Source organism: Phascolarctos cinereus, unplaced genomic scaffold, assembly GCF_003287225.1.
Source record: "Phascolarctos cinereus isolate Bilbo 61053 unplaced genomic scaffold, phaCin_HiC Scaffold_4;HRSCAF=312, whole genome shotgun sequence".
Classification (NCBI taxonomy): domain Eukaryota; kingdom Metazoa; phylum Chordata; class Mammalia; order Diprotodontia; family Phascolarctidae; genus Phascolarctos; species Phascolarctos cinereus.
This window is the reverse complement of record NW_027555847.1, coordinates 461,148,877-461,673,723: the sequence shown is the minus strand read 5'-3', so window position 1 is coordinate 461,673,723 and position 524,847 is coordinate 461,148,877. Positions and strand designations below refer to the sequence as shown.

The 524,847-nt window shown below is 37.3% G+C and overlaps 2 protein-coding genes, 1 long non-coding RNA gene and 1 other non-coding gene across 4 annotated transcripts; 1 reads left to right on the top strand and 3 right to left on the bottom strand.

Moving 5' to 3' along the window:
- Positions 1 to 39,393: 39,393 nt before the first annotated feature.
- On the bottom strand, positions 39,394 to 52,269 carry PRDM14 (PR/SET domain 14). The gene is made up of 7 exons (XM_021002152.2): positions 51,504 to 52,269; positions 49,402 to 49,455; positions 49,100 to 49,257; positions 47,095 to 47,365; positions 44,935 to 45,137; positions 42,435 to 42,536; positions 39,394 to 39,658 (listed from the first exon to the last, which is right to left on the bottom strand). The coding sequence occupies exons 1-7, from the start codon at positions 52,267 to 52,269 to the stop codon at positions 39,428 to 39,430; spliced, it is 1,785 nt and encodes a 594-aa protein (XP_020857811.1). The 3' UTR covers positions 39,394 to 39,427.
- A 31,566-nt stretch (positions 52,270 to 83,835) lies between these two features.
- NCOA2 (nuclear receptor coactivator 2) lies at positions 83,836 to 386,749 on the bottom strand. Its single transcript, XM_021002193.2, is given in 25 exon segments — positions 83,836 to 87,723; positions 96,259 to 96,348; positions 99,085 to 99,283; positions 100,024 to 100,201; positions 102,516 to 102,607; positions 102,609 to 102,745; positions 103,541 to 103,618; positions 104,382 to 104,660; positions 113,504 to 113,669; positions 124,873 to 125,002; positions 126,116 to 126,331; positions 129,226 to 129,432; positions 131,672 to 131,882; positions 141,687 to 142,956; positions 144,783 to 144,930; positions 149,382 to 149,525; positions 149,610 to 149,711; positions 150,528 to 150,716; positions 153,653 to 153,830; positions 158,824 to 158,927; positions 202,447 to 202,619; positions 204,245 to 204,349; positions 274,223 to 274,279; positions 353,319 to 353,398; positions 386,520 to 386,749. Coding segments are annotated over 22 exon segments (4,389 nt in total). The 5' UTR covers positions 204,331 to 204,349; positions 274,223 to 274,279; positions 353,319 to 353,398; positions 386,520 to 386,749; the 3' UTR covers positions 83,836 to 87,711.
- LOC144457394 (U6 spliceosomal RNA) lies at positions 227,778 to 227,884 on the top strand. The gene has a single exon (XR_013486697.1). It is a non-coding gene; the product is annotated as a U6 spliceosomal RNA (small nuclear RNA).
- Positions 386,750 to 421,488: 34,739 nt separating the features above from the next.
- On the bottom strand, positions 421,489 to 433,846 carry LOC110219068 (uncharacterized). Its single transcript, XR_002327505.2, has 3 exons — positions 433,673 to 433,846; positions 433,222 to 433,372; positions 421,489 to 421,742 (listed from the first exon to the last, which is right to left on the bottom strand). It is a non-coding gene; the product is annotated as an uncharacterized LOC110219068 (long non-coding RNA).
- Between the last annotated feature and the right edge of the window lie 91,001 nt (positions 433,847 to 524,847).

Sequence of the window (524,847 nt, the reverse complement as noted above, 5' to 3'; positions counted from 1 at the left end):
TTTGAGTGTCTGGGGAAGCTAAGTGGTACGGTGATGGGGCACTGGCCCTGGATTCAGGAGGACCTGAGTTCAAATCCAGCCTCAGACACATAACACTTACTAGCTGTGTGACCCTGGGCAAGTCACTTAACCCCATTGCCTAGCCAACAAATAAATAAATAAATAAATAAATAAATAAATAAATAAATAAATAAATAAATGAATGAATGAATGAATGAATGAATAAATAAATAAATAGATAGATAGATAGATAAGTAAATTTGAGTATCTCAATTTTATATGACAAGGCATTAAATCCTATCCCAATGCCTCCTTGGAAGACATAGGAATGGCCCTGGGTTTTCTGGAAGACTGTGCCAAAAGAGCACAAGCTCAGACAGGTCCTACCAAACTGAAAAGGCCCCAGGAAGCAAGGGGCTGGTGTCTGCTGTCCAAGAACCAGTCTCCCTCCTAATTGCAAAGATCCTTCTCAGGCAGCTTGGCAGCAAGGTGATATTGTTATGAGCCAAAAAGAAGAAAGATCCTTAGAGGACTAGAATAATTAAATTATTATGAACTTAACTTTAAACAGCAAAGTTAACTTAAATTTGCAGCTATTAAAACAAATTCTAAGACCTTCCATGTATACACAGATATATATACATACATATATATATATATATATATATAAAAACATAACTTATCAGTTATTCCCTCTCTTCATCCTTTTCCATTGTCTGTACGATTCCCATATTTGTGTGTTTTCCTTTTAGTGCAATTAGAGATGGTATGGATGCCAATTTCCTGGCTCTCTTTCCTTTACTTTACATTATTTCTTACAGTCTTTGCATATTTGTTTTTATTTCCCACATTGTTGTTCAGTTGTGTCCAATTCTTTGTGGCCCCTTGGACAGTACAATCCATGGGGTTTTCTTGGTAAAGATACTGGAGGAGTTTGCCATTTCCCTCTCCAGCAGATAAAGGACTTGTTCAGAGTCATACAGCTAGTAAGGGGTCATATTTGAACTCAGGTCATCTTGATTCCAGGCCTAATGCTCAATCCACTGAGCCATCTAATTGACACTTTAGTCATTCCCATATTCCTTATTCCTAATTGCATTATAATAGGCCACAGTGTGTTTATTTAGTTATTCCCCTTTAGGTTGCTTCCAGGGTTCTGCTTTGTTTTTGTTTTTGTTTTGTAATTACAATACAATAAAATTAAGAACTAATTGTGCTGAGCACAATTAGATGAGGGACTGGAAACAACATTTAGATAAGACTATCAACCCACAAAGAACTTCAATGCTTTGGTCATTACTTCTAAGGCCTATGATTTCCCAGTATAGGAACTCCATCCCTCTTCTGTCTCTTTCTCCCACCCACCCACTATCTATAATTTCTCATTTTAGAGAGCTGTCTGATGTTCGAAGAGTCACTGACTTACCCATGAAGTCAGAAGACAAAATTTCTTTCCAGGCCTTGCTGAAGCTTATCTATCCATTTTACCATATGCTGCCTTGCTAGAGTCTAGTAATGTTGTTAAGAGTTTTTTAATGCATAAATTTCTTTAAAATACATATATGTGTATTTCCTTTTGGCAACTTTCTTAGAGTATATTCCTAATAAAAGAATTATTATATCAAAGGGTTGATAATTTTTAAAGCCGCACAAGTTACTGTGTCTGAATGTGTCCATATCTCTATAACCCCAATAGTGCCAAATTTTGTAATTTCCTTTATTTTTTAAAAATTTGGTGGTCATAATATGTGATGATAGATAGATTTTTGATAGATTTTGATAGATTCATCTCTTCTTAGCACTGCAAGCATCAAAGACAACTCCAAAAGACTCATGATAGAAAATGCTGTCCACATCCAAAAAATAACTATGGAGTCTGAATGCAGATCAAAGTATATTATTTGCTCTCTCTTTTTTTTCTTTTTTTTTGGTTTGTTTCTTGTTTCTCATGGTTTCTCCCATTGGTTCTAATTCTTCTTTACAACATGACTAACGTGAAAATATGTTCAATATGAATGTATATGCAGAGCCTGTATCAAATTGCACGCCATCGTGGGATGGGGGGCGGGGAGAGATGAGGAGAAAATGTGGAACTAAAAATCTTATGGAAATGAATGTTGAAAACAAAAAAATTAATAAATATTTTGTTTAAATTTGGTGGTCATAATAATGGGGCGATGATACCTGGACCCAGTATCTAGCCTGCTGAAATGTGTGGGAAAGTTCAGGGTCTAGGGCCCATCACACCATCAATGGTATAGTGTATATTTATTTTCAAAGCATAAGATTATAGTAAATTGATTGTAAGATCTCTCCAAATACCTTCAATGTTTTATCTTATTCAGTGGTTATCTGCTGCCTAGTTTGGTTTTATAGAGAAATTAACTTTAATATCTAATTCACTGAATTCAGCATACATTCCAACAAATGGATTTGTGTCCAGAAAACAGTAAAATTCCCTCACCTTATGTCCCTTGGGGATTTTGCTCTAACATTCATTCTAGACTAGGACATTAATGGAGGCTTCCTAACCAGTCTGAGTTTTTGAAAGGAATGACAATTCAAGGTCACATTCTCTTTCAAATACGTCGTCCTCAATATAATGTCAAGAAAGAAAAAATGGATATATGCAAACAGCACATAGACATTCTTGATGATGTCAATCATATATGTTGCTACTTTTACCAATCTGAAATTTAATGGGGATGCTTATCATTCTTAGGCATTTAGAGGCATTTAAAAAATCAACAAATCAATTTCTAGTAAGAAGCCTTTTGTATGGGGTAGAGCAGGTGTTTGAATCTCTACTCACTGTTTACAGGTATCAGAGGAAGTGCTAGTCAGAGATTTAGACTAGTTTATTGATGGAAAATTGTCAAGGACATATATTTTCTTAAAATCTGTGCCTCAGGCAAAAAAGTTTGATTTATTCAGTCATCTTTTCTAAAAGGTCTCAAACTGAAATATTCACCTCACTTGTAGAAATGCTACCAAACAAGACATTTTCAATCCAACAAAGCTTTCTGAGGAATTAATGTAGTTGCTTAGCAAAGACCAAGAAAGAATTATTCTAACTTGGAAGTTTTGTTTTGTTTTTAATAAGAGAATGAAGAGGGAGGAAAAACTTACATACTTTTGAAGCTTTGGGGAAAATGTAGAAATACTGTGCTATGTATCAAGTTATAAGTTTTAGGAATCATATATTTCAGGACTTCAGCAAAGATGTATATACCTGGCCTCTTTCCAACCCCCCATGCTGTAGAACAACAGGAGAAACAAATTAGGTCATCAGGTTCTCAGTACCAGAGCTACATTACCAGAAACTAATCAATCCTAAGCTCTTTTAACAATGCAATAAAAACAAATAGCCCTCTAACTGATTTTTCACTGTTTATAGAGGTAGCATTCACACTACCATAATTAAGGGTCCTTCTCAGCATTTCCATCAAAGGTCTATATTTTACAGAGGCTAAAAGACTATAAAAGTGAACATTGCTAAGAGACCTTGACAGACTGATTTTTTACTTCAGTAAACTCAAACCAGTTTATGCACCAATAATGTACAAGCCACTCCAGTATCTTTGCTAAGAAAACCCTAAATGGGGTCACCAAGAGTTGGACATGACTGATAACTACTCAAAAATAACAATAACAACAACACACAAAGAGATTTGAAGAGCTTGTGAACAATGTTATGTAATTTAATTGGAATCACGTAAAATAATTAAGTGTATAGACATATAATAAACCTTGCAATCTTTTCTTTTTTTAAAAAAAATTAATACACAAGAATCAGAGCCAAGATGGCAGAATAAAGAGAAAGACTTGCCTGAGCTCTCCCCCAAACCTCTCAAAATACCTTTAAATAATGACTCTAAAATTCTAGAGCAGCAGAACTCACAAAAAAGATGAAGTAAAACAATTTTTTCAGCCCAAGACAACTTATAAGCTTGGCAGGAAAGGTCTGTTACACCAAGGTAAGAGAGGAGTGAAGGTCAGCACAGCAGGTCGGACCCCAGCAAACCAGAAGGAGACCTTGGGGCAACTGAATCAGGGGTAGCAGTGGTGGCTTCCAGACCTCTCAGACCCCACAGATGCTAACGGCAACTTAGAAGGTTGGCAGGATAGGCCTGTTGCACGAGAGTAGAACACAGTCCAGCATAGGCCACACCAGCACAGCTCTGTCCCCAGCAAACCAGGAGCAGGTTTTGGGAACCACTGAGTCAACAGTAGGAGCATCTACTTCCAGAGCTCTCAGCCTATAGACGATATGGGGGTTGAATAAGTAGTCAGAAAGAGATTCCAGGGGTCTCTTTGCTAGCACTGAGGCAGGACTTTGTTGCTTTGCCCACACTCTGATCCAGGTCACAGTCCTGGGTGGCAGTTCCAGGGCAAGGAGGAAGACTAACACACCAGAACTTGTAGCCACAGTAGAGTGGGGACCTTTCTCACAGTTCTAGAGTAGAGAAGAGTGCTTGTGATTGCTCAGACCAGAGCACAGGCCAGGAGAGTAGTTAACATTTCTCCTTAGATATACCACCTTGGAAGAACTGAAAACTTACAGGTCCCTAAAAGTATCTCTGAAAACAGCTGCACAAAACCCCTAAAGTGGAAGTCCTACTTTAAAAAAGAGTTAAAAGTCAAGGAATAGGCTGGGAATATGAGCCAGCAACAGAAAACAATTCTGACCATAGAAAGTTACTATGGCGACAAGGAAGCTCAAAACACACACTCAGAAGATGGCAAAATCAAAGCTTCTACATCCAAAGCCTCCAAGAAAAATATGAATTGGTCTCAGGCCATGGAAAAGCTCAAAAAGAATTTTGAAAATCAAGTAAGAGAGGTAGAGGAAAAATTGGAAAGAGAAATGAGAGTAATACAAGAAAATCATGAAAAAAGAGTCAACAGCTTAGTAAAGGAGACACAAAAAAAATTGAAGAAAATAACACCTCAGACTAGGCCAAATGGTAAAAGAGATACAAAAAGCCAAATGCCTTAAAAAACAGAATTGGCCAAATGGAAAAGGAGGCACAAAAACTCACTAAAGAAAATAATTCCTTAAATTAGAATGGAGCAAATGGAAGCTAATGGTTTAGGAGAAATCAAGAAATAATAAAACAAAACCAAAAGAATGAAAAAATAGAAGACACTGTGAAATATCTTGTTGGAAAAACAATTGACCTGGAAAATAGGTCCAGGAGAGATAATTTGAAAATCATTGGACTACCTGAAAGCCATAATCAAAAACAGAACCTAGACATCATCTTTCAAGAAATTATCAAGGAAAATTGCCCTGATATTCTACAACCGGGGGTAAAATACCACCAATCACCTCCTGAAAGAGATTCCAAAACAAAAACTCCCAGGAATATTATAACCAAATTCCAGACCTCTCAGATCAAAGAGAAAATACTGCAAGCAGCCAGAAAGAAATAATTTAAGTTTCATGGTGCCAAGTCAGGATAACACAAGATTTAGCAGCTTCTACATTAAAATATTGGAGGGCTTGGAATATGATATTCCGGAGGGCAAAGGAGCTAGGATTACAACCAAAAATCACCTAGCCAATAAAACTGAGTATAATCCTTCAAAATGAATATTTCATGAAATAGAAGACTTTCAAGCATTCTTGATGAAAAGACCAGAGCTGAACAGAAAATCTGATTTTCAAATATAAGATTCTAGAGAAGCATAAAAAAGTTAAATAAGAAAGGGAACTCATAAGGGACTTAATAAGGTAAAACTGTTTACATTCCTGCATGGGAAGATGATATTTATAACTTATAAGAACTTTCTCATTATTGGGGCAGACAGGAGTATGCATAGACAGGGGTCACAGGTGTTAGTTGATTATGAAGGGATGATATTTTGAAGAAGTAAAACTAAGAGGTAAGAAAGGAATGTACTGGAATAAAGGGAAAGGGAGAGATAGAATGGGGTATATTATCTAACATAAAAGAGGCAAGAAAAAACTTTTACCATAAAGGGGAAGAGGGAGGAGGTGAGGAGGAGTAATTGAAACTTTCTCTCATCAAAATTGGCTCAAACTGGGAATAACATACAGACTCAATTGCACATAAATATCATTCTTACTCTACAGGTAAGTAGGAGGGGAAAGGGATAAGAAAAGGGAGGGGAAGAAGAGAGTGATAGAAGGGAGAGCAGATTGGGGGAGGGGGTAGTCAGAAGTACTTTTGAGGAGGGACAGGGTGAAAGGAGAGAGACAATAGAATAAATGGAGGGGACAGGATGGAGGGAAATACAGTTAGCAACAGTAAGTGTGAAAAAAATTTTTGAAGTAAGTTTCACTGATAAAGGCCTCATTTCTCACCTATAAAAAGAACTGAGTCAAGTTTATAAAAGTCATTCCACAATTGATAAATGATCAAAAGATATGAACAGTTTTCAGATGAAGTAACCAAAGCTATCTATAGCCACGTGAAAAAATGCTCTAACTCACTATTGATAGGAGATACAAATTAAAACAATTCTGAGGTACTACTTCATATCCATTAGATTGGTTAATAGGACAGAAAAGGAAAATGACAAATGGTGAAGGGGATGTGGGGAAAATGGGGCATTAATGTATTGCTGGTGGAGTTGTGAACTGATTTGACCATTCTGTAGAGCAATTTGGAACTATGTCCAAAGGGTTACAAAACCATGCATACCCTTTGACTTAGCAATACCACTACTAAATCTGTATCCTAAGATAAAAAAAAACAACGAAAAGGAAAAGGATCTATATGTACAGAAATATTTATAGCAGCTCTTTTCTCATGGCAAAGAATTAGAAATTGAGGGGATACCCATCAATTGGGGAATGGCTGAACAAGTTGTGGTATGTGATTGTGGTAGAATATTATCGTGCTATGGGAAATGATGGACAGGATGCTCTCAGAAAAGCCTGAAGAGACTTGCATGCTGATGCCAGTGAAATGTACTATGTACAAAGTAACAGCAACATTATAAGATGATCAGCTGTGAATAACTTAGCTATTCTCGCAATACAATGATTCAATGCTACTCATCCTCAGAGAAGAAACTAATGGTATCTGAATACAGATTGAAATATACTTATTTTACTTTTTTATTTTTCTTCAAGATTTTTTTGTCTATGTTTTCTTTCACTACATGGCTAGTATGGAAATGTTTTACACGAGTACACTTGTATAACCTATATCGAATTGCTTACCTTCTCAATGGAGAAAATTTGGAAATCAAAGTTTTAAAATGTTTAAAATTGTTTTTAGATGTAACTGGGGAAAAATAAAATACTAAAAAAATCTTAAATTCACAATATGTCCACTTCTTATTTCAAACACTTGTTTTACACAATTTGGCTAAGAGTTCACAAGATTTTGACCCGTTCCTTAATTCTTCATCATGAAACCACATTTTTATCACACTGGATACTAAGTATGCCTTTGATAGATAAATGGTCCATTTTTCCAGTCTAGCATTGATTATAGCCCATAGATTTTCAAAGGAGTTCAAACCATGTGAGTTCCCAAGACACTGAAGTATGTTTATCTCCATCTCTTGGATACATTTCTTCACCTGCTCTGTAGTTATGACATGGTACAGTATAGTGTGGCATTTGTGTTGTGGTATTCTATCTCCATTTGGAAATTTCAGTAATTCCAAAACAATTCTCCTTTTTAGTACACCACTAACTTGTCAGATTTTATCATTCCGTCAAGGAAAGCAAGACTACCAGGTCCACTAGAAGTGAAAAAATCCCCAACATTTTTAAATTGGATGAACTTCTGCTTTTCAGTACTAGCTTCCCTTTACATGTTTGACTCCCCCTTTTGAATGCAAGCTCCTTGAGGGCAGGATCTGTCTTGTTTACTTTTTTTTTTTACCCAGTAACCCTTAGCACAATACTTGGCACATAGTAAAGTTCTTAATAAATTTTTTTTTCATTAATTCATGTTTTATAGTCTGATGAAAATGCCCAGATCTTACAGGCTCATTTTAACTCCCTCTAACAATTGTTTTGTATAGCCTTGAATAAAAAAATGGGTTTCATCAATAAAAAATAACTTCTTCCAGTCTTCAGTACTATAATCTTCGTCCATGCTTTTTTTTCATAGAAACAATTGACAGCTGTTTTTTTTTCATAGTCTTCTTCCTAACTTTAATAACCTACAATGCACTTTAACAATCTCTCCTGCTACTAGATCCCTTTGAAGGTCACTTGCTTATTTTCTGAAGATCAGCTAGGTTGTTTTGCAGCAACAGTTTTCAGGTCTTGACATTTGTTTTTCTTTTCTACCACACTTTACTCTTCAGAGCAAATAATAATTTTGTTATAGGCTTGAATGATTCTTGAAAAACTTGACTTTCCCCACATCAATAGCCACTGCAACATCTCTAAACAGTATTTGAAGTGTATCTTTAAAAGCTACAACTTTTGCATGTTTCCTTCCGTGTGAGGTCAGATTTTCTTCATATACTTCAACCAAAATAATATATTACAGAAGATTAAATGCAGAAGCATGTATGAAAATCCAGCTATCTTCAATTAAGCTATTAAAGACAGTTGTAAACATATGTAAAATAATACCACTCTTCTCACTAGGGTTTTTTTTGTTGTAGAAAATAGTTATTTTTAATAAAAATGTTATTTATGGTAATATGTAATTGGCTCATAATAAATGAATTAATAATTTTCAAATTTATCCATTTTAATTTCTAATATGGTAAATATCAATAGATATAACCCACATAAACAAAGGCTCTTTGGGAAGAGTCCTTGATAGTGTTTTTTTGTTTGTTTGGGTTTTTTTGGAGAGGCATTTGGGGTTAAGTGACTTGCCCAGCATGTCACACAGCTAGTAAGTGTCAAGTGTCTGGTCTGAGATCATATTTGAACTCAGGTCCTCCTGACTCCAGGGCCAGTACTCTATTCACTGTACCACCTAGCTGCCCTTCTCAATAGTTTTTAAGAGTGTAAAGAGTCCTGATACCAAATGTTAGAGAACCACTGATCTAATCTAACCCCCTAATTTTGAAGAGAGGAAAGAAATTTTGGGCTAGGGAGGGTGAGTGAAGTACTTGACCAAGGTCAACACAGGTAGAAATAACAGGATTCATGTCCTCTGACCCCAAATTCGGTCCACTTTTCTATTGTGCCACATTCCTTCCCTTAGAAATCCCTTCTCCTAAGTCTAGGAGTCTATGGTTCTGTCAAGGCCAAATAACCCACTGGGGAAGAATTACTCCCAAACTCCATAGGATCCCTTAAGAAGGTGGCAAAAAAAAAATTTCTTTTCTAATTCCAAAAACATTGCCTATGGCCACTTTTTGCTTCCCCACCTTGTTCCTGTCCAAACATCTGGGCACTCTTAACTGTCAGATCTAATAGATTTTCCTCAGTCCTCATCCTTCTTAAATTCTCTGCAGCATTTGACACAGTTGGTCACCTCCTCCTGGATACTCCTCTTTAGGATTTCTTGACACTGCTCTCTTCTGGTTCTCCTCCCACCTAAGTATCCCTTCTCAGTCTCCTATGATGAGTCTTCATTCCTGCCATGCCCACTACGTAGGGCTTCTCCAAGGCTCTGTCACGGGCTTTCTTCTCTCTAAACTCTAAGTTGGTGATTTCATCAGCTTCTAGGAGGTTCAATTGTCTTCTCTATGTAGATGATTTCCAGATCTCTGTAGCCAGCTCCAGTATCTCTCCTGAACTCTAGCATGGGCTCATCAACTTCCATTCTGGACAGTTCACTGAATGTCCCATAGGCACCTTAGAAATCAACATACTCAAAACTGAAGTTTGAATAGGTTTCCCTCAAATCTATCCCTCTTCCAAACTTCCTAATTCCTGTGCAAACTTCTTATAAAGGGTACCACCAACCTTCCAGATACCCAGCTTTGACCAAGAAACATGGCATCATTACAGTCTCCTCACTCTCACATATTTAAACTTTGAGTGTTTTCTACCCTTACAACATCTCATAGTTCTCCTCACCACTCATCCAGCTACCTAACTCTCCTTCCTGGACTACTGCATTAGCTTTCTAATTAATTTCCCTGCCTCAGTTCTCTTATCACTCCAATCAACTGCTGCCAAAAAATTTTTAAATCCTAGATCTGACAGAGTGAACACCTCCCTGCTCCCTTCATTTAATGAGCACCAGTGGTTCCCTGTTACTTCTAGGATCAAAACATAAAGTCCTTTGTGTAGCATTTAAAGCCCTTCCCAAGGGGTAGCTGAGGGTCCAGCGGATAGAACACCAGCCCTGGAGTCAGAAAGACCTGAGTTCAAATCCAACCTTAGATAGTTAGTAGCTATGCGACCCTGGGCAGGTTACTTACCCCTGATTGTTCCCTCAAACAACATCTCTTCCCAACCTGGCCTCATCATACATTTCCAGTCATCTATTTGACTCCCTTCTACAAACACTAAGATCCAACTTTTTTTTTAGTAAACAGTATTTTATTTTTTCCAATTACATGTAAAGATAGTTTTTAACATTCATTTTTTTATAAGATTTTCAGGTCCAAATTTTTCTTCCTCCCCAAGATGGCAAGCAATCTGACATAGTTTCCACATGTTGTGAAAGAAGAAACAGAACAAAAGGAAAAGGCACACACACACACAAAAGGGAACATCTGCATTCAGCATAGTTCTTCCTCTGGATGTGGATAGCATTTTCTATAATGAGTCTTTGGAATTTTAAGATCCAACTTTTTTGGCATACTTAATGTTACTTAACCAGAACACCATTATCTCCCCTGCACTGGCTGTCCACCACACCTGGAATGTTCTGCCTCCTCACCTCTGCCTCTTAATTTCCTGGTTTCCTTCAAGACTGAGCTCAGATTTCACCTTCTACAGGAAGGCTTTTTATAGCCTCTCCTACTGCCATTGCCTTTCCCCTGTTAAATTACCTTTTATCCACTCTGTATGGATCATATCTGTCGCTGGTTATTTACATGTTTTCTCCCTCTTCGAATGTACACTCTTTGATGACAAGAACTGTTTTCGCCTTTCTTATTCTACCCAGTGCTTATGGCTTCTGCTCCACTTCTAGACATGGAAAAGGCAATTGTTTTAAACCTGAGGTCCACCAGCTTCATACTCTAGCTCCCTGGCCTGCAGACCCACAGAGCACTAAGTTAAGGCTCTCCCTTCCCATCTGTAGTGTGCTATATGTTGTCCCAAGGAGGTGACTTTGACCAGACAAAAGAGACTAGGGAGGGGGGAGGGGTGCACCCTACAATCAGTTACTTCCTTCTGGGCTAAACTCAGAAGGAATTCCATTCTACAAACACTAAACTTCTGCTAGGTGCATTGCAGGTGGCCAAGAGATAGAGAAACCATGGGTCACAGGGCCTTCTCTGAAGGCCATCTATTACCATCTATTAAGGAGGAATATGAAAAGTATACAGATAACTTAATCCAAGCTATAACATGGATGGGTTTCCCCAAAGAACAGCTTGGTATTTTGGTCATGAGCCCAGGTATTTACAAAATAATGGGAGCTGTTCAGATGGAAAGAGAGTAGAGAAGGTCTGGGACCCAGCCTCGAGGGGGAGGGAGAGACAGTTGTTAAACAAGTTTATCTTTAACAGTCGAAGGAGAAGAAGCTGTTTACTCCTGGTTACACAAAGACACCTCATCTTCCTGAAGAGCCCCAGGCTAGAAACCTGGGGTGGAGGAGACCTACAGGGTTGGTATTTCTGCAGACTAAACTATTCACAGCAGGGACTTGGGACTGGGCAGCCAGACCTCTTTTTGGCCTCTTTGTATTTGGAAGGGGGTAGGAGGTGTGGGGTGAGGTGGAGGGGGTAGGGAAGAGGAAGTAGAGAAGACTGCTGGATACTAACTGAGCTCTGGCAGGGATTATCATCCCCTTTGTCAAAGCCATTGTCCTGAACAGATGCCTGCCTCTGTGGCCACAGTCAATCATTCCATCACTAAGCATTTATTAAGTGCCTACTATGTGCCCGATACTGTGCTAAGCTCTGGGGATACAAAAAGAGGTTAAAAAAACACTCTTGGTCCTCAAGGAATTACATGGGGGAAACAACATGCAAGCAAATATATACAAGAAAACTATACACAGAATAAATAGGAAATAATTAACTGAGGGAAGCTACTAGAATTAACAGAGGTTAGGGAAGACTTCCTGCAGAAGGTGGGATTTTAATTGGGACTTAAAGGAAGCCAGGGACCGGCCTCTCTATGTGTAAGGATCCTGAGGGATGAGGCTGATCCTAAAACTCATCTCAGCTACAGGAAGATTAGGGAGTGGTGGAAAGGAGGGATAAAGCAACAGCTTGCATACTGGAGGTGAGGCCTCTTCCACTCTTCTATGTTATTACTAGCCTCCCTGCTCCTGGGCTCTATCTCCTTGCCCCCCATATTGACCAACTCTTGGTTGACAGCTACTGATAAACCCAAGCTGTCAGGCCTTCCACTTCTCCCCATCAGGCTTCCTGACAAGTTATCCATTGCTTGCCCAAGTGTTCTGCATTTGGTGACTGACCATGTGTTTTTAGCAAAGTGAGATTTCCCCCAAGTATTCCCCATGCTTTTTCACTCCCTACTTACCCGTCCCCCAATCTTTAGTGGACTGCTTTACCCTACTACTTTTGGGAGATCAGTATCCCAAAAAACAATAATAACAAAACAATAATTCCACAGTCCAGAAAACCAACTGATGGTGTAAGGGAGAGAAGACAGGGTGTCCAAGGAGAAAGAAGAAAGCTCCTTTGATAACCAAGTGGCCTGCTCTTCCATTGAAGAGGTTGATTCGTCTCAGGGCATCTGATTTCACTCAGTTCATTCGCCAGCAGATACATTTCCTATACTAATCCTGGTGCAGTGAGTTAGCAGCTTCTCTTAAGTTACCCATTACTACCATCTACTTATCCATGAGCTTTTGTACCTCTCACTAGTAGGGAAAGAGACGGCAAATGTGATTTCCTAGTCATAGGGAACCCCCAGGTGAGGACTACAGGTCATCCAACATCTTCTAGTTACCTAGAGCAGAGAAACTAAATGATTTGCCTGGAGTGAGACCACTGTACACCCGGTATGTATCAAAAAGCCAGATTTGGAACCAAGTCCTTCACTGTTGGAAGCCAGCTGTCTATCTATTAGACCTGGTTTTTCTGTATATGCTAAGCCATGCAGGCTCTCAGTACTCTCTCCTACTTACCAATAAAGGGTGCACAATCTAACCCCAGAAGGTCGTTGTGAGAAAACTGCTCATTATACTTTAAAGCCAAAGTGTATAAACATGAATTATAATCATGATTGTCATTATCATCATTCTAGATTGTCTAGAATTAGTGGAGATGGTGGATACAGTTTATGGGAAAGTCCTGTTTCCACCTTTTCATTTTAAACTGGACGGGACTAACCTTTTCCTTCTGATCTATCCCGGGTGAGGGGTGGAGTGGTGGGACAGTGGGGCGGAGTACATCAGAGAGATCATCTGGTGGGACTCCAGAACTTAGACCAGGGACTAGCCCCTAGATTCCCCAGGGAATTGTCTCTATGTGTCAGTGATCCTGAGGGGTGGGGCTTTCAGTCTGAACCTAAAACCCATCTCCGCTACTAGAAGATTAGGGGATGGTGGAAAGAAAGGAAGGACAGACAGATGGACAATTCTCTAAGGGAACACCTGCTCAGGGTTTAGGAGGGGACAAAAGGAAGGATGCTAGGATATTAGCACTGGATGGGATCAGAGAGCACTGTCCAGTGCACCAAGAGGAGGAAGCAATTTTTTTTTCCTTTTCACCTTCTTTCCTTCCTCTAAGGGAGAATGATTTGAACTCAGGAAAAAGAGAATGATTCATACCTCCTTTCTGTCTTTCCCCCTTTAGGGTAAATGGGGGTGTCTCAGCAGATCTTGGCGACTGGGATGGAGCAGCTGAAGGTGTCTGACTTTTAGAAAAGCGTGTTAAATTCGGGATCGATCCGAAATTACAAGGCCAATTAAATGCCCGCGGATTTATAGCTGATTGGGCTTGAATAGCTTTCAACTGGCCGCTTAGCCCTCCTGAATAGTCTCTATCACGCAGTGACCTTTGACTTTCCCCTCCTCCAGAAATCCCCACAATGGTCCCTGAGAGGTGGTAATCGATGGGCGATTATGCCGTGAGGCTGAGCTGTGGGCCGGAGCTGGGCTGCGGGAGGCTGGATGGGGCGAGCTGAGCTGCCGCCTCTTGTGGGCAGGAGACCTCGAGGTTCTCCATCCCTCGGGGAGCGGACAGCACGGATTCAGAGAGAGAAGTCCGGCCAGAGTGCGGCTGTCCTTGCAGCAAGCCAGGGTCCCTGGGTGGAGATCCCTGCGCGGGTCGGCCACATCAGGGTAGGTAACATCAGGCAGCCTCTTCCTCGGGCCTTGGGGACCGCAGACGGTCCAAGAGGGTGCAGTCATCTGCCAGCTGCCCTGTTGCTGGAGCATCTGCTATCTACTTCTCAATGGGACCTTCGAGAGTTTACTCAGTTGTCTCACTGGGGACTACTTTGCTCTGGGACAGTTCAAGAGTATATTTTGCCCCTCCTGAAAGAAGAACTGGGTGGGGATGCTGAGATGAAATCTTAGTCTACTTTAATTTGCTATGGTAGTGATTAAGAATGATAGGTTTTATACTTCGAATAGGAAAGGCTAGGATTCCGGAGATTGAGACATTCTCCTGAATAAATCAAGCATTAAATGCGTGCATAGGAGTATGGACTGAACCTTAAGCATCCCTTCCAGTCTGTAGAAAGAGGTATCCTCTCATTCTACAGATGAGGAAGCTGAGGCCTAGATATCTGGTTACCTGACCAAGGTCACAAAGTTCAGGAAGACATTGTGGGATGGGGGAGGGGAGGGAACAGACGGAAGAAATAATGATTTCATGGCACAAAGAAAGTTCTGATGTAAAAATTCCTTCTATTGGTACAGATCTGCAGTTCATCAGCAACTAAGGGTCTTGGAGATTTGATTACTAAGAGGTTAAGTGATTTGCCCAGCAACACACTGCCAGTATGTGCCAGAGGAAAGACTTGAATGAGCCCAGGTCATCTTTATCCAGTACACCATGCTATCTTTCCCCTTGGTGGTCTTATTCAAAACATTTTGGGTAGGCTAATTCCTATCGAAATGTTTGGCAATGCTGACATTCAGAATCTTTGACCATTCTCTTTTCTGGAAAATGAAGCTAATAATAACACCTATCTCATGAAGACCAAATGAAATATTATAACTCTACAAACTTTGAAAAGTTTTATGTACATCTGAGCTAACTTTTTTTTAAAATGAGCTGGATAAAAGAGATTTCCTTTCCTCTGTATTTTAACAGAGTATTCTCTAACATCTTTAAGCTTGACAGTTCTTATACCTGGGTGCTAGCCTTAATTTTTTTTCCTCTGTATTGTTTCTTAACGATGTCAGCCAGCCTTGAAACATCAAATTATTAAAGCCAGGAAAATTCTACAAATATTGAGCTGTTTGGGGCCCTCAAAATTACTACAGTAAATGACTAGCCCAAAACCCCCAGACTTGAACCTTGTTTGAACTTTATGTGAGAAGTACTACATGACCTAACCTTTTAAAATCCTAAAGGAGCCAAGAGAAACATTTAAATGTAAAAAACCAGCAGGTATTCCTGGAAGTCAGGAAGACCTGAGTTTAAGTCCTGCTTCTGATACATACTGGTTTGGTGACCCTGGGTGAATTAATTAAACTCTGAGTACCTGGAGCTACTAAAACTATAGCTTGTTAAAAAACAAACAAAAAACCATGTTGATGTGCATCAGTAACATGACATGCATCTGTGCATCTAGGAGTTCCCAATACCAATGAAATCATAGATCCTGTACAAAAAAAAAATTTAAATGTTGTTTCACCCATGAATCCTCAAATTCTGATTGCTCATGAAAAGCAATACAAGTGCTTTTACTTGTCTTAGTACTATTACTGAATTATAGAACCTCAGAGTTGGAAGGGACCTGAAACTTCATTTAGTCTGAAGTGTACCTAGAGAAATATCTCCTCTATAACACCCCCAAAGGGTTATCCAGCCTACATCTGAGACTTCTAATGAGAATATCCCACTAAAATTGAAGAATATATGTAAAGTACTTTGCAAATGTTAAAGCACCCCATAGATGCTAGTTATTGTTATTATTACCTCCAGAAATAGTTCATTAAACTATTATATTGGTTAATCCTACAAATCAGGCATTGCAGAAAATTTTACTGATTAGACCTTTTCATAAGTTCACAGTAACATCGGGGTTTTTTCTTTTCTTTTCTTTTCTTTTTTTTTTCATAGGGAACATAGGAAATGCCCTACTAGATCTACAATCCAATGTAATCAGTATTCTATTGCCTAAAAGCCCCAAAATGAGAGAACATGATTTTTTTGGACCTATAGTTTTATGAAATTCCAAATTCATTAATGTGACAAGGCAGAAGGAAGGCTAAAGGAAGTATATGTTGCTGCAATATAAGAAAAGGGAAACTAATGAAAAGGAATTAATATGGATAATTAGAGAACATCTCTTAGAATTAACAGAATATTGCAGCCACCAAACCAGTAAGCAGGGAAATAAAATTTCCTGCTAAATGAAATTATTCTTAAAATAGGAAGTTATTTTATTTTCTCTTGAGATTCAATATATTTTGTATCTGAAATGGGAATTGAGCAAGTTTAGAATACAGGTTCACTTATTCATACAAACTATAGTCTATCCAACAAAGAAAACGCTAATGAACTATTAGTATTTAGTAATTTAGTAATTTAGTAATACTAACTATTACTATTTAGTTAAACTAAATGTTTTACTCAGCAGCAGGGCAGAGGCAGGTGTCAGCCTGGAATAGTGGATAGACAATTGTCTTTGGAGTGCTGACTTTCCATCTGTGACTCTTGGCAAATCATTTAACCCTTCAGTGGCTCTAGGCAACTCTTTAAACTCTAGGTTGCAGAATAATTGCAGATTTCCACTGGTAGAAGGAGTTTTGTCACCAGGAGTTCCCTACACTTAAGAAATCACAGGTCTAGACGCTGACAGGAGCCAAATGCTTGCCAAAACATGCTAAAATAGCTTTTCATGAAATGATGGCATTGCCTCACTGGGCTGCCAGATTTTTTTGCCTTTGTGCCTTCCTATGAAGGTGTTAGAACCACAAGACATCTTACTTTAAGCTACAAACAATATGATCCTCTTTCTTTTCACACTGAGAGAGACTTTAGAATATCTTACAAAGTGTTTTCAGTGTCAGACTATTTTCAGATTAATTTTATTTTGTATCAGCTATACATTATGAGATATTCCATATTTTAATCAGTGAATAGTCATTTACAACTGATTTTTTCCTTTGTGCTTACATTTTTAAAAAATTTCTACTTCTCTTTTACATCAGCCATGTTGACCTTTCAAACATAGTCCTTTTTTAGTTTAGTGAGAGGGGCCTAAAGTCAGGAAGAATATACTTCTGGCTAGTTTGTGCTTTAGGGAGCATGCCTGGGTAGACAAAGTTGGGAAATGTTATCTTACTGGGCCCAAATATAAAATTATGTAAACTATCAAAAACATTATTTCTTGGTTGGTTAGAAGACCTGGGGGAATGGTTTCAGAAACCTCATGTTAAGTACTGTGAGAAACGCTCACCCAGTTTCAGAAGTGCTTTACTGGGGTGTCTGGGAACTTTAAAAAAAAGTTTTATTAAAAAAAATATGTATGCACATATATATATATATACACACACACACACACATATATGTGTATATATATATATATATATATATACACACATATATATATATACACACACACACACATATATGTGTGTATATATATATATATATGTATATATATATATACACACACACACACATATATATGTATATATATATGTATAAAATCAAGTACATGTCTGACCATGCTACTTGAAGCTCAGTAAACTCAAGTGGCTTTCCACTGAAAAAATATATATTTTGATAACTATATTTCAATGTAATTAGTTTCCTTTGTAATCCCATGTACTATATGTTACACATTTAAAAATATGAGGAGTTCATAGGTTTTGCCCAATTGCCAGAGGGGTCCATGATGAAAAAAGGTTAAGAAGTCTTGCCCTGTTTTCTTCATCCTGTAGCTTAATCCTGTGTATACTTTTCTCTTTCAGTTTTCCCATTTCTTTCTCTTTTATTTAGTTAGCTTTATTACAGGCTTTTCTCTGAGTAGTTCTCTCATTTAGAAGATGTTCACTTCTCTGTCACTAGAAAGTTCTCTTAAACCCTCATTTATTTATAGGGGCCCTTTAAGGTTTTTAAGTTTCAGGGGTGGGGAACCTTTGGCCTTGAGCCACATGTGGCCCTCTTAGGTCCTCAAGTGTGTCCTGTTGACTAAATCCAAACTTCACAAAACAAATCCCCTTAACAAAAGAATTTGCATTGTCCAGGATTCTTATTCTTTAGTGGTAAAATGAACGTTAAGTTACTACCTTCTTTGGTTTTGTATTTTGTTTCCTCCTTTTGTAAAGATAAGCATTTTCTCTGTGCTTTTTTCCCATCTCCTCTCTCCCTGTCCTCATTTTCATTTCCTTTAGTTCTTTCAGGTACCCTTGGATACTACTTTCATTTTTTTTTAAAGAGCCTAGCACTGTGTGCTGCACTTAATACTTAGTAGGCACTTAATAAATGTTCACTGATTATTGTTTCAAGTAGAAGCACCCTTAGCACAAAGCATGGTTCATAGTAGGCACTTAATAAATGCTTGTTCATTGTACAATAGGTATTGGTTTGTTAACTCCCATTAAAATATAATTATTTTTCTTTTTATCCCTTTGACTCTGTCCCTCTTCATGTATTTTTCCCATTTCTCTCTCACATTTCCCATTTCACTTTCCATTTATGCTGAATCAAGTGGGCATGTAGTCACATCATTTTTTTTTTACTTTCTCCAAGATTCTGTGACAGCAGATAGCAAACAACCCCTCCAGTTTTTTGGTAAACTGATGCAGGAGATACTGTAGCTGAAATATTCTGTCACCTAGGGGCCAGCCTGCTGGTGATAAATGAACTTTCAACAAATCTAGGTAGACTGGTCCTTGCCTGGACCTGTAACGGAAGCCTTTGTACTTGATAACTAGCCCTTGCCAGAGACTGCTTTCTGGTGCCATGGCTTTTGAGAATCTGATGCTATGAAGAAGCATCAGAACATGCCGTTAGGGGAGAATTATTTTCATGAAGTCAAAGATAGAGAACTGAAGAAACCTCAGAGACCCCTCTATCTAGTCCAGCCTAGTCATTTTACAGATGAGGAAATGACATCCAGGGAAACTAAGGAAACGCCAGCAGTAGCATTTAAACCCAGCTTCTCTGACTCCAGAGTTAGAGAATGCTTTCCTCCAAAGAATTTTCTAGAAAAACCAAACTACCAAAATATAATTTGGAGTGTGTTTGTTTTTTAAATCAAGAATGACAAATGTGAGGTGGTTGGTTTTTTTTAAAAAATAAGAATGAGTGTATAAACCGTATGAGTTGTTGGGCCATGCCTGTGCATACATATAAGCATGTAGAGGGGCATGAGGAATGATTTGGACCCTATGGGCTGCCTCTTACCAATAGGCGACAAGCCCTTCCCTTCTTTCCTCAGCCCTGCAATTCTAAAGAGAAGGATGAGATGAGCCGAAAAAAAGTGGTGATAGGGGACATGATCCTGCCTCCAGGAATTCCTCACACCATCTTATTCTCTACATTATTGTATAAAGCAGTTTCTTTGTTGGATTAAAATCCCAGGTGTAATTAATATTCACTAAAATCCACTTGCAGTAGGGAGTACGTGAAGGAGTCTGGAACAAAAATCTGGCTTTTCTTGTGTCCCTGCTTTGTTAGTGGGCCTGCTGGAAGCAGGATCTAGTCAGGGATTACCAGAAAGCTGCCACCAGAAGGAGAACAGCTGGGTCATGAATGTAATTGATGGCTTGCATGGGCTATAGCCTCCTTGGAGTGTTTTCTCTATGGGCTCCTGCCAGAGGATGGGGGGGAGGGAGGCTTGTGTGATCAATCACTGCCAGGAAAAAATTGTCAGATATCAGGTTTGGACAATCAAGTATTCTGAGAAAGGTTTAACTAATCCAATAGCAAGTACCTGGACAGGAGAAGCCTGTCAAGAGCTAGAGTGGAAGAAGGCCCAAGAATCAAGTGAGTTAGAGCAGCTGTTTTCTAGATACCAGAAGAATTGCTGTTCAGTGCCACAAACAGATCAGAAATACGGAGTAAAGGAACTTTGTTTAGTTGTTTCAGTCCTGTCTAACTCTTTGCGACTCTGAGATACTGGAGTGGTTTGCCATTTCCTTCTCTAGCTCATTTTACAAATGAAGAAACAGGCAAACAGGGTTAAGTGACTTGCCTGTGTCACACAGCTAGTAAGTATCTTGAGGCCAGATTTGAACTCAGGTCTTCCTGACTTCCGGCCCAGTGCTCTATCCACTTCACCACCTAGCTGTCCCAAATGAACTTTATTCGTATTAAATAAGAAACACAAGGAATGCCCATGGGGCTCCGAGGATTTGGCCATCAGAGCCTGGGTTGCAACATAGCACATTCACTGAGGCCACTGAGCTAGCCACAGGAGTGCAGATCTGAAGCTGTAGCTGGGGTAAAGGAGATGAAGGGCTCCCTTTCCCCCTTCCAGCCTCAATAATTACGTTTTAAATGCCTCCAAAGGAGAGGAAGATAGCATGGCATGGGAAGGTACTCAGAGCCAAGTAGAAAGAACACTGGGCATGGGGATCAGAAGATCAGAGGACAATGGAGAGAAGCTTGAAATGATCTTCCCTCAGATCACTTACAGGTTTAGAGCTGAATGGGACTTTACAGGCCATCTAGTCTAACACCTTTATTTTACATTTGAGGAAACTGAGTCCCAGAGAGGCTAAGTGATTTGCCTAGGGTCATATAGGTGGTAAATAATGAAGGCTCTGCTATTCTCCATGAAAGTTTGAGTCTGAACTATTATCTTTTACTAGCCTTCATTTTATTTATTTTTTCAATCATTCATTCATTCATTTATTTTTTTAGCTCTGCCATGAACTAGCTACCTATGGGCAAGGCCAATCCACTCATTTTACAGATGAGGAAACTGAGGCCCACAAAGTGACTTATTTAGGCAGGATTTGAACCTAGGTCCTCTGAATCCAAATTCAGGGCTCACACCCACTGGGTCTTTCCATGTAGATCTGAGTCTAAACTCTGTTATCTTATAGCTGGGCCATGAACTAGCTAGCCTGTAGGACTTTTAGGTGAATCTATCAAATGAGAGTTAACTGAAATCATTCCTAAGGTGAAAATTTGTATGTATAGATTTTTACACTGCAAACGTTTTCCTTACCAGAAAGAAGAAACTGATTAGAAAGAAAGAATATCGGAGAGTTTTTGGAGTTGTCAGAGATGAAAATCCTCAATGCACACATAATAAGTACTTCAGTGGCACAAACTTTTTAAAAATTCCAGTATTCCTCTCTTCCTCTACAGCCAGCTAAGAACCTGCTTCCCTAGCCCACTGGTCTTACTTCCATACTCGTTAATTAAAAAGGTATTAAGTTTAATGGGAAAATTGTTTAGAACAATTAAGTACATTAGTACCTTATCTTAGTTGGGTACTGCATCTCAACCAGCTATTAATGTCCCTTTGGAAATTAACTTTTTTGTACTTGTCTTTAGAAGGTTAATTTTTTTTAAGTCCTCCAAAGACAGATTTCTCTTCCATGTCCATACTCTCAGCAGTATCATCACGGTAGGTATTATGGGGGCTTCCCTGTGACTGTACTTTATTTCGTATCAATATTGGGGGAAGATAAAGCAAGATTACACAGAGGGATTTATAGTAATCATAATAGATATCACCTTGTCATCATAAATATCATCAACAAACATTTATTAATTGCTTATTATCTAGCATGATGCCTGTGAGGATACAAAGGTAAGACATGTTCTTGCCCTCAGTGAGCTTACAGTCTGACTGGGGAGACAAACACCTACATATGATAGAAAACAATATAAGGCAGTATACAGTTTAAGTGTGAAATGAATGGTACAGACTGTAAGTGCTACCAGACTTCAGAGAGGGTGACATCACGGGGGGAACCAGCCAGTAAATGGTGCCTGCCTGCAGGGCGGAATCCTTGGGGACTCAGTGGACTCTTCCTCTGTGTGGAATGATTCTGTCTTCACTGCTGCACTAGGAACAGGCTGTGGACACAGTTTGTGTGCTGGTCAGCCCTATCTTGATGGGCTCTCACCGATTGGGTCAGAGCAGCATCAAGGTGCTCTAACCCAGCCCCTCTCAGTGAGCAAAGAAACCAGCCTAGTGTCTAATGACCTCACAAAGCTAATCTCAGAATCCTGGAACGGATTCCTGAGTCTGTAGCTACTAGTACCTTGGTGCCCTCAATTTCCCACTATAAATGTTGGCTTTCTACACACATACACACACATTTCTAGGAAAGGTTCTGGGTCACTATGGCAGACATCACAGGGATCTCTTTCATCCCTACCTATATGGCCCAGGCCCAAAGCTATGTCAATAGCACCAATATTGTATAGGTTTCCCTGCCCAGGATTGGCATAAAGAGACATGCTCATTTTCAGTTCTCCCTCTCTTTGTACCAGTAATTTCTAGATTTTTTTCTTTTTAAAAGCTTTATTGATGCTTGCTTTTTTTTATATCACCATCAGTTCCTTTTAAAAGTTATTTTATATCAGTAATAATAGCTAACATTTTTTATGATACTCAGTGCACTAGGTTTGAAAGCACTTTACAAGTGTTTTCTCATTTGATCTCACTTCTCATTGACCCCTCCCCCTGCCCATTAGCCCTTTACCCAGGAACAAATAAGTTCAATCAAGCTAAACAAATCCTGACAGAGGTTGTATGGGAAGATGTATGCCTCATTCCACACCGGTAGTTTACTACTTTACTGCAGAGATGTGGAAGGCGTGATCCTTCATTTGTCCTTTCAAATCAGAGCTATCCGCAATTTCTTTCTTGCCTCTGTTATTTTGTTCTTTGTTGCTATCTCCCTCCCACTCTGTGTTGGCCTCTATTTCTAAGGTTTAGTCTAGGATTTCAGGGAATCCAACAATTTGGTTAGGAAAAAAATACATCTTTATAACAGACCTGGTTTCCTTTGCAATCCTCTATGTTTTATTTTATGCATGTAATCTTTTTATGTTATTCTGAAAATGGGTCAATAGGCTTTACTAATTGCCAAAGGGATCTGTTTCTTGATGTCTGTCAAGTTCACAATAAAATTTGTTTAAACATAATGCCACTTTTCTGTGATAAAAGCACTTTATAAACCAAATGGTGCTATATAAATGTGAGCTAGTATAATTACTTTGATTAACATCCTTATAGAATCCTAGAATATTAAAAATGGAAGGGAATTAGGCCAACTCTAATTTTATAGATGAGGAAACTGAAGGGAGCAGGTGGGTGGGAATCATATGCTCAAGATCTCAGAAGGAGTCAAGTAATAAAGTCAAGACCAGACCCCAGGCAGGATGAATGGTGGTGGGAGTTATGAGAAGGAGGAAGGAGAGAAGGAATGTTTGTGTGGTGCATATCGTAATACCTAGCACATAGTAAGCAGATAAATTCTTGTTTGATTAGCAACTCCAAATCAGTCTCTTCTAGGGACCTCAGATCCTAGGAAAATGGGATCATGTGGGAAGACTTCCAAGAGGAGGCACTGGACCACCATAGCCTAGCCAGGCAAAGACTGAAAAAGCTGCCAAAAGTAGGCAGCTTGGGGTTGGTGCTATTAGTAGACAAGGGACAAGCATAGCTCACATTTATATAGAATTGTAAGGTCTCTAAAGTCTCTTGTCAGTTACAGGCCTCAAACCTATTAGGGAGATATCTACCCTGAGCATGTGAAGACTTTCCTTGGCAGAATAGGTGGATAAAAACCAAGCTTAGAGCTTTTTCAGACAATCGAAGATGCCAAAGATATCCACTGCATCCCAGGCCATCTTGACTTTTGTCTTGCCACTGGACTTTGATGATTCTGGAAGAGAAAGTGAGGCTAACACCTCACTTAAATCCAACTAAGGTGCAAGTCAAGATATCACCCCGTGATGTCATTGATCCTCTTCAAAAATGAATGAACCACGACATAAAATCTCTTACATATATCATTATTTGTAATTCCCCTATAAGGTAAGTCCTACAGTTATTAATTTCCCTCATTTTATAGTTGAAGAAACTGAGCTTCAAGAGATGAAAGGAATCGCCTATGACACACACACACAGAGCTAATGGTGGAGATGAGATTTATGCGATTGAGGAAGGTGGTGGTTTGCTGAATGAAGTCCAGGGGCGGGGTCAACAGTCTGGAAGTACAACCACATTTAGATTTGTACCAAACTATGTCTTCACGTGCTTGTTCATCAGCAGCTACTGGAGGAGTTAATATAGTTTGCAAAGCCTGTGGACTTTCATTTTCAGTTTTTAAATCCAGATCTTCCCTGACTCCAGCCTAGAGCACTTTCTTCAATACTAGCCTGATTCCCAGAAGCACATGAGGGCAAACTGCAAGTTCAGGGTATCTGGAACCCTATCCTTCAGGGCACAAAACACCAAGGTCTGAATTCTAATTCTATTACTGAATCCACTGATAACTAATGAAAAAAACAGGTTACCCTCTTTTCTCTGCTGTTATTTCTCTTGGTGAAAATACAAATAGGACACTTATTTCATAACAATGGGTAGCTAAAACCTTGTCACTCTTAGGCTAAAATGAGCCTAGGATGAAGTTCTTTGGGGTGAAAAAATTTAAAATAAAAAAACTACATGGAACTTGTAAAAAGAAAAAAGAAAATTAATTTAAATTCCGTTGTTTGTGGGAACAGCTCCAGGGGTTTGGGTCAGGGATGGGTAAAGAACCTCCCTCTACTGATGCTTATGTGTAGCTCTGTTATATTCTTGGACAGTTGTTCAACAGTTGAGATGTTAAGTGCCTTGCCTATGATCAGGGGAAGCTAAGATGTGTCAGAAGAGGGACTTGACCTCAAATTTTCTTGATTACAAAATTCTTTCCATTCCACCTCATTGTCTGTCTTATACTAATCCTGATACGTTGGTTTTACACCTGAATTTTCCTTCCCACCATACTCAACTCTATATGTCAGTAAAATACAGATCAGAGCAGATTTCAATATGTATGCTTTTCAGCAACTGATCTTACCAATCATTAAATGATTAAACAATCTTCCCAGGAGTTATTCAGTGATGGCAGCATTAGCCATAAACAAATAAGTTAATATGTACAATAATAGCCAAATGAATAGAGCTTTCCTTGCTATTTTATGACCTGAAAGGAATGCAGCTTTTCATTAAAGGAATCATTTGAAAATGTGGAAACTGATACAACACCAGCTCAGTGCTCTTTGCCTATATATAATAGCCTTTGCATTAGGCCATGGGGGTGGGAGACTCTGATGTCCATTTACTTTGGCAAAGATTGTTATTGAATGAAACCTTTAATGGGGCGTTTATGATCCTACTGAGCTAAGAGCTCAGGGTCTGTCTTAGAATAGTCTTTCTTTCCACCTTGACAGCTATTAGAGAATCAATACAGGTAATATGTCAGCCAGTGGTCAGCACTCCTGTAGACAGATAGGTAGGGCTGAAATGGAAACTGACAGGTAGCCACTTAGAGAGAGTCTGTGGGGCAAACACTTTGAAAAGTGAAAATTCTCTGGGGAGAGAAGGGAGTGTTGTCATCGTAGGCCAAGTTATTAAAGAGATCAGATAGAAAGAGATAAAGCTCTGAGACCCAATGCCTAGAAACCCCAACCAGGAGTATTACAGAGCATGTCATCAAACCAGATAGAGGAATGTTTTAAACATAGGCAATTGCTATTGTCTGGTTCACTAGCAGTATCTGTCATTTCCTCTTTCTATAATTCACTAATGTTAAGGGCTCCCAGAATGAGAATGGGAAGAGACCTTAGAGGTCACCAAGTTCAGCCTCCTCATTTGTAAAATGAGGAAACTAAGGACCAAGAGGTGAAATGACTTGCCAGGTAAAAGAAGTGTCAGGATTTGAACCAGAATCCCTTTATTCCCAAACAAGAGCTTTTCCCCCTGCATCATGTTACTGGACTAGATGATAACTGAGATCCTTTGAACTCTGATTCTGCTATTCTTCACTTTAGAGTTAAAACATCAGGTGGCCAGAGAAATAATGGGTGAGTTGTATTTCTTTCTAAACATAACCATCCTCATCCTTATGGTGTTTAATTTGCTGTGATTGATTTCATTTGCAGCAGAAACTTTCCCAAGGCTGAAGGAAATACAACCATGACCACTAACCCACTCTCACTTTACAGCTGAAATCTGTTATTAAGCCTAGCTAGGTAGATTGATTGATGATTGACAGCCAGCTAGATCAGGTTTCTCAGAGATAGTTTTCTATATTCTGCATCTAGGTTATGTCTATGATCAATATGATGGATTTTTTTTTCTTCCTAAACTTTAAATGTCTCTATATTCATCCTATATTCCTGTAACATTAAAAAATATGTATCCCTTTCCTTATTAATTTTTTTCATTGTTTCAAAGAGGAATAATTAGTTCAAATCAGAGCAAGAAGTACCCAAACAGCAGGGTCAGCCTCTCCTAGTAATAGCGGGGAAGGGAAATGATCCCATACACTGGGCACAGAGGCAAATACCAGAAAGCTTGTCCTTACCTCGTTTTGTCTCTTAAAAAAAAGCCCCAAAGAACAAAACAAAAAACAAGCTTGCAAATTTCTAGAGTCTTTCAGGCCTTCAGATTTTTCTATCTGAAGAAAAAAACAAGTAAGTAATTGAAGGTAATCTACCTAGACTAGGGATTTTTAGCCATTTTTTTTTGTTTGTTTCTCAGACCTCTTTGGCAGTCAGGTGAAGTCTATGGATTCCTTATTAGAATGCTTTTAAAAGCATACGATAAAGAGGATTACAGAGGAAATCAGTTATTGAAATACAAATATAACAATATTTTAAAAACAAAATCATGAAAATAAAAAACCAAAAATGTAGACCACAGGTTAAGAATCTAACTTAGAAAAGATTTGCCCTACAACAGAATTCTAAGAAAGGAAAAAATAACTATATGTGTCTTGGAAGAAAGAGCTATTTTCTGTCTAGCTATAAAGAAGAAAACTAAGACCAGCCCTTGGAAGCTATTAGGAGGTAGATTTCAACCCCAAAATGAGGAAGAACTTCTTAATAATAATAGCTCTCTGAAAAGGAAGTGGGCTGCCTGGTTTTGTAGTGAATATTCCAAGCAATCAAAAAAAACACAAATGTATAGGACTTACTATGAGCCACTATGCTGACCATGTAGGACTATGTATGAATCTGCACCCCTGAACATCACCTCTCTCTCAGGAGTTGGGTAGTATTTTTCATCATGAGTCCTCTGGAATCACAGTTGGTCATTGGTTGATCAGAATTCTTAAAATCTTTCAAAGTTGTTTGTCTATACACCGTTGTTATTGAATAAATTCTTTTCCTGGGGAAGGCCGAGTCAAGATGGCAGAGTACAGGCACCAACCCAACTGAACTCTCCCAACATTCTCCTCCAAACAACTCTAAAATAACTCTTCAAGTCAAATTTTGGAGTGGCAGAGCCAACAAAAGGTTAGAGTGAGACATTTTTCCAGCACAAGACAACCCAAGAGGTCAGCAGAAGAGGTCTATGATATTGGAGTGAGGGTAGCCCAGAGTGTACTTGGCAGCAGGCACAAGCCTGGAGGCAGCAGCAACAGCAGTAGCTTCAGGAGCTGTCAGCCCCACAGACTGTAAGGGAGTCAGAAAACTGGTCAGAAAGAGATTATGAGGGATCCTTTGCACTGGGTAAACCTGGCACTGATTGGCAACTCTACTGCCCATAAGCAGTTCTAGGTCACAGTTCCAGAACAGAAAGGAGCACTAGTGCTTATGGGTAGGAGACCCTTCCTATGTAAAGACCAGAGATAGACCAGGACAGCAGTGACCACATCTCTCCCCAGATCATACCACCTTAGAAGCACCAAAAATTTGCAGACCCCCAGAACTAGCTCTGAAAATAGCAGCATAAAAAAGCCTGAAGCTTAAAACAGTACCTCCAGGTGAGTAAAGCACAACTTTAACATAAAATTCAAAGTCAAGAAATAGGCTGGAAAAGGAGCAAAAAAACAAACAAAAAAGAAATTGGCCATAAAAAGATGCTATGGTTTCAGGGAAATTCAAGACAAACTCAAAAGATGATAACAATGTGAAAACAGCTACAACCAAAACCTCAAAAAAAAAAAAAGCAATTGGACTCAAGCCCAACAAGAATTCCTGGAAGAATTAAGGAAAGAGATAAGAGTGGTAGAGAGAAAAGTGGAAAAAGAAATGTGATACAAGAACATTATGAAAAGATAATTAACAGCTTGAAGAAAGAGGCACAAAAAATACTGAAGAAAATAACACTTTAAACAGCATTGGCCTAATGGTAAAAGAGGAACAAAAATTCACTGAAGAAAGGAGCCCGTCAAAAAACAGAATAGGCCAAATAGAAAAGGAGGTGCAAAAACTCACTGAAGAAGATAATTCCTTAAAAATTATAATTGGGTGAAAGGATGCTAATGATGCATGAGAGGTCAAGAAAAATAAAGTCAAAAGATTGAAGAAAATGTGAAATGTCTCATCAGAAAGACAACTGACCTGAAAAATAAGTTGAGGAGAGATAATTTAAGAATTATTGTACTACCTGAAAGCCATGATCAAAGAAAGAGCCTAGATATCATATTTCAAGAAATTATCAAGGAAAACTGCCCAAATAGCTTAGATCCAGAGAGTAAATAGAAATGGAAACAATCCACTGATCACCTCCTGAAAGAGATCCCCAAATGAAACTCTCAGAAACATTATAGGCAGATTCTAGAGCTCCCAAGTCAAGGCGAAAATATTGCAGACAGACACGATTAAACAATTCAAATATTGTAGAGCCATAGTCAGGATCTCACGAGATTTAGCAGCTTCCACATTAAAGAAATGAGGGGCTTGGAATATGATATTCTGGAAGGCAAAGGAGCTAGGATTATTACCCAAGAAAAACTGACCCAGTAAAACAGTATAATCCTTTCAGAGAAAAATAGATATTTAATGAAATAGAAGACTTTCAAGCATTCCTGAATGGATTATTTCAAAGTTGTTTGTCTTTACACTATTGTGTAAAGCTGAATTGAAAATCTGACATTCAAGCATAAAAAGGTAAACATGAAAGAGTAATCATAAGGGTCTCAATATAGTTAAACTGTTTATGTTCTTATATGGGAAGATGATACATTTAACTCCTAAGAACTTAATCATTCTTATGGGCAGTTAGAAGGAATCCACATAGACAAAGGGCATGAATGTGAATCATCTCCTCTTCCTCCCTGCCAAAAAATGAAGGGATGAGAAAGAAGGATGCACTTGGAAAAGAGAGAAGGGAGAGGAAGATGGGGGAAATTATCTCACACGAAAGAGGTATGGGAGGAAGAGCTTTTATAGTGGAGGGGAAGCTCAAGGGGTAGGGGGTGGAAGGTTGGGCAATGCTTGAACCTAATTCTCATTGGAATTGGTTCAAAGAGGGAAGAATATATATACACAAATCAATTGGGTATAGAAATCCATCTTACCCAATAGGGAAACAGGAGGTAAAAGGGATAAGATTTAGAGGAGGCAGGATGAAAAAAAGATTAAAGGAGGCAATGGACAGAAGCAAAACAGACTTGAGGAAGGACAGGATAAAAAGAGAGAGAAGGATAAACAAGAAAATAGGATGGAGGAAAATGCGCAGTAATCATAACTGTGAAAGTGAATGGATGAACTCACTCATAAAATAGAAGTTCAGAAAAGAATGTATTGGAAACCAGAATCCAACAGTATCTTGCATATAAGAGACACATTTGAAACAGAAACATACACACAGAGTTAAAATAAAGGGCTAGAGCAGAATCTAATATGCTTCAGCTGAAGTTAAAAAGGGAGGGGTAGCAATCATGATCGCAGACAAGGCTAAAGCAAAACCAGACCTAATTAAAAGAGATAATTAGGGAAACTACTTTTTGCTAAAAGGTACCATGAACAATAAAGTAATATCAAAAAAATTTACAGTAAGTCTTTCTGATAAATGCCCCATTTCTCAAATATATAGGGAATTGCATCAAATTTATAAAAATTAAGACCATTTCTTAATATACAGATAAATTGTCAAAGGATATGAATAGTTTTCAAAAGAAGAAATCAAAATTATCTATGGTCATAGTCTCTAAATCAGTATTGATTAGAGAAATGCAAATGAAAACAACTTTGAGGTACCACCTCATACCTATCAGAAATGACAAATGCTGGAAGCAATGAGGGAAATTAGGTACACTAATAACCTGGGGCACCTAGGTGGTTCAGTGGATAAGGTGCTGGGCCTAGAGTCAGGGACTTGTCTTAAGTTCAAATCTATTGTTAGACACTTACTAGCTATGTGGTCCTAGGGAAGTCACTTAACCCTTTTTGCCTCAGTTTCCTCATCTGTAAAGTGAACTGGAGAAGGTATCCTTACCAAGAAAACTCCAAATGGAGTCAGGAAGAGTCAGACACAACTGAAAAATGACTGGAAAACAAAAATAAACTTTGGTGGAGTTGTGAATTGGTCCAATCATTCTGGAGAACAAATTGGAACTATAATCGAAGGGCTATAAAACTGCATACTTTTTGACCTAGCAATATCACTGCTAGGTCTATACCCCAAAGAGATCAAAGATAAAGGAAAAGGACCTATATGTATACAAATATAGCAGCTCTTTATGTGGTGGCAAAGAATTGGACATTGAGGGGATGTTCATTAGTTGGGGAATAACTGAACAAGTTGCAGGATATAATTGTGATGGAATACTATTGTGGTGATGAGGGGGGTGATTTCAGGTGAAAAAAATAGGACAAGACTTATGTGAACCGATGTAAAGTAAAATAGTAAGAAATGGGAGATCATTACACACAGTAAGAGGAAGTAGATAAAGTACTAGTCCTGGAGTCAACTGTAAAAGGCTTGGCTACTATGATCAATATGATGATCCAAGACAATTCCAAAGGACTGATCCTGAGAAAATGCTATTCACTTTCAGAGAAAGAACTGATGAACTCTGAGTGCAAATTGAAGTATAATTTTCTCACTTACATCTTTGCTTTGTTTTGATATGGTTAATATAGAAATGTTTTACATGATTTCACAAGTGTAATTGATATCATTTTGCTTGCCTTTTCAGTGGGTGGGAAAGAATTTGGAACTCCATTTAAAAATAAAATTACATTAATAAATAATTGTTTAAAAATAACTATAAATTGTTCTCCTGGTTCTGCTCACTTCACTTTGTATCAATTCATACACAGCTTCCCAAGTTTCTCTGAAACCCTTCCCTTCATCATCACAATACTATTTCATTGGATTTGTATAACCATAATTTGTTCAGCCATGACCTATTGATGGGCACACCTTCAGCTTCCAATTCTTTGCCACCACAAAAAGAGCTGCTATAAATTTCTGTATATATGGGTCCTTTTCCTCATTTTTAAAATCTTTTTGGGAATATAAATCTAATAGCAGAATCACTGGGTCAAAGGGTATGCAAAGTTTAATAGCTTTTGGAGTACAATTCTGAATTCCTTTCCAAAATAACTAGATCTGTTCACAATTCCACCAATAGTACAGTAATGTATCTGTTTTCCTTATAGCCCCACCAACAAACATCTGCCATTTTCCCTTTTTTGCCAACTCCGACAAACTGAGAGGTGTGAGGTGGTATCTCAGATTTGTTTTAATGTGCATTTCTCTATTAGTGATTTAGAGCATTTTTTCATATGGCAATTGATAGCTTGGATTTCTTCCTCTGAAAACTACCTCCTTATTTCCTTTGCCCATTTATCAGTTGACTCTTTTGTGTACATTTGATTCAGTTCCCTACATATCTTAGAAATGCGCCTTTTATCAGAGATTTGTTCCAAAGTTTTTTCCCCAGTTTCCCGTTTTTTCCCCTAATTGTAGTTGCATTCATTTTGTTTCTGCAAAAATCCTTAATTTTATGTAATCAAAATTATCCATTTTACCTCCTGTAAGCCTATCTCTTGTTGGCTCTAAACTCTTCCCCTTTGATGTCAGACTTTTATCTCAAATATTCAGATGAACCTGATCAAGTGAAACCACAGATCTAATAAAATATAAGCCCCAACAAAAATCCAAAGTGACAAATTAGTGAACGAATGAATGAAAAAGCATTTTTAAGTATTTACTATGATAAAACACTGGGCTAAGCAGTGGGGATACAAACTGAAAAGATGGTCTTTGCTCCCAGGGTGCTCCCATTCTAACTGGGGGAGACAACACATGTGGAAGGTTTCATCTGCGAGTCAGATGGAAAGGTCCCATGGTCCTTACGGTTCTGTGGTGAAGCACATGGTAATCTTTTCCTGAATATCGTTTCCACTGACAAAATCCTATCAGTTTTTGATATTAAACTCTTTTATAGCGCCAAGGACTAAATACCGATGGGAGGTATACTTAGTGGAACACCAGTGAATCACACTGCCCCTACTTACACTTGGCTCTTTTCCCCAGTCAGGTTTTTCTGAAGCCAAGTGCTCAGTTTCACTCTTCCTCCCCAGTCTTGGGGATTGGAAGAAAGAGTGGGGGAGGGGAGGTGATGGGGAAAGGCATTCACTCCACAGGTCTGTCCTCCTAGGAAGCAGACCTTAGGCTAACCAGACTCCATGGAAATGCAGATAGGGACTTAGGGCCTCGGGGATCCTCTTCTAGTTGAATGAACAGTAAGAAACCAGGGATTCCCAGCACTTTTGTTTCCTTCGTGTGCTAGCCTCATCCCTCCTTAAAGTCTCCTGCTGGGCAGGACAACAGCTGAAAACAGAGACTAGAGCTCTCAAGGAAAGGGGGAGGACGCCAAGGATGGGGAGTCAGCTCACAGGTAGGTCTTGGAAATGAGGCCCAGGTAGGCTTATTGTAAGCAATTGAATTCTAACCATAACTTTTCCCCAACCTCCCCACCCGAAAATACAACTGGTCTAGAACCCCACAGCTGGGCTAGGAAACAGATGGTCCCAGAAAAGCCTTTTGTTGCAGCCTGTCCATTGTTTCTGTCATTCCAGTCATTCTCTTTGGACTAAAGGGGTTTCCCCCTCCCCTTCCCCCTGAGCTCTTCCTACAGTGCTTTGGTCCAGTCTGGTCACCACCCCCTTTTCCATCCAGTTTTAGCCAGCTCTAACGCCAGAGCCCCAAGGGACAGCTAACCTAGCCTAAAGGCCCTGGGCACTTACTTCCTAAAAGGAGTCAGACACTTATTGTCATTTAAAAGAAGCCTGAGTTCCTAAGAGGTGGAGAATAGACAAGAAGTTTCCAAATGCTTCAACTTTTTATCCTCAGGATCCAGATTGTTTTTTTTTTTTAATCTTGCTTTTACAAAAATCTTGATTTTGCTTGAATGGAACAGCTAGTCTAGCTGTGAAAAAGCTGTGTATGAATTGTAGGGTCTTCCAAAAAGAGGGGAATAAGCTCACATTTGGTTTAACGACCTGGTGTCACTTATTAGGAAGAATTAGTCCTTTTCCAAATAGCACACCACAGGCCACTCAAGGAGAGTTCAGGTGGTTTAAGGGAGTACAAGTGTGTCAGAGTGGAACTTTTGTCTTTATTTTCCCAGTAAGGAACTGTTCATAATAAAAGGTAGTGCTAGAAACCAAACTCAGGAATAATTACTCTTCAATATGTCTGCTGATAGACATTATTTTTGTGAAAAACACCCTTAATGTTAAAGACATTTTAAGTTTTGCCATTTCAAAGTTAATGCCCAATAGTCATATTTCATCAAATAAGAAATAACAAGAATCCCATCTAAATACAGTACTTGAAATGCTTTGTGATAGCTAAAAGAATGTTTGCTTCTTGGATCACTTGCAAAAAATGAATGATCACTATAACTGAATTTACTCATAACACTGCTACTGTATCCTAAGTTCCTTACCTCAAAATAGCATAATTCGTCTTCCATTCCATTTTTCTGAATCATGAAGTTTTGTTTTCTGAAATGTTTTAACATAAGTACCAGAAATGTAGTGCAAATAAAGGAGACTGAGTACTTTAATTAGTTCAAAAATCTTATGAAATGATTGGTTTATTGAAACATACAAACAATACTAGCTAAAAGATGTTCCTATCTTCTGGCATTCTTCTGACCAAAATGTTGGGCCATTGCTTTGATCAGAGTTCCTAAATTTTTTAAAGTTCATTATCTTTGCAATATTGCTATTATTGTACAAATTATTCTTCTGGTTCTGGCTTGCTTCACTTTGCATCAGCTCATACAAGCCTTCCCAGGCTCCCCTGAAACCATCCTCTTCATCATTTCTTATAACACAATACTATTCCATTACATTCATATACCATAATTGTGTTCAGCCATTCCAATTGATGGTCTGCTTCCTCAAGTTCTAACTCTTTCCCAACATGAAAAGAACCACTATACTTTTGTACACATGGGTCATCTTCCTTTCTTTGATCTCTTTGGGGGTATAGAAGAAGTAGCAGTGTTACTAATATCTTTGGAATATCAGTATGCTACTGCAATTGTCAGCTTCCCTAGACTTAGGCTTTATGACTTGCCTGCCTCTTTTGATCTGAGAGGCAAAATGGCTAGAGAGAACTGGCCTCATAACCAGGAAAATATAGATTCAGGTCCCTCCTATCACACATACAGGCTGTGTGGCCCTGACTAAGTCATTTATAAGGTGCAGGGAAGGTGTTGACCAACAATGGTATGTTTTTATTTCCCCAGTGAAGTCACAGGTCCACTCTCTACCTACTTTCTTTGTCTCTTTACATATATCTACATCCACATTGATATAACATTTATAACATCACTTCTTACACTCCAGTAACCTGCTAGAGTAGCCAGTCTGCCATGACCTATGATATATTTTTCCATTTTCTTTCAGATTGTCTGTCTTTTTTTTTCTACCCTAAGGTTCAGGTGTTCCAAAATTCAAAGCCACACTATAACCTACCAGAATACTGACTTTAGGAATGGCCTTTTGCAAAGAAGTTTGAAATCATTGAACAATTCTTGCAGCCCAAATTCATCCTTATACTTGTTCAATTCTGGATCTACCTCATAGACCCTGTCTAACATATCACATACCCATGCTTAAAAAGTAAAGAGCCCTCATCTATTTAAGAGTGAAGATGTCTGCCTTCAAATTCAAAATCTCCTAATGCCTGACTTCATGATCTTTGCCAAACCCATTCATTTAACTTCTCCATTTCCCACTCTGCTTTACTGCAATAATGACTGAAAAAAAATAAACATAAAAGTGCTTTAGAATACTAAGGAAGGTTACATTCTACATTTATAGAATATAGTACCTGAAGTACTGAAATATACTTGTATATATTTTTGGTCCTGACGTATAATTTCATCTGGAATTTGTAGCACCGAAACACCCCATCTACTGGTGCAACTTCAATAATTTATAGGCTTACAGAATTGCCTGGAGCATCAAGAAATACCGAATTGTCTGACTGGCCCAACACTTGAACTTGGATCTTCCAGATTTCAAAGTTGCCTACTATTAGGAACTACTCATATAGATTAGAATAGTCACCAAACATGCTATTTGGAGCACCACATAGAATTCAGCACACGTGTTAGACCAATAGCATTTTGGGGTTTTTTAAGTCCAGAAACTCTGCTGTCTTCTGGGAACCAAGACTATGGTTCTCTGCATAAATTGTTCAGCCAGTGAAGAGAAAGAGGCATCATTGCCTGATGACTCTGACATCTGGCCACTGCTGGATTTAAAAGCAGTTTTTAAAACCAGAAATCCATAATAAAACTGGGGTGCATAGTTTTCAAATATGAATGCAAGCAATGCTGGTGATAAATTAAGTCAAAATATTAAAACACCATAATCAACATGCCTTAATGAATGTAGCTGGGCAGCTGGAAGGTGCAGTAGAGTGCCAGGCCTGGAGTCAGGAAGATTCATCTTCTTGAGTTAAAAACCCAGCCTCAAGACACTTACTAGCTGTGTGACCCTGGGCAAGACATTTAACCCTATTTGCCTCAGTTTCCTCATCTGCAAAATGAGCTGGAGAAGGAAATGGCAAATCATTCCAGTATCTCTGCAAAGAAAACCCCAAACGGGGTCACAAAGAGTAGAACATGACTGAAAAATGACTGAACATCAAAAATGAACATAAACCAAAAAGCAGTCCTAAAACCACAGGGCACACATCCTTATTAGGACAAATTATGGCAGTTGACCCGGAGAGAGGAAATGAATGGAGGAGAGGGAGAAAAAAGCATTATCTAAAGTAAAACCTGTCAATGCATTTCTACCTGCATTATAGATATTTTTTAGAATATTTCATTGCAATACAGGGTTTTTCCTCTGGAATTAGTATCTATACCACATGGCAGGAATTGTCCCCAAGGACTGGGAGACAAATGTCTCAATCCTAAGAGAAAAGTGGAAAGGAATATTATCAGAGGTATCATCAATAGCAAAATTCATGGGAGGAATAACCAGGTTATTATACCTGAGGACAAAGAGAATTCAGAATTAGTTCTCTTTTTCAATTGCTCCTCCTTCTCTCAGCCTCCTTAATTTCCATAGCAAATTTTCTGGTTGGACAAAGGTTCAAGAGTGGAATAAGGGTGGTCATCTGCAGGAGAGCATGGATGAAAATCACACAGAAGGCAACTAATTATCCAGAAGGCAACTAATCACAGAGACAAAGTAGTGACAAAAGAGGACTGGGGAATAACAATCAATACAAAAATAAATGAAGGAAAACACAAGTCTGAAAGTCATAACTTTACATGTAAATGGATTCAACAATCCAATGAAACAAGAGGCAAAATGGATAAAAAAAAAGCAACATCAACAACAATCTGCTGCTGTAATCAAGGAACAAATACATCTCAGAAGTAGACACACACAGAATGAGAAGTGGTAACACAATGTACTATACAGAGAAGCTGCACAAAGAGAAATAATACACATGTGAATGAAATCACAAAATCTGCTTCCCAGAGGTATAGATAGGTTACAGATTTTCTAAAGAGTCCCTTCTAATACAGATTGGACCTTAACTGGTCTTAATGTTTGCACTTGGCAAATAGTGCCCTCCTAACTGCATCAGAAGGACATGAGGTACCAGTTGGAAAATATAGTTGAAGAATATTCCTATATAATGCCAATTGTCAGTAATCTGCTATCCATGCTTCTCTGAGACTTAAGGATATTTTTGGTCATAGAATTTCCAACTCAGAAGGTACCTCAAGGATCATCTTTTCCAATATAAGAATCCTCATTGTCATATCCCTGAAAATAAATGGTCATACACCAACAACAGAGAACTCACTACTTGCTCAAATAGCCCATTCCACTTTTTAGACAGTTCTCATTATTAGAAAGATTTTCTTCTAATTTGAAACCAGATTCAAAATCTCTTTCCTTGCCACTTCCACGTATTGCTTGAGGCTCAAACCAAATAGCTTTTCAATTCATGTATCTGAATGAACCAATCTTGTCAACCCCAAAGTGATTTCTTCTGTAGGTTAAGTATCACCAAGTTTTTTCAACCAATCTTTTTATGGCATGATTTCAAATCACCCCACCATCCCCATAATCCCCTGTTCTTTATCTGAATGTTATCTTTTCTAAAAGCTGGCTTGAGAAACTGTACACAACTCTATAGATGTAATCTAACTAAGCTAGAGAATAATAGGAGAAAAATTTTGTGTTCCTGGCTTCTCCAAAGCTCTGAAAATATTTTGAGTAGAGGGTTGATGATATTTGATGAGTTATCATGCAAGGTCTAGCTTAGCTCATTATGGAAAGGCTCAGAGTCAGAATGCCGGCCTCCAAATAATGAATTCTTTTTGAGTCACAGAAACACTAGAAAACATAGGGTCAGCACCTATGTTGGTGGAGGGAGGAACCATTCCAATCACGGATCCTCCAAAGTGAAATAAGTTGATATTCATTTTGCTCTTATGAAAAGTTTGCAATCCTTAAAGCCCTAGAGAAACATGGATTATTAAATACGTACTTGTGCAATTCAGTCATATTTTATGCCAGTGCATGTCTTTATAGACATAGCCCTATTACATTTCTACTTCTTAAGATTTGGAATCACAAAGCCAAAATAACTACCATCTCTCTCAACTTTGTGTCTGCTACAAATTTGAAAACTATGTCATCTATACCCTTTACCCAAGTTATAGATAAAAATATAGAGGACAAGATTTAAAACACCCATTGGTTTTTTTAAGATACTGCATAATCATCTAGCATGTTTTACTTTCGGGAGAATGCGGACCTGTAATGTTACTGGTGTGGAGAATACCCAGTAAAAAACATCTCTCTACCAAGGCAGATCTGCCCATTTTTCTTCAGTTTAACATGGTATAATGAGAGTTTGCTTTGGGTCCCCCAACGCTAAGTGACTCATCCAGGGTCAGCACTATTCCAAGCTGTCTTTCCATTCTTTTTGTTTCAAAGTGCTTTCTTTCATCTGTAAACTCATTTCCCCCATAATTCTGTACACTATTATGAACCAGAAGCTATGCAGTATAGGAGACACTTATCTGTTCATTAGAAATGAATTAATTTTGAAAGCAGAGCTGAGCAAGAAGACTGAATATAATCTTTTAGCCTGTCTTTGTTCTGTTAACATTTTTCCCTCAAATGGTTGATGGACGGATGCTAGACAAATAACTTTTCTCCCAAAGTCATTTGATTTGGCTCTCTTAATCCAAATAAGTTAGAAATAATCTTCTCAAACTTGTGAAAAACACCCAGGCACAACCACCTATGTGAATTCAAATGAGGATGGGGCCTTAAACTTGCTTTGGAATGACAGACACGGATTACAAAACTAGTTGTACTAGTTGTTAATTCCTTATTTTAGATCTATCCTCAGTGGATTTGCAAATTCTGAGAAGTTTAAACTTCCTTCCAAGAAGAACAGGAAAATATAAAAGCTGGGACAATTTCAGTTCTGGGTTCAAAGACAAATAAAAGGCCTCCTTACTTTGCTAATTACAACATAAACAACATCTTCAAAAGATGCTTCAACACCTATAGTGCCTTTGTTAATTTAAACAATATAAATAGTTCCCCATGCCTCTGCTAAGCAAGTAAGGCAAGTAGGTCCATGCTAAAAATAAGCAGTTCCCTAGTCCAGCCCACCACCCACTGGTACCACCCATACTACTGCATTTCTACAACTGCCTTAGCCTGTACACAACCATGGAAGAAATTGTGGGAATAGATATAGAAGAGAAACTCAGTTCTTGGGCTAGAAGAGATTGATGCCCCTCTCCAGGGGCTAAAGGACACCATGGAACTTCATATGGCAGCGGAATTTCTCTTGCTCCATGAAAGTTTTTCCACAGATTCCACAGGAGCAGCCCTCTCCTTCCTTGTTGTGAGATCGCCGGACGTGGCTGTCGTGGGCAGCATGGGAGGCAAAAGCTTTGCCACAGTATTTGCACTTGAAGGGTTTCTCCCCAGAATGCTGCCGGATATGAGTTCGGAGAATGCTGGAAGCAGTGAAGGCCTAAGTGCCAGGGAGAGAGGAAAATCGGACAAATTAAATTCCTGATGAGAGAGGCAGAGGTCACTCCGTAGTTATGGTCTTGTTTGCCAGGAAGACTTGTACACTTCCTAGCTGTGTGGCCACAAATATAACAGCTCCCTCACAGGGTTGGATGGACCGAGTGAGACAATACACAGAAAACGTCAACACTCTGCAAACCTTAAAGCACAATAAAAAAAAGTGAGGCATTATTATTAATTATTATTATGATTGGATAGCTGAAAAGCATCCTATGAACTTCAGAATCATCCCGTCATCACTATTACCTTGATTTATTCATTTATTTATTTATTTTTGGTGAGACAATTGGGGTTAAGTGACTTGCCCAGAGTCACACAGCCAGCGAGTGTTATGTGTTTTATTACCTCGATTAATAAATATTGGTGCAGTGGTTAGAATTGCTGGATCTGAAATCTCAGGAAGATCTGAGTTTAGATGTCGCCTCAGACAAGTACTTAATTATCTGTATGACCTTGGGTAAGTCATTTTAACTTACTTTTCTGCCTCGGTTCTCTCAACGATAAAACGGGGGTAAAGAACAGCACCTTGTTGTGAAGATAGTCTTAGCACAGTGCCTGGCACATAGTAGGTGCTTAAATGTTTGTTTCTTTCTCCTTCTCTTATGTTAATAATAGCTCACATTTAGATAGCATTTTTAAAGCTTACAAAGTGCTTTATACACATGGTCCCAACAATAGCACTGTGAGGCAGGTGCTATTATTATTTCCCCTCCCCACCCTTTTACAGATGAAGAAAGGGGAGTTGAGAAAAAGTGACTTGCCCGGGGTCACACCACTAGCAAACAAGTAGGGCATGATCTGAACCCAGGTCTTCCTGACCCCGAAGCCTACCACTTGACCCACTATGCCATATTGCCTCCCTCATAATAACAACAGCTAACATTTCTACAGTGCTTCAAGGCTTGCAAAGAACTTTACAATACTGTCATTTTATCCCCAAGAATAAATAAAAGAAAATAAAACCCAAGGCTTAGACTATTGAGACAAAAACAGTTTTTACATGTAACTGGGGAAAAAATAAAATATTAATTTTTTTAAAGACTGCATATCGATATTGAATGCATGCAAAGTGAAGTGAACAGAACCAGGAAGAACATTGTACAGAGTAACAGCAATACTGTAACTATGATCAAATGTGAAATACTTTGCTGCTTTGAACAATACAATGAGATCCAATTCCATTCCAAAGGACTCACGATGAAAAAAGCTATACGCCTCCAGAAAGAACTGATGAACTCAGACAAAAGTACAGGTTGAAACTTTTTTCCACTTTCTTTTTTGGAGGACAACATAGCTGTTTTATGTTTTGCATGATTTCAAATGTATAATGGGTATCATGCTGCTTATCTTTTCAATGGGTTGGGGAAGGGCAAGAGGGAGGGAGAGAACCTGGAATTCAAAATTTTAAAAATCAATGCCTAAAAATTAACACTAACAAATAAGTGAATGAACAAATATTTTTTAAAGCACTATAAGCTGAGAAGGAATTGATCAGCACTGAAATCATAGTCCTAGTTCCATATCCCTATTTGCTATAAAAGCAGTGTGGTATAGTAGAAAAAAACCATTAGCCTTGGCTTCAGAGGACTTGGGTCCATGTCTCAACTCTGACTCAACTTACTGGTTGTGTGACTAAAGACAAGTCACTTCACTGGCCTGGCTTAGCTTTAGCCTCCTTCATTTACAAAGTGGAGTTGATAACACTTTCTTTAACTGGCATTTATAGAGCACTTTTGAGTCTCTCAACTGCCAAATATAATCATCCCCATCTAAAGAGGTTCAATAAGGTAAACTTACTAGCCTGTGGTCCCACAGCTATGGGTACCAAAGGCTAGACCTGAATCCATGTCTTTCTGACTCTAAGTCCAGCACTCACTCCATTAACACACTCTTAAGTCCCCTTAAAGGGTCTCTGTGGCAACATTCTTATTGGCAAATCAGTTCTTAATCCTTAATAAATGCCTTTTCCCATTCCTTTTATTCTCATAAGTCCTGGTGAACTTCATTGCTCTTGTTAAGGCCATATCCTAAATGCCCTAGGTGAACACTTAACTTCTAAAAACTAATTTAAACGTAGCAACTTGCCACGTCAGTGTTTCTGCCAATACAATATCATTTCTGTCATTTTCTAAATATGTGAATGAACAAAATTTTAAATTGGTAGGATGAGGAGAATTAATGACTTTAGTAATGTAACTTTCAAGTTGGTCTTTAGGGAACTCCCTCGGCTCCTTAACCCCTAAACCTTATTTGGATATTTGGATAACGGACATCTCTATGAGCAGGGCAGCTTAGGTGGTGACCAAGAGTCAGGAAGACCTGGGTTTAAATACGGCCTTGGATACTTACTAGCTGTGTGGGCAAGTCACTTAACCCTGTTTGCCTCAGTTTCCTGAGGCAACAACAGAACAACAGCTCTGGGAGAGATAGTGTGGTATAGTGAAGGGGCATTGCACTTAGCCAGGAAGATTTGAGTTCAAATTTCTCTCCCTCCCCTTAAACCCTTACTGTTGTGTGACTCTAGCTAAATCACTTAACCTCTCTCTGCTTCAGTTTACTCATCTGTAAAATGAGGTTTTCAGGAGATGTCCTCTAACGCTTCTTCCAGCTCTAAAGCTACAAACCTATAAACTCAAAGTGCTGCAGGAACAGATTCATCATCAGTCTAATTTTGGCTATAGAGGACTTGTGCTCTCTTGGAGGCTGCTTCCGTTTACCTTGTTACAGTAGACACACTTGTATGGCCTCTCTCCAGAGTGGACCCTCATGTGCTTGTTGAGACTAGAGGACTGGGAGAAACTCTTTCCACACATAGAACACTGGGGACAAAAGGGTCACAATTAGCTAACGATACACACAAGCCATTAATACATTGCCAGTTCCAAAGAAGTACATTTCAAAATAAGGTCCCTGTGTAAGGAAAGCTGCTTATTAAAAAAGAGAAGAAGTAAGGCCTGAGAATTAGGAGCTCCATTTCAGTGCTGTAGGCCAACCCATAGCTACAAACCTTTCACATTCTTAACCTTCTCCAGAGCCTGGGCCCAATGTTAGGATCAATATAAAAGTTGGATTTATGGCCACGGCATAAATTCATTGTAGTTTAAGAACGACCTTCTAATTGAAAGCAGATTAATGAGTTCTGAATTGCACCTGCTGTTACTACTTGTGATTTACAAGGTTTTTCCAAGGGAAAATAATAAGTGCTATATTAAGGCTGACTTATTACTTAGATCTCATTAATGTTGGTACTTCTTCCTATTCATAAGCTTTTGCCTGCTTATCTTGTAGGACCCTTCAATCAATCAATTAGCATGCATTTATTAAGCACCTACTGTGTGACAGGCACAGGCAATACAAAGAAAAAAAATAAACAATCACTGCATTTTAACACAAAACTGGACACTCTAGGTAAACTACCCACTCTCTGAGCTCTTCCTTTTCGTCCTTTCCCTCCCTTCTCCTTTCCTTCCCTTCCTTTCCCTCCCTTCCCTTACCTCTCCTCCCTACCTCTCCCTTCTCCCTCCAGCCCCAGGTCCCAGGTTACATGTGGCAGTCAATATATATTGTACAGAAAAGGGCACTGGAAATCTGAGTTCTAACCTTAGCAATGCTTCTAACCTGCCATGTAACCTTGAGCACTTGTGTTTCAGATATCCTGCTAGAAGCTAGCTAAGGATATCCAGATTTCTGCCCTCGTGGGGCATACAACCTAACGGCGGTGAGTGGATTTCAGGCACGTGAAAAATAGTTGTGATATAAATGGAATATTAAAAATGTAAAAGAGGACCCAAGTGTTAGGAGAAATTGGAGGAGAGCTCATTTTCAGCTTCGGGGAGTAAGAAAGGTTTCATGAAGAAGGTAGTAAGTTAGGTCAAACTCTCTGAATCTCAGTTTCCCTATCTGCAAAATTAAGGGATCCAAATAGATAGAGATCTTCTAAAATCTCCTAAATTCTGGAGTTTTAAAATGACTTGAGATTAAGATCTGATCCTCTCACCTCAGAAGTTTAACCCTTTCTCTAGGTTTGAAGACCTTCAAGGACTAATCTCATAAGCCCTAGTATTGTCTGCCTTTCATTTTCAAAGAGGACCAATGATGTAATGAATGGGTGGTATCTTGACTTGCACATGAATTGGATTTAAGTGAAGCAGTGTTGCACAAAATCATCAACCTTACTCTTTCTTCTAGAGTCTAGTGGCAAGACAAAAGTCAAGAAAACCACTGATGGCCCAGAATGCAGTGGACGACTTTATCATCTTCTATATCCGACCAGGCTCTAAGCACACCACAGTACCTGCTTCAGCTGCCTTCATGGCTTTTGGAAAACATGGTTCTTATCCACCCATTCCACCCAGAGGAGTCTTCACATGCTTTGGGTAGACATCCCCCTTACTCACCAATGAGTTTGAGAGCTGTGGGTTACCCTCCATCTGGTTTAGTCCAGCTGCTAAAGTTGGGTGACAAGTGGACACTAAAGGTGGATAAGCAGCTCTGAAAAGGGCTTGGCAAGACCTCACACCAGACATACCAGTCCTCCTTGAACACCCCAAACACCCTAATGAAGGCTCACTGAAAGACAAAGAGGTCCTAACAGGAGCTGGAGGAGGGCTCTAACCTCCTTGGGGGCAGGGAGACTTCTTGCCTTTCTGTGTATCCCCAGCACTTACAGTGGGGTCTGACACTTCATCAGAAGTTTGCGGATTGACTGATTCCTTTCTCCTTCCAATGTTCTTCCCTCAGCAACCTCAGAAGCTACTCCCCCTGCTCCCTCTGCCCAGAATTACACCCTCCTTCCTGGTGAAGAAGAGCATCAAATTAGGAATGGGGGGGTGAGGTGGGAAAGGCTCCTGATTCCAGTTTAGCCACTAATTTGCCTTTCGAATCCCTGGCCAAGTCATTTACTATTTTTCACATCTGTAAAATGAGGGTCTTTGTCTTTAAAGTTCTTTCCATGATTTCCAATTCCTCCCCTCTTACATGGTTCTCATGCCAGAGCAGTCAGCTGAGTCTGAAAGGAGGACAGAGGAGAGCTAGGGTTTAAGGAGGACAGAATGATAGTAAGGAGTATAAAGAAAAAATGGAATGCCAAAGGAAGAAAAGTGGCTGGGGGAGGAGGTGGCTGGTAGTGGAGAAGAGGGGGGACACAGTTCATTGAACCATCATCATCGGGTTAGAGGTCTAAGCCACCCCCTGCCAAGAATAGGCCACCTCTCTTACCTTGTGAGGTCTGTGCTTCTCATGGACATGCAGGATGTGGATGCGCAGCCTGTCCCGCTTCTCAAAGGATCGACTACACAGGTTACAGGGGAATTTACGGTCCCCTTGGTCCACACATCGAGTGTACTTGAGGTGCTTGTCTCTGTAATATTTGTAGGCAAACACTTTGCCACACCTTTCACATTTGTGGCTTTCTCCTGACTCTGGCCAAAAAAAAAAAAAACAACAAATCCCAAGGAGATCAGAGGCAATATTCCCTGGGCTGTCAACTCAACTACATGGAACGTAATGGGTCAGAACCAGAAGCCTTGTTTTCATAGAGGAGTTATGAGGCCAAGCAATCCAAGGTCTCAGAGCAAGTGGTAGCAGTCAAAAGATCAGGAATGAGGACACCTAAAAGGGCATCATCCTAAAACTGGTGGTCAGTTATACTCTTCTGCCTCCTGAAGGATGTGATTTTAGCCTTTAATAAACCAGTCCCTGAGACCTTCCAGCTAGCTCACAGAAAGTAAGAGTGTTTCATGTACTTGAAAGTAACACGATAACTTTATTATATATTTAAAAAGAATAGCAAGTTGTAAAAAATAGATTTTCAGTTTCACGTGCAATCTTTTTTTTCTATTCTACTATGTTATGGAAATGCTCGTTTTATTTCTTAAGTTCAGAATAAAATAAATAACTAAAGGAAGAAAGTAAGGGAAAGGGGATGGGGAAAGGAGATGCAGCTGGGGGTGGGGAAGAAAAACCCATGAATGAATCTAGGATATTCAGGAATCTCAATTGAAAGCATTCTCCAGGGCTGCAGGGAAGGTCATTATGAATTGACAACAGAGCCCTGGCATATTTAACAGGTGGCTAAGGAAATAAAGAGCTACTTGATAAATGACAAGAGGAGAGAATCACGAAATTTATGCTTAGTTTTTTTTTTCCATCAGAGTAGAGAGTCTGTCACTTTCAATGAGGTGGAACTCTTCCTTGGGTCCCTGCTGGGAGCATTTTGCTCAGAGCTGGAATTTTGCTCAGATGAAGAAAAAGCCTTCCTGCTCCCTGGGGCAATGGGAAGGGCAACCTGGCAGGGAGGGGTCAGCAATGTTTTCAGACCAAACTGCCAAACTACAATAAAATGTAAGGTCAACAAAGAATGGGAAAAAGAACACTTATTGGTGGGAGTGAAAACTGACAAAGAAAAAATACCAGTGATATAACAATTCAGTAATAATACAAATGAAACTTGGAGCTCATTGAAAAATTGCCATACAGGCTAATTTGGAAATACGTTTTGCATGAGTTCACATGTATGATTGATGTCATACTGCTTGCCTTCTCAGTGGGTAAGGGGGAAAACAGTTGGGAGGGAAAGAATTTGGAACTCAAAATTTAAAAAGAATGCTCAAAATAAATAAGAAAAAAGTGCTTTAAAATTTTTTTAAATATCTGGTGTTTTAAAAAATACCATATAAATTCTTGTCACCTCTCTTGGTAGAATGTAAGCTCCCTACCGGTAATCCTGCCCAGGATGACAAAATAAGTAAATGTATTTATAAGCACAATGTCTGACATACAGTATGTGCTTCAAAATGCTGGCTGACTAACTGAAGATTAAAAATTAATGAACACACTACTGAATCTCTTTGCTCATTTCTCTTGAATTTTAGCCTCTTACCCTACCCTGCCAGCTCTTTTCCTTTCCCTCTCTAGGTGCCTCTCCCTCCCAAATGCCCTATTTGCAATGACTCCACTCACTCAACCCAGGCCTATTTCAATTACATTAACTGCACCCACCCTCATTTCCCTAAACAAAACCAGACACCCTGTTCTCGGCCCCCACTATCTTTACTCTCTGCAAGCCTAGCCTGCTAAGGGAGGCTGGAGAGGAAAAGCCTTGGATGGAGGAGGGAAGACATTAACTAGGCAATACACCTTCCTCACCACAGGATGTCTATGCTTATTTAAATGAAGGTTAGAAAAACTCTTCCATACCCCTCACTTTCTGCCATCCAGTGGCACCACACTACCAAAGGGGTTCATGACACAAAAGAAGGTTAAGAACTCAGAGGCTAGACTGAGGTCCATTGTATTTCCACATCTTGTGCTCCCACTGCTTTATAAGGAAAATGCAACCTGCAGGAGGCTGGATGGAGGTGGGGGTAGGGAACTTACCTTCTGGAGGCTCAAGTAGCTGCTTCCCTTTGTCCACAACTTTCAAATTCACAGGGATACCCAGGAACTGTTGGTAGCAGTCTCCATACCACACCAGCAGCTCCTGGTTGGGGAGGATTTCTTTGCAGCTCTCATAAAAAATTTGGCCTTGACACTGGACTGCTGACAGGTTCTGTTCCTCTGGAAAACGGGCACAGTTGACTAAAGACATCCAATTCCCACTGACTCCTTTTCCATCTATGAAGTGACTCAAATGGCCGTCTTCAAAGATCTAAACCAGACAAGGGGGGCAGTGGAGAGCAGAGGAAAAGAAATGAATGAGAACTCTGTCAAGGAAAGGAATATCCTTAATCTGTTTGTATGTATTGTTTCCAAATGAGAGGTTTGGATTAAATGACCTGTAAGATCTTCCAGTTTAGAACTAGGATCCTAAGATTCTTCTCTTTCCCAGCCCCATTAGTACTTGGGCAAGTCACTTAACCTTACAATTACTTAAGACTACAAGATATTGCACAGCAGGTGCTGACCTGCATTGGTAAAGAGAATTTTCTTACTGACAGAAATGCCAATCGACTCTTGAAAGTTTATAAACCTGCCAGGTCTTCCTGACTGAAGCTTTCATTCACTAAGTTGGGCTGTCTCTCTGGATGCAGGTACCTTGTGTTGAAAGGGGTATAAAGTGTTAAAGAGACAGTGCAAGCCTGTAATCATTGCCACTGGGAGAAGCAGAGGCTGGTAAAAGATATCTCCAGCTCCAGGGTTATAAACTGCAAGAAGACTAAAGCCAATAGGGATGTCTGCACTGAGTTCTACACCAGTAGGGTCTCAGGGCCAACAGGATGCCTAAGGAGGGGCAAATGGACCCAGGTGAAAAACAAGAGTTAGTAGGTCAAAGTTTCCATGCTAATCAGCAGTGGAATCAGACCTGTGAATAACCACTGCACTTCCAGTGTGAGCAAGATAGGGAGATACAGGCCTGAAAAAAAAAGGGGGGAGAGGAGGGCATAAAGAGATGGTTCTTAAGATATGTGTCTACTCAGATCCTTAATGCAAAGATAATAATGTATTTATCTAATATATATTATGCTTTTATACATAATATATTCCTTAACCAATTTTCAAGATAGTCCATAAAATAGGGATATATATTAACACAAATTCCCCTATGATAAATCAAATATGATACATAATATGTTATATAATGCAACATAACAACCACACGTGTACATTATATACTTCCAGGTATTGTATTCTTTCTGGGTAGCTGTGGCACTTCCCTACAGAAATCTATCATCTGTTGGTCAACATTTTAGTGATGAGACTGAGCCAATCACTTAAATTCTCAAACCTATCTATCAACAGGAACTACACAGCTAGGTGACACAGTGTTGGACCTTTAGTCAGAAAGATCAGAGTTCACATACTGCCTCAGACACTTACTGGCTGTGTGACCTCAGGGCAAGTCACTTAATCCCTATCTGCCACAGTTTCATCATCTGAAACACGAGTAATAGCAACCTACCTCCAGGTTTGTTAGTGAGGATAAAATTAGATACTATTTGTAAAGTGCTTTATAAACCTTAAAGCATGGTTTAAATACTACTCATTATCATTATTAATTTTTGTACTAGGGCATCTATACATTGACTTTTTCCTAATCTTTGCATACTTTCAAAACTATATAAAGGAATTTCTTTTTTTTTTCATTTTTCATAATTTTCACTATTATTTATTTCATTATTTTTTCATTATGTTTTCCATATGTACTCATAGGAAGGGGTACAGGTCATTCCCAAAACAGAGTTTCATAAAAGAGACAGTCCAGACAGCAGATTATTATGTATGTGCATATGTAAATCTCCCCAGAAGGCTCTCCTACTGGGTCTCTAGAAGATGCCCTCCCAGAATTTTCCCCCTTATTGCCCCCTAGCCCAAGGCCTCCCCTCCCCCAAACACCCTCCCCCTCTTCCCTTCAGTGGCCAGTCAAAGGAGATGATTGATTTACCTCCCACATCAGGGAATTGTCACCATAGGTCTTGATCTCACTTGCGTTGACCACTTTACCTAGAAAGGGTCCGAATCTAACCCCCTTGGGAACAAGCTTGCTGCAGAATACACCAAATTGTGGGACGTCACCACACAGGGTCTTCAGTACACACAGACCTGAAGGAGAAACCCAAGGTGGAGAGGAAAAGTTGATAGGAGGAAAATGCAACTTTGATGGACCGAAATGGGTGAGGAGGAGGAAAGGTCGGAAGTGCCTTTGGTTTCAGGGAAAGTTTGTCATAGCTCCAGAGTTCTACTTACCTTCAGGTAACTTCAGGGAGTCTTTATCCAGAGATGGAATCACTGATTCTGACCCTGCAAAACATGCATGCTTTCATAAAAGATCTGAGGAGAGCTAGGTTAAGAGGAAGGAGACAAGGCTCTGAGGACAACACTTCAGGTCAGGGTTCTATTTTCTTACAGCCCCTGCTGGCAGTCTGGGGAAGACTCTGAATAATGTTTTTAAATGCATAACATACATTGGATTACAAAGTGAGCCAATTATCTTTCACCCAAACATTCCTCCAAGACACAGAAACGCTTATATTTTCCCCTTTGGGTCTTGGAAGGACTAAGCAGGGAAGTTTTCTACATGTGGCTGCTACCAAGTGTCCATTGGGGTACTACTTAAAGTGCTTCAGGAGATACAGGAATCTCAGTCTAGGCACAGTGCAGATTAGCCGAACAGCAGCCCAAGAATTCATTCCCATAGAATAATCTTCTGTATCAATAAAGACTCTCCTCAGTACAACCGCAGCCCGTTCATCCATATACACTCACATATACATCACCAAAACCTTCACAGCCTTCAAAGCCTACACACAGGAGGTCCTAGATGGGCTCAAATCAGCCCCTAAACGAGAACTTCTTATTCTGTGGTCTATGTGCCCACGCCTTCTTTTTACATTTTTAAATTTTAAATTGTTAGTTAATGTAAATAGCAAGAATGAAAAAGCAAAAAAGAATGCTGCATAATTATGATTCAGTTAACCAGCAAGGAAGATTAAGAAAATGCAGTGCTTATTGACTTGAGGCTCTACTATGTGCCAAGCACTGTGCTTTATAAGTAAGCTCTGGGGATAACAAATAAAGGCAAAAGGCTCCCTGCTTTCAAGGAACTCTTAGCCTAATGTCGGAGAAAAGATGCAAACTATGAACACACACTATATGTAGGATAAATTGGAAATCATCATTTTTAAAAAAGGCACTAGAATTAAGGGGCATCGGCTTCCTGTAGAAAGCGGGATTTTGGTTAGGGCTTGAAGAGAGCCAGGGAAGCCAAGAAGCAGAGATCAGGGAGACCATTCTAGGCATGAAAAGTCGGGAAATGAGTGTCTTGAAAGAATAGCAAGGATGCAAGTGTCATAGCATCTCAGAATACAAGGGTGGAAAGTGGGGGTGGGAGGGGGGTTATGAATGGTCTAAGCAGACTGGAAAAGTGTTATGTGGAAAAGACATCAGCTTATGAACATCTCTGACTGCTAGATAAATTTTTATATTTGATCCCGGAGGTAATACGCAGCCATGTTTCGAACTTGGTGCATTCCCAGCCTCTCTACCCAAAGCAAGGAGGTGTATTTTCTCATAAGCACAGACAGGTCTTAGCCATAATACTCACCCCGCCCCGCTCAATAAAACTCGAGGTGCTCTCTATTACCTCCAGGATCAAATTCAAACTCCTCGGTTTGGCATTTAAACAACTTTGCCTTTTCCTATCTTTCCAGGCATCTTACACTTGACTCGCCTCCACATATTCTGTCATTCACCTTCTGACATTGGTCTTCTTTAGCAGTTCTTTGAACAGGGCACTCCCATATCCCAACTACATGCCTTTCCATCGGCTGTCCCCTCATGCCTAAGAATGCTCTCTCCTGCCTTCCCAGTTCAAATTCCACTTTCAGCAGGAAGTTTTTTCCCCCCCGGAGTTTCCACCACCAGTCCACCACCACTACCACCATCACCTACACCACTGCTAGTGCGTTCCCTCAGAGATTACGCTCAATTTAAACAGTTTTTATTTAGTATGGACATAGCAATTAGCAGGTTGTTTCCCCAATTAGAATGAGCGCCTTGAAGGTAGGAACTGAAGTTTTGCCTTTCTCCGTGCACAAAGCAGCTTGCTGAAGAGTAAGCACTTAATAAAAGCTGGTTGAATAACTGACAGATCAACACCTCCAGGCCTAGGTTACCTAGATCGATCATTCCAATAATTACCTCCTCGCCGCCCCCTTCCACTTCCCTCTCCGTCTCTTAAGTTCAAGATATAAAATATCCCTAGATGCCTCCATCCCTCCTGTTTCCACCGATTTTTCCCGGCCAGTTCAGCCCAACCCTCATATTCGTTCAGTCCTTTCCGCCCTTACCTGAGCCGTCCTCCGGTACCCGGAGCCCGGAGATAGCGCAGCGCAATCTAGAGGGCTGCTGCTGCGATCGTATAGCCCCATACAGGACTAGGTGCAACTCCTTCTCGGTAAAGTGGTACTGCCGCGGGGACTCGGGCTCTGCGCTCTGGGAGGTAGGGCCCAGGTCTAGATAGCGTCTCTTTCTGGGGGAGTAGGGAAAGAACCGGTTGGGTGCCGGGCCAGTAAGCCACTGAGGAGAGATCTTGGGTGACGAGAGCTTGGTTGGCCAGGTGACCGAGGTCTCTGCCAGCGGAAGGATGAGGCTGAGGCTGTGGCTACTGTTATGACAATCTTTGTGACTGCTGCTGCCGCCGCCAACGCCACTGCTGTCCACAGGGAGCAGCCCCTCCTTGGGGAAAGGCGGATGGCCTTCCTCTGGGGATACACTGCCAAAGAAGGGCAAGGATCCTGGAGGCAAGTTATAGAAAGGCTCTCTGGGCAGGGCCGCACCGTGGTTCAGGAAAGTGGGCATCCCGTTGAAGCCGAAGTGGGACAGCGCGGTGGAGTTTATCACTGGTCTTCCCAAAGTCTTGAGTTGATGGAAAAACTCCGGGGAACTGCTCAGGGGAGAGCTGCCCGGGGGCGAACTGGCCAGGCTATCCCCATACAGGCTGTGGGGCAGGAGAGGAGTGTAGTAGCCAGCCACGTGGGCAGAGTTGCTCCGGAGGCTCTCCTCCGCGTACAGCTTTTCCTGGGGCCCCAGATCACCAGTCAAAGATACGGCCATGCCCAGGACAAAGGTGCGAGGTTAGGGGGTGGGGAGGGGTGAGTCTTCAGTCCTTGGGGACAGGAGATTCTTAGGAAATCTGCGGGAGAGTAAAGAGACCAAAGCCAGTCAACGGGCGGTGCTGTAGGGAGCATCCCCCTTCCCAATCTAGGGAAGTAAGCCTCTGGAGGGTAGAGTAGGACAAGAGACACACCTAGGTTCTTAATATCTCTTTTCCCACCTGAGCCAGCACGGAGAACTTTGAATCTCGTTTATAGACCTTTTAAAAAAAACCCAAAGCAGCCGAATTCTGGGTCCTTCCTGATTGGGGCTTTCTTTTGGACCTCCCACCCCCAAACACAGACCCCCAGCAGGTCAAAATCAGATTCCCTCCCCCTTCTCCTCGCCTCTCTCCCCCCAAGCACTCCGAAACCCGTACAAAGGTCAGTCCCGGGACAAAACCTGAGAGCTGGGGGAGGGGAGGCTTTGAACTCCTAAGCTTAGGGGATAGGGCTAACGGGACCCGGGGCACCTGAGGCCCTGAGGTTAGCAGCAGACTCTAGCCGGAAGACTCCTGAACAAAGGAAAGGGTCGGGGGCGAAAAGAAATGGAAGGTCTTGAGGCGGATCGGCGACAAGTGAGGGGAAAATATTCAGACTGCAGCCTGTCCCGCTTGATCCTAGCAGGTCTGGGGGTAATTCCTAAGTCTCAGTTCCACTGACACCTGTTAAAATGCCCACAGCGGAATTCCAGGCCCCACTGACTCAGGGGAGGAAACGGGAACTGGTAGAATGGAGGAGAAATAGAATTAACAGAGTTAAAAAAAAAAGAGTCGAAGTTTTCTCTAACCCCATTATTTCCCGTGCAACTCTGGAGACTTTATTCGAAGAGCTCTGACCTTTCCTAGCATCAAATGAGATGACTGTAAAGCGCTTAGCATAATGCCCGGCACATAAACGTTAGTAAAATGCTAATTCCCTCCCCCTCCTTTATCCTCAGGTACAGCTCTATTCGATAACTGCAAGGGAACTCCCTCACATTGGAACAAAGCGAGTGTAGGATCGCAACAGTATCGGGACCCATGCTACGCAAAGGGCGAGGAAAGGAGTGAGGAAGTGGGAGGGGAAGGATGGGACCATTCTGAAAGAGGAGGAACCATCTGGGGCAAAGAGCCGAGGAAGCAGCTATTCCCTTTTCCACCGCACTAATTTACCGACTTTTTCCTTGCCCTCAACGCTACACAATACCCAGTCAACTTGCTCTAAAAGGATGCTTTTTTAATGAACACCAAACAAAGTTAAAAGGAAGACCGAGGCATGAAGACCTTTTCAATGCAGTGGATCTGATCTAATGGGCAGGATCATTGGACCTAATAAAGAAAACCAAGCAGGGTCGTGACTCTGGAGTTAAAGAACATGAGGTCAGGGGAAGAGGTCGGCAGCAATGAGCTCATCTGTTTCCTCCTCCTGATCTGTTTCAACTTCTTCGCCAAAGGCTCAGAGATTAGTCCTTTTCCAGCTACCACTGCACAACCCCTGAACCTAAAATATGCTCCCTCTTATTTAAGGATTACACTTACAGAAAAAAAAAATGTGCCCAGTAAGAGAGGTAAGACAGAAGCATTGAAAACTTTACACAAAACCAGCAAATACTGCAACTGGACATTTACTGCAAGCACCTGACATGTGCAAGACGCTAGCATTTAATAAATTGTGCAGTGTACACACACATAGCACATACAATTGCACAAACCATTCTTTCCCCCCAAATGAAGATCCTTTTTCTCTGCCTCCCACCTCTCCCCCTCTTTGGGAAAGCAAGAAAAACAAAAACGCTGTTAACAAATATGTTTAGTCAAGCAAAACAAATTCCCAAATTGGTCATGTTCTTTCCCACTCCCCCGAAAATTGTTTCAATCACCTCTCTTTTGGGAGGTAGGTAGCCTGTTTCTTCCTTAGTTGCATGGACCACAGTTCCCCAGGCTCAACGTAGCCTTCAAACAGGAGTACACACGTAAGCCACACATCCATAAAATAGCATCTTTAGTACAGATAAATACTGTCTCATCCCTCCTGGGTCCCAGCCCTTCGTTGGGAAGGGCTTACTCTGGTCCAAGGCCTGTCCTGGGCTCAAGCTCTGCCCTGGGCTAAACCTCTTCTGCTACTCACTAAAATAAAACTCGCGGTTTCAGTCTGAAGCATCAATTCTCAATGTTCTCTAGATGTTCTCTTTCGGGCCATGGGGCCTCTTGTGGACGGTTATATCCATCTGGAGAAATGTTTTTCGAAGCTACTTTTGCTATTGCCAGACACCCCTTGTTTGCTTGACTTTGGCAGGTCCGGTTTGGAGGACAAACCAAAGCAGATGGTGTGAAAAAGACGGGCAGAGTTGGGAGTGGGGTGATGAAAAGGGGAGAGGGAAAGAGGCGAAAGGGTGGGGGTGGGGAATTGGACTGCTATCCACGCAAGTCCAGAGACCTATCTCCTCCCCACCCCCAGCAACAGCTATTGGCCAGAGCTCTACTCATCCTCTGAGCCACTAGGGAACTGCTCACTTAACATATTATTGCTATATTGCTATCAACTACCTGCAGACCTAGGGCAGAGAGGATCTGGCCTGAGAGCCTGTTTTACCAGGCTGCACACTGGTGTATGCACTTTCTATTTGTCTCATAAGATATCTCTTGAGTAGACTGCTAATAAAAAGATGAAAGTGGACATTTAGTTACAGCAAGGAAAGACCAGATGCTTACAGAATACACCACAGTCTGAGAATATGTTCAATGGAAATCAGGCTAACCAGAAGATTTTGGAAAAATATAACTCTCTCTCTCTTCTCTCTCTCTGCCCTCTACTTCTTCCTCTCTCCTTTTCTGGACTCATGCTCTCCTCTTAACTAAAAATTTATAGAGGAAATAAATTCACTCCGCCCTCGAGCTCACTAACCCCAAAAGCTCGTGCTCCACGCTGGAAAACCAAATCATGCAGCCCAAGCTGGTCAGGACCAGCGATCCCGGGGATCTCTCAGCAATTGGGAGAAACAGGGACAATTTTTTTTATTTCACTAAAAAGGTGTTATCTTTTAATGAGTAAGGGGCTTTTTTCTATCTCCACTGTCTGCTTCCTCACAATCCAGGTAGTTTTCGTCAAGGACCTGCTAGTCCCTTTTCTTTTCCTCCGGCTGGGACAAACTGGCGGAGAAGCCCGGCTTCGGGTTCGTTTGCCCAAGGAAAAAGTTCAAAAAACAAAACAAAATCCATAAACCCTCAGCATCCAACGAAACTGGACTTCTCCAGCAATCTGTGGTGTCTAATTCACCAGCAGAGTGCCTTTCTGAAACCTAGGATCAGTTCTATGCCCTAAAAAGCAAGTGTGGATTCCAACAGCCGGCTGGGAGCCAGAAGTAGACGTGACCATCCTGAATGGAAAGGCAGGAGGTAGGGGTCGGATTGTCAGAGGCGGGAGGTCCAGTGCAGAAAAACTGATGGGAAGGGGAAAAGGAAGGGGGAGGGTGGAAATGGGGTGGGGGGAGAAGGGAAGGGGAGAAAAGAGGTGAGAAGGAAGGAAGAGAAAGGAGAAGGGAAGGGATGAAAGACTAGAGAAGAGAAAAAGGAGAAAGGAAGGAATTAGAGGAAGTGACAAGGGAAAGGAAGACAAGTAAGGAAAAGAAAGGGAAGTGAGAAAAGAAGGGAGTAAGGAGGGGGAGGGACCGGTTATAAAGCAGCCAAAGTCTGGCTTATTTTCATTTATTTTTATTCTATAACCGATTAGCGGTGATCAACGGGCGATTCACAGTGCTTTAATTCAGAAAAAGCAGCGGGAATTGTAAAGGGGGCCACGGTCACGGAAGAAGATTCCTTAGAAAAGAAGAAACGAATAAGAATAGCTCACATTTATGTAGCAATTAGCCTATTTAAGCCTGCAATCCCTATTTCACTAACTACAAAACTAAGCCTTACTAAGTGACTTACCCAGAGTCGCCCAGCTAGAGTCTGAGGAGGAATTTGAATCCAGGTCTTCTTGAGCAAGACCCACTCTAAGGATAACACCCTTTGCTGCTGTCCAGCTCGGGGCTCCTTGAATCAACCCACTACCCAGTTGCATATTTTATATAGCGTGCCCAGGGCAACCCTTCTGCGGCCTCTCGGGGCACCAGTGATTACCTGGGCCTAGCATAGCTATGGCCAGGAGACTGGACACTCATCGCGGGGGAGGGGGATGCCCTGTCGCCAGTCGGCTACCCATAGGGCTTCATGGCTGTCCAGAACATCCTCAGCCTGAGGTCTATCATATCATGGAATCTAATCTTAAATCATAGTTGGAAGGTACCTTGCAATGCCATCTAGTCCAACCCATACCCAAAGCAGGAAAACCCTCAGGAGCAGAAGTTCTTAACCTTTTTTCAGTGTCATCCACCCCTCGGGCAGTCTGAGGAAGCCTATTGACCCACCTCCCAGTATAAGAGAATTTTATGCAATTTAAGTGCAAAAAAAAAACCCAAAAAAAATAGGATTGCCAAGGAAACCAATTATACCGAAGTACAGTTATCAAAATATCCCAAAGTTAAGAATGCCTGCAAGTCTATACCTTCTCTGACAAATAGGTGGTTGTTCCTAGTGAAGAAGAACTCATTACCTCCTGAGGCTGCTCATTCCATTTTTTTTACAACTTTAATGAAAAGGTTTTTTTCTTTTAATGCATTGGAATCACCTTCCTTGCAGCTCTCAGCCACTGCTCCTCTGGGGACAAACCAAACAAGTTTCACATTTTCATAATGGTCCTTCAAAGGTTTGAAAACAATTGTCTTTCCCCAAAACTGTTTCTTCTCAAGGTTAAAGCTCTCTGGCTCTTTCAACTGCTCCACTTAAGCTATGGTTTCAAATACTGTCCTCATCCTCATCAGTCTTCCTTTTCTGAATTTGCTTTGGCTTATCAATGTCCTTTTGAAAGTGTGACATGCTTTTTGGTTTTTGTTTTTTTCTTTCTGGTGGTTTTTCCCTTTTGTTCTGATTCTTTCACAATATGACTAATGTGGAAATACATTTAGCGTGATTGTACATGTATAGCCTATATTAGTTTGTTTGCTGTCTTTGGGAAGGGAGAGAGAAGGGAATGAGGAAAAAAAATTTGGTACTCAAAATTTTATAAAAACGAATGCTAAAAACTATCTTTACACATAATTAGAGAAAAATAAAACACTGATGCTATTTTAAAAAGAATAAAAATAAAACTACTGGAAGATTAAAGAAAAATGAATGAGTGACATGCGGAACAGAACACAAAACTCCAGATGTCTGACCTGGGCGGAGGTTTTCCTCGGAGACAGAGGATGTGACAATCAAGAGCTGTATTATCATTCAGCACCCACTTAAATACCTCGAAGGGCTCAGGGTTAGGGAATAATTGAACTATGGACTGTCCTGGCTCCTAAGGCTAGGTAAAGGAGGTGGAGAAGAGAGCTCCATCCTGGGGCTCTGAGATCCTATCTCTTTGATTTGATACATATCAAATCCTCAGCAGGATTTTCTGAGACTCTCAGAACTCTGGGTCTCTGAACTAGGTAATGCATGCCCCTGTCTTAGTGTTGGTTTTGTTTTGTTTTGTTTTTTAACCACTTTTAGATGTGTCTGCAAAGCTGAGGAAAGGAAACTGGTCTGACTGTCCTTTATATACATGCATTCTCAAAGGAGAAGGAAGAGGTGCTAGTCTAGTCACAAACCAGCGCTCCTGAGTTTATTGCAGAGAATCAGTATGGATCCCAAAGGGAATTGGGGCAGCTCCCTTTCCAGAAGGGTCTCTTGCTACTCTCCTCTTCTCAGTTCTACTCTCCTGGTCCCAACTTGCTCAATATGATAGGGAAACTAGCAACACACAACAATAACCCTTCATTCAGCTCCAAAAATGGTTTTGTCAACATTGACATTAAACAAAATGATAGATTCCAAGGATCTCTGGAAAGGTCTCTGTTCCAGGTTTCAAAGTTGAATATTCCTAAAATCAGTTAAGGGAAAGCTGGGACCCTTTTCTGCTCATCTCTCATAGCACTTTCCCCAGTTGCCCTTCCCCCATCCTTGCTGCTTCCCAGGAGCCCGACAGAGAGAAGGATGCATAAAGGGAAGGGAAGGGGACTATTAACTTGCCTCTGCTGGGGGTTGGGGAGGGGGGAGAGTGGGAATGGCTCCCAAGCTACCTCAGGGACTGTGCTCTTTTAAATAGCATTTGCAACCCAACTGGGGCTTCTCTTCCTTCTAACTGCAGACTGTTAGGCTAAGCTCAACAGCGTTGTAGAAACAAATAAAATGGAAGGTTAAGAGGAAAAAGTGTTGTCTAGCCACAGAAACAAAAATGCTATGAATAAAGTTGGCAATCATCTCTCCTCCCCCCCAGTCCCTCCTAAAATCCCAAAGGGACCAGATCTGGGTTCTTCTAGGATCTTGCCTATTTCCAGACTTGTTTCTGCAACTATGAGACACTGAATCTTCTTGTAGGTTGATAGGATTAAAAAAAATAGATTTTTGTTGGTTTGCAAAAAATAAGACTTTACTGATATTAATATATAATGGTTCTTTTTAACTCTCTGTGCTTTCAATCACACTTGGTTTGCCTATTTGTAACTATAACTGATCTAAATAAATGAAATTGTAATATAACAGAATTTTCCTTCTAATTTTCATTTCAAAATCCCAGATGACATACAAAGCCCATGGCTAGAAGCCTCTGTTATAGGACAAGAATATTTCCCAAAATGCATTTGTTTCTCATTTAATTGTGTTTACAATATATGCAATTATAGAATTATTATGTACAAGAGAAAGCACCTAAGACCTATTTAAATTATATGAAACAAAATAGTATTTTTCAAGCTGTTTTCAAGTTGAGGAGTCAGGGTCTCCTCTAATCTCCTGTACACTTCTAGGTCAAGGTTTCTTCTCAAAAGGCCTTGAACTAGAGACAATATGGTATGGTGGATAGGGTGTTAGACCAGAGAAGGAAGAAGTGGTGTAAGACACTAGTGTGAATTTGAGAAAGTCACTTGACCTCTCTGTATTCCTATTTCCTTGTTAGTAAATGGGTTGAGAGAGATAAGCCTTAGACTTTTTGGTCTCTAAGCTTTAAATCTGTAGTTTGGCTACTGAAATTATATTTTTCAAAAAAAAATTGTTTTTCTGGAAGAATCTTTTATGTCCCCCAGGTGCCTTCTCAGAATTCCAATAACCTGTTTCTATTGGGGACACTGCGTAGGTATAAAGTAACTTTGATACAGTGATTTCAGATCTGGGCTAACTTCTCACAAGTCTCTCCTGGACATAGGCCAGCCCTGCCCTTTTTTGAATTTAAGGCAGAAGCCTGAGGGCAGGGGCCCTCTGGCCTCTGTTGGGCTTCTGACCTTTCAAGGTCCCTACCTAGTTTTCAGCTGGTAATAACCAGTTTCTTAGTTATCCCCTCCTCTGGCTTGGAGTTTCATCCCAAAGCCCCTTTCCAACTAATGGCACTGAAGCAGCTGCTTGAATAGAATTATCTAGAAGCACTTGGATTTAATTTCCTACGGACAATATCACAAGAGTAGTATGTCTCTTAAAAAAAAATTAAAAAGGGACAACTAAGTGGCGCAGTGGATAGAGCACCAGCCCTGAAGTCAGGAGGATCTGAGTTCATATTCAGCCTCAGACCAAACACTTGACACTTACTAGCTGTGTAACCCTGGGCAAGTCACTTAACCCCAACTGCCTTAGAAAAAATATTTTAAGAGAGAGTATGTCTCTCCTTTTCAGGAAACAGGAATGTGTTTTTGACCAAAAAAAAAGGAGAGAAAAAAGGCACTCCATGATCAATAATATCTCCTTGGTATGTATGTTCCAAGTGGCATCTGAGAATAAATTGTTTCTTTGGAAAAAACATTTAGAAAAGAAAATAAAGGCAGAAGATAGTCTTTTTTGTCTATTCATCCTAATTGGTCTTCTTGTCTCAAGTTGCTCCCCACTCTTATCCATCCCCTACTCAGCCACCAAAGAGATTTTCTGCAAGAGCAGGTGTGACCACACCACTTCCATATCTCCATAAACTCCACTGGCTGCCTATTACCCCTAAGGTCATTTATGCGGCATTTAAAGTTCTTCCTAACTTAGCCTCTCCTTACATTCCAGTTCTTTTACATGAGGTAGTATGGCACACAGATACCGGACATGAATCTAAGACTTGAGTTCAAATCCTGCCTTAGACACTAATTAGCTATGTGACTCTAGGCAAGTCACTTACCTCTCCTAGTCTCAGTTTCCTCAGCTGTAAGATGGCGATGGTAATAGCACTCACTTTACAAGATTATCAAGAGGACCAAATGAGATAGCACAGGTAAAGTGCATTGCAAACCTTGATTAATATTATTATTGTTATTCCCCTCCATAACCTCTGTGATCTAGCCTATTTGCTATTTCTTTAACACAGAATTTCATCTTCCATCTTCTTGACTTTGTACTGACTGTCCCTCCCTGCCTAGAATGCACATCCTCAGTACCTTTGCCTCTTAGAATCCTTCTGTGGCTCAGCTCAAAAGCTACTTTATGCTGCAGGCTCTGTCTCTAAGGTTACCCTCTTTGTATTCTGTAAATATCTTGTATTTACTTGCTTATTTATCTACTGGTTATTTCTGCTTACATTACAAATATAAGCTCCTTGAGGACAAAAACAGTTTATTGTCTTTTCTTGGTAATCCCCAGAGCCTAACAAGGTATCTGCACACGGTAAATTCTTAATAAATGCTTGTTGATTGATTAAATAACAATTGACATTTACTTTAAAATTTGTAATAATGCTATACACACACCTCCCACCAATCCTTTGAGGAAGATAGAAAAGGCGTTAATTATTATACCTATTTTGTACAGATAACCAGTGGCAGAGGTAGGATTGGAACCCAGGGCTCACTGTCTCCAAGGTCAGTTTGCTAATCAAGCCAGAGGTAGAATTAAGAAACCTGAAGGGACCTCTGAGATACACTGTCACCGTCACTTCCTGCTACCAGACAATGGTTTTAAATTTATTCTCCCATGTAAGAGAAGACTTTCATTTTTTATGTGTACGTATCTCCACCTTTCCACCTTTCAAGTTATGTAAACCGAAGTGAATAAATCGGGTTGGTTAGAGATTTGTGGGAGTGATTTGTCATGGAGGGTCCTCCAGGACCTCAGAAGTCCTTTAGGATTGATTGCCTCCAGCCCTAAATATGGCAGCAGAGCTCAGGACTCAACAATAACACAAACAACTTTATCTTATCCCGTTCAAGCTGATCTTCAGAAATAATCTGCAAAGGAGGTAATGGACCACTTTTATGTTCCACATTCTACTGGAGGAAAATTTTGATTCAATGAATATTTATTCATCATAATAGGGGAAACAAGGTGTAAATAACTAGGTGAGCATATAGGGAGCAATTAGAAGGTAATATCAGAGGGTGCATTAGAATCTGGGTAGACCAGGAAAAAGTTTCTTGTAGAAGGCAGGATTTAGCTGAAAGTTGAAGAAAAGCAAGGAAACTGAGGAAGCTATGAAGAGGCCAAGCATCCCAGGCACAAAGGACAGGAAATGAGTAGCTTGTGTGACAAGAAGGAAGTAAGCCACTATCTGTCGCTGCATCATAAGAGAGCATGTACAGGAGTGAAGAAGGCTGGAAAAGTAGGAAGAGCCCAACTTAGGAAGTGCTTTAAACAGCATTTAGTTGACTACATTTGATCCTGAAGGTAATAGGGAGCCATTTGAGTTCCTTGAGCTAGGGAGGGGTTATACGGTCTGATTTTAGAAAACTCACTTTGTATTATTAAATGCTTATTGATTTGTTGATTGATTCTTGGAGGAGGAGGTGGTATTTAGCTGAGCTTTTATAGATTTCCAAGGTGAGGAGAAAAAGGAGGGCATTGCAGGTGAAGTTTCTTTCTGCTGCTGCTGTTTGTCCTTCATTCTCAAAGAGGACCATGAAGTCAGGAAGGTGATGCCATGAAATGCAAGTGAATTGGATTTAAGTGAGAGAGGGCTGTGCAAAGTCACCAGCCTCACTTTCACCTGTGGAGCCATCTGGTCTAGTGGCCAGATCAGGTCGACTGGAGACTGCCCAGGATGTAATGGGGAACCTTGGCCTTTTCAAGCTAAGGTCTTTAAGAGGTCTCAGTTTGACTGAGGCAAAGTCTATTCAATGATTAAGGCTTAGGTATAGAGATAGCCTAGGGCCTAGGCCAGAGGTGGGGAACCTAGGGCCCAGAGGCCACATGTGGCCCTTTAGGTCCTTAAGTTCAGCCCTTTGACTGATTCCAAACTTCACAGAACAAATCTTGTTTGGATTTAGTCAAAGAACGGAACCTGAGGACCTAGAAGGCCACATGTGGCTTCAAGGCCCCAGGTTCCCCACCCTTGGCCCTAGGCCCCAAGCCCTAAGGGATAGATAGGAAAAAGGTATGTGTGTGTGTGTGTGTGTGTGTGTGTGTGTGTGTGTGTTCCTAGGTGGGCTGAGGATGTTTTGGCAAATAGTTTAATTTGCCTAGGACATAGAGTACAAGGAATAGAGTAGTGGTGATAAAGCATGAAAGCAGGTTGGGGGGAGAGAGAATGGGAAGAGGACCTTGAATACCAGGTCTGAACTAAGCAGTGAAATATAGGGAATTATTCAAGGCTTTTGAGCAGAAGAGTGCTGTAATACAAAATAAAAATATAGATTTAAGCAGTTTTCAGAGTTTTCAGAGGACTAGAACTAGCTGGGGGGGGGGGGAAGAAGACATTTACTTCAAACTAGGGCCCTAAATTTAATAATAATAGCCAGCATTTATATAACACTTTAAAGTTTACAAAGCACTTTACAAAGATTATCTCATTCAATCCTCAAAACAACCCTGGCAAATAGATGCTATTATCATCCCCATTTTACAGATGGAGAAACTGAAGCAAACAGAGGTTAAGTGACTTACCCAGGAGTCACACAGACAATAAGTGCCTGAGGCTGGATTTTGAGTTCAGGTCTTCCTAACTCCAGACCCAGCACTCTTATCTACTTATCACCTAGCTACTCTAGGAACTCAAGGAACTTCATGTCTAATAAGAAGATAAGACATTGGCCATGGTAGCTATGATTTATAATTTTTTCCCTTTTAAAAATAATTTAGAATTTTATTCCCTCCCAATGACATGTAAAAACAATTTCTAACATTTGTTTTTAAAATTTTTTGAGTTCCAAATTCTCCTCCCCTACATTGAGAAGGCAAGCAATTTGATACGGATTATACATTTGCAATCATGTAAAATATATTTCCATGTTACTATGAAAGAAGACTATGATATATGATTTTAAATAGATGCATTAGAGAAATTGAGTTTTTGTTGGGTCTTGTATTGGACTAGCACCGTGATTTCAATTAATAAAATCACCTATCAGTGAGATTACAGAATTTGAGTATTAGAGATCCAAATCTGACATCAAAAATCTATAGAGGATGGACTAAGATCTATAAAAGGACAGATATAGTTTTCTAAACAAATTAAATTATAAACAACAATCCACTACTTGTGTGATTTTTCTGAGTCTTAGTTTCTCATCAATTCTATCATACTTTCTTTTTTTTTTAAAGGCAATTGGGGGTAAGTGACTTGCCCAGGGTCACACAGCTAGTGAGTGTCAAGTATTTGGTCTTAGGTCGGATTTAAACTCAAGTCTTCCTGACTTCAGGGCCGGTGCTCTATCCACTGTGCCATCTAGCTGTCCCACTATCATTCTCTTTTGAGGTTCATACTTATCATTCTATCAAGATTCTGGTAGCTATTGCCAATAGACCTCCAGGACTCTTTCAGTCCTTTCTCAGTGAGTTTAATGCCTAGCTCAAACTCTTTCCTTCCAAATTCTTGCCCTCATATTAGGAGATTTCAACAAACATATGATACTCTTTCAAATTTTCCCTCAGTTCTTTCCCAGACCATTGGCCATGCACTGGCTACACTTTCCTCCCTTCCCCATATTTACCCCTTGGTGAACCAGTTCAACTCCAGACTCTTCTCAAAAGTTCTTTGTCTTTTTATTCTAACACCAATTTTGCTCTGCCAAACCCCAGCCTTTAATTACCCCCATACTCCTATTCCTGTGCTGCTGAATGAAACTGGAGAAAATCATAAAACCATGCTGACTAGTCTGCTACAAATTTGTGCTACATAATCTCAAATGGGTCCTCACTCTGGCAAGGCAATAATTTTACACCTAATCTCATTCCTATCCCACTCACCATAATGACTTTCCCAACTATTTCATCCCTCCTCCTATAATTCTCTCTTCCTCTCTCCCAACCCTCTCATACAAGTTTTCCAAGGTTACTCTGAATTCTTCATATCAATTCTTTATGGCTTAATAATAGTCCACGAAGTTCATATACCACAGTTTGTTCAGCCATTCTTTAATTAATGGGCACCTATTTTGTGTCCAGTTTTTTAGCTACCACAAAAAAAAAAAATGAAACTGCTTGAAGTAATTTTTGCATATATATAAACTTTTCCTCTTTTTCTTTTTTTTAAAATCTCCTTGGGGTATGTGCCTAATAGTGGTGTTTCTGCGTCAAAGGACTTGTACAGTTACTGACTCTTTTAGTATAATTAAATACATGATTCTGGTATCTGTTCCCTCTTTGCCTTCTACTCTCTGACTTTATCCTCCCCAGAGTAAAAGTAAATTTTAAGGGTTTATTTATAATGGGAAAATAAAAATTCAGAAATAATACATTGGGGTCAGGCATTACTTTCCCCCTAAACCAACTGAGCCTTTCCTTCATTTATCTGTCTCCACCATTCATGCTGCCTCTCACATGTATAACCTTTGGGCTATTTTTCACTTTTCCCATCCAATGACCAAGTCTTATTAATTCTACCTCTGTAAAATCTAGAGTATCTATCTCCATTTCTCTATTCCCAAAGTCTTAGTTCTTGGAGTGGGACTTTGTGCCTAGGTCAGGGTCCATCCACTCCTTCAATCTTGGACATGGTAACTAGACCAAGGTCCTGTCTTGCTACTTCAGTTCCTGAGTAGGATACTACTGTACCAGGCCCAACAAGATAAGAAGCATCAATTTAGGGGCTCTAGGTAATCAGGTGGTGTGGCCACCTTGGTAACTGGAAGCTGGACACAAGTGAGATCATCCATCCCTGGATGAGGTACAAGAGAAGCTGTTGCCTTTTCCACCAGCAGTGGCAACAGAGACAGTGTAAAAAGCCAAAGAGCAGGTAGGTGGTAGCCTGGAGAAATAGTCCCAACAAGGAGAAAGGAGGCGGAGCCAAGATGGCAGAGTAAAAGCAGTGACTTGTTTGAGCTCTCCCCCAAACCCCTCCAAATACCTGTAAAAAATAGCTCTAAACAAATTCTAAAGCAGCAGAACCCACAAAAAGACAGAATGAAACAAATTTCCCGCCCAAGACAACCTAAGATGGTTGATCAGAAAGGTATATCAGGTGGGGAGAGGAACGCAATTTGGTGTGGGCACACAAGCAAAACAGGCCTCAGCAAACCTGGAGCAGGCCTCAGATGACTGAATCGCAGGCAGCTGTGGTGGTGGTTTCCAGACTTCTCAACCCACAAACACCAAAGACAGCTTAGAAGGTCAGTAGGAAAAGTCTGTGACCGTGGTGAGAGAGAAGTCCAGTGGCAGTCATTAGCATGCTTGTTTTTCCACAGCCCTTCCCATATTTTTGTTTTTAAATTTCGAATTTAAACACCAAAAGCATTTCCATATATGAAGTAGATCAGAAAAATAGAATTCTACATGAAACTTTTAATTGTATACATTCTGTATATCAGTTTCAAAACTGTACTACATATCATGCTTCTGAATTTGTTTTTGTCTTTTTCTGTACTTTTAAAAAATGTTACAGTGGTCCATCTTTTTTGAGAGGAGGGGTGTTGGTATTGCTAAACCCTCTTCCCCCTCTCCCATTAACTGAGAGAAAGAAAGAAGGAAATCAGTTGTAAAAATTAACATAATGAAGCAAAACAAAGCTGCACAGTGGCTGTGTCCAAAAAAATATGTCTCTATATCTTTTGTCCATCTTCTCTCTGTCAGGAGATGTGTAACATGTTTTATCACAGGTCCTCTGAAAACACGGATGGCCATTCCTTTGATCAGAATTCTGAAGTGTATCCAAGTTGTTTTCCTTTACAATGTTGCTGTCTTTTTATAAGTTGTTCTCTTGGTTCCTGTCATTTCATTCTGCATCAGTTCATACTCTCCAGGATTCTCTGGAGATCGTTTCTTATGATACAATAACATTTCATCATGTTCATATACCACAATATGTTCTGTGACTCCCCAAATGTCTAAGAGGCAACCATGGGGTGTTCAGGGATGACTAGCACCTCTTGTATGAGGGCTTGCTGAGCCCTTTTCAGGGCTGCTCATCTACCTTTGGTTTTCACCTCTCACCCAACTCTTACCTGTGGCTCCAAGAAGTTGTAGCAGGCACAGGGGCCACAACTTGGAAAATCATCTTGGCAGATGAGCTAAGCCAGGTTGAGGATAACTTACAGGCCTCAAACCTGTCAGTGAGTTAGGGGGATGTCTACCCAAGCATGTGAAGACTTCCCCCAGTGGAATGGGCAGATGAGAACAATTTGTTCCAGTAGCCACGAAGGGTGCTGAAGCAGGCATCGTGGAGAGTTTAGAGCTTGGTCTGGCATACAAGACACCAAGGTCATCCACTGCATCCCAGGCTATCAACAGTCATCTTGACTTTTGTCCCGCCACTGGATTTCGATGACTCTGGAAAAGAGAGTGAGGCTGATGGCTTTGTGGAGCTCTACCTCGCTTAAATCTAATTCACTTGCAATTCAATGACCCTATGATGTCACTGATCCTTTTTGAAAACAGAGGAAGAATAACAGGAGGCAATCAAAGATCTTCTCTCAGATTCTCAGTCTTTTCTTCTTCCCTTTTAATTACTCCTTCAAGATCAGAAGTTTGTTTTGCTCATGACAATTCCCTCCCCAGGATTATCCTCCCTCTTTATTGCCACTCCCCACCCCTACTTGTTACCCTGTTGAGTTTGATATATATGTAGGTATGTATGTTTGGAGGGAAGAGGTCTTCAATTCCCCTTTGTCTGTTCAGATGAGTGAGAATTATCCCATGTCTGCTCCCCCAATCTTTTCCTTCATATTTACATATTCTTTTACTCACTCCAATTATGTGAAATAATAATTACAAATCCTATATCTTTTCTATATTAGTATATTCCTCCTTTTACCTTCCCTTCTTTTTTTTCCTCTTCAAACCCTCAGAACAAAACAAATCCACCTCTGTAGACCTCTTGTTTTTCTTAACACCCTCAAAACCTTTTGAAGGTTCTGAAAGGACCCTTGTTTCTTTCTTTTCATTAGACTGTTGGCATTGCATCATCACATTGGCCCTTCCAAATGCTCAAATTAATTCACCTTTCTAAGTTTCTCTGGACTCTTTTTTCCCCCTGATCACAACAAATGATTCTCCGGACTCTTTGTCCAGAATGTTTGTATTTTATTACATTGACCAGAGTTCTTAATTTTTTCATAGCTGTTTGTTTTTATAATGTTGTTTATAGTGTTTATAGTTTGTTTTATAGTGTGAATTGATTTCCCTGTTGTGTTCACTTGACTGGCATTGTGTTTGTATTTCAAAGTTCTCACTCATCTGTGGTCTTTTGATCAGAAAAGCTTGAAAGTTCTCTATTCCATTAAAGCTTCATTTTTTTTCCTCCCTAGGATTATAGTCAACACCAAAGAGTGAATTATTTTTGTTTGTAAGCTTATATCTTTTGCCTTTTGGAATATTATACTACAGCATCTCCTCTGGTTTTTAATAGAAGATGCCAGGTCTTTTAAGACCCTGTCTGTGGTTGCTTGGTACTTGAGCTGCCTCTTTCTGGATACCTCAAGGATCCTTTTCTTTGATGTGGTAGCTCTGGATTTTGGCCATGACATTCCTGGGGCTTTGCCTCTTTGGGTTTCTTTCAGGAGGTGATTTTTAAAAATTCAATTGTTTTTTCAGATCTCCAGGAGGTAACTGATGAATTCTTCTTATCTCCTCTTTTCCCTCTGGTTCTAAGAAATTTGGTAGTTTTCATTTATGATTTCCTGAAATTAGTGTCAAGGGTTTTTTTTTATCATGGTTTTGTCCTTTTATTTCATTTTAAATATCTTGCTTTTTTTCTTTTAGACATTTGTACAGTATTGATGGGAAATCCGTCTTTCCTTTGGTCTTTGCAGATTTTATGGAGTTACAGCTGCATTATTTTTTTACACTGGATGGTATTTTCTTTGATTTACTCATCTTTCTAGCTTTACTTTCTCAATTAGGGCTTTGGGCCAGGGCCAGGTTTTGTCACTTGCTGTTTTTAAGGGGGGTAGTTGGTCCTATTTGGTCTCCTCAGCTCAGCCTTAACTTTTACCCCCTGGCTCAGCTCTCCTGGATCTTTGAAATTTAGAGCCCTTGATGTTTAAGGCATTCCTCTGCCGTTGTAGGACAGAGATGCCCTGGGCCTGGGCTGTGTAGATCTGGCACTGTGGCACTGAGTTATTCTTAGTTTGCTGTCATTCTGATGGCTTCCAGGCTCCCACCATGGGTTCTTGCTGACCTGGAACACAGAGCCTTACAGGTTACCTATTTGACTGGCTTTTTCTACTTGAGCTGGGATTCTATCCTGCATTGGTGCTGATTTTCCTGGTGGGTAGGGTTGGGACTGGGGCAGCTTGGCTGACTTTGTACAGTTCTGGGGTAAAAGAAATAATTTATTGTGGAATTTCATCAGATTACTTGATCATTATATGGTCTACTGAGAACATCAGGTTTTTGCTTGCACAGGTAGGAGGGAGCCAGGTGGCCTACCTCCAGTTTAGGCAGCCATCTTGCCAGGTTCCAGGCCTAGATCAGGAAGACCTGAATTCAAACCCAGACTCAGACACTTACTAGCTGTGTGAACCTGAGCAAATCACTTAACCTCTTTTTGCCTTGGTTTCCCCTTCTATAAAATGGAGATAATAATAGCACCTGCCTCCTAGGGTTGCTGCGAGAACCAAATGAGATAAAAGTGCTTAGCACAGTGCCCACACATATTAAGCTCTATATAAATGTCACTGCTATGATGATGACGTTTAAGATGGAAGCCTGATTGTCAAAGTTTCAAGAGTGCAATGGATTAAGAAGTGTATGAAATAAGCAAAAAAAAATCGTATCTTTGAGAACATACATTAACAAAATAGAAAAGGAGTAAATAAATCAAACGAAATAAAATTTTTAAAATTTAGAAAACCAACAAACAAGTGGAATAGAAGCACAAAGAGAAAACTTAAAATCAAGAGAAATAGGCAAATTAGAAAAGATTTATGTTGATTAAAAAAAAAAGCTAGTTCATGGCAAGCATTGCCATAAGAAAGCTAAGAAAATTGATAAATTTTGGCTAACCTGATTAAAAGGAGGAGCTATAAAAATTTAAAAAAAAATGTATGTTACAGGGTAGAAAACATCAACATGCCATTTCTCAATAACAGACTCTGTTCATTGTAAATGTGTTGAATCCCAAAGGCAGAGCAAAACATAGATTCCTCCAATTACTCAATACTTTTTATTCATTGGAGATGGGAAATACACAAATGAGAATAATAACTAATACACAATAAATCCATGTTTATACTGCTCTTTAAGATATAAAAAGCTCCCCCACCACCACCAATAGCAATGCTAATGCAAAATCACATTTTCTTCAGATGTGATTTCATTACTGTTTGTCTCCCCAATATAAATTGTGTGTGTGTGTTTCAGTTGGTGAATTCTCCATGACTCCATTTGGGGTTTCCTTGGCAAAGATACAGGAACAGTTTGCCACTTCCTTTTCCATCTGATTTTACTGCTGAGGAACTGAGGCAAACAGGATTAAGTGACTTGCCCAGGGTCACACAACTAGTAAGTATCTGAGGCCAAATTTGAACTCAGGGACAATGAGACTTTCTGACTCCAGGTCCAGCACTCTATCCACTGCACCATCTAGTTGCACCAACATAAATGATAGGCCTTCCTTGTTTCAAAAGATGGTCTTTCATGAAGTGTTGAACAATCACATCATCTGGCTGCCAGTCTTCTGGTAATAAGCATCTGCAAACTGAGTTAGGCCAGTTGATCCTCAGACAATATATAAGCTCATCTTCCATCATCTCCATTCAGAAAATTTTCATAGAGTTTGAAAAGCTGAGATCACCTGGCTCTGCCTTGGTCACACCAAATCTATGGTGCTGTGTTTTCAGTTCAACGTGCTGCTTTTAGGAAAGAGCACATTCACAGAAGCAAGAGTAAAATGGTAGAGTTGGTGGGAGATTGAAATCTTGCCACAGGAAGAGCTACTTGAAAGAATTCCATTTATTTAATCTGGAAACAAAATTACTTGGGGAGAACATGATTGCTCTTTCCAAATATTTAAAGGGTTATTTGCAAAAAGGGGATTTGATTTGTTCTGTTTTCTCCCTAGAGGACAAATGACTAGAAGTAGGAAAGGGGAAGATCTTTATTCAAAATAAGGAAAATATCCTAACAATTAGAGCTATCCAGAAGTGGAATGGACTGCCTCAGGAAATAGTGAGCTCCTTGTCACAGGATCTGATCATAGGTAGTCCTAGAGCTGAAAGAGACCTCAGACACTATCTTGTTCCATCTCTTCATTTTACAGATGAGAAAATGGAGGAGAGAAGTTGAATGACTTGCTCATGGTCTTACAGGCAGCAAGCATCAAAAGCAAGACCTGAATTTAGGACCTCTAACTCCAGAGCTCTTTCCATAATAACATACTATCTGTTTTCAGGGAAATTATTGAGGGGTTTCTTAACGGGTATAGGTTGGACTGATTGGCCTTTGAGATTCCATTCAAGAAAAGATATTAAATTGCTGTATTAGAAAGTGCTGTATTTGGAGTCAATATCTGGTTTCAAGAACTGGCTTTGCCTTGTACTAGCTGTGTGACCTTGGGCAAGTCACTTTAGCCCCTATGGGTCTCAGTTTCTTCAACTATATAAAGTACTGTCCCTTTTGAATATGTACATTTTATCTGCTGAAAGGGGTAGAAAAAAGAACATTCATGTGAGGAAAAGCAACTTTAGGAGAGTTTTGAGAAGCTGAGAGAAAAAAAATAGTGCCTCAGACAATTGAACTCAGAATATTTGAAAGCAGCTCAGAGGCAAAATCGAAGACTAAAGTAAGTGTGGATGCAGTGCATTGTGGTCCATCAGCTCATTTACATACAACTGCTTCCAGAGTTTTGAGGGCTATAGCTAAGAAATTATAAATCAAAGAACAATTTGTGGACTATGTGGAAATATATGTATTGTCTGTTCTATATCTGAGCCAACTGTGGATTTAGGTTTTTCAACATGACTTAGAGATGGGTCACTACTCATAATGAGATCCTTTTTGAGGTTCTTGATGTCAAAAAATGAGAGCAGAAATCAGAGGAGGCTAGGGACAGGAGACATAAAACATGATAACTGAAACTGTTGATGGAAAATGAGACATCAGAAGCCAGAAGACAGAGAAGAGAAGGAGAGATATAGTTACTGCCCTTAGGACACGCTCCCCATCTGGAAAATGCCTCCTCCTGATCTGCCAGCCCCAGTGTAATTGGGGTGAGTAAGCCAGCCCAGAGAAAAAGAAAGGCCTTTCCAATTCCAAATTTACCTTCCTTTGGTCACCTAGAAATATATAGCCACGAAACGTAGAGAAATCCTCTTGTTGGTTAAGAGATGGAAAGAGAAGTTTCCTCTAGATGTAAAATATATTGTCCCTATAAGGTTCTTTGTATACTGAGCAGTTTGGTGATGAAAAGGACAGAAAAAAGCATTTATGTAAAGGAAAAGATTTATACAATCTGTCAAATAATTTAAGATATATGGAACATTTTGATACCTAATAGAAGTAGAAAAGGAATTTCGTTTAAATAAAAAACTAATGTATATATGTTTTTAGATGGGATTTGAACAGTTTTAGAAAGAAAATAAATTTTGATATGACTATAAAGAGTCAAATGTCCTTGTGGACAATGTAGAATTAATCCACAGAATTAGGGTTAAAGAGAGAGAAACATTTCCATGTACAAAGTAGAACACAAAAAGAGGAATATGTGAAACTGAGAATCTCTATCAGGTGTGGTTAACATAACATAACATAACATAACATAACATAACATAACATAACATAACATAACATAACATAACATGTACATAAAATCCAACATGCTACCTTCAAAGCTTTCCTGATTGCAATAGTTAACCTATTTAAGTCTGGAACTCTCCTCCCCCACCCACTGGTGCTAGTCTCAGTTGCCCAGGACTTCTAGTCTGTTGCAGTCCACAATTTCACCTTAGTCCTTCCACTTCTCACCAACTACTGTCATGCTATCCTGTGGCCAATTCTGGAATTGTAATCAGATTAACTCTGTCTTGCTTCTGGTAAGAGTATGTCAATTTAGTCCTCTGTGGCTTCATTTACAACTTAAAACTTTCCAAACCTAAAGATTCCTCCCTCGCCTGCACTTCCTTAAATGTGTTGTCTTCCCCAACTACATACTACCTAAACTTCTTGAGGGCAAAGAATGTCTTTGATTTTGTATTTGTATCCTCAGTGCTTGAAACAATAATCAGCACATAGTGAGTGCCTAATAAGTATTTTTTTTTTTACTCATTCACTTATTGGTTCACTCATTGATTCATTGGCATTCACTTGCTTAGACAGGGTGGCTAGGCAGGAGCTGTCCTGTTCATGCCACTCCAGCTTAATGGACTAAGGGGGAAGGCTTCGGTATCTCTAGACTGGTTAGATTTAGCATAGGCTACAAAGCCGGCACCTTGTGGCTAGAGACAGTGGGCTAATTATGCCCCCTTCTGGGTTTGCTTGATTTAGCTGCCTAGAAGTGTGAAAAATGAGAAGGGAGGGAGATGGAGGTGGGAATGGAAGCCATTGTTATGGACCGTAATTCAGAGTCTCCCTTGGGGAGTCTAAAGTAGGGGAAAGGAGGGAGAGCCGAAACTGCTTCCCAGCCTAGCATTATAATTGCTCCTGGAGTGCTTAAGATTAGAAACTGATCCCATCATCCTTTGGTCCTGAGAATTTGTCCTTTTCATTCAGTGAAGGGTGACTGAAGGCAAGAAGACGTTATTCAGTCCTAGGAATGTCTCTGGGGAAAAGGCAAGTAAGCATCCAGGAGAGGGAAAAACAAACAGGTTTAAGACACTATAGCTATGGCTAGAGGGCTGGCTTCTCTTTAAGGAGGACCTGGTTCCAGACTTGCCTGGGACACATGCTAGTTGTATGGTCCTATAATCTCTTAGTGCCCCAGGCAAATCTGTGAGACTAATAAGTTACAGACCAGTTGTTGATCTGAGTCTGTGGGAGGAGTTTCTGATCAAACTGATACTGGTCACTAGCTGCAAGCTCTGGACAACTCTGGACAAAATTGAAATAGTCCTTGCCCTCAAAGAACTTATGCTCTGAAGGGGCAGACAACATATTTGAGGAATGAGGTTTTTGGCAGAGAAATCTGCTGTAAGGTTTTTTTTTTAATATTACTTCATTGTCTTTGGACCTTTTAGCAAAATGTAGTTTCCCTGATTATCTCTTTTCATTAGGTCTATTTTTGCTTTTGCTTTGTCTGAGATCATGATTGCTGCCCCTGACTTTTTAACTTGAGCATATTAGATTCTGCTCCAGGCCTTTATTTTAACTCTGTGTTTCTGTTTCAAGTGTGCCTCTTCTACACTGAACATCTCCTTGGATTCTGGCTTCTAGTCCATTCTGCTATCTGTTTCCATTTTACGAATGAGCTCATCCCATTCACATTCCCAGTTAGGATTACTGTGTATTTCCCTCCATCCTATTTTCTTCTGTTTACTGTTTTCTCTCTCTCTTTTTATCTTGTCCCTCTTCAAAAGTCTATTTTCCTTCTGGCCACTGCCTCCTTTAATCAACCCTCCCTTTTATCACTCCCCTCCCCCTTATCTCTTATTCCCTTTCCCTCCAATTACCCTACTGGGTAAGACAGATTTCTATACCCAGCGAAGTATATTCCTTCTTTGAACCAATTCAGTTGAGAGTTAGGTTCCAGCATTCCCCTAAAAATTCTTCCTTGTGTGCCTGTTCTGTGTGAGAAAATTTTCCCCATTCTACCTCTCCCTAAGGGGAAGACAATATATAAACAAATAATGTATATAAAAGGAATAGATAATATTTTAGGGAATGAATTGGGAGGTCAAGGAAGACGTTTGAACTGAGCTTTGAAGGAATCAAGGGATTGTAAGAAGTGGACAGCCTAAAGAGGGAGTGCATTTCAGGCCAGTGCAAGGGTATGAATGGAGAAGAGAGATGTACCGCTGTGTGTGAAAACACTAAGAAGGCCACAATGGCTGGATTGAAGTAATAGATATGACTGGAAAACCAGGTTAAAATCCAGGCTGTTAAGGGCTTAAAATGCCAAGCTGAGGAAGTTGTATTTCGCATTAGAGGAGAAATATCACTTTGGCAGCTTGAGTGGAGGATAGATTGGATTCCACAGGGACTTCACAGACACACACTTAGACCAAAGCACAGCAGGGAAAACTTGTTGTAAGTATCAAAAAGGTGCTGATATATAACTAACAATGTAATTCCTTGCTCCATATGCTGCCAAAATGAAGAAAAGCAACAGTAGCAAAGCTGTAACACCAATTAGACTCTCTTAACTCTAACACCCTTAAAGCCTGGTTGGTGTTTATCAGACTGATATTTATTGGTGCCTCTTGGACTGATTCGATTTCTGTGTCTGGGGAAGAAAATCTGGCACTGGGAAAGATTGCCAACCCAGGAAAATTCCAGTGTGTATTCGTAGTAGGCCTGGGTGCAAATGGACCCTGGTGAGTCTGATCATCTTGGAGAATGACTCTCCCCTGTGTGTCAGGGTCTGGTGACTTAACTCCTACTTCGCCTGGTCTTTGGGGTCCCCTGGTGGAAACAACCACAAGCACTTTCCCTCCAAACCTCATTGAGATCATCCACTGAGCAAACTCTGTCAAATGTTAAGTCAGTGGTGAGGAAATTTTCAAACTCTGCTGATGTAAAAGTAATTTTGAATACCAGAAAAATACCCTGGGAATGGATATCTACTCATCTTTACTTAATTATTTGTTTAATCCATTTCTGGGAGAAGAGAAACTGCTCTTGAACTAGAAGGGAGCCTGAGTAGAAAGCACACTAGATTTGGAGACAGAGGACCAGGGTTTTAATTTCAACTTGTTACACTTTACCTGTGTGACCTTTTAAAATTTATTTTTAATTTATGGAATAAAACAAGCATTTCTATAACATAATACAATGAAAAAGATGATTGCACATGAAACTGCAAATCTACGCATGACTTGTGAATTCTTTCAAATGTATATCAAAATTATTTTTCCCTTTTTTTCTTCCCTTCCCCCACCCTAGAAATGGCTACCATTAGATACAAATAGGTATATTTACATAAAATTATTCCATACATATTGCTATTTATCAGTTCTTTCTCTGGATGCAAATAACTATCTTTCTTCATATGTCCTCTAAAGTTTATTTGGGTACTTAGGTAAGTCCCTTTAACCCCTCTTGGTCTCAATTTCCCCATCTATTAAAATGATGGGGTTGAATTAATGATCCTTAAGGTCTCTAGCTCCAAAACCCATGATCCAGATTCATTCTCATGGTTTGGGGACAGATTTAAAAACAAACAAACAAACAAAAAATGGAGAAGAGCCTAAGAACTCATCAGTAGTTTTGCCTTGGTAAATGGACACAAATCTGTATCTGCCAGGGTGCCTTTAGAAGTCCTAAACCTTTCCTGCCAAGAACAGACTGCAAATGAAATACCTAGATAAGAACAAGAGAATGGTAACTGTAATGCTGCAGTTCACAGAGGGAGGGAGGAGGGAGATGCTGTCATGTTGTACTTACTTAAGCAATTTATGCATGGAAGCTGTTTTACCCATTTCTCACGTCCCCTACACATGAGGACCTGTTATTGGGCATGGAAAGAAAATGTGAAATAGTAGATTTTGACTCTATTGGAAGAAGAAAAAGGACATGGGATTAATTCCATTTATTCTAGTTTGCAGGTCCCCACATTTTTCATTCTTTGTTGAAAAGAAGCCTAGCGTAGTATCTAAGAGCGCTAAGCTAGTTATTACACATATCGAGGATTGTTTTTAATCCCTAACTTGTTGAGGGACCTGAATACATTGCTTGACCTTTCTCAGTGATCCTCAGTTATATCACCTGTGAAATTTGAACTTGACACTTACTAGCTCTGTGACCCTTGGCAAGTCACCTAACCCCAATTGCCTTAAAAAAAAACCCCAACAACAAGAAACTTCAACAAAAATATAATCTTTGCCTGCCTCAGAGACAAAGTATGAGATTACACTAAGCAGTCTAAGAAACATGCAATTAGCTAGGAAATACAGCTTTGCTATCTCCATCAATTAACAAGTCTTTATTAAGTTACCTACTATGTGCTAAGCATTGTACTAGGTTCTGAGAATTAAAAAAACCCCAAACCTAAATAAACCAGTCCCCACTACCACTCATAGAGCTTACATTCTATTAGAGAGATAATCAAACCTTTATTGAAAATGTGATCTATGCTTAGCTCTTCTCAGCAATGCAAGGATCTAAGACATCTCCAAAAGTCTCATAATAGAGAATGCTATCCATATCCAGAGAAAGAACTATGGAGTCCGAATGCAGATCAAAGTATACTATTTGCTCTTTTTTTCCCTTCTGTTTTGTTTCGTTTCTTCTTTCTTGTGGTTCCTCCTATTGGTTCTAACTCTTCTTTACAACATGACTAATGTAAAAATGTTTAATAGGAATGTATATGTAGAGCCTATGTCAGATTGCACACCGTCTTGGGGAGGGAGGCGGGAATGGAGGGGGAGAAAATTTAAAACTCAAAAGCTCATGGAAGTGAATGTTGAAAACTAAAAATAAATAATTAAAATTAAAAAACTAAATGAGCAAAAAAATGTGATCTACGTTATACACTAAATCTAGGCTATAAGAAACAGCTTTTATTTCTTTTATGTTGGTGGATGAAGAGAGAAGTCAATGGTAAATGTACCTTTGACTGAAATAAACATTGAATAAACACATCTGTTTTTTATCAGTGCAGGGATGCCCCAGGTGTGAACATGTGAAATATTATGCTAGTGTGTGAGGGTAGGGGTGACATGACAATTCACTTGTCTGGGGCATAAGTTTGCTTCAGTGTTAGGAGAAAGGGCTTGGGGAGTCAAGCAGGCCTCAGTATTATCGGACAGCTATTGTTCATTTCAGACAAACTCAGTTTCAAAGATTCATTTGCATATGAACATTGAGGAACTTTGAGGCTAATACCTGGAAACCATGAACATCAGAACTATTTTAGAATTATGGGACTAATGCAATTTGTAGCTGATTATGGCTTAGTGAGAGGTGAGGATTTGGTTACTAATCATAAGATAAAGTGAGGACTCTTTCAGAGAGGAAGGACCCAGCCGATTGGGGTAGAGAGGCAAAAGGAGAGATTTCAGAGCTGTGTCAAGGAGGCGCCACTCTCTCACTGCACTGTCATTTGTTACCAGGCAGATTTGTTGGCCAAAGAAAGGCCGAAGTTCTTTCTGCAGTCACCTGCTGCTGAGGAGTGGAGGGGATATACTTTGCTCTGTACTGCCATCTGCCGTTGCTGAGAAGAAAAGACAAAAGATATTTCTAGGCACTGTCACCTGGTGCTAAGAGGTGGAAGAGAAGAATTTTGCAGAAGGAGCAGAGTTGGAAGAGCTTTTGCAATATTATTATACCTTTCACTGCCTTTTCCTAAAAGAGCATGATATTACTTTAGCTGAAGGCATCAACTAGACTGGAAGCTGGGAGTGATGGACGCCACAGTTGCCATCAAAGAGCCAGCTCAGCTAAGCAGAGGAATAGCTGGGGATGAGGGGCTTTCAATTTGCCAAAAATATTACATTTTATTTTCACTAACAGATAACTGAAATTGAGAGTTTCCTTCAATTACAAAAATGTCAGTTCCTGGATTAGAAGTGGCACATCAGAGGAGCAGCCCCAAAGACTGACTCACCCAGCTGAAATGCCATGCCCAGTAAAGGTGCTAGTCCAGCACCTTCACTAATGTGGATCAGCTCAATAAGGGGATCACTTGTCACTTAGTCACATTGAGGAACTTCATTTGGAAGTTTTCTGAGACAGAAAGAGGTCATTAAAGGAGCAAAGGAGATACTACACTATTAAAACTATGTGTTTTTGTTTTTTTATTGTTATTTTATTTTATTTATTTATTTATTTTTTATTTTAATTTATTTATTATTTTGTTTTTTATTCAGCGTGTTTGTTTTGAAAACAAGCAGGCAATATGATGGATGGTCCCTGTGAGGTTATGAATTATTAAACAGGTGCATTTGCCGATAGCCTCAATGAGGCTGTTTTTTATCCTAGTAGACGATAATCTCTTTGAAGAAAGGCACCGTGACTTTTCTTTCACTTTTGTATTCTCAGTGTCTAATAAATAGTGCCTTGGACATGTGTTAACACAGTAAGGATCTGTTGGTTAGCCGGGAGAGGCCAGAGCACAGGCTCTGTTATCCTTAGCACTATGGAGTGCAATCTGGGTTTTAGTGGGCAATGCGACTCTGGACTGGTGGATTAACCCATGAATGCCCTCAGGCAACTCTCTCTAAATTGTAACTGTGACTCTTCACTCTCATCTCACATTCCCAGTAAGTGGCTGAATCTACCTCCATTCCTATCTCCAGAACATTTCTCACAACCGCCTGTTTCTCACTGGTAGGTAAGAGAGCCATCACAACTTTGATCAGGTATTCATGACTTCTCACCTGTCCTACTGCAATCAAGAGAACTTGGCACACAGTAGGTGCTTAATAAATGCTTGTTAATTGTTCTCCCTGCCTCCTCTAATTTCCAATCCATTCTCCAGATAGCTGTTGAAGGGATTTTTCTTAAGTGAAGATCTGACCTTATCACTACCTTACTCAGTGAACTCTTAATGACTTCCTATAGCCCCAAGGACAAAATATTTTAAAGTCCTTCACAAGGACTCATTTCTCCTTCACAACATCTCTGTAGCCTTTAACACTGGTGATCTCCCTCTATTTCTTGATTCTCTCTTCTGAGTTTTTATGACACTTCTCTCTCCTGGTTTTCCTTCTACTTGTCTCATTGCTCCTTTTCAGTCACCTTGGCTGGATCTTCTTGCCAGTGATGTACACTAATCATGGATGTCCCCAAAGGCTTTGTCCTGGGCCATTTTCTCTTCTTCCTTTATGCTATTTTGCTTGGTAATCTCATCAGCTTCCATAGATTCAATTATCAACTCTACGTAAATATTTCTCAGATCTATTTATACAGTCCTAACCTCAATCTTGACCTTCAGTCTTGATTCTCCATTTTGATTCTACCTTTGCAACATCTGTCATAGTCTTTGCAATGCCTTCTTTTCTCTGACACTACCAACCACCCTGATGCGTTCTCTCATGAGCAATTAATTGGTCTCCCCACCTCTGTCTGTTCTTCACTCGGCTATTAAAGTGATCTTCCTTAAGCACAGGGCAGACCATGTCACCCTCCCAACCCCCATTTAGTAAATTCCAATGGCTTCCCCTTACTTCCAGAAGCAAATTAAAATCCTGTTTGGCTTTTAAAGCCCTTCATAACCTGGTTCCTTCCTATCTTTCCAGGCATCTTACACTTCCACATATTCTATAATCCAGTGACATCAGCCTTTCTGCCATTCCTTGAACAAGATGCACCTTCTCATGTCTGGACTATTCTTCCCCTCATCTCTACCTCTTGGCTTCCTACAAGTCTCAACTAAAACTTCCACCTTCTGCAAAAAGGCTGTCCCAGTCTCCCTTAATGCTAGTGCCTTTCCTAGAAATTATCTCTAATTTATCTTAAGTCTCCCAGTATTGTTTTCATTTTTTTATTTTTTAAATTTTCATTAGTGATTAATGTGTGAATTATTCTGCTCATATCACTCTATTGAGTATAATCCTGAATGAAAAAAAAATGGGTATTTAACAAACCAGCTCTCAGGTATTTGTGACAAAAAGACCAGAACTTAATGGAAAAATTGACACGTAAGATCTAGAAGAAATATAAGGAAAACATTAATGACCAGTTATAAGGGACTCAACAGGGTCAAACTATTTACCTTTTATCTGTGAAAATGTTATCAGTAGTCTTGGAACTGTCATCATTACTTGAGTAGTTTGAAAGAAAAGTTGGGACTCAGCTGAGTATAATGGTGATTCTTTCCAAGTTTGTCTGAATTCTTATATGTATCATTTCTTATGGCTAAAAAAGTTGTCATCTTTTGCCCAATATCTCTGAAAACATAGCCAGGCTAGTTCTTGGACAACAGATTCTAGGCCTAAGTCCTCAGACAACTGACAGTGCACTCCTCCTTCTCAAAATTTCCCCCAAGCTCGTAGGACCTCTTAAAACTGGGACTTTGCTGGCACAACCTTTGAGAAACTAAAGGTCATTTCTCATGCCTCAATGATGAGGGACTGGAGGACCCTAGTGGAGGGCCTTACCCAGAGCAGTCATGGAAGAGTTAACTGTTGAATGGAAACAAGTGAAGTCAACCAGCTTTTCAGTGAAAAGTTAGTGGAGGATTTGGTAATTAACCAATGAATGTTGGCTTAAATAAACTGCTTATTCGATCTCACCTTGGTGTGGAGATAAGATAACATAAAATGGAGTCTGCCATGGGTGAAAACCAAGGTCTAATTTGAAAGGCAAGATTCACCCCAAGTCTGCGTGCTTCTCCTCTGCCACTAATAAAGAAGGTAAGGTAGTGTATTGTTTGTAATAACAACTCAGCAGCTCCCAGATCTGCATTCTTGGTAAATTAGCCCTTCCCTGTCCTTTCATAAATGTCCCATTAAATCTGACTGAAATGTTAAACTGACTCACTTTTCTGAACATAAGTATTTCCAGTAAAGACAATAATTTTGCTCAATCTTCTGTAGTTTGGGGAGGTCTGATCTTACGGTTATCATCATAATAAATATCTTCGTATAGGGAAGGAGGCTTAAGGCAGGTGAGTGATGCAGTGGATAGAGCCTGGGCTGGGAACCAGAAGACTTCTCTTCCCGAATTAAAATATGTTATCATGCGGCAGTTAGATGGTGAAATGGATAGAGCACTGGTCCTGGATTCAGGAAGACCCGAGTTCAAATCTGGCCTCAGACACTTGACACTTACTAGCCATGTGACCCTGGAAAAGTCACTTTACCCCACTGCCTCCCCCCCAAAAAAAATACATGTACATAAAATCTGCTATCAGACACTTACTAGCTGTGTGACTTGCCCACACCCTGGGCAAGTCACTTAACCCTATTTGCCTCAGTTTTCTCATCTATAAAATGAAATGAAGAAGACGTAGCAACAAGGGAGCTTAAAAACAATCATCTAAAACAAATAACTAAATTATGCTTAGTCCTTCTTTAGTGTAGTAGAATGGTAAGGGTGGGAAGAGTTGGCATCAGTTGGAAATGGGTTAGACTGCTGTCTCTGACACTAGCTGTGTGACCCTGGGCAAGTCATTTGCCTTTTAAGTCTTAGTTTCTTTACCAATAAGAGATAACAATAGCACCTACCTCACAGGGTGATTGTTAGGATCAAGTGCGAGAATTATATGTAAAGTGCTATAAAAATGTTAGCTATCATTAGTCTTGTAGCAAAACTTTAGGCTTATGCCAAACATAAGTGATCTTACTGCAAAATAAATTTATAAAATTGTGGAGACCATTTTAGAAATCTTACAAGTTTAGAAATGATTTTTCAAACTTAATTTTAACATGAAGCTCAAATGTAGGAGTAGTAAAACTTGTGTGCAACTCTCCTGACTATTAATTAATGCAAGTTCATGAAACATTTCTAGCAAATACTCAGTTAAGTGTGTCTTAAAAATAGTTTTCCCAATTCTTCAATGTTAGGAAGAGTTTATAGTTACTTCCTAAATTTCACAGACTTAGAACAGGTGCTTAGAGAATTTCCCTAAGGCTCTCTTGCTTATTTCATATGTGGGGGAATACAGCTGTCTTTGTTATCCAAAAAGAAAAATCTAAATTGGAATTTAGAAATCTTCTGCTTGTTCCTCTTTGAAAAGGTGGGGAACCACGGGAATGGAACGCTGCATACACTGCCAGACGTAGTTGATGCGTTTAGATGGGCTTTGCTAAAAAGGTGTTTTTCTTTTCTTTTAAAATCTTGATTGCAAGGGATGACTGGATGGGCAGGGGAGTGTGTGTGGGAAAAGGTGTATTTGGAAATAAAAGTAATATAAAAACAGAAGACATAAATTAATATTTAAAAAAAGGTAGTGCCTGGATTTTATTCTTGGTTCATTATTTTAAAAAATATTAACTATCCCACTTAAGTATTTGACCTCAGCTTACTACATAATCCAATCTCAAATTAGAGATGAGATGGCAGTGAAATGACTTGTCACGCACATATCAAGAATTTTTCATGCGTTCTTACTTGGTTCTCGGGACAGTTACGAAGCATCCTCATAATATGGTTAGCAGAGCATAATTAAAAGTTGGTATTATGATAAATTATACGATATGACTGTTTAAGATAGAGGGGAAATTAAGAGACGATCGTCACACAGCTCATTTAGTGGTGAAGTAGATGGGACAGAAACTGGTCAGGACTTTTAACTCCACATTCTTTCATCTAATTATTTCTATATGTATATACATCTAACCTGGACCTTTTTTCTTAAAAGCCAATGGAATGGTTTTTTGGTTGCCATTTAACCAGGATCACTTTCTTTTTTTCCCTTTTTTTATCCTTTCAAATATATATCTTGGGAAAGGAAGTGGATTTTCCTATCAATGTTGACAACTAATTCTTTAATCCATCAATTAAATCAATCACTTAACATGCCACATATGACTACAAATTCTTCCTATTGGTGTTCTTGTAATGCCTAAAGATTCTAAGTAATTCTCTGTGGTGGACAGTAGTGTACTTTAGTAGAAAGGGGAAGAAGTTGGTGAATGTCCTTGGTTCTAGTTCCAGGCTCTGCCATTCTCAGCATTTAATTCTTCTGGGCCTCAATTTTCTGTCAAGTGCCTTACAGACTGATTATGCCATATAGATGAAATAATGGATGTGAAAGTGCTTTGAAAAGTATAAGGCTTTTAGACTAATGGAAGATAACTGTAACTTGCATTGACAGGTTTGCAAAGTGTTTAACATACATCATCTCATTTCATCCTCATAATGTCCCTATGAGATAAATACTATGGCTATCATCATCCCCACTGTACAGAAGGAGAAACTAGAGCTCAGAAAGGTTCAGGGATGTGCCCATATTCACAAAGCCATTAGGTAGAACAGCCAGGACTGGAAACTAGTTTTCTTTTGATCCAATCCATCGCTCTTTCCATTATAACACGCTGAACAGTATTTTTCTTTATCAATTTAACTTCAAGTATATTGAAATAAATTAATATAAACACACTGCAATCTCTAAAGCCATGTAAAACCCGAAGGCATTAAAATTTATTAAATGATGCAATAACAACAGTCTTTATTTACAATAGCATTATTTAACATCAAATAAGCAAATAGCATCAGCAAAGCAATATTAACTTGCATAAATGTATTTAAAATTTCTCTGAATATATCTACCTTTGCATAAACTGCTCACACTAGAAATACAAACATCGATGCAGGTGAACAAGGTGATGTTCAGAGTCAACTCCGTTTTGAAAGTAAATCACAACCCAAACATTGTAAGCTTTCTCCTGAAGAGCCATAGTTAATATATTGCTTAATTTTACCCTTGTATAATCTTTTCATATACACACATTTCAGATGCAACTTCATGAGGAACTGTACAAATAAAACCCACAAATGACAAAGAAAAAAAAAGGGACAGTTAAATGTTTGAAGAAATGTGTCATCATCACTGTTTCACAACATAAAGGTAAGTGATGATGCACTTATTCCAAAATTGTACACAATTCACTATACAAATATAATACATCAGACAGCTATGTAGGAATATACAAGACTTAAAAACAGATCTAAGGCATTATGCTAGATTTTAGCATTTTGAGGTTCTTGCACATAGCTTTTACCTGTAGTATGAAACTTAAAAGGTTTTGTTTTAGTCTATAAAGAAACACCAGGGAGAAAATTCTAATTCAAATCAAAGCCACTACAGTAATTTTCTTCTGTGCACAGAATGCTTTTGCTCTTAGGCAGCACACTACCATACAAATACTAGAAAACTTTAAATTCACACCAACAATTAATTAATGGCTTAAGTTGCATTTCAAAACTGATTGTGTATCTTTGGGTTCTGCAAGTGGAACTAACCGTGCCACCCATTTCATGTGTTAAGCCCAGACGAACTCCATTTAAACACAGATTAAAAATTGCATTATATAAACTGCAAAAACATTGCTTTCATTTAATACAGGCCAAAAAAGATAGCAGAAGAGGGGGTGGGGGGCAATATTTTCAACTTTGAGTGCAAACAAATTAATTCACTGTAATAAAACAGCTCACTTCACTTTTTAAACTCACCACGTTTACATGAACACTTAAATGGGTCAAACAACCAAGTTTATGTATGTATACTTTTCACATTGTGTCCTTCACATTTAGTAATATAGTAGAACACTGATTATTTGTTCTATTAAACAAAAACCAAGTACTCTGTCAAACAAATTTACTGTGTATAGAATGGGAAATACTGATAATGAAGGGAACTGTTTTGGCTTTAATTTTCCTGTTTGAGTATGATCAATATGATCAGATGATTCCTTCACTCACTTTTTTCCTCCTAAATTCCATGGAAAGCAAAGCTCCATTACTTGATCTGAGCCATAAGACTACATACAATCTCGTCACCTTCAAAAGAGCAATGGTTATGAAACAGCCTAATTTACAAGCAAAACAGGCCTGCAGGTTTATCAGGACTGGAACCAATGCAACAATGAGGTTGGCAATCCGTTAATTAGCAAAAAAGAGAGCCTCTCATGGACGGCATCAACTGAAAAAGGAACTGTATGCCCCACCCCCCAAAGAAAAAGATCAAAACCCCATTTCCTCTTGGGTCATGTGAAACAAAAATTCTTCTTGTTCTATAAATAAGGAAATTTTAAACTGATCATACTAATGAAGATGTACTACAAATCTCATTATATCAATGAGGTCATGGAGTTCAGGGCCAACTGCTGCTTACTTTCCTACCACAGCTAGACAATCCAATGGCTTGACTAAGCTCAGCCTTTCAAGTGGGACATATGAAGTGGTGACCTCTCCAAGGTACTGATCCCTAGCCACCTCTCTGTATCATTAATCTCTCTCTCAATCAGAAACAAATGTACTGAAATGCAGAATTCCAGAAAATTTCCTCAGTGTGGACCAACACTTTGGGACTGTCTCTATCATCTCTTTGGGCTTATATCTCGCTATATACTTTCCCTATTTTCACATTATATAGAGAGATATAAATATAATAGGGGTAATTTTCACCTGGCCAGATAAACAATCAAATTGCAAGGAAAAACTCCTTTGTTCCTAAAAGGCCTGGCTAATTGGATATAAAATGCACTGCATCTTAAGACATCAAAAAAAGACATCATTCTGAAGGTGAAATAAGAAAGTATTTCTGTCAGGGACCGGGGAAGAAACAGCTCCCCAAAAGCCTGCAGTTTCTTGGTATTCAGTCCTCAGAAACTGAAGCCAGTTAGTAAAAGGTTACTCATGCACCACAGTGGGCAAGAAAAACCACCATAAAAGTGGTTGGCTTTAGTAACATAGTTTCTCTAAGATTTATTAAGAAAGAATTATAAACATATAAAAATCAAGAATTGGTTCCTACAGTGGCTGCATATCATATAGATTAGATAAATGATTTATGAGCAGAATCACAAGGTTTAGAAAATAAAAAGTCTTAAGCCTACAAATCAGGTCTATTCAAGGCATTGGGATCCTTTACAAAACACCTTTAGGAGACACATTACTATGAAGATCTCTAATTTAATACTGAAGTACCTCATTTTGAATCAATTCCACAACATGTATACCTCACAAAAAAACCATACAATTAAAACGCTTAAGTTCTCAACTTAAATTATTGCTTGTTTACATATAAACTGGATTTCATGTACCTTACAAAACTTCAGCTTAATCAGCGAGGCTAAGAAACAAAATAAAAACACATGATGATGACGGCTAAATTTGTAGTGATCTCTGCCATAAATTCTGAACACACTGTTTTTTACCTTCCCTGTATCCCCCCCACCCCCACCTCCCACCCTACACCTCCCCCAATACTGTAGGCCAGGGGAGTTTGAGAACAGGAATGAACATACTTCACAGAGGGTGCCTGTCCCGGTTTTCTGAAATTCAGGATTCAGCAGTGGGCGGGCACGTGATAGGTTGCTGGCACCTATTCAAACACCTAATGACATGTAAAAGCTGACCTGGTTTCTTCGTTACAGTGGGGTTGGGGCCTTTTGGGGTAAAGATCTCAAAGCCAGGAGTAATGCATATAAATTCAAGTGGATTTAAAAGATCTCTAAACCAAGTCTACAGATAACTTAATTGAGTGGGGGGGGGGGAGAAGAGAAAAACAGACATTTCTTCTGGCTTCATGATTTCTGTGAGATGGCTGGTTTTCTATCATAGAAAAAAAAAAAAGGGAAAGTACTTCTAAATATGATGAGCCTGGCCCTAGGCTCTTTGCTGCCTGTTGGGTGAATGGAAACCCATTCTGGAAGGAGTCTTAGTGCTTTCAAAAAGGTCCAGCTCTCTTCTAAGACCTTCTGTACATTGATCAACTTCACAGGCATCTCTGTGCACACAGTGCCATCCCCAGTGACGGCCCTGCTTCTTTCCCAAACTGCAGACTTTAGCTTAAAACGTGGTTTTCCAAATGAAACCACAATGCTTTGCACCAGACTGATTAGCCAGGGAAAATCAAGTGAGAAACCAGTGTCTAGAACCAAACAGGAACAGAACAAGAGCATGGTTGTTTTCCTTAAATACATACATTTAAATACATTCAATCTGACATGGTTATGAAAATTGCCTGTCAACATTTACTTCGCAGGAGAGATCTAAGTTGCACTAAGGTGAATGCAGTGAACAGACTGAGCAAAGTCTGTACGCGAGCTTCAGACTGTCAAAGAAGAGGCTGCTCCTCCTGCAACAGCCGTTTTGACTCCACTTTGGGAATCAGCTGAGTCCTGTCTGTAGTTCTGATGAAGCTGCGCTGGCTTCAGCAAAACTGGCTTGCAGGTCAGCTGGGTCAAAACAAAGGCAGCCAGCTCTTCAAACTGGTAAGAGCCCAGGTAGCTGAAGAAAGAAAGAGCCACCAGCAGCCTTCAGGGTCAGCAATATTTCTGGAGAAGAGAGAGAGAGAGACTCATGAAATATCACTGACTTTTTGGTAACCAATGGCATCAAGTTCAGCTGAAAGACATTCAAACATTCCCAAACACATATTATCACCCTGGCAGAATATTAGGATGAGCTGTAAAATGGAAGACTAAGTTTTTCCTGGTTTATATGCTCCATAAACACAGAAGCAACATATAAATATGAAACAGTTCAAGGATTATTGCAAAAGATAAAGAACAGAAAAATGGCTGATAGGGTTGTTTAAAATCTACCAACCAAGAGTCCTGTTTCTTAGTGATTGCAAGGAAAAATCCTATCTTGAAACTGTTTTCCCAGTAATTATTTTTAGATTTAGCAGTTTTGAGGCAATGTGATATAGTCAGGAAAGCACTCAGACTTGGATTGAGACAAAATCTGGGTTTGAAATCCATCTAAAAAAATGACATAATTTCTGTAGTAACTATCTTATAAGGTGTTGTGAGGACCAAATGAGGCAACATGTGTAAGGCATTTTATAAACACTGAAGCACTATGTACACATCAGCTGTAATTACCCTGTGCCAGGCAATGTCCTAAGGGCTTTTACAAATACAATCTTATTTGATCCTCACAGAAATCCTGGGAGGTAGGTGCTATTATTTTTCCTATTTTACAGCTGAGGAAACCAAGGTGAATAGAGATGAAGTGACTTGCCCAGGGTCACATGGGTACTAAGTGTTTGAGACCAGATTTAAACGTAGCTCTTCCTGATTTCAGGCCTAGTGCTCTACCTACCACAGCATCTTAGGACTTTAAAAAGAGGGAACTATCATAAGTCAACCAACATGTACTATATGTTATAAATGCATGCTATGTACCAGGCACTGGAGATTAGAAAAAAAGAAAAACTCAGTCCCTGAAATCAGCTTCCATCTTAAAGGGGAATGCACCATGTAAAGAGCTAGGTATATATATAAGATAATGACAGAGCAGATTTGTAATCTCAGACAGGAAGGTGAAAACAGTTGGGGGTGGGGTGAGGGGAGGACTCGTAATGAGTCTTGAAGGGAGTCAGGGAAACTAAGAGGCCTACACTTTGTGGACATGCTGAGTTTGAGATGCCTATAGGGTATCCAGTTTAAGTTACCAAAAAGGCAAGTGGTGATACAGGACTATCGCTCAGGAGAAAAATTAGAGCTGGATACAAACCTGTGAATTAGTATCCATAAAGAGATGATAATAGAACCCATGGGCCCTGATAAGAGAATTAAGTGAGATGGTAGAGAGAGAAGAGAGCCTTGGAGGGCACGCACAGCCAATGGCTGTGAAAAAGGATGGAGACAGAAGAAATGGTCAGACAGGGACAGGGGGAACTAGTAAGGAGCAGTGTTACAAAAACCAAAAGAGAGTGAACAAGAGTGTCAACAGTCACAGAGAAGTCAAGAAGGAGGAGGACTGAGAAAAGATTCGGAAATCATGATATAAGTGATAACTTTGGAGAAGGCAGCTTCAGTTCAATGGTGAGGCTGGAAAGCAGACTGAAGGTTTAGAAGCAAATGAGAGGAAAGAGAGTTGAGGCACTGATTATAGATAGTTTTCTAAAGGCATGTTAGGATAAAATGAGGGTTTTTTTTTAAGGATGTGAGAGTCATGAGTACATTTGCAGGTAGTAGAGAAGCCAGTAGATAAGACTGAAGATAAGAGAGTGAGTGGGGGAATAATATTTCAATTTAATTCAATAAACATTTATTAAATGCCTACTCTGTGCCAGGTATTGTATCCCTGGGGATACAAATAAGAAAAAAAGTTTCTGCCTGCAAGGAGCTTACAATCTAATGGGGGAAGAAAGTGGAGGCAATCTGCTGGAGAAGATAGAAGGGATGAAGGGCTAATATAGAGGGGTTGGACTTGGCAAGGGGAAGGACCACATCTTCATCTGAGGTCAGAGTTACGGAGGAGACAGTGGAGGATGATGTGAGATAATGATGAAAGAAGAAGAGGAACTCTTGATGAATGTCCATAACTTTTGCAGAGAAGCAAAAGTAACTGAGAAGTAGGGGCAGCTAGGCGGCACAGTGGATAATGTTGGGCCAAGAGTCAATAAGACATCTTGAATCAAAGTCTGACCTCAAGACACTGACTAGCTGTGGGACCCTGAGCAAGTCACTTAACTGTGTTTGCCTCAGCTTCCTCATCTGTAAAATGAGCTGGAGAAGAAAATGGCAAATCACTCTAGTATCTTTGCCAGAAAACCCCAAATGGGGTCATGAAGAGTCAGACATGATTGAAAACGATTGAATAACAAGAAGAAATGAGTTCCTCAGCTGGGAGGTTAGGGTCATGGGCTATTTTTCTCTTTGAGAATAGAGGGTTTGAAAAAGCTGCTATAGAGAAATGAGATGGTTAATCAATTAGGGAGGAGTAGAATGACTGTCTTGCAGCAAAGGCCCAGCTGAGAATAGGTAACATTTGTGGACACAGTCATCAATTACAGTGGTCACAAGGGGTTCTAGAGTAATCCCAACTACACTGCAATTCTCTCATAAGCATTCAGAGAGATACCCATCTAAAACCCCTCACCAAATAAAATCACAGATCCATCAAAATATTAAATGGCATTTTACAAACTTACTTTCTGTAATGTAAAGTTGGAAATTTGCTACTTTAATGGTCTAAGAATCTTAGTTTGGGCTAACTATAACATTTAACTTTAATATAACACTTATTGTTATATTACAACAAGTATGTTTCTCTGATTGAAATGTGAAGCAAAAAGCCTCCATTCGTGCATACGCCCATTTATATACTCTTTATATTCATTCAATCACCAGTCAATAAACATTTATTAAGTGCCAACTTAATAAGCAAAAGACAGTCCCTGCCCTCAAGGAGCTCACAACTAAATGGGAAAGACATGAAAACAAATACACATAAAGCAAGCTATATACAGGAAAATAGGAAATAATTAAGAGTGGGAAGTTATTACTAGAATTAAGAAGGGTCGGCAAAGTCTGCTTGTAAAAGCTGAGATTTTAGTTAGCACTTAAAACAAAGCCAGGGAATTCAAGTAGGTGAAGCTGCAGAGGGAGAGCATTCTAGGCATGGGGGACAAGAAGAAAAAAGTGCCAGAACCAAGAGATGGAGTGTCTTGTATATGAAATAGTCAGGAAGCCAGAGTCACTGGAATTGGTGATGGACAATAAGGTGTAACAAGACTGGAAAGGTAGGAGATGGCTAGGTTATAAAGGGTTTTCAATTTCAAACAGAGCATTTTGTATCTGATCCTGGAGGAGAGGAGGAAAACTGGAGTTTCTTGAGCAAGGGAATGACATGGTAGGACCTATGCTTTAGAAAAATCACTTTAATGGCTGAATGGAAGATGGATTGACAGTGGGGAGAGACTAGAGGCAGGCAGACCCATAAGTAGGCTGTTGCAATAGTTCAGGCATGAGATAATGAGGGCTTGCACCAGAGTGGTGGCAGAGTTAGAGGAGAGAGGGGGGTGTAGTGGAAAGATGTTGCAAAACTGAAAATGACAGGCTTTGGTAACAGACTGGAGGTATGGAGGGGTGGGGAGGGGAGCCAGTGGTGAGAGAGGAATTCAGATGATTCCTACTGAGGGACTAGGAGGATGGTGGTGTCCTCTGCAGCTTTCTACATCTTTTTTTTTTAAATAATAATTAAATGTTTATTAGAATGGATAGTTTTTAGCATTTTAAGCTTCATGCTGAAGGAAGCTAAAATAATTGACTTACATAAGGAAAGGCAGGAGGGGGGGAGGATTTAGATGGAAAAATAAGGAGTTCCATTTGGGACATACTGAGTTTAAGATGTCTACTGGACATCCAGTTTGAGATGTCTGAAAGACAGTTGGAGATGTGAGAATGGAGGTCAACAGAAAACGTAGGGCAAGATAGGTGGATTTGAGAATCATCAGCATAGAGAGAATAATTAAATCCATAGGAGCTGCTGAGATCATCAAGTGAAGTAGAGGGAGAAAAAGAGCCAGGATGGAACCCTGAGAGACACATCCAGTCAAAAGCCATAATCTGGAGGAGGATCGAGTAAAGGAGAAAGAGAAGGAAATTCAGACAGGTAGGAGGAAAACCAGGAGATAGTGGTGTCCTGAAAACCTGGGGGCTAGAAGGGAGGGGAGAGGGGGGCACCCTGGGAATGGCTTCTTGGAAGAAAACCAAAGGGCAGAGGAAGGAGAGTACTGCAAGCCTGAAGATGGAGCTTGTGTATGGAAAGAACATCAAGGAGTGCTGATGGATCACAGGAAGTGGAAGGCAGGGAGTAAAATATGGTAAGACTGGAAAGGTAGAAAGGGGTCAGGTTATACAGAGCTTTAAAATGCCAAAATACTTTTGGAAGTGTTAGAGAGCTGCAGGGAGACTAACCAGAAGTCCACTGCAACAGTCTAGGACTGGAGCGAAGAGAAGGGGACACAGTTGTTATGAAGGTAAAAATGACAAGATTGGGCAACAGACTGCATATGTGGAGTAAATCTAAAAAAGAATTTGAAATTATGAGCCTGGGTGACTGGAATGATGGTGGTATCCTCTACAGTAAAAGGAAAGTCTAGAAGAGGAAAAGATTTTTTTGGGAAAAAGATAATAAACTCTGTTTTGGACCTATTCAGTATGAAATGTCTATAGGACATCCAGTTTGAGAAGTCCAAGAGGCAACTGGTGATGAGAGACTAGAACTCAGGAGAGAAAGGCTAGCTATATAGATCTGGCAATCACCTTTACAGAGATGATAACAGAACTCAGGGGAGCTGATAAGATCACAAATCAATACAGTATAGAGTGAGTGAGTGAGTGAGTGAGTGAGTGTGTATATGTATTATGGATCCCACTAACAGTCTACTGAAACTCCTTCCATAACAATGTTTTTGAATGCATAAAATACATGGGATTTTTACAAAGGAAATCAATTATATTGAAATAAGGTTATGGAAAGATTTTTTAAAAAGTTCCCAGACCTCAGATTAAAGAACCTCTGAAATAGGGTAGGCCCAGCTCTTATAGGGAGCTTTCATTTTGGGAATGAAATTCCATTTCATTGTGTTTCTGACTCTCTGACCTTTGCCACCATGGTCAGTTATCTTCTCCTTCCCCAGTCCCTTTGGCATTTCACTTCTTGTTTATGCATTTTCCTCCCTACTTAGAATGTAAAGTTCTTGAAAGTAGGGGCTGCCATTCTTTTTTGCTTATATTTGTACCCCAATGATTAGTACAGTGTCTGGAGAGAAGAGTGTCCAGGAGAAGAGAATGACAAAGTGTCAATGTCTGCAAAGGTCAAGAAGGATGAGGATAAAGAAAAGGCCATTATATCTAACAACTAATGGATCACTGGTAACTTTGGAGAGATCAGTTTTGGTGGAATGATGAGGCTGGAAGCCAGATGGTAGAAGGTTTAGAAGTGAGAGAAGAGGAAGGAGAGGTATCAATTGTAGATATCTTTCTCGAAGAGGTTAGTCAAAAAGAGGAAGAGATACAGGACAACAGCTAACAGGAATGGCGGGATCAAATGAAGATTTTTTCTTTTTTTTTTTTTAAATGACGAGGGAAGACAGATGCATTTGTAGACAACAGGGAAGGAACACAGTAGTTAGGGAGAGATTGGAGACTGGAGAGAGTAGGGATGATAAAGAGATCAATCTGTTGCAGCACAGGAGATGGAATTGGAATAAGGACACATGTAGAAGGGCTTGGTCTTGTTGAGAAGAGCCATCTCTTCACGAGAGGTTACAGCTTCACAGCAACCTGAAGAGAAGGTGCTTGTTATTGTTGTCCTTTTCTAAATAAGCAAACTGAAACTCAGAAAGGTTGTTATTTACCCATGGTCACATAGCTTTTAAGTGTCAGAGGCAAGGTGAGAATAAGAAGAGCCCATGTTTTCCTGACTGCAAATTTGAATTTCTATCCTCTTCATTATGCTGCCTTCCAAAGACTGAAATTATGCACCAGAATGTGTGTGTGTGTGTGTGTGTTTCATCACATGCTTGTGTGACTTTGTTAATATGGGTACTCTCTTCATCAAGAGAGTACTGAAATCCTTTATAATCTAAACTTGTAACTTAAAAAGTTATAAGCAAGAGTTGCTACAGCTGAAAAATTCATGACCGTAAGTCATGTTAATGATCCTCACTAAAGTTAGCTAGAGGGACCCCCTGTTGTAGGGCCTATAAGAGGTTATATTTTGGCATGAAGAACCCAGGGTCACCTCCATGTCATGATAGCCAGACATCAGAACAGGGCAGGGCAAATGTCTATCCATGTGTAACTACATATACACAGTTATGTGGATGCAGATATGTAAACAGTGAAAGGCATAACGGCTGGCCATGCAGTCAGGATGACATAGGTCCATATCTTGCCTCTGACACATGGATGAGGAGATATCTTATAGTATCTCAGTCAACTCTCTAAGACTCTTTTTTTTTTAAGGCAACTGGGGTTAAGTGACTTGCCCAGGGTCACACGGCTAGTAAGTGTCGAGTGTTTGGTCTGAGGTCGGATTTGAACTCAGGTCCTCCTGACTTCAGGGCCGGTGCTCTATCCACTGCGCCACCTAGCTGCCCCTACTCTCTAAGACTCTTAAGTCACAGAGAAATTGCTGATATTCATCAGCAGAGAATGTTCCTAATACTGAAGAAATCACAAGTCAGGACCAAAAGTTATATGGACATGCATAATACACACAACACACAGAGAATATTTGTAAGGTATAAACATAAAACACATTTAGAATATTTTCTAGGAATAGCCGTTTTTCCTCCTTCCTTCTTTTCTGTTGTAAGTAAACAGAAACTTAACTTAGAAAAGTCATGGGACATGCTATTAAAGCTTGGTACAGATCTCTTTATCATTAGGTTTCCAAACATTCTAGAATGCCCCCCTTCCCCTCCCCCCCAAAAGAAAACTGTTTCTGAAGGTAAAAGACAATTCTTATTTTAAAAAACTTTTTGGAAAGGGTAGGTCTCCCTACTTTTATTTATTTTATTTTTAGTTTTAATTTTATTCTATTATCATTTCTGAATTCTCTCCCTCCTACCTGTCCCATCCACTGAAAGGCAAGGAAAACTAAACTTGTCACAAATATGATTTAACCAGACAAAACAAATTCTCACATTAGCCATATACAAAGCAAAAAAGAAAAGAAAAAGATACTTCTATCCACACTCTGAGATCATCAGCTCTCTATCTGGAGGTGGGGGTGGATAGCATGTTTCATTGAGAGTCCTTTGAAATGTGGCTGGTCACTGTGCACTGTGATGGGTCAGAGTTCCTAAGTCTTTAAAAGCTGTCTGTAATATTGTATACATTTTTGTCTTGGTTTTGTTTATTTTACTCTGTATCAGTTCATACAAGTCTTCCCAGCATTCTCTGAAACCATCTCCTTCATCATTTCTTATAGTACAGTAGTATTCTATCACCTTCAGATACCATAACTTGATCAGCCATGCCAAATGATGGGTACCTCCCCATTAACCCCTGCCAACCCAGTTTCCAATTCTTTGCCACCACGAAAAGAACTGCTATGAATATTTTTATAGACATGGGTCCTTTTCCTCTTTTTTGATCTCTCTGGGGTATAGATCTAGTAGTGTTATAGCTGGGTCAAAGGATATGGTATGTATACTTTAATAGCTTTTTGGGCACAGTTCCAAATTGTCTTCCAGAAGTGATATACCAGTTCACAGCTCCACCATCAGTACATTCATGTACCTATTTTCCTATATGCCTTTAAGTACTTGTCACTTTCCTTTTTTTGCCAACTGACAATATGATGTGTGTGAAGTGGTATCTCAGAATTATTTTAATTTTTATTTCTCTACTTATTCCATGGTTTAGAAAATTTTTTCATATGGCTAGTGAAAGTTTGGATTTCTTCTTCTGCATACTGCCTATTCATATCTTTTGACCATTTATCAGTTGCAGAATGGCTCTGATTCTCCTTACTTTTAAAAAGCCACAATTTTTGCTTAGTTGGCTATTGCCAAACAGTCCACAGAAGTTTCCCCTATTTAACAATCTGCTACCTAGAATATGAATTGGTTTGGTTCCAAGTATTAATTATTCCATTGTTTGTGGGGAAAAATTAAAATATATCATAAATATATCATAATATATCATATATCTAATAAAAAGTTAGAATATATCATCATGATAATAAAATCAGAAGTAATATGTCAACCTATTTAGCCTCCTTAAAAACTAACGTTATGATTCAGTAAATGCAGACAAACATATTTTCCTAACATAACTGGCCCTTTGCTATACCAAATAAAATTAAATGAAAACTAATAACACATACCATATATGCCATTCTGAGTTAAAACTAAGTTAAATTCTAAGTCACAATCAGTTATAAAAAAATTAAACTTATATATATTGAAACCATGGTATGTCATGTAAAATCCCAAATTATGACCAAAAAAAAAAGCATGTAGACTTTAGATTGGACGGTGACAATATATCAATTTTCATCTTTCAAATATTTATAGCTACTTTACTAACATATTCACTTGTTTGTTCATTGTTTCTTACCCGTGATGCGTCTCCCTCCTGCTTAATCATATCCATCCCAGGCAGCTGGTTTGGAAAAAGATTGCCTCCCCTCATAGCAGGGTCATTAACCTAATGGGAAAGAAGACAGTAAAGAAGCTGAATTTAGATGGGTGTATGTGTCAGGATTTCATAGAAATTTCTTTTCCAGAATGTGAATATTAAAATGGACACATGCAAAAGTCTTCTAGGACTCCTTCATAACACTAGCATACACACACACACACGCACACATCTAAAATAACTCAACTTCTAAAATTCTAATGATAATATGGTTATCAGACAACAAATTGATGCCTTAGGCATACAGGGTGAAATACAGTTTAAAAAACTGATTTTACAGTCATCTTATTTGATCCTCACAACAGCCCCGTGAGATAGGTGGGGCAGGTATTGTTATTTCCATTTTACAGAGGAGGAAACCAAGATTCAGAGATTAGAAATGACTTGACTATGATAGGACAAAACAGCTAGTAAGTGGAAATGCTGGGGATGAAATCTAGGTAGAAGTGGATCATTTTTATGGTATATTAAGTTCACTTTGCAGCTCACTCTAACTAGACTGGTGACTCATGTCTGAGACCCTCCAGTCGCCTGTTGGGCCTGGTTATCCACAACACTTCTGGAAATTATTCATTAGCAAGTGCAAGTTAAGTGTAAAAAAAAAAACAACCACACAACTAAATTTTTCCTAAGTCTATTCTGACAGAATGATTTGTTCATCAGCACATGTAAAAATCGTCTAAATGCTAATGAATACCCAGAATTTGGTAACTTGTAGGGCATTCACACTAACTTTTGATTGTGTGTGGCATTTAAACTACGGAGGATTCGAAACTGATATGAACCACTGATACTCCTTTAAATTCCTTTTTTCAACTACTTGTATGCTGGTCTATTCAAGGGAGTGTTTCCCCAGAGGCCTGTTTTCTAGAAATTCACATTTTTTCAAGTTACATCAGTTTAAATCACTTATCTAAATAAGTTTTTTATTCAACAAACATTTATTAAGTACATGTACATAGCACTATGTTAGGCAAACATATTCCTTGTTCTCTAGGAGTTTCTAGCAGGGCATGATAGACTGGGGGACACATGCATTGCAACATTGCTCATGACTTCATGACTCAATTTCTCCACGTACAAAAATGAGAATCAGAATCCTTGGGGCAGCTAGGTGGCACAGTGGATAGAGTTCTAGCCTTGAAGTCAAGAGGACCTGAGTTCAAATCCAGACTCAGACACTTGATACTTACTAGCTATGTGACCCTGGGCAAGTCACTTAACCCCAATTGCCTTACCAAAAAAAGAAAACACAATGAGCATCAGAATCCTTATCATGTGAACAGTGTGAAAGTAAGTGACATAATATAAAGCATTTCATGCTTTTTAGGAAAATATTTTCTAGAAGCAGAGCACTAGCTCCCTCTTTGCTTTTTGAATTCCAACCCAAACCTTTAAAACTGTTTTCCTCAAGTAAGTCTTCCCTGCTCCCCCAAGGTCAATAATGACCTCCCCACAGCACAAGTGTGCAACTCTCTAATACACTTACCATGTAAATTATAATATACTCAACAATTAGACAAGTTCCATGAAGGCAGGGATTGCCTCATTTAAATTTTATATCTCTACCAGGGTTTAACAAAGTGCTCTGCACATAGCAGGCACTCAGTAACTGTTGAATGAATGGAGTGCAAGTTTGTTTGGTTTTTTAATTATGATGGTTATAAAATTGTGAGTGGTCTGCAGTAGATTCTAACTGCAACTGTTTTCCTTGCTCTCCACAATGCTTCCAAGCCAATATATCAATAATTTGTGTTCAGGCAAGACAAAATAAACTAAATGTTAAATTAAGGAAAACATAATTATAAGTAGACATTTGCTGAAATGAAAAAACCTATTAGTTACTTCAAAGTCAAATGGAAATGTTTTTGTATTATCTGTACCACTATTTCTATCATTGAACTAATATAGAGTGAAGTGAGCAAAACTAGAAAACAATTTATATAATAACACTAACATTGTAGAGAAAAACAACTTTGAAAGACTTTAGAACTTTAGATTAATGCAGTGATGAACCACAAGTCCAGAAAAGGCTGAAGATTAATCATGTCACCCACCTCCTGTTCAGAGAAAGTAATGGACTTAAAATGAAGAATGAGACACACAGGCAGGGATATGGCCAATATGGGTATTTGTTATGAGAGTTTTGTTTTTCTTTTTTTTAAAAAATGTGTTCAATGGAAGCTGAAGGCAGAGAGAAGGGAACAATGGAGAAAAAGACAATAAATGTTTGCAAAAAATATATGACTAAATTAATTTTAAAAATGTAAAGTAGATCACAAAGATTCACTTTCTTAACTGAAGGCACTCTTTCAGGGGATTTCCTAAAACAATAATAAAAGTAACAAGAAGAAAATGAAGAATGATTTTTCAAAGATTCTTCAGCAGACACTGAAGATTCGTATATATTCATTTAATTTTTTTTTAAGGCAATCGGGATGAAGTGACTTGCCCAGGGTCACACAGCTAGTGTCAAGTGTTTGGTCTGAGGCCGGATTTGAACTCAGGTCCTCCTGACTTCAGGGCCAGTTCTCTATCCACTGCGCCATCTAGCTGCCCCTCATTTAATTATTAACAAGCATTTCTGTTAGCCTCACTGAAGGGTTAAAACACATACTCTTCAAATAAACCTGGGAGTTAACAGCAGACACTGTCTGTCTATAAGATGTGCTTATCAGAGAACCAGACAAAGCTAACAGAGTGAGACTCTGCTGCCACTGATGCTATTTCTCCTTCAGTACTCACCTGCTCAGGACCCATGGAGGACAACCCCGACGTAGGCACAGAGGTCACTGAGGTCATGCTGATCTGTCCTGTCATCTGGTTCATGTTGTTCATACCACTTGTATTGGTCGCCATGGAGACACTGATGTTCATATTGTTATTGTACATGCTGGTGTTTGCTTGTTGTCCAAAGTGTGGTGGTGACTGTTGTGAAAACATGCTGAAAACATGAGAAAGACTGAGATTATATATACACATACATACACACATAAAAATGAAAGCTCTAACAAATTTGGTTACAAGACTTTCTAAATACACTTTTTTAAGGCATTTATCAGTTTTGCAGAAAAAAGTGACTCACTGACTTATTTCAGGGGGGAGGGGAGGGGGTAACAGAGAGTAGAAGTTGGGCAGAGGAACATGTAAGGTGCTATGAGGGCACTTTAGAAGATCGAGTCATAAGTGTTCTTCTTCACAGCCCTTCCCTGGGTCTTAGGGGTGGCCACAGGGTGGCATTTACTCTGAATATATACGTTTTAACTATTTTTGTATCTGCATTAGAGTGCTTTTTTAAAAAACACATAAAATGACTGACAATGTCTAGGTCCTCTTTTTTTACAGGTGCCTCAATTACAAACAGATGGGAAAATAAATGCCATTTTACAGCTTCTGGTATTCTCAAGTTCACTTCATACAAAATAGTGAATAAATTAACAGTGAATAAGGCTGTAATATACTAATCTTATTTTGGCTAAGTTCAGGTCTGTGTAAAGTTCTCTTTGCTCTAGAGAAAGCAGCATGAAATGAAGTGAAGAGAAAGTTACAGCAGGCAAACTGTTACTAAAACATAACTAAAAATAACAATAAACAAAACTAGCTATCTTGTGACCAACTATCTTCTGTACACTGTTTATATTGTATGACGGACACAGAGACAAGACATCAACTACGTCCTTTTACCTGTTTCCACCCATGTTTCCCTGTGCCCACCCATTCATCTCCGAAGAGGATTGATAGGCAGGGTTGGCCTGAGACTGCTGGATCATGGGACTCTGAGTATGTGCCATTCTAGGGGACATCAAGGGACTCTGGGGAGTTGTTGCCCCAGTGAAGCCTGGATCAGGCTGCTGACTTATTCCTAAAATGAAAAGAAAGCAAGTAGATAGTAATCTTATGTTGGGTGGGGAAAAAAAAAGAACATTTCCAATTAAATGCTTATACATAATTATTTTCAGTGTCTGACAATACTGTGGCTAATTATACAACCTTAATAAAAGACTGAAGAATGACACCGAAAAACTAAGAAAAAAACCCAACTCTTTGACATTTCTATTTTGTAGATGTTAAAGCAGCAGTACTAAGTTATTACATTAACTACCAAGGCCAGACTTACACAAAAGAAAACAAAATACTTCCTTGCCATTTTCTATGTCTAACCTTTGTCTTAAGACTTTAGTTAACTTCGGTGGATGCTAGAGCCTAAAATGATATTCTCTTAATATCTATTCAGACACATTCAGGCTGGTTTGTGTTAAATTAATTAATACTCAAATCTTAGGTCCCTACTACCTATTCATTTGCAACTGTGGAGAAAAAAAAATTACTGCTTAAAGTTAGCCCAAGAAACATGTACATACATTAAAGAATGAGCTCTATATGTACATTCTTCTCCATGACCTGAAAAGTTTACTCTTCTTTATTAACTGCAAAGCACCGTGTAAATTTAAGTTACTAACTATTACTACCCGATTATGAGAAGGATTTGTGATTTTATCAGCTTGGGAAACTGCACTTGCAGAATGTTCTTCCACCAATGCAGATCTCAACCTGCTTATGGTTCTTGGGTGGTTCCTAGGGTATACAGGTTAAGTGACTGACTCAGGGTCACACAGTTACCAAATGTCAAAGGCAACATTTGAGGGTAGAAATCTATGGCACTATCTCATACTACCTCTATCTACTACTATTATCACTAAATTTTCGATACATAGCTACAATTGAACTGAGGGGGAAAACATTTTTTTAAAATTTTTAAACTTAGTTATATGCCTAGCAATGGGGTTTTCTAGTCACACAAGTGAAAAGCCACCACTGAATTAAATGAGTTGATTATATATGTAGTTGAAGAGACACACTTATCATTAAACTGTACTAAAAACTTCAGTGTGTGTAGGCATATATATGTATACATACATGCACAGACACACATACACATATACACACATGTATACACAGTGTATATGACTATTTAAAAATAGCTATTCATGACTAACTTCTTTTATCTTTATTATAATGGCTTGTTTTGGAACTTGGGTAAAGCCTGAGGAAAAAAAACACACCTAAATTTTGGAAAATGTGTTCTTCTTTTGAGTCTACTTAAATGAAAGCAGAGCTAAAACTCTGATTAGACTTTACAAAACATCATACAAAGAAGGAAGTTGGGGTTCTCAAAACATTGTGCCAAGGATAGCATATAAAAAGGGAAATAGGAAAAGTCTGAATATTAGGTTAATCAAATTCATGCCCAGCACATTAGTATAACATGCATTTAAAATTAGTAACTAAATCGGTTACAAAATGAGATCAAAATTATGCAATAAAAAGAGGCTTAAAAATGTCTTTTTTTCCCTATAATGAAGCAGGAATCTTAAACTTTGTAAACACAAAGAAAGGTTACAGATAGTTCTGGCAAACTCTAGGAAAAAGAAGATCATTAGAAAAATAAAAGTCAATGCAATAATTCTGTCAATAATTAAAATGTTAATTTAACATTGATATATGCATACAAAGTATTAATATTCATAACATTACATATCTGATAACTAATCTCTTGAGAATGATGTTCAAAAACAAATCAATATTAAGGCTTTCTGTAGTGTTTATATATGGTAGCACCCAATAACTTGTTTACAAAAGAATTAAACATACCCTTCATACCTTATTTATGAGAAGTTAGTTTCTTTCTCTACTGCACATAATTATAGAAATATATTGATTTGTTTGAGTCAGACCCAGAGACTTAAAAAAAATACATAGATATCTGTGTAAAGACACAGCCAGACATATAAATTACAAATATATCACACACATACACACACCCTCTCATAACACACACGCCCCCCACTCACTCTCTCTCTCTCTCTCTCTCTCTCTCTCTCTCTCTCTCTCACACACACACACACACACACACACACTTACTTCGGTCATTCTTAAAGTAAGACCTGCACTCAGAGAAAAGGTGGTACCTGAGCTGGGAAACTGGAAGGTATTGTGCTGCATTTGGGGACTCATGACAGGCCCAAACTGTCCTCCCATGTTTCCCATCATTCCCTGGTTAGCCAGATTCATCTGGGAGCCATGCAAGGAGCTGTGAGAGAGGAGCTGTGACCCAGGACTGGGGGACACTGGGGAGAAAGGACTGGTGAAAGGTGGTGGGGATGTAAGTCCAGTACCGTAGTTTGGAGGAAATGGAAACTGCTGGGCATTTGTCTGGGGAATCCTGGGGTTGCTCATAGTTGCTGGTATGCCACCAGAGGCTACCATATGTCATATTCAACCCTTGTCCTCGCACCATCAGAGTGCGTTGCTGAACTTGCTGCTGCTGATGCATTTGTCTTTGCCGTAGATGTTGGTTCAGGATCTCTCTCTGTCTTTGGGCCAGCATCTGTGCATTAATAGGTCCCTAAAACAAAGGGAGGTGGTAAAGATTGGGGACAGGCACAAAAATGTAAAAATCCATATATACCAAACACGAGATGTGACACTAGATGGGAAGCAGGTCCTCTAAACTGTCTCAAGTCAAATCACAGAAGTGGTGAAGAAAGCCAGCATTCTACACAAATAACGATTACAATGAAGTCTTATATAATATGCCCTGCTATGGAACAGAACAGTTACCAGAAGTACTACGTGAACGTCAAACATAACATGGTCTCGTGGATCATAAAAATTTCTCTGATGAATCCTGATGATAGCAGGTTAGTGCCTCACTATAAATATTATGAAGTCTCAAAAAAGTGAACAATCAGGCCTTTCATACTACTGTGTTCTCCCAGACAGGTCCCTAAAGCAGAGGTGAGACAGAGGGAGGAGGCGGTGAGAAGAGAGATGATAGGAGGGACAAACATAAGGAAAGGAATTAGAATGGAATAGAAAGGGAATAGAACAAATGGTGATAGCCAGAGGAGGGACGAGGCGTAAGGAATAGGTGTAGGCAGCTAAACGGGTCCTAACTATGGTATTAGGGATTTTGTTTATATTGGAGAAGATAAATTCTGTAGCAATTAGGAGAATGGGAGAGCAAGTGATGGGAGGATAACCAGATGATATTATACATCTAGTGTGGTCAATTTTCATATCCCATGACTTAACAGGTTACTCATGCCCAGGATATCAAAGAGGAAGAATTGATCAACATAGTTAGGGACAAAATAGGTAAGTATTAAACAGAAGAATTTTGTAGCTTCCGCTCCCTCACCTGTGTTGGTACTCCAGGCCTCAGGGTCAGGTTCATATTGGAGACATTGCTGATTTGATTCATAAGTGGCTGTCGATTCTAAATGCACACATATACCAAACATAAAAAGTTGGAAAGAATACATTTTATTTCAGCCTTGTTAAAAAATTTACAAGCTGCAGGCAGGGTGCAAGCTTTAAAGATAGGGTCTAGAATTAAAATCGTATTATTGGCAGCTGAATCTCTCTCTTAGGATTCTTAATCCTTGAGTTTTCACACTGCTTACAATTCAGAAGGTATTTTGGAGTATCTGATGATCAGAAATATTCAATAATTCGAAGTATTCAAGTGGGAGGGGAAGAAGATGATTAGAAAATGTGGCCAAGGGTAGAAGATAAGGTCTAACAAATATACTGAAAATGAGACTTGGATTTTCCTCTGCTACAGAAATGCTCAGCGCTACTATTTCGACACTAAGTAGTAAGTGATATATAGTAAAAAGAAACATTCTCCTGCACTAAATATCTTGTCATGTTACATATACATTTGCTTTATCACGTGGTACATCCTGTTACTTATCAGCAAACAATTGCCACATGAATCCTGAAGTGGGACTTTTTTTTTTTAAGAGGAACACCTTCTCCTGAGCCTCAAACTATGCCATGAACTGGGACTAAGCCAGAAAGGAAAAGATGGAAGAGAGAGAAGAGAAAAAAGCAAAGTGGGTAGAAGATGGGGAACTGCTAGGGCCCACTGCAGTAGTTTTCACTTTTTCAGAATAAGTCAACTGATATTGAGGCCCTTCAATACCAGCCAACTCAAGTCCAGATGTATCACATATATGCAAACTAAAATAACATACCTGCTGTGCTTGGAGCCTATGTTGGAGTTGAAGTCTCAGCTGATTGGGCTGGTTTTGTACTATGCCAGTTGGCCTAAGGCCCGGTCTAGGTTGCATACGTAGTGTGGCATAACTTGGCCGCTGTCCAAGTGTATGAAAGTTGGGATCTTGCATGGGTGTATAGCTACCCGGTGCCATTTGAGCCTGAGATGCATATTGCTGAGGAAAAACTGGGGGTTTCTGCTCAATGATGAGGCTGGATTCTTGACTTGAGAATGGCTCTGGATCAACAGCTTGGCTCTATGAAGAAATCCAAATAATAATATTTTTTAAAAAAGCATCTGAAAACAATAGCCAAATAACTTAAGCACATTTCCTTTTGACACTAATGACTCTGAGATATTTACACAATCTTCAAAACCCCATTTGTACATAGAAATGACTTGTGTTCTTGAAGGCAATGCCAAGTAGAAAGCAAGTTCAGGCAGGTCTTACCAACTTGAAAGAATATGAATCGAAGGCCTTGAAAAAAAGGTTGTTCACAAGGCTGGCAATTAATTATTTTAGCCACAGAAATTCATGCAGTTAGGTGGTAAATAGTGGATCCTTGCAGTGCTGAAGCATATTTATACAATATTGGCTCCAGGGTGGTATTTCAAGTTTAATCTCTTAATTTTTGTTTTGCTGAAAAATCTTTCCTTCCCAATTTCATAAATTAAGGATATATTTAGATTAAAATTACTTCTTTTAAGATGAACTTATTCCTTGGGAGAAGTTTAATGGGAGGACTAGAACAAAATTTAGTTTTACAAGGTGAGGAATTCTGGATAGCTAGAGTTGAATAATGGGCTTCTAGAGGGTAGGGGAGTTAAGTTCAAGAGACACATTTGGCATATTTTGCAATTTCTCCCAGGGCTCTAGTCATAGCTGCTGGAAAGCCAATAAAAATTATCTCTGTCTGACTTGACTACCTATCTGTCCTTGCCATACAGAAAGAAGAGAGGTGGTATCTATCCTACTATTACTTTCTATTATGGGAACATAATACGTAACCCCAATGCTCAGAGTCTAGCATTTTTTGAACCAAAAACTAGGACATATGATTTAACAAAGCATAACTCTTTGGCAAAGCTTGTCTTTGTAGGCAGATTGTATACTTTCTTTACTTGATGTGGTTAACTTTATTTGAAATTGACACAAACAGACCTCTACATATCTTCTTTAGCTTCATTCCAGTCAGTATATATGATTTATGCCTCAAGTCAAAATTTCCAGAGGCAGGTAATATTTGTGAACGGAAGCCAGTTTTCTTTTGGGCTGTATGAAATTAATGGCATAGTATTTCTTAACATTTTAATGATAATGACAACTACTGTCACATTAAAAAAATCATCTAATTTATTTTGATAGCTCATATTGTAGCCTTATCATGGCATGGAGATGACTTTTGATTCTTAAAGGTTTTTCTAGAGGAGAAGCATAAACTGTGGCAGATTATACTATTTTAGAAAAGCTTTGGTTTTGAGAGACTGAGTTTGTTGTCTCAGATTAACCTGATTAAGAAAAGAAGGCTTCTCACTAATAAGATGGCCATAAGGTGAAGAATTCTTTGCAATGACAACTCAAGAAACAAAGAAAATACAAAATGAACCTCGACTGTGTGTCTTTCTTCTGCTTCTGCGTAAGGATGGTAGAGGGTATAGAAAAGGATACAGGGAAAGCACAGAATCACAGTTTTTAAATTATCTGTAAACATTAACTTAACTAAAGGTATGGTAATTTTGAGAGTTCTATTCAATCACCAACGAACTGACCAATACCCAAAGAATGAGTAGTAGCAATATTGATGTTCTCATGATAAGTGAAACCAGGAGACAAAAAATTAAGCTTAAAAAAAAAATAAGATGTCTCAAAGGTTTTGATTTAGATTACATCTCATATGTTGGATGCTATGCAGGATGATGAAAAAGTAGTATATGGCCTAGTGAAGAAAGGGCGTTGGAATCAGGAAAACATGATTCCAATTCCTGCCTATGATAGACAAAAACAATTTGCCAATTTGTACCATCTAGTTTTTACATTAGAAATCCCTTACACTGATTATGATCATAGACTCAGGCAAGAACCAAGAAAAGGGGAGGAAAATATCCCTAACTATATCCTCGTGTAATTGAGCAAATTTTCCCTAAGTCATCTGGAGCACATACATTTAATAGTGATATAAGTTTATCATTTATGGTTCTTTTCAGCATAATATTATAGTTTCCCTGTTTACCTCTTTTTGTGTAATGTATTTTTGTTTTTGCTTTGCACGATAGCATGATTGTAATTCCTGCTTGTTTGGGTGCATGGTAAATTTTGTACTAGTCCTTCATTTTATTTTCTCTATGACTTTGCTTTTTAGGTATAGTTCTCATAAACAACCAATTATGAGGTTTTAATTTCTTATTCAATCTGTTGATTTGTTTTATTCTGTTGGATTGTTTAATCTATTGCCATTTAAAGTTATTAGAGTTAAGTTCCCACTTTCCTTCATTTGTCTCTAATATTGTTTTATTTCTTAAAATTAAATTTTCCCCTTCTTCCTCCATAAACACAGTAATATGTCTAGTTATTTTGCTTAATCTACTTTAAGGCAACACTATTCACACAGGCTCTCTTGCCTTCATCCTCATACTACCTCTCCCTGCTCATTTGTCAATACTTTCCCCAGTTTCGAAGGTTTGCTTAACTTATTAATCTTTTTTATTCCTTCTTTTTTTCTAGCTATCTAATTCTTCTCTTTTTTTCTTTTCAATTTAAGTAGTCCAGTAAAATCCCCCATCTTCTGTTAACTCTTAAACTTGTTTTCGTTTGTTAGTTTTTCTGGGATGCAGCTAAAGTAGTCTTCAGGGGTAAATTAAAACCCTGAAAATAGGAATAATAAAAAGTAGAAAAGGAGAACTAGCATTAGAAGGACCTAAATCTAAGCATATCTCAAAAGACTAAACTGTGTCAACTGACAGTTCATTTTTTAAAAATTCCGTAAGGCAAAGAAAGATAGTACGATGAAAATTTTTATTTCTAAGTAACATAATAATACTTTTGTGTCAATTAATCTGAATACTTTTAGTGTTCATAAACTGAACATGTCTTTTAAGAAATCCAAAAGCTAAAAAATAAACTCAATATAAGCACAAGAAGAAATATTAAAGTTAAGGAAGAATTCCAGGCATGAGGGACAGCCAGAGAAAATGCCTGGGGGCTAGAAGGTGGAATGTCTTGTTTGTGGAACAGCAAAGAGGTCCGTGTCACTGGATCACAGAGTGTGTGAAAGGTACTAAGTTGTAAGAAGACTAGAAAAGTAAGAGGGGGCTAGGTCCACTAGAGTTTTCTTGAGTGAGATGATGGGATAACATGATAGGACCTGCACTTTTGGAATAATCATTTTGGCGGCTGAATGCAGGATGGATTGGAGTGGGGAGAGACTTGAGGCAGGCAGATCCATCAGCAGGCTACTGTAATACTCCAAGCATATGGGATGGTAAGGGCCTGTACTAGAGTACTGGCAGGGTCAGAGGAAAGAAGGGTGGGTATTAGAGAAATGTTTCAAATGTGAAATTGACAGGCCCTAGCAATAGACTGGATATGAGGGGTAGGAGATTGTGACGAGTTGGGGATGACACCTAGGTTGTGAGCCTGAGGGTTTAGGAGGATGGTGTCATCCTCTTCAGTAACAGGGAAAGTAGGAGGCAGAGAGGGTTTAAGGAGAAAGATAAGAGTTCAATTTTAGACAATATATTGAGCTTAAGATGTCTACTGGACATCTAGTGTGAGATATGTGAAAGGCAGTTACAGGTCAACAAGGAGTTTAGCTGCAAAGGGCAGAAGAGATACAAGACAGTTAACAGGGATGGAAGGATCAAGTGATGGGTTTTTTAAGTCTGAGAGAAGGCAGCCTTACTGTTTATAGGTAGTAGGGAATGTGCCAGAGAAAAGGAGAAACTGAAAATAATAAGTGAAAGACTGGGGATGACAGAGGAGGCTATCTGTTGGACAGACAGGATGGAATGGGGAGAAAAAACTATTCATATTTGTTTATGACTCAATGGTTTACTTCAAATTTACTTCAAAAAGACAATAACTTCAGCAAAGTTGTAGTCTACCAAAAAAAACTCAAAAATGACCATTTTGGGGGTAGCTAGGTGGCACAGTGGATAGAGTACTGGCCATGGAGTCAGGAGGACCCGAGTTCACATTTGACCTCAGACACGTAACACTCACTAGCTGTGTGACTCTGTACAAGTCACTTAACCCCAGCTGCCTCACCAAAAACAAGAAAGAACAAAATAGTTTTATAAAATAATAGAAAAATCCAAGAGGCTACAAATAGAAACTGAAATCCCATTCCAGATAACTATAAAATGGTCAAGATATTTGGATACTGATCTACCAAAGCAAAAAACTATAATGCCTGTATAGATTCAAAGTGCTCCTCAAAGGCTTAATACTTGAATATTCAGTGCTTATGGCACTGCTTAGGTTTAGACCAACATCTTATATCATATTCAACAATAAATTAGAGATGGATTTGTGACCTTAATATTAATGATCATACCTTTCATATCTATGAGTTGGTGTATTTTTTAACCAAATAACAGATTTAGGCAATTATAAAAGATAATAAGACATGACTACTCAAAAAAAAAACACAACAGGAAAATTTAAATGGATCAAACATTTCTCTGATAATATATAGCTGGAACCAAAATCTAATAGAGTAGTGTGTGAATTACTTGGGACCAGTAATAATTTTAATATTATTTCATTTTGTAACATGCATTTATGCTTCTAATGACATCGGCTGATTCATCATGCCTGTACTTGATGAGATTAGTGAGATTGAACCAGCTTCTCCACTGACAACTGTCATCTGACAGCTGGATTTCATAGCATACATACATGTTTCACTACTCTTTTGTTTTTAGTTCTGAGGATTTTCAGAATAGATATTGCTTAAGGAAATGTGCAAAAAAAGTTGTGGCTGTTAAAAAGTATACTTCAAACAGCAATTTTTGTTCTGTGGAAGTCAATCCTTTCAGGATAATTAAAGCCACAATGAAACAGGATCAGTCATACTAAGTAAAGGGCAAAAGAAAGTGTGATTGAAAACAAAAATGTTAAGAACTGACAAATTATTGCTACAAAACAAACAAACAAAAAAACCAAGACTTAAAACTAATATCTATTAGGAAGGTGACATGTTTCAACCATGGTGGTCACTGTACTGCTCAGAATTCTTGGATCTTTCAAAGTTGTCTTCATGATGTCATTTTATAAATTAATCTCTTATTTCTGCTCACATCACTCTGCACCTGTTCATATCACTCTTCTGAGCCTTCTCTGAAACCATCCCCTTCATCATTTCTTACAATACAAAAGCACTGCATTACATTAATATACCATAATTTGTTTTGCCATTCTTCCAACTAATGGACACTATCTTTATCTAGTTTTTAGTTCTTTCTCACCACAAAAATAAATGCAATAAACATTTTTGTTTATATAGACCTTTTTCCTCTCTCTTGATTTCTTTGGGGCATAGACCTCATAGTGGTATTAACATTCAAATGAGCAATATGAATATTTTTGGCCTAAGGAAGGGGTGGGGAACCTGCAGCCTCAAGGCCACATGTAGCCCTCTAGGTCCTCAAGTGTGGCCCTTTGACTGAATCCAAACTTCACAGAACAAATCCCCTTCATTTGTTTTGTAAAATTTGACTCAGTTAAAAGGCCGCAGGTTCCCCACACCTGGAAGGTATCTCCCCACCTCCAAACAACAGAGAGTTTTAATTTGTTCAGAAACAGCACTTGAGCTTTTGGGCTCAACTGGAATCATGGCCTCATTCTAAGGTGTCACAGCAGGCCTGCACAACATGAGGCTGTTTTGGATGGCTGTTGAAGATATTTTCCTCCACATTTTTTGCAGGCTGCCTGAAATCCTTTGGCATGCCTTGTTGGCTGCAGATTGTTTTCACTTGACCACATATCTCTTACCTTTTGAGGCTCCCATAAGAACACCCCAGAAATGAGGTGACCTTTCTGGCTTTGGAATTACCAGAGGTGATTTGCTACTATAGTTTTTGGTCTCCTAGCCCTGCCTCTACTGCTATACAGACTTCACAAGGGGCTCTAGGTGTTTATGAGACCTGTGGAGATGGTGAACTTTTCTATGATAATGGTCTTTTTGTTTAATTATTGGTCTAACACTATCTAGGAAATCATCTTAGAATATTAACAATAACAGAAAAGAGTAGGCATTTCCATTAAGTAAATTTTATGGTGTATAATTTCTCCCAAAGAAAAAGACAAAGGAAGCCTCATTTTCTAAAATTATTAGTCATGTTTCTGTAATTTAATTCAAAATAACAGTTTTGATATACACTTTATAATGCAAAAGGAATACACTAGGGTTGATGAACTCAAGTGAGAAATAATACAAATAAGTGAGAAAAAGAAAACTAAAATAGCACCTGATGAAGCGCCATTATTTCTGATGAGATACAGCAATATATCATTTAGCAGTACAGAGCATCATATATTCTAAAGTAAAAATAATGACTATCTTTCAAGAAAGCAATTCCATATGGTGAATCATTTAAAATTTTAACTAAAAGCAAAGCAAATATATAAGAAACCTATAGCTTTTATTTTTCCCTCTTGATTTATTTTAGGTTATAACTTTAAATCAATAGTAATTGTTTTCTATCCTGATGTTCTCAATATGAATTGACATATCTTAACTCCTACTTATTTCTGCTGAGCACTGGAAGTTATGATAAAACTATTTTTTATAAAAGTTTCACAAGTCTTGCGTGACTCTGCATCAACTCTCTAACAGACGCCAATGACAGGAAGAAGAAATATGACTTTTTAACTAACTCTGAGAAACGGGTTATACACCAGGAGCTATTTTTTGGTGATAGTTAACATCTCTGAAAATAAAAATGATTCATGCAGATAGGCTGAAGGGGAGAAGGTGATGGTGACAGAAAAGGGTGGTGTGTTTTTTCCCAGCTTTTTCTTTAGTAAACCTAAGATTTTTTAAAATACATCTTATTTACACAATAAACTAAGTAGCACTTTCAAGAGGCAGAGCTAACAATACTTCCTACACTTCCCAATTCACTCCTGGACAGAGTAATAATAATGATGACCGACATTTTCTATAATGCTTGTGAGAGTGTTTTCACTAACACCATCTCATTTAATGGGCTTTATAACAAATCTGTGAAGGAGGTATTACAGAGCTATAGAGCTCTTGTTATCCTGGTTTTACAGGGGTCAGAGAGTTTAAGTGACTTGCCCTAGTTTACACACAAGCAGGATCTAAACTTAGGTTTTTTCCACTCCAAACCCAGCAGTCTATTCCACAATGCCAAACTACTCCACTAAATGCAAAATAATAATAAAAGAGTGTTTTTTGCATTTCTTTCCCTGAGGAGTAGGGAAAAAAAGGCAGTTCCATATCCAATATATATCACTAACTTAAGTGATGGAGGAATTGAAAGCCCTTTAAATCCACATTTGTGGAGACTTAAGCATATGCTAGCTACATGCAGATATTTCCAGAGGAGAAATGGGTTGGAGCATGAGCCAGAGTTTTTGAGACTTGGACTGAACTTCATGGTTATAACTCCCTCAGAAAGGCCCCATGCTCGAAGCCAACAGAGAGATAATCCTTCCCTCACACTCTTTATTGATAATTCTGTTGCAGCTCTGATAAAGAAAAAAATGTTGTACTTAGGTTTACTCAAGAGTCATCCCCTACTCTTTCCCTGCATCCTTACATACCTTCCTTAAGGATTTATAGAGCTCCACAGACTTATGGTACAATTTGGGTAACTCTGAAAGAGAATTTTAAAGAATCCAACTGAACAAACATTAATGTTAGACACTCTTTAGTTTTGTAGCAACTTTACTCCTGAAAGGTCTTGAATTATCTTTGTGCTCTATATCCTCCAAAAGACCTGGCCATTTATTCAGAACCTGCTATGTGAAGAACACTGCACTAGGTAATAATTAAATGTGACCTACTGATTATGAGGACAGTATAGTTTACAGAAAGTTTGCTTTCCTTTAAGTAACATGGTTTTTCTTCCACTAACTCATAAAAATGATATAAGGCCAAAAGAATGGGCAGGATACATAAAAAGTACCATCACTTTCTAGGGTCATTCTTGATCCTCTATGCTTCTCCACCTCCAAAAGGACTGTTCTAGTGTTCCTGCTGACTTGATGGAAATAGTCAATGTTGGAGAGGCTCTGGGAAGACAGGCACTCTAATACACTGTTGGTAGAGCTGTGAACTGGTCTAACATTTAAGAAAAACAATCTGTATCTATGGTAGAAAAAGAGTAAACTGCTCATACCCTCTGATCAAGTACACACACTAAGGAGATCAAAGAAAGAAGGAAAGGTCTATATATATGTGTCACTTACTTCTAGCAAGCAACCTTTTTTTTTAAATAGTGAAAAACTGAGGGAAAAAAGCGAGTGCCTGGAGGTTAACCAAACAAAGTCATGGAATGTTTTTGTGCTATAATAAATGATGAAAATGGAACTTGGGAATATTTATATGAAGCACAAAAAAGTGTAAGAAAGGGAAAGATACGCAAAATTACCACAATTTTGTAAAGGAGACATTAGAACTCAGATTTATGCAATGGGGTTTTTTTTCCCCGAAGACTACAAATAAAACAGCATCCTCCTCTTGGTGGAAAGGTGTTCAACTACAAGTACAGAATGAGGCACATGCTGACAGACTTCAATATGTCAGTCTGTATTGCTTAACAATACTTCTTTGTGACAAAGGGGCAGGTACTGGGGAATGACAGTAATGGAAAAAGAAATACAGCAATGAGATGCTTTTTGAAAAAGAACGAATGGGTAGCTTTTTTTGAAGTTCTTGCCTACAATAAATATCTTCCCTTGTCTTCAATTATGGCAAGGGATGAGCAAACAAGGGTAAATTTCAAGAGACCTTTTCCAATTAAAACTGATATGAAAAGGTGAACTGAAAAGTACTTGAACCAAAATGAAACGAATACTTCTAGATTCTACATCAGGATACCTTCTTAAGCAATTAAAGGCAACGCATGTACCTGGCTAACTAGTTCAGGTATTCCCAAGGCCCGGTCAATTTCTTCAAGGCCATCAAAATTCCGTAACGCCAAATACAACTGATCCAGGAGAGTTCCCTCATCACTTGGTGATTCTGAAGCAGGATGTGGACACAGCAAGTCATCTGGAGAAGTACCAAACGGCTGCCTGCAAAGGGTCAAATATAACCTTAGTTAAGAACAGCCTGAAGCATTGTGGGTAATGACTATCTGAAGCAAAAGTGTCAGTGAACTAAGCCACTTTCAAGGTAGCCAACTGTTCTAAGTAAACTGTTTCACCAGTAGATGTAAACAAGAAAGAGAACTTGTGTTTGTAAGCTTTTTACTTATGTGTTTTAATAACATACTCACTGTTACTGAAATAAAATACAACTTTTCTGAATTGTGACAGAAGAAAATAACTTAAAATGCTTATTTGATCTTTAACTATATGATTCAGACTAGAGCAATGATGACCTAGTATGAAAAATGGAGGGTTATTATTGAACAAAAGAAGTATATTCTAAGTTTATTTGAAAACAAAATGTTTGCTTATAAGAAGTCTTACTCTAGAATTCCTGGGCTAAATGTAAAGGAAAAATAATCCATGAATATACTAATCTTATTTGGTTTTAAGAACTAAAAGGTAAGAAATTCATTGTACTACCAAAGCTAAAACCCTATAGAAAATATTCTCTGGAAAAAGGTTTTAAACCTTTTAAGAAAGCTTCTAACTCGATGCAATTCCAATGACCTGAGTAATGATACTTGAGTTTTCATGAACAATTTGCCACACTGTTGAATCAACAGAATGCTTTATCTATAACAAACCCTAACATTCATAATAGGTTCTAGGTAACAAATAAAAAAAATTAAGGATTGAATGAATGAATTAATCAAGATATGAAGCTAAGAATCTAATTCAGCATTGAAAAACACGTGTATGACAAACATTAAATATCAAAATGTAAACCTAAATACATCAAAGTCTATTTCCATAGAACATAAGGCTCTTAAAAGCAAGGACTCCTTAGTCTTTGCTTTCCTAGAGCCTGACATAGTTCCTCATACTTAATAAATATTTGTTGGAGTGAATTTTACATCACTTGAGTATCAATAGCAAAGCATGGCAATCAGATACGTAAGAAAGTCATACATAATAAATACTTGAATGACCAACAAGAAAACAACCCAAAACAGAGACTGTATTTCTACTTAACCTATCTTTAAGTCTCTCTCTCAAGTTTCAACCTTATATTTCTAGCTGCCTGTTGAACATCTGTTTCCTCATTCTGTTGTCACTTTCCAGATGAAATATATCTGAAATTAATCTAAAACCAATTATTCTCTCTTAAACCCAAACCAGCTTCTACTACAAATTTCATATTTCTCGCAGTTATAAAACCACAGAATCAAAGTTAGTCATCCTTGAGATAATTTGTTGAAGGAATAATTCAACCTTATGTCTCAACAAAACTTATCAATTCACACTTTTTACAGTTCTACCTCTATGCCTTTATCTTTTCTGAAGTCCCTGGCCTCCTACCTATGTGTCCAGTCCCACGCTTTCTTTCAGTGCACTTCATTCATAGACACATCTGCCCTCAGTGGCCACTTCTTTTCCTGAAAACCTACAGCACAAATTACATATGCCATTCATTTGGCACTTACAGTCCCTCAACATGTGGCAGACACTGGGCTTAACCACTGGGTAACCAAAAAAAGGAAAACAATGTCCTTGCCCTCCAAGAGCCCATATTCAAATGGGGGAGAGCCCATTTAACCAGATAGATAAAAATCAGATGGAAGATAATTTCATAGAGAAGGCACTAGAACTGGGTGGATGGAGAGAAACAGAACTAGGGAAAAGCTTTATGTAGGAGGTGGGATTAAGTTTTGAAGTAAGCCAGGGAAGCGGAGAGGTGGAAATGGGGAGGAACAGCATATTCCAGGCATGAGGCCTAGACAGTGAAAGGCATGAAGCTAGGAGTAGGGGTGTCTAGCGTAAAGTGCATCAAGTAAGCCAGTGTAAGCAGGATTATAGAGAGCATGGAGGGAAGTAAATGTAAGACTGGGAAAATAGCAACCAAGTTGTGAAGGGATTTAAATGATGGACAGAAGATTTTATGGTTGATTCCCTCTAGGTAATAAGGCACCACTGGAGGTTACTGAGTGACCTGGTTGAAATTATGCAATTTGGCAGCACAGAGAAGTATGGATTGGCATGTGGAGAGACCTGAAACAAGGAGACTAATTAGAAATCTATTGAAATAGTCCAGGTGAGAGCAGATAAAAGCCTATAGTATGGTTGTGGTTGTATCATTAAAAAACATTTATTAAGTGCCTACTTTGTGGCAGGTACTGTGCTAAGCTCTGAGGATACCCCCCCCCAAAAAAAAGAGGCAAAAGACAGTCTCTGCCTTCAAGGAGCTTATAATCTAAGGAGGAGACAACATGTAAACAAATCCATACAAAGCAAGCTATACATGAAATAAATAGAAAATAATTGAGAGGAAAGGCATTAGAATTAAGAGGGGTTAGGAAAGGATTCCTGTAGAAAGTGAGATTTTAGCTAGCACTTACAGGAGCCAGAGATGAGGAGGGAGAACACTACAGATATGGCGGACAGCCAGAGAAAGCGTCCGGAGGAGAGAGATGGAATGTCTCATTTGCTGCAACAGCCAGAAGGCCAGTGTTACTGGATCAAAGAGTATGTGTCAGGGAATAAGATGTAAGAAGGAAGATGCTATCTGCATCCACAGAAAGAATATGTAGACATACAGAACAGTTTTACATACATACACACACACACACACACATATTTATGTCTAATGGTAGCCATCTCTAGGATGGGGGGGAGAAAAAAGGGAAAAAAAGTTACATGATAATTTTAATATATATTTAAAAGGAATAGAAAGTTGTACATAAAAGATTTGTAATTTCATGTACAATCATCTTTTCTATTCTACTATGTTATAGAAATGTTTATTTCTTAAGTTCAGAATAAAATAAATAAAATTAAAAAATAAAAAGAAGACTAAAAAGGTAGAAGGGGGGCTATAGGTTATAAAGGGCTTTGAATGCCAAACAGAACATTTGTATTGGATCATGGAGGCAACAGAAAGCCAAGGGTTTGTTTTTTGGGTTTTTTTTTTGGGGGGGAGATTTAATTAGACCTGTATTCTAGGAAAATTACTTTAGTGGCTGAATAGAAGTGGATTGGAATGGGAAGAACTTGAGGCAGCTAGCACACCATCAGGCTATTGCAATGATCTAGGTATAAGGTGATAAGGGCTTGTACTAAAGTGGGGGCAGCGTCAGAGGAGAGAAGGGGATGTATTTTTTTTTTAATTTTTTTATTTTTTCCATATGCTTTTGAGTTGAAAATTTTTCTTCCTTTTCCTCCCCGCCTACCTTCCCCAAGACGGCACACAATCTGATATAGGCTTTACATTTACATACCCATTAAACATATTTTCACATCAGTGAAGTTGTAAGCAAAAATTAAAACCAATACGAGGAACCATCAGAAAGATGAAACAAAACTCAACAGAAGGTAAAAATAAGTAATAGCGATTTGACTTCCATAGTTCTTTCTTTGGATGTGGACAACATTATCCATCCCGAGGCCTCTGGAAATGTCTTAGATCCTCATAATGCTGAGAAAGGTTCAGTTTAACAATCTTAGTCATTGCATAACATGGCTGTTATTGTGTACAAAGTCCTCTTGGTTCTGCTCACTTCACTCAGCATCAGACCATATAAGTCTTTCCAGGTTTTTCTGAAGTCAGCCTATTCATCATTTCTTATAGCACAATAGTATTCCATTACATTCATATACCACAACTTGCTCAGCCGTTCCCCAATGATGGGCATCCTCTCAATTTCCAATTCTTTGCCACCACAAAAAGAGCTGCTATGAATATTTTTGTACATGTGGGTCCTTTTCCCATTTGTTTGATCTCTTTGGGATATAGCCCTAGAAGTGCTATTGCTGGATCAAAGGGTATGCACATTTTTGTAGCCCTTTGGGCATAGTTCCAAATTGTTCTCCAAAATGGTTGGATCATTTCACAACTCCACCAACAATGTATGTCTTCCAATTTTCCCACATCCTCTCCAACATTTATGATTTTCCTGTTTTGTCATGTTGGCCAATCTGATAGGTGTGATGTGGTACCTCAAGAGTTGTTTTGATTTGCATTTCTCTAATCAATAATGATTTAGAGCATTTTTTCATATGACTATAGATGGCTTTAATTTCTTCATCTGAGAACTGTCTGTTCATATCCTTTGACCATTTATCAATTGGGGAATGGCTTGTGTTCTTATAAATTTGTCTTAATTCTCTATATATTTTAGAAATGAGGCCTTTATCAGAGAAACTGGTTGTAAAAATTCTTTCCCAATTTTCTACCTTCCTTCTAATCTTAGTTGCATTGGCTTTGTTTGTGCAAAAACTTTCCAATTTAATGTAATAAAAATTATCCATTTTGCTTTTCATAATGTTCTCTATCTCCTGTTTGGTCATGAATTCTTCTGTTCTCCATAGATCTGATAGGCAAACTATTCCTTGTTCTCCCAGTTTACTTATGGTATCAGCCTTTATATCTAAGTCCTGAACCCATTTTGACTTTATTTTGGTATATGGTGTGAGATTTGGGTCTATGCCTAGTTTCTGCCATACTCTTTTCCAGTTTTCCCAGCAGTTTTTTTCAAAGAGTGGGTTCTTATCCCAGAAGCTGGGTCTTTGGGTTTATCAAATAATAGATTACTATAGTCACTGGCTACTGTGTCTTGCATATTTAACCTATTCCACTGATCCACCTCCCTATTTCTTAGCCAGCACCAAGCAGTTTTGATGATTGCTGCTTTACAATACAATTTAAGATCTGGTATTGCTAGGCCACCGAGAAGGGATGTATTGGAGAGATGCTGCAAAGTTGAAATTGATAGACCTTGGCAACTTGGATATGGGAGGGGATAGCTGTGGGGGAAAGGAAGGGGTGGAAGTTGCCTTGTGCTGCCAGAGATAGAAGTCCTTGTTTCGGGGCAGATGGAAGATGCCTAGCCACCTCTTGCCACCTTCTGTCAGGGAGATATGCTGGGTGTAGCAGGAAATGAAAAGCACCAGGCACTTAATCTGAGATTTGGCTCTCCTTCTCCCTTGAGGAGGAGGCTGGGGGTGGCAGTAGCAGTGGTAGATCCTCTGCACTGGGGGAAGGGCCTGGCTCGGCCCTTGCTGGCCTTCCCTCAGGGGCCATCCTGCACCTAGCAGGAGAAGGAGCAAGAAGTGCAGTTTGAAGAGCTCTGGTTCCTGTGTGAGTAGCAGAAAGAAAGGGGGGTACACAGGAGATGCAGACAAAACCAGGGTGAATGTTTGAATGAGGAACTAAGGTAGTGACCTTCATGATAATATGAAAGTCAGAAGGAAGGAAGGTTTGGGAGGAAAGAATGGGAAGTGTGAGAACCCTGGGGGACAATCAGTTCAAGATGATGGTGAGCTGGTGTTGGCTGGATATATAGATTAGGAAATCATCTGCAAAAAGTTAATAATTGAACTCCAGGACAGTTATGAGATCACCAGGTAAGAAAATAAGAAGATGAGGAGGCCCAGGACAGACCCTTGGGGCATCATCCATGGCTGAACCCACTAGGGTGTGGCTTGGCCTGAAGATGCAGCAAAGAAGATCGAGGGATGAGTGGTCAAATATAGAGGAGAAGCAGGAGAGAGCAGGAAAACGGGGGAATACACAGGTAAAGAGGGTATGCAAGAGTCAGAAGCTGCAGACAGCTTAATTAAAGATCAGGACTGAGAAAAGGTGATTATATCCTGCAATTAAGCAATATTCCCTTTAATTTTTTTTTAACAGCTCCATGGACTTACTACTGCTTTGAGAAGAAAATGTTTACATAACCTGACTACTGTGTAGTACCAGAAGTTTGTTTGTTTGTTGTTGGTAATATACATAATATTGATATTTCCAAAGAAAATCTTCATACTTGATTTCATTAATTGAACGGTACAATAAAACATATTAGTCACTATGTATATGGTTGTTTTTCTTTTCCTTTCCTTACAGTCACCTTCACAGCAGGCTTTGAGTCTATCGCACATAACTTCAGGTTTCTGCCTTTAGATGACTCTAATGGCTCTACCCAATCACTATTTTCCCATCTGTCTGAAAATAGGAAAGCTGCCTGTTTCATTCCTAACAGGCAGTCAAGATCACATGACCTAACTGGATCAACCCAATGGCAGTGGATAAACCAATTAGAATCAGAAAAAGAAATATCAAAAAAGGAAAGCAAAAATAACCCTGTAAATAATGACTTAGAACCAGAAGTATTTTAAACAGAAAATTTCAGCTGCACAGTAACAGTTTGGTGTGCATAGGAGCATGTCAGTCACTGCTTGGCCTGGCACCAGCACAGGTAAGAAGAAACATTGCAATTCAGAGATCATAAATAACTATGGAGAGAACAGTTACATTTGAATGATTAGGTCAGAGCCAGATTGCAAAATCTCTGGATTTTTGTAAACATAAGACAAAAATGTTAGAAAGGTGAAATAAGCTGTTGTTTCAAAGTTTGGAAATCATTTTTTGAAATTAAACTTTGAGTAAATATCTGAAGTTATAATTTAAAGAGTAGAGTGGATAAGAATGCTGGGCTTGGAATCAGGAAGAATTAAGTTCAGATCTGGCCTGGGACACTTACTAGCCCTGTGACTCTGGACAAGTCACTTAACCTCTTTGAGTCTCAGTTTCCTTATCTGTAAAAATGAGATAATAATAGCACTTACTTCTATTATTGTTGTGTGGATCAAATGAACCAATGATTTTAAAGTATTATGTAAACCTTAAAGCATCATATAAATGCTGGCTACTGCTACTACATGAACATTAAATAATTTTAACACAAACTCAAGAATGCTGGTCAAAGGCATAATAAATTAAAGAACACAAGTCGTGATAAAAGCAAAATCCTAATTTAACAGAACCTGAACCAACCTGAATGTAAATAGCTATTAAAGTTTTATCTACAAAGTAAAATAAAATTTAGGATATATATACAGAAATGGAAGAGAGGTCAAATTTTAGGCCAATGCTTTAGATATTAAGCTCATATATCTTCACTCTCTTAAACTATTCTGTAGTAAGTACTAACAAAGCATTTGTGACACTGTTAAAGTTTGCAAAGAATTGGTCAATGTGATTAAATCAGAAAGAAAACAATCTTTACGTTTACATAGATTTCAAACAAATCAAATGCAAATAACCCTGATTTCCTAATGTAAAACCTAATGTAAAAAGTTCCTTGATGAGCTGTGGTATATGAATGTAATGGAATACTATTGCTCCATAAGAAATGACAAGCAGGCAGACTTCAGAAAAACCTGCAAAGACTTACATGAACTGCTACTGAGTGAAGTGAGCAGAACCAGGAGAACACTGTACACAGTAACAACAACATTGTGTGATGACTGACTTTGATAACTTAGCTCTTCTCGGCAATGCAAGGATCTAAGACAACTCCAAAAGACTCATGATGGAGAATGCTATCCATATCCAGATAAAGAACTATAGAGTCTGAATGCAGACTGAAACATACTATTTTCTCTTTTTTTTTGTTGTGTTTTTTTTCCTTTCTTGTGGTTTTTCCTTTTTGTTCTGATTCTTCTTTCACAACATGACTAATGTGGAAACATGTTTAATGTATAGCCTACATCAGATTGCATGCCGTCTTGGGGAGGGAAAAATTAAGAATTCAAAATCTAATAAAAGTGAATCTTGAAAATTAAAAATAAATTTTTTTTAAAAAAAAAGGTCCTTAACGAAAAACTAAAACGAATGCTGTTGGCTGATTTATACATTAGGTTTATAAAGCACTTTCAAAGTCCCAAAAAAACCCCAAACCCTCACTGTGAAATGGGGGCTTCAACCCCACATTTCTAACGATGTCTAACGTACTTGCCTTCTGAGGTCCTCTTTAGCACCAGACCTATTGCATCATGCCTTCTATGGATTTCCCATAAAACACACATTTAGGTAAAATGTTAGAAGAAATAAGCATGAGAAGAGCAGTTACTATGCTACATTGTGTGTGTGTGGGGGGGAAGAACTCCTAGATTTTATGTCCTTGAAGGCATTTTGAGTTTAATTTGCCTCAAAAGAATGGAAGGTTAGCTAGCACCATAAACTGAAATTTCAGTTACTAGCTGTGTGAGAGATAAGTAAGTCATGTAACATGTCCAGGTCAGTTCTCCTTATTTGGAAGATATGGGGTTGAAATAGATGATTTTTAAGGTACTCTTTAATTCTGACTGGCTTATTCTGCGATCATTCTGAACCTAAGTTATTGTGCCAAGATGCACTATACAACTTTGAAAAGATACACAGAAGAAAAACTGTTTGAGAAATACAGCAAATTATTTAATGAAGAAATTATTTCCTAGTAGTTTGGCAGCATTCTTTTAAGATGATTACAAGCCTGAAGAAAATTAAAGGCGGGACAGAGAAACATTAGGGCTACACTGATGTCACAGATGGCTGGCATAAATGGGATCTTTATTAGCCATCATCCTTGAACTATGATACAAATGCCATTTGATCTACTTCTATGCCAACAAAGAACAGAGAATTGTGAACTTCTTTTTCCACTGTAGATTCCTATGATACTGTTTCTAATTCCTCAAGAGGAACTCTTTGTAATACATGAAATGATAAGAATGGGAAAAGCTGGAATATAAGTAAAATGTGAAGATAAGCAAGGAGGCTTAAATTTGTTAAGGCCAAAATACAAACCTTAATTTTAAGGGCTCCTTTTTGCTAATGACTAATATTTCCTTTCTTCTTGTAAAAACTACCACATACTTGATTTAAACATCATGTTGCATTTGCATTTTGCATGTTCACATGGAATTGGGTGTGTTTAAAAGAATCAAAGTGAAATTATTTTGCAAATGGGTAATACATTCAATAATACTACTGAATTATAATTTAAGACTGAGAATGATCTCAAATGATCACCTAATCTAACCTTACAAATGTAAAACTCTACTATAGCAGTTAATGAATAGAACAGCATTCTATCCTATCACTTAGTAGCTATTCCAGTGTTAAAACACACATTAGAAGATTTTCTTTACTGATATTCTTGCTGCTATGCAAGCACATATTTACCAGTTTTCTTTTTTCTTTTTCTCTGTAGGAAGACAGGAAGAAAAAAAAAATCCAGTATGCATCCTTCTTGTAACTGTCATATATTGGAAGACAATTAAGTTGTCAAGCATCGAGTATGGTGCACTTAAATGTTGGCTGAATCTAACTGATACCACATCCTCCTACAGACTAAATCCAATTCCTTTAAACTTTTCCCCATGTCATAGCCTTTACAGATTTGTGGTTCTTTTTTTTGAATGATCTGCAATTTCTTCATAGTCCAATCAGGAAGTACAGATCTGAACAACGTATTATATTCAGAACCTGATCAATATGAAGTATAGCAGAAAAAAATTTTCCCCACTAAAGTATCACGATACTCTTTATAATGCTCTTTAAAAAATTTTTACATTTAAACAATAAAATATACAAATTTAAATAATACATATCTAATAAAAAATTATTTAAAAAATTTCCCATGACATGTAAAATAAATTAACATTCGTTTTTAAAACCGAGTTCCCTTCCTCCCTCCCCATCTCCCCCCCACTATTGAGAAGGCAAGCAGTTTGATATAGGTTATACATGTATAGTTACGCAAAACACATCCCTAACAGTCATGCTGTGAGAGAAAGAAGACAAAAAAATTCAAGAAAAATAAAGGGAAAAAGTATGCTTCAATCTGTATTCAGACACCATCAGTTCTTTCCCTGGGGATGGATAGCATTTTTCTTTATAAGTCCTTCAGCATTGTCTTGGATCACTGTATTACTGAGAATAGGTAAGTCATTCACAGCTGATCATCTTACAATACTGCTGTTATTTTGTACACAGTACGTTTCACTTTGTATCAGCGCATACAAGTCTTTCCAGGTTTTTCTGAGAGCATCCTGCTCATCATTTCTCATAGTATAATAATATTCCACCATAATCACATATCATAACTTGCTTATCCATTCCCCAACTGATGGGCATCCCCCTCAGTTTCTCATTCTTTGCCTCTAGAAATGAGCTGCTGTAACTATTTTTGTACACATAGGTCCTTTTCCTTTTTTTAAAAATCTCTTTTGGGATACAGTCCTACCAGATCTAGTAGTGGTATTGTCAAAGGGTATGCATGGTTTTAGAGCCCTTTGAGCATAGTTCGAAACTGCTCTACCAAACGGTCAAATCAGTTCACAACTCCACCAATACATTAATGTCTCATTTTCCCCATATCCCCTCCAACATTTGTCATTTACATTTTCTGTCCTATCTAACAAGTATGTGGTAGTATCTCAGAATTGTTTTAAATTACATTTCTCCAATCAAGAGTGAGGTTAGAGTGTTTTTTTCATATGGCTATGGAGAGCTTTGATTACTTCACCTGAAAACTGACCATATTTTTTGATCATTTGTCAATTGGGAAATGGCTCTTATCCTATTCCCCCCTACCCTGTTTATTCTACCCTATCTCCTCATAATACTCTCTTGATTTTTAAAAATAAGAGGTTATATAATGCTAAGAAATAAAACCTTTTAACTGATGGTACAACATCAAAGACTTTTACTTAACTTAGGCTTCACCATTCTGAGGAACCTTTTTGTTGTACCTGTATCTAAGCAGTACTCATTTCAATTCTTATTGATATTAATCTATAAAATTAATTTTTAGTCCTTAAGAGCATAAACCTGTACTTGTTTCTGACAATATTCATTCAGACAGACCGTCACAATTTATTCCATTTATTTTTTCAATATAAGTTTAAAACACAGAAATTAAGACACTTAAGAACCAGATGGGCTTCTGGTTGAATCCTATTTATACACCCATAGTGCTCTCAAATTCTCCCCCAAATCTTTTCTGGTTACTCCAGATGGAAATGATTTTTCTCTCCTGTGAATGGCTGTAACAATTTGTTTGTATCAATCTTACTGCACTTACTATACTATCATTATGTACTTCATCTTCAACTAGTATGAAAGTTCTCTGCAGGAGATGGTGTCTCATTTAACCTTGTATTCCTGTCCTTGGGTCAAATAATATAGAGAATAAATACTTGTGGAATGAATCAAAGAAAATTGGCTGGTTACATTTACTTATGCAACTTCAGGTCTCTCCTTTTTCCTACAGACAAACTGCCCCCAAAACAAAAAAGAATGTTATAAATACAGTGCACCCATAAAATGAAGGTGTTATTATCTTAGATTTTTTCCACTAAGACTTACCTGTTCTGACTGGCAAAAGATGCCTGCTCTATAGGTAAGATGCTATCAGGCCATGGGGCAGTCTGGTTTGGGGGAGCTTGTTGTTGGCTATACTGTGGTCCTCCCATATTCATCTCTAATTCTGATGGTCCTACATAGAGAAAAGCAAGGGTCATCGTATGCAAGTGAACTTCTTGGACCAAAAAAAAAAAAAGGAAAAGATTGGGGGGGGGTGAGAGGAAAAAGAGAAATTCTTTGGAAGGAAACAAGATAATAAGGCATTTCCTCTGATAAAAAAAATATGTAGGAGATGACTATTCGAATCGTGGACTGTTGAAAATCTCTGGTTTTCTTCCTCCTTCCTCTCTCTGTCCACTTACTAACCATTTTATTTTCCATTAGGACCTATCATTAGGAGATGGAGATAGGCATGGCTAGGCCAAAGACCTGAAGTATTCATTTTATAACTTTCTAGAAGTCCTTGCCTACGGTTTAAAACTACAGAGATGTTGCTGTTGTAATGGAAAGATCAATGGGTATTCTGAGACAGAGAATCTGGGTTCAAATTCTATCTCTGTTTACTACATGTGTAGCAACTTTAGTTCAAATCATTCAAAGTTTCATGGCCTTAACTTCCTAGAACTGAAATAGATAATCCCCAAAGTCCCTCTAGAGCAAACGAAAATGAACTCTGCAGAACTTTGGGTTCTCTTGTCAAATGATTCTCAAAGTCAGTCTCTCTCTCTCTCTCTCTCTGTCACTGTTAGGCTCTTAACAATCTTGAAACATCTAATAATGCAGTATATGAAAAATACACGAACAGAAATGGATTTGTACCATGCTATGGTAGATGAGATACTGAAAAATGTAATATATGAACATACAATTAAAAAAGCTTGAAACTTTTAAGTCTGACTAGCATACATCATCTTATTACTAATTTATTTAACAACTGGCCAAATTCAACTATAGTGCTCATACTTTCTGTTTGGCCCTTAGAGCACCATCATCAAAGAATATTAATTTATTTATATAATCATCATTTGATATATTTATCTAAGGTAAATTATCCTACAAATAATTTAGACTTGGCGAGCACAGTTAAAAGAAAACCTCACACTCATTCTGTTAATTGCTACTCACACTAGCTTATCATGGGGAAGAGTACCTAAATGCAGCTATGGGCAAGCCTTGAACGTACTGAGAGAAATGTCACTCCCTTCAAGAAGTCACAGAAGACTGAGAGTGTCAGAAGCTAGCTTACCCATATTCATGACCTGAGACTGAAGCATCTGTCTTTGGCCAGGCTGGCTGCTAGGTCTCATAGGAATGCTGGCAGTTGGGTTACGAATCATACCTCCTTGGATTGGCCTATTCATGGCACTGGTTGTGGCGGGACAGGTGACCCTCACAGCGGAGCCCGGGGATCCCCATTCTCCTGATGGGATTGCAGGTCTGGAAGCATTTCCACCAATCATTCCTATGGTAAAGCCAAAGAAAGTAGAGAAATATATCTCTTGCTAACATCTTAACTCTTCACAAGGAAACTCTCAGTTTATAGAATTAGACCAATCTTTTCACATAAATGACTTGTATCCTTAGTTGTTTAGTTATGACTTGTGATCATTACAAATTTTGCATGAGATAGAGCTGCTGCTGCTGCTGCTGGTGGCTATAGTTTGGAAAAGCTATGAAAAATTGTTCCTATGTATACCCCACAACAGGTGCTGAGGGCGGTGTGGATAACCCTGACTTCCCTCCTCAGGAAGTGAATCACATTTATTGGCACACATATCAATGCTTCACTTTCCAAAAAGGGTTAGGATAAGACTAAGAACTAGGTGTTAACTAATAATGGATATTTTCTTATAAAGTGAAAACTCAAAGAATACTCTACAAAACCTAGGTTAAACACTGAAATATTAGCTTCTTTTTAAAAGCACTGAATCTATTCAATTCCACACTCTACCCAGGCAGTCTGTACAAGCTACAGGGAAATTACTTACAGGAACTTTCAGATATTTACTATAGTTCATTACAGTTAAAACCAGGGGAAGCCCTGCTATTGTTACAACTCTGAGCTACCTATTTACACCTGATTGAACATCTCTAGATGTAATATGGCATCATACTATATTTAGAGAAATTATCACTTTGGAACTAAGACATTAGAATTATTTTTATTACACATAAAAGAATACAAGATTTGACAAATGGGATCAAGTTCCTGATCAATCTGATCTAGCATTCTGCTTTCTGGCACTGGCCAAGTATTAGATATTTCAAAAGAAGGAGGAAATAACCCAAAATAAATTTGTTTTTGTTGTACACATATATGCAGGCTATGACAATCCACTGGAAAGTGTGATTAATTTTAAGAAGGAAAAAGAACAAACTAAAACCACTTTGGCTGATTTTTTAAAATACATAAAATGGAGATATTAATTTGTATTTACCTATTTCAATGCTATCTTAAGTCATATTTATTAGATTAAAAATGTAAATGGGGTTGTGCACACTTCAGTCAGCATCAGTTCATATAAGTCTTTCCAGGTTTTTCTGAAGTTTACTGGCTCATCATTTCTTACAGCACAGTAATACTCCATTACATTCATATACCACAACTTGTTCAGCTGTTCCTCAACTGATGGGCATCCCCTCAATTTCCAATTCTTTGTCACCACAAAAAGAGCTGCTATAAATATTTTTGTACATGTGGGTCCTTTTCCCATTTGTTTGATCTCTTTGGGATACAGACCTAGAAGTGCTATTGCTGGGTCAAAGGGTACGCACAGTTTATAGCCCTTTGGGCACAGTTCTGAATTGCTTTCCAGAATAGTTGGATCAGTTCACAACTCCTCCAATTTTCCCACATCTTCTGCAGCATTTATCATTTTCCTGTTTTGTCATGTTGGCCAATCTGATAGGTATGATGTGGCACCTCAGAGTCACTTTGATTTGCATTTCTCTAATCAACAGTGATTTAGAGCATTTTTTAATATAATTATAGATAGTTTTAATTTCTTCATCTGAAAACTGCCTGTTCATATCTTTGACCACTTATCAACTGGGGATGACTTACATTCTTATAAATTTGACTCAGTTCTCTATGTATTTTAGAAATGAAGCTTTTATCAGAGACACTGGTTGTAAAAATTCCTTCCCAGTTTTCTGCTTCCCTCCTAATCTTGGTCGCATTGGCTTTGTTCGCGCAAAAACTTTTCAATTTAACATAATCAAAATTATCCGTTTTGCATTTCACAATGTTCACTATCTCTTGTTTGATCGTAATTTCTTCCGCTCTCCATAAATCTGACAGGTAAACTAGTCCTCGCTCTCCCAGTCTGCTTATAGTATCCACTCTTCATTTCTGAAACATTTTTGTTGTTGTTGTTTTTGGCTAGGCAGTGGGGTAAAGTGACTTGCCCAGGGTCACACGCTAGTAAATGTCAAGTGTCTGAGACCAAATTTGAACTCAGGTCCTCTTGACTCTAGGACTAGTGCTTTATCCACTGTGCCACCTAGCTGCCCTGCACCCTTCATTTTTTAAACAATTCTTCATTGCTGATCATTCCTCATCAAAATGAAAAATTTAGGGACAATGGTGCATTGTTACAAATAACACGTCTAAATACCGCAATACGATAGCAAGAGCTAAAAGAACAGTTCTTGCTGTTGTTTTCAGTCCTAGACACATCAAAGAGGTTAGGGTAATGGCACAGACATTTCATGTTCTATTACATGCAAGTCCAAACTGGATGACTGAAATCTTAATATACATTTGATAACAAAGAAAATTAAGTCAGCAATAAAGGTTATATTTTTATACACTTTAAAAATGTTATGGTTGACTCTGATTTAACATTTTCAGTGTCCTGGCTGGGCTGTATGGGTTGTGAAGTTAGTTTAGTTCTTAACTTCTATTTTATAATTCCCTATACATAAGTTACTACTAATTATTAGGAAGGTTTAGGGATGTCACAGCCATTCACTGGGAACAAGCCATTGCCTGTTAGTTTCACATAGGTTCCAAGAACTACTATTTGAAAATAACCTTCTAGAATTTTAACTGTAATGGATAGGAAGCAATTACATTCACGTAATGGGATTAAAAATCATAGTACTGATTAGAGATTCCATTAAAATGTCAAATACAGCAAAATGATCAGTTAATAATAGTTTATTTTTTACCTTTTAACCACCATTCTTAGAATTCTAGAGATTTTCTGGCAGTTCAAGTATGTCTGACTGTTAAAATCTTCATGAAGAATTCATTTAAATTTTAAAAAAACCATGCATTTAATGTAGAATATAATGCCATAACCAGTAAGTTAAGTAATTCAGTGGAAAAAAATTGTGCATTTAAACCCTTACCTGTACTACTGTTCCCTAAATTTCCTTGGTTTCCTATCATCCCTTGATTACCCATCATTCCTGGCTGAGGTATCACTGAATATGGACTATTGTTTCTTATTGGCGGGAATGGTCCAGCACTTGTTGGGCTTTGCAATGTGATGTCAAGTGGTAAATTCTGGTTTGGCAATAACCTTCCCAGCTGTCCTGGTCGTGGGTTATTAAAAGCTAAGGAGAAAACAAATAAAACTGAAGTTAAAATAAGATAATGAAAACTGACAGTTACAGGAATGGATTAGACAAAACCTTCTCTAACAACAGATAAAAGACCAAAAACATACACACAGTGCCAAAAAGTAGAGCTTACCTATGACAATCTTACTTCCCTAATTTCCAGAGTGGCAAAAGTATGTGTATTTGACGACAGAGAAGCTTTACTTACCATTATTTTCTCTAAATGTTAAATCTCTATGATGAAATAATAATGTTTGGCTTCTCACTGTTAGTGTAATGATTATGTAGTAGAGTTCCAAAACTAATCTCTCTGTCTCTGTCTCTGTCTCTCTCTCTCTCATACACACACACACACCTGTAACATAAGTGTAAATCTTAAATGCCCACAGATTTGGCATAGAAGAGTTTTTTTAACGTGGCACCTAAAGAAATGACTTTAAATGAGACGTGGCTATCACTAGGTTGAAAACATATGAAGGATTTAGATTTTAATTGGCTTACTAAAAGAAACACTGAGATGAAATGCCATTTAATTTACTGAATTCAGTCACAATATTAATTAATTTCAAGGCGTAACCTGAGAATATTTGTCTAGTTAACTATCAAGCATTTATTAGGTGTTTATTATGTGGAAAATGCTATATTTGGCATAGCACTGCATTTTCTCACAGAGCTTGCTAGTGATCTGCCAACAGTTTGATTTATTGGCTCAGTATGGACAGCAATGCCTGATAATTCAGGGTGGCATATAAACGTGAGAGTCTGGCTACCAGAATTCACAAAATTAATTGAACTACTTCATAATATGCAGGAATATTATGATAAAGGAGGTATACATTATTAACAACCATTAGTACAAACAGAATTTTTACAATGATCATTGTTGAGAAAATAAATTATTAATATTTAAGCATGGTTTCACTATTTGTGAAATGAGAATGGTTCACTTCTTCCTATTGTTCTTTAGTTAATTACTGCTTTAACATCTCTATAGTACTTCTTATGTGTAGAGAAGAGGCCAGGAGTTCCCAGAATGATGATTCCTTGCAGTCCTTTATTTCCCTTTTCATTAAACATTACAAACTACTTGGAAAAAACTATCCTTAAGTTCACTTTTTGGGCATTTCTCGAGATTTTTCACCCTGAAATTCTTATAACCTGTTAGCCGCTCCCCCCCACCGAAAAGAGAGAGATACCATGGTTCCCCAGCTCTCCAGAAGGTGATAGGAACCATAAATTTTCTTTTCAGAAATAATCAGGTCTCACTTGAGTGATGGTTTACTAAATGAAACTTTCAAATAACCTACCTGGTAGTTGTAATCTGGTATCCTGCTCCCCCACCTACGAAGTATAACTACATGGCTCCTTGTCAATATGTAGTTGTAGGGATAAAGGTACCAAGTTTATACAATACAACAATACAATGATACACTGACGTTATCTATCACCTGTCCATGAATTCCAGCCCTTGTCATTCTTAACATAAGTCATATAAAGCTAAGCTCTTCAGCACCTCAAAGTAACTAAGAAAATTTTACATAGGAACAGAATATTTCAGATTTTAGATTAAACAGATGAGAAAAAAATCATATGGATACTTACTTTACCAAGTAATTTAGATTTATACAAAGGTTATATAATACATAAAACTGATCCAAGAATGGGTTTCTAATTCTAAGCTAATTATTTTAATTTAGGAAAATATTATAAACTAAATGTTTTAGGCAGGAATTTTATTTTTAATGAGAATATTTCACTTGTTCAATTCAACATGACAAACTCCTCCACCTTCAATTCTGATGGTTTTAGTCACTATCAATCAGTGCTAACATAACATAAAATGTTACATAAAAATATGCAACATAAAAACACAAACAAAACATAACATAAAAAAATTAACTTTCAAAGATTCTGTCAATGTAGTATAAAGTGAACTACAGATGTGATAATTATCTCATAAGTGATTTAATTTAGATAGTCTAAATAGAAAATTTAGTAGCTTATTTATATTGGTGAATTTATTTCTTCTTTCCTTCATCCCAGAAGAGATGAAGAGAATACAATTAACTAGAACTAATTTCAAATTGCTGTTTTTAATGATTAAGCACAGTAGATGGTGCTGTCTGATCACAGGAAATCTGAGACAACTAAGTCTTCATAATCCTAAGAGCACTGTTGTTATAACTATTTCTGATGACATTTCTCAGCTTGAACAGAGATGGACCAAACTCACTGCTTTGTGAAATCCGCAATGCTGGTTTCTGGGCTCCAACAGGTGCAACAGGGCTGTTTTCAGCTGTGAGTTGCATGAGGTCATTGATGATGGCTTGCTTGTCAACTGATCCAGCCGGGGCACCTGGCCGTGTGTCTGGGAAAAGCTGTGGTAATTGACTGTTTTGCAAATCATCCAAAATCTCTTCCAAGTTGTCCAGCTCACTGCCAGGCTGTATTAACAATCAGCAGAATTTATCCAATACCACTCCAAAAAAACCCATGATAGTACTATAAAATATACACCCACCCACAAGGAATAGATACACAAAGGATTCAGATTTATACATATAATGTATCGAGAGTACACACCAAAACATTTGTGCCAAAACAAATGCTCCCTTCTGAATACTTTCTCTTTCATAGGTTTTGGCATACTATTCTCTCTTGGTTCTGCTCTTATCTGTCTGTTCATTCCTTCTTAAGACTCCTTTGTTGGATCACCAACCATATCACACCCTCCTAACTGTGGGTGTAACCCAAGAGTCTTTCCCTTCCAGGGCTCAGGACCTCTACGCCACTTCCACATCATTCAATCCCAACTTCCCCTCATTTTTCACTGCCCGTCTATATGCTGTCTTCCCCCTATTAAAAGTTTTAGATCAAAAAAGACCTTGCTTGTATTTCTCTCTCTAATGCTTAGCATAGTGTCTGGAATATACTAAGCACTTACTTAAATGCTCTATTTATCTACTTTTTCTATGCTCTTTCACTAGATGAACATATCAATGCCAAAAGTAAAATTATCATGCTGATAACCTCCCGATCTACATTTGTAGCTCTTAGGTTTTTTCCTAAGCACCAATTTCTCATCATTTACTGCCTGTTAGTCAATCAAACTGGATGTTCACAGAAGTTATCTTAAATTCAACACTTCCAATTTACCCTTAGAACCTTCCCATTTCTGTCATAAGTTCTGGACAAAGCAGCAGGCATCCAGTGTTATAGTCTGGGCCTCAATTCCTCACTGTCACTACACCTGTCCAATCAGCTGCCAAATCTTGCCATTTTTATCTTCACATCTTTCATACCCAAGAATGAGTAAGCTGACCAATTTAAATAATGCGCTGAATTACCTAATTAGACTGTCTTGTCACTCTCATATAACCACCACTTTAATTCAAGCTCTCATACTCTCCCTGGACTATTGTAATAGCCTCCTAACTTACCTGACTTCCTCAAATTTCTCTTTACTCCATCCTACATACCCAACCCAGGTGATTTTCCTCAAGTACAAATCTGACCATGTCCCCTCTCGTCCTCAGGGCTCCTTGTCAACTCCAGGATAAAATATACACTCCTTTGTTTGGCTTTACAACTTGGCCTCCAAATACCTTTCCAGCCTCACTGTTCATTATTATACTTCTCAAACTCTACAATCTACAATACCTGCCTTTTTGCTGGACAAACATGGCCTTCCATCACCCTCCTTCCCAGTTTTTCTACACTGCTGTCTCCCATGCTTAGACTTCACTACATTTAAAACTCAGCTCAAGAATCACCCCCCACATGAAGCCTTTCCTGTTCCCAACTGCCAATAACCCATTCTATATAAAGTTGTACATACTTATTAATCAATAGAATTAAATGAAAATATATCTTGTACATTTTTAAAGAATCTAAATGAAAATCACTTATGTGGAATAAGAGAAAATGCATAATAAACTTGCTTTAACACAAGAAGCCTACAGAACATGTCAAATCTGGAGGAAAATCTGTTTTAAAGTTAGAGGGATTAACATTTAAAAAATCTGTTTTCATTAATTAAATCTTAATCAGTAAGAAAGTAATAATGCTTCGAGTAAAATCTGTAAAGATTCTGTTAATTTTGAATGCTTTTATATTTATTTGGAGTGGGGGGAGACTTTAATATTAGTTATACTTTAGAGAAGTAATTCTATATAATTAGTTTATAGCTGAAGAAGATAGATTTTATTTCTTTAAATTTTTTTCTTCATTGTCTGACTCTATACCCTTGCACAAGATAGCCCCTAGCCTAGAACATTTTCTTCTCTTACTTCTGCCCCTTATAATCCACTGATTTCTTTAAGCTCTAGCTCAAGAGTCAACACAAGGCCCGTTAACAGTGCTCTTCCTCTCCCAAATCACTCTGTAGTCAACTTTTCTATCTACATGTTATGCCTTCCCAATAAAATGTAAGCTCTTTAAGGCAGGGAGGACTGATCATCTTGCCTGGATATAAGAGGAACTCAAGTTCTACTTCCACCCCTCATTAACTCTGACTAACCCTCTGACATGATGAGGGAAATTGCAATCTTTATTGATTTAGTTTATCTACTTTAAAATGTAGTGATTTTAAAACTATTTCCCAAGGTTGATGTTAGAGAAAATACTAATCCAATATTCTTTTAATTAAAAACTTTTTTCTAATATTTTTCACCAAAGAAAATATTTTTCAATTGCAGTTTTTTCAATATTTTATACCAAAAGAAAGACATTATTTTGTTATCTGAGTAATTCCACTGACTTCAAGGTTACTAGCTGAACAGTCTTGTTTTGGTTTTAGGCAATTGGGGTTAAGTGACTTACCGAGGGTCACACAGCTAGTAAGTGTCAAGTGTTTGGTCTGAGGCCATATTTGAAGTCAAATCCTCCTGACTTCAGGGCTGGTGCTCTATCCACTGTACCAGCTGATCCTGAACATTTTTTTTTCCAGTTTGAGTGGCACTTTCTACTTGTGCTTTCAATTTCAAATGACAAAAGAGAGTTAGGGATTCTTGTACAAAGAACAGCAAGGAGGGACGGGGCAGAGACAGATTTGTGGTTCAAGATCACTCGGACAACTGAGTGGAGGATAGACTGGACTACAGAGAGACACTGCCAACAGTCTAGATATGAGGCAATGAGGGCTTGCACCAGGGTGGTGGCAGTGTCTGGGGGTGTGGGTGGGAGTAGGGATGAGAATCTACAAGAGATGTCAAAGTATAAAGGATGGGACTTGACAACAGATTGGATCCCCCGGGGATGAGGAGTGTGAGGAGGATTCAAGGATAACCCCTGAGTTGTGAGACTGGGTGACTGGGAGGATGGTGATAGCCTACAGAGTAATAAGAAGGTTAAGAAGACGGGAGGGTTGGGAGGAAAAGACAGAGTTCAATTTAACATGTCCTAAAGGCAGTTTAAGATGGCAGCATGGAGATAGGAGTAACTTGGATAAAGATCCAGGAAAAGAGACTAAGACGTAAGAGGACAAACAGGAGAGAGCATAGTGTTACAAAACCCTAGAGAGAAGAGAGTACCAAAGAGAAGGGGGTGATCAACAGTGTTAAAAGCTGAAAAGAGGTCAAGAAGGATGAAAGCTGAGAAAAGGTCATTAGATTTGTGATAAAGAGATCACTGATAACTTTAGAGAGACAGGGAGAACGCAGATTAGGTTGAATAATGAAGTCAGAAATCAGACTGCAGGGAATCAGAAGAGAATGAAGAAAAAAAAGGAAGCAGAGGCACCAACCCTAGATAGCTTTCTCAACGAAAAGCCCCAAAAAGGAAGAGAAATATGGGATGACAGCTAGTAGTGATGGATGGATTTAGGGTTTGGTGGTTTTTTGTGTTTTTTTTTTTAAAGCATAGGCATCTTTGTACGTAGTAGGGAAGCAATCAGCAGAGAAGGAGAGACTGAAGATTAGTAAGAAAGCACAGATGATAGAGTGGGTATTTTACTGGAGTAGAAAGGGTTCATTTGTGCCTGTAGAGGGGTTGGCCTTGCCAAAAGAAAAGCCATCTCTTCATGTGAGACAGGGACGATGGAGGTGATTGTGGAAGAAGGCATTTGAGTGATGCAAAATGAGGTGAGAAAAAGGAGCCTTTGGGAAAACATTTTCAGTTTCTTCTGAAACATGAGGCAAGGTTCTTGGTTGGGGGGATGAAATGAGTCATTTAAGGACAGGTAAAAAGATTGCCTTGCTGCATTAAAGACCCAACTGAGATTAAATAACATAAATTTGTAGTGGACCAAGTCAGATACTTTTGTTTTCAACAGCTTTGTTTAGTAGTACATGAAAAGGAGAGAAGGCAGCAGATGCAGCAGGTGGAGGTAGAGTAATCTGAGGTTAAGGTTTGTCAGGGCAAGATTGGTGACAGGATAAGGGATGAAGGAGACATGAGAGAAGAGAGAGAGGGAGAAGTGTAAAAGTGGTTCATCAAAGGGTTAAGGTGGGGAAGGGAGGAGAGCATAGCCAATGCAGGGGTAATGGCCTAGGAAAGATTCAAAAGATAAAGGGATTGGAGGTACCAGTGACAACAAAGAATACAGGTAGGGGTGGTAAGGCAAAGTGAAAGGTACAATTACAGAGATTATCTAACTTCTTGTGGAACTGAATCTATCCATCAGTTAGTGCTTTTTAGACTTATATTGAATACATTCTGGATAAACTCTAAGACCTGTACAAGCTACATTATGTTTAAGGAATACATTTACTTTCATTAACTGGTAATTTAGATTTTCTCAAGGACAGTATAAATTTTTATTGTATCCCTACTGTATGCTTTAAGATTAGTAATAAAGATTATGCAGAAGTTCCTTTATAAGCAATTTTTAGGGATGTACATAGTTCTAACATATTTTTCCAAATTATACACATAATATATTAATAAATGCTCTTGCTCAAGCTTACACTGAGGAGGGAGAGGTAATAATTTGCCCCGAGAAAGTTCTGCACTATCAAGGAGCAGAAACATTCCTAAATGATCACTTTCATGTCAATAACAAAAATAATAATAATGACAATAAAGCATATCATAAGCACTTAATGAACATTTTCTTTTTCCTTCCTTCTTTCCTTTTTTAAAAAACATTTCTTCCTCCATCCTCAAGGACACTTTTAATGTATTAAGTAAATGAATACTGGAGCTACCCTTTCCCACATCATTTCACACAAAAAGGATTAGACCAAAACTACTCTGGCAGATACCTATTCCAACTTCAAAAACTAATGATGGAATTCAACACCATTCCTCTATAATCTATTTCTAAATTTAACAAGCCTAAATGATAGATCAACGGATAAGTATGCATACTTTAACAAATTTAGATGGTTTTAATATGAGTTTCACTGTTTTTTTCTTCCATTGCCTTCTAAATGATTTTAATGAATAAAATTAACCATTTGTTTTGGACAATTATAGAAATGTTTATACTCCTAAAATAGATCAGTTATAATCAAGTAAAATTTTTAAAAAGTTTACTTGGTCATTTGCTATTTTAAGATTGAATCAACTAAGCCAGTTCAACTTTGAGTCAACTCTACATATTTCTAGAAATAATGGAATCATATTTAGTGTTATGAAAGAAAACTCATGTGGCACTCTAGTTGCTACACCTCAAAAAGTACATAAGTATATAAATAGCTTCTTTAGGGATTATAATTTACAGACAGAAATTATGCTCAGCAAGTTCACAACCTGAAAAGTTAAAAATGAGATTTACTATTACAGGTAATATATAGCTGTCGGTTTTTTCTTCCCTCTGGTGATGTTTTGTATAAACATTCTAAATTGGCAGCTAATTCATGTCAAAATAGCTTCATCTATGAAAGTGCAGGTTTTTTTTTCCTGGGTCCTGTTTACTTTCAAACTATTTTAACATTCATTATTTAACATGACTTCCTGGAGAAGATGAAGTTAGCTATATTAAAGATTTGTTAATTCACCACTGTAAGATGGCAGAAATATTTTAAAAATGTTTAAACTGCACCCCAAGATTTTAGTCCTAGTCTTCACCCATTTTTTTGCTAGATCATGATTTCTGTAGGACACCACAGATGGATTATTCTTCCTTAAAAATGCTTTGCAAAGTTGCTTAAAACATTTGCTTAGGCATATATTTGAATGCTCAAATTATCTACATCATTTTGAGAAGTTAGATGATCATGCTATTTCAGGAAGAAAATGAATAAAGACTATTACTTGTAAAATAAAAGTTCTACAAAATTAAAATTGGACTTAATTCTTTTTAATTTTCCTCTTTTTGTGTTTCTGAGGATTTGTCATGTATCAAATCAGCTTATTCTTTGAAGTAAAGTAAATTTACTTTGAAAGTAAAGAGAATTCTCAATTTTAATAGCACACATACCAAAGGGATGAATCGCAAAAACAGCCTTTCAAAGCATTTTGAACAAAGATAATTTTAACACAGTCTTACTCAAGTCAATATTTGTCTAAATGATACACCTAGAACTTCCTATTTTCTTTGTGAAAAATTTAGAATAGTAACATTTTGATACGTAGCCAACTTATGTGAAAAAATTCATTCTTCTTGGGGTTTTTTTTCTGTAATTCTTCCTCTATTAAAATTGCTACCACATGAACTTAATGGAGCTCAGTCATATTTCATTGTGAAAATAGATGAATAAATAGAATGTCAAGTAGGCAAATACACTGGAAATAGTTTCTGCTATTTAACAAATGTTTCCCGTGAGTTTCAAAACCCTGTAAAAGCACATGTTGCTTAAGTACTCTACCTAGTACAAGAATGCTATTTTTAGTACGATGGCATACATCAGAACACTTCCTCTTCAGGAAAAGTTAAGCGTCCGGGTATGTGTGTCTATGTGTGCGCTCAAGCAAGCGCATGTGTATATACACCCACATACTCAAAAACTTAATGGCTCCTCTTTCTCCATTAAAATAACAAGAAATTTTTTATGTACAGTCTCACGAGGAATTTGCTCTACATTAGTTAAAATGGGACACAGAACACAGCATGAGAGAAAAAGACCTATGGTCTTAATCTGAGAGGAGAACTTTTATTATAACTTCCCTTGAACAAGGTCTCCACAACAGTACTGAGGCCATTACCACCCCGTGCTGCCTATACTTTGATCATCATCCTTAACTTCTTCATTCATATTGTCTTCCTCCTTTAGAATGTAAAATCCTTGTGGGCAGGGATCGTTTATATTTATGTATAATATTATTAGAAATATAAAACAATTAGAAACTACATGTACCTTTAAGACATTTAAAATTTTTCCTTTTTTCCCCTCAACTTAGAAAACTAGTTTCTTGCCTGAAACTTAAGAGTAATTATACATTCTACATTTAAACATTTAAACACAATACTATTACTTCCCTTATCCTGGAAACCCTCTGGACCACTGGGCTCAACGTAAAAATAAATTTTATTCATGGAAAGAGGCAGCACATTGCCATAGGCCTTACGAATCATGATAGTCTTGCTCTCCCATACATTCTAGTGAAGCCATTTTTATCCATATGGTTTTGCACTTCAGCTCATCTGCTATTCTGTCTATTAACTTTTCACTGGGAGTGTAACTCTCAGTCATTACTTCCAGTCTAGCTATATTTATGGGGTTCAGAATATTAGCTGTATAGAAAACTATATTACTATCTAAGTTAAAAGATTAATCACTGAAGAAATTAGTATAATTTGGCTCAGTTTCTTTCCTGAAGGATATGAAGGACTGAAAAACTATAGTTACCCCTTAGGAAAGGCAGCAGCTGTCAAGACTTATTGGAGTGAAAGAAATTTTAAAAAACCCTAAGAAAATGCTTTGCTGTGAGTGCTTGAAACTGTGGGATGGCACAAAGCTCTAATAGCATGTTTGGCCTCTGCTTCCATGATTATTGCTTTCAATCTGAGAACTGCCTATGCTGACAAAGCACAGTTATGAAATCCTGGGGCAGTGATTTAAGGTTATAGTCAGACTATGAAGCTTATACTCTCTCCTCTATACCCCATCTAGTATGGAAAAAGACTGAAATACCCTCATGCAAAGTAAATTCTAAAAACAAATTATTGAAAACATTTATGTAGTAGTAAGGTTATACTATAAAACAGCTAAACACCACTATACAATCTCCTAACCAATCAGGACTTAAGGAAGATTTGAAGGGGCAATTTACAGGGATTAATGACCAGCAGGGAGAGCTGATGGTACAGGGTGAAGTCTCGGATCATTAACCCCAGCCAGTCATTAATTCCCCAGGAAATGCCCTGTGCCAAGGTCATTATTGTAGTGCTAGCCTATTTTTTTAAATAAAGAAAAACATTAAATGGTTTACTTTTTCTTGTGGTGTTATTATCCTCTCAGAGCACTGCAGGAAGATGATTTTGAATGGCATCACTTTGGCTACTTTTTCCAGAGATTACAGCTTTCGACACCATAAAATAGCTAATCAAATCCTCTCATTCAGTTTTACATGTAAATGTATTGTACCAATAATTTATAGGTAGCCTTAGTATATAATTCTCTAATTAAACAACTCACTCTGTTTTTAAAAGTTTATCAAGAATGATGTAAGGAATAAGCTTCAGCAATGCAACACTTAACTTGTCCCCAATTGAGTACCTACCTCACTCAACACAACTGCTGTTCCAAATCTTCTCTTTGCTCCTCCCACCTCCAAAAATACATCCTCTTCCCCTAGCCTTTCAGCTGATGTTTGTCTTTGTATTTCACTGAGGACACTAGGGGCATCTGCCCCGAGTTCATCCTTTACCTCCTTCTCATCACACAACCCTACTACTCTCGTCTTCTTTATTCCAGCCTCTAAAGAAGTGTCTTCTAGCTTTCTCGCAAAGGTTGAAGCCTTTAATATGTACCCTCGATCCTGTCCCCTTCTGATTCTCTACTATACTGTCTCCAATATCATTCCTTCTCTGTGGGCTTCAACCTCTCTTCATCAACCAGTTCCTTACCTGCTGCCTATAAACCTTAAAAGAAATTAAATACACCTTTCTTGCCAAATTCCTTGAAAAAACTGTTGACAATCCACGTTCTTTACTTTCACTCTTACTCTCTTTTACACTCCCTGCAGTTTAGCTACCAAGTTTATCACTCAATTGACCTTGCTCTCTCCTAGTCACCAATGATCTTGTAATTGTCAAATCTATAGGACTTTTCTTAATGCTTTGACTCTGTGTCATTTAACACTGCTAACTCTTCCCTCTTCTTTGAGTTTTCATGATACTTCTCTCTCTTGGTTCTCCTGCTGTCTTTATGACCTTAGACTCTTTTGCTGGATCATCATCCACATCGTGCCTCTTAACTACTGGCATCCCTTAAGATTTTTCCCAGGACCCTCTTCTCTTTTTTTAAATATACTTTTATAGTTGGTGATCTCATTAAGTCCTCCACATAAAATTATCATCTCTATAGAAATGATTTTATATATTCAGATGACAGGTCTACAGATCCATTTTTAATCTTTCTCCAGAGCTCCTATCCTACATCACCAAAAATGCCCAATGGGATATTTCCAGTGGGATGTCTCATAGGTATGGCAACTCAATAGGTCCCCAATCCAGTTCACTATCAATCCTCAATCTCCCCCACTCATTCCTCTTCTAAGCTTGCCTCCTACCACTGAAGATAATACTATCCTCCCAGTTGCAATCTCTGTGTTACCCTCATCACCTCATTCTTAGTCAGTGTACACATCCAATCAGTTTGCTAATCTTACTATTTCTATGTCTACAATGTTTTGATTTTACAAAGCTCTCTTTCTCTGTAATCACACAGCTACCATTCTAGTTCATGTTCTGATCAACTATAATCCGTGATATTGTAACAGCCTCCTAACTGATCTCCTTGCCTTTACACATCTGCCAGTGATTTTCCCAAAAGGAAGGTCTGGCCTTGTTGCACTGCACTCCCACTATTCCCAAATCAACTCTAGTGGCACTCTATTATCTCTAAGATTTTTGGTATTTAAAGCTCTTCGTGACCTGGCCTCATCCTATCTTTCCAGTATTCTTACATCATGGTCCTCCCCCAATGGTACCAGATATTCTTGCCATTTTGGCTCTCATTCTTTCTCATACACAACACTTCATGCGTGTCCCATCTCTGTACCTTTGTACTAGCTGTACAAAGGCTAACCTTAATAATTACTCACCCAGATGACATTTGTATCATCACTGTAGAAAGCACATCTTAAAACCAAATCATAACATTTAGGACAAATATCAAAAACTCTTCTTTGAGAAGCCTTACCTGTTCATTAGGCTCAAAAGTCATCTCTTCCTTCTCTGCTTTCATAGCTATCAATTTTGTGCCACTGGCAGGATCTGTTTTACTGTCCAGTCGCTCGAGTTTTGGGGTTATTTCTGGTAAACCAATATCTTTAGTATCATCTTTGTCTAGCAAATATCGAAGTAGTGCATTCTCTTTCTTCTTGGGGCTCACTGGTTCCTGTTTGATAGTCACTTCTGAACCAGGACCTGTGCTGCTGGACTCTTGGTTCAGCTCTTTACCTGTGGCTTCTGCTGTAAGTTTTGCTAAGTCCACAGGAGAACTGCTGTCCTGCAAAAGTCTGTGCAAAATTTTATGCTTCTCCTTGAGTGAGGTTCCATGTGTTGATACAGAACCAGCCAAGCCACCTGTGGAGTCCTTATTAGTTTCTCCTATGGAGCCTGACAGAGGTGAAGGCTCCATTTGATCAGACTTGGTGGTCAAGAGCTGCAAGAGCTTTGTCTGTCCTTTGCTGTCATGGAGTCTGTTAGGTCCATCAGACCTTTCAGCACTGATGACCTGGGGTATGTTGGTATCATTATTTTCTTTCTGTTCTCCAGAATGGCAGCTGCTCTCCGCTTGTCCAGTTGTACCTTCAGATGGCTCCCCATAAAGTCCAAAGCAATCTTTAGAGTCCAGGCTTCCCATTTTACTTAGTGAAGGAGGATTCATATTCACAGGGGAATTTTGCAAATTACCCATTTTTAGGTCAGGTGAAGCCAACGATGACCCTAAAGAAACTCCATGCCCCTCACTGAGGGCTTGTAGTGCATTTAGGGAACTGTTGGTATAACTATGGCTATTTCCTGTGCTGCTGCAAACACCCACAGGTGAATGTAAGCTTCCTGCTGGGGAAAACTGACTGGGTGGAATTCGAGGACTTCCTGCCACTCCAGGGCTCATACGATGCCTTGGCGAAAGCATGGAGTTTGGCTGTCCTGGATTCATGCCAGGGCTGCTTTGTGAGGGACTATTCATTTTGAGTGCATAGTTACTACCCTGAGGAGTCGATGCCTGCATGCTTGACACATGGTTCATTCCCCCTGAACCACCAAACCTGCTCACTGGCATGCCCATTTGTTCCTTTGGGCCATTTATGGCAAAATTTATATTGCTACTGATGGTCATGTCCTGACCTGGATTCCCGCTGCACATGGCCTGATGGGCAGGGCTGCTAGAACTAATTGGGTTCAATGGTTTCCCCATAGCTTGTCCAGTCAGATCCTGATTCATTACACACACGTTCTGTTCTCTGTTTAATGAGCAAAGACACAACATATTAGTTAAAAGGAAAAAACACATCTGGCAGGTTATTATTAATAATGTTTTAAAATGATGTGGGGGTTTTTTTCCTTGAAAAGAACAGGCTAACATTTAAAAGACAAGAGGATGCTTTTGATGAAAGCCACCTACAATTATCAACATGAGTGAACATGCAGAATTTGGGACCAATAGCTACGTTTTTCAGTAGAACTAATTAATATGTCTGTGGTTTAAGACCTTGAAGGGAATACGCAGAGAATGAAACAACCATCTGTTTTACATCACAGACATTATATAAAATAGTCAAAAGTTTAAACACTTACGTTATATATTTCTCCCATTAAACAGGCTGCTATCATCAATAATTTAAAAATGATGCAAGTAAGTATACATTTTACAGTACAACTATACCCAGCTATTCGTTAGAAATTCTAATTCCTCAGAAGAGATAGCCAATAGCTTAGAGATTTCTCTGGTGTTTGAGCATTAGGCTCATAGCAAAAAGCAAATTTCAAAAACAACAACAACAAAAAACCTTGGCCCTGAGCTGGTAGAAAACCAAACCCTTCCAAGTACTAGAGCCAAGAAAGCTACTGAAACACGTTCAGAATGAGACTATCTAGTCAATAACCCTATTCTAAACATTCTTCCCCCTGTACAAGTCAAAGCTTGAGTGCAACAGACAGACAACATAGAAACTGCGCTTCAAAAGAACAGTTCATTTTGCAAGTTTTCCCCACTGCCTTAGACAGCCTTCAATCCCCCCCCAACTTGTTTCACAAGCAGGTTTTCTAAGCTAGATGGTTTCTCAAGCTGCAGAGCTTGTGTTTAAAGCTTTGGCAGCCCTTCTTGAGTAACCAAATGTATTCACCAATCCAAATAAAACACATCTAACAAATTGTCAAACAGCAGCTTTCATTTAGGTGGGTGCAATTTGGCACATCTGTAATCACTTTAAGATGTTTTCAGTTTTACATCGGCTTTATTGTTAACTGGCAAAAAGGATTTCCTGAATAAAATTTTTTCCTAAATAAAAAACAAATAATTGAGAAAAGTGTTAGAGCAGGACCCTTTAATGATACCACATTATGTACCTTCTCTAGCTTCCAGAAAAGCTCTCTAACACACACAAAGAAATCTATGTAAGCTGGAATTTCAGCAACGTTTTTGTTTCTAGAAGAGTCTGTAATATTAAGGTCCATTCTTTTGACTTTCACTTTAGACTATGAAGTGTTTGTAATCCCTTGGGTTAAGAGCCAATGCCATGAAATTCCTTTAGAAGGTCCTTTCTATGAATGTCAATTGGGAATTTATTGGTGCAAGCATATAGAAAGCAGTACCAACACTGTCTGCTTCAATATACTGCTTTGCCTGTTATCCGATTGTGAACTGGAGAAATTTCTTTTTCTAATTTAACGGGTGCTCATGTTATAGCAAAGTCAATTTCTGTGGGTCAAGTTCCTTTAGGGGGATTAAAAGAACACTTCAGGACTTCAAAAGAGCCCCAATTTCATCAGTATGGGTATTCTTTTGCTAAAATGGATGGAAAATACTTAACATCTTAGTAAAAAATAAAATTAAGAAGACAAATGCAAAATTGAAGACTTTAAGGTAAAAAGAAATCCCTGACAGCAAACGTGGAAAGATATTCCTCATATGAATTAAATATCTTAACAAATGAATTTTACTTTGTTACGCTATGTTGCTGATCAGCAGATGTGTCTATTAAACTAGACAAGCACTAAGACGACTTTCTTCTTTGCAACACCTCTCATTAACTTGGGAAGGAAGGGCAATTCTTAGAACAAAGATTACCTGTGAAGCATATGCAAGGATATTACAAGCTGAGGTTCATTAGTAGTCTGGGAACGAATGAGCTTGCTCTTCGTTTGGGCAGCAACGAGAGTGCCATCAGACAAGGAAAAACGGTAGATCTGACTGAATGCCAGTCCTTGTCTCAGCACTGTAAGCGGGCAAGCAAACAAGAAGTAGATTTAGAAAAGGAAAAGAGAACAATACATATGTGACATTAACACACTCATCTTGAGTAGGGAATCTTTCAGTCTTTGTATTTTCTAGACTGCTAGCACCTAGCATAGTGCCTGGTACATAGGTCATTAATAACTACTTAATGATCAATTTAAAACTTGAGCTTGAAATAATGCTATAAAAGTGATATATATATATATATATATATATATTGTATATAAAAAGTGCTATTTAAAATAACATTTTAAAAAGGAAGTTTATCTAGTGTGCTAACAAATGACAGTATCTTACATTTCAAGCACAATAAGAAGAATGAAATAATTTTAGCTGCCCTATATGGTAGAATGAGTCTGTGTTTTATGAAGGAGCTTATAAGCACTTCTTTCCTACAAAATCTTATTTATCATCATCATTATTATTATTACTTAAAATCTAGGTCTCCGTATCTTACTCAGGATAGAAGTTCAGGGGCTATTCACAGGCCCAATCCCTCTACCGATCAGCACAGAAATTTTGACCTATTCCATTTTCTACTTGGGACACTTTGCCCCTCCTCACAAAACTTGTTCTCACCAATCCTACCCCCACTCTCAATCCCCAAAGGGCATCACTATATCAATGCTGAACTTAGCTTGGACACCCAAAAGGCCTAGCCCACAGAAGCTCAGAAACCAAGAGATCCACTAGGCTCAGCTTCTGAAGTACCTGGTAATACAGGTATATGCCCCATGCTTAACTAAAAACTTCCTTAGGCTAAACATAAAAAAAACTTTCCCCACTGATTTTTCCCTTTTGAAAAATGTAAAGTTTCACAACTTTCATCCATGACTGGATCAGAAAGTATTTTCTGGTCCCTCATTTTTGTTGTTTTGGCCTTTGTGTTCCAAAGCAAATAGTAATCTACTAGTCTTTAAAATGACTGGAATTAGGTATGGATGGTACTTCAAGGGCAGAGAGTAAAAACAAAACAAAACAAAACAAAACACTTTTATCTTGATTATTCCCTAGCTTCTAGAATACCTCTTGGCATAGGTTTAGTCATTTTAAGTTGTGTCTGACTCTTTGTGACCCCATTTGGGGTTTTCTTGGTAAGATACTGGAGTGGTTTACCATTTTCTTCTCTAATTCCTGGCATATAGTAGGCACTTATTAAGTGCTTGTTGATTAACTAATTTAATAGCAAGTTCTTTTAATTCATAACAGCCCCTATTTTTGCCCATGCTAAGTATTATTTTTGTAGTTAGAAGATGAGGAAGCAAAAAATTAAATATTTATAAGAACCTCTTCAGAAGAAAAGAATAAATCTAATTAGAAAGCTATTAAAATGGGGGGGAAACTATTATGGTACATAAATATTTATTTTTACCTTCAAACTCTTAATCTAGTGCTTTTACCATCATGATAAATATTTTTTTAAAAAAGCTCTATACTAGTAAGCTCTTTCAAAATAATTTTGGGATAGACTTTTGCAGTTTTTGGTTTTTTAACGATGATAGCTAAAGAAAAAAGTATATTTCAGTCCAGAATACCACCTATCTTTACCACCTGGTCTTTTGTTACTTTTCAGAGACTGGTCTTATTTTTTCACAAATATTTATTATCTAGTTCAGATTACATGGATCAAATGATGAAGAGAGGGAGAAACCCAAGCATATTTACAAAACAACAATACTGTCTTAGGATCATAGAAAGGGATCTGCAACCATCTACTTTCAACTTTCATTTTTACTGATGAGGAAATTGAGGCTCAGAGGCTAAGTGCCTTGCCCTGGGTCACACTAGCTAGTAAATACCTGAGGCAGGATTTAAATTCAAATCTTCTTAATTCCAAGTCACAAGTGACAAAACAGGAAGTTAAAGCTGTAGCATTTGTAAAGTACTTAGGACCCATACATAAAGTTCAAGTACTTTACAAATACAGCTTTGATTGCCCATTTTGTCACTTGCCACTTGCAATCAGCAAGACTTGAGTTTGAATCCTGCCTCAGGCAATACAAAATTCTACTCCAGGCAACTGTCTTAACTAAATTTCTCCAATAGTTTAATTTGAATATGGTATTTAGAGACTACACATCCTTTCCTATATTGTTGTATGAAGTTATTTATGTACTACCCTAAAAGTTGCTCCATATCCTATCAAAGAGATTTTGTTTCAAGAGAGCATAACTGAATTATTTTTTTTATATGAATGTACCCTACTTATAATATAATTTGTGGGGATAGGAATAGACAGTACTGAACTGGTCATTTCAAGTTGCTATATGATAGCTAAATTCTCAAAAAGTTGATGTGAGTATAATTTTTGTGACCAAAATAATATTTTCTCATTAATCTCTGTAATTTCAGATATTCTAATCCTCATTTCTAACTATTTTTTATTAGACAAGACAGTGGTCTCCAATATTTAGTTTCCTCGCTTTCTCTCTTCCAAACATTTCTGCTAAATGGATACTATTTTCAAACATATATTTAAGTATATAATAGGAGTTTCATGTTTAAAAAGGAGGCACTCTATTAAATCATTTTTGAAAAGAAAATCTAATCTTTATTTCTTCATGTGGAGTTTCGTTAAAGAGAAAAACTGTCTGGTTAAATCAGTGATATCTTTGAAATGAAAAGAGCCACCGATCAAATAAAGGAGGAACATGAAGCTGGTGTTACATTAATCCTTGTACATTCACAATGAAAGTAATATGACTGCCCACTGGCTAAGGTGATTTTCTAAACTGTAAAAAGGCTTTTATGAAATGGTGAACACTAGGATTCTCATTTTATTTTAGTTCTCTGACAACTGAAATTCCTTCGAATTTTGCCTAATTGTTCACATGAATGTAAAGGCTCCAAATGTCAACCTTTTCTCTATTTCTTGAAAATATTACACATGTAGAAAGGGAAAAAAAGAAAGGAAGGAGGGGGGGAATCTATATGGCATTTATGTCTTGACAAATGATCTAAAAAAGGCGAGTAGATAAGCATATAGGCACTTATCAAGGCAAGTTAAAATTCCCAAAAGTTACTATAACTACAATTTCAGTAAATTATCAAGGCTGAGGAAAGAGTTTGCAAACTTAAATTGTGAAGCATGATGACAAAGTTATAGAGACTCAGCCAGTGCCAAGATTCTTTGTGACAAATTGTACCTACTCAGCCTACCCATTCACCAAATTTCTAAGAAAGGAAAAACAGAAGGATATAAGACTTTCCCTTAAATTCTAACAAAGAAAAACTGTATATTGTTGTTTCTTTGAAGTTCATTATCCCCTCATGGAAATGTGAGTTACATTTAGCCTAAAACATAAACACACTTGACAAAAAAGATTTTAACCTTACAACCTGCATTTATCTACCGAAAAAATAAAAATATTTTACTCTTATACGTAAGACATCAGTCATTGAGTAAACTTATTTTTAAATGGAAATAAACTAAATTACGGTTTGTAAAACTGTCAGGAGGATAGTCTTATGGATGAGTAGATAACCATCTACCTAAGTATCTTTTAAACTACACCTATTTTGAGGGTACTTATGGTTACTGCTATGTCCAGAAGAATGTTGGTAATAGGGAACTGAGCCTGGAGTCAGGAAGATCTGAGTTCAAATCTAGCCTCAGACATGTCCCAGCTGTGTGACCCTGGGCAAGTCATGTAACTTCTGTTTGCCTCAGTTTCCTTAACTGTAAAATGAGGATAACAGCAGCACTTACCCCATAGTGTCGTTGTGAGGATCAAATAAAACATTATTTGTAAAGAGCTTAGCGCAGTGCCTGGCACATAGTTGATGCTAAAGAAATTTTTATTCCCATCCCCTTGCCCTCTCCTATACTTTGATCTCATAAAGTTAAATATGTAACATGAAACTGATTATGCCGTGGAAATCTCAGAAAGATAAATGGAAGGGACTAGAAGCATTTCTATATTCTTTGTTAGTAAAGAAACTACACTAAAAAAGGTTCAGAGTTTAGGTCTGGGGATCACAGCTACTGACCTCCTTTTGGCAATTTATCAAATATTACAAACATTTCACTTTATATTCCTGGATTTTTTCGTAGTGTACTCTCAGACACAACAGACTTTATTTCTGTAATATGTTTGCTCTGACTCCTTTCGTCTGACCCAACAATGAATTACCATTTTCTCTTCTTCAACTTCCCTGTAGAACACACTTCTAATTTTCTCCCCTGTCTCCCAGACTCTGCTCTACTGGTAATCAACCATAACCTGGTAACTTGTTTCTTGCTTACAGGTTTTATTTTGAGGATCTCGCTCAAATAGAAATTATGGATAACAATTAGAAGTAGCCCTGAATTACACTGTAGGAATCGCTGTTTGTGAAGGAATTCTCTCTCCTTGCTGATCTCACTAAAATAGTACATAAAGAAGCAGAGTCAAGTTCAAGAAGAAAATCATATGATTTAAAGAGGCTTACCTTCATGATGATGCCTTTTGGCATATGATACAGATTCTCCTTCATGCTGGGCATGGAACTTCTGAATACATCTTCTTACCAAATCCTCCCAGCCTGGTTTCATGGCTGCACGCATCGTGCTAGTATCCAGTGAAGTGATCTTGCCTATACACAAACACACTACGTGTCATCAGTGCAAACCCCTAAAGGAAAATAGTTGTTCTAAAACTATGCGTGAAAATTACATACCCTGGAGATCTTGGCGAGTAGTAAAGCTTTCTGATGAAGGAAGAACTGGCCTTTCCTTCATAGGAACTCTTCTAGCCACACAAATCAAGCAGGAGTGCAAATCTTGGATGAAACAAATATATGCTTCTCATTATTGGTATTTTTTTTGGTGAGACAGATAGATACACTAATGAAAACACAACTATCTAAATCAGTGGTGGAAAAAGTGATAAAAAGCTTATCATTTTCATCTACTAATTTTTTTTTCTTTCCAAAAGAAGGAAGTATTAGGACCTGACTGAGGACTGGGAAGCAGTAAACGGGACAGTCCAGGGTGGGAAATGCAATGTGTCATTGCAAACACAGAGAAAATTAAACATTCTTAAGAACCTGTTTCTTTCCTAAGACAGCCACTCATCCAGAGCCATTTGGCCCAACCCACTTTCCCATCAACTGACTGGATAAATGAAGGGGTAGTGGGGTGGTGGTGTCTAAATCACCCAGCAGAAGCTGAAGCAAGCACTACCCACCTGTCACATAGGTCTATCTAGGTCATACTAAATAACAACAAGGAACTGGAGATTTGGTTCCCTTTCCTTAATGCATCCATCCATGTTTTATATACACAGGCTGGGATAAAGGTCAGGGTCACATGGATAATATATCTGTGGTTAAGTTTCACCTATAAAAATATTAGTAACAAACACATTTTTCAACATGTGGAAAAGTGATTTAAAAAATAATCTTATAGGCTTTACGTACTAAAATTCCATTTTAATGCTGTGATATAAGGGAAGCTAGAAGAAAAGGGAAAATGAGAAAATTCTGTTAAGTTTTTCTTAGCATATATATTATCTTTAGATTATTAGGATAGAAAAACAATACAACGTACATAAACACACATACACAATATAGGCTGCCTATAACATTTTGCCCTACCTTCTCCTTCTTCCTTGATGGACTTTGGTTGAGAAACAGCAAAGCACTGCATAGTTTCATATTTCTGATGTGCTTCTTGGCTATCATGACTTTCTTCTTCAGAATCAGTAAGAGGTTTTACTAGCATCCGACAATTAAAGGTATGGCTGTTTCGTCTAGGAGCTTCATTAGACCAAGGTCCCCCATTAACTAACAGGAACAAAAAACAAAGCCAAACAAAACACCAGTGTTTTAAAAGTTGCTAATATCAGATTCACAAATATTCAGTTATTTAATTAGTAAAATAAATGTTAAAATGAATTCATAAAGATAGTCCTTTCAAAGTGTCTACACTAACACCTTCCCTCCTTCCTCCTGTGTGGAAAGCCACACAGTTTTTCTTGGGTTCTTCTCTAATTCTCCATTCCAACTTTCATGTCATTACAGGCTTCCATCACTTCTTGCCTAGAGTCCTATAACAGCTTCCTGACATGTATCTCTGGCTCTTGGTCTTCCCTCACTGCTCCAATCTATCTTTTATAGAGAATGGCCAGACAAATTTTCCTTAACAATATTAATTTTGCCATTCTTCCCCTCAAGAACTTCTACTGCCTGCTAACACCTATTCATGAAATATGGACTTTGTACAACAGGAGCCACTGTTGTTTGTGAAACAGAGGAAAGTGAAGTCCTTATTTCTCAACTGTCTAGTATAAAGGCACCACTAAAAGTCCGGTCTCCCATTATCTCCGCCCACATGCATCTGAATATTTATTCCTTTACTTCTACTTGTTCTCACGTAAAATGTTTTCTTTTGCTCATCACTAGGTCATAATCACCTCTCTATTCTCTGAACTTAAAAACCATACACATAATCTCTACAAAATGACTGAACATTTGCTCTTCTACATTTCTCTAGGTATTCTTGTTCCTACCCTTCAATCAGCCCAGCACAGTCTGGGCATAGAGTAGGTATATAACAATTTATGCGATCAACAGACTGAACAAATATTATAGTTCTCACTATCATAATTTCAAAACCCAACCTGATATGCTAGGATTTGTCCAAAATTATACAGCTAATTAATGGCCGAGCTAAACCTTAGAGCCCAGGTGTCCTTATAGCTAGTCTTATGCATTTCCTACTATTTTTTGTTCTGAGAAATAGAAACATCAGCAAGACAATGAGATTCCATAATCAAACTAGAAAAGAAAATACTTTCGGATCATTTGCTACAAAACACTTAAATAAGCAGCTGTGTGAGGTGACCCAAATGTTAAAACCATTGCTACTGTTTTAAAGAGAAATAATAAAGGAACCAAGGCCCTAGGAAGAGCATGAATAAATACTAAGCTAAGCTAGGGGAAATTATTTTTTAATTTGCATAAGAAACCATTTTTAGTGTTCTCTATGTAGATATTTGTTGAGTTCTTGTTACTGTAAGCACTGAAGAGCTTGTGTATGTATCAGGGTTATAAAGATGGATCAGAGGGGAGAGAAAGAAGAGTTCTGGACAGCCTACTGCATCATTGAAGATTTAAAAAGCTACAGGAAAAAGCAAGATTTATTACTGGGAGGGCTTTTATTTTTTAGAGGGGAGTGGGCAAGTAGTGAAAGTAATACTAAAAATAAGTGCAGTGTTCATACTATTATATTAAATTTAAAAAATAAGCTAAGTCATAGAAATTTACAGTTTTATATACAACCCTCTTCTGTGTTATTTTCATTTTAAAAAAAGAAGCAAGAATAGCTTGAAAGAAACATTACAAGGATGAATTAATATGCTTAAGTCCTGAGATAAATTCAAGAAATAATTGTAGATACCTAAAACTATTACTTATTAGAAACTAGCAAGCTTAATTCCCTATCCAATTATTAAAAGAGAGATAGAACTTCACTGAAATACATGTGTTTATTACAATATTTATTTCAGTCACAATGAGCAAACGGCTATGATACAAATGAAATCCTAACAAATTGAGAAATTGAAAAGGAATTTCTTTGTACATGCTATAGCAACCAAAAAGACCAAATGAAATAAACAGCTTAAAGAAAAACCCCAAATAGCAGCATTTGAAAACTCAGGAGTCTCGACCTTATTCTATCCTAAAATAGGCACTACTTTTGAAGCTGTGAATAAGTTGTTAGCATCACCAGTCTAGATGAAAAGGAAAAAAAAAGTTGGACCAATAATGCTGTCATTTTGCAGCCATGCTATGTAGCACTCACTTTTAAATATAGCCTTTTATAATCCTGTATCTACTGAAAAGCAGCTTAGAAAGAATAGTAAAATGAATCACAAAACGATAGAGAGTAGAATGAGGCAAGCGAAGTAATATTCTGGGTGCTCAAAAAGAACTGAGAGAGCTAAGATCAAACAATTTGTTTAAGATTATAGGGTTCATAGTAAATAATCATGCATTGCCTCTTAAGACCCTATTTTAAAATAAGACAAACATACAGTTATATGCAAGGTTCAAATAAGAGTAGGATTTCAGATTTAACTCTTGAGCCCCAATCTCTTTTTGACGACTTTAAAGTAGACAAAGGGTGGGCAGAAAATGCCCCATTAGCTACTAGCCCCAAAGGATGAGCAATTTGATGATAAACTCACCTCCCCAAAAACCCCCAAACAAAAAAAAACAACCAACCCATTAATTCCCTAACAATACACATGAACATTATTGTGAGTACATCAAAATGTTCTGATGAATTCTCAATGAAGTAGTTGTTGTTCAGTTGTGTGACAAAGTCCATGGGGTTTTCTTGGCAAAGTTATCATTAGGGTGGTTAGCCATTTCCTTCTCCAGTGTGTGTCCATTTTATAGATGATGAACTGAGGCAAATAGGGGTTAAGTGACTTGCACAGCATCACACAGCTAGCGTCTGCATCTGAACTCGGGTCTTTCTGACTCCAGGCCTAGTGCTCTATCCACTGTACTACCTAGCTACCCCAAACAAACACACTACTATTCTTTCTAAATTACAACATATGGAACATGCCTGGAGATTTTTTTTAAGAGCTAAAGCATATACTTTAAGTGCAATCATTTCTATGATTATTCTTTTACAAATTGCCATTGCAAATATTTCTATTAAACCCAGTCAATAAAGAAAACGGGGGGAAAAAAAAGATAGACTTTACCTAAAGACTTTGGTAGCAGGTTTTTTACAAATTCCGCGTGGTCCCCTACATGCAGGATGCTGTATACACTTGTGTTCATCAGCTCTTCTTGGTTATACCTTAGGTATTGTGTAACATTTTCAGAAACAAATACAACATTACCTTCCAGGTTCACTACAAAGAAGAAGCCATCAAGGGCCTACAAGAGAAAGGACTAATCGTTAATTTAAAAAATGCATTGTAAACTCACATGCACTTGTTAAGAAACGTACAACGACTTGCTCTTCAAGTTAAATACTCAATTCATACTTTCATAGAAGAGGTACATTTCCTTTAATTATCCTCCTGGACCCCTAATTTTCATTAAGTCATATGGAACCAATTAACACAGTTTTACTAGTTGAAGCATACAGATTCCACTAAAAAAACCCCACTAAAATAGGAGAGGAATTAACTGAGGCTCTTCTTTTTCTGGGCTATATGATTAACATTAATTTTTCTAATCTTCCACAAAATGGAGAATGTCAGCTTCACAGATGTATGTTTTTTTTATGACTCATGTATTTCCAAGAGCAACAAATAATTCACCCATTTCCAAACATATAAAACGGTTTTTTTTTTTACAGTCTTCATATGCTCCATAGTTTGAAAAATATTCACAATGAATTATAGTAACAAGTGGTTGGAAAATTTATTACCATGTTTGTAGGAGATTTTTTCTTTTTTTGCTGGGTATTGGTACTTTGAGTTACAGCAAACTACTCAACATGGAGAATATTAACACAGTTGTGAGCAACATTGTCTAAACATGCTATGAATCCTAGTGTGCCTAATAATTATGTTCCCCTAGGTTTGGGAACTGAGTAGCTTTGTAATAATTCCTTGTTACTTAGAGTGGATCTATAGGGAAATAGTATATGGAAGATAGGAATGGCAATTCAGCTTGCTACATTTCAGAGTAGCCAAAAGAGAAGCAAGAGACTTAATAAACAGAATGTCTTTATGTGTGATATGGAGGATAAGGAAGGTACAGAGAGGAAAACCAGCTAGTAGTCATATACCAAGTGTCCTTTTCATACTTGTTGCTACTGACATCTATTTTGCACAATTAAAATTCTGTAGTTTACTTTTGAAAGCATGTGTTACTTCTTATAGCTTCTGTACAATGGTTGAGAGAAAGAAACCGTTTTATTTCCTGAAACAGTATGTGTTTTTTAAAAGCTCACTAAGATACTCTCCTAAGAAAAAACAGCTGACATTCAGTTTTGTTGCTTAGCAACAATAATGCTAATGATGCAAGCATGATTGTGCATCTATGCCTGGGAATAGCTCACCAAGAACAAGCCTTTTCTCTGTTCAATTTATGACACAGAAACAGGGGAAAAGATTTAAATTTAAACCATAACTCACTGGAGTCAAGCATTAGCTTTAAACTTACTCTGCATGGAACCCCTGCCATAAGAGGTGCTTGGTGAAATTCTCAGAAGACTGTTGTAAAACAGCAAAAAATAAGTAAATAAAATAAAAAATAAATTTAGAAAAGATAAAATTGGCTTGATTTTATATGATAATAGAAATCACAATCTTGAAATCTGATTTAATTAATGAACCAAACTCTAATAAGACTTGACTTATGGTCAGTCCACCAATTAAGAAAAAACCATTATTAAACACCTACTATGGGTAAGATACTGGTAATAAAGATACCAAAAAATGAAAATGATCACTTCTCCCAAGGGACTTAACATTTTATTGGAAGAGACATGCATACATAAAAACGTATATAAACTAATAAAAAATAAAAGGTAATCTTGTACATGGTAATGAGGGAGGTAGTAGAAATTGGGTGAACAGGAAAGTCTTAATGTAGAAGGTGGTGCTTGACCTTCACCTTGAAGGAAGAGATGAATTCTATGAGGTAGAAGTGAGTAAAGAGCTCTCACTCTACTCATGTGGGATAGGCAGTAAGCAAAGGCACACAAAATGGGTTACTGTTGGTGATGAAAAGAGAAAAGGCCAATTTGGCAGATCACACTCTCAGGAAAGTAGTAATCTGTCACGAGGATGGAAAAACAGGTTGGGAATACATTGTAAGGGGCTTTAAAAGATAAAAGAGACTACTTTATATTTGATTTTAGAGGCAATAGGGAGAATCACTGGAGTGTATTAAGAAAGGGAGTGAAATGGTCAGCTTTATACTTAATACTTTGGAAGCTCTGTGAAGGATGGACTGAGTGGAGAGGGACATGAATGAGGTTGGGAGACCAATTTGGAGGTTGCTGCTACAGCGTAGGTAAGAAGTGATGAGGGCCTGAAATCAGTTGATTGCTACGACAGGAGAGAGGAGAGAAAGGAGCTCAATGCAATGGAAGGTACTGGATGTTTAAATGGCAACACCTGACCAGACTTTAAATGTGGGTGAGGTGAATGAGAACTGAGGAGAACATCAAGTTATGAACCTGGGAAACCAGAAGTTTATATAATGTTTATATAAAGCTAGGAAATTGGTGGTGCTCTCAGAAAAAAAATATAGATTCAGAAGATGGGCGGGTTTGGTGGGAAAGATAATGAATCTATGTTGGACCTAGAAAGTTTAAGAGATCTCCAGAACAACTAGTTTGAAATGTCAACAGGCAGTTGGCAATGTGAGACTGATGCTCAGAGGAAAGGTTTCTCCTTTTCTCAGGACGAAAATGTCTTTAATTTGTTTAAAGAATGTGGTAATATATCAGATTGCTTGCAGTCTTAGGGAGCTGGAGGGGAGGGAGGGAGAAAAATGTGGAACTCAAAATCTCATAAAAAATGAATATTTAAAACTACCTTTGCATATAATTGGAAAAAATAAAATACTATTAAAAAAAGAACGTGGTAAATAGTAAACTATTCTCTCAAAAAAATTAAAGCTGCAGGGAAAGCTCTAAACAATGACAGTCAAGACCTGGCAATTTATTATAATTTTAAAAAACACTTTATACAACATAGAAACATCTCCAAAGCTAGTTAACTCATCTTTGCAGTACTGTTTTATGCCCACCAGCTACATAGTAATTATAAGCTGCTAGGCAGATACAAAAATGGCAATGAAGAGATTAACAAAGAAGGTTAGGATAATTTTGCTCATGCACTGCTTCTGTAGGCAAGGGAAAGGGGGTTCAAGGATTTATTTTTTCCCCCTTCCTATAAATCACTCTAAGATACTGCTTCCGAGAAATATGCTTCACAAGAAAAAAATGAATAGATCTATCATAAAAATTATTTCCTCATGGATTTTAGGCCAAGTTGTGACTGTTTTAACTATGATCTTGAAATTCTTGATCTGTCAAATGAGGGGACTGGATATGATACTCAAATTCTCTGATTTTGTTTCCAAACAATATAATAATCTAATCTATTTAATTGCTAAAAATGAAAATCATTATATAAACAGACTGGAAAAATAAGGGTGCCGTGGAAAATTTTATCTGCATATCAAATAAATTAAACATGTATGTTTTCTTGAACCTTGGCAAAATTTATCTTATCTATCCAAATCTCTATTTCCAAAATGATTCATTCTGGTCTTCTATTTCAGACACTTGTATTTTTTTCATCCCTTCACGGACGGCCTGCATTTCAAGTAGATTTTAATTCTGGAGAAGGTAACCCAACATAACACTTACTAGATGTGTGACTTGGAGCCAAGTCACTTAAAACTTCAATTGCCTCATCTCCCCCCACCCCACCCCCAAAAGAAAAGGTAACCCAAAGCTACTAGAAGGCTAACTAATGTTATACTAGTTAATATGATAGGGAAGATGATGTGTTAGGATTTACAGAAAGGAATTTTAACTAAACAACCCTAATGTTAACAAAGATTAGGCAGTTGAGACCAAATACTGTTTTGATAATTCTTATCTAAGGTTTTCTATGTCTTGGTATTTTATTCTTGATCTTTTTATGATATCTTCAAAAGTTAAAATTTTTGGAGTAGACATGAACATAATGCTTTGCTTTAATACCTTTTTCCCCACTAAGGATATCCACACATGAGTATAATAAAATATATAATATATAGAAAATGCAAGACAATCACAGAAAACTTTAATCAAAATGCTCTCTACCCACCGCAGTTAACATAAAATCATATTGAACGAAGAATTCCAAAACAAATGTTAATTTGGTGCTTCTATGAAAACCAAACAATCTACAGCCTATAATACAGCACAAGTCCAAAAGAATAAACAAAAAAAGAAAACCAAAAAACCTCACCAAACCACACACCATAACTCAGTGCTTCTACTGTTGTGGTGTCTATGTCTGCTGGTTTTAGTTTTTGTTTTTTAGAGGGTGATGGGGTTTGGGGGCAGGGACTTTGGACTAAGAATCCATTAACTATGAGCTCATGAATATGGGGAAGCTCCCAATGTGGAAAATCCCTCCACAAACACAGATTAGCAATCATATCTCATTTGTAACTCACAGTCTTACTAAACATTTAGTTATGTTAGAGACGAGATTTGAACTGGGTCTTTCTAACTTCCAGGACAGCCCTCTATTCACTATATTCAGCTGTTCCTGAAGTATGAACAGGGTACTGAGATTTGGGGGTCCATGCGGTCAGAAATATTTTCATATTACCCCTGAGATATTTTAATTTCTAATATGGTAAATAATGATAACTATAATCCACATTAACATAAGTTCTCTGAGGAGTCCTCAATAATTTGTAGGATGACGAAGGGGTCCTAAAACAAAAAAGTTTGAGAGCTGTGGAACTACTTCATACTGCTCTTCAATTTGCTTTAAACAATTTGCTTTAAAAATGAAGAACTAGGGGTGGCACAGTGGATAGAGCTTCAGCCTAGGAGTCAGGAGGACCTGAGTTCAAGCCTGGCCTCAAACACTTGACACTTACTAGCTGTGTGACCCTGGGCAAGTCACTTAACTCCAACTGCCTCACCAAAAAGCAAAACAAAAAAACAAAAAAACAGAAAGAGCTTCACCTCCCCCTCCAAACTTTTTTTAAAAATAGATTTGTGTACTACTAGAAATAGGCCAGTATATCCAAGGTCTCAAAAGTACAAAGTTTTTACTAAATGACAAAAGAAAGTTAAGTGTATACATTTTACTTCAGTTCTTTTCACGCGGAAATTAAATTTAGCAACATGACCTTCAAGTTATTAAAAAACAGAAACAAAATTTGTAAATTTTACCTCAAGCATCATTGGCCCAAGCGCATCCTTGTCAATAACACTTTGACCTGTAGATGAAACATCTGACTTCTGCACTTCATCTACATTGGCAGCTGCTGCTTTCTCTGCAATAAACATAAGAGTGAATTAAATGACAATACTCTTTCAAGGATAAAATGACACAGGAATATTTTATTTAATGATTTTGCAAATCTCTTGTGGATCTGGACAATTATTTAAAAAAAAAAAAGCACATCATCACCATCATCGAACTGGGACAAGTGTACCAGAAGTGGAGCTAGTGCATTAACTTTTCACCTCTGGACTATGGTACTTAAATCCCATTTTAGGCCACAGATAAAATGAGTTTGGAGGTTTCAACCTAGTTAGTTCCTCCTAGGAATCTTTTTAGATCGCAAAAATACTATCCATTCTGACACAATTAGTCTTTACTCAAGAGGCACCTCAACTGGAGATGCGCTGTTTAGAAGTGAACAGTACTTGCCTGGGTACATAAGGTCACATTTAAACGGCAAGAAAGTTCTACACCTTGGTTTCTATGGTAATTTAGGAATGATAAGTGACCTGTACATAACTCACATACTAGTTATCATTTGAAAATGCTATGTTCCTTTCCTATTTTTAGTCACATTGAGAACAACCCGGAAGGGATGTGATCCCTTATGACATACCCAAGTCCCTAATGATTTCTAGCAGAAGGAAGAGGGGTCTGACTTTTGTCATTTCCAAGCATTTGAAGAATTCTGTGTCACTACTGCTATCTCATGGAAAAGTGCATCTTTCTTAGGTCCCTAAATGGGAGTTAGTATGGAAAAAAAAGGTAATCTTTTCCCTTCTTTATCTGAAAATTTTTTTTATTTAAAAAAACAACATTCATACAGTCATTGTGGTTATTCACCAGGTACATATTAGACAGCAACTATATGTGAGGCCCTGAGCTAGAAACCGGGGGTGAAAAGATAAAGATGAAACAGTCTTAACTCTCAAGAGTCCTTATATTTACATATGTAAACAGAGAAGTAAATACAAAATTGGGGGTGGAGGGGAAAAGAGAGCAATAGCAACAAGGCGAAAGAATCATAAAAGCCCTTGCCTAGAAAGGGTCTCCTGAACCAAGGAAGCTTGGTATTCCAAAAGAGACACAAAGAGGGAAAACAGGTAGGTCATTTTGACAAGAATATAGATTTATATTGTTAAGGGCCTACCTGAGGAATTTATAATTGATCCTTGAGGCAAAGGGAGCCACAGAAAGTTCTTAAGTAATAGGCTGACATAATCAGAACTTTGCTTTAAGAATATCAATGCAGAGGTTGTGTAGAAAATAGATTATATTGTGGACTGGAAGTGATGAGATCCACTGAGAAGTTTCTGTAATAGTTGAGAGGTCATGAAGGTATGAACTAGGGTGGTGACTGTGTAAGTAAAGAAAAGGAGACAGATGTGAGAAAGCTGAAAAGACCCAATGAGGGATTGAATATGGAAGAGGTGGCTGATGGAGGTATGGGGGGAATGGTCTAAAATGATTTTGAGGTTCAGAACCTGGGTAACCAGAAGGGTTGTGGTACCCCTGAAAGAGATAAGGAAGTTATGGGTAAGGGTGTGTTTAGGAGGCAAGTGCCACTTAGATGCCTCTAATAGAAAGGGATGGTCTGAACCAAAGCAGAATGAAGAGAATATAACCAGAAGAACAAATTATACAATAACTTTGAATACAAAGTAGTTCAATACAAGGAAGTTTGAAAGGGAAGGCATTAGTAGTTGAGGGGACTCAGGAAAGGTGCCAAGTCAAGATGCATTTATTAAGAACCTACTCTATACCAGGCACTATGTGCTACAGATAGACAGAAATGAAGCCAGAGTTTAAAATTTTTTTGTCAACTGAGAGAACACTAGAGGAAAAAACTGGAAAAGAAATGAGAGCTATGGAAGAATTGGAAAGAGTCTGGCACAAGAAGTATAGAATCTTGCTCAAACAACAAACTTCTTGAAAAGAGAATGGATAAAAGAGAAGTCAGTGACTCCATGTGATAAGTACCAAAAACAATGTCAAAAGGCTAGGGAAAAAAAAGAAAAGAAAATGTGAGGTGTCTCACAGCAAAAGCAACTAACCAGAAAACATATCAAGGAGAAAACAATTAAGAATTATTTGAATACCTAAACACCATGACCAAAATATGACCCCACATTTCATATTTCAAAAATCTTGGAAGAAAATTTCACAAAGTTCTTGGAAGCAGGGAGCAAAGTAGAAAAAAAAAAGAATCTACTGGTCATCTTCTGAAAGAAATCCCTAAGAGAAAACTTCCAGGAATGTTATAACCAAAATCCAGAGCTTCCAGGTCAAAGAAAAGATACTTGAGCAATCAGAAAGAAAGAATACAAGTACCAAGAGCCACAGCTAGGATTCACATGTTAAGATTTAATGGCCACCACTACATTAAGTCAACAAAAATGAACAATGATAAATGGCTAAATAAGGATAAATTGCTTACAATCTAACATGTGAAGATAATACATTTGTCCACCCTGAACCTTATCATCATCAGGGGAGAGAGGGAGTCTAATTAGACAGAAAATCTGGGTGTGGCTATGTTACACTGTGATGGCCATAAGAGAGAAGAATGGGAAAGTGTAAGAAGAATGAACTAGCAGGGGAAGGGGAAAATTAGCCTATAAAATAAGGGTGGGAAGGGGAGGGCTAATACTTGAATGTCACTTTCATCTGAATTGTTCAAAGAAGGGAAGAGTATGCATATACTCATCTGTGTACAAAAATACATCTCACTCAACAGGAAAATGGGAGAAAGGGGAATTAGTAGGAATGTAGTTTTAAGGGATAAATTATTCTTAAGCAAAACAAACTTTAAAGATGTATAAATATTGATAGTTCTTTTTTTGGGGTGGCAAAGAACAGGAATGTGTGCCTATAAACTGGGTAATGGTCAAAACAAATTATGGTATATAAATGTGATGGAGTATTATTGCATTATAAGGAATTATGAAGAAGATGGTTTCAGATATACCTGGGAGATTTATATGAACTGACAGAGTGAAGTGACCAGAACCAGGAGAACAATATATACAATGACAATATGGGAAAGGCAAACAACTTTCACAATTCCAGAGGACTAATAATGAAACATGCTACCCAGTTCCAGAAAGAGGTGTGAAAGATTCAGAATGTAGAATGAGATACACACAGAAAGCTCATGTTGAAATTTGTTCTGTTTGACTATACATGTTTTGTTTGTATACACACACACACACGTTTGTAACAGTGGTTTTCTTTTCCTTTTGTTCTCAATCGAAAGGGAAGGAGGTTTGGGTGGGGAAGGGAGAAGTCTGGTTCTCTCTCTTTCTGCTGGTTGATTCAGGTGAGTATGTGTTTATACACACACACACACACACACACACTCACTCTGACCAACATTATTTCAGTAAAAACAAATTGTAAACAATTGAAAATGCTGTAAAATAGTAATTTATGTTTGATAAAGCTATATGTATAGTTTTTCCAAGTCTTTAAAATGTTCAAAATATTAAAGTAAACTCACTCCCCAAAATTCACACTCCTAAGAAATGCTTGGTAAATACCCCTTACAAATGTGGTGAAACTAGTATGAAATTTTTATATAAAGCAAGTATTTGTCACTTCCTGTAAAGATGTCTATTCTTTCTACAACAATTATACAAGGCCTATCAGGATTTTAATGAATACTTAAAAGTCTTTTAGAGAATTTAGGAAAGAGTTATAATAATCTGCCCTATGGGATGCCAGACTGAGAAAAGTCAATAATGAATTCCACTCTAATGCTTGCAGTAAGTTTAAATGTTACTGCTGAGAGAAGCAGAATGGTCTAACACGCACAGGTAGTGTGGAATGCCCTGATGTCAGTAATATCAGTGCTTAGTCGTATCTCTCTGCTTCCTGTGTGATCCTGACCAAGTCACTTAACCCAAAGTAATTTTCTAGCAAGTTAGGATTACACAGCCATTGTTGATCTGCACTGGTAGAGATGAAGTTTCCTCCATGAAAGTTTCCTACACCAATGGAGTCATAGGCCTCAATGAAAAAAGTTAACCTTGATGTCAAAGTAGGATGCTATTTATCTTAATCTGACATTATTCTACAATTTATAATCATTCTATCTGCAATATCTTCCTCTAGTATTACATTTCTTTTAGATTTTTTTTAATCTGAATTTTTCTTAGGCACTGGTCAGATTTTTATGACCTCATATCATGCCATTATTAAAACTAATAAGCCTATGAGTTAATATTCTATAAATTCATAATTACAATAATATTAAAAGATCTCCATACATAGACCACTAAATTTTCACAAAAATAATGCTATGAATACAGAGTATTGTCCTACTCACTTGTGTTCATCAGGTTTTACATAACATAACATTTACATAACAAATTCTAGTTGTAAATACAACTTGTTACAAGCAATATCATTAGTATCAACTTTGAGCCCTTTGTTTTCCCTTTCTCCCCAGGGGAGAGATTGGTAGATCATGTGAATTAATGGGGTCCAGTGAAATTTATTCAGTTTATAAGGTCTAAAATGAACAGCCTTTATATACAGCCTGGACTGGAAGGTTAGAGAAATATATGGAAGGAAGTCCAGGGTCCCCAAAAATAGATCAGGATCTATAATACTTCAATTGAACAGGTACTGAGAGAGGCACTATAGGCCTGACTGAAAAGCAACCAGAGCACATAGGCATGCAATACAGAAAATGTTGTTATTCTATGGTTGTTTTTTTAAAAAATCAGAACAATGAAACTTCAAGTATCTAAGGTATTGTTTGTTCTAATCCCTTCATTCTATAGATTAAAAAACTAAGGCCCAAGTGATATGAGTGACTTTCCAAGGGCACAGAAACACACAGCTCTTCCTCTGCAACATTGTGAGGGAAGGGACAACAATCAGCAGCTTTTAGTCACAATGGAAACAAATTTAGTTACTACTCAGAAAATGGGAAATCAACTTCCACGATTAAGATTCCAATATTATTTGTTGATATGTAAATATATTCTTGTTGTGTTACCCAATATTGATATTGACCATTTTTGAACTGTTCTATCACATTCTTTTTTTTCCTATCACATTCTTTTAAAGAATCATATTCTTATATATGAAAAAATGTTGTGTTACCCAATATTGATATTGACCATTTTTGAACTGTTCTATCACATTCTTTTTTTTCTTATCACATTCTTTTAAAGAATCATATTCTTATATATGAAAAAATGTGTACCTTTGTAAACTTCATTTTTTAAATGACATAATCATTTTAACTCTCCCTCATTTCTAATATTCAATTAGCTAACAAATTTTACTGCTTCTACCATTGTTAACATCTTTCACAGTTATCCTTGTTTCTTTTATTCATACTGCCATCATCCAAGGTTCATACCCTCTTTCCTGAAATGCTACAATAATCTTACAACAGATTTCTCATTCCCACCTACAAATCACTGTCAGATTAATCTCCCTAAGGCACAAATCTGATCAAATCATTGCCTGGATCAAAAGTCAGCTACTAATTGACTCATGAATTCTCAACTCTTTGGTTTGGCATTCACAACCTGCCATAACTCTTAGATACCAAAATTTTAGGTTCCAATCTACTCATCTTCAATATTCACATCCAATGCTTGAACCAAACAAGTCTATTTGTGGTCCCCTGAACACATTCTGCATTTTGCTCATGCTTACTGCCAGAGATACTGTCTCCATATTTTCCACTAATTGAAATGCTATCCCATGCTTTAATGCCTACTTCAAAAGCTATCTTTTCTAGGTTCTACCCTCTAATGAATTTTTATCAATCAATTAATAAGCATTTAAGTGTCCACCATATGCCAGGTATTATTTTAGGTGCTTAAATACAAAGACAAAAAATGAAATAATCTCTCCTCTGAAAAAGTTTACATTCAACTTAGAGAAAACATGTATCCTAAGTATGTATAGGTTACATATGAAATAATTTTGTGTGGGAGGTCAGGAGGAGTTTGAAGTAGAGTAGGGAGTAAGAGGAGACTTATGTAGAAAGTGGTACCTGAGTTGCATTTTGAAAGAAAAAAGAAATTCCAGGAAGGAGGTAAGAGGGAATCAATTCCAGTCTTGTGGGACAGTCAGCACAAATGCATAGAGTTGAGAGAAAAGTCCTATATGAGGAACAGCAAGTAATAATAAAACAACAGTGTGTGCGTGTGCATGTGTGATTTATTATGTGCAAGGCACTGCATTAAGCATTTTACAAATGTCTCAGCTAGGCAGTGCAGTGGATAGAACACTGGCCCTGAAGTCAGGAGGACCTGAGTTCAAATTCAGCCTTAGACACATGTAACACTTACTAGTTGTGTGACTTTGGGCAAGTCACTTAACTCCAATTGTCTCACCAAAAAATAAAACACAAAACCAAAACCAAAACAAGAACAACAAAAAAACCCAAAACTTCTCACTTGATCCTTATAACCCTGCTTTTATGACCCCGATTTTGCAGATGAAGAATGTGAGACAAATAGAGGTTAAGCGACTTGTCACACAGCTAGTACCAGAGGCTGGATAAGAACTAATCATCTTCCTGAGTTCAGGCCTGTTGCTCTCACCATTGCACCACCTCACTGTCCCACAGCAGTTGCTTCCTTTACATTGTACTTCTCACACTTTACTTTGTACTTACTTACACACATATTTTATTTACCCTTGACTGAAAATTCCTTGAAGGTAGTGAGCACATTTTCATCATAACCTTTGAATCCATGAATGAACCTTGCAGCATATCTGAGTGTCTTACATACAGCAACTAATCAAAAGATGTTCATATACTCAATCAGAGATGTAGAGCAGCACAATGTGTAGAAAGCTGTTCTGGGAGCCAGAAGATCTGGGTTCAAACCCAGATTTAGATACTTAGATGTCCCAGGCAGGTCCCTTGTCTTTGTTGAGCATCATGAGTTTTCTCAACTTTAAAATGTTAATTCTAATAGCATGTCTCGGTGTTGCTGTAAGAAGCACATGAGACAACGTAAAGTGATTTGTATATTATAGTAGCGCTACAAAAATGTCAACTATTCTTGTCATGAACAGCCCCTTTCAAATACTCCATGCCCCAGTCGAATAAGATAATTCACCATCCAACACACACTTTCCATGATATTAAGTAGTGAACACTAATAGTTAATGATATTCCTTATGCCTGGTATGCCCTTCCTTTCATTTTTTCTGCCTGCTGAATTCCTTTAGAAAGGGATAGAAACCATGCTGTCTAAAAAAAATAAGGATATTTAGGTTAAATATTTAAAAAAAACCCCTTCAAATAGTTATAGTGCATTCATGATCAGGTAAAAGTTCAAGTCTGGATTCTGCAACTATATAATGACTTTGCCCACTCAGATTTCATATGGCATGTGGTATGCATATCTCCTATAATGTTGAACATTATTGTGTATTTTATTTGTACATGTCTATCTCCTATTTAGGCTTGCATTTTCCATTTTACCTAAAATTTCTTTTTCCTTCATTATTAAGTATAGTGTTCTACAAAGAATAAGAGCACCAACCTATCCTGAATGTTTATTGAATTTGGACCACACAACTCAATCCCTTCATTTTCTGGTGAAAAAACTAGAAAGTGACTTTCTTAAGGGGACATAATAGATTTGGTAGAAGAAACCGGATTAACATTAAAAAAAGGTTATAAACAGATAAGGGAAATAAATGAGTATAAATCAATGTCTCTAATAAGCACTAAATCCTAACCAATGGAAAGATGGATGTGATTAAACTGAGTAAAAATCTGGGCCTAAGGACCAAGAATTGAAATGAGATAACACTTTGGAACTTTTAAGACACATGTTATGTTATAGCCATTACAAAAATGATTTACAACAATAAAACAAGATTTGCCTTGCTACAATTTCCTATTAGTAAATACTAAAGAGGAACAGAATAGCTTAAAAAAACTAAACAAACCCAAGACCAATGAAAGACCAGCTTATCTCAATCCAGATAAACAAGCCAACATATTTGCATATTTTTGAAATGAGGAATTTTTAGAATAGTAAATGAAAGTTTGATCAAATCTTCCATCAACAATTATTTACTGAGGCCCTGGCTTACTGTTTACTATGTGTAAGGTCTACTCTGCATATCAGTATGGACTAAGAGCAGGTTTCAAATAAGTGAAATTTGAACTCAATCTTGAAGAATGGGAGAGAACGTCTGGAGTACGTTTCAAAAAAATTCACTAAGCCTTTATTATGTGCAGCCTACGCTAAATATTGGGACACAAATACAAACAAGCCAGACAGCCACCAACCTCAAGGAGCTTATGTTATATAGAGAAAGAAAAAACATAAATAAATGTAAGATAATGGGGGGGCAGGAGCTTGGGAAATAAGGAAAGGATTCATGTAGTTTGAAGGAAAGCAGAAATTAACAGAGGTGAGGAGGGAGTGAGTACCTTCCAGGTGGACAATACAGTGCACAGGTTGGGGATAGAGGGTTGTGTATAGATAACAGCAAGAAAGCCAGGAGAACTAGAATGGAGAACTTTAAATGCCAAATAGGGGAGATTGTACTTGGCACTAGAAGCAATAGGAAGTCACTTGAGTTTACTGAGCAGGGAGGGACTCTTGGGTAAAATCCCTTCCATAGCTGTCTGCATAATGGATCAAAGAGGAAGAGGCTCGAGGCAAGAGAGGCCAATTAGGTGAGAGGAAAGGAGGGCCTGACCTAGAGTGACAGTTGTACAAGTGGAGAGGAGACAGTGAGAGATGTCAGAGGTAAAAACAACATCTGGCAACTGACTGGAAATGTGGAGTGTGGGTGACTGGGGAGTTAAAGACAGCTGAAGTGGTAAACCTGAATGACTGGTGTTTTTGACAGAAATAAAGTGTTTCAAAAGAGGGGAGGGTTTTAAGGGAAAGAAAGATAATAAATTCTGTTTTTTATGTGTTGAGTTTGAGATACCTATGGTACTAGGTGAAGAAATGGCGGGGACTGAGTGAACCAGACTTACTCTCATCTTGTGACTCAATTCTGGATCTAGCTCAGTTCCTTTTCCATTCAATTATGGGTCTAGCCCAATTTCAATCCTGTAAGAAAACTACATTCAATTGTGGGAATTCCAAGAATATCTTATTGTATTGTTTGAACTTAACCCTACCTAGCTGGGGAACTGGACCACCTCTACCTGCTGCTTAGAGACCCTTAATCAAGAACCTAAATTATGCTGACCAGAAACCCAGTCAGACCCAAAGACTGATGCAAGGAGTTTTCTTACAATTGTCTATCTCAAGCAACTCACTTGTCTTATGTGAAAACTGGTCCTGTATTGATCAATTATGTTTCCATGTTCCTTTGATTGTTCACAGACACTCGGGAGGAAGGGGACACCTTTTCTGACTCCAAGGAATTGTACTTGTTCGCTCTCCCCCTCCCAACTTGGGAAGTCCCTAAGCTTTCCTCCAATTAGAAATCATATTACCTAAAGTATCCTGGGTTGTTTGCTTTTAAATTACTGGCCTTATTTGATTTTTTTTTAGGTTTAAAAGTCTGTTCCCCTGTACATGGGGTCCAGGCCTAAGCTGAGGAAATTTGGTCCTGGTTTGTTGAGCAATTGGCATGCACTGCTTAATAAATCAATATGCTCAGAAGATTGAACCTTTGTTTCCTCAGTCATTTCATCTTTTACCTGCCACACAGGCAAAATGATGCAAGACAGACACTCAGGAGAGATTAAAGCTGAACACAGTAATCTAAGAATAATCTGAATACAGATGCTAACTAAACCAACGGGAGCTGAAACGGTCATCCAACACATGGAGAAAGGAAAGCTCTTGGTGGGGGGTCAACTGGGGGATTATAGGATCTGTCTGGACAAAGAGGGAGTTGGAGAGCAGTAGGAAGTAAGATAGGCTAGGTAGGATACTGCCCTTTTTTTTGGCTAGCACATCAAAGCATATTTCTTTTATTAAAAAGAAATTTGAAGTAAGTAATATTTACAGAAAAAAACGGGGGGAAATCACTTGAAAACTTTGTACATAAGAGTATGTGTGAGAAAAGCTGGTAGATGAACTGAACTAAATGATCTGAAAAAAAAATTTCAAGAGATGTCTCAAGGAAGATAACTATTTCCTACATTGCATTTGTTGTACTAGAAATCAAGACTTTTAAAAATGCTAAAATATTAATTAAATGGATAAGCTGGGGAAAAACGTATCCTAGATTCATAGAATTTTGGAGCTATAATGAATAACATGGATAATTTAGCTTAATCTCTCTACATACATGGAAACAGTTCCAGGGTCCCAGAGAGGTAATATGACTTTGAGAGGTCACACAGCTAACTGGTGGCAAAGGTGGGACAAGACCCTAGAAGTACTGATTTTACTGTAGCAAGTATAAATTGACTTGTAATACTGATACAGTAAATAAATGGCAGATATGGAATAGAGCATTCAAGAATTCCAAGCTCTTCATAGCTATTCTCACTCTATAATTTGCTGTGTTATATGTAAGTACACTTCTATGTGATTTGTAATCTATATAATTTTATATTTACTGAGGTTTGTTACTTTAATTGTATCTGTGTTTAATAAAATTAAAAATGACACAGCAAAGAAAAATACTGCCTCACCAATGTAACTTATTTAAATTAAACTGACACTGAATTTGTTATTTGGATATTTTACATAAGGTTGGATATTTTACATAAGGTAATTACCACCTCTTCAATGCTGAGTTTAGCCTTGAAATTTAAAAAGAAAAAAGGATCCGTTTGAGAGTTACTATTATGTTAACTAAATGTGCATTCATACAATTATATCATGCAGCATTTTAATGATGCATGTGCTATATTCATTTATCAGATGTAGTCTTAAATCCTGAGATAAGCTTACTCTTCCCCAAGAACAATAACACTATGACCAAAACAGTACTTAATAATTTTAAAGCAGCATTTATTCCCACAATCATAAATTATATTTACTTTTCTATATTTTACATTCATGAACCTTTTCTTGTTGTGTTTGTAAGAATATCTTTGAGTAAATACAGAGGGAAAACTCATCCACGAGACTCTATGAAACCACATTACTGTATTATAGATGGAAATCTGAACTCAGAGAAATGGAAGATAAAATTGAATTCATAGAGCAAAGAAAAGAATTTCCTTCTCTGGGCCTTCATCTTCCTTCTAATTCTTTCCTACATTTCTAATACCCTATTATTATTCTCTTCAGGTGTTCCCCAAAAGACAAATTTTTTTAAAAAAAACCCGAAACTCAAACTACTGTAGTGATCCCTTTTTTCAAAAGCGAACATTTTCACAGCAACAAGACCAAGACTGGAAGGACTAGTCAAGGGTGCCTCTATTGTCTCCTCCAGCCTGTCCCCTCCTCCCTCCTTAAAGAAACAATCCCTTTTTGACCTCTTCTCTCTGCCTACAATCCAGAAATCTAATACAAATTAATTAGATTTCCAGTTTCAAAGCAAAGAACAAAACCCAATTTCTTCAGGGAATGTGTTAAGATGAGTCACACCCCAAATGGGAAAAAAACATTAATATTATATTCCATGTGTTTATTTTTTCATACAAGTAATTATTATACATTTTCCCCTCTTCCCCCCCTCAGGAGAGGTGAATAAAAAGCATTAGCAATCTAGCTGTACAAATGAATTAAAAATCCAAGAAAAACAGACAATGGCATTGTTAAAGCATCTGGGTTAAATTGCTCTACATCATTGGCATGTCTGCGTATAAATTTGAAAGTAAAATTTCAGTTTCTTTTTTGATGTGAATACCAGATCAGAATCTGGGCCTCTAGCATAAAAAAAAAATTAACTAAAGAAAAGGGATTTTTTAAAAAAACCCGTAAGAAATCATGTTCATAGGGATAGAGAAAAACCCATTCATTTCCTTTTACATATTGTTAGCTAATAGCAATTTTTATAACTGTTATTGAATCATATAACACCTGAAAGCCTTGTTTACTTGTTTATTAAGTAACTATGAAATGAGAACATAAACCCAGGGGCTTTTCTTACAAAAATGTATCAGAATGGAGGCACATCAGTCAAAGCTTAGGGAACATCCTTTTTAATTGTTCTAACTGTAGCAGCAGCAGCAGCATGAACTGGCACTGATTACTTGGAAGATTTAAAAAATTCCATGCAACACACCCCTCTTTGCCTCTTAAATTAAGAGTGAAAGAAACCATTATAGTCCAAGTACGTATTTTTTAACAGTCCTGTGAATCATATGTACCAGCTCTGAAAAACTTATTGAAATGAGGCCACATTTTAAAAAACCAGAGTGCAAGTGTATGTGTTCCAGATTACACATCTACTAAAAAAAAAAAGTGCCAGCGATGTGAATGGAATAGCATGATACTTATATACTTGCCAATTTAAAAATAAGTAAATTAAACTTTTATCCATCATACATATTATATCAGAGACAAGTAAAGCAAGGCTATGACAGCATAATTTATCAGTTACTCTCATGTTTGGTCAAGGATGAGGGTAGCTCTTTTTTCTTCTAGCTATATTATTCAAAGCACTCGAATTTTTGACTAAAATGGAACATGATACTTTTGTGCTAGTTTTATAATTAACTCCTATTGCTTCAAAATTGTCACTCATTTTGAAAACTATAAATTTTTCAGTAGACAAAACACAATTCTAATTAACTCCACAACAAATTTTAACATTCAGATGAGAATACCAACACAATTTTTAAAATCTTTTATGTATTGAGGAAATTAATGAGTGTCTAAGTGTCATGATTATCAAATGCAAATATGTATAGATCCATACAGAGCAAGGAAGTCACTGGAATAATAATAGGCAATTTGTGCACAGGTATTTTGAATCAAATATTACAAGGAACGTTCAATAGCCTCTCAGTGGTTTTAGGAGGTAAAATAGGGAAAAATTATGCATTTACACCCAACTAAAATTAGAAGAGCTGCCATATGGCTCTATGAAGCCCACAGCACATTCTTATTCATTAGGAAGCATTCTACTAACATAAAAACACAAGGCCCATCCTGGACTCTCCAAATGTGTTTATCTTTTCAACATTAATGCACTATATATCATCAAGCTGCTGAAATCTCTTGCCGTGCATATTTAAAAAGCACAGCTGCATTTTTCTTTAGTAGTGGAAGATATGTAAGAGTAAACCCTTGCTTTACTTTCTTCTAGCTATACAGGCTCCTATTAGCAAATCATGGTTTCTCTTCAGCTGTGAAGAAACAGAAAAATGAAACAATCCCATACCTACATTAGCACCAGAATCTCTTAACTCCTTACCCAGCAAAATTCCCACTACTCTCTGCAACAGACTTAGTTTCATTTTAATCACTCACTGGTAATTTATAAATACCAGCACCAAGAACTAAGAAAGAAGTGTGAAACTCACAGGCTTTACTTTTATAATGAATATATACGTTAATATAAGTGGCAAAATTGGATTCGTTATTTTTGCTAATTTCTTTAGCTCAAATTGCAAGAATCATGATCACTTTCAAACACTATTCAATCATAAATTTCACTTATAAATGATGCAAAATATATGAGGTTGGGTAACGAATGTTTTAAAGACCTATTCCAGCATATATCAAATATAACAGACAACTTATTTCCTCAATATAGTCTCTTGAGAATCTAGGAGAAGAGGGTGGTCAACAGTGTCAAATGAGACAGAGTGGTCAAGAACGATGAGGACTGAGAAAAGACTGCCCAGACTGTATAATTAAAACTCAGTGATAACTTAGGAAAGAATACTTTTAGTGGACTGCTAATGACATCAGAAGCCAGGCTGCAAAGGTGTGAGGAGAGAAGAGAAAGTAGGGGCAATGAGTGGAGTAGTAACACACACATTCAATAATCTGATCGTGAGATCCAGGGTAGAAAAGACAGTGAAGTGATGGATGATTAGAAAAAGAACAGTGCCAATGACTAAGATAGTTTTAAGTGCTGAACTGGGTTCCAAAAATATTAAACAAAAAATAACAATAGCTAAAATTTATTCAGCATATTAAGGTTTACAAAGTGTCTTTTCACACTATTTAACTGGATTCTCAGAACAACTTTATGATAGGTGCTGTTAACTCCATTTTACAGATGAGGGATCTGAGTCAAAGATTGCCCAGAGTCATACAGACATTAAAGGCCAAATCAGGATTTGAACTCTGGTAGTCCTCACTTCAAGTCCAACACTATCTCCTACACCTCTAAAGAAGCAGAAAAAGGCCTACTTACATGCACTGATTAGAGACCGATAAGGATTTATGGAGATGAATGGATAAGAGTTACAAATTATGCACCACAGAGTCAATGACTCAAAACTAAAAGGGATGGGGGCAGCTAAGTGGCGCAGTGAATAGAGCACTGGCCCTGAAGTCAGGAGGATCTGAGTTCAAATCCAGTATCAGACCAAACACTTGACACTAGCTGTGTGACCATGGGCAAGTCACTTAACCCCAATTGCCTTAAAAACAACAACAACAACAACAACAACAACTACTACTACTAAAAAGGATGTGATCTAGTCCAATACTCTCATTTTACAGATGATGAAACTGAAGCCTGAAAAAATTAAGGGGTTTGCCCCAAGTCACAAACTGAGTAACCGGTAGATCTAGAATGCGAACACAGGTCTTCCATATCTAGTGCTCTTTCCACTATACCATACGACCTTTGAGGACGTATTTGAGGCATGGATTGGAAAAAGATCAATTTAGAGTTCCCTTCCAACTGCAGCACAATGCTCATCACAGAGAAGGAAATAAACATGTTTGCTGAATAAAACCCTGGGATTCTTTACTCTCAAATCAATCTGCATCCTTATTGATCTCACTGTGATACCTGACAATGTTGCTCCTCCTCTCATTCTACCTGTCTTAACACTTCTCAGTCTCCTTTGTTGCTATACCATCCATGACACCCGCTAAGAAGAGGGAGATTGCAAGGTACTGTCCTGGGCACACTCTTCTTTCTTTCTACAGTCACTCCTGGGGAATTTTTCAACTCCAAGGAGTTTACCATTTTTTTAAATGCAGATTTTTCCTAGTTCTGTGTATCCATACACATCTAACAATAGGTCTATAATGTCTTTACTGAGCTCAGTTCCATACTACCAACTACCTATTACATATCTCAAACAGGAAGTACTGGAAGCATCTCAAACTCAACATGTCCAAACCAGAACTCTTTTCCCCTCCTCAGTTACCGGCCCATCCCTCTTCCAAGCTTCTCTATTATTATCAAGGGCTCCACCATCCTTCCAGTCACCTTGGTGTCATCTCTTACTTTTCACTCTCAACCCTACATGTTCAATCAGTTGCCAAACATTGTCATTTCTATTTCTACAAGATCTCCTTCCCCTTTTCCATCCCCTTTTCTCCACTCACACAGCTACCACCCTAATTTAGGCTCTCATCACCTCTCACCCTGACAACCAAAAGAGCTTTCTTTTCTGTCTCTCTGCCCCAGCCTTCTCCCTACTCTAATCCATCCCACACACAGCTGCCAAATTTTTTGGAAGTACAAGTCTGAACATGTCACCCTCACCTTACTCAATAGTTCAACAGCAGTTCCTTTAAGATATTTCAGTGGTTCTCTCTTGCCCTGAGAATCAACTATAAACTCCACAGTCTGCTATTTAAAGTTCTTCACAATCAGATCCCTTTCCATCTTTCCAGTCTTCTACTTTACTCTTCTCCACGTATTCTGTGTGCCACCCAGGCTGGCCTATTAGTTATCTTGCTCACACACTGCTTCATCATCAGTCTCTGTGATTTTGCATTAGCTGTTCCCCATATCCAGAATTCACTATTTCCTCATCTCTGCCTTTTGGAACCCCTGGTTTCTTTCAAGGCTTAGTATGATAGAGAAACTCACAGAAACCCTGTGAGGTAGATGTGCCACATTCTTCATGAAACATTTCTTGGCTTCCCTACCCAATTACTGAGATATCCTCTCCCCAAACTACTTTGTATTCATTTTGTATGTATTAATACTGCATCTTTTTGTTAGAATAAAACTTTTTTTTTAAAAGGCTGCCATGCCTCACTCTCTGTTTCTGAGTTAAAACTCAATTGAAGGCTAGTGCCGTATGCATGCAATACACCACTTGCTTCCTTTCCAAAGGAACTGATTTGCTTTTCTCCTTTTGTGTTGTATACATGAATCACTGCCCAGATGGCACAAGAGTAACACCAGTCACTGGCTCTTTATAACCAAGGAAACTATCTGGCTGCCTACTACAGTAGTTCTATAGTGCAGGTTGGTACATGACCTCAATCTTTTTCAAGCTTATCATAATGACACTGTACTATGCTGAATCAGCAAAGACATCCATAATCTCCTGTATCTACGGGCATACTTCACAGGGTTGGTATTAGATTTAGAGATAATACAGGTTAAGCATGTTGAGCTTTACAGAGGAAAAAATATTAAGTAATAATGAGATCTTGCATTTATAATAATAAACAAACTAAACTATTAAGAGTCTTAATATCACCAGTTCTAAACAGAAACCAAAAGAAGTAATTTTCTGTAATGATGAAAACTCAGGAATATTTAATATTAAACAAAAATTTAGAATTCTGACTCCCTATCGGAGATTATCAGCACTCTAGAATGCAGAAGACCGTCTAAACAAAAATGAGGTACTCTTTTAATCAAATGAGAAAAAGAAAAAGTGTCGTTCCCTCCCCGCCCCGGTGTCTGGAACTGTAATTTCTTTGGTGTTATTGGGAATTACAAGTGAAGAAAACTCTGCCAATGATCTGCAACTTACAGTTGTATATAATGGCACTGAGATTAAGTGACTAGGACTTGAACACAATTCTTCCTGACTCAAAAGTCCGGCTTTCTAACCATTTGCCCTACTGTCTCTCAGAAAAAAATAAATGAACAAAAGTGTTGTGGGTATGGGAGAAGAATACATTGTATAAAACTATTTTGAGACACTGATACATGATTTAAATTTAGCAACATTTTTATAGTTTTCTATACCAAATAACCAACATTTAAAATCAAGGCCTATATTAACAGTACAATGAGATATTTTTCCTCTCTTGGTTTATCACTCTTGAAATTGGAAATTCAGCAAAGATTGGAATTGGATAAAATAAAATTTTCCTTCCTGGTGAATTATAATTATCATTCCCCACTCTATTACCATAAGAATGATGTAACTGATTTCTGTTAATTGCCAAATTTTCTAGATATTTGTCCACTAGACTATAAATACTGAGGCCATATCTTCATAGACAAACCAAAGCAGAGCAGCACAGGACATTAAAGCCCACTTCAATTTTGTGTTTCTATAATCACTTTTACAGAACAGATCAATTGGGTTTAAATGGCAGCCCTGGGTTCTTTGGCACTGTCATTTATACTACTGAGAGTCACTCGTCCAGAATTTTAAATGTGGGCTTATTTGCCAACTACAACCTAATAGCAGATAGCATTAAGAACCAAAAACAGGGTAGTTCCCCAGATGAATCTGAATAGGGACAAAGAGCCCTACTGACTTAAAACACCCAAAGAAGCAAGACAAAAGGCTACCCCGAATATAGAGTACTAAAATTCCTCCCAAAAGTCCCATAGAGGGACAAGTAGCTTGGTATATCCTGGGGAGAGGAAAGTGGGGTTATCACCCTCATTTCAATAAAAGGAAAAAAAGTAACAGAAGGAAACACGGGGAAAGACTATCTTTTTAAGAAAAATACTGCATTAAGATTCAGTATGATATCTCTTTGAAATGCTGGGAAATGATGCAAGAAAAAAGAATGTAGCTCTGAAATTTAAACGTATAAGTATAAGGAGGTTTTTATTTATTTAAACAGAAGCTTTTGTTTTGAGAATTCAGTGCAGGAAATAGCATTAGACTGGATGTTGAACGATGAAAGACTTTTATTCAAAGAATTTGCTGTCAACAGACAATGAACGTGGCAAGATCTGATTATTTAATTCAAAATAAATTTCAATCAACATACCAGAAACAATGGATATACCTCATGATACTAAAGGGGACTAATTAGTTCTCTGAAATATAACAGCTAAGAATTTTGGAAAATAAAAATGTGAAGTTTAATGATTTTTTAAAAAACATTGTACTCTAAGGATAAATTCAAGTGCAAAGGTAATTAGGCATATATCTCTTAAATTTAAATTGAGAACATAATCTACATGAAAAATAACTGCTAGTATTCCAATTTTTCAAATTTAAGCTGATTCTCGAATAAAACAATGAAGAGAAAATGGAACTAGAGCTACAAACATGCAAGTTGAATGAGGAATTTTAGGATATACACTTTCCAAACAGAAGCATGTAATTTTTATGAAGAGAGATTCCATTCAACATACCGGCCATTAACAATGCAACAATGGGTCTTATCTCACTGCCCAAAAAAGTAATGGGCTATAGAAAAAGGGGAAGAAGGGCTTCAAGCAACATGCGCACTAAAACAACCAGAGATTACAGACTATCATATTAAGGTCCAGATATTCTGAGAGCCCCAAATGTCCCAAGGTGCCACAGAGGGCCCTAAAGATCCATCTCTCTGAACCTCAAAGATGGGAGGAAGTCAGAGCAAGAACCCAGGAGAATAAGCAGGACCTACCACCCCATCTGAAAGTTCAGCAGGAGGTGGAATCTAGCCATGACACAAAGCTCCCAATTGAGGAACTAAAGCTTCAGAGATGAGTAAACCAAAGGAAATACAAACCAGAATAAAAAAAAAATATTGCAAATCTAGATCCATAATAACTTTAAGCAGAGACTCAAAGAGAAAAAAAAGAAAGTTTTTCTACCAGGACTTTCTGAATACCTAGAATAAATGAAGGATGAGATTTTTTAAAAAAATAGAACAAGCTCCATTTGTTGATGTGAAGGTTAGGGTTTTTATACCCTATTCGTGGGAACAGAATCCAGAGTGGAAACAGCCAAGTATCAACAATAATTTTTCTCATGGTAACAGTAACTGGGGGGAGTACCCCCGGGGTCATCTCCTTGTTTCCTGGTTATTTTTCTTTTTTTTTTCTTTTAAGGCAATTGGGGTTAAGTGTCTTGCCCAGGGTCACACAGCTAGTAAGTGTCAAGTGTTTGGTCTGAGGCCCGATTTGAATTCAGGTCCTCCTGACTTCAGAGCTGGTGCTCTATCCACTACGCCACCTAGCTGCTCCCCAGTTATCTTTCAAGGTTTGTTGAAAGTCCTACTGCTCCCAAGGAAAAGGCAGTGCCTGGGAGAGGTCGAGAGCCTATGTTCTGACCTAGGTGGCTCTTGGATAATAGACAGGCAACAAGAAAAACCCGGCCTGGCCTAAATCCTCAAACCCATCAGTGCAAGCCCTCAACAATCTCCCCCCTCTGACTGTTTAACTTGAGAAGATAAAGGGATGTAAAAATCTCACCTAAAGTATAGCGAGGGTATTTTAACAAGCAGGGAAGGAGGAAACACAAAATTAATACAAAACATAGGCAAGGTAAATAATGCAATAGCAAACTTAATACATTCTTAAAAGGATTAAGTTGATCAATCCAATTTCACAATTTGTTTGCAATATCTTGAGGATCAAAACCATCAATACGAGAATCAGCAATTTCATGTTGTATTTTGGATAGCTGGTTAATAAGGAAGAGATTTTTTTAAATGGAATAAAGCTCTGGAGAAAAGAACTAGGAGCATTAAGTACCTTAGAAGAAAAGATAGTAAACTTTAAACAAGAAACAGACCCTCTGAAAACTAGATTAGACCAAAAAGAAATCAACAAATCAAGGCGATAGCAAGAAATGTTAGGAAAGGTGGCGCATGATAGAGCTATGGCCTTGGAACCAGGAGCACCTGAGTTCAAGTCCGGCCTCAGACACTTGACACTTACTAGCTGTGTGACCCTGGGCAAGTCACTTAACCCTGATTGCCTCACCCAAAAGAACAACAAACAAACAAACAAACAACAAAAAAAACCACAACAAAAACAACAACAACAAAAGAAATGTTAGGAAAAAACAAAATGAAACAAAACTCAAAAGATTGCAAAGAACTGACCTGGAAAACAGGTCAAGGAGAGAAAATTTAAGACTCCCTAAGAAACACGATTTTTTTAAAAAAAAAAATCCTGGATACTATTTCAGGAAATCACAAATAAAAACAGCCCAGTTTTATTGGAAACAGAGGGAAAAGTGAACATAGAAAGAACCTACTCATCACTTCCTGAAAGAAACACCAAAAGGAAAAATGCCAAGACAATCACAGCCAAAATCCAGAGCTCTTACATCAAAGAAAATAATACCACAAGTATAAACAAAGATGCACAAGCAAGGAAACACAATCAGGATCAAACAAGACCTAGCAGCTTCTCTGTCATACAAAATTTTGAAATACAATATTCCAAAAAGCAAAAGATACAGAATTACAATCTAGAATAACCCTCAAAAGCTAAGCATAATTCTATCAGGGAGTAAAATGAACATTTAATGGAATGGAGTAATTTAAAACATTTCTATTAAAAAGGCCAGAGATGAGTAGGCACTTTGAAAAACAAACTCAGAACTCCTGAGAAACTTAGAAAAGTACATTTATGCAAGCTTTATGTTGACATGATACTGGTATTTTAATGGGAAGAAAGAAGTGACATATTAGAACCTTAATGTCTTCAAAGGTTACTAAGGGCATAAAATAAGGGGGGAAATGGTTCCTGGGTGTGGATTGGTTCTGTTTTGAGTGTCTGAAGAAGTAAAGAGAAAAGAGGTTATGAGGAGGAATATATTACAGTTATCTCTTCCACATCATGACTTTCCCCATCGTGTTTTTGATACATATCATGGATCAGCATAAGAAATTTAAATGGGAATTTTTTTTGTGGAAGCTGCAGTGACACAGAAAAAGATCAGAAATTCATAAATACATGTATAGCATTATGTAATACCAACATATTTTATCTTCTAATATCATACTAATTCAGAATTCTTCTCTGATATGAAGGGAGGGCCAAAAAATTTTACACAGCTTTTCCAGATCAAGGTGGCACCATGCCCCTAACCCCTGCAATGTGGAAGGGATAGAATGAAGGAAAAAGGTGGTATAACTTCCCTATTTCCTATAATTGGGGTCCATGAGAAAAATAAATAAACATGGAGGAAGGGAAGGGATATTATAATGAGCCCTAGACCCAGGCACACAAAGAATTTCATGTAGTGATACATCAAACTTAAAGGGACACAAATGGGGACAGGTATAGCATTGTTAAGAAGAACAATGCTAGGTGGCACAGTGGATAGAGCACTGGCCCTGAAGTCAGGAGGACCTAAGTTCAAATCTGGCTTCTTCACACTTACTAGCTGTGTGACCCTGGGTAAGTCACTTAACCCCAACTGGAGGAGGAGGAGGAGAAGAAGAAGAAGAAGAAGACAACGACCAGGTAAAGTATAGTTGTAAGCAAAATAATTTCCTCATCCTTAAGGGGAAAACAAAAGGGTAGGGTGGGAGAGAAGTCCTGCGAGAGAAGATTTGGAAGAAAAGAACTAGAATGTTAAGAGAGTTTGTGTGCCATAGATGGCTTTTTAAAGACATTTAAGGAATGGCTGAACAAACTGTAGCATATGAATGCAAAGGAATGTCATTGAGAAATGACAAAAGGGACATTTTAAGACAGAAATCAGTAAACTCATTCAGTAAAGGGCCAAAAAGAAAATATTTAAAGTATTGAAGGCCACAAAGAAAAAATCCAAGGATATCATAGGTACTTAAAATGAGAAAAAACAAATTTCCATGAATTTTTTTGTCAAAATTCAAAGTACAATTTTAAAAATACATGTCTGTTGGTTTAAAAAAAAAAGGTGTGATTTTTTGGGGGGGGGATAAAATTTCACTTAAATGAGGTTCATTTGTAACTGCTTATCTCTTAATGATCATCTTTAATGAGGTTTTATGTATTAGATTTTTGAAAAGGTCTTTTCACACAAATAGGTACAGCCAAAAAGTGGTATCAATCCAAGAGTACAGGATTTTAATTGAGCCTAAAGGGAAATAGTTTTAAACAAGCTTAATTTTCCTGGACACATTTCTTCAATTGCTGCAATCAAACATGATTTAATTAATACACTATTGGTAAATGGCTTTTCTTGCTTAGCTAGCAAATGAGCCACTTCAAAACTTAGTTTGTTGCAGCCTCATTTTCATTTTTTTATACCAAGAAATTCTGCTGTGATGAGATTCTGTTCTGAATTTTCTAATTTTTCTGACCATTTGCTTTTCTGTGAGTTGAAAATACTTTGATGAAAGCTTAGTTTGGTAATATCAGTATATGGTATTTTTTTAGCCACTGCATAATAAATACAATGCTTTGCCACCTAATTTGATTATAAAAAAAATCCACACTTTACTGTGCTTTAAACATGTAATATTCAAACTTCACTTTTCTTGTTTTGACATGATGGGTAACTAAAAATATCGTAATACAGCAATACATGTGGCACTAAAAATGCTGTCAAATTCTGTCTTATTGTGAACTGTAGTATCCTGAGAAGCAGAAGTGTAAATCCATGAGAGTACCACATAAGGTCTCTGGTTACAGTCCCTGTCATAATTAAGTGACTTGGCCATTACAGTATGAAAGCAGCTATAGACAATACACAACTGAATGAGTGTGGCTATGCTCCAAAAACAGATAAACAAATAAAAAACCAAACTACTTTATAGACACTAAAATTTGAATTTCATTTATAACTTTCATATGTCATAAAATATTATTCTTCTTTGGATTTTTTCAACCATTAAAAATGTAAAAACCATTCTTAGTACATGGGCCATACAAAACAGGCAGCAGTCAGATTTGCTTCTCAGGCCAGTTTGCCAATCCCTGGTTTAAGAGAAAACTGGGCAGTAGTAATGCTGAATATAAGAGCAATAATATTACAAAGAAAAACAACTCAGAAAAATTTAAGAACTCTGATCAAGGAAATGAACAATGCAGTCTCCAGAGAACCTATAATGAATTATGCTACCTATTTTCTGAAAAAGAGGTAATGGAAATAAATTACAAAGTCACATTTTTGATATGGTCACCACATAGATTCATTCTGCTTATTTGTTACAAGAGTTTCTCTTCCCCTCACTTTATTTCTATCTAGTAGTTGGGGCTGTCAGAGGGAAGAGAGAGGAGAGAGATGGAAGGAGGGAGGAATGGAGAGAGAAGGGAGTGATGATGACAGGTAAAGAGGAAGAGAGGAGATGATGGGGAGAGGAACAGAGGGGGAGAGAGAATGAATATATGCCTAAAATGCACAGAAGAGAAGGATGCTGAAGATGGAAGAATAGGTAAAGAGGATAGTTTTGAAAGTAATATATAGAAATTATTATATAATATTTTTTTAAAAGTGGTGTGAAATGGAGAATCAGAACTTTGAATCCTAGGTGACAGAGTTCTGGAATAGTGATAGTGTGGAGGCCAGGATCCAACTTAAGCACAGAATAAAGTCAACACCAGAAGAAGGAAGAAAGCAAAGAAATGTGACAGGAAAAGAAATACAAAATGCTGAATGGTGAATTGGCACTTGAATATTAAAAAATGCACTATGGGTATATCTATACCTGAAAGCATCTCTCAACCTTAACCAAAAATAAAGAATCTGAGGATAACACACTCTATTTTACATCATCAAGTCAGCCTAATTAAAATTTTTAATTTTGTTTTAATCAGCCAAAACCCTCTTACCACTTTCCCCAATTGAGAACATGAGAAAAACACAACGCATTACAAAAATTCATAGTCAATCAAAGTAACTTCCACATTGACCATATTCAAAAATTTTTTTCTCCCATTCTGAGCTCATTACTTTATCAGCAGCTAAACAGTGTATTTCATTCTTCATTAGCCTTCTGGAATTATGGTTGGTCATTATATTGATAAGAATTTGGCATAACAGTATTCAATCACATTTATAAACCATAACTTGTTTGTCCATTCCCCAATTTATGAGTAAGCTCTCAGATCCCATTCTTTGCCTCCTCAAAAGAGTTATAAATATTTTTTCTGTCCTTTGTTTTGTTTGGGACCAATCCCTCTCTTAATCTACTCTCTCTAATTCCTCCTCCCTCCCTCTTTCTCTTCTTTTTCCTCCTATTTCCCTGTTGAATAGAATGTATTTCTGTAACCAGCGTGTGTGTGTGTGTGTGTGTGTGTGTGTGCGTGCGTGCATTTTCCTTTTTTTTGACCAGTTCAGATAAGAGTGAAGTTCAAGTGACAAGTGATTTTTTAAGAAGCTTTAAATAAAATTGCTTAGAGTGACAAAGCTAGGATGATCACAAAATTTGCTTTTTCTCTCTTGACTGCCAATTCGAACATGTGATTAAAAAATAAAAAAAGAGTCATACCTGTCTTATTCTATGTTTCATTTTTCTTGTTATCATTAAGTTTAAACTTTCTCTGGAGTTATGGAGAATACTGGTGATTATTTTTAAACAGTCCAAAATCAACAAGCAGAAAATTCAAGCAACTCAACAAAAATCTATTGGTCATCATTACTTGAATAAAGTTTTCTTAAATATTAAGTATCTACACTATGTTAGTCCAGGAATTCAAAGACAAAAAGGAAATAATGGCTGCTTTTAGGGACCTATATTCTATTGGAGATAAATGAAATAATACAGAAACAAGCAAGTAAGCAAACAAAACCACAAGCACATTTATAAGAAGGGTAAAAGAGCAGGCTGCATGTTCCAGGTAATCACAGCTTCACAAAGGCCTGACTTAACAATGTTACTGGGCGTGTCACATGAATGCTCCCTATCCATCGCCATTCTTTAGACTTCTTTTTCCTCCTTTCTCAATTTCTCCATGACTGATGCAGAGAAATGAAATGTTCAGGACTCCACCAAAATGGCATAATTGAAAGTGCTGGTCTAGAAATTAGGAGATTTGGGTAGGCATCCTCGCTCTAAGACTCATTAGCAGTGCAATGCTTACAAATCATTTAGCTTCTTTGAGCCCTGATTTGCTAATTTGTAAAACAGAGTTAATAATACTCACATATCTACCTCACAGAACTGTTGTTTGTATGACTTCAACCATCCACTGCCTTCACTCCTACACTTGTGCTGCTGAATGATGGTGCAGAAAAATCACACAACCATTCTGATTGTGTCCACTACAAATTTATGTCACACAACCTCAACTGGGCCCTCCTCAACGTTGCTAGACCATCCTTCTACATCTCCCTTATCAACCCACTATCCCACTCTCCACAATGGCTCTTGCAAATCTTTTCATCCCTCCCCAAACCTTCTCCTTTGCCCCACCCTTTCAGCTAAGAACCTTGCTCATTTTACAGAAAAACATGAGGATATTCACTGAGCTCCCACTTCTCCCCTCTTCTTCTCCTATTACTCTGATGCCTCGCATCACTATGTCCTCCTTCACTATCTCTCATGAAGAGGTGGCCTTACTCCTTAACAAGACTAATCCTTCTATCTGAACAAGCAATCCATTCTATCCTGTCTCCTTCAATAGACTGTCCTCTCTCTATAAATTATCTTCAGTCTCTTCTGGTCCATTGGCTCCTTTCCCACTGCCTACAAACATACCCACGTCTTACCCACCCTGAAAAAAAGCTTAGCTTAATACTTCAATCCCTGATATCATATTGTCTTTTTTGCCCTTTTCTAAACTCCATAAGGCGGGCCATTTACAACAGGTACCTCCACTTTATCTCCTCTCTCTTCTCAACTTCTCACAATCTGGCTTCTGACCTCATCATTCCACTGAAACTGCTCTCTTCAGAGTTACCAATTATTTCTTAATAGATAAATCCAATGGCCTTTTGACAAGGCTCCTCTTTCTTGACCTCTCTGAAGCATCTAACACTGTTAATTACCCTAATTTGATAATCTCCAACCTATAAGACTGTTCCTTCTCTGTCTTGTCTCCTTGGTGGGATTTTCATCCAGGTCATGACCTCTTACCAGAGATGTCCTACAGAGTTCTGTCCTGGGCCTTCTTCTCTTTTCCTTTTCTACTGTTAACTTGGTCATCTCAACAGCTCCCCAGGATTTTAATTACCATATCTAATGTTTGCTTGTTTGTTACCATATGTAATGTTGATGATTCTCAAATCTACCTCTCCTGTCCTAATCTCTCTGCTGGTTTACAGTCTCACAACTCCAACTGCCTTACAGATATCCCCAACTGGGTCTTAAACTCAACACTCCAAAATGGAATTCATTATCTTTCCTCCTTAGTTCTCATCCCCATCCCTATTATTGCTGACACAACCATGTCCTCCCAGGCCATCAGGCTCACCACCTAGGTATCATCCTTGATTCCTCACTATCTCTCATCCCTTACGTCTAATCTGCAGCCAAGGCCTGGGAGACCTTTGCAACATCTCTCAAATATGCCCCCTTCTCTCCCCTGACACTGCCACCACTCTGGTGGTGCTCTGATTAGTGTAATAACCTGCCTCAAGTCTCTTCACACTTCAATCCATTCTCTATCTAGTACCTGAAGTGATTTTCCTAAAGCACAGATCTAATCATGACACTCTCCTACTCAATAAACTCCAGTGGCTGCCAATTGTCTCCAGGGTCAAAAACAAATCCCTCTTTTTCTTCAAAGTCCCTCATGGCCTATCTCTTCCACCCTCTCCCCCCGCTTTTCCAGTCTTCTGAAGTCTTATTCCCTGCCACTTTTTAGATGCAGTGACACTGGCCTCCTGGCTGTTCCACAGACAAGACCCTCCATCTCTCAGATCCAGGCATTTTCTCTGATTGTCTCTCTCCTGTCTCCTTCCAACTCCTTCATTCCTTCAAGTCCCAACTAAAATCTCATCCTCTACAGGAAGTCTTTCCCAACCTCTCTTAATTCTAATGCCTTTCTTGTAATTATTTCCTCTTTATCTTGTATATAGCTTGCTTGTTGTCTCCGCCATTAGACTGTTAGCTCCTCTGAAAGCAGGGATTGTCTTTTACCTTTTTTTTGTATTCCCAGGGCTTACTACCGTGCTCGGAACATTGAAGGTATTTAAAATTCTCATTTAGTGACCCACAGGAAAATGGTATGTAACCTTAAAGCACTATATAAATATATAAGATCATTATTCTCATCATGGTTAGGTTTAGGTAACACTATGGGTTAAATAAACTTTTCTGAACCTATTAACATCTTATATATCTTATGTTTTCATAAAAAGATTAATGAGTTTTAAACTAACTGAAGAAAATCATATACCTATACAAAGTAAACAGTTGTTAAATTGGGGACTGCTTATATTTCTTAAGAAAGTATGGAAATAAAAAAATTAGAACCAAGTCCAAAAATAAACAATAACTGTCAATCAGGAGAAATTTTTAAAAAAGTTTTTGCCTCTTGACAACTTCAGTGCATCAATGATACTGCACATGAAGACAGTTTTTTTTTTTAATTGATTTCCTAACTTGGGATCAGGATTAAATCTGTACCCACAAAGAATCTTTTCAGATTTAGGGGAGATGAATTCAAACTCTTGAATCTGATGCCAATCGACATATGAAAACAATTAGTGTTTGTGTCTGCCCAAGTTATGTACGCTTTATAACATCAGTAGAATGGAATGGAAGGCAATTAAAACCTAAAAAGTTAAAGCATATAATATCTCCATAGCAGAATGGACATTCCTTGAAGTGTCCAGTAGCTGAAGGTGAGAGTGAAAAATTCAGGCTGTTAGCAATCAATTTCTTTAGTGTATGGGAAGTTTCTTATGCCATTGCAGTACCTATACCCAACACAGATATTCTTTATTTCATTTTTCTTTAACACCATAGCTTGTTTTGCTTTTGACAGAGGAGAAGAAGTCAGTTGGGGGGAAGGGGATTCTTAATTTATCATAGATTGTAAGGTTAAAACAACAGGACTATGATTAAAACACGTCAACACAAACGAAAGCTCCACCCAGTCAAGAATTAAGTTATATTTTCTATTAGACCGAAGCACAACTGGGAATCTCCTTCCATTTAAAATGACAGACTGAAAAAGAAATAATATTTCAAAGAGGAAAAGACAGTTAAATAAATTTACCAAGATGCCTCAAAGATATCTGAAATCCAATATGATTATTTCCCTAGTGGAATCTACCATTTTGCAATTTGCCTTTTCATTCAATCTTCTGGAAAAAAAAATTTAATACAGGAAAGCGAAATGATTATGTGTATAGCTTAAATATTCAATACTCTTACTTCTGTACATTCTTAACCACTGCCCCAAGCATCAACTTTTGTACTTTTAGGGTATCTTTAATCATCTTTTTACAGACAAGAAAAGCTGACCTCTTTGAAAATGAAGAGTGCCAACTGAAACAGGGACTAAATCAGGAAGTTCAAATATGCCATAAATTTTATGCTAGTTCCTTTAACAAGGCAAAGAAACAAGGAGGAAGAGCTTAAGGACATATTAATATTCACCTTACCCTACTAAGATTTTTCATTAATAGTCAAAACACACATGGAATAATAGAAGTTATTATTATCTTAGGTTAAGATTTTACTTGAGATTTTATTCCTTATTTTACTTGATATTCTAGATATTATTACATTTTTAACAAAAATTAAGTTCGGAGCCAACGCTTCAAAATTCTAAGAGAAATCAGTCATTTAATATTTCTCCTTTGTTAAAAAAAAAAATAAACAAACCAAAAAACCAACTAACCCATATATTTATTGACTGATTTATGAAGCAACTAAGTGGCTTAGTGGATAGAGCACTGGGCCTAGAGTCAGAAAGTTCAAATCCAACCTCAGATACTAGCTGTGTGACCTTGGGCAAATGACTTAACCTCTGTTTGCCTTAATCCACTGAAAAAGGAAATGGCAAACCCCTCCTGTATCTTTGCCAAGAAAACCCCATGGACAAGTATGGTCCATGGAGTCACAAAGTATTTGACAGCTTCTAGATATCTTACTACCTTATCAAATGAGATCATGAATGTAGAGCCTTTTACAAACTTTAAGTGTGAATGATCATTATTAAAGTTATTGTTTGCCTTATACAGTTAAAAAGAAATGGTCATGATTTCAAAATTGAGTTCCAAAGAGACAATGTACTCCTAGTCACCCATGTAATGAAATCCAAACTCTTTCTTCTAGAATTCAATTCCAAACTGTCTTTTAGCTTTATTTCTGATAAATGTCCAAACTGAATTATTTATCATTCCCAAGTTTACCACCTCTGTATGTGTGATCATACTATTTCAACATTCCATGTTGGCCTTTCATCTCTGATCAAATAACACCTACACTTCTTTTATGATGCCATCCATGGCTCCACCAAGAGGATGCTATTTCTTCCTATTGTCAATCATTGTGGTATTTGGTAATAACTCTTTTATGACACATCATTTTTTAAATTACGTTTACTTGTGTTAACAACTCACAAGTGTAAAGTACTACTGAGCAAGGACTAACTACTGACACCATAAAGTGCAGTGCTTTGCATAAATTAAGAAGTTGTGTTTTTTTTAACTAAACTGAATTAATAAATATTTTGTATTGATTATGGTGGTGATGGCAGAAAGAGAAAAAAGGCCAATGTTTTTCATTCCAGAGGATATCCAGTTACTTTTCACTGTATTCTACCCCAGATATGAGAAGAACTGTATTCTTTCCATCTTACTGCAAAGAAGCTACATAAATGTTGAGTACATATAATAATGCACCTTTTTTTCTGTAGATTTTTACTACTTAGTACCTTGAGAAGTATTTAAATTCCCTAAACAACCTTCTATCTTCTCTGGTATTATTAGGTAATGAAAAGGTACATTTGAATTTCATTATGCCCTTCGAAAGACGTTTCCCAGCAACCTTTGATACCACAGAAGCCCTGTATTTAATACACAGCTGTCAAGGATACAAAGGATCAGGTCTAGAGAATATAATATTTTGGGGCTAATATTTCGATTATTGATAGGTACTTTGACTACTACTGACTATTTAATAAAGTGGAGACAGTTTGCTATCTGCAACAGGGAAGGAAGCATTCAAACATTAAAACATCATGGAATTGAAGTAAAAAAGAATATTGCCAAGTAGGGGACCTTTCCTCCTTTTCAACATCTATCATCTCCATACCACTCAGAAATTTAATATAAGCACAGGCAAGTAATACTCATTCTCATATCAGTCACTTCTAAAAATGCATTTCTTATTCTGCATATTGTCACGAGGTGGGCAGTATTCATTACCATTCCTGTGAAATGATGGCTGATAATTTAGTTTATCAGAGTTCTTAAGTCTTTCAAAATTGTTCATTTTTATAATACTGATGTCACAGTATAAATTTTTCTTCTTGTTCTGCTCACGTCACTCTGCATCATTTCATCCTTGTCTCTTTGAAACCACCTTTTCCTGTAGTATTCCATTACATTCATTCAACACAATTTTTTCAGCCATCCTAGTTTGAAGTTTTTTGTTAACACAAAAGAGCTGTTATAAATATTTTTGTACATACAGGACCTTTTCTTTTCTTTGACATCTTTGAGCTATAGGGGTAAGCCTAGCAGGGGTATAACTGAGCCAAAGTGCATGTCTGTTTAGTAACTTTTTGTACATAATTCCAAACTACTTTCCAGGATGATTGGATCCATTCACAGCTCCATTAAAAGTGTACCAGTTTTCCTGCAATCCTGCCAACATTTGCTATATCTTTTGTTGGTCATCTTTTCCACTCTGTGGACTAGGAGGTGAAACTTCAGAATTGCTTTAATTATTAGTAATTTGGAACATTTTGTTTTTATCCTATCTATACTTTAAAAGAAATGAATGCTTGGTAATTGAAAAAAAAATAAGCAATTTAATAGAATGTAACCAAGAACAAAATTGTTGAATGCTAGTATGAGAAAGCATATCAGAGATCCAACTAGTCCAAGCTTCTTATTTTTATAGAAGAAAAACTTTGGGTGACAAATTTGGTAACTCACCAAGGTGACACATAGTAGAGTAGGTGTCAATGGTATGATTTTATTCCTGATCTTCTGACTCAATGGCAAGAATTCTCAACCATGTGTCAAGAACCTACCACTGTCTTTGGTAGCTTGGTGAAGCATATGGACCTATTCTCAGAAAAATGATTTTATACAATATAAAATAAAATATGCAGGTATTGGATGACTGAGAGAGTCAGCATTCTCCCCTTCTGATAAAAGACTGCCCATTTTATTTCTCCAATCAAATTAATACAATCACTCAGCCTGGTGTAATGAACATAATGCTAATTTGTCTAAAGTTAGACTTTAGTCCAATTCCTCCCTCTAACACTGGGCAGTATGTCACCTTGGGAGAGCCATCATCTCTTTAGTACCCCTGGCAACTCTCTAAGACTATAAAAGCTGCAGAGAAGGCACTGATCTGCACCAGTTCATCAGGAACTTGTTACACAGAAGAAATCATAATTCCAATTTAAAAAAAACAAAAACAAAAAATCTCTTGTTACTGACTTAGATTAAGTTCTTATAAAGCAAAGAGTACCAGTGGCAGCTGAGATTCCATTCATTCCCCCCCCCCACCATTCAACAAATATGTATCAAGAAACTATAATTTGTAAGGCACTAAACTAGATGTGAGAGATGGCAATACAAAAAACCAAAGCATAGTACAAGGTAATACTTTAGCTAAGTCTTGAAGGAAGTAGAAGATTCTGAAAGATAAAGGTGAGAGAGAAAAGTACCAGACATGGAGGATGGCCAGTGCAAAGCCACTAAGTTGAAAAATGGGAATGTCACATGCAAGGACAAGCAATAAAGTCAGTCTTGCTAGAACAGGGTGCAGGACAAGGTATAATATATAACATGACAAAAAATTGATTGGCGCCAAGATTCTAAGGGTGTTAAAATTGAAAGGAGATTTTATATTTTGATCCTAGGGGCAACAGTAAGCTACTAGAGTGGACTGAATAGGAAAGTGACATAGTTAGACCCACACTTAAGGAAGAAAGACATCTTTGGCAACTGTGTGGAGGGCAGACTGTAGTGGGGACGAAGCAAGGGAGAGATCAATAAGGGCCTGAACTAAGATGGTGGATGTGTGAATGAGAAAGGGTTAGACATGAGAGATGGTGTGGAGTTAGAAATGGCAGGATTTGACAACTGACTAATTATGGGGCCAAGGAGAAGAAGGAGTTAACACCTTGGTTTTGGACCTAGAGACTTAAAGAATGTGATGCTCTTAACAGAAATAGGGAAGTTCTATCGGGGTTTTATAGGAAGGTAGTAAGTTCTGTTTTGAACATGCTAAGCTTGAGAAATCTCTCAATCAACTAATTTTAAATATTTAACTTTACAATGCCTACCTCCACAACATTCCTTGGACTCACAAACCACTACCCTAGTGCAAGGCACCTATCATCTCTAGTATGAATGATTGCAATGGTCTCTTCCCCACCACCAACTCCCACTTTTAATTTATCTGTTCATTCATTCATTTAAAATGTAAGAAACACCAAAAAGAAAGAGAGAGAGAGAAAAGAAAACATTTCCATACAAGAAAACAGAAAAAGACTGCACAGAAAACTGAGAATCACCTATTTATACCTTGTTTTTTTAAGGCATGTAATAAATATATGTATATATTATAAAGTATATGATAAATTCAACATGTCAAAGCTGTTCTGCTTCTCTGTATCTCCCTCTGAACTACCCTGGGTTTTCTTCTGGGCATTTTAACAGTATTCTCTTTTTAAATTTATAGTTATCATTTACTTCTTCCTACCCACATTCCCTCTATCCACTCTCTTCCACTAGAAACAAGAGAGGAAGGAAGACGGGAATAAACATTTATATAGCATCTACTATGTGCCAGACATTATGCTAAGCTCTATGTATAGTTATTATCTCATTTGATCTTCATGAGGATTATATTCTCTCTATTTTACAGATGTTACGTGACTTGCCCAAGGCCACATAGCCAGCTACTAAGTGTCTGAGGCCAAATTTGAACTCAGGTCTCCAGGCCCAGTCCAGTTCTATATCCACTGTGCCGTCTAGCTACCTTAAGGCATCTGAGTGATGTGAGATGATGATAAGAAAACAGGGAGCTCTCACCAAATCATTTCATTTTCTAAAAAGTGAAATATGAGGCACGGTTCTCAGCTGAGAGGGTGGAGAGAGGATGTGTAGGCTTGCAGAAGGATGAAAAGGTTTGGAATAGCATAGATGTTAAGTGGGGAGAGTAAGTCAATCAACCCAATTTCATGATTTTCTCTAGCTCCATTTGGCATCAGGAAAATAGGAGCTGAGGCTGCAGACAGAGGGAGTAATCCAAGGTTGGGGCTTGCAAGGCATAAAACAACAACAGGGTAAGGGGGCAAGGGACTGGAGTATAGAGGTGGAATGACTCAACAAGAAGGGGAGGACACAGGAAAGGGAAGACAAGTAGGGGTGATTCCCTAGGAAAGAACTAAGTGGTGGTAGAAAGAGGAGAGATTATAATGTGTTTGAAGAACACGGTTAAGGGATATAAAGCAAGGGGAAAGATAGGATAAAAGAGAGATCAAGAACAGGGAAGTGAACACTTGTGGGCAATGGCAAGGTTAAGGATATGACCTTCTCTGTGTGTAATTGAGGTGGACTAGAGACGGACACATGAAATTATTAAATTGAAGAGCTGAAACATTATGTTGTTAGGAATGCTCTACGTATGCTGATATCCCCTAGACTGAAGGAAGGTGTGTGTGTGTCGGGGGTAGACAGAAAGACTAGGAGAGAGGCTTTGAACTCATGGTGGACAAAAGGAGTGTTCTGGGGATTGATAGATTAACACCCATTGGAATCTTGGGAGAGTGATCACTTACTGAATGATGGTGATAGATGGGAAGCAAAACATATTCCAACATTCTCACTACAAACTCCACAGAACAAATCCTTTTGTTAAGGATTTGGATTTATTAAGGATAGGACTAAGTTTGGATTCAGTCAAAGGGCTGCACATGAGGATCTAGAGGGCCACATATGGCCTCGAGGCCAAAGGTTCCCCACCCCTGGTTTAGGGAGGTATGAGTGAAAATCCAAGTGGAACTGGAAAGGGCAGCCAGAGATTCAGTGTCATTAGGAGGGAGCCAAGTATGGAAAAGATTGAAGATGTTACCTACTAAGCAGGCATTACAGAGAGCACAGAGAAAGGGTGATTAAAGGGGGATGGGACACTGGAAGGGTAGGTTAGAAGGGAATGGGAGTAAAGGAATGAGGAGTAAGAGATGAAGAAACAGGGATGTATGACAGCCAGAGGAATGTGATGGACTATGAGCATGCAAATCACTGAAGAATGAGTCCAGGCATATTATTAGTGGGTAGAGAGAAGTCCTTTGAGAGAGGGAGCTGATCAGATTGATTAAGGGCATGTGGTGATGTTGTGTCCTGTGAATGTTAGGAAGATTATCTTATAACAGAGGCAGGACCTGGAAGTTTGGAGTAGGCCTGATCCAGGAACGACCTCTGGAAAAAGGGGCCCTGAAGACAAAGACAAAAGCTAGAGGCCTAGACTTGGGGTTGAAATAGAGCATCCTGAAAAGTCCAAGACCACTGGTGGGTGGGCTGACAAAGAAGTCTCAGGAAGGAAGATGGAGTGACAGAAAGGGCAGAACCTAACTTCTTTGTTAACTCCTAGCCCAGAGTTCATTCAACAGGAACCCCACTATCTCTTTCACAGAGCTATGGCACCTTAAAGTGACATACATAAGCTATTACTATTAGCACCTCTATTTTTATGTTTAAAATGTCCCTGTCTCCCTTCTCCCAACCACTAACATCTTCTTCTATCCATCACTTGTTGTTGTTCAGTCGTGTCCATTCAGTCTGTATGACTCTGGGGACCACGCTGCCCATGAGGTTTTCTTGGCAAAGATACCACAGTGGTTTGCCATTTAATTTGCCAGTGGATTACGGCAAACCGCAGTTAAACAACTTGCCGAGGGTCCCACAGCTAATAAAAGTTTGAGGCTGGATTTAAACTCAGGTCTCCTTGATTCCAGTCCCAAAGCTCTATCCACTGAGCCATTCAGCTGCCTCTTCTATCCATCCTATTTCAACACAAACAATACCTCCACAAATCCTTTCCTCATTTCTGACAGCTGAAAATGATCTTTATTTCTTCACATTCCTAATCTGTTTCTTGACTCTAATTCCCAACTTTTTGCCAAACATCTTTACCACTACTTCTCTCCCCGATGCCTTCCTGGCATCTCAAAAGTCTATGTGACTTTTGTCATGTTTAGTGACAAATAAGTATTCTAGTTTCAGGTTTTCAACAGTAAAACAAGCTTTAGCTTCTATTTGCATCATAGACCCATTCGTACCAGACCTTTTCGTTCCAATGTAGATCTGAGATAAAATAAAACTTGAAAGATTCCTGTTGTCAGTCAAATTCATCCAGAGGCAAGATTCTTGTAATTTTTGTATATACCACTGAAGACAAAAAAGGGGCAGAGGGCAGCAGGGGAGGTGGTACTCATGTGAATAGTTCAGGCCCAAATGCTCATTTCTGCCTGTGACTAAAAAGAGAGAACTCTGCTGCTTCGCCCTACACTTTTTTCCCCCAAGCTTGGATGATGCATGCCCCTTTACAAATGAATTAAAAAACTAGAATATTACAACTCCAGGCATGAAACGCTTTAATATGGGACAAGTCTGAAAATATAAATATAAACATTCCTAATGAAATATTAGGAGAAGAAAATTTCATCAGGAGACTGGATGACATTATGAATAGTTGTCAGATATGTCTTTTCTTCCCTTATTTTTCTGCCTTTTAACTTTTGACATTAGCACCTTCAAAAGAAGATAGGCAGAGAAAAGCAGACATGAGATGAAAATAAAATCATGAAGACCATCTAAGGGCACCTAGGGGTGCCAAACCTGGAGTCAAGAAGACACATCTTCCTGAATTCAAACCGGGCCTCAGACATTCCTAGCTGTGTGACCCTGAGCAAATCACTTAACTCTGTTTGCCTCAGTTCCTCATCTATAAAATGAGCTGGAGAAGGAAATGGTGAACCACTCAATATCTCTGCCAAGAAAACCCCAAATAGGGTCACAAAGAGTTGAACACAACTGAAAAACGACACAACAGACCATCTGGGTCTTCCCCAACAATGACTCCACAAAGCTCTAGAAAATGTATCAGACAGAGCTGTGATTAGAAAATCCAAGGTGGAAAAAATCACAATGAGCCATTTTTTCCCATCCAGGTTGGCATAGGTAGACAGAGACTTATGGGGTACAGATCTTAAGGGAGGGAGGAGGACAGGGCAGTCTAGTCAGGAATTGCAGTGCAGAGCATTGCAGTACAGGGACTGCATAAGGGCTGGGCTGTGGCTGTTCCACAAGGCAAAAAGAAGCCGCAGATGAAGCATGGAAGGACCTAACCTTCTGCAGGGGGCAGGAACCCAGGCCAACCAGCAACCTTGTTGTTGACTATCAAATATGATGTGAGAGATTCTGTGAGGGATGAGGAAGGGACCTCTCTGCCTAGAGCTGGCCATCCAAGAGGAAGGAACAGGTGAAGTTCCTATTACCCTAAGTAAGGAGAAAGTACAGAAACAAGCAGCAGTTGTGCAGCTCTAAGTCCAAACTGGATCTAAAAGCTACATTCAAAACTGCAAGGGAAAGCACAGCTTGGGGGCATAAGCTCAAATAAAATACCTGAAAGAGGTGAAGCAAAAGCTTAGCTCTTTAAAAAAGAGCTAAAACCGATTTTATAATTGAAATAACACTAGAAGGAAACAAATGTAAGAGAAGTGCAAGCACTGGGGGGAAATCTGGAAATGAATGTTCTGGAAGAAACAAATGGAAAGTTAATTATCTAAGAGTTAAAAAACTTTACTGAACCAATAGACTGAAAATTAAAATGGAATTTAATGACTCCATAAAATGACAAGAAATGATTTTTAAAAGACTGAAAAAAAAACCAGAAGCAAGTGTAATGTATTTCCTTTCAAAAACAACAGATCTGGAAAAAAGTCAGGGAGAGATAATTGCATAACCATTGGACAACCTGATAGGCAGGGTCAAAGAAAGAGCTACTGCTCCCCACTAATACAAAGAATCAACCATTCAATCTCTTTCATAATTTCTTTTCAAGAAAAAATATCAACAACAAAACAACAGAAAACAAATCCAGCAAATTATAATAGGTTTGGCCCTAAAGAAGAGATAGAAGACATCACTCCCTACTTTTTTTTGCAGAGTTAAGCACTGCGGTATGTATGTTGGCTGGTTGTGCTAACCTAATTTTCCCCCCCTATTTTAAGGGATGGCCAGTGGGGTGAAGGGGGAAAGGAGGAAGGGGTTAAAGCAGAAAATGTTGATCATGAAAACAAGATATCAATAAAATTTAGTTTTAAAAAATAAAACAAAACAAAAGGAAATACATGTTATAGTAAATATCTGGACACTCATCAACTTAAACCCTTAGATATGGGAGCTAGCACTTATTTTCATGGCAAAAAATATAAACTAACATTTCAAAGGTATTCTGGACTTCGACATCATACAGTCATACAGATGAGTAAAACAAAGGACAGGATTATAATAAAGGGAATAAATGGCCAAGACAGATCATAAAGTTCTAAAGGCTCATGGCTTGTATATAGAGAAGGATTACAAAACATGTGAAGGGGTACCCACACCAAGAAAATCACAGAATCTTTAAACGTAGCTTAAGTGCTACCTGCCACAAAAAAGCCTTCCCTGACCTCTGCTGTTAGTGCTCTCGTAACAAATTTTTTCAGAGTCATATGTTTGTGTACATGATGTTTCTCCCCAGTAGAATGTGAGTTCTATAAAGGGAAGGGGAAAAGGTTCATTTTGTCCTTTGTGATCCCAGTATTTATCACGCTGCCTGCCACATGGTAGGTGCTTAATAAATACTTCCTCAATCAATAAGTATGAAGTGCTTACTATGTGCCAGACACTGAACCAGGCACTAGGGATACAAGTACAAAGAATGAAACAATCTTTATTCCCAAGGAGTTTACATTCTCATTGGAGAGACAAGTTCAGAGAAAAATATATAAAGCTTATGTAAAATTAAACAGTAAATACATACAAAGTAGCTTGGAAGGTTAGGTGGGCACTAGCAAATGGGGGGGGCAGGAATAAGGAAATGCATCATGTAAAAGATGGTGTATGACCTCCATCTTAAAGGAAGTGAAGGACTCTTATGAGGCACAGGAAATGCATAGGGCAGGGAGATTGGGGAGGAGATGGAAGGTCAGGAGTAGGTGTTCAGTACAAAGGCACAGAGACAGGGCATGGAGTATATCATGTGAGGAACAGAGAAAAGACCGGTTGGCATGGATCACAGAAGAAGAGTGGCAGTGATGTCCAATGAGGCTGGAAAATGACTGGATCTTGATTATTAAGAACTTTACAAGCTAAACAGAAAAATATATATTTTATCCTAGAGGCAAGAGGAAGCCACCAGAGTTAGCTGAGTAGTAGAGTCACATGGTCAAAGCTACTCTTAAAGAAAATTACTTTGGCAGCAATATTTAGGATGGAGTGGAGTGGTAAGAAACTCAGGCAAGGACACTAATTGGGAAGCTGTTGCAAGAGGTAATTAGGGGCTTTATTAAAGATGGGCCTTTTATGGGCTTCTTGGGGACAATAAATTCTCCACATTGATGCCAAATTGATAATACTAGAGTATAGGTCTGATCATCATATGCTCCGGCTCAAAAACTTCCAATGTCTCTTTCATCGCCTCTATGATAAAATACAAATTACATACTCTGTAGCCCTTTAAAATCTGGCTCCAGGTTACCAGTCCAAGTTTAATATACATTATTGTTTTTTTTCACATACTCTGCAATACAGGAAAAAAAAAAACAGACTCCCTACAGTTCTTCATGTTCCACCTCTGCATTTGAATAGGATGACTGCTACATCTGGAATTCCCTTTGAAGCTAAGACTACTACCATCTGGTATATGGTAGGTACATAATCAATATTTGAATTTATATGATATTGGGCAAGTCATGTAACTTCTTGGAGCATCAGTTTTGTTTTGTTTTTATCAGTAAAATGAGGCCTGGACTAGATGACTTTAATTGTAAATATATAATCTTATGATCCTAAAAATGAAGTACTTATTTTATTAACAATGATTGTTCATTCAATAAGAATGTTTTTTCTAGAGTACTACATTTTCTGAAGTGGTTTATTTAAGACAGTGATACTACTTACAACGACTATTCAACTTTAAATTTTAGGTCCTTCTAAAAGATTTTATTTATAGTGACACCATTAAAACTAGAAAAAAAAATCCTTTTTTTCAGTTTGGTATTTTAGATGTAATATCCTCATAGGAGAGCTGGTGACCTCCATTTTATCATTTACGAATGTTTTTCCACATAACTTAAAAAAACAATTATTCTTTAATAGTAATGGCATAGAAAAATTTTAAACTGCCATTCTAGTTACCTAAATGTTAGCACAAATGTGTAAAAATTGTTTCAAGTACAAAATTATATGTTTAAAAATTAGTTTTTAAAAATTCAACATTAATAATATGTAAGTATTAAGCTTCGAGATATTGGAAACTATTCTCCACTGACAGCCAGCTTCATATTTTGCTACTTCATGGAACAAATCCATTCCACATTCCACGAGAATGCCGAAATAGTAGTGGGGAGCCTGGGCAGAAGAGGGCTGAAACTATTATTGCCTGGAGCAAACCAGACTACAATAGAAGGTTTGCTGTTAAAATGACCTGTTAAAAATTCTTCAATATGATTATATTCCAAAGAGTTTTAAATACTTGAAAAAAAAGAGTGAAGCAAAAAGTTCTGCAAAGCACTTTTGAAAAAAAAATTCATTTAACTCTTCTTGGGTTCTACCCAGTTAGGTTACATTTCCATTCTAGTGATTCCTACCAAATTACCTATTGCTACTTTACATAAACACAAGACAAAGGAAACAATAGCATTTGATTACAGCAAATATAAGGAAAGTTGTCTCCACAAATATAAATTTCCACAAAGGAAATTTTATTTCAGCCTTGTCACTTCATGTTCATAACTTGTGTTACTGATTAAGAATCAATTCTGCAGCTATTCCTATCTTCTACACATACACACACACACACACACTCTCTCTCTCTCTCTCTCTCTCTCTTCTCTCTCTCTCTCTCACAATCAAGCAAATAATAAGTATTTATTACCTGTGCAAGGCACTGGCTATACAGAGATTACAATGGAACTCATATACATGGCCTAAGCATTAGCATAGTCAATTACTTTTTGGGACGTTCACAAATGCTACTTGTCAAACTGATTTTGATTCTTTGGAAAACATATCATAGTAGAAAAAAATAAAAACAAAATAAGTATTTATCTAGTAATGGTTTTGATACAATGTTCTAAAAAGACAAGAGATCCTGCATCATGTGAATCAAACTAGAATTCTGGCATATTACCACAGATCAAAATTTACTAGAACCAATAACATAAAAAGAAAATAATCCACTTACATCATATAAAGAAACCAAAGACTCTACTTTCTCTAGCTTGTTCCAAAAGAGAACATTTCTCTAAAATATGCTTACTAGTAGCTTTATGGCTATTTACGAGGCAAACCACATTTTTCTCTACAGCATTCCAAGTGTTTAACCAATTCTCTCCAAGCTAATGCATACATTTTGCTGTTAAATAAATAATATAAATGTGGTGGTAAATGAAGTAGTAAAAAGCTTTTAATAATTCTTAAAATCAACAAAAGGTATTCCAACTTCTGTGAAACAAAAGTGGCATTACTTAATATAAAGCAGTGACATAGGGGTAGATAGAAATCTATCACTTCCTTTACCTTTTCCTAAAAGAATTTTCATTCCTTCTCATTTCAATTTTATTTTTCGTTAGAAGCTGTCATAAACTTTTCCTTCTGCCCCTCATCATATGGTATTAAAACTTCATGGAGATTCTAGCTAATGACAATTTGCTGAATACAGTCTCTGAACAGATTTCTATTTGAAATCAAATTGCTTTTTTTCTTTATATAGTCGTCCCTTTCACATCATGGGGGTTAGGGGCATCCAGAAAATCCCTTCATGCCAGAGAAGAAGTCTGAATTATTATGGTATGAAAAGATAAAATATGCTGATATTACACAATACTATGTGTATACTTAATGCATTTCTGAGTTTCTAAACTGATTTGCGCGGTCCTTCTTTACCTTTTTTGGCTGTCAGTTTTATGTGGAGTACATTAGAAAAAGGGATGATCTGGGAGTCAGAAGAACTGAGTTTTGAGCTCCAGTTCTTACTGGAAAATTCCTAATACAGTTATTTCTGAGTTTCCTCATAAGTAAAAAATGAAAATAATGACACTACCAACTTCACAGTGCTACTGTATGGGAAATAAGAAAATTTTCAAATGCCATAAACATGTGAATTATTTTCATATAGGGAGATAAAATCAAGTGGGCATTCTTGTTGGATGCTGTTCATTATACAAATGTTGTCACTCCTACTCAGGAATGATGAAAATTTGAACTTCATTTGTTCATGATAATTTCCTTCTTGGAAGATATCAAAATGCTCTTTTCACTTGCCAACTGTTGAGACTCCACTGGCTGATGACCTTCAAGTCTGCTTAATGGGCTACCCTTCTAACTGTTTAAGAAGCATTTTATAAAACACGGGATAAAGGTCTAAAATGGTTTGAAAATGAATTTAATTTGGGCCTTTCAACTTTTTCAGGTTTATTTCTATCTTCAATTTCTACCTTTATTGTATCTTCAAGTTTATTTCTAATTACAATTTACTTTTAAAATTAGTAGGAATATTATTAGAACAATAAGAAATGACATAAGTTATTTATTATTACAGCTTCTTGGGTGGTTGCAGTGTGCAACTTTTTTGCTTAAAAACATAGTGAAGTTATGGCAAAATCCCAGACAACAGATCTTAACACGTCTTTTGTTTTGAAGAGGAATCAACACTGTTCTGCAAAACTTTCTTGTAGGTACAAGGCAGTGGAAAATACTTATGACTGTTTTAAAATGTAAGATTCCCTATTTGGCACATACAGTATGTAGAAAATAATCGCTTTCAGACTTTAAGAAACCTAAGCAAACTTAATGGTTTCTTCACTTGAATGAATCATAGTTATAACCAAAACATAGTCTCCTGGCCCTTTTCATCTTCAAAGCATTATGAACTTCAACCAATAAAATCTCATATTAGCCCTATGAGCTAAGCCCCACTCTCTAAGAATTCCATGCAGAGAAACTGAGGAAGTACAATTAAACTTTTGCAAAGACATTCTGGGAATGTGTGAGTTTAGAGTCTCATACAGACATTTTAAAATCTGGTGTGGGAGGAGAGGGATCCCACAGGAAGAGGCAAAAGAAGCACTTAGTTTAAAACTACTATATACTTTTGATAAGGAAACCAGGAAATGAGAAGCTATTAATTTGAGGGCAGGTTGACATTAGAATCTGCTGTCCTCGGTACTTAAGTGATACATTCACATATTCCCAGTGATAAAGTAAACAGTCAGGATACTTATTTCTAGTTCAAGCTCCGCCCCTATATGGCTTTACTTAATTTTTTGTGGACCCCAGCTTCAGAAAACAAGAAGGCTGGGGACTAGATATCCTCTCAGTTTCATGCTAGCTTTAGATTTCTATTTTCCTACACTTGGTCACTTGCTCTAACCAGAATCTAGAAGAAAAGTACACACCTATAAATGGAAAATTATGTAGTGATGATGATACTGGCAAAGAGATAGAAATTTGGGAGTTGATGGGTCAAGTAAGGGTTTCAAACTAATATAACTAACATGCAAAAAGGAATATTATCTTTCTAAAGGATTTACTCCTGAATATTATATGAAAGGTTTTAGATGAAAGGGTATGGAATCTAAGAAGATGCCTTCAAAAACAGATTACAAGAAGATAATAATCTTTCTAGCCCTGAAGTAAAACAGTACACACATACTTCATGAGCATGTATTAGCCCCAAGCAGTGAGACATTGTTCATGCCTGCCCAATGAAGATTTTTTGGCACTACAAAGTCAAAAGTATTTTTAAAAAATATTACTTCTTTATTTTTTTCCATAGGCAAAAATATCAAAGGAAAACAGACAGAAAACTGGTCTCAGACCAAAAAAAAAAAAAAAGACAGGAAGAAAGCTGTCATGTACTATGTCTAAACTTCACAAAAGAATTCTGGCTAGAGATTAGGGTCTTTCAAATCTGCTGTCATCTAGGATATGAAGTTTTAACCTAAGTAACACCGATAGTTGAGGTTCAAAGACTTAAATCAAATGCGCTGACTAGTTGAAACAGGAGCTATTTCATGTTCTACAATTCTGGTTTCCATCAAACTGGCTTCTCCCCAACAAATTATGGAAGTTACTTGCATCCGAACCTATGATAATGGATGAATTTTGTATAGTGTATCCATAAACTCCTGCAAATGATACTTACATTTTATCCTGTACCATGTCAACATTATTTCATCAATAATTTAAACATAAAAGAAGGATAGAGGGGAGTCTCAAGTGTCCATCAGACTCAGACCAAACAGAAATAAAACTCTCCAAAATAATCAACTAAAACTCTTACCTTGTTCTTTAATCTGACGAATTTGCTTCACAGTTTCTTTTAAGATTGCACATTTGTCAGGTTTAAAGTTAAAATTGTCAATATCATTGAAGTTTGCAAAAATCAGCTCAGCAAGCTCTTCAATATACTTATTTTCCTGCTCACGGTTGCGTTTTTCTGTGCTCCTTTTAGGGCTAAAATGGAAATGAACATTGACTTCAAACATATCACAACTGATACTTTATATACAAAAAAATTTAAAGATACCTTATTACAAATTGCTTGTACACTCACACACACACGCATGTAAATAAACTTAAAATCTGAACTTCTGTAGAAAAATTTATTTGGGAGTGGGAGGAGAGAAGGGAGAAACTGCTAAGCTAATATAATAGAAGGAAATAGAATGGGGAAAAAAAATGTAATTTTTACACACTGCCTTGGAGTGCTAAATAACCAGAAAGACTTTGAGGACAAGCGGATGAAAACTACAGGACAATGAACATAGCTAAAAATAAAAGTGAAACTGAACCTAAATGGTTGTTAATTGTCCGAGCCAAATGACATGCAAAACATAAACAAAGAACATCAATCTTTTAGATGTTTAGGACTTAATATAAATTATAGTTGAAATTTCTCAAGTCTATTGGGCAAGGTGGAAAACTCAAAATTTTCTCTTGGTAACTGCTTTATTAAATAAAACTTCTTTCTAAAGCACAATGGAGTTATCAATCCCTAAGTGGCAAGCAAATCAAAATACATAAAATGCTTATTCTGTTTGAGATTATAATAAAAACATCTTTATGTGTAATATGGACCTTCTAAACCTGATCATCTAAAACAATGAAATAATCAAGTCTATATTAAGTTTATTTTTATGGTTTCATATTTAAGCTGGTAAACATTTGAGAATTGAGACCAAACATCTAATTTTTCAGGTGACAAAAAACTGAAGCTCCCAAAATTAACACACCCAAAGTATGTTTGAGAGAGGCAGGACCAACACTGGAGTTTTTAGACTTCTAGTTTTCTTTCTACTATACTACGCTGCTTCTTTTTCTTGGCCTTCTAGTATTAGGTATGGTTGAACAATTAGGAAATTTTGGACAACTAGGAAGTGAAAAGGCATCAGATTAGAATTGAAGGGTGGGGCTAAAAAGGAATAGATGAATTAATCAAGCCCAACCTAAAGGGAGGGCACATTTTCCATAAAGCAAAGACTTGGGCTAGTAGAAGTTTATCATGTTCTCTATGCCTAACTGGGGACTAATTTTATAATATTAGTAATATTCACTGAAAAAGTTACTTGTTTTTTCTTTTTATTCCACTCCAAGTAGAGGAACTATGTACTTTCTAACTTTTTTCACTCAAAACTGAATTATGTGTGTGTGTATTCCAATCCCAACATTAATGATATAATTCCTTTTGTTATATGATATGAACCTCTTGACATTCTGTTACTATAGAAGAAAAAAAAATGTAAAAACCAAGGACTACCAGTTCAAATAGTTTTAGGAGTTACTAGACAGGAAGATTCAGAAGAAATAAACTCAGCTCTCCTGATTTTACACACACACACACACACACACACACACACACACACACACAAAAACCCTGCAACTTCTTGCATATCCAGGATATGAAATTTATGCATGTTTTGCTTAAAGGATTATTAATAAGCAAATTAAATGGTATATTTATATTTGAAGTGAAGTCTTCACCGGAAGTTCTAGAATCACACAGTGGCAGGGACCTGAAAAATCATCAAGGTTATGTGACTTCCCAATAATATAATTTTTTTCCTTGGAATGAATCAAACCTGGGTCCAAGCTGATCAGGACATTCCTTGCGCTTTCTTGTCTCTGCCCTAGATGGGTCAGAGGTATTTTCTCCCATCCCACTCATCTTGAACACATATCAGCAACTACAATAAAGAAAAACAGCAGGAAATGATAATGTATCAGAACAATAGCATGTTCTTGATTTTGTATCAGAGATCGATTATAAATCACTAAGTTGATTAATAAGCCCATATACCTCCAACTGACATTTAGGGCTCACATCTGAAGAATAAACTAATAGGCAATGAAAAAGTTAAGATACAAAAAAATTTGCTTTTGTTGGTATAAAACCTCTCAAAGCAAGCTGCATTCCAGCAACATATGGAACTACATCCTCCTGATTAACAGAGTCACCACAATTGTCCTAGTTTCAGGAGTAATTTTGACACTAATGTGGAAACTCACAGGGTGTTGTAAACAGGCTCCTCCCAATCTCTGTTCTGGTTCAGCCAATATGAAGGCTGACCTCTGCAGAAGTTCTCCATGACAGATATGGTATATGTAGGGAGAGCTGAACAACTAAGTTCAATTATTCCAAAAGCTTTTAGTCAGACAGATATTAAACCCTTTTCCTTTGTTGCCTCTCCCAGACAAATCTACAAAAGTTTTCTCCTGTCCCAGTAGTTATGATTTTTCTCTGACCTCTCCCACCCTTTATTTTGTACTACCCTCTATGGCAGTGTCACATTTCCTCCATCCCCTGCATTCAAAGACAGTTTCCCACTGCCACATATCGTACCCAACTTTCTGTGGGGACTTTATTCCTTCTCTGAGTTGGCTTTAGGACTTTTCACCAATGCTCAATCAATCTAACAATCCCAAATTCCAGAGATGGACTTCTTTGTTTTTCCTTGGGAAAATAAACTGCTGATTAGAGGTAATTTCAAACCAGAAAAATGAGGAGATACAAGACAACAGGTAGAACCAGTGTGTTGACATTCATTTTAATTATCAGTATCTAAACATCCAGGCTGCTAGGTGGCACAATAGACAGAGTACTGGGCTTGGAGTCAGAAGACTCATCTTCCCGTGTTCACATCTGGCTTCTAACACTTACTAGCTATGTAACCCTAGGGAAGTCACTTAATCCCTTCTGCCTCAGTTTCCTCATCTGCAAAAATGAGCTAGAGAAGGAAATGGCAAACCACTCCAGCATCTCTGCCAAGAACATTCTAAATGGGATCACAAAATGTGGACACAATTGAAAAACAACTGAACAGCAAAAGTTTAAAGATCTATTCAGAACTCACTTTCAAAAAACACAAGAAAAAAAGAGAATACCATTGCAGACTAAGAGAATCTTAAAATTTTTTTAAAAAATTCCATAGTACATAAGAGTAGGAATCATGAGGCTTGGGTATTAATTCTGGCTCTGACACTATCTGAATGATATGAGCTGAGTGCTTTAAATTTCTAAGTCATATTATTCATATCTACAAAATGTAGATAAATTGTCCTGACAACCTCACAGATTGTTGAAACAAATTAGAAAATAAAATGTGAAAGTGCTTTGAAAATTGTAAAACACTATACAAACATTAGCTTATTTTGTCACAATTTTTATCTAAAGACAAATCTAATTACATTTTTATCAAAAGATGAGAATGATAGTACCCATCCTAAATATATATTCTTTATACAAAGAATTCATAACCTATATGGCTCCTCCCTAAAACAACCTCCACACACACAGTTAATTGGCAGGGTACAAAAAAGTCATGCCAAAAAGTCATCAGGGGTATAACACATAATTCACCAATTCAGTAATTATTGAACAAAATACCTAAAAACACTAATATTTACATTATCATTATTGACTACTGAAATACTTTTGAGTAAGTTCTATACTTAGTATTCAGTAAGATACTGCAAATATATAAAATAGACAGAAGCACTGTGAGGACACTAGACAATTTGATGTCCATAACGAAAATTATGATACAATTAAAACCTGGCACAAAACCAATAAGATTAGGAAAAAGTTATGAAAAATTTAGCTTTTTCCAAGGAGACAGCTTGAGCCCACTAAAGCTCTACATAGCACAAAATCCATTATCAATATCACTCCTGAAAAAAATTTTAATATGACTTTCAAGTCAAAGTGGAAGTTAAATGTAACCAAATGTCTTATTAATCACTTGATATACATATACGATCAAGTTATATGGTTCCAAATGAAAAGTACATTAAATAGTTACTTCATCCCTTTGAAAGTTTTTTCAACAGTATCAAAATGTTACTGGAACTGAAAAATTCTCAATGTATACCAAGGAAGAATAGGGACTAAACTTGTTTATTTTGTTTTTATTTTTAGTGAGGCAATTGGGGTTAAGTGACTTGCCCAGAGTCACAACAGCTAGTAAGCGTTATGTGTCTGAGGTCACATTTGAACTCAGGTCCTCCTGACTCCAGAGCTGGTGCTCTATCCATTGAGCCACCTAGCTGCCCCAGGACTAAATGTTTTCAACTTGAATCTGTATATCAAATTCAACCAGTTGGTGAAGGCAGAATTTACAAATCAGAAATACCTTGGTAACATAAAGTTACCAAGGTGAAATCCGAAGGTGAATATTTTAAGATATTCACTGGTTTTCTGAATTCACAACAGGAAAAAAGACATTTTGGTGTAAATGATACCTACACAATTAAGTCTTTTAAACGGAAAATTTTTAAATTGTTCTAAAATTTTATTTTTTCAATGAACATAAATGTGTTTTCTCTCCCTCCCAACCCAACCAAGAGAAAAGAAAAACAAAACTCCTGTAGCAAGATTTTGTTTGCCAAAGGAGAGAAGGAAGATTAATAAGATATTCTTGGAACACAAGATAAACAAATTAAAAATTTACAGAAATATTTTTGGAAGAAACTTTCATTCACAAAGTAACTGTAAAAGCTGACAAGTATGTGCCACTGATTTATCTAATGTACCAAAAAATGGTTTATTTCTTCTGAAAGCCAATTAAATGACTAAGATCCAAGGGTAGAAGGCACTCCATAGGTGACATCCATATGAACTCAACCAATAAAATTACATCTAAGAGGCAATGAACAAACAGTTGAGTCACACATATATGTTAATAGAAGAAACAGGATTTATGAGGATAATTCATGATCAGGTCAGTGACACTATAAATTACTGAATAGTTATCCTTAAGGAGATTGCACTTAAGTGATACAGATTGTATATGAAATAATGGAAACTGCACAACATATTGTAGCCTGCAAAATTTTAGCACCTATAAAATACTTAGAAAGATGGTAGGTGTGAGGCTCAGTAGATGGAGTACAGGCTCAGTAGATGGAGTACAGGGTCAAGAAAACTCAAGTTCAAAACCTGCCTCAGACACTTAGCTGTGTGACCCTGTGACCTCTTTCTTTCTTGGTTTCCTTATCTGTAAAATGTGGATAATAACAGCACCTAACAATATAACTCACAATATCCTCACTGCTGTGAGGATAAAATAAGATATCTGTAAACCACTTTGCAAACCTTAAAGTGCTATATAAAAACTAGTTATTACTAAAGATAAGTAATACATTAAGAAGCTCTTTAATTTTTATAAATTTTGTGTTATGTTTATTTTATATTTTTAAATAAATTAACAGATGACATATCTCCATAATACAAATACAAGCCTCAAAATATCCTTAAGAGTCCATCAGCTGTCATTTGCCTGAATGAGTAAAAAGGCATACTGCTTCATTTGGCATGGTTCTAGATGTACAAATACTGCTGCGTTGCCTCAGCTGTCACTCAAATCCAGATTTTTTAAAAAGGGCCACGTACAAGTAGAATAAACATTATCATTTAAGAAAAGTAGAAACAATTATACATTCAGTTCAAGAGGCCAAATGGAAGGACACAGTCATGATACGGTAGTGATGTGTTGGAAGTATGGGGTAACACTGTCACCAAGTCCAAGTTCTTATCTGACAGCAATAGGTAAAGTTTGTTAGAGAACAGAAATCAACCAAGAAAAGAAGCATTTTTAAAATGCTTATGTCAGATGATATGTAAAAAGCTGAGGATACAAAGAAAAGGCAAAAATAGACATGACCCTCAAGGAACTTACTTTTTACAGGTGCTGTGACATAAACATTAATCTGTATGTTTACAAGAGACAGAGTATAAAAGGGAAGACACTAGTAGTTCAGGGTACCAGGAAAGGTCTCCTGTAGAAGGCATTTGAGCTAAATTTTGAAGACAACCACGGATTTCAGGTGCCAGAGGTGAAGAGAAAGAATATTCCAAACATGGGGGCAAAGGCTGAAGCACTGTGTCAGCAACTGGGTGAGTATGACTACGTTTTAGAAAGCACGACAGGAATAATGTGTAACAAGACTGGAAAGCAAGGAAAGGGCTAAGAGATGGACTTTAAATGCCAAAAACAGGAGTTTTATATTAGATCCTAGAAGCAATAGGAAGCTAGTAGAGGTTACTGGCTGTGAGGAAGATGATATAATCTGACTTGCACTGTAGAAGAATCACTTTAGCAGCTGTGGGAGGATCAATTAGGAAGCTACTACAAGAGTCTGAGAAAGATGTGATGAAGGGCCTAAATTAGGGTGATGGTTGTATGTGCTGAGAAGAAATATATGCTAGAGATACTGCGAAGGTTGAAACACTAAGATTTGGGTAACTGATGAAAGATGGTGTGACTGAGAGCTATGGCAACAAGGCTGGAAATCAGGGTAACTGGGGGGAGGGGGGGAGAGGAGAAGATATCCTTGACAGTAAGTGGGAAGTTTGTGTGCTGGACATGCCAAGTTTAAAATGACTCCAGCATATCTAGTTTAAAAGGTAGCTAATGATGCACAATGAGAAGTAAGGAGAAAGACTATGGGGTAAAGATCTGGATGTCTTCTTCAGGGTGATGATAATTCAACACATGGAAGATGAAGAGATAACCAATATATGAAAACACAAGGACAGCAGAAAACAAATAGACAGACTTGGTTTCCATAGGTTTTTGAAACTGAAGATGCTGAAAATCTAGGAGAGATGACACAAGCGATATAGGCAGAATTGTAAAACTGTTCAAGTTAATGCTAACAGTAATAGCCAGTGCTGCTACAGCTTTTGTGTAAGTGTTATTTGAGGATCGCATTGGATTTGCCAATCTGTTACTATATCATCATGGTCTAGCGCAGAGGTGGGGACCATGCAGCCTTGAGGCCACATGTGACCCTCTAGGTCCTCAGTGTGGCCCTCTGACTGAATCCAAACCTCACATAACAAACCCCAAGTCTAGATTCAGTCAAAGAGCTGCACTTGAGGACCTAGAGGGCCACATGTGGCCTCGAGGCTGCAGGGTCCCCACCTCTAAATGTAACACATGTGGGAGTCAGAAGACCTGGATTCAAATGCTCACTCTGCCTTCTATTATAGGTACAACCTTGAACAAACCCATTAATTTTGCTATAATACCTAGTCTGCCTCCTTCACAGGGATAAATGTTAAAGTGTAAATTTCTTTTTTAATCTAAGAATTGTCAGCTGTTATTTATTAACCAAAATACTGAGTTAAGAAGTGGAAAAGATCATTAATGGTATGATCAGACAATGAAGGGTAGTGGATAACAGGGGCAGTCTTACTGTCCAAAAGAATTAGAAGGGGTGTGTATGCAGTGGTTGTTTCCAGTCTTGCTTCTGGCTTCCTATGAACTCTAGAACCGAATATAAACTTCTCATGGTTAAGAAGTTCCTACAATCTATGAACTCTAGGATTAAACATAAAGTCTTCGGTTCTTAAAAGTCCTTCACAATTTGGTTCTAAGCAAATTTTTCAGACTTACATGTGACTTCCTTTTACCCTCTCTAGGCTCCAGACAAAATTGCTCTCCTGTTGCTCCTCACATATGACACCCCATTTCCCATCTCAGTCCCTTTGTACAGGTTACCCCCCGTGCCTCATTATTGCTGCTTCTTAGATCCCTCCATCCCTCTCCCCCAATCTTAGCTCTAGGACAGGGGTGGGGAACCTTTGGCCTCTAAGCTGAAGGTTCTCTACTCCTGCTCTAGGGCCACCTCCTATACAAAGTCCTTTCTGATCCAATAGTTTTATTGCCTTTCATGCAAGTGCCTTTTATTTTTTGCATCATGTTCTTTATATTATACATTTTATGTATTCTTAAATGCATAATACACTATTTCTTCTCAGTAAAGTGAAATGAAGTCAGAGTTGTTTCATTTCTAATTTTTTGCCCCGATACCTACATGGCTTGGCACATTGGAGGTACTTAGTAGAACCTTAATGACTTACTGATACAATGTCTTGAACATGGCAGAGGGTGAAGGGGGCATTCAAGAAAAAAGAAAAGGCATGACCAAAAAAATCAGACATTTCGGAATAAGCCATTTCTCTAAAGGACGTGTTGTATATTGTGGAGACCAATCTAAGATTTCAGAAAAATGGGAGATTGTTTTACTTACTCAATTCAACAAACTTAAGTCTATTTATGTGGCTAAAGTACTATCCTGATCCAAGCTGTTCAGTTCTACCCTGACTGCTGAAGATCCAGCATGGAGTCGATACCTTTAGAAGATGATATAATCCCCTCTTTCATACTCCAATGGGTCCAAAAAGATAAGGAACCATCCCTACAGAAAATTTCTCAAGTACTATCTTATTAAAATGATGGAGTCAGATGCTTTCTCCATAATCTAAGAAAAGTGACTGGGTTTTTGTCATTGTTACTTTAAAAAAATGTACCATCATGATAATTATATCTTTCTGTATCTGGTATCACTGACATATTTCCTCAAAAGGAATAAATGGGGATAAACGGCATAAGATAGGAAGCAGCATCTTTAGATCTAAGTATAGTGATCTAACTGAACAGATTGTTTGTATTTAATTTGCACCTACTCAAGACTGATAAATGCCAAGCTGTTTTTTTTTCATCTTAATGTAATGGTACCTAAAACACACATTTCCTAGAAATCTACAACTGCAGGTCCACAAGCATATTTTATTGCTATTTTTTTCTTCCTGTTTACCACACACATCCCCACAATCATTCCATGTTGACAGAACTTTTGTAAATACCTTTTTTCTAGTATATTTTAAATAATCAGAGACATAATAAATATGTTTTTAAACAGGGCGGCGTGTAGTTATTTGCAAACTTGATGTTTTTAGTTAGGTGGCATTTAAAGCTATCAGGCAACTGTATAGCTGTGTGTCCCAAACACACCAAGATGCTTCCCAAACAGAGAAGCACTAAGTCTTCAAACATAAGACTAAAGGAGCTAACCTTGTCTCTAGCCCTCAACACTCACCCCTAAGCAGTGGCAGTTACTATATATAGATAACTTCTAGTTAAGCAGGACATTAACAGCCAAGTAGAGATGGGAGATTGGGGGGAGGAGGAGAAAGAGGCTGTTATGTTGATGCTAGAGAAATAAGTACTAGTTCATTCTCATTCTTACTTTCTCCTACCTCCGCCAGGGGAAAGGGGTAAATGTGTATTCAGACGTCTGACTTTTATGCAAAGTTTTCCCTGAACAACTCCACTAAGGCCCTTAAAGGAACTGTAGTACTCTTAGATCAGTGATTTTGAAACTTTTCTGATCAAATAGCTCAACAGCAAAAGAGTGAATCTATCTCAATATTTTAATATATCAATTAGTATTACTAATTCATTTATCATCTAATCAGCTAGTACGAATACACACTGATCATTATAAAACATATCAAAAATAATTTTTAGAAAGACAAGCTGAAAAGAAATAATATTTTAAAAATAACTTTACTTCATTTATTAATGGTATGAAAACTTTTGCTCAATAAATTATCAATAATATTATTTTAGGGAGAATAAAATGCTCCACTGCTTTTTTAAAATCTCAGTTTAACACTTGTAAAAAAAACAAAAGTACAGTTCTGTAGATCTACTTCTAAGACGAATTTGTTTTGATATCTGGTTTTAATGACCATGATAGGTGAAAAGATACCTTACAGAAATAAATGAATAGAAATAGAAGTGAATCACTGGCTGTACTTGATAAAATATGACACTCATTTTTTCAATATTATCCACCAATTATGCACAGGTTTAAGCTGAAATTCAGCCAGTACATTTTAATCTACCCTGAAACCCATCAGCTATTCTTGGTAACCCTAACCCTAATTGCGCTTTTAACTAATTGAAGGCATTTTGAACAAATGGGTTAAGAAAACTAACAAAACTTTAATTCTCTAAGTATGCAGATAAGTTTTTACAAGAGATATCCATTGCTTTTTATCAACGAAGGCTTAGTTTCTTAAAGTTTTGATAATTTTGAGGGCTTCATACTATTATAAGCTATTATTTCAAGGCACAATATATATACTTAAGGCAAGGTTCATCATTAATAAGCGACTATCCATTACAATAATCCATTAGATTGTCAGCTCCTTAAGGACACATTTTTTGCCTTTTTGTATACCCAGTGCTGAGGATATGCATGGCACATAATGGGTGCTTAAATGTTTATTAATTGACTGACTAATTGGGCTCTAAAGCCTTATTTAAAATACTCCTACTAATTTCACTTTTTTAATGTGTATTTCTTGTCATGTTTTTACCTCCTCGAAGGGCTGTTGATGGGTTCCTACTAGAACTATGAAGTGTATGATTTTCTTATTTTTCGCTTGTGCTTGCAAGAAAATATTAGTATTTCTTCAATCGACAGCTTCTTTGCAATATACTTTTTCACCTTCTGAAGGTTAGTTATTTTCATAATATGTAAATCCACTTAACTGGGCACACATCAGAGCATATAGAAATCAGGGCATTGTGGTCAACCCCTATCAGGTGTACAACTCATCCATTCATCAGGATTCACTGTATGTTGTCCATGACACATGACCATCTGACATGGTTTGTAAAGCAAGGGCACCAGTATTGATCTGTTGACTAAATATTTGTAAAACTTAATTTTCTACTTATTTTCTAGGGGAAAAAAGTTCAAATGCTTTCTTCAGTGGAACATATTTTACACTCAACTTTGGAGCCCCTGGAACTAGATCATTCTGGCTTTAGCCATTGCAAATGACTGTTGCATGAATAAATAATTAGCAGAAGCCTTAGGTGGAAGAAAATGTGTTTGGGGAGGAATAATGTTTTTTCTCATTTTCTTTTCAAGTGGGAATAAGTAGGGAGAAATAGACAAGTGAAAATGTAGCTGCTTATGTATTTACATATCACACAATATACATAACAATCAATATCACACATCATACATAAAAATCAGCTTAGGAGGTTCAATTTGGTACAAAATTATTTTACATTTATAATTATAAAAAGAGACATAAGCATATTAGCAATAAGGTATAAACTTAGATTTTACAAGTAAAACACATAAAATGTGCTCTGCTTTGTAACAATCCCATATGAATTTAAAAAAAATTTATAGTCAACATTAACATGGGAATGTCAAAATTCTTTGATATTTTCAAATCTCAGTTCTGTAACTACTCAATATAAACCACAAGAAAGAGAAAATTATACAAGTAAAACGTTGGGCAGTATTTGTTGGTAATTATAATCACTGAGAGCAATCTAGTTTCTACCAGATGTTAGGAAGTTATGAAAGGATAAGGCTGGAAAAGAAGTTTCAGTTGATATGTTCTCATTCATTATCAGCAACAAAGCAATGGTTTCAGCTTTTACATCCTCTAGTCTGCTTTCAAACATTACAAGTTAAAATTGAACAGGAGGTTTAAAATGTGAAAGATGGTATATGTGATAAAAGTCAAACATCTATTTTTCAGGGAGATTCCGACAAGACTGAAAGCCACCAACCTTCTTGAGAAAACAGTTAAATAAAGTTTAAATTTTCAATGTGATTCAAAGATGTTTTGATCATCTACTTTTTAAAAAATTCATCAATGTAGTCCACCACATGAGGTCCATGGTTTGCAATAATAGCTCAGAGCTTACAAATTCAAAAGAAGGAAGTAGGGAAAGATAAAGCTTTAGAAGGTAGCAAAACATAAATAATCAAATATAATGAAAACATTCAGAGTTCATGTAAAAGAAGATGATGATTATGCTAACTTTTATCAGGTCATCTTTCAAACAAATCGTATTAAAATGTCAGATTTATAGTAAGTCTAACAAAATTCAGTTAAAGAATAAGGATATGATAATGACAGACCAAATGTAACACTTAAATGCAACAAGCTGTTAGCGTTTGTATTATAAACATATAAATCTGTACATGGGGGGGTTTCACGTACATAATTTGGGATATTATCATTTTCCAGCTTTCTTAATAAAAAAGATAAACTCTTAAAAAAAAAAAAGAATAAGGATAGCATCTTATGGCTGTACGATTAAAACCTGAGGTAACTAAAGAGCAGATCTATATCCTTCAAGAAATGTAGCCAGTCCATATTATAAAATAATCCTACCAAACAAACTCACACTGAGATTTGAAGTTATAAATATCATTTCATTCAAGTAGTTTCTTAAACAGCTTGCTATCTTATTGTATATATGTAAGAGGTGTTCTTTCACCTCAAAGTTATTTAGTTCTTCCTGAAATGAAAACAGGATAATCTGGTTGGGGGCGGCAGGGGGGGTTGTTGTGGGGGTTTTTTTTGTCAATTCTTTTGTAACTCCTCTCCATAATCTCTTCTTGGTTTTTTACAAACTTTCTTTTGAGGAAAAACATATGCTCTGTGTCACAAACTTAAGCATTGGGTGCCTATGTTTTAAGAGTAAGAAACTGAATGCTTTCATTTAAGTCTGTTCTCCAATAAGAGCAAAGAAAAATATCTAGATTGTTCTTCTGGCTTTCTTAAGAAGTTTAAAGTCTAGCTCCTTGTCATATTATCCAAATACTGTCAGTTCTTGTTTAACATGAGTAGATCCTTCTGCAGATCCGAACCCTCTTGGGCTCTGTGCCACCCCAGATCCCAAACCCTAGAGAATTTGGTCTCATTTGGAAGTACCTTTGGTCAGGGTTGCCAGCCTTCCTGGGAGTTGGATCTATATAATATGAATTTATTCAACATGAGAACTATCTGTATTTATAATGACTTAAAAATTTCAAGCATGAAATGCTTGTTTCAAACATGTCATCTCTATTATGGGTCACATTTTGGTAGTTTCCTTTAAAAGACTAATCTTTGACTCTGGCAATGACCACCTTGAAAATTTTGTATTTCAATATTAGAAGTATATTCTTTCCTACCTAAAATAGGAGCTAGAAGAAAGTCAAGCTTCAGAACGCAGCACAACAGAAGTAATGGAAACAAAATGAAAAAAAGGGAGACACACGTATTGATAACATTAAACTATTAAAAAAAAAAGATGACAGAGATGACTGTCAAACACCTAAGAAGATTTATATGAAATGATGGAGAATTAAGTGAGGAAAACTAGGGGAATAAATTAGTCAGCAAGTTAATAAGCATTTACTAAGTAACTACTATTTGCAAGACTGTGCTAGCACTGGTGTTACAAAGAGAAGCAAAAGACATTCCCTGCCTTCAAGGAGTTCACAATCTAATTTATAATAATAATAATCTTGTAAAGTAAGAAATAACTTTTAAAGACTTAAGAATTCTGATCAAAGCAGTAACTGACCACAAATTCAAAAGGCTCAGCCAGTAAATGAAACACAATGCCCAGCTGGCTGCAAAGTGATAAACTTGAAGAACAGAATGAGCCAAACAATTTAAGTCATGGACAATTTAGGGAGGTATTTGGCTTGCCATTCGTATCTGATAGAAGGGTTTTATTTTTCTTGCAACTGGAAGAAGGGAAGGTAGGGCTTGGATTAACAAAAGTAAAATTTTTAAAGAAATATATAAAAGAGAACAGAACAAAGATAAGTAAGAAACACAGATTCGGTGGGCAATTTATTTATTTTTATTCTAATTCAAAAACCAAAAAGGCATTTCCATGTGTGTAGAAAAACAAAAAAGAGAGGATTGTAAATGGAACTGCAGATTCATCTCCATAAAGCATAGATTGAATATATAATAAATTTGACATTTAATTTTCAAAGCCATCCTGCACGTAATGATTCTTTTTGGGTTTCCATCTGGCAAATTTTAAAAATGCTTGCTCCTTTCTGGCTACCCAATCCCAACCTCTTTCCCCTTCCTACCTACCCCCAAATTAAGGACAGAAGGAAAGGAGAAGGTGTAAGGCAGAAAAATAAAGAAGAAGGAGGAGTCCTTGTACCAAATACACATAATCAAGCAGAACAAATCACCACATCTCCAACAGCCAAAGTCTTATTCTGCATTCTGAATCTACACATCAGCTTTCTGTCAGCAAGAAGGCAGCATGCCTACCTTCAGTTTTCAAGAGTCACACAGCTCGTCATTTCACTGATCAGAATTCTTAAGTCATTCAGAACTGTTTTTCTTTATAGTATTCTTATTGTATAAATTGTCCTACAAGGACAGTTTTGAAAATAACAGGATGAATTTATTAGATATTATAAGAAAAGCAAGCTATTCATAATACAGAGCTAGAGCTTCATGTTCAATATTCTTTTCTATTTTATATTGTATGTGGAAATGCTCATCTTATTTTGTGTGAGGTTCCGAATTTTTTAAAAGATGAGAAAAAGATAATATCACAAAAACACAGACTTAGAACTGGAAAAGAGCAGAGGTTATCTAGTCCAACTCCTTTGTTTTACAAATGAGCAAACCAAGGCCCACAAGTTAATGACTTGCCCTGGCTGGAATGATTAAATAACTTTATGTTGATCACAAAAGTTTTCTTCACCTGATTAGTAAGAAGGCTCAATTTAACGTGTTGATCTTTATTTTAGATTCAAGTAGGCAACTTGGCACAAAAAAGGAAGGAAATGCTGCCTGATCAATCTATATTATTTTAAAAAAAGAAAAGGGAATATAAAAGTTATATTCATATCGACAAATGATTTAACCATTCAGGAATCAAATCATGTAATTCCTTATTGCACAAATCTTGATAGACTGCATAATGTAACAGCAGGTTCTTTTTAAATAGTGACTTCTTTTGGATATTTAAAGACCTTTGTGGATAACACTATATTTTCAAGAATAAATACTTAAGTTTTACCTAACCTTTCTTTCCCCTGTCCTCAAGGTGACTTTTCTTATAAAACAAATATGTTATGGCAATGGATTACATATTTCTGTAGCAGATTAACATTGATATTTAAGAAAATAAGGTTTTACACAATAAAGTGCCACGGGGAAACAAAAAAGGTAACACAACGGACATATGCATGTGAAATAAAGACATGAGAGAAATGTAGCACGTCTAGACATTTTCTGTCTGTTATAAGACAACAGAAAACAAATTTTCCTGCCAAAAAATATATCCAATAGTGCTGTACTGCATTACAGAAATAAATTTACTTTAGGCAATAAAATGTTGTATCAAAAACTTTATTATTTTTGCCAGAATTACAAGGAAACTTTAGCCAGATTCTTGTCCTTATATAACACTGCATTGTCTCTCACTTTTCCCAGAGAAACATTTTAAGTTTCTTTCTTGTTACAAAGGGTGTATGGATATTTAGACTTAAAATTGTCCATGTTAAGCCAGAAATTCAGTCATGTAGTGAAATTTTGAAAAAGGGATTTATTTTACATAAAACCACACAGAGACAGATATATTTCCTAAATCTACACCTGACCTTTCTGATTCGAAAAACACTTTAATACTGGGCAACAAAATTCAACTTAACTCTAAAGCTCTGATCCCATTTATTTGTTTAAAAAACAAGAATAAACTAACTAAAACTTAACCTGCAGATAAAGCAAATGTAAAGTCTAAAGGTGACTACAGGATATAATGCCCTACAACTACAATCATTTTTCTTTTCTGGTCAATTCTTTTAGCTGGTTTCAGTACTTACCTCATGTGCTCAGACTATAAGCAAATGTTTAACCTAAAAGTTTGTTTCCCCTCAATATGCTTTCCCCTTAGATTTGCTTTTGTGTAATGATCTAAAAGTGGAGTATTAGGCAGTAACTAGAAGTCATACTCCATTTTCTGACTGAAAGCCAATAATACTCATGAATTCTTTAGGTGAAAGACACTTCAAGATGCCATTGGGAAGACTGTAATAAACACATTAGGCTGCAAATGGGCAGGCACAGCTCTTTAACACATGCTCCAGCAATCAAATCAATAGCTAAAATCCATGTTCAATGGTTACACAGCTATTTCACTCTACCACATCCATCATCTATCTGTATTTTAAGTGGTAAAAAGCCCCTTTTCAAACATTACTTTGACCAAACCTAAATGCTTAGTACATAAAGAAGCAGGAAATTGTCTTAATTATCATTACAAACCAGGAAAAACCTCTAATCTGACAGCAATGCCATAAGATGGCTGCTACTTTCTGTTATTACCATAGTCTAAGTCACTTAACATAGCCAGTCCCTGAACTGCTTACATAGACTATGTCAGCTTGTTCTAATATGCCCAAGAATAGCAAGACTTCAGATGAGAAAATATCTTGGGAAAAAGGTACATTCCTTGTATAATATAAGTGATTCCCCACCCTCCACCCCCACCCCCTCACCTTCAGTGTATTTGGTGTTTAACATTCTGCAAAGCAGATTTAAATGAAGGCTTAGTATTCCTGAAAAAATGTTACCAAAAATAAGAATTGCTTTATGCTTATGATTCAGCATGAAAATTTCCCAAATAAAAAATTTATTCTTCTTTCTCATTCAAGAAACTAATTAGTATTTCAATTATTTGAATAAAAATTAATTTACAAGGAAAATCTTGTTGAATCCCATGGGGAAACATTTTCTCCTATGAACAAATTATTCTTACACTCACAATCTGTGACAATTATATCTCTCTATAGAGCAGCACCTTCATTTTTTTTCCTAACCACAGTGTAGCGGCATTAAGGTCCATGTACTCATTAGAAAGGGAACAGTTCACATTCTTAATGTGCACATCTTGCCGTATGCCACAGAGATTAGCACATTTTTAATCATTCTAATGATTCACCTAATACTGAATAATCACTAAAATTAAAATTAACTTTTTTAAACTAAGAAATACAATCCTATAGTTATAAGATACTTCTTTAAGCAAAATACATGACTGAATCAGAATCATTTTTCAACTAGAGGGGAGAATGTTTACTGAAAAAAATCTAATACTGTTGAAATCACAAGACCAGCTATTAAATATTTCTAGTATATTTCAGGATAGATGTAGTTTGTTTGGATTGAACGCTATCTGTTAAAAACCTAATTTATATAAAACATAAAAAACACTAATTACAACAGTTCTCCACTTTAAAAAAGAACTCACAGTTGGGTTCCTTTAAAAAAAAAAGCTCCCCATACCCATTTTAATACAATTTAATTAATTTGATTCAATAAAAATACATATTTCGTAAACTTGGGGAGGGGGGTTGTTAGGCAATTAAGTTAAGTGATTTGCCCAGGGTCACACAGCTATTAAGTATTATGTGTCTGAGGCCACATTTGAACTCAGGTCCTCCTGAATCTAGGGCGGGTACTCTATCCACTGCACCACCTAGCTGCCCATTAAAAACACACATTTAGGAACATGATCCTGGTAATCATGAAGCTATAACCAGTACTACCCTACAATGGCAACTCAGTGATGGACAAGAAGATAATGTGGTTCAGAGATTACAAAGGGTAACAGATTTAGAATTTTAAAAATGTGTATAAATACAATACCTCTCACTACCAGTGTAACCCTGAGCAAATCATTTAACCTCCTTTGGTGGTTTTACTGTTCTATAAAATGGGGAAGTTGCACTAGATATCTCTATGGTGCCTTATGATGCGAAAATGTATCCACTTAACCTTTTCTCGGATTGGCATTGGTGACGAAATTAGAAATAAAAATTATCTAAAATAGGAAATATGACTAAATTTGTTCAAAATGCTAGATTACTTGCATGCTGTTAAACTATGCTATTGTATTTTCTGTTGCTCACACTTACATTATGTTTGACCACTTTTTTTCCTAATTAACATTTTAGGAAAGCATGAATAAGTTAATCAGACCTGCTTCACTGAAAACCAGGGTTGGCAAACTACTGACCTATGCTGCATTTAAAAATGTAAATTCCATTCTTAGCTTGTAGGCCTTCTTGGGCCTATCTATGGTTTGCCAATTCCTGAGCTAAAACATTAAAAGATTAGGAAAGTCTTTATTAAATGGCATTTTAAACCACTCTGGGTTCTCTTGCACTCCTCTCCAACTTGCTCATGTTTTTTTCTATCATTCATATACCTCTATAGGTTCAAATGAAAATATGTCACAAAAACTTTCTGATAACACTGGAAATACGAAACATAAAATGTTTTAGAACTGTTTACTTAATAGATAATTTCAGTTTTTAAAGTTTCTTTCAAGATTTGAAGTTTATTTCCAAGATTTGTCTTCACAAGCAGAAGAGTGGACAAATCTTACTACTGCTCACAAAATGACTTTTTAAGGATAAACTGAATTTGGTTTTTACTACCAACATAACAAATTAGTGCCGAGAAGCAACCTCAGAAGGAAAATATTCCCACCTTTTCAAGGTAATTATCTGACACTTTAGAGACTCTCAAGCAGTTGAGTAAATTTTATTCCTTTTGTAAACAAGTCAAAGGGACAAGTTATTCCTTACAAGCTAACTATGAGTCCAGATGTGTCAGAGATGATGCATCCACACTAAACCAGTTTGCAAACCGGCATACTAACACAAGTTCATATACAGAGAGACATATAATTACTTCTATTTTGTGCTTTCTTTTAAGTCAATATTTCAAAACAAAGCGCAGTACTTATTCCTTAGGGCAAAAATACATTTGTGCTTTGAACAATTAAGTTTTACACGATTTAAGTCCTTAATTAACATCAATTTCTTGTTGATATAAAGAAACGACAACCCAAAATAGGTACTTTTAGATTCTGTCTTTAACCACCTACTATCTATTAAGTTCTTACAAGTTTTCTAAGTCCAAACTCTAGCTTGGTACTCAAAGCTGTCCATCATTTAGTCCAACCTAATCTATTCAAGCTTATTCACTTCTCACCTTCTGTTACGATAAGGCTGGTTTCTTTATACCGTATGGCAATCAAGTTCTTGCTGAAAATACCTGTCCATTCTAGAAAATCTCTGTGTTTCCATCTAAGCAAATTCTACATTTTTTAAAACACCGAAAAAATCACTAACCTCATGAAAACTTCTCATGCAAATAATATTCCATATTTTTCCTTATTCTAAATTCCTTTAGTCCCTAACCATACAATCTGTATCAAATAATCTTGTACTTCCCTCAAATACTGTCCCATAGATGGCTCTATAGAGCAGGTGGTAGAGAAATAACCTGTATTCTAAAAATATTTCATGTATATCATGACTATTTGGGTTCTAAATGGTCCGATTTTTTTTTCTGCTCCACAGTTATAGAAAGAAGCAAATAATGAAACAAGTAGAAAAACAGTCTTGAGTAAGATACAGTCAGGAGACACACAGAAACTTTACAAATACATTCATGAGTCATTATAGATTCAATACATTCATTTGCTGCTTTTCCATCTACACTTCAGTACTATGGGGTTAAGAGTTGATCCTGAAAACTAGAAGATCATGACTTAAGTTTTAAATGATTAAATTATGCTTAGGATACTCTACATTTGAATGCAAGAAAACATGCTAATGCATTTTAGAAAGATGTTAAGATAGTAATTGAAGAAAGAAAAAAAAACTAGTAAGCTTTAAGTATGCTGTAAGGAAAGAACACTGGATTTAGAAATTAGAAAACTTGGGCTCGCTCAAATACCAGATCTGCCACTTGCTAGCAATTCCTTAGATAAGTAAGTTTCCCCAGTTCCTCATTTATAAGGTTCTACAAAAAATTCACAGGATCATAATTTTAAACTAGATAGGGCCATATGTCTTTGAGTTCAACCTCCTTATTTTATAGATGAAGAAACTGAGACCCAGTTAACTGGACAATTTAAGTAGTTAGAACACTGAATTTCTCTTAAACATCCCCAGATAATGGGGTCTTAAGGATAAATGTAAATTAACATCTACTATTATTAGAGGTCCATTCCGTTAGTGATGGTATTCAAGTAGACTGAGATGCTATGACTCTGTTGTGAATTCAACACTGTATTAAAGATTATAGAGAACAGAGAAGTCACAGTACCCCATGATGAGAAACTTAGATTCTATCCATAAGTCAGAAAAAAAAGCAGTATGTTAGAAAGGCAAGAACAATAAATCTGGAGTCAAAGGATTCAAACACAGTACAGTCATATTCTACAGTGAAATGGCTAAAGCAATGCTTTAAGAAAACTAATGAATTAATAAATGAACAAAAAAGCACTTAGTCAATTTAAGCCAGCAAGCATTTTAAAGTGCTTACTGTATCAGGAAATGCTATGTGCTGGGGATACAAGGTAAAAACAGTTCTAGCACTCAAGGAGCTCACAATCTAATGGGGGAGACAACATGCAAACAGCCTTTTGTACAAACAAAAGATATACAAGATAAATTGGAGATAATCACAAAGGGAAGCTTCTAGCAATAACATTATTAAGGACTTCCTAAACAGTGGAGATATAAACAGAAAAAAAAAAGTAAGGGAGTTCCTGGTCTTAAAGACTAACATTCTAAGAAGGGACACATTTGGGGTTTCAGATCCATAGCAGATGGAAAGGCCTCATGGCCTTTAGGACATAGCACTGTAATGCTTCTTCTTTAACAAATAAAACCATATCAATTTCTGATGTTGAACCACTGATGGTGCCAAGGACTTCTGCAGCAAGAATTATCTTTTCTCTAATGCCATTAAGAGCAGCTGAGATACTGAGGAGGCCAGGCTACAGGACTCATAGAACAGCTGCAAGGTCGTTATCTCCACAAGGAGCCCAAACCTCTCCACTGACCTTCAGTCTCGCACCTCCAACGTTCTCTTTGACATCTTAAACTCTGGACATCTTAAACTCAACATACCCAAAATTGAATTCACTGTATTTCCCTCCAAATACTCCCTGCCTCCAAACTTCCCTATTCCTCTAAGGACACCATCATCCTCCCAGTTCCCCAGGCTCAAAAACTGAGTGTCGCTCATGACTCCTCATTATCTTTCACCCCCCATACTGCCAAGGTCTGTCGATGTAACCTTTGCAACGTCTCTTAAATGCCCCCTGCTCTCTTCCGATACTACCATCACCCAGGTGCAAGCCCTTATCTCTTCTAACCTGAACGACAGCAATAGCCTGCTGATTGGTCTACTTGCCACTCATCTCTACCCACTCCAACCCATCCTCCTGAGACCTGCCAAAGTCGTTTTTCTGAAAGACAGGTCCTACGATGTCATTCCTCTACTCACTCCCCACTAACACCCGCAGCCTGCTAACTAAACTAAATCACTTCTAGAATCAAATACATAATCCTTTGTTTGGAGTTCAAAGCCCTTCACAACCTACCTCCATACTTTGCTAATATTCTTATACCATATAACCTCTGATGTACTTGGTGATTCAGTGACACTGGCCTCCTGCTGTTCCTCGAACAAGACACTCCATCTTCTAACTCCGGGCGTTTTCAATGGCTGTCACTTGTGCCCGCTATCTTCTCTTTCCTCACCTCTGCCTCCATGGCTTCCTTCAAGTACCAGCTTAAATCCCACTTTTTACAGGAAGCCTTTTCCAAACTCTCTTAATTCTAGAGCTTTCTCTCTTCTAATTATTTCCTCTTTATCCCTGTGTGGAAGTGTACGGGGTATTCAGGGCTTGCTGGTGTGAGGGCTTGCTGAACCCTTTTCAGGGCTGCTCATCCACCTTTGCTGTCTACCTCTCACCCAACACTTAACCTGTGGCTTCAAGAAGCTGTAGCAGGTGCAGCAGCCACACCCCAGTAAAGCTGTCTTGGCAGACAGGCTAAACTAGGTTGAGGGTAACTGAGGGGGGTGTCTGCCCCAAGCATGTAAAGACTTCCCCTGGCAGAATGGGCAGTGAGAACAATTTGTTGCAACAGCAATGAAGGTGGCTAAAGTAGGCACTGTGGAACATGTTAAGAGCTTGGTCAGACGTTGAAGACCACTCTATCTGCTACACCACAGCAATCTCTGAAGGGCTCTCACTTTTTTTTTTAAGGTGGACAAATTAAGGGCTCTATGTTAAAAGACAAAACTAACGATTACAATTCATATGATAAAGAATTGAGGAGTTAGAGGAATCTAAGCCCAAATTGTCACAATGCAAAATAGTACGCAAAAAAGTTAGAAGGATCTCAGGCTGAATTATTGAGATACCAGTATCCATAATAATGGAGTTGACAGTCCCATCATACTCTGCTCTTGACAGACCATACATCCAAGATATTGTACAGCTCTGCAAACCACATTTTATAAAGGACATTTAGAAGCTTCAACATATTCAAGAGGACAAATAGCATAATGATGAGTCTGGAAAATGTTCTCTGAAGATCAGAAGGATGATAGGAAAACAGACTTAGGACTAGAATGAAACTTAACTTCCAAAGAAAGTAGATACATTTAGCCTAGAAAGATGTCTTTGGACCTAATGGGGGAGGAGAGAATGACAACTGTCTTCAAGCATTTTAAAGGTTTTTGATGAAAAAGAATTAAATACGATATACTGCCTTAATCAGTCCAAACACCTAAAGTACAAAAGTAGAATGAGTTTCTTTGGGGCTTAATTTCTTAGTTTCTATTCCATACAGGTGTTCAATCTGACAGTTCACTAAATTGGGGCTGGACTAGAAGATTACGTCTAAATTTCCTTCAATCTCTTCAATTCTACAATTCTACATGACTCATCGTGAATATTACATTCAGTTCAGGCCACAACATTTTTGATGAACAATGGCAAGTTGTAGCCCTTCAAACCACGTCATAGGCTTAGTTTGAAAGACATATCTAGAAGACAATCATTATGCTAAAAGAAATGCTGGGATAAAGGTAGAAGTTGTGTATCCACAGAGAAAAAAAAGACTAACAATGTGTCAAATGGGTTAAGGCCCAATTTTTGCAGCAATCACAAAAGTAACTGGAAAAAGCCACCAAAAGCATAAGCAACTCCTTAACTAATTTGCCACAAACATGAAACTGAACTGGACGTCATCTGGCACTAACTTGCCACAACAAATCTGAACAGCCAGGTAAAATTTTTTATTTACATTAATGAAAATTTAATTCTGGGAAAGATAGAAGAAACATAGAAGGGAACATGGAGTAGACGGAAAGGAATTGTGGACCAGATCTTTACCAAAAAAGAAGTGGTTGCCAAAGCAAAAATGACATAAAATCTGAAAACATGACCACTCCATCATAAAATTTGTAATAAATAAGAAAAGAAAAGCTAGGTAAATGATGGCTAATACCACTGCTGGGTGGGCACAGTGGATGGAGTGCCAGGCCTGGAGTCACTTAACCCTGTTTGCCTCAGTTTCGTCAGCTGTAAAATGAGCTGAAGGAAATGGCAAACCATTCCTGTACCTTTCCCAGGAAAACTCTAAATGGGATCACAAAGAGTTGGACATGACTGAAACAAATGAACAACAAATATCTTGACTCTATGGTAGGTTTGTTATCTGTTTCCCGAACTTATCAATTATTGCCTACTTTTTGATAATTTGTAATGGTCACATTCTGAAGTCTTACTGATTTAAACTCTTTCAACTCTGGGATCATGATAAACCTCAGGTGATATCAAAGTAGTCTAAATCACATTCCAGAAAGGAATGTGCTAAATTAGCTAGGAGTTTAGCTGTGCTAATTACTTATGAATTTGATAAAGTTGTTAATCAGAGGAGGGACAGGAATCACAGAATCTCAGTATTAGGAAAGACTTCAAAGAACATGTTATTCTGGAATAGAAAACCCAACAAGTGTTCATTTAATTTTTGCTTAAAGATCTCTAGTGAAGAAGCCATTGTTTCCTAGAACAGTCTGTCTATTCCACTGTTGGACAACTATTACTAGGAAGTTTTTCTTAGCAATGAGCGAGCCTCAGTATATTTCTTTAGTTTACAACTACTGTTTTCCAGTTCTGCCCCCTGGGACCAATTAGAACAAGCTTAATCTCTCCTGTATGGGACAATGCCCCCCTCTTCCTTCAATATCAGTTAAACATTTATTAAGTGCCTACTATGTGCCAAGGCACTGTATTGAGCCCTGTGAATATGAAAAGAGGCAAGAGATGATCTCTGATTAGAATCTAAGGGTAGAGACAAGTAAACAATCGGGAGGAGAGAGGTCATGAAGGCCTTTGAATTCCAAACTCCTCCATTATTTGTATTTTGTATTTGGTCATGGAGGCAATAGGGGGCCACTGGAGTTTACTGAGTATGGGGCGGGTGATATGGTTGAACATGCATTTTAGGAAAATCACTTTGGTGGCTAAATGGAGGACGGACTGGAGTAAGGAGATATTTGACCCACCAGTGGGCTAGTGCATTGGTCCAGGTGTGAATTGATGAGGGCCTGTACCACAGTGGGGGAAGCGTCAGAGGAGAGAAAAGGGCAACTGAGTATTGGAGACATGTTGCAAAGTCCTTAGCAACAGATTAGATAGAGGTGGTGACAAATAATGGGGGGAGGGGAAAAGATAAGGAGTTCAATTTTGTACTTGTCTATTGGATATCCAATTTAAGATGTCTTAAAGGCAGCTGAACTGGACTGCCTGCTGACTTGAGGTCAGCCCTAGCAGGAGAAGTAAATTTGAGAATTATTAAATCCTTGAGATATGATGACATGACTAAGAGAAGTAGTACATAGAGAGAAGAGGGCATATATTTGATCTAACATCCTACTCTTAACGTCTTTTCTTCTCTAAGCCAAATATCTCTAATTCCCTAGATTAATACTTTAGTGGCATAGGCCCCAATCCCTTCACCATCCAGATGTCCCTGCTCTGGATTCACTCAAGGCTGTCAATCTTTCAAAAAGGAGGTGCTTGGAACTGAACACAATCCATCTCACCTTTCCTCTTCCCTAGGTTGTTGTTCACCTGTTTCAGTTGTGTCTGACTCTTCATGACCCCTTTTGGGGTTTTCTTGGCAAAAAAAAAAAACTCGAATAGTTTGCCATTTCCTTTTTCAGATCATTTTGCAGGTGAGAAATTGAAGAAATTGGGGTTAAGTGATTTGCCTAGGGTCACACTGTTAGTAAGTGTCTACGGTCAAATTTGAACTCAGGTCTTCCTGACTCTAGCCCTGGTACTTTTTGGTTTCTGTATCACAATAGTGAGTCATATTTTTGTAACACGCTAAAATTTCCTGAATTTTTTCCCACATAATACTTTTATATAGCCATACTTATCAACTCAACCAATGCTTTATATATAATTCATTTTTCAAAAGCGACGTTTCAAGGCTTTACATTTCATCCCTATTAAATTTTATGTCTGGAGTTTGGTTCACTTGTTATCATCTGTCAAAAGCCAAATCTATGAACTATCCCTTCCAGAACTGTGTCATCTGTGTCTTCGATAAGCATAGATGTTTTTACTCCTTAAAATGTTGAATATCATGCTCGATTCGGCAGCACATATACTAAAATTGGAACGATACAGAGAAGATTAGCACGGCCCCTGCACAAGGATGACATGCAAATTCGTGAAGCGTTCCATGTTTTAAAAATTATTTTATAGAGTTAGAAAAAATAATAAAAAGATTCATTTGCAAAAACAAAAGGCCCAGAATATCAAGGGAACTAATGAAAAGAAATGCAGGGGAAGGTAGCCTAGCAATTCCTGATCTTAAATTGTATTATAAATCATCAAAACTGCTTGGTACTGGCTAAGAAATAGGGAGGTAGATCAGTGGAATAGGTTAAATATGCAAGACACAGTAGCCAGTGACTATAGTAATCTATTATTTGATAAATCCAAAGACCCCAGCTTCTGGGATAAGAACCCACTCTTTGAAAAAAACTGCTGGGAAAACTGGAAAAGAGTATGGCAGAAACTAGGCATAGACCCAAATCTCATACCATATACCAAAATAAAGTCAAAATGGGTTCAGGACTTAGATATAAAGGCTGATACCATAAGTAAACTGGGAGAACAAAGAATAGTTTACCTATCAGATCTATGGAGAACAGAAGAATTCATGACCAAACAGGAGATAGAGAACATTATGAAAAGCAAAATGGATAATTTTGATTACATTAAATTGAAAAGTTTTTGCACAAACAAAGCCAATGCAACTAAGATTAGAAGGAAGGTAGAAAATTGGGAAAGAATTTTTACAACCAGTCTCTCTGATAAAGGCCTCATTTCTAAAATATATAGAGAATTAAGACAAATTTATAAGAACACAAGCCATTCCCCAATTGATAAATGGTCAAAGGATATGAACAGACAGTTCTCAGATGAAGAAATTAAAGCCATCTATAGTCATATGAAAAAATGCTCTAAATCATTATTGATTAGAGAAATGCAAATCAAAACAACTCTGAGGTACCACATCACACCTATCAGATTGGCCAACATGACAAAACAGGAAAAATGATAAATGTTGGAGAGGATGTGGGAAAATTGGAACGCTAATACATTGTTGGTGGAGTTGTGAAATGATCCAACCATTTTGGAGAACAATTTGGAACTATGCCCAAAGGGCTACAAAAATGTGCATACCCTTTGATCCAGCAATAGCACTTCTAGGGCTATATCCCAAAGAGATCAAACAAATGGGAAAAGGACCCACATGTACAAAAATATCATAGCAGCTCTTTTGTGGTGGCAAAGAATTGGAAATTGAGAGGATGCCCATCAATTGGGGAATGGCTGAGCAAGTTGTGGTATATGAATGTAATGGAATACTATTGTGCTATAAGAAATGATGAATAGGCTGACTTCAGAAAAACCTGGAAAGACTTATATGGTCTGATGCTGAGTGAAGTGAGCAGAACCAAGAGGACTTTGTACACAATAACAGCCATGTTATGCAATGACTAAGATTGTTAAACTGAACCTTCTCAGCATTATGAGGATCTAAGACATTTCCAGAGGCCTCGGGATGGATAATGTTGTCCACATCCAAAGAAAGAACTATGGAAGTCGAATCGCTATCATTTATTTTTACCTTCTGTTGAGTTTTGTTTCATCTTTTGATGGTTCCTCATATTGGTTTTAATTTTTACTTACAACTTCACTGCTGTGAAAATATGTTTAATGGGTATGTAAATGTAAAGCCTATATCAGATTGTGCACCGTCTTGGGGCGGGTGGGGGGGAGGAAAAGGGAGAAAAATTTTCAACTCAAAAGCATATGGAAAAAATAAAAAAATTTAAATTAAAAAAAATAAAATGTTGAATATCACATCTCTGAGAATAATTCACTAAAAACCATCATTTGTTTGGAAAATGAATGGATGGAACATTCATCTCTAATACGGACATTTCATGAATTCTTTTTTGAGTACTCATAATTACTATCGCCATAGGGCTTAATTTAGATTTACATTGTTGGCATAACTGAAAGCTATACCAAAGAAATATAAACAACAACAGCCTTGGGAGTTTTTAATTTAGTTATTTTTTAAAAAATAAAGACATAGGAGCAGAGTCTAAAGTATAAAGTTATGCAAAATATTTTCCTCTCCCATATCACATTAGTACAAAAATACTCTATTACATCCCAATCTAGTTTTTGTTCTCCACTTACCCCTTCCTATTTTTCCTTCCTCTGTCCTTTTTTAAAACTCAAATCTAAAGCTGTACTTTACACGATGAGTTCTATTTCATAAGCTTGAATTTCTTGTCAAAAAAAGAAAAAAGAAAAAAGAAAATTGATTTAGTACTGCTCTAAGAAGTTGTTTTAAATGGAATTGAAATGAATGAAAGTATACTGGAATACACAAACACATTTCCCCATTCCATTGGTAAATAACATACTACGTTCCTAGCATGGATATGTCCTATGGTCTGTAGCTATTTAGTAGCTACTTACTTTTATACTACTTATTTAACTTTAGTAATGCTCATGATTAGACAACAACTCAAACTCCCATCTATATCTGAGGAAGTCCACTATTATAATTTTACCAAAACTTATTTAAAATGAACAAAAATGCAATGGGCACACACATACATACATGAGTGTGCACACACCCAAAACCTCCAAATTAAAGTAAAATTGAAGAGCCTAAAGATTTCTGATTCTTCTATATCAACATGTAAATACTGTATGGAAAAAAATAATGACCCCTAAATACAGAAAAATATAACATTTTTATATGTAACAAAATTGGAAATAGTAATTAACAAACAAAATAGAATGACATGGCTGATGACAATTTTGAATAGGATTATTATCCGATTAAGCTTCTATAGAAGTTATGTGATTGGATTAAAAACTAAAAATTGACAGGATAACAAAATAAAACATGTACTTTAATTGTGAAGTCTCAAAAATATTTTACTTGCTGATCAAGCTGATGGACAATACATGACTGGTGGTGATTTTACACCAAAAGATTGTCTCTGCTCAGCATACTTCAATATCTGAGATGAATGACTGGTTCAGTGTAAAACAGACTTGAAGGAAGAATTAAAAGTTTCTCAGAAAATGAAAAGTACCCCAAATCAGATAATTCAAATAGAAAGTTAATGCATTTTTCTTCATGTTATAGTATTAAAAAGGTTGGGATGATTACACTGTAAGCAATGTTGGAGTGATGAATACACATTCGGCAACTGTCAGAAATTAGCACAGACCCAATACTAACCAAAACCAACAAGTTTAAAGACTGCAGAGCAATTATGATAGATATGGGCAAAGGTTGGTTTTGGTTGTTTGTTTGTTTTTTTAATCTACTGAAACATTTGAGAATAACTAAAAAAAAGCCACTACTAAAAAGAGGGGAGTTGGCCAAATTTTCAATTTGTTACACAGACTTTATAACTTTGAATTCTCCATTTCCTTGGTCTACCCCAAACTAAAGTGGGTTTAGAGCTAAGCCACAGCCAAAAAGTCTAGCAAAACTTTCACATTCCCAATAAAACCCTATATATACATTTTATTGAGTCTTTTTAAATAACTAAAATATTAACCTTGCTTTCAAGCTTTTTTCTTACATCCTGTCTTTCTTAAAAATGAAAAACTGTTTTAGGGGAAAAACCTTAAAACAGCCTGACAAGATCAGACCTGATTATAGTATTCCTGGTTAATTACTGTGGTTGGAATTCTGGAGTGTAGCAAGATCTGCAAGCTAGTCATCTGGTTTGTTTAGACATTATACTGACCATAAAACTTTGCCTTTTAACTGTAATTCTAAAATCTGCATCTTACTCCCAACCCTTAAATACAATAAAAAAAAGTTTCTGTAAAAAGAAAGGGAGACATATATAATTGTAGTTAATTCCTAAGTAATACAATACAGGCATCATTTTACAAAGATATTTTCATTTTTAAGGAATAATATGTTATGGACAAAAAAATTCACTAAACATTGCTGGACTCAATAGCTCAATTCAAATTCTCATTTTGGCCTATATCTATATGAAAGTAAGCAATTCCCCAGAACCTTCTGTGCTTCATTTTTCTCGTCTCCAAAAACTAGAGTGTTGGACTAGATGTTTTCTAAGGTCCCTACTAGCTCCAAATCAAGTCATCTTATTGTTCAGTTAACAGTGGTTTGTTTAAAGTACTTTGGTTGGAATTAAAGGGTAATACACACATTTATAGATGTCCAATGACAATTATGCCTAGATGTACTCAGCTGAGGTAATACATGTAGAAAATCAAGGGAAAATGTTACCTGACATGTAGCCCTCTCTGTTTAGAATTTTTTTCATTCATTATTATTCCCACAAGACTACACATGTAGGACAATTGTATTTATTGAGGCCATGTTCCACATGCTAGTTACAAATATCTTCCTCGTTCAAATACCCTAAGGTCTTCCAAAATTCCTTAGAACGTTTGTAGGTTCCTTTATATAGTAACAAAACTTAAAAATAAAACAAAAAAAATACACAAAGACCAACAAACAAGGAGCCTGAAGGCCTAGAATAAAAAAAAGCAGAAAAAATTAATATCAATGGTTAAAGAAATGATTGTGCAATTATAGCATTTCATATAAAAATAGGATGAATGATACTCACAAGTCATAAAATTTCATATGATCCTTTAGAAATATCTATTTCAAAAATATAATATATAAATGATATTAAAAGGAGGAAGGCAAAAAATTTCTTGAACTTTAATGAAAAATTCTAGGTGCTGGAGCTGCTTTCATCACCTCTTCTTAGAACAACATGAACTAATTTTCTGCAAGCTGCTTGCACATTGTAGCTAAAGTCTAAAAGGTCTCACATCTCATACAATGTCTATTCAAAGGGAAAACATACCCAACTTCAGCAGTTTCCATGAACACTGTATATATGTATACAATTATACATATATATGTACACATACACACACACACACACACACACACACACACACACATATAAAAACCACAATAAACTTTTGAGGAAAGGGGGTTTAAACTAAATGCTCTAGAATTTAAATGAGAAAAATATTATGGGCAGGTTGTCTTGAAAGATAGCTAACCCTTTTCAAATAAGCTTGTAAATCTGAGATTTTTTTTTTTTTCAGTATGGCATCCTCCTCCAAGGTTAAAAGAAAGGTACGTACACACTGCTAACAGAATTAATAGCATTAGCATGAAAAACAGCGGACAAGCACAGTAGATAAAATGAATGTCATTCAAATCTTTTGTATGTAGTACTACAAGGATGTAAAGAAAATTAAAAATCAGAGAAAGTTCTGTGATTACATTGAACACAAAACCCATTCATTTTAGATTTTCATTATTTGAGGCTTTGCTCTCCTGTCAAAAGCTTCTTTATCATTAATCCAAAATTTAAAGAATTTCAAGGCTTCAACACATTATTAATTTAGAATCATGATGCTGAAAGATAAGTACAAAATAAGTACAAAAGAAAAAAAAGCTTACAAGTGCTGGTCTTCCTTCATGATTCCGAGTTATAGAGCATGATTTCTGAATATTAGAAAAATACTTACTACTAAAAGCATATGAGATTTGGGCACCTAAGGCAACTATAAATACATCAGTAATCACTAAATAAAGATAATAAATGATACTGATCTCTGAGGAACTGGTTTGGACCAAATCCCATCTATTTGTTACTTGGGAGTGTTACTATGCCTGAATGTCATGTACAGTCAGTCCTCCTTTCCCTAAGAGAGAGATATAGATACATACATACATATGTATATATGTATCTATACACACACACACGTATGTGCACATACATACAGAATTCTAAGAACAATCTCAAATATTAAGTCAGAACACTTCTAAAACACACACCTTGTAATCTTCCAGTCTTTGTAGTTCAAATCAGATTTCTGCAGATTTTCTTTATCTTCAGACAGTAATGTAAATAAAAATACTTCAAATAATCAAAAATACAAATTAGCAGTAAGTTTACTGCTCTCGGGATAAATACCTTCTATTAAAGCAAACCACCATTACATCTTGATGTAAACCTAAGCACATGCTGAGTACACAGCCGCTTATCTCCTCTATCATCTGTAACTAACCAGAGCTGACAAAACTAGCCACACAAATCCTTTTCTAGCTGCTGATCACACAGATCTCCTTTGACAATCCAGCATGGTGGAGCACTCGAAAATTCCTCCTGCTTCTGTTCTATTGCTTCCTCTAAAAAGCAGTTTCCTTTTCATTGAGATAATAGCCTTTTCTGCAGTCACATGACTCAGAAGCTACATTAGCAGAGCTTTATGATAATAGACTAAGTAAGCCTCCATCCCCTCCTGCTATTAAGGATTTCTACACACACACACACACACACACACACACACACACACACACACACACAATATATCTCTGAAATAATTTACTCATTTTTGGCATTAGCAAAATATATCATCCAACAGTATAGCCTAAAATTGAAAATATAAACAATTCCTGGCGCTGCTGCTAAAAATAACTTCTCAAAACAAACATTCTGATGCACTGTCTTCCTTTTACCAGGGAACAGTACATTGGCTATAAACATTTTCTTATGAAATGTAATATTAAGTGTGATTGTAGTGAACATGTTCATCTTGTTCTCTTGAGATTTTTTTGTCTCTGATCATATAAATTTTCATGTGCCAAACATTTTGAACACCCTGTGGACTCTTACAGATGGTTGATTAACCCGCTCTATTAATGTAATATTCATACACCAGGAATCAGGAAGTAATAATAGTAGCTAGAATTTATATAGTGGCCACTATGTGCCAGGCACTGTGCTAAACACTTTACAAATATTATCTCATTCAATCATCACAACAACCCTGAGAAGTAGGTACTAATATTATCTTCGTTTTGAAACTGATGAAACTGAAGCAAATAGAAGTTAAGGTACTTGCCCAGGATCCTACGACTAGTAAATGTCTGACTCTGGATTTGAACTCAGGTCTTCCTGACTCCAAGCCTAGCATTCTATTCACTGTACCACCGCTGCCTCTACTAAAGTATGGGAAGATTGGTAGAGTATTGTGCATAATCCAAAGAAATTAATAAACAATAGCTTTAATGTCTGTAAAGCATTTTACAAGTCATTTCATGCAATTTTTTAAAAAGTTAAGCTATACTAACTTCCTATTCTCAAAGTTAAGTTCTATTTCATTATGGTATTATATACTTGGGTTAATTTCCTATTTGTTTTGTGTGATGTTGAAATTTGCTTTCATTTCCCAATTCAACACAGAAAGTAGGTACTTTGAGGAGATAAGCGGAGACCTTGATGAATTAAAGTGTATCTAGGGTAGGAACATACAACTTAAAACCACAAAGTCAGTGTATAGGATAGCACTGACAAAAAGGATTAAGTGATCTATTTGTCTGAATTCAACAGAATCAGTTATTTGCTCTTATTTTTGGTAATTTTAATTTTTTTCCCATAAGTTTCTAGAATACCCCCCCAAAAGCACTAATAAATTTGTAAGGTTCCAAGAAATTATTTCAATTTCAACAAAGCAATATAAAAGCTTACCATGACAGAATGTCAATTTATAGAGACGGCATTATTTGATGAATAAAGAAATTTAAAGCCAACTTCATTACTGAAGGGAACCAACAATTAGACCGTGAGTTAGACTCTGAGCTCCTTAAAAGTAATAACTGGGTATTGTGGTACGTTTTGTTCTGTTTTGCCTTTCTATGCCCAATACCTGGCACATAAAAGGTGCTTAATAAATGCTGAGTAACTAACTTTATCATCCACAAGAACCAGAAAAGCCAATAAAAGAATAAATGTAAATGTACAATGTGCTTAGTGAGACTGTTCTAGTATTTCAGAAGTAAATGAAGATGTATTTAAAATCAACGATTGAATTTCTTTGCCTTAATCTAGTTCTACTGATTCACAATATGAGGCAAAGGTTGATAACTGACATAAAGATTTCTGGTTAAAATGGCTTGCTGCATACAATGATTCAAGACAACTCTGAAGGACTTATGATGAAAAATGCTATCCATCCCCAGAGAAAGAACTGATGGTGTCTGAATACAGATTGAAGCATACTTTTTAAGCTTGCTTTATTTTTCTTGAGACTCTTTTTTTTTTGGTCTATGTTTTCTTTCATAACCTGAGTAATATGGAAATGTTTTGCATGACTACACATGTATAACCTATATCGAAGGGCTTGTCTTCTCAATGAGGATGGGGAGTGGGGGGTGGGGGAGAAGGGAGAGAGTTTGGAACCCAAAGCTTCAAAAATCATTGCTAAAAAATTGTTTTTACATGAAAAATAAAATACTAAATAAATTTTAAAAATAAAATGGCTTGGTAAATAGGTGGTATAACATCTAACTATTAAGAAAAACTTCAAAGTAGATACCAAACTGAATCAGTGATCAAGAAAACACAACTATGACAACTGACTTCTTCCACCCCAGAATGGAGGAATGGGAGGAGAAGCTCAGTCAGAAGGAAAAAGCCAATGCCAGGGCAGGATTGCCCCTCAACAAAGATAGAGAGAACCAAGAAATTTAGCTTGCAAAACTGTTTTCAGAGGTAAAGGAGCCAAAAGATACCCCAGAAAAAGCCCCAGGATGGGAACTCTGGAAGCCCTGGAGAACAGCATCAGGTAATGAAATGACTAGCATAGACATCAGAGAGACCACTTAAGATTCAGCGCCATGAACCTCAATGATCCAGAGATACTGGAGGCCAGAAGATGGAGGTTAGGGCAAGAAACAGGGTAAACACACAGAATCTGGCCCTGACAAAAACACACCAATTCGAAATGTTGAGATGAGTAAATCAAAGAAAATAGCAACCAGTATCAAAAATTGTTGTTAACCTGGAAATCACACAAAAGGCACGGGTAACTCAAGGTAAAAAATTTATTTTCCATAAGAACTACAGGAAAGTTGGAATAGAATAAATAGCTTAGAAGAGAAAGTGGTAAACTTTACCTAAGAAATGGATTCCATGAAATCTAGAGTACACCAAACAGAAATCAATGACTCCAGATGGTAACATTAAAACAAACCCAAAAGACTTTAAAAAAGAAAAGAATTTAAGATAGTTGCTATCAAAAAGAACCTACCTGAAAAACAGGTCAAGGAAAGATAATTTCAGAATCATCAGACTACTTGAAAACCATAAATGAAAGGAAGGGAAAGTAAAGATAGACGGAAAACCACAGTTCACGTCCGGATAGGACCTGCAAAAGGAAACATCACAGGGATGTTATAGTAAAAATCCAGAGCTCCCAAGATAAAAAACTAGTACCAGAAGTATCTAGAAAGAAATAGTTCAAGTCCCAGGAAACTATAATTAGGATCACAAAAGACATGGCAGGTTCTAATAAAAAAAAAACAGACGAGATGTTAGAATACAATATTCCAAAAGAAAGAGAGATATAATTTATCCTGAAAAACCTGAGTATAATTCTACAGAGGAAAAAACTAGACCTTTAATGGAAGAGAACTATCGAGCATATCTGATGAGACCAGAGCAGAGTAGGAATTCAGAAATACAAACTCAACAATCCATAAAAACCTAAAAAGATAAACGTATTTTAGAACTGAAAAGAAGCTGATAGCACAGTGCAAATATTCTAATAAAAGGTAATGGAAAAGAGGTCCTACACAACCTCAATAACCTAATTCAGGTTGCTGAAGGAATTAACTTTCTTTAAAAACAAGAACAACAGTAAAACCCTAACCAACAAAAACAAAAGACATGAGGTATTGGGGGTGGATTTAGTTCTGTAATAAAGGGCAGAAAATGAATAAAGAGAAAGAAGAATAAAAAGAATACCTTGACGTAAAAAAGACTTGCAATTTCTTATACAAATATGGAAGGGGTGAGAAGAGTGAGCACTAGATGAAGCTCATTCTTACATGAAATGGACAAAAGAAGATTGAGCATAAAGGCACAAAATGTGGTGTCAAAATACACAGAAACGCATAGCGATATAAGGTGAGAAGGCATGGGTAGTTAACAGTGAGGATAACATAGGGGACAGAATAGTCTCAAGCTAAAAAATAAAAAATTCCTAATTTGAAGGGGGAAGTTAAAGGAGGAGGGTGGAGAGGAAGGAATGACGAAGACTCAGGATAAAGGGGGAGTAAGCTGTCTCTTAGACAATTGGGGAATGGCTAAAGAAATTGTAATATATAAATAAAAGAGAAGGTTAGTAAACTGTAAGAAAAGATGAAAGAGACACTCTTAAGACAATTCTGGGTAATATGAAGTAATACAGAGTGAAGGGAGAAGAACCAGGAAAATGATTTTTACAAGGACAGCAGTATTATTTAAAAACAAACAAAAAAAACCAAACAACTCTGAAAGACAATGTAATAATCACAAGGATCCCCCCTCCCTTTTTTTATTCATTTTTAATAGGGAGGAATGGCTAGGTGAGGTGTAGAGTGGTTAGCAAGTGAGGAACAGAAGGCAGAAAGGTTCAAAGGCGCACAATCAAGACAGCCTTGAAAGTAATTTGTTTCACTAAATACTTTCATTAAAAAATGCAACTGTATGAAATGGATATTCAGTTTCAAATACAATATCCTCTTTTTGTTCTGGGTGTGCTGTTCTACAGTTTAAGTATATAACACTTCTAAAAAAATTTAAACAGTTGGTATCAAATTGGTAGACAATATAAAAATTGAAAAGAACTGCAAAGTGGGTAGAAAACAGTATTAACATTGAACAGATTCTAGATGACCAACACAGCATCGAGGTGATGTATATGACAATGGTAGAGTAAGCTTCCAAAAGGATATAGAGTCACAGACAGACAGACAGACAGACACACACACACACACACACACACACACAAACTCACTCACTCACACAATAATAGCACCTACTTCCCAGTTTGTTTCAAAGATCAAATAAGACAACTGTCAAGTGCTTAGCAAAGTGCCTGGGTAGATAGCAGGCACTGTAGAAATGTTGATTATCATCATCACTATATTATTATTTTACACATATGTGTGCACACACACACACACACACACACACAAACATACACATACACAAAATTCTACTCAGTGACACTGGCCTCCTGCCTGTTCCACAAATAAGACATTCCATCTCTTTGCCTCAGGCATTCTCTCTGGCTGTCACCCAGGCCTGGAACACTCTCCCTCCTCCACTCAGACTACTGACTTCTCTGGCTTCCTTTAAGTCTCCACTAAAATCTCATCTTTTACTTGACGTCTCCCCCCAAACTCTCTTAATCCCAGTGCCTTCCCTCTCTTACTTGTTTATCTTGAACATAGCTTGCTTTGCATGTATTTATTTGCATCCTGTATGTGTTCCATTAGTTTGTAAGATCCTTGACAGCAGGGATGTCTGGCACACAATAGGTGCTTAATACGTTTATTGATGTGTGTGTGTGTGTGGGGGGGTGCATCTCAACACATACACACCATTTTGGAAAACTTAGGATAGTAAAATGAAAGCAAAATGCAAACTACAAATTTAAAGCATTATCATGTGAAAAGCAAAGACTACGAAAACCATAAAAAGCCAATGCAATTATCTTAGCAATAAAATTAATTTAAAAGGCAATAAAAAATGCTTTGTAGGAAAAAAGAAAAACTTTTAAAACACAGTCGATGCAAGGCTTAAAAAGAGATTACAGTTTGTTTTGACAAAGTGGAGCAAATGTCTCTCAAAAACTTTCCCAGTAAACTCTGAAAATGTACCAAAAGGAGCGATGATAAGAGAAAATAAAAACAACAAAAATTAACTATATGCTCCTCCTCCGAGTCCTAACTGGTCAAAAAAAGTGCACCATAATCATGAAGAATCACAGGCTAGAGAAGTCATCTATGGGACCCAGAGGCAGGGACAAAGTGGACAGAGCTCTGGGCCTGGAGCTAGAAAGATCAGAATTCAAACCCAGTTAAGACACTTTCTAGTTGTGACCCTGGGGCCTTCCCAAGTGATTAGATAAAATCCCAAACTTCTAGGCATGAATGGATGGATGAATGAATGAATGAATGATGCAAACAGCTATAAAGAAATAGTTTAAGTACTGAGGAATCATGGTAAGATGACAAAAGATTTGACAACAGTCACAATAAAGAAAAATAAAAGTAAAAAGAGGAATCCAATATTATAAGAGGCAAAATATAAAGGTTTTTAAACAATGTACAATTAATTGGGCAAAACAAAACAGTCCAATCATGCAAAAATGGACCTTTAATGAAAGAGAGATCTGAACCATTTCTGAGGAAAAGATCAGAACTTTTTAGACACTTTAGGCAGTGGATAGAATGCCACACCTGGAATCAGGAAGACCTGAGTTAAAATCTATCTCAAACACTTACTAATTGTGTGACCCTGGGCAAGTCACTTAACCTCCTCTGAAAAATGGGAATAATAGCAGCATCTACCTCCCAGGGTTATTGTGAATATCAAATGAGATGATAACTGTAAAGAGCTTAGCACAGCATCCTCTTCCTTCTCATCATCCCCAACCTCCTAATATGTACCAGGCAACCTCCTTCTTGAGTGCTAGGGATACAAAGGTTGTGGGAGCAATTTGGGCAGGATTAGGCACAACATGTACAACAGCACACACAGTACAAGGGAGCTTGGGAATCAAGGGGTCAGTTACTCAGGCAATGAGCAACGAGCAATTTATTAAGCACTTCCTGTGTGCCAGTCACTATGCTAAGGGCTAAGAATACAAGGAAAAGCAAAAGACAGTCCCTTTTCTAAGAGAACTCATGCTCTAATGTGAAAAGAAACCACACAAACAGTTAAGTGCAAACAAGCTAGATAAACATAAATTGGAAATAATCAACAGAGGAAGGTCCCGGCCTAGCTTGTCTCACAGTCACAAACATCTCTCTTCTCTAGTCTATCCTCCACTTTACCGTAAGTGCGGGGCTGGCCATGTCAGGCCCCTTTCATCCCCATAAACTCCAATGGCTCCTTATCACCTCTAGCATCAAGTATAAACTCTTCTGTTTCATGTTCACAGCCTTTCCTAATGCCAACCCCAATCTTTCCACAGACTCAACAACACAGTGACATCATCTGCTGGGTTGGCCATGTCAATCCCCTCTCACTCCCATAAACTCCAGTGGCTCCTTATCACCTCTAGCATCAAATATAAACTCATGTGTTTCGTGTTCAAAGCCCTTCATAACGCCAACTCCAATCTTTCCAAAGACTCTAAGACAGCGACATCATCTGCTGCTACTCCCACATGCCTGGACTGTTCTCCTTCCTGGCTTTCCTGGCTTCCTTCAAGCCCCTGCTAAAAGCTCACCTTCTACAGAAAGCTTTTTCTGGTTCCTCTTGATTCCAGGGCCTTCCCTCTATTGATTATTTCCAATTTATCCTGGATATAGTGTTTTTGTACATAGTTGCTTGCATGTTGTCTCCATTAGATTATGAGGTCCTTGAGAACACAGTATCTAGCATACAGTATAATATAAGCTACAGAAATATATAATTATTGTCATAGTAATAATATTATATTATTAAAATCATTAGTATAATAAATAAGTATTAATGTAATATAAATTATTAATATAATATATAAATTTTTGCTGACTATTTGGAGGAATTCAGGGAAGTGAAGACACAAGGGGTGAGGGAGAGTTATGTCCAGGCATGGTCAACAGTCAGCACAAATGACCAGACTCCGGAGATGTCACCTTCTGTGACTAAAAAAAAAAGAGACCAGTATGAAATGATCACAGAGGGAATAGGGAAAGGGAAGGAAAAGTAGGAGGGGACAGTCAGGTAATGAGTGAAAGCCAAACAGAGGATTTTATATTTAATCCTGGAAAAAGCAAGGACGCAGTGGGGTGGGGAGGTGCACTAGGAAGACCAATGTTATGGCTTAGTGGGGGAATGGACTGTAATAGGGAAGAGATGTAAGGAAGAAAGGGAATTAGGTGGCTAAAGACAATGAAATCAGTTTTGGACTTGTTAAGTTTAAGATATCTATGGGACATCCAGTTTGATATGTCCAACAAGCATTTTGGAGATGCAAGACTAGAAAAAAGGAGAGGATGGGATTGGATAAATAGGTTTCAGAATCTTCAGCATAGAGATATGATAACTGATACCATGGAAGCTGGTGAGATCAACAACTGAAATAGTCTTGATGGAGAAGAGCAGAAGGCCCAGGACAGAGCCTTATAGGATAACCACAGTTAATGGTCACAGTGGGTAAAGATCCACCAAAGGAGACTGAGGAGTGGTGAGAAAAGCAGCAGGACAATCGGAAGAAAGCCATGTCAGGAAAATCTAGCAAGAAGAGGATAAGTGACAGTGTCAAAGGCTGCAGACTGCTCATGAAAAATGAGGACTGAGAAAAGGGCCACTGGATTGGTGATTAAGAGATCACTGGTAACTTTAGAGAGAGAGCAGCTGGAATATAATACAAACTACTAATTAGAAGCCAAACTTCAGAGAAATAACAAGATTGTGAGGGGGAAAGGAACTGGAGGCATGGATTATACATAACTTTCTCAAGGAGTTTAGGCATGAAAAGGAGAAAAAAATAGGACAATAGCTAGTGAAAGACAGACAGATGAAATAAGGGTTTTATAGAGGGTAGGAGAAGACATGGACATGTTTATAGGCAGTAGGTGAGCAGTCTGGGAGAGACTGAAGATAAGATAGTCTGAATGATAAAGGGAGCAATCAGTTCTAAAAGACAAAGGAATGGCTGACATATCTAATCAATTTAATGGAACACTTCATAGAAAAGTACACCCATATACCAACTTAAAGGGTGTAGGTGAAAATAAGTTGTTTTCATTCAGAGAGAGAAGAAACAAGAATCTTCTAAGAATACTAATGTATTCAAGGATCTGTTCCAATGGTCTTAAGAGAAGAAAATAGATAAGGACTTATAATGGGGAAGAAAGAAAGAAGGGTAGTCAACTAACCATACCAACTAATAAGGGTACATGAGATGAAGTGTGTAAAAGCATGGAGGAAGGAAGGAGTATTTCAAGAAACTCACCTTTATATGTCTAGAGAAAGGAAGGGTGAAAACACTCAGACACACATTCTCATATATACATACTCACACAAAATACACAGTACAGAAATACATTAAATTCAAGAAGAAATATGTGGATATAGGGGAATGGGAGGGATGGTTAAGAAAAAGGGCAGGATAGTGAAGGAATAACAATAATAAAAACAAACTCCAATGTGATGGGTAGGGAGTAAATAGGAAGGATTACAAAAATAATAATAAAACCCTGTGATGGGAGTAGGGCAAGGGGACACAGATTGAATCATTTATAGAATACAAGCATTAGTTAGGCAAACTCCCATTTAAACACCTTCTTCCTTGCAAAGGGGTGGGGGGGTGGGGGATGAATAGAAATAAATGGTGAGAGGAAGGGGGGAATGATTGAGAGGACAAGCTAGAAATAAATGCACAATTAACAATCCCAACAATTAACATAAATGCAAAGAAGCCACTTGAAAAAAGATAAGACTAGCAGAATGGATTAGAAAATACAATGCAACAATATTATTTTTAAAAGCACACTTTTATACATAAAAGATTCACTTAAGAGCTAAAATGAAATGAAGCAAAATTCTTAAAGCTTGAGCTAAATTTTAAAAAATGCTAGAAAAATCATAATTTCAGACAAAGATAAATATAACAAAAATACATAAGCAGGGAAACTACATTCTGCTTAAAAGCAACAAACAGATCATTAAACAATATCAATTGTTTAAATGAAGCAAAAACAGCACAGCATCAAAATAATAAAAGATCGTTAGGTTTCGAGGAGGAGAAACAGTAAAACTTTAATAGAGAAAAGATCTCAAAGCACTCTTTTCAGACTCTGATGAATCTTAAAAAAAAAAAGACTCGATTAAAACTTCAGAAAAATTAAAGATAATAGACCCCTGACAATTACTGAATGGGAAAAGAAAAGAGTTTACATAATTCTTAATCATTCATGGAATCTTTATAAAAATTAACAAATATTATTTTGAGATATAAACTTCAAAAACAAATATAAGGAAGAAAACATTCAATATATCTTTTACTGAACACAATGTAATAAAAAATCTTTGAAGAATTAAAAACTGCTTGGAAAACAAAAACAGTGCTAAAGAATTGGTGTTTCAAAAATCATGCAAAAAATAGAAAATTTCACTCACGTATATCAGAATAATGAGATAATGTACTAAAATTTATAAGATCCTGATAAAGAAGACTTTAGGGACATTTTCATACGTTTAAACTCTTCAGCAATGAAATGGAGAAAGAATAAATCAATGAAATGGACACACAGCTAAAAACAAAACTAAACAATAAGCTTGCAACTGAACAACAAAGTAACAATTCTTAAGATCAAAGACACTAACAAATTGAAAATACTCCAAAACACTGAGTCAGTCTATCTATAAAAACAAGAGACAGAAGAAACACTATTTAAATAATGCAGTATCATAAAAAGAAGTCAAACAAATAACTGAATCCCCAAATAAAACAACTCCAAGATAAAATGGATTTACAAGTATATTCTCTCAAACATTTGAGGAACAATTAACCTGAATATTACATAAACTATTTTCTGAAAATAAGAAAAAGATCACTGAAGTATCTTTCTGTGATACAAATGCAGTCTTGATACCCAAACAACATAGAGACAAACCTCAGGTAAACATTCCTATTTAACACTGAAAAAAAATATTAAATAAAATGTTAGCCAAGAGATTACAGAAAGATAGTAAACTATAATGAACATTTTTTTTCCAAACCCCATTGTATCAAGAAGTACTGAAAAGGCTTTTTGATGAAATCCAACAGCTATTTCTGCTTTCAAAAAAAACCCCACTAAATTAAACAATAGAAAGCATAGGAATAAATAGACTTTTCCTTAACATGGCAATTAAGTGTCTGAAACAAAAAAGCAAAAAATTATATATACCTGAAAAAAGTTGGAAGGCTTCCTAGTGAGATCACAAGTAGTACAAGGATCCCTATTATCACCAATAATAGTTTAGTACTAAAAATGCTAAGCCATAACAACAAGATAAATCAAGAGAATAAATAAATACATAAAGCAAATGAAATAATGGCTTTTTGCAGATGACGTGATGGTATATGGATAGACACTAGAGTCAAGTAAAAAAGTAAATGAAACAATTAAAAACTTCAGCAACACTGCAGAATATAAACTATACACACATAAATAAAATCAGTATTTCTGGAGACTGCAAACATAACACAGCAGGAAGAGAAAGTGAAATTTCATTCAAAATGCAGACTATATAAAATACTTAGGAGTCTATTCATCAAGAGATTCACAGAAACTATGTGAATAAAACTACAAAATAACCTATATAAAAACAAAGACAAATCTAAATAATTAGATATTCATTGTTCATGAGTAGCTTGAACCAACATGGTTAACTGAAGTGACATAATAAAAATATTCCCTAAAGTAATTTACGTATGCAATGCCATAACAATCCAAATATCAAAGGCTTATTTTATAGAGCTAGGGGGAAAAAATGATAAAATTCATCTGGAAGAACAAAAAAGTCATGAAATCCAAGGAAAATAATGACGGGGGGGCTAGAGGGGAAGGAGATATAACAACGGCAGATTTCAATATAAACATACTACAAAGCCATAATCATAGAAAGAATTTTGTATTTGTTAAAAAAGAGAAGGCACTCTGTGGAACACAGTAGGTATACAACCTACAAAAGCAAATGAATATACTATCAAAATATTTGACAAGGTCAATGATCCCACTTTCTGGTGTAAGAGACTCACTATTGAAAAACTGCTAAGAAAACTGGATAGAAGCTTGGCAAAAATTAGGAATTCATCTACACTTCACACCATATAACAGGAGTTCCCAAAGGATAGATGACTTAGTCATGAAGGGTCAGAAAGCAAATTATTGGTGCAAGGAAGAAATTACCTTTCAGATCTACTTATAGAACAATTTATGAATAAACCATGCATAGAGATAATCACAAAAGATAAAATAGGCAATTTTAATTGCATGATGTAAGAGTATTTTGTACAAATAAAACCAATGCAGTTAAAATTACAAGGGAAAACATTTAGTGGGGGGGAAAAGAAAAAATGAGAGTCAATGAAACAATTTTTTAAGTCAGAGAAGAGCAAAAGGACAAAAAGAAGCAGATTAAGGACAGCTCTGAAAAGTTATATGTTGAACTTGTTTAAAAGTATGTTTTATGAATATTTAGAGAAGGAAGCAGTGATTATTAGGAGCCAACATGGGGTCCAAAAGAATGGGGTGCCAAATTATTATAAGCATAATGGCACTACTACCTAAGTCACCTCAGGCAAACCACCTAACCTGACAGGGCATGATGGGGGGGGGGGCGGCGCGGCGGCACGTGTGCGTAAATATTTCAATCTAATTGGTTTCTTCTGTGATCCCATTTCTTTCATGCATCTGAAAACATAATTAGGCTTCGGGTGGAGTTAAGAACTTCTGTTCTACATATGTGATCCTATAATCAGAATTTTAGAAAGGAATTTGCTGTATAAAGCTCACAATACCCTTTTAGATAAAATGTAGATAAGACTGTGACTTGTTGAATGAGTTACATAAAAACAGTATTTTTTTGATTAATGGAATTTAATAAAAACCAACCTAGAGAGAGATCTTAATGGCATGACTCTATGTCCTTAATCACCTTGCATTGTTTTTGAAGATATTAAGGACATACTGGAAAAATCAGTAGGTGAACTTTTGGGGGTTTTTTTCCATGTATATATCATAGCTTTATTTTTTTAATTTTTAAAAATTTTAATAGTATTTTATGGTTTCCCCAATTACATGTTAATAATACCATTTTTAGCATTCATTTTTACAAGATTCTGAGTTCCAAATTTTTCTTTCTCCCTCCCCTCCCCTATTCCTAAAATGGTAAGCAATTTGATATAGGTTATATAGTTCAATCATGTAAAACATATTTCCATTTTAGTCACAGTTGTAAAAGAAAGAGACCAAAAGAAAAGAAAAAACACCCAAAAAAAGTATGCTTCCATCTGCATTTGGAGTGCATCAGTTCTTTATCTGGATGGGGACAGCATTTTCGATCATGTGTCCTTATAATTGTATTGGATCACTGTGCTGCTGAGAAGAACTAAATCATTCATAGTTGATTATATTGATTCATAGTTGAACAATGTTGTTACTGTGTACAATATTTTCCTGGTTCTGCTTATTTCACTTTGCATCAGTTCTTACAAGTCTTTCCAGGTTTTTCTGAAATCTACCTACTCATTATTTCTTACTGCACAAATACGTACTTTTAATTAGGATGAGAATATTGGTTTTTGGAGTAGAAAATACAGGGCTCTGCCACTTACTGTTACTTAGACCAACTCACTTCTTTTTCAGGACTCCAATTCCTTGAGATGTTAATATGAGAAGGGGGAAGGGAAGACTGGCTAGATGACTTACAACTCTGACAGACTATGAGCTCTATGAAGTAGTACATATTGGGTTAAGAAATCCACAGCAGAAACAAAGGGTGTGGAAGAAGCAGCTTAGTAACAATAAATGTCAGATGTATGGCTTACTTCAAAAATGGCTAACAGCATCACCTGGGTGACAAAAAAGCAAAAGTGATCTTAGTTTGTATTAAGAGAAAGAGATACTCCATAAAATTTCCAATTTATTGATTTACTGATCATAGGATGTCTACAAAACTATCTTCAGTTCTGTGTGCCTAGTTACTGGAAAGAGATTAACAATCTCAAGCAAGATCAAGGAAAGATAACCAGGACTGAGAAGAGTGATGAGAAACCACATTTTATGAGAGATATTGAAAAAATGTTGTTTAGCCTGAACACTTACAGAGGAAAGTGACAGAAGTCTCAGTATTTGAAGGATTGTTATACGCAAGACAGGCATTCTAACTGGCCCCAGAAAACAGCAGAGTAATGAACTAGTTACACAAGGATAGAAGGCCAAACATAAAAACTTGAGTTTTAGGAACTTTCTGAAAATAGAATGGGCTGCCTTCTTCCTTCTTACCCATTAACCTTATAGTTACTCAATTAAACTCTACTTTTTTCTCCCCCTTCTGTCAGCAAACACTCCCCATCTTCAAAAAAAATCCTCAGTTGATCAATCCATCCTAGCTATCTTACTTTGTATCTCCTCTTTCATAGCTAAGCTCCTCAACAAAGCTATTTATAATTTGTGCCTCTACTTCCTTTCTTCTCATGCTATTCTTAATTCCCTGAAGTCTGGCCTCCAACCAGTGGTTTATGTGCTATTTGTTATATTCCAACTGTACTCTCCAAAGTTGTCAATGATTTTTAAATTGCCAAATCTAGTAACTTTTTCTCAATTCTCACACTCTTCTCTTTGTTATTCTCTTCTCTCTTGAGTTTCCTGACTTGGCTTTCTTTTGGTACTCCTGATAGCTGTCAGATCATTCCTTCTCAGTCATTTGCCAAAGGTCACAGAACTAAAGGCCAGATCTGAATTCTGGTCTTCCTGACTCCAGGCCCAGAAAACACGTAATCCACTAAGATACCTAGATAGTAATTTATGCTTTCTAATTCCAAGTGTAGAACTGTTTTTAACATGATTCAAAAGTTAAAATTTTAATCTTTAATTACTTCCACTGCGCTCTAAAAGCTGTTTTATGTATGTTCCCTCCATATTTGCAATAATCCAATTCCCTAGTTGTTTACCAGCAAATTCAATAATATGGAAAATAGCCAAGAAACAGAAAATAAATATTTAAAACATTCAAAGATCCAATCTAGTTTATATACATTATTCAACTAATCATATATTTTTTCAGGCCCTCATATATCCCATGAAATCTTAATTTACAAACATTTCCTACAAGCTCCTTTTTTCACAAAGTGAAAAGTGGCAGATTAAAAATGGGCTTAAAATACCAGAAATTATATTCAGACACCATCAAGAAGGGTCAGCTGGTAAATATCAGGTTAAAAAATACATCGTGAGATCAAAAAACAAAGTTGCCTGTCCCTATTTTCTATTGGAACAAAACAGTTCTAGAGAATGTCTTCAAGAAAAGGCTAAATTGGGGACAGCTAGGTAGTGCAGTGGATAGAGCACCGGCCCTAGAGTCAGGAGGACCTGAGTTCAAATCCAGACTCAGACACTTAACACTCACAAGCTGTGCAACTCAGGGCAAGTCACTTAACCCCACTGCCTAGCAAAATACCCCCCCCCAAAAGCAAGCTAAATTACATTTAGCATATCCTACTTGCACAGAAACTAAATACGTATTAAAACACATTTTAGAAACATTTCCAGTAAATGAAATATTTATTCAACAAAAACTGCTTGAAAAATAAGATATACTAGTTGGGTGAAAAACATATTCAGACCAGCAACTTGTACAATATACAATAATAGAATAAGAACACTTAATTTTAAAATGTCAAAGTTATTTGAGACTTCTCAGAACTGACTTATCCACCATGTCATAGGAAGCTCTTTGTTGGGAATACCTGCATCAACTTGTATGATCTCATTGGCCTAGGTATCTCCTCCCCATCACTCCAAACCTCCATTTAAGGAGGGACCTCAGCTAAGATATCTCCACATTTCTCATCTATCTGAACTACCTAGAGACGGCTCTGACAGACTTCTTCACCAAGGTCCTGGAAGGGCATGGAGATAAACTAAGTATCTTATAAGATCTCACAGGCCTTGGGACACTGACACTACCTCATTGATACTCTTAGTCTCTTTGATGACAGGGTGATTCTTGAGCTCCAAACCTCATTTGTGAAAAGAGCTCACATTACAGCAACTCATCACGAGGATAATACATTATGACCAGGCAGGATTTATACCAGGAATGCAGAGCTGGTTCAATATTAGGAAAACTATCAGCATAACTGATCATATCAATAACAAAATTAACGGAATTATCTCAATAGATGTAGAAAAAGCTTTTGACAAAGCACAGCACCCATTCCTATTAAAAACACTAAAGAGCACAGGAAGAAATGGAGTTTTCCTTGAAATGATAAGTAATATCTATCTAAAACATTAGCAAGCATTATATGTAATGGGTATAAGCTAGAAGCATTTCCAGTAAGATCAGGGGTGAAAACAAGGGATATCCTTTATCACCACTGCTATTAAATACTGTATTAGAAATATCAGCTTTAGCAGTAAGGGAAGAAAAAGAAATTGAAGGAATTAGAACAGGCAATGAAGAAACAAAGCTATTACTCTTTAAAGATGACATAATGGTATACTTAGAGAATCCTAGAGAATCAACTAAAAAACTACCTGAAATATCAACTTTAGCAAAGTTGCAGGATATGAAATAAACCCACACAAATCATCAACATTTCTATACATTACTAACAAAGCCCAACAGCAAAAGATAGAAAGAGAAATTCCATTTAAAGTAACTGTAGACAATATAAAATATTTGGGAGTCTGCTTGAGAAGACAAATCCAGGAACTGTATCAACATAATTACAAAATACTTCTCACAAATAAAGTCACATCTAAATAAACTGGAAAAACATCAGTTGCTCATGGGTAAACCGAGCTAATATAATAAAAATGACAATTCTACCTAAATAAATTTACTTATTTATTCAGTTCCATTCCAATCAACTACCAAGAAATTATTTTATAGATCTAGAAAAAAATAACATTCATCTGGAAGATCAAAAGGTCCAGAATATCAAGGAAATTAATGAAAAGAAATGTAAGGGAAGGTGGCCTGGCCGTAACAGATCTAAAATTGTATCATACAGCAGCAATCATCAAAACTACTTGGTACTGGCTAAGAAACAGAGTGGTAGATCAGTGGGATAGGTCAGGTACAGAAGACACAGTAGTCAATGACTACAGTAATCTACTTTTTGGTAAGTCCAAAGATTCCAGCCTCTGGGATAAGAACTCACTACTTGACAAAAATTGCTCAGGAAACTGGAAAAGAGTTTGGCAAAAATTAGGCATAAACCAATATCTTACATCATATACAAAATAAAGTAAAAAATCACTAGCAAGGTGACCACTTGGTGATTAGTTTTTTAGCCACATCAACTGATTAAACTAAAAAAATAACTCAGTTTTTAGATCATGGATAAACTTTAACTTGACAATTCTAAACACGAGATTCTTATCTAATGACAAACAAGTTGCATCGCTCAAGGAGCTGAATCAACTCTTTAAATGAAAGTAGAAGAAGGTTAGTTACAGCTAAATGGTAGAAAGGGTCACAAGTACTACTTGGAAAGCAAAGAAAGGTGTGAAGAACTGTTTTTATCATACTTCAAGAGATAATAAGAAACGTTCTTTCATAGGATACTTGGTCATCTTGTATGACTGACAAATTTTTAAAATTTAATTTAATTTTTCTCAATAACATGGAAAAAAATTTCTAAACATATTTTTAAAAATGTTGAGTTCCAAATTCCAGCCCTCCTTCACTCCCTACCCCCTTGAGAAAGAAAGCAACTGATAAAGATTATTTAAGTGAAGTCATGAAAAACATATTTACATATTAGCCATGTTGCAAAAGAAAACAGACCAAAAATTTTAAAATGTTAAAAAGTGCTTTGATCTGAATTTAGACTCACATCAGTTATTCATCATAAGTCCTTCAGAATTGTCTTGAATCATATTGCTCAGAATAGTAAAGTCATTCACAGTTGATCATTGTAAAATATTGCTGTTATTGTGGGAAATGTTCTCCTAGTTCTGTTATCTTCATTTTGCCTCAGTTTACATAAGTCTTTCCAGGTTTTTCTGAAAGCATTCTGCTCATCATTTCTCACAGCACAATAGTTGTTGTTCAGTTACTTCCCTGTCATGTTTTACTCTTGCAAAGATACTGGAGTGATTTGCCATTTCTTTCCTCAAGCTCATTTTACAGATGAGGAAACTGAGGCAAACAGGGTTAAGTGACTTACCCAGGGTCACTCATCCAGTGTCTGAGGCCAGATCTGAATTCACGAAGATGAGTCTTCCTGACCCCAGGCTTGGCAGTCTATCCACTGCACACCTAGCTGCCTTATAGAACAACAGTATTTCATCACAATCATATACCACAACTTGTTCAGCCATTCCCCAATTGATGGGCATCCCCTCAATTTCCAATTTTTGCCACCACAAAAAGAATGATATATGTGTGCGTGTGTGTGTGTGTGTGTGTGTATGTATATATATGTATATATACATACACACACACACATATAATACATTATATATGTACATATACGTCCTTTTCCTTTTAAAAAAGTTTTTTTGGGGGGGATACAGACCCAGTAGTGGTATTGCTGGGTCAAGTAAAAGGTATGTATGGTTTTATAGCCCTTTGGATATAGTTCAAAATTGCTCTCCAGAATAGCTGGATCAGGTCACCACTCCACAACCATGTATTAGTGTCCCAATTTTACCACATTCCCCCCAACATTTGTCATTTTCCTTTTCTATCATGTTAGCCAACCAGCTAAGTGTGAGGTGGTACCACAGAGTTGTTTTATTTTGCATTTTTCTAATCAATAGTGATGTAGAGCATTTTTTCATATGACTGTAGTTTTCTTCTTGTGAAAATTACCTGTTTATATCCTCTGACCATTTATCAATTGGGGAATGACCCATAATCTTATAATTTGACTCAGTTCTCTATATATTTGATAAATGAAGACTCCATCAGAAAAATCTGCTATAAATCCTCCCCACCCCCATTTCCTGCTTTTCTTCTAATCTTGGCTGCATTGGCTTTGTGCAGAAACTGCTTAACTTAATGCAATCTAATAGGTAATTTTTAAAAAAAATAATTTCACCTAGTAAATAAACATCTATCAATGTTTTTATCCCAGACTGGCACTACAAATGGATACCAAGCTGGGACAAGAGTTGAGCAATGGTCGGATAACATGTTAGAGAACCCCAGGGGTAGCTAGGTGGAGCAGTAGATAGAGCCCTGGCCCTGAAGTCAGGAAGACCCGAGTTCAAATCCGACCTCAGACCAAACACTTGACACTTACTAGCTGTGTGACCCTGGGCAAGTCACTTAACCCCAATTGCCAGAGAGAGAGAGAGAGAGAACCCCAAAGTCCGATGAAAACAAAGGTTCATCTTTGTAATAGAAACATTCTAATTACATTGCTCTCTATTTCAAGAAGAACTAAAGGATATTATAGGGGAGATGTAGACTGGGGAAATAAGAAGACAAGCTGTTTACATGGAGACAGAAGATAGGTGAAGAGTTGGAGAGTGCTATCTCTATCAAACATCCCTATTTCTGTTGAGGGCACTAGTCTTTAACTTTCCCAAGCATCAAGAACACAGAGGAAAAAGAAAACATTTTTTCTTTTTTTTTTTCTTTTGCTTAGGCAATTGGGGTTAAGTGACTTGCCCAGGGTCACACAGCTAGTAAGTGTCAAGTGTTTGGTCTGAGGCCGCATTTGAACTCAGCTCCTCCTGACTTCAGGGCTGATGCTCTATCCACTGCGACACCTAGCTGCCCCCATTTTCAACCTCTTACTCTGCATCTTGAGCTCATCACTTCTTTGTCAAGAAGGGGTACCATCTGTTATCATATTTCATGATATCATCCTGAAGGTATGGTTGGGCACATAATTGATAAGATTTCAAAGTTGTTCATTTTTACCATGTTGTCCTACTATATAAATTTGTTTCCTGGTTTTGCATACTTTACCCTGCATTAGTTCATATAAGTGTCCCTAGTTTTCTCTAAAACCATCTTTTTCATCACAGTGACACAGTCATTACAAAGTTACATTCATGTGGCATGTTTCAAGTTTTTTATCACTAAAAAAGAGCTACTATAAATATTTTTATACGTAGCGGTCCTCTTCCTCTTTCTTTGATCTCTATTGGGTAAAGGTCTTACAGTGGTATCACTGGATTACCATGCAGTTTAGTAACTTGGGACATAGTTACAAATTGCCTTTGAGAACACCTATACCAATTCACAAACCCATATTAACAAGTATTAATGTGCTCATTTTCACAGTCCTTCCAACATCTGTCATTTTCTTTTTCTATTATCTTTGCCTATAAGATGAGTGTTGAGATGGAACCTCAGCTTAAACACAGGTTTTATTTACATGATCACTTCCCTAATCAATTCTATTACCTCTGAAGTAAAATGCAAACCCCTACATTGGGCATTTGAAGCCTTCCACAACTCAGCCTCAATCTACTTTTCCAATTTTGTTAAACATTTCTTCTCTTCCTAGGTGCTAGCTAGACTGGCATAGCTGTTCCTCATACACAGTGCTCTATTTCCTATTTACCACCTCCACACCTTTGCATGGGTCATTTCCCTATATGTATAATTAATTTTCTTCCTCCCTTCTGCTCAAAGAATCCCTCAAGACTCAGGTCAAGCGTTACCTTCTAGATGAAGCCTCTACTGATTCCCACAATCAAATGATACAATTCTCCCTCCTTAAATGATCATATACTTATTTTCTATATACTTGCATATGTACATGCTATCCTTCATGCTCCTAAATGCCAACTCCTGTAGAGCCTAACACAATTTCTGACATATAGAAGCTATTTTAATAAATGCTAACTGAGCAACTGATTGGATCCATTTGAGCTTTTTTAGATTTTCCTTACATAAACTTGAACCTTTTATTTCAAGTACTCTTATTTAGGTAAAGACATGGCTAAAATACACTGCTTCTTTGAGGGATATTCGCAAAATTAAGCCCAATTCAATCAAAACAAAGCATATATGAAGCATAAAAATCTTCTACCCATTCAAAATATCATTAGTAATATCTGACTAATTATTTTGCCTGCACAAACTCCTCACTCGAATTTTCTGTCACTCTATTGCTAATTTATCATGAACTTCTCATTTTTGCCTCTGATAAGAATAATTATGGAAAAAAAGGACTTTTAAAAAGATGAACCACTTATTTAACATAGAAGTCTCTCAAAAGACTAATCTATAAGTCAGGCTCTCCTAATCTCCATCTCCATACACCTGGCACAAGAGTCAGATTACATATCAGCAAATGGAAGGGAGAGAGGTGAAAAGGATACACACAGAAAAAGAAAGAATACTGATTAGATCACAAATAGCAACTAGGAAATTGTTTTTCTTTATTTGATGGAAAGAGAATAGGAATACCACTAAATCAAAAAACAAGAAATTCTGACTGGCTAGTTAAAAATACTTTTGATAATTATAAAATATCATTCCTAAACTGTTACACTGTTACAAAAGTTTATAATATTAAAGGGAAGAAAATTCTTATTCTAAACATAACAATATTATATTATTTTGGTGTATCAAGTAATGATTATACTACAAGAAAAAATTTACAACTGAGAGATGGTACACGTAGCACGTAGTCACTGACACATTGTTAAAATCAAGCCTAAGGTATTACCTTCCTCAGTTTTCTGCTTATTTGCATTAAAAACTTCATAAATTAACTTATGAACCATTCTTAAATAATTTACTCACATTCATACTCGGATGTCAATGAGTATTATTCCTACTCCATTTGTTAAAGTAATGCCATCAATACTTTAATGTAATAAGAATTCTATAATATGACTGTAAGGAGAAGTAAATGAATATTAGCATTTTACCAAAGTCTAAGGAGCCTTTTATTTTCCTAGGTTTATTTTTTTTTAAACTGGTCACAAAATCATGTATAATGGGGGAAAAAACCTACTAAAACTTTTTATACATAGTTAGCCAAAAACAAGTCTGACCAGCACCTCTAAAGTCTTATATACATATGTGTGTATATCAAATCACATTTTGAAAAATGAATTTACCAATGAAGACCTAATACGCCAAATCATAAATGCTTTTGAGAAATGAAAATATACTATACGTTAGATCTTGTCATCTGTATGTTATATGCTTTACATGGCTTTCTGTATGTAATATGGCCAAAAGTTTGCAGTATTTTCCATTATTTGCTACCAATCACTAATCAGGGAGGCCGTGTCATTTCAGAATCATACTTTATTGGCAATATCAAAGTATATTATAATAGCACACGAACATTTGAAAAAATGCATTCTTTCACCATCGGTTGATAGATTTCTTATGAGTTAAGCTAATGTTAGATATTACTTAAATACTCTGACAAATGAGTCAAATTCTAAATTTCTCATCCTCTGAAATCAACCTTCCTAAAGCTACTCTAAGGGTTTCTTTACTATTTGAGGCCTTTTTTGTTTTCCCCAGCTGCTGGTATATCCCCTTTCATCACAAATTACTTTGTATTTCTATTTTATCTATGAATTTATTTTATATAAAATGTGTATGTACACATATATGTATATGTACATATATACACACATGTACACACATATACATATACATACACAAAAAAAACCCCAAGTATACATATTGTTTCTCCTTATAGAATATAAGCTCTTTGACAGCAGGGACTGTTTAATTTTTGTCTTTGTATACATACACCAGACTTATCATTGTGTCTCACACACAGCAGGTATTTAATAAATCTCTGTAGATTTACTGATGTAAATTTTAAAAGGATATTTTATAATAAGAAAAAAATTAGTTCCGGCAATAAGACCCTTCATGTAAAATTATTTTAAATTTTGTTTAGACAAACAACAGATGTTTGCCATATTGTCATCTGAACTCTTAAGTTTTAAAATTGTTACAGCTTCTTGCCAAACTCTGTTCTCAGCTATTCACAGCCAATTCCAAAAGAATAAAATCATTACTACAGTCAGGAAGAATAACACGAAGGCAGAATGTGAGCCTTGGAAATACATTTCTGTACTTCACTACTTTTATTTCAATTTCAAGGGTTACAATTTCTCCTTTCTACCTGAACTGCACCTAACCTCTCCAAGAAAGAAAAAACAAAACCAAAAAACCCAGTTACAAATATTTATAGTCAAACAAATTTCTACATTGACCATGTTAAAAAAATTTTTTTACTCTGTCCTCTGAGTCTATCTCCCCTTTTTATCAGGAGGTAGGCAGCATACCTCATACCTCATCTTGAGTCAGCTGGCATTGTTGCTGGTCACTACGTTGAAAAGAGTTCCTATGTCTTTCAGAGCTGACTTTACAATACTGTTGTTAACAGTATCAATTATTCTCCTGGTTCTGCTCATTCCACTCAACATTAGCTCATATAAGTCTTCCTAGGTTTCTCTGAAATATGTGGTTTAATTATTACCAATAAACTAAAGCAACTACTTTTAAGGTTAGGTATAGAGCAAGGTAATACACAAAAAAGGAAATTAGGAAAACTAGAAGTCCTACTTTAGTCTTTTTATGAAAAGACATCTTTATGAAAAGATAAAAATGTTCCTCATTAATACGTTTATAAAAAAACTTTTACGAGAATGATCTATATTCATATCTAGGATAGCCTCAGTGAAAATGAGAAGGAAACAGACAACCTTTCCCAAATAACCTTCTATTTCAAACCATTATGTATTACATTACTCTATAAAACAAAAGAACAACTTTAAGATGTTATCCCCAATACATGGACTACTATGGAGAGATGGAGAGAGAGATGCAGAGAGAGACAGAGAGAGAGAGAGAAGGTTAGTTAACAAATTCTGATTGTTAGGATTCTCCAGATGCTCCTATTTATGTATGATGTTATGGTAACTTCATCAAGCCCTGGCCCATGATGACAGAGACACCTCAGTAAGATCCATGCTTAATCAAAATATATCAGTCTAACAATCCATACATAAAAAATTTAAATGACAAAAAATACATTGTCCATATTATCATATCTATAGGCACTGAATAGATTTTACTATGGGCCAGGCAGTAAGACACAGAAAAACAAAAGTGAAATGGCCCCTACACTCAAGAAGCTTATAATCTATTAGGGGGACTCATTATCAGGGAAAGAAATCCCTCTTTTCCTATGCTTGAAAGGTTATACATCATCACCAGGCTGGGTTTATACCAGGAATGCAGTGTTGGTTTAATGTAAGGAAGACAACAAACATTATAAGATACATTAATAATATCAATGATAAAAACAATATCATTATTTTAAAAGACATCAAAAATGCTGAAGAAGAACAAAACGGTACTTTGGCCCAGCCAGCCATTCAGGAAAGCAAACTGGAGCTATCCCCTCCAAATGACTAAAGGAAACATATGTTTTTTGGTTTTGTTTTGTTTTTTTTAATTTAAATTTTTTTATTTTTTCCATATGCTTTTGAGTTGAAAATTTTTCTCCCTTTTCCTCCCCCCACCCGCCCCAAGACGGCACACAATCTGATATAGGCTTTACATTTACATACCCATTAAACATATTTTCACAGCAGTGAAGTTGTAAGTAAAAATTAAAACCAATATGAGGAACTATCAGAAAGATGAAACAAAACTCAACAGAAGGTAAAAATAAGTGATAGCGATTCGACTTCCATAGTTCTTTCTTTGGATGTGAACAGCATTATCCATCCCGAGGCCTCTGGAAATGTCTTAGATCCTCATAATGCTGAGAAAGGTTCAGTTTAACAATCTTAGTCATTGCATAACATGGCTGTTATTGTGTACAAAGTCCTCTTGGTTCTGCTCACTTCACTCAGCATCAGACCATATAAGTCTTTCCAGGTTTTTCTGAAGTCAGCCTATTCATCATTTCTTACAGCACAATAGTATTCCATTACATTCATATATACAACTTGCTCAGCCGTTCCCCAATTGATGGGCATCCTCTCAATTTCCAATTCTTTGCCACCACAAAAAGAGCTGCTATGTATATTTTTGTACATGTGGGTCCTTTTCCCATTTGTTTGATCTCTTTGGGATATAGCCCTAGAAGTGCTATTGCTGGATCAAAGGGTAATGCATATTTTTGTAGCCCTTTGGGCATAGTTCCAAATTGGGAAACATATGTTTTGACCCAGTAATATCACACCTGTACCTAGCCCCCAAAAATCAAATGAGAAAGAAAAAGATCTGTTTCAAAATATTTACGGGACATCTTTTCACAGCTGTCAAAAACTGGAAACTAAGAAGTTATGCTCTGATTGGGCAATGTCTAAAGAAATTATGGGATATAATTCAATATTATTATGCTATCAGAAATGGGACAATATTTTTATGTTAGAAACTGGATGTTCAAGAGAAAACTAGACTAATACAGACCAAAGTGAGAAGAACTAGGAGAAAAAGTCATATCATGAAAATAAGATTATAGAGAAAAGATAAATTTGAAAGACTTTGGAACTGTGATTTGACATAATAATTTTATGCATACACAATCTGAGAATTTGTTTTGCTATTGTGTGTGTGTGTGTGTGTGTGTGTGTGTGTGTGTGTGAGAGAGAGAGAGAGAGAGAGAGAGAAGAGAGAAAGAGACAGAGAGACAGAGAGACAGAGAGACAGAGACAGAGTGTGTGTAAGAAAAAAGGAAAATGCTTATCTATCTCCTGGCAGAGAAATCAGGAGTAGCCTATTTAACATGCAGAATGAGACCTACATTTTTGGACATGACCAGTGTGGGAATTTGTTTTGTTTGACTGTGCATATTTTTTACAAGGACTTGATCTCTCTTCCCTCTCCAAACTGTAGCATGGAAGGTGGGTTGGGAGTTCACAGGGAAAGAAATGTTCGCTAATTTTAAAACTTATTTTTTAAAAGAAAGCACTATTTTTTTATGAAAAGAAAATAATTAAAATGTTGATACCCTTTGACCTAGAAGATCTGACTGCTAGGTATCAATGACAAAAGAAAAGTCCCATTTGCACCAAATCATTTATAGCATCATTTTTTTTTTAAATAGCAAAGAAATGGAAACAAAGTGGATGTCCATCCACTTTGCTGTTGTTATTTCAGTCACGTCTCAGGCTCTACATGACCACTTCTAGGGTTTTCTTTGCAAAGATATTGGAGTAGTTTGTTATTTCTGACTTGCCCAGGATCATATCAGATTTGAACTCCAGTCTTCCTGACTCCAGGCCTAGCACTCCTGACTGTACCACCTAGCTGCCCATCCACCGGAGGTAATTAAGTAAGTTGCAGTACAAAATGTAGTACACAGTGATATGAATACTACTGTGCTGAAAGAAACAATGAGTATAATAAATATGTAGACTACTAGAAGTGTCGTGATTGGCACAAAATGATTGTGTACAACCAGGAAAATAAAGACAATGATTGCAACAACATAACAAGAGCAAAACCATCAGAATGGTATGCTACAACCTTATAATACCAAAGTTTGATCCCAAGAGTAGAATTAGAAAAGTCAACTCTACCTCTTCTTTGTGAAAGTAAAGGATTATGGGTGTGGCATACTGAATAAATTGTCAAAAAATTTTCAAAGAATTATTAGTTTGATGAACTCCACCCCCCATAAATATATTTTTATATGTGCGCGCACACACACATATTTTAACAAGGAATTGTTCATAGGAAGATGGCCAAGAGAAGGAGTCACTGGAAAATAAGTAAATTGATGTAAAAATAAAAAACAATAAAACTTATTTTTAAAAAGAATTAAATGGATTAAAGGTAAACAGCTTATTTTAGAAAGGAAACTCATTATGAAAGCACTTAGAATCACTGTGTTTGCTTACATTTGTTTAAAATCATAATGCTAATTAAAATTATTCTAACTTGACATTTAAAACACTAAAATTATTTTATCAAATTAAAAAAAAGATTTTCCTAATGGCATAGAACTATCAGAGATAAAATAATATTCTTAAACCAGAAAAGAAGCAGGATCATATGTTGGAAAGAAAACCACAGACTATGATCTTGTGACTGACTGCCACTATGTGTCACAATAGCTTATCTTGATGAATTAGAAATTGTAACTGAAATAAAATATAATTATATAATTCAATTCATGCATATGCAGTCCATATATATACACACACATATATATATGTACACATATATACATACATACATGTATATATGTATTTATGATCATGTAGCTCACTATTTTAAAAAATTGAACATGGCTATATTAGATGATCTCTCTAGCTGTGACACTGTAAAATCTCTGATTTTTAACTGAAATGACTCATATTTGCACTACGAAGTATATAGATTATATTAATTGAGTATATTATGTTAATTATGGTTTGAAACATTAAATTACTCAAAACAATGCAATTTATATAAATGCTTCCTATATCATACATGCCTTCAAAGAGTCATTTAATATTGTTACTATTATTACTAACCTTTTAGTAAATTAATAATGATGCCATGTTACAATAAAATGAATTTGTACCTTTAAAAACTGACCCAATACAAACTAGGTTCTCTGTACAATGTTGACAGGAGACCTATAAGAACATGTTGAAGGTGGTGAGCTGGTTTGAAGTCAAGCGACTCCTCTCCGAATTGAGCAAACTGGGGACTCACAGCCTGTAACTCTGAGCCCAGATTTCTGCAGCTTCATGATCCAAAGCCACAATCCAGGACAGAAAAATATACTCACACACTGCTACTGCTATACAAATGTGCTCCTCATCCCACTTTCCCCTTATTAATCCCCAAAAGAAGTCATTCCTTTCAAAGAAAAAAAAAAGGAAAAGAAATTGAAGATGAAGAAAACAGAGAGAAAGCTACAGTGACAACTCTGTCTTACTGCCTACTGTCTGAAATACTATCTGTCCTTCTCACAACTCTGACCATGGTTAATGCACACAGTCCTCAGTGGTGATGTGACCACAGATACCTACAATATACTTCAAAGCCCAAAGTACCTTACTGACAAGAGAGTTTTGTAAAAAGCTATTTTAAATCATAACGATGTACAAAATGTGCCTTTGTAAGCAGCCACTGCACTTCTAAAAAATCTATGAAATACCAAAACAGAAATAAAAAGACAGAAGAAACCTAAAATGAATGTTAAGCAGAAAAGAAGCTTAGGAATTAAGCAGATACCTTTTTCAAAAGTTCCTTTAATTACACAAAGTTCATTTTATAAAACCTAATGCAATCAGTTTATCAATGAGTTCCTTGTCTGTGATCATAATAATTTTCCCACCTGCCTAGCGCAGGAGGAACAAAATAGTTTTCCATTGTTAGATCACTTAATTAAAAGCATATGGGCTATAATGTAAAATGAACAGCAACCACGAAATCTTGAAAGTTTTGAAAATAAAAGGTTTAATTGTGGCTCTAAATGAAGTGAAATTGGACATATAATCAAAATATACTTCATATTTTGGGAGAGAAACATAATTTAGAGTTATTTCTCCTTTTAGACACATATAAGAACTACTGTTGTGCTTTATTTATAAACAACCTACTCATATCATTATCATCCTAGGAAATGAAGTATGAGCAGAACCCTGCAAAATTTCATGTAACGTAGCTACTCCTTGCTGTCAGGCAAATGCCCTATGTCATAAAAAAATGTTAATACACTATTTATTTAAATAATATTCTTGTATTGTGGATATTTTTCCTATAAAAAATAGGAAATACGATAATTCCTCCCATTAAAAGTGATGGTCTTAAATTCCAGTGGCACTCAACTCCAAAGACTGGCAAGATTAGCAACTGGGGCAATCTTCTGAAAGAACTGTTCTGTAATCACCAATTAGCAAGACCTCTACTAAAGGAACCACCTATTTACTACAAGCCACTTCAGTTGTTCCAAATGAGGACAAAATTATCTCCCCTCACCAATATTTACTTGGAAAGAAAAAAGTAAACACTTAGAGATAATAGGTGGACAATTAACATAAATACGTTCAAATAAAAGGTCATGGGTATTTTGTATTACTAAAAAGAAAAATGTGCATGATTCTAAAATGCAAAATGCTATCTTATTAATTTAGGGTTTTCTCAATTTTTTTTTTTGCTTTTGTGGTAAGGCAATCGAAGTGACTTGCCCAGGCTCACACAGCTAGTAAGTGTCAAGTATCTAAGGCCAGATTTGAACTCAAGTCCTCCTGGCACCAAGCCCAGAGCTCTACCCACTGCTCCACTTAGCTGTCCCAATAATGGAGATTTAAGTTTTTTTGTTGTGTTGTTTCAGTCATATCTGACTCTTTGTAATCCCATTTGGGGTTTTCTTGGCAAAGATACTGGAGTGGTTTGCCATTTCCTTCTCCAGCTCATTTTGCAGATGAGGAAACTGAGGCAAACAGGGTGAAGTGACTTGCCCAGGGTCACATAAGCTAGTAAGCATCTGAGGCCAAATGTGAACTCAGGTGTTTTGTACTCTAGGTCCAACAGTCTATCCACTGTGTCACCTGTCTTCTCAACATCTTTAAGAAATAGCTAGGACATGATGCTCAAGGAGCAGAATAGGAATGAATAACGGTGAGGAAGTCGGGAGAAGGAATCATTTAGTGTTTCAGAAAGATAATAAGAAACTTAATAAAAAATCTGAAGCAGTAGGAATACTAACCACTACAATAGTTTGGGGATGGAGTTAAGACTGACATGCACCAGTGTTTACAGTTAAAAAAGAACATAGAGGCACTAAAATACAGATTCCACTGGGTTCATAAAATGGTATCTTCTGTTGGATATTAATAACAGACTTGTTACACCGAACCAATTTGTCCAACAGATGTTGAGTTAACCCCAAGGGAATATTGCATTTTCGATTCCATTCTAATAATGTAAAAGCATGAATAATTATTATGTAGGAAACAGTTCTCAAAATACATTAGCCTAAAATTACCTTCTATTCCATTCTCCACCTTATAGTTAGGTAACAAAAACCAATTTCTGAACTATAATAAAACTGCCATCAAAATGAAGGATTAAGTATCTGGTTTAAATAGTTTTTCCATGACCCAGAATTCAACAAAATTGAATTTTCATTTGTTTTCTGTGGCCTCTTGATACAAACCTAAATTCCCTATTCAGTAATACCATAATTGGTGGAGTTTTTTTAGAAAAGTTTTGAACAGTTTTTACAAATATATGAAGGACTAAAAGTCTCAAAAGCCAAGTATAGTGTTCTTTGTTTTCCTATTTAATAGTTCTAGTAAAGTATTTTACATTTTTGGGTTTATCAAACACTGAGAATAAACTCAGTTTTTCCTGATTCTTTATCTCTTTAAGTTTCTCAGGAGCAGTGACTATTTTACTTTGGTCTTTGTATGCCCAGTATCAAGCACAGTACATGATACTATGTGTACTAAAAGAGACCTAATAAATGCTTATTTATTAACCAGTTGGTATGCTTTTCTATTTTTAACTAGTACCAAATGGTTGTGAATGATTGCTGATTTACAGTATTATGTGAAGTTTTAGAACTAAGTGATTCTCCCCAAGTCTCTAACAGCGCTGGTGGCAGAGAAGGGACCAGAATCCAGATGTCCTTGCTTCCAGTACAATATTCTGCCCAAAAGCTGAAGTCCTGCAAAGAACTTAATCTGGCCTATCACATTCCTAATATTCTAATATCTTGCCTTTCTTGAATAAGCAAAGTAAATAGTGACATGATTTTGCAATGTGGACCTTTGCATCAGTTCAATTGCATCATAATTCCCAGTGCTTTATGGCAAACACCCAGAATGACATTTGTTTAACTTTTGCTGGTGAAATTCAAGTAAGTGCCTCCTGACACCAGAAACTTGTGATTTTAAATGACAGTAAGAACTCAAATTAAATACTTCTGCTTTTCTAGAAAGCAGCAACATTTAGCTCTATAGGCTATAACACCACAAAAATAGTCTCTCACAGCTCCAAGTACTTAATGCCCCCATATATTCAACTGCAAGTTGAATATGAACATTCATACCATACATTTAATTCACATTTAGCAATTGTTAAATACTACATACTGCTCACTTTTTCTACAAAAGGAAATAAGAATTCAATAAAAAGCTAACACAAAAATCTCCCTGCCTATTAACCCCTATGATCCATTCATGAAATATAAGCCAATACTTAGACTCTAAATATGAAAAACAAGATAAAACAACAACTAGTTTAACTGGACCCAGGCCATGAAGTTCTCAGTACCTCCCCTGTTTTCCCTGTAGTGACACCGAGTTTGTAGCTAAGAATGGACATCATACTGGAAGAAATTCCTCCCCTGGAACTAAAGAATTAAAGCAATGTTATTGTTCTTGCCTCATCCTGCCGTGCCTGGGTATTTATTACGAAGAGGAAAATGGCTATCACATGCCAATCACTATAAGATGGGCAAGTAGTATTGTCATCAACATGAAATTTCTCACTGTTTCAGTCGAGACTAACAGGATCAAAATTGTGTGTGTGTGTGTGTGTGTGTACATGCACACATACACACATATGCAAACTCAAAGAAAAATGTTTATACTTCCAATATAAACTCCTCTAAACATATTCTAAAGTGAATAGCTAATAGGTGAACAAAATAAGTGATAAGTTAAGCCTATAGAAATGCAGAACATTTGCCAATCATAATATGTAAGTTCATTTTTGTGTGAATTTCTACATATTATAGGAGTTATTAGGTAATATCTGTTAATTATACTCACATGTACAAATAAAGAATCCACATTTGAATAAAATTCAAGTACCAAAACCAGAAAAGAATAAAGGCACAAACTTTTCATGGTATATATGCCACCTTTGCCATCGATACTACATATATATACATCACTAATCATTTCTGGTGAGGAAAGCACATAATGGGCCACAATTAATGGAAAATTATTCAATTCAGTAAGCACATCTAAAGTGTTTAAAATGTCCCTGTTGTAGAAATGCGTACTAGGGGAAAAAAAGGTCAATATGATACAGACCTTGATCCTCCAGATCTGGTTTTCAATCTAGTAGCATGGAAAATATTTGTGCAAAAATGCTTAAGATATCTTTCAGGAGACCTTTTCTGGTCCCACAAGCACCTAGAGCCTTGCCCTCTAAGGTTAATTTCCAACTACTATATATCAAATAAGAAAACACACATGAAGCATTTTGAAAACCTGAAATACAATACAAAAGCTAGCTATTATTACAATGTAATATTTACATACCAATTTATTTGCATTCTATCCCATTATAATGTGAGCTCTCCTAGAAGACAGGGACTGTATCTGCCTTTCTTTCTATCTCTCAGCACTTATAATTGTGTCTGCCACATAGTAAACATTACTATCTGAATAACAGAAGCAAGATGGTAATAAATCCAACAAGGAGGTTCAGAACACTTTAATGGAAAAAAAAATACACACACACACACACACACACACACACACACACACACAAAACTTTTGAGGGCAGGTTAAGAGGAGAAGGTTCATGAAAGAGATGGCATCAAAGTTTAGACTTGAAAAAAGGGAAGAACTTTAACAAAGAAAGACCCAGGGGAAAGAGGCAGTGAGAGATAAAGTCTATTTGCGGCACTGAAGACGCTATGAGCACTATGTATTATTCTAATGCCTCATCGTGGTGATGAGAGTAAGAGGATGCCAGCATAGCACAGACTCTGGCAGGAAAGTTACAAGTCTTCAGAAGCTGGAAAAGTTTTGAGCTTAGTGACGAACTGCATATCAGAGATCCAAGCACCAAGTCTACCTAAGGTTCAAGTTGATAAGTGAATCATTAACAGATTGATAACAACTTCAGAGTACCACCTACTGAGTTACCAAAGGGTTAGAAATCTGCACAGATTGTACAGAAATATCCATTTCTACAAAAATTATAGAACTGTAAAATATTCAAGTATATATAATATCCCACTAATAGAAGGCAAGCTCCTTGAGGGCAGGGGTGTTTTTACTTTTCTCTTCACAGTGCTATTCTTCTGTTGCCTTTCTTTGGAGTTTTGGCTTTGTTGGTCTAGACCTGTGATTTAATTGATGTGCAGAATGTCCAAGGATGAAAAGTTTTTGACCAGTAGAGATCAGCAATTTATACGTAACTTTTTTCTCCCCTGCAATAGGATCATGGAGTGACAGAACAAGAAGGGAAATGTACAGATTACAGCCTTCGTTTAATGATCTACAAGGAAGAGAGAGACCTATTGCTTCCTTAAGTATCCTGCTCCACTTTTGTAATGTTTTTCCTACTGTTTGGGGCAAAGCATGGCAAATCTAATCCCTCTTCTAAGAATATTCAAATTTTACAGATGAGAAAACTAAAACCCAGAGAGGTTACAGAAACAAACTCATTATTCACTTTATTATTCAATATGCCACACCATCTACCTATTTATTAGTTACACCTGGAAGTCAATCTCATTTCAAAAGAACATGACGTCATCATTTTTCCTCACTTTAAAAAGCCCCAATTCCTAAAGGTGAAGAGATGTGTAATAACTTGGAAAAAATATTTCCAAACAGTATTGAACGTGAAGTACTACTACTACCTACCTACCTATCTATCTATCTATCTATCTATCTATCTATCTATCTATCTATCTATCTATCTATCTATCTACTGAAAAACAAAGGAAATGAGAAGATGCACTAGATGACACCCAATAGCCCATCCTCTGGGACCAGGAAAATTCACTTTCCATTACTGAACGACAAAAGTTATAGAACACTAATGACCTGGCTTGGGCACTGTCACAATGAGTTAAATGAAACATACAGCGAGATATACTCTTTCCTTAAGATCCACTCTAGTTTCCCAACTTAAGAGTTTTCCTGGTTAAGGGACTAGCCCCTGCTCAAACAGCTAGTACTTATCAGTCAAGCCATGAATTTCTTGACTCGATGTCAGAATTTTTCTCACCATGTCATGCTTTCTCTATTTGATACATAACAGATATCTAATCAATATTTGTCAATTGTTTTTACGTTATTCAAATGTTTGTTGAATATGAATAAAGGGTGAGGAAAGAACAGAGGATGGAAAAGTAGTCTTGTCTAGCTGGAATGTAGAATAGATGAAGGGAAATAGTGATAGATAAACTGGAAATGTTTGGAGAGAGCAATGTTAAAGGACCAGGAATTCAAGAGTATTCAGTAGAGGATGAGGAGTTCCTGAAGAGTTTTGAGCAGAAAATGCAAAAGGGATTAGGCTTACGGAAGGAAGACTAGACTGGAGATCATTACAAAAATTCAGACCAGAGATAATGAGTATCAAAAGTAGAGTGGACACATTGAGACTGGAAGGGAGGGAACAAATATAAAAGCTATTAAGATAAAATTAACAAGACATGGCAAATAATTGAACACAGGGAATAACTATGTGCTATCAACTGAAATAGAGAAGCTTCAAAATGGAGAACATTTTCAATAGAAGATGACAGGCTCAGTTTTGGATGAGTTAGTATCTTAATATCAGTGTGTCCATAAACATTTTGAGCCAATTCAAAATGGCCCAAACTGAATCTGAGTGTGGTAAGTCAAAAGAAAGTTCCTTTCCTGTCCTGCCTTGAGAAAGTTATGTGAAATAATGAGGAATCAACTTTTAAACTATTTTAAACACAAAGAACAAAACAACCCAAGAATACATTGCTAAATCAAGATTTTAACTCATAGTTGAGCTTTTGACTATCCATCCAAATAATCCATAGTGGTTTGCTTTTAAATGCTTCTCAATTTAAGTCTGGGGGAAAAAAACATTGACACTGCATTGGATTAAAAAGTATAGTAAGATCTGCTAAATAAATCTAGACTACTTATCTAATTAGCAAAGTTATAGGAGTCTACCAAACCCAGTTACATGTCACTACTCAAGCATTCTACTTGACTTATTTATTATTATATTCACTTCTATCATCCAGAGTTCTAGAGTAATCCAGGGCTATGTTTGACTATTTTCTCATAAATTACTGAAAACCGAAATGAAATAAGAAAATGGCTCAGAATCCTCACTTTAGTTTATTAAATATTATTTATTTTAAAAACTAGAGGAACCTCTTTCCCCATAAGCTCCTATCTTTTTCAATATCAAAACCCCTAATCTCCTAGGATTAAATAAAAAGCAAATATACTAGATACACAATTTATCAGCAATAACAAACGACACACAAATATAAATCAACTTTTAAGTCTTACACTTAGAAACCACAGAATTATCATTTTACCCATAACAAAAAAATCATATGTACATATATTCCTTTTTTTAAAATATGGCATAATTTCAGTTAACTCTCCAAATGTTTAAATAAGAACAATAGGGTACAATTCAACAAAGTGGACTTAATTTTTTTTAATAAAATATACCACACAGCTATGGAAAAAAAATAAACAAGAAGAAAATCTACAGTCCAATTTTCTCCAAATCTAGACTGCTTAAATATACTAATACTTCAAATAACAGGAAAAAATTTTTGCCCTAAAGAAATATAAAGTAGATCTTACCCTCAGCAGCAAGGATTATAAATAATTCTATGATGATAAGAGATTTTATACAACTTGTCCTTTGTAAGAAAATAACAACATTCATCAAACCACAGATAACTATTAAGTAAAATTGCTAATATTGAAAAGGAAAAGGAATACTCATTTACAGCAAACTATCTTAAAACTGCAAAACAAAAAAAATTCCCTTTAAATACAATATGAATATAAATAAGTCCAGAAAAGCCCAGATTCTATGACATAAGTTAATTCTGAGGACTTATATTTCTTTCTAGTAACATTAAAATAGTTGTCATATTTCATAGAAAACCTAGTATCATCAATTCAGAAGTGAAATATTCTTCTGAGGCCATTTATTTCAACTCTCCCTTCCCAACTCCTGAATTTACTGAGGCTTGGTAAGCTAAGGCTCAAAGAAATGAAATGGCTTCCTCTAGATCACGGAGATCATTTATCCATGACACAAATTTCTATTAAAAACTTGGAGGTCAGTCAAGCTGTAATCCCAGGTATCAAAAAGCTGATGGAAACCCTGAAATTAGAACTCTAGGCTAGAAATAACAGAGCTAAATACAATCCAGTCCAAGAAAGGAATTATTAAGAATCTGCAACATGCGAGACTGTGCTAAGGATTTGGGGAAGAAAAAAAAAAGCAACCTGAAAAAGTTCTGTCCTCAAAGAGCTTATGATCTATTAAGCAAAGGATTCTTTTTTAAAAAAAATTTATTTATTTTTAGTTTTCAACAATCACTTCCATAAGCTTTTGAGTTCTAAATTTTCTCCCCCTCCCTCCCCTTCTCCTTCCCAAGATAGCATGCAATCTGATATAGGCTCTACATATACATTCCTATTAAACATATTTTCACATTAGTCATGGTGCAAAGAATAATTAGAACCAATAGAAGGAACCACAAGAAAGAAGAAAACAAAACAAAACTGAAGGGAAAAAAAGGTCAAATAGTACACTTCAATCTGTATCCAAACTCCACAGTTCTTTCTTTGGATATGGATAGCATTTTCTATCATGAGACTTTTGGAGATGTCTTAGATCCTCGCATTGCTGATGAGAGCTAAGTCTATCAAAGTTAGTCATCTCACAACATGGTTGTTACTGTGTACAACATTCTCCTGGTTATGCTCACTTAACTCAGCATCAGTCCTTACAAGTCTTTCCAAGTTTTTCTGAAGTCTGCTGCTCATCATTTCTTATACCGCAATAGTATTCCATTATGTTTATATACCACAACTTGTTCAGCCATTGCCCAATTGATGGGCATCCTCTCAATTTCTAATTCTTTGCCATCACAGAAAGAGCTGCTATAAATATTTTTGTACATGTGGGTCCTTTTCCCGTTTTTATGATTTCTTTGGGATACAGCCCTAGAAGTGCTATTACTGGGTCAAAGGGTATGCACATATTTATAGCCCTTTGGCATAGTTCCAAATTGCTCTCCAAAATGGTTGGATCAGTTCACAACTCTGCCAACAATACATTAATGTTCCAATTTTCCCACATCTTCTCCAACATTTATCACTTTCCTGTTTTGTCATCTTGGCCAATCTGATAGGTTTGAGGTGGTACCTCAAGAGTTGTTTTGATTTTCATTTCTCTAACCAATACTGATTTAGGTCATTTTTTCATGACTATAGATAGCTTTAATTTCTTCATCTGAAAACTGCCTGTTCATATCCTTTGCCCTTTTATCAATTGGGGTAAGCAAAGAATTCTTAAGCAAGGAATAGTCACTAAAACCAAGAAAAGTAGACCTAGCCTCTCCTCAGAACATGATTCATAAAGGTACAAGGTAAAAGTGCTCAACTTAACTACTTTTTACTCACAATTCCCTTTGGCAAAAGCCCAATTTATAGTACTTGTTTTGAGGCAACAAAAGTACTTTCCCTCATTATAAAAACTGGTAACAAATCAGGTGGGAAATATTTTGCCTCCAGTGACAGGCAGCAGAAATATCTTCCACTAGGGTTCAAGGAGACACAAAGCAGCCTATTGTTATAAAAATCTACAGTGGAAAAATGTATGATCAGTCTTATTTTTACCACATGTTTTGGTCCAGTCACCAAGAAAAAAGCTGTTATACCTTTCAGGTTTTTTTTCCCAAAAGATAACATGTTCTCTTTGGGACTATTTATAATAAGACATGACATTTATAATGGTTAATTTTCTAATTTCTACTAGTTTTATAGAGATTAAATATACATAATATTTTACATCTTGAACTTGACTTTAATTCTTGGTTAATGTATTATATTAAATATAAATTATGTTTATATATTTTGTAATATATTAAAATATATATTAAAGACATGGTTAGCGAAAAATTGAGAAAAGGTAGAGGGATCATAAAGAGCCAGCAATGACTTCTTCAGGAATGACAGCCCAATCTTATTTCCTCCACTGAAAGGAAGAATGCTATTAAGTTAACGCAGATTTTAGCAAGATTATCTAGTGATAATCTTGTGGAAAAGATGAGAGAAACTTTGACTAGATGGTAGTACAATCAGGTAGATTTGGACCCGGGGATCAATGGTCAGATTCAAGAGTAACCACTAACAACGTATTGACAACTTGGAAGGAAGTGACCACTGAGGGTACCTGGGATCTGTATTTGGCTTTACATCACTTAACATTTTTATTAATGATTTGCATAAAGGCACATTTATAAAATTTTCTAATATAGTAAGCCAGAAAGGCTAACTAACAAACTCAATTTTAAGTCAGTATTGAAAAAAGAATAATGGGCTAGACTATTGGGCTAAACTGAATAAAACGGAATTTAGCAAACATATTATATTCTTACTCTTAGATTAAAATCTTCCTAAAGTACACGATGGAGGATATGGATAGAAAATAGTTCATGTTTTAAAAAAGATCAATATAACAATCAAGAAAAAAAGGTCATGTAATCCTAGGCTACAATAAGAGAGAACAGTTTCTAGGAATAATTAATGACAGTCCTACTGTATTTTACCCACATCTGGAATATTGTGTTCAATCCTAGGTAACATATTTTGAGAAGCATATTAATAAGAAGAAAATCATATTGGTGCTGAGCCAGTTGAAGGAAACTGGGGAGATTCAGCCTAAAAGTGAAATTTGTTATGGCACAGGTTGGACCAGATAGCCTGAGATATACTTCCCAACTCTAAGTGTCTATAATTGTAAAAACAGACGTACAAGCTCCTTTTTAATATATCAGTGTTCCTTCTATTTTAGAAACTCAAAAACTTAACTACTGAATGTGATCCATATGCTCAATTTCTACTATCTAAGCTAATGGGGGAAAAAAAAACAGAAAATAGCAAATAATTCAGATGTCATGAACATTTGGCTTTAAGAATCCACTCCATTATGTTTTTCTCTGGTTGATTTACCTTTTTAATAATATTTTTTTCTTAGGCAGCTATTTAGCTTTATTCCCTAAAAACAAATGGATTGATGATGGTGGTAACAGACAGCTTACAAAGTGTTTACAGTCAAATTGGCTACTAAATACAATAATGCTTAATATACCAGCACTACAAATGTAGTTAGTATGGAATTATTTTCAGAATATACAAGCATGTCAAATTTTTTTTCTTCCATTACAATTTAACTTAAGACTCTCTTCTCCAAATTAAGCAGAACAGAAACCAACAAGTATCAAGAAATTATAAGACATCCTTTCTTACAGCCACTATTTTATTTAAGAATGACCAAAAGAAAGGTATCACTATAAAAATAGTCCCCCTTCTCCCCCAAATCCCTCCAGTTTCTCCAGCAAGATTCCTTCTACTTCTTCTCTGCATAGGCAATCTACTTCTTTCCTGAGAAGACAATCTCTCTCTCCAAAGATTCGGACTATTCATGGCTTTTCCTGTCTTCTCTAGAACACGTGGTTAAAAGTAAACAACTATCTTTACTACAGGTTCCAGGGAATCTTAGGATATAAGCATGATAAAAGCTAAGTAAGTTAAAGATGTAGTTTGTAAAGACAGATTATTAAAGACCTAAATCTTGTTGTTTTTTTCATGTCATTTCTCCCTGCTTAAACTCCTTGATCCAAAGCTAAATTAATTGTTAAAATAACAGAAAGGGACCGTACAACTAGTGAAACCTCCTCATTTTCACAGATAAGAAACCAAAGGTTAAAGAAATTCATTTGCACAAAGTCACAAAGCCTGTTAAGAGCAGAAGTGGAGCTCACAACCAGGCTTCCTCACTATGAATAGTTTTTGTTCCTAAAGGAGTATGCTCCTTTTCTGCCCGGACCTCAAGTCTACTTCCTTGGCTTAATATCAAAACTGTTCTATTAGCCAATAAACCCAGTTTCAGTTTTATGTTCTGAGAGCCTACCCACAGCACCAACAAAAACTATTTGATGTTATTTGGTGTTTATTTCCTTCCTTTTTTTCCTTCCCTCCATCACTTCTTTCCCTTGTAGCTTTAGGATCTTGCTCAGTCTGTTTTTCTTTTTAATTTTTCCCCGCAAAGATTTGCCTTCTCTCCCTCCCACCTTCTCCTATGCCATAAGCCTCCCCAAAGTCCCCTAAAGATTCTTCCAATACACTTATCTCATTGGGTCATAAGTTTTTAGTTGGAAAAAACTCTAAAATGCCATCTGGTTCAACACCATCATTGTATAAAAGAGGAAACAGATACAGAAAGGATAAGACTTATCGAGGATCATAAAGGTAGGAAATAGCAAAGTGTGGAATCAAATACAAGTATTCTGATTCAAAATCTAGTGCAATAAGCTATCTTTTTCCTTCCTTGTTTAGTTACTTAATTTTCTTTTCTTTCTTTTTTTTTTTTACAATTCTCAGTTCAGTGGTTTCTACAAAGGGAAAATGTGACATGCAAATATTTTTTAAAATAAATATTAGTATTAAATCATATAATAGTCAACAGCATACCATAGGCCCAAATATAAGTCCAACATACAATATGTAGTCTGCTCTAAAATTACATTAAATGCTATTTAGTATTTAAATTCACTATTTCAGCTTGCTCTCCACAAGCCTCAAAAATAAACAGTGAAAATTGTGTAGTAATCTTCTACCCTAAAATTAAGCAGTTACAAAAATACAGGAAAGGTAAGATTAACGCTCAACTGTTAAGTATAGCAGTTAGTACTTTCAAGTTTTGTTTTATTCAAAGGTAGCATTTTATGAAAAAAGTGTTAGGTATTTGACTTTATTCAAAATTGAATATTGCAACATATAGAGTATTTCCTTTATCTTACCTGATTCAGTGCACAGTGTGAAAGATACGTAAGTTTGAAGCAAGGTACAAGAGAAAGCTGTAAAACAAAGAAGAAAGTTCCTAAAAATCTTCAAAATCAGGTTAAATTCCTCTATAGACATGACTTTTTACTAAACATATACAAATCACCACACTTAACCCTCTTCTTCATACTGTTTTAATATTAAATTCGAGACTCTGAACCATTTCTATCTACATAAGCATACAAGAAACACAACAAAACTTGATGAATAATATTTCTAAACAAAAATTTTAAATCCAATGTTGATACTTATGGATAGACACTAATCTCACCCAAAATGACCAAATCTAATATGCTCATATATAACAAAATGTTACCTTAAATATAAAAATTATATCAACAGGTTAAAAGCAAAGAGAATGAAAAGATTGTTGAGAAAACATTTTAGCAATTTATGTAAGTATTTTACATTTATGAATGGCAGTCTGATTTTTAAAAAAGTAAAAACACTTTAATTTTGATTTTCCTGGGTACGAAAAAAAAGCCATATACAAAAATAATTATATACTTTTATATCTAAAATATATCAAAAAAGCAAAATATCCTCCTTTTATACCCATAAAGAAAAACAATACCTGATATTTACACAGTACTTTAAGGTTTTTAACGTATGTGATATGCATTATTTCTTCTGCTTTTCATAACAACCTGTGAAAGTAGATAACAGGAGATAGGGTTTTTCTGCGAATCTAACTCATAACTGGCCTTGAAGTGACCTAGTACTTTATTCTTGTAATGTTTACAAACTTAGCCTTAACTTAGCCATAACTTAGCCATAATTCCAAAGATATTCAGGGGTGAAATTTTTTGTCAGTTAAAAGATTTTTTTTTTATCTTTAGGCCACATGCTTTTCCTTATGTAGGAGAATCCAGTCCAACAATGTTGAGGACTCCTAATATTGAATGCTCTTAATATTAGCTATATTCCCCAGATTTATATGGGGTTCCTTTGAAAACTCTATTAATTCTTCCAGAACATCATTATGGTATTGTTTACTTTCTGAATGTCATAAGTAGGATCAAAAAAGTTATTTCACATTTAGTATCTCAGGGACTTATGTCCATCCACTTAGACAATGGAAGAATCTGATTAGTTAAGTAGAAGGGGGAAGAGCAGAAAAAGTTCTATTAATTTTTAAACAAGAACTATTAGTATTGAAATCAAAATATCAAGGTACTACTGAGTTGATTCATGAAAAAAAAACACCAAATTCTACTAGGCAAACACAATACACAGTAACTTTTAAAAAATGAATTCTAATCAATGCCACTGAAGTGTCCAATAATCATCTATGAAATTGGATTCACTTACTTTCACCATCATCAGGGAGCAAATTATGCATTATGACAGCCTAGAAAGCATATATTTGCAAAAGACAATTTTCTTGTTTAAGGACTACAACATGTGTAGCAATCAAACTATAACACTGGAAGCAGAAACAAGAGAATTAGTAGGAATGATAGGAACATGAGACTTCATCTTTTTATATTAAATGGAATTTTATTAAGAAGTATTTATGAATATATGCCAGAAGTCTCTATATACCCATGCTAATACATGGCTTATCCACAACACATAGACAAACTGGAGTGGAAAAAAAAGAAAACAAAATTGTACTGACTTCTATCCACTATAAATATATCCACTGCAACTGTTCTCTGGAGTTAGCAATGATCCCTTAAATGATCACACCTAATGGTTTTTTCTCATTGACCTATCTGCTGGAACTGTTGACAACCCTCTGGCTCTTAGGGACTCTCTCCATTCTGGGCTTTCATGAGACTTCCTAATTCTCCTCCTGACCCTTGTCAGACTACTCCTTCTTGATCTCATTTGTTGGTTCTTGATCCATACCTGTATCATGCTACCTAACTGCGGGTATAATTTTCTTCCACTGGCCTCAGGTAACTGTGGCATAGAAATAGAAGGCTTACGGAAAAAACAGACTTCTACTGAAAAGTGATGACTATCACAGTAGGTAGACAGGCTATACTGGGGTGGTACAGTAAAGTTTTGGGGCATGGAATCAAGGTCTGGACCAGGTCATACCCTCAAATTAGTACTAGAGAGCAAGCCTATATAACTATATTATAGAAGAAAGGATGCTAATGGAGATCAAGGAGTTTAGTGACCTCAAAGGAAGGCATGTAATTATATTAAATAAAAGCCATGCAAGTCAGATTGCAAAATACAGCTTTTTCTTACTGGGGTTACACATTTAGTACACAATAACTGGAACAGAACACTAGCTATCTAAACCGCATCTGAACTTTGACACAGTTATACCACTAATAGGCCTTTACCCCGAGAAGCCCAACGAAAGAGGAAAAATATTAACAGGGCACGACAATATTTCTAGCAATGCTTTTTTTAGTGACAGAGAACTGGAAACTAAAGGAGTATCAACTATATGGAGAAGAGGTAAACAAACTGTGACATATGAATGTAAAGGGGTGCCCAGGAGGTACAGTGAATAGAGTACTGGGTTTGAAGCCAGAAAGATCTGAGTTAAAATCTGGCCTCAGATACGTACTAGCTGTGTGACCTTGTACAACTCACTAGACTGCTATTTGCCTCAGTTCCTCATCTACAAAAAATAGGGGATACACTGGAGAAGGACATGGCAAACCATTCCAGTATCTTTGCCAAGAAAATCCCATGGACAAAAATTCATGAAGTCACATAAAGCTGGATACAAACAAATGACTCAACAACAACCAATGTAATGGAGTATTATTGTGATGTCAAAAAAATGTAAAAAAGGAACATTTTGAGAAACCTAGGAAAACATACACGAACTTATATAGAGTGAAATGAGAAGAATGAAAATAATTTCTAGAATAACCACAATATAAAGAAACACAATTTTGAAAGACTTAAGAACACTGGTCAAAGCAAATACCAACCATATTTCCAAAGTACCAAAAATAAAACATGACAGTTCATTTTTGATAGGTGATGGAATTAAGACGCAGAATGAGATACACATTTTTGGACTTGACTGATGTAAAAACTTGTTTTGCTTCATTAGGTGTATTTGTTATAAGGATCTTACTTTTCTTTTCAATAGTGGGTTAAACGGAAGATGAGAGAATTACAAGGTTCTTCCTCCTCAAAAAAAAAAATTCACACTATTTCATGTACAACCCTCTCCTTCTAGCCTAAAATGTATATGGAAACTAAATTTCCATAGCTAGAAGTCATACCTGAGGAAACCCATCTATTTGTTCTAAGAATGCTGCTAACTTTTGCAATTATAGTCCTTTTTACTATCCAGAAGTAGCTGCCTTTTGTAGTTCTGATTTTGATACAAAACCAGACTGAGACGGTGAACACTGCTAAGTTAACTGTATACTAGGGGTGATCTGCATTATTCAGACAGAACCTACAATTACACCAGACAGCAAAAGTCTGTTTTCTTGGTTTTTTAATAAAGATTTCTGTCTTATACTTTAAACAAGCTAATTAGTGGTTTATTTTAGAAGTAGTACTCCTATTACATTAATAATAACTGTTGAATGAAAATGTTTTCACAAGAATGTTAGACTTCGAAAAGTCTCAAAATACTATCATTGGGTCAATACTTTTTTTCAAATAACCTCTTAAGCTAAATGCACACCTAGGAACTGAAGTAACAATAGCAGGAAATTTGTGCATTATAAAAATTGTTTCTCTCAATCCATATTTTATCATTAAACAAATCAAGCAATCAACAAATAATAAACAATTACCACAACAGGCTTCTTTTGCTTTTTCCTCCATGTGAAGCTAAGGTCTAATATTTCAGACTTTGTCTAGAGTATTATGTTCAATTTGGGGTACATAATTTAAAAAAAATTCTGGTATGCTCAAAAGTCTCCAGAGGAAAGATCATCAGAGCAGAAAAATCCTTTAATCTGTTATATAAGGATTAGTTAAGAGGAACTAGGTATGTTGAGCTTGGATAAAAGAGAACTCAGACGGGATATGATATCTCTCTTTATTACCAGTAAGTGTGAATGGATTAGATTTGTTATATTTGGTCTCAGAGAGATTAATCAGGACCAATGGGTAGAAGTTGCAAAGAGACAAATTTAGTTTTACTATGAGGAAAAATTCACATCTTTACAGCAAGTCCTGGAGAAAAGAAATTAATAAAAGTCCAACTTAAAGGTTAAGGAACCAAAGGATAAATAATTTGCCTCCAAATAACACAGTCAATAAAGGACAGTTTGAACTAGAAGCTATATGTCTAATTGACTTCTGTTTTAGTACTTAGCTATCAGTTTTTTTAAAAGGATAGAACGCAGTAAAAAAAAATTCTGTAATTAGAAGAGAAATAAAAACCAATTTATAAGTTATTTGCTTTTCTATAATAATGTTTCAGTTTTCTTAGCAAAATCTATATATGTACATAGAGAAATATTTTCAGGCAACTCTGAGTATGAAATATCCCAATAGCCTGAAAATGCATCAAAATATTAATGAATAATTTTAAATGGTCATCTCCTAGGCATATAGGTGAAGGATGAGACAGATCACTAATTTATCACATAAATTTTATTTAAACTTTATTTATAGGTGTGAAGATAGGCAAAGAGAAGACACTCATGATAAGGAATCAGCATTTGATATCAAGACAACTAATAGTTTCAGCAAAATTTCAGACTGCAACAAAAAGCCCACAAAATGAACAGTATATTTTAGTATAATGACAAAATCTAAAAGGCAATAAGAGAAATGGAAACAGCACTCAAAATAACTACAAAATGCATAAAATCTGTGGATCAATCTACCAAAGCAAATGAAATACTGGTTAGGTTCAATTACAAAGCGCTCCTTAAAGAAATAAAGCCCTTAAATACCTGAAGGAAGATGGTCATGGCTGTACCATGCCAATCTAAGCAAAATGACAATATTACCAAAGTTAATTTAGAGTTTAATGCTATACCAAACAATCACATAGATAAAATAATAAGAAAATCCATTTTACATATAGAATATCAAGGGAAATAATGAAAAAGGTAGAAATGAAGGAAGAATAGTATTTTATACACAGTAGTTATCAAAACCATAAACTGAATTATTTGTAAAGCCTTGGCACATTGTAGGTGCTTTATAAAAATGCTTATTCCTTTCCCTTCACTGCCCCGCCCCCATTTGGTGTTGGTTAATAAAGAAGAGATCAATGGCAACAGATTTAGTAATCAAGGGACAATTATGATGTAACAGAGTCAATAACTCAACATTCAATAAAAACTGCTAGGAAAATTGGAAAGCATTCTGCAAGGTTTAGGCTCAGAACATATCTTATGCCAAATTCCACAATCAATTAAAAATGGAAACACGACCTGAATATTAAACATCATTTGATATAAAAATAAGAAGAGAAGCAGATCATATCAGACTTTTTAAAAAAATGTATTGATCACTTTTTTTTCTTTTCCTCATCTTTTTTTCCCTTAAAAATAATCTTTGCCATATGAAGATTCACTCTGAAAGGTTCATGGGGAGAGATAAAGGTGCAAATTTAAGTGATATAGAAACAAGATATATAAATAAAATATTTTTTAAAAATACTACCTAATTCATTTGTTAGAAACCGCTAAATAGCCCAATGGATAGACCACTGCACTTGGGAGGTAAGATGACTTGAGTTCCAATCTTTACATATTACTGTGTGACCCTGGGGCAAGCTATTTAACTTGTCTTAGCCTTAGTTTCCTCATCTTTAAAATGGAGGGGATAAAAGATGAGGACACTATGTTAATAGCTCCTATCTCACAGGACTGGGGTAAGAATCAAAAGAGATACAAACCGTAAAATGTAAAACAGATGTGAGCTATTGTTTCTGACTACCTCTTTCCTCCCTTCCTTACCCTGTAATACATCCCTTGATAATAGACACCAAAAAAAAGAAAGTGGGGTGAGGGAATAGTTATACAAAGGTAACTACACATCACCTGACTATAAAAAAATGAATGATATTGTTTTAAAAGGTTTCCCCTATGTATCAAAGCCAAGTACTCCAAAGTGGAACTAATTATCTATGAGGACATGGCAGATGTAGGTGTTTTATGAACAGATGATAAAAAGACACAAATACTTAACAGAGAGGTGATCGCTTTGTAAATTGAGGGAGGTTACTGGAATATATGTAACGAACTGTGTACGGGATGACATGAATTAATACCAACTGTTGCATGGAAGAGAGGGAAAATCTTAGGTAAATCATATAAGAGCTGCACCCCTGTAATTGTGTTAACACGGAAGTAACTATAAAGCACATTCTTGCCTCCCTGATTTTACATGACTCATTGATTTTAAGCAAAAGATGACAGTACTAACACATTTCTAAACCTTTCTGTAGACAGCTAAGAATCTTTTAGTTCAGGTTAAAAAAATACCCTTTTATGTTAGGTCAATGGTAAAATGTCCTTCATGGGAATAGAAAATTAAAACATTAAAGAAACTAAACTATATTTAAAAGTAGTAAAACTTAAACCTGATAAATAGAATAAAATTTGCCAAATTAATATGTTATGTCCATTTTTTTCTCTACCACCTCTCTGAAAGACTGAGTCTCTCTATTTCCCTGGAAGTCTAAGGGCTACTTACTACTATGTGAAAGATAATTGACATCCATGCTATTTCCTGGTCACAGTTTATTTAAGTTTAACTTTAAACATTTTGGTATATTTTAAAGGCAATTCTAAAAACCATCTACAAATGTTTCAAGATAGAAAAAGTCACTTGTTTGTACACAAACACATCTATTAGATTTTAAAAAGGAAAATTCAACAACAAAAATGTTCAAAATTTTATAATAAAATGTTATACTTCATCAGCTTATCTTTTGCTGGATTATTTATTACAAGGTTTGAAATACAGAAAGGAAAGACAATTGTCTCCTAGGATTAGAATTTACTTTGCTTGATCATGCCTATTTTTTTAAATAGGTTCTTTGTTTACCTATAGAAAAAGGGAACAGAAAGGGAAGGAGAGGAGGGGTGGGGCAAAAGGGAAAGTAAAGAGGCAGAGAAGAGTGACCAGGGTATTTTTACTTTCAAAACTGCAGGTAAGAGAACAAAAGAAAATCGGGGGCGGGGGGAACCCACAAATTGGGAAGCCTGGAAAACTACAAGGTATTAAAGCTGTATATAACAGATACACAATAGAAATACACAGTTTCACAGAAAATATTTTTTCCTTTTCTCTCTACTTACTGTAGAGAATCCAATCTCTCACCTATGCTTTTGAACAGGTTGGTTTCTACACTTAGAATTCACCCCTTTATCATCTCCACCTCTTAAAATTGTGAGCTCCTTTCAAGGCTTTGCTCCTGGACAACTAAGTATACTCCCTAGTTTGGCAGTGCTTCTCAAACTATAGTGTGTATAATTATCTCTTTACCTGTTTTAATTCCACATCCTAAGTAGAATTTTTTAAAAAAAAATCCTCCAGGAATTCAATTGACTGAGCAGGGGACTCAATGCTCTCAAATGAACAAGCAGTAACTTCTTTTCCAGTAAGTTATGCAAAGACAATTATCTGGCTGGTTTCAAAAGAATGTAAGCTCTTTGAGGGCAGAGATTATCACCCTAATACTATGCCTTATACTCATTCCTAATGAATTTTTACTGAACTTACTGAATTGAATTTCAGAGCCTGCATCACTATAATCAACATTCTTTTAGCTAATTGAATTCCTAAATGTTTGTTGCTCCCCAAAACTGAATCCAAATGTAGTTATAAATCATAATGGAGGGGATGTATAAGTGCATTTAAAACAGAATCATCTTTAAAAAAAAACAGGTTAATAGTCACTGTTCCACATTTTTAAATTTAAAATTTTAACTTTAGGTACATTTCATCACCTGGATACAGACTAAATTTTACTACAATCTGAATCATTCAAGCTATGATCAAAGCTGATAACCCATGAGTCTGAAATCTGACTGCTTCTTCTTTCAAAAGCAACAGACTGGTGTGAAGTTTAAATGAAGACTCCTGATAAGATGCATTGAGTTATCATATGAGAAATGGCTTATATTTAAGGTGATTCTATCTACATGCAGGGACACGTGCCTGGAATATACTAAAGTAGTAAGCAGTTATTATTCATTCCAAGTAGGAAAACTAAAGACTCCTATAATTTAAAGGTAAAAGAACTAGATAGAGAACTAGACATCATATGTTCTATAATCATAAGTAGTACTATTAATTTAAAGAGCATATACATACACACATATATATTTTATATATATATATATATTTAGCAATATTGTTCAAAGTTGCAGAGTACTTTGGGTGGGGTCAGGATAGACTCAGGTTCAGGTCACACCTTTGACATTTAACTGATCAAAAACTATTTGAAATTGCAAACTCCTCATCTACATAATGAAAGGAAAACTGCTGACACAACCAAACCAATATTGCTGTAAAACTGAAAAAGCAGTAGGTATCAACTACTATTATTATGAGCTATTAAAATATTTGTATGACACCATCAACAAGTTATAGATGACTTACAGATTACACATATGTAATTCTAAATACCTTCAAAGATAGAGAGAAAAAGAAACATCCACTAAATGGTCCTGAAAACTAAGCAAAGACATCTGAACTATCTTCAGCATTTGAAAAAAATGAGATACTTCTAAACTTTAAACTGTGGTTTCCATAAAACTCAGAAGTCTACCTAGCAGCTTCTCCAATATCCAAGCCAACTTACTTCACAAGGTTGTATGTTCTGTCAGACACTGACCTTGATAAAATCAAGAAAATTCACTAAGCATTTATTAAATAGCAACTATGTTACTCTGAACCAGGCACTCTGCTAAATACTGGGGATAAGAAAATAAAGGTAAAAAAGAGTCCTTGCTCTCTTGGTAAAATCACATTCTCTCTCTCCTCTCTGTCTCTGTCTCTGTCTTTCTCTCTCTTCTAGGCAACTGGGGTTAAGTGACTTGCCCAGGGTCACAGAGCTAGTAAGTGCTATGTGTCTGAGGCCGGATTTGAACTCAGGTCCTCCTGACTTCAGTGTCAGTGCTTTATCCACTGTGCCACCTAGTTGCCCCTATAATCACATTCTTATAATATGGCAGGCAACATGCCATCAACTATGTATGAACAAGACATAAGAAAGATTAGTACCAGAGGAAAGACACTAAATTTAAGGAGGGCTGGGAAAAGCTTCCTGGAGAAGGTAAGATTGTATTTAGGACTTGAAGGAAACCAGGAGGCAAAGGTAAGGAGGGAAGCATTCTAAGTATGGGGATAGGAAGTAAAAACACAAAGTAATCAAGAGACATCAAAAAGGAAAAGATCCTTTATGTACAACAGTATTCATAACAGCTCTCTTTGTGGTGGCAAAAAAAACCCCCTGCAAATTAAGAGAAATGTCCATTAATCGAGAAATGCTTGAATGAGTTGTGGTACATGAATGTGGTAAGAGTAGTACCATACAGCAAGAAACATGATTTCAAAACATTTGTAAGACGTGATTCAAAATCAGAAGAAGAATTTATACTCTAGCAAATATTACTAAAAGAGAACAATTTTGAGGACATAAAAGGAAGAATGAAGTGAACAGAATCAGAATAACATATGCAGTAACAACAATACTGCTTTGAAAGCTCTCTGAATAGTTTTACAGTAGATGTATTCTTCACCAAACAAGGGATAGAGGAAACCACAAAAGATAAAACATAACTTTCACTACATGAAACTGAAAAGCTCATACAAAGAATCTACTTAATCCTATAAATACTAAAAGCCATTCCCCAATAGATGAATGGTCAGAGGACTACGAACAATTTTCAAAAGAAGAATCACAAAGTATTAACAATCACATGAAAGAATGTTCCAAATTTCTTTTTTTTTTTTTTTTTTTTTAGGCAATGGGGTTAAGTGACTTGCCCAAGGTCACACAGATAGTAAGTGCTATGTGTCTGAGGCCGGATTTGAACTCAGGTCCTCCTGAATCCAGGGCCGGTGCTCTATCCACTGCGCCACCTAGCTGCCCCCCAAATTTCTAATAGAATTAGAAAACAAAACAATTCGGAAGTTTCACTGTAGACACTGTACATTTTTAAGGATAACCAAAAAAATGCCACAATCAATGCTGTAGAGGTTGTGTAGTCACATTGACAGATTGTTAGGAAAGCTATGAACTGGTGCAAGAATTTTGGAAAGTAATTTGGAACTATGCAGATAAGATGACTAAAATGCCCATATCCTTTGACCCAGAGATTCCATTGCAAGATTTATATCCCAAATAAACCAGTAGTAAGAAAGTACCCATATACACCAAAATATTTATGGCAGCATTTTTGATAGCAAAGAATTGGAAACAAAATACATGTCCATCAACTGGGGAATGGCTTATCAAATTGTAATAGATGAACGTAATGGATTATTGCTGGTCTGTTAAGGACTAAGGCATGGAAAGAGCTAAATGAACTGATGGAAAGTAAAGTGAAAGCCAAGAAACAACATACACAATGATAACAACAGAAAAACACACAAATTAATTGCAAAATTATAAAATCCAAGCATAACTGGAAAAAAGAAATATGAAACGACACTCCCAAATTACCCCTTCATGGGGGTGGGAGGTCCACAGTTGTTCCCCATTTCACATGTTTTCAATGTACTGATCTATGCTGTTTTTCTTTTTCTTCTTTTTTCTTTTGTGTTTTTATAAGAATACAATGACCATTCATTATTCCATAGGACCAATGAAAAAAGGTAAAAAAGATGTAATACAGAAGGATGAGACAGAAGGATGAGACATATTTTTTGTATACAGACATTGAGGAAATTTGTTTTGCATGACTATGCATATTTCTGAGAACACTCCATAAATGTTTGTAATGTAAAACAATAACAAGACTACATCAATAAAACTGAAGGAAAAAAAAATAAAAATGTATAGAGCTGTAAGATATAGTATCTGGTGCAGAAACAGTAGATTGCAGAGTATGTGGAGAGGATTAAGAATAATAATAATAAGACTGGAACAGTAGGAAGGGCACAGATTATGGAGGACTCAAAAAGCCAAACATAAGATTTTCTATTTCCTCTGGAAGATAATAAGAAGCCACTGAACATTACTGAATAGGAGGGGATGACATGGTCAAATTTGTGCTTTTGGAAGAACAATTTGACAAATCAGTGAAGGATGAAGTAGAGTTGGGAGAGACTTGAAACTCAGGGATAAAGCAGAAGGCTATTTCAGAAGTCTAGGTTTGAGGTGATGAAGGCCTTAATGGGGAGGAACGGGGAATACTGAAAGAAGTTGCCACGGTAGAACTGACAGGACTTTGCAACGAAATGGACATGAGAGGTAGGTCACTGAGTCAATAAATATTAAATGCCTACTACACTATGCTAAGTACTGGGGATAGAAAAACAAAAGATGGTCCCTGACTTCACAGGAGACAATAAGGAAACAATATGTACAAACAAGCTGTATATAGGATAAGCAGGAAATAATTAAAAGAGGAAAGGCCAAAGCATTAAGAGAAACTGTAAAAGAATCCCTGTAAAAGGTGGGATTTTAGCTGAGACTTAATTAAAAGAAGCCAAGAAGACAGTAGTTAGAGATGAGGAGGGAGAGCATTCCAGGTATTGGGGCCAGCCTGAGAAATGCCAAGGACTACAAGGTGGAGTGTCTTTTTTGTGGTACAACAAGAAGGCCAATTGTTACTGGATGGAAGAGTATGTGGAGAAGAGTGAGGTGCAATAAGACTGAAAAAGTAAGTGAGTGAGGAATCAAGGATAACATGTGGGTTACAATTCTGGGTGATTGGGAAAACCATTTTCCTCAATAGTTATAGGGAAGTTAAAAAGTGGACTTTCAAGGGAATGATAATGAGTTCGGTTTTGGACAGGTGGAATTAAAGATGTTTATGGGACATTCAGTTTAAGATGTCTAACAGAAAGTTGGAAGCGAGAGACTAGAAGTCAGTTAAGAGGTTGGGGTTGAATAAATATATTTGAGAATCAGCACAGAGATGATAACTGAATTCACAGAGCCAATGAAATGATCAACCACTTCTCACATTTAAAGTACTAAAAAGAATCAATTCCATTTCCCTAAGTGTTTAATATCAGATTAACATATTATATAATACAGTAAGTCTAATTGCGAATGCATATATTATCAGAATTTGACCATCTTCAAAAATTCTTTCAGTAATTAAAACTTTAGATATTATACCAAAAACATAACTTTCTTACTCTAGTATTTGAGGCCTTCCATGGTCTATTTCCAACATAACCATTATTATTTCACATTATTTCCTTTCACATAATTCTGTCTTACGGCTAAAATGAGTAACTAGCTGATTCCTAAACTGAAGCTAAGTATTCACGTAAGTAATCAATGCTATTCCTAGTTTGTAGTATTCTAGAATTCCTTCTTTAACTTCAACTATCCCTATATCCCTAATCCTAATCATTATCCAACATGAAGCTCAGTTACTTCAAACAATTTCCACATCTCGAGTTGACAGTTTTCTCTCCTTCCTCAACTCATATTTGAAAATCTGTGTATTTATCCTGCATACAGTACAATTTAAGCTTCCTAGAGCAGAAATGTGTTTCAGCAGCTTTTTCTTGGCATATCCACAGTGTAGGACAATGCCTAGCATACAATATGTATTTAATAAATTACTAGCAGAATCCATGCTCTTGTCAATAGAAGCTAGAGACCATACTACATCTACCTGACTATACGGGGGAAAAAAATTTGTAGAATAAAAAGATCAATCACAGGCAACATATATAAAAAAATACTACAACTGAGTAAATTGAGCAATGTAAGCAATGAACTCTGAAAGCATGTTTCTGTAAAGTCAAATATACGGGGGGGGGAATCTGGAATTTACAAATAATAAATATTTTTCTTTATCCTGCTCCCACTACCTATTTATTCATTTCCCACAGAGAAGGTTCACTCAGTTCAACTCCAGTATGTCTTAAAATATCTCGACTCCACAAGTATCAAATTAAAGTCCATAGGTTTAAATAATGAAGAACTAAATGGTTCAAGGCAGACATTGACAATTTAAAACAAGACCCCCAAAAGGCCAGAACTTGCTTTATTTAAGAATATTCTCCATGTTAAATTTGTCTCAAGCTATTTGTATACCAAGCAAGCTTAAATATTCATCCAATCATGCAAATAGTACATAGAATCACACAATAATATATTTAGAACTGGAAGGAACTAGAAATCATTTAGTCTAATTCCCTTATTGCACGTATGAAGAAAATAAGGCCCAAGGAAAGGTGAGATGAAGTCACACAAACAGAAATAGAAGAAATGTCTCTTCTTAATTTCATATAATAATAGTTAATAATTATAAAGTGCTTACTATGTGCCAGGCACATTACTCTAAGAGTTTTAAGTTACTATCTCATTTGATCTTCACAACAGTCCTGGGATGCATCTCTTATTATTATCCTCATTTTACAGATGAGGAAACGAAGGCAAACAGAGATTAAATGACTTGCCCAGGCTCAGCTAGCTAGTGTCTGAGGCTACATTTGAACTCAAGCCTTCCTGACTCCAGTGTGCGGAACTATATTTTTAAAGGGAAACACTGCAGATAAAAGGGAAAAGTCCTAATTGAAGGCCATATTGTTGATTTTTCAAACTTCATATGTTATTCAATTATGATGAGCTACTAAATACTATAGACATAAGAAAATAAATTGAATATTCCAACACTAGGCCTATTAGGTCCATTATGTAGTCTAACCAAAAATGGTCATATTACCCTTTGGACATAATTCTCAACTCAACTCAATTCTCAACATGGTGGGAATAAGTATACAAGTAGTATGTAAGAATGCTGCAAGGAGAATACAACTTTGCTATCCACGTATCTGCTGATGTCTTGAAAAGGCAATTTTTACCTCATTTAATATTGTGTTATGGTTTATAGAATAATGGAAACATACTAGACAGTCAGGAGAAACCTAGATTCAAAATTCTATTCATGACAATTAACTAGCTATGTAATAACCATGGGAAACCTTTCTAGGTCTTAAGATTCTTCATCATTTAAATGAAGGTAATATCTGTACTACCTCCTCAAAGGCTTATTTTTGAGTATCAAATGAGATAATACGTGTAAAATACCTCAAAAGCAAAACTTTATTGTGCTACATAAATTCAATTCTTAATAATACCTTAGAAATAACAGCAATGAAAGGAAAACTTTAAATTAGCAATCTCTTTGTAAGATTACATCCAAGTTAGTGTAGCACTGGTGTCAACACTACTAGATAAGCAGAAAAGGGAGGAGAGATCAATACTTCTGATGATCAACCAGTCTTACCTCCTTTTCCCCACTCTTTACTGAAAAGATACCTTTTGTTTCCCCCTTCTTTAAGTCTTGCTTGCCCAATCTCACAGTTACTGATTTCTTACAAGCATACATAACTTGGCTATAATGGGCTAAAATACCTCTTTTAAAGTCTTTACTCTCTTTCACTGCTATGTTTCTTTAAATGGATCGTAATTTTGCCTTCAAGTGCTCATCCACATTTTTAGTAAATTTCAGATAACTGACAAAAGCATACATGTTAAAAGAAGCCCCCAAAACAGAGTGTTACTGATACATAGTTCTTCTCCCACTTAAGCATACATACGAATATATATATATATATATATATATATATATATATATATATATATATATATATATATATATATATATATATATATGCCCTACAAGAATGACTGGGAAACAAATCTATATCTATTAATTTAATTAAAGGGGGGGAAAAAAGAACATTACCTGAGTTTGTCAGATGTTCAATTGCTTTGAATATTCAAACCTGCTAACATATCTAAGTTTAAAGTCCAACAACTTTTCAACTCAATCTATATAAAAATTAACTATTTCATTAACAATAAGAATGCCCAGCAAAGCTGCTTCATTTAAGTCAAGGTAGTTCAGTTAAATGATGTAGAATGTGTTACCAGAAGAGAAAGTATACAATTTGACAATGTAACAAAGCTAGTACTGGGCCAAAACACCTACATTAAAACAAACTAAAAGTTAGACAAATGTAAATAAATTTACCAAGATGATTTCTTATAGTAGTCCCTCAAAGAATATCAGAAAACATTTCAGTGCTAAAAGATCAAATAAACAGAAATTAGTACCATGTTAAGACACATAAAAGGCAGCATTACCTATCAAGTTCTTCCAACAATTCCTGTCCTTCTGTAGTAGCATTTTAATGAACCAACCATATAAGCATCCAGGAGGCTCAACCCACATTTCCTGATTTCTATGACAAAGATTGTCATTAACCTACCAAGATCATCAGGAATGTAGTACTAGTGTGGCCACACTTAAATAAACCTTTCATCTACTTCAAGCAAAACAAAAACACTGTAAAACTGGTATGGCAAGTTACACAACTTAAAGCTATTATCCATTAGTTTCAAATGAGCCTGCCTGACAAACAGCGTACCTTAGACATGAAAAAAAAATCTAATACAGTATATGGAATTTAATTTGAACTTGGAAAAAATATCTTCTCATCAATTCAAGAATTATTCAGAAGCATAGCTTACCATCAGGTTCTACATGCTTCATAATTTTAAAAAATTCTAAATTAATTTCTATAGATTGTATATGACTTGAAATTCAATGCAAAAAATGTGATAATCTTTTGAAAATCATAAAATTATTTAATGTGAAAACTGGTATAAATCAATCTATGAGCTTAAAGTTCCTGGTATCCAAGAATGTTTAGTGTTTGTTTTTTTAAGTTCTCTTCTGTAGATTTCACTTGTGAACTTTATTTCTCAAATATTCGAGACAATTCAAAATAACACCCTTTTATATGAAATGTTTTAACCTCTTAAATTAGATGTTATCAATGAATGACAGTACTTAATTCTAAACCAAACACTAGAATGTTTGCTACACTGAAGAACATTGTTAATGCCTGCGATTAAGGATTAAGCAACCAAGATGAACAAATAAACAGTAAGAGTCAGAAAAATTTCAGTTAAGAGAGGCTGACTGCATACATATAGGTCTTACTACTTACCTATCTATAAACAGAAATATATGATACATATAGCACCTTTTACTTAATGAAGTAATTGCATATACTATTTATTAACATGAGACTTGGATTAAATACAAAGTCAAGAATATAAGAAAAGATTTAATTGAATTGAAAAAAGGCCTTTAAAGCAGTCAAAATAGATAATGCAAAGTCATTAAATTAAATAAAGCTTATTGGCTCTACAATTAGGATAGCCCCTCAGGCCTTTCCACTCAAGGACTATTTACTTTTACTATAAACTCAAGTCTAATAAGTTATAGTAAGAGGCAAGCATCCTTAGTACAAGAAAAAATGACAGTCAGTAGAAGAAACAAGAAATTTACTAAAAAGCATATCAAAAGCATGGGAAGATTAATGTACTACAGGAGTAAAAAGTGGCTTGATGGGATCTTACAGAATAGTACAATAAAGAAATAGAACCAAGTAAGATGTGAAGCTAAATAAATGAGCTTCTAGCATGGCATCAGAAGTTAATACTGGAAGAGTTGTAGAAAGATGGGCACACTAATGTGTTGTTGGTGAAACTGTTAATTACTACTCCCATTTGGAAAAGCAATCTGGAATTATTCAAATGAAGTGCCTAAATGTCCATATCATTCCACTACTTGGCATACATACTCCAAGGTAGTTGTTGATAAAAATGAAGTCCCCACCATACAACAAAAAGTTTAGTGCAGCACTTTTTGTAGTAAGAACTAGAAACAAAGTAGAAAACTATTGATGGAGAATGGCTAAACCAACTGTTATATATGAATACAATGAAATGAATGAGCAGTAAGAAACTACAAATATGATTAATACAATGAAGCATGTAAAGATTTCCATGAACTGATGCCAAGTGAAGCAGACAAAGAAAACAATATACTTCAATGATGTAAATGGAAAGAAATACCACCAAGTAAAATAGAAAATGAATGTCAAAAAATTACAAAGAACAACCTTGGCCCCAAAGAAGAGACTTTTAAGAAGCAACATCTGTCTTTCTATTCTTTTTCAGAGGAGCCCCAATTGCCCTCCCACCTCCACAGGTTCAGAACATTGTATGTATTGCCAGATTTCCTCTCTCCATAATGATTAGTTTTGCTCCTCCCCCTCTCCCAACATACACCTATTACTTCCTCTTTCTTTTTCTTACAAGGAAATTTTTTTTTTGTTGTTAAATGGAATGACTGGGGCAGGGAGGAAAGGGAAGTTTAGGTAATGGAAAACCCAAAAGATATGAATAATGATTTATTTTAATAGATTATATTTCTCATCAATTTACTTTATATTAAACTTATTTTTGTGAATGCTTTTCCCAATCCAGGGGAAGAGATAAGGTCCAAGAAGGGAAGGTGGATTTCTTTTTTCTCTTGGAATTCTCACAGCCCCTTGCAAAGGTTAAAACTAAATAATTATCTGTTGAATTAAAATCAATCATCTCTAAGGTCTTTTCTATCCTTTATCATCTTATACCAAGTGATAATCAATTATCAATAATCTAAATTATGATCTATAGCAGAAGTGTATAATATTTTTTTCCATTTAAAAAATGTACAAACTAAAAATTTTCATCAATATCATCTAAAAGTGCTAAGCTTAAGGTATACTGAAAATTTACTTATGGAGAAATCTCTTTATTTTTCTAACATTAGCTAAATTACCATAATAAAAAATGAACAGGCCCTTTTCTTACATACAGTTTTCTCAAACTGCGGACAATGTGGCAAAGAAGAATGCTACTCAAATTGTGCTGCAACCTGACAGATTAGTTAACTGACAAAAACTTATTAGCTATTATGACCATCAGAAATTTAATTGCCTTAATTTCTTCATTTGTAAAATGAAGATAATAATGTTTACCCAAGCTATCACAGAGGATTGTTCTAACAAAAAATGCTTTGCAAACCTTAAATGCTACATATATGTCAGTTATCATTTAAAAATTCAATTACCTAATTCTCTGGCCAATAAAGTAGTCTTACAACTTAAAATATGAAAGCAACATGGCTTTTAAATGCTAAAAGTAAAAGAACCTTGTTTCCGTTTTGTAACTTAAATAATAAACATGCTATTTTTCAAAATAGTTCACTAAATATTCTTTCCCAGAATAATCCAAAATAAAATCAGTAACCAACTTAAACTTACTCTAATATGCCAATAGAATTTTAAATCAATAGGAAACACCAAAGAGATATAGCTATATATGTATATATATACACACACACACACACAATATAACCTAACTACAAAAAGCTATTTCAAGCTATGAATTTTTATTTATCCAGAACTGCAGTCTGAAAATTATGCAAAGCACAAAATTTTTAAAAATCTACAGGACCTTTCATTTTACAAATAATCCACAACTGTGCTTTAACTCAGCTACCACAATGTCTTATGTTCTATCACATTTTGATTTGCTGTAATCAGCTAAAATATATTTCCTCACTTTATTTCTATGGTTTTGTACTTCATACAGTGTGCATGTTTTCAGAACCCCACATTAAAACAGAACACTTAAGTCAAGATAATTTCAAGCAATGATTACAGTAAGTTTTATAACATCTATTGTAAAATACTGAATCTGAAAAAGCAGCCATCAAGTCTAAGATGAACAAAGCCATTAAGATGTTTAAAACCTGGCAAAGGCAGGAGAGGGTGTGAATTGCAATCTTCCTACAGACTGAATGAAACCACATTTTGAAACAATAGACGTGACTTGAATAGAGGGACAGAAAATTTTAGAACACAGAGTCCCACTAAGGTCAATAGGATTATTCCTACATCTGTACTGAATATATTTTATTAATGAGACAGGTTTTTTTAAAAAAGTATGAAAAATAGCTACTGTTTGAGTGGAAACTATTTTAAAGACAAGCTAATTCAAATATTTAACTGAAAACACAAGTATGTAGTAAACATTTAAATGGAATTATGATAAAGGTTGAGAGAAAAAGCTGACTCAACTGTTTGTCACTAGGACAGTACAAAATAAATACTCCAGATTTTTTTAATCTTGCAGGAATGAAGAAAACTGGCTGCAGTAATTTTTTTTTCCATTTAAGAAACAAAATGTGTTTAGGCAGGACATTAGTGCCAAGTTCAGGACACTGTGAATTAAAATATCTATGAAACTTTCATTTCTATGAAAATTCAAACTATTCTAAATGAAGAAAACATATGGATATACTTATTCTAGAAGATTACAATACCTTTATTTTTCAGTTTTATTTTTATGGTTTCAAGTGTTTCTGCCTCTGAAAAATTTATCCTAGCTCTTTATGTTCCTGAATAGAAAGTTAAAGTAAATATCAGAGTGAATTTTGCTAAAAATTTAAACCCACACATAATTTCTTTAAAATGCCATAAATTTTAGAGACTTCATGTGGCTTATACCATAGCCAAGTAGATTTAATTACTAGTTTCAGTGATACCAAGTACTATTTAACAATCCTTTGACAACTAAAATCTGTATGGTTTCATGTTTTGATTACTCATAACCTGCTTCATTTTTAAGGTTCAAACTTCACAAGTCCACAGTCCACAGAAATGCATACTTTACAAAAGTTGAGATATAACTGTTTGATCATACAGATACAGGACAGAGGAAAAATTCAATTCAATAATCTTCTTTTCCTTATGACTTTCTTACTTAAAAACCTTACATAAAAATCTCACATAACAATATAAAACCAAAAGTTAACATATTTCTAAGAGTGCATTTATTAGTAAAGATAACTTGTGATCGTACATGTTAATGGAGGGGTCACACAACTTAAAATCCAGGGAAACAATTCACATTAGCCCTTAATGGCCTTCTTTCCAACCACCTTGCCTTGTTCCCTCTAATTCTAATTTTCTGATACATAGAGGAGAGAGTAAATTCTTCTGAGAGTTTATTAAGAAGAATGAAAATATCTTCCTGCCCAATCCCTAGCACTAGAAATGAGTTTTATTTATTTATTCAAAATAAAATTTACCAAATGCCTACTATATGCAAATAGCAGACAATAAAAAGATGTATAAGAAATCCACAAACATGAGTCCAGCGGTGTATCTGTACCTGGATACTTTGGACACATTGCTTCCAATCCCATGTTATTGCCCCCCAAAGTCTGTTCACTGGCTTTTATTTGTTGGCTTGTTTTAATTAAGACATTCAGCACCAATAATTATAATTTTAAGTTGTGAAGGAGTTGACAGCAATATCCACCAAAGCCAAAGATTCCACCACTACACTGAGTCGGCAGCAGAGCCTGTCAAACTGATGGCAAATAATAGAAGAAGCACCTGTAGATGGAGAAAAGCAGTCTCCTCCCCTGACCCCCATCCCTCGTAACAGAGAGAAATGCTAACAATCCACATAGAAGACACTAATTCACAGAGTCCCACAGAAATCTACACCTAATGGGAATCTTATGAAAAATAAACAAAGAAACAAAAGGACTTCTGAGACCAGTGGGACCGGAAGTTGGGAGAGTGAACCAAGTATGGGCTATGTGGTTATTGCTTGGATTTTTAGTTAAGCATACAAATTGCTTAAGTACGTATAACGTTCACAAGTTATACTGCAATGAGAAACTTTTTTTAACCTTTTAAATTCCTCTTTTCACTGCTAACCTCTTTCTTTATACCTGCATTGCATCCAATTCCTTTAAAAAAAATCCCCAAAATGTGGCGAATAAATCCAATTTACTGAAATTATCTTGCCTATGAAATCTGTGGAAAATCTTATAGCCCTCAACATCAATTCCTAACAACAATTCATCCTTGACCTCTATGTACAATTGATTTCTCTTTCTACCTCTCCCAATTATCATCATCATTTCTCTTCTTCTTCCTCCTCCTCCTTTCTCTTTTTGCTGGATATTTCTAGTGAAAGTTTCTTAATTCTCAATTATCAAATTAAAAAATTAACTAAGAGGTTGTACCCCACTTCCAGTCCCTCTGACAGCCAACTTTGACTACTAAGAAGCTGTGCTTTACCTGTACTTTTCTAGTGCTTAGCACAGTGCCTGGCAAATAATAGCATTTAATAAATGTTTAATGATTGATTGATTGATTACCGGAAGTGATCTCCCTGTTAAAAACTTTAAAAAGACCAGCTCCCTAGGTCTCATTCACTAGCCACAGAGAGAAATATGAAAATAGATCTTCTTCCAACCAATTCTTATTCTCCCAAGAACAGACATGCAGTGGATCCAAATTAGCAGATGTCACAGAAGGTACATTGACTTGCATGAAACGACAGTTTTCCAAAGCAGCAAACAACAGAATGATTCTCAGTTCTCCCAACCCTACAAATACCTCAGCTAAGGAATAAACTGCATTTAATTAAAAAAATAATCTTCCTCACCAAAGCAAAGGCAAGAGGCCAGGCTAGATTAGCAAGCTTGTCACTCAGCTTTATTGGATCCATCCTGTCACAAAGAAACAAAGTACCATTTGACTAGTCACCTCATTCTGGCTTCAAACTACACCTGCCCCTTTCAGCTTCTTCCCCTCTCCCTACTAAGGGCTCAGAGTCCAGAGAGACTCCCTAAAAGCGACTCTGTCTCGTGCATGAACACTGACCAGCTTTTCTCAAGTTTCTCTGGTCTTTTGTTTGAGAGATGTCTGTGTGTGGGGCAACTTACAGAAGGACATTTTAATAACTGGCCAGGCTGGGCATACTCCATGAGGGAGTGTTCTCCTGAGGAATGATTTCCTCCTGTCAAATACCCTCATAGTATACGTGCAAAGGACTGTAGAACGGCTGTACTCTGTCTTATATCTGCCTCTGTATGGAGCCACCATCCTCTTACTATCAGCTATAAATATTATTTCTGTCAATGAGCTTGTACACTGGCAGATTGTCAGCTCTCTTGTCAACGACTGCCAGAATTTTATGTTCTAAATTTCAAGCTGTACCTCCAAATCTTGTTTGTATGTTTACACCTGACCCCACTAAGACCACAAATTTGAGGCATCTCAAACTGAATTCATCATGTTTCCTAAAGCCTAATTTCCTGACTTCTATCAATGGCATCACCATTCATTCTTTCAAGTCACCAAGACTAGAAATTGAGAAATAATCTAAAACTGTTCTCTTTCATCTAACCTACATATCTTGTAATGTATCAATTTATGTACACATTGTCTCCCCCATTAGAATGTAATAAGCTCAAGGCAAGGACTATTTTTGCTTTTTCTTGTACCTCTAGAACTTGTCACAGGACTCAGACTACACTAACTGTTTAATCAATGTTTCCTTCATATTTTAAATCTAATCTATTTCTAAGTTATTTAATCTACTTAAGAGAAGAATGCCTTAAAAAGCAAAATTGTTAAAATGCAAAAGGAAGTATAAAAGCTCACCGAAGAATATAATTCCTTAAAAATTAAAATTGGGCAAGTAAAAGGTAATCACTCCATGAGACATCAATAAACAAAATCAAAAGAAGGGAAAATGAAATATCTCATTGGAAAACCAACTGACCTAGAAAAGAGAGAAAAGACAATTTAAGAATTACTGGACTATCTTAAAGACATGATTTTAAAAAGATCCTAGGTACTGTATTTCAAGAAATTATCAACAAAAACTACCCCAATATTCTAGAACTATGGATAAAACAAAAATGAAAAGAATCCACCTATCACTTCCTGAAAGTGATCTGAAAATTAAAACTCCCAGGAATATTATAACCAAACTCCAGAGATACCAGGTCAAAACATTGTAAGCACCCAAAAAAAAATTTTTTTTTAATATCATGGCACCATAGTTGGGATAACACAAGAATCGGCAACTTTTATATTAAAGGATCAAACGGCTTGGAACATGATACTTTGGACAGCAAAAGAGCTAGGATTACAACCAAGAACCAAGAAAGTGAGTATGATCCTTCAGGGGGGAAAAATGGACACTTAACAAAAGAATTTTCAAGCATTCCTGATGAAAAGACCAGAGCTGAATAGAAAATTCAATTTTCCAATACAAGACCAAAGAGAAGCATAAAAAGGTAAACATGAAAGAGAAATCATAAAAGATTCAACAGGGCTAAACTGTTCATATTCCTATATGCGAAGATGATACTTGGAACTTCTAAGAATTTTATCATTATTAGAGCAGTTAGATGGAGTATACATAGACAAAGGGCTTGGGTGTAAGTTGACTATGACTGGATATTTAAAAAATAAAATTAAGGGGCAAGAAAGAGAGATGAACTGGGAGCAGGGGGAAGGAACAGATAGGATGGGGTAAATTATCTCATATAAAAGAGGGGCAAAAGAGCTTTCAGAGTGAAAGAGAAGTTAGGGAGGGGTAACACTTAAACCTTATTCTCATCAAAACAGGCTCAAAAAGGAAATAACATACACACTTAGTTATGTATAGAAATCAGTCTTACCCTACAGGGAAGTTGGAGGAGAGGAAGATAAGAGGAAGGTGTGCTGACAGAAAGGAGGGCAGACTGGAGGAGGCAGTGGTCAGAATCAAAACACTGGTGAAGTGGTACAGAGTGAAATGAAGGACAGAGAGAGAGAGAGAAAGGATAAATGGAGAAAATAGGATAGAGGGAAACACACTAATCATAACTGTGAATGTGAATGGGATGAACTCACCCATAAAATTAAAGTAGATAGCAAAATGCATTAAAAACCAGAATCCTATGATTTTTTTCCTATAAAAAACACACTTGAAACAGAGACATACAACACACACAGATTAAAGGTAAGAGACACTACAGTAGAAACTTGTACTTTTCAATGGAAGTTAAAAAAAAAAAGCAGGAGTAATACTCAATCTCACACAAAGCAAAAAGCAGAAATAGACCTAATTAAAAGAGATAAGCAGGGAAACTCCATTTTGTTTAAAAAAAAAGTACCATAGACAATGAATATTAATAGTAAACATATATGCACCAAATGGCATAGCATCCAAACTCTTAAGGAAATTTTTAATGAGTTATAGGAGGAGACAGTAAAACTACACTAGTGGAGGACCTCAACTTTCACATCTCGGAACTAGATAAATATAACCCAAAAATAAACAAAAAAAGTTAAGGAGGTGAAAAGAATTCTAGAAAAGTTACATATGATAGAACTCTGTAAAAAAATTAAATGGAAATAGAAAGGAATATATCTTTTTCTCAGTGGTAAATGGCACCTACACAAAAAGTGACCATGTGTTGGCGCATAAAAATCTTACAACCAAATGCAGAAAACCAGAAATATTAAATGCATCCTTTTCAGATCATCATACAATAAAAATTACATTCACTAAAGAGCTCTGAAGCACAGAATAAAAATTAACTGGAAACTAAATAATCTAATCCTAAAAAAGGAATGGGTCAAAGAACAAATCATGGAAATAATAATTTCATTAAAGAGAATAACAATGAGACAACATAGCAAAATTTATGGGAAGCATCCAAATCAGTACTTTGGGGAAACTTTATTTTTCTAAACTCTTACATAAATAAGACAGAGAAAGAGCAGATTAATGAATTGGGCATGCAACCAAAAAAAGTAGGAAAAAAACATTTAAAAATCTCTAATTAAATACCAGATTTAAAATCCTGAATATCAAAGGGAAAATTAATAACATTAACTAAGAAATAAAACTAGGACCTTGTTTTATGAAAAAATAAAATAAAGTTGATAAAATACTGGTTAATTTGATTATACAAAAGAAAGAAAACCAAGTCGCTAGTATCAAAAATGAAAAAGGTTGAATTCACCACAAATAAAGAGGAAACTAAAGCAATTATTAGGAGCAATTTTGCCCAATTACATGCCAATAAATCTAACAACCTTATGAAAAGTAGATATACAAAATACATAATCGTCCAGATTAACAAAAGAGGAAATAGAATACTTAAACAATACTGTCGTAAAAAAAAGAAATTGGACAAGCCATCAATGAGCATCCTAAGAAAAAAAATCAACAGAATCAGATGGATTCACAAGTGAATTCTGTAAAGCGTTTAAAGAATAGTTAATTCCCCCCTTCCCCCGCAAAAAAAGAATAATTAATTCCAATACTATATAAACTATTTGGAAAAAATGGACAAAGGAATCCTACCAAATTCCTTTTACAACACAAATAAGTGCTGATACCTAAAACCAGGAAAAGCAAAAAACTATAGAACAATTTCCCTAATGAATACTGAAGCAAAAATCTTAAATAAAATACTAGAAAGGACACTACAGCAATATATCAGAAAGATCATACACTATGACTAAGTGGGATTTATACTTGAAATACAGGGCTGGTTCAATATTAGGAAATCTATCAGCATAATTGACTATATCAATAACAAAACCAATAAAAAATCATGATTATCTCAATAAATGTACAAAAGGCTTGACAAAATACCATTCATTCCTATTAAAAACACTAGAAAGCATAGGAATAAACAGACATTTACTTAAAACTATAAGTAGTATCTATCTAAAACCATCAGCAAGTATTATTTGCAATGGAGATAAGTTATACGCCTTCTCAATAAGATGAGCAGTGAAGCAAGGATGCCCATTATTACCACTATTATTTGACATTATACTAGAAATTCCAGCTATAGGAATAAGAGATGAAAAAGAGATTGAAGAAATTAGGATAGGCAATGAAGAAATAAAACTAACACTCTGAAGATGATATGATGGTATACTTAGAGAATTTTAGAGAATCAACTTAAAAACTGGTTGAAATAATTAACAACTTCAGCAAAGTTGCAGATTATGAACTCATGTTAAATCATCAACCTTTCTATATGTTACCAACAAAGTCCAGTAGCAAGAGATAGAAAGAGAAATTCCATTTGAAATAATTGCAGACAAAATAAAATACTTGGAAGTCTACCTCCTATGACAAACCCAGGAACCATATGAATACAATTACAAAGCATTTTTCACACAAATAAAGTCAGATCTAAACAATTAGAAAAATATCAACTGCTCATGCACAGGCTGAACCAATACAATAAAAACGAAAATCCTACCTAAACAAATTTACTTATTCAGTACCATACCAATCAAACCACCAAAAAATTATTTCATAGAGTTAGAAAAAATAGTAACAAAATTCATCTATAAGAACAAAAGGTCAAGAATATCAAGAGAATTAATGAAAAAATGTGAAGAAAGATGGTCTAGCCATCAGATCTCACACTGTATTAAAAAGTGGTAATCATCAAAATAATTTGGTATTGGCTAAGAAATAGAGAGTGGATCAGTGGAAGAGATTAGGTCTACAATACATAGTAGTAAGTGACCATAGCAATCTAGTGTCTGACCAAGCCTAAGATCCAAGATTTTGAGACAAGAACTCACTATTTGTCAAAAATCGCTGGGAAAACTGGAAAGCAGTTTGGCACAAACTAGGTATAAACCAACATCTCACTGTCTACCAAGATAAGGTCCAAATAGGTATATGATTCAGACAAAGGGTGATATACCATAAGCAAATTAGGGGAGCATGGAATAGTTTCCTGTCAGATCTATGGAGAAAGGAAGAATTTATGACCAAACAAGAAACAGCACTACGTGATGTAAAATGGATAATTTTGATTACGTTAAATTTTAAAAGTTTTGAACAATCAAAATCAATGTAGCCACAATTAGAAAGAAAGCAGAAAATTGGAAGAGAACTTTTATAGCAAATTTCTCCAATAAAGTCCTGATTTTCCAAATATATAGAGATTTGAGTCAAATTTATAAAAATATGAATCACTGTCCAATTGATAAATGGTCAATGGATATAAGCAGGCAGTTTCCAGAAGTCAAAGCTATCTATAGTCATATTAAAAGATGTTCTAAATCATTACTGATTAGAGAAAAGCAAATTAAAACAACTCTGATACAATTTGATACAAGTTGCACTTGTGCAGTCATCAAAATATATTTCCAACATTACCCATGTTGTGAAAGAAAATATAGACCTCCCCTCCACCAAAAAAAAAAAAAAACACAAGAAAAATGAAGTTTAAAAAAGTGTTCTTCAATTTGCATTCAGACTTCATGAGTTCTTTTTCTGGAGGTGGATAACATTTTTCATCATGAATCTTTAGAACTGTCTCAGAAGCCTTGTATTGCTGAGAAGAGCTAGGTCGTCACAGCTGATCATACAATATTGCTGGTTACAATGTACAATATTCTCCTGGTTCTGCTCACTTTACTTTGCATCACTCCGTGTTAGTCTTTCCAGGTTTTTCTGAAATCATCCTGCTCGTTATTCCTTATAGCACAATACTATTCCATGACAATCACATATCACAACTTGTTCAGCCATTCCCCAATTGATAGGCATCCCCTCAATTTCCAATTCCTTGCCACCAGAAATAGAACAGCTATAAATACTTTTATACATGTGTGTCCTGTCCTCTTTTTAATGATCTCTTTGGGATACAGACCTAGTAGTGGTATTGCTGGGTCAAAGGGATCATAGTTTGGTTGCCCTCTGGCATAGTTCCAAACTGCTCTCCAGAATGGTCGGATCAGTTCACAACTTTACCAACAAGGCATTAGTGTTCCAATTTTCCCACATCGTCTCCAATATTTCTCATTTTTATAATTTAAAAAAAAATAAAGAAATGATCTCTTGTATCCATTTGTTCTTCATTTACTACTGCCACTATCCAAGTTGAGGTTATCATATAACATCTGGATTCTTAGCTGGTCTCACTGTCTACATTTTTATAGACCTTTTTAATATGACATTAAACATAAATTGCCCTGCCTTTTTTCAAACCCGATTCCATACTCCTAAACAGCTCAATATCCCAAGATGATTCTTTAATCCTCAAAATAAGAAAGCTAGATATTGTGAGTATATAAAATTCTTAAGGAATGCTTTTTACCCTAAATAAATGTAGCTGAATGACCAAGAGGTTAAAAAAAAATTCAGAAACTTTTTCAATGTTTCAAAAACATATCTTAACACATACTAAGGAATATAAATTTAACACTTGCCATTAGGCCTTACATACATTAGTCTTAGATCCATTAGCATTGAAAACCACAGACTCAACAGGCAGAGAGGGAGTTCAAAAAGTACATTTGTAAAAGCTTATTTTAGCCAGTTGTTCTGAAACATGCAAAATGCATCTGAACAAGAGTCATTGGAAATAACCATAAATGTAGGATTTAATATTTTAATATGGAATATTGCTTTAGGAATAGACTGGCTTAACTTTCCAGACTTTAAAAAGATGGCAAAAAGTGATTTCTCTTAATGGTAGAAAATTAACCGTACAGCTACTTTAACTACTATGGAACATGCCAATACTGCACTAGGATACTCATAAATTACTTGCCTTTAAAACGACAATGAATCAAATTGCTAGTGCCTCAACCAGTTTTTTAATGTGTGCATCTCCAAATATACACACAGAACCTCTGATTTAATTACCCACACCTATCAAGTCGATAAAACTGTCATACTTGTTCAGAAGACATATTCTTGGGTTAAATACTTTTTAATTACCGGACAAAATTACCCCAAATTTAGCCAAGTGGACATACCTCACGAAATATAAATTTTTCAGTATTTATATAGAACTTGTTATTTTCAAATTTATATACATCTTGTTATTTACAATTAATGAATTTTCATTCCAAGTGAATCAGGACAATATGATCATTGACACCAAAACAGGTTACATCACTTGTGACAAATACACGTTAAAAAATGGAATAAAAATAATCCTTTAATCCTAATTTCAAATCCTATTATACTTAGGACTGCATGCCATTAAATTGCCACACTGACTCCTCACCCAATTCCAAACAAACGCTAAGGATGACAGTTTTAATGTTCTGTTTAAAAATATTTTAATTCAGAAAGCATTTTTTGTACTATTAGTATTTTAACATGGCTGAGGGATACTTATTTTTATTTATAAAATTATTTTTAAAAAATTGGTAGAAAAATTAAATCATATTTAGAGTAATGTCAAAAATGAAAAGCAGCCAACCATATTGACCTCAACTATTAGTATGCATATCTTGTGCACCTAATGTGGATGGATAATGAACAGGGCCTAGATGGAATAAGAAAAATTGTGGTAAATTTGAAGCCCAAGTACTTGAATTTAAAACCCCAACTCTCCTACTTCTGTCACTTACTGCCTGTGTTGTAACCTAGGGCAAGTCAGTCATGTAACCACACTAGGCCTCAGTTTCTTTATCTCTAAAATGATGACAATGGAGATATAGTAGTATAAAAGGGCTATAGCATATAACTAATAAAGAATTGCACATCAGACACCTTGCAGACATCATCACAAAAAGGCATGACTGGAAAAGAATGTAGGGGGCAGTCACACAGGTAGAAAGACAGATAACTAACTACAGACCATCTCTTCCTTCTGGGATCAGTGTTACATTAGGATATGTAAAGGAAGGCCCTCAGTGTTCTGGGGTAGAACTCCTATGAAGGAGTTTTAAGAAGACAAGAATCCCATATCAGTGAGCTCACAGAACCACCAAAGTAATTAATGGTACTCAGAGGTAAATAATATTTTCCATTGGTACAAATAAACATGAATAGTTATTTATCACATAGTCATTTCTAAATGATGCCTTGTACTTTGACCAAGTTCCTTGTACTTTTTTATATTCAAAACACTTAAGATTTTATGTACAGCATTAATTATTTGTCAAATTTCATAGAATCAAAGAACCTCAGAATTGAAAGGTACTTCTTTAGTTATCCATCTAGTTCAATTTACACCTCCAAGTTTTTGCTTAAAACTTAAGAGGGAGGAAACCTATGACCCTTCCATGGATAGTCGGTTCCAGTTCTGGATAGTTCTAAATCACTGGGAAGTTTCTAACATAAATATCAAGCCTAAATTTACCTCTTTGCAACTTATAGCTAGTTCTGTCATCCTTCCTAGCTTTTCCACCTAAGGCCAAACAGAGTAAGTCTAATTCTTCCTTCTATGAGATGAGTCCTTCAAATACTTCATATCCTAGCAAGCTCTTATGTTCTGCCCTTAAATCTTCTATTCCCTAGACTAAACATTTCTATCTCTTTCAGCCATATCATGTTATTGTTCAATAGAGTTCTATTCATTAAAACTGAGGTCTTTTTTTTTTGATGAACTGCTGTTTAGCCACCTCTCCATCATGTATGTGTGCAGCTTTTTTTTTAATCATGTGTAAGACTTCAATAATTATATCTATTGCATTCTATTAGACCTGACTCAACCAGCATTCTAAGCACATCATGGGTTGGTTGTGTTTTTTTTTTTAAATCTTAAGCCTTGTTGCTAGGCTTAGTTATATCTACTAGCCTTGTATCACAGGCAAAATTTGCAAATTTGATACACATGCCCTCTGTTTTTATCCAAGGCACTGAAAAAAGTCCAACCTTACCCACCCAGACCTTACCCTGACACACTCTACCCAAGACCTCTTTTCAATAATTGGAACTCTTTAAGATGATTAGAGACTGGCCTTCTTACTATCTGACCATATGAATCCATTGAAAGACCAAATTTCCATTGAAAGAAGAAGGAAATATGTACTTATTAAGCACCTACTATGCTGTTAGGCTCCTTTCAAATATTAACTCATTTGATCCTCACAGTAACCCTGGGAGGTAGGTGTAGTATCTTCATTTTACAATTTAGAAAACTAAAGTAGACACAGACTAAGTAATTTGCCTAGGATCAAATTGATAACAAGTTGCTGGGGCCACATTTGAACTCAGGTCATCCTGGCTCTAAGTGCAATGTCCCCACACCCCTAGTTGCCTTTAGACTTCATAAAGAACTAAGGCATTTATCTACCACATGGAATACATTTCAAACACTGCCTTTGTACTTTAAAAAAATTTTAAACAATTTATCTGTGAAGCTTTTTATTGTCACACTTTAAAAATTAATTCCAAATTTTTACTTAGATATTTGTGGGCTGTAAAGTTAAATCAATTCAGAATTACTACATATACATAAATTCTAAAGTGGCAACACCACACACACACACACACACACACACACACCCCCCTTATTTCAATTGTCACAGCAAATGTTATGAAAATATCACCTGCCAATACTTAAGAATTCTACAGAAGTCCATTAAAATTGTCAAGAGGATGTCACTAGTAAGTTAGGGTTTCTTTTACTACAGGGTAACAACTATTCTGCAAGAAAATGTAAATTTTATATATATAATCATGATCACGCAGCACATATTTATTAATAACTTGTAAAGGCTTGAAAGACTATGCTCTGTGGGAGGATCAAAAGTTTCCTTCTTCATGAAGTTTATCAGCTTAAGATTTCTACTTTTATTGCCATTCTTCCTTCTACTTCCAGGAGTTTTGTTAATAGAAAGTGATGTTCTCCTATATTAATTTCCTTTCTAGGTTTTCTCTTGAACTAGTAATAGAAAGCCATTACTCCACTGCTGAAGTTTCAACCAGTTTACAATAACTGATAAGAAATTTTAACCACAGGATTTAGAACACATCCCTTCACTAAGCAACCAAGGGCATCTAAAGGATCACTTTTGCTTTAGGATTAATCTGAGACATAGCAGAGAAAAGAGAAAACCATCTCAAAAAAAAAAAGTTCCAAAACAATACAAAAACTTTCTTTCAAACGCTCAAATTGCTGAATCAGAATTTAAGGCTACATTTAATGTTTTTTTTAAAAGCTCAAAGAGAATGTGTACAAAGCAGCGTTAGTAAACATCCTTTTTTCAATTACTGATGCCAAATCTGAAATCCTGTGGTAATTCCTTTGGGCCATGATGATCTAAGAGCAATTTTATGTGTATGTTTTTGGTCACACCTGGAAACATTTAAGGCTGCCACGACATATATGCTAATACTTACGAAACAGGGCCTGCAGATTAGATACATGTGCAAATTTCAAATTATTGTTTCATGCAATTTAAAAAGAGCACAGCATGGTGTAGGACAGCTACCCCCAAGGGGAAAAATTGCTATTCCATGGCAATGGGTGACATATGGGAATACAAACAGAGCTAACTATGCATACTAAAACCCTGGCAGGACTTGTAAGATGAGCCTGACAAATTACATACAAACTTGCTCTGCTCACAATGGTCTTTGACATTAGAAAAATTTAATTTTTCAACTACATAAAAATTCGTAACAGGAATTTCTATTAAAATTAATATATTTTACATTCATTCCCTCTACTAGACAGGGAAGGAGTTATGTAAATGTTAAGAACAGACCTCATTTCTTCTATACTTCAGACCTAAAATACCCAATATATATATTTCAATTAAACCATATGCCAGAAAAGTTCAATATATTATATATTTTCAATTCTGAAAATTATTAAGTATTCAAAATCTACAATTATTTTTATTATAAAATCCAAAATACAGAGCAAATGTTAAATTCTCACAGCCACCCTAGGAGGTAGACACTTATCCCCATTTTACAAGGGAGGAAATTGAAGCACAGAGATTAACTGCCTTGACCAGGGTCACTCAGTTATTAAGTGCCTGAGGTCAAATCTGAACTCAGGTTAGTTTGTGGAAGGAGTATGTACAACAGCACCAGGGGAATCAGGAAAGGCTTCAGTACAAGATGGCACCTGAGATGAATTTTGAAGGTAACAAGGGATTCAAGGAAGCAGTATGATGTAGTAAAATGAATGCTATACTTGATGTAGAGTTTTTCCCCATGATGAGTTCCACCTAAAAATTAGAATGTGTATTCTTATTTATTTTTCTAAAAAGAATTTTATAAGCTGTATTATAAACAAACTTGAAAAACGTTATCTTTGCATTGTTTGTTCTCTTAACACTGTATCTCATGTTTTAAAATCTGTGTTAAGGGTATGCTACTAGAAAATTTGACTAGGTAGGAAAATCTCTTTTTCTCTGTTCTGTATATACCTAGAAAGATGAAGTTCATCAATTTGAAGGTGCTTATTTAAGAAATGCTTACACAAACTAGTACCTCCAGAGAGAGAACTAATGAATTCTGAGAGCACAATAAAGCATACTTTTTAAACTTTATTTTTCTTGGAATTTTTTTGTTTTCTTTTGCAACATGACTAATATGGAAATAAGTTTTGCATGATTTCACACGTATAATCGACATCATATTGCTTGCCCTTTCAAGGCATGCAGGAAGGGTAAGATAAGGGAGAGAATTTGAAACTCAAAATTTTAAAAACTGAAATGTTAAGACTTTAGCAGAGTTACAGGATATAAAATAAACCCACATAAATCATCAACATTTTTCAATATTACCAACAAAGGCCAACAGCAACGGACAGAAGGAGTAATTCAATTTAATATAACTATAAACAATACAAAATACTTGGGAATCTACCAGCCAAGACAAACCCAGGAACTTTTTACAAAATAATTTTCACACAAATAAACTCAGATCTAAACAACTGGAAAAATATGAATTGTTCAAGGGGAGGGACAAGCCAATATAATACAAATTAGAATTAAGAGCCATATCAGATTACAAAAAAAAAATTATACAGAGTTAGAAAAAATAATGAAATTCATCTTAATAGAACAAAAATTCAATAATATCAAGGGATTTCATTAAAAAAAAACCTGTGAAGGAAGGTGGGCTAGCCACCAGATCTCAAACTGTATTATAAAGCGATGATCATCAAAACTATTTGGTACTGGCTAAGAAATAAGAGTGGTGGATCAGTGGAATAGATTATGGTCACAGTACATTATAGTAAATGACCATAGTGATCTAGTGCTTGATTGGGACAAGAATTTACTATTTGACAAAAGCTGCTAAAAAAAGCTGGAAAATAGTAAGGTAGAAATTAGACATAGACCAACATCTTACATTATATACCAAGATAAGGTCAAAATGGGTACAGGATTTAGACATGAAGGTGATGCCATAAACAAATTAGGACAGCAAGGAATAATTTACCTGTCAGATCCATGGAGAAGCGAAGACTTTGTGACCAAACAAGAGATAGAGAGCCTTACTATTTGTAAAATGGATATTTTGATTTTACTAAGTTAAAACTGTTTTACATAAACAAAACCAATGCAACCAAGATTAGAAGGAAAGCAGAAAGCTGGGAAATAATTTTTACAGCAAGTGTTTATGATAAAATATATAGAGACTGAGTCTGAGTATTATAAGAATACAAGTCATTCCCCAATTGATAAATGGTCAAAGGATATGAACAAGTAGTTTTCAGATTAAGAAATCAAAGCTATGTATAGTTATATGAAAAAATGCTCCAAATCACTATGATTAGAGAAATGCAAATCAAAACATCTCTGACTTACATGAACTGATGCAAAATGAAGTGAACAAAACTAGAACATTATTATATACAGTAAAAATAATATTTATGATGATCAACTGTGAATGACTTAGCTATTCTCAGCAATATAATGATCAAGACAATCCCAAAGAACTCATGATGAAAACTGCTATATCCACATCCAGAGAAGAACTGATGGAGTCTGAATGCAGATTGAAACACACTATTTTTCATTTTATTTTCTTCATTTTGTCTATTTCTTCTTTCACAGCATGACTAATATGGAAATATGTTTTACATGATTCCATGTATATAACCTATATCAAATTGCTTAGGGAGGAGAGAAGTGTGGGGAAGGAGGGAAAAAAATAGGAACTCAAAAATTTTTAAAAACTGAATGTTAAAATTATCTTACATGTAATTGGGATAGATTTAACAAAATAAATTAAAACAAAAGAAAGAAATGCTTACACAGAAACAACAGCTACAGCAAGGCAAAGGGAGAAAACCACCACCAGAGGAAAAAAAGCAAATGTTGAAAAATTACATGGAACATGCATGGCCACTAAGGAAGAAGTACTCTTTTGTAATTTTGCACTCTTTTGTAATGGTGGGAGGTCCACATTGTAACAATGCATGTATTTTCAGATTTTTTAAATTGCATTAATCAGTTTTGTTGATTTCTCTCTCTCTCTTTTTTTAGTTCTTTGTTGTACAGAATCTCTCTCTGGGAGAAGAAAGTAGAATGCTGGGGAAATTTTGTGCAATATGACAACAAAAGACATCAATATAATTTTTTTAAGTACTTACTGTCACTTGCCAAAAGTAATGAAACTAGCTAGAAAGTACTAGAGCCCAGAGGGAGGACCACAGCGCATTGTCTAGGTCCCCTGTGGCTGATCTAGAAGACTGTGTGTAAAAGGAAGAAAGGATAGAAAGTATGGCTCAGGTAGCAACCTTCATCAATGCAGGAAGTACACAATTACCATCTACAGGGGCAGCTAGGTGGCGCAGTGGAAAGAGCACCAGCCCGGCAGTCAGAAGGACCCGAGTTAAAATTAGACCACAGACACTACCTGTGTGCTGGCCAAGTCACTTAGCCCCAAGTGCCTCCCTCAAAATTACTATTTACAGTATTTATAAATCTAGAAAATAAACAATACATCACAGAAGATATAGCTATTCACCGACAGAAAAGATATGTTCCAAAACTCTTTTGAAGTTTGTAGAGATCTCATTTAATTCAAATCAACAGGCAGGCATTTATTAAGGGGCCAATTACTGGTAGAGCAGTGCTAGGCCCCGTGCAAAACACAGAGTTTAAATCAAATGGGGTCCCTGTTCTCATGAAGCTTACAATCTGGCAAAAGAATAAGTAACATATATAAAAACAACCAACGTGAAAAATAACACATAATTGGATAAAAGAATTTTTTTCAAGCAAAATACTATGAAAACAGGAAGGTAAGACTTCCTGGTGGAGAAAGAAGATAAAGATGCCTTCCTCCTCTATGTAAAGTGATGAATAGTAAAGAATAAAAGAAATGGTCAAACACAGCCAGTGTGTTTTAAGTTACTGAGAAGTGGCAACGTTGTTATTGTTATCTTTAAGTTATCATTAAAAATTTTGATTTACTGAAATACATATGATGCCACAATTAAACACTGAATAATATGTGTAGTTATCAAAATACCTACATAACTCTCCTCTTTCATATCTACAAGACACCTGCTTTCCTGGTCTTCATTCATCCTCTTTGGAGCAATGTGAATCAGACATACTAACTGACGCAACGACTTCTTAATGACTATTTACATCTTTGGGGCCTCCCTCTCAAAGTGTCTGAAAAACAGTAATTATTTCTCACAGGACACAAATGGCATTATCCCAATTTACAGAGGAGAAAACCCAAACAAAGACAGAAACTGGTGTTTGCATATAACTTCAATGACAGATAGCTCAGTACTTTCACTTCAATTATGACACTAACATTGTTGTCATGGAAAATCAACTTACACACAGTCCCTTTCTTCATTTAAAACATTTAAAATAAAGGTAAGATACAAAAGAGTAGATGAAATGTAGATGTCAAGGGGAGGGGGGGGAGAAGGAAGGCCTCCTAGAGGAAGTAACCCTCGAATTAAGTCTTAAAGGAAGACAGAGATGCTAAGCAGCAAAGGACAGGAGACAGAACATTCCACGAATTTGAGAAAGGTAGGGCAAAGGCAGGAGAAGAAGATAGGGCATTGTGTGCAGGTAAAAGCAAGTGGGTCAATGTAGCAGGATCCCAGGCTGTCTGGAGACAAATAATGACTAAAGAATTTTAAATACCAAATTGAGGAATTTATAATTGCTCCTTCAGGCAAGCGGAAACCATGAGAGTATGAGGAGCAGAGGTGACATGATCAGACCTATGCTTTAGAAAATTCACTTTGGCAAGTTGTGTGGAAGATGCATACTGTGCGGAGAGGCTTAAGGAGTCCAATGAGAAGGGGCTGTGTGCAACAGTCCAGGCAACTAGCTAATAAGAACCTATACTATGGTGGTAGCTGTTTAAGTGGAAAAAAAGGCACATGTACCTGACAAAACGTGTAAAGGTAGAAAGGATAGTATTTAACAGATTGGAAATATTGGGGTGGGCAAGAAAGAATTAATAATTCAAAGGTTGTAAACCTGGGGGCTAGAGACTGGGGTGGATAGAAGGGGTCCTTGTTTTAAAAAAAAATTTAAGATATGCTTGGTTCTGGGTGGGAAAGGTGATAAATTTTGTATGGGACATGCTGAAATTGAGATGGCTATAGGATATACAGTTCAAAATGCTCAACAGGCAGCTGGTGATACAAGACTTTATAGTTTAGGAGAGCAACTAAGACCAGATTAATCAATCTGGGAATCATCTGCAGAGATGTTATACCTTAAAATTGCTACAACAACACTTTTACTGGTTATATAAGCCCTTATTAGAAAACACAGCTGCTTAAGAATGAAGACAAACATCCAGCAGGAATTAGCTGGTGCTCATATAGCAAAGTGTTAACAATTTTACTGTTTGCTAATTTTCATTCCATGTAGGTACAATGATGAAAACAAATAGGGAGGTTTCCTTAGAAGTGATAATAACCGATTTCAATTTTATTTATGATAGGAAAACAAAATGGATAAAATAGAATCTAAGTTTTTCTCCATTTATCTTAGATTTTTACCAGTGAGAATCAGGCACCAACCTTAATATGTATCAGTTTGGTTTTAAAACCTGTAAGTCTTTGTCTCTTCAAAGACAACAGGATTCTAACAGCTAATACAAAATAAAATGGTAAACATTTTAAGCTTGAAGAGATATTGAGAGACTGAGGCTGCCACACTAAGGTCTTTGAAAAACTTCTCTAATCTGAATTCTGAGTCTGAATCATTTCAGAGTGGTCCCATATCCTCCCAGACTCTAATCAGGGGTTCTCAACCCGGGCTACATTAGTTGATTTATTAAAAATATTTTGATAACTATATGGAAATTGGTTTCCTTTGTAAACCTATATATTTTATTTTATGCATTTAAAAACATTCTGAGAAGGGGTAGGTCCATAAGGCTTTACTAGACTGTCAAAGAGATAGATCAAAAAACCAGTTAAGAACACTTACATTAAATGATATCATTTTTTATTCCAATATTGAATTCCCTTCCTTCTGGTTACTAGACCATTAACAAAGCTGAATTCTGCGTCAGAGGATCTTGGCAAACCTAGCAAGTCATTCAAACTCTGAGCCTCAGTTTCCTTATCAGTAAAATGGAATGAGTGGCCTATATACCTTCCCAAGTCCCCCTAACTTCTAGATTCCATCCACAGAGATCCTTTAAAATTTATCAAAAGGAGATGAACAAGACAGCATCAGCTGAAATCATTAGTAAAAATAAAATTTCAGTTAGATACTAGTGAGTTGATGGTAGACTAGCCAGCTACAGCTGTTAATAATCACTGATAATCTTACACAGGAATCACTGCCAAAGATAAACCCAACAAAAGGACGGGGAGGGGGGCACGGCACTGCTGCAAGAAAAGGGCCTTTTTCAGAGGGTGTAATCTGAACTGAGTCTTGAAAGAAACCAAGGAAGCCAGGAGGCAGAGGTGAGCAATGAAAGCATTTCAGGCATGGAGAAGAGCTAGTACAAAGTCATGGAGTTTAAGATGAGTGTCATGTGAAAAACAATTAGTATGCCAGTGTCGCTAAACAATAGAATACACTGATGACTGGAGTAAATGTAATTAGACTGGAAAGGTCGGAAGGGATCAGTCTGTAAAAGGTTCCAAATGCACAACAAAAGCGTGTATATTGAATTCTGGAAGTAATAGGGAGCTACTGAAGTTTTACTGAGTGGGGGTGAGTTTCTTATTCCTACGAACTCACGAATCCAAACAACAAATTTCTCTAAACTGCTTATACATACATGTTTCTTTCTCCAAATGTGCCTATACAATCATTTGTAATCATCCTATGGTTTACTGTGTTAAGGGAGAATGCAAATGATTCTGAAGACAGAACTAATGGTTTTCCCCAAATATTGTTTCCATAGAGTATTTCTTTCAGTATACCACAAGTCACTTCCCCAACGTGTCTCTAAAAGTGACAAGATTCCCCCTTCACAGGTGACACCACTGGTCTCTTAAAAAACCTTATCTCCTTTGTTTTAGATAATTTAGGTGAGCCCAAGACAACCAAATCAAAACAGATTCTCTCTTTTTTTTAAATTATATTAAAAATTATAAAGCTAAAGAAATCAAATTAATTCCAATAACTTCCATTAATTTAGCACTAACTTTTACTACAAAGTCTACTTCAAAAAATAAAACAAAAAACCCCCAGAATTCTGAACTTGATGATTAAGCCCACATAAATGATATTTAAATTTGGATTAAAAATTAAAGTTGTTTTCTGATGTATCAGAAACAACTGCTTTGCTTTCTATTCAATGAAGTCTAAGATACAGATGGAGACAGTGTGCACAAGTGAATAACTACACAAACAAAAAATCAAAAGTGAATGTTGCAAAAACTAGAAAGATCAAGCATGACTCCTCCCCACCCCACCCCCCAAAAAAAGTGATGAAAGGCCATTCTCAGGCCACCCCTTCGTGGAAGAAGATGGGAAGCTCACAGTTGTGGCACACTGTACAAGTTTTAAGACCATTTTCAATATATTGATTATTTATGCTTATTTTTTCCTTTTTCTTTTCTTTTTGTCCTTAAAAAGGTCTTTGTTATATGAGATGAATCTCTGGAAGATGCAAAATCAAGGATACTGGGGTAAACTACAAGAAAGTAAAAAACAAACGACATTTTACAAGCAGAAAGTAATGTGTGCAATATGTAATGTATGCTTTTCAAGAAAGCTCGGGGTATGAACATGTTTCACATGCCATCATCTTTTTTGTTTTCTGGTGTGAATGCAGAAATGCTCATTTGGGGGAAGTATTTAATTTCAAAATAAAACTAATATTTAAAAGGAACAGAAAAGAAAAAATCTAGATGCTAAGGCACTTTTTGAATTTGGTGGCTTACAGGACCAGTGAGCATGGCTATGGAAGCAAGCAGTAGGTCCAATTTCCTCATATAACATTTGTTAATTGACCATTCATTGAGCCTTCTGAGACTTTCAAGAAGTCCATCATGGTCAAGTCTGTGTTTCATTAGTCTAGATTAGACCAAGCATCCTTGGAAAACTATATTTCTCCTTTTCACATCATTTACTTGGGAAGAAACTCCTCTAGGTAAGCTATAATGTCTTATTTATTTGTCTTCCTCAATGCCTAACAGTGTTTTATGTACAGCAGAACACTTTCTTGTTGAATTTATTAAAATGTTAAATAAGGCCACTCAAACCAATTCCTAGGGTCTGGTTCACTATAAAAAATATTTTTCTATCCAGAAGTGAGCTTATTCTTCATTTCACGTTTTTAAGCCAGTCTTTGATGTTAGCTAACATTTAGTAAGAACTTACTCTGTAGTGATCCTGAGACAGTGAGGTAGTTAAAGGTAACTAAGTCTGTACCCTCACAGTACTTACAGTCTAGTCTGTATTTCACTTCCCAGTGTAGATGAATGCCTAGCTGCCTTCTATGTTGTCATTAACACCCTAATTCTAAATAGTAATGTAACCTGGGCTTTGGGCCAAATAGTAAAGTACAGTTTGAAAATACTTGCCTTATACAGAACCAAAGACAGAAAAAAGGCATTCTGTATTACAGAGGAGAGATCTTGGATATAGACTTTGGTTTCTATGTCACAGCCACTTTCATTATGCAGAAACATTTATGCCCCTTATACTATAATCAGATTAAGAAAAAACCATGAAAATTTACTTTCAATTTTAGGATAGACCCCAGGTAGAAGGCTTACGTAACTCTTTCCCAAATGAACTAGCTCACACATCACATCACCAAAAGAGACTACTGGGCTAATTTAGTAGTTATAACTAATTGAGAAACTATGTTATAATGAAGCCATTCTAAAACTTCTGTAGTACACCAAATACAAGTAGACTGGGGAAAATTATCACACCTCAATACAGATAAAATACACTTCAGGATATTATATGAAAGTACAATGTATTCTCATTAACATCTAATGCTGTTGTCTCCTCCCCTCCCCTTACACCCAGGTCATTATCTACTGAGACATGTGGTTCCACATTCAGTATTGTCTATTTGAAGAAGGACAAACTAATATTCTGCGCTGCATTACGCTGTGAGCTTCTTGAGGACAAGGACTGGCTTTTGCCCCTGTTTGTGCCCCTGGCTCTTGTCATGGCGTCTGGCATTAATTATTGATTTACTATACCAATCAATCTTTTTTCATTATGTTGTAAGTGTAGCTTAAAATACTAAAATATACTCATTGCAGTTACAAAAATGAACTAAAAATTTTAAGCCTATTTAAAAAAAAACAAACAGAAAATATAGTTGAGGAAAATCAATTTTTTCACATACAAAAAACGACTACCTACTAAAAATTTGTTTGCTTTTGTCATTCCTTAAAAATAATTTAAATGGAAACCAGCAAAGATGATGAAGTGAGAGGATGAAGAACAGCCTAACTACAAAGGTTCAAGAAAGACAACAGCCCAAGGAATGATTAGAAAATCCAAGAAGACTACTGGACAAGATGACTGCCTGAATATGGTGACTGCCTAGCTACCCACTCCAGCAAAACCCTAAAACTCATCCCAAATCAAATTAATGATCAAGAAATTCCAATGAGAAAGACAGTGATTTGTTATGTTCCACAACTGCACACAAAGCAAGCCAGAAGGCCAAAAGTAACAGGAAACATGGCCCTCATCCTCCCACCACTATCACCACTACCAGCATGGTACGGGTCCATTGTGGTACCACTGGGTTCAAATAGGGACATCCTACTTAGACCCAAGGGACATACGGGCCTAACACTTGTCTGAGACTCCAGAGCAGGGCCTGAAGATCTAATGCTCTGAACCTCACACCCACAGGGCTTAAGGTAAAGATAAGAACTAGAACCTAGGGGAAACCAGCAAGATCTAAGAGGGCCCACACCCTAGAAGCAAGTGTAGTAGGGTAGGCAGCCTAGTCCTGGCACTAAGCTTCAATTTGGTAACTAACGTTCACAAACTAAAGTTGTAGAGATAAGTAAATCAAAGAATGAATGAATACAGCATTAATTAAGTGCTTACTATGTGCAAATCACAGAGTGCTAAGCAATGGGAATACAAATAGTAAAATGGTCCCTCCTTCAAGAAGCTCACATTTTAAGTGGAAAAGAAACTGAAAGAAAACACTGACAGGTATCAAAAATTATTGCAAATCTTGAGATCCTCAAAAAAAGGATCCAGAAAAACTGCAAGCAGAGACTAAAGGGGAAAAAAATATTTTCTGTAAGGCCTACATGAATACCAGTAAGAAATGAAGAGATTAAAAAAATGAAATAAAAGCTGTGGAGGTGAGAATTATGAGAGCATATAAATAAGAGAAAGTGTTAAATTAACACTTTGCCCAAGAAATAATCTCCCTGAAAACTAGAATAGACAAAGCTATTGGAAAAAAAAATAAGAAAATATAAGTTGTCTGATATTAAAAACCTGGAAACCAGGTCAAAGAGAAATAATTTTAAAATCACTGCACTCCATGAAAACCGTAGGAGACAGGGGCGGGGAGAGCCTGGACAATGTATTTCCAAAAAGTTACAAATGAAAATGACATTGATCTATCTGAAGCAGAAGGCAAAGTAAAGTTAGAAAGAATCCACCATCACTTCCTGAAAGAAAGCCCAAAAGGAAAACTCACAGGAAGGTCACAGCCCAAATCCAGAACCCCAACATCAAAACATTTACTGCAAACGTTGAGAAAGAAGCAGTTCAAGTACTGTAGAACAACAGTCAGGATCACCTGGTAGCTTCTATGAAAAACAAGAGAAAATACTGGGATACAACACTCCAAAAGGCAAAAGAAAAAGGTTTATAAGCAAAATTATTTACCTGCAAAGCTAAGTATAATTCTACAGGGAGGAAAACTGGATGTTTAACAGAATGGAGGAGTCTGGGTTATGAATCCATCATGGACTGGGCAGGAGGTTGAGGCAGATCCAGGACAAGGTCTAAATTTGTGTAATGGGCAAGGAACAGGAATGCTCACAGAAGCGAGCCACAGTTGTGCGGTTCTCAACCTGATCGGTGTTGCAGATTCAAGCCACAGACCCAAGCTGGAGCCTAAAGCTAAGTAACCACAGCAGCTTCCAGCCTGAGCCACCCCTGAAATCATTAAAGACAACAACACTCAATATTCAAAGAAAGCAAGAGTCCAAAGAATACATATCAGGACCCAGAAATGCCCTCAAATTCCATGCAAGATTTTACAGATCATGTACAATATTCAAATTTAGTAAATAAAACCAACCAACTAAAAAAAAAAAACAGCAACAGAACAGAAAAAAAGATACCTACAATAAAGAGCTATTATGGAGCCAAGACACAAATCTAGAAAAGGTGAACTACTATTACAGTATCTACAAGCAAAGTCTTAAATGAAAACACAGTTTAAGTACAGTCAAGTAGAATTCCCTTAAGAAATAAAACAAGATAATCTTAAGCAAAAAAAAAAGTGAAAATGATATTATAAATAGAATGAAAAGGCTAGAGAAGAGATTTAAAGAGAAAGGGGAGTTCTAGAGGAAAGATTTGTAAGGAGAATTAACAATTTTTTACAAGGAATATAAAATCTCATCCAAGTAACAGTCACTAAAAATTGGAAGGTACATAACAAAAGTTAATGACTCCATGTGACAAGAAACATTAAAACAAAGTTTAAAAAACTGAAGAAAAAAAGTAGAAAGTTTAGGATACAAAATTCAGAGAGACAAAAGATAAAGGCAAGAATAAAACTTATTTTCAAGAATAACTTACCCATCAAAACTGAGTAATTTAAAAAAATGATCTTAATGAAGCATCGGATTTTCAAGTATTCCTAATTTTAAAAAAAGCTCAAGCAGAAACTCTGAAATGCAAAAACAGGAATCAAAAGAAATGTAACATGGGAGGATACTATTTGAGCATCTGGAAGGAAAAAGTATTTCTAATAATGGGAGAGAAGCAGCACGCGTCCCCTAAGAATGCTAATGTCACCAAAAGTCATAGAAAAAGTGAGATAAGACAAAGGGCCTGAAAATGTTTTTGTCATGTTCTGATCATCTTAAAAGGAGAAAAGGAATATAGGAAAGAAGACAGGAGGAAAGGAAGGGAAAATTTGCTATCTCACATAATCCAGGCATGCAAGTCTAACACTAAACAAATAAGGATGAAGGTGTTGGGGAGTAGTCATTTGAAAGGAGAATAGAACCCACAAGAGTTGAGCATAGAAATATTCAACTCCACAAGAAAACAGAAAGGAATAGGGAGAAGGGGAAATAAGCAGGAGAGCAGAGTCAAGGAGGAATTAGTCATAAGAAAAATAAACTCTAAGTAAAAGTGGGGCAGAAATTATGAAAAGGCAGGGCAGCCAGGTGGTGCAGTGGATAGAGCTCTGGCCTTGGAGTCAGGAGGATCTCAGTTCAAATCCAGCCTCAGACATTTGATACTTATTAGCAGTGTGACCCTGAGCAAATCACTTAACCCGGATTGCCTCACCACCAGCGCCCCCACCAAAAAATAATCATGAAAAGGAGTTAAAAGGCAAAAAAAAGAAAGAAAAACTAAGAACTGATGAGAAACTTATCTTTCTCCTTAAATCCCCGCCCACCCCTACCTTCCCTATTGCTGTTGAGGGCACCACCATCTGCCCAGTCCCTCATGTTCACAACCTAGGAGTCATCCTGGACTCCTCACTATCTCTCATTCCCCACCTCGCCTTAACTAATCTGTTGCCAAGGCCTGTAGATTTCACCTTGGCAACATCTCTTGAATACTTCTTCTCTTCTGACACTGCCACCACCCTAGTGCAGGCAGGCCCTATCATCTCCCATTTAGACTACTTCAACAGCCTGCTGGTGGGTCTGCCTGTCTAAAGTCTTTCCCCACTCCAATTCATCCTCCAAATTAGCCACCAAAATGATTTTTCCTAAAGCACAGGTCTGACCATATCACACACCTACTCAATAAATTCCAGTGGCTCCCTAGTGCCTCCAGGATCAAATATAAAATGCTCTGGCATTCAAAGCCCTTCATAACTTAGCCCCCTCCTCTCTATTCAGTTTTCTTATACCTTACTCCCTGCCATGTGCTATGGCAAGTTAGGTGCTTCATAGGTGTTTACTGATTGATTGATGTATTAATCAGGAGAGGATAGAGGAGGGAAGAAGTAGATTACATCAAGCACAAATCACTAGTACTTTAAACAGTCCTCACTATTCCCTTCTTTCTAAAATGGGGAGGTGTGAGAAGAAGAACGCAAAATAAGAGAATAGGATGCAAGGAAATACACAATTAACAACCATAACTGTAGATAATTAAATGTACCAACGAACTCAATGGCAGTTAAAATTAGAACAGAAATAGTTAACTGGGGAAAGAAAACCTTTGGAGCAAGTTTCTCTGATAAAAGTGTCATTTCTAAGATATAAAGAATTGATTCAAATTTATAATAGAAATGGTTCCTTACTTTATAAATGTTCAAAGGATATGAACAGGCAATTCTCAAAGGAGGACATCCAAGCTAATAAAAAATAATTTCCCCAATATAAATTTGACTCAAGGGAAATCAGCACATAAAACATTTAAAGTGTTTCTCTGTTTAAATTCTCTTAAATAAGGATACATTGCTCACATCTAAATGTGACCATCTTTTAAATAATCATTACACAGAACTTCAGAGATTCAATAAATTTCTGTCTAACACCTTCATTTTGCAGAAAAGGAAACTGAGAGCCAAAGAGGTCAGCTGATTGCCCCAGGTCTCCAAGTACATCTGTAGCAGTCAGTCCTCCTGACTCTCCAGCCCAGGGCTTCTTCCTCTATATCTCACCATCTTAATGCTACAACATTCACCACAAAGGAGACGAATGTTTCAACAGGGATTTCACTCTTTTAAAACCATCCATTCTACCTTAGCATCCATAGGCCTCAAATTTTTTACAAAAACAAAACAAGAACCCCTGAATGACCACTAACATCCTGCCAGTGGTAGCTGAGGTAAATCGGCATCATTAATCTTTAATTTTAAGAGTCACTAAAAGTTCCTTGTCTTACACAGATTCAGTCAGTCAATAAGCATTTATCAAGCACACTGCGCTGGGATACAAAACAAGGCAAAAGACAGCCCTGGCCTTCAAGAAGCTCACATTCTCCAGAAGTGACTTCTGGTTCTGATTAATCTCACAATCTTGTAGAAACAGCATTAAGGGAAACTGTCAAGGGATTTCACTTTGCCATTATGTTTTGAAGTACTATAATAAACAATTAAAATCAACCAATATATTTTAAAGTTTTCTAGCAAAGTGCCCAGTGCTGGAAGGCATGCAAGTAAGTAGACAGGCCCTATGGTAGACATAGACAAGGGTCTTATGGATGGTGAATATGCTGAATTTGTTTTCACATATGATACAAAAGCATTTAAAATTTTTATAAACAATATGTATTTATTTCCTAAATCAGTTATTAGGAGGCTAAGCTATTAAAGAAAATCAATAATGTTCTTTAAAAAAAAAAAAGAGAGAGACAGTAAAGAAATAATTAGAGCAGTCTAACTTAAAAGAATACCACTCTGGCTAAAGCATGACCTTGATGAAAATATATGAGGGCAGTCACCACAGTAAGAGTTTTATGAGACTAGAATCTCTCAAATGGAATATGGAAATACCTTCTTGGAGGGGAAAAAAATTGGCAAATCTTATTAAAAAGAAATAATTTTAGAGCTGAAGAGGCCCTGAGAGAACACAGACTTAATTCCCTCATGTGACAAGATGAAGATACTACTAGGTCAGAGAGGTAAAGTTAAGTAGCTTATTCCAAAACCACATGGCTACTTAAGTGACAGAGCTAGGCCTCCAGGCCAGTAAGAGTTCTCTGAATCTCCTTATATCAACTTCTCTACACTTAAAAAAATTTAAAAAATAAAAAATAACAGCACTTCCTTCTCTGAAATCCTATAGTACTTTCTGCTCAAAGTGCTCACAACTTAACATTATACCTAATTGTTCGGTTTCCTATTTCTAGGTATTACAAATAGAATGTGCAGTTCAGATCCCACTTCTAACACTTAACTAACTGTAGGATAACAGCGTGTCCCCTTTTGGTCATTTCTCTTCTGGGAGCCAGAGTTTCTTACCTAATCTGTTCATCGCTACCTCACAGCGATAAGAAAAGGCATCTGAAATGTCCTGCACTCCTTAAAACACTAACTACATAAATATGAGTTGTCATGTGTAGTTCATGAAGGAAGAATAATACATTTGAAAAAAGCCTGAACAGGGAAGCGGCAGCCAGATTATAAAGGGGTCTGAAAGCCAAGCTGAGTAATTTGTATTTTATCCTAAAGGCAAAAGGGAGCTATTGTAAATTCTTACTCTGGAGTGCTTTAGGGATATGTAACAGCCCTCCTCTCCACCAAAACCTCCCGAATTCCGGCCCTTACCCCCCATGCCTGGTGAGTTAATTACTGAGATTTAGTGCTCCATTGTGGAGCTGAAAAATCCTGATGAAGCTTCTCTAAAATCAGAATTACCCAAGAGGAAATGCAAAATGGGCTGTCTCCAGAGCTGGCTAGGTAGGTCAACAGGCAGAGCTTTCATTAGAAGCTTAGGATATGCCAGAAAGACAACAGACTGGAGAATGGCAGAAGGAGAAGACCAGGAGGAAGAAACTAGGAGTGGAACAAAGTAAATCAAGTAGGAAGAAACAGAAACCAAGAAAGATTTCTCTCTGTTCCATAGGGATTTACAGACTACAGATGCCTCTCTACCCATCCATTAAAACTTCAGTAGCCATTCAACTTGAAAAATATTACTTTCCTATATGTCATGTGATATAATCTAGCAAACTTTCATTTTAATTAAAGAAACTTTTTCCTCAAAAAAAAAAAGAGAATTGAAAGGCAATTTGAAAACCATCTCGTCTAAATTTTAAAAAATTCAGACAAGTGTTTTATATAGGCTGATATAATGACATTAAAATTTCCAAAATTAAATTCCCACTTCTACATAGCTCTTAAGATCCCCCACTGAGACCCCAGCCATGCTCATTTTACTCCTAGACTCGCCCTCTGAACTGCTCCATCCCCCAAAAGCTTTTCTCCTTGCATCCTTCCACCTTCTCACTCCTATTTATGGTTTGTCTTCCCCTAACAGAATATAAGGTTTCTTGAGGGTAGAGACCATCTTATTTTCTTGTATTTGTGTTTCAAGCACATAGTAACAGCTAGTCAGCACAGCAAACAGAACCTGGGACTTGGGAGTCAGGAAGACCTAAGCTTGAATCCTGGCTCTAATACCCAGTAATAACAGCCTCTATCTTCCAAGGTAACTGTAAGGCTCAAAATAATGTAACATATGTTAAATGCTTTGCAAATCTTAAAACACCATATAAATGCTAGCAATTAGCTATTATTAACTATCTATCCATCTAGCTAGACAGCTATATAAAGAAGGTTAACTCACACGTTTTCCTTAGGAAGGTGAATAAAGAAGTTGGTAGAGTTGGTTTCACTGGGTCTCCAAGGCAAACAAGGGGTATAACGATGGGACATTGGTCATTTGGACACACAATACTCACAATGAAAGTAGGAAAAGAGATCCTTAGAAAGATAAATACAATTTAAATGATATCACAGAACAAAGGAACAGAGAAATTTTATTACAGTTATCCTTGGATGATTGGCACTGGCATCAACTGTAAAAAGTGACAGAAGCCAAGCAGCAAGGACAAGATTCTCAGAGACTCAAGTGGAGCATCATGCCATAACTCCTAGAGGATCACCATTAACCAGGCAGAGGATAGAAAGGACTGTCTGGTCCCAAAAGGGGGTCGATAGAAGGTCTGAGCCCAGGGGCAACTCCTTTCCAAGCAAAAGACTTCAACAGCAGACCTAGCTAGAGAACAGAGGACACCCAGGGAGGCTCAAGACAGTGACAGTCAGTCTAAAGCACCTAGCAGCCACCATCTTATAAGTAGAATTATATGCTGGTGGACGTGTGGATGCTGATAGTCAGGCTCCCCATCTACGAGATCATGGCAGAAGTACCAGGTATGTTAGGCCAGTGACTAAGCATACTTATGCTGCTTTAGCATAAAAAAGGACAAGCAGTTACTGGCACAGTGGAAAGATAAGCATTTCTGGAGTGCATATAATACGTGCTTTGTATTGTAACTGCTATATGTTACTATATGCTTGATATCAATCAATCAACATTTATAAAGCACACAGTGGCTCCTACTAGGGCAGCTATTACTGTGGATGAGCCAAGGAGCATGGTCAGCAACTGGGCTCTTCTCAGCACACATCATTGCTAGAAGAGTGGACCTGCTAGTCTCTTAAATCCACTTTTCCATGGTCAATTGAAGTCTTTCTCAGTCACTGGCTAGAGGAATGGATGGATGGGAGGTATCACTGGTTCTTCAATGGAATTTTACCCAGCTCTTCTTACAATGGCAAGAATCCTTAATTTTTAAATAAATTCTTACTTTTAAATAAATTCCTCTTTCCATAAACTACTTCATGTGACCTTAGGGTGATTAGTTTCAGTTCCTTCATTTTCACCTCTCAGACTCCTTTAAGAATCTTACATAGAGGGGCAGCTAAGGACAAATGTGTGAATGTGGTCTGCTCCAAGTACACATTCAATGTCTCCCTGGCCTCTTTATATGCAATTAAGGACTGTTAAGGAACCAATGGATAGAGCTTTGGACCTGAAGCCAGGAAAACCAAAATTCAAATCCTACCTCAGACATTTACTACATGGTGTGACTCTAGGCAAGTAACAATCTTTTGGGGGGGGCCTCAGTTTTCACATCTATAAAATGGGGACAATAATAGCACCAACCTGCCAGATTAAGAAGTTAAAAATAAAGTAACATTTGTAAAGAAATATGCAAACCTTAAAGTGCTAGTTATTATTATTACTATGAAAAGTATTACCCCCTCCTATCCTTTTGAGAGTGGGGAATGTTTTCCATTGGAACGCTTTCCATTTACTTCTCAATGTCTCTCTGCTTTTAGCTCGTGCAGAAATATAAAAAATAGGGGGCAGTTAGGTGGCGTAGTGGATAGAGTACCAGCCTGGAAGTCAGGAGGACCTGAGTTCAAATCCGGCCTCAGACCAAACACTTGACACTTAACTAGCTGTGTGACCCTGGACAAGTCACTTAACCCCAATTGCCTAAAAGTACCAAATGAATAAATAAATGATTGAATAAATAAATAAATGAAAGAATGAACAAACAAATAATAAATGAATAAAAGAAATCTAAAAAATAAAAGACATTCTAATTCTGAGATAAAGGAAGGGGGACTAGAATCAGGAAATGTTCTGGAATTAAAGTGAGGAGGGGGTACATTTCTAAGTATGGTGGACAGTCACTGCAAAGGGACAGAAACAGGAGATGTACAGAACGGTAAAAAGGCCTATCTGGTTAACCCTGGAGTGCTGGATGAGGAGTAATGTATAAAATACTTAGCTATATAGGCTGGAATCTAGTGGTGTTGGGCTTTACATACCAAACAGAGACTCTGATTCTAGAGCTATAGGTAGTCATTGAAGTTTGTAAGTGAATTCTGTAAGTATTCTAGGTAGAGAATGGATTGGAGAGAAGAGACTTGAGACAGGGAGAATGATCTGGAAGTACTGCAGCAGTTCAGAAGAAAAGTGATAAAGGTCTGAATTAGAGTCATGGATATGAGCAGAGAGAAAGCGACAGAAGAGAGAGATACTATGGAAGCAGATTTGATATGACTTGGCAACTGATCAGATATGGGAGAGAGGCATACAGGACTCTGGAATGAACATATGTGATCTATGCATTTGTTATACAGTGCAGTGGTTCATGGGCTATCTAGCTGACAAAAAACACCTCCTCCTCCCCGTTGCTTCTCGAAAGCCACTGCCCATGTGGGTAGGGTCCTGTTATAGAAACCAACAAAAAAGATGATTAAGCATTTATTAAGGTAGCTGAATGAATGAAGATACTTAACTCTGGTGACAAAAATCTATACGGTTTCCAGAATCAAGTAGTACAGACTAAGTACTTGTCTTCCCAACTACACCTCTATATATTCACTACCTTTTGATCAATATTTACTGACCACATATTTCATCTGTATTATAGAAATGCAACTAAGTCTACAAAGACTATTTATATCTCAATATAACAGATCCAGTCTTCTTTAACTTCGAACCAATCAATCAATAATGATTTATTAAATGCCTTCTAGGAGCCAAGCACTGTGCTAGGAACTGAAGGAACAAACACAAAAAAAACCCTACTTGGTCCCTACTTAGCTTATCCTGAACACCTGAAACACATCTAATTCTATATTTGATAGCCTCTTTTTCTTCCCTGCCAGTGCTTTTTACTTGCAAATCGTAATAGTAACAAATGAGAGACCTGGAAAGACTATGAATTTTTAAAATGTCACCAGTAGTCTGTCAGATAACTAAAAAAATTTAAACACATGAATTTTCATTGTGGATAAACAATCCACCTTGAAATAATTCAGGTCCACTAATCAAGAATCTATATAGATCCAGAAATAATCGAATATATATTTTGTTTTGACCTTTTAGCCATGAAGCATGGTTTTGCAGATGTTTTGATTAAAATTTAATGAAAAGATAAACAATTATATCACCCAAAAAGCTTAAGTCCCCCAAAAAGATGACACATAGCAGAGAGCTGTCCTACTAAACAATGCTACAAAAAAAAGATCCTTAAATCTTAAATCAGGACTGATAACCCTGAATAAGCTTCAGAAAATAGTCAGAAAGCCTATTTATACCCAAAGTGTTATTTATTATGCTGGGTAGAACATTGTGCTAGTACAAAAACAGTCTTCCTCCCCAATCAGGGGTTTTAAATAGCTTTACCATTGCCCACTAAATAAGAAATTTATAAAACTGAAATAAAAATTCTTTTTATATCAAATACTGCTAATGATTTGTAATTCTTATATAAGAGAATGGGGGGGGGGGGGAAGAAGAATAGTGTAGTATAACAGATAGACAGCCAGACTCTATGTCAGGAAAACCTAGGTTGAAGACCCACCTCTTGGCACTTAGTAGCTGGGTGACACCATAGGCAAGGCACTAACATTCTCAGATGCCCCAGAAAACTCTCTAGCCGATCTGCATTGGTAGAATGAGCTTCTACACTGGGAATTCCCCATAGTAATGAAATCATAGGTTTAGACCAAAGCACTTTATCTACATTATCTCATTTGATGGCTTCAAAAACCTTAAGAGATAAGTAGTACAGTGCATCAGTTGACAAGTAATCATTAGTGCCTACTATGTACAGAGCTACAAGGAAAGATGTCTCCCCCCAACACACACACACACACACACACACACACTCTCTCTCTCTCTCTCTCTCAACTCAATCTAATGGGAGAGACAACACGCAAACAGCTATGTACAAGAAAAATTAGAGATAATTAGCAAAAGAAGACAGCAGCAGGTGTGGGGGGGTTCAGGAAAGGCTTCTTGTACATGGAACTTAAACTGAGATTTGAAGGAAAGCAAGGAAGCCAAAAGGCTGAGATAAAGAGGGAGAGAGTTCCAGGCATGTGAGACAACCAGTGAAAATTTCTGGAATAGTAGAGTATCCAGTGGAAACAGGAGGCCAGTGTCACTAAATCAAACAATATAAAGGGAGTGGGGAAAAGGGTCTAAGAGAGTCTGATGAAGGAGACACCCTACAAACAAAACTGTCTAAAGTTTTATTTATAGGATAATTTGCAAGTAATTTCAGAGAGAAGGCACTAAACATTAAAGCTTTTTTGCACAAGACAGGACATTGGATGAGACTTGAGGCAAGTGACGGGAACTAGGATGTACAGATGAGGAGCCAAGAGTTTAAGGCAAGGGGGTCAGCTGTTGAAAAATGGGATAAATCTCAGTTGGGAGATGGGTGTGTCCTGTCTGAGGAACAGAGAGGCTCAAAAATCCAAACAGAGGAATCTGTATTTGACCCAGGAGGGGACTAGGGAACCACTGAAGTTTACTGAATAAGAAGGTGATACGGTCAGACTTGTGTTTTAGGAAGATCAATTTGACAGTTGAGTAGAAGACAGACTCGAATGAGGAGAGACCTGGAGCAGAAAGACCAACTTGCAGGCTGTGGGAATAATCCAGGCTTGAGGTAAAGAAATCTTGCATCAGAGTGGTGGCAGTACTGTGGAGAAAGGTGGAAAAATATAGGAGAAATGTTAAGAAGGTAAAATCAAAAGAATGTGGCAATGGATTGGAAATAGGGGGTGCTAAGAGAGAACAAAGAGTCAAGGATGAAACCTTTGAAAGCCTGAGTGACTGGGAAAAATGAGAATATTCCTCCAAGGTAATAGGAAAGTTAGAGGAGAAGATTTTGAGGAAAAGATGAGTTCAATTTTATATACAGAGTATAGGATATTATAGAACAGTACAAAAGTATTAGACATTACAAAAAAAAAAAAAGAAAAGAAATGCCTATGATAGAGCCTTCAGAAACACCCAAGGTTAAAGAGAATGACCTGGATGAAAACCTAGCAAAGGAGACTAAGAGTGGTCAGAGGGGTTGCAGGAGAACCAGGAGAAAGAAGTATCATGAAAACTTAGAGAGAAGAGAGTATCAAGGAGAAAAGGGTTATCCAATGTCAAAGCTTGCAAAAAGGTCAAAAAAGTTGACCTGAAAAAAAGAGAAAAGCCCATCAGATTTGACAGTTAAAAGACTGCTGGTAACTTTGGAAAGAACTTCACTGTAAGTACTACAATTTGCAAGTTACAGATAATGGAACTGAGGTGTTAAAAAGTTAAGTAACTTGCCCAAAGTCACAGAACTGTTGATTATTAGACACCACATTTAAATAGATCTCAGTTCTCTTAACTGTAAGACCACACTGCATATCCAATAATAACCCTAACCAACGTACTAGGAATTATTTGTCACAAGTTTTTTCCTAATAAAACCACATCTTTAATATAAATATATATATACATAAAATATAAAATATGAATGTATATGTGCTTTTTATATTATCCTGTGTGAACTTGCATGTATTCCAATTTATTAATACAAAAAACCGGGAATGGAGGTAATAGATGACGGAGGTATGGGGAGTAGTATATTTTCCATGAGGAAGAACATTTTAAATTTAAAATACTTAGAACTACAAATTTCCAGTTTTCTAGAAAACTTATTCTTTAGAAAGACCTTGAATGGAATGCAATCTTTTTTTAAAAATGGAATTTTGACATATTGTCATTGAATACTAACAAGTCTAATATTCTATCATTTTCTAATGAAACCATAAATCTTTATTAAACAACTAAATAATCTCTTGAGTTCTCTTCCATTTCTAAATCTACAACCTAATAATGATTCAACTGACTACAAGATCACTGATTTAGATCTGGAAGGCATCTCAGAAGTTATCTAGAACAACATCTTCAACTTACTGAATTTTAAGGCTAAGAGAAACAAAGTGACCTGGCCAACATCATATAGTTAAGTAGCAAGTACAGGATTTGAAACCAGGTAAGTAATTCCAAATCTAGTGCTCTTCCCACAATAACACACAATTCTGATACATAAGCTCACCATTACATAATCAAACACAAAATAAATTTTGGGAAATCTCATTACCAATACAGATAAATTATTTCTGATTTTGACAAGTTATATAGTTATAGCATAAATATTTCCATCTCCAGTAGCTGTTAAAAAACAAACTCTTTTACAGCACTAAGAGAAAACAATTCATTTCCCTTGTAGAGCTGCACTGTTTCAAAGTCCGTTAAGCATCACTGTGACAGGCTGTACTTTTACAGCCTGGAAATGTGTGGTATCATCATTACAAATGGACCTGATCAGAACTGTGTGTGTGTGTGTGTGTGTGTGTGTGTGTGTGTGTGTGTGTGTGTGTGTGTGTGTGTGTGTGTGTGTGTGTGTGTGTGTAACTTAGATTTATATATGTGATGAAAGAAACTAGATCAAAAAGGAAAGCAAACAGAAAAGAGAGTAACCAAACTGACATTTCTACAGAGTTTGGATTCCTCTCTCAAAAAGAATCCAACGTTTTCTATTTCTCAACTTTGTGGGGTGAAAGGTCGGAGAACCTTAAAATTTTTCAATGCTTCTCCCTCCTCAGACAGCTCTCTCCCCTGCCCCATTATACAAAATTGAAAGATAAGGCAAAGTGCACTGGAGCCATGAGAGTAGTAAAGATACTAGTCTAATATTTACTATTTTATCAACAGAGGCCAAGAAAATGTTTGCCATTATCAGGAAGCATATGGAAACAAAACACTGCCTAATCTTGTGAGAAAACTATAGTTTATCCACACCTGAAATACTGTCTGTAGTTCTGGTAGTCTATATGTATGAGCGCGCGCACACACACACACACACACACACACAAGATTTAATAAAACTAGGCCAGAAAAGGGTACTAAAATAACCAAAAGGGTCCTGGGAGAGTTTGGTGAGATAGAGGGTTAGTTACAAAGGAGGCCTGCCATACAAAAACACTTAAAAAAACTGGGACTTCTGTAGCTATAAAGACAAAGGTAATAACAAAAGTTATGACTAATGCCTTCCTTGTACATGTTAACTTTTAAATAAATATTTACAGAAATGAACTGAATCGAAGTTTATAAAATCAAGAAAGATACAGATAGGATGAAGATACTTATATACCCAAATCCCTAAAGCTTCACCTATCTAGTTACAAAATTATTGAATTTGTTACTTTAAGAAATTCTCAAATAGGCTTAAAACATAAATTTATATCAAAAACCATGTTTCAGTAATTTCCTGAAAAACAAATCCATATTACGAGAATGAGTTGGAATATAAGAATTCTATAAGCTATAAACATCAAACCAAAGTGATTTTCATATTTCTGAGCTATCCATTCCAAATATGAGAAGCTCCCAGAGCTTTTCTAATGCTCATATATTTAGCGTCCAGCTATAATTTTAGAATAGTCTTCGGTGAAATAGACAAATTTCTTTCTTACAACTATCTGGTAATCCAACTCACATCTTCCTGAATTATGAAATGTATGTCCTAGTCAATACTTCAGGCTCAACTCCCAGCTGCTACACAAAGCTGTTTTTCCTGTGTCTCAGGAATAATAGGGCTCATTTGGAGACCTTTTCCCTTCCTTCTCCATCTCCCTCAAGGGAATCCTCATTTGTCTGTTCAGCCTATTGAGACAATAAGATAGTCATTATATTATTATCTTCTGAGGCAACTAGCACAGATAGTCAGATAAAACTTGTACAATAGAGCAATGTCTGAGACAATGACCTACTGAGACTTCACACCTGAATCATCCAACATAGGGAACTGTGAGACTAGCTAATATTCCAAGACTCCATTCAAAACTCAATCCAAATGCCAAATCCTACAGGACTACTCTTCTGATCGCCAACTGTTAACACTTCTCTATCCTCCTCTCAAATTACCTTTTAACTGCATTTTGTATTTACTTCTCTATGTATCCTTCAAGGTGTTTTTCTTCCCCTCCTCACCCTACTTTCCCATTAGAGTGTAAAATCTTTGAAGGCAGGGCTTTTTTTTTTTTAATTTTGTTTGTATACTCTCAGAATAAGTATGGGTCATAATAGGAATCTAACAAATGTTGAACTTAACTGTCAAAAAGTCCTATATATGAACCAGTCACAGGATGCTTCCTTTCCCACCAAATTCCATCCTAAACCTCCACCCCAGAGCTAATACCTGACATTTCATCCCCAATCTGCAACCCAACTATATGGCCAACAGTAGCAATTTATAGCCAACATGGAGCTCTGCTCCTTTCTCCCCTCAAAAGGATCAAGCATACGCCACATATTCCCCATCTCTTTTTCATAACTCATCAGTCAGTTAAATCACAAACAATCTCATTTTCACAAATACACCCACATCCTCTTAAAAAACCACCCTCCTTCCCCATTCTCTTCTAGACCTTGCTCACTTACCTCAGGAAATCTCTCTACTTTTCTCTATCTTCTTCCCATTCCATTTATAAGTCAAAGAATGGCTCATATGACAGATATGCAAAAGAACAATGCTAGTGATAGCATTGCAAGGGCAAGTGTCAAACACCAGGATGGCAGAAGCAACGTTAGAGAAAGCTACTAGAAATCTGAGCAAAGGTACTGGAATCGAGTCATTTTCTAGCTAGGACCCACAGTAGAAAACCAGAACTTTACTTCGTCCAATCAAAGGCAAGAGAAAAGTAATGTGCTGAATGGAACCCAGAACACAAAAGCATATTTAAGTAATTCTGCTGCTTTTCAGTTCTATGTGACTCTTTGTGACCCATTTGGGGTTTTCTTGGCAAAGATAGTGGAGTGGTTTGCCATTTTCTTCTCCAGCTTATTTTATAAATGAGGAAACTGAGGCAAATAGAGTTAAGGACTTGCCCAGAGTCACACAGCTGGTAAGTGTCTGAGGCCAGATTTGAATTCAGGAAGACAAGTCTGATTCCAGGACCAGTACTCAATCTACTTTGCCACCAAGATGCCCCATCAGAAATTCTAGCATCCCTTTAATAAGCAATTGAAAAAAAAAAGTCAGCAAATACAAAAGAAGCTGAAACAGCAAACAGCTATCAATCAAAAATCTTCTAGAGAAGTTTAAGAAGTAAAATAATCACAGAAAGGAGAGAAACCGCAAAGAAGCATGCAAACAATTTCTAGTCTATATGCTAGCAACGCAAAAAAAAACCACACTGGACAAAACAAAGCGACAGAAAGCTGGAGCATCATCAATATAACAATATGGTTGCCAAGAAGGTGATAAACACCTGGGTCACTACAAAACTAGAGGAAGAGGGACAGGTAAGATCCATAATTATTGGACTAAATGCTTCATAGTGGTGTTTGAATTACTAGCACTTTAACAGGGTCCTCTCAGATACAATCCTGTCTTTCTTAACAGAAGGCCTCATTTATCTACTACCAAAAACAAAAACAAAACCCAGTGACTCTTCCAAATACAGGTCAGTTACATATTTATTTGCTTTATACAAAGCATTCACATATTTGCAAGAAAACAATATATTAGCTTTGGAGCAAAAATAGTGGGCCAGAAAGTCCCAGATGTATAAAGGATTATTGATTCAGTAATTATTTGAACAAGCCAGATGAAAAGTGACATAACATCTAAACTGCCTTTATTGATTATCATTCTTTGACTAGGTTCCACATTCATGGCTTATTCATGTATTGTGAACATAAACAAACTGAAAAGTATAATGAGAATTCCAATGAATTTGATACCCACATAGAAAACTCTTTTTAAAACATAACACCAACAGAGTAATGTTAAATGCGGGAAGATATTTTGGGAATATTGGGAAGATACTACATTCTAACATTAAATCTAATATTTATATATATATGTGTGTGTGTGTGTATATATATATATATATATATATATACACATACACATATATATAAAAATACTGAAACGTACCTTCCAAATTAAAAACAAATCAAAACATTTTATAAAATTGCTTGATGACATCAAGCTATTAGCTCCACCCAAAAAAAGCTCCTTCATCATATAGACTCTTTCCCTAATAATATTAAAATGTCATTTGTATTCAACAAGTATAGGTACACCTCAGAAACATCGTAGGTTCAGTTCTACACAACCACAATAAAACAAATATCAACAATAAAGTGAATCATGAATTTTTTTAAATTTTCTGATGTATGTAAAAGGTATGTTATGTTGACACTACACTGTAGTCTACTGAGCGTGTAATAGTATTATGTCTAAAAAATTTGTATATCTTAATTAAAAATACTTTATTGCTAAAAAAAAAACAAAATGCTAAATATCATTGAGCCTTCAGTGAGTTGTGATGTGTTTGCTGATGGAGGGTCTTGCCTCAATATTGATGGCTACTGACTGATCAGGGTGGTAGTTGCTCAAGGTTGGGGTAGCTGTAGAAATTTCTTTAAATAAGACAACAATGAAGTTTGCTGCATTAATTAACTCTTCCTTTCACATGAACGTTTAAAAGGCCATTGTAAAGTTCTTAACTGGCTTAATTCCAATATTGTTGGGTCTCAGGGAATAAGGAAAGCCCAAGAAAAGGTAGAGAGATGGGAAACTGCCAGCTGGGGAAGAAGAGAGAAGACACACACACACACACACACACACACACACACACACCTCATCAATTAAGTTCAAAACATCTTATATGGGTACAATTCATGATGCCCCAAAACAATTACAATAGTAACATCAAAGATCATTAATCACAAATCACCATAATAGATATAATAATGAAAAAGTTTTAAATATTGCAAGAAATACCAAAATGTGACACAGAGACACTATGTGAGCGCATATGATTGAAAAAATGTCACCACAAACCTTCAATTTGTAAAAAATGAGGTATCTATGAAGTACTATAAAGTGAAGTGCAATAAATAAGGTATGTCTGTATTAAATTGTGAATACAGATAAGGAAGGAAAGAGCAAAAGTTTTGAGCCTGAATGCAGAATTTCAAATTAAAGCAATGGAAGAGAGTGATACATACTTATAAATACCTTGGCCTCCTCTAAGCAAGACACATTGAGTATAAATCTATCAAGATTTATCAAGGAGAAACCTCTGGCTCAATATTTTAAGAATTTTAATGGCATCCTGAAATCAAAGCTAAATGGAAAGAACACCTTTATGGCAATTAACACAAAAGTAGTAAGAATGTATACTTTCAGAGCTGCAATATGGGCTAAAATAAACTTCAGAAGTATCAACAAAAATCCTTACAATATTACCAAAAAATAGAATGTGTACTCACCAAAAAAGGGAAAAAATATTCTCAGAGTATACAATAAAGTAAGTTAGAAGTCCAAAGAATAAGCAGACATCACTTCACCAAGCAACAGTAAAGGATTATTCATAAAACCCTGTTTTCTCATTTTCAAGTAAGAGAAGAATCTTTGTGGTACAAAAACTAGTTGAATAAGCTGTATTTTTTAATCCTGAAGGCCTATTTTTCTCTTCTGTAAAATAGGGATAACAGCTGTAATGTTAACCTCACATACTGTTGTGAGAAATCAACAATATAATGAGATTTGCAAAATTTAAAGCACTATATAAATGTCAATAGCTATTCACCTTTCACGGGTGAGGAAAGTGAGATTCAGCAAAGTTAAATGCCATGATTTGCCCATAACCACACAGCTAGTAGTGCTGGAGCCAAGATTCAAATCCTAGTCCCTCCTGACTCCAAGTTGAACACTCTTTCCATTACACTAAGCTGCTATTCTTGGAAAGAAAAGTTAATTGTGCTTAGATTAAGCCTCTGTTGGCAGTGAAATTCTTATTTCAAAGTAGCAAAAAAGGTTTGGGGAGGGGAGGAGGGAAGCTAGTGGGAAACTGGACAAAAAAAAATATCTCTCCATTTTCATTCAAAATGGGAGGTGGAAACAAGATAAGATAATGGGAGAGATTAACCTGGCCAACTTGGAAGGCAAGGTGATACTGAAGCCATCAACCAATATTTAAGAACAAGAACAAGTGATGCTTGGAGAAGCACAAAGTAGCATTGCTTTGTCTTAAAAGAAACAAAGATTGACTCCGAACTTCCTCTACAACCTTTGGTTTGATAAGATAAGGAACCTGAAAACATTCTGAAAATTGTTCAAACTCCTACAAGAAAGGAGAGGGCGTATTGTTGCATAGTGAAGTATATACTATCAGGCATGGTCGATATATTCATTTATTTACTGACTTATTTTTGTATAATTGTACTTTGTTATGAGAGAGCTCTTTTTCGAGGTGGCAAGGACTATCTATCATTTGAGAAGAGACACAGCACTGTAAGAAAAAGGGGGCACCAAAACAACATTTAAAAGAAAAATAACTGTGCAAGTGCTATATAAACACAAGATATTATTGGTACATAAACTTTACCACAACTCCTGTCACTACCAATATTCAACTAAGTCTATGAATGAGGTTTTTTTATGTCTTTAGAGAATGGTATTCCAACAGTGATGCAGCAGAATCTGAGGGAATGAGCTAGATTTTTGAGAAATTCTTGAAGTGAAAGAAACTTAAATGAAAGGATACCGAAAAGGGGTGAGAAAAATATTACAGCAGGGAGCAGGGTTCATCAATTTCTGTATTCCGTAAAGTATACAGCACATCATAACGTACAGAACACAAACACAACAAATTCAAAACAACAGCAATAATAGTAATAATTACAATTTCTCACATATAAACTTGGCTTCTACAATGGCCTAGGTTACAACTTGGCACGTGAGAGATGATATCCAAATCAATAAAGTATTAAAGCAAATTTTGGATGTGAAAAAAAATATGGATGGAGGAGTTCTTAATGTTCCATTGCTTTTGGTTTTTCTTGCAGTGATCAATTCAGAATGTATCCCTACGCTTGGGGAGGTACATAATGTATTCATAAAAACCAAAGTCAAGAAAATAAATATCAAATATTTGGCAAGAAAAACTTTTCTCTACTCATTTAAAGCAGCAGTTGGTAAAGCCAAAAGACTTTAAAAATAGTTAAGATTATACAGTACTGAATGGAGACTTTTCTAGAAGTTTGAATTAAGCACAACATGAGGTCCTAAGAGAAATTAGTATACAGTTACAATTTACACAGTTCGGCACAAAATTCTGAGATTCAATACTGAAAAGAGACATAGAGACATAGCTTTTTACCATTGGCTGAACTAAAGACTCAGAGGAATACACAGTAAATCTATACACAAATAACCTTTAATTAATACAATGCAATAGCAATCTACTCCGAGCCCCTTATTAAGAAAACTAAAAAGAAGCCTAATAATGTCTGTTTTTTTCTCTTTAAAAAACAAACTTCATAAAGGAAAAAGATGAACAAGTTAAAAAAAATTTTTTGGATACTCTAAAATAAATGGGAGCTGTTTATATTGTTATCCCAGATTGTCCCTTTAAATAGTGACAGTCTCCATCCAGTAAAAACTCTTAAGACAATTCTCCATTTTTCTTCTAAAATTCTGACCTTATTTCAGCTTTCACATTTTACCAAAGCAGACACGGAACCTTGTTTTGAAATAAAACAAATTCAAAATAATAGCAATTGTGAGATTACCCTGAAAAAGGTTTGTCCCCATTTCTGAGGCTCTGTGGGGATAATGGCATTAAGACTATCAATGGGGTAATAATTACACCAATAACTAAAAACTGCACTGGGGAAAGCACAATATAGATTCTGAAGTTACTGCACAGAAGAACCAATAAACACAGTGCTCCTCCTACATTTGGTAAGGTCAGTTCACAGGTACAAACAGCTGCAAAGTTAAATGTTTGATGATCATCAGTCTCCATGCATTATATAATCTCATTTTAAAAGTTCTAAATAATTCTTTCTGTAAGTTTCTGCTTAACTTCAAGTATCTAAAACCTTCTCATTTAAATACAAAAAAGAAAGCTGAAAGCATCATGTTATCTATAAAGACAGCAAATCTGATATTAAAATAAATTAATAGAAGTATAACAATAAAATCTGCCCAAGTAATGACGGTTTTTAAGAAACCTGTCCACAATCAATGCATGCCTCAGTATCTCTGTCTAATGAAAAAGCTGGACCAGCTCCTTCCAATTCTAAACTATTGACTGAGAGTCTATATGCAAGGCACAATTAGTTTAGAAGTTTATACAAGGCACAGTAACGTGGTCATATTGCAAAAGTACAAGTGTAAGGATCAAAGTTATTGCTCTAAAAAAAGTCATAACAGGAAAATAAGACACATAGAAAATTAGGAAGCAATAAAACAACTCATAAAATCAGCATATGATTAACTGGCAAAGGAGTGCTATAAACAGTAAGTCCTAGGAGTTCATAGATAAACAGCATCAATATGAGCTAATAAGCAACACAGTCAAAATTTGAACATAGCTCCCCAAGAAGTGAATGATTCTCTCATGACAAGTGAGAAATGCTGGCTATCCATATAGAAGACACTATAACGGAGCCCAACGGAATGCTACACCCTAAGGGGAACCTCACGAGCAACATACAAAGGAAAAAAAGGACTTCTGCATCTATTTATACAGCACCTCTATGTGCCAGGTCTTGTGCTAAGCACGATATAAATATTATCTCATTTCATCTCTATAAGAACTGTGATAGATGCTATTATTATCTTCATTTTACAATTGAGGAAACTGAGGTGAACAAAGGTTGAGGCTGGATCTGAACTCAGGTCTTCCTGACTGTAGACCTAGCACTCTATCCAAGGTGCCATAAAGCTACAATCCTGCTTAGGATGGTGGTGACAAGTAAGATGGCCTAGTGAACTAGGGAAGGACAGAGGGAAGCTGAGGAAAGCTAAGACAACGTCCAAGGATTCAAAGTAAAAGGAGTTCTAACAATGACTCAGCGAATTTAAAGAAAGTAAAGCTCTGAACTAAGTAATTCCCATCCAGGCATCCCCATTATCAAATTTACCAAGTAACTACTCAATTTCCCACACATTTTTGCCTATAAAGATACTGTTTACATGCAGCTAAAATTATTTATTTCACTAAAACTTTTCATCACATTAATTTATACTTCAATGACATCACTACCTATACAAAAACCACTGTCATTTAGAAAGTTGACAATTTGTTGACCCACTAAAATGCAGTAAGTCATTTAGTTTGAATCAGTGAAAATGAAAGAAATCACTCTTAGAGATTGCACAGATTTTTTAAGGCCACCCAGTCAGCCATTTAAGGCACTGCTGGAACAAATTTACTTAAAGGTAAGTTGGTGACACTAATGAGGAGTTCAATGCAGTCTAATTCCACCCCCCCAAGGTAAGCAATTTAACTTGCTCCCTCACTGTGGGGAAGATATAGATATCTACATAGATATATATACACACATACATATATATATATATATATATATACATATATATATATATATACACACATACATATATATATATACACATATACACACACACACACACACACACACACACACACACACACACACACACGCTCCGTAAATCTGAAAAAGCTAAATAGTGGTGTACTTTGAGATATATTATCCTACAGCAAGAGAGACTACTGACCCTTTTAAAACAACATTAACTAAAGTTATTCAAAAGGTGGAAAAAGATTTCAAATATGTCTTACTCAACTTTCAGGACAATTCATGCCATTTGCTAATCTGATTACTATTGCTTTATCTGTTAACCACTTTCTACATATTTTAAAGGATTATATATGTACGAAAAACACAGGAAGCTCTGTATTCAAATCCTACCACTGACATTAGGTGTTTTCTTAGCCTCAGTTTCCTTAACTATAAACTGAGGATAATGATACTTGTAACACCTACTTCAGAGCGGCTATAAAGTTCATATAAGATAATATATGTAAAGCACTTTGAAAACTTTAGAGTTAGAAAAAGGTATAGTTATTTTAATAACCCCAAGCTTCTCCTGAAACAAAGGTGCAACTTTTTGAGAAGAATATTATTCTAATGATGCTGTATCACTGTAAGACATGGAATGCTATAGCCTCCAATGAATTGAAGTTGAGGATCATCCAAAGGGCAGTGAAGGGAAGTGCATGGTAAGGATGAGCAAACTAAAACATAGTTTAGATGAGGAATTAAGCAGAGGAAGGGGTGAGAAAGATGTCATTAAAAAAGATATCATGGGGAAAAAAGGCAAGTCATGCAAAAGCAAGGTATTACTGATGGACAGCACTGGTATCTACACACTATTAAAACAATGAGACAAAGGTTCCTTACATCCAGAAATGTCTCTGTGTGTTGGATTTGTAGGAAGGCAGAAACAAATCCCACAAGATGGATAGGCAAGTATGAATTCCTATTTTATCACTAGGGAATGTACCCACATTGATGAGATTACAAATATATTAGTGTACTAATCAATCAGCAAACATTTATTAAGTGCCTACTATATGCCAGGCACTGTTAAATGCAACATCAACAGTAGCAACATTTATACACACATACACACACACACACACACACACACACACACACACACGAAGACAATACACAAGCTGCCTATTTGTATTAGAAGAATATGCATCTCAGAAATCCTTAAACCAACAAAATCATGGGTCTAATAAAAAAAGGACAAATTGCTTGTGATAGAAAAGATGCTAGTATACAGTAAGGTAGTTTCATAGGATCATAGGACAATGGATTTAAAGCCAGAAGGGACTTCAGAGGGCATCAAATACAATTCATCATTTTTGCAGATGAGGAAACTTGCCCTACAAAAAAGGTTGAGTGACTTATGTAGACTTTACAAGACGTAAATGTCTGAAGTAGGATTTGAACTCAGTTAAGTCCAGTGCCCTATTCACCATGCCATGACTGAGCTACTAACCCAAAAAGGATTAATGTAAACTTTGATGGAGATCTCTAAATGAAAGTAACTATGAAAATGGAAAGAACAACAAGAAAACAATTAGAAGTGAATGATGTGAAATAATGACCAAGCTTACTCTCCCACCTAAAAAAAGGTATGAAAAGATACTTTTCCCATCTTCTTCAAATTAGTGGAACAAAATGGTTATGGCATATGTATACACACACACACACACACACACACACACACACACACACACACACACACACATTCTCTCTCTCTCTCTACATATATATATAAAACCTCAGACATTTTTTGATATGCTTGTTAGTTTTGCTGAACTTTTTTTTAACCTCTTTATTAAAGAATGGTTTTGGAGGAGGGGTAGAGTGGGAAATGAAGGTAATATAAAAACAATAAATGATAAAAATAAAAACAAGTCTTAGAATACTTATCAAAATTGTACATGACAATGCCACAAATAATATAGCTATAAAAAGAGAGATAGAGAACTGTAACTTAATATTTGGGGGAAGCTATAATGATGAATTGAAGTTAACAAGATTAAATTTAATAGACACGTAAATACTAAATTCAGATTAAAAAAAGAATCAATTGCACAAGTAAGTGACAAGGGTAATTAAGGCTAGAATGCATCTCATGTGATAAGTCATGGAAGTTGAAAAAAGTTAATACTATCTTATGGTGACATAAAAAAAAAAATACAATGTCCAGACTATGCAGATGACATCCTGCTGCCCTCAATATTACTGACAATGTGATATGGAGTAGCAATTGTGATTCTCAGGTCCAAGGACCTACATTCACACTTCCCCTCTGATGCTAGCTACTTGTAAGAGCTTCAGGGCAAGTCACCAAACCTCACTAAGTCTCAGTTTTCTCATCTAAAATGAGAGGGTTGGATTAGATGGCCTCTAGTTCTAGACCTATGATCCTAGGACTCTATCCTGAATATTATATGTACTGTCATGTTATATAAATTTAGAAAGGATATTGACTAGCTAGAGTAATACCAGAGGAAGATAACCAGAATACCAAGGGAACTCAACAAACAATCCAAAAAAGGATCAGTTTAAAGACTGGGTACATCTGGTCTAGAGAAGACCCTGGACCCAAAACCTATCTCAATCTATCCTTAAGCATTTGAAGCTTGTCCTCATACAAGTTATTCCTTTTGTTATGCTTTACCTTAAAGAGCAGAACAAGGACAGGCTTAGAAGTTACAGGGAAGTCATCATTTCAGTTCAACAAGTAGGACTTCCTGTTACATAGTTTGAGACTCCCCTGGATCTGTGACCTTTTCCAAAAAAGATGCTCTGTCCGGCAGCTAGGTGGTTACAAACCCATCCTCAGATTGACCACATTCTAGCTGCAGGTGTGAACTTTCATCACACACAAAGGCTGTCTGCTGCACTCTCTCTCACTCTGCCCCAACAGCTCACCTCCATTTCAGTCCCCATGTCTCTGACAAGATCCTTTAAACAATCAAACTGTTTAAAACAGAATTGCTCGCCTAAGGATATGGAGCAATGGATGACTTCAAGCAACAGTTATAGATAAGGTTCTCTTCCAAATCAAATATTCTACTATTCCATGGCATGATTACAAATACAAAAAATAATCTTACTTTTTCCATTAAATAACAAAAAAGCAGAAATACCAAACTCTCTATAAAAGTGGCTTGATTTATAAAATTGGCGTTCCAGAAAAGCTTCATTCAAATAAAGTAATTATGCTAAGAAAACTATTAATTTAAAAGAAACTTGCAGCATATACTTTGCAAAATTGAATAACCAATTCCTTTTTACCTATTTTGTGAAGGTTATGCCAATGGAGTTAAACTCTGGCAGGTTCTAGCAGTCAGACCCAGTGTCACAGTATATGCCTACTGTATATCATAGTCCATCCTGCAAGTTTCCCTGCAGAAGCCTGTACTCCAATTTCAGCACAAAACATGGGGTGTGTGTGTGTGTGTGTGTGTGTGTGTGTGTGTGTGTGTGTGTGTGTGTGGGGGGGGGGTGGGTGTGTGATTGAAAGAAAGCCAAAAGGTGGAAAGAGAAGGGAATAAGAATTTTTTTAGCACCTACTACGTGCCAGGCACTGTGAAGTGTTTGACAAATATTGCCTTATTTGATCCTCACAACAACCCTGAGGTAGGTACTATTATTATATTCCTTTTACAGTTGAGGAAACTGAGGCTGAGAGAGATTAATTGACTTGCCCAGAGTCATACAGCTGGGAAATGACTGAGGCCACATTTAAATTCAGGTCTCTCTGACTCCAGACCCAATGCTCTATCCATTGTACCACTTAGTTGCCTCCAACTACAGATTAGGACAAATTAGCATTATCATCTAGAAATCATCACAAAATCACAGAATAAATTAGAACATTCATGATCCAGTTCAACCTACACATAAAAATGTTCATTAGACCCTACCATCACATCAAGCTATCCTACTGCTCTCCTCTCTCTCAGCCAAACTCCACTCACAGACTCCACTTCCTCTGTTCTCACTCGATCATTGCTTTGAAATTTAGACTGCAACCTCATTGTTCAAATGGAGCTATTCTGTCAAAGATCTAATTGCCAAATCTGATGATCTGTTTTCATTCTTTATACTTTCCAACCTATCTGCTGTTTTTGTTTTAACAGTTAACACTAGAAGAACAAGAATTTAAGAATACCTAAAGGACCAAACAAAATTTGTGCATCAACTGAAATACTTGGTGCCTCTCTGTCTCTGTCTCTCTCTCTCTGTCTCTCTGTCTCTCTCTCTCTCTCTCTCTGCCTCCTAGGTAATTTCTCCTTTCTAGGCTTTCCTAACACTCATCCCCACTGATTCCCTTCCTGAATCAGTCTACCAATCCTCCTTGGTCCACTGTGCTGATTCATCATCCATATATCCCTCTCTAATTGAGGATGTTCTAGCAAAGTTTTGTTCTAAGTCCTTATTCTTCTGTAACTATGCTCTAACTTTTAGGGAACACATCAACTCTCATAGATTTAATTATTACCTCTATATGGATGACTTCCAGACAGAAATCTATAAATCTCTTCCCTGAGCAGCCAAGTGGCACAAAGGATAGTGCTGGGCCTACAATCTGTTAGACTAGAGTTCAAATCCAGCTTCAGACACTTATTAGCTGTGTGACCCTGGGCAAATCACTTAACCTCCGTCTGCCTCAGTTTTCTCAACTGTAAAATGGGGGTGAAAACAGCACCTACCTCGTGGAGTTGTTGTGAGGATCCAATGAGATAACACATGTAAAGTCCCTGGCCCATAGCAGGTGCTATGTAAATACTCCTTTCCCCTTGTGTTCCCTTTCCCTTCAATTCAACATGACAAATGACCTCTTGGACGTTTCAAAATGAATGCCCAAAATACACCTCAAACTTAACCTATCCAAAGCAGAACTCATTTTCTCCCTCCCTTGCCCCAAATGAAAACTTCCCTATTTCAGTCTGAGGCATCATCCTCCCCGGTTTACAACATCAACATTATACTCAACTCTCGTTCTCCCTCACCTTATATATCCAATTAGCTGTGAAATCTTTCCATTTCTACCTCTACAACATCTCTCACATCCAACCCCTTCTTTTAGGCTGTCTTTAAATATGTACAGAAGTTGTCCATGGGAAAAAAATCATTAATATTACTCTGACTTTGCCTTACAGAGCAGAACGAGGCAGTTGGAGGGAAGCAGGAGAGGAAGAACAGAATAATGTGTTCTGCCTTCTCTATGTTGAATGTGAGGCTTATCAAAGACATACAGTATGGAATGTCTAATGGGATATAAGGGATAGACTAAAGCTCAGGGAAGACATGCGGGGATGGATACATACATCTGTGAGTCATCTGAAAAAAAGAGAATAATTAAACCCATAGGAGCAGATGAGGATGTTGCCTCAGTTTAGTTCAGACTCTTATCATTTATCTCCTGTTGGTGAATCATTTCAGTTGTCCAACTCTTTGTGATACCATGTGGGGTATTCTTGGCAAAGATACTGAAGTGGTTTGCCATTTCCTTCTCCCGCTCATTTTACAGATGAGAAAACTGAGGCAAACAGGGTCAACAGCTAGCAAGTGTCTGAGTCCACATTTGAACTCATGATCCTGATTCCAAGCCTGATACTCTATCCATTGTGCCACCTAGCTACCCTCCCCTAGATAAATGCTAAAGCCTCCTAATTGTTCTCCCTGCCTCAAGTCTCTCCCCACAACATTCTGCCAAATTGCTGCCAAAGTGATTTTCCCTAAACTCAGATCTGACCATGTCACTCTCCTGCTCAATTAACTCCAGAAACTGCAGACTGCCTCTTGTGACTTTTTTTTTTGGGGGGGAGAAGGGGTTTTGAGGGAAGCAAACGGGTTAAGTGACTTGCCCAGGGTGACACAGTTAGTAAGTGTCAAGTATCTGAATCTGGATTAAAACTCAGGTCCTCCTGACTCCAGGACCAGTGCTATATCTACTTCGCCACCTAGCTGCCCCAGATTGCCTCAAGAATAGAATATATAACTCCTCAGTTTAACTTTTACAGCCCTTTACAACTTGATCCCAAAGCATCATTTCTACCTTGTTGGACATCATTGTCCCTAGCGCACTCCCCTCAGACGTGAAAAGTCACTTCCTTCTCATCACTGCTTCAGAGAAACCCTCTTCCTTCCAAACAGAGTTGAGCCACCACCTTTTAAGCGAAACCCTTCCTAATTCCTCCAATATCTCCTGACTTCCTTTTATCAAACTACTTTGTATTGACCTATTTTGTTTTTGTCTGTATTTATTGTTTATATACTATGGGTACTTAATATCTCCCTCATAGACTGTAAATTCCTTGAGAGGATGGACTGTTTCATCCACTGTGTTTCTATGTTTGGTGCCTAGCTAGTTAAAACAGTGCCAGTTATTTAATACATGCTTGTCGACCTTAGCTCACAAGTGTTCACAAAGCTTCTGTGTGAAGAAGTCTCAGGAGGGAGAGTGAGAAACTATCACCTCTTGAGGTAGGCCATGCCACTTCTGGGTATCTCTAAGTGTTAGGAAGTTTGCCCTCCATCAACCCTAAATTGGCTTCTCTGCCACTTCTAGCCACTGCCCTTAGTTCTGCCTTATGGGGTCAAACATAACAAATCAAATCCCTCTTCTCCATGAAAGCCTTCCAGATACTTGAAGCTATCACATTGTACCAGAGTCTTCTCTTCTCAGGACTACACATGTTCACTTCCTTCAATGATGCTCATATGACATGAACTCAAAGCCCTTCACAATCATTTGCTCCTTTTCCTGGACCCTCTCCAGCTTACCAGAGACCTTCTCAAACAATAGTGCCCAAAACTAAATACAATACTGCAGATGAGACCTAAAGTATTATGACTGTAGTAAGCAGACTTTGAAAAAGCTATGATTTGGAGAAAATATGAAAAGTTAAAAAAACATTTTAGGGCATGAATTCTGAAAAACCTTTATCTACATATTACGAACAGAGAGAATGTGGCCTTCTAAAATATATGTGTGCATACAAAATTTTTGAAGTAACCAATTTTTTAAAAAATTAATCTGTCTCTCCAAATCCCCCAAATTATCAAATTTTTAAAATTAAAATGAGAAAACAAATTCCTGAACATAGAGTTACATAGTCTAACAAAACAAGACCTCATGTTAGGCATGTTCAAAAAGGTATGTCTCTTTCAGCATTTTAAAGTTCGCCACCACCCTGTCAGGAGATGACATGTTTCATCTTCATTCTTCTGGTCTAGTTTATCACTGTATTGATCATAATTCTAAAGTCTTTCAAGGTCATTTTTCTAACTGATGTGGTTAGCATTGTATAGATTCAATTGTTTGCCTGGTTTTGCTCACTTTATTCTGTACTCATTCAGAAAGGTATGCACAGTTTCCTCTAAAATTGCTCATATCATCAATTCTTAGGATTTCAGAAGCCCCCTGCAAGTGTCACCTTCTGTTTGTCCTTGCTTTCTGCTCTCTAACCCTAGAACTCTAAAACTCCAGGGGTCCCTCTATGGGTTCCTGGGTTGGGTGGGGAAATTTAAAGGCAATTCATTCTGTTGAAGAGTGGTACATCTCTAAGCCCATTTGTAGTGTTCACTAGAGATCCGAGATCCTTGGTCCTAGCATGCCACCATGTTCCTATAATCTCCAACAAAAGTGGCCTTTATTTTTGAACAGTAATCAACTATTAAATGGGGGGGGGGGGTGTTATGCATTGGCAAGTTTTATCCTGTCTTCTGTTTTTCCAAATGCTATCATTTAATAAGGTCTCTAGTTTTAAATCAAGGGCTGCTTCATTTGGAGATGGTCTAAGAATGTAAAAAAAATTAATTTTTTTAATTTCTTTTTTTTTTAATTAATTTATTTTTAGTTTTCAACACTCACTTCCATAAGCTTTTGAGTTTTAAATTTTCTCCCTGTCCCTCCCCAAAACTGCAAGCAATCTGATATAGGCTGTACATAAACATTCCTATTAAACATATTTTCACATTAGCCATGTTGTAAAGGAGAATTAGAACCAAAGGGAAGAACCACGAAAAAGAAAAAATAAAACAAAAGAGAAGGGGAAAAAAGAGCAAATAGTATTCTTCAATCTGCATTCAGACACCATAGTTCTTTCTCTGGATGTGGATAGTAGAAAAAGACTATTTAGCTACTCAAGTTCAACATGCCAAAAAATTAAATATTCCAGAAAAGAAATATGTAGACATTTCTAAGTTGAATACATCATCATACAACTAGCTTTTACAACTCTTTACCTCTCCGTACATATCAAACTGTGCAAGACTGCTTGAATGACCATTTATATTCATTCATTCAGTTATAGTCAATAAACGTTTATTAGTACCTACTATATGCTAGGCACAGTGCTAAGCACCGGAGATACAAATAAGAAAAAGATAGTCACTGCTCTCAAGGAGCTTATACTCTATTGGAGGAAGAAAATACACAAAAGGAAGCTGAAAGTAGGTGAGAGGTCAGGTAGGAGTACATTCCAAGCATGAGGACTATCTCTAGAAAGCTACAGAGTCAGGAGATAGACTGTACTGGATGAGTAAGAGTATAAGTAAGCCAGTTTTGGCTGGACACAATAAGCCTGGAAAGGTAGGCTTGAGCCAGACAGTAAAGGGACTTAAATAACAAGATTTTGTATTTAATCCCAGAAGCTATTAGGAGACAGTCAAATCTGTACTTGAGGGATATCCGCTGGGAAGACAGATAGCAGACAGGAGATACTTGAGGTTGAGATGCCAATTCAGAGAAGTGTCTGTTAGTGTAGTAAAGGGGACACGTCTGAGAGTTATTGTAAAGGTAGAATCCAAATGACACATATTTGAATAGCTAGACCACAGAGCTCAACCATTTTGTACATATGTAAACATCATATACATATAAACATAATGACAGAGAGAGAAAGAGACAATAACTGGATGATGAGTTGGACTCAGAATCGAAAAGGAGAGCAAGCTAAATGGCCTTTGGAAAGTTGCAAAGTTCTTTTAATGACCCTAATCTTCTCCTGGGGAAAAAAAAAGGCTGTCCTTTTAAGATTATCATAATGTCATTATCCAGAGCTGGAAGGAGGCTCAGAGGTCATCTACTCCAATTCTCTCATTTGAGAGAGGAGAAAAATGAGGCCACAGAGTTGAAATCACTTGCCCAAAATCATGAAGGCAGCGACACAAGTAAGATTTGAATCCAAATCCTGACTTCAAATCCGGCACTCTTTTTACTATACTGCACTTCTCTCCATTTTGAGAATCATGATACACTAAGCCCCTAAGAATAAAGGTTCAGGGATGGTATGAGCAGCCTACAACACATTACAAAAAAGGAATTATTAAGTAAAAGCAGCATAAAATATGCCATCAAATAAAAAAAGGAAAAATTAATACAGTCTGGTCAAGCAGCAAGAACAAGGAATAACTAATGGTATAAGGCATGCTTCGCTGGAATCTTCATAACGGGAAAACTTGAGGAAGTTTAGCTAAATACTGGGGGGAAACACCATGGATAATATATGGGAGGACAAGGACGAGAGTTGCAGAAGATGAATTAGCACTGATGGGTTACAATCTGTACTGATGATGGAAATATCCACATCACCAAGATTCAACAACAGATATAGGAGGAATACTCCCACCAATGAGATCACAGATTCAGTACAATATGTTGTAGTAAAAATGGACATTTATAGCACCTTTACATACATTCTCTAACTTGATCCTGTTTCTTACACTCTTTAATGAATGGAAGAGACTAAATAAATTGGTTAATGTCAAAAAGCATCTATTAAGTGTTAACGTTGTACCCTCTATTGTGCTAAATAAATAACTGGGGATTCAAGGAAAGGTAAAAACAGTCCCTGCCATCAATGAACCCACATTCTAATAGAGAGAACATCTAAATACCTCAGTACATACAAGTTATATACAGAGCAGATGGGAAGAAATCTCAAAGTGGAAAACCCTAGCAGTAGCAGCTAGGCCTACTGAGCTGACCTTTGAAGAAAATCAGTGAAGCTGGAGAGGACAAGAGGAAGAGCAGTCCAGGCTCGGAGCACAATCAGTACAGACGCACAGAAATGGGAGATGAAGAGTCCATCAGTACTAGTAAAACCCTAGTAGGTCACTGTAACATGAAAGTGATTGCATTTTAAGATGACTAGAAAGGTAGGAAGGGCTGAGGTTATAAAAAGCTTTAAATGCCAAGCAGAGGAGTCTCTATCAGATTGAGTAGTTCATAGGAAGCCACAGGGTTTTACTGTGTGAACTTGCGCGGTAGGAAAATCACTTTGGCAGCTGAGGAGAGGATGGAATGGAGTGGGGGAGGGGTGCCTATTTTAAGCAGAAAGATCAACTAGGCTATTGAATAATTAGGGCAAAATGTGATACTTGGTTGGTAAGGCTGTGTTGAGTGGAGAAAATGAAATGATAAAAGAAAAGAAATGGCAAGTAATCGGGAAAAAGAAGTTACTCTATAGAAGCCAGAAACTTCAGAGAGAAGGAGTAAAATTCTCAGCAAGAATGATAAGAAATCAATGGTCAAACAAAACTACTACAGAAACCTGAAAAAATTCTAGACTAGTAATCTTATCAGATGCTATGAATTCAATTATCATCTCTATACTGATGATTCTCAAACCTACTTATCCAATTTAACCCTCTCTGCTGAACTCCAGACTCACCTCTCCTACTGCCTATTCAACATCTCAAACACGATTCCCCAATCCTAAACTCAATATGTCCAAAATCTTAACTGTTGTCTTCACCCCCAAAGCCTCCCCTGCTCTTAACTTCTTTTGTGCTGTTGTGGGTACCATCATATTCCCAGTCACCCAGTCTCCCAACTACAATGTCATCCTCAACTCCTCACCCTCACCTCCCCACATTCAATCTGTTGTCAAGTCTTGTCCATTTAACTATGTAGCCCCTCTCTTTCCTCTGACACTAACACCACCTCGGTACAGATCCTTACTTCTGCACTATTTCAATAACCTGCCAGCTGGTCTCCTTACCTAAAATGTCTTCCTACTACAATCCATGCTCAACTGCCAAAATGGCACTTCTAAAGCACAGGTCTAAAGCCTTTCATAACTCGGTCCCCTTAATCCAGTTAACAATGGCCTCCTCAAATAAGACACTCCTTTTCCTGACTCAGGGAATATTTCAGAATACTCCTATTCTCTTCTTCCTAATCACCACCACCTGGCTGACCTGCGTTTCTTCAAGTCCCAGCTACAATCCCATCTACAAGAAGCCTTTCCCCATCCCTAGTGCCTTCCCCCTGTTGATTCGCTCCAATTTATTCTATATGTAACTTGTTTTTCCATAGTTTTTTGCAGGTTGTCTCACCCATTAGACTATGAGCTTCTTGACAGAGGGACTGTCTTTTTTTTTTCCTCTTTATATCAAGAGCATTTGCACAGTGCACCTGACACATGTTAAGCACCTAATAAACTGGTTGCTGATTAACATTAGGCTTCTGTATAATCTACAATTCTTTGACCTCTCATTCTTTCTTCTATTGTTGGAATCGTACTTAAAGCCATTTCACCATGACAGAAACCTCCAGAGCTTACGCTCTGCTGGCACAGTGTTCAAGGATCCAAGTTCACCTTTATGACAGAAGGAAAGAAAGTTTGAGGATCTCTGCTCGGATTTCTTTTAAACTTTACTATAACCTTCCATTAAAAAAATAGAAAACTGAAGTTAAACTTTATTTTAATAGAAGAAAGAAGGCAGTATCTGATAGCATTAGTTGAAAGTGGAGGTGACAAATTCAAACAGAGATCCCTGCAGACTACAGACTGACTTATAGATGTGGGATATTAACCATTCTATCTATAATATTAGAAAAACCACAAATCAACATTCTCTATGTTCTGCTGTATTTTTATTCATTTTGTTAAACATTCCCAATTACATTTTGATCTCATTACCCTCCCTTACCCCCAGTTTGACATCTCTTGTCTAAGGGTATCAATGTTATTGCTAGACTTAGTATTTAATTGATAACCATTTACTGTCAAAATGTTATTCAAGTATATCTCTGAACCTCCTAAGACAGCTCACGTCAAGCAGTCATGACAATGAATAATCCTTATTGACAACTCTTGAGCTTAGCTGTCCTGCCTTCTGAACCTTCTAGCACTTCTCTGCTTTGTATAGCACCGAAGGCACCATGTCATCAATCTAAATTATATACAGAGAGACAGAAAGATAAAGAAGATTTTCCATGGATAATGCTTCTTGCAGTAAATATGCTTATACAGTGTGCTTTTGTCAATACCATTGTAAGAAAAGGAATGTGATGAAAGTTCAAAAATATTTTAAACATTCTTCTTCAAAACTCATTAAAATCAGTCTGAAATATCTGGTTATTTAGGGTATAAAAGATGGACTGTCTGTCAATTTAAAGGAGTAATTATTCCACAGATATTGATGCTTTCCTTTGTCCTTGACATTAAGTATAGCCTTTATACTTTCCCAAAGAAGGAATTTTTATCAGGTAGAAAAGCATACTACAGCATTACATAAAAATAACTATTCAGTTGTAATTTATCCAACTGGCATTTATTACTACTTACTATCAAGTCTCTCGTTGCTCCACAGGAAGAATAACCAACAGATATTTGATTGTAGGCTGTGTGCTTAGCTCAAGCTTTTTTTCTAAGGGTTACACATAAGATTTCAAATGTATACCTTTCACACACTTGGCTCTCAGTGATCAACAAAGTGTAAGAGAAACCTGGAAGTCAGAAGGTCTAGGTTCAAATCTCATGAGCCACCCTTTCCTCCCACTCCCAGTCATCATGTATAATAATGGATGGTGTGTATATAAATATTACCACATTTTATCCCAAATGATCTACATTAAAATCATATATGACTTATCATCAAAGCCATTCTCTTGAAAAATTTTAATGTAAAATTATTAGTGTAAAGACAGATTAAAAGACAGATTGCCTTGCATGAAAATAAAAGAACTTTTCAATATGCAAAGTATTGCAAATAATGTTTTTCTTTATATATTTTCAACAGCAATCATATCCTTGAATTAAAAAGCAAACACTTATTATACATCAAAAACAGTGCCTTCTTACGCAAAGTATTTTTTTAAAAAACCCTCATTAGCAGTAGGCTTATAAATCTAAGTTAAATAAATTAGGCAAAAAACAAAAACTGGCCTTTTGTTTTCTAAGCAAATGAAATGCCAGAAAGCCTTTACACCAACTTTTTTTAATTAAGTAAGATAAGCTCGAGGCTAATCTTCATGCACTAATTTTGGACCAATTAGCTATGCCACATTTACAGTTTAGACTGGAACAAATATGGAGTTTAGCCCCAAGTTGAAACTGGGGCACAGATGCCACCCCAGAGACCAGACAAAATGGTGGCTTCAATCTGGTGAGCTATTATTTTAATCACTAAGTTACCATGACCAGATACTCTGCTCACAATTCAATTAATTATCCCACTACTGACTTGTAAAATTTCACTTCAAATTTGCCCAAATCATTATTAGATGCTTTAAAAAGTATGTGGACCTAAATAGGTATTAACAACTTCCATAAATTATCAAAAAGGAAATTTGTAAAAGAAAGGATTAAAACAAAACATTCTTTATCAAAGTGAAGGGGGAAAAAATGTTTAATAGTGAAGGAAGTCAGTCCTAGAGAATAATTTAACAGAAAAGGAGTCTCAACTGTATTAAAAAAAAAATCTAATAACAGGATGATGATATAAGGAAAAATTAACAAGATAAAATGAAGAGAGATAATTAAAATCCTTTATTAAACATATAGTTAAGTACCTATTAAATATTTGTTGAATGGATCTTAGATTCTTTAACATTTTAATTCTTTGATGGTTTAAGGTTTCACTCTGTTCCTTTAAATATTCAGAAACTTAACTAGTGTGATGTTGCCATTTTCAAATACTCAGATAAAATGTCTTCACACAGATAATACTAAATAAATCATACTCAAGGTGGATATTTATAATTTAATACAGAATATATCAGAAATTTTCTAAGTACTATAAAGAGTTCAAAGAAAAAATCATTTATTTCCAACAGTCACATCTATTCCAGTCCACTAAGGACAGGTTTGTCTTTGAGTTGGGATAATAATATCAACACCTGGAGTGATGACCTCAGAGGATGCTTAGGAGCCTCCATTAAGATCGGATCTGTAAAGGGCCCTAAAAAACTTTTAAAAATACTAGAAAAATGTCACTAAGTATTACCCAAGCAGCGTATACTAACTGAACAAATAGGGAATGTTTTTAAAAACCATCAATGTTTTAAAAATGCATGTAATCTATATAAAATATATGAAAAATTTTATATAGCACATGGGGTAAGACAGAAATGTATATAATCTATATAAAACAGAAATGTATACTATATAGTACATAAGGTAAGACAGAATGTACAGCTTCTCAAAATTCTGAGATCTTTCTCAAGTATAGTAAATATAAAGAGCTCTATGTTTTGAAAGTAAATTTCAGAAAGAAATGTTTATAGAATTATATAAACTTAACATGTCTGTTTAATGTTCTAGTCCTTTAATATAACTCTAATTTGCTTGTTAAAATGAACTACTAATATTTTTAATCTCATACAAAATGCAGAAGTCCCTAATCAATTGGCCTACAGAAGAATTATCCTTTCTCATGAATGGACAAGCTTATCACTGTCTGATGGAGCCATAAATCTTCCAACCCTCCACAAACAGTAACTGTTCAAGTCTTCAGAACCATTATAGAACCATTTCAGCAACAACTTAAATTTATAAGTGCCAGTGGATAGTGAAAAAATAACCCACATTACACAAGTTTGCTGTATACAATCTACACTTAACTGAAAATACCTTCAGTATGCTGCTATTAAAGATGTTAATAATCAAACAGTATTTACTCTATGATACTCGAATTTAGTAGCAATACAGAAGAATTTTCTTTACCCACACACATAATTTTAAGCAAGTAATAAACCAGTGACTATAAGAAAATTTCCTTTTGACAAATTATTAGCTTGCAAATCAACTAAAAGGACTTAACATTAAAAATTAAGTGAAAAGTAACTATCTGTTGGCCAGATTAGAATCATTACTATTTTTATTTCCAAGCTTTAAATTATCCACAGAAGGTGGCAGACTTATAAAAGTACAAACTGAATGTAAAGTTATAGATAACTCACCAAAATTCAAATAAGTAGTCAGATCAGTTCTACTGGCTGTTGGTGTGTGATCTTCAGTACTTTGATACATTTCAAGCCTCCTATAAATAAGACAGAAAACAGTGATATAGGTAACTTCGGAATGTAAAAATGAATGAAAAGTATTAATGATGTAGTAGTGTAACAGCTTTTAAAGCCTAAATTGCTGATTAAATGTAGGCACTTAAGAAACCATCTGTTCTTCTCAGTTCACTGTGTAAAACTCAGTCGAGTTACAGGAATCACCTTACATCTAACTCTTACACCTCATAACCTTTTAAATGAAATCCTATGGGGTACTTACAATCCAATAGATGTTTAGGGAAAATGTTAGTAGTATCCCCACCCCACCCCCACACACAGTTTAACTTCTAAAGGATACTGAACAGAAGTAGAAAACCTGGCAGACTATGACAGTAATTCCACCTTTGAGAGCACATCAAAAGGCAGAAGGGGGTTGGGGTTTAAATGCAGCTTATGTTGTCATTCACTTAGTTAAATTTTTAATGAACATTCTTCTGTACTTTTAAAAACATCTGTGCTTAAATGACTTTTTTTTGCCCTTGATGCCTTTTTTTCTTTAAATTTTCAAGTAACAAGTATTTTTAATTGATCTGTACTTCTAACTCTATTCCTATTAAGGAATTTTTAAAAACGTAAGCACCAAATCCCTCAGGAAAGCAAAAGAATGTCCAGTGGAGGTACCGATCATGGAAAGACAGCGATAGGTGGTCAGTGGCAAGTAAAGGCATAAAGGAAGACTGACTTTGAGTGTGCGATCCTGTGTTCTGGCTGGCCAGTTTGATCAAAATTGCAGTGTGGGAAAGAACTGCTATGGGAACATAATATTTGCTCTTAAAGAAGAAAAATGTAGAGTCGGAATGGGGGAGGCAAAAAAATTCAGAGACAAATAAAGTTCACAGGGCAGCTTATTTAGAAAAAAAAATCCCTCAAAATATAATTAACAAAGTCTGGCAAAATAAATTCCAAAATAAGCCATGTCTGAAAATGTATGTTTCTTTCTGCATTTTAAGTTCATCACCTCACAGTCATGAAGTGAGCAGCATTTTTCATGTTCATCTGTTTGGCTCTTGGTTTCTTATTGCACTGATCAGAATCCTAAAATCTTTCAAAATTATTTTCCCGCTATACAGTTGTTATTAATGTACAGATCACTCTAGCTCTGTTCACTTTGCTCTGCAGCAGTTTGAAAAGGCTTTCCAAATTTTCTCTAAAATCTCCCATTTCATCACTTCCCATGGTACAATATTTCATTACATTCACCTTTACTACAATTTGTTTAGCCATTCCTCAATAGGACAGCCCCTAAATTTTGGGTACCATGAAAAAATGACTACAAATATTTTTGAACATATACTTTTTTTTCTTCTTTCTTTAATGTCTTTGGGTTATAGTCCTCACAGCTGTACACATTTGGGTCAAGGTACAGTTCCGTAACTTTCTGGGTACAGTTCTAAACTGCTTTCTAGAACAGTTAGTCCAACTCACAGTTCTACCAACAGTACACTGAGAGTTTTGCAAAGTAGATCATCTGAGGAAAGAGAGAGAATTTTCACCTGGAGGGCAGGCCAGAAAGTTTTTATGGAGACAATGATACCTGAATTGTGTTTTCAATGACTGGAGGAATTTCAATAGTAAAAGATGAGGAAGTGAAGGAGGGGAGAGGAAGCAGGCACATCCCCAGCTTGATGAAAATGGAGAGATGGCAGAGCACAGATTGAGAATAAGGGACATGAGAACAAAGGACATCAAGTAATCTCAGTTTGGCTGGAACTCAGAAGGAAAGTAATATGAGATGGGAAGTCTGAGCCTGACTGCAGAGATTATGTGACTTGCCCAGTGCCAGTAGTTTATATTTTACAGAACCTAGAAACACTCTTAGAAAATGACCATTACCACTATGACCTCCAACACAAGGGAATCAACCCCATGGAAATGTTCTGTGACCTGTGTGTTGACTTGAACTATTTGCAGCAGGTAGACCAAGTCAGAGGTAAAATACCCTAAGACATAAGAGGTGGGAGCCTGGACTTGGGTGGTTACAGAGAGAAGCAACAAATGAGAGAAATATTAGAGAAGAAGAAAAATAGGATCTGAGCACTAATTAATACTTTCCTTTCCTTAATGCACACATGCAACTTCTCCCTTTTAGGAGCCCTGAAAAATATCAGAATTTTGTTTAAAAAAGAGGAGTTAGGATGATGGGGACCACGACAGATATTGGCTTGAAAAGATATGTACATTATTGAGAAGGTAAGTAAAAGGGGATGCAGGGAGAAAGGGGTAGAGAACAGGATTATCCATCATGAAGATCCAATCCAATCAAACAAGCATTGAGAGAAAATCCAGGAACCCAGAGCATGAAACCTAATGAAGGCCATGTGGGTAGAAAACAGACACAGAAACAGAAGCAATATACTACAGACCACTTTGAACAGGAAAAAAAATTGATGGAATTCTGAAAACACACCACAAGCCTAACAGAAATGCATAATATAAAGTAATATGAGGCAGTGTGGTAGAGTGAAAAGGAGGTGTTTGGAGTCAGGGAACCTGAGATCAAATTCAGGGAACCTGAGATCAAATTCTGCCTATGATACCCATTATCCACATGACCATAACCTTTCAGGGTAGCAGTTTTCTCATCTATAAAATGAGGGGGTAGATTGTTTTGATCCATGATTCTATGACCTCTATAACATTTTAAGATGCCTGCTAGCAGCATTAACTAGTAATTTCTTAATTTGTTTTAATAATATCATACTGAAAATAATAAAGGATTCAACATGAGGAACTTCTTTTATAATGCCCACCAAGAAGAAACTAGTCAATAAGGTCAAAATGACCATTACAGAATTTGTGGAGAAAGAGAAGGTCCTATGTTTATCACATTTCTATGCAGATAACTCTCAGATCCATATATACAACCACAGTAGCTCTGCCAAGCACCCAGTTCCACATCAAATACATGCTGGACATCTTCACCTAGATGTTCCATAGTCATCTAAAACTTAACATGTCAAAAATGGAGATTGTCTGGGAGGCAGCATGGTTAGCTGGAAAGAAATTTAGGACCCAGTGCTCAATTTTGTGATCTTACAAAGTCTCCTCACCAAAATCCCACACTTCTTCCAACCTTCCCTATTTCTGTTGAAGGCACCATTATCTTTCTAAGTACCCAGGGTCATCCCCTACTTTCTTCCCTCCCTCACCTTCATATAGTTGATTTGACTTCCACATCTCCTACATACGCCCCCTTCTCTCCACTACTGACATGACCAAACCTGTTTAGGCTTGAATCGCTTCTCATCTAAACAATGACAATAACCTGTAATATGTCTGTCTACTATACCAATACCTTCTTCACACATCAAATTGATATTCCTAACACACAAATGGGAAAATGGCCCCACTGAATAAGTTACAATGGCTACCACTTGCCTCAAAGACTAAAAAAAAAAAACAAAAACAAAAACCCTGTGACTTTTAAAGTCCTTCTTATTCTATCCTGCCTTTCTAAGCTTATTGTAGCTAGGTAGAATACTAGATAAAGCATTAGGCTCTAAGTCAGGAAGAACTGAATTCGAATCTTGTCTTGGACACAAATAATAACACTGGAGCATGTCACTTAGCCTCTCTCACAGCCTGCTTCCTCATCTGTAAAATGAAGATAATAACAGCTCCTCTCTCCTAGGGTCATGGTGAAAATTAATATATGTACAGTGCTTCATAAACCTTAAAGTTCTATATAAATGCTAGCTATTATTATAATCATTACTACTGTTGCTAGTACTCCTACTGCTACTCCTCCTCCTCTTCTTCACATACTTCATGTTCCAACAGAACTAGCTACTTTCTGTCCCTTGTACCTAACACTTCATCTCTTGCTCTGTGAATTTTTAAAATATTTTGTTTTAATCAGTCAAGATCCAGCTTGTCACCTTCCCACCCTATTGTATTCCTCCACCCCCCTTTCCATCCTCTTAAGATCATCAAACCATAACAAAACCACTCCAGGCCGTATCTAATTGGACTCCTATAAACTCTGATGACAGAGTTCCAGAGGGGACACATATATCATCTCATATTCGAATATACTAAGTAGCTATCCTTATTAAGTCCTTTATCATCATCCATTCATACTTAACCTTTTTTTGTTTCTCTTCACTCTTATAATTGAACTTCAAAGTTTTTTTATACAGCTCTGGTCTTTTCATCAGAAATGTTTGGAAGCACTTGATTTCATGAAAGATCCATTTTTTTCCCCTGTAGCGTTACACATTATACTGAGATTTGCTGAGCAAGGTATACTTGGCTCCAAGCCTACATTCTTGGCTTTCTGGAATATTATATTCCAAGTTCTCCACTGCTTTAAGGAAGTGGCTAACAAATCCTATGTAATCTTGGCTGTCGCTCGTGGTACTTGAATTCTTTCTTTCTGGCAGCTTTAAGAATTTTTTTTTTAACTGAAAACTCTGGACTTTGGTTACGACTCCTGGATGTTTTCTTTTCAGAAGTGGACCAGTGAATTCTTTCTCTTTAAAACAAGAGATTTGGGCAGTTTTCTTTCATGATTTCTTGAGCTATGGTGTCTAGGCTCTTTTTTTTTTTTAAAGTCATGGCAATCAGGTAGTCCAATGATTCTTAAATTTTTTTTTTCTCCTCAATCTGTTTTCCAGGACAGCTGTTCTTACTGTGAGATAACTTAGATTTCCATTCTTTTAACTTTGTTTTAAAATTTCTTGAGGCCTTACAGAGTCACTAGTTTCTATTTGGTCCTTTCTAATTTTCTAGGAGTTTGTTGCTTGGGTAAAGTTTGTAACTCTTGTGCCAAGCTGTTAATTCCCTTTCCAATTTTTTCTCCCATAGCTCTCATTTTCCTTTTTCAATTATTTCATCAAACACTCTCATCCTATTTATAAAAACCACTTTTAACTTTTTTTTAACCCTTGTTTCAGCTCTTCTAGGAAGACTAGCTGAGTTTGTGCCCAAGCTGTATTTTCCTCTGAGGCTTTGTAGATGTTTTAGAGTAATTCTCTTTTCTGAACTTCCCTGGGACCATAATAACTCTTTCATGCTGGGGTTCTTTTTGGTTTGTTTGTTCATTCTTATAATCCACTTTCTGACTTAAGGCCTCCTGTTTGGGCTGGGTTCTACCACACTTCTAGAGTGAAAGTCTGGGCTGATCCTGTTGCTGCTTTTTTTGGGGTACTGAGTGTCGTTTTATTCTAGGATCTCAAGGATAGGCTGAAATCCTGCAAACTTGCAGTGCTTCCAAAGTGGTATGATCCAGGGCAAAGTCTGATTACTGCCCTCCCTGATCTGAGTTCTGCTAGTTCCTAACCTGGGTTTCGGTCTACGCAAAAGTAGGCTGCTGCTAGAATCAGTCTTTATCAGCCAGCTGAAAACAACTATTGATTCAGAATGACAGGACTGTAGGTTTGATCCCCTTTGGTTTGGGATTGCTGCTCTGGTTATTCTTCTGCAAGCTGAGCAAGATGCTGGAAATGATATACTGCTCTGCTCCTGGACTCTGCTAGCGGCTACTGAACTTCCTCCTTTCTTGATACACTACCCAGTGCTGACTTAAATGGTAACACCACCCCACCATGTGTGCAGGTCACCTTCTCAGTCCACTTTAGATCTACAAACCAGAACTAGGTGTTGGGCCACAAAGCTGCCTGTTGGCTCCTGTCTCCTCATGGTGCCCCAGTTCGGGTGTTGTGGTACCACAGTATCGATCTAGGACCTGTTCTTGCCCTAGTGACCAGCCTCTCCCTGGACACTGGTGTGCTTGCACATAGGCATCATCCTGGCCTGATCCCATCCCCAGTGTCAACAGACCTCTCTGTATCAACTCTATACCAACATGGACTGGACAAATGACTCCCTGTGATTTTTTTAAAAATTTCTCCACCAGGAACTGGTCTAGTACATTTTCTAAATCTATTTGAAAGAGTTTTGTTCAAGAAAGCTCAGCTGTACCACTTCCTACCGACCACTTCATCATGCTGGCTCCATCTTGATACAATCAGTTGTTCAATCAAACAGCACTTAAGAACTTCCCTTGTGCCAAGGCACTGTGAAAACCCTGGGTATATAAAGGGAGGCAAAAAAAAGTCTCTTCCTTCAAGAGCTTACATTCTAATGGAGAAAACAAGAAGTAAACAAAGTACAAACAAGAAAAATACAGAGTAGACAGATAGTAATCCTGAGAGGGAAAGACAGGAGCACTAAGAAGATCAGAAAAGATCTTATGCAGAAGCTGATGTATTAACTGAGTCTTTATAGACAAAAATCAAAGGCAGAGATAAGCAGGCAAAGTATTCCAGGTATAAGAGATAGCTAGTATAAAGGCATGAAACGCAAAACTGCTGGGTGCCAGCAATAGTGTAGGCTAGTATAGTCGAATCTGATAGTTCACAGAAGAGAGGTAAAGTCTACAAAGATAGGAAGGGGCCAGACTGTGCATTACTTTAATTGCCAAATGGAGGATTTTATACATTTGATCCTGAAAGTAAGAGATAATTATTGAAACTCATGGGAAAGGTTAGAGGAGTAGGCCTTGGGAAATGACTAAAATGAGGAATTGTAAGGTTAGGTTACTTGAAGGAGTATCAATACGTATGTTCAAGTTCCCTCGTATGAGGAAAGGAGCTGGGGAAGAAAGATTGTGAGCTAGGCACTGAACTCATGGAAAGAGGGAGGAAGGAGAGTATCCTGGAGGTCTCTAAACCAGAATCTTGTTTGGGTGATAGATATGGGTTGAATGAACTTCAAAGGAGGAGAAGTTACTGAGTGATAATGGTAGAAGGGGAATCTAGAAGTAGCAATGGAGAGCAACCACGACCAGGGAATCTGGGTGAATGAATAAAAATGCAATCAGTGCTGTAAAGGGTAGTCAGGAAAGCTGCATCATCAGAAGAAAGCCAGAGTTCAGCGAATGCAAGAAGATGAAGGGAAAGAGAAAGGAAAAGGCTTAAGATTAAAGCTAGTTTGTGACCTATGGAACTTCAGAAAGCACAGGGCAAGAAATACGTAGCTTTAGAGAGGGACACTGCAGGAAGGAGGAGGTTAACCTAATAGGAATAAGGAAGTAGTCAGTGGGACACAAGTAAACAAGTTTTGAACAGCAGCCTAAGGTTCAGAATTATTGGGGTGGAAGTTTGTTAATTATTGAGGATTGGATTCAAGTAGATTACCATTTTCCACAGGGGTTCATCCCTGGGTTTCAGTGAATTAGGCAGCTGTGGTGTTTATAAAGGAGAGGGGGGGCTACCAGGAGGTTATCCCTGAGGCTGGGACAAAGCAGGCTCTGAAGAAGTACAGATGGCTGCAGGTGATGCCTTCCTAGAACATTATGGAAGGGTCCACTTTTTTCTAATGCTATGGAATTTCTGGAACATAGTAGGTGCTAAATAAATGATTACTGATTAACCCAATATGAAATTGTTTTAAGAGGAATTTAATATCGGTCATGGGTATCTATCTCTAGCAGGGTAGTGATCTCTAATATCTCTTCCAGCTCAAAGATTATAAAGGGTTTTAACTAAAATAGCTATATTTGTACATAAAGATTTCTGTGATGATAAAATCTTTAAATAGTGCCCCAGAAAAATTTATTATATGCTACAGAAGAATATAATTCACATATAAGAGCAGTTTATCTCCAGAGACTCATTTTCACACCCTGACTCACTACAGGATCAGCTGTGTTAATAACAATACTTCACACTTTTCTATCACTTCTCTGGCTAAGAGCTCAAATATGAGTTCATATGCCAATCACAGATCTATACAGACTGCACTCCACAATTTTCACAGTTCTGACTGCATAGCTCATTTGACTTACTAATAAGTGTTCCTATTTTGAGACAAAAATTAATACAGAAAATTCATGGAAGTAATACACAGGGTTTTCAAATCTAAATCACTGATTTGACCGAGGCTGCTGGCACCTAAAAGCCTGAATTGGGTAAATTCTACTAGAGCATCATAGATAAAAAAATAGCTGCCACTGGTGGTAATGTTCATGTGTGTGCATTTCCCATCACTGTACTGCCATCCATTGGGCCAGCTGGTATATGAGAAAGAAACCGTGAGATCATACTATTTCCCACTTCACTCTGCCAACAAGCAACAATTCCAAACTAGCAAAGAAAGCACAAAAGTTTTTACATCAAGCAGACCCTAAAAACTGAGAATTGTTTATCTATTTGACTTGGTTTTAATTCACCTAAAATAAACAAATATGTAGAAGTTTGACTTAAACACAAGATAAATGGAGTCTAAATGTTATTACCCTTGTTAGCAAGGTTAACAAGTCACAGTTGATTTAAGTACTTCTAAATAGAACTCTCTAAAATAATTATATTTTAATAGTTGTAGGTAAACTACATATTTTCTAAATTTCCTTCCCTTAGCCTTTGCTTAAGTAACTGAACTTATTGTGAAATTTTCCTCTGTTTATTTGATGTGATTTCTAAATCTTCTTTAAAAATACTGTTTCTCTATTCCAAACTGGAAATGCATCTATCCAGGAATTTTTATTGTAATTCATAGAACCAAGAGTGCCTGGACCCCAGATTAAATGCAATTTATCACCAGAAAGAATCTACAAGAATCATCCCATCCAACTCCCATTTAAGAAATGAGGAAAATGTGGCCCAAAGTTTACTTGACTTGTGCAAAATGAAAAGGGTAGCAAGTAAAAGATATGCTAGGATTAGAACCCAGGTCTGCCAAATCACATCCACTATATACAAGGTGTTAGTTTTAACAGTATAGATCATTTCATTATGCTGTAAAAGCTGGCTCAGAGAAGCAAACATAGCTCCTAAAGTATGTCAACCTATCTACTGGTTAGGCAAATTCATTGAAAATTCAGTTTTACCACATCCCTATTGAAAACTATAGTTTAAAAAAACTATATGAAAACCATTTTGTTGCAGAGCAAATAAAACACTAAGTTTTATGGAATGATTTTAACTTCTTGAATAAGCAAGTAGATTTTGATAGACCATGTTACCATGTGATACAGTGGTAAAGGTATAATTATACTAGAAAGGAATAAGATCTGGATTCTAGTAGCAGACCAGGTATGCTCTCTATCTTTATGTACAGTAAGCAAGTCATTCAACCTCTCTGGGCTTCAGTTTTCTCATATGTAAATGGAAGGAGTTAAGACTAGACTTCTAAAGTCCTTTGTAACTTTAAATCCTATGATCCTAAGTATAATCACTCTTGATATGAAATAAATGCCTATTTGGTAACTCTCCACTTTTAGCAGATCTACTTGGTTTGGGAACACCACGCCCCACCTAGAACATGCTGATCATCAGAAATTTCATCAACATGCTGTCTCAGTTTTTGATACTCAAAACCTCAATTGCCTCAGTTGCCTCTTCTGTATGACTGGAGAGCTGGAGGGTGGAGCAGTAAACTCCTCCCAAAAACTTCCTTTACAGAGGGCTGGGCTCTAGTTAAGTCTCCACTTTTCATCAGCAGCTCAGCTTGGTTTCCACTCCACAGAACATCATACCCCACCTGGTCCATCTCTGCTTCACTTAATTACAAATTCCACCCACATTTCAAAGGTCTTTCATATACCTTCCACTTTTATAGAACTCACTGATCTTTTACACATCTTACTTGATCACTGTTATATCCTCCTCACCTACTGTGCCCCAGAAGAGAGGGAAATATTCTAATGGTCTAATGTTAGTCTCCACTCCCCTACTGCCACCCCCCAATGCTCTCCTAAGGATTGTTCTGTCAATATCACTCCCTTCACTCTTCCAAAAGCAGCTTCTAGGAGAAGTACAAAACGGTCATCATATTCTTGTCTTAAAAAAAAAGAAAGAAAGAAAAACCTCAAAAGTAATCCTGCAATGGAAAGGTTAACTTGAGAAAGTTCAAATGATGTTATAATATGTGAAAACTATTATGTAAAAATCAAAAAATCACAAGGCTAGAAGAGATTTTGAAACTTAACCTTTCTCCCATCCCCCAAATTCCTTTGTCATAGGACAGCTAGACTAATCTTTAACACAAAGATCTGGTCAAGTTACTCCTCTCCTCACAAATCTTCAAGGGCTCCCAACTATCTGAGAGAAAAGTTCAACTTCTTTGATTAGCACTCCAGGCCTTCTACAATCTAACACCAACCTCACCTTGTCAGTCCTACTCCACTGAAAACTCCAGTCAAATTGGTCTATTTCAGTCCTCCAAAAGCCAGCCTCAGCATTTGCATATTTACACCCTATGCCTAGAATATCCTCTTCAACAGCGAATTCTCACTCAACTTTAATGCTACTTCATATCGAGTCTTCCTTCACCTGCACCTGCCACAACCTCAGATCTCTGTCAAAAATCTACCCTCATTAAACCTAATCTATACTGTGGTGTTCTGAGCATAAGAACACTGACAAGCAAGGGCAGGGGGAGAAGGGGGGGGGGAGGAAGAGGGGAAGGGGGGAGAGGGGAAGGGGGGAGAGGGAGAGAGAGGGGGGAGGGGAGAGAGGAAGGGGGAGGGGGAGGGGAATTGGGATGTTGAAGGGTTTGAATTCCTGTTATACGAGGATCAACTGAAGGAACTGGGCATGTTTAGCTGGAGAAAACACTCAGGAACAACATGGCAGCTGCCTCCAAATATGTGAAGTACTGTCACGTGGAGCAGTGATTAGATTTGTTCTAGTTGTCTCAACCTCGAATAGGAGAAATTGTTAACAAAAGGTAACCTAGTGATGAGGAGGAGTAAAGAAGAGGGAACACCAGCCAATATCTTCATTTTTTCAATGACGTTAAGTGTCTTAGGTGAGAGGAAGTGAAAGAAGAAGGCATGGAATGTTTGAGGAAGTATCAGAATATTTGGGAAAGGGGTGGGGAAGAATGATCCAATTAGGAAGCGTAAAAGATTAAGGGCCCAATTGAGATAACATAACAAATTCCTAGTGGACCTAGCACAGTTTCGATATTTTCTCCATCTTTATTCAGTAGCACTTGAGTAGAAGCAAAGGCAAAGGATGGTGGTAGTTGAGGCAGGACAACATCAGTGACAGGAGTGATGATACTAGCTAGGAAAAACTGAGGGGTGAAGGGAGTGGAGAGAGTGGGAAGGTACACCAATAGGGTTAGGATACAAAGGAGAACGAAAGGTGGAATCTTAATAGTGATGGATGAGAGAATGTCAAGAGCCCATGAACATGGATAGCTGAGGTTTTACCTAATGTCACTTTCTAGAACTCTAACTTATAGGGCTTTTCCTAACCTATTTTTTTTCTGCACTATTCCCAGTGATCTGTATTTTTAGTTGCATTTTCAAGGACTCTTAAAACTCTTCCCAACTAACCCTAAAACTACTTTCACCCATCCTCAAGTTTTAAAAATAGTCTTTGTTCCTGTCTGCTTATAGGCCTTACTGCTTTCAAGTCTCTCCCCACTCCAAACCATCTTCCATTCAGCCACCAAAGTGATTTCCCTAAAGCACAGATCTGATGATATCACTTTCCTGCAAATAAACTCTAGCGGTTCCTTGTTGTGGGCAGCTAGGTGGCACAGTAGATAGAGTGCCAGGCCTGGAGTCAGGAAGACTAATCTCTGTAAGTTCAAATCTGGCCTCAGACACTTACTAGGTCTGTGACCTTGATAAATCACTTAAGCTGCTTCCCTCAGTTTTCTCTTCTGTAAAATGAGCTGGAGAAGGAAATGGCAAATCACTCCAGTGTCTTTGCCAAGAAAATTTCAAATGGGGTCACAAAGAGTCAGACATGATTGAAATAACTCAACAACAGCTCCCTGTCACCTCCAAAATTTGTTTGACAATCAAAGCCCTTCATAACCTAGTCCCCTCCTATCTTTCCAGTCTTCTTCCATCTTACTCCTGCCATGTTCTCTTCCATCCTGTGACACTGGCTTTCTCTTTCACAAATAAGACTCTGCATCTCTTAGCTCTGAGGAATTTTCTATGATTGTCTTCCATGCCTAGAATACTCTTCCTCCTCAACTCTGCCTACTGACTTCCTTGGCTTCCTTTAAGTTCCAACCAAAATCCCATCTTCTACAGGAAGCCTTTTCCAACCTTTCTTAATTTCTGTGCCTCCTATTAACTATTTCCTATTTATCCTGAATAAAGCTTTTTTAAAAAAATATATTTGTTTGCATGTTGCTTCCATCATTACAACTTAAGCTCCTCTTTTAGTATCTCCAAAGCTTAGAACAGTGTCTGGCACATAGTAAACATGTAGTTACATTGTGCCAGGCACTTAATAAATGTTTATTGACATTCTACCCTTTATGGCCTCCTCCCTCCAAAAAAGAAAACAGAATGCCATCAATTAACAATGGAAAACCATTCTGAAATACAATTATATATTATATTCTTAAGCATTTCCTCCAAAATGATTCCACACTCTTTTCTGGTCAACTTGTTCTACATTTTAAGTTCTCCAAATTTTTATATACAAAATTACTGCTATTGCATTATACCCCCCAAAATTTGTTTGTTCCAGATGTTTTTGTTCTGCTTTCAGAATGCACCTAAACTTTCAGTTTGAAATACTGATTCTATAAAAATAATTATTTGCATTATTTATGACCAAAAGTTATTAGAAGATTTTGTTAAACTGCACAGAAAATAAAAATTCTAGATCTCTACTTTTCTCTTAAGAAAGTAAATTGCATTTTTCACACAGGTTAAGCTTTCCACAGCAGTCTGTAACCCCAATGCTCTGCCTTCACACTATTCCTCTGTCCCACCCTTACACCTCTGGGGGGGAAAAAAAGGTGTAAACTAAAGTTGCGAACTAAAAAGGCTATTTAGCACTATTTGAACTCCTGAGTTATTTCTCCTTGCTTTCTTTGGGTTCTACACTGAAGCCTCTGTAACAACTTTAAGGACCTCCTTAATAGTATTTCTCCACTGAATTAATTATTAAGCAGTGGGGGCTCTCTAGCATTTAATATTATAGAAACATTCTAGGTGATATTTAGGAAAGCACTTCCTAAGTAAGGCTGAGTAACCACTGAGAGTTCACTAAGCTGCAGGAATAATATATTTCTACAGTGGACACAAGAGATCAAGGAGAGGCTGGCCATAATTTGAAGGGTAAAAGCACTCAATGAGAAAACAAGTTAAAAAGAAAAAAATACTAGGATTTAAAATAAATTCTGATCAATTATAATGATTTATTTAATTAATTACGGGAGATGGTCTCACTCAAGAATTTCAGCATGAATTCTCTCCAATAAACTTATTTCTGAATAGCTATATTCCCAAAGAGTAACTAAGGGTGGGCCTTCTAAATAAACCATGAAAGAAAGCGCTCTCTGTCTGTGTCTGTGTGTCTGTCTCTGTCTCTCTCTCTCTCTCTCTCTCTCCCCCATCCATCTGCTAAATGGAGATGCTCTGCCTGAATGGAAAAATCTTTTTCCTAGGACAGAAAAGCTTACATCATAATAAGCTTCTCCATTAGCAATTCTTCCTTAAAGGAGGGCAGAAAGTGTTATTTGTAGTTCTCTTAGCCCGTAATAGCAAAAAGCAGGTAAATGGTACAGTGGATAGACTGCTGAACGTGGAGTCTGAAAAATCCCTAGTTCAAATCTTGCTTCAAATATTTAATGTTGTTATCCTGGGCAAGTCACAGCCCCAATTTCCTCCTTAGTAAAACGGGGATACCAAGAGCACCTAGATCACTAGACTACTGTGAGGATTAAGTAAGGTATGTGGAGCACCATGCAAATCTTGAAGTGCATATAAATGTTAGCTACTATTACCACAGCATCTTGAACAAATACAATGTTCATTCAGACTAACCAATCAGTTGTAGAAGATAGATACTCTTGAAGTCTGAGTCAGATGGGGGGGTCACCCGCAGGGGGTGCCCAGGCAAGGATACCTACAAATGTACCAAGAAAAAAACTTTCAAGGATTCTATCATCTAAATATTATCTAAATTTAACAGCAAAGAACTGGAAGCAAAGCAAATGACCATTATTTGGGAGAATGGCTACACAAGCTGAGGAACAACTACATCCCAAATAATGTGAATAAAGAATTCTCAAATTGTTGTATGTGTTGAAAGTTACTTTTATGTGAAATATGGTTATTGGCTATAGCTCACTGGAAATAAGTAGTAAGAATTCTGATAATGTACCACTTTGGGGATTCATTATTCACACTAATAATACTAATAGGTTACATTTATATAGCACTTACTATGTGCCAGGCACTATGCTGAGTACTAACACTAATCCAGGACTAAACTGAACATAAACCCAATGGAGTATTACTGAACCATAAAAAATGATGATTACGTAAAAAAAGAGAGGCATTATACCAGTGGTGCCAAACTCAAACAGAAACAGATTCCTGTGGGTACATACTGGCTTAGAAAACCACAAATTAACATTATCTATGTTTTACTGTATTTTTTATTTTATTAAATATTTCCTAATTATATTTAATCTGGTCTAGGCTGCACTCTAGGGACAAATACGATACCTTTGCACTATACAATGTCAACAAAGGAAACGGAAGGAACAAAGTAACTGAAAGTTTAAGGTGTGAAATTATAATGACCAAGCTCAGCCCAAAGAAAAGATATAAGAACACATCTCTTCCTAGTACTTTCAAGAGAGAGGAGATGATGGGTGTGGAACAATACACATAATTCCAGACTTTTTAAGTTCTTTATAACGCATATCTTGGGGTAGGGAGAGATGGAATATGTTGGGAAATGTAGGTGGTGGAAAACCACACTATCAATAAAATGCATTTTTTCTTAAAGTACGGTCCCCTTTTATAAGCAGACTCTTAAGAGCTACTGGAATTAGAGAGGGATGATTTAAATTCAAATCTTGGTTCATCCACTTCCTACTTCTGTCATTCTAATAAATGTCACTTAGCTTTTCTGAACTTCAATTTGTAAAATGAAAATAACTTTCACTACATAGTCTGTTTTGAGGAAAATAGTTTCTGCAAACTACACAAGCTCTATTAAATTAAGCAAATCTTAAAGTGCTACTAAATACTAATAACCTTACCATGTAACAATCATCATTAATAATATTCTAGTATATGTTTAGAACTTATAGATTTACAGACCATTACCTAATACATTTGGAAAAACTCGGGCATATAAATAGAAATGGATAAACAATTTAGTAACATGTCAAGAGTGTCCTTGGTCAAAATAACCTAGGAACCAATGTTCCAGTCAATAAAACTTATGAAACATAAAATTTCTTTCTTTAAAGGATTAGGAATACCATATAATCTTTGTGATACATTAATGAACCTAAAATCATTTCAGGGCTAGAGAAACATGATATCACACTCCTCCAACAACTGGAAAACACAACAGATCTGCAAGAGTCACTCTGGTTTCCCATCTAGTAGGAACTTCTATTGTCTGACATAATTCATATACTCATATTATATTAAGAGTCACACCTTGGAAATCATTTAGTTCAACTGCCTCATTGAACAGATGAGAAACCATGGTTCGTGGCAAAATTAAACACTTTTATTAAACAGATGTCTTATTTTGCAAATAAAACAATTGTACAAAAAGAAGTTACTCTGAGCTATAGTAATTTAGAGGTTGGCCTGTGGTATTTTTTATAGCTAATGCCACATTTATATTATATGTGGACTGTAAAAGTCTTTGTTCTTTGGGTATTTGTAGAATTTCATTATTTGCCCATTGAGATATCTGCCCTTCAAGTGATGCTTTCATTCTCTCTCTTTTTTTTTTATTACCTCTTCAATGGGAGCATTTAAAGTGCCAAGCCTGGTACAGTTTCTTCAGGTTTGGTGTTGTTTTATTACCTTTCCAGAGCTACTATATTTCCCCAAGGTTTTCTTTGCCCTTTTCTCCTCTTTCCACTATAAACTGGGATTGTTAATTGCTCTTTTCACCACAATGTCCAAATAGACTGCTGGGGAAAATCTGGTGTTCCTAATAGGCTTGAACCCAAAGTATACTCAATTTTTATCAAAGAGGCAAAAGCTAAAGGCTAAATCTTCATGTTTGGGGGTTAGTGGAAGCCACTGAAGTTAACTTCCTTTTATATGGGATTTTATTTCAAAGAACTGTTTCCTCACACTGAAAAGGTTATGAAGATCTTATATAAAGATATAAATCCTAGATTGTGTAATAGCTGCTACCAGAGTATAATCTTTAATATGGCAGAAAGAGATTATGAACTCCTAAAGGCCAAGGATCATCAATGGCTACTGTACTCACTTGTACAGTGAGGCCCAGCATACTATACAATGAAGTTGTAGTTGTTCAATTGTTTCAATTGTATCTAACTCTCTGTGACCCCATTTGGGTTTTCTTGGCAAACATACTGGAGTACTTGCAATTTTTTTCTCCAGTTCATTTTACAAATGAGGAAACTGAGGCAAAAAGGTTAAGGAACTTGCCCAGGGTTACACAGGTAGTAGGAAGTATCTAAGGCCAGATCTGAACTCATCAAGAGTCTTCCTGAGCCCAGGCCTAGCACTCCACCCACTATGACACCTAGTTGCCCACTTGTACAGGACCCAGCATAGCACACAATGAAGTACTAGATATTATCTGATGCCAACAGATACACTTCCCCCCAATTCCCAGAACAAGGACAAAGAATTTATATGTCCTACAAAAGAATTGAAAATTTGTGTTATTATCTACCACATTCCTTGTCTTGCCTTGATTTACTTTACAAAGGAAAATTTTTTTAAAATGTTTTATAAAAACTAATAATATCAGATCAAAGTTGGACTATGGAACTATCTACCTTGCCTACTGCTAATTCCAACTCTGTGGATCCTGATATCCATCAGGCTTTCCAGCATGAAGTTTGGTTTGCATGTGATTGTGAATCTTGATTCTGATGTATTCTTGGCCCATTCTGTTTTTTACAACTAAGAAGGTAATTCAAAAAATAAAGGTGGGATCCTAGGAGGCTTAAACCCAAAAAGGTAATTTCCTCTACATCTCCATGTAAAAAAAACTTTTTGAATTTGACAGTCTTTTTCTATGGCATTTTCCCAATACAAAAGGTTCTCTGTTTAACAGCATTCATTTAGCCAATAAAGTTTATCCTTCTATGTCCAAGGTACTGTGAATTACACAAAATTGTAGAAAATACAACAATTCCTGTATTTTAGATGTTTATGATCTCTTGGGAAAGATAAGAAATATACACAAGTGACTGCAATTCTAGGCAGCGGGTTATAAATGTTATTATGAATAATGAGATTTAAGCAGGGCCTTGGAGCATGGGTAGGATTTCAACAGACAGGAAACCAAGTGAGCAGATACCATTTCAATGCAACAAACATTTGTTAGTCCTACCTACTCTTTTCGAAGCACCACATTGGGTCCTGGGAATAAACACATAAAACATTCCCTTGCCCTCAAAAAACTAACCTACTGCAGGAGACAACAGCTATATAGATATATATAAAAGATAATTTAAAGAAGGAAAGAACAACTAGAGGAACTAGGAAAGGCTTCCAGTATGAGGTATCATTGATCTGAATATTCAAAGAAGCTAAGTATTCTAAGAGGCAAAGGAGTGGAAGATAGGAATCCATTCCAGGAAACGGTATTTGCAGAGGAAAAGCACTAAGGTAGGAGACGGAATGCATTCAAGAGAATAAAAAGTAGGCCATTTTGGCTCAAATATAGACTATATTCAGACAGAAATGTGAATTAAGTCTGGAAAGGCAGGATTAGGAGACTGAAATTTAATCTAAAGACAATAAGAAGCCACGAAAGATTCTTGAGCAAGGAAGTGACAATAATCAAATCTGACAATGGAAAGAACACAAGCAAGCAATAAAGGTACATAATATTTGGGGGGGGAGAAGGGGTAGGAGGGATGACAAGAAGTGGACCAATTCGGCTAGGGGAATGGTGAGAAATATTGCCAAAATTTTTAAATTAAAACAATCAAGAAAGGAATAACATTTTTGAAGGTCTCAAATACCAAAGTAAGAACCAGCCTATGAATCAATAACAATTCAAAGGCGTCATTCTAAAATAATACTTAAAATTGGGAAACCGGATGACATCACAGTGCTAAGAAAGCAAGATATTCCAATCATTAAATCAAGGGCTAATCATTTTTGGTGACATGGACCCCTTATTAGAATATAAGAAATATATAAGATAAAATACACAGATTTCAAAGGAAACCAATTATATTAAAAGAGTTACTAAGGTATTTATAAAAAAATAAGCTCACAGACCACAGGTTAAAAACTCCTACATTAATTAATGACAAATCAATAGTCTCATCTCCAAAATCTAAGAGGAGATAAATAATGAAATTACCTAAGTAATTCAAGTAACATACCAATAGACTGCAGACCCTTTAGATACATTTCAGTGAGTCAACAAGCATTTATATATGCCTACTCTATACCAGGCACTGGGGATACAAAGAATGAAAACAATCTCTACCCTCAAGAGTTTAAGTTCTATTGGAGGAAAGAACACGTAATTATATAAATATGTAAGAAAAATATTACACACAAGGTAATTAAAAAGGAAAGGCACATGCAATCAGGTATAGGGGGGATTAGGAAAGACTTCATGCAGAAGGTGGTGCTTCAGCTGCATCCTAAAGGAAGCCAGGGATTTTATGAGGCAGAGGTGAAAAGAGAACCCATTACAAGCACAGAGGACAGTCAACATAAAGGCTCAAATAAAGGAGATGGAGCACACTTGTGAGGAAGAGAATGGATGCCTGTTTAGCTGACCAAAGGACACAAGAAAGGGAGTACAAATAAGGTAGGAAACATAGGTTTGAGTCAGGTTGAAAAGGACTTTTGAAGTCAAACTGTAGTTTTTATTTGATCCTAGAGACAATAGAGAGACAGTAGAGCAGACTGAGCAAAGGGACGACATAGTCATATCTATATTTAAGTAAAAATATTTTGGCAGCAGCATGGAGGATGGTTTGGCTAGTAGGAAGAGACTTAAGGCAGGCCTCCAATTAGGAGGCCATTTAGCAGGTGATAAGAGATGAAGGTCTAAATTAGAGTGATCACTATGTGGAGAGAGGTTATCAGATACAAAAGAGACTATGGAGGTAGAAACAGCAAGATTTGGTAAATGACTGAATATGAAATAACAGAGAATGGAGAAAGACAGTAATAATGCCAAAGTTACAAACTTTGGAAACTGAAAAATGGTGGTGCCTTCAAAAAGAAATATGGAAATCTAGATGAGGTGGGGGTTTTAAGGGAAAGATAAATGAGTTCTGTTTTAGACATGTTGAGTTTGAGCTATCTCCAGAATACCTGGTTTGAAAAGGTCTAAAGAAAGTCAGTAATTTGAGAATGAAGCTTAAGGGAGAGAGCAGAGCAGGATATATAGCTCCACTAAATGGGGCAGCTGGGTGACAAGGAACTCAGTGGGTCTGGAGTCAGGAAGCTCTAAAGTCAAATTTGGCCTCAGACATTTACTAGCTGTATGAAACTGGGCAAGTTGCTATTTGCCTTAGTTTTCCCACCTGTAAAATGGGGATAAGCAACTTCCTCTGGGGTTGCTGTGAGGATCAAATGAGACAATAATTGTGTAAAGCAATTAGCTGTCTGCCACACACTGGGTGCTATATAAATATTAATTTTTTTTTATCTATGAGTCATCTGCATAGGAGCTAATGATGAGGGAGGGAAAGAAGAGGGAGAAAGGGAAAAAATGAGAGGGATAGAAAAAGAAGAGGGAGAGAAAGAAGGCCAAGAAATAAACTTGGGAAAACGAACAGTTAAAGTCTGTAACAATCTCGAAAAAGAGATTGAGGAGTTAGACAAATATAACAACCAGAAGAAAATACTATCACAGAAACCAGGAGGAGGGAAGAGAAGGGAAGAGATAGAAGGGGAAAGACAGAGAGAGAAGACCAAGGAAAGAACCTTGGGAAAAACCCATAGTCAAGCAGAAGGAGGATGGCAATATGGACAACTGAGCCAGCAAAAGAGATTCAGGAGTACAGACAGATACCAAATGCAATAATACCCAAATGCAGTGAGGAAGTAAAAATATGTCAGAGCAGTCAAGAAGGAAGACAACAGAGGAAAAAAGACCAGCATATTTAGCAATTTAAAGATCACTGATAATTTTGAAGAGAACAGTTTCTGTTCAGTAAAGGGGAAAAGGGGAAAAATCAGATTGCAAAGATTTCAGGTATAAGGAGAGAACTTATTTAGAGTACTTTTTCTAGGAGTTTAGCTGAGAAGGGGATGGGACGGTAGGGTCTAGGGAAGGATTTTTTCAGAATGGGGGCGATGGGCATTTTGAAAGCACTAAATAGAAAGATGCTAAAGATCACAAGCAGTGATTCAGGGGGCAATCCATTGGAGAAGCTGGGAGGAAATGGGCTCACAGGCACAGATAGGTATTACGGCTTTGGTGAGAAAGGCTACTTCATCATCAAATACTAAAGGAAAAGAGCGAGTGGGAAATGATGCCAAGGGGATTTCAGATGAAGAGAGAAGTAGAAGTTCCCAGGGTATGGCCATTTAAAACTAAGCAGAAGAGTCACCAAATGGGCATACCCTTTATAACTTTGCCCTGGGAGTTTTTTTCCCTCAAAAGCACTACAGGAGAGTTACCATCACTACCTCTCCCAGCTTAGTCCTAACAAACATTAGCACCTATTTTATACAAGGCACTCGAGCTAGACTTGGAGGATACAAAGATTTCACCCAAATAGCTAAAATGAAAAGCAAAAGGAGTACAAAGTTAAGAAAGGGGAGATGGGGAGGGAAGAAAAGTTGGAGGATTAGGATCAAGAAAGGCTTTATGAAAGAAATAGCATCTGAATTGAGCCTTAAAGGAAAGGATTTCAATATACAAAAACGAACAGTATCTCAGGCAAAGGCACAGAGAAGGAAGAAGGCAAGAGGAAACGACAAATAGAGCTGGCTCCCTGCCCAGTGCACCCTCCTATGCAACTCTTAACTGCTATCACCTCCTTCCCTCCACACACACTTCCACTCCATGTCCTAAGCAAAGGCACCTCCCCACCTACATTTAAGAGTATTCATGTACTATGTACCCTGCGATTGCAACTTTAAGTTTGCCAGTTCACATCATTTGCCAGGTTCTCACCATTTCACATGAGCACAGATAGAAGCTAGAGGGAACCTCAGAATTATGTAGTTTCTTTTATTTCTCAAATAAGGACACTGATGCTAATAATTTTATTTACTTGTCCAAGATCACAAAGCTAGTAAGCAACAAATGGATAGAATGATGGCAAGCCAGGAATACATGGACTCATAATATTTACTAACTTTTTAGACCATGGGCAAATTATTTAACCCCTGAGCCTTAGTTCTCTCATCTGTAAAACGTAAATAACACCTGTAGTACTTTACTCAGACAGTTGTTCCGAGAATTAATTGAAATATAACTTATGTAAAGTAACTGAGAAACCTTAAAAACAATATGTGGTAGTTGTTGATGAATTAAAAAAACCTAGGTCCTCAGATTTCAAATCCCGGACTCATTCCACTACGCTCCACTCTTTCCTTTATTTGTCTACTGGCTTTAAAATGTATATATACTCACTACAACATCATGAAACTACACATAATAATAATGTTCAGCAAATTATTCCATATACAAATCATAACCCTGTTTATGGAACTGGCCACTCTTTATTTAGTAGTATGCTGCTTCTGACAGTTTGCATCAAGAAATGTTATAGAAGGACATAGTTGTTTTCCTTAAATGAAGCTTCAAAAGATGTTTCCCTGCAATGTTCTGTTTGTGCTGCTAACTTCTGTCAATCCATCTTCCATTAAATTAACTGAACGTTCTCAGCTCATATGCGCTAGTTCCTGCCCTTTAAAATTTTAATAGTCCTGTTTTGCTCCTTAAAGAATTTTTTGAGGTGAGATCACAAGAAGTATACCATATTCCAGATGTGGATAAACCTTGGTTTTGTACCACAATAGGGAAAAGTTTGATTTTGTTTATAATGATGATGATGGCTTAAAAGTTTAAAAAGCCCTTTACATTATCTCATTTGAGCCTTAAAAACCTTTTGATATAGAGAGCACAACTGTCCTCATTTGTAAATTGAGGGTCAGAAATTAAGTGCCTTTTCCATATGGCCAAGTCAAGACTTAACCCAGGTCTTCTCATTCCAAGTCCATGATCTATTAACCATGCTGTTGCCCTTTTTAGTTAGCATTAATATCACAGAGATATCTTCAGAAGTCAGGGTGGATGCAGTGGGAAAGAGTACTTGACACAGAATCCAAGAACCAGAGTTCAACTCCCTGCTCAATTTATAACTGCATGTTACGACCCTGGGCAAATCACTTAACCTCTCTATGCCTCAATTTCCTTATGAATGGACCAAATGACTACGGTCCTTTCAAACTCTAAATCTATAAACTGATAGCTTGAAAACCATCATCCCTTAAGTAAATTTAGAGTATTGTTCTCAATCCATTACCATACCAACTCATGAATCCAGTGATGATCCAGGCACAAAACTAAGAGAAACAATGAATTAAAGTCCAATATAGAAACCAATGTCTATTAAGATAATCTTGTTCTTACCACTGGATATGGAATTTTTTGTTGTTCTAGAAAACATTTGGGGCCTTAGACATAACAAAATGAATGTTAAAAAGCAGTCTCTTAAATTTTTTAAAAGAAAATTATTTTCTCATCTAAAAAAATGTTATCATTGATGCTATTTAAAATAGTAAAACACTGTAGACCTCAGTTTCCTCATTGCTGTAAAATGAGGAGGGAGGAGTGTTGGCCCAGAGGACCTCTAGGTTCCCTTCTAGCTCTAAGGCTATGATTCTATTATCCTATACTAAGAATTACAGAAAGATAAAATATAACACATTGCCAAAAACTCTGTAGAGGCAGGGATTCCTAAAGCTTTAGAAATTTGGTCATCATATTCACCAGTCTAAAACTACTTTCACATTGCTAACTTTCTCTTTTATGTATTTTTGTACTGTTTTTGTTATTTGAAATTACTGGTCTTTTCCCTGGACATCTTTGTCCAGGAACAACTATGCAGTTTGTAATCATAACTTTAAGTAGAAGAGAGGAACAGGAGGCACTTTAGTAATAAACACCAATGCCAGAGTGTGCTGGGACACAGTTGTCTAGCAACCAACAATAATCAGGAAATTAATAGATTATACCTATGTTAGCTTTCTGTTCTGAACCTAAAGGCTTATTTAATGGATAGTGATTGGCCAAATAAAAGCTTATCATGTATCAAAACTGTTTCATGAGATAGCCAAGTGTTGGATCTTTGTCAGCCTTGACAAGGTTTGGTGGTAACAACAAAAAGGAACAGAAATAATTTTCTTCCTCTTCTCCAACAAAGATTAAGACACCACCACCATGTACAATCTTGGGGACAGAAGGGAAGGAGAAAAGAAAGACAGGAAGAAAAGCAAGAAAAAGAAAAACCTTTCCCTGCTCAAGGAAAGAAAGATGCCTTCAAACAACGTATCACTCTCAAGGTGCGAAACAGAAACTGCCCTTTCCAATTCTGTAATTTCAAAGGGTAGAAGGTGAATAAGATTTAACTTACATATGACTGTAATTATCCAAGTAACTGTCTAAATTCTTCATGTGTATTTAACTCTGGAGACCTGAAACCTTTCTCTTACACATGAATTATTGGGTTCTACTTATGATACACTATTATTTTTATTTGACAACAATAACAAAACAATTAAAGCTCTTATGATTAATACTGACATTTACACGCTACTGATGTTTTAGAAAATACTAACTAGTTCCTTCAACTGAGCTTCACAAAAACCCTGAGAGGAAGGCAGAGCCAGTGTTATTATTTCCATTTTATAGATGAGAACAGTGACACCCAGAAAGGATAAGCCACTTGCCTAAAATCAATAAGTGGGCAGAGTTGGGACTAGAACTCAGTTCTTCCAAATCCAAATCAACTACACCACTATAGCATATTATCTAAAAAGAATTAGTAAATCAGAGAAAGGGTAATATTAATCTCTTTATCAATTTTACATTTATGCTTCAAATATTATTGCAACAAGAACAAGGAAAGTATTTTCATGTTTAATCACTCAAAAAAATTACCAAAAGAAATGACAAACAGTGCAGCCAGCTAAATACACCTGTGATACTGCACCGAGGAAAATGGATTCCTTTTACTAGTCATAATTATGTCAAGAGTAAGCCAGAAAATGCAATTCTCCTTTGACAAGTACCCGGATGGATGCAGGGTGGTCATCAGCATGAGTAGCAGCCATCAATAATCTGTTTAAACTGTGCCAAAAATACTTTGTAATCATAGTTCTAATGAACTTATTTAAATAAGTAATAATAATTTAATCTATTTTCATCTCCAGCAACAGGTTCTTGGTCTCTTGAAATTTGAACATTAAAATAGTGTAGTGATTCCTATGTATGCTTAGGTCAAACAGTTCACCAGAAGCTCACTACAAACAATCGAGTAGAACAAAGCAGAAGTCACACTACTAAATACATCTGCAGCCTTTTATGAGAGTGCAACACCTATCTCAATACTAAGTTATCTATTCTCCACTAAGGAAAATATACATTTGCCCCCAAAACTGCAAAGCAATTATTAAAGAAATCTTTACCTACTTTTATAGCTAACTATTATGCCAAAAGAAAACTAAAATGTTATAATCATAATAATTTTAATAACAATAAAAATAATTTAATAATTTTAAAATCACCTATTGCCTTACTACTAATTCATTGCAAAAGACCAAATTAATACACTACACTATGGTTCTGATTTTAACTCTTAAACATCAAAAGCGCAAGGAAGAACTTCCTAATTGTTACTATATTGTTAAAGGGGATAGCCTACTCTTCCAATTTTTCAGACGGATCTGTAAAGGTGTTGTTCTGCTTGCAGATAAGAACTCTCTAGGAGATAACCTTGCCAAGTGAATATAATCATATCCATTTGCAGAGCTGTGAGAGTCTGTATCTATTCATCAATTTTATGCACTATACAAGTAGACTGAGGATCTAATTTTTAATTCTTCCTGCACCTGCTTTGTTCTCTCCTTTCTGGGGGAACTGGCAAAATTTAACAATCCTTTAGATGTTTGTAATTCTTCACTAGTCAAGTTCATGACTTTTTTTCCTCTAAGCTCTGCTCATAAGACTCTTATTACTCGAAGAGTCCTCCTGTTAAGTGGAGGCACCCAGTAAAACTGACCACTACTATTTTCCAGGCCTCTTAGTAGTACTAAACACTGCTCAGAACCAGAATACAGATACACAAAATACACCAGAAAGGTGAATATTCCAAGGGAAAGGTTATTGAAAGGCCAATCTTGTTTACCTCATTTTGGTGTAGACTGTGGAATCAGTCAATGGTCAAAAGTCACAGGGAGCCCACAAAAAAGGTAAACTCATGAATGGATAGCCTCCTAAAGTTATGGGATCTGGGCAAGGGACATCCAAAAAAGCCATCTTGACCAGAGCATTCCAAAATGAGGTGTCAGGAGAGTATTTTATATAAAAGCTGTAGCAAAAAAATCATATAATTTAAGTAAATTTTAAGGATTTCTGTTCATATGTAGGTCTAATTCTAAGATGCTATGGGGGAAAAAAGCAATGTAATTCTGAACAAAAGCATACCACAACCTGAACCCAAATCAAAACTTTTTTTTCACTGAACAATTAAAATAGCTTCAGTAGATTGTGTTTTCATTGGAAAACAAATTTTAGAATCAAGGAAATCAGCCTTGGCTCTTTGCCTTTCTTTCATTCTCCTTCACTCTCTGGCTTCCCTTATACCCTATGTATGCAAGAAAAACAATGACTGCTCACACTACATGGATGAAACCACTGGGCTTTACCATCTATCACTGTGTTCTAACTTTCTCTGGGTCTTTCTATTTGTCGGGGAGCTGAACTGTTCTACATTTTACTTCTCCCTAAAATATGAGCTCCTTGAGAGCAAGCATTGTCTCCCTTTTCTATTTTTATCTTGAGCTTTTAACATACTGTATTGCATACAGTAAATGTTTTTTCATGATTTTAAATGAATCATTTTTCACTCATTCATCCAAATGAATCAGGAAAAAAAAATTGTCAATTATTTCTCCTATAATCATCCATTTTATATAGCCAGATAGCTACTAAGAATGAGTGACTAAATGCTAAAGTCTTACTATCTACCAGGAATTGGGCAACTCTCCGAAGACAAAATACAAAAAAAAAAGAGTCAGTCCCTACACTCTAGGAGCTTACATTCTAATAGAGGGAGAAAAATCACATAAGGAGTGGTGGCTAGGGAAGAGTTGTTTTGGTCTGGGAAGTCATGGCCTTTCTAAGACCAAAGGTAGGAGATGCTTGATAGTTGCAGAAGACAGTGAATGGGGCAGAGCAGTAGGGAAGAAAGATGGTCAGGGACAAGTACTGCTGTGGATCTGAAGCTAGCTAGTCAGAGTGGGCTCCGCATAATCAGGATAGTAGAGCTCCTGGGCATGAATAGCAAAGTAACAAAACTGAGATAACATTACATATTCAAGCAAAAACAAATCAACAAAAGACTTCCCGAAGACCAGTACTATGAAATATAAAGTGATGTAATAAATCGGTTCTGATGTCCTTGGTTTCTCTGGTTTCTCTAGTTTTCTACATCAGTAGTCTCCAAATCTTTGCGACCATGCATCCCTATCATTTGGGGCACTGAGGTGGTACAGTGGATAGAGTGCCATTCCTGGAGTCAAGAAGACTTCAGTTCAAATTCAGCTTCAGATACTTACTTGCTGTGTGACCCTGGGCAAGTCATTTAACCCTGTTTGCCTCAGCTTCCTCATATGTAAAATGAGCTGCAGAAGGAAACAGTAAATCACTCCAGCATCTTTGTCAAGAAAACCCCAAATGGGGTCATGAAGAGTAAAGCACGACTGAAATAACTGAACAACAATGTCCCTATCATTAAAAAAATATATATCCTAATGCGCATACTGGGGTGCTGGCAGAGGGGAGGTTATTGGAAAGGGGCAGGGAGAGGGAACATAAAAATGACAGTATTTTTCCAATGCTATCTACACAGCTGCTGTTCTGAGTACCCAGGTCAAGATTAGTTTATAACTATCCTGAGAAGCAAAAGCCTGGTTCAGAAGGCAAGAAGTATAAGACTATGTTGGGTATGTGGTGCTTGTGGTGGAAACGAACTCTATGATGGGCTATCAAAGGGAAGATTCCACCTAACTTCCTACCCTCCAATTAGTTGATCACACAGCCCTTGGGGTCAAGCCACAGCTTCCCCTCTGGAGACAACTGGCTAACAATGCCCAAATGGACTGTTTACCTTTCTTGTTCAGATAAGGTCTCAGACATTCATTCATTTTACAGTAAGTACTGATTGCATGCACAGCAACTGTACTAGCAAGGGCCTATGGAAGGCATAAAGTTTCAATAAATAATTCCTGCTTTAATAGAGTTTCTGCTAATAAACATATGACAAATATACATTAAATAACATGCCCATTAGAAAGTTGTAAAATTGTTTTGTAGGTACATGAGGGTAGTAACATCTTTACAGAAGACTGGACAAGAAGTGCAAAGATCAAGGAGGTGGCTGGCATTCTGAGTCAGGTTTTAAAGGATGAAGAGGAATTCAAAGGTTCAAGAGAGAAAATAGCACCCCAGACAAGTCCTATAACCAAGGAACAAAAATTTTTTTTACCCAAACTTACTGCAAAATTCTGCATCAATTCTCTACTGTATTTTGTCAGTTGAGACCTGGTTAAAAAAAAAAAAGGTTTTTTTCTTTTCTTTTTTTTTTCCCCTCCAAAATCAGTAAATAATAGCAGCTAGCTTCTGGCTTTGGGTAAATCAACTTTGGGTTGATTTATTTTCCTTAAAATTCAACAGTATGTAAAGGGGAATCCAGCACTACAGCTGTAGTACCCATTCAATTCTTGGCCTCCCTTCAGGAACTGCCAATCCAGGTACTACCTGATAACTTCCCTGGGAATGTCAATGATTTAATTAAAATACACAACTTCCCTGGGAATGTCAATGATTTAATTAAAATACACAATCAGAAGCCAAAATTTTTGTTATTTATCAACCAGAAACATGCAATTTTTAGCCTAATGGTGCAAAGTATAATCTACTTCCAATCACCAGTCTTAATATCAAAAGATAGTACTTCTCACAGCTTCTCACAATTAGTTCTTTCAGTGTTACACCAGCTGGCAAGACAACGTAAGATAATACTAGATATTTACAAAGAGAGCTAAATTCTCCCAATCAGAAATTAGGACCAGAACCCTGTAAAAATATTCCCTATTTTTACACTTTTTAAATTTGGGATTCATAATAAAAAAATTTATAAGAAGGCTTCACAGACTGATTCACTTTAGTAAGCATTTGAAAAGTAATATAATAAATAAGACTTGATACACTTAGTAAAAAAAAAACCCTTTTAGAGGCCTTTAAAAATAAAAACAAACCAACAAAAGTCAATTTTTGTTGTTCTTCAGGAAAATTTGAAGAGAAAAGACATTTTCTAACATTAAGGAAAGGTAAAATGGGCAAAGCAGTCAAATCAGCTTGAGATCACTTTAGAAGGTATAAAAAAAGGGAAGACTTTGTCCTGCTTTTCCTGAAATGGCTTCCATAATTGACATGTAAATACAGTCTTATCATTACACCACTAGGGGAAAAGATTCTAGTTATAATCTTAGTGTACTTGTAGGCTTATGTTATAAAATGTTATATGTGATTATTTTACATTAAAAATGAACAAATCAAACTAGTTATTTTCAGTGCTAAAATAGCATCCCAAATCTGCTAAATTTTCTAAATTAATAAAGCATACAATGAAGATACAAACTGACATACAAAACAAAAAATTCACATAACAAACCTAAAATTGAAAAGAAAAAAGTAGTACTTGTTCAAATGCTAATCATAGCTCTCAGCATCTGCTGTTTAAAATTTCTACCATCTCACAATAAAGTTCTAATATCAAAAAAGAGGCAATTTCACTAAGACCTTATTTTTTTAATCTTTTAGAAAACTCTCAGCAAAAATTGCTTTAAACAAACCTTTTTTTCTCCAAAGCTAAGCAATGCTTAAAAGAAATGCCATTGAACCCCATATACAATCAACACTTTTTTAAAAATTCAAGCTGTCAAATCATTTCATATTTCAAGCTGATGTGATTACAAACAGCTAAGCTACTGAATCCTTAAACATTGGGTGTGTAGTAAAAACACCCCTGATGTTCCTCAAAAGTTTACTGGGGATAGTAGACAGTTACAAAAAATACTAATTGAAACCAACAAATGTTATCCTTTTATCCACACTTAATCATTTACCCATAGCATCATTTTACAATTTATGTTTACATTTAAATAGATGCTACCCAATGCAATGCAAAAATAATATTTCCTGAGCAAAAGGTTTAAAAATACAAAGCATTCAGAAAAATATTAAACGCATAATTTGTGAACTATGTCCTACCCTCTGCTTCAGTATCTTGACATCTTAAGTCAAAGAACTCCTGTTAAGTAAGACTCAAACTCCCCGGAGAAAAAAGGTTCAGATCCTGTCTGAGAACACACAATGGAATCACAGCTGACGATGCACATCTCTTCTGGATGTCTCCATATGTTCAAGAGTTCCTTCCCCCTCAACGAGGCTTTAAGGGACTTGCCACTATCTGCCACCAGGAAATGAAAATATTTTCAAGCATTGTGGTAAAGAATTAAGCATGAATAGTGTGTTACTCTTGAGCATACAAAAAAAAATTTTAAGGAAGAAAGTAAAGAAGAAAGGGCACATGCCAGTGACCATCTATAACTAACTTAACTGTTAGGAGGGTAGGGGAGATTGTTGATAAATTTGAAGCAATAATATAGATTGCTCTCTACCACTGTAAGCAGTTGGCAAGTAAAAGTATAAACCAGGGAGAGAAAAAACTATTATTCAATAAAATGTAAGGTAACAAACTGCAACAAAATACATCTAACCTTTTCCACATAAATGTAAAACCTGCATGAAGTTATTTACTCTGCATTTGGAACTGGATTAATAAAATAGAGACATTAATAGAAGTTTGGCAGGTATTTTTAGCTATAGCTTTGCTTCAGTTCTTTCATGGTAAAGTTCATGACAAGAGGTACTAAAATTCTGATAAAATTCTGATAAAGAAAAGTTCATGAAGATAAAACTTTTTAAAACCTTCTTCAATTAAATTTAAAGTAGCCTAATCACAGAATGAATGGATTCATTCTAGATCTAATTCTATTTACCTTCTGAACTCCTAAAATCTGGAATTAAAAGTCTTCACAAACTCTAGCTGGGAATAAAAACACTGTTTCAATAAATGTGCCACTAACCTTACCAACAAAGAACAGGAGCCCAAGCACTGCAGGAGCAGCTGTCTTTTTTTTAAAAAACTGTTATTCCTGCAGGGTAACCTGTGTTCTGTAGGGAGAATAAGACCCACTATTCTTTTGCTCCCTTAAAAAGTCACTAAGTCATTTATGCGACAAACAACCTGCCATGAAAGAAGTCTCTCGCCCTGTTTAAACTAGTGAAGCACCCACTCGATCTACATTTTAACAGTGTTTAAGGAAAAAGCTATTTTAAACGATTTATTTTTAAGAATCTTTAGTGTGGGAGTAATTCGGAAACTACATTTTACTCAAAATTCCCCCTACACACAAATATTCTTTGACCAGCTTTGCTCCTTAAATACCACAGCTTTATGTTTCACACAGTGATGCTTTGGTTTCTAACTACATTCTGTTTACCCAAGAAGGAGCCAAATAAAATGCATACCATAAACCACAACCTTCTATTTTTCTCTGTTTCATCCCTACACACCCAACGTTCAGGAAAATTTTGGAAACTGACTGCTTAATTAAACAATGAACAAGCAAAGATCACGAAAATTACTGATACTTTTCACTTCGCATTTCTAAAATAATCTTGACTTAAGATTATACCCAAGTGCTTTTTAAATATCAAGATACCCTCAAAGATGGGTTTCAATGATCACACGCTGGCACAGCTAGAAGGCAGAGGTGATATACAGAACCCTTAAGGATCCTCACTGCAAATAAAAAGAGGTCCAGAACCCGTGCTCCCTAAAGAGCATCCCTAACACGCCACTCTGTGATGCTACGTCCCGGACGACTGAGGATTTCACCCTACTTGAGGCGTCCACGCCTTTAACTAAGAGCGGCACACTGAGCACCGTACACCCGAACCCCTCTGCCCAAGACAAGAAGGCTGTATTGCTAAAGCCTCAGAACACAAGAGCAGGGTAGAGTCCTGGGCATGGAGAGGAGCAAGAAGGCTCTAGCTGGCGTCTCCATGGCTCCCCGCCCCAAGGCAACTTCTCTTTAACTGGTCCAGAGGAAGCTCCGCCCCCTCCCCCTCCCACTCCCACGATTGGCTCACCAAAACCCGGTCAGTCAGACTCCCCTCCTCCGAATGGCCCGCTGCCCCATCAGTCAGACGCAGCGCGATCCGGGTCGATGGGAGGGGAAGGCAGCGAGGGAGGTGGAGTGGGATTGAGATTGAAGGAGGAGGGAGGAAGGTTGGGGGGGTGGGCTGGTTGGTCCGTTCGTCAGTTCGGCTGTCAGGTCAGAGTCTCCGAAACGGCGAAGTTTTCCCGGCGCTGGGGCTGTGCGCTGGGGAAGGCGGTCGCGGCTCCAATCCCCAGGCTCAGAGGAAGGAGCTACATACAGTACAGCCAGAGGCTCCGGTCCCCGCATCCCACAGGCCCCGGAAACCGAAGGGGCGGGGGAAGAGGGCGGGGCCACCAACCCAGTGACCGGCCCCGCCCCCGATCCGTGGAGAGGCGCCTCCGGGACTCGGGGAGGGGGAGGGGAGGAGGGATGGCCGGGGGGCGGGAGCACCGGCCCGGCGGCTCAGGCCCCTCCCCAGCCCCGACCGAGGGAGAGAGCCGAGCCCCCGGCTCTGGGCGGGGTGTGGGTGAGGGCCCCTCCCCGCTTCCCGCCTGGGGCCCGGAGGCCAGTCACTCCAGGGGCGGGGAGAAGGGAGGGAAGCAGGGGACCAGGGGGAGAGGGGCGCTGGCGAGCCAACCCGGAACCTTCTCCGGCCGCCGCCGCCCCCGGCCCCGGCGCGCCCGCTGCCGGCCCTCCAGCCCCGACCCAAAAGTTAATTGCGGGGCACGAGCTGGGCCCGGGTGCGAGCACGGAGCATCTGCCTCCCGCCGCCGCCCCAGCCTCCCTCCTTCCCCGCAGCCTGCGCACATCGGGAGAGCTCCCCCGCCCAGCCCAACCCGCTCCCCCTTCCCTTCTTCTCGGCCTCCCGGGGGTCCAGATTCCCCTCCTCCCCCGACGGCCCCACGGCCTTCCCCTCAGCCCGGGATGCAACTTCCCCTCGTAACCTTGCCTCACCTTCCCTCCACTCCGCCCGAGAGCAGAGCCTCCCGGCCTCGCTCCCCAGCCCGACCCGCGGCTGCCCCTTCACACCTCCCCGCGCACTTCTCCGGGGTCCTGGCCGGCGCCCCGACGGCTCCCTCCCAGCCGCCTCGCCGGCCCCTTCCGCGATCTCACCTCCCTCATCCCCGGGACGCCCGTCTCTTGCAGCTCTCACTGCCCACCGACCACGGCGTGCGGTTGTGCCCGGCGCCTCCTCCCGGCGTGAGCCTCCTTCCCTCCTCCTCCTCTCCCGGGGCTGCAGCTTCCCCCTCGCAGCCCCGCCGCCGCCCCTTCCCCCGGCTGGGGCCCTCCCCGGCTGGGGCCGCTCCCCCCGCCTTTCACTCTGGGACTCGCTGTCCCAGTTCATAAGAGGGAGGTGCGCGCGTGTGTGTGTGTGCATATGTGGGAGTGCATGTGTGCGTGCGCGCGCGTGTATGCGTGTGTGTGCAAGGGGGTGGGGAGAACGTTCCTTTCTCTACCAGGAACTCCCCCCCCTCCCCGGTCTCCAACCCAAAACAAAAACTCCCCAACTCCGCGGCGCCCCGGGATGCAGCGGCCCTGCGGGGGCCCCACGCACGACACCCGTCCTGAGTAGACGAGCACGGGAGGGGAGAACAGGGGACGCGCGGCGGGCGGGCGGCTCTCCCCCGGGCTCCCTCGCCGACGCCGCCGGAAGGTGGGGACGGTGCACCTCCCCCTCCCCCGCGCTGGGAAGGTGCATTTACCGGGAAATCGGTGGGTCGGTCAGTCAGTCAGGTGGCGGCTGCCGACGGCGCTGACCTTCCCGGCTGGAGCTGGAGCGGAGGCTGTGGCCGCCATGTTCCCGTGTTAATAACTGCTGCCTGGTTGTTTATTTCAATGGAGATCCTCCCCCCGACTCCCCTCCTCCTCCTCTCCTCCTCACTTACAGAGAGAGACAGAACGAGCGAGCCGAGGAGGGGGCACCGTGAGGCCGCCAGCCCCTCCCTCCTCTCCTCCTCCTCCTCCCCCCCACTACAGGCGCAGGAGCAGCAGCCAAGTCCTGTCACTGGGGGAAGGACAAGAGGAGGAAACTTCCCTCCCACTCCCCTCCCTCCTCCCAATGCTCTGCAACATCGCCCCTGCGAGGGGGCAAAGGTGGCAGAAGGGGCACCCTGGACTGGCGGGGGGGGCGAGGTGAGGGTCGCGGGGTCCTGGGCGACCAAGCCTTCCAAAGAGGGATGGGGGGGATTGCAAAAGCAACGTGGGGATTGTGCGGGAGGGGGGAGGGGGCGCAAAACGAGGCAGAGGAAGGGTGTCCGATCCTATGGGCGATTGGAAGTGTAAAGAGAGTAAACAGATGACTCCGCGGCCAGGCCGGGGCAGTGCCAAAAAATAGAACAGAAAGGGTGAGCCGAGGGAGGGCCTGCACACAGAGGGGAGACAATGGGCAACTTGGGGCTGCCGTTCAGTTGGGGAGTTGCTACAGCCCAAGGAGAAAACGTTAGGTTTGGCAATTCGGGCCCTTTCAGAAGCAGGGCGGCTGCACCACTTGTGTGCCAAACATCGGCCTCCATTCCTTTGGCAGAACCTCGCGGTGCCCCCAAGATCCTCCCCCTGCTAAAGCTCCTCTGCACATCCCTGTGCTGCCACTACCCTTTCCCACCTCATCATCCCCTCCAAAAGAGTCTTTCCTATTGCACGTGTATTTTAACTAAGAAAGCTGGGAAAGGAAGCAAAGGGGAGGCCAGCTTCAATGGAAGTTCACCCCACAAGAATAGGGTAAAGAAAAAACAAAAAAAAACTGGGCACTTAACCACTAAGAACCTGAACATTGCTAGAATCACCGAGAGTGTAGTTGTTGGGTTTTTTTTTAATATGGGACTACTACTTTAACAGTAACAAGGAAGGTAAAGAAACAGAAAGATAGAAACTGAAAATAGCTAAGTAGAGAGAGGTAAAGAGAACGTAGAAGGGGCAATGGGTGCCCCTTAGATTTCATGTGCTGTGAAAGAACAGGTATCTTTTAATTTAAATCTTAAGTTACCTAGTGGTCTTGACTGACTGGGGAGGGTGAGAAGGTGACTTGGGTGGGGCAGAGTGGAACATTTGAGGCTTGTTTTTGTTTTGTTTTAAATTTCCATCCTTAATGTGTAGAAATGTGGGGCAATTTCTCAGAAGCTCAGTTTGGTGGGGACTAGAGTAGGATAATCCCTGACAAGCCCAATAAGGCTCCTTTGAGGAAAAGATTAATTTCTCTTTGGAGCAGGGGTTCTTAACCAGGGGTAGATGGAAGTAGCATGTCCCAAAAAAAAATCTATTTTCTCTAACATTTAACTGAAATTTAACATTTGCTTCAATTATTAAAGTAGGTGACAAACATTCTGAGGAGTCTGTGGGCTGCCTAGATTGCCAAAGAGGGACATAACACAAAAAAGATTAAGTACCCCCAGTTTACCCACTTAGAGCCTACCTACTTTCAGTCATCCTAGTCCTGAGGTAATCCCACATTCTTCAGTGCCTCATTGTGGCCTGGAGGTGACCCTGGGTTCTCAAAGACTGTGCCAGAAGAATGTAAACTCTGGCAGGTCCTACCATTCTGGAAAGGCTCTGCTAACAGATGGAATCTGTTTTCAGAGGCCTAACCTAGGTACCAATTGGCTGGCCACCTGGTGATGATTTTTTTTTTAATTCATGGCAACCCATGGAAAAAAGTGTAGTGGTAACCCTGGATCCTGACATTTTGCTGTACTCCGAACTCTTTTTTTTTGTCACCATTAGCTAATGGTAATTAATTGTATCCCTACATTATTTAAGAAAATATCCAATTTACATGTTCTGGGTGCATATAAGTGATTCTTTAAAAAAGCTTGACTAATCCCATGACTACATATATGCTCCCAAAAATTTATGCATGCCAAAAAACTTAAAACACCATATTTTTTTGGTAGGGAAAGCTGGAAACAAAGTAGGTCCTCATTAATTGGTGAGTGGCTGCATAAATTGTAGTATATGAATGTAATGGAATATTATTGTTATAAGACAAGTAATATGAGAAATTCAGAGAAATGTTGGAAGACACAAGAATTGATTTAAAGAAAGCAGAACCAGAAGAATGTTAAACATGATGGCAGTCAGATAAATTAAAAACATTAAAAGGCTGCCAAAAATGAAATTATTAACTGGTTTCACAGGCAATATGAGACACAACTCCCCTCTTCATGCAGAGGTGGGGGTGGTATGGATGTTGAATGTCGAGAACACTGACAAATGGATGACTCTGCTATTTTTCTCTATCTTTAATGGGAGATACCATGGAGGAAAAGATATAAGGAAATAACCGGGGAGGGGGGGTTAAAGTCTCAAAAGGCATCAATCCTTTTTTTTTAAGAAGTAGCTTAGATGCAGCATGACCTGGTGAAAGTCAGGGGAAGTGGGTTCTGGGCCTAATTCAGGCATTGACTTGCCTTCCAACCCTGAGAAGTCATAACTCATCTGTGTTTTACTTTTTTCATCTGTAAAACAGGAGTAATAACAACTGGCAAACACCTGACTGATCTGAATGTATGAACCAACAAACCAGGATAACAGTTACCACTGATAGTATACATATTCTACAGGAAAGAACACTAGCTGTAAGGTCAAAAGAGTGAGGTTCCCAGGCACATCTGCTGCTACAGTACTATCTGTGTGACCTTGGGCAAATTATTTAACTTCCCAAGACCCTGGTTTCTTCATCTATGAAATGAGGAGTCTGAATTAGATGGCCACTGAGGTCCCTTTCAGTTCTAGATCTGTGACCCTAAAGGAGAACAACACTAAAAGACTTCAAAACTGATCGATGAAGCGATTAAACCTGACTTTAGAGGACAAATGGTGAAAGCATGCCTCCTGCCTTTTGATAGAGAGGTAGTAGTGGATAGGTACACAAGAAGGCAAAACATGTCAGAAATGGTCAATGTTTGGATTTGCTTTGTTCAGTTGTACTTATTTGTTATACAGAAGGGTTGCTTAGGTTAGAGAAGTGTTGGGAAGTGACAACAATAATGAAAAGAAGAGCATCACTAAAAATGCTATGCAACCTGTGGAGGAAAGAACTATAAACATTAATCCTTTGTATTATAAGAATTATTATTGTTGTTAAGTCATGTACAAGTCTTCATGACCCCATGGACCATACTCTCCATGGAGTTTTCTTGTCAAAGACACTGGAGTAGGGGGCAGCTAGATGGTGCAGTGGATAGAGCACCAGCCCTGGAGTCAGGAGGATCTGATCAAATCCAGCCTCAGACACTTACTAGCTGTATTATCTGGGGCAAGTCATTTAACCTAAATGCCTGGGGGGAAAAAAAAGACACTGGAGTGTTTTGCCATTTCCTTCTCCAGTAGATTAAGGCAAACAGAGTTATTGTGTCTGAGGCCACATTTGAACTCTGGTCTTCCTGACTCCAGGCCCAAGGCTCTACTGCTAAGCTACCTACTATGAGAATTATTAGTCACAGGGAAATAAAGAGTCATGTCTTGGCTGTGCCTTTTTCCTCTTTATGTTTTTCCCTCCTGCATTATTCTTACCACTTGAGGGTCCTCTCTAATGTTAAACCTATTCTATTCTTCCTCTTTAATCTTTTTCCTATCCCTGCCCTTTGCAGGATAATCCTTCCCCCCTACACACACACACACACACACACACACACACACAAAACCCTAAAACATAAGATTCATAAGCTTACAGTAATTTTACAAGCCCTAGTCACAATTATTAATATCACTGATGAAGAATTGCACCAGTGCTCAATAAGGAGAGTCAAAAAATAGGAAAAACAAAATGCTTCAGGAGAGAATATGATAAGGTGTGTAGGGAATGCAGCTAGGTCCAGCAGGTATAAAAATTCATATAGTGGGAAGTTGTAACATGGGAACTTGTTTCAACCCAATGGAAATATGCAGTGCAAATTCAAATAATGCAGTCACCTCAAAGGATTCATTATTGACATTAATTGGGACCTAGCTGTATGATAAATGCAAGAACTTTCACCTAGAAGTAGTCAAATAGTTGACAGAATGGTGTAGGAAAGAATGCTAAAGTTGAGATCAGAAGCCCTGGGTTTGAATTCTGGCAGTGCACCTATTTCTTGTGAGACCTTAGGCATGTAGCTTAAGCATCACCTCCCTGATGTCATGGTCCTCTTCAAGAACAAAGGACAAACAACAACCATAACCTTCAACCCTCAATCTTAGTCAAATGATAATGCAAGTAAATCCTATCTCACAACTGTTGAGAGGAAAGTGCTATGTAAAATGTGATCTATTACCACTAGTGATATGAGTAAAAAGAAAAGAAAGGAGAGACATAGGGCTGGGATTATTGACCAAACACAACAAGGAAATGATCCCTCCTCTGGACATCCATCATGCCCCAAGAACTTCTTCATCCAGCCTTCAAGATCACTTCAACCCTACGACTGACCCTTTATCAGCACTCTAACTTTGCCCTACCCCTTCTGATTGGAGAGAGCAGAAAGCGCTCCTCCCAGAGCCTCCATTTAACAAAAGGGTCTAGAACAATCATGTCTTCCTTTCTCAGCTGGCTACACTTTTCCAGACTTCTCCCTCCTGCCCTGTATGCCTCCCCCTCCCTTTCCTGTCCATTTTATATCTTGTCTTTCCCCATTAGATTACAAACTCCTTGAAAGCAGGGACTGCCCTTTGCCTTTCTTTGAATCCCCATTATTTAGCACTGTGCATGGCACATAGTAGGCAAATAATATTTATTGGCTAGCTGACTGACAAACCATAAAGGGGAAGGAAATTATTACGATTAATGAGAAAGAAAAGTGAATGACTGTGGAACAAGGGTACAAAGAGATGAAACAAGGGTACAACGAGACAAACTAGTAAAGGAGAAACAAATTGACAGGCAGTAATGAAACATAATTGAGTCAGTGAAATGACCTAGAAGATTATATATACCCAAACTAGCAACAAGAAAACTAGACATTCTGAGTACCATAGTTCAAGAAATCCTAGTCCTATTCGCATCTTCTTATCCCCATCTTGTTCTAATGGAGGAGGAGAATATTAAAATAGAAAATGTATGATTAGAAAATCATATTTATAAATCAATTTAAAATTTTCCATTATAGTAAGCTTTTTCCCTCATTGACTGTGTCTGCTATGACACAAAACATCAGTCTTTTCATTCAAAAATTCAGTTACGTAAATTAAAAAAAAGTCAAGTCAGTTGTTTGACATCTTTCTAATAAAAATAACAACAGCCTGGTGATTTAATTTTTCACATTTCTACTAAGCATTCCCCAGCTGTATCTAATACTCTCTCTCTGTATATCTGTCTTTCTGTCTCTATCTCCCCTTGAGTACTTGGAAGCTCTCATCTAATCTTATACTTTCAAGTTCTACTTTTTTATAGATTATTCCAAAATCTGTATTTTCAGCTCTGACTACTAGCTCTAGTTACATATTTCAGATAGTTATTTGTTTGGATTACTTCAATTACCTGAAATTCAGTAGCTCTAAAAGCAAACCAACTCTTCAAAACTTGATTGTCTCTCCTGACTGCTCTATTTTTTAAATTAATTAAAAAGAAAAGAAAGAAAGGTCAGGGAAATACTGGCATACTAGACTTTGAATCCCAGCTGCTTAGGTGTAAATTTCACCTCTGACATTTTCTGGATGTATGACCATGGGCAAATTCCATAACTTCTCTAAGCCTCATAATGGGGACCATGATATTTGTAGCATCTCCCTCACAGGACTGTTGTGAGGACAAAAAAGAAGCTCTCTATAAAGTGCTATGTAAAAATGGTAAGGGCAGCTAGGTGGTTCACGATTTCAGGCTTGGAATCAGTAAGACTGCTCTTTCTGAGTTCAAATCTGGCCTCAGACACTTACTAGCTGGGCAAGTCTCTCAACCCTATTTGCCTCAATTTCCTAACCTGTAAAATAAGCTGAAGAAGGAAATGGCAAAGCACTCCAGTATCTTTGCCAAGAAAACCCCACATGGGGTCATGAAGAGTTGGACTTGACTCAACAACAGCAATGTAAATGGCATCTTTTATTATCACCCAAGTCTCAAAACTCCTGAGTTATTTCCTACTCTGCCCTTTCCTCCATCCCTTTTCTCTTCCCTATAATCCAATTAGTCATTAAAACCTATAACTTCTATTAGTGTCCCTGCCCCTCTCCATTCCCAAAGCCACCAACCTGGCCCTTACCCTCTCACACTGGCAATTCAATAGCCTCCAAACTGATCTCCATGTTTTCATTTTCTCCTGGATCCATTCCATCCTGCACAACTCTGCCAAATTAATCTTCCTAAAACTTCATTTTCATCTTGTTTCCTTCCCTACTCAATGGAACAGCTTAGAATCACTCCTGTTGCCTACAGAACAGTTTAAATAGGCTGGTCAAGGCTCTTGGCTGACTGGCCCAGACCTACATCCTCTTCCACTCCTCCTGTACAAGAACCTGGCACCTCTGGTAAACTGTTTTACTCTATCCCCAGACCCCTTGCCCTTTTACTTGTAGTGTCCCACCCACCTAGAATGCCTTGCTAACTAACCTGTCCTTTCCATGAATATGTCGATGTTCAAATCTATTAATTTTTCAAGACACTACTTAAATTCATAAAATTTTTCCTGACCCCATCAATCTAACATGATCTCCACTCTACAAATATTTTAATAGTTGGTAAGCTCAGTAATATAGTGGAAGCTGAGTGGGTCTACAGGGGCTATTCCATGGAGCATAAGCCCAGAACTCTCCCAGAAACTTCTGGGAACTCTAAAGAAACAGTGACTCATTGCTTGGGCCTTTGGTGGATGACTAACTGCCTGGCTACTTCTGGCCATGTGGTAGCCCAGTGCTGAAAGGACTTGGCATTTTAGAATGACATGGAAAACATTGTGGTTCCTTAGTCCTCCTCCAGCCCAGTGACAATAGCAAAGGAAAAGGGGCTACATCTCTTAAAAGGGGAGAGTTTTCATCTTGGACCTCTGGGCTTGGATTCTTCCACATAGTAAATAGTGCATTCTATTGCTAGAGACCTAAGGGTAAGGCTATAGGCTGGGTTCTCCCCCTCTCCGAGATGCCAGTTCCACATAGTGTTGTGGACTCATCTAAACAAGTTTGCCCCTGGGCCTCTGTTATCCTTTTCTTCTGCATATTTCCTCTCCTAAGCAGGTTGGTTACCCTGTCAGTCCAAATGGCCTGAGGAGCTTGTTCAGCATTGCAGCTCTGGAGTCCCCAGGCTGCAATAGCTCATGGCAGGGAAGCTTCTACTTTGCAAAGGACAGCCACTGACAAGAAGACTGGACTTTTTACCAGTATTAGGAGTGGTTTGGACAAAGCCAAGCCTAGGTGAAATGTAACCTGGCTAATTATCGGTATTGCAAAACTGCGTTATGTTCTGATAAGGTTTAAATATTAGTCTCAGCTGATTGTAAATTAAGTTAATGAATTCTGTTATGATCATTCTATTAATGTTTGCTGTTTATTTTTCATGCTTAGCATTCCTTTTTGTTTTCTAAGTAAGAATAAACCTGCCCAAATGCTTGATTAATATTGTCCATTGAGTACCTTTGTTATTTTCCCCTTTTTAAGTTCCCTAGACGTGAACCATACTTCATTTATCCTATTAATATTGTACCTGGACATGGAGTGGGAGTTTCATTAATAAGCTAATGAATATGAGAATGCAGAAGACGAACTTCTATTGGAAGGGACTTCAGAGGTCATCTTGTCAACCCCATCATTTTACAAATGAGAAAACCAAGGCCTAAAAGAGATTAGTGGCATGCCAAAAGTCACATAAATAGAAACCAAGGAAGGATCTGAACCAGCATTCTCTGACTCCAAATCCAGCTGTTGTTTTCAATGTATCAGTTAATCACAATCATATTTTATGATCTCTCTTCTATTATCTTGTCATTCAGTTGTTTTTCAGTTGTATTCGATTCTCTGTGACCCTGTTTGGGATTTTCTTGGCGAAGATGCTGGAGTGGTTTGCCTAAAGTGGTTTTGCCTGAAGTTTGCCTAAGTTGAGAAGTTGGTTTCCTTCTCCAGCTCATTTTACAGGTGAGGAAACTGAAGCAAGACTTGCCCGGGGTCACAAAGCTAGAAAGTGCCTGGGACCAGATTTGAACTCAAGAAGAGGAGACTTCCTGACTCCAGGCCTGGCACTCTATCCACTGCACCTCCTAGCTGCCCTCTATTATCTTGAGCTATTGCCTAAAACTTTAATTAAAAAAAAAACTTATTTAAATCTTTTCTCCAAATTAGATCGTAAGCTCATTGAGATTAAGCTCAAGTCTTATGCTTCTTGGTATCCTCACCAGTATATGATGTAGAACAACCCACAGTTTCAACCTCTGGACCACTGGAAAAAAATACAGAAATTCCATAGATACAAATGTAAAAGGTTTTGCTTTCTTTCATTTAAAAAAAAAAACAACCTTGTCTTGACCTTTTTTGTCCCTTTTGCATTACAAAGCATTCAATATTTATATTCCCATAGAGTATCAATTAAAAAGGTATACTAATTATCTAATGACAGTTCTAATATGAAAAACATCAATTCACAAACCTGTGTTATGTCTACTTGGAGCCAAGCATTATGCTGGAGGCTGGGAAAAAGAGAAACAGCTCCTGCCCTCAAGGACCTTACATTCTATTCAGGCAAGCAACAGGCACATGTAAACACAAAATCTATAAAAAGTAAATTCAAGGCTCTAGGGGGTAGGGCACTAATGGGGGAGGGGGTGCTGAAGAGAGCCATTAGGCCTTTTATAGGATGTGGCACTTAAATTTAGCTTCGGAGGAAGCTAGGGATTCTAGGAGACACCAGTAAGGGTTCAAAGCAGCCCAGGCATGAGGCACAGCCTATGGAAAAGCACTGAGACAGGAGCTGAAATATTGTGTTAGAAGAAATGAAAGTAGGTCAGTTTGCTGGACCTTTGAGTGAGTAAAAAGGAGTAATATCTGGAAAGGTAGGCTGGAGTCAGATTGTTGTTTCGTTGTTTCTCAGTCGTGTCTCACTCTTTAGGAGCTGTTTGAAGTTTTCTTGGCAAAAATACTAGACTGGTTTGCCATTCCCTTCTCCAGCTCATTTTACAGAGCAGGAAACTGAGGCAAACACAGTTAAATGACTTGACCAAGGTGGAATTTGAATTCAGGTTTTGCTGACTCCAGGCCTGGGGTTCTATCTACTGCCCCACCTAGCTTCCATGAATCAGATTACAAAGGGCTTTAAATGCCAAAGGAGAAATTACTGCTTTATCTTAGGCAATAGGAGACACTGAAACTTTTCTAGCAGGAGAATGATCTGTGCTTTAGGAATATCACTGGCACCTAGGTATGTGCAGAATGGATTGGACAGGGGAGAGACTTAAAGCAGAGAAACCAATTAGGAAGTCATTACAGTAGTCCAGGTAGGTAAGAGGTTGGTACAGGGAGTCTCATCACCAGGTTGGCTCAAAGATAGTATATTTTTTAGCTGTAGCAGTTTCAAGGATGATCTACTAAATTTTAGAGAGATATCTACACTATAGAGAGATATAAGTAACATCACTAGAAGAAATATCCTGACCAGCGAAATTATAGCTTCTTGAAGTAGTGTTTTAAACTACAAAAATCACATCTCATTAATAACAACTCAAATTATATAAACATCAGGGTTTACAAAGGACTTTCCTCATAACAACTCTGAAGTAGGTAGTACAAACATTATTAACCAGGTTTTACTTTTTTCTTGCAGAAATTTATTTTTAAATATATTTTATCTTCCCCATTACATATAAAGACAATTTTAACAGTTTTTAAAATTTTGAATTTCAAATTTTCTCTCTCCCTTCTTTCTTCTTTCTCCTCTCCCTCCCCGTCTCCCTCCTTTCCTCACTTACTTCCCCTCTCCCAGTAAGCAATATCAATAGGTATACATGTTCGATCACATAAAACATGTTACTATATTCATCATGTTGTGAAAGAAGACATGGACTCAAAGGAAGAGAAAATGAAAAAAAATACAGAAAGCGAAAAATAGTGTGCTTCAATATGCATTCACACTCCATCCGTTCTTTTTTTGGAGGTGGATAGCATTTTTTTTCATGAGTCCTTTGGAATTGTCTTCGATCATTGTATTGCTGAGAATAACTAAGTCATTCACAGCTGATCACTGTACAATATTGCTGTTGCTGTGTACAATGTTCTCCTGATTCTGCTCACTTCACTTTGCATCAGTTCATATAAGACTTTCCAGGATGAACTATGTTTTACAAATAAAACAGGTTCAGTGACTTGCCCAGTATCACAGAGCTACTACATTACTGAACCAGGAACTTTGACATACCATGCCCCCAGTAAGTATGTGTTAATAGAGTGGCAGACATGTGGTCAAATGTTATTGTTCACAAAAGGAGAGAAATTCTCTTTCCACTAAGTATCAAACCCCATGGCTAATCAGTGCAATGGAAAGAACACTGGACAGGAAATCAAAGCCGTTAATGTTCGCCCCAGCTCTACCACCAGTTTGAGATCCTGGCCATATCCCCTGAGGCCCATCTCTTTGAGCCACATTTTCTTTACCTGAAAGATGAAAGGAGTTGGATTAGGTGATCTACAGGGTCTCTTCCAGCAATAACATTCTATGACTCTATAATAGGGAGCTAAATTCTGCTAGAAGTGGAAAAGAACATTTATGCTATAATTCAAGGTTTGTGTAAAATTCCCTCCTCTCAATTGTAGCCAGAGTAAAGGAGCTGTCTTCACAAAACAAACATACAGTCTGAATAAACATTTCTGGAGCCTTTTTTCCCCTAATGGAAGATTTAGTTTCTGAAGATTAATACGCCCTTTGCTTTCTATGAAATTAATGTAATAGGCCTTTGTAAAAGTGGACCACTTGACAAACATTTCCATTCAGTTTGGAGCACTCACGCTAGCAGTATTTCCTAAGCTTTAAAATAGAAAAGCCCTGTTTTTATAGAAAATGTTTATAGAGTTAGCCCACATCAACCTTGATTGGTCTGGTATTTATGAATGTCATTTTCAACTTCTTTAATTGAATGCCTAAGCCCCTTGTATTGTACTCCTAAATGATTATCAAGTTTAACTTAAAACAGTGACTTGAGAAATTGCTTTGCTTTGTTTGACCTCATAACATAACACCTCTCTGTGCCCAAACCAACCCGGCCCCTGCAAAAAACCCTCCAAGATTAGAAATTTATTCAAATATTTTCTCATACAAAATATACCAAAGTGTTTTTCAGGAGGTTTGTACAAAATTAGGATTGTTTTTGTGAATTGCTAATATTACTTCATAATGGCTTTCATCCAAAACCTAAAAATATTTCACAAGGCATACTAAAGCTTTCCAAAGACTCAGAAATCTAAAGGAATGATCCAATTCACAACCATAATACAAATATTGTCCCTGGTTTAGGTGAGAACTAGGAGTTAATAATACAAAAGAACATTATGAATTATTAGGAGGAAAAAAATCCATTGAAACTATCCTAGAATATGTATTTCATTTGCAATATCATCCTTGTGGGAAAAAAAGGAAGGAGTTACAAAATGTTACATAACAATCAGTTAGGGAAATAAAAATAAACTTTCACATCAAGTAATAAAAAAAAGATACTGAATAATCATATTCCAAATCATATTTCTCCCCCCTAAAAAAGGTTTATTGATTATAATAGAAAGAACAGAATCAGAGCATCTGGATTTAAATACTGCCTCTGATGTTTATTATCTCTCTGAAATTAAGCAAGTCCTTAAGTTCATCAACCCTCAGTTTCCACATCTGTAACAGGGATTGGACTTGATGCCCTCTGAGATCCCTTCCCACTCTAAATCTAAGATCCTATTTTAATATTCCTTCCAGGGCAATTTCCAGAACCCCCATTTAAATAAATTGGCATAGCAAGTCCCCAAAGAGCAGGCACTGCTCTTCTGCATCCTACGGGTAACTCTAAGGGGTTTTTATATCATAAACATTTCTGGATATGCTCCTCCTCCCCCAGCTGTACCACCACTACCACTTCTTGCCCCAGCAGTGATCTTTTTTTCTTATGATAAAGAAAAAACAATCAGTTAAGCATAATCAACCGATATATCAATCTGACAAAGTGAGCAACATTTCACACCTATAATCCACCTCTCTAATGAAAGGAGACAGCTATAGTTCCTTGGTCTTGGGACCAAGGCTAATCACAGTAATTACGTGAGAGAGTACTTCTTTTTATTGTTCTTTTCATTTATATTGTTCTTGTGTTTACTTATTATGTTCCAAGTTCTGCTTACTTAACAATGAATCAATTCATGTGTTTGTATATATTTCTGCATTCCTTGTATTGATAATCTCTTAAAACAAAATAATATCCCATTCTGTTCATATGCAAGTTTATTTTGCCAGTTTCTTGCAAAATTTTTCCATTGGAATTCAACTGGAAATCACTGTTTAGTTGCCTGCTTACATTCATCATGCATCTTTCCATTGCCACTTGGGTCACCTGTGATTATAAGTTTAAGACTTCAGTATTGAATAATTCGTAGCCATATAGCATTTCCAGAAGATTATTGATATTAAATTAGTTTCCTGTTCATATTTAATTTTTTATCCTTCTAATTCAACAATTATAATATCCTATAATTCTTAGTGATCAAATTATTTAAAAGACACTTATCAGAGCTGAGGTGTGAACTTTAGTTTCCTGAATTCAAGTCCAGATCTTCTACTTCACCAGACTCCTGACTCTGTCCATTCTGTATGAGGTTGTACATGTCACTTAACCTTTCTCAGTTCAAATTTCTTTATCTGTCAAATGGGGACAAATGCTATCTGTCCCAATTATCTCACATGATGGTTGTGAAATAAATGAGAAAATGAATATAAAATTGCTTTGTAAATTGAGGGATTACACAAAATAAGGTGTTATTATTATGCTGTACTGTGTTTCTAATTTGTACCATAGGATGTAATTTGATTCTGATGTGAACATTATTCTAATCCATTATGAGAATAAAACTGAGAGCAATATTCTGTCTTTATTTTAATTTTCTTTTTATTTACCTCATTGAAATCATTGTATAGATCATTCTCCTGAATCTGCTTCCTTCATTCTGCTTCAGTTCATAGCTTTCCCATATTTCATTGTATTCCTCCTATTTGTCGTTTACTTTGCACAGTACATTTCCATGGCATTCATATAACTCACTTTGTTCAGCCAGTCCCCAACTGATGGGCAATGCTTTTGTTTCCATTTTTCTTTACAGCTACTACAGAAAGGGCAAATTTCAATTACCCCAAATTATATATTTCATTTGTAATATCATCCTCTTGAAAAAATAGCATTGTTGTAGGAGTACCTACTCCTACAAAGATGTTTTACATGAAGTCAATGTATAACCTTGGGCAGATGAATGAATCTGTCTGGGCCTCAGTTTGCTCATAGATAGACTAGATTTTTTCCAATTCTGAATCTGTGATGTTATGAGCTATCATTCTTTGGAGTTGTTTGTTTAGCAACAAATCACATAATTATGTGACACATACATGTGATAATAAAAGATGTTGTTGTTCAGTCACGTCCGACACTTTGTGACCACATTTAGGGTTTTCTTGGCAAAGATATTAGGGTGGTTTGCCATTTCCTTTTGCAGTTCATTTTATATATGAAGAAACTGAGGCAAACAGGATTAAGTGACTTGCCCAGGGTCATACAGTTAATATCTGAGGAGGAATATTAACTCGGGTCCTCCTGACTCCAGGCCCTGCACTCTATTCACTGCACCACCTAGCTGCCCCAATAAAAGACATATTCTTTTGAGGCAGAAATTAATCTATTAAGTTAGTGACAAGGATTGTTTTCTCTATGAAACATATCATGGAGAATATAAAAGTACCTCCTGGGCCAGTGTTATTTTGTAGCCAGCTCATACTAGCTTTTGAGAACTGATTAAACTGAGAACTGTTAAATTTACAGCGTGAGCATTTACACCTCAGAAATCATCAAATGCTACGAATCAAGGCTTGATTTATTATTTTGTGGATTATCTAGACTTTATAAAGTGATTGAAAAAATGTTAATAATGCAAACTAAACTAAAAGATGTGTCATGAGTACATTATTTTTTCAGTCACTTATTAAACTTTTACCAGCACATCTCTGTTACCCCTCAAAACAGCAGCCCAACAATTTTTGTGGTATTAAAATGATAATTGGCATTAGACAATGACCTAGAAAAGTGGTTTCTCACTGTGTGCCATAGACCCCAGGGACCTGAGTAATTTCTTCTTCAAAGGCTTTGCCAGAGAATCCAAGCACTGTTATTTAGATCAAACTGAAACAACATAGAAAGTGTGGCTCAGTATGTTAAGTAAGCAAACATACTTTCTGCAGACTCAATAAATAAATAAAATCTCACATGACATCTATGCATTACTGTTTTTCAAATCCACATAGCTGCCATTGCGGTTAATAAAATACAAATTCATTTGAAAGGAGAAAAAACAAAGAATGTTATAGCACTGAGGTCCAGAAGAAGCAGTGATAACAGTATGAAAATGATTAAAGTCTGGACTCAGTAATGGCTATAGGACATCAGAAAGCATGCTAAAAAGAGACAGAAGAGGCAGGAATAGAGAAGCTATAAAATTAGGAGGTTACTCTAAAAAGATAAGCTTTGAATAAAAAATAGTTTAAATAAACAGTATGAGAATCATCCCCAAATGGTGGTCAGGGATGCCAACCAGGCCAAATTTGTAGACTCAAAGAAAGGATCCCCTGAACTCCTGTTTTTTTTTTTAAATGAGAATATAGCTTATATACAAACATAAACATTAAATGTATTTTAAATTCATGCTAAAAGAGAAGGTCAATATATGAGCATAGTGTGGAAACAGTGCAGGATTTGACATCAGGTAATCTCAATTAATTTCTCCCTCTGCTGTTTACTAGCTGCATGACCTTGGGTAGATCACTTAAACTCTCTGGGCCTCAGGCTCCTCATTTGTAAAATAAAAGAGTTCAATTAAGTGATTTCTAAGGTGCTGTTATTGTTCAGTCATTTTTCAGTCAGAGTCTGACTGTTTGTGAACCCACATTTGGGGTTTTCTTGGCAAAGAAACTGGAGTGGTTTGCCATTTCCTTCTCCAGCTCATTTTAAAGATGAGGAAACTGAGGCAAACAGAGTTAAGTGATTTGTCCAGGGAGATATTTCTAGTGAGTGTCTGAGGATGGAATTAGATGTAGGTCATCTTGACTCCAGGTCCAGTCCTCTACTCACTATATCAATTAGCTGCTCTTCTAAGCAGCCTTCTAAGATCTTCTAAGGTACCTTCTGGCTTTAAATCTACAATCCTATATGATACAATTAAAATTAAGAGAAAAGGAACAAGCTCTCAAAATAACAAGGGAGGCACAAAGCAGGAGACAAACTTAACAAATGTGTTGGACCGTGCCATGAAACACGACCAGTACAGTTATCCAAGTGAAAGAGGGATCCTCTACAGATAGTAAGGATGTTTGTGGATGGTGTGCTGATTGTATCAAGCCCTAAAACACTGCAGACTCTCCTTAATCCAAACCACTCAAAGATGTTTGGGCTGGACAGAAGAAAAACTAAATATAAAGAATGATCCACATAATGATGTGCAGTTGGAACCCACAGAGCTCATTCATCAGAACTTCTTCAGGGATGGAGACTAGAAATGGGCTATGATCTGGGACCAGAAATTAACGAGAATAGTAGTGAGCATTGGATGGTCTTTGAGAAGCTACAGTGCTTTTAATGACCCCAAGTTTCTGCCTGAAACCAAGGTCCATCTTTTTAACAGTATTTTTTTTGGTGTTGCTATATGGTTCTGATTCATAGAAGGATAAAAATGCAAATCACTCAAAAGTCAGTGGAGGGACACATGGTGGGCATAAGTAGGCTGCAAGATAATATAAATGAAGAATTGCACAAGAGAAATGATATAAAGGACATCATCAGAGAGAAGTAATAGGGGAAAATGAGCCAGTCTTACAGCAAGATCTGGAAGTAGCTGATGGGAAAGAGCTCATCCACTGGTATCGATGTATAAATAATAGATGGGGGTTCCCATGTGTAAGATATACACGATTGAATAGGGATATCTCCCATATACAGTGTTTACAAAGTGGGTGCAACAAGTAGCTTCTTTTGCAGACTTGGCTAGCTTTTGACTTTTTGCCTAGACTCTACTAGATCTAGGGGTACATATATATGTATATTATTAATCTCTCTTTGCTCATAGACTTTTCTGTTTATGCAAACTTGCGCTTACTTAAGCATTGCAGCAGAAGGAATATCTCCCAGAGCCTCGTGGGGGCCTGGGTTGCTTCCTAGAAAAGCCTGGAGGAAAGTCACTCCCAGATGCTTGACCACTGGGGCACCTTGGGCAGCTCAGAGGTAGGGGTGCTGAGTATGTCCTCATTGCATATCTTTGCTGAACACTCTCTCTCATTGTGGCTGAGTAAACCTCTTTTTGTTAACTGTTAGGTGGACTACCAGTGTCTCATTCCATTCTAATTTCAGACTTAAACTGCTGGTTAGCCCTTATTCAGGAAAGAGTAATTATTTCAATGTGCTTCCATTGTATTTGGGGCTTCTATATGGACGTACTTTCTGCTCCCAGTTCCCCTAGGTCTCAGCTGTGCTGAAGAGGGATGTTTCTTCCTCTGCAGAGACCCAAACCTGGAGTCAAGAAGACTTGATTTCAAATCTTGCCTCAGACACTTACTTTCTAGCTGTGTGACCCTGGACAGATACCAGTTTAGGGTTCTGGTAATTTTAGTGTCACCAAAATGAGCATGATCGGCTCAATAGATGGCACATTGGATCTGGCATCAGGAAGCCCTGCCTCAAATTATCTTTGTGACTATGGGCAAGTCACTTAAACTTTGTCTACCTCAGTTTCCTCACCCATAAAATGGGGATAATAGTATCAGATACCTCCCAGGATTGTGAGGATCAAATGATGCAATATTTGTAAAGTGCTTCACAAACTGCAATGTGCTATACAAATGCTAGCTATTATTATCTTTACCATTCTTATTATTTTTGCCTACCCCCTGCCTGCATTAAACACGCAAATATGGATTTTCAGCCATTAGATTTTCTTTTGTATAGAGAGAGGGTTGAATAAAACATCTGCAATGAAAGAATGTGAACAATTGAAGGGACTTTCATTTGGATAGGGAAGAAGTGAAGAGCTTGTACAGCTGGCTTCAGAGGCTGAATTCACTTTTCCTACTGATTTCAGCCCTCTCCCTAAAGGAGAGAAAATTATTTACCAACTCAACAGATATGAACTTTGAGTCAGTCCCACCTCTAAAAGACAAGCAAGAAGAAACGGGCAGTTCCCTCTGCCATAGTCTCACCAATGTATGCTCATCAGCTCTAGGCCAGTGGGTCAGGGAAAGAGCACTCTTTATTACTCAGCATCTGATTTCCATTGTGTTTATTGGGTTTCAGAGGAAGGAAAGGAGCCAGAACCAGAGATTAGGACCCCTAGTTGATGCTGCCTGCTTTTCTCTTTACAAGGTGGACAACAGGAAGAATGGTTCTCTTACTCCTCTAGCTTCTCTTTTCCAGAAGCTCCCAAAACACAGTCCCAGAAATCCAAGTTCAAACATGTTGCCAACTGGTAAACTCTGAGATGGTATCTGCTTGAGTCTCTACTCCTATAGGCTCCTACTCTTGCAAAACAGATGTGATACATGCAAGAACAAAAGACAGAGGATAGTCCCCCAGAAGGTTGACTGGACTTCCTCTGGGAGATCTATGGAAAGATATGGAGAAGAGGTATACAGACTAGGTAGGCATGGATGCTTGAGTTTACTCCAATGGAGGGAGTACTCTCAGCTAAGAGATTAGAACTGAAGTAATAAGAAGTATTTAAGTATAAGCTCTTCTAGCTGTTGGAGGCAGTACCCCCATTATCAAGATCATACATCTATCAAAGTATTCAAAGTTTGCAGTTAGAAGAAAAGTTAAGTATAAATTAAGGAATGACCTAGAATTCAGAAATTTGCAACAAGAAACTTTTTTTTAGCTAAATAGCATTATCTTTTGCTTCCAAGAAAGGGTAATATAATTTTTCACAGGCAGAAAACCATTTTTTTAATTAAAAAATGCTGTTTTATTATGTATGTTAAATCCCATAATGAAACAGTATTACTAACTTTCATTTTCTCTCTGTATTCAATGAAAACCTGCATGCTATTATTATTTATATAAACATCTTTTTAAGAGCTTTTTTGTTACAAATGTTAAAAAAAAATACTTAGTTGTCACTAACTGTCAGCACAAGAAAAACATTTCCAACTAGAAAGGAGCTCCTAAGGACTAGAACAACTCAAAGTGTGTAACAGGCAAAGCTCTTTAATTTCTATTCTTTTTTTTCTCTTCTGGCATGCCCTTTCCCAGACACCCAGTGCCCTTCTACTATTTCTCACAAGATTCTTCCCCCATTGCCCACATGTCGCTCTCACCCTTGTAACCATTCACCCAGCGTTGCTACCCCTCACTTAAGATGTTACTTCTATTCCCCCACCCCTTTGTCAAGGCCCACTTTCCTGCTTATTTATTCTTTCAAAGTCCTATACTCAGGTATACCTTAGAAACTAATCTCAGAAATTAACTGATTCTCAGGTGTTAATGATTTAATAAGTTATTCCTAAAATTTAAATATTAACTGGGGAATACTACACACCGAATACCTTAATGTTCCAAAAATGGTTTTTAAATAAAGGACTGCTGGATAATAGCAGACCTAGATACTTCATTCTAACTTGAGAAGTCTCCATATCAGTATCAAGTAGTCCCCAAAGCAAAAACTAGGACAGGGTGACAGGGTCTTTTCAACAAGACTCCATCATTCAATGGCTGTACCTTCTTCTCATGATGGTCCTTGGGCCCACTGTCCTTGTTCTTCATGGTCTTCTGCTGGCCCTGCCAGCTGGCAGGACCATCTCTTGCTCTCTCAGCTGGTCTAGACAGTGACCTATCTCGGACCCTATCCAGACAGAGTCCCTCTCTCCCAAGGCTTATTTCCCTTGGGAAACAAGGGGAGGATCCTGTCCTCCTCTTCTCCTATTTCATCTACTTTGTCCAGGCCCTAGTGGGGTGGGGCGGGATGGGGCGGGATGGGGCTAAGGGACCACAGATCATTAACTATGCTACAGGGACATGTAGTTGACTCTCTGGGGATAGGACATCCTATCTCCCAGAATGACTGTTTTTTGTGTCCTTCCTCACTCCCCACCCCTACCTAACTAAATTTGTCCTAGAGGTTCAATAAATCTAGTTTCAGCTCTGATAGTCCCTATCACCTTATCCTAAAAGAGGTCATTTTTAAATTCTTTGATGGAAAAAAGTTTATCACTGCTTGATCTGAAAATAGCTCACTTGCAATTGGTGTAAAAAAAAATCCCTGCCTAATGTTCCATGTAGAGCTAAGAGGTGAGAAGCAATATTTGTAGATCTACATTAAAAAGTATCAAGTAAAGGTCACAGCCTTTGCTTTAAAGAGGTGAAGGGGGAGAAAGCGGGACTGTTCCAGCTTGACCTGCCTTAGAAATAAGAGCAACTGCAGAGCCCAAAATTGTAGCCCCGAAAGAAAAATGTGACACCATAGAGACACGGAGACAGAAATGATTGGGGGGATCCTCTTTTGATTGCTACAATACCTCTCACCTCAAGTTATCTTTCTCTTCTCCTCTCCTCCAGAATCTCTCTTAAGCAGGTCATTTAACACTAACCTTATCAGAATGTTTCCTTAATGAGAATTGCCCTTTCCCTCACAATAAAGTAAGATTACTTAGATTTTTTTTTTAAATGTATATAGCTAATGTAGGGTAGAATTTGAAAATTAAAGGGTCCAAGTTGCTTGTGGTGATCAGAAATTCTAGGTTCATCAGGACTGGATCTACATAGTACAACTAAGGTGAACCAAAATTTGGAAACAAAATTTCAGTTCTAGTTAACAGATTCATTCAAGTTCCTAGATCTACTTAGGGCAATGGTTGCAATAGTGGACATTTAGAACATTGCAGGAGCATCCAAGGTTTGGAGGGTCTTTCCTATAACCTTATGGAATATGATATTCCTCCTCATCTTCTCCCCTCCTTGCTATAGCAACCACATTCTCAGACCAATTCTTTTATTTAATCTTTAAAATAAAATTTTATTTATACCTTTTGCCTTTGTATCACCTATATTTTCTAATATGTCCCTTCTCTCAGTCTCCCAGAAAACCATCCTTTATAGCAAAGAATAAAAAAGAGGAAAATAATATCAATTCAGCAAAACTAATGAGCACCTATTAAAAGGATGGCATTATATATAGAATTCCACCTCTGCAAAGTAAGTGAGGAGTACCTTCTCATATCTCTTATTTAGGACCAAGCATCATCATTATAGTTTCACAGAATGTAATTTGGATTGCTTTTCTTTCCATTTATAATCATGTTGTATCCTGTTTTGGGGGGTTCTGTTTGCTTTACTTTGCATCAGTTCATTTAAGTCACTTCATGCTCTGTAGTTATCATTTTTTATGGCAAAGTGATATTCCATTACATTCATGTGCCACAACTTGTTGAGACATTCCCCAATTGATGGGCACCTTCTTTCTTTCCAATTTTTTGCTACTACAAAAGTACTATGATAAATATTTTGGTATCTGTGGGCTCTCTTTTTGTCACTGACCTCCTTGGAGCATATGCCTAGCAATGGAATCTCTGGATCAAAGAGAGTGGAAACTTTAGTCACTTAATTAGAATAATTTCAAATTGTTTTCCAGATTATTTGGACCAATTCATGGCTCCACTAACAGTGCCTTAGTGTGCCTGTCCTTCTACAACTGCTCCAACATTGACTATCCCCATCTGCTGCCATCTTTGCCAATCTGCTTGGTATGAGGTGAAACCTCATTGTGGATTTGATTTGAATTGCCCTTCTTCCTGTGAGTGATTTAGAGTACTCTTTCATATTGTTGTCAATAGTTCGCAATTCTTGTTTTTGAACTGTTGTTCATATCCTTTGACTACTGGGGAAGTACTTTTGGTCTTATATATTTGTTGGCTGTCAGGCCAATTCCCAAGTTCAGCCTTACTTCAGGTATGATGATACATAAGAAAACAAACTAGATTCAGGTAGGTAAATAAAGGTCCATGAGCTAGACTCTTGCTAATGCTTCTTCTGCCTGAGTATCTGTCCAGCCACCTACATTCAGGTGATTCCCACCTCATTTCCTTTGCCTGACTCTCTGAGAAGTCTATGTTCTCTTTCTAGTTTCTAATGGGATCCATCTTAGAAGTAAAGAGATAATGGTAAAACAAAATAATTGTTTCAAGGACTGCTTCAGTGTAATAGACAGTATCTTAGTGACCTGAAATAGTCAATTTGCCTTTAACTCACTTTAAAGGAATAATTTAGGTCCTAGAAGGAATGAGGCTTACTAAGTAGTGATTCTGATTTGTCCTACTGCGCTAGTGGAAACACATTCCAATATGGCCATCCTATCCTCTTGAGGGAAATAAGAATTACTCCCAATTCTAGGTCCAGAGGGTTCAGTACCTTACAGTCACTATGACTGTATAACTATGCCTGGTTCCCAGGGACACAGCCTAAAAAGTAGATGGGAATGTGACTAAAGAGTGTGCTCACCCATGATTCTCTGGAGCATCCTCTTTAGTGCCATCGGCCCTTGGAGATATATTGTTCCTATTAATGAAAAATTTGCTTAGGGGAATCTCTGCTCAGTCAGGAGTGTGGATTACAAAGGTGCCTCATCAACTACCTTCTCCATCTAGGAATAAATCTAGGTGGAAGGGAATATTTAGGAACCTGGTTGGACCCAGGAAGCTCTTTCCCCTTCTACCCTTAGGGAATTTTTGTGCCCTCTGAGAAGAAAAATTACCTAGCACTTCCTAGTGGGAAATAAAAGATGTAGAAAATGGATTGATGACTCTGATCTCAGTACACACTTAGATGCTGTCTGGCACCCTACTAAAAGTATGAAATAGAGGTTAAGATAAACCAAATGTATAAATGCCATAATACTAGACTACTGAGCAATAAGAATCATTTGTAATACATTAAAAATTATGTTGGGCAAAATTGATTGGTTTTTAATAGAGTTACAAGATTCGTAGATGAGGCAAATGCATTAGTTTTTATATGTCCTGATTTTAGTAAAGCATTCAATATAGTTACATGAAATTTCCCTTGCTAAATCAATTTACATTGACTTAGATATGAGCACTGTCATAGAAACTAAAAACTAACTGAAGGGCCGGCTCTTCTAAAGAAAGAGTCATGTTGTAAGCTACAGGGAAGCTTATACTGTAAACTTCAGTTATCTAGCATTCTATCAACCAGAAATCTCTAGTAATCACTGCTTTCATGCTTCATCTATACCCTGATCATTGATATACAGAGCGACGACTTTGCTTGAGCTTTCAACACACTCAATTGCTTCTGAATCATAAGAGAAAACTAAAACTATGTTCGGTATAATTTTATATATTATGGCAACCTAATTCTTTGAAGACTGGTCAAATATAGGTGATATAGGTGGTTTCTCTCCATTAACTAGATGATGCCAACTCTTGACAATGCTAGATAACTGGGAATTCTAAAATTGTAAAATGTTGTAACGTGTTATAGCTCACTTTAGATTTTCAACGGTCTGGAAGGAGTTTAAAAATATGTTACTGAAGTCATCAGGTGAAAAAAAAATTATGCTTCACAAAGATAGAACCTGAGATACCTAAAAATAGCAAATTAAAATATAACTCAGGATCTTTTGAACTTATGTGCAACTTTGTACTGTCTCTTAAAGAAAACACTCATGCACATTTAAATTATATCAAAACATAGAATTAAACTTGTCTTTGAGTAATGATATGTCCATGTAGCATAAATAAATCTGCAGATGGTACTCTGAGTCTTGCACATTCATTGGGAGAAAAGCTTTGGGCTTTTCTTAATATCACTGCTGTGGCTGCTAGCTTCCTCAATAAGAAGAATATTCATTTATGTCAGGACCTGGGTGGTGGTAGCGTTGTAGAGCAATAGCAATTCATAGAAACAATGTACTGTATTAAAGCAGAAAGCTTGCCCTTACCTTGATACCTGGACACCAGACTCTGTGATTAGGCACCCGATCTTATAAAACATGGCATGAAATGCCATCCCAAACCACCAATTCCTGTAAATTTGTTATAGAAGGCTATACCCTGAAAGGATATAGCTGGGATTTTGTAGCTAATAACATCATAAGTTCACAGGGTCAAATATTTAAAATTAGAATAGACGTTAGAGAAAATCTAGTCCAACTCCTTTATTTTACAGAAGAGTAAGCTGAGGACCAGAGAGGTTTTGACTTGCCCACAGTCACCAATTATTAAGTACAAGTACAAAGATTCAAATCCACGTCCTCTGACTACAAAGCTGGTTCTATTTTCTTTGCCCCACTAAAGTTACAGATTTAAATCCCAGGAACTGTCAAAATTGGATTATTTCAGTAAAAGAGGAAGGAATACACTCTTTTATTTTATATGTAAAATGTAGCTTCAAAGCTTTAATTTCCATCCGGTTTACCTTCAATAAAGATGAGCAGGGGATTATTCAGTTTAATGACTGACCTGAGGCATTACAGAATAGCTACTGTCCTATCAGGCACATTGTCTATCGGCCTAAGATCAGGGAATGTTTTCCATTTTCCAGCCTATGAGCTGCTGAAATGAAATGTGCCATGGTCAGGTGAAAATATTTGCATCAAAACTGTTTTATATATGCATATTTATATATGCATATATGTGTGTGTATATATATATGTGTGTGTGTGTGTGTGTGTGTGTGTGTGTGTGTATACACACACATAATCTTATTTGAACCTCGCAATAACCCTGTGTAGTAGGTGCTATTATTATCTCTATTTTACAGATAAGAAAGCTGAGGCTGAGAGTTTAGATGATTTGCCCAGGCTAACACAGCCAGTAAATGCCTGATTTGAACTCTGGTCTTCTTTACTCCAAGTGTAGCACTTAATGAACTATACCATCTGGTTGCCTGTATAGAATTCCTGCATACATTTTTACATGATGTTCTTTTATGACCAGAACAAGAAATTAGAGGCAGAGGAAGATTTATTTTCGTATTACTTTTGTAGGTATGACTTCCAATTTTTACTTTTTAAAATTTACTTTACTTACTTTGCTTAATTTTTAATTTCACTGAATATGGAAATACTAGAAAAATCAAAGTTTCACCTTCATGTTCTTCCTCCCTAACTCAAAAGACTTCCATGTTAATAGAGATTGTACAGTTTCTAGTATGCAGACATCACCTTAAAGAGATCACTACAATGGACAATTTAAAGGTGTGATGGTAGTGATTTCTATCAGGGTTTCTATTTTTGTACATTCATTCATTCATTCATTCATAATTCAGTAACTGTTGATTAAGTACCTACTAAATACAAAACGATGACTAGGTGGCATAGTTGATAGAACACCAACCCTAGAATTCAGGAAGACCTGAATTCAAATCCAGCCTCAGACACTTATTAGCTGTGTGACTCTGGGTAAGTCACTTAACCCTCTTTGCCTCAGTTTCCTCATCTGTGTAAAATGAACTGGAGAAGAAATGGCAAACTAATCCAATATCTTGACAAGAAAACCCCATGGAGTCACTAAGACACAACTGAAAAATGACTGAATAACAGCAATATACAATATATTATGCTGGGCTCTGAAGAAGATACAAAGATAATTAAGACAAAATAAAGACTTCTAAGAGTTAAAGAAAGGACTATACAGTCAAATATTTTCCTCTTCATCAAGCATGAAAATATCTGGAGAGAATAGTATCAGAGAATAAATCTTTCTCCATTTGGCATTTAAAGCTCTTTACAATCTGGCCTCTTCCTATCTTTCCAGTCTTATTATATATCATTCCCCTTCGTGGTCTCTGTGGTCTGACCCACTGGTCGACTTGCTTTTCCTCATGCCTGCCTGCTCCACGTTCCCATCTCACAGCCTGTCCACTTAGCATTCCCTCATGATAAGAAGATTCTCCCTCCCCACCTCTGCCTCTTGGAATCCTTTGTTTCTCTGAAACCTCAGCTCAGGCATCACCTATTGAGAGTTATTCTGGCCCCACTCCCAGCTACTAAGACCTTCTCCTCTAATATTACCTCATCTCTATTTTTTTTTAACGTTTTGTATAACAGGACACTAGCCTGGGGCTCATGGACCAAGGCCTTTGGGAGAGGTTGCTATTGCTCTTCCCTACCTGGATGCTAACAGCAGTTCATCCTTCCTACTCAAACCCAGACAGGCAAGAAAGAGGCTGATTTGCTACTGGGGTAATCTTTTGTATGCACATCCAGGTCCAGCTCAGCAGCCTATAAAAAGGAACATGTAAGTGGCCTGGGAACAGTCACAGAATACTTGCGCGTGCTTCGAAATTAAGAACACGGTCCTCCATCATCCATGCCTGGAAGCAGGTTCATCAAACATCCTCACGAGTCCCCTGCATGTTGTCCCAGAAATGGACAGTAGTTGGACTATTCCTCATTACACTCATAGCTATTTATGTGTTATCTTCCTGATTAGACTATAAGCTCTTTGAAGGCAGGGACTGTTTCACTTTTGTGTTTGTATCCTCAATAACTTATCACAGAATCTGCCACAATATAGGTGCTAAATAAATGGCTGCTGATTGATTGATCTAATGGTTGTTGATAATTGATAGTTTGGCGTATGTGTGATCTCACTGATATAGGTGCTCCCTCTAACAATGAAGACTGCAACCTATCAGTACTTTCTCATCTGGTATTACTCTTGTTAATCTGTGATATGAAGCATCCAACCCAAAAAACTCAGTAGGGAACACAATCTGGCCCTGGCCCAAACCCTCAATCCAGTAATTAAAACTAGAGATGAATAAATCAAAGATGATACTGAGCAATAAAAAAAAAATTATTATAGATCTAGTCTGCTCAAAGTCCCAGCCTAATAAGAGGAAATGACTCCATAGCCACTGCAAGCAGAGATTAAAGGCAAAAAAATGAATTTCCACAAGAATGACATGAATACCTAGAAGAAATGCAGCAAGAAATTTAAAAACTGAAAGAGGAAGAAAGAATTGAAAAGGTAATAAACAGCTTAATAGAGAAAGTGGTAAACTTTATACTAACAATAAACTCCCTGAAAAAAGTAAATAAAACAAACAGAAGTCAATGGCTCCATGAAACAATGAGAAATAGTAGAAGAAAATCAAGATAGAAAATGTAAGATGTTTATTATCAAAAGCAACTGATCTGGCAAATTGGTCAGGAAGAGCTCACTACACACCCTGAAAAACATGTTTGGGTTTTTTAATTAATTTATTTATTTTTTGGTTAGGTAATGGGGTTAAGTGACTTGCCCAGGGTCATACAGCTAGTAAGTGTTATGTGTCTGAGGCTGGATTTGAACTCAGGTCCTCCTGAATCCAAGGCCAGTGCTCTATCCACTGAGCCACCTAGCTGCCCCAATGTTTGGGTTTTTTTAAAGCCTGGGTGCTATATTTCAATATATCATAACTGAAAAACCACTCAGATCTATTAGAAACAGAGGGTCAATTTAAGATAGAAAGTATGTATTGATCATCTATTTAAATAAATCCCCAAAGGAAAAATCCCAGGAATAGCAGCGCCAAAATCCAAAGCTTCCACATCAAAATGCACCAAGCAGCTACACTTATAAGATCACACAAGACCTGGAAGCTTCCACTATTAACTAGAGGAGATTTTGGAATGTAATATACCAAAAGTAAAAAACATTCCCTAAGAACCTTGGATCCAACTTACTCTGTAAAGCTCAATGTTATCCTGGGGATATGGGGTGGGGGAATGGAGGGAGGATATAGACCTTTAAGAACAAAAGATTTCATTTCTCATGAAAAGACCAGACCTGAGAAGGAACTTTAAAATAACAAACACAAAAACCAGCAAAACCCAGAAAGGTCAATTTATTTGGAAGGGGTTGCGTGACAATGTAGTCCTAACATTCTAATAGTGGAAGAATAAAACAAATATCTCTTCATAAGCTTATTAAAAAAGGGCATTGAGGAAGTTCAATAAAAACAAAGGACCTGGGGAGAGATTGGTTCAGTTATGAGGGTTCCAAGAGAGGAAAGAAAAGGAAGCATGAAAAGAGAAATACACTAGTGCAGAAGGGAGGAAGAAGGGGGTGGAACTTTCTCTTTCCCTTAATTAGGGTACATGCCAAGAAGAGTATACAAGCATGAAAGAGGAAGTGGGGGAGAACAGGAATCAGATGAACCTTACTCTTATCTGATCTTTCCACAGACACTCTACCATTGATTATTTTCATCTTAAATCATCTTTGTTAGTTTGGTGGTATGAGATTAGTAATTTTGATTTTCATTTTTCTCGTTAGTGATTGGAGCAATCAATCATATGATTGTTAATTGTTTGTATTTCTTCCTTTGAAACTGTCTGTTCATATCTTTCGACCATTGGGGAATGGCTTTTAGTTTTATATATTTCTATTAGTTTCCTATATATTGTGCATATCAAGCTCTTGTCAGAGATATTTTACACAAAATTTTTCTCCACTCAACAGATTCCCTTCTTATCCAGTTTTGACTTTGTTGATGCAAAAGCTTTTCAATTTCATACAATGGAAATCATGGTGGTTGTTTTTTGTTTTTGTTTTTGTAGTCACCCTTATCTTTTGTTTGACTACAAATTTTCCTTCTAGCCATACCTGTAAAGAGTTTGTGATATAGTTCTCTTCCAAACATTTTATAGCATGACCTTTAGTATTCAGGTCACATATTTATTTTCAGGTCATTTTGGTATAAGGTATAAGATGCTAGCCTACATTTAGTTTATGCCAAACTGAGGGTTGTAACAGATGGTAAGTAACATACAACTATCTTTCTGTTTGGTTTAATTTACTCTTTTACTCTGGGACCTGTATGGTGGCACCCACCCCTTGTTTTTATTTTTGCTTATATAGCCGGAGTAACCAGAAGAATCCCTGTTTTGCTGGACTGGGGCATTTCCCATGGAACTATACATGCTCTATCACTTTCCAAGGGACAAGTGTTTATGCCACCAATGTCTCTGGGGAAGGTGGGGAAGGAAAAGAAATGCCCTCTCTAACCTTGGTGGAGTCTGAGGGAGAAAAATTAATTAAAGAATCCCAAAAACAAAGACCCTTAAAGTATGAAAATAACAGACATCACCTTCATTTCCACACATTCTCATTCCACAATGAAAGATAGCAGTCCAAGCAGGTAATGATACCCACAGGGTCAGAGAAAGCCCCCCCCCCCACCACTATGTTGGGTAGATCCTTTTTTGTGTCATCAACCCTAATAAACATGATAAGTGCCTACTATGTACCAGGCACTTGTGCCAAGCCCTGAGGATACAATTAAAAAGCTAAAAAGTCCAGTCTCTGCCCTTTACAAAGGAAGGCATTGAGAGGAATTTGGCACTCTACCCTCTAGCCTCACCCTTCCAGGCTGAGGGAGGTGGTGTCAATCAAGGTTTTAGTTAGTAGAAAGGTGATGAGATTAGAGGTGATAAAGAGCTTTTCCTAGGAAGGGCAGCTTGTTCTGTGGAGTTGAAACCAGGCATGGCAGCAGAAACTGGATGAAACCTATGAACTCCTTCTCAAAATACATAGAGCATTACAAAGGAGACCAATTACATTGAAATAGAGTTAAAAATATTTTTAAAACAAGTTCACAGATGCCAGGTTAAGAATTCCTCCTCTATGGAAAATTTATAGAAGGACTAGGACAATAATGACACAATAAAAAGGCATGATCAGTTTGCAATTTGCCTAAGTGGAGGTGGCGCTCATACAATTGAGTGTATAAATCCATCATCATAAATTGATGTGGTTGAAAATATGAAATTGGAAAGTTTACCTGTTAATCCTAATTTGGTGTGGGGTGATAGCTAACATTCTACAATATAAAATTCATATGTTGTTAGCAAAAACCCAAGAAAGCGTTTACACACACACACACACACACACACACACACACACACTCACTCACTCACTCACCCACACCCCCTTTACACGTGTAATAGAAGATAAGGATTTAATGACCCTGACTGATTCCAACAATTGCTAGCAGCAACTTACTCAGATAAAACTGGAATTTACCTATGGTTACAAATAAAATGCTTAGTAAAATTGCAAAAAGCAAAACAGCAGCAGCTCTTTGGACTTTTTGAATTTAAACTATGATACAAATTTCTTCCGATGAATATTTCACAATGAGTTCATTCACTCAAAAATATTTATTAAGGGTTTAACATTTGCAAGGTTCTTTGCTCTCTTCCTTCCATATGTGGAAAAGTATTTAAACTGACCTCCATGGGATGATATGAAGCAAAGGTCTTATAACACAAATCACCACTTTTTATAAGTTATAATACCTTTGCCCTCAAACAATTCTGCATTCCTGACTTTGTAAGATTTTAGAATGAGTGAGAGGGTGCAGTATAACCCTTTTTTCCTCTAAAACTTAATTCAATTTCTTGGAAATTAAAGCAACCGATCTAAAATAATGTTAATTTGCCTCAATGTCTTTTGAGGAATTTGTGTGTGGTGGGATGTGACTTTAAGATGATAAATTCTCATGTATGGCTTTGCTTGAGAACTCAGTAAGTTTACATGTGTTAAGATACATGACATGATAATTACACTTAACGTTAACTGAGGAAAATGTCAAAAAGAAGTGGTTCTTATTTCTGCATATCTTTTTTTTTTAAATCTGGGCCTCTAATTTTTATCTTCTACCATATTTCAATTTCCTCTTTAAGACAGCCACCAAATTGTTTATAATAAAGTTTATTTTAGTATTTCCTCCCATCAAATTATATGGATAAAGATTCTGCATACTCATACCATAATCCCATTTCCAAAAGGAAAAAAAAATACAAATCTGTAACTTAATAGTCCTTCAGTCAAAAAAAATTAATTGAGTTGATACAGTATGCACAGCAATGAAGTAAGCATCATGAAAGGAAGGCAAAAGTTTGACATTTCAAGAAATCTTCCTGAAAAGAGATTACAAACTTTTCAGAAAAGCTCAATTGGGGGCAGGGATAGGGTGGGATGGTGGAATAACTACACAAATACCTATATAAGACAAAACTGAAGAATGTATTTACACATCTCCATGATAAGCATAACTAAAATTATGGATTCCCATGGCAAATCCTCTGGATTTAGGTTTCTTTTAAAGTAACAATGTTAGGGAAAAAAGGTCCTCAAATAAAGGAAAGAATAATGATGATCACTACTCTGAAGAAAGTAAGATAAAAACCAGCTCTTTTAAGTGACTAGTATGCTTTAGTGAAACAGACAGAAGGCTAGGCCAAAGTACCAGTACAAGTCCATATCTAGAAGAAAACTCAGAAGACAAATTCTCAGTCAATAATATATGAGTCACACAGGGGATCCAGTGTGCCTTGTCAGGGACTGTGGTGAGGGGCTGCCACCATACAGGTCCCAGAGGAAAAGACTACAATACTAACATAGTGTTGAGTATTTCCAGCTGTCAGCTCCTGACCCTCAGTACTGCTAATAACTTGGCTTGCTTTCGCCTCTACAGCCTCTGTGGTTCCCACTGCTGCTTTGCCTTTGACCAATTCCTTTTCCAGGACCTTGGCCTGTCTCTGATCTTCTCTACTTACAGCAGTCTCATCCCTACACCTTCAGAACAAAAGACAACATATCTGAGCTCTTCTCCTCAGTTGCCTACAAGTGATGGGGACCTGGCTGCTGGCTTTTAGGCATTTTAGCAGTATGCGATGGGGCTTCCTGCACAGCAGGCCACACTTCACTATCCCCCTGGACATGCTGGGAGAGGAAAAAGCTGCTTCTGAGAGCAAACTGTTTCTCTTCAGGAGAATGACTGACTCTAGGAACAGGTGGAACAAGTCAACTCATCCACAGTCAGACCCATAAACCAGCCCAACAAGTTCTATGGTCCTTCCCCGAGACTTCCTGAGCTTCCTTACACAGCTAACTATGTTTGGGGACTTGAATTTAAATCAATTAGGACTGGGTCCTGGGCGTGCAAAGACAAAAATGAAGCAGTCACTACCCTCAAAGTGGGTACATTTCCCTTGGAAGGGCACAATTTACAAAAATAGGTCTCATAAACATGATGTAATTTGAAAAGTGAAAGATCATGACACTTGTAGGCTCAGAAAAGGCTTCATAGGAGGTGTTTTTAAGGTGATTCTTAAAGGAACAAAAAGATTCTGAGAAGTAGAAGTGATGGGGGTGGGAGGTGAGAGTGGGAATGCATTCCTAGCATGGGGGACTACCTGTGCGAACGCATGGAGACTAAAAATGGAAACCAGAGTGCTGGCAATACTAGCAGATCAGTTTGGCATAGAAAGTGTGAAGAAGAGTACTATGAAATACAGGTGGAAAGGTAAGTTGGAATTCAGTCTGCAAAGGGCCCTAAATACCAAGTTGAAGGCCTTGTATTTTATCCTAGAGATGATCGCCACCAACGATTTTTGAACAGGCCAATGACAGTCAAAGCTGTACCTTAGTAAGATCCCTGTGGAGTACAGATTGGAAGGGGAGAGAGGGGCTGGAAGCCGGGAGACCATTAGAAGGGCAATATGATAGCCCAGGGAAGAGGTTATGAGGTCCTGAACTACGGTGGTGACCATGGGGAGAGATACAAGAGATAGTAGAATGAAAAAAAAAAAAGACTTGGAAGCTGATTGGACATGAGGGGTGGGCAAAAGGATAAAGTTACAGAGTTGGGTTACTGAGAGGATAGTGATACCCTCAATAGAAATATGTGTGACTGCTACAGGAGCTCATATAAACTAGGGATGGTGCTCAGTGAGGAGCCCCAGAAAGAAAGAGAAAGTCCCAAGAAAATAACTTTTTCTGCTTCATAGCTTTACCTTGGGCTGGCCCTAGTTGTAGATAAATGTGTTTGAATAAATAAACATTAAATACAAATAGAGATAGAAACTGCCTTTGCAGAGTCTAAGTGGATGGGAGATTTGGCAGTCAAGATAGTTACACAAATAGTCAAACTAGATCACTGAACCCCAGAGCTGCAAGGGATATCAGGGGCCATGTACTTCAGGGGCTCTCGACATTTTTTCTGTGCCGTGGATCCCTTTGGAGAAACTGGTGCAGCACACAGACACTTCAGAATAATGTTTATGAATGCTCAAAATAAAACACATATGATTTCAGAGGAAACCAATTATATTTTAATAACTACAAAAATATTTTTTAGAAAGAGTTCATGGACTCCAGGTTAAGAACCTCTATGTTCTAGTTCAACTATTACTTAAATAAGAATATTCCCTACAGCATACCAACAAGCTGTCATTCAGCCCTTGCCTGAAGACTCCCAGAAGGGAAAACCCTCTACTTCTCTCTTTTTTTTTTAAGGCAATCAGGGTTAAGTGACTTGCCCAGGGTCACACAGCTAGGAAGTGTCTGAGGTTAGATTTGAACTCAGGTCCTCTTGACTACAGGGCCAGTGCTCTATCCATTTGCACAGCTACCAGAACCCTCTACTTCTCTAGGCAGCTCAATTCACCTTTGGACAGCTTCAGTTGTTTTTCCTTATATCAAGTTAAAATCTGCCTCTTGGCAGTTTCTATCTATTGCTCCAATTCTGCTCCTGGGGGTCAACCAGATTATCTTATTTTTCTTTGACCTGATAGTCCTTCAGATATTTTCACACAACTGTTCTATCACCTTTCTCTCCACTAGCTCCTTGTTTCCAGTCTAAACATTCCTTGAGCCGATTTGCATATGGCATGAATTCAAGGTCCTTCACCATCCTGGTTACATTCCTCCAGACAGTCCCCATTTCCTTCTAAAATTTGGTACCTAGAAGTGAAGGAAATACTCTAGATGCAGGCTAACCAGGGTAGAGTACCACGAGGTTACTACTTCCTAAGTCTTGAAAACTTTGTCTCTCAGAATGTGGCCTAATATCACATTAGCTTTCATGGGTATCATATCATACTGTTGACTCAAAGTTTTATCAATTTTTAAACAATAATTTACAATCCCAAGTTTACTTTGACTTGAATCATGGTTGTACTGCAGCCAGTTCATACCATCTCAAGAGTTGATTGTTAAATTTTCAGTGTGAGTACGTACAGCTTTGAAGTGGGCAAACACTACAAATCAGGGTGTGATTTATCATTTTGTTGATCGTCTAGACCAAGACTTCTTAAATTTTTTCCACTCATGACCCCTTCATGTGTTTTGCAGTGTTTGTTGGCATTGTATGGTGTGACGGCACATGCAGTGCAAAGTGCACATGCTGTGTGTTCAGAACCAAAGCTGTAGTGAAATTGTGAAATGCAACACAGGCCAGTGTTGCCAGAAACACTTTGGATTCATTACACGTTTGATTTTTAATTAATTTTTGGTCACTGTGTATTCAGAAACCTTTTAGTGTTGCCAAATTTTTCATGACCCCATGGAGTTGCAACCCACAGTTTAAGAAGTTCTGGTCTGGACCTAAGAAAGTGATATAGTGTTAATAAAGCAAATTAAACTTAGTATATCATCATTCCCCCACAGAGCAGGTGTGAACATTCACCAGAACACTCCTGCTTGAATTGTATATATTATCCATACTGTCAAAAAATAATGGCCAATTTTACCTTTAATTTCTGCTGAATAAAAACATATCTCAATGAACTAACTATACAGCAAACATTTCTAAACTTGATTTATTCGTTCAACAAATATTTTTTGGTATCCCTACTATGGGCAAGGTATAATGACAGGTACCAGAAGGGATACAAAGTTGAACATGCCCATCCCTGAAACAGACTGAAGAACTTCCCTACTTATACGTTGACCAATCTGTGATTTCATCATGATAAGAATGTCTTTCACTGGTCAATTCTTGTCCATCATCTTCCACAATTCCTCCACAGAGAATCAACCTAATGCACTGAAGAGCATCATCTGTTTTTAAAAACATTTCATGGATACCATTACAACACTTGAGGCTATCCATCTGTTATCTCTTACAGTTGTTATATGACTAGACCACCTCCTTTTCTAGTTATATCTATTCCAAGTTATGTCTTTTATATCACAGAGATTTTCAGAAGCTCTGGGACCTGTAGCTGATACCCCAGAGCATCCTCTGGTATTGGGTAGTACATATTATATGTAGGAATGCACATATCAGTAGACAAATTAGTAAAACATAGAAGAGAGACTGATAGAGGGTCAATCAAGTTGGCCCCAGAGCCCACTTATATGCTGAAAATCAATAAAATCAATATTCTACAGTTCTGATACAATAAATTCTTGGGAATTTGGAGGAAATCACTGTCAGTAGTCCAACAATTATATTTGCAAGTTATTTTGTGTCCTGGAATGTAGTTTGTCTGGTCCTGGTGATTTAAACTCAATGAGTACATTTAGTTGTTCTTTTACCTTGTCTTCATTTATTTGCTTTTCATTATGACCTAATGCCCCCAGAAACTTGCCATCTACCTTGCTGCTGAATCTTTTGGGGCCTTCCCATCTAAAGTTTCTTTTATATAATTTCCCTCTTCCCCAATTAGAATGTGAGCTCCTGGAGAGTACACGTTGTCTCACTTTCTCAATTTATATCCCCAGCACTTAGGAAAACTTTTGGCACACAATAAACACTAAATAAGTTCTTTTTCATTTATTCTGTTATCTTTTCATCATCTTTATTCTATGACTCTAAGTGTCATTCTCCTTGGTAGCAAAACCAGAAGAAACTAGGAGGTGGATAGTTCTGTTTTCTTTCTATTGTCCATGACCATCCTTTCCCCTTCAAGTTGTGCTCCTCTCCCTTCTTTGGCCATCTTCTTGTCCTCAGCATACTAAGACAGGTTGAATGATAGAACTAGGATACACACAAAAAAAATCCGTTTATGTTTTCCTAAGCATTCATTGCAAACTTCATCTCATTCTTCCACACATTCTTCTTTTTATAGTACTATGTTATCTTTGGTATTTATTCTCAGTTATCTCCCTTTATTTCCACTTTCTGTACATGTATTTTAAAATTTTATTTTTTTAATTAAAAAAATTTTAGGGGGCAGCTAGGTGGAGCAGTGGATAGAGCACCAGCCCTGAAGTCAGGAGGACTGGGTTCAAATCCAACCTTAGACCAAACGCTTGACACGTACTAGCTGTGTGACCCTGGGCAAGTCACTTGACCCCAACTGCCTCAAAAAAATTTTTTTAATAGGTTTTTAAAATAATCCATTTTAAATAAATCTAGCTGGCCAATAAATTCTCTGTGCAGCCACATTGGTCTCTACAGTTAGTTGCCACTTTCCTTCATGATCGAAATAATTTGCATTTGTGTTATCAGGATTTTTTTCTTTATATTATTCATGATATTTTTTTGGTAGAATTCCACACTGGCTCTGAAACCCACTCTTCCCATATTTAAGATGTGTGTCAAACTGTGTCCAGCATTTCACATATTTATTAATAAAGCTCTAGACCCCTGAAAGCTACCTTAGCTTCAAAGCAAGTTTTGGTTCAACTTCTATTCAAAATCACAGGTCCAGAAAAAACTGGAAACCAAGGGAATACATGTCTATTAGGGAATGTCTAAACAAATTATTGTATGCATGTATGTATGTACTATGAATGTAATGGAATATCATTGTACCACGAGAACTGATGGACTGCCTCAGAGAAAGCTGGGAAGATTTGTATAAACTGATACAAAATGAAATGAGCAGAACCCAAAGAACAATTTATACAATAACAACATTACAAAGAAAAAACAACTCTGAAGGACTTGGGAATTCTGATCAATGCAATGAGCAAACTCTATTTTGGAGGACTGATACTACCCATCTCTTGATGGAGAGATGATAAACTCAAAATGTAAAATAAGACATACATTTTTGGACACAGCCAATGTGAGAATTTGTTTTGTTTGATCATGTATATTTGTTGCAAGGGCTTTTTTCCTCTCTTCTTTTTCCCAATGGGGACAGTGTTGGGAGGGCAGAGGGACATAGGGATAGGGAAGCAAGAGAGAGAGAGAGAATAAGAGAGAGAGAAGAAAAAGAAAGAAAAGAGATTCAGTGGGGTATTTTTTTTTTCAAAATACGGAGAAAAGAACAAAAGGCTAGGAATAAGACCAGACAAGCAGAAAGCTTTGAAAGGTACAGGTTTTGATCTTACTATGTACTTAAAAAGAAAAGCAAGCTGTATATAACAGAGACCTATAGTTCATATCCTATCCTCATTTTCTGTTCTGCTAGGCATATGAAATGCCCGTTCTATTTGGCGTTTGTTAAATTCTGAATAAAAATAAAAATGAATTTATAAAAAAAGACCCCACAGCTCAGGAATCTGCTGATATTTCTCCTTTACTAGATCAAACCTGAAGAAATATTAATTCAAAGCAAAAGGCACTTAATTAAATATAATAACAAAGTAAAAAGAAAAATCTTTGTCACGTAAACAGGCACACCCTCCCACAGATTCCCATATCACCATTAGGAAAAAGAACATGAATAAGGAACACATGTAGCTAGGGAACATATGCAGGGAAAATACTTAACCAGGGCAACCCATACTCCTCATGCTGCCTCTCAAATGAAGTCCTCTGCTTCCAAAGCTGCTGGTCTGCTTTCTCTACCAAAACAAGGTCAAGCTCCATTGAGCTGCGAGTTGCTAGTTGTCCACTGCAGTTTCTCTATTGAACTAACATATCTTCTGGTTTTCTTCAGAATCACAGCTACCATGTGGCCTCTTCCCCACAGGGAAGTGGTCATATCTTTTTCTTTGTATCTAACCCAAAATATTAGGATGATTCTGGATCTTTCGTGACATCCAGAAAGCCAGAAAAAAACCCTTAGATCAGGGTTATCTTTTGAAATGCTTTGCTTGTACCTTAGTGTTCAGTTCTCTAGGCTTCCTTCTCCTATTTTTCCTCTTTCTCCTTCTCCTCCTCCTCCTTCTTCTATTGTGATATGAGTACACTGAAAAAACTTCCTTCAAATTCCACTATACCCCTCAATGTTTATTTCTGGGTCATGCAGATTATCAGGGACCAGGCACTTAGCAATACTGAAGAGAGCAGTGTGGAGATCGTCACTTTTGTCCTACAGTCCTGACCCACCAAAGTCATTGTTTTCCCAATGTCACTATCAGGAATTATAAGATAGTGTAGTCACTTCTCAAAGTTTCTGTCATTTCTACTTTTGCAACCTGTTCTTGCTTATGAATGAGAATTGAGAAAAAGTCTTCATAGTCATTTCCTCCCCCTTCTGGAGGATGAAATTATCATCAGCAGGGCCAAGTAAAGAATTTCTCAACTACTCTGTTCTGTAGAGAAATTTGGAGCAGATGTCAGAAGAGTTGAAGTCCCCATAACAATTCTGTGCCAATAACCTAATCTGCTTTTGAAACTCCTCATTCATTTCCTTATTTTAGCCAGGAAGTTTGTAGTATACTCCCACCACAATATTGCTTCTGTTTCTTCCATTGCTGGTCTTTCCCCAGATGTTTTTACCATACTCCACCCATCTGGTTCATGCATTTCCACAGAGAAGTGAGGAGCTATATCTTCGTAATATAAAATACTACTCTTCCCATCCCTTTTATTTCCACCTTCCTTTTGTTTCTGAAGACACTATCTTTGATTGGTAATTGTGATAAAAATAAGACTTGCAATCCTTGCAGAGGCTTTCTAGGTTTCTTCTGGCAATAATGCCATTTGTCCCCACCAGAACCACCAGAAACGGATCATTGGTCATTGGTCATTTGACAAGTCTTGGGACAATTTCTGTCATGGCCCAGAAATGCACCCAAGGAAGAAAGCATTGCGACCCCTCAGCAGGAACCTGATGGCCAACAGGATTCTCCTCTTCCTCCTTCTTTCATATTAGAACCTCATCATTTTGTGGAGCACAGAAAGCTGCTTTCTACTCAGAGTATATAGCTCTACCCTCTTTGGAACGACCTATAAACCCAATAAGAAGTTCTAAAAGTTCAATGGTCCTTTTTCCTTTTCTTCTTTGTATCACTTTCTTCTACCCTCCAAAACTCCTCACACAAATCTGGATTTCCTTCTGCCACTCTGGATTATTTTTTCCCCTTGAAAATATAAACAACTCATGTTTTATCAGAAAAAGGTTAGAACAATAATTCTGAGTTTGTACTTTACATCAAGTCTATTTTGTGTCTGTTTTCTATGTCAGATATATGCGTGTGTGTGGCTGTCTAATATATAAACATAGTTTGCCAATGGCATCAATACATATGATCTGAGATTTGGCCCACATTTGTAGAAAGTAAGAAAAAAGGCCATTCCAGGACCACCAGCAGCCTAGCTAGGGGGAGAGGTAGGTAGGATTCAGGATCCAGATCTTTCCTCCAGTTTTCAAGATGGGTATTAGGATAGAATTCTATTTATCTGCCACCTGTAAAATATTTCTAATCTAGGAACATGAGTCTGGGTTCAGAACTGTTGTTGAATTGTTTCAGTGGTGTCCATCTCACCATGACCCCATTCGGGGTTTTCTCGGCAAAGATACTGGAGTGGTTTGCCATTTCCTTTTCCAGCTCATTTTACAGATGAGGAAGCTCAGGCAAACAGGGTTAAGTGACTTGCCCAGGGTCACACAGCTAGTAAGTGATGGCAGTCACATTTGAACTCAGATCTTCTTGACTCCAGGGTCAGTGCTCTATCTACTGCACCACCTACCTGCCTTTGGGTTCAAAATACAAGCTGCTAACTCAGATCTCTCTTAAAGAGGAAATTTCGGTAGACCTTAACTTACCCTCTCTAACTTCACCCTTTCCCACCAAATGATGTTTTCACAAAAGACTATCACCAATACCTAATAAACTTATCAAAGAAAACAACAAACAGAAATCTGAGTATTTATACAGATTAGATCAAAGAACACACAATAGTAAAGGATCTTAGATCAAGATAAAACAGCTTAGCTCAGCCAAGGAAGGAGGAGATTATCTCACCAAAGGGAGTCCAAGATGGAGGGTTGATGAGGGCTAGCTCTCCCACATATCTGTGGCTCCCAGTACTCCCATTAGCTATTCAAAAGTCTGAATTGGGGCAGCTAGGTGGCACAGTGAATAGTTACTGGCAGGGAGTTAGGAAGATCTGAGTTCAAATGTGGCCTTAGACACTACTAGCAACGTGTCCCTGCGCAAGTCATTTAACCCTGTTTGCTTAAAAAAGAAAGAAAAATTAAATTTAAAAAAAGGCCCTCTTTCAAACTGTGTATCCAACCAATTGAAGTAAGTCCCTTCTCCACTCAAAGAGTTGAAGCTCAGCGTTCCCTTAATCAGAAGTCACATCTCCTTGAATATAGGGCATGTCAAAGGACTGTCCTTGAGGAAAATTACCCCAGACTTTTGTGGAAACAAAGTTACAATGAAATTCAACTCCACAGAGATTATTATACACACATTTTATTTATTGCTATTATTTCTCTAGACATCAGCATTTTTGCATTTTCAGTGTCTTTATGTTCTTCTTGATGTTGGGTTCTTATGTGACATGAATGCTATAACATATTCTTTTATTTTTAGGCCAAGCTTTGAAAACATCTTAATTAAAAGTATGAAATACTTCAGGAAGTAGTAATCATGAGCGGAATAGCTCCTCTAGATTTAACAATGTCTAACAATAAAAAACTAGTTGGAAAAGTATGAGCAAAATCTCTAGAGATTGTGACCACAGAGAATGAAAAACCCAGAAGGATGGGCTAATGTTCATCTTCTTCTTCTTTTTTTTTTTTAAGGTGGGGAGGAAAGGGGAAAGTAGGTTTAAGACTAATAAATGACTTCTAACCCATGACAAAATTATAAAACAGATTATTAAATAGATGGATGAAGGAATAAAACGGCTTTTATTAAATTCTTGCTATATGCCAAACACCGTGCTAAACACTGAAAATACAAATGCAAAAAGACAGCCCTGCTCTCAAGTAGCTTACATTCTAAAAGCAGGAGATAACGCATTTAGGGAAGTGGTGGTCAGAGAGGTTTATTTTGGTTTAGAAAGTTACAGAAATGGTGAGCTGAGTAACAGAGAAGCCTAACACATCCTTTAGAGTACCAATGGTACTATTTATGTGATTACAGTTCCAGAACTGGAAAGCAGGGGTAGGAGGATGGTGGGGGGAGGAAGAAGAACAGAAGATAGATATGGCATCAAGACAACTGGAAAGAAAATAAAGGTTTTGGGAAAGAAGAAAGTGAAGCACGTCTGAGGCTGTCTAAATATAGAGGACTATATGAGATGGTTTGTGAATACTTAGAGAGAATCAATGTTTCCTAAGAACCACCACAATGATTCACTAAGAAGTCATATCAGACTAACATTATTTCTATTTTTATAATGTTATTAGACTAATATAATAAGAGAATGCTGTAAGCATCCTATATCTGGACTGAGCAAAGCACTTAAAAGTTTTTCGTGATAGATGCACAACCAGAAAAATAAAAGAATCCAGCCATTCGCCATCATTCTGGCTTAGGACTACATCTCTAAAAGAAATTTTGACTTAGTCATAAACGTGCAACCCTAAAATGTCCCCAACAAGATTGCATATTTTCACATGAAGTATTTGTAATTTATATAAATTTAAGTATCACAAAACCAGGGGGCATGCCTTCTACTTCCTTTGTCATTCCCCACATTGCCTAGTCCACTGAATGTTGTGGACACTCATCATTAAATGTGCAACTTCCATTGACAAAATGTGAGAAGTGATACCAGGAACCAGAATGAAACTACATGATGCAAACATTGATATGAGAAGTGAAAACTTTAGAATATCATCCAGATGATTCCGAATATCTAAAACATTTATCGGTGTATAGTCAGTCAATAAGCATTTATTAACTGCCTACTGTGTGCCAGGTAGTATGCTAAGAGCTGGGGATGCAAAGAAAGGCAAAAGATAGTCCCTGCCCTTGAGGAGCTAACAATTTAATGAGGCAGACAACATGCAAAGAAGCATGTAGCTATAACCTGCATACAGTGGGAAATAATCAACAGAGATAAGGCACTAGAATGAAGAAGGATTGGGAAAGGCTTCCTGTATAATGTAGGATTTTATCTGGGACTTGAAGGGATGAGGAGGAAAATATTCTAGACATGGAAGACAGCTAGAGAAAATGCCTGGAGTGGAGAGGTGGAGTGTCTTGTTTGTGGAAAAGCTAAGAGGCCAGTGTTACTGGATAGAAGAGTGTATAGGGGAATGGAAGGTATAAGAAGATTGGAAAGGTTGGGAGGGAGATTTGAGGGGGAGTATGTTATGAAGGGCTTTGAATATCAAATACATGTTCAAAGAATTTGATCCTGCAGTAACTAGGGAATGTGTATAGATGTGTATAAACAAAACACAGAAGAAATTTTCACAATCTATTGAGATACTTTGGAATCGTGACACACACCATGATATGTGGATCAATAAAAATAACTAAATATGCATGCATACTCAAAGCAATTAAGTGACTTTTCCAAGGTCACATAACAAATAAATAACAGGGCCAGGACTTAAACTCAGGTCTTCTGCCTCCAATTTCATTAACAGTATATAACTCAAGCTTTAGTTTTGACAAAGAAATTATTGTCCATTATATTTTTCTAAGGTATTAGTTTTAGTCCTTTCCTTCATTCTATTTTCTTTAAATGCTATGAGATTATTCAATTCAGCCTTATACTAAAATACCTCAAAATATGTATTATTCTAGCCCACCAAAGCTAGACACATGTAAAGCATTTACTTAATTGAATCTCACTCATTTGTCTTGGTCTATATTTAACTCTCCATTATGCAATTCTATTTATTTGATTCATTTCATTTGGCTTAGGTGTTTCAGAAGTTGTCATAGTTGAGAAAATTTTAAGAGATTAAATTGGCATGATTGGGGAACTGTACATGGAGAAGTCAATTTTCATTGAGGTTTCATTTTTAAAATAATTACATTGACTTTGGACAGGACTATGCTGTAATACTGCATAAAACAGCTCCAAGGATGCAAGATTATGAGTTTCTTCTCTACCCTTGTCATTTATTAATAGTCAAATCATTTAGACTTTGGTCAAATTATTTAGGCTATGTCTATACGACATCAAATAACTATATGAAAAATAAAAATTTCAATCCACTAGGTTGCTGTTTCAAAATCTACTAATGATCAGACAGATTTTCAATATTTCACCATGTATGATTTTATGGATATGGGTATTCCATACATAGGGGCAGACCATAATGTATTCAAGCCTTCTGGTCTTGGATTCTTGTCTACACCCTTCCATGTATCCTTCCCAGATGATCCAACACATTAGAAACCTTTCTCTACAACTTTTAACATTTTGTGGGTACCAGTGCAGCACTAGGGTTGGACCACTAAGGCTGTATATCAATTATTACTTGATTTCATTTCAAGCCCTGCACACCTACTTTTTCAATTATACATCTCCTATATGGTTTTCCTCATGTCATTTTTTTTTGCATGCAAATCATTATTGGTACTACAGCATGCTGTGGTTTTCTTGTGCCTCCATTATCTTCTGGATTTACCTATGATTATGGTTATTTGGAAGTTACAGTATTTCATGACTTGCAGCTATTTAGCATCAAAGGGAAATTGTCATCATTTCAAAAGATTGGGTTTTGGATTTGAGAATAACTTTGTCATCATGAAAGAGCTGCAGAATTATCCAGCCTGCTCTCTTCCTTCTATTTTGTTTCGAACCCAGCCTCATACAGAGAGAGGAAAGAGAGATGGATTTGGAGTCAAATGATCTGGATTTATTCCTGGTGGTGCCACATACTTTCATATCTCTGATCCTCATTTTCCTCATCTGTGAAATGAAGGGGCTTAACTAGGTAACTTCTCAAGTCCACTTCAGTGCTAAACATGTGACCTTAAAGTCATAAAGAAATGGCCACCAAATTTTTTCACATTAAAATTTTGGATGTGTTGCTTAACAAAGAATATTTCTTTTGAAAAGTCTTATTAGAAGAATGCTATCTTTTCATGAAATGGTAAACATCAGCCTATAATTTTTACCTGGAAATTTTGACTTCTATTTAAGCATGATCTTCTCTGCCTCAGCTTGCTCATCTATAAAATGGATAGAACTAGATTTTGTGAGGATTTGTACTTAAGGACTCTGAGATTCTCAGATTTACATGAATGTAGAGTACTACTTTTTTATAGCAAGTCCAACTTTTTTTTCACTTTGGATATTTTTCTATAGTTTACAATTTATTTCATGTATAAATTACATTTTTGATCTCAGGCATTATGGTACACTAGTTTTTTTCCTGCCTGCTAACATATTGCTCTGTTTAAATATAATCTTTTTGTCGTACACTACTTAGCTCCCTTCCTGTTCAAGTGTCTATCAGTTATTTGCCAAAAAGTGGATGTTGTAGTGTACCATTTGTGTCTAAGTTCAGTCAATAAGCATTTATTAACTGTTTACTGTATGCCAGGCACTTGTTAGAAGCCTAGATGGATTCTACGTCCCTGAATATTTTTGGCTCCCTAAGACACAATTAGATTTTAAAATTTATTTTTATATAATTAATGTTTATAATTTTGCAACTATAGTTATCTAATTCTGTGGTATAGTGGAAAGAACACTATATGGAGAGTCAAAAAGCCTGGATTTCAGCCTTTAACCAGTTTCATACAAATTTTTAGAGAAATCACTTGCTTTTTCTGTACCAAGATCCCCTTTAGATCCAATACTCCAATAGTCTATGATTCAGTCACAGAGGAGCACAAAGTCAAATGCTGCAACAGTTGACAAATTTTTTTCAAAGCTTTAATAGTTACCTCCATTATATTCCCTTAGAATGCAAGCTCTCTGACAGTTCATAACCAAAGAATTAAGAGGATCAAAGAGATAAAACAGACAATTTTGATTACATAAAATTGAAAAGGTTTTCACCAACAAAACCAATGTAGCTAAAATTAAAAGGGAAGCAGGTAACTGGGGGAAAATTTTGCAACAAGTTTCTTTAATAAAAGTCTCATTTCCAAAATATGTAAGGAAGTGATTCAATTACAAGAACAAGAGGCACTCCTCAAATAATAAGACGCAAAAAGATAAGAAGTTCTCAAGGGAAGAAATCAAGCTATCCGTAATCATTTGACAAAAAATATTGCTCTGCATCACTAGTAGTTAGAGAAATGCAAATTAAAGAGACTCTGAAGTTCTATTTAATTCCCACCAGCTTGGCAAAGTTGACAAAAATGGAAAATTGCAAATGTTGGGAGGCTGTGGGGACACAAGCACATTAATGCACTGTTAGTGGTCAAACAATCCTGGAACTCAGTTTGGAGCAATGCCTCGAAAGTCACAAAGGGTGCATTTTCATTTATGTAGTGACACTATTACTTGACCCACACCCAAAGAGATCAAAGAAAAGGACTCATATGTGCAAAAGTATTTATAGCAGCTCTTTTTACAGTAACAAAGAATTAGAAACTAAGGGGGTACTTATCCATTGGGGGAATGACTGGACAAATTATTGTACATGAATGTAAAGCAATACTATTGTACTATTTTAAAAAATGAGAGGCAGCCAGGTGGTGCAGGGGATAGAGCACTAGCCCTGGAGTCTCGAGGACCTGAGTTCAAATCCAGACTTTGACACTTACTAGCTGTGTGACCCTCAGCAACTCACTTAACCCCACTGCCTAGCAAAAAAGACAAAAAAAAGGGTGGTTTTAGAGAAACCTAGAAAGACTTGTATGAATGGGTACAAAGTGAAAGGAGTGGAATCAGGAGGACGATTCATACAATAATGATACCATTGTAAGGACAAGGAATGTAAAAATACTTCAAAACTCTTGACTGATGCAATGACCAGCCAGGATTCCAGAGAACCAGGTGTGAAGCATACCACCCTTCTTCTGACAGAAGGTGCAGAATAAAATAGATTTTTGGAGAAGGCCAATGTAGGAATTTGTTTTGCTTGACTACGCATATTTATTATAAGGTTTTTGGTTTTCTCTTTTTTAGCGGAGGGGAGGTGTGAAAGAGAGAGAAAAAAAGAATTTATTAAGTGAAAAAAATATTTAAAACAATTGCAATAAAATAAAACTACCTTCACTCTAAAGCCTTTTCCTATTTTGGCTGAACTTTATAATTCTTTTCTGCCTTTTATCTATCTTCCTTATCCATTGACACTCTCTTACCTGCTTTTCTGTTTTCCCAACCTTCACAAAGCCTTTTGGCAGAATAGAAGTATGATAACCCATATGTCATAATAATGATAGTAGCTAAAATTTACATAGTCTTTAAAAACTGCAAAGTACTTATTATACATTCCTATTTTATCTTCAACCACTCTGCGGAGTAAATGGTATTGTCCCCATTTTAGATGGGTGATACTGAATTCAGTGAGGTATGTGACTTGCATAGGGTCATGTGAGCTATGACAATATCAAAGGCATGTTTTTAATCCAAATCTCCTGACTCAAAGTCCAGAACACTACCCACTTTGCCACACCACAAAGGTCCTCAAGACAACTGGGGAGGTTTTTTGGGTTTGTTTTTTCATGTTAGTCAGGGTTGTATTTGCAGTTATAGATAACTATCTGCTTGGAATATCCCACTTACTCAACCTCCAAGTAAAGTCACATCTTTGATTGTACTCTGACTTACCCCACAGAAGTGAAAATCTAAATTGTAGCAAGCCAAAGAGAAAGAAAATCACCCAGACTGAAATTTCAACTTAAGGAATTCTAGAAAAACATGATCCTTTGCAAAGAGAACTATTTAGTTTGATGGAAATTATATGTCACTGAGGGTTCAGGGCCCCAAACTCTGGCGTTACAGGGATCAGGTTCAGTCTTGGGGGACTGTCCCAAAATCATGTATCTTTTTGCCTCATTTTATCCCCACCCAGAGTTTCCTCTGGGAACCTCAGAATATAATTTTTACTTAGGTCTCCACAGGTTTGAGTAAAAGAACCTCAGCTCCCATGCCAGTGCTCAAAGTAATAATATTGGATACAGGGCAGCTTTTTTTTCATCCCACAGAGAGATTCCATAACAATCAGAGACTCCCACTTTCTACCCCAGAGACCTATGCTGGCCTCATTTTGTAGTACTTCCCTAAGGTTTGGAACTTCCTCAGAAGGGAAACATACTTGGAATTGCTAGAGGGGCCAGCCCTCACATTTCTGTATATCCCAATTCCCTCTCTGCTGCCCTCCCCACCCCCTAACTATATAGGCCTCTCATTTTAAATACTTCTTAAGGGTTTGACTTTTTAGAAAGGAACAAACTTGCGGTTTCTAGAAAGGCAGCCCATTCCTATCAGAATTACATTATCAGAGTTAACTCACAGTAGCAGCAGAGGACAAAGGCAAGGTTGTGCTCCTAGACATGATGACCCATTTCCTTGTTCCTCCAGTATCTGGTCCACAAACTCCGTCCTACGTCCAGGAATTCAACGTTCCTCCAGAAAATTGGTGTCCAGGAGCTTTCACTACTCTTCTAGAATTAAATTAAATTCAAAGTGCGGTTATTAAGTGCTAGGTTTAGGTAGGCTCTTGGGATGCAAGCACAGGGACTCCCCTCAGTCAACCAGAACTCGGTAGTTCCCTTTTCATATTTGCCATCTCTGAAGCTGAGATAAGGGGTAGCATTCCCTTTGGAGGTTATGTGGAAGTATCAACTGAACCTCCCAGGTACCCAAATCTCCTCTCCAGTCTCCGATTTTTGCTCTGCTGCATAGCTCTTTCTCAGACTGATGTGCCACCCCCTTTTATAGACCCAGAACAAAATGGTACTTACCTCGATGCCCAGGAGCCTGAGCTTGTCAAATCAACCTAATGCCTATAAGAGACATATGAAGAGTCTTTAGCTCATAATCAAAGTCCTAAACAAGTGTCTCAGTTGAACAGGTTCTCCTGATCAACCCTCTACTTATACTACAGGATCAGGAGGAAAACAACCTCTCATGACAATGTTTCTCAAGGTCCTGATAGGCTAAGATCAAACTCTGTTACTAATTCTTATTCTTTTTTTTTTTGTAACTTCTCAAAAAAACAGAAACATTTCTCCAGTGACCAAACTGATGTACTCATTGTTCTTGGAACAGGCTATGAACATTCCTGCCTTGATACTTTTTGCATACACTATCCTGGCTGTCCTCTTGACTAAGCCTCCCCATCCCGACATCCCACCTATCTCACCCCACACTGATCATAGCCTCCTGTAGAAGCACCTAGTGCCTGTTCCATCCCTTTGACACTCATCAGCCTTATGTTATTTTCATCACTTTATGCCTGTGTCCTATCCCTCTTGCTTGATAAACAACATAAATTCCCAGGATAGTAAGTCTTTTACCATGTAGCATCTGAACATATGCAATAGTCATGTCATTTAATTGGTGGGCTTAATAATGCATCTCAGGCTGTCTTTTACCCAAAGTGATTTTTATATACTGAAAGTGGTGGGCAGATTTAGGAATCATATACAAATAGTGCTATAGACTCCTTAAGGACAGGGGTTCACCTCTTGTTCCTCATGGCATCCCCAATACCTAGCAATAACTGCTTAATAAATATTTGTTGATGAGGATGATGATAGAACAAGGATAGAGAACTCTAGCATCTCTTCCTTAAATCAACTCTGAAGACCCTAATAACTTTCTATTCATCCTCAGTTTACTAGTGTGTAAAATGGGCAGAATGAAACTATAGGACCTACTTCACTGGGTCAGTGCAAGCATCAAATATGCAATCGTGTATTTAAAGTGCTTTGTGAATCTTAAAACACTACATACACATCAATAATCATCAGCATCATATACTGTATCATGTTCAGTAAGTGATCTTTGCATAAATCTATTACTTATCTCCTCAATTAAATTATAAACTCTTCGAGAACACAAAGTACTTTAGGATTATAGGATCATGAATTTAAAGCTAAGAAGGGACTTTTAGAGACCATCTAGTCCAAAACCCTTGTTTCACAGATGTGAAAACTGAGGTCTAGAAGTTTGGCTTCCCAAGGCCATCCAGGAAGTGGCAGTTCTTAGATTCAAACCCAGGTACTCTGACTTCTGGGGCAGCTAGGTAGTGGAGTGGATAGAGCCCAGGTACTGGAGTCAGAAAAACTCATCTTCCTGAGTTCAAATCCACCCTCACTTACTAGCTATGTGACCCTGGGCAAGTCACTTACCCTCAGTTGCTCATCTGTAAAATGAGCTGGAGAAGGAAATGGCAAACTACTCCAATATCTTGGACAAGAAAAAGTCAAATAAGGTCACAGAGTCAAATACAACTGGAAAAATGACTGAAAAACAGCTATGATTTCAAATCCACTGATCTTCCTACTGAACCATAGCTGCACTGCCTGTAAAACCCAGGACCAGTATTGGTGCTAGGAAAAATCACTCTTTGTACTCCTTTGCCCCTCTAACACATTAATCTGAAAGAGTCAATATTTGATGGGCATCTGTCAGAGATCTATGAAGATTTGTGGGAAACAGGAGAGGTACTACAAGACAGCAAATGGGTAAATGTCCCAATTTTCATAAAAAGGAAGGGAAGGGGGAAAAGAGAGGGAAAGAATAAGAATTTATTAAATGCCAATTATATGCCTGGCACTCTGCTAAACATTCTACAAATTTTTTTTAAAATTTTTACTCTTAGGCGATTGGGATTAAGCCACTTGCCCAGGGTCACACAGCTAATAAGTGTCAAGTGTTTGGTCTGAGGCTGGATTTGAACTCAGGTCCTCCTGACTTCAGGGCTAATGCTCTATCCACTGCGCCACCTGGCTGCCCCCATTTTACAGATATTATCTCATATGATAGTATGAAGGCAATGGAGTCTTCAAATTGGAAACTAATGAACTTGACTTTGATTCCCTGAAAAATGTATTATTAAAGGCATAGTTTGTGAGCATTTGGAAAAGGAAATGCTGATCACTACAGACCAATATAGTTCTATTAAGAAGAGGTCATTTCAGAATGACCTCAAGTCCTTTTTGTCTGGGTTATCAAACTGGTAAATTAGGGGATGCCATAAACACATATAATGGGGGGTAGTTCTCTTTTATCTCTCTAAGGGAGTGTTAAGCTTGTGACAAGATTAACTTCTGGTCTAGTGCTACTCCTTGTTAACAAGGTTAACATAATTGAAGTCTTTGTTCTGGCATTTAGGACACTTTTTTTTTTGACAAGGTGTGAACTTGCCTTGCCCTGGGTATAAAGGAACTAGCCCCACCTTAATGATGAAGTTCATGAGTATTTACCACCCAGTTAACACCTCATTGTTGAGCCATATCCTTGGACTTGGCTTTTAAAAAGGGCATAGAAAGAACTTGAGGTAGTCATACACGAACATATAAACCTCCAGGTCCTTGTGTGGCCCTGTGGCCTTTCCTGAAGGGAGCTATGTGAATCAGAAAACTGTCTACATCAGGTAACCAGATGGCCCTAAGGGAGAAGATGTCCAAAAATGGCTGTGGAAGACAGCAAGAGAAGAGAAGGAGTCAATTTTCTGGTGAATTCCAGTTCTTTTCGAGAATGTTGTTGTTCAGTCATTTCAGTCATGTCTAACACTTTGTGACCTCATTTTGGGATTTTCTTGGCAAAGATATTGGAGTAATTTGCCATTTGCTTCTCCAGCTCATTTTATAGATGAGGAAACTGAGGCAAACAGGGTTAAGCTACTTGCTGTTACACAGCTAGCAAGTATCTGAAGCCAGATTTGAACTCGGGTCTTCCTGACTCCAGGCTGGGTGCTCCCTAGTTGCCCCTTTTCAATAATGGAGGGCTTTGACCCTAAAGGAATGTGATAAATCTGGAGGATTTTAGGTCCTTGGAGTGGTGGGCCTCATTGAAAGAAGAGAGGGTTGCTACTTATTTCCCAGCAATTCCAAGTTTGTTTGTTTTATTTTATTTCCATTTCAAGGAACTCCAGCCCTTTTATTTATTCAGTAAACATTTATTAAGTGCCTGCTATGTGCCAGATACTGTGCTAAGCACCAAGAATAAAAAAAGAGGCAAAAGAAAGTCCTTGCCTTCTAGGTGTTTACAATCTAGGAGACTATTATAGGTGTGGAGCAGGTTGTATATGTCCCTGAGGAAGCTGGGAAGGAGAGTTTTTTTGACTATTCAAGGGCTTGTGAATCCTTTTTGTTTCGAATTTTGGTCAGGTTAAATAAAATCTACCCTGCATTTGATGAATTGTTAGCCTGAGTGCTTGCACAGGAACTGAAGGTACTTTTCTCTTTTCATGGAGGTCTAGATATAAACTAAGTTCTGGTGTTTTCAGGGGAAATCCTGGGTGGGGACATGAGTCAAAGAGAATGATTTGCAAGAATCTCCTAGATTATAAATCCAGAGCTTTTGGTTTATTTCAGTATTCTGTATTTTAATGAAGTATTTGACAAAGCCTTGTGGACAAAATGAAAAGGCATTGGTTGGATCATAGTACAATCTGGTAGGTTTTGAATGAATTCTTGATTTGATCCAAAGATTAGCCGTTAGTAAATCAATAAAACTTAAAAGGAGGTCTCTAGTGGGAGGCCTCAGAGATCAGACCTTGACCCTGTGTTATGCAGGGAAATATATGAAGGCATAAATGGCATACTTATCAAATTTTCTGGTAATATGAAGCTAGGTAGGGATAGCTAACTGAGTAAATGACAGAGTCAGATTGGACAAGCTAGAATGATGAGTTAAACCTAATAAGATGAAATTTAAAAGTGAAAAATCCTACTTGAGAATTAAGACAAAACAAAACAAAATAAGTTCAGGATGAGGAAAGCATGGCCAGACACTAGTTCACATGAAAAAGGTCTGGGATTTTCTGTGGATTGAAAACTTGATGTAAGTCAATGGCCTGACATGGGAGCCAAAAAAAATGTGATTTTAGGCTGCATTAGGAGAGGGATAATATCTAAAGCTATTGATAAACTGAAGAAGAGGAGGGTGACCAGGAAGGTAAAGGAACTGGCAAACATGCATGCCAGAGACTGGGCAAGGTAGTAGAAATGCAAACATAAAAATTAAATAATCCCTGTCTTTGAGGAGTTTACATCCTACAAGGGGAAAGCAGCATGTACATAGATAATAAATGCAATAAAAATGCAAAATAATTGAAGCACTAACAACTGTGGAAATCCAGAAAAGCTTCTTGTCAATTACATATAATAAAGAGTTGAAGGAACACTGGATGTTTTTTTGTGGAGGAAAGACCTGGAATTAGAGGTGGGATAATACCTGTTAACAAGTATTTGAAGAGTTTGTCACATGGAAGAAGGACTAGATTTGCTCTGCCTGTAAGCATATAGCAAAGTTAGATTTCTACTCTGTGTAAGGAAATGCCTGCTAGTCCCACAGCAAAATAGGTTGCCTTGTCAGGTAGTGGTTACTCTTTATTGGAGGTCTTCAAGTACCCTTTATTGGAGGTCTTCAAGGACCATCAGGGTTCCAACTCATAGGGCAGATTCCAGTTGCACATAGGCATCAGGCTGGATGACCTCTGAAGTCCTTTCCAACCTGAGATGCTATGATTTTTCCAAAGCTTCATTGGTAAAATCTGGTTGGACACTCAGGTCATCCTTAGACTTACAGAACTGAGAGATGAAAACTCACTTAGAAATCATCCAGTCCAACCCAAAACCCCTAACTCCATTTTACAGATAAAGGAACTGAGGCCCAGAGAAGGTCTGAGTGATTTGTCCCACAGGTAGTTAATAAGAGCCAGAATTCGAACCTAGGTCTTTTGACCCCAAATCCTGTGCTTTTCCACTTTACCACGATGCCTTTGAGTTGAGTAGAATGTAATATGTTATATTATTATTAGTATGCTGTCAAGTGCTACCTTTTATTATCTAGAAACAGCAATTGTCATCCCCTCAAAAAGGAGTTTATGAGCATTGCCTGCCTGAATGGTTGTTACATGAGGATTAGATAAATTCTGCCATCCAGCTCTCTGAAAATGATACTCTGTGAATGCAAGTTATTGGTCTTGTTACAGCTCTTGCAGCATGAGTAACATAAACTTGTTCATATATATATGAAATTTAGAGGAGCTCAGTATTTTACTCATTTCCATATAAGTGTCCACTAGTTCTGTTAACAACTTCAGCAAATGTTTCCTCGAGAATCTAAGAGACTTGTGTCAGACGTTGAATGCTGTATTATGGGTTCTCTATATAAATACTGCTTAAAATTAGATGGCAAAGTCTTTCAATTTACATCCTGCCAACTGTTTTACCACACTTCCCCATCCCCCCCTTGCCTGTTTGCCTGCCATGTTATCCTCTATAATGAGTGAGTTACAGTAATTGTAGCTGGAAAAATCATCATGCGAAGGGGGAAAAAAAAGCTCAAAACCTGCCTTATTTTTACATCAGTAAAGTGCCTGTCATTTTTTGGCTGGCTTACAGTTTTGGAGTCAAGTCAGAGAGCCAGCAGAGTAAATGCCACGTGGGGAGGGGCCCGGGTGAAGCATAAATTAGCTGTATTTCATTTTCCCTTAATAAAGAATTTCAGTTTTTTCCACAGTTAACTGTATAATCAATTTGCTCCCCTGCTGGTTTGCTAACTTGCTGTTGGCTTGACTTCAATAATATTGAGCCTGTAACTAGAGAAAGGGGAGGACTGGATCTCACTGAAGGGAAATAAGGGATCAGGATAGAGCATACAGTTTTGGCCCTGGGAATTTTGTTGGGCCTTTTTATCATTAAAGAGCCAGAATGTGTCGCCCTCAAGAACTTTGCTAGCGGGCCCCTCTTTTTTCTCATAAAAGCCAGTGTACTCCCTGAGCTTCGTTAATCGGATTTCACTGATTGGATGACGCTAAATATTTAAATCCTCAGTCTTCTACAGCCTTGGGCTTACCAGCCCTCGAATTCCCCTTCAGTTTTATCAGTCAACTCTGCAAAGAATGTACAGTTATCAAAAACGTGTTTCAAATAAGGTTGCTTTTGCAGGAGCGATGTAACAAGCTTGTATCAAGTGCTGCTGAAAATCAGCACTTTAATTGTAAAATTATCCTGCTGAAAGGTTTGGAGAGAACACAGAAAAAATACCTTCTACCCTAACTGCTGATTTTGCTCTTCCTGTCCTTCCCATGAAGAGAAATTATACCCTGTATGATGGGTTTGCTCACTAACTTACTTGTAACACCACATTTTTTTTCTAGCTCTTTGGATATATGAGACACAAGTTAAATATACAAGATAAATAAAGATTATCTTTAGTCACAACATTACCAGACAGAAAGCTCTTCTGAGCAAAAAGCCCCTTCCCTTCAAGGTTATTTTTGCTCCTCACCCCAAAGGGTCTTCTTCAAGTTTACAGTTCGGTGCAATTGTGGATAAGAGGTTCTGCACCAGAATTAAGCACAGACAATGCACCCCTGTAGTAGTTTGGCATTGAGAAGCCAAAATTTTATTTTCTCCACAGAGTTTGTTGTTAACTTAACCCATTAAGAGCTTTACAGGGGTTTCTAGAAGAGCATAGAGCTATAAAATGCTCTGACTGCTTGACCTAGAAAATATGCAAAGGATGTGTACCTCACCTTGGTGATCATTTATTTCTATAAGGTTCCTTTAGCCCTTTTCTTCCTCTTATATATATTTTTTCCTCCATAGTTTTCTACCTAATATGTATCGTTCCTAAATCCTTGATTATCATCACATTAAGTTTTTTTTTCCCCTTCTGAATCCATGGAAAATCTCATAGTTTCTTTCTCCTTGTCTTTCCCCAGAGATTCTTCAGGAAATATTCTAATTAACTTAGCTATTTTCCTACCTAGCTTAGTTAGTTTTTTCCATCTGTAGGGATAGTTCATTTAAATTAGTCTCCTAAAAGAAAAAGCTTTTTTTTCTTCATGACATGTTTCAAAGGGTAAATGAAACAAAATTGGGGGGGGGAGTACATATCCTTTTATATAACCCTGACATTTTTGGAGTTTGGATACATATGCTGAGATACGTATAAAAATTCTGCAAACCATTCATTATGAAAGCAACACTAAAAGGTCAATGAACTCAAATCGAAGACAATCCCAGTATTGTTTCTAAAGGGCAGATGATGAAGCATGTCCCTGTGCCTTTGGTGGAAAGGTGGAGAGCTATGGGTCCTTAATGTTGCATATGCTGTCAGAGCAGTTGCTGTTTTGGTTGGTTTTGCTTAGCTGTTTTTCTTTGTGAGAAGGGAAGAGCTGTATGGGGATGAGGTGATATTTGGGAAATGTCTGTAATGTAAAAAACAAAGGGGATCAATAAAATAATTTTAAAGATTCTTTACTGTGTGGTTCACTGGAGCAATCATTGGAGCCTTCCCTACAGGGCAGAATATTCTGGACTGGTTTGTTTGGGTTTTTTTCAGTGAATCAATTCTATTCAATTCCGCAGTCATTTAACAAGTACCTATATATGCAAGGAACTGGAGATGCACGAACAAACAAAACCTCATGTTCTGCTCCTTCTGGGGATACAGCACACACACACACACACACACACACACACACACACACACACACACACACACACACACATACACACACAACTAAATGCAAGGAAAATTAAGGACGGGAAAAAACGCCAACAAGTGGGAGGATCAGAGAAGGCTTCAGAGAGGGGCTGAAAGAGGTCTTTCCTTTGATCCTATTATATCCTACACATGTCATAACGTTACATTGGACTGCAAGTTCTTGGAGGACAGACTCTGTGCAGTTTTTGTATCCCCATTGCCTAGCACACTACCTGACACCTAGTAGTAGATGCTTAACAAATGTTTGCTGAATTGAAGTTATGATAAGTCTCTAGGCACCTGACCCAAATATCTATGATGGTATCCTAAGATCAAACCACCATTCAATATGCATTTATTTGTACCTACTGTATTCCAGATCCTTAGCTAAGTATTGGGACTTGAATGTAAAACAGATGATTTTGGCCCTTGGCATTCAAGGAGATACATTTTACAAGGGAGGTGCTATATATACATACATATATATATATATATATGTATATATATATATATACATATATATATATATGTATATATATATATATATATATATATATATATATATAGAGAGAGAGAGAGAGAGAGAGAGAGAGAGAGAGAGAGAGAGAGAGAGATAATGGCCAGGGAAAGGAGTTTCTTCAGTCCTAGTTATGGTTACTGGAGTCATAGAGAAGTAGATTGTCGTATACTTTCTATTAGCAATTGTGGTATTAATTTGCTTTGATATCTCCAATTTATTCTCTCTCTCCCAAGAAAGAGAGAGAGAGAGGGAAAGTTTGTACATATTTATCTCTCCCCCATTAGACTGTGAGTTTTCTGAAACCAGGGACTGAGTTTTTTGTTTTGTTTTGTTTTTTGCCTTTTTTTGTATTCCCAGTGTTTAGTAATTTGTCAGACACATAGTAGGTGCTTGGTAAATACTTGTTTACTAACTCACTGATATTTGTTCCCCAATAACAGCAAGAGTTGGGAGTGAGTGGGGATCAGAGGTATGATATGTAAGAGGTTGCAATACAGATGGTAATATCTCCTCATTGAGTAAGCCCTGTGTCCTGGTAGATTCATTCAATAACAATTTTCCTTGATTTTGATGTTTTAGAGAGGTAGGTGTGGCACAAAATGGTTAGGGTGCCAGACTTAGGAATCCAGAAGATGTGGGTTCTTATCCTACATCAAATACTTAGTGCCTGTGTGACCATGGGCAGACTCCCTGACCTCTGGACCTCAGACAACTCTCATAGATTATATGTTATAGATAGTTTATGATCTACCAAGTTCCCACAATGACAGTATCACAGGTATTTGATGTATTGGTGTACAAAGATTTTATATCTTCTGTCCCCTTTATTTATAGCCTTATCTTACACTTCTAAGAGGAGCAGGATAGGACAGAAACCTGAACCTGGAGAGGTCTGGGTTCTAACATCACCTCTGGCATTTGGTGACTGTATATTACTGACTTGCTCACTTAACTTTTTTGAGCCTCAGTTTCCTTTTCTGTAAGATAGGGAAGAATGAGATATGTGCTGCCTAGCACGCAAAATTGTTGTGAAGAAAGTGCTTAAAGAGCTAAAGAAATTTTAGCTGTTATTCTTCAGTACATCAGTGAAGCAACAATCTCATTAATATGGATATTCCCTCCATTGATGTAGGCTATGATCCAAACATAATTCTTTATCCTATGACTTGGAATAGAGGGCAATTAAAATACTTCCCAAGTTTCATATTCTGTAGTTCTTTGATGCTGGTTCATATTCTCCCATATATCCATTAGAATGGAGGCCTTTTCCATTTCTTTTTAAATTTCATGAGTTCTAGTACAGTATTATACATTTGTTATCCCTTGGTCCTGTCATATGACAGCCATAGCTTCTTTTACAATCATAGATTTCCAAGATGATATTTCCCCCAACACTCCTTGTAAGGTGACCTATTTTGGAAATATGCTACATACTCCCACTATTGCCTTTTGGTATACCTGGACCTCCAGAGATAGGGGTATTCCAAGATTTGTAAACATATAACATTACCTAAAAACATTATTAAAAGGATGAGTTTGGGTATTGAGAAGTAGTTTGGGTTCATTTATAGGTTTATAGGCTTAGAGACAGAAGGGACTATAGAAGTCATCTAGTCCAACTCCATCATTTTAGGAAACTGAGGCCCAGGAAGCTTGAGTTACCTATATCATATAGGTAATAAGTGGCAGAGTTGGTATTTTAACCAGGTCTACTGACTGCAAATCAAGTACTTTTCTCAGTGCTGTACTACTCTAAAAACCAGGGCATAATTTCCCAAATACCATTCAACCTTTTTTCTTCTTCCGATTTAGTTTTGGTCATAGATCATCAACCATCTGCAATGACTGTCCTAATTCATTGTACTAACTATCCAACTGCATGTGGGCAACAGGCATTATTCATTCATTTGAGGTTTTTTCTGTGGGGGGTTTTCTACATAAACTGTTAGGTTCTTCTCTTTTGAAGAATCATGGATCTCTCTGAGGACTGGTAATATTCTGTAACTTGATGTTGACAACGAAATGTCATTCACAAAAAGGAATACCTAAATTCCTCATGAGATTCCTAGAGGAGAATCTCTCTTTCATTTGGATCTGGTAAAGGGCATCCTCCATGTTAGGAGCAAACACCTGTGGCAGCTTCTTAATGTTTTATGCCTTGCTTGATGTCAGTAATCAAAAGATCATTAAATAGAATTCTCTGTGAATGAATTTATCAAGGAATCTTGTATGATTTTAACATATGCATCGGAGAGGAGAAGGGACTTTAGAGGCCACATTTTGCAGTGCCACTTCAAACGCCTTTTTTTTTTGAGGTGATCAAACATTAAACATTGGGATTTTCTTTTCTCTTCACTTTTCAGTCAGTTTTGCAACTTTAAAGATGTGTTCTGCTATAGAAAATCATTTGCAAAAGATTGCCTGTTCCCTTCTCATCTTTTCATCAGGGATACTTGTGTAGACTACTCATCTAAAGAATCTATAAAGATGAGAAAGTATGCCTATGGGTTAGTAGTTATTGATATCCCTTCAGTTACCTTTTTTGGACAATAATATGTCTACCATTTGTTTCTTTTCTTTTCTTTTCTTATTTTTTTTTTTTAGCATTTTCCCTCCCTGACTGATGTTGTAAGATGATCCCTCGATACATTTAAGATCATGTCATCTCCTGGGCCGATTACTTAGATGTGTACTTGACCTAGTCAAGCCATTCTTCCTGACTTCATCTTCTCTACTTCTGTTTCTGCTTCCCCATATGGCACATCAGGGACTTTGGTGTCCAGATATGAATGTGGTGTTTCCACTGTCGCTGATTCAAATTAATTCAGCAAATATTTATTTACTAAATACTTACTACGTGTAAGGCTCTATGCCTTCACAGATAACAAAAATAGGTCATTATATAAATAATGACTTATCTGTTCTATTTTCCACCTATCTTCATTCTACCTGTTTCATGTATGAATGCTCTTTGGGATGACGTGGCTCTATTTGGATTCATTCCAAGTTTTCTGATTTGTTTTCATTTTTTTTCATGTTTTATGAAGCAGTTCTGTTCATAATCTTCCTCTGTAGTGCTTTCTTTTAAAAAGTTTGTATTCTAAAATGGTTTTCCACTTGTCTGCCAGGTCTCTCCACTTGGCAAGGAGATCAAGTTTTGGCTGGCTTAAGGTGATTAAAAGAAAACAAAAACTTTTACCTTTTTTTACTTTAACCTTCTCATTGATTGCTACTTTACAGTGATTAAAATTCTGCAAGAAATGCTGAAACTCAAGGCCAATATCTTTGCTTTTTTTCAATGTCTCATTTTTGAGCCTCAATGATTTGTTTGACTGGAACAACCTAAAGTTGTTGCAATTGTCTGTGATGTCTCTCATCTTTGTCCTCTTTTTTTTAGATCTGTTGCTGATTTCTAATTGTATACAAACCCATCAAGGAGCACCTGGCTATTCTGGATAAAGAGCTGGCTGCTCATAGCTATATGTGAGAACTAAAAACCTGAAATGGGATTTGGCCAATGTCACAAAGCTAGTAAGTAGCAGAGCAAGAATTTGAACCCAGGCCCTGTGACTCAAACGTCAACGAGCCAACAAGCAGTTTTTAAGTGCTTACTATGTACCAGATGTGCCAAGAGCTAGGAATACCAGTCCAAGTAGGAAGAAAGCTAGCCACCCCCTTTAAAGGAGCTTACACTCTAATGGGGTAAGACAACACGCGCACACATGCACAAAATGGGAAGGAGAGAGAATGGAGGGAAGGGTTTAAGGAAGGGCATAATGAAGAAAATGTGGAAAGTCAGGTGTGGAGCCTGGGAAAAGAATGAAGACGTGCCTAGCCTGGAGGGCCTCGGAGTAACCAGCCAATCAAGGGAAGGGATCTTAGGGCTACTTGGCATTGCAGAGAAAGGCCAGAGAGACAGGAGAGGAGCCCAGAAAAAAACAGAATCCTACAGTCTTTCTGCTTCCTGTTGTTATTGCTTCCCTTCGTTTATTATTTGTTCCAGCAAATCTCTATTACTCAGCATTCTTACCCTGCCTTCACCCATCTCCCAGTTGCTCCTCAAGCTCTCTCATGCCTGGGATGGACCTCATCACCTTCCCTCAGTGAAACCTCTCTCTGCCTTCAAGTAGGAATTTAGGGGCTACCTCCTTCATGAAGCCTTCCCTAATCCTCCCAGAGTCTTTCTTTACTCAAAGGGGTCTTTAATCTTTTCGAAATACTTTGTACCTCTCTTTTGGATCTCACATTCTGACTCCTATTGTGATAATTGGTATATATCTCATTCATCCTGTTAAGACTATCAACCCCTTAAGGACATGGCAGCCTTGCAGAGCAGAAAGAATTTGGGCCTTTGGAAACAGAAACTAGATTCTAGTCCCTTTTTTTTTTCCATTCATTGAAGTATGGCTGTGGCTAAGTCCCTCCATCTCTCAGAGCTTTTCCTCTTCTCTAAAATGAGGAGGTGGTTATGAAGAAAGTTCCTTTGAAATTGTAAAATGCTATAAGACAGAATTATAATTAACATTTGTCTTTTCAAATTCAACCTCAGACACTAACTAGCCATATGATCCTGGGCAAGTCACTTAACCTTTCTCAGCCTCAGTTTCCTCACCTGTAAAATGGTGATAGAATAGTACCTACCTCCCAGCGTTGTTGTGAGGATCAATTAAGATAGCGTATGTAACTGCTAGTCATCATTATTCCCATCATTGGACCTTAGTATAGTGATTCGTACATTGTAAGACTTCGTGTTTGCTGAATTGAATTGACTTCTTAGATTGAAGTGATTACTTTCCTTCCTCTTTTTCCTCTAGCTGCTGCTCTTTTGTTGGCTGGTCACCATATTTCTAGCCTCTCAGCCTTTTTTATTTTTTGTAGTTATTTTTTATTTAAAAAAAATTTTTTGGGGGGAGTTATATTCTAAGTTCCCTCTCAGCCCTTAAACTAGAGATTGGTGACCTAGGACTTCTTCCTCTTCACAAAATGACTTAGGATGATTTGCATAGGCATTCTTGCTACTTAGCAGATAATGTTTGCCAAGAAAAAGCTTTGGAAAAAGATTATTTTTCCCACTCAATATACCATTCCTGTGGCCTAGAGGGATAAAGGTGAGACTAATGTTCTTACACTTTATTCTTGGTCTCATGGAAATAAGGGGACTGAGAGAATTAACTATATTGGCAGACCTAAAGTTTTGTTGGTCCTTGCAGGCCAAATGGAGTTAGGGGTATTGTTCTAACTGAAGACTGATGAGGTCCATATCTAGATATATATGATTACATGTAAGAAACCACCTTAAAAAATTAAATGCAATTTTGCTATAAACAAGAGAGTGGGCAAAGCAGAGGCAAAGGACAAAGAGATGATTAAAGTTAACATTTAGTTTGTTCTATCCTCAGGGCTTTTACTAAAATATCATCCTGTGATCAGAAGCATTCAGTGTGACAAGTGACAGGGGAAGGAATTGGGACAACAACCAAGAAGAAAAACACAAAAGAAAAGCCGAAGAAAAATTTAAAAAAACAAGGATCCATCTCATCATTTGCATGCATTTCATTTTTCTTTTCTTTTTTTGGAGATGATTAAGGAAACAAATAACTTAGACACAAAATACAAAAATATCATAGCATATGACTTTGGTCAGAAAAGGGATTATAAAAAGGAGACTTTGTTGCTGTCCTACTGTATCTTCTGAGTCAAATCTGCTTGACTGACTTTCTGAAAAATACATATTTATGCCACAAAAAACTTTTTCACATTTAATATTCATAAATGAATACCCTCTTTGAGCTCTCATGACACTAATCTCTCCTACTTCTCCTTCTACCTGTCTGATTACTCTTTCTCAAGGGGTGATAGGTACAAGGTGAAGGCTGGATGGCCATTTGTTGAGTATATTGTGGAAGGATTCTTTTTCAGGGCTGGGTTGGACCTGGTGAGACCACAACCATGTGTATTATTTTCCTGGCCTTAATCTTTTCAGACTTATCAGTTCCTTGAAGTCTTATTCTATATTTCACTCATACCCTGGCCAAACCTCACTTCTAGATTACTTCCACCATTCAACTCCTCCACTCCTACTCAGATGTAGTTAGGGGAAATCACACAATGGAACTGACTGGATCCGCCATGAGTTTATGAAGTCCAACTTCACCTGGGCCCTCACTGTAGATAATTCTTTTATTCTTTCCTAATCGATTCCCTAGCTCACTCCCCACAAAGGCTTTTCTTTTCTTTTCTTTTCTTTTTTTTTTTTGGTGAGGCAATCAGGGTTAAGTGACTTGCCCAGGGTCACACAGCTAGTAAGTGTCAAGTGTCTGAGGCCAGATTTAAACTCAGGTCCTTCTGACTCTGAGGCCGGAGCTTTATCCACTGCTCCATCTGGCTGCTTCCACAAAGGCTTTTCTAAAGCTTATCTTCTTTCCACAAGTCTCCCATACCTTCTCTCCCTCTCTTTGTCTCAGCTGAGAGACTGAAATATCAATCATTTCCTTTAGCCTCCATCTCTAATCTATGTCTGTGTACTGGTTCTTTCTCTACTGCTTTCAAATATGTCCATCTTCCTAATCCTTATATCACATCCCTTTTTGGCTATTTTTCCAATTTCTGTTCACTGTGGTGGACACGAATGCTAGATAGGGACTGACCACTTCTTTCTAGGTTCTAGGGATAACCCAGGAGATCTGGGGGTCAAGTACTAAGTCAAGTCCTGTGCTCTACATAGATTATCAGCCAGCCAAACATAATTAGCTTTTTAGTAGGTTTTCCCAATATGGTATAGTAACAACTGTTGATACAAAGCATTTCCCCAAACTGTGAGCACACTGTCCCACAAATACTCTTCCGTGGGAAGAGGAGGCACAAGCTTAAAGTATAAAAATGGTAAAGGGACTACAGATGGCAAGGGGACAAAGGGAAATCTCTTTCTTCCTTCATGGAATCCTCAAGAAATTCCCTTTAGGTCTGCAGGGTTCTGAAAATCATTGTATTTGTAGAGTATTGAAGCTATCTTTTCTTGGTGTATCCAATTTGCTTTAAGGGGCAGCCAGGTGGCACGGTGGATAGATCACCGGACCTGGATTCAGGAGGACCTGAGTTCAAATTTGGCCTCAGACACATAACACGTACTAGCTGTGTGACCTTGGGCAAGTCACTTAACCCCATTGCCTAGCAAAACAAAAAAAAAAACCCCCAAAACAATTTGCTTTAAATGTGTCTCTGCTTCCAATGCAGACACTGTCATCAGACCCTGCTGCTTAGGAACACTGCTACCAGCTCTAGTTGCTGATGGCACCACTCCAAAGTGCTCTGATAGATCTCCTAACTCACACTGTTCCTGGGGCAGGGGAGGCAGTAAGGAGGAAAAAAAACCCAGATTATATCTAAGTCTCCTCCTTTTCCTCTCCTTCCCCCCCAAAAAAAATTCCTTCTGAGGAGCTTGGATCCAAATGCTCCAAAGTTACATTGGCTTGCTGTCAGAATGCAGGATTCCCAACAGGCTTGCTGTTGTAGCCACAGTCCCACAGAGCATAATTGATTATCTTTACCCAACTACTCAGATATTTTCTATAAGACTTGTCTGCTCCCATCCAATGATCAAAGCAATGAATAAAGGATTTGATTGCACTTAGTTTATACCTTTGATTGATTGATGATTGGTGATCAAGAAATCTGGCTTATCTGCGTTAATATTAATTGGAATGGGTTTTGAAAAGTTCATCACTTAAAAAAAATCTTCATTAGAGCTTACATCACTCCAAGCTATCGTCCTCTATTTCTCCCCTCATTCTCAGACTCTGAGAAACAACTGATTAAAGACACTGCCTCCTCGTTCTCTCCTCTCACTTACTCCTCAACTCTGAATTCTGGCTTAGCCCAACCGAAAGTGCTCTTTCCAAAACTGCCAGCGATCTCTTAATGGCCAAATCTGAAGGGTTTTCTTCAATTCTAATCCTTCTCAGCCTTTCTGTTGCCTTTTTTTTTTTTTTGGTGAGGTGATCAGGGTTAAGTGACTTGCCCAGGGTCACACAGCTAATAAGTGTTAAGTACCCAAGGCTGGATTTGAACTCAGGTCTTCCTGACTCCAAGGCCAGAGCTCTATTCACTGTGCCACCTAGCTGCCCCAGCCTTTCTGTTGCTTTTGACACTGCTGGCCAACCCTCTTTCTGGATATTCTCTATTCTCTGGGCTTCCATGACACTATTTGATTCTCCTTCTACCTGTCTGATCACTCTTTCTTAATCTCCTTTGCTAGTTCACATCCCCTGACTGTGCATATTCCCCAAGGCTCTCACCTAGACTCTCTACAATTATTTCTCTAAAATCTCTCTCTTAGTGACTTCATCAATTCCTGTGGGTTTAATTATCTCTGTACTGCTGACTCCTGCATCTCTCCGTCTATCCCTAATCTCTCAATGCCTGAGCCTCAACTGAGTATCACCAGTTGCCTTTTGGAGATTTCAAATTGGCTGTCTCAGAGACATCTCAAACTCAACATCTCCAAAACCAAATGTTTATCTTTCCTCTAAAACTTAAGGCTCATTTAGATTTCCTTATTTATCTATTGAAGGCATCATCATTCTTCCAGCATGCTAGGTTTGTAAACTTAGCAGAAAGCAGAAAACTGGGATTCAATTTTTTACAGCAAATGTCTCTGATAAAGGCCTCATTTCTGAAATATATAGAGAACTGAGTAAAATTTATAAAAATATAAGTCATTCTCCAATTGATAAATGGTCAAAAGATACCAAGAGGAAGTTTTCAGATTAAGAAATCAAAGCTACCTATAGTCACGTAAAAAAAATGCTGTAAATCACTATTGATTAGAGAAATGCAAGTTAAAACAACTCTGAGGCACCACCTCATCATGCCTATCAGATTGGCTAACATGACATAAAAGGAAAATGATAAATGTCAGTGGGGATGTGAAAAAATTGGGACACTACTGTGTTGTTGATGGAGTTGTGAACTAGTCCAACCATTCTGGAAAGTAATTTGCAACTATGTCCAAAAAGCAATCAAGTACAAAGGCAATGTGCATACCCTTTGATCCAGCAATACTGCTACTAGATCTATATCCCAAAGAGATCATAAAAAAGGGAAATGGACCCATATGTACAAAAATATTTATAGCAACTCTTTTTGTGGTATAAAAGAATTGGAAATTGAGGGCATGTCCATCAATTGAGGAGTGGCTGAATAAATTGTGATATATGAATGTAATGGAATACTATTGTGCTATAAGAAATGACAGGCAGGATGATTTCAGAAAAACCTGGGAAGACTTATATGAACTGATGCAAAGTAAAGTGAGCAGAACTAGGAGAACATTGTACCCAGTGACAGCAACATTGTGTGATGATCAGCTATGAACGACTCTAGCTATTCTCAGCAATACAATGATCCTAGACAATTCCATTCATGATGAAAAATGCTATCCATATCCAGAGAAAGAACTGATGGAGTCTGAATGCATATCAAAGCATACTATTTTCACTTTCTTTGTTTCTTTAAAAATATTTTTTCTTTTGGGCTGTTTTTCTTTCACAACATGACTAATATGGAAATATATTTTATGTGATTACATGTATATAATCTATATCAAATTGCTTACTGTCTCAGGAAGGCAGGAAGTGAAGAGGGAGGAAGAAAATATGGAACTAAATATCTTTAAATGGATGTTTAAATTTGTCTTTACATGTAATTAGAAAAAATAAGATACTATTTTAAAAAAGAGATGAAAGAAAAAATAATAATTTGATCAGAAAGAGGCCTATTAGTTTCAAACCAAATTCAATGCAGGTTAAGTTCCACTATAATGAACTCCAAATGATTTTCTAAATTTTTTATCAGCAGTTTGTTGCATGGGCTATTGAAATCTCTTCAGCCTCTCCCTACCTAATACCTGCTTCCTAGCTGCCTACAAACACATCTATGTCACTCAAATTCTTAAAAAAAAAAAAGCCTCACTTGACCCAATCATTCCTGATGGCTATTGTTCTTTATTACTTCCTCTTATTGGGGGAACTCCCTGAGAAAACTATTTACACTCAATGGCTCCACTTCTCCTCTAATTTTGAACCCTCTTCAATCCAGCTTCCAACCTTTTTATTCAACTGAAACTGCTCTTTCCAAAATTACAGTGATCTCTTAATTGTTGCATCTCATAACCTTTTCTCAGTCCTCACTCATCCTTCTTGACCTCTCTGCAGCATTGGACACAGTTGACTGTCTTCTCTTGGATACCCTTTCCCCCTAGGTTTTCATCACACTGCACTTTCCTAGTCCTTCTCCTACCTATCTGACCACTACTTCTCAGTCTCCTTTGCTGGATCTTCATCCGTGCATAACCATTAACTGTGAGTATCTCTGAGGTCTCTGTCCTGGGCCCTCTTTTCTTCTTTCTCTATACTATTTTACTCAGTGATTTCCATGAGTACAATTTTCATTTCTATGGAGATAAATCCTAGCTCTGAATATCCAGCCCTAACCTCTTCCCTGAACTCTAGGGTCATCATCAATTACCTACTGGACATTTTGAATTGAATATTTAATAGACTTCTCAAACTCAGCATGTCAAAACAGAATTCATTATTTTTCCCCCAAGATTCTTTCCTCTTCTGAACTTCCTCATTACTGTCTAGGGTACTACTATTTTACCATCTATCCAAACTCACCATTTCAAACCAAATTTAATGCAAGTTAAGTTACATTATAGTGAACTCCAAAATGATTTTCTAAATTTTTATATTGGCAGCTTTTTGCATTGGTATCTTCCTCCATTCCTCACTGGCACTCACTTCACTCATCCAACCTGTTGCCATGTTTCTACCTTCGGAATATTTCTCAATTACATCCCCTTCTCTCCACACACATAGCTAACACCATAGTGCAGATTTTCATCACCTCATGTTTGGAATATTGCAATAGCCTGAGTAGCCATAGGCCAGGGGTTAGCCTCAGTACGTTCTCCCTTGGTCTGTAAAGCAGCGCATAAGTACATGTTTGTCTAAGACAGAGCTAAACCCAGTACACTGTAACTTCCCCATTTGGTGGCTTGTGGTTAAAATTCTCCATATATGGTCTTAGGATATTTTTCCCTTGCTTTTTGGTTCACATTGAATTAAGCCAATCCCATTTCCTGCACCAGCTCCTAAAGCCCAACCCAAGCCTTGGATAGAGGCCTTTAACTTGACCATGCTCATCCTACTGTGCATCTGGATGCTCTGAAAGTGCACATGGTTGCCCAGTGGGACTGAACTGGGCATAGGGGCCAATATGCATTCTATCCTCCCAAATTGGGAATAATTATCTTTTACTTCCAAACCCTCCAGTGTTCAATGTGTGCTTCTAATATAAGCTACTAAATAGTCTCCCTGCCTTGATCAAGACTCTCCCAACTCTAACCCATCCTCTAATTAACAACAAAAGCAATTTTCCTAAAGAACATTTCTGACCATGTCATGCTGATCATGTCACCCCCACCCTTTCTCAATGCTAGTGCCTCCCAGTTACCTCTAGGATAAAATATAAAATTCTTTGGCTTTTAAAGCCTTCCATAACCTAGCCCCTTCCTACCTTTCTAGTCTTCTTGTCCTTTATTCACTTCTCTCCACATATTCTATAGTCCAGTGACATAGACCTTCTTGCTTCCCCCCTCCCCCCAAGACAATCTATCTCCTGACTCAGGGAATTTTCACTGGTTGATCTCCATACCCAGAATGCTATTCTTCCTTCACCTTAACTCCTGGCTTCCTATAAGACTCAGTTCAAATTCCACCTTCTATAGGAGGCCTCTTCCATCCTCTCCAATCCCTCCTCTGTCAGCACTTTCACTTTCAGGTTACTTTCCATTTATACTCTGTATGTCCTATATGTATACAGTTGCTCATTGATTCTCTCATGAGAATATAGACAGGAGTCTGGTTTTGCCTTTCTTTGTATCCCTGACATTTAATAGTGGCTGACAAATATTAAGTGCTTAATAAATGCTTGTTAACTGACTGACTATATGAGTGAATGAGTGAAATAAGGGGGCCCTTATTAGGATTGGAAGAAAATGGTTTTTCTTTTTATGAAATCTGACCTATGCAAAAAAATTTAATTACAACCATAAAGATTGAGACAGACAGATAGATAGAAACAGAGATACAGAAACTTTAACTTAAACACTAGAACCATCAAATTTGGTACCTGAAACAAGCAGCATGAAACATTCTGTCAAGTCACTTTTGTAATTTGTAACAGTAAAATTCAAGAAGTAATTAAGAAAAATTCAATTAAACAATAGGGAGGAATAATTATTGTACTGGTTTCTATGTGCTGAAGGAATTGCATGTGTTAAAGCTTTTTTGCCCTCTAAATTTCAGTGCCTTGAAGCAAGGCTCTGGTTGCCCTGCCCTAGTTATAGCTCTGCTTAATACATTGCTGATGTAAGATGCAAAATTTCTAATAATGAGGTTTTGGAATACAGTCAGTTCCTGGGAATCAGGACATCCTCATGACAGCTCAGCATTGCTGAGCTACTTTTGAGAAGAAAGCAAATGATAAGAGTCGCAAAACAGAAACAGTACAAGTAACAGATCTACTCCCTAAACCAAAGTGTGATTTTTAAGCTTTCCTTTATTAATGGGCTTACTTGAGTGCATCTGACCTTCATCTGGGAGACCACTGGCCTTGTCATCCCTACTATTTCCTTCCTTCACTCCTAATAAGACTCTGCTCTCAGTTCGGAGGGAGTATTAAGCCACCAGCTAAATTATTTCAGAATTCTGGCAGGCTGTGGTTCTCAGCCAAGTGCTGCACTTTAACTAGACCTTTTTTTCCTTTCTGGGGAAAAAACCCCCAAACCCCAAGACAAATACACCCAAATTCTCCATGTTCTCTTCGTTTTGCATAGGAATGTACAGAGTGAGCTTCACATATACAATCTGTAGGGTGAGAACAGAGAAATGAACTCAACCCTCCCCCCCTTTTTCTAAAGTTCTCACATAGAAAAAGAAAGTTCTCCAGTCTCAGGTGCAGAGTGTAGGAACAGAATTTTCCATCCTGGATTAGGTCATTTTTCCATCAAAACCAATCTCCTGCTTCACTGACATGGAGTTAATGATGGTGAAATGCTTTGAAAATAGAAAGTGTTAGAGAAGTCGTCAGTAGTAATGAGCCTGCCGACTAGTAGGCTGTTGGCATGAAGCCATAGCTCATAAAGAGGGTTTTTTTTTTAAGAGAAGTTGGAAATCTTGAGGAGACAAAGTATTTAAAGATTAACTTTCTGCTTTTCGCAATGGTTGTGATTTAAGCAACCAAAAAACCCTATAAGTATTAAGAGTTAGAGAGTATCTAGAACAGGTTGACCCCGTGTTTCTTATGAATTTATTATGTGGAAGTGTTTTTAAGGAATAACTCTGCGGGGGTTAGTTGAACAGGTCATACATGCCCCGGGCCCTATACTCCCTGAGGCCCTATACCTTGAACTGTTTATACCACAGTATCTCAGAACTGGAAGAAAGCTGAGAGATCATCTTATCTAAACCACGCCTGAAGAAGATTCCTCTTTACAAAATCCAGAAAAATGGCCATCTGGTCTTTGCTTGAAGATCTTCTTTAGTGGCAGGGATCCAAAATCTTCCTTTGTAATCTGACTTCCAGTCTTATCATGAAATGGAGTCTGCTCTCACCAATGATCTCTCTTTTTTTAAAAGTAAGTTTTTATAGATTTTTTTTTTAGGCAATTGGGGTTAAGTGACATGCCCAGGGTCACACAGCTAGCAAGTGTTAAGTGTTTGGTCTGAGGCAGCATTTGAACTCAGGTCCTCCTGACTTCAGGGCCGGTGCTCTATCCACTGTGCCATCTAGCTGCCACTATAGATTTTTTTAAAACATTATTATAGTTTTCACTGGTATTCCTTCCCCTTATCTTTCCAGAGAACCATTCCTTATGATAAATAGTATATTTTAAAGACAAAAAAAGGAAAAAATCAACACAACTGATCAACACATTGAAAATGTCCCAAAATATGTGCAACAGGCAATACTTCTGCAAAGGGAGAGTTGCAAGCATCTTCTCATATTTCTTTTTTTTTCCTTTGACCCATGCTTATTCTTTATAATTTTGCAGCATTTATTGTTAATTTGTGTGTATGTGTGTGGTTGTTTTATATTTACATTGTTGTAGTCATTGTGTAGGGCAGTCAGACAGTACAATGGATAGAGTGCTGGGCCTGGAGTCAGGAAAACCTGAGTTCAAATCTGGCCTTTGACACTTACTAGCTGTGTGACCCTGGGCAAGTCACTTAATCCTGTTTGCCTCAGTTTCCTCATCAGTAAAATGAGCTGGAGAAGGACATGGCAAACCACTCCAGTGTCTTTGCCAAGAAAAACCCAGATGGGGTCACAAAGAGTCAGACATGATTGAACAACGACAAAAAGTCTTTATGTATATTGTTTTCTTGACAATACTTATTTCACTTTGCATCAGTTCGTATAGATCTTTCCAGGCTTTTCTGTATTCATTGTGTTCATCATTTTTTATAGCACAGTAATGTTCTATTACACTTGTGTACCACAATTTATTTAGTCGTTTCCCAATTGATGGGTATCTACTTTGTTTCTAATTCTTAGCTATCACAAAAAGGATTGCTATAAATATTTTGGTGAATATGGGAACTTTCTTCTTATCTATGACCTACTTGAGGTATAAGCCTTGTAATGGAATCTTGGAGTCATATGACATGAACATTTTAGTTACTTTTTTTTTTAGCATCATTCCAAATTGCTTTCCAAAATGGTTGTGCCATTTTGTGTCCACTAAAAATTTACCAATGTGCCCCACAACCCTTCCAACATTGACTATTGGCATTTTCTTTGGTCATCTTTGCCAAAATATGCAGGGTGTGAGGTAAGACCTCAGCTTTGTTCTGATTTACATTTCTCTTATTATTAGTGACTTTAATCATTCTTTCATGTGTTTGTTAAGACTTTTCACCTCTTTTGAGAACTGTTTGGTAATATACTATGACCACTTATCTAATGGGGAAACAGCTATTGGTCATATACATATAAATATGTATGCACACATATTTATATGTTAATTGTTTATATATCTTAGATATCAAACCCTTATCAGAGAAATTTGATAGAAAGGATTCCCTCCCCACCTCCCATTCCTCTTCTTCCCTTCTTATCTTAGATGCATTAATAAAATGCACAAGTTTTTCCGTTTCATGTAATTAAAGTTATCCTTTATCTTTTATAATTGCCTCTATCTCTTGTTTGGTTAAGAATATATCTCCTAGCCATAACTGTGAGAGGTACATGAGCTGCTGCACTTCTGATTTTTTTATAGTATTACCTGTAATATTAAGGCCGTGTACCCATTTAGAATGTATTGTGGAATATGGTGTAAGGTGTCGGTCTAAGTCTAATTTCTGCCAGATTGCTTAAAGTTTTCTCCGCAGTTTTTATCAAATAGAGAGATCTTTCCTATATAACTTATATTTTCTGCTTTATCCAGTACTGGGATATTGATTTCCATTGTTTTGGAATCTTCCTTGTCTTATCTGCTCCATTGATCTTCCTTTTTATTTTTTAACCAGTACCAGACAGTTTTGATAAATGTTGCTTATATGGTTTGAGTTCTGGAAGTGCTATCATACCCCCTTTACCCCTACCTCATTTCATCATTTCCTTTGATATTCTTCCAAACATCCCTATTTTTGTTAAATGCACTACCACCATCCTCCAGGTTTATAAACTTGGCATCATCCTTAACTCCTCACTTTTGCCCCAGATATCCAGTTGGTCACCAAATCTTTTCATTTCCACCTTTACATCATCTCTAATATCCAATCCTTCTCTCCACTCATTTAGTCATCACCTTAATTCATACCCTCAGCACCTCTTTCCTGGGTTATTGCAAAAGCCTTGTAATTGCGCTCCCTTTCTCAAGTTTCTCTCCATTCCATCCATCCTATACACTGCTACCAAACCAATTTTTCTTAAACACAGATCTGGCCATGTGACTCTTATTTAATCAATGCCAGTGGCATTCTATTGCCTTTAAGAGAAAACACAAACTCCTCTATTAAGCTTTTAATACCCTTCAAAAACTGGCCTCAATCTATCTTTCCAGACTTATTGGACATTATTCTCTCTCCTGAATTCTGTGATCCAGCCAAATTTTCCTTCTCTCTATTGCTCACACACAATACTCAATGTCCTATTTCTGTGCCTCTGTATTGACCGTCCTCTATGCCTAGAATATATTCCCTCCTTACCTCTATCTCCTAGAGTACCTTTCTTGGTTGCAACTTAGTCACCAACTTCTGCATAGGTAGCTAGCTGGTATAATGGACAGAGTGTTGGACTTGGAATTAGGAAAACCTGAATTCAAATCCAGCCTAAACTTGTCTCTTTGAAGTTTTTCCCCTTTGCTCTTCTTCTTCCCTCTGGGGCCAAGCAGATCGGATTGAATCCCTCTTCCATGTGAAAGCCCTAAAGACTTAAAGATAGATATCACGTCCTTGCTAGAGCTACTCTTCCCCAGGCCAAGCATGCCTAGTTCCTTCACCTGATCTTTAGATGGCATAGATTTGAGGCCTTTCACTGTTCTGCATGGTCTCCTCTGGACTTTTTTTTTTTAGCTTTGTCATTGTCCTTTATAAAATATGATTTCCTAAACAGAATGTATACATTTCCAGATTTGTTCTGACCAGAGGAAAATACAGAAGGATTGTCACCTCCCTAGATTCAGACTTGTGCCTAAAATTGCATTAGTTTTTCCTTTTCTCCTTGTCTGCTTTTCTCTTAGTGCCACAACTTGTTGGGAGGAACCAGAGAGAGGACTCTATCATTCATAGGAACAACTGATGCTTCTTAAACTATGGGAGTGAAGGCCAATCCAAAAGGGGAATTCTTTTGTTTGCTTATCTTGCATACTTCTAGTCAAGTGAAATCAATAAGTATTTATCAAACACCTACTAAGTGCTAGGTACTGTGCTAAGTGTTGAGGATTAGTATTTATCAAACACCTACTAAGTGCTAGGTACTGTGCTAAGTGTTGAGGATTTGAAGAAAGGAAAGAGAAAAACAGTTCCTCCCCATAAGCAGTCCACAATCTAATGGGAGGGGACAACATACGAAGAACTATGTAATTTTAAAAAATTTAGACTGCGTCTCTCTATCTTGGAAGTACAGTGGCCACTTACATACCTAATCCCTCTACTGATCAGCATCGGAATTTTGACCTGTTCCATTTATTTTTCTTTTTTGTGTTTTGTTTTGTTTTGGTTTTGCTAGGCAATGGGGTTAAGTGACTTGCCCAGGGTCACACAGCTAGTAAGTGTTATGTGTCTGAGGCCGGATTTGAACTCAGGTCCTCCTGAATCCAAGCCCGGTGATCTATCCACTGTGCCACCTAATTGCCCCAACCTGTTCCATTTCTGACAGTGCGAATCCATCCCTCCTCTGCCCTTAGGATTTCTGGTTCTGGCTAAATGACTACGTACAAACAAGATATATACAGGATATACTGGAGATAATTTCAAAGGGAAGGTACTAACATTAAGGAAGACCAGGAAAGACTTTTTAGAAGTTGAGATTTTAGTTGAGACCTGAAGAAAGCCAGAGAAGCTAGGAGGTCGAGATGCTGAGGGAGGGCATTACAGGCATGGGGGATAGCCAGTGAAAATGCACTGAATTGGAAGCTACAGTGCCTTGTTCTAGGAATGGCAAGGAGACCTAGTATCACTGAAGATTACATGAAAGGGAGCAAAGTAAGGTATGTGATGACTGAAAGGGCAGGAAGGGGCAAAGTTATAATGGGCTTTAACGGCTAAACAAAAGATTTTATATTTGATCCTGAAGGTGATAGGGAACTAATGGAGTTTATGAATAGAGGGATAACATGGTCAGACCTGACTTTATGAAAATCAGTACCTAAGTGGAGGATGGACCAGAGAGGGTTGACTTATGGCAGGTAGCCCAACCAAGAGACTCTTGCAATAGTCCAAGTGAGAAGTAATAAGGGTCTATACCAGACTAGTGGCAGTGCCAGAGGAGAGGAGGTATATATGAGATGTAGGAAAGGAAGAATCAATGAGTCTTCACAACAGATTGGATATAAGGGGTTAAAAAGAATGAGGAGTTGGGATAACACCTAGGTTGTGAACCTGGTGACTGGGAGGATAGCGGTGCCCTTGACAGTAATAGGGGAGGATTTGGGGGAAAAGATAGCGAGTTCAATTTGGACACAGTGTGTTTAACATGTCTATGAGATATCCAGTTTGAGATGGCCAATAGGGTGTTGGAGATGTGAGACTGGAGGTTAGAAGAAATGTTACGAGTAACTAGACCTGAGAATCATCTGCATAGAGATGATAATTGAATCCATGAAGGCTGATGAGATCATCAAGAGAAACAGTATAGAACTTAGTCTGTTTGTGTTGGTTATATAAATAACTTTAAAAGTATGCTGTTGTTCTTTATTGTAAATACTGTTTATTTTATAGCTCTATACAGCCAAACAGCAGCTGCCTACCACTGATACTCAGATGAATCATGGCTGTCTCTGTTTTGTTTATTCTATACGAAGGCTGAAAAGAGAAAAAAAAAGGCTGTACATAGCACTGTTATTTCTTTTGTTTTAAAGTATTGGTGGTTCATCCCTAGGATTTTATTGACAACTTTCCATTTTTTATCTCTTAAGATTAAAGTAGTTAGATCTGCTTGTGCCTCCCAATTTTTAAAAAAGTTTTATTGATGTCTTTTATTTTTATATTGATTTTTAAATCTACTCTCCCCCTCTATTCAGTGAACCTTCTCTTATAACAATGATTTTTTAAAAAACAATAAAAAAAATTAAAACATCAACTATGTCACACAGCATATTAGCACCCCACACTCAAACAAAAGGAAGGAGATATACTTTCTGATCTCATTTTCTATGCTGTACAAATGAATACATGAACACATACATATACATGAACAACTGCTCTGTGCATCCACATTTTTTAACTGAGATTTGACCAGAGACACCACCTCTGTTCTTTCTGCTTAACTTTCTTCAGGTAGTAATAAATTCCAGAGTTAAAAACAACCCCAAAAACACATTCACAAGATATAAAATCTACTGTTATAGGGAACTAGTCAGTAGGAGCCCAGTCCTTTGAAAATAAGCAATTTGTTCTTCCTGGCAGCTACCTGTATAGATTCATGGGGAGCCTGCTTCCAGAGAAGTAGGATGAAGAGCCCTCCCCTCCACTTCAGAGAATGTACAAGTATTCTCCTACTGTTTCCTATTGGCTTACTGCATGAAAGCTTTCAATTGGCTGTTGAGCCCAAACTGAGTGTACGTACATAAAGCATCAACCAGGCTGCAGCTCTTTATAGTCTTTCTGCTGGCCACAAAGTATAATGATCAACTCTATGTGCTCCAAAGGGCCAGGGGAGGATTGTGCTCTTTTCCTTTACCGTGCCTGCCTTTGAGCACATGTCCTTCTAGGTTAACCTGTGTCTGGCATAGGGCCACCTCCTATTTATGTCTTCATTCCTTTTGTACATGGCCTTGACCCTAAGGTCAGAAGAGTCACCAACGGTCTTGCCGCCAAGCTTGGGAAGACACTAGCCCTGAACAGGGATTCATTTCATCTAGCTCATTAATGGATAGACACAGAAACTGAGGTGATATTATGCAAGCGAGGGGGCAACTTGTCTATTGGATATGCCTCATCTGGAAGTGCACTTTGTGGTAGAAATGTTTGTTTGTCTATTGTACTTTGAGTCTGAGTTCACTTTCCTAAGAGACTAAAGTCCTCAGTGACTAAAGTCAGAGGGGTAGAGTGTGCCCCAATTCAGGGAAACATTTGTACTTTTGGTCTTGCTCTATCTTTTCAGGAAATAATCCTTTTGTGACACCTAGCTGATGTTAACTGATTATCAGTGATATTAACTAATTAGGTTGATAATCACTGGTATTGATGATTTTGAAGATGTATTAATTGGCACTGGGTAAAGTTATACTGGGGAGTACACACCTGAATGGAAAATTAAGCCATTAACATTAGAAAGATACCATAACTCCTTAAGGTTACCCGAGACCCCTGAAGGGAAGATATATACTTGGGGACCTAGTAATACATGTAGGCTTGGGAGAGTTAAGTCCAGAGTCTCGTATCATTACTAAGAACACTTTAGTTGTTTCATGATGTCTTCTATCTCTGAAACTCCATGCACTTTGCACACACTTGTTCTTATTTTAAAGATGAAAAAACTGGAGCATGAAAAGAATCAGAGGACATAATAAGATTAGCATTTCAATTTAGCTCTTTTTAAAAGTTACATTTTAAGGCATAACCATACTGTGTAGACTTCAAGGTAACAGAAAGAAATATAAATACAGAGGAAGGATTTAATTCACTTACTCTGATTATAGCTACAGACTGCCAAAATATTGGGGAGAATTATGAAAACATGAAAAACCAGTCAATAATACAATTATCTGTCCAGGAGTTAGAACATCAGCGTAAAATAACTGATTCAGAATTTGAATGTTGGATACAATATAAATAAATGTAAAAGCATTTGAGTAACATTTACTATGTGCCCTGTCTTGGTGCTAAGGGCATAAATATAAAAACAAAATAGTCTCTATCCTCAAGGAGCTTTCATTTTCATAGGAAGCAGAAAATGAAGTTGGAAACATGGAGGAGCTTAATGGAAAGTCTCAAGGTAACTGCATTTGGGAAGTTGCTTGTGAGGTCTATACAGGCAAATTGGTGACTGAGAGAGCCCAGAAGAGGCCTATAGCTACCTAACATCAAAAAAGAGGAAGAAACTTAAGAATTTTTGCTATCTGTGGGAAGCTTGCTTCAAAGGATCAATCAGGGTGGGATAAATGGAATACCTTCTAGGGGTGGGGAACCTGCAGCTTCAAGGCCACGTGTGGCCCTCAGGTCCTCAAGTGCAGCCCTTTGACTAAATCCAAACTTCATTGAACAAATCCCTTTAATAAAAGGATCTGTTCCCTAAAACTTGGACTCAGTCAAAAGGCTGCACCCAAGGACCTAGCAAGGCAAATGTGGCCTTGAGGCCGCAAGCTCCCCACCCCTACCTTAGACTGTGTTAGGTGATCCTTGAATTGCAAAATGAAATTAATAAATGGGATCTTTGGCCCTCCTTAAAGTAATTAGAAATCCAAATGGGTTCTGCATTTGCTAGAAGAAGTTAAGTTTTTAGAGGAGAGGCCAGAGGACTGAAAGATCAGTCTGCAGGCTCTCTCTGACTGGTACCAAAACATATTCTTTCTCATGTATACACTATAAAAGGAAGGGGAAAAGAACAACTCTGGTCACCCAAATTTGAGGGCAGGAGATCAGGGAAAGCCTGATGAGAAATGGAAAAATGGGCATAGCAACTCTTCTGGGAAAGACAGAATAGTGGGACCAGATGTCACAATGGCCTATTGCAAGAACATCATTGGAGACACACAGGCTATGAAAAACAGACCACGGTTGAGGAGGCACATTTGGCTATGTCTGTAAATTAGATAGCCATTTGCACTTGAGAGGAAAACCAGCTTTAGATGATCAGAAGTGGCATGAAGCTGACCCAGTTTTAGGAAATGAGGACACATCAGTCCCAAAAGACCCAACCTGATCTCATCCCCAACTTTTCATCAGTCTTTCCACCAGGACACATTGAAAAATCACTGATGGGGGTGATATAGGAGAACATCTTGAGGTGTGAGGCATAATCCTAGCTCTTTTCGGATTTCACATACTTTGTCTGGTGTTGGAATCATCTCGCAACAATTGCCCCTGCCCTCATCTCAACTCTCCCTAATAGGCAGATGTTTAAAGATAATATCTAACACAGGGGATGACTAGACCAGATCAGCTTCCTCACTTGCCAGAGCCAAATGAAAAGACAACATTACTGGTTGGGAGGAGGAAGAAATAACAGAAGGGAAATCCAGGCTTATTGCTTGGTTTCTGCTGGGACCCCAGATTCGGAGAAGAAAGGACTTCTTACACATATCAACCCTCTGGACCCCAGTTGTTTTTGTGGGATAAGGGAGGCATGCATTGACAGTGAGGACTGAAAACAGTAGCATGCTCTTCTGTATTTTACAGTAATCCCAAGTGATACATATATTGTAGTTATTTTATGAAAGGCATTTGAAAAGATTACTCCATAGCCCATGGAGGTAGCTGGTGGCTTAGTGGACAGAGTTCTGGGCCTAGCCTCAGGAAGCTCTGAGTTCAAATATGACCTCAGACACTTAATAGTTGTGTGACCTCTTGGCAAGAGACTGAACTTCTGTTTGCCTTGTTTTTCTCAATTGTAAAATGGAGATAATAATAGCACCTACCTCGCAAGGTTGTTATGCAGATCAAATGAGATATTTGTAAAGAGCACTTAGCACAGTGCCTGGCACATAGCAGGCACTATATAAATGGCTATCCCTTCCCCTTCTAATATAGGATAGGACTATAGACTGAGTGAAGACTACCTATATTAAAGTGATTTTTAAGTTCTTTAAGGAAACTATGAGCTAGTATTAGCAGGAAGGGGACAGTGAGAATCTGGTATGTCCAGACACAGTGAACATCTGGGGCATATTGACATTGACTGAGATTAGATCTAACTGGTTTGAAGTATTAGCAGAAAGGTGAAAGCAGCAAGTTCTGGCTATGTAGTTTGACAGCTTGGCAGCCCATGGTTCCCCTGTGGAAGCCAATGGTGACAGAACATCTAATGAACATGGACTCTTCTACTTTAAGAGTGGAACTAGAGAAGTTTGGCTTTTGTGACCCTCCAGTAGCTGAGGAATGGAAAATATTCAGAACCAAAGCGTGGTAGATTCTCTCTGCATAGCAAGATGTGTCTATGGAGCATCTCACAGAATCCTTTTATCCATTTCAAAAAAAAAAAAGAGGAAAGAATCCTCTCTCTCTCTCTCTCTCTCTCTCTCTCTCTCTCTCTCTCTCTCTCTCTCTGTCTCTTTCTCTGTCTCTCTCCTCTTTCTCTCTCGTGTGTGTGTGTTTTAATGGGTAGTGATACAGATGCCAAAAAAAGCATCATTAAAACATCAAAATCTATAGAAAGCAAAAAAAAAAGTTCACAAGGGTAAATAGAAGATAGTAATTTTGTTGCTACCATGTAATGTTCTTTGATTAGTATTAAATTATTGATTTTTAAAAGAAAAAAGATTGCCTTCTCTGAGACAGAAGACTTCGGAAAACATCTGAAGACCTGATTGGACAGCCACATTATTATGGAGTCTTGCAGTCTGCGTGTATTGTCTACAGTGGTAATATTGAAAGAAGAGAGGGAAGATCTGTGTATGTGTAGATTCACAAATTTTGAACAACTGTACTAAAGCGAACCATTATATCGTGCCATGACTTCAAGATTCCTTTGAACAGTTCTCAAACTTTTTGGCTTCAGGATCCCTTTGTACTCTTAAAAATTATTGAAAACCTCAAAGACCTTTTGTTTATGTGAGTTGTATTTATTAATATTTGTGGAATTAAAAATTCAAACTGATACATTTTAAACATTTATTCATTTTTCAAACAATAAAAATAAATATATGTTAACATAAATGACACATTTTTATGAAAATAACTATATTTTCCAAAACAAAAAAATTAACAAATTAGCAAAATCTCTTTAATGTCTAGCTTAACGGAAGACAGATGTATTTTCATATCTATTTCTGCATTCATTTGTTGTGATATATTGTTTTGGTTGCAGTATATGAAGAAAATCTGGCCTCACACAGGTATGTAGTTGGAAAAGGAAGTCATATTTTAATTGACAAATTACACCTTAGTATTATTATGAAAAATTGTGTTGACCTCGTGAACCCCCTGAAAAAGTCTCAGTGCTAGGGGTCCACAGACCACATTTTGAAAACTGTTGTCTTAATATTACCTTGTAGACAACCAGAGGTTTTCAGTATTGGATTTACATAATTTGCTGTTGTTCGATTGTGTCTGACACTTTGTGAGCCTGTGGGCCACAGCACCCCACTACTGTCTATGGGGTTTTCTTTGCAAAGATACCAGAGTGGTTTGCCATTTCCTTCTCCAGTGGCTTAAGGCAAACAGAGATTAAGCGATTTGCCCAGGGTCACATAACTAGAAAGTATCTGAGGTCAAAGTTGAACTCAGTTCTTCCTAGCTCTAGGCCCAATGCCTTATCTGCTGAGCCATCTAGCTGCCTCAAGGATTTACTCAATAGGCACTATCAAAGCCCAATGTCAGAGGAATACAAAGAGAAAATAGAATTCATTTGTCCAGTGTAAGTCTACCAACTGAATCACATGCCTGAGAGAGCTTGAGAGCATCCACCTTCTTAAAAAGACTGATGGAGAAGGTATTTAAAGTTTATATACTACTTGGCAATAGTCCTCAATAACTTTGTTGTTGGGAAAACACTGGAAAAAAGCATAGGGATAAGTAAAAAGGAGGTGGTTTAAAACCATCAATTAACAAGGACCAGTTTTGCAGAGCCTCTGTCCCGTATATGGACAGAGTATATGCACAGTGTCTCAACAGGGAGTTACCATTCATTTAGACAAGACAGAAGCTCTTATCAGTTGCCCACACACAAAAATTTTTTGAGAAATCAAGATTTTTTTTTCTAGAGGGTAGACCCAAGATAGTACAGAAGCAAGAAGTACAGTGAACTCCCTTCTCTCCTCGCCCAAATTCCTCCAAACATATCTAGAAAACACATCAGACTGAATCCTGATTGGGAAATCCAAGAAAAAAAAAATCACGTCTCATTTTTCCAGCCCATGTCAGCCCAGGGAGACAGACAGGTATGGGGACACAGTTTGGTCAGGAGTCACAAGGAGCATGTCAGTGTAGGGAGAGGCTGCGTACCAGGGGCAGGAAGAGGTCCCAGATATAGCACAGAGGAACCTAAAGTAGGAGACACAGGAACAGGTGCCAACTGGTAGCTCTGTTGCTCACCCAGTCACAGGTCACAGATCCAAAGCAGACTGAAGAAGGCACCTGCTCCTAGGGGTTGCATTCCAGGGTGAGGAGTGTTTGCAGGCCCTAGGCTGTCTGCTAAGTAGGAGTAAGTTCAGAAGCAAGCAGCAGCTGTGTGGGTCAGACCCCAGGAGTACACTGGTGTCTCAGTTTGAAGAGGCAGAGGAATAATGAGGAAAGGAATCCCAGACCAAAGAAAAACCTACAGTTTTGTCACTTGAAGCCAGCAGAGCCTTCCTGCTAGCTGAAAGTGGCTGAGTCTAGCAACAGTTTACTGAAACTCCAAATGGGGCAAGCTCATAGGCCTATTGCTCAAATGCAAAACCAAGGAAAGGAACTTGCAGGGCTCACACAAGCAGGTAGCAGCCAGACTTTGTCCTGGATCAGACCACTCTGGGAATACTGAAAGCTTGCTGGTCCCCAGCATGAACTGTCTCTGAGATCCTAGAATAAACAGTACTCAATACTCCAAGAAGGCAGAGGCAGGACCAGCCCAGGCATTTCCTCTGTAAGTACACTAGGCCTGGTCCTAAAGTAAAGTTAGAAGTCTGGAAGTAGGTTATAAGAAAAAAAAGAATCCTGTCATAAAAAACTATTATGGTGATAGGGTACTCAAGACACAAATCCAGGAGAACAATTTAAAAACATCTACAAGAAAAGCCTCGAAGAAAAATATAACTTAGGCAAAATTCAACTGAAATTCTTGGAATCAGTAAAGAGATTAAGAGTTAAAATATTTTTTAAAAATGAAAGGAGAACACTAGGGGAAAATTAGAAAAGAAATGAGTTATGAAAGAAAGAATTGGAAAGAGAATGACCAATTTGTCAAGAAGGACAAAAGTTTATCCAAGCAACAAACTCCTTGAAAATTATAAAGGACCAGATAGAAACCAGACAACAAGCAAAATTAAAACAAAGTCAAAAGACTGAAAAGAAATTAGAAGAAAATGTAAGATCTCATACAAAAAAACCAAACAAAAGCAAAAAATACCTGACCTGAAATATAGATCAAAGAGAAAAAAATTTAAAATTCATTGGATTCCCTGAAAACCATGAACAAAAAAAAGAATCTACATCATATTTCAAGATCAAAAAAGGAAACTGCCTATGTCTCTTAGAGACAGATGGTAAAGCAGATATAGAAAGAATCCACTGGGTCACCTCCTGAAAGAAAATCTCAAATGACAACTCCCAGGAACATTATAGACACAATTCAGATCTTCCAGATCAAAGAAAAAATACTGCAAGCACCCAGAAAGAAATAATTCAAGAACCAGGAGGCATATTCAGAATCACACACAACTTAGCAGCCACCACTCAATAGAAGCAAAAAGCTAAGAAAACCATATTCCAGAAAGCAAAAGATGTAGGCTTATAACCAAGAATAACTCACCTGGCAAATCATATGTAATAATAATAATAATATGTGAAATATAAAAATGATATATAATAATACATGTATATAAGTAAAACCCTGTATGATATAACAGAAGAAATTAAAAAATAGATCTTGAATGAAAAAGAGAACTTCCAAGTATTTCTGATGAAAAGATTAGAGCTGTGTAGAAACTGTGAAGTACAAACACAGGAGTCAAGAGAAATAGGAAGTTAAACATGAATGAACAATCGTAAGGGACTAGACAAGGATAAACTCCTTACATTATAATATGTGGATATGTACATGTGTCCCCTGTGAGACCTGGAGGGAATCTAATTAGACAGAATGCCTGAGAGTGGTTCTGTTATGTCTTGATAATCTTAAAAAAAAATGGAAAGGGAAGGGAAGAGGTATATAATGGAGGAAAGAGTGGTAGATTAGAGGACATTATCTCACATAAATGGGTTGTGAAAGTAGAAGACTATACAAATAAGGAGGAAAGGGTTGGGGGAGTAGATCACACTTGAACCTCCCTCTCATCTGAACTTGTCAAAAGAGGAAGGATTAAACACACACACACACACACACACACATATGCACACAGTTGGGTACAGAAATTAATTTCATTCAACAGGAAAATAGGAAGGAAAGGAGGGAGAGGGAAATTAAAAAAGAGTAGATTAAGGGAGATATTAGTCCTATGCAAAACAAATTCTAATTAAGGATGAACAAAAATATTTATAGCATTTTTTTTCAGTGACAAAGAAGTGGAAGCTAAGGGAGTGTCCATGAAGAAGGAAATGGCTGATTTATGGTGTGTGTGTGTGTGTGTGTGTGTATATACATACATACATACATATATGATAGAATTCTATTATTCTATCTGAAATGATAAAGCGGATGTTTCTGAGAAACCTGAAAGATGTATGAATTGATGCAGAATGAAGTAAGCAGAACCAGGAGAACAATTTATATAATAACAACAATACTGTAAAGATAAACAACTTGGAAAGACTTAGGAATTCTGATCAGGGTAATAATCAACCACAATTCCAGACGGCTAATGATGAAATATGATACTGATTCTCCGATGAAGAATGTCAGAATAAGACAATATGTGTGTGATTTTTTGTTTTGTTTCATTTTTGGAGCATGGCCAATGCAGAAACTTACTTTGTTTGACTGTATTTGTCTGTTAACAGTGATTTTGTTTTTCTTTTGTTCTCAGTTGGGCGAAGGGGGTAGGAGAGAGAAAAGGTAGATTTTTGCTAATTGGAAAAAATTAATTAAAAAAAGAGATTACTTTTCTAGGGTTTGAAGGCTTTGATTAGAAATTTGTCAAGAATTAAGCTATCATTGCTAAAACCATATAACGATCTCACTTGTATACATTTAAGAAGAACTGAAAATGGATGGGCAAGAAAGACTGATGTGGACAAATTGCTTCAATATCACTAGAGGAGATATTTGCAACAAGAAGTATGAATGGATTTTTAAGGGTTTGATCCATCTTCTGATCCACCAATCTGGTTTAAGCAGACAGAGGCAAGTCCTTTGTGGGGTACATTGATGCTAACCTGGAAAATTTAAAGGGCTGTTTTGTATCAAGAGAGTGAGCATCACCAGAAGCCTGTTAGATTTGCCAGTAGAAGACTTAATGACAGTGAAATTTGTTATTCCATACATAAATTGCAGTTTTTGGTTTTAAAGTGGGTCATCATTAATAAATTCAGACACCATAAAGATGGTGTTCAATTTCAAGTATAGACTGACAATAATGCATCAACCTATTTTGGCCAGGGTCAGATCTGAGGATGCTTGTCAGAGATGGGTGGTGGAATTAGATCTTTATTAATTCAGTGTGTTCTGTAGGTGAAGGAAGACTAATGTGGAGGCAGATGCTGTATCCCATAGACAATGAAGATGTAAAGCTAGGATGGTCCTCAGGTGAAAAAAAAAAGCGATGGCTATTTGTGTTATGCAGAAGGATGGAATTTTATAATAGGAAAATTCAGCTCAGAGTTTGAGACTTCAACCACAGAATGTGACATTAAGTTTTGCAAACTTTGTTGTGTTGGGCTAATCCTTTTTGCTTCAGTTGTCCTTGAATAATAGGCAATGGGAGTAAAAATAGTGTGGTTGAGAACTACAAAAAATGATACAAGCCAAGAAATTATGGAACAATGCCAAGGGGCTCAACCTTCATTCCCCAGAGCATAGGTTACTGTTAATGATGGCAGAAGTTAATAATTTACAAAATGGAGCGCCATATCACTAATTGTTAATATAATAATAATAATAATAATAATAATAATAGCTAGCATTTATATAGCGCTTTAAGGTTTGTGAAGCATTTTATAAATATGATTTCATTTGATCCTCACAAAACCTTGGGAGGTAGGTACTATTATTATCACTATTTTACAGATGAGGAAACTGAGACTCACAGGGAATAAGTGACTTGCCCAGGGTCACCCAGCTATTAACTAATTTGAGGCAGGATTAGAACTCAAGTCTTCCAGGAAGTCAATGGAGTAGTTCCAACCCAAACTCTCTGTTTACTTGGGATGGAGGGGAGAAAGGCTAAACCCATGTACAGCTCCTCTCCAGGTCCAGTACTCTATTCACTATGCTACATTAGATTGTAAAAGTCTCTTGTTTGATACCAGGAAGCAGTTGGTATTATCCAAGGCATTTTGCTCTATGACCGTGAAATCACTATACAATGACTTTGGACACTTGTGTCTTATGAGAACATGTGCTAGAAAGAAATAGACTTTATTAGCCCCAAATGGTGGCAGATATTTATAAGAAGTCTGATACTTAGGGGCAGCTAGGTGGCGCAGTGGATAGAGCTTCAGCCTTGGAGTCAGGAGGACCTGAGTTCAAAACCAGTCTCAGACACTTGAAACTTACTAGCTGTGTGACCCTGGGCAAGTCACTTAATACTGATTGGCTCACCAGAAAAAAAACAGAAGCCTGATACTTTTAGCTGATGTGTTCAAAGGAAAGTATTACAAACTTGTGCTGTGTCTGAGCATTCCGGGAGAATCTTTGGAGCTTGTGTATACGGACTTGTTAACCTCTAGAAGCAGACAGAAAAACAAACAGTAGCTTGGTGATAACTGATCATTCTACCTAGATATCTTGATGATAAGAGTTCTGCTAAGAAATACTGGTGTCTGGAGAATATACAAGGTAGCAAATGAATAAAAAGCCTCCTCATAACTGAAACACTGGATGACTTAGCAGAAAGGAGTTGACAACCTACAAAAACAATACTTTGTGAACACCTATTTTCTATTGGGGAGATACTTGGACTTCCCGATAAGCAGGAAGAAAGGCATGTAAGAGGGTCAGCCAAGTGGACTCAGAGTCCAATGGCTCACCAGTTGCAGAGAGACTGCCTGAGCTTTATAAGGTCTCAAAAGACAATGACTCAGATAAAGAAGAACTGAGCTTTTGTACCCTCCCAAAGTTTGAGGAAGTCAATGGAGTAGTTCCAACCCAAACTCTCTGTTTACATGGGATGGAGGGGAGAAAGGCTAAACCCAGGTACAGCTCCTTTTTAGACTAACACTCCAACTGTGACATTGGCAGCTCCTTTTCAAATTAATTCTCCAACCCCAGAGAGCAGAGGGCAATCACAGAGGCCGGAGATAGTAATAGTTGTCCTGAGACTACCATGAGTTGAAAGGTCATGACACATATATGCCAGATCTATTAGACCAGTGAACACCCTTTCAGATAAATGAAAGATATGGCCATGTAGCCAAAGGATAACTAGTGTTGGAATGCATGTAATTTTTGTTTTGCATGTAACTACCATTATGTGTTGGGCATGGTCTATGTGTTTGCCATGCAGTATGCTTTTCTTGCTGTTACACTTCTTTGTTATTTATGCTAGAATACATTGCACTTTTGATACATGTACATGTAGTATATTTCTGTATGTGACCTCTGTATTTCATTAGGTTAAATTCTTTTTTTATTCATAAGATCATGGATTTGGAGCTGGAAAACACCTCAGGGGCTACATAGACCAACACTCTCATTTTACAAATAAGTCTCAAGGATGCCCAGCATATGCATTGCATGACACTTGGGTCTTTGTCTAATCTAGCGATTCTTGTCATATGTGCTATTAATTATATGCTGTGTACTAGGTCTGTTGCATGCACTGTTAACTGAATGTAATTCTAATGTAAATGACTACTGCAAGTGCTTTGTGCTATGTAGTTGGAATCACCTATGACTACATCATAGGCTATATTCATGTTATGATGTATGTTCATAGATGTTCAAATGTGACCTACGTAATTTTCCAGGACAGAGAATTCATTACTTGGAGGAAAATGTGGAGGGACTGAAGTTTTTCCTGGACAGACTATAGCACCAACAATAATAATAATAACAGTAATAATAGGTAACATTTATGTAGTGTTTACTATGTTCCAGGCATGGTCCTAAGTGCTAGGGATACAAAAAATAGGCAAAAGACAATCCCTGTCTTCAAGGAGCTTACAATCTAAGGAGACTGAAAAGTAGTCAAACAAGTAGGAGAAAACCCAAAAGACAGCAGTTTCATTTAAACCTAGAAAGGAAGTGAGGGAGAGTGGGGAGTCAGTGGTGTCAAATACTGAAGAGAAATCAAGAAGGATGAGAGTGCCTTCTTTGTTTAACTTTTGTTCCCATTCAGATTCATTTTCGTGACAGATGAAAGGATCTTGTAAATTGCTAACCAAAAAAAGAGTTATCTGGGATAACAGACTTCAATTTAACCCAAGACAAAAAGAGTCAAAAGGAAAGGCTTATTCTTTGTGACTTGTGAGTCGGGGCAGCTCCGCTGACCAGCAGCGACGTCTGCGAAAGGGTTCTTGACCGGAGACTGCGAGGCAAATACGAAAGAGACGGGACTCCAAGCGTGATGGAAAAAGGAGTCAACTTTATTAGAGCACGGCAGGCAGTTTTACATCTTTGACTCCTGGGAACATACCCCAATGTAACAGTGGACAAAGCAACAAAGTTTACATATCTTTATCAATAGGCAACACTGAGGATTTTTCTCATAGGAATACCAATCAAAGTATCAACAAGCACGTCTCTTTGCAACATTATCCTGGCTGTGTCCTTCTCCCGTGCTGTTCCCGTGAAAACACCATGTACTTCTTGTTCCCGGAATGTTCCCAATACTTGATACATGAGCTAGCAATACTTGATACATATTTCTGCTAGAGCTAGCTGTGCTTGAGCTAGCAACATTGTTTATGGTTGAGCTTGCCTAGCTGCCCTTCTTTCTGGGGAGTGGAGAACCGATCCAGGGTGAGGGCTTATACAGCTATCAAGGTCAGAGTCCTACTCACCTGTGGTCCTCTACAATTCTTAGCCTGGGATGTTCTGCCTGGCTTTTCTTGGGAAACACGTTAGCTAGGTATGGGGGCTCATAACCTTTAGCTGTTGGTCGACTCTTGTAGGGGGGAACACAAGAAAGGCTTTCTGGTCACTGTATCCTAGCAAACAAAAGTTGAGAGAGAACAAGTAGGGGCAGCTAGGTGGCACAGTAGATGGAGCACTGGCCCTGAAGTCAGGAGGCCCTGAAGTCAGGAGGACCTGAATTCAAATCTGGCCTCAGACCAAACACTTGGCACTTATTAGCTGAGTGACCCTGAGCAAGTCACTTTACCCCAATTGCCTTTTCTAAAAAAGAGAGAGAGCAAGTAGCTTACAAGAGATGAGTTTAGATGGCAAGAGCAGAGAGAATCTGTGCCACCACTTACCCAGCGAAAACATCCAATACCCAGCAGAGATGGCGGGCTCAGGGAGAGTAGGGATACTCAGCAAAGAGCAGCAGAGAACAGCATGGTGATAATCACCAGAGGCATGAAAAGGGGAACCTTAGGGAGCTATGCACATATTAGCACACATATATAACTGTATACATATTTGTGTGTATGTGTGTATATATGTACATATATATATTGTTCTAATACCAAATAAATAGTATAGAGCTCTTTATGTAAATAATTATACCAAAAAAAATGACATTCATAATGAGCTGCATTTGCTGCCAAAATAACTTACCAATTCAATTTCAAAAATCAACAAATCATTTAATAAAAAATAATGTATTAAATAATTATTCTGTACCCAGAACTGTACTAAACTGTAAAAGTAAGAACAGTTTGGCCTCCAAAAAAGAAAGCAACCAATTTTATTTTAAAAAAAAGTCCAGGAAAATAGCCATTTCCCATTGTGTGTAGACATAGTTTAGACAAGTCACAGAGATTTTTTAGCCAGCATGTGATTGTGGAAATGGTCTGGACTTGCAGTCTGAAGATCTAGCTTGTTAGCGGAGGGCAGGTCACTTAACCTCACTGAGTAAAGTACTTTTAAAATCTTAAGGAGTCCTATAAAGGTGAGTAAGCATTACTCTAGATGTGCTTTCTTTTAGTTTCCTTTTCCAAAATGGATTCAAATTGACTGGGCTAATTCAATGGCATACTTAGACCCTCCAGCCTCTGCACCCACCCCACACCCTCTATCTGAAATTGAGTAACTTAAAAAAAAAAGTGATAAGAACTGAAGTTGAAGTGGTGGGGTTTTTTCTTCTGATATCATACAACTAGAAGAAAACTGAAAAAGTCAATTATCTGGAATTTTTCAAATATTCAGATACATCAACATGTCCAGAAAACATTTGGATTCTTAATGAACCTTTTCCACATTTGTACATGTCAAGGCACGAAGTAGAAATCACCTAAATTCTCTGCAAATTGAGGTGAAGTTCTATCATTGCATAGACACAGCCTATGTGAAATGCTTTAGGTCAGGAGTGTTTTGAGGTTTTGCTTGTGCTGACTAGTAACTTCTTTGGTGTTACATGATGAGTCAGCAACATAGGGGAGACAGAGAAATGAGTTTTAGGAGATCTAAATCTCCTCCACCAAAACCCCTCTCATTTATTTGTTAGGTCTTCTTTCATACCTGTTGGATTAAAGGAGACCTAAGTTTTATTAATCATGTGACAGGGTAGGAGGAAGGATGTAAAATGTCATTTCATGCATAGCTTTGCCGGGAGGAATGGAGCTCAAATAGGGGCAATGTGTTGTTCTTGATTAGGATTAAGAAAATTCTCCTTGGCTGACAACCTTTGCCGACAGGTTGCTATGACTGCTTTTAATATTTTATGCTAATATATGTGAAATCCCATTTTAAACACATTAAGACAAATTATTATATTTTCATGGAGATGTTCTTTGGGTCTTTTGCTTTTTCACCTTGGGAAAAGCCTGCCCAGTGCAGACAAATGGCCTGGTGTGGGCCCCAGAATCCACTTCCATCCACTTTCAGTAGTAATTGTTTTCAGTGAAGAGAGGCAGCATGATATAGTGGATAAAGAAGGAGACGGGAAAACCTGAGTTTGAATCCTACTTGTGACATACACTGGCTGTGTGATCTTGGGCTAGTCACTGGGCCTCTCAGCATCCTAAGCAATTCCCTAAGACTTTAAGTTGCGGAGGAGGGGCAGACCTGAATTTATAGATGAGTTTCATCATCCAGGAGTTTCCTAGACCAATGAACTCACGAATTCAGTACTTACCTCTATTCCTATTTTGTGGGACACAGCTTCCTCCCTAAGTCACCTTTTTTGCGTCTTTCCTTCTTTATTTCCATCTTTTCTCCTTCCTGCCTTCCACTTCTCTTTCTTTCTTTGTTCATTCTTTTTCTGTCTTTGTTCTTTCCTTTATTTTCTCTTTTTCTTTCTTCTTTCCTTCTCTCCTTCTTTCCTTCCTTCCTTATTTTTCTCTCTTTGTTCTTTCCTTCCTTTTCTTTTTCTTGCTTTTTGTTCCTTTCTTAGTCTCATCCTTCTTTTTATTATTCCTCACTTTTCTTTCTTTCTTTCTTTCTTTCTTTCTTTCTTTCTTTCTTTCTTTCTTTCTTTCTTTCTTTCTTTCTTTCTTCCTTCCTTCCTTCCTTTCTTTCCTTCTTTCTTTCTTTCTTGAAGTGAGCAGATCCAGAACACTGTATACAATAATAGCAATGTTGTGCCATGATCTACTGATGATCAACTGTGATTGACTTAGCTCTTCTCAGCAATACAATGATCCAAGACAATTCCAAAGGCCTCATGATGAAAAATGCTATCCACATCCAGAGAAAGAACTGATGATGCACATTGAAGCATACTATTTACACTTTATTTTTTTCATGTTTTTTTCTTTTGGTCCACTTCTTCTTTCACAACATGACTAATATGGAAATATGCTTTACATGACTGCACATATAAAACCTATATCAAATTGGTTGCTGTCTTAGGGAGGGGGGAGGGAAGGAGAAAATTGGAACTCAAAATTTTAAAACGTGAATGCTGAAAATTATCTTTGCATGTAATTAGAAAAAGTAAAATACTACTTAAAAAAGAACATCCCCCCCAAAAAAGAAAAAAACTGATAAAATTTCAGCAAGAGCCAAATTCTCTTTCCATGCCAAATTTTAATATTTACAATTATTTCTTGAGGATGGTGGAGTATAGGCCAGGACCCAACTAAACTCTCCCAACATTCTCCTCCAAGCAACTTTAAAATAATGCCCCAAATCAAATTTTGGAGCAACAGAGCCAACAAAAGGTCAGAGTGAGACATTTCCAGCTTAAGACAACTTAAGAGGTCTACAGGAGAGGTCTGTGACATCCTCCAGGGTGGATATTGGCCAGGAGCATAGCAGCAGCGCCAAAGGTATGCCTTGGAGAGCAGCAACAACAGCAGCTTTGGAAGTCCTCAGCCCATGGACAGAAGGGGTAGGACAACTGGTCAGAAAGAGATTATAGAGAATCCTTTGCTGTCACTGGGTGCAGTTGCTGCTGATTGACAACTCTGTTGTGCAGTTCTGGGTGGCAGTACCAGGATGCAGAGGAGCACTTGTGATCAGTCATAAGGGAGCAGGGGATTTGGTCACAGTTCCAGGGCCAAGAAGAGTTCTAGTGCTTACAGATGCAGGAAAGCAGGGGCTCTTCCTGGGTAAAGATCATAGCACAGACAAGCAGAGCAGTGACTATAGCCCAACTTGGATCACACCTTCTTGAAAGCACTGAAAAATTGCAGACCTGCCCCTCACCCCCAAAAAAAGAAACTAGCTCTGAAAACAGCAACATGAAAAGTCCTTTTGGGACAGTACCTCCCCACCCTAGGTGAGCAGAGCCCAACTTTAACATAAAGTTAACATAAAGTTTAAAGTGAGGCTGGGAAAATGAGAAACAACAACAACAACAATAACAGCAAAAAAATTTGACCATAAAAAGCTACTACAGTGGCAGGGAATACCAAGAAATAACCTTAGAAGAAGATAACAATATGAAAATAGCCACAATGATCGTCTCAAAGAAAAATGTCAATTAGACCCAAGGCCAGCAAGAATTCCTGGAAGAGTTAAAGAGATAAAAATGGTAGAAGAAAAATGGAGAAAAGAGATGAGAGTGGTGCAAAAAAAAAAGTTATGAAAAGAGGATTAATAGCTTGGTAAAAGAGGCACAAAAAAAATCACTGTAATAAAAGAACTTCTTTAAAAGTAGAGTAGGCCAAATACAAAAAGAGGTACAAAGGCTCACTGAAGAAAATAATTAATTAATAATTATAATTGAACAAATGGAAACTAATGACTCCATGAGACTTCAAGACACAATAAAACAAAATCAAAAGAATGAAGAAAAGAAGAAAATGTGAAATATCTTATTGGAAAGGCAACTGACCTGGAAAACAAATCAAGGAGAGATAATTTAAGAACTACTGGACCACCTGAAAGCCATGACCAAAAAAAGAATCTAGACATCATATTACAAGAAATTCTAAAGGAAAATTGCCTTGATATCTTAGATCCAGAGGGTAATTTGGCAATTGAAAGAGTCCACCAATCATCTTGTGAGAGAGATCCCAAAATGAAAACTCTTAAGAATACCATAGCCAAATTCCAGAGCTCTGGATCAATGAGAAAATATTGCAAGCAACCAGAAGCAAACAATTCAAACGTCATGGAACCATAGTCAAGAAAACACAAGATTTAGCAGCTTTTATGTTGAAGGAGAGGAGGGCTTGGAACATGATATTCTGAAAGGCAAAGGAGCTAGGATTACAATCAAGAATAATCTATTCAGCAAATCTGAATATAATCCTTCAGAGGAAAAATAGATATTTTAATGAAATAAGGATTTTCAAGCATTCATGATGAAAAGATCAGACTTGAATAGAAAATCTGACATTCAAATACAAGTCTCAAGAGAAGCATGAAAAAGAACGTATGAAAGAGTAGTCAAGAGGGACTCAATAAAGTGAAACTATTAGCATTCCTATATGGGAAGATGATACATAAAATTCCTAAGAACTTTATCATTATTAGGGCAGCTAGAAAGAGTTTACATAAACAGAGGGCATGGGAGCGAGTTGATTATGTTGGGATTATCTCAAAAAAAAAACCCTGTAGGGGTATCTATGGTCATGTGAAAAAATACTCTAAATTACTATTGATTAGAAAAAGGCAAATTAAAACAATTCTAAGGCACTGCCTCTCATTTATCAGAAATGACAAATGCTGGAGTGGATAATGGAAAATAGATACACTAATAAACTGTTGATAGAGTTATAAATTAGTGGAGAACAATTTGGAACTATGCCCAAAAGGCTATAAAACTGTCATAACCTTTGATCCAGCAATACCACTACTAGCCCAAGGAGATCAAAGAAAAAGGAAAAAGGCCTATATATACAAAAAATTTATATCAACTCTTTTTGTGGTGGCAAAGAATTAAAAATTGAAGGGATGCTCATCACTGAAGAATAACTGAACAAGTTGTGGCATACGATAGTGATGGAATACTATTGTGGAGTAAGAAATAATGAAGGGAGTAGTTTCAGAAAAACCTGGGAAGACTTAAATGAACTGATACAAATTGAAGTGAGAAGAACCAGATCAGGTGCAAAGTAATAGCAATGTTGTAATGATGATCAACTCTGAAAGACTTGGATGCTCTGATCAGTACAATGATCTAGGACAGTTCCAAAGGACTCATGATGAAAAAATGCTGTCCACCTCTGGAGAGAGAACTGATGAACTCTGAGTGCAAATTGAAATATCATTTGCACACTTTAAAAAAAATATGGCTAATATGGAAATATGTTTTGCATTATTTTGTTTGTATAACTGACATATTGTTTGCCTTATAAGTAGGTGGGGGAGGGGTGAGAGGGAGGGAAAGAAACTGGAACTCAAAATTTTAAAAGAATATTGGAAATAAATAAATACTAAATTTTTGACAAAAGCAATTATCTCTTGAAATTTCATCCTATTTTCTCAGTTCTTCATTCTCCAAATTAGTGTTCTTTCATTTCCCATCCTATTTCTGGTTTTCCTAAAATAGTGCCACTTCTGATTACATAGAACTTCATATGTCTGTTGATTGAAAAACATTGCCTATTCTGGAATAGTGAAAAAGAAAAGTCTATCCAAGCTGTACCACAGGGTCTGGAATGTGGTGGGATGAACTGATAAAGAGGTTAGTAAATAAGTAATATTGGATCAAATCCTCCTCTTGCTTCTCACCCCAGCAGAACCATTCAGAATGTCCTTTGCATTCTGCTGTTCACTCTCCAGCTGAATTTCTAAATTGCCACAAGCAAGTCTGCACCTCAGTTTCCTCATTCATTTGAAAAAAAAAGTAGGCAAAAGACCTACGTGGGTATACTTTATGAACTAATTTGTATAAGCAAGTGTTTTAACACCATAAACATAAGGTAGTAATCCAGGTGAGGAACCTGAATGACAGGAAAGGCCTTTGTCAAGAAGAATTAAGTACTGAATACCTCCCATGTGCTTATCTTTGTGCTAAACACTTTGTGCTAACACTTACCATGTGTGAAAAATTCCATCCATTTCTCCCTTTTCCCAATTCTTTTTATAAAATGGAGTGCTTTAACCTTTGTGTCAGGAACTGGTAAGACACAAAGGGCTAAGAAACACTTAGGAAACGTCTGATCTCTTTAGTTCATTATTCCATCTAAAAAATCTGAGAAATTCATTGATATGATGTTGCCTAAGTTATTGTCACTAGCTCTTTTTGTAAACCTTTAGGTCCCAAAACTCAAAGAAGAAAATTTCTATTTGTGATTTAAAGAAAACAAAATGAACTGAGTTCCTGCAAAATAATGCTGCTTTCCAAACTTTCCCCAGATAACTCTACAGCCTCAGTTCCTTGTAATTATGCAGTATGGACTCCTTCTTTGCTCAGAAAGGTTAAAGCATTGCCCCTTTACAATTCCTCAGGGCATGGCTCCTCCTCACCTGGCTCTATGCTGGTCTTAGCACAGTGGTGTAACTGCTGATCATGGCGACTGGACAGTGCAGCTTATTAAACATTGCAAGTTCTTTAGCTTTCAATGAAAGAAAAAATTATATTCTGTTGTGAGTCCTATTTCAGAACTCCAGCATTCCCTGTCTTTGAAAGCACAGTTACGGGCAAATGGAATCTCTTAATAAAATGTATTATAAATGCTAGATAATATTCGGAGACTATTGAATTTGGAGGTTGCCATGTCTAGTAGATTAATTACTTGATTTGTTTTTTTCAATTATGGTAATAATTCATGTTAAACTCTCCCAGACTCTCTAGACTTGTCCTTCTTGGTCAAGCATATGAATTCTAAGACAGCTGATAGAGTTAGCTTTGGCAGTAGAACAAAGAAGCCTTGTGTTTCATTCGTTGTTATGACCTTCTCACAACACTATTAGTAAGTGAGACATTCACATCTGTTACATGAACTATTGGTGTGTTCCTTTTTTCACCATCTATGCTTTCATGAGTGAATCATGTGTCTAAACTATATGGATCATTGAGTATTCCAGTGCAGATGTAGCTAAGAATATCCTATGTATGATCTAGCTTATATTCCATTATTGCAGTGAAGAAAGAGAACTATAAATATGATCCATTTAACCTTTAGTCACTAGTGTATAAAACAAACAAACAAAATGGCAGCATGTGACAAAGTGGTGATGTACTCAGAGAACAGATTGAGACACACATATTTTTGGACGTGACCTGTGTAGGAATTAGTTTTGCTTGACTATCCATATATGTTAGAAGGAGTTTGATTTTTCTTTTCAATGGGGGTGGGGAACATCATAAGAGGAAAGATTTTTGCTCATTAAAATAAAGTTCAAAATAAATTCTACAAAAAACCCCTAAAAACAAATATATCAAGATGATCTAGGCACATATGCTTCTAAGATTTGCAATAGTCTAAAAATACTCCTCAAAAAAAAACCAAAGTCATGATAAGCAAGATTTTGTGGTGGGTGACATTATTTTTGGCACCTTCACACTCACCTTTTAATGACTCTCTCCTTCCCAAAGAGCACCCAAACCCCACAAACATATCTTGTATACCATTCCCAAAGACCCTTGATCTCTGTTGCTGTCTGGTAAATTCATCCTTAACTGAGTTTTAAGACTCAGCTAGCTTTCATCTCTCTTTTCTGTGTTTTGTTCACATTAGTACTCTTCACACACTACCTTCTAGTCAAACTGGACAAACTATAACTTCATCTTCAGCCTCTGAGCATTGCCCCAGGACTTTAATGCAGTTTCTATTCCTCTCTGCCTTCTGGAATCTTTATCTTTGTTCAAGGATTAGCTCAGGGCCCATTTCTTCCTTGTAGTCTTCCCACCCTCTGAATCTATCTCTGGTCTCCATCACTTCCTACCTTGTATTATATTTGCCCATCTTCATGTTGTACCTCCATCTCTACCACTACCCCCACTACCACCCAATTAGAATATATGCTCTCAAAGGGTGAGGACAATAGCATTTTTTTGTATGACCAGTGACTAAGCACAATGCCTTGGCATAAAGGTAATAACAAATGTTTGTTGAATTCAGATGAACACATTAGGTGATTAGGTGGTGTGTTAACCATGGCTGCCCACTGAAGGTAGATTTTAGAAGATAAAAGAGACTATGGGATGAATGATACAGGAATGATGGACTCTTGACCAAAGACGGCTTGGTAAAGATATCTTGGAAAGAACACTTCACCTGGAGTCAGGATACTGAAGTTGAGTACCTGCTTCTTTACATTTGCTAGCTATGTGATCCTCAGCAAGTTGCTTAATTGACGTAAACCTGAGTCTCCTCTCTGTAAAATGAGGTATAAAATGATTGCAGTAAGTATCTCAAAAGGTTGTAACAAAACTCATTGTAACAAGGGTGAGGTAGAATATATTTGTTTGAGACTTGTGGATTTGAGCAATAGTGGTTCAAAGTGAAATGAAGGAGAAAGAAGAAAATCACCCATGTAGACGTTCTATGCCTTACCCGAGAGTAGGTATGACTTAGAAACAGAAGAATGGTAGGAGAGATGTCAATAATTCATAGGCTAGAATATCCATAAAGTGAGACAATAATATTATTCATGGCTTCAGATTGCTGATTGCACAGAATATATGTAATGGGGGTCTGATGCATGCCAAGAGTCCATTGGCTTTGAGGCTGATGCAACTTTCCCACATATAGTTGTTAGGGACCCTGCTTAAGATCGTTAATTAATTAAGATATGGAGAGGTGGAATGACATGTAAGAGAAAAGCCTTAGAGAGACCATGATGCATGTGAAGATGGTCTGGAACCAGTTCTGGTCAGTTAGCCACAAGGTTCACAAAAGACTTTTTGATCCCCTAAGAATGCATGTAAAAGGCTTTAGTCAACTTTTGCCACAACTCTCTTTTGGCTGTCCTGTTCCTTGTTGGGCTCTTTTCTCAAAGTATGCATATTTGTAAGGAAAGTGGTCTTGGGACCGTCTCCTCTCTTAGGCCATGTATCCCTGAGAAATGGGCCTCAGTTCTTGGCCTCTAAAGTTGTTCTTTTCTGTTCTACGTAAAAAGAGGTGAGTCAGTCATGTATTAGAGTTAGGAATTACAGATGGCCCACATATTGTACTAACAACCACATAATGTTGAGTGACCTTGAGGAAAGTCCCTAGCATATTGAATAGACTCTTCTGTGAAGGGTTTATGGGAGGACATGATTCAGAGTTATACAAGATAAGGCATTAATGGACAGATTGCAATCTGCATCACTGGAGAGGCTACCAATTTTGACAAGATCACAGTTCCATTAGAGTATCTCATATATATAATATATATAATATATATATATATATATATATATATATATATAATATATATATATATATATGAAAAACACATACACCAATTTTTTTATGTATATATATTATATATATATATGAGTCCCCATATTCCTTATGCAGTTTAAAACTTTAATAACTTTTAGAGATATAAATAAATGCTACAAACTTACAAAAATCATTTGAAAGTTTATTTAAAGTTCTTTTATACTTATTTAGTTTTGTGAATTTTGAATAATAAAATTTAAATTTTAAAAAGTCAGGGCACTCTGTCATTATGTGTTGCATGTGCAACAGTTTCTGGATGACATTTCCTCAGACCAGGAGATTGGTAGCGAAGGATTCTTTTTGACTGTCTACCTTGGTCGCCTGACCTGTCTTCATCAGACTTTTTCTTTTGGAACCACATAAAAACTGTAATGTATGTATTAATGATCTTAAGGCTAGGGTTGCAAATGTGATCCTTTAAGCCTCTGAACAGCAACTAATGAAAGTTTTTATGCAGTTTTAAAATCGACTTAAACAACATATTGAACAAAGCGGTGGTTATATTTAATTTGAATAAGAAATAGCAATGTGAAAATTTTTAAATAACCTTTCAAATGTTTTTTGTAAGTTTGTAGTATTTATAGTTCAGAAGTTATTAAAACTTAAAACTGTGCTAAGACTTTTGGGACACCCTACATATACAAATATTCCTTTTAGCAAAATAGAAATAATTTTTAGTTTATGGTTTTAAGTATTATTTTAGAAAAACTGATTCAGGTGTTAAAACAAAAAAACCGGAAAAGAAACAATGAAGAAAAGAAAAGCAGCTAAAATACACACACACACACACACACACACAAATGTCAACCAAAATTTTTAAAATACCATAGAGCTACTGAATCAGCTAAAGTATCAGAAGCAATGGATATGGAAAAGTAACCATACAAGCTATCCCAAGAGACATTCTTAAACAGACAAATAATACACTACAAAAAACTAAGCAAGAATTGTTACTAGTTAAAAAATCACAAAATTCTAATAATGAAAGACCTTGAAGAAAGTAGAGAATTACAAGAGGAACTCAAGTGAGAATTAAAAGATGCTAAATAAAATATCAGGAGGAATCAATGAAGAAAATATCAAACTACAATTACAATGGAAACTCTCTAAAATCCACTAAAGTTACTACAGATGACTTACTACACCAGAAAATTGAAGTACACACAATGCAGAGCAGTATGAAATATGAATTAAAAAAGTAATCAAGGGGCAGCTAGATGGTGCAGTGAATAGAGCACTGGCCCTGGAGTCAGGAGGACCTGAGTTCAAATCGGAGTTCAGATACATAACACTTACTAGCTGTGTGAACCTGGGCAAATCACTTAACCCCATTGCCTAGCCAAAAAAAAAAAAAGGAAAAAAAAGTAATAAGTGAATTGTCCAAATTGTTGGAGATCTCACAAAGCCAAGTGGTGAATTTGGATGATAGACCCTAGTGCAATGATCTCAGAGCTACTGACATCCTATAGAACTTTGAAAAAACAAATGAATTGGAACTGCAATTTGAAAAGCCATCAGACAAAGGTTCCTAAAATTGGCAAAATACAAAAACAAAAACAAAAAAAACCACACACATAACCAGAGAAAGATCCCAACATGTAACATTCCTAGAAACTTCACTATTCACCCGCAGGTGAATACATTCACATAGTGAATATAGTATCATTCACTATAATGATAGCCAACCCCCTCCACCCCAAAAGACAAAAAAGGAAACATTATAATCTTTCAAATGCAGAAGTCACTTAACAAAAAACAGTAATCAAGATTATAACTGACAAGTGTGATTTCATATTTATTTCATTATTTCTTCATGTTGATGTGTAAGTTTAAAATAAAACAATATCAGAAAGACTTAAGCCTAAAATGATCTGTGGCTTGAAGTAAATGCTAAGGACAACAAAAAGGGCTTTTAAAAACCGGTGTTAAGGGAAAGGGGAAGGTCAGGAAAAGGATGGGACTGTTGCTTGAAGCTAATGGCAAAACAGTAACAGAAGACAGAGAAGAGGCAGAACAACTCCTATTTAGGAGTGGAAGTCCTATTTAGTTTTTGTTTTTTCTACCAAGGAAGATAATGACCTTCACACTAGTAAAGGCTGAAAAAATTGGTTATTAAGTAATTGAAACCCAATATAATAATAATAATAATAAATACTTTTTATTATAGCTAGTAATTGGAAGCAAAATAGATGCCCATCAACTGAGTAATATCTAAAAACAAATTGTAGCACACAAATGTAATAGAATATTACTGTGCTGTAAAAAATGATGCAGGGGCAACTAAGTGGCGCAGTAGATAGAGCACCTGCCCTGGAGTCAGGAGGACCTGAGTTCAAATCCAGCCTCAGACACTTGACACTTACTAGCTGTGTGATCCTGGGCAAGTCACTTAACCCCATTGCCTAGCCAAAAAAAGAAAAAAAGAAAAAAAAGAAAGAAAAGAAAGAAATGATGCATGTGATGAATACAAAGAAGCCTGGAAGATCTACGTGAATTGATGCAGAATGAAATGAACAAGCCAAGAAAGCAATATGCATAGTAACTACAATGTAAATGAAAAGAACAACACACTAACAAATCAAAAGTAAATGTAACAAAATCATAAAGGTCAAGTGGAACTCAAATGAAAAGATATGAGAATATGCCTCCACCTACTCCTTGCTGGAGGTGGGAGGTCCATAAGTACCATTCACATGGTTTTGGACTTTTTAAATCAACTGATTAATATCAGTTATACTGCTTTTCTTTTCCTCTTTAAAAAAAATCCACTATATGTCATATAGGATAACTGTCAGGGTCAGGTTGAGATACATGGTAATATAAGAAACAGAAAAATCAATAAAAATTATTTTAAAAATAATAACTAACTTTATATAATGTTTTAAGGTATGCAAAGTCTTTTTACATATATTATCACTTTTATCTTCACAGTAACTCTGGGAGGAAGGTTTTATTATTATCCTCATTTTATAGATGACAAAACTGAGTCAGGCAGAGGATGAGTGACTTGACCAAGATTACACAACTAAGAAGTGTCTGAGACTGGATTTAAACCTAGGGCTTCCTGAGTCCAAGTCCAGTTCCCTATTCACTGAACCACTTGACGGCCTCTGAGACAGAGAAAATTCAATATTATTTTAATTCTAAGGTCCAAATTATTTCCTTTCCTCCTCTCTCTCCTCTACCATCGAGAAGGTAAGGAAAATAAAACCCATTACAAATGTGTATAGTCATGCAAAATAAATTCTTACATTATCCATGTCCAAAAATAAAACTAAGAAAAGAAAAAAATACTTTATTGTGCAATCTGATTCCATCAATTCTCAGTCTGGAAGTGGATAGCATATTTCATCACAAGTCCTTTGGAATTGTGATTGATCATTATGTTGATCAGAGTTACTCAGTCTTTCAAACTTGATTATCTTTACAATAGTTCCTCTCATTGTAATAATTGTTTTCTTGATTCTACTTACTTTACTTTATGTCAATTCATATGTCTTCCCAGATTTTTCTTTTTTTTTAATTTTTTATCAATTTATTTTGATTTATCAACAATCACTTCTATAAGCTTTTAAGTTTTAAATTTTTCTGCCCCTCTCTCCCACCTTCCCTCCCCAAGATGGCGTGTGCTCTGATATAAGCTCTACATATACATTCCTATTAAATATATTTTTGCATTAGTCATGTGGCAAGGAAGAATTAGAACCAATAGGAGGAACCACAAGAAAGAGGAAACAAAACAAAACAGAAGAAAAAAATAGTAAATAGTATGCTTCAATCTGCATTCAAACTCCATAGTTCTTTCTTTGGATGTAGATAGCATTTTCCATCATGAGACTTTTGGAGATTTCTTAGATCCTTGCATCGCTGAGAAGGGATGTCTATCAACGTCAGTCATCGCACAGTGCGGCTGTTACAGTGTACAACATTCTCTTGGTTCTGCTCACTTCACTCAGCATCAGTCCATACAGGTCTTTCCAGGTTTTTCTGAAGTCCACCTGCTCATCATTTCTTACAGCTCAATACTGTATTCCATCACATTCATATACCACAACTTGTTCAGCCATTCCCCAATTGATGGGCATCCCCTCAATTTCTACTTCTTTGCCACCACAAAGAGAGCTATTATAAGTATTTTTGTACATGTGGGTCCTTTTCCAATTTTTATGATCTCTTTGGGATATAGCCCTAGAAGTGCTATTGCTGGGTCAAAGGGTATGCACATTTTTATAGCCCTTTGGGCATCGCTCCAAATTGCTCTCCAAAATGGGTGGATCATTTCACAACTCCACCAACAATGCACTAGTGTTCCAATTTTCCCACATCTTCGCCAACATTTATCATTTATCTGTTTTGTCATATTGGCCAACCTGATAGGTGTGATGTGGTACCTCAGAGTTGTTTTGATTTGCATTTCTTTAATCAATAGTGATTTAGAGCATTTTTTCATATGACTATAGATGGCTTTAATTTCTTCATCTGAGAACTGCCTGTTCATATCCTTTGACCATTCTTCAATTGGGGAATGACTTGTATTCTTATAAATTTGACTTAATTCTCTATATATTTTGGAAATGAGGCCTTTATCAGAGACACTGGTTGTAAAAATTCTTTCCCAGTTTTCTGCTTCCTTCCTAATCTTGGCTGCGTTGGCTTTGTTTGTGCAAAAACTTTTCAATTTAATGTAATCAAAATGATCCATTTTGTAATGTTCTGTATCTCTTGTTTGGTCATAAATTCTTCTGTTATCCATAAATCTGACAGGTAAACTATTCCTTGCTCTCCCAATCTGCTTATGGTATCAGCCTTCATATCTAAATCGTGAACCCATTTTGACTTTGCTTTGGTATATGGTGTGAGATTTTGGTCTATGCCTAGTTTCTGCCATATTCTTTTCCAGTTTTCCCAGCAGTTTTTGTCAAATAGTGAGTTCTTATCCCAGAAGCTGGGGTCTTTGGGTTTATCAAATAGTAGATTACTATAGTTACTGACTACTGTGTCTTGCATACCTAACCTATTCCACTGATCCACTGCTCTATTTCTTAGCAATGCCAAGTAGTTTTAATGATTGCTGCTTTATAACATAACTTAAGATCTGGAACAGCTAGGTCACCTTCCCCTGCATTTCTTTTCATTAGTTCCCTTGATATTATGGACCTTTTGTTCTTCCAAATGAATCTTGTTATTATTTTTTCTAGCTCTATAAAATAATTTTTTGGCAGTTTGATTGGTATGGTGCTGAATAAGTAAATTAGCTTAGGTAGAATTGTTATTTTTATTAAATTAACTCCACCTACTCATGAGCAACTCATGTTTTTCCAAGTATTTAGATGTGACTTTATTTGTGTAAAAAGTGTTTTGTAATTGTATTCATATAGTTCCTGGGCTTGTTTCGGTAGGTAGACTCCTAAATATTTTATAATGTCTACAGTAACTTTAAATGGAATTTCTCATTTTATCTCTTGCCCATTGGGCTTTGTTGGTAATATACAGAAATGCTGATGATTTATGTGGATTTATGTTATAGCTCTGATATCTAACTTTTCTAAAATTCTATTCACCTTTTCAACTTCTTTCTTGTTTATTTTACAGTTAGATTTATCTAGGTCTGATAGCAATAAATTGAGATTCCCCCTCCATTATAGTTTTATAGTTGATTTCCTCCTGAAGTTCATTTGACTTTTTCCTTTAAAAATTTAGATGGCATGCCATTCAGTGCATATTAATTGATATTAACTCATTGTCTATGGAATCTTTTAGCAGAATGTAGTTTCTCTAGTTATCTTTTTAAAGTAAGTCTATCTTTGCTTTTTCTCTGTCTGTGATTATGATTGTTATTCCTGCCTTTTTTAACTTCAGCTGAAAAGTACTAGATTCAGTTCCAGCCCCTTATGTTAACTCTATGTCTATCTTTCTATTTCAAGTGTGTTTCAGTAAAAGCAGTAAAGTCAAACTGAAATAGAAACAAGGGCCACTAAACCATACATAAGGATCCCCGAGGGTACATATTGGCTTAGAAAACTACATATCAACATTATATATGTTTTATTGTTTTTTTATTTACTTTGTTGAATATTTCCCAATTACATTTTAATCTGGTTCAGGACATAACAAGAAGTATTGCAGGATGTAATGTCATATGTGGGCCACATGTTTAACATCTCTGATATAAACAACACATTTTTGAGTTCTGGTTTCTAATCCATTCTGCTATCTTCTTCTGTTTTATGAGTGAGTTCGTTTCATTCATATTCAGTTATGATAGCTGTATATTTCCCAACACACTATTTTTAATACACTTTTCCCCTCTTCTTTACATCTGTCTTTCTTCTGACTATTGCCTCTGATCTACCCACCACACCTTTTCCTTTAACTCCTTTCTCTCCTACTTCTCTCTTAGGTAAGATGAACGTCTATATGTAAGTATGTGTATGTATATTTTCCCCCTTATTTAACCAGTTCAGATAAGAGTGAGGTTCAAGTGTCTCTCACTCAGTCCCTCACCCCATCTACTATATAAACTATTCATTCCATTTATGTGAGATAATTTCCCCCATTTTTCCTCTCCCTTTCCCCCCTCCCAATATATGCCTCTTCCTCACCTTTGCATTCTTCTTTAGAGATTGTCCAAATGAAATAGTGTCACACCTAGACCTTCTTTCTAATTAGAGCCTTTCTAAGACCCTTGGTGATAATAAAATTCTGAGGAGTTAGATGTAACACAGTTACCTTTTTGCTAGTCACCTTGCTCCCAACATAGAGAATGCCTTCACTCTTTATTGGCTGTTATATATTCTCCTATGCATACTTTCTATGATTTTTCTTTTGTATTTACTTGGATAAATGGGTTTCTTTGCTATTTGCTATGTGTATGTTCATTATGGAACTGGTATTTGTTGGAAAGTGAGTCAAGTCTTGGATATAGAGCTTCAGGTTCTTTCTCCATTAAGAAATAGCAAACAGGAGTTTAACTTGAACCTTAGACTAATAATATTTAAGGGAACAGAGAGACATTGCTCTATTCCAGTACCCCTCTCCGCACTCCAAGACAGTAGAGCAGTTGCTAGCCTCCATTTCTCTGGGTTCAACCTTCTGCTTCCCCTCCTGGCAGGAATTAAAGTGTCCCTTAGAGAAGGATGGAGGAAGAGATGCTAGAGATGTAGCTCTTCAAACCAAATCAAGGCAGACTTGTTACATTAAAATTGAATTTCATATTATATGGCATCTTACCTTACTTTCTAATTTCTTCTTATTTTTCACTGAAGCAAATCAGAAGGTGAAAAGACAGCTTTATGGAGTTGTGAAATTGATGAGGTGGGGGTATTTGACAAGTATCTTTGAGGAGAATTTAGGAGTCATTTGAACTATTCCCCTAAATACAATTTTTAAAAAAACCTCTTTTTACTCAATTAATGGGTTTCCTGTGGCAAGTCAGATAGTAGCTCATGTTGTGTATATATTCGATGTATTTGAGGTTAGAATCCATTTCTTCCAAATAGGTTCAGTGAGTGAAGTAAGCTCCTTTGTGCACTTGTCTGCCTCAACCAAGATTTCAAGAAAAGAAAATGGATTTTTAATGAGGTTCTGCAAAAAATAAAAATATCCTTTATCAACCTATGTGTCCTATTTTTGGGTTCTGAGAGTGTGGGCACTGTAAGTAATAACCTCAATAGAATTAGTAAAGGTGTAAATGTGCAGTGTGAAGGTTGTTGTGAGGGAAAGAGCTTTAAAAATTGCAAAGCACTAGATAAATGTGACCAATTACTATTAATGAGAAGATTTGAGATTTATGACCCAGATTTGGGGCAAAATCCCTGTTCCTTTCTCCCCTGTTGCTCCAATTTAGTGATTAGAGATTTCTAACCTGCGATTCTGAATTCTCATGGATCTTCAGAGAATCTAATAAATGTAGAGCCAGGGATGAAAGAAGGAATTCTAATAATTAATTTCCATACCTTTGATAAGATTCTGAGTTGTACGTCAAACTGTTCCTTGTGATAGGACACAATGGATAGTACAACCTGTTCCAATTCAAGTTGGGACAGGGGTGGGGGGAACCATAAGGGACTTCATCTTGGGCTATGTAAAAAATGATTCAGCATAAACTTATAAATAAATTGAAACATTTTGGCAGCATGTTTATTTTTTAAAATCAGGAGTCTGTTCAATTTAATTACACAAATACTGAATGGTTACCACATGTAGGGTAGTAGGGCCCTGTGTGGGGCACTGGGAGGGGGTAGGGGAATGTAAAGTTTATTTAAGACAGGACCTCACATAACTTGCAATTCAGAAGGAATTTTACACATATGCAGGTTAATGACAAGTGCATCAGAAAGGTGCAAAACAATGTCCTTTTTTTAGGTCCAAGTAGGACAAGTATAGTTAAAGGGGGCAGGGGAAGAATATTTCAAATCTTGGATAAAATTCCTTTATAATAACTTTCAGATATTAAAATACACTTATGTGAAATTTTCCCACAAGAAAGTGGAATCTCTGCTCTGCCACTTAGTAGCTGTGTGACCTAGGGCAATTCATTTAACTTCTCTGGGCCTCAATTACCTCATCTGTAAAATGGGGATAATAATGTTTGCCCTACTCACTTTTAAGTGGTTATTGTGAAGAAAGTCCTTCATAGATCTTGAAGCACTACAGAAATGTGAGCCATGATTTTTTCAGGATTGTCCCCCCCCCCCAACATTTTGTTTGATGAATTGTACTTAACGTTCATTGCTCAGGCGTCACTTGCGGTATAACAAAGCTCTACCAAATCTGTACTTATCTCTGCTTGTTTCCTAATCTGGTGGAGTCAAAGAGAGCAAGATGGTCAAGGATGATTCCCTTTTGAAGTGGAATTGCTGTTTACCCAGCAGGTCAGAAAACAGTGGTCTAAATTCTTGAAAATCACCTAAAACAACCATTCTCGAACTTTTTTGGACTCCTGTCCCCTTAACACTTTTGTTAATATGGGTTATTGATATTTAACTGTCATTATTTTAACTGATATTTACTATTAGCTATTGAGATTTGCTATATTAGAAATTAAAACAGATAAATTTTAAAAATTTTTATTAATTCATTAAAATAGCTAAAACATTCATTATACATTAGCATAAATGGCATTTTTAATGAAAAAATAATATTTTCCAAAATTAAGAAAAATTAGCAATAAGAGTTTCATATTTTTTGTAAATCTTTAGTGTCTAATGTAATAAAAGATGACTAGATTTCCATATCTGTTTCTGAATTCAATCTGTTGTAATATGTGGCTTTGTCTGAGTTCTATGAATAAAATCCAGTCTCACATAGCTATATACTTGGAAAAGGGAGGAGTATTTTGGTAGGCAAATTGTCTCTTATTATTATGAAAATAATTTTTAACTTGTGGATTCCCTGACAAGGGTACTTGGACCATATTTTGTGAACCTGTGACTTGAAACATACTAGATAGAGAGAACGTTCATGCTTAAAGGTAGGAAAAAAAACGTAATTAAAAGAAACCTAACAACCCAAACACCACTCTAAAACAAAGGTGGTCAGCTCAACTAGTAATTCAATAACACAAGCATTGATGAGGCCCCTAATACTTGTAAGGCACAATGCTTTCTATACTGTTGGATTGTTATTGTTTAGTTGTGTCTGACTCTTCATGACCCTGTGGACCATAGCACTCTAATACCGCCCATGGGGTTTTCTTGGCAAAGATACTGGAGTGGTTTGCCATTTCATTCTCCAGTGGATTAAGGCAAACAGGTTAAGTGACTTGCCCAGGGCCACACAGCTAGAGTCTAAGGGCAGATTTGAACTCAGGTCTATTCTGACTCCAGTCCCAGCACTCTATCCACTGAGCCACCTACCTACCTCAGTACAAGGACAAAAAACAAAAACAAAACAAAAACCAACCAAACAAACAAACAAACCCAGTCCCTCTCGTCTGTGAACTTACATTCCTTGGTTGTTGTGTAGGTTGAATGAGAAATATATAATAATATACATAAAGCCTTTTGCAAACCCTAAACTTCTCTATAAATGTTAGCTATCAGCATTCTTTAGACCAATCTTCATTTGAACTTTCTCAAGTATTTAACCTCTTGAAATGCCTTAGTATTATTTTGCATTGATGTTATATTTGCTTATGATAAACTCCCCTCCTTCACCACCTTCCCTACCCCAAACAGAATATCAACTCCTGGAGGACAGGGTCTGTTTGTCAGGTGTCTACCACAATAGGGAGCACACAACAGTTGCTTAATGAATTCGGATCAAATTGGCCTCTGAGGAGCTGGTCCCTCCATCCCTCCCTGGGCTGGAGAGTTTCACCCAAACTTTTTAGAAAACCCCTCTCTTGCACTATATTTCTCATCTCCTAATAAACATAGGTCTTCTTAAGTGAGTTACCTATAAAGAAATCCAGGGTCGAAGGATGTGCCAAAGAGCCCATTTTAAGTAGAGTTTTCAAGAAAGGAAATTCTGCTGTGAAGGATGCTTGACTTGAAGTGGAAATCTACACTAGGAGAGTAAAGTGTGAGACACATATGCTGAAGCCAGCCTCTAAATGGAAGGATATCTACAGGCTTAGAAAGAGGTCTGTGGGTAAGGCTAATGGGACTTTGGTGATAAGAAACAACACCGTGGTACTTGGGAGACATTTTAGCTTTTTTCTGTCCTTTGTTTCCTTTCCCAAGAAGCTCTTTTCTTTCCTGCTTAATTCTTAATAATCAATTCTTGATTGATGACTGTGCAACTCTGCCTCACTTAAATCCAGTTCACTCACACAGGAGTCAAGACATCATCCTATGATGCCATTGGTCTTCAAAAACAATCAATTCTTAGAACTCAGAATCATCAAAGACAAGTTAGAAGGGGCCTCAGTGGCCGTTCAGTCTAACCGGTAATTGAAAAGAACCTCCCTGACACCCAACATTATCAGACCAGTGCTTATCCAGCTTCTACTTAAAGAGGTCAGCTCTAATTATTAAAAAGTTCTTCCTGACATCAAGCTGAAATTTGCTCTTCTGCATCTTCCACACGTTGCTCCATTTCCTGACCTCAGGCTAAGCAGAATAGATTCTTCAGCCAGACTAATACCACTTTCATATGACAGCCCCTTATCCGCATGAAGACAGCTATCTCACTCCCCCAGAGTCTTTTCTCCAGATCTAACCTCCTCACTGTTCCTTAGAGAGATATTCATTTGGCATAATCTCAAGGCCTTTCACCAACCTAGTTGCTCTCCTCTGGAGACTCTAACTCATCAACATCTTTCCTAAACTTTGTCACTCAAAACTAAACGCAGTAGTCCAGCTAGGTTTGACTAAGATAATCAAGGTGGAATAAGGAGGAGTCATTATCTTCTTTTTCCTGGAAGCCATGCTTCTCCATATAGCCCCAGACCATTATTGAAAGTTATGCTGTAAAAAAGGGAAAAGGACTTACATGTACAAAAATATTTATAGCACCTCTTTTTGTGGTGGCAAAGAATTGAAAATTGAAGGAATGTCCATCAATCAAAGAATGGCTGAGCAAGTTGTGGTATATGAATGTAATGGAATACTATGGTGCTATAAGAAATGATGAGCAGGCAGATTTCAGAAAAACCCAGAAAAATTTACGTAACTGATACAAAGTGAAATGAGCAGAACCAGGAGAACATTCTACAAAGTAATAGCAATATTGTGCAACAATAAACTATGAACAACTTAACTATTCTCAGCAATACAAGGATCCAAGACAATCCCAAAGGACTCAGGATGGAAAATGCTGTCCACATCCAGAGAAAGAACTGATGAAGTCTGAAGATCAAAGCATACTATTTTCACTTTTTTTTCCTTTTGGTGTTTCACTATTGTGAAATTTTGGTTTTTCACTATTGTGAAATTTTGTGCCTAATATGGAAATATGTTTTACGTGATTGCCCATGTATATAACCTGTATCAAATTGCTTCCCACCTTAGGAAGAAAAGGTAGAGAGAAAATTTGGAACTCAAAAAAATTTAAATGAATGTTAAAAATTGTCTTTTACGTGTAGTTGGAAAATATAAAATACTATTAAAAAACAAGAAAATTACACTGACTCAGTGACCCATTATTCCCAGTCCTGCTTGTCAACCACTACTGGGGGAGGCTCTGTTAGAGGAAGTATCACCCAGTCTGCAGCTTTTGTATTACTTACCATCCCTCAAGTACCAAGTCACCTACCACTGTTAGCCTGAGCATACCGGCAGCTGGGGAGAAGCTTATCTGGACCTCTCTAAATTGTCTTTATCTCATTAGGAAAGTTGTCAATAAAAGCTGGTTCCATTTTGAATCCCTTGCTGATCTGTAGTGATCAGCTTGTCAATGTATTGCTGCCTTGACTTACTTTTTAAATAAACTCCTTTTAACTCTCTTTTCCTGAGTTTTGTCTTGTTAATCAGGGTGAAAGCCCAAAGAAAGAATTTTCCTTTTAACACTGTCAGCTTTTTTTTTTTTGGCTGCCTGTCACGCTCCTGTTTCTTAGCGAGCTTGTGGTCCACTAAAATACCCAGATCTTCAGGGAAGTGCTTTTTAACAATAACTCTCCCACCCCAAACTTAAGAAGTTTACTTTTTGAAGAAAAATGTAAGACCCCACATTCAACCCATTTGAATGCTATTTTATTGGATGGGGAATGAATGATTGAAAAAGCATTTACTAAAATACTGGGGATACAAATAAAAGACAATCTCTGTTCTCAAAGAGCTTTCATTTGCTAAATGCAGTCCTCAGAAGGGGCTACCTTGACCCCACTGACCCCATGGTTGGAGCAGGTCTTGTGATATCTCTGGAAACTTGAATTACCTGTAGCTGTTGTTCTGACCAGATGTCAATCATTCCCCAGCCTTTGGCTGTTTTGCGAAACAATTTAACTCTTCCCTGTTGCTGCCTCTCGGAGCATTCCTCCCAATGGAAGTGTATTTAAACCTTTCCCTTTGTGTTCCTTTGGAGCCCTCTTGCACTCTGGTGATGTGAGGTTTCCCTAATTGCAATTCCCTTGCCTCGATTGTTGCTGCTCTGGTGGTCCTCTTTATTTCAGGGTGACACATTCTAATTGGAAGAGAATACATTAGAGAGGAGTTGAGGCCTGGGAAAGCTATTTCGGTTTGCTCTTCACCCTTTGGGGAGTAGAACTTTAGAGAATGGATTGATACACCCTTTCATAGCTAGAGCAGTATTGATTTGATTATGGTTCCAGAACTAGAAAGGTGGGGGGGAGGGTCTTCCGAGGGTGAGCCCAGTGGAGAGAGGCAAGAATAGGGCCAGCGAGTCAAGTGAAGCATGGCTGAGTCGGCTGCCATGTGAGTGAGACTGTCACCCACCAAAACAGCAGGGCCCTAGGGCAGAAGTGTGTTAGTTTTGCTTTTCTTTTAACTAGAATATAAATTCATTTGATTTAGTCAATTCGAATCAACACTTACTGAAAGCTGACTATGTGTAGGAGTTGGTGTGAGCCCTGGGGAGGCTACAAACTCTGGGAACTTAACAGTGGCAATTGGTACAGCTCTTAAGAATAGCAAATTGGTTTAATTGTTCTCTATCTCCCCAGAAGTCAAGCACCCCACTACACAGAGGCTCAAAAAATATTTTTTGATTGAGAAATTGGATCCACTGAGATAGGCAAAGAAAGACAACAGAGCTATTTTTTTTTCACTAGGGAAGGAATCCTCCTCCATGACAGCCCTTCAAATACTTAAGAACAGATATCATATCCTTCCCTTCACCCCCAAATCTTTTCTTTAGGCTAAATATGCCCAGTTCCTTTGATTGATCCTTATATGCCATGGAGTCAGGGCTTCCCCATCCTCCTTATCCTCCTCTGGAAACTATCCAGTTTATGAATGTCCTTAAACCTTGGACCTTAAAACTGGACCTAACACTTCAGATGAGGTCCGACAAAGGCAGGGAACAGTGGGACTATCACTTCCCTATTCCTGGAAGCATGCATCCCAATTAACGTAGCCCAAAATAACATTAGCTTTTTTTGTTTGCTCCATCATACTGCTGACATAGAGACTGAAATCTACTGAAACTCCTAGATCTTTCTCAGAACAACTTCCATCTATTCATGGTTCTCCCATCTTATGCTTTTGTGTGAAAGTGCAAGAGTTTCCATTTACTCCTGTTGAATTTCATCTTATTAGAGTCAAACCCTCCCTGTCAAGATCCTTTTGGATACTGACTGTCATTTACTGGGTTAGTTGTTAATTCCCACCTCTGTGTTATATGCAAATGAAATGACCAGAGTGTACCTTTATCCAAGTCACTGATAAAAATATTTGAACAGTATGGGTTTAGGTACAGATCCCTGGGATATTCTACAGGAGACGGACTGCCATTTTCTCATTGAAGCATTAACAACTACATTTTGGTTCTGGCCATCTGACCCATTCTGAGTCCACTCGGTTGTATTACCTATCCATGTCACTCCATCTCCTTTGTGAGAATAGCATATTATTTTATCAAAACGTTTGTTAAAATCTGGGTAAATGCTATCCACAGTGTTCCCCTCATCTACTAGTTTAGTAACCCTCTCAAAAAAGGAAATATGGTTAGTCTGGCATGATTTATTATTGATGACATCATGCCAGCTCTTTGTAATCACTCATTCCCTTTCCAAATGCTCCCCACCCATCTCTTTAATGATACATTCTAAAATTTTCTTAGATATTTTTCACTTTTTTTGGTTCATGTTTTCTTGTACAAAATGAACAAAATGGAAGTGTTTTACATGATTGAACATGTGTAACGTGTATCAGATTGCTTACCACCTCAGGGAAGCCAAGAGGGAAAGATAGAATTTGGAACTTAAAGCAAAAAAAAATGTTAAAAATTGTTTAAACATGTAATTGGGGAAAAATAAAATATTATTTGAACAGAAGTCAAAGTGAAGCTCACTGTTTCTACAGTTTGCAGACTTAGTTCTCTTCCCTTTTTGAAAATTAGGATAACGTTTACCTTTCTCCAGTCTTGTGCACTGCTCTCCTGTTTTCCATCATCTTTCAACTATCACTGACATGTCCAGTCTAGTACTCTATTCATTATCCTAGGCTGCTTCTGCTCCTTCATATACACTACCTAAGTACAAACTTCAAAGTCAGAAGACCTTGGTTTCCATTCCAGCCTTACTACTCACTATCTTCTGACTTCGAACAATGGCCAAGGCTGCATTATGTCCCCACCAAGCCAACAGGAAACAGTGCTTCTGTTTTGTTTTTTTTTCTCATTTCTCCATTCCTGATCATAGGGGGATGACTCTCTCAAGGTGGGAGTACCCAGGTGACCTGTGAGACTGAGAGAGCCATCAAAATTATCTGAGATCACTCGAGTTCAAATCTGGCCTCAGAAACTTACTAGCTGTATGACTCTGGGCGCTAAGTCACTTAACCCCATTGCCTCAAAAAAACCCCAAAAACTATCTGAGATCATGCCAACAACTGGAGAATCAGATCCAGTAGTAGTGATAGCCCAATCTGGTGGGGAACTAGTCTGGAGAAGTGATCTGATTGACCCAATCTAGCAGTGAATTATTGACCAGCAGTTGAGATGCTAGATACTGGGTCGTAAAAGAAAGGGAGCAACTCATGCTTTGCCTATACTAGAGCTGCCACAGCCAGAAATGAACTTGGTGGACCCCTCCAAGGGAGAAAAGAACTCTCATGACCATGAGGTACCCCTTGGTCACATGTGTTCTCTACATGTTTCAGTACCTTGTGCTTCATGTTTGATTCCAATCCCCCAAGGGACCTTGTGTATGTGCCAGAGACAGAATGCTTCCCTCATTAGAGGGAAGGTTTTGTACCCATCGCTTTAAGTTTGATTTTCTCCAAGTTTAAGTTTGGTCCTCTCCAAGGACCAAGTTTGTACAGAGGGAAGAGTTTGGGGTGATGTTTTTATACTTGTTATTGCTATATCTTCTCAATAAATATCCCTTTCTGAAAGATAATTTATATCAACTGGCTAATCAGTATTGGGGAGCACACTGGATGGGGACTTGCAAGGGAAAATCTTAGAGCCTACAATCTCTTAAGGTTTACCCTAGAACCCTGTGCAGTAGTAGAAATGGCCCTCTGGGGACTCAATCTGCCAGTGTGATTGGAGTTTGGGAGAGTGAGCACAGAGAAGGTCTCTACTATGATCTTAACAATGAATAAACTAACTAAAGAGATTTTCTGGGAACCTGTATCAATTTTTCATAGTCGCTCAGCTAACTTTCATCTCCAGAGGTAATATCTTGGTCACCATATTGGGGATGTTAGATTAATTTACCAATGGCAGGTCCTATTTTCTAGAAACTGCAGTGTAATGCATAGACCACACCACATAACTTGGAGTCTGGAAGACTGGGGTTCAAATGCCGCTCTGTTCTCATATTAGCTATATGACCCAGTTTATCTTGGTCTCAGCTTCCTCTTCTTATAAAATGGAAAATTACAGCACCCTCCACTCAGGGCTATAGGGAGAACTCAGTGAGATAGTGCGGTAAGCACTTAACAGACCTTTAGGGGCTACATAAATGGTAGTTTGGACTATCAGGGATTATCCACCAGGCACTTGGAAGCTTAGCCAGGCTGGTGATAACTTTGACAAACTCCTTCTAATTGTCTTACTGTTTTTCTTCACCAAGAGCTGTGGTTTATCCTGGACTTCTCTGTGTGAAGCTTGGGGGAAAGCGATTCTGTTGCATTCTAGGTGTGTTGTTTGTCATTAGAGAAACTTGAGCCTTTGGAATTTATCAGACCTCTAGCTGAGGGGGTTGATTTTCATGAGATTGACACCATTTAGAGATTTTTAATTTGGCGTATTTCAAGTAGTTAAGTCCAGGATGAAAGACAACTTTTACTTCATTTCTAAAAATAAATAATAAAGAGATCAACCAATAAGATTGTGCATTCCGGAAAGAGAGTTTTGAGGGTAGGAAAGAGGAAGGTCCTTGCTTAAGGCAGTTTCTGTGTGAGAAGACAGTGAGATCCTCCTAGTGGGTGGTTTTGGGTCCTGGCCAAGAGAGGGCCTGGGGCATCTAGAACTCAGTCCAGTGCCAGCCAGGGCAAACGCAGATTATTGACTAGTGGAGAGGTGGAGGTGGGGTTGGGGACTGTGGCAGGTAATAATATAGGCCTTTCTGTGTCCCGGTTGATCTCCTCCTCCTTTTCCCTTAGACTGTCTTTATTTTCATGTTTTCTTTTTTTTCTTCCCTCTTAGGGACTTTAACCAGGCATAATATGAAAGTGAAGTTGTTTTGTTGTTTGTTTTTTAAATACTGTTTGTTACATTATTGGATTCTATTTTATGTTCCCTGTTCTTAATTTTCCAGGGCCTTCCCCTTTCCCCCCCTCCATTTATTCTTCAGTTACCATATCCTGTTGCAGGTTACTTAAAGATAAAAAGTGTTCCAACTCTGTATATTTACTTTTGAAATAGCTACTGCAAACAAAAGTTGCCTTTTATATAGCCCTGGAGTAGTTTTCCTCCCTGGTCGGTGACCCTTGATTGAAGTAAGGCTCCCCACCCCTGCTTTGTTTATAAGCGCCTGCTCTTCCCTCCAGCCCCTCCTCCCTTCCCCAACCCCTCATGAAGTAGACCCCAGAGGACCAAAGTGTCTAAAACTGAAAAGCAGATACAATTAAAAATTCATTCCAAAGGGATTTTTTTTTCTTCATGGAAATGATGTCCTGACTATTTAAGCTTCCTTGAGTTAACTGATGCTTAATAGTTTTCAGCTACAAAACGTCTGAAGGATTACAATTCAGTGGAACCTTGGTCAATGCCTTGTGCTTGTACGCCTGTAAACCCAGGATAAATGTTTGTTGATTTGAATGGAACTAAGTTTCTGGGACAAAAAAGTGAACACTGGAAGGCACTTTACAACAGGCAAAAGAAAATGGAGAGTGGAAAATTTTTTCCCAAGCCCTCAAACCACTTTTGCCCAACTTATCTTTGTATTTTTGTACGCTTATACTTTGTATAAGTATCTCTTATTTTCTATCGTTATTGTTATTGTTCAGTCATTTCAGTCATGTCTGACTCTCCAGGACCCCATTTGTTTTGTTTTTGTTTTTGGCGAAGATACTGGAATGATTTGCCATTTTCTTCTCAGCTCATTTTACAAATGAGGAAACTGAGGCAAACAGGGTTAAGTGACTTGCCCAGGGTCACACAGCTGCTAAGTGTCTGAGGCCAGATTTGAACTCAGGAAGATGAATCTTCCTGACTCAAGGTCTGGCACTCTATCCATTGCACCTCCTAATACTTCATTCATGTGTAGACAACTGTGCACATATGAAGCCAGATGCTATTCTGGGTCTCTGTGTTTTTTACCTCATCGACGTACTGCTGTTGTTATTTATTAGTGTTTTATTCTTTATGACCCCATGGACCATGGCACGTCAATACGTTCTTGACAAAGATACTGGAGTGGTTTGCCATTTCCTTCTCTAGTTCATTTTACAGATGAAGAAACTGAGGCAAACAGAGATCAAGTGATTTGCCCAGGGTCACACAGCTAGTAACTGTCTAAGGTCAAATTTGAACTCAGGTCTTCCTGACTCTAGGCCCAGTGCTTTATGCACTGAGCCATCTAACTGCCTCCAATGTACTATTAAATGGTGATAATAATATTCAGATACTCAAATAGATCCATAATCTCATCAATGTGGATGTTCCCTCCAACAGTGCAGATGGCAATCCATTCATGCCTGTCCACCTTACGACTCTTGTCTATATCTTTCCATTTAAGTTCATCACAAGGGGTCCTCTTAATATGCTGGAAATTCTTTTTTTTTCTCCTTTATGACCAGCCCATCTTCTCTTCCTAGCGTACATTCCCCTGATGACTCCTGTTATTTTGTTTTCTTCCAAATTCCTCATCATTTATCTGTTGCAACCTGCTCACTACGCTTGGGTGATATTGAACAAATCAAATGCTTCATCCAGGAAATGATCAGTCCCTAAACCACAGCGTCTGAGAACCATCAGACTAAGAATTCATTGCAAGTCCATCATGATCAGTGGTCAGGCTTATATAACTTTAGCAGATAAGTGGTTAAGCCAAGGACGAAGAGGCAGACAGTGGGTTTAGGGTCAAAGACACACAGAATCGCAGTCCTAAAGTGCCTCAGAGACCAGCTGGTCCAACCTGGATCTGGCGAGGATCCCTTCTACAACACATCCATCTAATCTACATTTGAAAAACCACAGATTAGGCAAATCCGCCACTTTCCCAGATAGCCTAGTGCTCATTGTTGCTCAGTCATTTTTCTCCGTGGTGTCTGACTCTTCATGGCCTCGTTTGGGGTTTTCTTGGCAGAAATACTGGAGTGGTTTGCCATTTCTTCTCTAGCTCATTCTACAGAGAAGGAAACTGAGGCAAACAGAATTAAATGACTTATCCCAGGGTTATATAGCTAGTAAGTGTCTGAGGCACGATTTGAACGAAATGCTTCCTGACTCCAAGCCTATCCACTGAGACACCTAGCTGCCCCCACTTTGGGATAGCTCTCATTGTTAGCAAGTACTCTTCCATCAAGCCTAAATCAGGCTCTTTGCAACTTTCACCATTGCTTCAAGTTTTGCCCTTTGGGGCCAAAAAGAGAAAGTCTAATCCCTCACATTTATGGCAACTTTTCACATTCTTTTCATACAAGGTGTTCCAAAAGTCTTAGGGAAGTTTTAAGCTATTAATCTTATATGCTATTACAACTTAAAACGGCCCTAAGACTTTTTGCAGTGCATAGAATGCCAGGCCTGGAGTCAGGAAGATTCATCTTCCTGAGTTCAAATCTGCCCTCAGACACAAGCTGTGTATGGCCTTAGGCAAGTCACTTAGCCCTGTTTGCCTCAGTTTCCTCATCTGTAAAATGAGCTAGAGAAGAACATGGCAAACTACTCCAGTATCTCTGTCAAGAAAACCCCAAAGGGTGTCATGAAGAGTCGGACATGATTGAAAATGGCTGAACAGCAGCAGTATAACTATAGTTACCATGGCCCCCTAACTCTTCTGTTCCTCAGGCTAAATATCACCCAGTTTCTTCAACTGATCCTCTGTGTCAACAGTTCTTAAATGTTTGCTCTCAGGACCACTTAACCCTCTTAAAAATTACGGAGGACACTCCCTCCTCCTGGAAAAGAGCTTTTTGTTTACATGGGTTATAGCTACTGATATTTTCCGTATTAGAAATTGAAAGGTCTTAGCATTATTGTAAAAATAGTTTTGACCCTGCAGATTCCTCCCTGAAAGGGTTTTGGGAACTTTAGAAGGCTTCATACCACACTTGGAGAGCTTCTTCTTTATGGAGTGAATTCAAAGCTCTTCACCACCTTGCTTGTTCTCCTCTGTAGAATCTCCAGTTTATCCTGCCTTTCCCCTAAAGCTGTGAGACTTTATTTCTCTTTCCTTTCACAGCCAAACTTCTGGAAAAAGCGGTCCTTGCTAGATTGCCTCCACTTCCTTCCTCCCTATTCACTTCTCAACCCCTTTTAATCTGTCTTCTAACCCCAGGCCTAAAGAAAATGGCTCTCTCCAAACCTGCCAAAGGTCTTTCCAGTGATGAATCCACTGGCCTTTTTAACATTCTTTTGCTTCCTGACCATTCTGCAGCAGATGACACTGTTAACAGATCGCCCCTTCATCTCCAAGTTTTTGTGATATTGCTGTTTTCCTGGTTCTCTTGCTTGTCTGACTGCTCCTTCTCAATCTCCTTTTCTGGATCATCAGAGGATCATCGATTTAGAGCTAAGTGACACCTTAAAATCCTACCCCCTAATTTTACAGACTAAGAAACTGAGGCACAAAGAGATAAAGTGACTTACCCAGAGTCACACAACTAGCATGTGTGAACCCAGTTCTTCCTGACTGCAAAACCAGTGCTTTATCCACTATGCCATACTCCTTCCCCACTGCTTTCCTTTTCTCTTGGTAATCTTATTGTGACAATTGGATTGGTTATCATTTCTATGCAAACAACTACCAAATATTTCTACCCAGCTCTCATCTCTTGCCTGAGCTCCGGTTTACCCATCACTAACTGCCTGTCAGACTTCTCCACCCAGATGTTACACAGGCATCTTAATCTAAACATGAACAAAATACAATTCATTATCTTCTCCCCCACTCCTTAACCCATTTCTCATCTTCACTTTGCTATTTCTTTCTAGGGCAACAACATCCTTCCAGTCATCATGTTTGTAACTTTGGAATCATTTTCCACTCTTCCTTCACCCTTACCTCCCCTCCCCATCCTTCCACATCTAATCAGCATTCAAATCTTCTTGTTTCTATGGTCACAACAGCTTTTACACATTCACACACCCTTCTTTCCGGGCCCCATTGCCTCTGGACACACTCTCTGGCAGGCTCTGATCACCTCTCGTCTGGACTCCTGTAACAGCCTCCTGGGGGCATCTCTGCTTCCAGTCTTACCCCCGTCTCAAATTCTTCCTCCACACAGCTGCCAAACTGATATGCCTAAAGCACAGATCTTACTACATCACTCTCCTATCCATGAAACATCAACAACTCTCTCTAGCTTCAAGGGTAAATATACAGACTGTTAGGTTGGCATTCGAAATCTATAATATGGCTCCTAATGTGACCTGGCATACCTTTCTTTGCACTCTCCATCTCAGTCCAACTGGCTTACTTGCCGTTCCCTATACACAAAAGTCCATCCCCTACCTCCATGTCTTTACAAAGCTTGTCCCCCATGCCTACGATGCTCTTCTTTTTCACTGACACCTCTTTGAATCCCAAGTGTCCTTCCAGGCCATGCTAAAGCGCTATGATCTAAAGAAGACCTTTCATGATTCCTTAGCTACCATTGCTGGTGCCCCCACAAATTACTCTGGGTAATTCACTAGTATGGATCTCAAATTTCCTCAACTACAAGTCAGTTGGCCAGTCAACAATTTTGTCTTAGAGTTGTTTTCTTTGCAGCCACAGTGATCATTAGTAAATGCTACCTTTTTTTTTTTCAACACTAGAATGTAAGCTTTTTTTCAGGGCAGGCACTATTTCCATTTTTTTCTCAATGACCTGACCACCTAGCACAGCGCTTTGCACATAGTAGGTGCTTAATAAACATTTATTGAATTGAAGCCAACATTAGTTTCTTCGTGACTTCCATCCATTGTTCTTAACTTAATCCTTTTGATCTAAAAAAGAAAAAGGCTTTCCCCTCTTTTATAAACAGAACTTCAGATACTTTAGGTGGGTCATAGCAATGGATTTCTGTCCTCAATAAAGCAATGAATTTTGAAGGAGAGGATCTGGACTAAAATCTGAGATCTGTTATTTCATATTTGTTGTGACTTTGGGCAAGTCACTTGACTCCTATGGGTCTCAGATTTTCTTCCCCACATCAGCTGGCCAGTCAACAAACATTTATTAATCACCTACTGTATGCCAGGCACTTTGCTAGTACTAGAGATACAAAACAAACAAACAAACAAAAAGCAAAAGCCAGTCCCTGCTCTCAAGGAAAATTAAAAAAACCAAACCAAACCCAAATAAACAAAGTATGTGGGTTGGGGAGGAGAGGAGAGAGAGGGTACAGGGCTGGATAATCCTTAAGATTTCTTCCAGCTCTTGACTTTCTAATACTATAAATACTAAATTATAAATAAGAAATAAATATCATTTTTAGTTTGTATTTCAGACTTTCTAGTTTAGATAATAGCCCTAGAAATGCCACTTATTTTCTCTACATTTGTTTTCCCATTGCTAACAGTGAGGAGTCATTCATTCATTCATTCATTCATTCATTCATTCATTTAACAAATATTTATAGAACACCACTAGGTGCAAAGTACAATGCTAGAGCTACATAGAGATTACTGTAGAGACATTCTGTTCCTTTTGATTCTCCCACGGACTTGTATGGCCTTGGACTCTTGGGCTATCTGGCTTCAGTGCTCTCATGCATATACAAGTAATAATATCCTGTTCTCTACAAAATTTACATAGGATTGTAAACTAGCTAAAAAAAGAAATCCTTTTGATGTCTGTATGGCACCTACCTTGAACTTGAGGAGAGAGAAGGTTCTAAGAAAATAAAATGTGCACAGGGCTGGCTGAGTCTTCAGGTGATCTGTCTCTATTCAGCAAAAGCTTTTTCCTCCTTTCCCTTCAAATGTGAAGGGAAAATGGACGCAAAGCAATATAATAAGTACACCCAAGCCTGAAAACGAAAGCCTTAGCAGTCATTCTCGTCCTTACTCCCATACTCAGACTGACACAGATGCTTAACTCCTCCTGCTGGCAAGTCTGGGATGCTGCGTGTGTTAAAACCTGGCCAAGAATTCCATCCTTTGGAACAATAGTAGTAAAAAATAATAGGCGCTTGCATTTATCTATCACGTTAGGCTTTGCACATTGCTTTCCAAATATTATGTAATTCCATTCTCCCAACAATCCTGGGAGGGAGGTGCTATTAATAATTATCCCCATTTTGCAAATGAGGAAACAGAGGTAAGTAGAGGTTGAGTGTCTTGCCCAGGGGTGACACAAGCCAGTAAGTGTCTAAAGCTGGATTTGAACTCTGGTCTTCCTAACTCCAGATCTAATACATAGGATCCACTGATCCTATGTAATGTACTCTGTGTGTGTGTGTGTGTGTTTTCTCATCGGTAAGATGGAAGATAGAGTGCTGGGCCCGGGGTCAAGAAGACATCTTCCTGAGTTCAAATCTAGCCTCAGACACTTACTAACTGTATGATCCTGGGCAAGTCACTTAACCCTGTTTATCTCAGTTTCTTCATTTGTAACATGAGCTGGAGAAGGAAATGGCAAAGCACTCCAGCGTTTTTGCCAAGAAAACCCCAAATGGGGTCACAACTAAAATGACTGAACAACAATAAACATTGAATATCTAACATATGCAGTGTGATAAAGAGGAAAATACACTGGTTTTGGAGTTAGAAAACCCATGTTTGGATCATGGTTTTGCCATTTACTTGTATCTTCCTCAGTCTTTCCCAGATTTAAAATTATCTTAACTCTATATAACTGTATATTGCAAGCCATTTTATATACATCATTTGATAATCACAAAAATCCTATGGGAGAGGTGCTATTGTTATCCTCCTTTCACAACTGGAGAAACTAAGGCTCAGCAAGTGAGGAAAAGTGACATAGGGTCAACATAGCTTCTAATGTAGCATCTAAACCCACACCTTACTCAATCCAAGACCAACACTACACGCTATGCCAGGCTGCCTCACAGAGAGGTTGAAGAAGGTTTATTTCAAGAAGGCACTTGCAATGTACCTCTGACCCTTATGACCCAAAAACCTGAGAGTCAGTTATCTGCTTAAGCCACCTTAACTAGCCCTGAGGAAACCACTGGCCCTCTGCTTCTGACTCTGGTATCGCAGATGTTTGTGGCTCTGGCTTTAGGTAATGGCAGGTGATATCTATTGGTATTTTTATCTATTAATACTAGATTGCAGGCCTAAACTGTCCATTTACATAGCAGAATGAAGTCCCCCAACTTTTATTAGGTATTTTTTGATTTCTCTTTCTTCTCTCAAATCTCTCAAGGAAAATGGGGAAAAAATAACTGAAATATGTTATCATAGCTTTAGTCAAGACAACAAGTATTTCTTAAACATTTACTATGTGCTAGGCACTGAGCTAAGTGATGGAAGTACAAATAAAAGCAAAAAGACAGGCTGCTGTCGGGGAATTTTCATTCTAATGGGGAAGACAACAAAGCTGGAAAGTGTGAGAGGGACAGTAAAGAAGTTGCCTGTGGGGGAGAAAAAAAGTCTGAAGTGTCAGGAGCAGAGCCTAAAGAGGAATGGAGTAATGCCAGAAGGCTGGCTAGGACACTTTCCTTGAAATGGAGATGGGGGTAGAAGGGGTGGGGGTTGGGGAGAGGGAGGAGGATTGGAACTGATCAATCAGAGGAAGGAGCCACAGGGACAGAGTGATCTTCAAGGGTAAGAAGGCTGCTTACCTTTGAAAATGGGGAGAAAGAAATCCAGGAAGACAAGCGTAGAGCCATAGACAAATTTTAACATTTGTTTTTTAAAAAGTTTGTGTTCCAAATTTTCTCCCTCCTTCCCTCTTTCAATTCCTCCCTCCCTAAGATGGTAAGCAATTTGGTTTAGTTATATATGTGCAATCGTGTGAAACATCCTTAGAAAAATAAAGGAGTAAACCTTTAGAGTTGGAAAAGTCCTCAGAATTCATCTTGTCCAACCTTCTTACTTTAGAGGTGAGGTACTGAGGCCCAGTAAGACCTCAAGTAAATGATTTATTTACCCAAGGTCGTTCAGGTAGTAGATTGGGGATAGAAGCCTAGGTTCCATCTGTCTCTGGAAAATTTTTAATCCTTGTATCGAGATTTTTAATAAGAATAAAGCTGCTCTAGATTTCAGCCTATTGCCCATGTCCCCAAAAGAAAAAGTCAACCATTTTCACATCCCTTTTATTGGATTAAAAGTCTTATAGCATTTGGATTGAAGACTGAGGCAAGGTCACATTTCTCCGTTTTATGCAATTCTGAGGAGAGAGCTCAGGAAATCAGAAATATTTGGCCTTGTAGTTATTTCCTAACAAAACCATGTCTGTTTTCTACCTGCAGAAGAGCCATATGGGAGTTGGGAAGGATGGAAATTCCTTCTAATGTCCCAAGTCACACATTGACTCTGAAGGGCCAAGAGACTCTTGTCACCCCCCCCAAAACAGAAGCTCTGAAGATAGGTTCAAGCCATTCACCCTGAGAACTGTGTTTTGTAAACAGAAATGAGGAAGATTCTGAAGATGAGGTGTGCGTAGGAAATTTGCCCAGTGGAATATTTGTTGAACAATGTTATTTTTCTGAGGCCACTAGAAATTGAGAAACTGGGTTAAGGCAAACTCGCAACTCAATCTTTCCAGTCTGGTTAGCAAACTACAGAAGCAATAATACACTTCCAAATCCCTCATTTTATTATACAAAAACTGAAATGCATTCAGAGACTATCTTCTTTTTCCTTGCTTGGTAGAAGCATGTAGACATTATATATGAAATATAATTCCAAATGTGATGACACAAAGCTGGAAACAGTATAGATGAAATATGGGGTGCCATAATGGAAAGTATGCTAGACTTTAGGGTTTAAATCCTGCCTTAGACACTTAATATTTGTGTGATTATGGAATACATTATGAAGCTCAGAGCTTCAGTTTCCTCATCTGTAAAATGGGGCTAATGATATCTGTACTACCTACTTTGCAGGAAGTTATAGAAAGCACTATGTAATGAAGAGATTGTTGGAAGTGAAGTCAGAGCACCTGGATTCAAACCCCACTTCTGATCCTCATTACCTGCCTATCTCTGGCCTTGGCATAGTAAATGCGGTTCTTGATTTAGTGTTGAGAAGACTTGACTTCAAATTCTGCTGCAGCAACTTGCTTGCTGTGTGACCCGGATGAATTCTGAGGACTTTTCCAACTCTAAAGGTTTACTTCTTTATTCTTCTGACAACGTTTTACACGATTGCACACATATAACCTACACCAAATTGCTTACCATCTTGGGGAAGGGGGAATTCAGAGAAGGAAAGAGGGAGAAAATTTGGAACACAGACTTTTTTAAAACGAATGTTAAAATTTGTCTATGGCTCCACTCTCGTCTTTCTGGATTTCTTTTACTCCATTTTCAAAGGGAAGCAGCCTTTTTTTTTTTTTGAGAGCATTAGGAAATTTAAGCACTACGTCAATTTAACTTCTCTGGGCTTCAATATCTTCCTCTATAAAATGAAGGGATTGTATTCAATGGCCTCTAAGGTCCCTTTTAGTGCTATATCTATGACCCTATGAATTTCTCCGGGTCTTGGTTTCTTCATGATTCAGAGAAGTTGCTTCTCCTCTATCGTCCTTGGTTTCCTTTTTTGTAAAATAAAGAGGTTGTACTATAATCTCTGAGGTCCCTTCTGTAGATAAATCCATGTTCCTATAAGTAGTGTATATGTATTATATAAATAGATAGTTATACATATATACAAATATATGTGTAGATATACACATATATGTATGTGTACATAGACATATGGATACATACCATATGAATGTTATATATACACATACATATACGTGTAACCACATACATATCGACACATACACACATTCATATATACATATACATACACAGCACAACTCATACACAATACAAATAACTCATCCATAGACATATATAGACAACTCTTTTTCCCTCCCTCTCTCCCATCCCTCTCCCTCTCCCTTTCTCCCTTTCCCCCTTTCCCTGTCCCTCTCTCCCTCTCCTTTTCCCTCTCTCTTTCTCCCTCTACCCTTCTCTGTCTCCCTCTCCCCCCCTCCTTCTTCCTCTCCTTCATTCTCTTTCTCTGTGTTTCCCCGCCCCCAAGTTTCCATGATTGGATGAATGAACAAAAGAGCATATCATAAATGCTTACTATGTGCCAGGCACTGTGCTAAATGCTGGAAATGCAAATATAAAAGTGAGATACTTCTTGTCCTCAAGGAGCTTACATTCTAATAGGAGAGACATTGGAAAGAAGCTTTGGTTTAAATCATGGCGGACTGTCCTTAATCCCTGAATACTTTCTTTCCTCATTTCCACCTTCTAATCCCTGGTTTCCTTGTAAGACTCGACTCAAGCACTGCTTTCTAAAGGAAGTTTGTCCTGGTCATCTCTCCCTCCTCACCATCTGCCAAAGTTTGGCTTCTAAGGTCGTCTTATATCTACTTTGTATTTATACAATACATAATTATATGGGTATATGTTGCCTCTCCCATTAAAATATGAGCTCCTTGTTCCACTTCCAGGAGCCAAGATGGTAGAGAAAGAAGTAAGTCACTCTTAACTGTCCCTTATTAACCTCTGAAAGCCCAGAAAATATCGCCCCAGGAAAAACCCTGATACAGCTGAACCAGCAGAAAGACAGGGTGCAGAAGTCCAGTAGCCCAGGTAGCTTGAGGGATTAACAAGAAAGGCCCTGCTTGTCCTGGAGGAAGGGGAGCAGTAGAGAACAGGAGACATCCCAGCAAGCTAGCAGAAAGCCCCACCTTAGCATACCAGGGGAAGATCCTGAACCCCAAGTGGTGGAGCAGACAAACACCAATACCAGGACCCCTGAGTGCCTCAATGAGGGCAGGGGAACCAGTGGAAACTGGCTTGGAAAATCACCATGTGCCTCAGCATTCTACAGCAACCAAGTCTCCCAGGGCCTCAGCAAAACTCTGGAAAGTGCTCCAAGGGTTCTCCCCAGGTGGAGAAACATCCCTCAGCAGTGAAACACCCATCCGAAAGGAGCCAAAGGAAGCAAAAAGAAGGAAAGGCCCAGGTGAGCAGGCAACCTCCAGGGGCCAGACTACCCAATCCTACCCTGAGAGTTCCAGTGTTGCTGATTCCAGCCCAACACCAGGTAAGCTGCCAGAATCCTACAGCCTCCATCTGCCAGCACTTGAGACCCTAGCACAAAAAGCCAGTGACCAGGGCCTGGGCTCCAACATAACAAGCTTGGGTCAGTGCTCTCTGCTCCCCAGCAGGAGAGCCCAGTCTCTTTAAAGGCCAGGAAATAAGCAAACACCATGAGCAAAAAGAAACGTACCATGGATTCTTATAATGGAAATAGTGAAGATGAAGGTAGACATTCTGAAGAGGATGACATTGTCAACAAACCCACATCTAGAACCTCAAAAGGGAGTATGAACTGGTCTGAAGCCCAAAAAGCATTCTTAGAAGAGCTCGAGAAGGATTTTAAAAGTCAAATAAGATAGGTTGAAGAAAAATTGGGAAAAGAAATGAGAGGTATGCAAGAGAGAGACAATAGCTTGGAAAAGGAAGGACAAAAATTAACAGTAGAAAACAAGTCCTTAAAAAATGCAACTGACCAACCAGAAAAGAAGTACACTGAAGAAAACAACTCCTTAAAAAGCATAATTGGCCAAATGGAGAAGATGGTACAAAATCTAATAGAAGAAAACAATTTGTTAAAAATTAGAATTGGGCAAGTGGAAGCTAATGACTCTGTGAGAGAGTGAGAATCAGTCAAACAGAAACAAAAGAATGAAAAAAATAGATGAAAACATAAAAAACCTCATTGGTAAAAAAAAAAAAACAACAACAAAAAACAAAACCTGACTTGGAAAATAGATCCAGGAGAGACAATTTAAAAATTATTGGTCTACCTGAAAATCACGATGTAAAAAAGAGCCTGGATGGCATCTTTCAGGAAATCATCAAGGAAGACTGCCCTGAGGTCCTAGAACCAGAGGGTAAAATAGCCATAGAAAGAATCTACCGATCACCTCCTAAAAGAGATTCCAAATTGAAAACATCAAGGAATATAGTAGCCAAATTCCAAAATTACCAGGTCAAAGAGAAAATACTGCAAGCAGCCAGAAAGAAACAATTTAAATATCACAGAACCACAGTCAGGATTACGCAGGACCTTGTAGCTTCTACATTAAAATATCGTAGGGCATGGAACACGATATTCCATAAGGCAAAGGAGTTTGGATTACAACCAAGGATCAACTACCCATCAAAAATGAGCATAATCTTTCAGGGGAGGAGATGGATATTCAACATTCCTGATAAAAAGACCAGAGCTCAACGGAAAATTTGATCTTCAAACACAAGACTCAAGAGAGACATAAAAAGGTAAATGGGACAGAAAAAAAAACCCAACATGTTATTAATAAGGGCACACTGTTTACATCCCTACAAGGCAAAATGACACTTGTAACTCTTGAGAATTGTGTTGTTATTGCACCATGTTAAAGGGGTATACATAGAGGGGATAGTTATAAGTTGACTTTGATGTAATGATAAAAAAAAATCTAATCAAGTGGGTTAAATGGATCTAAGTAATTCAATTAATCTGATCTAATTAAGAGAATGTACTGGGAGAAAAGCAAGAGAGAAGGCAGACAAGAGTAAATTATGTTACAGGAAAAGGCAACAAAAACCCATTACAGTAGAGGGAAAGAAGGGAGGGAGATGAGCATTGTTTGAACCTTACTCTCATCAGATTTGGCTCAAGGAGGGAATAACAATCAGTTAGGTATAGAAATCTAACTTGCCCTATAGGCAGTAGGAGGGAAAAGGAGAAAGAAAAGGGAGGGGCAATAGAAGGGAGGGAAGAAGAAGTAAGGGTAAAGGGGAAGAAAGTGAGGGGGTAATAGTGGGGAGGAGAGACTGAGGAAGGCAGTGGTCAAAAGCAAAAAACTAGTGAGGAGGGAAAGGGAGAAAAGAGAAAGAAAAGCATAAACAGGGGAAATAGGATGGAGAAAAAGACACGGATAGTAATCATAACTGAATGTGAATGGGATGAACTCTCCCATAAAATGGAAGCATATAGCAAAATGGATTAAAAATCATAACCCTACAGTATGTTGTTTACACATTTGAAACAGAGGGACACACACAGGGTAAAGGTAAAGGCTGGAGTAGAACATATTATACTTCAGTTGAAGTAAAAAAAGCAGGAGTAGCAATCCTGATCTCAGACAAAGCAAAAGCAAAAATAGATCTTATCAATAGAGAGAAGGAAGAAAACTACACCCTACTAAAAGGCACCATGGACAATGAAGTAATATCATTACTAAACATCTATGCAACAAATGGTATAGCATCCAGATTCTTAGACGAGAAGTTCCAGGAGTTGCAGGAAGAAATAGACAGCAAAACCATACTAGTGGGGAACCTCAACCTCCCACTCTCTGAACTAGATAAATCTAACCACGAAATAAATAAAATAGAAGTGAAGGAGGTGAATGCAATTTTAGAAAAGTTAGGTATGGTAAACCTCTGGAGAAAATTCAATGGGGATAGAAAGGAATATACTTTTTTTCTCGGTGGTACATGGCACATACACAAAAACTGACCATGTGCTAGGGCATAAAAACCTCACAATCCAATGCAGAAAGGCAGAAATATTAAATGTATCCTTTTCAGTTCATGATGCAAAAAAGTTATGTGTAATAAAGGATCATGGAAAGATAAACTAAAAAATAATTGGAAACAAAATAATCTAATCCTAAAAAAATGAATGGGTCAAGCAACAAATCATAGGAACAATCAGTAACTTCATTCAAGAGAATGGCAATAATGAGACAACATACCAAAACTTATGGGATTCAGTGAAAGCAGTTCTTAGGGGAAGTTTTATATCTCTAAATGCTTATATGAATAAAATAAAGAAAGAGGAGCTTGAAGAATTGGACATAAAAATAAAAAAACTAGAAAAAGAACAAATTAAAAATACTCAATTAAACACCAAATTGGAAATACTGAAAACCAAAGGAGAAATTAAGAAAATTGAAATTAAGAAAACTATTGAACTAATAAAATGTGAGCTCTTTGAGGAGGGGAGGCTGTTTTTTGCCTTTCTTTGTATCCACAGGGCTTACCACAATGCCCAGCATACATCAAGTACTTAATAAATGCTTGCTGACTTGACCTGACAGGCAAAAAATATATTTTTTTAAATGTTAACTTCCATTGACAAGTATAGATTTTCAAATACAGGTGTCCCAAAAGTCTTAGTGCAGTTTAAGACTATTAGTTCTTAAAAATGCACTAAGACTTTTGGGAAATCCTATATAAAAACATGAACTAAAGAAAATAAGAATAATGAATATGAAAGATGAAACAAAACCAGAGCAAAAATGATGAACAGATTGTAAATTATTATATCTATAAACTATTTACTAACCATTGACCTACCCTCAAAAGATACCTATATCAACATATTAGAACATGTATTGTTTTTATGTTCATGATGTTTTGATCACAAAATGTGTATATAACTTCTTCTTGTCTCTGTTGACCTTAACTAATAGCTGTAGTCAGTATATACATTCTTTTTATTCTGTTTTCTTCACAGAATTAAAGAATTACAGTCTTTAAAGGTTGGGAGGATTCTCAGAAGCCCTCTAATACAACCTACCTACAAAGAAGAATCCTGTCTAAAACACCTCAAACTTTTATTGATGACCTCCAATGAGAGAGGGTCCTACAGCCTTCTAAAACAGACCATTTTTTGGGTTTGATATAACGAAAATTCTCTATAACACGTCATGTGTGTTCCTATATTACTTTGAACTAAAGAATCAGCAAGTTTCTTTAATTTAATTTAAAATGACTTTAAAAAGGACCTTAAAACTTATTCAGTCCAACCCTGAACAGGACTCCCATGAACAAAACACCTGAGAAGGGGTCATCCAGCCTGTGTTAGATAGCTCTAATGAGGGGGAGACCATTATCTCCTAAGGCAGCCCAGTCCATTATAGGTTGGTTCTGACCTATTCCCCTCAAGCTACTCTCCTTTATCTTTTCACCTTGTCTTTACCAAACTCCTAAAAGCAGTTGTTAACTTTGTTGCCTCCATTCTTATATGTCCTACTATTCTCTTCTCAACCATTTATTCCCATGACTCCATCAATTGAATGAAATTACTTTCTCCAAGGTTACTGATAATCTCTTAACTGTCAACTTGAGTGATTTTTTTCCCCCTCAGGCTCATTCTACTCCATAGCTTTTCATACTATTAACCCTACTATCCTCCCTGAACAGTAATCCTCCTTTCCCAGTACTCCACTTAGCTTCCATGTTAGCTCTCCTTCTACTTCTTTGACTACCCTTCCTCAATCTCATCATCTCTTTCCCACCTACTAAATGTGATTGTCCCTTAAGGATCTGTCCTGGGCCCTCTTCCTTTTTTTCTCTGTATTTTCTTCTTGGTGATCTCATCCATTCTCATGGGTTCAACTGTCATATCTATGCAGAAGACTCAAATCTATCTATTTATACACACACATGTTTATAATTCCGCATTACTCGCTGCTTGCTAGACATTTTCATCTGGATTTCCCATAGGCATATCCAACTCAACAAAATGGAACTCAGTGTATTTCCTTCCAAACCAATTCTTCTTCCAAACTTCCCTCTATTTGCTAAGAATATCCCTATCCTCCCTAACATCCAGATTTGAAACCCTGAAGTCATCCTTGACTCCCACTTCTTCAATTCCCATACCCAATTAGTTGCTAAGTTTTATTGATTCTATCTACATCATCCATGTCTGTCTCCTTGTCTCCACTCCCACAGCCCCTGGCCTATCATCACCTCTTACCTATAGCATTAAAATAGACTCCTAATCTATCTCTTCTCCAATCCATCCTCCTCACAGCTGCTAAAATAATATTCCTAAAACAGATCAGATCATGTCACACCACTGCTCACAAACCTTCAGTGGTTGCCTTTTGTATAAAGGATAACATACAAATTGCCCAGAAGAGTATTTCTATTTCTTCACGATATTATACCTACTTACCTTTCCAGTCTCATTTTGTATGACTTCCTTCCACATACTCTCTGTTCAGGTCAAACAGGGAAGCTCAGTTACCATAGTTACATGCCACCTTTGCCCTCTGGGCCTGGGCCTGGGCCTGGAATGCTCTCTGTCTCTCCTTCCTTCCACCTCATAGAGTCCTTGGCTCCCTTCAATGCCCAGCTCAGGCTCCTATTCCTTTTCTGAGCTCTCAGTTAAGACTCTTTCCCTCTTGAAACGATTTTATCTATTTTACTGTATGTATATTTTGAATTTACTTATCTATATAAATAAACATAAACTATTTGAGGGCAGGGACTGCTTCAGTTATGTCCCAATACCTTGGGCACTTAACCCAGTGGCTTGTTCATGGTCCATACTTAATAAATCTTTATTGAAATGAATTAAATTTTTCCTTATATCGGACTAGATCTTTGTAACTTTAAATGATTATAGGATCATAGATCTAGAAGTAGAAGAGACTGGAAAGGTCATCTTGTCTAATCTTCATATTTTGTAAGAGTCAGAGGTGAAATTTTCACTCATTGCTCCTCATTCTGTCTTGTAGGGCCAAGTTCAACAAGTTTAATCCCTCTCCAACTTAAAAAGCCTTTCAAACACATGAAGACAGCTTTTATAGCATCATAGTATCACAGATCCAGAGCTCAAAGAGACCAAAGAAGCTATAGAATACTATATCCTCTTGTTTATAGATGAGGAAATGGAGGCCTAAAAATGTTAAGTGACTTGTCCAAGGTCACTCAAGCAGGAAGTTTCATGGGCAGGATTTGAATCCAGTTCCTTTGACTCCAGAGTCAGGGCGCTTTCCACTGTACCACACAGCTATCATGTCCCACCTATGTTGTCTACACTCTGGGCTTGCCATCTTCAGTTCTGTCACTAAATCTTCCTATGATAAGATCTTAAGGCCTTCCTTCTAAAGCAAAGCAAAACATTTATTAGTTTATCAAGGGGAGCTAGTAGTACAGTGAATAAAGCGCTGGACCTGGAATCAGGAAGACCCGAGTTCAAATCCTGCCTCAGACACTTACTAGCTATATGACCTTGGGCAAGTCACTTAACCTCTGTTTGCCTCAGTTTCCTTAACTATAAAATGGAGGTAATAATTGCATCTACCTCACTCGCAGAGTTGCTATGAAGATCAAATGAGATCATATTTGAAAAAAAGCCACTTAAGTTAGTGTTACATAAATGCTTATTGCCCTCTTCAACACTCTTCCTGAAAACATGGTGCCCAGAATTGAACCCAATACTCTAGAGGTAGTCCAGTCAGGCCAGAAGTACCACCACCCCCTTGTCAGGGACACTGTGCCTTTCTTAACACAGTTTTCAGTTGCATAAAGTCTCTTGGCTGTCATGCCCTACTGTTGACTCATATTGAGCTTGCATTCCGTTAAAACCACAGGAGCTTTTTTTCGGAGGAGCTGCTGTCAAGCTCTGCCTCCCTCATCTTATCCTTATGAAGTTGATGGCTTGGACTGAAGGATAACAGCCCCAGCCATACCCCTGAGATGCTGATGTCAATTTCATTTGCCTTGTCTGTGGCTAAAGGTAGGTGCAGACAGACCTGGAGGAACGTGAGTCATTAAAAAAAAAAAACAACACAGGAACTTTTGAAGGTTAATAGCAATGTGAGAGAATAGTGATCAGGATGGAGCCAAGCTGCTCATGCCCTCCAGCTGCTTACTTATGCTAAGTCTTTAATAGACAGCCTGGGCACCCTTATGGGGCATGAGCCAGAGCTGAAGGCAATTGATGGAAGCAGCAAAGACAACCAGGGTGCAGGTAGTAATTGGGAGCAGAGCTAAGCTGGAAGCCGCAACAATCTGGATTCCTTTGAGGAAGAAAAGTGATTCCCAGACCATAAATATACTATGTCTCTTGTGTTGAGGGGGTCTCCTCTTTGACATGTTAGAAAACCATTTGGGCAGCTAAGTGGCACAGTGGCTAGAGTGCTGGGCCTGGAGTCAGGAAGACCTGAGTTCAAATCCAGCTCAGACACTTAACTAGCTATGTAACTCTGGGCAGGTCACTTAACCCTGTTTGCCTCAGTTTCCTCATCTGTAAAATGAGCTGAAGAAGGAAATGGCAAGCCACTCCAGTGTCTTTGCCAAGAAAATCCCAAATGTGGTCATGAAGATTCAGACACAACTAATTGACCAGAAAAAAAGGTCATTTAAACTCAGTGCTCTAGAGTGAGTGAGCTAAGAATAGCTTTTTTTTAATATTTTAAAATAAAGTTTTGTTGGAGCACAGCCATGTTTACATACTGTCTCTTGCTGCTTTTGTGCTATAACAACAGATTTGCGTAGTTTTGACAAAGAGGGTGTAAAGCACTCTTGTCACTTGGCACTGCTATAGTTGTAGGAGAGTTTCAAGGGCCAAGTTTATTGCCGTACTGTGACATTAAAAAAAAATTTCCAGTGCATGCCTATCATGTCAAAACAAGAAAAGGAGAGAAAAAAAAAGTTTTATTATGATTTTTGAACTCCAGGCCATGATTGAAATTTTTCTGAACTAAGGCTGCCTTCAGCCACGTTTATTGACCACTGAATGGCTTTGGAAATTAGCTTTTGCTGCAGACTTGATAATGTTTCTTAATGAATTCAGCCTAAAAATACAAGGCAAAACTTATATTGCAGTAAGGTCAATTAGATGATAACTAATGTCTGAATCACAAGTAATCAATGTCAAGCTGCACTTCCCATGCTACTGAAAGTTTAAATGAGAAGTGATATCTCTCACACAAATTTGCAGTAGACATTCCCACATAAGGGTCAGCTAGGTGGTGCGGTGGATTAGTGTACTGGGCCTGAAATCAGGAAGACTCGTCTTCCTGAGTTCAAATCTGGCCTCAGACACATACTAGCTGTGTGACCCTGGGCAAGTCACTTAACCTTCTTTGCCTCTGTTTCCTCATCTGTAAAATGAGCTGGAAAAGAAAATGGAAAACCTCCAGTATCCTTGACCAGAAAACCCCAAATGGGATCACAAAGACGTCAGACACAACTGAACAACAAAGAAATTCCCACACATTTGCAGTAGATCTATTTTCTGAACTCAGCAGCATTTTTTTTTGAGGGGGGGAATCGATGTAAATGCTAAAGAAATTTCCATATTTCAAAATTGATTTAATAGTGAAATTGAGGAGCTTCTAGTTAATCTTCAGTTGGAATGATTAATGTACAATGTAATAACATCCTAAAAGGCAAATATCAAGAGAAGATTTTAATACAATTCTATAAATGTATTGCAAGCAATGAATGTGCTCAATTAAAACTATAGCCCATGGAGTAACATCAGTATTTGGCAGTACCTACTGTGTGAAAAGACATTTTCAGAGATGAAATACATAAAATCTCATCATAAATTAGCATTAACAATTGAACATTTGCAATCAATTTTGATCTCAGTGAGCACTAACTTTGAACCTCAATTAGGTGAAATGTTATTTTCAAAAATAGAATGCCATTCTCCTCATTAGTAGACCTGTATTACAAAAAAAAAGTATTCAATTTTTATGACTATATTTTGAAATTTGTCAAAAAATTTGTGGAAATTTGTTTTTTCTCTTATTACGTAAGTACCTACATAATATCCTCAGTTTTGCCTGTTGGCCTACAAAGTCTAAAATATTTACCATCTGGCCTTTTACAGAAAAAAGTTTGCTTGCCCCTGCTCTAGGAAAATGTTTAAATTTCGATGTCCTCGTACACTGCTAGAGGAAATTTTCTCATCCCAAAGTTCCTTCCACCCCCCTCCCCCACCCGGTCTAATCTCTTGACCATCTTAGCTCCTTGAGAGTAAGAATTATTTCATTTCTCTAGCAGCTGGTCCATAGTCCAGTGGATAAAAGGTACTTTTGTGTTTGGTGATTAACAGATTGATTTGCCAATTTGATAGGTATTAGACAAAATCTCAGAATCATTTTGATTTGCATTTCCCTGATTATTAGAGATTTTGAATATTTATTTGCATGGCTGTTGCTAATTTATGTTGTTTATTTTAAGAACTGGTCAGATAAATATTTTATTTGCCTTCCAGAATAAAAGCACCCTACCTCTTAGCATAATATCAAAATACTCTGGTAAACTTTCACAATAAATCCTGTTTCACTTGAGTCCTCAACTACCTGGAATTTTTTATGTTTTTTTTGTTTGTTTTTTACTTTTTGGTGAGGCAACCAGGGTTGAGTGACTTGCCCAGGGTCACACAGCTAGTACGTGTCAAGTATCTGGGACTGGATTTGAACTCAGGTCCTCTCGACTTCAGGGCTGGTGCTCTATCCACTGTGCTACCTAGCTACCCCTAGAATTTTTCGTGTTTTGAGGCAGAATGTGGTGATGTTTTCTTTTAAAGGGAAAGCAGAAATGATAATGAAATAAATTCATAACATGGATTTATTTAATTTTGAAAGTAAAACTATTTTCAGATTCTGAGCCAGCCGAAGATATTGAAATCACTCAGGATACCTTCAAACATACTCCCCCACGCTTACCCCTTCTACATTTGACTCAGACTAATTCTACTCTTGCTACCCAAGAGACTGAAGGATTTCTTTTTAGACTGTACAGTGTTAGGACTGTGAATCTCTCCATCATTTTGAGTGAGTAAATGGTATATTATGATACAATAGGGTAGCTACTTAGAGGGTAAAATATACTTTACCACAACAAGAGGAATTTAGAGGTATAAACTATACACAGATAGTTAAATTGCAGGCACTAAGCTTATTCATAGATTCTTGGCACAGCTTAACACATGTCTGGCTTTTTCTGTTCCAACATGTTTCACCCCCAGGCTGGTTGGCTATTTCTGAACCTAGGTACTGGTAAAACCAGGATCTTTCTGACTGAGTGCCAGATAAAATCCTCATATTCCAGCCTGAAACTGGAACCTTGGAGCCATGAACTGATGGTCTGTACTCCTGTATTCTGTGACCACAACTTTTTCAATTAGTCTTTTTTCCTCGACTGCCCTAGTTCACTTTCATACAAGAAGTTTTCTCTAGCATTGACCGGCTGGATTCTTTTAGTCTCTATCAATTATTCTGTTCCCTGCAGCAACTTGTTTCTCTTGGTTTTCTTCATCCTATCTTATCTCATTTCTTATTAGGTTCATATTTTCTACCCTTTTCTCTTTCAGTCACCTCTTTTGAAGCCCATTTCCCTTTGGACACACTTCCACTTCTTTCACTCCATCTATATAGATAAGTCATTTCAGATGCACAGAATCATGAAGCTGCAAGAGACTTTACTGGCCATCTTATTTCTGTCATTTAGCTTCTAGTCCATTCTAGAAGAAACGACTATACAACTCACATTTGCATAAGATGCCTTAGTTTATAGTGAAGCTAATATAGACATTCACATATAATGAGGAACAGCTATTCTTCACACAAGGCAACTTTGGGTGAGATCACTAAGTAGGGCATTTGTTTTCTGTGCCTTCCTATGTCCCCTCTAGTTTCAGTAACATACGTATGTATGTTTATATATATATATATATGTATATATGCATCTATATGGATAGATATATCTACATATGTGTGTGCACTCATACATGTGTGGATAACCCAAACCCGTAAAGCACACTGATATGAGACTTTCTCCTCAACGGTAGAGATCAATGCCCCATGCCTGGGTGAGAGGTGGGGCAAAGTTGGAAAGAGAGGGAGAGAAAATAGATCTAGTCTCTTCAGGTTTTTCTGGCCTCCAGTTTTGAAAAAGATGTGAGAGATTCCAACTTCTCTGCAGGGCCATGAAGAGAGGAAAAAATTCTGGAAAGAAGCGGATGTGTAGAACTGTGTTTGTGTAATTATTCTCAGCTTACTACACTAGAGATTTTGGGGAGCTTCCTTTTGGGTGAGATCTGGGAAGCTTTTTCTTGGTTGAGCTGAGCTGCCTCCCTACAGTGGGAGATCTCCTTCACTCTATATTGTTTCGTTTATCTACACACACACATATACATATATATTTTTTTTCTCTGATTTCTGTTTTGCTGTCCACTTGGATCAATACATTTCTTTCCTATTTGCTATGTGCATTCATTGTGAAACTGATATTTGTAGGGAAGGGAGTAAAACCTTAGATACAGAGCTTGGGATCCCCTTTCTCTATTAATGAAATGTTCCAGAGTTTAGTTTGAACCATAAAATTATATACCTTAGACTAATAATATTTAAGGGAGCAGATAGCTATTATTCTAACCTGGTACCCCCTCCCTCTGAGGAGAACAGAGTGGTAGCCTCTGGTCCCAACCTCTTGCTTCCTGTTTCCCCTCCTGGGAAGAATCAAAGTCTCCCCTTGAAGAAGGATTGGGAGAGGAGATAGAGATACATATTCCTGCCTCTATTCGAGCCATACTCAGCATCCCACATTACATAAGGGGGACAACTTTTATATATACATACATATATTTTTTGATATATCAACTGTTATATATTTATTATATTATTATTATTTGTAATAATATAATATATGATAATATACATATATGTGTGTATGCAAATATAGAGAATGGAGGAGGTAAAGGTGGGGGAGGGCATTGTACCCCATGGAGCATGTGTAAGGAGGGACTTATAGGGACTGTCCCATTGAATACGCAGTGCAGTTCCCCTGGCAACTTCTAAGACACATGTACTTGGACTTTGAGATGACAAAGCAATCCCTTCATTCACCACCGAGGTGGAAGAGCTGCTGACTCAGTGGACCTTACTAAGGGAATAGCTCTCTCTTCCGTCTTTTCTTTCCCATCTGTTAAACTTGGGAGCCTCTCAATGGAGGCTTGGGGGAGCAAGCTTCCATCTTTCCTCGACTCTGGCAGAGATGTGGAACTCACAGTGAGCACATGGCAGCCATACCACATATGTTGGCTTACGCAAGCCTGAGCCTTGGCCCTGTGCCCCTGACTGCCTCTTCTGTTCTGTGTTCCTTCCCTAAACACAAGTGACCAAATCCCGAGACGTTGTGTCCGTCCATCCTGGGAGGCAGCCTTGTGAGCACAAGAGGTTGGGAAACGTGACTGGCAAGCAGAAGTGTTCTGCAGCTGCAATCTTCTCAGAGGAGATAATCGCCAGCAGGTGGAGGAGCTCCACCTCTGCTCGGGCTTGACAGGAGACATTCTTAAGGGAATTGTTTGGACAGTGCTGAGACAAAGTTATACATAAAATGCCTATTCAGCGGTATTAGAAATGGCTTTGTGCTTGATGGTTTTAAATCTTAACATCACAGTAGTTATGCCACTTCTGCTGCTTGTGAGTCTCCAGTGTTAAGTATTTCTTTGGTGTGGAGGGAATAAATGATTTACATTGAGCATGGAGAGGTCTTTTTATTTTTCCCTTTTTGGGGGGTGAGGCAGAACTTAGATATGAGCCAATGTAAGTTTTAAGTGATTTGCCTTGGAGTTTTGGGGTGAGGGTGTCAAGGTCTAGAAAATTGCAAGAAAAAAAAAGAGCCTTGCCTCTCTTTTGGAGTCTCTCTCTTCCCCTCTCTGGGAACTCTCCCAGAGTTCTCAGGTCTGAACCTGGTCCCCACACATGGGGACCCATAAGCCCAACCCTAGTTCTTGTTGTCACAATAGAATTTTATATCCACTTTCCTCATTAACAACTCTGTGAGGTAGGTAACACAATTATAGTGAGGGACTGTCCCTCACATATAGCATGGAGGGTATCATTATGTGGTTTGAATGAAGGCTGAATAGACATGTTGCACCTCTTTTCCTCCCACCCTTCTCCAAGGGAGACTTTCATTCCTGCCAAGAGGGGAAGCAGGAAGTTGGGGCCAGAGGCCACTCTACTCTCCTCAGAGAGAGGGATTATGGAGGTAGAACTATATCTTATCAGCTCCCTTAAATGTTCAAACTAACTTTTGATTGACATGTCATCATTGAGGAGGGAAGAAGGAGGACCCCAAGCTTTATACCCAAGGCTTGATTCTCTTCCTACCAAACACCAGTTCCACAATGAACATTTATAGGGAATGGCAAAAAACCC

Excerpts from the sequence above, each read along its gene's own strand:
- PRDM14 (XM_021002152.2), bottom strand. The coding sequence starts at position 52,269 with ATGGCCGTATCTTTGACTGGTGATCTGGGGCCCCAGGAAAAGCTGTAC. Across the intron at positions 49,456-51,503 it reads GGTACCGGAGGACGGCTCAG|GGTCAGAATCAGTGATTCCA; the intron begins GTAAGGGCGGAA and ends CATGTTTTGCAG. Across the intron at positions 49,258-49,401 it reads CTCCCTGAAGTTACCTGAAG|GTCTGTGTGTACTGAAGACC; the intron begins GTAAGTAGAACT and ends TTTCTCCTTCAG.